The sequence below is a fragment of the Antedon mediterranea genome, chromosome 3, assembly GCF_964355755.1.
Source record: "Antedon mediterranea chromosome 3, ecAntMedi1.1, whole genome shotgun sequence".
NCBI lineage: Eukaryota > Metazoa > Echinodermata > Crinoidea > Comatulida > Antedonidae > Antedon > Antedon mediterranea.
The window spans coordinates 25,314,317-25,839,416 of record NC_092672.1 but is presented as its reverse complement, the minus strand read 5'-3'; the positions used below and the strand labels follow the sequence as shown (position 1 = coordinate 25,839,416).

Here is a 525,100-nt window from a genome sequence, read left to right as displayed (position 1 = left end):
GCCAATGATAGCAGCCAGTTGTTCAGTAATTTGCTTTTGGATTTATATATATTATATTGTTGATTTATACATGTAAAATTATCCCGCTTCTTGAATTATTACTGAAAGGTGAGGGCGTATCAATTTAGGACTAATCTGTCCGCCGTACCACGTCAATAATCAATATGAACTGACCGTTTTTACAATAAATCTGTTTTCTTTATTCTCTACAACTATAAAACTATTAAATTTATTAAAGTTATTTATAGAACATCTGTAAAAAAAATGAAGACAATTCGTACATGTACGTGACGTAACAACTCGCGAAACATGGCCGCTGAGACATTTTTAGTCGCGTGGACGCGACTCTATAGTTCACTATGTCGGTCGGTCGGTCTGTCGGTCTGTCGGTCCGGTATCACTATGCGTTTTAGCACGCGACTTATGGCTGTTGGCCTTGTTATAAACTGTTTTTAGTGTTTATCCTTAACATTCTGGAAAGTGAGCCTATGCTGTGCGGCCCATCAAATGCCAAATGTGTGCACGTACCATTCAGCGGTTTCGGAGGAGATATGTAACATTACGCAACCAATTTAGTAGTATTAATATTTATTATATTTCTAGCTTTAAATTTAAATTATGTTGATTATTATTATTTATATTTAAATGATGCAAATCCATCACTACATAAAGGCAATAATATAATTTATTACATACAGTAATTGAGTACGAAATGATTCCGGCTTTATATTGTCCTACATTGATAGTAACATTTTTATTAGTTCGATTTTCTTCTTTTATAAGTCAACAAAAATGGTTCATAAAAGAAAGATTAAATGTATATTTTCAGTGTTTAATACATTCATTGGATGAAGATAGATAACTAGCCTACGTTATTGACAACATACACTGTAGATAAAAAATTAATTATAATTATTCCTAAACATTATTATATTGCTAAAGTACACATTACGACGGAGAGAGATTATGATTATGTATATAAACATCCAAAAGCAACAATATCTTTGTCAAATTACACTATACCTTCGCTTACCATCTCTAGTAGGTTCTCGAATATATAAAGCTTTGACGTGCACAACTAGAAATTGTCGCAAGGCACACCACACAATACAAACACAATAGATGATGTTGAATATGCTATTTGATGATAGAGTGGTATATTCATAATTATAAAATTCGTGTCAAACATGATTTTATTTCTTACAACATCGTCATTTTGTGTACATCTACGTACTATACTTCATCTACTGAAGTTTATTAGCATTTTCAGTGTTATTATTGTTTTAACTTTGATAATTTGAAGTTTAGATTGACCATTTCATTTCATTTCATTATTTATTTGGTCTATTTAAGTATATACAAAACAAAAAAAAACTGAAATTGAGGAGACCAGGGTCAACCTAAGTGAACTTAATCACTGTAGCTGAGCCGGTTGACCCAACCCCAAAGTCAGTTTACACATAAAAGACATAAAGACAAAATACAGTTACAGCGAATAAAAATGAATATGAACTTTTCTAATGAAGGCTGATGGGCTTTCTAGGACTGCAGCATCTGACAAAGATCTGGGAAGCTGGTCCCAGACACGGGGTAACCTGATTGCTATAGAATGGAAAAAAGCCTGTGTCCTTGATGCTTGATGTCTGAAGCACAAGCGATCATTGTGACGAGTATTTATTAAAATACAGTCATGAACTGTGCTGCAGTCCAGAAACCCCACCAGAACCTTAAAACAAAATATAATAAGAAATTTATCTCTTCTAACAGACAAAGATGAAACTGAAAGCAAATTTAACCTCTCCTCATAGCACATCTTTCCACGATGCTGTTTGAGAGCAAGACGAGTTGCTCTCCTATGGACCCCCTCAAGCTGATCTGACAAAGACTTCGTCCATGGAAACCAAGCAGGTTGCGCATACTCCAGACCAGGCAAAACAAGACTTTTGTACAAAGACAAAAATGCACTGGTCGAAGCATGTCCAGCCACACTCCAAACAAAGCCCAACATACGTTTAGCTTTGGAAACAATGACATGGACATGGTCATCCCAGGTCAATTTTTAGTTAAAAGTAACACCAAGGTATTTAAAAGATGTGTAGTGTAGGGTAGTAGTAGTAGTAGTAAAGTTGATTGTATAGACGGTGACCGAAAACGCCAGCTCATTCTGTAATTTAAAAAAATACCTATTCCACCTCTGCAGTTTTTTATACTGCTTTTGTTGGGCCCTGACTTATTACGCCTAAGGGAATTGACTCTTTCCATTATCGACAAGCAATACGTATAAACGTATATTAAATCTATTAAAATAATATTTTAAAAATAAATTTGGTCTTTCTTCAACATTAATATGACCGGTTTCAATTTAAAAAGTTTGTAGATAGGTAAATGTGACGTATCCTTGTATTATTATGTACGGATATGTTTCAGCATCGACAACCATTTACACAGTTCGGAAAAAAATAATCCCTTTTTGAAGAAAATTGTTTAACCTAAATTCGTACTAATCGTCAATTACCGATTATCTATAACTAAACTTAATTAGTAAACAGGTTTACCGAAAGTATGTACAAACTTACATCGAGTACAATTAATTCTAAATAATGTTACGCGATTTACCGACTTTTGCCCTTTGACCACGTAAATGTATATAATAGATTAGATCGCCTGTTCTTGCCTACCGTTGTGCAAAGAACAAACTGATCAACACAACACTGACTAGAGTGAGGAAGTTGATCCATGCAATTCCAGCTGAGTTGCAGTTATCTGTATCAGAACTCCCTCCAAATTCAGCTGAGTTGCAGTTATCTGTATCGCAACATGTATAGCAGTTATCCTGTGTATTATCGTCACATTTTGGTTTCAGATCATCACATGCCTGTGTACTCATGCATGAGCGGGTCTTTACTATAAAACAAATTCAATAAATCAATCTAATTAGTACACATACAAGGTATAACTTGCTTGCTTCAGATAGGTTTAAAGTGGAAATGCAAAAGATCTTAAGAAAGAAGATTGTTTTGCATGATTTATTGGAAAATATACTGATCAAAACAGGAATGTTTAATCGTAGATGTACACCAGAACATGGTTATGAGTTTGGAATTGCCGTTTAATAAATAAATTGTTTATGATGAATATATATTTAATTAAGATCATGGGACTGCTGACTCTTGTAGTTCAGTATAGAGTATCTTATTTAGCCTACTTTAGCAGTCCCCCTGATCAATTAATCCCTGTATATTTTACATTTTAATTTCTGATCAAATAAATATTATGAAATGGAATGGGGTTCGTTCGATCTGGGTGAGGAGATGAGAATAAACGTATATTGGCATTGTGCTGTCCGTTTGAGGAGTTTTATTGATCGTAGCGCCCTCTGGGGTAAACTAAGGTTAGCTCTACCGCAAGGTTACTTTCTTTTTAACAAGTTAGTCATCTTTGAAAGATGTATCTTTAAGATGCAAAGTTATCTGTGTTTATCACCGTTTTAATGTTTTCTGGTGAGTTTCAGAACCTATATAGTAGTTATGTTTTTACCTTAGAATCTGATAGTTGTTATTTTGTTAGCTGTTACTTATTATATTATTATTAGAAGAATTTTATGGATCTTTGGTCCAACATGTTACCACGAACGAGGATGACAAGGTGTGGCTTGTCGTTGTTTCGAGCTTCCCGTTAACGAAGAATGTACACCTATGTTAACGTTGTATGCCATGTGTTAGCACTGTATGCCGTATGTTAAGCCTAAAATACAACTAGCGTTTATCCATATATATTTTAAGCACTAGAAGGTTATAATTTAATCGTATAATTTTCTTAGTTTCTGGTCATTTATAGCTACTGCTAAGGGACCTCCACTCGCCGATTTTTCTTAGTCATGAATATTTATGAGTTAGTTTAGAGATTGAGGGCGGTGTTTACCAACGTTATTATTTAGTGATAATATGTTTCTTTTTAGACATTTTAAAGTTATCCAAGTGATTTGCTTCCCGAAGCTTCCTCAGATTGAATCCGTATTATGTTGAGTCACACTCTGTAAGTTTATTTGTAATAATCAGTTATTATGTTTACATTCGATTGTTCGTAGGTTTTGATGTAACTGAAGTGTGTTATACGTAACGCTAAACTTTATTGTAAGAAATTGAAGTTTGCAAACAGTTTATAATCTCTGTTTGTAGAGAATGTAATATTTCACCATTCTGACATATTTACTATATAAATCCATTAATCATTTTATTCATGATGTTTGTGACTAGACTATGTATCGATTATGTTTGTTTGCAGTTTTACCGCTTTGGAATAAAGACAAAGAAGTACCCGTACTCAAGTGTTTGTGTTCCTTGGTTATACTCATTGGTATAGAGGGCGTCCCGGCTCCCCAGGTCCAATTACAGGCATGCAGAGCAGCGAGAGGAGACATGATAACGTGACTTTTACAACTAAGGCCATTTTTTGTCGATCTCAGAGTGAGGATAACTTCTAAAAAATATTTAACAGCACTTTTTCGATATTTTCGAACAATGTTTTATTTATTTCTCAGAAACTGCTTATTTTCATATGAATATTTTGTTTGTACCTACTAATATTAATAACACTAGGCTATATTGAAGTAAATAAGAGAAATAAGTAAATCATAGAAGCTGCTGTACATTTGAAATTGGCTAAAGGAATGATTGAAATACAATCAAACTTTGCAAAAAAATTGGGTTTTTTTGTGTATATTATTTATAAAACATGAAAACAAATATTTCGTTACTGAGTGGATACAGAATATAATTTAACAATTGTTACTCCTTGCACTCATTCTCTTCCCCATCCCTCTACCTTAATGTTACATACAAAACACAAATTGGGTTTGTTTAAATTTGGCTAAAAAAATCAGAGAGAGAAGGAACCGATTTGCTGGCCACTGCTTTAGAAGTAAGCAAGAGCCTGTGTCAGAACTAGTAGTCTGGAAACCAAGACATGGGAAAAGGAAACCAGGCAGACCACCTCTTTCGTATACAGACGTTCTAAGGATGGATACTGGCTTGGAGGGAGCAGAAATGGAAACAGCTATGACAGACAAGAAACTTTGGAGGATCATGGTGGTTCGAGGACTTCACCCGCCATAAGTGAAAAATGTGGACTCATTTTATGAAAAATTTCTTTTTCAGAAATAATTCCCAGGGTGATAGATTCAATTGACTACATATCACCGTGTCTATTTATTCGTTGTAAACGACATGTATAGACCTGCGCTACATACATTTGAAATCGCCAGTTTTATTACGCTGAAATGACTGTGTATTAACATGAACATGAACTATCTGCGGGCACGACCTAGATGGTACGCGAGGGAAGTCTTAAGACACGAACTTTACTCAGATTCACATCGTTGATCAATGCTACAGAACCAGTAGAGAGGAAAGGCTTAAATAGCTTTCGCACTTTTTCCGAATCTGAAGATTGGATCAACTTCTCACTTTCATCAACGTCGTGACTCTCTGTCACTTTCAAAAAGACTGTAGAGTATTAACTAACGTGTTTGGAGTGATTGGGGTTTCTTATTATCCCCTTTAGATTTGTTTTGGAACAGCCAACAATCTTCCTTTATATGACCCTTTTTCCTGCAATAAAAACAAGTTCCTACAAAATTTACTACTACTATTAACTGTAGTTTTCTGACTTTGGACCTTAGAATCATCAACAGATTTGGAAACCGATTTGGTACTCACCACCTTGTGCGTGAGCACATAATTATCGGCAACAGAGGCCGCTTTCATTAAATTATCCACTTTCTGCTCCTCTAGATGTGTACGAACTTCAGTAGGGGAACAAGATTTAAACTCCTCAACTAACATAAGCTCACGGAGCTTTCCAAATTCTCCCTTTACTCCTTCCGAACTACACCATCTATCAAAAAGAATCTGCTTCTTACGTGCAAATTCTGTAACCATTTGATCATAAGGTTTACCCAAGTTCCTAAATTTCTGACGATACGCCTCTAGAACTAACTCTTAAGCTGACAAAACAGCAGTTTTAACCGCATCATAGCTTTCACATTGATCATCAGCCAAAGCAGAAAATACCTCTTGGGCTTTACCCACAAGATCAGTTTGTAACAACACAGTCCAGTGTCTAGCAGGCCACTTTAATCTATTAGCAATTTTCTCAAAAGCTAAAAAATATGTCTCTACCTCGTCCTCATTAAACTTGGGAACCCATTTAATATTCTGAGTAATCTCTGAATTATTAGGTGTAGAAACCCGTGTGGTGTGACCCATTTTGGTTAGCTAATTCTAATTTCCTTAACTCAAATTCATGTTTTTCTTTTTCCATTTCTCTTTGAGTTTGCATCTCTAGAATCTCTATTTTTCTTCTTTCAAACATTAATTTTTTACGTTCCAACTCGATTCTAGCCAACTCGACATCATTCCTTGCAGTTTTTTACGGATTAATGAGTAATTAAACCAACATGACTTCCAATCACATTTATCAAATCATATTTATTCATGGAATCATTTATAGATGCTCCAACCCTAGTACATAGGAGTCGCAAACGCTCCTCTGATAGCTGAGCTACCACCTCAATGGACATGCTATCCAAAAATTCCTCGTCAAAATAACTTTCTGACATAGGCCTAGTTTCTATTTGAAACAACAAACAAAAACACAGGTTAAAATAATAACCAATATGACGATAATTAAGGCACCAGTAATAAATTACCTGCCAAGCCCACGCAGTATTAAACCTACCGTGGTCTCAATAACTAGACCCCTAAAATCAAAGCCAAACCGACTTCTAGTATCACAGGCAAGCCTACACAAGCCTAAAACAACAACACAGTTTTCTGGCTCGGCGGCCGCCAAACCACCTTCGCTATAAAACGCCTCTAAACCTAAAACCAGCTTAGAATAAGTAACTAAAATTACCATCAGTTCGATCTACAACTACAATTCCGTACTTTGTTCACGGATGACCACCCAATTTGTTAAGGGCTCGCTCGTTATAGGCTGAAACCAACAAAACACGTTGTAGTTGTCGTCCCTCTTTATTCGTCTCCCTCTTTTTCTCTAGAGGGCTCACTTACGTGTGACAAACCCATCACACAATGAACATTAATTCTAAACCGCCCGGTGATATACTGAAATTTAATTAATTAATTTGAAACGATAGAGATGAGGAAATCTGTGAGAATGAGAAAAAGTCGCCCCAACCGAGACTCGAACTCGGACCGTCTGCTTGATATGCAGTTGTCCTAACCATGGAGGTATAAATACCTCCATGTCCTAACCATTAGACCACTGGGGCTTTCATGGTATTGTTCAAACTCGATTGAATAGCGACTCTTTAACATTCTCGGCGTGGTGCGGCGGAACAGCACTAGTCCTCAATTGTACGCACGCGCACCAGAGATCAAATTGATACACCCTCATCTTTCAGTATTTTTATTCACGAGGCGGGATCTCCGAATAGATACTTTTATATATATTTACCAGACAAAACAAAAACAATTCTGTTGCAATTTTGACTTATCTTTACTCATGGACTAATAATGGACTATAATGAATATTCCATGCTGCTCTACTGGACTATCGCTGATTCGCAACTTGTTCGTATTCGTTTTCTTTGTCGTATTAATTCGTAGCGTTGCGAAACATCTCTACTGACGTGTACTGTACCCCAATTCATCTTTTTTAAATAAAAATCTCATCAATCAATATTTTTAAACAATAAATGAATAAACATTATGATTTGTTATAGTAATTTTGTTTTTCATATTGTCCCTATCTTTTCCCCCCAGAGGGCCACACATCGCGCACGACGACTTCGTATACGCGACAAAAGCGCACACACACGTATGCGTGATTCTCTTGATCCTAGCTAGCGAGCATGCACTCTGCTGCAGCCTAGCCTCCAGGCTCTCTCTCTCCCTCCTCTGCATGATATATAGACTACACGGACCGGACATCACACCACCCACGAGCCCTATGTTTATATATTATGAAAATGAGAGAGAATGCAAATAATTTCCAGGTAATTGAAGTAAAAAAGAAACGACCAGAATATTACTAGGTCAGCCAATTATTTGTATGTATGCCTCAAGCCAGCCTATCTTAGGCTGGGCTAGGCCTACCTACTACTAGTGCTAGTGTACTAGCCTATGCCTAGGCTCAGACTACACTACTACTAGCTAGGCCAGGACCTACCTAGACTACAGTATGCCTATATTAACTAACACTAGCCTAGGCCCATAGGCAGGAAATGTAGCTGGTAGTATTATTACTATTAGTATTAGCAAAGATAATAAAAGGAGAAGATACAACAGTTCCGTTGGCGGTGTAAACCACATCCGGGTTACTATTTGCCTACGCCTGAAGGTGGCGCATTTCTTTTTCTCTAGAAGAGGTGCGCCACCTTCAGGCGTGGGTAGGGTAAAACTTTTATTGTAAATATCTATAAAAATGCAAACGATGATTATTTATCAAAATAATTATCAAAATATTAATAATATCAAAATTAGTAGAGCACAGACGCGAGAACACATCAGATCATCACGATACATCGACGAAACGTGGGATTAGACGGGAACCATATCTAGAGCCCGCCGTCGTTCGGCTGCTGGATTCTTACGCGTCCATGAATAAGCGTCCGCGTTTCCTATCCTTCTATGTATAACAGCGCGTACTGTTGATTCTTTACGTTTCGATGGATCGTGATGATCTGATGTGTTCTAACGATGATAGCGTCGACTAACGTCGACAGGAAAACAGGCTTTATTCAGCACATAACGCTTGGTTGATTCTTTGCCATTGCCGCATACTAATCTACGCCCGGTAAATTAATTATTGATTTTATGAAATAAATTCGTATGAAATACATGTTATTTATAGGATACAATATTAAATTTCATTAACATTTATTTATTTTTACCAGAAACAAGTTAAATATAGAAATATTATTAAACTATCCTTTCTGAAAACACGTAAACAACAACACGCCCGGTAGCCCCCGGTTGATGAAGCGAACTGTTTGTTCGGCAGTTTTTACTAAATAAATTGCATGAAACGAACAATTAAATATCCAAACAGCATTTAACATGATGTTGGCATGTAGTTGATAACATTTTTTGTCATGAAAATACTACCGGGAGTCGAGGCTTAGACCGACAGAAAGACCGACAGACAGACAGACCGACCGACCGACATAGTGAACTATACTGACCGAAATTACTGAACATGTTAAAAAAACATTTATATTTTTTTAATTTACACGTGCGTAGCCTGTCACTTTTGACGTGCTCGTATAACGTAATTTCGAGTTGAAAAGTAAGTCAAGAAAACAGAAATCGGGCAAAAAGAGTGCGCAATAACATTTAACGCGCAGTGCGCGCGCAAAAATATGCGCACTCATGGCAATTTTGTAAACGCTTAAAATTGCCTGAAACGTACTCTTATTTCATTGAAAATAAATTTTGAAAAATTTAAGCGCGCGTACGCATGCGTTACATGCGCTACGCACGTAATTGTATTGCCATATGATGATTTATGCCCTGAACTTTATGAGTACCAAAATTTATTTAATTGTGATTCATGGTTGTGAAGATATGATTACAAACGTGATTTCGTTAAATCGTGCGTAGACCACGTCATTTTTTATTGCGCACCGTGAAAACATAACCACATTGATTCCTGGCCATAAGGAATATACTGTGAAAAATTGACATAGCTAGATTAAACTGATATCAAGATAAGGTCAGAAAGCGATAAAACGCATAGTGATACCGGACCGACAGACCGACAGACAGACAGACAGACAGACAGACCGACAGACAGACAGACCGACCAACCGACCGACATAGTGAACTATAGAATCGCTTCCATGCGACTAAAAACATGCCATGCTGTGAGTGTATACGTTCCGAAAATATTAACGTGAGTAAAGCACGCCTTCCAACCTAGCCAGTCAACTACTAATATTATAGAGTACCGTAGTCAGCCAGTAAGTAATACTGAAAAATAGGTAGGCCTATTGTTCATCACCGTCATCATTGTTCAGATTATCATCACATCATCCTTCATCATCAATTATTTGCCAGCATTAAACTTAATTACACTCTCGACATACGTTTAATTTCGTCCTCTTGATACAATATTGTCTAGGACATTTTATTCGTTTTATTTCTTGAATGGCCTCAGGGCCAAATAAAGTACTGTATATTATTAAACAAGGAGTAGATGGAATTTTCATACGTTTAAGTTTAGAAAGATATAATAAAGAACTACGTATGATGTAAATAGTTAGTAGATATATCCAACTAAATAAACCTAAACTAACAATAAATATATTAACATCATGTATGCTATGTAATAGTCGAGATATAATTTTATTTTGATATGACGTATAGTTAACACCAATGAAAGAGATCGATACCTTCCACACCATCCCTCAAACATGTTCTACCTAAGGTCATTATTTAAATTCACAGACAAAAATACATTAATAGTATCACTATTCACTCTCCATATTTGTATGTGCGTAAATATCACGTCAATTGTACCTATTTAAAGTTCAACCTTGTATTGTATTGTATACTGAATATAATCTCTCATTGGAGAGAACTGAAATAATCATTAACCTTTTTTTAAGTTTCCTCAGGCATAATGTTCCAATTTTACATATAGGACTTAGAGGGTAGCGGGACGATTCGGCCCTGAGACGATTCGGCCCGGGACGATTCGGCCCTGGGACGATTCGGCCCTGGGATGATTCGGCCCGGGACTATTAGGCCCGGGAAAATTCGGCCCTGAGACGATTCGGCACACACACAAATTTATCGGCTTTGATATGCATTTTACAAGCATAAAATAAGCTTTTTTCCCAAAACTTTATTTTCAGAGAGACATGTTATGAGGTAGTACTACTCAATAAATTGAATATAAAATTAAGTTTTTTTAGTAATTTATTTATATATTATATCAACATTGTCAATAAAATACGGATTGTTAAACACCTTTAAAAACTTGATAAATACCAACAAAAATGAATATGAATTTGATCTAAAGTGAGATGTTTCGGCCCACAAAGTGGGCCGAATAGTCCCGGGCCGAATCGTCTCAGGGCCGAATCGTCAGCACTTGAAGCCTATACCTAAAACCTTAAGATTGACGTGTCCTTTTTATCACCGTTATGAAAGATACTGCTCTAATAAAGTGTTTAAAATATACCTGCAAAATTTCAAACAAAAATGGTTTTTGTTCGACGATTACCTTGTAATTGAATCCCCCAATAAAAACTGGCAGTTTCTTTAAATATAATTATTCAGTTCCCCGTCATTTCCAGAATCGATGTACCAATAATAAAGAATGATTTTACCAAGAAAACATTGTAACTAACGTAATTGTTGAGTTGTTTTCTTTTTATAACTTTTTGGAAAGATGAGGATTATTACCTATCATTGGGAGGGAATATAATTGTATAATAATTTTTTAATTAAAATGTAAAATTATGTGTGTTTATTGAATTTTTTTAAATAGGCCTAATTGTGATTATTATTTTAATGTTTAACGTGATATATTTTTATGATATGTCAGCAGCTGTTTTATTGTTACTGAAACAGTTAATATTATAATTACTTATTTAAATGTAAATTGCTTGTTATATTTTTGGACTGTTTCTACATAATTGAATGAATAAATGAGTAGAAAATGAATTTTATCGCTTTTCCATATTTACAAATTGTATTAAAATTCACATTTTCATATTAGGCCTATGTCTTATTATTCGTATTTTTAAGTTATAAAAATGTTTAAAGAAATATAGGCCTAAATGGGAAATAAATGTGTATGATTTATGTTACAAATAAAGGCCAATTTACACAGACGAGCCTAGCGGTAAACGGTAATAAAAATATAGAATCAATTTTATTCCCTCCTCCTATGACCATTTACCCAAAGCGTTGAACGGATAGGCGGTTTCCGTTGCGGATAGATACATATTATTCTACGTGGAACAAGCTACGTGGTTTTTCGCTTACCATTACCTCTCGTCTGTGTAAATTCGACTTTACATCACGAGTGTCTGGCCCTCACGTATTCTACATATGAAACGCGATGTGTTTATATTTAGTTTTTACCTATTGTCGAAATGCAATCTAGAGCCTGGAATAGGATGTGGCCGTATATAAATAATAATAGTCCTAAATGCGGTTGCGAATACAGTTGTTTAGACTGTAATAATGTTAAAACATATCGACCTTCCTGGTTGTGGCTAATAATTCCTCTGAAATGTGTATCTTTTAACTGTAAAAACCTAAAATCTAGAGAGAAAGAGGTTTATGGTATGTGTAATAAGTACGATTTAATATTTTTGCAAGAGCACTGGCTTCGTAAGGATGAGCTGTTTATGCTAAAATCCTTTCATAGGGATTTTGATAGTGTGGCTGTGTCTGCTATGGATAGTTCTCAATAACTTTTGGTGGGTAGACCCCATGGTGGAGTTGCTATATTATACAAACAAGCACGAATGTGCAATATTCGGGGTACAGCGAAAGAAGCTGTAATGACGTCATAAGACCGGATGTAACGTCACATACACGTCAATAACCGCGCTACCAAATACGGCTATACGGTACCATCTTCGAGACGTGATATGGCTGCATCCGGTTTGAAATTAAACAAGGCCAACAGCCATAAGTCGCGTGCTCTCAGAAAAAAATTAACTTTCAAAAAATAATGTACTTTAAAACTTTTCTGTACATCAAAACAGTTCAAAAAGTACAGAAAAGCGATAAAACACATAGTGATACCGGACCGACAGACAGACCGACAGCAGACCGACCGACCGACATAGTGAACTATAGACTAAAAATCCGGCTCTATAGCTTTGAGGACATGTCCCTGTAGTTTATTCATGCTAAATCCGAGCTAAATACTACAACGAATAAGGGAGGAGTAGTACTTTATAAATCGCACTTTTTGCTCAATAGTGTCTGGATGGTAGAAAAAGAGGAAAAGATGAGAGAGTCCTAGACTCAGGTACCCCGAGTAATAAAACGAGATATACTCTATATCATATTACGTATACAGTATATTTCACCATAAAGTTAAAGAAAAATAGGTTTCGCCAGGGCTCGAACCGGGATCTTCTGCGTGTTGTTAAGCAGACTTGACAACCACTACACTACGAAACCTCTTGCACTAAAAATGTGGGTTACACAAAGTTTTTTAATCCATTTACATTACAGAATAAATATGGTAATAAGCACAAAGCAAAATAAACATGTGTAAAAGTGATAATTACCGATTACACAAAATAGTTATTTAAAAAAATAATAAAAATAAGATATACTGTGTATAATTATCATATTGCGTATACAGTACTTTTCACCATAAAGTTTAAAAAAAAAGGTTTCGCCCGGGCTCGAACCAGGTACCTTCTGCGTGTTAAGCTGTGTGGTGTGTCACACATCTTAATTAAACAAATTAATTAACAAAAAAGCACGAATGTGCGATACTCGGGGTACAGCAAATGAAGCTGTAATGACGTCATAAGACGGGATGTGACGTCACATACACATCAATAACCTACCAAATACGGCTATATGGTACCATCTTCGAGACGTCATATGGCTGCATCCGGTTTGAAATTTAAAAATCCGGCTCTATAGATTTGAGGACATGTCCCTGTAGTATATTCATGCCAAATCCCAGCTCAATACTACAACTAATAAGGGAGGAGTAGTACTTTGAAAATCGCACTTTTTACTCAATAGTGTCCAGATGGAGAAAATGAGTAAGTCCTAGACTCGGGTACCCCGAGTAAAAATCTCTGCTTAATGTAACTAGAGTTACCGATATTGACAACACTAGACTAGTAGGTTTAGTAATCGGTAGTGGAGTAAACAAAACTATGTTAGTTAGTGTTTACATGCCTTATGATGCCGATGAAAATTTTATCGAATTCATGGAATACTTGGGTAAGATACAAAATGTTGTCGATGAATTTGATGGTAATAAAGTTATTTTTGTAGGTGATTTTAATGCCAACATTAATAAACGGTTTGGTAAAGAGCTTAAACAGTTCACTATAGAAAATAATCTAAGTATATGCGATATTGAATATCTTGGTGTAGATTCCAATAATTTTACTTTTTTAAGTGAATCACATGGGTCCACTATAGCTGGATTGACCATGTTGTCTTCACTCAAAGTGCATGTCATTTATTATCTGATTATTCTATATGTTATGATGTAGTAGGGTCTGATCATTATCCACTATTATTTAATTACAATATTTTGAATTTTGACGATGTGAATAATGAATGCAGCAAAAATAATGAAGCTAATGAAAAGAATAATCAATATATTCATTGGAAAAGTGTAACTGATGAAGATATTGGCATTTATCGTGCTACCACGGATGTTTTATCTATATATAAATTTACGTAAGGGCAAAATTCGGTAAATCTCGGTTTATTTCTAGAATTTCTACTCGATGGTATATAAAGTTGGTACACACTTTCGGTACTGATTTTAACCATCTGATGTAACCCTGTTTACTAATTAAATTGAGTTAGGTAATTAGTTATTGACGATTAAAACGAATTTAGGTTCAACGATTTGCCCCAAATAGGGGTGTTTTCCGATCGTGGTATACACTGTCTAATGGATGTCCATCTTGAAAAATACCCGCCACAAAAATACGAGGAGGCTTCGCATTTTCCTATCTCCTCCTACGATAATTGTTTTTAATAGCTGAAAACTGGTTGAACAGCTAGAGTACAGCATCATAATGTTGAAGACAGGCCGATTTTATTTAAAAAATACTATTTTGATACATGTAATATACGTTTTTACAAATGTATTGATTTGTGATGAATGGAACATTCCAAATTATTTGGTTTAACCATAGAGGTATAGATTTAGATTTATGGGCCCCCTTTGAGAATAAACATAAATAGTATTGCAATGCTGTACAATACTGTTAAGGTATTAACCACTTTTGATCGCAATTTGAATCGCAAAATTTCTTACTGTGAGTGTTGGTACTGTTAGATATAATATAAACAAATATACAAATAAACTTTATTACTGTGAGTGTGGGTAGGCCATACTGTTAGATTATAAACATATAATATACAAATAAATAAACGTTATTACTGACAGTTGCTTCTCAACGTTTGTATTAATTAATAATTTAAAAATATATAAACGTCGTAGTGGTGTATCGTTACGTGTACTTTACTAATTCAATCGACTATGACAGTGAGAGTTTTAACAAAGTATTAAATCGTAAATGTTTTACTGTATTTAGTGGTATATTATTTATAGGCCTATAAAACATTAAAAACAATATTTCGTTACTGAGTGGATAAGAATATATTTTAAAATGTTTCCTCTTTGTACCTATCTTCTTCCCCCATCCCTCAACCCTTAATGTTACATACAAAACACAAATTGGGTTTGTTTAAATGTGTCCAAATAAAAAAATTGACTCATTTTGTTTCTCTCTTGGAAGTAATTCCCAGGGTGCTAATTTTGGTTGACTACATAAATCATTGTGTATATTTATTCGTTTCTGTAAACGAAAATTTATTATAGTCCTGCAGTTCATTTGAAATCTCCATTTTTTTCTCGCTGGAAATACTGTGTATTCGAGAACCATCTGTGGGCACGACCTAGATGGTACGCGAGCGAAGCGAGCGTGCCATCTAGTTAAGTAAAATTGAGATTGATGCTGAAATTATAAATTGTAGTAATATCAATTGTACTGAGCACAATCACAGTGATTATGTTAATATATTGTATGATACTATTGTTACATGTCTTCAAGAGGCATCCAATGTCGCCTTTAAACCGAGATGTGCCAAGAATTTTGAGGTCATCCCCGGTTGGAATAAATATGTTAGTGAACAACATGATATTGCTAGAGAAGCCTTTCTATTATGGAGGGAAAATAAGCCCCGTTTTGGTCCACTTTATGATTCTATGAGAATTAGTAGGTCTAAATTTAAGTTAGCTCTTCGTCAATGTAAAACTAACGAAGAGATATATAAAGCTGATGCCTTGGCAAAATCTCTATTTGAAAATGACTATAATAATTTCTGGGGAAATATTGCAAAAATGAATATAAGCCAAACTGCCTGTCGACCTGATCACATTGATTGCGTAAAAGGCGAAAATGATATCTGTAAGCTTTGGGCTAAACATTACGAAACATTATTTAACTGTGTTAAAAATGATTGTAACAAGCAATTTGTTTTAGATGAACTAGATAGATCATCTATGCATAGTGATGAGTTGTTTGTCTCCCCTCGTGGTATTAATGATTATATATCTAAGTTAGCTCTGGGTAAGTCTGCTGGATGTGATGGCCTGTCCAGTGAGCACTTGCGCTATGCTAGTGGAAACTCTCAGTTCTACTTAGTATTTGTTTTAACCTTTGTTTAAAATACGGTACGGTCCCAAGATAAGAGGTATGACTGATGTCATTCTTGTATCTATCGTAAAATCTAAGTCAGGCGACATTACAAGCAAGGATAATTATAGACTGATTGCCCTAGCCTGTGTAATTTCCTGGTGGGTAGTGAATATTCATCAACCTCACATCCCGGTTAGTAATAAAAATAATCATCAAATTTTTAATTAACTTTATTTCTGTAATTTTTTTAAATAATAATTCACCAACCATCTTCCTGGTTGGTAAGCAACCACACTTCGTGGCTATTATAAGGGCCAACATAAACTGTTGCTTGTCATTGGTCAACGTCCTTACGTTTGTACGGTATCCCTGTCCCTTCGTACACAGTTGTCAGGGCAGACCACCGTATTCAAAATCCTTTATCTTCCTGGGGTCATGTTTTCTTTCGTTTTATTATCTTTTATTTCCTTCTTTTATTATCTATTTATACTATATTTATATATTCATATTAATGTTTTAATCAAAAAGTAAGGAAATGAATGTTATAATATTATTGGAATTGAAAATATAGATACGATGAGACGTCTCGGTACACGTTTAGCTATCTTTGGTTTCTAAGTACTGATGTTATAATTTGCGACATGTTCATTGTTCGATATTTGTATGTAGCTCTACACTATGTTCTAATCAAATGAAAGTCGGTTAGAGAAATTAGTGTTCCTGCTGAACAATTATATATGACTGTTGATTTCATTGTGATTTCATTGCGACAAGCTACGTCAAAATGTAACCTTCAGATAACTGCTAAGTGGCTCGACGGTTTCGCTGTTGCGATGAAAACATACAATAATCAATAAACTGCATCGTAAAGTCATTTGCACATGCTCAGAAGCATGTTAGCAAGCGCAGAATGACCATAAGGCTCAATAGATGCGTAGTCGCTTCTTGAAAACGAACAGTCGCCATTAGCAGATTGAAAATACAAAACAACAAAGTCCTACTATAAAACCCTCTCATATGTTCATGTTTGATCTTTTTTTAATGTAGGCCTATGATGAACAAATTATTTGTCATGATCATCAAAACAAATAATGTACACCCTGTTGTATTAATTATTTGAGGATCTCTGACGTGTCTGATACGATACGAATCACTGATTGGTCAATTCTCTGCAATTATTTTAAACCATTGTTTCGTTTGAAATACATTAAAATGTTGGGATATTATCTCCATAGGGATTAAGACATTGTGCTTGATGGTTGTGGTGTAACTGTATATTTTTTAGTACAGTACTTATTTCTGTTACCAAACGAGATGTCGAAACGTTATAGTCGATATTTATTAGTGGTGCTTGTTGTCATGCTTCCAGCGTCATTATATTACTACCAGCAACGTTTGGACTTCAAGAACAGATACCTAGACTTTAGAAAGAACAAGTAAGTTCATACTTAGATTTAAGTACAGAATCCTTATTAAAGCGATCCTATTCGTTACGAGAAAGTGCTCCCTTAAAGAGGTGTCCATCCCCTGAATAATAATACTAGTACTACTATTAATAATAACCCCTATTATTAAAAGTAGACCATCAATTCAGTGTTCAAACACAATTCCCGTTCGTTTTACGGGAAAAGGTCCTCTTAAAAGAGGTTTCCCCTGATGGTTTTCCCGCAGTGTTAAAACATTGTCTCCTGAATAAGCGTGTGTCCCAAAGCAGAAATAAATTATTCCATATTTATACTGAAAAAAAATTTCAATTAAGTAGGCCTGAGTGATTATTACAAAAAAAAATGTACAGTACTAGTAAAGCCATGATCACCGGACGGACAACCAAGCAATATGTTTACATCACGGATTTCACAGAATTAGAATTTGTTGGCCCCTAACAGCTTAATGTGAACGTATGCTTAAGTCTGTCAATGACAGTGTAAACGTGTACGGTCTATAAAGTACTGAAAGGGAGTTGGATCATTCAAAGCATAGTATCCTCTTCATTAACTATATTATCGTTCAAATGACAGTGTTATCGGACAGTTATCGAATCCAATCAATTAGAAATGGACAAAAAGAGTGTTTGCTTGCAGATGTTGTCTGCTGAATGAACAATCTATATTGATATATCTCAAATAAACGTTTTATACTTCAATCATAATTGTATATTGTGTATCACTATTGGAACAATTTACCCTTAGTTCTAAAATGTACCTCTTCTAGATTTAAATTCATAAATGAAGTTAAATGTTTACTTTTACAAAAATATTAATGTTAGCCCTTGTTTACTTTATTTCTTTTATTAGTTGCTGTTTCTTTCTTATTGAATTATTGTTGATAGATCAAAATTTATGCATTATGACTAATTTATTTTTGTGACAGGAGTCAAACCTCGCTTAGCGAAAGCTATTTGTTTGACTCCTTTTCACACACACATACATATTGTATTGTACTATTTAAAATGAGATTAATTTATCTTTAAAAACAAATGTCTTATGTTACACCATTTGAAACACACGCTACGAGCATCTTAGTCTTTTCTTCTTTTTTTCTTGAAAGTTGTCTACTTTGTTGTCAATTAAAATCATCGTATCCATGTGAATGACCTTGTTACTGTTAAGAGCTTTGCAATTATGTTGATTTATAAATGTCACAAAAATCGAAAATGATAAATTTAAGAGTATTTTAGCAGATATCAGAATACAAGCCCAACGGCTCTGTATAAATTGGGCAATTTTAAAGATGACAAATCAGATCTTATAATTAGGCCGAATGGGTTCACACATAGTCGGATTTTGTGCCCAACGAACCAAAACCGACTGCGTTTACATATATAAAACCGACCTACTGTGAACCATTCACACTAGAGACGCAATGCAAGGACCAATCATAAGCCCTGGGTCATCCAAACTCTCGATAGCAATCAATTCGCTTGCATTGTCTCTAACTAAATGTGTCTACGAAAAGAGAAAAATTGATTGTGGTTCGGTGGCAAACAGAAATTGATAACAAAGATTATTAATGCGAAGAACCTCATAATTAAAACGTTGATGTAAACTTTATGCAAAAAGTCGTATTTATTTCGCATTTTATATAATGACCATAATATAATGTACCAGCTTGTGTGACAATACAACCATCATGGCAAGCTAATTTACCATTTACTTCCTACATTCCATTAAATGTATTAATTAAATGTCTTGTTACTTAAGTTGAATACAAAATGCACATGCATTGTAATGTGTTTGACTGTTGTCGACAGATGTGACTACCTACCTGTACCTACACAATCATATTATTGTCAAAATCTTGTTGTCAATACATAAAACGACAATAGACCAACATTTCTAATGATTCGTGTTTTTATCTTTTTTTATCTTCATTTAGAATTGAGCAAGAATTTGGTAAAAGTCACAATAGCAGTAGACCTACGCTTCTTCAAAATAACAACCGATTATTAGCTGAATACAATAAAGGAAAGAATACGACAACTTTTCCAAAAACATCATCACATGACAATCATTTTAAAACACATGATGTTGTCAATGACAGTGATGTTAAAAGAAACGATAATCAAACTGTGACGTCAGCTGTATTGATAACTGAATCTCATCCAGATTCAAAACAAGTTAACAGTTTAGAAACAAACTATCGATCAGGAAATCAAAGTGAAAATTCTACAAGTCATTTAAAAGGAAACGACACGAAGGTTTTGACAGCTGATAAAATAGGTTCTCAAATCGAGAAGGTAAAAATAGATGGTGTTGTTGTTAGTGAGAATGAACGAAAGCTTGCTAATCTTCAAAATTCTTCAAAAGATCCTCTTGTAACAGGCAAGACAAATGGAAGTACAGGTAAAGCTACGAAACATGTTTCAGGAAACCAAGAAGTAACTCCGTCGCCTCCAAAACTCATCAATGTAACATCGATTAGCAAAAACTCGAAGAGAGGTATGCCTACAATGATGAAACCAAACGTTGTAGATCGCATTGACAAACAAGTCATTTCAACAAATAGTATTAAACAAACAAATGCATCAAACGGTATTCGAGAAACGTCAGATAACAGCAAATGCAAACCATCTACGCGCATTGTGTTTCTAAAGACGCACAAAACCGGAAGTTCAACTATAACATCTATATTTCAAAGATTTGGATTTCTTCGTAATTTAAGTTTTGTCCTTCCAAGGCGAGGCCATGTGATTAGTGCAGGCTTATATAAACGTCCTGCCGTTCGTAAGAAGTACGATATACTGGTGAACCACGTTCGATACAATCGGAAAGAGATGGATGCCGTGATGAAACCAGACACAAAGTACATCACCATTTTACGCGATCCGGCAACGCAAGCGGAATCCATTTTCGGATACTTCCAAATTTTTCGACATTTGAATTTGTCACAACGGGCAAACCCATTTGAGCAATTTATATCTAAACCGCAATATTTCTTAGATAAATATCAGAAGTTCCCGATGCGAAACTATTTAAAAAATCCTTTATTGTACGATTTGGGTCTCGATCCTTCTGAATATTCGAATGTTGATCAAGTTCAATTGCACATTAAAACCATAGCACGGGAATTTAGCCTGGTTCTTCTACAGGAATATTTTAACGAGTCTCTACTTTTGCTTAACAAACTTTTGTGTTGGAACATGGATGATATTTTATACATTATTAAAGGAGTGAGAGTTACAAACTTGCGTTTCGGTCTCTCGGATAATCTGAAACAAAAATCACGTGACTGGAATTCCGCAGACGTAATACTCTACGATTTTTTCAACAAAACATTTTGGCAAAAAGTTGCAGAGTACGGTCCCGATTTTAAAAAAGATTTAATGGAATTTGAAGTTAAATTGAATTCAACATTTAGTGATTGTACGATGCTAGACGATAGGCCACTAGTAGATCACAGAGCATACACGTACAAAGTGAACCCAGTATCTGGACAAACTTGCAGATATATGTTACTGAGCGATATACAGTTTACAGGAACAATTAGACGCGCAGCAATGATTTTAAATATGTCAAAATATGATAACAGATATCATTCAAGATCAAAATTGCATAAACCTGGACCAGTATCTACACCAAAAAGAAATCCAATTAAGAGGCATAAGCCTCATAGGTCTATTTAGCAATACTTTATTAACACTTTTAAAAATCCGTAGATTCCACAATTTATTTTGGTTTTTCAGTTATTAAATTATTATTATTTCACATTAAAATTGTCCGTATAAGTTTTTGTTTTATGCTATTATTTTATTACTAGTTTTATAATTACCATTACAACTCCAGAATTCAAGGACATTTTGACGTCAAAATTGACGTCACTTTTCAGAAGGGTCCGACTACTTGAATACACATACCTGGTCGCATAATGTACTTCAACCAGGTTAAAGGCCCATTCACACTAGGACGATAACGATCGACGATAATAGACAATAATTTGCATTTTTCATACATAAAATAAAAGAAATTAAAACCTTTTCATTCTAGAACTATAGAATAACCATCTATGCTTTCTTTGATGAAAATGATATTTTCACACGTCCAATCAAATGACGTCATGATTATAAGAGCAATAATATCGTGACAATACAACGATTTTATTGTTTTTATGTATCATGACGTCATTTGATTGGAATTTTTAAAATATTATTTTTATCAAAGACAGCATAAATGATTATCCTATAGTCCTAGAACGAAACCCTTTCTAATTTCTTTTGTTTTATGTTAAAAAAATGCATGCTTATATATTTATCGTCGATCGTTATCGTCCTAGTGTGAATGGGCCTTACGGCATAAATGATTAATAATTATAATAATAATGAGTGTAATTACGACATAAATTATGAATGTAAACATAGATGGGCGCGTTTATACGACACGCTATTACACGCATAATCAACACGCCTACAAACAAGGCCAACAGCCATAAGTCGCGTGCTAAAACGCATAGTGATACCGGACCGACAGACAGACCGACCGACCAACATAGTGAACTATAGAGTCGCGTCCACGCGACTAAAAATGTGTGAAAGTATGTGCTGTGACAATTTTGCCCACATTTAGTATATAATTATGCTTGTTTTGCATATTTAAACCGATTTAACATTAACCCTAATCAAATGTTGACATAATTTGGCAAAATTTAACATAGTTTTATCCTAATTTTAAAAAGTTTTTTTCTTCAAATTTCAAAAGCAGATTTAAAAAATCAATCTGAAGAAATTAAATTTTAAACGAATCATTCTATGTTAAAATCCTTAATAAAATGAGTATACATGAGTAAAATACAACTTGGGATTATGGACTACGATATAACATGGTATCACGATTTAATGTACTGTATAACTGCAAAGTTTATGGGCGGTTGACCTCGGCCACAAGCTAAAAATTAAAAATGGAGTGCGTTTATACAACACGCTACTGTATTACACGCATATTCAACACGCATATGAGAAGTGTGTTGTATAACTCCGGTCTAGTATGTAATTATTTATCATAGAATAACATAACTAGACTCGTGCGTTATTCATATTTTTTTTTGGCCTTAACATGATGGGAAAAAAGCATGCCACCAACTTGTATCATCAGCTGTTCGACATTTTCTGGGTAATTTGAAACAATTTTCGCAAGAAAATCCTCACATTTTCAAATTGAATAACAAATTTTTAAAAATGTGACTTTTTGCAAATTTCACGGTTCATAAAGTTGCGGTCAATGTAAAAGGAATTTGCCGTGTAGCTCTTGACTTGTTAACATCATTTTGAGTGGTCACTTAGGGCTAATGTCTCGGGCAACTTACATGATACAGTTGCTGTCATTGCTGTTTGTGACGATATCCAACAACATTTATCCGTGTGGCTTTTCACACGGTAAATCTTTTAATAATTAAAAATAACATAAGAAGCCAGTCATCCGTCCATTCTGTGTTTAATCAGAATTTGTTTTTTATAGTGATATTATTGTTTACGGTACTCGGGGAAAACAATAAAAATGTTCATTCAATTATATAGGCCTACGTGTATTTTGTATCATTTGTTTCACAACACACTCTGTAGTAGGATATTGCCGAGGATACGCAGCAATCCACTACGGAATGCATAGAAGAGATACGCGACAAAATCGACAACCTAGAAGGACGTCAACGCCGTAACAATCTGAGGTTTACTGGCATACCCGAACAAGCGGAGGATAGTGAAGGTACTGTTAATTTCCTTTCCTCATTTATTTCCAATACCACCGGCATCAAAATCGCTAATGATGATATACAACGAGCCCATCGAGTTGGACCACGTAATACCACCAGGGATAAACCGAGACCACTTGTTGCATACTTTTTCAGATATTCCGCTAAAGAAAGAGTACGCAAGGCAGCTCCAAAAGTGAGACCTAAATTTAAAGATAATAACATCTACGTAAATAATGATTTTACCAGCAGAGTGATAAGTAGAAGAAAGGCATTATACTCATCGATGAAATACCTGCATTCCAACAAAGTAAAGGCCTGGCTCCACCTTGACAAATTGCGTTACATAGATGCAAATGGTTATGTTCGCACATTCATCGACATGGATCATCTTGCCAAATACTACCCGAACCCCAAGGAAGCACATGCCCCCGAAGCTACTGAGTAATTCTAGTCGTCGCAATAATTTAACTTTACTTTGACTCTACTTACCGTCAACCGAAATATTACCTATAATATATTTTTATTTCAAGAATTGTTTATTTTGCTTCTCATTAATTATGTATTAATGTATACAGTCTCATGCATGCTTATTGCTGTATTTCTTTTTTAGATAACGCTATACGCAGCTATTGTTAATGAATGTTAATTATCTTCACTTACTTCCTTTTTATGACTTTAATGTGAACTCTGAACTTACTAACAACAATGATATTTCTAACATAACCTTTAATCCAGTTAATTACAATAAAAATGACAAATATGATGAATCTTTTGATCAACTAATTAATAATCTCAATTCACAGTCAGTTACCCTAGATGACTGCAGCTTTTATGATTATTCACAATTTAATTCTAAGTTTAATACATCCTTTAATACTAAACTATCTCTCCTGCATCTTAATATTAGAAGTATTACGCATAAAGTTAATGATCTCGAATGCCTTTTTAATTCAATTAATAACAAATTTTCCATAATCGGTATCAGTGAAACATGGCTTAATTAAAACTCCCCTATTCCTTTCATTAATAACTACTCCTTCTTTGCAAGCAATAGAAGCAATAATCAAATTGGCGGAGGAGTTGCATTTTTTATACGTAATGATATTAGCATTACAATTCGAAATGACTTAAAATTACCAGACGACCTTTCCGAATCACTTTTTGTTGAGATTGAAAATTCAAAGACAAAAAATGATATTATAGGCATTATTTACAGAGCCCCCTGTGGAGGGCTAGATTCTTTTACTATATCCGTCGATAATGTATTAACCCAAATTAACAATGAAAACAAAAATTGTCATCTCATGGGAGACTTCAATATTGATTTATTAAAATTCCATAACCATACATTAACAAACACCTACCTAAATACCTTAATTTCCTATTCTTTTTTTCCAACTATTTCAAAACCAACTAGGATTACCTCAACTTCGGCCACCTTGATTGATCATTTTTATTCCAAACAATCTAACTATAAAATAGTTGCTGGTGTTTTACTTAATGATATCTCCGACCACCTTCCTATATTTCAGTTCATTGATCAAGAAATTAATGATCAAAACCTTGATGATAATAGCGCCAACTATTCATTTCGTATAAACGACCTAAATGCCTTATCGATTGATATAGAAGGTGAAGACTGGTCTATGATATTTGATTGTGACCCAAGATTGAGTTTTGATATATTTATTGAAAAATTTACAAATATCCACTCCAGACACTTGGTTAAAAGTAGTATAAAATCAAATAAAACGTTTAAACAACCATGGATGTCATCTGCTCTCTTAAAATGTAGTTCTCGGAAACATAAACTTTATAACAAATATATGCACACACGTAGTAATAATGACAAATTAAACTATACAAAATATAATAATATTTTCACTAATCTTTGTCGTCGCACTGCTAAAAAGAATTATTATACTTCCCAGTTTGATAGATATAAAGGTAATCTGAAGAACACATGGCTTGTAATAAATTCTATTAAATAAAGGTAATAATAATAACAAGCACCCGAATCTAATTAAAGACGGTGATAGTATTTACAAAACTCAAAAAGAGATATATGAATCATTTAACAACTATTTTTCTACAATTGGTCCTAATCTTATTAATAGTATGCCAACTAATATAACTGATCCATTATCTTATCTTCATTCAGCGTTTGCCAACTCATTTTATATTAGCCCAGTTTCAATTGATGATGTTAACCTAACTATATACAATCTAAATTCTAATAAAGGGTCTGGATCTGACGGTATTACTGCTCGTGTCTTAAAATCTGTATCTCCCTTAATCATCTACCAACTTACCCATTGTATAAATTCATCTTTTTTATCTGGCACTTTCCAACACACTTAAAACTAGCTAAAGTTGTGCCCATTTTCAAGAAAGGTGAACGAAGTCAATTATCTAATTACCGGCCAATATCACTACTTTCAATGTTTTCCAAAATTATTGAAAAACTCATGTATTCTAAACTTTCTGATTATCTCACAAAATTTGATATACTTAATAAACGCCAATATGGTTTTCGAAAAAATCACTCTACATCCCATGCCGTTTTAGATCTTATTAATAATATTACAAATTTATTTGAATCAAAAGAAAATGTATTAAGTTTATTTATTGATCTTTCAAAGGCCTTCGATGTTATTAATCACGATAATTTAATTAAAAAACTTGAGTGCTATGGAATTAGAGGTATTTCATTGAATTGGTTTAATAGTTATTTGAAAGATAGAAAACAATATGTTGCATTAGGATCTTGTACATCGTCGACGATGGATATTACTTGCGGAGTGCCACAGGGATCTGTGCTTGGGCCATTGCTCTTCCTTATTTATGATAATGATCTGGCTAATGTCAGTAACAAATTGCAAGTAATATCCTTCGCCGACGACACCACCTTATTTTACTCTAATTCCAATATTGATTTATTATTTACTACATTCAATGATGAATTAACAAAATTTTGTGACTGGTTTATTTCAAACAAATTACTTATTAATACTCTTAAAACAAATTATTTAATTTTTCACAATTCTCAACGTAAACTAAAAGTTGATGACCTAAATATACTTCTTGACGGAATTCCAATTGAACGCAAAACTGAAACACTTTTTTTAGGTGTATATATTCATGAAAACCTCAAATGGACCAGTCATCAAAATTACGTTTCGAAAAAAATATCAAGATCTATTAGTATTATTAACAGACTTAAGCACTTCTTCCCTCTAAATATTTTAATTTCTCTTTATAACACACTTGTACTTCCTTATTTCCAGTATTGTAACATTATTTGGGCTGCAGATTACTCTTCTAATATTGCTAGATTAACTAAATTACAAAAACGTGCAGCTAGAATTATTACTTTTTCACCATATAGAACCTCATCAGAACCCCTTTTTAAACGTCTTGGTATATTAAAATTAACGGATATCCACAATGTTCAAGTTGCCAGTTTTATGTTTAATTATTTTAAAAACCAACTTCCTATTTCTATGATTGATATGCTCTGTAAACGTACCAAATTTCACAATTACAATTCAAGAAATTCTCATTTAAACATTCCTTTTGCTAGACTTACTAAAACTAAATTTTTTATAACTATATCAGGTCCTAATTTGTGGAATCATATCCCACCAAATATCAAAACGTCAATATCATTATTTACTTTCCGAAAAAAGTTAAAGAATCATTATATATCTAAATATTATACTGCTTAGTTAATATGCTTATTATCATTATTTATACTCATATACTATTTATGTCTTACACAAAATATTAGTTGTTGTTTATTATTGCAATATTTAATCTATACTATATATAATGTATATATAGTATATACTATATATATACTGGAATTATAATTTATGTATACATATTTTTTTTTTCATTTACCAATATCGGTAGAAATATAATTTGAATAATTTTTATAAAGAAGATATTAGTTATGTTATTATACTGTAATTTTTTATCCTAAATTATATAATTATATATTCTAGGTTATTTTTATTTTTTTAGTAATGTGTTTTTTTGTGGGTCCCTACGAGACAAGTTTTTAACTTCTAGAAGGGATCCATGATAATAATGACTACCAATTACTGCTTTATCTATGTTCACTTTAATATCTTTTTTCTATTTTGTATATATTCATTCATTATTATCTAAATAAATATTATCTGAAATATCTGAAGTGTTCGCTTCCATCTTTAAGTTATGACATTTTAAGATGTTGGCTGCGGTGTACGTAGAGATTACAAAGGTAGAACATTTCTCAACAAGGTTGGTTTAAGTAAAAATATGGAAACACAAACTTGGTTTAAATTATGGTGACGAAAACTTATTAGAAACTACAAAATTAGTTTACAGTAAGTAAAAATGTGGCAACGCAAACTTGGTATAGGCCTAAGTGAAATTATGGCGACGCAAATTTTAAAATGTGGCAACGAAAAATTGGTTTACAGTGTTTTTAACTTTGTTGATTTTCTCTATTGTTTGCATGATTATCATTTTAATCATTAATCATTTTAAATCAGTGGATATTTTTAGCTCATTCACACGTTATACACTTTAAACTGCTCTATTTAAAAATGACGTATTGTCCAAAAACATGACAAATGAAGATTAATAAATCAGTCTTAGAATAGGTCACTTTGTAGTTTTAACAAAATTAATGTTTTATAAAATGACAAAATAAACGGAAGTTCAACCAAAACCCAATGGCTGGCAGCCAATTTAACTATTTTTTTGCATTAAATTAATTTTTCAGGGGATCTGACAATATATCTTAAAAGTAGACAAAAATAAGACAATGCAAAATGTTAAACTAAATATTTAATATATAAATAGGAATATTCATTAAAATAAACGTGAAACTTCAAATATTAAGTATACCATATAGCCAAATAAATCATCTTAATTTTAAGGAGATAACGTGCCATTGGCGAAGAAAGTGTGTACGTATCAAGGAAAGTGTGATATTCAGCAAAAGTTGGGCGAGTGGAATTTTCATTGTTCTCCTTCACCAAAAAAAGAAGAAGAGGAAATACTGTTCACATTTATGCCGACATAATGGGTTGTCCTGATGTTATTTAAAAAAAATTATTTGTATGTATTTCACTACAAAATATATCTTATTTTTCTGTCTTCTGTTGGCGTTCACCATTAAATGGTTTCATATTAATTTCAAAGATCAGAAGGGGATTACATTATTTCCATACATCTTCCTATTCCCATGTTGTTCTATATATTCATTTCTCTTTATAGCACTAAGACAATTTAGTCAATGAGTACGTTCGTAAAATCGGATTGTTTATATATTTTTTATTTATTATCCACCATTCCTTCATCATTTTCGAATACTCTTCTACATCTAACACTTTCAAAACTTTAATAATAAAATGAATTGCAGAAAATACATTTACTACTGTAATGTAATTACTTTTTTTATACTTTTTTACAGATGTACGGTAGCCTACTGTATGTCACACAAATGCATAACATACAAGCATAAATATATAAAGCATAGATACATTATTTCATAAAATACGCAAAACGAAAAAGAAAGATTTAATGTTACAACTAATGCTTTTTTTACTCCTGTGTTTAGTTTATGTCCCATGGTTATATTAGTTGCTTAGCATCTCATGCGTTAACCTTATATTGCGTTATCTTTCTTGTGTTAAACAGTAGGCCCTAGTAGTAATACTATGTAACCTCGCTGTATTTATACAAATACATAATATGCATAATAAGATTTACATAAATATAACAATGTTAACAGGCTATTATATTTTTCAGTCATAAAAAGATGGGAGAGTGAGCCGTCCATTTCTTTACATTGTTTAATGTGTGCTTTGTAAATACAGAGGCATCCAAGAAAATGCGGTCGACATACATGTTTCCTGTACCGATCACAATATATCGAAAATTTACTTCGATACCAAATTTGTGTACAGTATAAACGTTACTATAGTTTCATAATGCATTTTCTTCATTGCATCATCCTCTACTACATTTCAGGCAAGTATCTGTGTTAATAATTGTCCATTTAAAGAGCCTTCTTTTGATGTGAGTGATACAACTGTTTATTATCTTTATGCTGGCCGCAGTTGCCTTCCATACAATATTTGTGGCGTTTCATATTGTAACTTTTCGCGGCACTGTTTTGCCTGTAGTTAGATAAATCAGTCATAAACTTCAGTCGTACCTTTGTAGGTAAGAAATATTAGTTTAAAATGGATAAATCACTTTAATTGTTGAATCAGCTTGTTTTAGATATATTTAGGATACTATGGATATTAATGTTATTGCATTTTGAAAATCTATATAATAGTTTTGATTGTGTATAGTTCGAAGGGTGAACTAGTTATCACACAGTATGTACACATGTGCGCGAGATGCTGTATAGCCTAGGTCTGCGCGTTGGTTTCTCCTTAGTTGCTATGGCAACAGGGATAGTGTTGAAAAGGCGACTGGATGTACCTTTTTGATGGTTATGTTTAGGGTGATTCCTTAATTCAATTCAATTCAACTTTATTTCAGACAAACTGTCCATATGAAACACATAAAGTTTACAAAAACAACACATTATTATGGCTATACTGATACTAGTTAACACACGTAAAAGTATACATGAGATTAAATATACAAAAGTTCTGTCCATTTTCTATGCAACTTTGAATCTTTTAGAATACGAGAAAAAACACATGTAATTAAAGTATTACAGCTTTTTTCAATTTTTCAATTTTTTACATTTGTTGTATTTTGTACTTTTTAATAGTTTTATAGATTTCGTAGATTGTCAGTTATAGTTTTTTCATTCATAGGTATTAAAGTTTAACAGTAGAAATTCACAGATGTTTTTCATTGTGCTGCATCTATAGGCTCACAGCTTTGTAAGTTATGTCATACTATAAAAGATACTGTATGTAAACAACAAACTATGTAACAATTTAATTAACAATAATATAGCATATGTAATCATATTTATATGATAGCAAGGTTTAAAGTATTTTATATGTACTACTGTATTTGAATATCAATTTGAAGGAATTATACTTTCTGTTATTTTCAGTTACCATACGTACCAACACACATATTCAATCATTGAATAAAACGGTTATACTTAACGGAGCATTTCTAAGCTGTTTGATTTGTGTCCGTGAAAGTAAAAAGCTGTATAAATCAGGATGTCCAACATCTCTTCAGCGAGAAGCCAATTGGAACTGACTGCAGCCCAAGCACGGGCAGAGTTAGCTGTGAAAACTGCACAGAAAACGTTCGCAAAAAAGAAAGCTGAAGCCAAGATAGCGGCTATAAAGGCTCAAGTTGAAATAGAAAACCTCGAACAAGAAGAAGCCCTGGCAACGGCGCAAGCCAGATCAGAGGCCTTAGATCAAGAATTAAGGTCATACAGTGATTCAAAATCACAAATCAACGTTCCAGAAGAAGACAAACGTAGTCAGGTATCAAAATTTATAATGTCTATACCTGATAGAAGTTCACCTATTGAAATACCTATAGTTCCTCAACCCATGTCATTAAACAATGGTTTCAATCAATACCTAGAAACTTCTCCAGTTAAACCAGCAGCTATGCCAGCACTGGATATTACCCCAGGGGTTTCTGCCTGTGGTGATGAAAATGTAATCACTCCTAAAAATCATAGAAAACAACTCAACCCAACAGCCAAGACATTCGCTCCATCCTATGATGCCGTTGCCGAAATTGTGAAAAGCTTAAGAAAGCGTATACACACGATAAAGAAATTTAGCGGAAACCCAATGGAATACCCAAGATTTAGGAGGCAGTTCAATTCTCACATTGTTACCAATACCAATTCTGAGGAAGAAAAAATGGCATATCTTGAAATAATGACAATAGGAGAAGCCAATAGAGTTGTTGTAGGTTACAGCCACTTACCGTCAGAAAAGGCCTACCATATGGCTATGTCGCAATTAGAAGACAGATATGGTGACAGTGAATTCATTGCCAGTGAATACATATAGAAAGCATTAGATTGGCCAAGATTAAAGCCAGCAGATCCTAAAGCTTTAGATGAGTTTTCGTTGTTCCTGGTAGAGTGCTTACACACAGCAGAACATGTGAATGCAAGTAGAATCCTTGAATATCCAGAACATCTATATATAAATTTACGTAAGGGCAAAATTCGGTAAATTGCGCCTTACTTCTAGAATGTTTACTCGATGGTATATAAAGTGGGTTCGTACTTTCGATACTGATTTTAACCACCTGATGTAACCCTGTTTACTAATTAAATGGAGTTCGATAATTAGTTATTGACGATTAAAACGAATTTAGGTTCAACGATTTGCCCCAAATAGGGGTGTTTTCCGATCGTGGTATACACTGTCCAATGCTTGTCTATCTTGAAAAATACCAACATACAATAATACGAGGATGCTTCGCATTTTCCTATCTCCTCCTACGATAATTGTTTTTAATGGATGAAAACCGGTTGAACAGCTCGAGTACAGCATCATAATGTTGAAGACAGACCTATTTTCTTAAAAACATACTATTTTGATAGATTTAATATACATTTATACAAATGTATTGATTTCCGATGAATGGAACATTCCAATAATAACTCTTTGCTTTAACACAAGTACCACCAGCTGTAGGTAAATTTATTGGCCCTTGGGGAATTAACCTAAAACGTATATATAGATATAGTATTGCAATAAATACGTATTAACATTTGTGGTCGCCATTGAATTTACTGTGAGTGTGGGTACTGTTAGATGTATAACACAATCATGTACAAATAAACGTATTACTGTGAGTGTAGGCCCTACTGTTATATAGAACGTACAATATACAAATAAACTGTAGTACTGACAGTTGCTTCTCAACGTTTGTATTAATTAATAATTACAAAGAATATAAACGTTGTAGTGGTACGTGTATCGTTACATGTACTACCGTATTTTATTTCAATCGACTATGACAGTGACAGTTTTAACAATAAAATATTAAGTCGCAAATGTGTTACTGTATCAAGTGGTATATTATTTATAGGCCTGTGAGTAGGCCCTACTGTTATACAAAACGTACAATATACAAATAAACTGTACTACTGACAGTTGCGTCTCAATGTTTGTATTAATTAATAATTACAAAGAATATAAACGTTGTAGTGGTACGTGTATCGTTACATGCACATGCTATTTCAATGGACTATAACAGTGACAGTTTTAACAAAGTATTAAATCGCAAATGTGTTACTGTATCAAGTGGTATATTATTTATAGGCCTATCAAACATGAAAAACATATTTCGTTACTGAGTAGATAAAGAATATATTAAAACATTGTTCTTCTTTGTACCCATATCCTCTTCCCCATCCCTCAACCCTAATGTTACACACAAAACACAAATTGGGTTTGTTTAAATGAGTCCAAATAACAAATTTGGACTCATTTTGTGACAAGTTTCTCTTTCGGAAGTAATTCCCAGTGTGCTAATTTCAGTTTAATACATAAATCATCGTGTCTATTTATGCGTTTCTTTAAACAATAATAACTATTATCATCCTGCAGTACGTACATTAAAAAAAAGCATTTTTTTACGCTGAAATTACTGTGTATTTGAGAACCATCTGTGGGCACGACCTAGATGGTACGCGAGCGAAGCGAGCTTACCATCTAGTTTAAAGAAATTAATGGACAAATTACCATTCTATTTGCATGATAAGTGGCGCAACATAGCTGTAAATCTAAAAGAAAACAAAAAACCAATCAAATTCCAAGATTTTGTGAAATTCACACAAAAAGAGTCAAGGAAGGCAAATGATCCAATCTTTGGTATCACATGTGATGCAAATAAAACAAAAGAAAAGCCAAAGCAACAAACAGTGAGCGTTACAAAGACCAGTGTAAAAGACCAAAACAAGAACAGCAAAGAGTCTATAATGTGCCCACTTCATTCTGGTGCGTCACATCCTCTTGAGAGATGTCGAGTCTTTATAAACAAACCCTATCTCGAAAAGAAAAAGATAATAAAAGACAACAGACTGTGTTTTCGATGCATCGCATCATCTGACCACCTCGCCAGAGATTGCAAAGCAGAAGTAAAATGCAGTGAGTGCAACAGCCCAAAACATGTATCATCAATGCACACTGTACAACAACAGCAACAAAACACTGCACAGCCACAGAAAGACACTGCACAACCGCAACCCTCTGGAGAGACGCCTCAACAAAGTACTGAAAACACAGCACCAACACAGGCACCCGTACCAATAGTCGGTACCAAATGCACAGAGATTTGCAAGGATGGTGTGAGCAGGTCATGCGCAAAGATTTGTTTAGTCAACCTATACATGCCGGATAACCCAGAAAATAAAGTGAAGGCTTCTGCGCTTATTGATGAACAGAGCAACAAATCGTTAGTAGATACCAAATTATTCAAATTGCTGCAAATATCTGGCGAGAAATTAGACTACAGAATTAAAACATGTAATGGAGAAAGAAGAGTGACTGGAAGAAAAATGGAAAATCTTGCAATAGAGTCTCTCAGCACAGATGTCAAGAAGTGTCTAACCTGTTGGAATGTGACGAAATTCCAAGTAACAGATCAGAAATTCCCACTCCAGAAGTGGCTAGAGCATTTCCTCATTTGCAATCAATTTCTAGTGAAATACCAACTGTAGACCAGAGTGCAGAAGTTCTAGTTTTACTAGGAAGGGATGTACCCCAAGCACACAAAGTGAGAGACGTAATAAACGGACCTAACAACGCCCCTTGGGGGCAACGACTAGACCTAGGTTGGGTTGTGATTGGCAAAGCATGCCTTAGTGGCTTACACAGACAAAGCACGAACTGTCTACGCACACAAGTTCTACCAACAGGAAGGCCCACCACAAAAATATTGCAGTTTCCAGACCCTCGACAGTGGAGATATATCCAGACAAGCAAGAATCCAGCGGATTATGGTACTCGCCAAGTGTCTGCCCGTACCATGAAGAGTTGTCCGTGGTTAACTGGTCCGGATTGTACTGTATTTGACATAAAGACAGATGACGAGTTTTCCTTAGTAGAGCCTGATGAAGATAAGGAAATCAGACAAGAAAGCCAAGTGGTGGTTCGCAAGAACGAATTACCAAGCAACCAACTTCCAGAAAAGGCCAAGAAGTTCTCATGTTGGGAACGTTTCATTAAGGCTGTTGCATTTCTAATTCATGTGGCCCAGTCATTCAAAAAGAATAATGAAACTAAATGTAAAGTAGGCTGGCATCATTGTCACTTCTATAATTGGGAAATCAAACAAAAGGCCGAATTTATTGTAATCAGACAACTTCAAGATTTGTTCTATCAGCAAGAATTGAGATGTTTTGATAGAAATGAACAACTACCTAACGATTCAAAGATTCTCTCATTAGCCCCGACATTAAATAAAGATGAGTTGTTGTGTGTTGGCGGACGTCTTCGAAAAGCTAATCTTCCTATTGTTGTAAAGCATCCAGTTATCATACCAGGCAAATCATACATTGCAAAACTACTTGTACGAAGGTTTCACAACAGTATTCACCATCAGGGAAGACAGTTCACAGAGGGGGCTGTGAGAGAGGCTGGCTACTGGGTTACAGGTCTGAAAGCAGTTGTATCTTTTGTCATCCACCATTGTGTTGTTTGTAGAAAACTAAGGGGAAAGTTAAGTTTGCAACGCTTAGCTGATCTACCAGAAGACCGGATTATATGTACTCCTCCATTCACTAATGTTGGAGTGGATTGCTTTGGGCCATGGGAAGTGGTAGCCAGGAAAACGAGAGGAGGTGTTGCCCAAAACAAAAGATGGGCGGTAATGTTTACATGTTTAACGTCGAGAGCCGTTCACATTGAAGTTGTTGAGACAATGAGTTCATCTTCTTTCATAAATGCAATGAGGAGGTTGATAGCAATCAGAGGAAAAGTCAAGCTTTTCAGATCAGACCAAGGTTCCAATTTCATTGGTGCGATTGGGGATGACAAAATCCAAACATATTTGCTAAAAAACGAAGCAGAGTGGAAGTTAAATCCACCCCATTCGTCCCATATGGGAGGCGTATGGGAGAGGAGAAAAGGTACTCGATGGTATACTTTATAACTACAAAGGAAAATCTCTTTCCCATGAAGTATTGGTTACCTTTATGGCAGAGGCAATGGCAATTATCAATTCACGACCTTTAGTACCATTAACTACAGATCCTGACGAAGTGTCTTACTTGAGCCCAGCATTATTGTTAACTCAGAAACATGGTTGTATTGAAGAAATTGCAGTGGATGACAATGTATCCAACATGTTCCAAGCACAATGGAAAATGGTGCAGGTATTAGCAAACCAATTTTGGAAACAGTGGAGGATACATTACTTACAAACCCAACAAAGACGGCTTTGGAAGAAAGAGCAGCGAAACTTTTGTGTAGGAGATATTGTATTATTGAGGGAGAAGAATGTTAAAAGAAATCAATGGCATCTTGGTATAATAACCCAAACGTTTACCAGCGATGACGGCTATGTTCGAAAAGTCAACCTACGGCTACCTTCAACTAACTCTGAGTATCAAAGACCTATACATGAACTGGTATTACTGGTCGAATCTGTTTAGTTAACGCATAAATATGTTATGACCATTGAATTGTTAATGTTATTTTGAATAGTTATAATATGTTAGAGAGTGTTAGTGGTGATGAAGTGTCATCACGGGGGGAGTATGCTGGCCGCAGTTGCCTTCCATACAATATTTGAGGCGTTTCATATTTTAACTTTTCGCGGCACTGTTTTGCCTGTAGTTAGATAAATCAGTCATAAACTTCAGTCGTACCTTTGTAGGTAAGAAATATTAGTTTAAAATGGATAAATCACTTTAATTGTTGAATCAGCTTGTTTTAGATATATTTAGGATACTATGGATATTAATGTTATTGCATTTTGAGAATCTATATAATAGTTTTGATTGCGTATAGTTCGAAGGGTGAACTAGTTATCACACAGTATGTACACATGTGCGCGAGATGCTGTATAGCCTAGGTCTGCGCGATGGTTTCTCCTTAGTTGCTATGGCAACAGGGATAGTGTTGAAAAGGCGACTGGATGTACCTTTTTGATGAACAAACTATGTAACAATTTAATTAACAATAATATAGCATATATAATCATATTTATATGATAGCAAGGTTTAAAGTATTTTATATGTACTACTGTATTTGAATATCAATTTGAAGGAATTATACTTTCTGTTATTTTCAGTTACCATACGTACCAACACACATATTCAATCATTGAATAAAACGGTTATACTTAACGGAGCATTTCTAAGCTGTTTGATTTGTGTCCGTGAAAATCTTAACTACCTTTTTATTTTCCACTTCAGTGACCAATCGGTCTCTATGTTAAAATGTGTTTCCCACTTTGTTTTACAAACATAAACATTTAACTTTAATTGAAAAAGCTATATTTACAACAACAAAAAACATGTTAGAGCTTCACAATTCCTATTTATTTTATATATTTATAAAGCTGTAGTACTCACTTCCACCCACAACTACCAAGTAACATGTGTTACGGGCTCGCTCGTTAGGCTGAAACCAACAATAAGAACATAACAAAACACGTTGTAGTTGTCGTCCATCTTTATTCATCTCACCTCTTTTACTCTAGAGGGCTCACTTCCGTGTGACAAACTCATCACACACCCCCACTTAAAGAAAGTTTGATATGATTAAACTTATAACTGTTTACTATAACATCTTAAGTCTTTTCTTATACAGTAGTTATTTTAACAGGTCGTTGATATGAATTTACTTCAACTGTTTCTTTAAAATTTCACAAGTTCTAATTACTTTAAATCCGTGTATGCCATTAATGCATCACTCTATCACAACTAACATATTATAATTAAATAAACACTTTTAAAATCAACAAAACTTTTAAAATCATTTCATGCATGTTTTATCTAAACTCTTAACAAAGCGTCAGCTACAACATTGTCTTTTCCTCTGATATGATGAATTTCCAGATTCATTTCTTGAACTGCTAAACTCCATCCACAGCTGTTCCAGAAATACAAATTAAGTGTAGCGCCCCCAACGTTCATATCGTTTTATGGAGTAGCGATTCCGAAAACATATTGTATACAAACCACACGAGGTACCCGGAAGCGATCAAGCATAAAACGACTGTATTTTAATAGCCAATAAAAACAAATAAAAACCGCGAAAGCCAGAAAAATAATGAATATTCATTAGAACAACCCTGGATGAAGGTGAAAAAGATGTTGATGTCGTTTTATCACGTGGATTTTCAGAGGGAATCTAACTGAAAGTTAACCAACATTGTATACCCAACGCCAGTTTTTTTCTCAAGTGATACATTTAAAAAGTAGGTATAAATGTTTTTTTCCATATCAGTTTAAAAATAATTTTTTCTGTTGAATTCTTTGATTTAGTTGGATACTTTAGTTATCCTTGAATGTTTTAACAAGGTTCGTATCCATATTGCCTGGCTGGATTTTTTCCTATGCTAGCTAGGCCCAGGCCCCTTGCGTGGTTAAAACCAGCTGTGTAAGACTAATGGCTGTGTATTTTTAACAGGTAAACATGTCTATTCTGGGGCCTGAGTGACAGTTTACAGCTGTTTCTAGTAGGCTAGCCTGGTCCTAATGAATAATGAGGCCTAGCCTAGGACCTAGCTAGGCCTAAGATATTTAAAAAATCATATTGGGAGGGGAGTTACACTACAGTAGGTCAGGCTACATGCCTATACTATATATAAAATATAGGCTACTGTACATCATCAGCAGGTTAAAGGCCTAGCAGCCTACCTAAACCTTCTTAGTCAAAGATAATTGTTCTCGGGGGTGTAATATATTAATAGAAAGAAGCTATAGAGTACTGTGACATTAGATATTTAATTATAACAAATGTATATTTCTTTCATATTTGTATTGTATATTTATTATTAATACAGTATTTTGATATGCAATCAAAATCTGAATCAGTAAATTACATCAATTTCCGTTATCAATCAATTAATATATTAAAACCACATTAATATAAAATAACATTCAAAAAATTCAATTACAATTCATATACCATTTGTTAATGTATTTCCAAAACCATTGTTCTAGCAATAAAAAAAAAACACTACCATTCATACAGTATACTGTACATAATATACAATACTGTAACAATTAATTACAACAAATGTATATTTCTTTCATATTTGTATTGTATATTTATTTATTCTTATTTTGATATGCAATCAAAATCTGAATCAGTAAATAACATCAATTTCCGTTATCAATCAATTTCTTAAAACCAAATTAAAATAAAAATAACTTCCAAAAAATTAAATTAAAATTCATATACCATTTGTTAATATTTCCAAAATCATTGTTCTGGCAATAACAAAAAAACCACTACCATTCATAATATGTACAATACTGTAACAATTAAGTGAGTGAGAAATAGCAAACTATTCCTCAACTTTTCTGCACTTGGGCCTAGTCACCTCATGCTGGATCTCGGGTGAAATAAAAGTCAGATGTGACTTCATGATTGACATAAGCTGGTCAAGGTTGCTCTTTAATCCATATACCGCCCTTTTCCGGCGATTAAATTCTGAGTGGATTAATTCGCCGCCTTGCTCAGCTAAGAGTCCAACTCCTACTCTCCATTCTCTCATGAACGGTATTGTGTGGTGCTCCAACATGTGCAATTTTGGTTGAATCACATTTGGAGCGATGCGTCTGTATTCTTTGGAGAACAGTTGTATGTAGGTTTCTGTTTTGTGAAAAAAAATTTAATATTTTATTTGAAAGATGTATTGTCTTTTGAAATGACAAAAAATCATGAATTAAATTTTAATGTAACAAGAAAGTTTATAAATGAGAATTTAAATTATACAGATGTTTGAAGAAATTAATCACACATTAAGAATAAATAAAACCAGACAAAATTCACATAATTTGGTCATCAGTTTTTGCTTACCATATTGATCTATTTCTGAATCAGTGATGCGCCTCGTATGGTTTATGCATTCATGGACATTAGTAAAGGTTTTGAATACAGGTGTAAATGATTCCTGTATCTTGTGCAATTTTGTTTCTAGCAGTTGCTTACAGTTTGTAGGACAGTGATGTATCTGTTGCTTTAAAGTCATTGAGACACCATCCATGAGCTTTTCTATGATGTTGAACTAAAAATAAAATATATAGTTTAAAATAAAACGTTTACAGTATGGCGAGAGTCAATCGCAAATAATTCTTAATTTTATTACTTATTTTGCTGTGTAAAAATTAACGAACTTCACATTTTAGAAATTTTAGTTACTCACTTTGCATGCTCTGTATACATGGTTTCCCACAAAACTCTTTCCGTGGTACTGCTGTCGAGGAATTTTATTCTTCCTCAACACCTCGTCCATTTTTGTACATAGAGGTCCAGTTCCAAATTTTATCTCTTGGTTCATAGTGCTTCGCTATATAAAATATAAAAGAAATATAGCATTAATTTTTATAGTATTGTATATTTTAGACATAATTTTAAATTTTAAAGGTGTATACTGTAGTACTGACCAAGTCTTTGACCTCTTGTTCTTTCAGATTTATTCTGTGGCCAGTCTCTGCAATCTCTGCAATCTTGTTATGCTGTTTTGTCACAAGTGACACTGAGAGCTCGTTTCTTAAATCCTCAAGATTCTCTTCTAAAGACTGGATTTTAATCATTGTAGCATTTCGATGCGCTGCAGCTTCTGATATGCTTTTCTCAAAGTCTGCTAGATGATCACCTGAGATTAAACAATATTGGTCAATCAAATAAATTTCAATCTGCATCAAAAATGAGCATCAAAATGAGTATATTTAAAAAATGTTAATGATAATATGGATAATTCATAGAAAAATAAGTTTCAGCCAAAGGTTTGTTTATTATGCATAAAAACAGGATAAACAATTTCGAAATTTACTGAATTCTATGCTGAAAGGGACAATGTATATTTTAAAAGCAACTTCACCAATTGAGTTTATTTAATGTCAATGTAAAGTTAAAACAACATTTGAAGTTACCAGTCAAGATGTCACCATCCTGTCGCATGTTAAAAATTATAACATCAAGATTGTGCACGTCTTTTTCCAGCATATCATAGAGTTTCTTAAACAACCCAAGAGAAATGTGTAATGCTGGTATTGACACCTGGAAAAATAGTTGAGGAAATATTTAATAAAGAGGTATATTTATAAATTACTGTAACAATTGTTTGTTTTGACAGTTATTTTATACTAACATTGTTATTTAATATGGAAGTACAAACACACATTTCATTGTTTGGAGTGTGTATTAAACTTTCTAAATTGAGATTTTAATTAATTTTGAATTTAACCTAACATAAACACTGGGGACCTGTGCTGTTATGATTATTTACCTACCCTGTTTAATTCGATGTGTACCAGGTATGGCCTAACAACGCTGTGCGATATTGTTTTGCTTTTTTTTTTGTCACTCCCATGGTCTACAAAAGACTTGTAGTCACGATTGTAGGTCTTGAGACATCTACAGGCTTGAGGAACATTGTTGGTTCTAATGTCATCTTGATTACAAAAACAATAGATGCAACTGTACTTTCCTTTAAAAAAATCAATTTTTAAATCTACATAATATATATAGTACTTCAGTTTTGTGTAACAAATGCCAAACAATGAGAGCTAATAGCCAAAATATAAAAAAAAAATTGTATTGAAACTGGAAATTGTACTTACCATTTGGGCCAACAAGTCCATATACCTTTGACAAAAAATCATAATCCCCAAAAAAGAATAGGCGGATATTGTGAGTTCTGTAAAATGAGAAGTTATTTTCATTCAATTACCATGAATTCTAATTAATTACATTAATCATAATTAAAGATATACAAATTATGTAACATTTTCAAATTAAGTTGCATATTATAATTATGTAGCTCTGCTATATACTTAAGTCAGTGTTACTCATTCCAATATTATACTACTGTATTTAATATTACTTTTTGGTCTTTGGTGAGGTCCACTGGTTTCCATCTAAATCCATGACTTCATCAAGAACCAGTTTCAAGCCTTTTTCGACATTAACTATAAAATCTGGTGCTTGGAATGCCAAAATGACAATAATATTGTGCAGCGCATTGGGTTTAGGTAAACTGCAAATTTGAACTTCAAATTTAGTGGTATCACCACCCTTGTCTCCTCCAAACTTGAGAAATATGTCTCCATCTTTGAAGAAGTTCAATTCATCAGACCTACAAAATTTAAAATTGCTTGTTACAAAATTAAATATAATTTAAGTCTTCCCTGACTAGATTTGTAATTATTTTATTCTTATATTTATACCACATGCGATCTATTATAGTATATATAATTTGTGCCAATAATACAGTACTGATGTATGAAATAGGTTTGTTTAAAAATAACAACAAAAAATGTTACATACATATCATATTTGTTTAGGTAGTCATAGATTAGTTCTTTGATTTTGGTTAGTCGGACTACTGCAACCTCCTCCAAAACAAGACCTCCTATAGATGTGGCTCCATCTCGTTTGACAAACATGTATTCCATAGAATCTACTATGTGATCACCGATAATCTGTTCTTGGCAAATGCGCATTTGCCTTTCAGAAGCCAAAACTCCTGGGCAAAATCTATATTAAAAAAAAAATGTATATACAGTACTGATTAATTATAGTTTTTATAGTTTTCTATAGTATTCTAAATTCAATTAAAAAAAAAGTAAACTGTTGACTGAATAATAGTAAACAGTGGCTGTGTGGCCCAACGGAGGTCCACATACCCGACACGAAAAGCAATAATAAAATAAATTACCTCCGCAGTGCTCGTTGCTGGCTCCAATTTATGCGGCAGGCATTCATGATTGCCAAACATCTTTGGGGGTCCATTTTCTCTTCAGTACTGGTAACACTAACAGTTGTTGTGCACTCTGATTGTTTAACAATGTTGATTGGCTGAATTTGATCAAATAAAATATTTGTATGATTTATCAAATAATAATGTATAATGAGTGAATCAAGAGTGTAGGCCTACATTATGATAAATTTAAATTAATTGTAATGGGTTAAAAAACTCACCCGTCCTCGAGTCATAAGTGACACTTTCTTATTATTCATAAGGTCTTTCCGTACTATGTTGTGTGCCATGCTTTTCAATTCTTTTGGCCAAACCTCATTTGTTTGGGCAGTACATGTAATTTCTTCAACTGCACTTAAAATTTTGGTGAATGCCTGTTCTTTAAACGTTTTGCAAACATGATTGGGGGTTTCTGACCAAACTAATTGAATTTTACATTGTTTGCATTGCAAAAGGACTCGTTTAAGCGATTGTTCTACAATAAGTGGAACTGGTTTGAGATCTTTGTTACTGACAATTTGGCTGCAGTTAAAACAATCAATTGATTCTCGTCCTACTGCCTTAAACAATTTGTTTATGCAAAATGTACAAAAAAAATGTTGACAAGGCGTCTGCTGGCTGTCAATTGACAACAAATTATTGCATATCTGACATTCATACACTTGATTATCGTAATTTTCAAAAATTTTAAATTGAGGATTTAGTAGCAAGTGCTCATGAGTGGGAATAAAACTGCCAGTAGTATTGCTTCTGTTTTCGGGAAACTTGCATTTCTTCAGCCTTCGACCAGGTCTTGATTGTTGACTGAATAAGTAGCACGCTAAGCATTTGTCTCCATGGTCTTTGAAATTAAATGGTGTTATGTTGTGTCCACCAAGTGCGCTAACGTGACAGCTTCCACATAGCCACTTAAGATTTGGATCCAAATTATATTCATAAGTGTACTTTACATCTTTTATTTTAAATTTTTTTCCGCAACAGTAGCAAAGGGAACTCAATGCCCTTTCGTGAAACTCCATTACTGTATATGAAATAAAATATAATATAAAAAATTTTAAATAAAAATAGCTCCGCAGCTTATCTGTGAAATATATTTGTAATTGTATGTGTAATTTTTATAAAGGCCTATAATAGTAGTATAGTTACAGTAATGACTGTCACTCAGTCACACCAGCTAGCCTAAAAATGCACCAGAAAAGCAATAATTATTATTATAAACACATGCCATTAATTATTTGATAACAGTTATAATGATTAAATTTAGGATTAGGATAATTAAAGGTTTTACTACTACGAATTTTCTATGTTTGGGCCTAGCTTCATCCTAGGCCCACATTACTGTCAAGTTTATCGCCGGCTTCAACGCACTTTCTAAGCCTATCGCCAAACAGTTTTCTCGCCGATAACAATAACAATGTATAAAAGGGTTGCAAAATATGCGAGTTTTACTAAAAACTGAACCAGGCTATATTAACATAACTTGTATTATTTTATTTATATAATAATGATGGCCTATATTCTAGTTCGTTCTTTTTCTAAAAAAATGAATTATATCCAAAAAATAAGTTAGGAATACAATGATATTTTCTACTTACGATTGTTTACTATTTCATTACACAGTTTCTATCGACTTCCTGGTTTATGTGTGGGAGATTATTTCAGTAAAATGGACAATATCGTCGTTTATTTATTAATTTATATTAAAGAAACAATAAAATATTGATTTTTTAATTGAACATAAACTTTTTTAATCGTTTGGTTTTATATAAAATGTGTTTTCTACATAAAAACTAACGGTAGCAAAATTTAATTTGGCGTTCGCGAAATAATGGTTTGTGTACAAAATTCATAAGTTCGCGCGGATCGGAGAGCGTCGTCTGCTAACACTGAGGGCGCTTTACTTTTTCTGATATCTTAACACTAGTTGAAACAGCTGTGCATCTCAACAAGCGTTGATTCTTGTCTTTCATTCTTGCCAAGAACGTTAATGGGTTGTGGTCAGTCCAAACTACAATTGGAAACGGAGTAGATCCAAGATACACTTCAAAGTGCTTTAACGCTGACATCAAAGCTAATGTCTCCTTCTCAACAGTAGAATAACGTTTCTCATGCTGGTTGAATTTTCTCGAGTAGAAACACACCGGCTTGTCAACACCATTCTCGTCTCTTTGCGCCAACACAGTACCAGAACCAACATCACTGGCATCAATCATTAACGAGAACTGTTTATCAAATTGTGGAGCCATCAACACCGGTTCGTTTGATAACATCGCTTTAACTTTAATGAACGCATTATTGCATTCCTCCAACCACACAAAGCTCGCATTCTTTTTCAGCAGATTCGTTAATGGAGCTACAAGCGTTGAGAAACTTCTGCAAAAACGTCGATAAAACCCAGCCATTCCCAGGAACCGCATTAACTCCTGCTTACTCTTTGGAACTGGGAAATCACAGACTGCCTTAATCTTAGCACTTAATGGTTTCACTTTTCCGCAACCAACTTTATGACCTAAGAACACAATTTCTGCACACGAAAACTCGCTTTTCACCAAATTTACTGTCAAATTTGCAGCTGTCAACCTATCAAACAATGCCTTAATTCTCTGCACAACCAAATCGTCTATATAAGCTTCACAGCCCTCCAACCCTGAAATTATACCCTTAACCAATCTCTGGAACGTGGCTGGTGCATTTTTTAAACCGAAAGGCATGACCTTATACTGATAAAGACCCATAGGAGTTACAAAAGCTGACACTTCTTTCGCACGCTCGGTTAAAGGAATTTGCCAGTAACCCTTTAGAAGATCAAATTTACTGACAAACTTAGCACTACCCACACGATCAATACAGTCATCTATCCTCGGTATGAGATATGAATCTGTAGTAGATTTGGCATTAACCTTCCGATAATCAGTACAAAAACGATACGATTTATCTGGCTTCGGAACTAATATACATGGAGAACTCCAAGCACTGCAACTAGGCTCGATTATATCATTCTTAATCATGTAATCAATCTCATTTTGTAATATCTTCATTTTGAACGGATTTGCTCTATATGGATTTTGTTTTATTGGTGAACAATCAGCTGTCTTAACGTCATGCTCCACTAAGTTCGTTCGACCTGGAACATCCGAAAACAACTGCAGATTTCCAAATATCAAACTAACAATTTCAACCTTACGATCACGAGATAAATGACCAACTTTCTCTTCAATGTTTGCAAGAACATCTGAATTACTGAACTTAACACATGTATCAGGATCCCCAAACTCTTCAGAATTCTCTTCAACAACACACGTAACTGGTGTTGACGTACAGGTATCACTATTATTTCTCGCTGTGTATGGTTTCAACATGTTTATATGACACAGTCGCTTCTTCTTACGCCTATCTGGAGTATCTAACACATAGTCAACTTCTCCTACTCTTGTTAGTACTTTGTAAGGACCAGCTAATCTTGCAGATAATGGCTGACTGGGAAGAGGCAACATAACTAACACTTCATCACCTGAACTAAAGCTTCTCTTTTCTGATTTCCTATCAAACAATCTCTTCATTTTACCCTGAGCCTTCACAAGATTCTTTCTAGCCATCTCACGAGCACGATTTAATCGATCACGAAATTCAGACACATAATCTAGTATCGATACAGACTCTTCTGCATTCCCTAACAGCCTTTCTTTGACTATTTTAAGAGGGCCTCGGACCGAATGACCATACACCAACTCAAATGGGCTAAACCCTAAGGACTCTTGCACTGTTTCACGAACAGCGAATAACAATAAGGGAACTCCCTCATCCCATTCCTTTTCACATTGAAAACAATAGGTTTTAAGCATATTCTTAAGTGTTTGATGAAATCTCTCAAGTGCCCCTTGAGACTGTGGATGGTAAGCACTTGAACTTATATGGGCAACACCTAACTGCTCTAAGACTTGTTTAAATATCTTTGACATGAAGTTTGATCCTTGATCGGACTGAACAGCTTTAGGCAATCCTACCCATGTAAAGAAGTTTACCAATGCTTTAACAACATTCTTAGCTGTAATACGCCTAAGAGGAATCGCTTCTGGAAACCTACTTGATGCACACATTATTGTTAATAGATACTCATTTCCATTTTTAGTACGTGGTAATGGTCCCACACAATCAACAATAACTCTTGAAAATGGTTCACCGAATGCAGGAATAGGCTTAAGTGGGGCTACTGGAACCTTTTGATTAGGCTTCCCCACTACCTGACACGCATGACAGGATTTACAATAGTTAGACACATCTTTTCTAAGACCTGGCCAAAAGAAATGCCTGAGAATTTTGTCTACCGTTTTATTGACACCTAAATGACCTGAAAGAGGATCATCATGCGCAATACCAATAATATCCTGACGGTATCCACTAGGAATAACTATCTGGTGAATCTCATTCCAAACATCACTACTTGGAATATCTGGTGGCTTCCACTTACGCATAAGTATGCCATCCTTTATATAATAACAAACAGGAACAATAGACATTTCCTCTACAGAAAGAGCTTGCTGACCAAATGACACCAAATCAGGATCTTTACTCTGCTCTTCCACTAACCTAGACCGATTGAGAATTGTTGGTCCGAAATCACACACTTTTGGGTGCTGTTGTTCAGCCTGGGCAATGTGTGACTCGGGACCTGAGCAGACAGCCTCTTGGGAAACGCGATCCGTAATGTCTCCGTAAAAACTATCACATAAGTCAATACTCTAATCCTCATCTATGGTTTTATTTGCCATAAATCGCGTCACCGCACATGATGGAAACACATGTGATAATTCTTTCTCTAAACACACCGTGCTTTCGTCTTCAACAGGACTCTTGCACACAACCGGTTCTACTGTCACTCTGTCTCCGGCCAAATCATTCCCCAAAAGGAGTGTGACACCCCATACTGGAAGACTCGGAACGACACCGACAACAAAATCTCCGCTAACAATATCTGTTTCAATCCGAACTACATGAAGTGGGACTTCCTTATAACCCCCTTCAACACCTTGAATGAGCACACTTGCTCCAGCAGAAGACTCGTTTGAAAATGACAATGCCGATTCTATTATCAGGGATTGTGACGCCCCTGTGTCTCTTAAGACACGAACTTTACTCAGATTCACATCGTTGATCAATGCTACAGAACCAGTAGAGAGGAAAGGCTTAAATAGCTTTCGCACTTTTCCCGGACCTGAAGATTGGATCAACTTCTCACATTCATCAACGTCATGACTCGCTGTCACTTTCAACGGGACTGTATTTACTAACGTGTTTGGAAGTGATTGGGGTTTCTTATTATCCCCTTTAGATTTGCTTTGAAACAGCCAGCAATCTGCCTTTATTTGACCCTTTTTCTTGCAGTAAAAACAAGTTCTGACAAATTTACTACTACTATTAACTGTAGTTTTCTGACTTTGGACCTTAGAATCACCAACAGATTTGGAAACCGATTTGGTATCCACCACCTTGTGCGTGAGCACATAATTATCGGCAACAGAAGCCGCTTTCACTAAATTATCAACTTTCTGCTCCTCCAGATGTGTACGAACTTCAGTAGGGGAACAAGATTTAAACTCCTCAACTAACATAAGCTCACGAAGCTTTCCAAATTCACCCTTTACTCCTTCCGAACTAAACCATCTATCAAAAAGAATCTGCTTCTTACGTGCAAATTCTGTAAACGTTTGATCATCAGGTTAACCTAAGTTCCTAAATTTCTGACGATACGCCTCTGGAACTAACTCATAAGCTGACAAAACAGCAGTTTTAACCGCATCATAGCTTTCACATTGATCATCAGCCAATGCAGAAAACACCTCTTGGGCTTTACCCACAAGAGCAGTTTGTAACAACACAGTCCAGTGTCTAGCAGGCCACTTTAATCTATTAGCAATTTTCTCAAAAGCTAAAAAATATTTCTCTACCTCGTCCTCATTAAACTTGGGAACCCATTTAATATTCTGAGTAATCTCTGAATCATTAGGTGTAGAAACCCGTGTGGTGTGACCCATTTGGTTAGCTAATTCTAATTTCCTTAACTCAAATTCATGTTTTCTTTTTCCATTTCTCTTTGAGTTTGCATCTCTAGAATCTCTATTTTTCTTCTTTCAAAAATTAATTTTTCACGTTCCAATGCGATTCTAGCCAACTCTACCTCATTTCCCGCAGTATTTACGGATTCATGAGTAATTAAACCAACATGACTTCCAATCACATTTATCAAGTCATATTTATTCATGGAATCATTTATAGATGCTCCAACCCTAGTACCTAGGAGTCGCAAACGCTCCTCTCTGATAGCTGAGCTACCACCTCAATGGACATGCTATCCAAAAATTCCTCGTCAAAATCACTTTCTGACATAGTTTCTATTTGAAACAAACAAACAAAAACACAGGTTAAAATAACCAATATGACGATAATTAAGGCACCAGTAATAAATTACCTGCCACGCCCACACAGTATTAAACCTACCGTGCGCCGTGGTCTCAATAACTAGACCCCTAAAATCAAAGCCAAACCGACTTCTAGTATCACAGGCAAGCCTACACAAGCCTAAAACAACAACACAGTGTACTACTACTGGCTCGACGACCGCCAAATCTCGTTCGTTATAAAACGCCTCTAAACCTAAAACCAGCTTAGAATAAGTAACTAAAATTACCATCAGTTCGATCTACAACTACAATTCCGTACTTTGTTCACGGATGACCCCCAATTTGTTACGGGCTCGCTCGTTAGGCTGAAACCAACAATAAGAACATAACAAAACAGGGTGTGTAGAAAGCGACGACCTCGAATTGGACGACCCCAACGACCCGGGCGACCTCGAATTGGACGACCTAGAATTGGACGACCCATAACACGAAACCGACGACCCCTATAGCCTAGCCTAAGTGTGGTATAACATCCCGAAGCCGAACATAGCCAAAGATCTTTAAACCATACCTTATATAATACTCGCAAGCAAGTAATTGATTGAAAAAATACAGAAAATCGCCATTTCATACTGAATGTGTCGACACGAACAAACGAACAGATATGGAACGCCAAGAGTGCATCATTAAAACTGCATTCGACATATTAAAAATAAATTAAAAAGAAATAAATATTATACATTACATGGTTAAACCATGGACGTATAATTACATCTGGTCTTCTTATAACGAACACTATAGGCCTACCAAGCAGCGTGTTGCGAACATGTGCATGGGGGGAGGGCCATAAGAAAAGCTTTACATTTCACACATGCATTGTATACGGTCAAACCTTCTCACCCGCCGCTGAAAAAGGGGCCGTTTTGACCTGGTATTTCGTGTGCTAATCGGATCGAATGCAGTTTTAATGATGATGTTCCATATCTGTTCGTTTGTTCGTGTCGACACATTCAGTATGAAATGGCGATATTTCACTTAGGCCTAGGCTAGGCTAGGCTAGGGTCGTCGGTTTCGTGTTATGGGTCGTCCAATTCTAGGTCGTCCAATTCGAGGTCGCCCGGGTCGTTGGGGTCGTCCAATTCGAGGTCGTCGCTTTCTACACACCCTAACAAAACACGTTGTAGTTGTCGTCCATCTTTATTCATCTCACCTCTTTTACTCTAGAGGGCTCACTTCCGTGTGACAAACCCATCACACATGTGTCAGCTGATGCTGGGCAGGTGATGCTATCTTTTGGTTTATCACAATCTACACATTGGTAACATTGGATGGCACCAGCTAAAATGTAAATATCAGACAACATTTAAATTTTACCAGATCGACTTTTATAAAATACCTTTGCGTTACAAAGAAGATAATTACTTTTCTAACCATTTTCCTAACATCATTTTCCAATCTTCAATGATTTAAAAAAAGGTTCATCTTCATTCCCCATCCTATCAATGGATGGCTTCTAAACATGCTACCAAAGTTCAAAACGAAAATGTTTGAGAAACACATTTTTTTATCTACTACTGTATTATTAAAATATTAGTAATTTTCATCATAAAGGCTTAACATTTATATTTATTTCTTGTGGAAAATGATATGAGGTACTAACTCTTCTCGTATCTCATAACATTTTTTAATGAACTTAATTCTATTATACGATCAGGTACTTTACTCATACATACAAGTATACATACAAATTGTGTTATAAATTAATGTTTCCAAGATATAAATACTACATAATATCAGACTGAATAAACATGCTTCGGTTAAGAATATAAAATAAATAATAATATAAAGTAAAATTCGTTGTCGTTGATTGTTATAACTATAGCCCTTTTTTATTTAAAGAAAAATATTTATTTAGTATCATTATATATATAATGTGATCTGATCTGATCATGATCATCTGATCATGAGGTATGCTAATTTCAGACACATGTGCAGAAGCGTCAACAATTTTTCCGCCTTTTTGTTAAATAAGAAATTATTTATCTTATAAATTCATGATAATAACAATCCTTTTGCTAACTAAGAGGGGAAATTTTATTTTAATAAAGTCAAAGCTTGTGAAAGGCAGCCGGGGCCCATAAACTTTAAAAAGAACAGAACAAGACGCAGAACAAACAACTGTAATGAAGACATATAACTTCAAAATAACCGAATTTTCTTTTGATTTTTTCACAATAATTGAGACAAAAGGAAAGTAAACAAGTAGGCCTATATAAAATATATACGTTAAAATTAATTAAAGAATAAAATGAATAGACAAATATGATCATTTTTTAATTTAATAAATAAAATAAAAATTAGTATAATAAACTTTAGTAAATTATTTTGCCCTATAAAGTCAAAACCTTATGTAACTAAATGTCAGAATACCCTTTTTCAGATGGTCATAATCACCATAGCAAAGTCAAGACTATACCAACAATATCTATTTATTTATTTCATACGCATCCAACAGCGAGCTACTCGACAATTACAAGAAAAATTATACTATTTGAAATATTGACAGAATTGGTGAAAAATATTATATAAAACACAATGATAGCATTGGCATAATTATGCAATATTTATTAGGGAATATTCAAGACCAAATTAAATGCTATAGCAACAATAATGTGTAATCATTGTTGTGTTGGCAATGGCAATTGTATGTTAACTAATTGACATACTAACACAAATTCAAAGACATGGAGCATTCATGATTTCATTTCATATCCTTAAAACGTAATATTATCACACAAAATAGCATTACAATGTATGCAAAGTGATTTTTTGGGTCCTCAAATATATATATATATATATATATATATATAGATGGTTTTAATGACAATAATATGTATGGTAACGCCAATTGCAGATGTATTTTTTTAAGACATTGCACATTTTTTAGGCTAAAAAGGTTATCATAAAGATATTTTGTTAGACTGGACTCTGGTAACTAATTGACAGTAACATTAGAATAGCAGAAGTATAATTGTATAATAGGCGTGTCTAAATTATCATAACAATGGTATTTATACAAATACCAATAATTTTATAAAAACAGAAACATAATTTTATGGTTGCATCTCTAACCAGTCTCTTAAGACTGGTTAAAAAAGTTAATTAAAATTAACTTTTTTTTATAATTTCATACACCCAACTAGGAAATTATAAGATGGATAAACAATTTTAGAAATGTCTTGGCACAAGTTGGTTACCTAATATATAAAAGTGTAGGCTTATGAAAAGTTTAAATTGAACAATTACATTACCACTTAAATTGGTTACCAGTTGACCTAATAGTACAGGAGAGGAAACTATTATGTATAAAATAATGAATAAAAGTGCTCGAACTTACCTGGATACAATTACCCTGACGAGACATCGACACAATCACAATCCAGAGACAGCATTTCGATCCATATTCCAGTCATAGGAACTCACAACAGGTCAACCTTCTTAATAACAAGAATTCAGTTATGGAATTCACTCCCCTATTTTGTTCAAAGCTCCTCTTCAATACAATTATTTAAACAGAGATTTAAAGGCTACTTTCGTGAAATTCTTAGATTGAGAGAAATTTAATTTGCTATATGTATGTTTATTATGTTAATTAAGTGTGGTTTTCTTGTTTATTCTTGTTTATTTGTTTAGGACCACAATAGAAGTAAGTTTGCCGTATCGGTACGGTACTTTATTGTGTTTTTATCCTATGAATTTATGTCAGAAAAAAGAACTGTGTATTAAAACTGTACTATATCGTTATTACGATCAATGTATTGTTAACAGGCGAACAAACAGATTATAAACAGTATAACAATTAATACATAGTTACCGACTCTTTTAAAAATTTGAATAAATGTCTCCTTCGAATAAATGCTACGCCCACCTACACAAAACCCTAATGATACACATTAACCAAATCAATATATTGAGGGATTCCCAAACCACGACATTACTAATATAGAATACAAATTATACTTATAGCAAAGAACTTATAACACAAGAATCTACTTTTCTTCAATTTGCATTCAAAACACAGTATCGGAAGTACGGGGTTAAAAGGTCAAACTGGGCGACGCCATTTCACAGCATGGAGCAGCGCCCCCTCCAAACTAGGAAGTCAATTACTCTACCCCCCCCCCCCCCTCCTAGAGTATTAGCAGATCCCCTCTATGATTTTGACTTTCTAATTTGATGCGGGCGCCCTACTCCTCAGTCAATTACTCTATCCCCCCTAGAGCATTAGCAGATCCCCTCTATGATTTTGACTTTCTAATTTGATGCGGGCGCCCTACTCCTAAGTCAATTACTCTATCCCCCCTAGAGCATTAGCAGATCCCCTCTATGATTTTGACTTTCTAATTTGATGCGGGCGCCCTACTCCATGGCTCACAATGGCGCCACCCATAGCTCTATTCTATCCCACAATGCCTTTCGAAATTGTTACGCGCTTCGGACGAACAGAAGATTCTTGTGTTATAAGTTCTTTGCTTATAGTCAATGTGTTACTTAATTGTTCGAATAATAATTGGCATAGGCCTACTTAATATTAAAATATGGTAATCTGTTTTTAAAAAAAACAGAAAAACTCAAATATTATATAGGTGGTGTTAATATTCTAAACTGTATTCAAGTTTTTATACATTTTAGAATCAAATGGCTGCAAAAATCGTTAATGATGTGGCACCCTGGAAAAATCCCTTACTTTTATCTTCATAAATTAGGTTCAAACTCGCCAAATGTAATAAATGTTGTAAATTTTAAAATTGTTATCGATTGCCAAATAAAATGTGAATCTTAATATAGCAGTTCATTTGACCATATGTTATAGATCATAATTTTCAATATCTATCAAGGTAGTTTTCTCGTTAATTAATATACAATATCAAACTTGAGGCCAAAAATATATGAAGCAATTGATTGATTGATCACTTTATTTCAGAATAATCCATATAAATAAAAAATATATCGGTATCTTTATTTCAATATACAAACATCAAAAATATAATCTAAAAAAAATGGCCAAAAATTTGAATTGAGGCACTTATTTACAATTTGTTAAAATACCGTAAAAATGAAATGAGTTACGAAAGCTGTAGGCCTACATAAAAATATTGCAAGAAAAAAATACAAGAAAAAACATACCAAAAGTATTTCTAAAGTGACTCGCCCCAAGTGCGACGCTTGAGCCACCACGCATGTAATGCAGCGCAAGAACCAGCGAACGAACGAATGCAAAGAGCGCGATTATACTGGCGCGATTAATGACATCATAATGACCTAAATTATTACGTAAAATATGTCCTAGATAAGTCACTTCATTGACGTAAGATAATATATCATTATTTAGCATAAAATATTAGATACCACTAGATTTGTTTGCGTTATATAATGTTCATACTGCTATCAACCATATTTTTTAATCCATAAAAAGATGGAGCCATAATGGTCATTTCATCAGCATAACTTAAATTAGTGAGGACAATATTCTACTAAATGCTATATTCAGATCATCTATGTAAACATTATACAGTAGTCGCACTCCTTTCCTTACAAGCACCACCGAGAGATGGATTTTCCCCATTTAATGCAAAAACTGTTGCTGTGAGTACCAATACGATAACAATTTTACAATTGAAGTTCATTAATATTAATATGTATTCTTTTAAATTTCAAAATCCGACTTTAAACCTTGAAAATCTAGAATTCTCTGTAAAAACAAAAAAGACACTACCTAATTATTTTACAGATAATGGTACAACAATCTCAATTTGCCACTAAATTCAATCACATTCTTACTGAAATAGGACCCAAACTGTCTTCTAAAATCCAAGCTACTTCTAGAAATAAGGAATTCTACTAAAAAATATATTTTCTTTCTTCCCACATCTGAGTTGAGAAATTCATTAACATTATTTCTAATCCAAAGTACCGGCCTCGATGATATTATTACTTTATATTTAGTAGCCTTTAGTTGGAGGTACACACATAAGTGTGGCTTCGGCTGCTGTTGTGCTTTTCTGCAGCGACTGACTATGATATCTTATCTCCTTATGTCGTGTTTGTTAATGTTTTGATTCCTATTATATTTTGTATTTGCATGAATAATTACAAAATGAAATAAATATTAAACCAACTAAAAATGAAAATGTACCTTTTATTCAGACTTCCTACTAATATATTTAATTTTGTATTTCCTTCATCTTTACAATTTATTGCCGAAGTATAATAATTCTAATTAATAACGAAAAATGAGTCTCATTCCGTTGAAAAATACCAGGATATTGAAGTCTCTATTTTGCCCTTTTTTTCTCAAATGCTCGAACGACTTTAAAAACAGACAACAATCCACCTCCTTCGAATTGTACTCTTCATAATATTCTTCCTATAACATGCAGTGTTCCTTAAGAATCCATGCTTGGTTCTCTCCATGTTCTCATTAGATCAATATCATTCATGTTTGCTGACGATACAAACATTTCCTCTTATCTTGTCTACAACACCCTTAGAAATTTAAATAGGCTAATAAAATATGTATCTGACTGGCTTAAACTTAATAAACTATCACTAAAAATATAAACAATTCAAAACTGAATATAGGCTTCAACACTTTTCTCCAATGGAAGATCTAATTGCAATCCAAACAAATCTATATCGAATATTACACAGTTCGGAAAACATCCCTTTTTGGTGAAAATCGTTTAACCGAATTTCGTTTTAATCGTCAATAACCGATTATCTAACTAAACTTAATCGGTAAACAGGTTTATATTAGGTTTTAAAAATCAGTACCGAAAGTGTCTACCGACTTACATTGAGTACAATAATTTATAAGTTACGCGATTTACCGAATTTTGCTCTTACGTAAATTTATTTACAAAACTTTGACCATGGACTTCCACACATGATTTCTAATTTAGACAAACTTCCAAAACGGGCTATTTGCATTTGTATACTAAATTCTAACAATATACAGCAACAAGTCATTGTTTTTATATTTCTATATTATTATTATTATTATTGACTGGTTATTTCACAATCAAAATGTGATACTGTATTATTATTTGATACAATTATTATACTAGTCGTAGAAGTACATTTGTTCTGGTGAAACCAGGCTTAAAGCTCTGATTATTTGTCTTTTGCAGGTTTATCTTATTAATTAATTTAATAATTTAAATAATAATCTGTATTAATTCGATGAATTGTTAAATAATAAAACGATATTAATCTATTGTTGTTTTTACTGCCGTGAGAACCATTTTAAAATTTATGTGACTATTAAAACTTAATGTTGATAAACAAAATCAAAAGCTTCGAATCTTTAAAAATCAACCCAAATGTATTGTGCACATAGTCAAGAATTTAGATAAATCAATGACTGTAACAGTATTTAATTTGTCGACAACCAGCAGTTTTCAACTTCCTTGTCAGAAAAAAATCAATAGAAACTTTGAATGCAGATGGGGATCTATTAAATCTATTACTTTGCCATCATTAAAAAAACAATTGCGTTTTAAAACAGAAGAAACAAAAAATAATAGTGGAATATTTTGCAACATCTTTGTAACTCTCTGCACATACTTGCAAAAAAACAGAGGGATGATGAATTACATTCGAAGCAAAAACAGTTTAGTCCAAAATTAACTTGCTGTGCATACATTTATGGTGGAAGTATTTTACAGGCGCCAACTCTTACATTTTCGATGTATGGACTTTGGATACTAAAACTGTGATTCAATCCATATTTGGAATGGGGTCGAATTATTAACCCCAGACTTTAAAGACTTAAGAATCTCTTTTTTTTTAAATATATATATGAGCCTTTATACTTGGGGAGATAGAAAGGGGTTTCTTGCACCCTTTAGCAAACTGATTAATGTTTATTACTTCGTTACTTGGGCGAAAACAAAATTGGGATGCTTGGTCAGTGCAGGGGCCAAAAGGTCAATATGGTCAAAGTTAGGACTTTGCGTAACTTGGTAACTACTGGGGCTTTCATGGTATTGTTCAAACTCGATTGGATAGCGACTCTTTAACATTCTCGGCGTGGTACGGCGGAATAGCACTAGTCCTCAATTGTACGCACGACGCCCACCAGAGATCAAATTTATACGCCCTCATCTTTCAGTATTTTTATTCACGAGGCGGGATCTCCGAAGAGATACTTTAATATATATTTACCAGACAAAACAAAAACAATATTCTGTTGCAATTTTGACTTATCTTTACTCATGGACTAATGAATATTCCATGCTGCTCTACTGGACTATCGCTGATTCGCAACTTGTTCGTATTCGTTTTCTTTGTCGTATTATTGTAGAGTTGCGAAACCTCTCTACTGACGTGTACTGTACCCCAATTCACCTTTTTTTAAATAAAAATCTCATCAATCAATATTTTTAAACAATAAATGAATAAACATTATGATTTGTTATAGTAATTTTGTTTTTCATATTATTGTCCCTATCTTTTTCCCCCAGAGGGGGGCCACACATCACGCGCACGACGACTTCGTATACGCGACAAAAGCGCGCACACACGTACGTATGCGTGATTCTCTTGTTCCAGCTAGCATGCACTCTCTACCTCTGCATGCAGCCTCCTCCTCCTCTCCCCCTCTCTTTTCTGCATGCTATAGAAAGACTACACGGACATCACACCACCCACGAGCCATGTTTATATATTATGAAAATGAGAGAGAATGCAAATAATTTGCAGGTAATTGAAGTAAAAAAGAAACAACCAGAATATTACTAGGCTAGGCCTAGCCTAGCCTATTATTTGTATGTATGCCTCAAGCCAGCCTAGCGTAGGCTGGGCTAGCCTGCGCTAGGCCTAGCTAGGCCTACTACTAGCCTAGGCCTACTACTAGCCTACATGTAGGCTCAGACTAGCTACAATACTACTAGCTAGGTCCTACCTAGACTACAGTATGCCTATATTAACTAACACTAGGCCTAGGCCCATATGCAGGAAATGTAGCTGGTAGTATTATTAAATATTAGATCTAGGCCTAGGCCTCCTTCCTACCTAGCTAGCTAGCTAGGCCTAGGCTAGGCCCTAGCCTAGCCCTAGCTAGCAAGCTAGGAGTATATAATAGGATAGGCCAAGTATAAAAATAGGCCTAGCCTACTAGGCTGGCAATCTGGTACGTACGCTTATTTAAACTCGCAATATATTATTATTATTTAGGTAGGGGCCTATAGATACTAGAGGGTAGGCCAGGCTATATATTAGGCTAGGCTAGTTAGCTAGGGCAAGCAAGGCATATAGTGGGGAACCTAATGTAATTCCGTGAGATTTTAATGCTCAAGTTGAGTTCTTGGCAGTTTTGGAATCCTTGGGACCAGCAGAATTCATTGCAACTGGGGGCCAATTTTTCCCGACCCCATTTTGGCCGCCATCTTGGATTTCAAAATGGCCCCCATTTTTTACTCAAAAGTGATAGTAGCTCCTATTATAAACCACGTACGAACGTAATTTGTGTGATAAATCTTACAATATGATGATAAATCAGTCCAATGGTACAATTTATAATAATAGCATATGGCAGCCATATTGAATTCCAAGATGGCCGCCATTAAAAACGTATATAATGTATGCATTTTATAGTCAAGGTCCTCGTGTATTTCCGTAGGATTTTAATGCCCAAAGTAAGATTTCACTTCTTTAATATGGTGGTAGGATACCAAAAATGCTAGGTAACCAATTTTCACGATCCCGTAACCATGGTAACAGCCCCAAGATCAAAATGGCTCCCAATTGGCCCTATCTCCGTATCCCTTTGGTCTATCAACAAGATATTGGTATCAAAATACTCGGAGCGTATATATTTATATTCATTGTAATGGAACATTTTGACGAAATGTAATAGGAAATGCTATTTTTCTGCACTATTGACCTTTGACCTTGACTTTCATTGTATCTAAAAAACGGCTGGTCATTGAAATTTAAAAATGGTCTCAAATTACTGAAACCATACATATTCATATTTATTGTAATGCAACATTTTGTTAGAAAATGACCGGAAGTAAAGTTATTGACCTCTGACCTAATAAACATTGAACTTGATGTATACAATAATCGGCAATTATTTGTGGTAGGTATTAAACAATGGATTTATACATATTATTATCATTTGAATAGCTAATTTTTAATTCACATAATGAACCAGCTTGGCTTGATGTAGATTACTAAGTAACAGAGAATAAAAGAATGTAATTAATTTGAATGTAAAGAAAAAAAATCTGTATTTAAATAGTTCTCTTTTCCCGGATCAGGAAGGAACAGAAGGAACATAGTTAAAATGGGTTGGTGGTCTTGTTGGCGGCATTACTCAAAATGAGGAAATCGAACTGGATTTCCCATCGAATTCACTCTTTAAACACAAAACACACAAATCCTTCAAGATTTTATCAAAATACATTCATAACAAAATCAACACTTTTTTTAAACATTGTCTTAGTAATAATTTCAAATGAAGTCAAGAAATATATCTTAAACAGAGATGATAAAAAAAGAAAGCTTTTTGAAGTTTGTGAGCAAAGTCTGGTTGTGGTCTCCTTGAAAAAAAATGAAACTAAACACATTTAGTAGCTTGAAGGGAACATAAAATGCTGTAAACATCCAAAACCTCTTGGTCACTTCTAACAATCTCACTCTATCTAATCTAAAATGATTCCTTGGGTTGGCGATATAACTACAAAATGGCAGTCAATGTTAGCATTGGAAGATTACTTCTTATATCGACACATCAAAGAAGCAACCCCAAGGAACGTCTAATCAAGCAACTGAACCAAGCAATCAAATTATCATCTACGAACACGTAATAATGTATGGCCGGCAGCAGTTCAATGTATAAGAAACCTATATATATGAAATTGTTTCAAGAAAAACAAGCATTAGGAAATAAAATGGAAAGGTACAAAGTTTAAGAATCAACCACACTCACTCCTTTGACTGTCTTAATGGAAAGAATGGGACGAGAATGCTGACACAATAAATGCATGGTATTGATTGATTAATATTTATAAATATATAAAAACTAAGTATGTGAATTAGAAATTAGATATTCAAATGATAATAATATTTATAAACCCATTGTTTAATACCTACCACAAATAATTGCCGATTATTGTATATATCAAGTTCATGTTTATTAGGTCAAAGGTCAATAACTTTACTTCCGGTCATTTTCTAACAAAATGTTGCATTACAATAAATATGAATATGTATGGTCTCAGCAATTTGAGACCATTTTTAAATTTCAATGACCAGCCGTTTTTTAGATACAATGAAAGTCAAGGTCAAAGGTCAATAGTGCAGAAAAATAGCATTTCCTATTACATTTCGTCAAAATGTTCCATTACAATGAATATAAATATATACGCTCCGAGTATTTTGATACCAATATCTTGTTGATAGACCAAAGGGATACGGAGATAGGGCCAATTGGGAGCCATTTTGATCTTGGGGCTGTTACCATGGTTACGGGATCGTGAAAATTGGTTACCTAGCATTTTTGGTATCCTACCACCATATTAAAGAAGTGAAATCTTACTTTGGGCATTAAAATCCTACGGAAATACACGAGGACCCTGACTATAAAATGCATACATTATATATGTTTTTAATGGCGGCCATCTTGGAATTCAATATGGCTGCCATATGCTATTATTATAAATTGTACCATTGGACTGATTTATCAAAATATTGTAAGATTTATCACACAAATTACGTTCGTACGTGGTTTAAAATAGGAGCTACTATCAGTTTTGAGTAAAAAATGGGGGCCATTTTGAAATCCAAGATGGCGGCCAAAATAGGGTCGGGAAAAATTGGCCCCCTGTTGCAATGAATTCTGCTGGTCCCAAGGATTCCAAAACTGCCAAGAACTCAACTTGAGCATTAAAATCTCACGGAACTGATTTTTGGAACATTAGGTTCCCCACTAATAGCTTGACTAGGCCTAGCTAGCATAGGCCTATGTCTGCACAACATTAATTATTAATAATAATTATTATTATTAAGGTTAAGGGCCTTAGAGTGAATGGCGGCCGAATTGATCGGCTATCCCGCATTTTTATTCTGTTGGCTGAGTTGTTTGGTAATAATATTTTGATATTAATTACATATAATATAATAATTATATATCATTTTTTTTAGAAAAATCGTTCAAAAGTGTGCCTCCCTCAATAATTTGATTCATTTTCCGATAAATGCAATTTACTTCCGATATTTTGGATAAACAAAAAAATATCCCAAAATATCAATTTGTATTAGGGCCTATATTATATTATTATTAGGCCTACATTAGGCTAAATAATCGAAAAATAAGAAAGAAAAATGCTAAAGAATTTCGGTCCACAAAATGTTTATGGTGTGATAATTAATTCATGTAATATGAAATAATGAGTTGGCATCGTATTTTGCACATTTGGCACGTCTGACCAACTGCCATGTTTACTAATAATATAATAGCAATAAAATCAGAGCTATATTATATATATAAAGAGTTACGACATTGAAAATTAGAAGCCATTTTTGTGTCAAAGAATTCGCACGCTGAGGGTGCGCGCGTCTATTTTGTATGGCGTATTCCTGTAGTTCATGCGTTATTTTTATATTTGTTTTGTCTATGAAATAACGCTTATATTCCGTTTTTATTTAGTAATTAATTTTATTAATGGTATTAATTTGGTAACAAATATATATTGTGTCTATAATAACAAAAGAATAAATGCTAGGGCCTACATGCAAGTCAGGATACATCAAAGCATGAACCAATACAAAAAACACACAAATTCACCCCTCTTTTTATACAGTATATGGCTCTCTGTGTGTTTTTGACACAAACTTTCAGAGACTCGTTCATCATTTTATTTGTAATAATTTGCCTTTATTATTTTAATATTGTTCATACCCTATTCAATATATTAACAAATATATCCACGACACTTTATTATTTTATTTAGTCATCAAAGCATACATTATGGATTGAAAATATTACATAATTGTTATTAATAGGACGTAGTTATGGGATGTTTCGTTCCAAAATCAATCAATCGAACTTTATAATGTACTAGCGCACGCGCGCGAAATATTCTTTGCCGCAAGTACGCTGTGCACATCGATATTTCACCGTAAAATGTGAAATTACATTTTTTTAAATATAAGAAAAAGTTTAAAGTATTTTCTTGCTCCTATACTTTACATGCATTAACGGAGACAAGTTTGACACAAATTGACCTGCATATCACGTGACTATAATCCAATGTCGTAACTCTTTATATAATGGCTCTGAATAAAATACTTGAGTAGCGCCCTCTATGGGCCACAGTATATACAGTAGTACTAATTTTAATTTAATTAAGTATCCGTATCCGTCATTTTATGTTAATTGTGTTCAATATGGATGCACCACTTCATGTGTGTGCCACCGATGTAAAGGTGCAATTTCCAAATAAATGGATTGATTGATTGATTGTACTTGTCTAAATATTATAACGCCCTCTGTTGTTTAGACCTGATTTCGTATAAACGATATTTAATTTTTTGAAGGTCCGAGTAAATGACAACGAGATATTCAATTCAATTCAAGAAACATTTATTGATCAAAAATATTATATCATAACAATGGTTGGCATATAATATATATAGTCGAGAGACTACAAAAGGCCCAATGGGCCTGTCGCTGTAGTCCCTCTTTACATTATATATGATTATTATATAATTATTATATAATTATATTATGATTGTTATATAATTGTTTTTAAAGGAAGTCTTTAAAAGAAAACAGAAAAAATGCAAAATGCGTACATTTCAAAGAATATACAAAATCATAAGCGAAACAAGATATTTGATTGGTCCATGATGAAAATTCACTTTTTACAATTAAAAAAATATAAAATTAAATGAAATCATAAAAGAGAGCTTACCAACAGGATAATTCTGATACTGAAGTTCTTTCTGGATCAAATACATTATAATAATATTATTGATTTAGTATGTTCCCCACTACAGGCAAGAAAACAATCATTTAAATAAGATTGGAATAAAAAGTATTTACTGTAGGGCTTCTAATTGAAACCCTGGGTTATTATTCTTTGATTGTTTTTTATGGTGGGTTACTATTAGAAGGGGGGTTACTATTAGAGTAGTGGGTTATTATTACTAATCTTAAATTAGGCACCTGAAAATAGTAACCCATTCCAACTATTCCGGTCAGCAAATCATAGCAAAATAATAAAACAATACGAATAGTCAAATTTGTTTGAACTCTAACTTTATTTTATACTATTTTAAACTAAAAAAACACTCAATCCTCCCTCCACTCCCGAGATCAACATGAGATTAGAGTAGTGGGTTATTATTATAGATTTACTTATAATGTGGGTTACTATTATAAGTAGGGGGTGGGGGGTTACTATTATAAGGGGGGTTATTTTTACAAGATTTTACGGTAATACATTCTGAGGAAATGTTGAAGTTCAGTTTGTACATCATACCAAAGAATCATATATCACAAGAATGAGTATTTCGCGATTTTAGCATGAGAAATTTGTAACAGAGAGTGATGCCCGCCCTCATAAGGGCGGATGTATACAGACTAAATAAGACTTGATTTAATAGATATACATGTCACATTAAATAGAATTATGATAATATATTTTGAAATTGTAAAACATTTTATAAAACATATTTAATAACAAACTAGTGTATAATTATTCACTTCTACAGAAAATGAATTACTAAATTAGTTCACAAAGAAAGGCTGAACAGCCACACCAAAAATCAACCAAGCGTTATGTGCTGAGTAATTACTCAGCACATAACGCTTGGTTGATTCTTTGCCATTGCCGCATACTAATCTACGCCCGGTAAATTAATTATTGATTTTATGAAATAAATTCGTATGAAATACATGTTATTTATAGGATACAATATTAAATTTTATTAACATTTATTTATTTTACCAGAAACAAGTTAAATATAGAAATATTATTAAACTATCCTTTTTGAAAACACGGTTGATGAAGCGAACTGTTTGTTCGGCAGTTTTTACTAAATAAATTGCATGAAACGAACAATTAAATATCCAAACAGCATTTAACATGATGTTGGCATGTAGTTGATAACATTTTTTATCATTAAAATACTACCGGGAGTCGAGGCACCGTCACAAAATGTTGTATACATCCTCACTACTTATTGCGGCGCCCTACCACATGGACAATATACTGTTACAGGGAAAATCGCGGATTACTCATTCTTGTGATATATATTCTTTGGTCATACCAACAGTTTGTAATAATTGGTAATTTACTTTTCAGTCTAGCCTGTCATCAATAAATATTCCTATCTCGACGTCCTTATCATCATACCAAAATATGCATGATACTGGGTAGGGAAAACAACGCGAAAAATGAAAACTTTTAAATTTGAAACACTCAAAAGGTCCTGAACCATGCATTAATTTTCGAAAATTTGGCGCGCGATGATCAAAAAATGTTTCATTAAAGGCCAGGTGCGGGTAAAAAATTTCTATTGATCATACATTCCAATAATTATCGATCTATAGTTTCCCCTATGTTTCATAATTTTTGGGATTTTATTTGTGTTACACGAGCTTGTTGAAAATAAGCACTTTCTAATCAGTGGGGGAATAGTTCAAATTACACAATAAAATCTATATTCTTTTGTACACAAATTTTGTAAATAGAGAGGCGTTTTAAAAAGCTATGAAAAATAAACGGTGTGGTAAAAAATGTTATCAGATGACTAAATATAGGTAATATAACTTAAATATTACATTTCTGATATTTTTATTCAACTTCAGATTTTTATTTTCATGCTATAGCAAAAATTATCTACTGTATATCCACCATCTTTTTTCACCGTCTAGGAAGTCACCAGACATGTTATTACATTAGGTTAACTACCTAACTACTGAAAAAAAATTATCCTTGTTTTTATGGAAGAATTTGGCCAAATTTTGTATTTGACCATATTACGGTAAATTGATGTTTTTTCGTCTTGATTTCTGTTACAAATATTTGATTTATGTACAATTAACCAAATATTATATTTAAAATTCATGCCTCTACCTGAGCTTTAAAACAAATAAAAATATGTATGTTCTGAGTATTTTGGTACAAAAAACATATCAATATACCACGTAGTTAAGACGATACTGTGGGCATTTCAGTTTTCTTTTTTTAATTTAACACTGCTTTCTGCTTTGCGTCAAAGACGCAATGCAACGACGTTAGGCGCAACGCAAGTGAATATGTTGACAAATCACAAGCGAATTCGTATGATCCGCGTCATCATTGGTATTACATTTTTTGCGTGAAATCGGTTAGGAACTTTATCGACTAATTTGTATAGGTAGGTATAGAAAAGTACTTTCTTACGTTGTGTCGGTTTTAGTTGCTTTGTGACAGAGTTTGCTTTTGTAGTAGCGGGAACCAGCTTAAATCACGACAGATGATTATTGTAAGCTTAACATTGGCGTTCCATACGGAGTGTAATAAGATCGCTATACGTCGCTACGGGACGGTACTTCGGGACGGGACGTCTTATCGCGAACGACAAAGCGTGGAAATATGTGGTCGGTAGTGAGCCCATAGAAAATTAAATTACGATGGTAAGGAATAATATATCTAAAATGTATATAGCTATAAACGTTTACGTAATTCCTCGGTATCTTGCAGTTTTATTTGTGATGACTTTTGCGGATCTACAGGCTTCCTTTAAATTGAGATAAAACTTAAAAACATGCCATGCTGTTAGTGTGTACGTTCCGAAAATATTAACGTGAGTAAAGCAAGCCTTCCAACCTAGCCAGTCAACTACTAATATTATAGATAGAGTAGTCAGCCAGTAAGTAAGTAATACTGAAAAATAGGTAGGCCTATTGTTCACCACCGTCATCATTGTTCAGATTATCATCACATCATCCTTCATCATCAATTATTTGGCAGCATTAAACTTAATTACACACTCGTTATACGTTTAATTTCGTTCTTATGATACAATATTGTCAAGGACATTGTAATCGTATTATTTCTTGAATGGCCTCAGGACCAACTACACTTCCTAGAGGGAGAGCGAGCGAAGCGAGCTCACCCTCTAGTAAATAATAATAGTCCTAAATAACTTTGTCTCTTTGCGGTTGCGGACAGTTGTTGAGACTGAGTAATACAAATAATCATAAAATGGTGGCAAATGAATTAACATTATTTCTGTACATTTTTTAAATAATAATTCACCAACCATCTTCCTGGTTGGTAAGCATAGGCCTAACAACATTGTCATCAACCACACTTCGTAGCTATTATAAGGGCCAACACAAATGTTAGTTTCTCATCTGAGATTATAAAACTTTTTAAAATCATACTAGTCAATCAAAAGCGATGTATTATTCGAACTATTGCCTGTCATTGGTCAACGTCCTTTTACGGTATCCCTGTCCCTTCGGACCCAGTTGTCAGGGCAGACCACCCCACTCAAAATCCTGTATCTTCCTGGGGTCATGTTTTTTTTCGTTTTATTATCTTTTATTTCTTTTTTTATTATCTATTTATACTATATTTATGTATTCATATTAATGTTTTAATCAAAAAGTAAGGAAATGAATGTTATAATATTATTGGAATTGAAAATATAGATACGATGAGACGTCTCGGTACACGTTTAGCTATCTTTGGTTTCTAAGTAGTGATGTTATAATTTGCGACACGTTCATTGTTTGATATTTGTATGTAGCTCTACACTATGTTCTAATCAAATGAAAGTCGGTTAGAGAAATTAGTGTTCCTGCTGAACAATTATATATGACTGTTGATATCATTGTGATTTCATTGCGACAAGCTACGTCAAAATTGAACCTTCAAATAACTGCTAATTAGTGGTTCGACGGTTTCGCTGTTGCGATGACAACATACAATAATCAATAAACTGCATCGTAAAGTCATTTTGCACATGCTCAGAACCAAGCAAGCGCAGAATGACCATTAGACCCGATAGCTGCGTAGTCGCTTCTTGAAAACGAACAGTCGCCATTAGCAGATTGAAAATACAAAACAACAACATCCTACTATAAAACCCCTCTCATATTTTCATGTTTGATCTTTTTTTAATGTAGGCCTATGATGAACAAATTATTTGTCATGATCATCAAAACAATTAATGTACACCGTGTTGTATTAATTATTTGAGGATCTCTGACGTGTCTGATACGATACGAATCACTGATTGGTCAATTCTCTGCAATTATTTTAAACCATTGTTTCGTTTGAAATACATTCAAATGTTGTGATATTATCTCCATAGGGATTAAGACATGGTGCTTGATGGTTGTGGTGTAACTGTATATTTTTTAGTACAGTACTTATTTTTGTTACCAAACGAGATGTCGAAACGTTATAGTCGATATTTATTAGTGGTGCTTGTTGTCATGCTTTCAGCGTCATTATATTACTACCAGCAACGTTTGGACTTCAAGAACAGATACCTAGACTTTAGACAGAACAAGTAAGTTCATACTTAGATTTAAGTACAGAATCCTTATTAAAGCGATCCCATTCGTTACGAGAAAGTGCTCCCTTAAAGAGGTGTCCATCCCCTGAATAATAATACTAGTACTACTATTAATAATAACCCCTATTATTAAAAGTAGACCATCAATTCAGTGTTCAAACACAATTCCCGGCGTTCGTTTTACGAGAAAAGGTCCTCTTAAAAGAGGTATCCCCTAAAGGGTTTTCCGCATTGTCTCCTGAATAAGCGTGTGTCCCAAAGCAGAAATAAATTATTCCATATTTATAACGTAAAAAAAAAATTTCAATTAAGTAGGCCTGAGTGATTATTAAAAAAAAAAATGTACAGTACTAGTAAAGCCATGATCACCGGACGGACAACCAAGCAATATGTTTACATCACGGATTTCACAGAATTAGAATTTGTTGGCCCCTAATAACAGCTTAATGTGAATGAATGCTTAGGCCCAAGTCAATGACAGTGTAAATGTGCACGGTCTATAAAGAAGTACCTACATTTCACGAAAGGGAGTTGGATCATTCAAAGCATCCTCTTCATTAACTATATTATCGTTCAAATGACAGTGTTATCGAATCCAATCAATTAGTAATGGACAAAAAGAGTGTTAGCTTGCAGATGTTGTCTGCTGAATGAACTATCTATATTGATATATCTCAAATAAACGTGTTATACTTAAATCATAATTGTATATTGTGTATCACTATTATGTATTCAAGTTAAAATCAGATTAAATTATCTTTAACAAAATAATATGTGTGGCCCCGTTTTCAATACAACAGGAAAATGATTTTACCACTATACCATATTGTATCGACTATTGACTTTCGTTATATAAATAATATTTTCAGTGCTTCTGTAAACTGACCTCTACAGTATGTAGGCCTACCCATAAACGTACGTGTGGAATACGTCTTTGTATACCAAATTATGAACGATTAGCACCCATTAATTTGAACCGTTTTCACACATATTGAAATAGATTTACATCGCCTTCTACTGATTTGTTATCGTTTAGAGGTTCGTTGTTTAATCAAGTCGATATCTACAAACATTCGACTATATGCCAGCAGAAATATTAAGCCCGGCGTATGAATTAAACCTTCTTGTAGTTGGATGCGGAAATCTATTTTAAGATGACAAAATCATAAAACTTCATAATTCATTTTGTTCCATTTAATCCTAATGCATAGACAACACGGTCGAATCGTACCTAACTAATCGTGTCTACAACAAATAAGAATCATATATTTTTAATAAACCCATACCTCCCTTCCCTCTCCAGCAAAAAAAGGAGAAACGATAGAAGAAAGAATATAGTATATATAAAGTATACGTGTGCATATCACCAATGCATGAGTCTACGATGGATAGTTGAAAGTGTGCTCACTTTCTGGTGTTTTGTCTGGTTTTAGTGGATGTAGTGTAGAAGCGAAAACCAGATTTATACAACGTAGGCCTATCTATATTAGATCTATAGAGAGTTTGTACGTTTGTTTGTCTGTCTGTTTGTTCGTTATATACAAATTGTTGTTACTGACCGGAATTGTACCGGGAAGGGTCTAAACTACATTTGAACATCATCCGCCATCTAGGACCCAAGTTAGGGGCCAAAATGTGGTCAAAATGGCCAACTTTTCCCCACTTTCGATGTTAGTTCGTTATACAAATTTTTTTTTTTTTGCACGTAATCATACATATGGGGTATCAAAATGATCGTAATTGTACCGGAAATGTTTTAAACTACATTTCAAAAAGTCTTGGGATTTGGTGGGAGAGGGGGGGGGGGGGGGTTGGGAGTTGGGGTTCAGGGAATAGTGGGGATTTTGCTTAGGCTAGGGGTAGTAGGCTATAAAATTGATCAGAATTGTGGTTGGAAAAAGTATTTTAATTATCCCTGGGAAGGGGCTGGGCGTTTATGTAGGCCTATCACCATGGCCGAAACTGTACTGGGAATGTTTTAAACTAAATTTGAAAACTACCACTGAGGGATTATGGGTTGGGAGTGATGGCTAACATAATTTGTACTGGAACCGTCTTAAACACATCACCCATTATCTAGGGTGTGTTGGGAGGGAAGGAGCGAAAATACTGGCGTAAAGAAGTAGCCTATATATGATTGGAATTGTACTAGGAAAAGTTACTACATTTGAACTGTCCAGGGAAGGAGTTATGGTTTGTTGATTGTGGCTGGGATGGTGAGAGGAGAAAGAAGGCTGGGAGACCGCAGTATCAAAATTAGATATTTGAATTATCAGCCAATATGACACCTATTCAATTACACAGATTAAAACGTACTTAAACTATAGGCCTATCATAACTATACCCCTCTCAATTTGAAGCTCAAGTTAAATTGAATTTGTCTATCACTGGGATGAATGTGTTTTTTAAAAAGCGTTTGGGATATTATTGAAGAGGGGTGGAGGTTTGTGAGTATTGTGAGATACTGACGTCGGGTGTTATTTACTGCGAAAACTAATTTTGAAACCTGCCCTGGGTAAGTATAACTGCTAGTAAGATATATTTACTTGCCCTTTGTTTTTTATTATACACTAGATAGCAGACCAATTATAATTCATTTACTGTATTAATGTTTAAATTTATACATTGTACTGTATACTTATATTAAAGGAGAAACTTAAACCGTTCAGCCAAAATGCTGAAAATAAAAGTAAAACAATAAAGATGAAAATAAAATCTGTAACAAATAAAAAAAACTTCTTTTACCATGTTACATTGTGATATAGGCCTACATAACATATTTTGTAAATATTCCAAATATTTAGCCTACTTATTAAAATGTGAAGTTTTGCATAATAATAAAAACACAGCCAAGATAACTCAAAATGCATTCAGGTATCCAATTACATAATACTTTTTTTTATAATAAAAATCAATTAATTTGTACTAAATATAGGAAGCACTGCTTTAAGCAAGTGAGCAGAGCCATACATTGTAAAAACGCAACTTGCTATATAGTGTTATAAATGATGGAATATAAGATATACAAATATTTATAATTTGATAATAATACAACAATGTATAATATTTGGAACCTGATAATAATTACTTTTTGATTAGAGATATTAAAAAAAAAATCAAATAAAAAACAATATTTGAGAGGGGTGTAAATTTAATCTTAATGTTAAATCTTCTATAGACCTACTCAATTAAAACACTCAAATTAGTGGAGTGAGTGCCATGCCTAAAACCTAAACATAACTTGTTCAATCATTTTTCACAACATTCTCACTTGTTGTCCTTCCGAATGGATGACAGTGCTTCTTTATTCTTTATATCATTTTGCGTTATTTCACAAAACAGCCCCATCTCCATTCTCCCCATTATGTGAAACTGAACAAGTGTTCCCAAGCTAGTACTAAATAAAGCGGGTCGGATCACAGGATCTAACCCTAATTTAGTTTACATGCAACAAAATTATAGTTACCGTAAATCTGCCAATAGTAACCCACCTTATAAGTCAATCTATAATAATAACCCACAAAAAGACAAGTAGTAGTGTAGTCGTCGTTAAGAGCAGACGTGTCCTAAATCGCTCTCTCTAGCCTCACTACATTCAGCCTCACTACGCGGTGACAGTTCAAATTTCCCGCAGGACAGCTGTTGTGTTAGGGCACTCCTGTAGCCTAGCATTTACTTGTCGGTTTTTGTCTGCTGTACATGTACGTATTAATACACCATCATGGCCGGAAAGAATACAAGGAAAGGTGGTAAAAAGGACAGCGGTAAGGAGTGTTGCGAACTGAACACTGATACAGCACCTGTCATTGATGTGGAACCGCTTACTATTACTGTACAAAATGAAATTTCCAATATAATTAAAGGAAATACGAGTATTTTCAATGACCTAGCCGAGAAAATTGCGAGCATTGTTAAACATCAGCTGATTGAAAGCATTACACAAATTGTAACGGATGCAGCAATTGAAGCAATACGTTTCGAACTTGACGATACTAAAGATCGTCTCAGCAAAGTAGAACAACAGGTAGAGAACTTACAATATGAGCTAGATGAAGCAGAACAATATTCAAGAAGGAACTGTTTGATTATTCAAGGAATAGAAGAGAAACAAGGTGAGATAACAGACAATATAGTTTTGAATTTGTTTAAGAAAAAGCTAAGCGTAGAAGTAGATAAAACATGCATAGACAGGAGTCATAGATTGGAGCCAAAAGTTAAGAAAAACGGAAGAGCAAGAGGAATAATAGTAAAGTTTAGTTCGTATAATGTTAGAAATGAAGTATATAGAGCAAAGAAAAAATTAAAGGGGAGCCATATCTACATTCATGAAAACCTTACGAGCAAAAGATCAAGTTTACTACGTACTGTAAAGCAAAACTATGCATCAGTGGTATCTGCAGTTTGGACACAAGATGGTCGCATACATACCATAATCACTGGCAGTAACGAGAAAGTTGTTTTATCCAGAACTTCCGATCTTAAACAATTACCTAAATGTAAAAGGTAATGTGTAAGAATTTTAAATGTCCTAAATCTGTATTGTATTTTATGTAGATAAGATGATTTTAGATTTTATTTGTAACGCATGTAATAAACCATTTAAACCAATTCAATTGTTAAACGAACATCGTACGGGGAAGCCTTTTAGACAACGACGTAGACGACGCTGAATTACGTAACGACTCTATTGTTTATTTTGCTTTTGGCATACTATGCAAATTATGCGAGATTGATTGTACAAAGGGTTTTAAAATTGGTCATTTAAATGTCAGAAGTCTCTATAATAAGGTGGACCATGTTCGGAGTTTACTTTCAGAATGCCGTTTCCATGTCTTAGGAATTAGTGAAACCTGGCTAGATCAAAATATACATAATAGTGAACTTGCAATCCCAGGATACCTATTAGTTAGAACAGACAGAAATAGACACGGAGGTGGGGTGGCTATCTATGTAAACGAAAATGTTGATTTTGATGTCATTGACTTTGGTGAAAATACAATTGAATCGGTATGGATAAAAATTAAGCCGGTTAACACTAAACCGTTCGTTATAGGTAATGTTTATAGACCACCAAATTCGTGTACTGGATTTGTTGATATAATGCATGATCAAATATCTTTTATACTAGATAGTATAAGAGAGATTATTGTTGTTGGTGACTTAAATTGGAATATATTTGATAAACAGCATTCTCGGAACATTAAAACCCTCCACCAAATTTTCCAATTAAACCAGTATATTAAAACTCCAACGCGCGTAACGGAAAACAGTAGTAGTTGTATTGATTTAATTTTTTCAAATAGGGATGACTTTATAAGCAAAACTGGAGTTGTACCAATTGGAATTAGCGATCACTCATTGATATATGCAATACGTAAAAAAATTAAAATAAAATTGCCCCCGCGTATTTTACATACGAGAACCTTCCGGAAATTTAACGAAGATTTGTTTATTTCTGATCTTGCATCTGCTCCGTGGAGTATTTGTGAGGCGTCCGAGGATGCTGACGAGGCTTGGGACATTTGGAAACACATTTTTACTGATATTTGTGATATTCATGCTCCTATGGTGACGGTCAGGAGGAAGGGAACTGATATTCCATGGCTTACAGACGAATTTGTTTCCCTTTCTCGTGACCGTGATTATTTAAAACAAAAAGCCGAAAAAACTAAGAACATAGATGATTGGAATTCTTACAAAAAGGCAAGAAATAAATTAAATAATTTGTCTAAATCACTAAAACGCGACTATATAAATAATAAATTAAAGGATAATGTTAATGACACTAAAACATTATGGAAAACCATGAAAGACTTTTTACCCAATAAAAAGAAACAAACTAAAACAACTCTCAATGTAAACGGTAATGAAATAAACAATCCAACTGATATTGCTAATCATTTTAATAAATATTTTTATTCAATTTCTAATGAACTTGCATCCCATTTTAATGACAACCAAAACGATATTACCGTTGAATCGTTATCACAATTTCAACAACGTTTCAACTTTAAAGATATTAATGGAAATGAAATTGAAGCTTTGTTGGAAAAGTTAGAAATTGGAAAAGCTACTGGAATTGATGGGATTTCCGCTAGGTTACTTAAAATTGCATCTTCACAAATTTCTCAAAGTCTTGCCTTTTTGTTTAGCTGGTCATTAAGATCTGGTGTTATTCCAAGTGAATGGAAATGTGCTAAGGTTACTCCGCTTTATAAAGGAGGATGTAAACATGAACTTAACAACTACCGTCCAATATCTGTTATACCTATTGTTATGAAAGTTTTTGAAAGATGCATCCATAATCAAGTTATGAATCATATAAATGAGTTTAATTTATTATGTAAAAATCAATCTGGTTTTAGGTCGTTACATTCAACTTCTACTACACTGATAGATGTATGCAATTATATATATAAAAATATTGATAATGGCTTGGTAACTGGAGCAATTTTTCTTGACCTAAAAAAGGCGTTTGATACGGTAGACCACGATATTTTATTACGTAAATTATGCACCTTTGGAATGATAAACACTGAGCTTGCATGGTTCAGTAATTATTTAAAAAATCGCAAACAATTTGTTAATTTTAATGGAAAAAAATCTGAAATTTTAAATGTCAACTATGGGGTACCACAAGGCTCAATTCTTGGCCCTTTGTTGTTTATTTTATACATAAATGACTTACATGATAGTGTTGATGGGATTTGTAAAACAGTCCTCTATGCAGACGACACTGCGCTTTTTTATGCATGTAAATCAAATGAAGAGCTTACAACAGTTTTAACTGAACAGTTGGAAAATGTAAAACAATGGTTAGATAAACATAAATTAACTCTAAACATTGATAAAACCAAATACATGCTTTTTGGTACTCATGCACGTTTTAATAAAACAACAGATGAAACAGTAATTTTTGATAACATTCCGATTGAGAAAGTTGAAACGTTTAAATATTTGGGACTTACATTTGATGAACAACTCTCATGGAAAGTACATATTGATTCTATATGTGCAAAACTATCAAAAATTCTACATCTATTTTATAGATTGAAAAGTTTTACATCTCCTAAAATTATTAAAAGATTATACAATGCTCTATTTTTATCACATATTGACTATTGTTCAACAGTCTGGGGTACTGGTTCAAACGCCCATATTTTAAAATTGCAAAGGGTACAAAATAGAGCTGCACGATTAATACTAGGTGCTGATATTCGAACTCCTGTTAGACATGATTTAGGTTGGCTAACAATTAAGACAAGAATTGAATATCATACAATTTGTACAATATTTAGATGTTTACAAGAATCTGTACCTTCATACTTATGTGATGTTTTGCAATATATTAGTAGTGTACACAATATTCAAACCAGAAACTATGAAAATAATCTGTTGTATTTGCCCAGATGTAACCTCGAAATATACAAACGTAGTTTTGTTTATTATGGAAGTTCACTCTGGAATGGCCTACCCTATGAATTAAGAAAACAAAACAATTATAACCGTTTTAAATCACTTCTTAAGATTCATTTATTGTTGCCGGTGGTCTAGGATGGTTCCAGTGAAATATATTTAAATATGGTATAAAAGTATAATAATAATGAGAACATGCATTGAAGTTTAGTTTTAGTTTAAGTTTTAGTTTAAGTTGTTTTCAAATTTTGTTTAAATGTGCCGTAGGGCCCCTCGGAAGAGCAGTTTTATTTTATTACTGAGAGGGCTACCCTACTAAAAGAAAACGAAATAAATAAATAAATAAACCCATGGGGCTTACTATTAGAGTCACAAAAACCTATGACGTAGCCGTATTTTGAAAAGAAGGAGATAATGCATGTTGATCTCGGGAGTGTGGGGAGGATTGAGTGTTTTTGAGTTTATTAAATAAAGTTAGAGTTCAACCAATTTGTTTATTCGTACAGTTTTATTATTTTGTTATGAGTTGCTGACTGGAAAAGTTGGGGGTGGGTTACCATTTTCAGGTGCCTAATTTAAGATTAGTAATAGTAACCCACTACTCTAATACGGTAGTAGTAGGGTTCTAATAGTAACCCACCCTAAAAAGAAATCAAAGAATAATAACCCAGGGTTACAATTAGAAGATTTACGGTACTAAGGCTACGTAAATATGTGAAGATTTAAATCATTCTATAATAAAATGACATAAAAAAATTAACTTGCTGAGATCATACAATAGTCGGACAAACAGATATTTTAATTCATTTGTACCATATTCCATCAGACTTTTAAATGACTTATAATTTTGTAACTTCATCTGTTTTATCTGTATAACATTTTGATGTTTTTCCCTGCCTTATTTAATGTCTTTTACTGTTAACTTGTTGTTTTTGTCCGCACCAGAAGGAGAGTACTCACAAAGTGACTTCGTCACTTTTCTACAATCCGCCAGTCAGTTTTATTGTGTTTGTATTTTTGATTTTATTATAATTATGTCTAAATGAATTGAATTGAATTGAATTAATGAAATGTGTTTGATATAAGTATTTTAACCTAATGTTTTATATATTTTTTATGTTCTATTTGCCTTTTTACTGAGGACGAAATAAAGTTAAATTGAAAACTTAAAATTGATAAGAAAAATTACCGTATTTATTCGAATAAACATCCCGGAGCGGTTATTGTTCAGGGGGTTTTTTAGTGGATAGTTTATTTGAGGGAGACGTTTATTTTTTGGGTTCAATATGATAACATGTAGGCTATAATCATATAGATATCCCCTATAGGTATGAAAAAATTCTACACAATTAATATTGAGAAGTGAAAAAATACAGTAAAAATTGTATAAAAATTTTTGTTAATAATTTGTAGATCATGAATTCTACTAAATAAAAAATGTGTTGTAATTCAATAGTGTGTGTATAATGCATGTGGCAGGGCGTTTATTCGAGGGGGCGTGTACTCAAATGTATATCACATTTCTATACAATGGTTTCCGTAATTAATAATTATGATAGAAGTACTAACTTATTATTTATCTATTTTAATTATTATATTTATAATCGTCATGTATGTGCAAAGGTATGTATTGCACTGTAGTGTGTCAAATGTGTTTACAAATGTCATGTTCCACCATTTGAAACACACGCTAGTCTGACAAGCATCTTAGGGCCTGTTTCTATTAAGCAGAAAATCAGTCTTTTCTCCTTCTTTTTTCTTGAAAGTCGTCTACTTTGTTGTCAATTAAAATCATCGTATCCATGTGAATGACCTTGTTATTGTTAAGAGCTTTGCAATTATGTTGATTTATAAAAGTCACAAAAATCGATAAAATAAAGAGTATTTTAGCAGATATCAGAATACAAGCCCAACGGCTACTGTATAACTTGGGCAATTTTAAAGATGACAAATCAGATCTTATAATTAGGCCGAATGGGTTCACACATAGTCGGATTGTCTGCCCAACGAACCAAAACTGACTGCTTTTACAAAAATAAAACTGACCTACTGTGAACCATTCACACTAGAGACGCAACGCAAGGACCAATCATAAGCCCTGGGTCATCCAAACTCTCGATAGCAATTGGTCAATTCGCTACAAAATGAGAAAAATCGGTTCGGTGGCAAACAGAAATGGATAACAAACATTATTAATGCGAACCTCATAATTAAAACGTTTACGTCATCTTTATGCAAAAAGTCGTATTTAGTTCGCATTTTAATTACTAATTTAATTACATTAATATAATGTAACAGCTTGCGTGACAATACAACCATCATGGCAAGCTAATTTACCATTTACTTCCTATTACATTCAGTTAAACGTATTAATTAAATGTATTGTTACTTAAGTAGAATACAAAATGCACAGGCATTGTAATGTGTTTGGCTGTTGTCGACAGATGTGACTACCTACCTGTTCCTACACAATCATATTATTGACAAAATCTTGTTGTCAATACACAAAAAGACAATAGACCAACATTTCTAATGATTCGTGTTTTCATCTTTTTTTATCTTCATTTAGAATTGAGCAAGAATTTGGTAAAAGTCACAATAGCAGTAGACCTACGCTTCTTCAAAATAACAACCGATTATTAGCTGAATACAATAAAGGAAAGAATACGACAACTTTTCCAAAAACATCATCACATGACAATCATTTTAAAACACATGATGTTGTCAATGACAGTGATGTTAAAAGAAACGATACTCAAACTGTGACGTCAGCTGTATTGAGAACTGAATCTCATCCAGATTCAAAACAAGTTAACAGTTTAGAAACAAACTATCGATCAGGAAATCAAAGTGAAAATTCTACAAGTCATTTAAAAGGAAACGACACGAAGGTTTTGACAGCTGATAAAATAGGTTCTCAAATCGAGAAGGTAAAAATAGATGGTATTGTTGTTAGTGAGAATGAACGAAAGCTTGCTAATCTTCAAAATTCTTCAAAAGATCCTCTTGTAACAGGCAAGACAAATGGAAGTACAGGTAAAGCTGCGAAACATGTTTCAGGAAACCAAGAAGTAACTCCGTCGCCTCCAAAACTCATCAATGTAACATCGATTAGCAAAAACTCGAAGAGAGGTATGCCTACAATGCTGAAACCAAACGTTGTGGATCGCATTGACAAACAAGTCATTTCAACAAATAGTATTAAACAAACAAATGCATCAAACGGTATTCGAGAAACGTCAGATAGCAGCAAATGCAAACCATCTACGCGCATTGTGTTTCTAAAGACGCACAAAACCGGAAGTTCAACTATAACATCTATATTTCAAAGATTTGGATTTCTTCGTAACTTAAGTTTTGTTCTTCCAAGTCAAGGTCATGTGATTAGTGCAGGCTTATATAAACGTCCTATCGTTCGTAGGAAGTACGATATGCTGGTGAACCACGTTCGATACAATCGGAAAGAGATGGATGCCGTGATGAAACCAGACACAAAGTACATCACCATTTTACGCGATCCGGCAACGCAAGCGGAATCCATTTTCGGATACTTCCAAATTTTTCGACATTTGAATTTATCACAACGGGCAAACCCATTCGAGCAATTTATATCTAAACCGCAATATTTCTTAGATAAATATGAGAAGTTCTCGATGCGAAACTATTTAAAAAATCCTTTATTGTACGATTTGGGTCTCGATCCTTCTGAACATTCGAATGTTGATAAAGTTCAGTTGCACATTAAAACCATAGCACGGGAATTTAGCCTGGTTCTTCTACAGGAATATTTTAACGAGTCTCTACTTTTGCTTAAAAAGCTTTTGTGTTGGGACATGGATGATATTTTATACATTATTAAAGGAGTGAGAGTTACAAACTTGCGTTTCGGTCTCTCGGATAATCTGAAACAAAAATCACGTGATTGGAATTCCGCAGACGTAATACTCTACGATTTTTTCAACAAAACATTTTGGCAAAAAGTTGCAGAGTACGGTCCAGATTTTAAAAAAGATTTAAAGGAATTTGATGATAAATTGAATTCAACATTTAGTGATTGTACGATGCTAGACGATAGGCCACTAGTAGATCACAGAGCATACACGTACAAAGTGAACCCAGTATCTGGACAAACTTGTAGATATATGTTACTGAGCGATGAACAGTTTACAGGAACAATTAGACGCGCAGCAATGATTTCAATGATGTCAAAATATGATAACAGATATCATTCAAGATCAAAATTCTATAAACCTAGACCAGTATCTACACCAAAAAGATATCCAATTAAGAGGCATAAGCCTCATAGGCCTATTTAGCAATACTTTATTAACACTTTTAAAAATCCGTAGATTCCACAATTTATTTTTGTTTGTCAGTTATTAAATTATTATTTTTTCACTTAAAAAATTGTGCGTATACGTTTTTGTTTTATGCTATTATGTTATTACTAGTTTTATAAATACCATTACAACTCCAGAATTCAAGATATTCAGAGATAAGACTTTATTTCGCAATTGACGTCACTTTTCACAAGGGTCCGACTACTTGAATATACATATCTGGTCGCATTATGTGCTTCAACCAGGTTAAAGGCCCATTCACACTAGGACGATAACGATCGACGATAATAGACAATAATTTTTAGTTTATACAACACGCTATTACACGCATAATCAACACGTCTACAAACAAGGCCAACAACAGCCATGAGTCGCGTGCTAAAACGCATAGTGATACCGGACCGACAGACAGACCGACCGACCGACATAGTGAACTATAGTGTTCAGGATAAAGTTAGTCAACAAATTTGGAGTCAAAATACAAGAAAGGCAGGTGCGTAAGAAAAACATCCTCTGAACCAACACAATGGAGTAAATATATACCAACAAACAACCCGTCAAGTTTGTTTGTTGTAAAGAAAAAATATACATTTACTCAACGGGCGAAAATAATGTGAGTTTATCTATGTTTTGCGGTAGTATTAAATTATATTTATGGTAATAAATGAAACCTACTGTGTTTAAAATTATGTATGGATAAACAAGTATTGTTTTTAAGCTGTAGTATATCTTAGTATTTGTAATCTTAGGTGTTGGGTCTTAGCTTTCGTGATCTTAGGTCTTAGGGGGTCTGAGCTTTCGTGACACCCGATAAAGTTGCTGTCATTGCTGTTTGTGTCGATATCCAACAACATTTATCCGTGTGGCTTTTCACACGGTAAATCTTTTAATAATTAAAAATAACATAAGAAGCCAGTCATCTGTCCATTCTGTGTTTAATCAGAATCTGTTTTTTATAGTGATATTATTGTTTACGGTACTCGGGGAAAACAATGCAAATGTTCATTCAATGATATAGGCCTACGTGTATTTTGTATCATTTGTTTCACAACACACTCTGTAGTGTCCGCTTCCATCTTTAAGTTATGACATTTTAAGATGTTGGCTGCGGTGTACGTAGAGATTACAAAGGTAGAACATTTCTCAAAAAGGTTGGTTTAAGTAAAAATATGGAAACACAAACTTGGTTTAAATTATGGTGACGAAAACTTATTAGAAACTACAAAATTAGTTTACAGTAAGTAAAAATGTGGAAACGCAAAATTAGTTTAGGCCTACAGTAAGTAAAAATGTGGCAACGCAAAATTAGTTTAGGCCTACAAAAAGTAAAAATGTGGAAACGCAAAATTAGTTTAGGCCTATGTGAAATTATGGCGACGCAAATTTAATTTGAGAGTAAATTCATGGAGACGCAAACTTGGTTAAGGTAAAATTATGGCAACGCAAAATTGGTTTAACAGTAAATAAAAATGTGGCAACGCAAACTTGAAGTGAAATTATGGCGACGCAAACTTGGTTTGAGTAAAATTAGGCTATGGCGACGCAAACTTGGTTTAAGCATGGACCTATAAATAAAACTTGGTTTGAGTAAAATAATGGCGACGCAAACTTAATTTGAGTAAAATCATGTCGACGCAAACTTAATTTGAATGAAATCATGGCGACGCAAACTTGGTTTAAGTAAAATCATGGTGACGCAAACTTGGAATAAGTGAAATTATGGCGACGCAAACTTGGTTTAAGTAAAATCATGGCGAACGCAAACTTGGTCAATTAAATGTTATGATGACCATGATTTTGTCTTAACAAATAATGCTTCAGGGAGTTAAATCGTCATTTTACCTTTCAGACAGAAAACCATACTGGGTGGCATAAGTAGGCCTACTGTATATTTTACTGAGGGTCTGTTTCTGCTGCATAACGCAATTTAACCGGTTATTTTAAAATAGATTAAAAATAGATAACAATAACAAGACCGCGTTTCTGCTCAATTTGTGCTCCGAAATAACCGGTTAAATTCTATGGGTGGTCGTCGAGCAAAACGTCATCATTACCCAAAATGCAATACACTCAGACGGAAGTAGAAGTTGGCTGTTTGTTTACATCGACGTCGTGAGTACACACGTGTGTATTATATCGCCGAACATCTCACTCAAACATGTTAAAAAAATAAAATGTTGTCTCCAGGTCTACAAGTTTTGTTTTTTGTAAAGCCTACTTACATCGCTAATAAAATTAATTCTCATGGCGCCTTCAAGAACATGATGGGGAGGGTCGTGCAGCGCCCGATCGCCTAAACTAGGATAATTTTTATCCTCAACAAAGGCGATGACATACGGCCCTTCCCACGTGAACGACTGTTGTCTTTCGCGAGCGCGGTCCTACAAAACACCAAAACGGAAACAAAAACGAGACTCAGAATGTTGCAATACTTACCAAACGAGAGTAGATAATTGTTAATTAATTATGAAAACCCAACTTTTATAGCAAAAATTGTCCGAATTTATGTTAAAAACGATGAGTTTAGCCACAAAAACTTAAAGACCCCTTCCCTGCAATTTTGGACGTTTTTTGGAAAATAATACATATATATCACTTTAAAAACATTAAACCATGTCATTCCTTGTCTTAAATGTACGTTTTATGGTAAATTATGATAAAAAGTGAGAAACAATGCACTATACCTAAGTAGCTCGCGGCGATCGACCTCTCGTGGACGGTCTTAGGCCTAGCCTAGCTAGGCTTAGTTTTGTAGGCCTAGCTGGTAAACATCGATAACATACGAACATCGTACGCTAGCTATATACCTAGCCTGACGTTGTATAGTTGCTGCATTAATTGTCTTTCTATTTTTGCCAGACTCCGTTGATACAAATTGGGGAAAACCCGGTATTTTCGCTGAAAAGTTAGGAGTCTTCCATTTGTTTTGGCTTCACGATCGATCGAAAAGTGGGCGAATTACAGGTGAAAAACAAAAATATCAATCCGCGCGCAATGCATTTTGGGATTTATAGCGGGCCGCTATAATTATTAGAATCGATTTATTTTTCACATTTTTAACCGTTTAAAGACGAAAAAAGTTATCGCAATAGGACCATGTAGTATTATTTTTACATTAAATATAGTTTGTGATCTTAAATTAGATCTCAAAAACGTAGGGAATGGGGCTTTAAAAACGAGAGTATCCAAGTCATAGAATATCGCACGCATATAGTGCCTTTAATAAAATAATGAGTATTGAACATTATTTCGTATATTTATGTACTAACATAAATAATAACACATTTCTATGCTTAATAAAATCATATTTAATATATTATCAAAGGCTCTGATTACCTTTGTTTTCGGTCGATGTGATGTTTTTCTAAAAAATTATATTATGTAAAACGATCAAAGTAAGAATGTTCATTGTTCTCCTATTAAAGGCACTAAGGGCGTGCCATAAATACGCTCGTTTGGATTAAGTTTTTGTTGCTAAATTCATCGTTTATAACATAAATTCGGATGATTTTTGCTATCAAATTTGGGTTTTCATAATTAATTAACCATTATCTACTATCGTTTGGTAGGTATTTGCAACATTCTGAGTTCCTTTTGTTTCCGTTTTGGTGTTTATATAGGACCCTTCGCGAGCGTGTACTAACGCCTCAAATTGCTTAGCTTGGGTAGTCCCCGGAACTCCACCCCAAACTCCTCTTTTACTTTCGCAAAAATGCTCTTATTTATTATCTGTGATTCTTTTCTATTGCCTGCCATCCTTCCCCGTACTTTCTCTCCCCCCACAACTGAATAACATATCTTGTGATTTCATTCATCCACATACATGTTCACTTCTTCGTTCGACTGTCAAAACCACGAGGAAAACACACATCGTATGCGACGGTATCTGACCCGGGGTCACAACTGTCAATCAAATAACCGTTATTTCGTGTTGCACATAGTTGCCATTTCTGGCATTATTATGCTTTTTGGCATTATTTAGAGGCCCACGGCATCTGGCATAATGCCGCGGCATTATTTAGCCGTTTTTAGCATAATCTGGCATAATTTTGTGTTTTTTGAACAACCAAAAAAATGATATACCACAGAACAAAAATAAAATATTTTGTTTAATCTTGCAATTTAATACATATCACCTTACACAATATCATATCGTACAAAACAGATCTGTTCGGGTTTTCCGTACAATAGTTCTTCCATCCTTTTGTTTCGGACTTAAATAGATTCTTCGGATAGGAAGGCTGCTCGAAAACTACCGTGTGTGCGATATAGGCAGCACAACAAATCCGAAGAGGCTAGCTATTGGCCAATTATGTTGCTCTATTTCAGAGATCATGCAGGTTATTGGATCCCCAGATATAGAGACAATTGAACGAAAACATTATGAAAGGGGTTTTGTTGTTTCAGTTCATAATTATAAGTGGCCGCACCCCTACCCCAACCCTTGAAATGGCAATTTCCAGTAACTAAAAAAGAATTTCTTCTAGGAGAATTTGTTTTCCATATTTCAAATTATGTTCCATTTGCATCGTCGTAGCAACCCTATTTTTCCAAATGTTCTTCACCTCTCAGCCCCTGTAGTGACCATGTGGGCGAGGTAATTTTTATTTAAAATTAAGTGCCATTTCCACCCATCGAGCAGCTCTATTTTTCCCATTTTTTTTTTACCTCAGCCCCAACCATGGTGGGGCTGAGGTCATGGAGACACTTAATATATATTTTTATTTCTTATTTTAAATTATAATTGCCATTTTCAAAACTATGATGGGCTAAGATCCTGGAGGTGCTAATAAATATATTTTTATTTCATATTTGAAATTAAGTGCCATTTCCGCCCATTGAGCAGCTCTATTTTTCCCAAATTTTCTTACCTCAGCACCAGCCATGGTGGAGCTGAGGTCCTGGAGACACTTAATATATATTTTTATTTCCTATTTTAAATTATAATTGCCATTTTCGAACTATGGTGGGCTAAGATCCTGGAGGTACTAATAAATATATTTTTATTTCATATCTGAAATTAAGTGCCATTTCCGGCCATCGAGCAGCTCTATTTTCCAAATTTTTGTACCTCAGTCCCAACCATGGTGGGGCTGAGGTCCTGGAGACACTTAATATATATTTTGATTTCCTATTTTCAATTATAATTGCCATTTTCGAACTATGGTGGGCTAAGATCCTGGAGACACTAATAAATAGGCCTATATTTTTATTTCATTTTTTAAATTAAGTGGCATTTCCGGCCATGAGCATTTTTCAAAATTTTCTTATCAACCATGGTGGGGCTGAGATATATATTTTTATTTCCTATTTTAAATTATAATTTTCTAATTATGGTGGGCTAAGATCCTTTCATATTTGAAATTAAGTGCAAAGATCGAGCAGCTCTCATATTTCAGCTCAAAAATTCTAAATTTCCCATGGCTGTAACAGTTTTCTTTTTGGGGGAGGTGGGGGGGGGAGGTGGGGGGGGGTGGGGGGTGGGGGGGATAAGGGTTCGTGGGTTGGTGTTTGTGTCATTTGCAATTACCATTTTCGCACCCTAGATATTTTTAGAATTATTACTCACAAAACTAAAAATACAATTTTTGAACGACATAGGGATACAATTTAGGCCCTATTTTGTGTCAGTTGGGGTTTTACAAACGTTTATTAGACATACAACCGTTGGTGGCGCTGATTAGGGCCACATTTTGGGGATCTGGCATTATTTTTCCCAATCTGGCATTATTTGAGACAGGATACGGCATAATTTAAATTTTATCGCTGGCAACGCTGGTGTTGCAGCTAAGAATTGCTCAGCGATAGAACGGCGTTCTAACACCGATTTAAATTGGTGTTTTTAACCGGTTATTTTGCGCTGCCTTTTAACCGGTTACCACAAATGTGTCCTGTTTCTGCTGCCAAGAAAATGGAGTTAATTTATTCACACCGATTTTAATTTATTCCGGTTATTTTTTATGCAGCAGAAACAGGCCCTGAAAGTGAGTTTTGTCGGCCCTGAATAGGTGTACCTGTATCCAGGGTAATGTAATGTGACAAAATGTGTCTGTAACTTTGTTGATTTGCTCTATTGTTAGCATGATTATCTGTTACAATTTTTGACAATTAAATTATTTTGAATCAGTGGATATGTTTAGCTCATTCAAACGTTATACACTTTAAACTACTCTATTTAAAAATGATGTATTGTCCAAAAACATGACAAGTGAAGATTTATAAAATCAGTCTTAGAATATGTCACTTTGTAGTTTTAACAAAATTAATGTTTTCACTTGTAAAATGACAAAATAAACGGAAGTTCAACAAAAACCCAATGGCTGGCAGCCAATTTAACTATGTTTTTGCATTAAATTAATTTTTCAGGGGATCTGACAATATACTGTATCTTAAAAGTAGACAAAAATAAGACAATGCAAAATGTTAAACTAAATATTTAATATATAAATAGGAATATTCATTAAAATAAACGTGGAACTTCAAATATTAAGTAATTATTAAGAAACCATAATAGCCAAATCATCTTAATATAAAGTAGATAACGTGCCTTTGGCGAAGAAAATGTGTACGTATCAAGGAAAGTGTGATAACAGCAAAAGTTAGTGGTGAGTTGTTCTCCTTCACCAAAAAAAGAACAAGATAAAGGAAATACTACTCACATTTAGGCCTATGCCGACATAATGGGTTGTCCTTTTTAAAAAAAATTTTTGTATGTACAGTATTTCACTACAAAATATATCCTATTTTTCTCTCTTCTGTGGCATTCACCACTACAGCACTTCAAAGATCAGAAGGGGACTACATTATTTCCATACATCTTCCTATTCCATTGTTATTCTGATTTTGTTCTATATATCTTTCTCTTTATAGCAATTTGATCACGACAATTTAGTCAATGAGTACGTTCGTAAAATCGGATTGTTTATTTTTTTTTTTATTTATTATCCACTATTACTTAATCATTTTCTAATACTCTTCTAATCTAACACTTTCAAAACTTTAATAATAAAATGAACTACAGAAAATAAATTTACTACTGTAATGTAATTATTTGTTTTAATACTCTATATTTCTTTTTTACAGATGTACGATAGCCTACTGTATGTCACACAAATGCATAACATACCCGCATAAATATATAAAGCATAGATACATTATTTCATAAAATACGCAAAACGAAAAAGAAAGATTTAATGTTACAACTAATGCTTTTCTTACTTCTGTGTTTAGTTTATGTCCCATGGTTATATTAGTTGCTTAGCATCTCATGCGTTAACCTTATATTGCGTTATGTTTCTTGTGTTAAACAGTAGGCCCTAGTAGTAATACTATGTAACCTCGCTGTATTTATACAAATACATAATATGCATAATAAGATTTACATAAATATAACAATGTTAACAGGCTATTATATTTTTCAGTCATAAAAAGATGGGAGAGTGAGCCGTCCATTTCTTTACATTGTTTAATGTGTGCTTTGTAAATACAGAGGATATCCAAGAAAATGCGGTCGACATACATGTTTCCTGTACCGATCACAATATATCGAAAATTTACTTCGATACCAAATTTGTGTACAGTATAAACGTTACTATAGTTTTTATAATGCCTTTTCTTCAGTGCATCATCCTCTACTACATTTCAGGCAAGTATCTGTGTTAATAATTGTCCATTTAAAGAGCCATATTTTGATGGGAGTGATACAACTGTTTAAGTTTATTATCTTAACTACCTTTTTATTTTCCACTTCAGTGACCAATCGGTTTCTATGTTAAAATGTGTTTCCCAATTTGTTTTACAAACATAAACATTTAACTTTAATTGAAAAAGCTATCTTTACAACAACAAAAAACATGTTACAGCTTTACAATTCCTATTTATTTTATATATTTATAAAAAAATGTTAGGGCAGCAAGCTAAACAACTGTTCTAACTATAGTAGGCCTACAGTACGTAAAATGTATAACCATACTAAAATATAGTCGTTGAGTACAAAATATGTAAATGTATCCATCTTTAGTTACTAGAGAGTTTACAAACAGGGAGTTGTTACAAATAAGGATGAAGATTGATTTGATAAAAATTAATGCATAAACAAAACAGTATTCTTTTGTCTTTACTGTTTGGGTTCTATTTTTATAATTCTACAATTTTGGATCTCCAACAAGTTTGTTTAATAGTAAGAATAGAAATACGATTTAAGACTAAGATAAAGTAAACTGTTTCTTTAATACTTCACACTAACTATCCAGAACATTGTAACTTACTGTATTGACATTGACAACAATAAATAAAACCAACACAGGATGCCACAAAACAGGAATTGTGAATAATCCTTTTCTTTACTACTTACTAAAAAGTTTCAACATTCTGTAAATAAATGTTTTTGTTATGAAACAATTCCATTGTAAAATCATTTACTTGATAGATATTGTTATGTTATAAACACATTTTTAGTAAGTTCAGTTAATTTAAAGAACATTCACATTGGGTGTAATAATTACATGGAGCAATCCTTTACTCCATGATTATACAAATTCGTTTACACTACACAGTAAGTCACAGCAAAAACTATCTAGGCCTATATTTGAAAAATGACATGGTCATAGGTCAAGCTTAAAAGCTTGATAAACACTCTTGACCTCGCACTTTATTTAGGTTCCTATTTATAGTCATGGTTAATATTAATATTATTTCTATTTTTAATATGAAGTATAATGTTTTGCAACAATGTGTTATTATGTAAGCTCATCATTTAAACAAAAGCTTTAATATTAAATCTTAATTCATCTGTCATCCATCTAACATTAACAAATATGATCTTACAGAAATGTATTTCTAAAAATGTAGACTTCGATCTAGTTGCTCTTTCATTCTTTTTCAAAATCACCATTTTTCATATTTTCTTATATGCAAACAAATGTGAAATAGGTATTTGTAAACCAATAACAAGGTCACCTGATCTGCTTTCATACAGGAGTGGATTTCATGGCTGTTGCCTATCATTCTTCCTGTTCAAGTTGCTTTCCCAAAATCAAACAACATGCTAACGTTGTATCTACAATTCATTCATAACCAATACCATCATGTATGTTTCTGTGCAATATACAGCAAAACGTAAAGGCAAAGACAATAGAATCGTCTTTCTATTTTGTACCTACAGAATCATTAGAAAAAAATATAATTAAATATTGAAACAAACAATATAGAAGAGTGTTGTATTGTTGTCAATTATTCACTTGTATTTAACAAACCAACTCAAAGACTGTCCAGTAACAAGAGGACTGATTTTCATAAACTTTTAACACCATTTTTCAAGGTTTACACTTTAGTGAAGAAAACAATGAATGGAAGAGTATTGAATATTGCCAATAGGCACGAACATTTACAAGCTTCATGTTTCATGGGGGCGACAAATTGAAAAAATCACAATATAAACATTTCTTGCATTTTATACTGACATTTAAACAATGAGGACAAGACAAATAGAAACCAAGAAATTGGTACAGGTAATGTTATTAAGGAGATTGATGATGATGGTTATCAATGATGATGGTGATGGTTATCAATGATGATGGTGATGGTTATCAATAATGATGGTGATGGTTATCAATGATGATGATGATGGTTATCAATGATGATGATGATGGTTATCAATGATGATGATGATGGTTATCAATGATGATGGTGATGGTTTCAATGATGGTGATTATTGACAATGATGATGGTGATGGTTTCAATGATGATGGTGATGGTTTCAATGATGGTGATTATTGACAATGATGATGATGATGGTTATCAATGATGATGTTGATGGTTATCAATGATGATGGTGATGGTTTCAATGATGATGGTGATGGCACGATGATGGTGATGACTATCAATGATGATGGTGATGATTGTCAATGATGATGGTGATGATTATCAATGATGATGGTGATGATTATCAATGATGATGGTGATGATTGTCAATGATGATGGTGATGGCATGATGATGGTGATGATTATCAATGATGATGGTGATGATTGCCAATGATGATGGTGATGATTATCAATGATGATGGTGATGATTATCAATGATGATGGTGATGATTGTCAATGATGATGGTGGTGATTATCAATGATGATTGTGATGATTATCATCGATGATGGCGATGATTATCACTAATGATGGCGATGATTATCAACGATGATGGTGATGATTATCAACGATGATGGTGATGATTGTCAATGATGATGGTGATGGTTTCAATGATGATGGCTATCAGTGATGATGGTGATGATTATCAATGATGATGGTGATGATTATCAATGATGATGGTGATGATTATCAATGATGATGGTGATGATTATCAATGATGATGGTGATGATTATCAATGATGATGGTGATGATTGTCAATGATGATGGTGATGATTATCAAAGATGATGGTGATGACTGTCAATGATGATGGTGATGACTGTCAATTATGGTGGTGATGATTGTCAATGATGGTGGTGATGATTGTCAATGATGGTGGTGATGATTGTCAATGATGATGGTGATGATTGTCAATGATGATGGTGATGACTGTCAATGATGATGGTGATGATTGTCAATGATGGTGGTGATGATTGTCAATGATGGTGGTGATGACTGTCAATGATGATGGTGATGATTGTCAATGATGATGGTGATGATTGTCAATGATGGTGGTGATGATTGTCAATGATGGTGGTGATGACTGTCAATGATGATGGTGATGATTGTCAATGATGATGGTGATGATTGTCAATGATGGTGGTGATGATTGTCAATGATGGTGGTGATGATTGTCAATGATGATGGTGATGATTGTCAATGATGATGGTGATGATTGTCAATGATGATTATTAATGCAATTGATTATTTATTATGTTGTATGATACTTACAATTAAATTTCTGTAATTTTTTCAACAAGCTGTGCAAGCATTTCTTTACAGTATTTTGAAATATCTAACAAAACATAAAAAATAGCAATGAATTTTTGAAAAAGGCACAAAATATATCTTGAAGTTTATAATCTATTGCATATTTTAAAAAAAAGCAAAGTTTGGGAAGGTTGCCAATATGGCAATAGTGGGCTTTCACATAGGGACGGTAAATGTAAAGTAGACGGCACGAGAGTTATGGTTGTACATAGTGTCTTCTGTCCTGTTATTGCTAATGTAAAATGCATTTCACTTTTTAGACACAAGCAATAGTTAAATAATTTTGAGTAAATCTGACAATACTTAAACAGAGTATTGTAGCAATTACAGTATAAAGGCCAATTTACACAGAAGCAGTAACGAGCGGAAAATCAAAATATAGAATCTTTATCATTTAAACAGAACGTGGAGCGGATGGGTGGTTGAATAGAAATCACGATAGAAACAAATTCTATTTTTAACAAAATATTGTATGGTAATTTTAGATTCTGGCCAATCAACAAAATTGATGTGACGTGATCTATCAACAACTTTTGGCGTGAAATTCCAGATTCATTGCATACACAAAGTTAACAGTAAACAAACAAAAAAGTAAAAGTAAACAACAATACATGCTAACCTTTATTAGAAGCAGCGCAGACATTTAGATGGATATTGTCATCTGTGCATGTAAATTGAAAATAATAAAGAACACCTTTATCTTTAGCATCATCAATTCCTTCAGTTAGCATGCCATCCTTCCATATCTGGTGAGTCAGTGTTGTCTCCACAAGAATTACATAGAACTTCACATATATTTCATCAAAGGGGTGTCCATGATCTGTACCGAGATCAAAGGAGTAATTCTGATGGTTCATAAACTTCCTTTGAATCACCTGCCAGAAGGTTGACATTTGTGCTTCTCCATTTTTCAAAAACGCAGGAAAAAAGAAAATTTTCTCCCTCTTTAATTTCTTAAAAGAAGGTAACACAATGTGTAACTGTCGTGCAAGAACGTCATGAAGATCTGAAATAAATTTACAATTTCTTTTATGTATATTATATTAATCAAATACAAACAAATTTTTACACTGATGCATTCTTTTGACTGAAATTTTACCAAACTGTTTGATGATTTCCATCAGATCAGATCTTCCAATCTTGTTCAAAGTCTCCATAAGTTGTGCCTTAGCATCAATATTTTGATCCGTACTTCTTTTCTTCCAAGTCTCAAGGATATATAAAATAGTTTCATGAGACTTCCCAGCAAATTGAGCGGACACAATGTTGATTTCTGTCTTGGTGAATTCTAAATTCAGTGACAATGCAAACCAGTCTTTACCAAGGTTTCTAGCAACAGCCGTTAAGAGATCTTGTGGAAGATCATCATCTGTAGTGTAAATAAATTGTAAAAATAAAAATTGATGAAACAATAATGGTATACAGTGTTTGTACAATAACAACAACTTTAATACGTATCTACGGTATTTGTATTTATTTAACAACAGATGCAGTATAGAATATATAAATATTTACAGATTAGTTAATTTTTTGGCTATGTACTATCAAGGTATACTTTGTTTTTCATTAATAGTATTTTCAAAGGTATTTACCATTGAAAGGTGAATTTGGCTGAAGCACTTCTGTGGCTATCTGAGGCCATTTCTCCTCCTGAATAGTGACACCAGCTTCTAATCCTTCTTGGATTTCCAGAATTTTGATGTCAGGAGTGCAGATATTTACTTCTTTGCAAACATCAAAGTGTGTAAGAGCTACCATAAGCATGTTTATATCCTCTTTGTCTTCCAAAACTGCCTTCAAGATCTGTCTAATGGACTCCATATTGATACATCCACGAGAGAAATACATCTGGTTTGCTACCACATATGTGGCACCTTCTAGGACACGATTTAGCTTTATAAGGGCCTCTTTATGATCTTCCATCATTATGATGTTGATAGCTTTTATCAACAGAGCAGGATTTGCACAAATAAAGTTTTTAAGGAGAAGCAATTCTTCGTGCCAAAGAATAGATCCAACAGACCTCAGATATCTTAAGAAAGTCTTTATTTCTTCTACACGATCAAAGTCATTCAGCAATTCACGAACAGTTTTAATTGGAAGCCACAAAGCTATAATAAATATAAATAAAATAGTGATGACAGTTAGTACAGACAGCAAGCCTGAATTTACAGCCACTTTCCCTACAGTACGTTTTTTCGCTCTAAAATAAGGTCACAAACTGAATTTAATGTACATACAAATACTATATGGGCCTATTGTGATAATTTTGTTCATCTTTAAAGGACAACTTGACCGACGACCATACTTTAACAATGTATTAGGGACCGCCTCAAAGAGGCTGTACGGCGAGAGCATGTGGCAAAATCCTTAATATCGCAATTGTTTTGAAATCATATTACATTCCTAATACGTTGTAAAAAAACATAGTCCTCTGTCAAGTTGTCCTTTAAATGGTAAAAATGTGAGTGTATATATTGTTTGACATAAAGTTTGATAGTGTAGATAGAGGTTAAGGGTTAAAAAATTGATACCAGAACAAGCCGGCTTTTGTAAAAATTAATAGCACAAAATTGGCAACTATTTCCTCCTAGATACATTAGTTAAGAAAATAAGAAAAAATAAATGTACTGTACGTTTATTAATTTGAAGCAAGCGTTTTATTACATAATTTCATTCATAAATGGCGTTTCTATATAGGTTTTATTTTTACGGTTTGGGATTTTTTTACCCCAGTGAATCCAATTCTTCATGTCATCTTTTAAAAACGTTAGTAATAAAAATGCCTACCCATATTCTGCTGTGAATTTCTAGCAGTAGTAAGGACTGGTTCTTTATCTATCCACTTAACAGGTCTGTACTGGCCTCTTTCAGGGAATAGTTTTCTGTTGAGAAGACAACCAGTAACATCATCTTTCAACTGGTCAAAACTGTCAATTGTTGCATCTACAAATACTGTCACTAAATGTAGAAGCTTGTCCTAAATAGATACAGAAAATACATATTTCAAACGCATCATGTGATGTAAAAAAAAAAAACATGGCATGTATCTTATCTGTGACCTTTTACCTACATTTAACATTAAAATCTGAACTAATACAACAACTGTACCTCATTTCTCAAAGCTGCTTCTGATTTTCTTAACAAACTGGAAAGTAGATCTTCAACTGAGTTAGATGGAATTAAATCTGCATGTGTTCCTACAATGAACACTGTTTGATTACCAACAATCTTCTTTAAGTATGGCCAAACATTACTACCAAACCAACCAACATTGCCTACGTTGCTCTTGTACTTCTTCAGATCAACAGTTACTACATACAAAGCATTTGGTACTATGAAAATTTCTGCAAGACCTCGATAATGCAGATCTCCTGCAAATTCACGGATTGTAACATTTATGTTTCGAATTACAGCAGTCCGCTCTTCAACTCCTTCAGTGGGTTTTACTGCTCTTTTGGTTACATCACTACAAAGAGCACTGCAGACGCTGGATTTACCAGAATTAAAAGTTCCTTGAACTATTATAACAATCCTGTCATCTTTGAATCTTCCAGCAGCTATTTCTTTGCAGTATCTGCGAATCTCTTGGATTGGTCTAGCAAGAACATCTGGTGGTGGTTTTACAATTGGATTTTTATCAACTTGTACAACTTCAAGACACTCATTCATATACAAATAGTACGGAACTTCTTTAATCTTATTTGAAGACATGTAGAAAAATTGCAACTTCTTTAAATGACAGATAACTAAAGGAAATTTATCCAACAGATTGTCTGAAATGTTTAAGTTCTGAAGAGTCTGGAGCTGTCTAATGTCTTCTGGAATTTTTGAAAGCTTGTTGCCTTCAAGTCCTAAAATTTCCAAATCTTTATAAAAGCCTAATCCATTTGGTATGTACTCAATACTGTTGTTATTCACTTTCAGAGTTTTGAGTTGTTTTAAACTGGCAACAACCTCTGGAAAAATGCGGAACTGGTTATGTGAGATATCTAAATTTTCCATTCCTCTGAATTCGGTTATAGTTGTGGGCAGATCTACCAACTTGTTTTTAGAGCCATCTAGAATTTTCATACTTGGAAAATGCTCAATATCTAGATACCTTGGGATCTCTTTCAGGCGGTTACTGGATATGTTAACTTTTGTAGTATGTTTACATCTTTGATCCTTTAAAATTTCCTCTGGGATCTCTTGGAACTGGCGACATTTCAGAGTCAACATAAAATCGCCAGTGGTTAAAGGTTTGAACTCATGATTCATGACATCGGTCACCGAAGATTCTTTATCAGACGCTTGAATGACCGGTTTTCCTGTTAAAGATGTTGTAGCTTCTGAGGTAATAGATGTAAAAGCAGCTGCAGAAGTACTATAGTTATCAGAATAATAATCACTGCTATCTCTATGTCTTAATCCTGTGCTTTTAATGAACTCCTCATCAAAAGGCTGAGCAGACTCAGACTTTACACCTGTGATAGCATTACTATCAATTTTGACTATTCTCTTATCACCCAATGAATCTTTTAACAGATCATCATTCATATGAACTATAGGTTGAAAAGGTTTTCCACTTCCATCTAAAGAGCTGTTACTTGCTGCTTTAATGCTGTTTTTATTTAATATGGTACTGGTAGCAGAAATGCCCTTTGGTGAAGATGTTTTTGCACTCAAATTTGGTTGGACAGGTGAATATGAAGTTACAGGAGAGGTAGTATTCGGCAATTTATGTGCATTAATTTGCTTAACTGGTAACTGTACTGCAGCTTTGGAAAGTTTGGTTGGTTGTTGAAATTGGTGTTTCAATCCTCCCCAATCCATTCCTAATGTTTTTAATTGGTATGCACCTGCAAACTGGGGATTTTGTAACAATGCTGAATATATATTTTGTAAGGACTGCTGATTTTGTGGATCTGCAAAAAAAAAAATTGGAGAAGCATGTGTAACATCTAGTATATAGCTGTTAATGAAAGAGAATTAAGTTTTTATAAAGTAAAATTTGTAATGCAAGCAATACAAAAATAAAATTATATTTAATTTGTCATTCATCACTATGACAAATTATAGCTTATATGCATTGATTTAAATATAGATTGATTGATTTTGTCAGAACAATATATGTAATTGTAATATGAAAGATAGGATCTTGGTAACGCAAGTACCATAGTCGGTGTCACTGCACATCGAGCCATATACACTTGAATAAAATCATGAACATATTGATAAAATAACCCATGAAAAAACAATCCAATTAAAGATCCCTCCGCGTATATATCATAAACCACACTTATTACATAATTATAAAGACATAAGTTACCTTTTCTCTAGATTTCATTATAAAAATTATACACTAAGAAATAAAATTGAACAAACAATACGGATATTAAAAAATTAATTTTGTTTCGTTTTCCAAGGTTAGACTCGATCTTGAATGCTATATAATAGACGCGGCACAGACCCTAGAGGCATTTGCACACCTGAATTTTGTGTATTTACTATGCAGTAAAAGCTTTAGTGCAGATCGATTATAACTTACCGCAATGAATCATACTTTTTTACTATGACTTCTTTAACAATTTTTTGAAATGATGCACTGTCAAAGTATAAAGTATACTTTCAACTTTAATATATGACCATTTAAAAGAAGGTTAATGTTAGTTAAGTTTATCTATTTGATAAAAGAAAATTTCATAGTTTGTTTGATTGTCAAAAATAACAATTTTTTATCTAATATATGCAATTAATGATGACGTAATCAGCCTTTTTTCTCTTAGTTTCATGATAAATCATACATATGATACATATACACTATAAGAAAATGAAATGAAAAATAGAGTTCCTTCAACTGAACAGGAAACTGCGAGAATATTCAACCAGATTCAACTTAAGTCACTGTTCTCCAGTCAGAAAGGGTAATTTTAAGGTAACCTAGGCTGCAAGTGTCTCACAGGGTCAAGCATTCAAAGTCTTTTTTTTACATATTTTTCACTTAATTTTGAAACATACATTGTTCATATTTATTAAAAAATAATATTATAAAGCTACCTATCCGGACATTTTCACAGTAATAGTAGGAATTTAGTAACTGGAAGATCTTTATTGAAAAATTTGGAAATCAACATCTCAATATTTTTTTATTATAACACAAAAGCCACTGCTTATTTGGCTAATATTTAATTACTAGTACAGAGTATATCAATTTAAAAAATAAATATATATGAGTGGGAAAATTGAATTTGTCTGAGAATTTTAACAATAAATGTTGAGTAATTAGCAAACATTAGACTCAAATAAAAAATTGGTGGTATTATATAGCTACAAACACCATAAAACCAACTAATTGCCACTTCTACAGCTTACTGTGTACTTTTTAAGCTTTACCATGATAAAAACTGTCGTTTAAACAAGGATTGTTCATTTGTGTCGGAGTGGACATTTTTGGACATGAATAACAGTATAAACTAGACACTCCGAGAGTGCATACCTCCGTCTACTGTTAAATTCTCCTACATAAGATTTCTCCGGTAAAAAAGAAATACAGTATATATATATATATTTGTCTGTGTCTTAATGCTGTTTGTGATTTAGGCTAATTTCACTACAAGCATGTGTATGCGAGTTTGGTGTAATGGTTATGTAACAAGCCTTTCAATTAACAATAGCTTCAGTTGACTAACAAGAACAGCAACGCGAAAATCAAACGAGTGAATTTGAAAAGAAATAGGTTTTTTAAACTACTCGCATAAAAAAAACACGTGCACATTAAATCAAATTATGTTTTAAATTTACAAATCACAAATTATACCTCTTGCCTCTTGTATAAAAATGAAGAATTGGGACCATGGTCCCAAATGGTCCTAAAATTTAATGGAATGGTCCCTGACCACATATCTATCCGTATATTCATTTTGGTAAAGATCTTGTAATTACTTTTTGAGTAATCCTGCTAACAAACAAACAAACAAACACACGCTACCGATTACATATACCTCCTTGGCGGAGGTAAATAAATTAAAAACTTGTTATTATATTAAGCATGTTAAATGAATTCAATTTTATGCATAAGTACTGTACATGACACCAATGGACACAAAACAAAAATGTACAACCATAACACTCATGACCACACCTAAAACATCATCTGAGTAAGACAAAATTAACAAACATTTTATCCAAATGAAAAAAATAATGGTCTTACTATTCCATAAACACATTAAAACCAACCAGTTGGAACTTCTAAAGTGTACAGTGTTAACATTTTGTACTTTTTAAGCTTTAGTATGATAAAAACTGTCTTTTAACAAGGATTATAAATAATTAAAAACTTGTTAATATTAAGCATGTTCAATCAATTCAATTTGCTATTTTATGGATTAGTACATGTCACAAAAAAATGTACAACCATAACACTCATTGCCATGTCCAAAACATCATCTGAGTAAAACAAAATTGAATTTGTCAGAGAATTTTAACAAACGTTTTATCCAAATATAAAAAATAATGGTCTTATCATAGCCAAACACCATCAAACCATCAGTTGGCACTTATAAAGTTTACTGTGGTTATATTTGGTACCTACTTTAAATAAAAAGATGTCGTTAAAACAAGGATTGTTCATATGTGTCGGAGTGGACAATTTTTGGACATATCAAACAGGACATGAAAAACTTCAATATTAAAAATGTTAAATTTTTTGTGTTTTTTTTTTTTTTTGCATTAAATACTTAAATTGATCACCTATAACAACCAGTATTAATTAGTAATTCATAACTTTTTCCATGGTGGCTTCAACTAGTTTAAAATTATTGTCTGAGAGGCTAAAATTCCGCCTCGAAGCAGGTGCCGGTGGCTCGTTAATAATACTGAAAATACAGTTAAACAAGATTATTTTCACTTAAATATCAATGACACAAAACAGATATAAATAAAATAACAATAACATTGTCTCATAGTTGTTAAAAAATCAGCCATTTTACTTTGATCAAATATGTGTGTCGGAGTGGACATTATGTGAGCACCATATTAGGGTGCATTACAGTGAATTACTTGGGTTTAGAAACATTATATGTACATTATATTAATTGTAGTATGTCAGCTTATAATTTTTGCTATGAATATTCAACTTTTTATATTATTAACATAAAAATTAATAGTAGTTAATGAGGTGTCGGAGTGGACATTTTTTGGACGGACAGATTTCGATTCGCATTCAGCCAAATTGTCAGTTAAATATATTATTTAAGTTAATGTATGGTCAATCTTATCAGTGTTGTATATAGATGAAAAACAGTAGACTTGCTTACTTATTTTCTCTGGATATAAGCCAACGTGTCGGAGTGGACATTTTGGACGGACAGAATTACAACAAAAAAGTTTTAAATGTATACATTTCACACTCATTGTTTATACCTTATACGTTTGGGGGTAGATCAACCAATTTAAATGTACATAATTCATATAAATATATAACATACAAACAACAACAATGCATTTCATAAAAATGATTTTTTGCAATGAGACATTCAATTTTGTCCAAATACATGACATTTTTGGCCGCTGTAACAAAAGTTTTCATCGTAGCTCAATAAAAAAAATTTTTGTAGTTTGCCCATCAGGTGCTTTATCAAAAATTACAAACTAAATCAGACAAATACAACCTGATGAAGAGCTTTTTGCTTATTTCTCGGTTATTTACCAGACGACTATGAAATGAACACACATAACTGACTATTTGTTCCTTTTTATGTGAATCGCCTTCATAAAAGTACTTATGAGGCCTAATTCTAAGGTGTGGTATTCAGGATAAAATTTGTTGAATTTTAATTAATTAAAATTTGGAGTCAAAATATAAGGCAGGTTAGAAAGGGAAACACCCCTTGAAACCAATGCAATGGAGTAAATATATATCAACAAACAAACCGTCAACTTTGTTTGTTGTGAAACAAAGGTAGGACCTATATATTTCCTCGGGATCCAGTCAAGTCGCCCCATCGCAAAGTCGCCCCAAAACAAAGTTTCCCTGGCACAGTCGCCCCATCACAAAGTAGCCCCATGCATTGCAAAGTCACCCCAACGCAAAGTCTCCCCATCGCAGAGTCGTCCACGGTTTTGTTTCGGTATGACTATGAAGCGCCCCCGCTAGTAGCACGCTGTTTTAATCATATCGGTTGCGTTTGATATCAATCGTTATTACTTTGGTCGCGCTAAATGTCGTATACATTATAATGTTTATCGTATTTATATACATAATTTGTGTTTTAATTTTTATTTTACAGGTTTTAATGGAGTGATGTGGTTTTTAAAAATCATTAAAAAAATAGTTCCTTGTTTGAAAGTTCTAAAAAAATTATCCCTGATTTATAGTTTCGAAAATGTTAATTTAATATGATTTTAAAATTAGTTACCAGTGCCACAATTACGAATTTTTCTTCAACCTATGCGTGGATACCAGCTCATTTTTTAGGATAATATAATAAATGTATAAATGTGTAGTACGCCTTCGTATAGATTTACAGTGTAGTTAAAACAATAACAGCGTTGTAAGACAATGAGTGTTGTTGTTGTGAGGAAACAGATACCAGAAGGCCAGCTCAGATTGATTTCAGATTGGAGTCGCCTTTTATTCAACAGCACAATGATCATTTTACTAAAGAAATTCTTTTCAACCCTTTTGGTTATAGAACATTCTAATTATCATGCCTAATAAATATCCTCATATCGGGTGTTTGTTTAAACAAGACAGTGAAGAGGCACGGAATAATACGTACAAACATGGACGTACGACGAATACACACACGCACGTCAACATTTACGACATATAGTAGTGATATGATGCAATTTTATAATAGATAATGATGGGATTGCCTTTCCAGGCTTATAATCAATGTCATTGTAATACTAATAGTAATTCTTACCTTTAGTAAAGTTAAGAGGCAATGAGTTTTTAAACTCGTAAGGAGCCTCTTCTCTCATATGTGTGTATGTGTGTGTGTTTGTCAAGTTTGTTTTTGAATGAATTTACACTCTTGCTATTGACAACAGATTCAGGCAGCAAGTTCCACTTGTTAATTACTCCTGTATCAAAAAAATTATTCCGTTTAGTTGAGTTCCATCTAGGTTTCTTTAATTTAAAAGTTGAGCCTCGAGTGATATTTGGACCAACTTCAGATGCTAATTTAAAAAAGGAGTGGCGATCTATATTTTCGTAACCATTCAAAAATGTAAAAACTTCGATGAGGTCTCCGCGTTCCCTTCTTTCCTGTAAAGTTGTTAAACCAAGCTGTATCCTGCGCTCTTCATAAGGCAAATTTCTGAGTTCTGGTACAAGTTTTGTTGCTCGTTGTTGGATTTTCTCAAGTTTATTGATGTCTTGTTGTAGATATGGTGACCAGGCTTGAACTGCATACTCCATAACCGGACGCACAAGGGAAGAATAAAGCGACATAAACATCTGTTTATCCATATATGTAAAGGATTTCCGTATTCGGCCTACAATTGAATTGGCTTTGGCTGCCACTTTAGAAACTTGTGTCGACACTTTAAAGTCAGACGTTACATAGACTAGAAATAAAGCCGGACCAATAACTGTGCCTTGAGGCACGCCACTGAACACAGGTAACCGAACCTTTGAAACACATTGATGTCTATTTTCTAAAAATCCACTTATCCAACTTAGAATATTACCTTGAATGCCATAAGCTTGCAATTTAATTTTCAACCTAATGTGCGGAACTGTGTCGAAGGCCTTACGGCAGTCGAAGTATATAACATCAACGGGATGTCTGTCAGCGAGAGCATTTTCTACATCATGAAAAAATTCAAGCAATTGTGTTAAACAAGAACGATTAGTACAAAAACCATGTTGATGTTTGGTGAGTATATTTTTAGTTTCGAGATGGATCATAATTGTGTTAGTTATGATTTTTTCTAAAATCTTAAAGATAACTGAAGTTAAACTAACAGGGCGGTAATTTAGGGGATCAGACTTGCTGCCATTTTTTAAAATTGGTGTAATGGTTGCGTCTTTCCAGGCAGCTGGTATTTCACCTGTTGCTAACGACTTTCTGAACAGTAATAACAGTGGAGGGGATATGTGGTCACAGCATTCTATCAACACTTTAGGGTGGATGCCATGGTCCAGGGGATGATGAATCACAAAGATTTTTAATATGCATTTTAACATCATCAAGTGCAAAGTCCACATTGGTCAAAGGATGTCCATGAAAAACAGAAGCCATGTTTGGAATATTACGATCATCTTCTACTGTAAAAACTTTTTGGAAGACCTCGTTCATTATTTCACTTGCTTCCTGGTTGGTGGAAGAAAAAGATCCATCCTGTTTTTTTAGTTTGGATACTCCTTCCTTAATTGAAGTTTGACTACGAACATAGCTATAAAATGCCCTCGGATTTCTCTTAGCATTTAGTGCGACATCCTTCTCAAAATTAGCTTTAGCCATTCTTACTTACTGGCATCATTTCTGACCTTACAGTAATATTTATATTTTTTGTTAGACCTATGACGTCTGTAACGTTGCCATGCATTCTCCTTCATTTGAACTTTATTTAGTGCGAATTTTGTCATCCACTTCTGTTTACTTGGGCGGAGATTTGTGTTCACAATATTTTTCGGAACACAATCAGAAATCAAAAAGTTAATCTTATTGTGAAAAATGTCCCACGGTTTCGAACAAGCTTTCCCAATCAACATCAGCGAGTTGGGCATTCATTGTAGTGAAATCACCTTTAAAAAAATTAAATTTAGTATATTCTTCTGCGCTTTGATCAACAAAACAATCTAATACAAAAACAAAAATTATAACGGCATGGTCGCTTTTCCCGACTGGAGCATCATAACGTAAAATATCAACATCAAGTTCATGTTTACTAAAAATTAAGTCAAGTAATGAAGGCTCGTCGTCTCCTCTTACACGTGTAAATTGTGTCACATGTTGCGTCAAGAACGAGTCATTGACTATATCTAAAAGTTTCTGCTGTTCACTCAATTCGCCGCGTCTAGTAGAAAGAGTATCCCAGTCTATGTCTTTAATATTAAAATCACCGCAAATTAAAATCTGGTCAGTTTTGTATGAATTAAATTTCAACAGCATATCCCTGATCATCTGGTTGTATTCACCTCGAGAGCTAGGGCTACGGTAGACACAAGCGGTAAGAGCAGATTTCTCTCCATATTTCAATAGACAAGTTATCACTTCTATATCAATCCGGACTTCGTCAATTACAACTTCAGAAACAATATCCTTGCGCACCAGGATTAGGACGCCACCACCTCCATCACTTGGAATTCTATCTCTTCTATAAACTAAATAAATATTAGTATCAAAATAAGTAATTGTATCGTGACTCTCTTCCAACTTTGTCTCAGTAACAAAAATAAGATGGGGGTTTTCTTTCACAACCAATGAACTGAAAAGGTTTGTTTTGTTCGATAAACCATCTAAATTTGTATACAGGCATGTAAGATTTTTTAATTCGCTTGGTTTGGTTTTTGCCGTTGGCCTGTCTGTATTTGACCCGGGTGATTTTCGTCTACTTTGATTTCCTTCAGTAACCTGTTTCTTATTATCCATCGTTTTTCTTTTATCCCGTGACTTTCGAGCTCCCAGTTTTTTTGGTTCCTCATTTCTACGAGTTGTTTTCTAGCCTTTCTCTCCTTAAGGGTTCGATCAGGAAACATTAATACATTACGAAAGTCAGCAGATTTTTGTAATTTATTTCTTGCCTGAACAGACAGCAAACTAAGCTTGGTAGCTTAATCAGTAAATACAACTCGGTTTAGTAGAATTTGTATTTGGGTTATTATCATGAATCATAAAAGCTGTCTAAATATCAACATTACCAACACAAGCAACCAAAGCCATCCGTTTAACAGTTTCAATATCACCTGCTTTCTTTTCGTCTGATGTTAACTTATTTGATTCTTTAAGACCCTGAATAATGAGGTTCGGCTTCCTTGCTTGTTGAGCATCGATTTCAATTTTAAAATCGTTTAGTTTTTTGTCAACTGCGGAATTAAACTCCTCCCTATCTTTAAAATCAGTCTTCTCTTCTAACTGACATACACGCCTCGCTACATCATTAAGGGATAAGTTGATGGATGCAAAGCGCTCTTCTAGTGTATTTAAAATGTGCGAGCCTCTGGACAACTTAGCAATTGAGCCCTCATTTCCTCTACAAGAAATGCAAATAAATGGGAGAGAATCTTACCACTGAAAGCGGTATACTAAGCTTTAGAAATCTTTTGGCATTTAATATGATACCATTTTTCACAGGCATCACAAGCAATACTGTTATCCTTTCCTTCAATCAACACCTTCCCACATGGTTGGTTTGCGTTACCTTCACATACAAAAATAGCCTTTCCAAAATTGTCAGCCTCTTCTAGGCCTAGGCCCAGTAAACTGATAGTTTATAAATAAATTGTTTTACGTAATTTGTTGCATATAAAATAAAAGACACTGACGTAGCCTACGTTCCCTATAAAAATATTTCACATTTAAATAATTATGTACTGTTAAATGACATTATGCTGAATAATACTATAATCTTAAACTATGTTTACAAATTGTCATTTTTTAAGGCACACTTTCTCATCATAGACCTGTAAAATAAAAAAAAAATCAATTATTAATATAGGCCTAATAATAACAATAAATTTTCATCGACCAAAGTAAAAATAATCTAGATCGTAACATCATTTTACCGCGACCAAAATTAAACACGACCGATTTCGAATGAGACTGTTCCCCCATCTTCAGATGGTGCGTTGTAGTGAGACAACGGCGGAGTAATTACGGGGGTTTCCCTCTGGTGGGTCAGCACATTAGTCCGACCGCGGAGTGATTGTCAGGGGCTTCCTCTCCGATGATGGGGGAGCGTCCGATCGTGTGACCTGAGACTACATGGCGGCTGGGGCTTTCCCTTTTATGCCTACACGTTCCGTGTTATTTTGTGTATCATTGCGACATTTTACGCACTTGTAAACTATTTTAACGTTTTGGGGCGACTTTGCGATTGGACGACTTTGTGTTGGGGCGACTTTGCGTTGGGGCGACTTTGCGATGGGGCAACTTTGCGATTGGGCGACTTTGTTTTGGGGCGACTTTGTTTTGGGGCGACTTTGCGATGGGGAGACTGTGTAAGGGGCGACTTTGTATGGGCCGACTTTGCGATGGGGCGACTTGACTAGCATCCATTTCCTCAACGGGTGAAAATATTGTGAGTTTATTTCTGTTTGTATAAGTTTTTAATTAAATTTATGGTAAAAAGCATTAATAAATGAAACCTACTAAGTACTATGTTTAAAATTATGTATAGATAAACAATTATTGTTTTTAAGTTGTCGTACAGTATATCTTAGAATTTGTAGTCTTTAGGTTTCGTGATCTCAGGTCTTAGATTAGAAGGTCTTAGCCTTATGGGCGGCCATTAGGGCCAAAATAGACAAACGTTGCCGTACGAACAATTCCGCTCCCGTAAGGCAAACTAATGGCGTTAAAGACATAATTCCTCGAGTGACAAACAAATATTGCCGTACGGACACACAAACACATTGCCATATGAACAAATTGCCGTATGGTTAAATTGGCGTAAGGACAAACATTGGCGTAAGGACAAAAATTGGCGCAAGGACAAAAATTGCCGAAAGGACAAAATTGCCGAAAGGACAAAAATTGGCGTAAGGACAAAAATTGGCGTACAGTCTAACTAAATATAAACGTTGAGGGCAGCATAGTAATTTAAAACCACGTGACTGAAACCACTCGGTGTGTCCAGTCCTCATGATGGGGAATAAAAACATAATCATGGAAGGCTTCTGTTAAGCTAGCCAACAATATAGGCCAGCCGACAATAAGCCAGCCCACTTTTATTTTTTCCAGCCAACAATAACTATGAAACACCGTTTGTGTATTTTTTACATTTTCAGTGTTAGGCTACTTATGGTTTTTATGGTATTAGAAATTAAATATTTGTGAGAAAACGGCGGATTGCTCCTGGGAGTCACTTGGTGGGATTATACTAGGGTACCCTTAGTCGTCCAGTATAAGTTAGAGTAGGACCGCTATAGTGTTCCCGTTATACTCAGCCTTCATCTTTTAAATCTGAGTGGAACTCAATTATGATTTTTAATATTATAGTGAAATTTAATACTGTATTTGTGAGAAAACGGCGGATTGCTCATGGGAGTTACTTGGTGGGATTATACTAGGGTACCTCCTTAGTCGTCCAGTATAAGTTAAAGTATGACCACTGGTCCCGTTTACTCAGCCCTCATATTTTAAATCTGCCGTTTTCTCACAAATACAGTATAAAATTCAAAAAATAAAGTGGGCTGGCTTATTGTCGGCTGGCCTATATTGTTGGCTAGCTTAACACAAGCCTTCCATGATTATGTTGTTATTCCCCATCAGGACTGGACACACAACAGAGTGGTTTCAGTCACGTGGTTTTAAATTACTATGCTGCCCTCAACGGTTATATTTAGTTAGACCGTACGTCAATTTTTTTCCTTTCGGCAATTTGGTCCTTTCGGCACTTTTTGTCCTTGCGCCAATGTTTGTCCTTACGCCAATTTAACCATACGGCAATTTGTTCATATGGCAATGTGTTTGTGTGTCCGTACGGCAATATTTGTTTGTCACTCAAGGAATTATGTCTTTAACGCCATTAGTTTGCCTTACGGGAGCGGAATTGTTCGTACGGCAACGTTTGTCTATTTTGGCCCTAATGGCCGCCCATATAGCCTAAGACTTAGGTTTTGTGACACCCTAATTTTACGCGATATGACTTGAATAAGATACAAAAAACAATTGTTACATAAACATAAAAATGAACACAATTGTTACATAACATAAAAATGAACAATGTTTGAAATCTAGGCTAGGCATATTATATTAGAATAAATATGTGATTTATATATCACACACTTATCAACACTCTACTTACCCTCTAGGCTAGCCGTGGCTAGTAGGCTAGTGGAGACTAGCCTACTAGCTAGGCCAACTACTAGGCCAAAGCCTAGTTTTCTAGGCCTACTAGTAGTAGGATGGCCTGGCCCTGGTGGTAGGAATACGCGTGTTCTGCGGGAGCGAATCTGCAGTAGGCCTACTAGTAACGATGAACTCCTCCTAACCCTTCCTTCTTCTTGATATTTTGTACTAAAAAAAGTACGGGATCGGCCTCGATCCAAAAGCTGATGATGGTGAGGAAATTTCATCTTCTTTCAATACACATTCCGTAGACTATAAATTAGGCGAGGAGCGGCCTAGCTAGCCTACTAGGCCTACTAGTAGGCTAGGCCTAGAGTCTACAGTTAGTTAAGTTAGTTAGTAGTCGGCCCTGTTTTAAATTCTTTTTGTGTAGGTTGTCACTTTCCCCAGAAATTTCTATTTCTGCCTGGCTAGCCTCAATCAGGGCTAGGCCTAATCAAAGAATGTGTTATAAGTTCCTTGGCCTAGTTTGTTGCTGGTTTTTGCAAAGATAGAATGGGCTAGGCCTACACTATCTTTGGTTTTTGTTTTGATTGTTGACGGGATCGATCTTTTTGCGGCGTGTGTCAAGTGTTGCGATCACCGTTTTTACACCATGCGTGACGAACGACGATAACACACATGTGTATGTGACGTAGTTCTGTTGCGCCCACCTACCTCTCTCTCCTCGCTAGCGCAGGTATATAAACTATACCAAACTGGCGAGTAAATCATGTTTTACTTTTTAAACCTCGCAACGTCTGGTTGAAAAGGCTACTCGGACCAATAATTTCTATTAGCCTAGGGGTTATTGCGATTTGGACGTTTCTGATTGGCTGTAGCCATGGACTATATTGATTAACACTGTTCTGATTGGTTGTAGCTTTGAATACATCTTCTCGGAACTCGTCCTTAATACAATAGCAATTTAGCACAGTGTTTTACTATATAACCAGATAAATAATAGGAAACATTTAATAATTTGATAAATGACATTTAAATAGCAATTTAGGTAAATGTCTTTTGAAATGAAATTAAATAAATTATAACCAATTTGGTTAGAGTAAAACACAATGATAAAGAATAGGAAACATTTAATAATATGATAAATTACATTTACATAGCAATTTAGCACTGTGTTTTACTATAACCAATTTGGTTAGAGTAAAACACAATGATAAAGAATAAGAAACATTTAATAACATGATAAATGACATTTAGCAATTTAGCACTGTGTTTTACTATAACCAATTTGGTTAGAGTAAAGCACAATGATAAAGAATAGGAAACATTTAATAACATGATAAATGACATTCACATAGCAATTTAGCACTGTGTTTTACTATAACCAATCAGATTAGAGTAAAACACAATGATAAAGAATAGGAAACATTTAATAATATGATATATAACATTTACATAGCAATTTAGCACTGTGTTTTACTATAACCAATTTGATTAGAGTAAAACACAACGATAAAGAATAGGAAACATTTAATAACATGATAAATTACATTTACATAGCAATTTATCACTGTGTTTTACTATAACCAATTTGGTTAGAGTAAAACACAATGATAAAGAATAGGAAACATTTAATAATATGATAAATTACATTTACATAGCAATTTATCACTGTGTTTTACTCTAACCAATTTGGTTAGAGTAAAACACAATGATAAAGAATAAGAAACATTTAATAACATGATAAATGACATTTACATAGCAATTTAGCACTGTGTTTTACTATAACCAATTTGGTTAGAGTAAAGCACAATGATAAAGAATAGGAAACATTTAATAACATGATAAATGACATTCACATAGCAATTTAGCACTGTGTTTTACTATAACCAATCAGATTAGAGTAAAACACAATGATAAAGAATAGGAAACATTTAATAATATGATATATAACATTTACATAGCAATTTAGCACTGTGTTTTACTATAACCAATTTGATTAGAGTAAAACTCAACGATAAAGAATAGGAAACATTTAATAACATGATAAATTACAGTTACATAGCAATTTATCACTGTGTTTTACTATAACCAATTTGGTTAGAGTAAAACACAATGATAAAGAATAGGAAACATTTAATAATATGATAAATTACATTTACATAGCAATTTATCACTGTGTTTTACTATAACCAATTTGGTTAGAGTAAAACACAATGATAAAGAATAGGAATTTAATAATATGATATATAACATTTACATAGCAATTTAGCACTGTGTTTTACTATAACCAATTTGGTTATGGTAAAGCACAATGATAAAGAATAGGAAACATTTAAAAATATGATAAATGACATTCACATAGCAATTTAGCACTGTGTTTTACTATACCAATTTGATTAGAGTAAAACACAATGATAAAGAATATGAAACATTTAATAATATGATAAATTGCTAGCACTGTGTTTTACTATACCAATTTAGTTTTGGATAAAGAATATGAATTTAAAGAATGGATATAATATGATATGATACAATATGATTTTCTCCCAATTAGTAAGACATTTTGGAATACTGCGTGCGTAGTGCACCTCACAAGATCATGTTCGCTATTTAAAACTCACATTTTAAAACCGTAAACGCATAAATTTGCGGACATACTCGTAAAACACACTTCCAGAGATTTAATAATTTTAACAGTACTACAAAATCCATAATATAAAGTAGTATAGATTTGTACAAAAAGAGCAGAACAATTAAATTAACTGTCATTACATCTACTGAACTGTCTCATTACATCTACTGAAAAATTCATCGCGATGAATTTATTTATAATACACCAATCAGATCACACGCAATTAGTGTGGAATGCCAGTTTAGGCGATGATAAAATCGCGTCGATGATGCAATGAAAATTGCGTCGATGTGATGAAAATTGCGTCGATGAATATAGTATTGATATAATGATGTGATGAACATTGCGTCGATGAAATTGCGTCGATGTAATGAAAATTGCGTTAATGTGATGAAAATTGCGTCGATGAAAATTGCGTCGATGAAAACTGCATCGATGAAAACTGCATCGATGAAAAAAAAAAATAATTTTCATCGATGCAGTTTTCATCGATGAAAATTGCGATCTCCCTGCCGGTATGATTTGAATATGATGTCATGGATGCTGGACCTCTGGATTTTATGTACTGAACTGGTGGATTAACGGAAGCAATTAGCTAGAAGATATAATGTGTCCGAAAGGACTATAATGGATCCATTGCTAAAATGTGTTGACAATAAATCACTAAAATGTTAATCAGTGCATATATTTCAACCTTGTTTTAGTGCGCGATCACTGTGCGCTTGTCTATAACGCGCGCTAGCGCAAGCGGTAAACATGTTTATCATATCAAAATATTCAGAAACCGTCAATTTTTAGCAACATAATAACATTATTAACATCATTATTAACATCATCATTTACTTTACTAGTAGTCATTTCATCATTGATTGAATTAAAACCATTTGGAATTTTCATAATCAATTAAATTCATCACATCAATTTTCATCGATGCAGTTTTCATCGACGCAATTTTCATCGATGCAGTTTTCATCGACGCAATTTTCATCGACGCAATTTTAATCGATGCAATTTTCATCGACGCAATGTAAATTGCGTCGACGCAATCTACATTGCATCGACGCAATCTACATTGCGTCGATGCAATTTTCATCGACGCAATTTCATCATCGACGCAATTTTTATCATCGCCAAAAACTTGTGTAAAACGGCGTTCCATAAGTGACGAATCGCATATTCGCCGTTTATTGTTGAGGCGCGTAAACAGTGTGCGCAATGCACGTTTTCTTCCGGCCCATGACGAGACGAATCGATATTCGACTCTTCGTGTGACGAATAATCGCCAAATTATAATTAATATAATTAATTAATGAAATAAGTTACGCAGTTGATGTTTGCATCAATTTTTCTTTAGAATAAATACTTTCAAAATACAAAACAAAAAATGTGTGGTGAGTGACGATATGTTCAATCATGGACCTATAAATTACTAATTTATAGGTCCATGATTCAATATCTGTAGCTTCAATTCAAACATAATGTAACAGAAAATTCGAAGCGTAAAAAACGTTCGTTTACACAACACTTTTTTTATACTTTATTATTGATTATTATATTATACAGGAATACTATTTATTTCCTCATTTCTACCCAAGAATAAACAATTTTTGGATACAAAACTTTATGTGAATTACATTACCAAAATATTAAAATGAGGATAAAAAAACATCGCGTAAAATACTCGTACTCAAAAGCTTCTGAAATTTGTAGATATATGTCATGAAAAAGAAATTTAACATTCCCAATAATTTTTTTTGGCAAAAATGTAATATATGAAACATACAATTTACATAGTTTATCATTGTTTTTTATTAGAACCAATATGGTTACACAGTTAAACATAGTGATAAAGAATAGATACTTGTTAGGTTACTACCCTACCCTCTAGTTTGAAGCGACATTATAAATTCATCGAGATAAAAAACGTATCGTATTCAGAAACGTTCGACATTTTGTATAGATATGTTCAATAAGACAAAACAAATTATAAATTTCAAGACAAATCGATGATTTCCATTATTTGCATTTCAAAAAATTCACACTTATGAAAGACCATACATTTTCAACATTTCCTTTTTTCTGTGTACCGAGTTTAGAAACTTTTTGAATACCAGACGTATTTTTTTGTGATGCTTTTTCATTTGAATTGTAGTATAAAATGTCATTGAAACGAGATAAAAATCATACAAGACATGTTATAATAGGTTGCTCTATATACATAACAAAATTAGTTCTTTTTTTTGGTAAAAATCGCCAATGAAGTAGAAAGTTATTTCAGATGTAGTGTGCATTTATACGTCATTAATAGTAGGCCTAAAATATAATATTAAATATTATAAAGAATATCAAACATTTTATGTTATGAAAAATAAAATTGACATATAAGTTTATCATTGTGTTTTACTATAACCATTTTGGTTAAAAGTTAAACACAGTGAGTGATAAAGAATAGAACTGTTTTAGTTTATTTAACCCTAACCCTAGTTTGAAGCGATCACATATTTAATATTCATCGCTAAAAATACGTATCGTCTTGAAAAACGTTTGATATTTGGTAGATATGTTCAATATAGGTTCTTACATCTATAATGCAAAAGAAATATCCTAATAGTTTTATTTTGATTTCTGAGAATCATCAATGAAGTAAAAATGTGTTGGAAATGTATTGTCTTTCATAAGTGTAAATGTTTAGAAATGCAAATTATTAAAATCACGAATTTGTCTTGAAACTTTGATTTTTTGTTTGTTTTATAGACGTAAGAACCTATTGAACATATTTACCAAATTTCAAATATTTCTGAATACGATACGTATTTTTTCGCGATGAATTAAGTATGTGATCGCTTCAAACTATACTAGGGTTAGAGTTATATAACCTAAAACAGTGTCTATTCTTTATCATTGTGTTTAACTGTGTAACCAAATTGGTTCTGTAAAACAAGATGATAAACTATGTAACTTGTATTTATTATTATTACATTATATGTATCCTATAATGTAATATGAAAAATAAAATGTACATAGTTTATCATTGTGTTGTACTAAAACCAATTTGATTAAAAGTTAAACACAGTGTTAAAGAATGAACTGTTAGGTTATTTAACCCTAACCCTAGTTTGAAGCGATCACATACTTAATTCATCGATAAAAATACGTATCGTCTTAAAAAACGTTTGAAATTTGGTACATGTTCAATATAGGTTCTTACATCTATAATGTAAAAGAAATATCATAATTTGTTTTATTTTGATTTCTGGGAATCATCAATGAAGTAAAAATGTGTTGGAAAATGTATAGTATTTCATAAGTGTACATTTTTAGAAATGCAAATTATTAAAATCACGAATTTTTTGTGAAATTTATATTTTTTGTTTGTTTTATAGACGTAAGAACCTATTAAACATATCTAACAAATTTCAAAAGTTTCTAAATACGATACGTACTTTTTCGCGATGAATTTATTATGTCGCTTCAAACTAGGGTTAGGGTTATATAACCTAAAACAGTATCTATTCTTTATCACTGTGTTTAACTGTGTTACCAAATTGCTTTTACTGTAAAACAAGATGATAAACTATGTAACTTGTATTTATTATATTATTACATTATATGTATCCTATTCTTTTCATAACGTTTAGATAATAAGATATGTTTAATATAATATTTTGCTATGTAAATAATATCATATAATAAATGTTTCATTATCATTGTGTTTTACTGTAACCAAATTGGCTATAGTAAAACACAATACTAAATTTGTATGTAAATGTATCATATTATTATATGTTTCCTATTCTTAATTTGTGTTTTACTGTATCCAGCACAATGCTAAATATCATTTATCATAGTTAAAATGTTTTACTCTAACCAAATTGGTTATAGTAAAACACAGTGATAAATTACTATGTAAATGTCATTTATCATATTATTAAATGTTTCATATTCTTTATCATTGTGCTTTACTCTAATCAAATTGGTTATAGTAAAACACAGTGCTAAATTTCTATGTGAATGTCATTTATTATGTTATTAAATGTTTCCTATTCTTTATCATTGTGTTTTACTTTAACCAAATTGGTTATAGTAAAACACAGTGCTAAATTGCTATGTAAATGTCATTTATCAAATTATTAAATGTTTCCTATTCTATATCATTGTGTTTTACTCTAACCAAATTGGTTATAGTAAAACACAGTGCTAAATTGCTATGTGAATGTCATATATCATATTATTAAATGTTTCCTATTCTTTATCATTGTGTTTTACTCTAACCAAATTGGTTATAGTAAAACACAGTGCTAAATTGCTATGTAAATGTCATATATCATATTATTGAATTCCTATTCTTTATCATTCTGCTTTACTTTAACCAAATTGTTTATAGTAAAACACAGTGCTAAATTGCTATGTAAATGTCATTTATCATATTATTAAATGTTGCCTATTCTATATCATTGTGTTTTACTCTAACCAAATTGGTTATAGTAAAACACAGTGATAAATTGCTATGTAATGACATTTATCATATTATTAAATGTTTCCTATTCTTTATCATTGTGTTTTACTCTAACCAAATTGGTTATTGTAAAACACAGTATATTTTACTTCAACAACATCGCCGCAAAATTGTTTATACGTTTATTTTGATTGGCTAACTAAAGTACGGTCTAATGAATATTGATATCAGAAGATTCCCTAGCTTAGTGAAAAAGTTTTATTACCAAAAATATGCTGATTACGTCACTACCGGAAGTTGTAGTCTAGCATGATGCAGACGCAATTGATTATGTACGTTTGTTAAACATATAAAAAGCTGTAAATTACCACAAAACGACAATAGGAAAGAATTCAATGAAATGCCCTACGTGTTCAAAATCATTGTTTTAATATAGTCTGTATGTATAACTAACAATTTACCTTGTGGAAGAGCGTATACATTTAATTTAAAGTAAAACATGATTTACTCGCCAATTTGGTATTGGATATATAGCTCGCTAGCGGGGATAGCTGCTTGCATCAACGAGGTCAACTTTTGTTTACGACTTTCGATGATGACGCTAGGTGAGTACTGTATTCTGATTGGTAGAATAATATAGGGATACTCCTTGCTATTTTTAGATTTTAGTTTTATGCAGAACGGAGAGCTCGTCTCCCGGTGGTCTGTGTATTGTCTGGATTGATTTATGGCCTGACGATAGACGGGCTGGAATTTTCTGGCCTGTGCTATCGCGGGGTAGTTAGATTATAGTTATTTTGTCTCTCCCACTTGGGTGGGAATGACATTAGGATTATTATTTATTTATTTATTCATTCGTGTATATTGATTGCTTGGAATTAATTTATTTTTCCAATTGAATTTATTTTATTTTTATGAACTATTTTCGACGTAAAAATTTTTTTTAGTAAATTTTTATTGTTTTAGTTAGACAATGTTTTATTTATTAGGTGGTTATTCTAGTGGAATTTCCTACCTATTATTTTCATGATTTATTTTTATTTTGTGGGGTAATTATGCATAGGCTTAATTATTCCTGTTGTTATTATTTTTAGAATGTCTTGTATTAGAATAGATTTTTTGAATTGAAATATTTTTTAGGGTACAGGCTAGGCCGGTACCTATATTTATTTTATTATTATATTTATTTGATTTTTGGTTAGAATATTATTTTTTGATACTTTAGGCATATTTATTTATTTATTGATTATCTTAGGTTTTACCTAGAATTATTTTATATGTCTTGTATGCCTTTTTCTTTCGAAATAAAATATTTTCCGTGTCTTGTCGCATTTATTTTCGCATGTTCTTGTATGATCTTTTTCTTATCATGATTATTTTTCAACATGTCTTGTATGAATTTCGATTCTTAACTGTCGCACTGTGTAACATGTCAACCCTGTTTTAATTGTACACTGTACTTTTGTTATCATTGTGTTTGTACCGTATTCAGTTTACTTTTTTGTATTTTTGTGCTCGTAACATGTGCAGTACTATATTATATTGTCCTGTACATTCTGAGCACCAATGTCAAAAAAAAAAACAAACAAAAAAAAAAAAATAGAGGAAAGTAGAGCTCTTACTTCTATAGGTGGGCACCTAGATCATGTCCCGAGCAGTCAATTGCAGGAATAGTCAACTGGCAGAAATATAATGTGGATGCCGTTACTATCGCTTGTGGTTGGGAGCACGGGGATGACTTGGGTGCTGGCCAGGCCAGTAAAAATTAGGAGAAACAACTATATCTCAACATTAGGGCGAGAGGTCGGCGATAATTCGTGGACTCAGCTTGACCGTGAAGGACGAGTATACAACTAATTTCTGTAGGGTAGTAGGTGACCACGACCAGAGAGGTTCATGGGGACGCTGGCAATGCTTCGGTTCGGGTAGTCAGGATGCTTAATCGCACCCAGACTTTTTCTGAACGGGCCTGCGTCTCTGTGCTGCCTCCACTGGGTGATCCACTGCTTTACCTTAGAAGACCAGGCCCATCAATGGCCAAGCACCAGCAGCGGTTTTCTTCTTTCCTTCTTGGGAAGAAGGATGCCAGCTGACCAGGAAAAAAGGACCAACAAGCAGCGGATTTTCCTCCGCCGTCCACAAGATAAGATATTATCAGCTGTTAAATAAAACAAACAGCAGCACCAGTGACCTTCCCCTACCATTCAGGGGAGGAGAAAACCAGCTGACCAAAGATGAAGCACTACCAGTGACCGACTTTCCTCTCACCCTCTTGGGTGGAGAATGCCAGCTGTGAAATAAAACAAATCGATTTCTGTGTAGCTGGGGAAGTTTTCACCCATCCAGGGGAAACCTCTCCGGCCGCACACACATTACCACACCATATGCGTAAAACCTAATGACAATTCGATCACCGATTTATCAGAAGATCAGGTAGGGGTGGTGGAGGAGATGCTTACTGAGTTCGCAGATGTGTTTGCCAGGGATCAATTCGATATTGGGGAGGTCCCTAATATTGACCACCGTGTAGACACGTCTGATGCAGCTCCAGTGAGGCACCGACTTCGCCGCACCCCGTTACATTTTGCTGATGAAGAACGCAAAGAACTGGATAAAATGCTGGAGGGGGGTATCATTCAGCCGTCCAATTCTGAATGGTCCTCCGCCCCAGTCCTAGTCCGGAAAAGGGATGGAAACGTCAGATTTTGCATAGACTATAGGGCTTTAAATAACATCACGGTAAAGGATGTATATCCATTACCAATTTTAGAGGATTGCCTTGACACATTGTCGGGTAATCAATGGTTCTCTAAATTGGACGCCATTTCTGGTTATTGGCAAATAAACCTCAATGCCGACGATCGCAAAAAGACCGCTTTCGTCACCAAATATGGCCTGTTCGAGTTTGTAAAAATGCCCTTTGGCCTGTGTAATAGTCCGGCAACCTTCTCTAGGGTCATCAATATGGTTTTGCGTGGTCTAAATTGGCAGACTGCTCTGGCTTTCCTCGACGACGTGGTTATCCTGGGCAAATCATTTGAAGACCACAGCAATAACCTAAGGGAGGCCCTAGGTCGGTTCCGACAATATAATCTGAAACTGAAACCAAAGAAATGTCTATTTTTCCAGAGGAAAGTGGAATTTCTAGGCCGTATGGTCTCCCGCAACACTCTCGAGATGTCCGATACCGATATCGCTGCAGTGTGTGGGTGGCCTGATCTTAAGAACTACAAGGAAGCTCAACGCTTCCTTGGCCTAGCAAATTACCATAGGGCATTCATTCCCCACTTTGCCGAATTAACAAGACCTCTTTATGCAGTTGCAAAGAAGGGAGAGTTCCGATGGGACAAACCTCAAATAGATGCGTTTCACTCAATTAAATCTAAATTGACACAACCACCAGTTTTGTCACTTCCGAATCCTGATGACATGTTCGTCCTTGATACCGATGCATCAGATCAGGCAATCGGAGGTGAATTGTCCCAATTACAAGGGGGTCAGGAGCGTGTGATTGCTTATGCTAGTGTAGCATTAACATCAGAGCAGCAACGCTACTGTACCACCCGTAAAGAACTGTTGGCGATTGTGAAATTCACACGTCAATTTAGACACTACTTGCTGGGTAAACCATTTAAGGTTCGCACCGACCACAGTAGCCTGACTTGGCTTCTGAGGTTCAAGGAACCCCAGGGGCAACTGGCCCGCTGGATAGAAGAACTTAGCCAGTATGTAATGATAGTAGAACACCGCCCTGGTAAAAAACATGTCAATGCCGATGCATTGTCACGGGCACCTGAAATGGCTAATCATTACAAACATGGGGTGAAATTATCTGATTTACCTTTCAAGGGGTGTAAGAACTGTGTACGTGCGCACCAGCAATGGGGGGGGGGGCATTCATCGACCAGGTCGATGACGTCATTCCGCTGACGGGTGTGCACGCACATCAAAATCAACCCATCTCGCAGCCCTTCCTGCTCTCCCAACATGTTCATCAACTAACCACGGATAGGGCGGAGAAATCTCATTGGGGTTTCTCTACCCAGGAAATCCAAGTGGCTCAGGGGAAAGACCAGGAGCTGGGGCCCGTGTTACTCTGGTTTAAGGGTGACGCGCTGCCTTCGGCAAATGAGCTTTTCGCTACTAGCCCGGCAACAAAACATTATTGGTTGAGTAAGGAAAGGATGTGCTTGCGAGACGGGGTGTTATTCATTCAAGATAAACAGGGGGAGGAGGACCTTCTTGTTCTCCCGAAGTCATTGCTTAAAACAACATTGCAAGCTTATCATGATCTCCCATCGGCCGCCCACCAAGGTATCAAACGGACTAAGCTCCGTCTTAAACAACGATACTACTGGTTTGGGATGGCCGGGGATATCGAAAGATATGTCATAGGCTGTCCCATATGTAACAGCCACAAGAGGGGGAATAAGAAAGGCCGCTCAGAACAGATTAATTACCACTCGGGAGACCCAATGGAAAGGGTTCACATAGACTTTGCAGGACCATTTGCTCAGTCCAGTAGTGGGAATCTGTATGTATTGATGGTAGTGGATCAATTTACAAAATGGGTAGAGGCCTACCCGGTACCCCGGCAGACTGCACAATTGACTGCCGAGGTACTGGTAAAGGAATTCTTCTCCAGATTTGGTATGCCGCTGCAATTGCACTCGGACCAGGGTTCGAATTTTGAGAGCGATCTCTTCGGGGAGCTCTGCAAGATTCTCCTCATTAATAAGACCCACACCACGCCGTACCGTCCTTCAGCTAACGGTCAGGTAGAACGTTACAACCTGACTGTGATGAATGCGGTCCGGTGTTTTGTGGGAAAACAACAAAAGGACTGGGATAAATATCTGCCCCAGATAACGAGTGCAATTAGGGCCACGGTATGCCGAAGTACCCAATCTACACCAAACCTGATGATGCTGGGCAGGGAGGTATCGACACCACCCGACCTCATGTTCGGCTCTTCAGGGGGCACAACAATTACTGATCCATATTCATACACCACTGGCCTAGTAGAAAATATGAAGTTAGCGCACGATATTGCAAGAACACATCTAAAATCAATGCAAAAGCGCAATAAGTATCAATACGACCTTAAGCTACTAGAGCGTACATACGCAGTTGGGGACAAAGTCTATGTGTTCGACCAGACCAAAATAAAGGGGAAAAACAAGAAATTGAATGCGCCATGGAAGGGTTCGGGGGTAGTCACTGAGGTGCTGGCCCCGTATGCCTTCCGTGTACGTCTCCGTAATAAAGTATTTGTAATCCACCACGATAAACTGAAGCTCTGCCGGGATCGGGATTTGCCAAATTGGATCACCAACCTCGATCTGGCGAGTTCCGACCCCGACGGGGATGCCGAAGATGACGGCATTTACTGTACTTGTAGGAAGCCATGGGAGGGGCGTTTTATGATCGAGTGCGATCTGTGCGGTGAATGGTACCATGGAGCATGCGTCAACATTACTCCAGCGGAAGCTATCGATATCGATCGATTTAAATGTACCAAGTGTGCCGAGTAGATCCGCATTCAAACGTCTCACCCCGGGCTGACTAACACTGTAATTCATATTCGCCAGGATTGGAAAGGTGTTTTTTCATTATATTTTTCAGATTTATATTATGGAGAAGAAAAGCTACTCGGAAGCCGTGTTGGCTATGGATTGGGCAGACCAGGTAGATGTGGAATTTCCTCTCTTACCTAACCCTGCCCGACCCTCTGGATCACCGACCACTCCACTACCCCCTGGGGTAGTGGTAGGTACCACCGAGGACGAGCCCCGGCACGTACCCCATAAGGAAGTGCAGGACTCGGTCCCCCTGGCATACCGGCTGTGGCGGCGCTTCTCTTGTCCCCAGGGGCAGAGTCGTTCCCCCAGCAAGCAGAAAAGGAGATGGAGCATGAAGATCCAATGTCGCCTCTCCGGCCCCCATCACCATCCATGCTGTCCCCTTCACAGCCTCGAGTCGCGCTGGGCCAAGTCTTGTGGATCCGGCGGATCTCGGGAGTGAGTGGCAGGGGTGCGTTCGATGGTATGGTGGCCTTATCACCAGAGGATGCAGAGATGTTTCGTGCCAATATAGAGGTGGCTGGCGTTCCGCGGCCTCGTGGGTCGGACCTTTCGTCGGATGCCCGCTGTGAGATTCAAAGCCTAGCCAGGAAGGGTGTCCTGCTTCAATCGAAGGTGGTATCCACAATCGGACCGGACCGCATCATTTGTTCTATCCATCCGTTTCCGCCTAGGGCAGAGACGGTGGGGGAGCTCATGACGCGTTTCCTAAGAGACGAGGCAAGCAAAACAACTTTTATTTGTCAGGACTTCAGGCTGAAGAACCCGTCCGGAGACGCTAGGGGTCGGCCTGCTGCCAGGGCGGCAGAGCGGACTAAACCTTCGGCCCGGTCAAAGTCATCAAGGGACGCTAGGGGTCGGCCTGCTGCCAGGGCGGCAGAGCGGACTAAACCTTCGCCCCGGTCAAAATCATCAAGGCGTAAACCTTACGTCGTTCCGGCTGAGGTTGTGGACCCGTCAGCAGGAGAACAATCAGATTTCTCGCGGCACCCTGCCACTGCCGCAGCAAAGAAGGGAACGGGGTATGCGTGCCCAGTGCCAGCTTGCGGTCTGCAAGGCTCGGCAATGGACCACCTCAATGTGCATGCTCCAGAGGTTGTGGCAAAGTATGTACACCATCAAGACAACCATAAGATGAGGACAGCCTGGAGATACCTTCAAGAACTGATCCCCCTGCTTCCAGATGGTCTCTCAACTCTGAGGAAGGCTTTTGATTTTTTGAGAAAGTACTTCCTGAGGCCCGGAGCCTGCGGCCTGGGCAACAAGTGGTTGCGTCAACTCACGCTTACAGCTCAGGCAGTAAATTGGAAGGCGCCGTCAATGGAAAGGGACATCAGAAATCAGGTCACCGCCCTGGTGATGCTGCACCCTTTCTGTCTGTGCCCACTGCTGGCAGAGGCCATGAGGGCTAACCCGAAACGACTTCATGAACTCAACGAAAAGTACGGAGGCCTGCCCTCATGCCCTCCGCCATCGTCGAGAGCTCCAGGACCAATGGAACCGGCACCGGAATCTTCATCACTGGCCGCACCGCCCAGGGGCGCTACGGCTAGTATGGGATCTCCGAAGCTCCCTCAACAGTCCTCCACAACACCGCAGCGGGCAGCGGAAGCTTTAGATGAGGAAGCCCGCCGACTGCTGAGAGAGGCGTATACTGCGAACCAACGACTGGCAGCAGCAGCCTTGTCATCCTCCAGCAGCGCCCTGCGAGAGGCGGCCGCCCGCATGCACCGCGTGTGCATCGAGCAGCTGACCCTCGCAGAGGAGTTGGACGCGTGAAGTGCCACTGGACTATATATTAAAAAAAAAAATTAAGAAATTGGACCAATGAAATCAACACAGTTTTCATCACTGGCCGCACCGCCCAGGGGCGCTACGGTTAGTATGGGAACCACATTTAAAAAAAAAAAAAAAGAAAAGAAATTTGCTGTGATGATGAGCGCGCTCATCATCCCAGCAAATTGGCCCAATTATGAAGAATTTGTATTGCCAGAATTAGAATAAAAATAAGTTCTATTTGTCAGGGCATAATTTTTTGCAGACATGTATCATTTTTTCTTCTATTTTCTCAACAAACATGTTATTCTGTGTTGCTTGATTACCTTGGTATGACCATTATATTTTTGTTTCATACGTATAAGACCAACTTGTGAGGCCGTGTGGCGCAATGTGTAGGACGTTGGATTACTGATTGTGAGATTGTGGTTCGAATCCAACACTTGCCGCATTGCTTGTACTATCCATAGGCAAGACACTTTACTTACATTTGCCTCTCTCCACTCAGGTGTATAAAATGAACCGAGTAACTTGATAATGTAAAGAGCCTTTGAACATGGTTATTCATGAAAAGGACGCTATAGAAATGTGGTAAATATTAACTTGATAATTAAGGTCAGGTTTTTTTATGCCTTACCTAATAATTATTAATTAACTCCGGTAATTTTTTTATACACACCAATGAGAATAAGAGAAAGTCGTCTAATCGAGATTCGAACCCGGGAACCTGCTGCATGATATGCAGATGTCCTAAATATTAGACCACTGGGGCGTTCATGGTATTGTTCGAACTCGATTGGATAGCGACTCTTTAACATTCTCGGCGTGGTACGGCGGAACGCGTGTTTTTTTTTTCCAGGACGAACGTGGGCAGAATTCATGAATAATTCATTACCTTAATTATTTTCTATTATAAAGAATTGAAAGATAGCTGATCTACTTCCTAAATATACTAAACCTAACCCTCTAAATAATCTCTCTCAACTATTAAAAAAAACATGTTCATGAAAGACCTCGAACCGAGGGCTTCAGCGTAATAGGTTAAAGCCTTTACCACTAGACCAAACATTTCGGTTGGCAAACGTTGTTTACACTAATTATTTAATCTCTCTGCATTCTTATATAGCGCCCTCTATAAAGTTCCCTATTATGTCGTAATTAATCATGAATTATTCATGATTTTTGCCCACGTTCGTCCTGGAAAAAAAAATTACGCCGGCGGAACATCACTAGTCCTCAATTGTACGCACGCGCAACAGAGATCAAATTGATACGCCCTCACCTTTTCAGTATTTTTATTCACGAGGCGGGTTATACGAAGAGATACTTTTATATAAGTATATAAACACATCAGGTACAGAACATGAATTTTTAACCGCCTGGTGATATACTGAAATTTAATTAATTAATTTGAAACGATATAGATGAGGAAATCTGTGAGAATGAGAAAAAATCACCCCCACCGAGATTCGAACCCGGAACCTTCTGCTTGATATGCAGATGTCCAGATATCCTAACCAATAGACCACTGGGGCTTTCATGGTATTGTTCAAACTCGATTGAATAGCGAATTTTTAACACTCTTGGCGTGGTACAGCGTGGTATATCTTTATAAAGATAAAGATCTTTATAAAGATAGTCTGGTGGCAGGAGGGGGGAAATCACCACCCGAAAGGGGACAAATTGCCATCCAACTTTTCTAGACCAGAATTTTCCGTAGATTACGAATATGGAAGGTAATCGATCAGGATAGGAAGCGTTTTCGAGATATAAGGGGTCAAAGTTCAAAATTGACCAATATAAAAACATACTATATCTCTGGAAATTCTGGACCTAGTGAGATAATTTTGGTGTCAAATTGTTCACAATGTATATGTTTATATTACCTCTAACAGAACTTTCTTTGTAAAATTGACCGGAAACCCCCATTTTAGCAATTTTGACCTTTGACCTCTTTTTGCTATATCTAAGTAACGGTAGGTCGGAGAGAATTGAAAATAGGAGCAAATTGTTCCCAAGATATACATTTATATTCAGTGTAACAGATGATATTGCTTGAAAATGACCGGAAGTGTGGTTATTAACCTTTGACATAATTGAATAAGGTATAAAAACATAAATTAATAAATATTTGTCGTAAGGAGCCAATTTTGGTATCAAATTGTTCACAATATATATGTTTATACTTGCCATAATGCAACATTTTTTTCAAAAAGTGACTGAAACACTATTTTTATGTAATTTTAACCTTTGACCTGTTTTTTTCTCATCTAAATAACGACATGGCATAGAGATTTCTAACGGCAAATTGTTTATAATAGATATTTTTATTCAATCTAATAGTGTGATTATTGCTTTGAAATCCTGTACATAAGGTTCAATCAGGTATCCATGTATCTCCAATAAACGGAATGTACGGTTCATAGAGAATTCAGAAGTTACCCTTGGTTCATTTTGGAAAATCCATATGGGTTCCTTTGAAAAGGATTGAGGGTGCACAGACAGGCTTTTCCCATGGCTTAATATTGGAACCTACAGTTTTAGTTACCCGATATATTTCTAACACAGTAACTTATGTAGCCAAATGCATTGATTCGATACAGGGACCAAATGTAGAACTGAACATACAGTAGAGAAGGGTCTAAATAGATGACCTGCTGTTTCATTTTAGGCAAAATCCAAATCGGTTCCTTAAGGATCGAGAGTGCACAGGCAGCTTTATTCCATGTGCCTGTCTATATAAACCCACATTGTCACCCCTTATATTTCCATTATGGGGCTTAATGTCCATCCATGGAGGACCGGCCTTTGGGGGGTTAATTTTGGCAAATCCATAAGTGTTTCTTAAGGATCGAGAGTGCACAGGCAGCTTTATTCCATGGGCCGCACCTGTCTATATGAACTCACAGTGTCACCCCTTATATTTCCATCCATGGAGAACGACCGGCCCTTTGGTTAATTTGGGCAAATCCATAAAATGTTCCTTATGGATGATCGAGGGTGCACAGGGATATTTATTATATCTCTATGGACCCACATTTTCACCCCACATACAGTATTTCCAATATAGGGTCTCTTGTAGAGCCACATAGAGAACCCCGAAAGGTCCATGAAGGATCGACCCTTGGGTTCATTTGGGCAAATCCATAAATGTTATTTAAAGATTGAGGGTGAACATTTTAGTTTTATTCCATAGTTCATCTATGAACTATTTACCCCATATTCATTTCTAATACAGGGCCTTATGTAGCACACCACATAGAGATCCCAAAATGGTCCTTAATAGAGGGTTCATTCGGTCAAATCCATATGGGCTATTTTAGAATCTTTTGTGTACAGGAAAATCTTTCCTGTATGGGCCAAACTATCTGTGGCTATATAAAAATTGTGGTCTGTCTGTGTAGTGAGTTGTGGATTGAGTTTGGCCACCTGGATCTGCCTATGCCCTATCCTGTACGATTTGGTATTCTCTGGTTCTGATGAATAGTAGTTTATTTTCCAAAAACGAATATTGTAGCCCTAATTAATGCAACTGTATAGTGGCAAATCATTGAAGGTCAGCGTAACATTTTAACATCATAACATTTTAACCGTCATAATATTAATAATATTAATAATTTTATTATTTATTTTACAGTATTACCGTATATTATATTAATACATTTAAAATAATGCGCACTAGAAAAAATATAAAAATACCATAACTTCACTGATCAAATAACGTGATTACATTTATGAACATCGATCTCATAGTTTGAATAACTTTGCATTATTTAGTATATCACTTGTTCAAATGTTGACCTTTGACATATGTCAACTTGTGTAATGATAAATGTGCTCTTTTGATTGTGTATGATTGATAGATGTCTTAACAGAGTGATAAAACATAACATTTTGTCTTAAATGTTAGTTTTTATTTGGGTTTATATGCAACTTGTATGATTGGTCAATATTGACATTTGACCTTTAATTGAAAAGTATTTGTTTTATAAGGCGACTGAATAGATACCTATAACCATACAAATGTATTAAACCAAATTGAATTCAATAAATTGGTTATAATACCTATGTATATAATACATTGTTATAATTGGTCAATTTTGAACTTTGACCCCTTATCTCTTCCTATTGACTTCCTATCCTGATCAAAGTATGATTTGATTAAATACAGTATTATAATTATATTAATCAAAATTATAATGAAATAACATAACTTTACTAATCAAATAATTTAATTACTTGTAAAACCATCAATGGTATATATTGTCCCCGAAAAAAAAATTAAATTTGTTTGTTGAATGCCATTTTGATAAATATTTCTTTTTCTGGGTGAAGTAATTAAAGCCCCATTCCCTACGTTTTTTAGATCTAATTTAAGATCACAAACTATATTTAATGTAAAAATAATACTATATGGTCCTATTGCGATAACTTTTTTCGTCTTTAAACGGTTAAAAATGTGAAAAATAAGTCGATTTTAATAATTATAGCGGCCCGCTATAAATCCCAAAATGCATTGCGCGCGGATTGATATTTTTGTTTTTCACCTGTAATTCGCCCACTTTTCGATCGATCGTGAGGCCAAAACAAATGGAAGACTCCTAACTTTTCAGCGAAAATACCGGGTTTTCCCCAATTTGTATCAACGGAGTCTGGCAAAAATAGAAAGACAATTAATGCAGCAACTATACAACGTCAGGCTAGGTATATAGCTAGCGTACGATGTTCGCACGTTACCGATGTTTACCAGCTAGGCCTACAAAACTAAGCCTAGCCAGGCTAGGCCTAAGACCGTCCACGAGAGGTCGATCGCCGCGAGCTACTTAGGTAGTGCATTGTTTCTCACTTTTTATCATAATTTACCATAAAACGTACATTTAAGACAAGGAATGACATGGTTTAATGTTTTTAAAGTGATATATATGTATTATTTCCCAAAAAACGTCCGAAATTGCAGGGAAGGGGTCTTTAACTTTATTAAAACTACAAAATGGCCTATTCAAAATCTGATTTTATAAATCTTCATTTTTCATCACAACAAAACATGTCGTTGAACATAAAATATTATTTGTCAACTGAATAACAATTTTGGGTTTGTTGTTGAACAAACATATTTTGAAGTTCGTTTTAAAAAATAATTTTGTTCCAAGTTGAAGCTCATTCCAAATGCTCTAAATAAACACAATCAGGTGAATATCAAATATTCCGTTGAACATACACAAAGATACAAAGGTTTCAACCACTAAATATTTATTATCAATGTACATCATGAAGATCTTAATAAATTATCATAATAAAATAATAATAATAAATGTACTTAATTTTAATACGGAAAAACTCAAAGGTGTGACCGTGGTTAACTTAACAGTAATAAATTAAAAATAGCAAAAGAAAGAGAGGCATTTTGCTTAAATGCATTGGGTTGTCCTTCACCAAAAACTAAATCTACAAAAATTGAGATACTGTTCATGCACAGAAGATAGGGGAAAGGAAAGAAAGCCTTAACTTAGCATTTTTTGGATGAAAATCTTATATAGATACTGTATAAACAAAAATTCGTATGGGTCGAGTATTCATTAAACGCTGACAATACATCTACAAATACAGCATACATGCACATAAGTCAACAGAAAAACACATCTGGACTTAAGCGCACTAACAGTAGACTTTTGACAATAAAGGTAATGTTTAACTTCACTTAGTAGCTACTGCAGTATCACGATCAAAATACATGTTACATCTACTGTACGATGCCAGGATTATTGATACTTTAATGTTGTTGGATATATTGCTTTTGGGTAAAATATTGAAAAAACATGTTAAAGCTTACAATTGCTACATTATTTTATATAATAATAAAAAAAATGGTTAGAGTAGCAAGCTCAACTATAATGTAAATAACATTTTAATAACTGAATATTTATTCACACAGACAGAGAGTACATTATATTTTATATTGTAACAGTACATAATACATGCTGTACCATGTTGAAAAGGTTCTTAAAATCTATAGTTGTTGAGAACACCAGTTCTATGGGCATTCATTTTTACTACAGAGTTTAATACAAAGATATTTTTTTGAATGCAATTGTTTTAACCAATAGGTAAATGCATGCTAATTACATAACAAATACCACCCTCACCACACCTTCATCCAGGTGTGGATTTCATGGTTGTCACATCAACTATGTACTACACATCTTATTTCACAAATAGAAATATTAAACAATGAAAACAGTTAAGAGAAGTTTTTTTAGTTAAGATATATTTTTGAGCACTCTATTTACAAATTTATTGTAAAATGATAACAAACCATAACACCATCAGTAACTGATGCTACTGTAAACTCTCTAGCAATAATGGTACATAGTACTGCAAAAAAGAAAAGAAAACAATTACTATGGATGTGTTGGATTATTTGTAAAGAGACATTGCTAATTAAGTAATCAGTCCAATGCAAAAGTGTCATACATTTTCAATAAATCTGTTTAGACCATTTGTTTTTCAGTTTATAATTTTGAGAAGAAAATAAATTTAATCCAGAGAATGTAGAGTGGAGTATTTAGAAAATGTTAGACAACATGCAGCAAGCACAAATACTTTTACTTCCAGCAACATAATATAAGGGGAGAAAAGCGTTTATTCAACCTTTTTTACACTAAGACCACCATTTTGTCAACTAACAATATAAAATATGATACATATAGTACAATAAAAATACTAATATACCACATTTCTATAGCGCCTTTTTCATGAATAATCTTGCTCAAAGGTGAACGAGACAAACAATGCATCAAATAAGTTAGATAAATTACATTAAATAGAAATATAAAAATATGAATGCATTTTTTAAATAAATCTATTTACAAGGTACTGTAGTTAATTTCAATGCACTAGGCCAAGGTATTTCAATGTCAAGGCACAACAAATACAGTATAACCATTTTTTTATATCAATAGATGTTGATATAGATGATAATATTGATTGATTTAATGTTGATATTGATTGATTTAATGTTGATATCGATTGATGATGACAGTGATGATATTGATTGATGATGGTATTGAATGATGAAATCGATTGGTGATGATACTGAATGATATCGATTTACGATGAAATTGATGATATTGAATGATGATATTGATAATGAAATCGATTGGTGGCGATATTGACAATATTTGCCATGATGACATTCTTGTAATGATATAGGAATACAGTAGGTCTACATGCAACTGATACTTACAATCAGATCTCAGTCATATTCTCAACAAGCAGATTGAGCCTTTTTTCACAGTAACTTGGAATGGCTAACAAAAAACATTAGAAATTTAAAGAGAAAAATATTTTCAAGATAGCAGTCTTTGCAATAGTTTTAAGAATTTAAAACGAACCACTTTATAATACCTGCACAACTAACATTGTAGGTCAACTAACATTGTAGGTCTATGGTTATGAAATCCAACTTTCAAGATCACTTTTAAACATACTGTATAGTTTAACACTATTAATTTGGAACAAGCTAAACATTTCCCAGAAATAAAATATCACATACTATGGAATCCATCAGTGAATGTGGACTATCTGTTTCAGTATAGTCAGTTTCCCAATTCATTCAAGGAGTGGATTAAAAATAATCAGCATTTTATAGAAATTTGAGAAACAAACGACAATTACCTTCATTACAAGCAGCACTGGCATTTAGATTGATATTGTCACCTGTGCATCTGAATTGAAAATAATAAAGAACACCTTTATCCTTAGCATCATCAATCCCTTCAGTTAGCATGCCATCCTTCCATATCTGGTGAGTCAGTGTTGTCTCCACAAGAATAACATAGAACTTCACAAATATCTCATCAAAGGTTTGCCCATGATCTGTACCGAGATCAAAGGAGTAATTCTGATGGTTCATGAACTTCTTTTGAATCACCTGCCAGAAGGTTGACATTTGTGCTTCTCCATTTTTCAAAAAAGCAGGAAAAAAGTAAATTTTCTCCCTCTTTAATTTCTTAAAAGTAGGTAACACAATGTGTAATTGTTGTGCAAGAACGTCATAAAGATCTGAAATAAATTTACAATTTCTTTTATGTATATTATATTAATCAAATACAAACAAATTTTTACACTGATGCATTCTTTTGACTGAAATTTTACCAAACTGTTTGATGATTTGCATCAGATCAGATCTTCCAATCTTGTTCAAAGTCTCCATAAGTTGTGCCTTAGCATCAATATTTTGATCCATACTTCTTTTCTTCCAAGTCTCAAGGATATATAAAATAGTTTCATGAGAATTCCCAGCAAATTGAGCGGACACAGTGTCGATTTCTCTCTTGGTGAATCCTAAATTCAGTAACAATGCAACCCAGTCTTTACCAAGGTTTCTAGCAACAGCCGTTAAGAGATCTTGTGGAAGATCATCATCTGTAATGTAAATAAATTGTAAAAATAAAAATTGATGAAACAATATATGGTATACAGTGTTTGTACAATAACAACAACTTTAATACGTATTTACGGTATTTGTATTTATTTAACAACAGATGCAGTATAGAATATATAAATATTTACAGATTAGTTAATTTTTTGGGCTAGTACTACCAAGGTATACTTTTTTTTTCATTAATAGTATTTTCAAAGGTATTTACCATTGAAAGGTGAATTTGGCTGAAGCACTTCTGTGGCTATCTGAGGCCATTTCTCCTCCTGAATAGTGACACCAGCTTCTAATCCTTCTTGGATTTCCAGAATCTTGATGTCAGGAGTGCAGATATTTACTTCTTTGCAGACATCAAAGTGTGTAAGAGCTACCATAACCATGGTAATATCCTCCTTATCCTCTAAAACTGCCTTCAAGATCCGCCTAATGGACTCCATATTGATACATCCACGAGAGGAATACATCTGATTTGCTATCACATATGTAACATCATCCTCTGGAACAGGATTTAGCCGCCATCTTGGTTTATATGCCTTTATAAGAGCCTCCTTATGATCCTTCATCATTATGATCTTGATAGCTTTTATGAACAGAGCAGGATTTGAACAGATAAAGTTTTTGAGGAGATGCAATCGTTCGTGCCAAAGAATAGATCCAACAGACCTCAGAAATCTTAAGAAAGTCTTTATTTCATCTACACCTTCAAAGTCATTCAGCAAATCATGAACAGTTTTAATTGGAATCCACAAAGCTATAATAAATATAAATAAAATAGTGATGAAAATGAGTACCGAGAGCAAACCTGAGTGAATTAGTAAAAATTGAATTAGAAGTTTACAGCCACTTTCCCTACATTTTTTTTTAATGGATTTTCAATTTTTTTTAATATAAAAATGACCATGTTTTAGGCGATGCTAGGAGGGTTTCCCTCAAAATGTTTGGGTTCACCCAAAGGTCAGTGGGCCTTTGCGATATGACGTCATTCACAAATTTATTGCCATCTCTGTGAGAGGATGATTGGTATTTTTGGCCATAACTTTTATAAATACAAATTATTCCTCTTAGATTTATATTTATTGTAAATTTTTTTTAAAGGATTAAAAAAACATAAAAACAATCATAAATCGAGTATGAACAAACTTTAAACTTGAAAATCAAAACATTTCGTGGCAACATTTGTGAATCTATCAAATTTTATCGATGCGAAAAATCAAGAAGCTGGTAGGTTATTTGAAAATGAATGTACTTTATAGTACGCCTAGTTTAATTACATTCGGCCTACCACGTAACTTTAATTTTACGGCAGGGAATAGAATGGCAAGTAGTTAATTAATTAATATTATTGTATGCAACCAAACGTTATGGAAATTCCAGGCCTGCGGTGATTTATAGTACACGTTGTCACAGTTCCCGAAACGTTTTCATAGCCAACGACCATTCAATTCAAATTCAATTCAAATATTCTTTATTCATCATCAATCATGAAAATATACAACAATATATGAGAACATAAAATAAAGATGAAAAGGAAACACATAAAAACTCAAAAGAGCTTGATTAATTGTGTCCCCTTACGTCCCTAACTAGCCTAAAAACTAAAACACAAATAATAAAAAAAGCTAAATCCTGCAACAAGTATTATTTAAAAATTATTTGTAAAATGATAATAAATGTTCTTTAAACAATGATTTAAATATATATATTGATTTGGTACTTTGTAGTTCGTAACTCAAGTCATTCCACAATTTAGGTCCCACACATGACACAGTAAAACTGGTAGAAGTACGATTACGTTTTCTAAGTCTTATTTTGTCTTTAGATCTTGTATTATAATAATGGTAAGAACCATTTTTAATAAAGAGCGATGAAAAACGCACGTCCTGATTAGTAGTAACATTATACATGAAGAGCCCAATTTGGTACCTATTGATATCCGCAATTTTAAGAAGTTTAAATTTATAGAAACATTCAGTCATTGAATCATTAAACTTTGACCATGTTATAGCTCGAAATGCCCTTTTCTGGAGTTTAAATAACTCATCTAGATAACTTGGAAATGTACTACACCATATTATGTTGCAATAATTTAATACTGGTTCAATGAGTGATTTGTATATTGTCCAGAGAGCATAGGTTGGTAAAAAATGTCTTACTTTATATAGTATGCCAACATATCGCGATATTTTCCTAGCTGTAACATTGATGTGATTCTTATATGTGAGAAATTCATCAATATGTACTCCAAGGAATTTAGTCGATTTAACTTTATCTATTCTTTTATTGTTGACATAAATATTTACATTCTCTAATTTACTTGGATTTCGCTGATTGCGGAAAATTATGTAATTAGTTTTTTTAACGTTGATTGATAGTTTATTGCACATGAACCAATCCGAAACATTTTTTAGTTCACCATTAACTAGATCTATGAGCGTATCCAAGATGCAGATATGTTTGTGTCTTCAGCAAATAAAACAAGAGATAACGAGTTTGAGCAATTAAATACATCGTTAATGTACAAAATAAATAGTAGAGGCCCCAGAATTGAACCCTGTGGTACACCGCAATTGATATCCATCAAACACGAACTTGTGTTATCAATAGACGTAAATTGTTTCCTTCCACTAATATAGTTTCTAAACCATTTAAGTGCCGTGCCTCTTATGCCATAGTGTTCGAATTTTTTTAGAAGTATATCATGGTTGATGGTGTCAAACGCTTTTGACAAATCAATAAATATACCGATGGTATTTGTTTTCTTATCAAGCGCATCGGTTATTCGTTCAACCAGATCTACAACGGCCATAAAAGTAGAACTGTTTTTTCTGAAACCATATTGTGCATTATTAAGGATGTTAAACTTTGTGATATAATTATTTACTCTAATTTGAACAATTTTTTCAAGAATTTTTTAAGTGGTAGGCAGAATAGAGATTGGCCTATAATTACTGACGTCACTTTTATTGCCAGATTTAAAAATTGGAACTACTCTAGCTACTTTCATACTATCAGGGACGATGCTTGTCTCAAGAGACAGGTTAAATATATGTACAAGAGGAGATGCCACAGCAGCAATAATATATTTTAGAATGCGATTACTTAAGTTATCAACACCTTCTGAATTTGAATTTTTGATTTGACTAACTATTTCAATTAAATCTCTTTTTCATTCGTAGGATTGAAAAATATAGATTGGGATTGACTCTCTTTCATATATTGTTTAAAGTCAGAATTGTTTAAATTTGGTATTTTGTTTGCTAATTCATTTCCAATGTTGGAGAAGAAGTCATTAAAAGTGTCAGACATACCTTTTGGATCACATACCAAAGTTGTATTACTATGGTTAATTACCTCATTTGATTTTTTTCTATTTAGAACTTCATTTAAAACTTTCCATGTTTGCTTTGAATGTGTCGAGCCGCATCCAGTTTTTTGGAATAATATTGTTTTTTCCGAATTCTAATTAAATAAGTTAATTTGTTTTTGTACTTTTTATATATTTGTTTTAATAATTGTGTTGGGTTTTTAAGGTATTTTTTATAAAGTTTATTTTTTCTTTTTTATTGAAATCAAAATTCCTGTTGTGATCCATGGTTTTTTCTTTGTATTACCATTTGGCTTATTACTTTTTGTAGGTATGTTATTATCTATGAGATTGGATAGTTTTTAAATAAATAGGTTATATGATGTATTGGTATCTGTGCATAAATATAGTTCACCCCGATCCTCATTAGAAATAGCAATAAGCAAGTTATTTAATGTTGTATCATTAATTATTTTTTGTTTTGTAATTGGAGCTTGTGTGTTAGTATTTAATGACAGGTGTGTTGTCATGAAAATGGGTAGATGATCGGTAATGTCTGTGACTATTACTCCACAATGCGAAATGTTATCATCATTTGTAATAATATTGTCTAAAATTGTAGCAGAAGACGATGTTATTCTGGTGGGTAAGTTAATTAATGGATTAAAAGATGTTGAGTAAATAATGTTTGTGAATTCCTGTGTTGTTTTTTGAATGTCATATTTTAATAAATCTTGATTAAAATCTCCTAAGATATAGCAGTTTTTGTTTTCGCGATTAAGTTTATGTAAGATTTCTTCCAGATCAGAGTTAAATGAGTTGACGTTTGAATTTGGTGGTCGATACAACATACCTACAATAGTATTTTTGCCGTTTGTGTTTATTATTTCTAGAAAAAGTGAATCAATGGAGTTATCATTAAATACAAAATCATCACGTGTTACGGTGTTGATTTGTTCTTTTAAATATAGACAAACTCCACCACCAACTCTACCTTCTCTATTACAAGTGTACATATTGTATCCATTGATATTTAATAAGTCAATTGGCGTGTTCTTATTTATCCAGGTTTCCGAGAAACCAAGTACATCAAACGCACGACCTATGGTATCTAACAGAATGCTAATTTCTTCGAAGTGTTTTGTAAGACTACGTACATTATTGTGTAACGTTGTAAAGATACCATTGTTATCAATTTGCGCCTGTAGCTGATTAAGTTGTGTTGGAGTGAAATATTTGCATAAACCAGCCTCGTCACTTTCAAAGCAATCTATGGAATGTGTAGGACTCGATTTATTTTCATATTGAGTCGTGCTCATAAAGTAGTATTGGAAAAAAGAACAAAATACAATCAATTCACCAAAGCTTTTAAGCAAAATGGCGTTTAACTAAATGACTAAAAACCGGCAGGTTAGCAATACAATAATAAAAAAAAAACACAATTTACAATATAAAGAATCACAATAAAACACACACACCAAACAATTAATGCAGTCTATAATTTATACAATAATTTATACAATAGTTAAAATTCTGGTTTCAGGGCAAAAACAAGAAATCTCACAATTTCACATTCAATGTACCATGTACATAGGAAATCATTCAAAATCATAATGGTGGCTAATATTTCCTTCCGGTTTGCCAATGTTTTCTTTGGTGAAATATGGTATTATTATGTTTAATTATTACATGTTTGTTTAAAATCAAACAAAATATGACCTTAAAACATTTTAAGGTCACAAACCGCATTTTATATATAAAATAAATAATGTACTATATGAACCTAATGCAATAATTTTGTTCGTCTTCAAATGGTAAAAATGTGAAAAATAAGTCAATTCGAATAATTTAAGAAAGTGGCCGGCTATAAATACCAGCATGCATTGCGCATGGATTATTATTTTCGTTTCGATGGTGTAATGCACTTTTTCAATCGATGATGAAGGAAAAACAAATGGAAGAAATATATAACCTTTTAATTGAAAATACAGTACCTGGGTCTTCCCCAATTTGTATTAACAGATTTTGCAAAAAAAAGAAAGACAATTAATGCAAAATCTAGACATCAGGCTAGGCATATACCTAGCGTACAATTTTAGTGCTGTTTACCAGCTAGACCTACAAAACTAGCTTGGCTAGGCCAAAGAGCGTCCACGAAATGACATTCAACACGAGCTACATAGGTAGTGCATTGTTTTTCTCTTCTTATCATAATTAATTATAAAACTTTCATAAAGTTGTTAAAAACACAATTGTTGCTCTCTCATTGTAATTCAGAAAAACAAATCAATCATAGAAATCTTACCTATTTTCTGCTGTGCATTTAAAGCTTGATTGACTTTTTTATAGGTTGTAAGGACTGGTTCTGCATCCTTCCACTTAACAGGTCTGTACTGGCCTCTTTCAGGGAATAGTTTTCTGTTGAGAAGACAACCAGTAACATCATCTTTCAACTGGTCAAAACTGTCAATTTTTGCATCTACAAATACTGTCAATAAATGTAAAAGCTTGTCCTAAATAGATAAAGAAAATACATGTTTCAAATGCATCAGTGATGTGAAAAAAGAAACACGATTTGTACCTGTGACCTACATCTAAATCTGAACTAATACAACAACTGTACCTCATTTCTCAAAGCTGCTTCTGATTTCTTCAACAAACTGGAAAGTAGATCTTCAACTGAGTCAGATGGAATTAAATCTGCATGTGTTCCTACAATAAACACTGTCTGATTACCAACAATCTTCTTTAAGTATTGCCAAACATTACTACCAAACCAACCAACACTGCCTACGTTGCTCTTGTACTTCTTCAGATCAACAGTTACTACATACAAAGCATTTGGTACTATGAAAACTTCTGTAAGACCTCGATAATGCAGATCTCCTGCAAATTCACGGATTGTAACATTTATGTCTCGAATTACAGCAGTCCGCTCTTCAACACCTTCAGTGGGTTTTACTGCTCTTTTGGTTACATCACTACAAAGAGCACTGCAGACGCTGGATTTACCAGAATTAAAAGTTCCTTGAACTATTATAACAATCCTGTCATCTTTGAATCTTCCAGCAGCTATTTCTTTGCAGTATCTGCGAATCTCTTGGATTGGTCTTGCAAGAACATCTGGTGGTGGTTTTACAATTGGATTTTTATCAACTTGTACAACTTCAAGACACTCATTCATATACAAATAGTAAGGAACTTCTTTAATCTTATTTGAAGACATGTAGAAAAATTGCAATTTCTTTAAATTACAGATAACTAAAGGAAATTCATCCAACCGATTGTCTGAAATGTTCAAGTATTGAAGAGTCTCGAGCTGTCTAATATCTTCTGGAATTTTTGAAAGCTTGTTGCCTTCAAGTCTTAGAATTTCCAAATCTTTATAAAAGCCTAATCCATTTGGTATGTACTCAATACTGTTGTTATTCACTTTCAGAATTTTGAGTTGTTTTAAACAGCCAACAACCTCTGGAAAAATGCGGAACTGATTATGTGAGATATCCAAATTTTCCATTCCTCTGAATTCGGTTATAGTTGTGGGCAGATCTACCAACTTGTTTTTAGAGCCATCTAGAATTTTCATACTTGGAAAATGCTCAATATCTAGATACCTTGGGATCTCTTTCAGGCGGTTACTGGATATGTTAACTTTTGTAGTATGTTTACATCTTTGATCCTTTAAAATTTCCTCTGGAATCTCTTGGAACTGGCGACATTTCAGAGTCAACATAAAATCGCCAGTGGTTAAAGGTTTGAACTCATGATTCATGACATCGGTCACCGAAGATTCTTTATCAGAAGCTTGAATGACCGGTTTTCCTGTTAAAGATGTTGTAGCTTCTGAGGTAATAGATGTAAAAGCAGCTGCAGAAGTACTATAGTTATCAGAATAATAATCACTGCTATCTCTATGCCCTAATCCTGTGCTGAAAACTTTACTTGAGCTACTTTTGATAGAAAAATCCACAGATTTGTCTTCTGATTTTTTTGAAATTGTAACATGACCATATGTTCCTTCACTTGACAATGTGTTGTCATCACTTGGATGCACTGGTAGTGTTTCACTGGGTATTGTTTTCACATTTTGATTTGATTTCAGACGATCAATGGATTCCTTATCAGAAAGATGAGCAGATTCAAACTGTACAGCTGTGTTGGCATTACCTTGGATAGTATTATTTTTATTATTACCTAAAGAGTCTTTTGATAGATCATCAGTCACATCTTCATGAACTACAGGTTGGTTCGTGGAAGGATTTCCACTTCCATCTAAAAAGTTGCTTTTAACTTCTTTGAATTTTTCATCTGATGTTGTGGTAACAGAAATACCCTTTTGTGGAGATATTTTGGCACTTTGTTGTATGTTTCCAACAGGTGAATGTGAAGTTCTGTGAGGGGTAGTAGAAGGAAATTGATGTAAAACATGTCTCTGTACTGGATTTGGGGAAATTGCTGTGGGTTGTTGGAGTTGGTGTGTCTGTCTTTCATAAAGCATTCCTGGTTCTGACTGAAGACCTTGATACCTAACTGAGGGATCATGTGGCATAGAATGATAAAATTGAGAAGCATTCTGCACATATGTTTGTTGGTGAGAATAGTATCGTGGATTTGTGTAGAGTCCAGGCTTAGGCTGATTTATGCTACCAGATTGCTGATAATTAGGTATTTGGTAACTATATGCCAACTGGGGATTGTGTGACATTGCTGAATATCCACGTGGCAGTGATTGTTGATATCCTGGTTCATATTGGTAATTTTCTGGGGGGAAAACAATTTTTTTTTTAATTTTTAAAATAATTTGTGTGAAAAATAGTACATTAATGCTCTATAAACATCATTTTACTGTACGACTATGTTCCTTTTGTCTTTGGAACAAGTATTAATAAGAAAGTGCATCAACATTGTGATCTTGGTATTATTTTAGATAGCTCTTTTTCTTTCCAGGTTGACCATCTTAAAACATGCAATAAGCTGCTTTGGCGCAATGGCAAATATCTGTTTAGTAGTAAAGCCCATTCCCATATCAACATTTTTAATTTGAGTCTTCATCTGTTTCGTCATAGTTTAAGTGTTTCCGAGTTGTTGTAACTGTTTTTGTTTCTGTTAACCATGCTGATTTGTTTCTGCTGTTATAAATAAAATGAATTTGAGGAATAAAGCCTTAATCAGTAGTGTCAGTAATGTTATGGTTTTTGTGTAAGAAATACAATACAAAAATGTGTAAATATGGAAAAAAAATACCAGGTTACAATTGCGAGAAAATAATTTCATTTTTTAGAAGTGTGTAGAAAGTGAGGGTCAAATTGTAAGAACTAGTAAGTATACCCATCCCAGAGCGGGTTTCAAATAAAAATCAGTAAAATTTCTTTACAATGTTTTTATGGACTAGATGTTGCACACATTTCTCCACTAAATTCACTAATTGTATGTGAAAAAGCAAAGTTTTGAAAATATGGCTCCCTTTTTCAATAGAACCATGTTATTTAAGCTTTAATAGCAGGTACTGTACAACATTAATGTATGTCATTACACGTCATCTTGAAAAAGGTTTTTGAAATGACAGTACTGGAATTTGTCTACTAAACAAATTGCTATAATTATTAGCTAAAAATAGTAAATACTGTACATTCAACAATATGCTCCTCATATTAAAATACCATATTAATTCACAAATTTAACAGTTCCACTACGAGTAAATTAACAATCAATTTAATAACATACGCAGATATGATAATAGTATAGCTTGTCCACGCTTTCCGAGAAGACTTGCAAACTTTGTTATCTTGTCTGGTTCATCTGCCAAGATGTTGTTGTTCTCCAAAAAAAATACTACATCCCAAATAGTTTCAAGCCTATATGTTGCCGCCTGATAGTGAGCAACAACTCCGTTTAATGTAGATTGGTCAACTTCTCTCAAAGCGTTAAACAAATGCTTTCGATATAATGACAACTTTGTACCATAATGTTGAATATTTGTATCTTTTACATACTGAAGTACAAGATCTTCAGCAATTTTCAAATGTGTCAGTTGAGCAATCTCATGCAGAAGTGTGACATCAACAGTTGTGATGTAACCATAATCATGGAGTATATTGAATAACTCTTTGGAACTTGCATCCTTATTCATAGATCTTTGTATGTGATCAAAGAGTATAAACCGCAACCATTTGTGTTTCTGGCCTTCATAATATTTGCTGAGATTAAACTTTAATTCATTAAACTTGCCATTAGGATCAGTCATTTCATCAGGTCAGTTTTCCTGTAAGCAAATGAGTTTAACACAATTCAAATGAATGTTGAATACTGTAGAGTACATATAGCTTTAGACTAGATAAAAATACATTTTACAATTTAAATCTGATAATTATTTTATGTATCTGAATTATGTACTATAAAGCATTGCATTCCGCAAACATTTGTTTTTTACGGCCTACATACGATTCCCGCTACCAACTCACGATCTGATACTGCACATGAAAAGGAAGAATAATATTTCCACATTCACAAAAGGTAATTTGCTAGTCGTTATTCTGTGCTTTTCACTTTTCATTAAAGGTATTTTGGACATTTAATCAAATTGTTTTAACATCATTTTTAAAAAGTGTGTCTAAACTGAGCAACCACCCACCAAGTTTGAAGACCGTGCAAACCCTAGTATCTGAATAAAGACAGACAGACAGACACGCATAGATTTGGTGAATTATAGTGAAAGATATGACCTTCAATGAAAACTTATGAACATTTCTACAGTATGTTCTCTACTTCCAGTTCTTTTATTAAATCATGGTATGATCTGTGATTTTCACTGGCTGTAACTATGCATGGCGACAGTGCGATTCGACTATAAGAAGACGAACAGGGATATTATTAATTACCGTACTGACGCGGGTATAAGCCCACCCCCATTGAACATGAAATCACGTCAAGTTTGGGGGGTGGGCTTATACCCGAGGATCCAAAAATGCAGATCGTCAAAAACAGCACATGTACACTGTGTATTCCACCATGCGAGCGAGCGCCCTCACGTGTACGACGTTGCCTCTAAATACACGAGGTGTAGAGTGTCGGAAAATTAAACTTATAGTTCGTGTAATTTATCGTAGAATATCTTATTTTAAACATCAATTGAACAAGAATTTATCAAGCAGAAAAGCAAGTATACAATGTTCGTTAAATAGAAATGTACCAAAGAAATTTAATAAGCTTGTTTATGGCAGCAGATACCAAATAGTGGTTTTCCGTTTTGGCGACTTGTAGCGTCGTGTATGAAGCGATCTTCGACCGCGATGGAGTGTAAACAAAACAGGACCGCTAGGCCTCATGGCCTAGCGTATATTAGCCTAGCTTGGTTATGATCAAAGGTAGGTGTATTCGGTGTATGGACGTCGCCAAATACAAAACAATGTATTACGACACACACTGTAGATCTTCGAATTAATGGGTGGGCTTATACCCGAGTGCCTCATTTTTCATGAAAATTAGTCAAAAGTCGGGGTGGGCTTATACCCGAGTATGGGCTTATACCCGTGTCAGTACGGTACTGTAAAATGAAGAAATTTTATACTACTGTAGGCCTATGTGAACATTTTATGGCTAAGGAACCATTAATTCAAAGTAAATCTGTATTGTTTCTAATAAATGCCCAGGGCTGAAAATTAACCTTTAAACCATAGTGGCCAGCAGGGCCGGTTGAAGTTGAAGGATGGTCGCCCTTATTAAAAATGGCTGGCCCTTATTAATTTTGTATACATTTTTTTGGTGCCTGGTGGGGAGGGGGTAATCATCCCCACTCCCCCCTAATTATATAATTTATTATTACATTATTTATTAACACCACAAACCCCTCCCCCACGCGTTAAAAAATCTTTGTTTGGAAAAAAAAACTTTTTCAAAAACTTATTTGCAACTGGAGATACTTTCGTCCATACGATCGCGATTTTGAACAAAAACAGTTCCTACCACAAAAGATCTAGTGTTCATACCATTTTCTTTAAGGAAAAATAAGATCATCTGATAATTATTGCCCGGGCTCGTGCACATGTTTTGCAATACATACTGTACTCATTGTGTATTCAATCATGGAAATCCCTGAAACGGACTATACCATTTTCGGTAAATTGGTCTTTACCACCATACGAGACGAGCCTCACGACGTGTTGCTACGCGGTGTAGAGTGTCAGAAAATTAAACTTATAGTTTGTGTCATTTATGATAGAATATCTGAATAGGATCTTATTATAATATCTTAATATTTTAAACGTCAATTGAACAAGAATTTATCAAGCAGAAAATCAAGTATACAATGTTCGTTAGATAGAAATGTACCAAAGAAATTTAATAAGCTTGTTTATGGCAGCCGATTCCAAATAGGGGTTTTCCGTCTTTGCGACTTGTTTCTTCAAGCATAGTGTGTGCAGCTATCTTCGCCCCCGATGGAGTGTAAAGGAAACATGACCGTTAAAGCCTGATATGGCCTAGCTTATATTAGCCTAGCTTGTTTATAATAAAAGGTAGGTGGTTGCGGTTTATGGAAGTCACAAGACGGGTCGACCATCACAAAATGAATACTCGCCCTTACCAAATAAAGGTTAATTTTTAATTTTTAGCCCTAAACGCCCCGGGGAAGCATTTTTTTGTTAAAGGGGGAAGGGGCGTTAATTACCTAAACAAGCTGCTTTAAAACAGTTAATGAGTTCTCTATTTATTTATTATTTATATAAATAACAATAGGGAATTTACCTAAAAAATATCTCAGTGTAGCTGACCATTTTCTGTCGGTGGAAATAAATTATCTGATATTATCGCACTGGTCTGTGCACATGTTAATATCGTAATACTATACTGTAATATTAGTGGACATTATCCCCGCAATGGACTAAACAACATTGGTATTACACCTCGTGATAATTTAATATTATCGTAGAATTATAATAACAGATTTAAAAGTCAATTTACAAACTTTGTCAGCGATTTAAATATGTGTTTGGGTTTGTAACGCAAGTATAGGCCTATGATGTACTAGATAGAATTGTGTAGAATAAATCTAATAAGCTACTTTACCAACATAGCTGTACGGTGGTCAAAACAGTAGTCGAGTGCGATTCGCCGAGCGTAGTAGTGTGCTGAAGCAGCAATTTTTCCTGCGACACATGGCGGAGCAGTAGTAAACAAAGCAGAACCGATACTGTTTTGTATGGCCTAGCTTACATTACAATTAGCCTAGTTCAATGATCATTAATAAAAAGGTAGAGTGAAAATGCTTTACCAATGGCCCTGTTTCTGCTGCCAATCCCAAGTATACCGTATAAATATACCGTATAAATATACCGTATAAATATACCGTATAAATATACCGTATAAATATACCGTATATATACCGTATATGAAATTCGTGCACCGTTTCCGCTGCACATACTTCGTGGGTGGGCTGTAAAAAAAGTTGGCTTTCATATACCCAAAATGCATTTTGTGAGACGGAAGTATGGATTGACCTAGAGTCTCGTGTAGTGAGGTTACATGACAAAAACAAAACAATGATGGTTTCTCAAAACGTCTTAGCATTGCTTTCTATTTTAAATCTAATGATCAGAAGTGGCAACGAATTTACATCGCACAAACAATCTAGAAATGTAGAATGGGCATTGACTACATTTATGCAAAGAAGACGACGGCGTTTGCCGATAACTTTGGCGTTATTAAGTCTACCACAAATTCTGCTTTTATTTTGTTTGAGATACTTTTGTAAATCTCGGTATCTCTTCTGCTGCCATGTAGTCTCCTCCCAACTTTCGCTTCTCCCCACAATTGAATTGCAAAAATAGTTATTTCTTCAGTCCACAGTGATATTTTGATCTGTTGCTTGCTTATTATACACGCGTGTGTCAATGCAGCAGAAAAACCAAACAAACGTTTTTGAGTAGTTTTTGACCTCGTGTCATGGGCCGGGTCACATATACGGTATATTTTGAGTGCAGCAGAAACGGGGTACGAAATATACGGTATATTTTGGAATATACCGTATAATATCCACAAACGATGGGGATATTTATGCGGTATATATACGGCATATATATACGGTATATTTTTTATGAGACCCATTTCTGCTGCCAAAAAATATACCGTATATAAAATATACCGTATATACGGTATATTTTTGGCAGCAGAAACGGGGCCAATGTCACCAGGTGGGTACATCAAGGCATACTCATGAGGCATACTTCTAAGGTGTGGTATTCACACGATAAAGTTATCAAATTTAGAGTCCAAAATACGCAAAGGAAACTAGCGCTGGACTACAATAAATAAAAATCGTTCATAATATACCTAAAACAAGAATAGTGTATCATTACTAATACTACACCAATTATTATTATATCAAAATTGATTAAATTATTTTCAACATATAGGCCTCTAGGATAGGGCTAAGCATATAAGCTAAAGTTTAATTGTAGGTCTAGTATTACGATTGTCAAACGCAAGTCTTTTTTATGCGCTCCAGAATTCCCTCGCAATCTTTTTCTTTGCGGCATGTTATTTGATCGGCATATCAGTTACCATTTATTTACCGCCAGTTATTGAACTTGTCCTGGCCATCACTGTTCACTTGATTTCCTAGAGAATGGAATGTCGAAAATGTCTTTGGCACGCTGCTCAGAGAGAAGTACATGTATGTGCGTTGCTGCTGAAACCACGTGCTATAGGATGGGAATCGACACAAGGCCGAATCCTCTCAAGGCAGAATCCTTCCACTACCTGTTAAATAGTAAAGAGGGATTTTCCATCTCTCAGGTCTACCGGATCGAGGCGCGTGGGTGTGACAAAATATTATTTTCACCCTATGTTCGAGAGACATGTTAAATTAATTGTAAAGTGAACAACGCTCGAAATGCCAACAAGCATGGCAGTCATTTGATGAGTGTCGCTATAGTATAACAATTATTCTTTATCGAAAGTTGAAGACTGTCATTCCGATTTTTAAAATATGGCGCATACGGATGCACAACTTTTGAACAGTTTGGGCACTTTTGTAAAAGTAAAATTTGACACGATATGACTTGAATGAAAAAAAAAATCGTTACATAAAAATAAACAACATGAGTGTATACACAAATCTATTTAGATACGCTAGGCGGCCCATTATAAAAATATAAATAACTGATTATTAGGCCTATAATATAGCATAATAGCACGTTAAGATATGCCTCACACCTTTTTGAAATTGTAAACTATATGCCTCGCACCTTTGGAAATGATATAATGATGCCTCGCACAAATATTTGGCGCGCCTCGCATACAGTACCTCGCACTCTGTCAACACTCGATATGCCACATGCAACAATGAATAATGTGTCATTAGAGAGTCGGGCGGTGTCCACCCATGAGGTGAAAAAGATTTTATACATGCAAATTTCATTGTCCTGGTGGAGAAAAGTCTACTTTATTAAACAAAATTATCGTAGGCCTAGGTGGCTAGGCTTACACACTAGAAAGGTGTCTGACATTACCCATTAATTACTTTTTATTACTGAACACCATTAAACCTGCAGGTAGGCCTAGGCCTAGTCAATTTGGTATTGGATATCCCAGATGATGTACTGTACACTCGAGATTTTTAGTATAACTTAATATTAGCTTATATAGCGCCCTCTATATATTTTTTAAGTATTATAGGAAATATAGAAATTTTGTTTTTTAAAGCTTATTTACTAATAGGGCCAGGCCTAGCTGACCCAGCAGATAGGGCTGTTTAACAATCGTCTTTTATATCAGTTAAATATAAGATTTTACATCCCCTTAATAGGGTAGGAATGATATTTTTCTCTCGAGACTATGTTTACACTTTGCTTCAGGAAAATATTAAAAGTCTCTCAAAAAAATATTATTTTCCCAGGAATGTTAAATATTATAATGTATTTCACCTGTAGGCAGACGATGTGTCTGTATTTGTAATTGCAAAATTTCATGGCAAACGGCATCTTTTCTACTGTAACTTGTAACGATTGAATCCCAATTTTGTAAACATCACAGCAAAATTCACTTTTTTTTTAATAATCTCATTTTATTTAATTTTTTTTGTCATCTTTAAATTGAAATATAATACAGGATATTAAATACTGTATTTCTGTAGTTTATTTTTTTTTTTGTGGTACATTTCTTTTTTTTGGTCCATATACGCTTCCATTCCATCTAAATTCTTTTGTCTCCCTTCATCTGTACTATTGCCTTTGTCTCTGATTAGCTCTCTTATATTATATTCAAAGCAGGGAGTAATTACGCCTTTTTTATGCATTGAACACATCTTACTCAATGTTTAGCAAGGATATATGAAATGCAATACAGGTATACAGGTAGTGTAAATTGGGACTAGAGACAGTACAGTTTTTTTAAGTGTAATTATAGAGGGCAGCAATTTCTTGGCATACCAATGATATTGTGTTCGAATCGCAAGTATTGCTATGATTTGCTGACCGGAAAAGTTGGGGTGGGTTACTATTTTCAGGTGCCTAATATAAGATTAGTAATAGTAACCCACTACTCTCATAGTAACCCCCTTCTAATAGTAACCCACCCTAAAAAACAAAGAATAATAAACTCAGGGTACAATTAGAAGATTTACGGTATTACAGTAAGTACCATGGATGGGCTAACTCTCTTAATGAACTATGAATTACAGTTATTTTATAGGATATTAATATTTTTAAGGACCACTACTACAGGCCAAGGCATATACTGTAGGTAATTCCGCAAACATACCAGACCAGTTTTGTAGAAATATTTATCAAAAAGTGTATATTAATACTTTTTTAAAAACCAAGACCTGTTCAATTATAGGCTGACTACCATACATGAAATTATGGTAAGTATTTCCAAAAATGTGTTAATTGGAAGTTATTTGTAGGTTTACTAGCTATAAAACCTTTTTTTAAATCTGCAAGTCTAAATTGTAAAAGGAATTAAATTATCAAATTATGAATGTGTAATTATTATCGCCATGGCTAAAGATACGGTACTGTATCCTAACTTCTGTTTGCTAAAGGTACGGTAAACTTGCATTATGTCATAATCAGCCAATGGGGTGATGGTACGTGTGACAGCATCATATAAGGACGTTGGATTTTATTTTCATATTGCGTCTGTAGAGAATGCCTATCGACGGCGCCAGGCTGCATGGATGTGTGCGCTGATTCTGTGACTCAGCCCCGGGGCTAGACCTAGCAATGTTGAATGCAGAAGTTTAGTAACGGGTGACAACGTCGATGCTGTAGTAATAAAGCAAATTCATGTGGTTGGTGGACGTTACATAAAGCGTTTAAAACATGCACTCAATCTCAAATATTCTTTCATTATACAACATACAGTAGTAGTATTATAATCCGATATGTTGATAGCCAAATTAGAAGTAAAGGAATTATAATTCAGTGTTGGAAATTGATTGGGTGTTTGGGCGTTTAGTTCATTCATCCAGAGTTACTATATGAGTTTTATTTTTATTCCAATGGCCTATTTAGGCTATATTTTTCATTAAACTTTGTTTACAGATGGTGACCATAAATAACAAGCAAATGTGAACAATAAAGGGGACTATGATTTAGACAGTAGCCCCAGGGCTGAGTCAAAGAAAATCCCAGGCTGGCACCACTTTTCCTACACAAACAAACTCATATAATGAGGCTAGTAGGTTATAGTATGTAGGCCTCTTTTGAAACGGTTTCTGTATTCTAGAACTAAAATCAACATGTTTTGGCTTTTTAATAATAACAGACGTGGGCTACATTTAGTTTAAATTGTGACACATAAAATAAAGCATAAAGAAAATGTTAAGCGGTTGGTCACGGTTTTCGCGATATGAAAAAAATCCAAAGTCCTTATACGATGATGTCACACACGTACCAGCACCCCATTGGCTGAATAAATATGACGTAATGCAATTTTACCGTACCTTTAGCAAATGTAAGTTAGGAAGGATACGGTACCGTATCTTTAGCCATGGTGAATTATTATTTCTCCACAGCTCACAGCAAGAGCTGGGAAAAGTAACAATAAAGTATAGATTATTAAAATATTAGTAGTTGACTTTGGCTAGGAGAAAAACTTTCTTGGTAATGGGAAGGGCAAGTTGCCTAGGAAATGGACAAAATGTACAAGCACTCAGACTGGATCTCATGTAATTTTGAAATAAAATAACAACAGCTAAATGCTGTATGCTGTTTTTAAAGTAATCACAACTAAAAAAAGTAATGCGAAAAACCGACATTAATTGATTTTATAAATTAAAATTAATTCAGTTAAATTAATAATGAGGCAATAGAAACAATAACAATTTTGAAATCATTTATTTTCTGTTAAGTTGATGCAAACCATTTTGTAATTTTTGATCATCATGCCTAAGGCATACGCCTTGGTCCTATAATATATAATTATTATATATGTTATGTAGTAACGATTCCTTCTCTATAATTTATAAGTACAGTACTACTAAGGCTAGTCTAGTAGTAGTAGTAGAGACTAGGCCTTTAGGCCTACTGCTGGAGTTTTTTAGATCAACAACATTTTCCAATATGTTTTTATTTATCCACTGGTTAAACCATAGATGGCTTTAGCTCCCACAATCTATTATGGAAAATACAACAACTAGGCCTATACAGTAGTAGTAAAAGGAGGCAGGGTGTGACCAGGGATTTTACAAATCGAATAAAATAAAATGATGAACACGCCATCACACCACATGACAAGAAATAGCGGGGGACTACTACATAATACTCTAGTGAAGTCCTAAAGTAGATCTATTTTTAGACTGCGAGTTGGGGAGAGTGCACAGTATTATTATGATTTACTTTTTGACTACTTTACTAATAAACAGTGTCAGACTTCGGTACTAATTCAAACCAACTCATCATGAAAAAATTCTAAAAATACCTGAAAATTTGCAGAAGAATCTTCTATGGCCTAAAATAAAATGTCTCGCGTCCTGTTCTTCAAATGGCGCCCTCTACTAAAGAATCTAATTACAGTAATTATAATTATTGTTAAAAAAGGTATATTTTCATTGTCATAATAACACTATCATTATCATTACATCCCTTCTTCTTTGGCAATGCTGGTGTCCGTCGGGTGTCCGTCTCCATTACATCAAGATAATAGTCAGTGTTGGTCTGTTGCTATATTTCATGTTTAGATTGCCGACAAGTCTCTCTTTTGTGAGCCGAGAAATTGCCAAGTTGTTTTAATCTCTCCCCTTGTTGAGTATTTCTACTGCAACAAAAAGGCCTATAAAGAAACAATAGGTATATGTTTTAATGTATTTTAAATAAGAGAAATTATCCCCCTGAAAAAAAATATGAATGCCATTATTCTGGTAAGACAAGCCGTGACAGTGCCATTTTACATTATTTGAATAGAATGAAGATATATACTATTAATGACCCAAAATTCGAGTAGATAAAAACATCATTTAAAAAAAAACAGTAGACAAATTGTCAGACAATTTTATCAAACGTTTTAATCATGTTTGAAATATTGATTGAAGTCTGATTTTATTATCTTCGATTTTTATGATGTTCTTATTTTAAGAGACATATCATTTATCATTTCATTTCATTTACGGAGCAATTGGCATTTTACAATAAATCGGATCGCTCAGTTGGTCACGTAATTGGGTTTCTGAAGAAAACAGAGACACAACACATCTTCCTCTTTCTGTAGACTCTATTAGTATTAATAACTCTATTTTGTATTATTTTACTGAAAGTCAAAAACATGCTTAGCCTTCATGTAGGCTTAAGCTAGTTTTGATTTTATTGTGTATAATATTTTTATCCTAGATTTCCTTAAATTTTGGGTCAGTTGGGTGGCAACATAATGATTTTTTTTATTAGATCATTGAATTGATCATTGTATTTAAGGGCGTGTGGCGCAGTGTGTTGGACGTTGGACTACCGATCGTCAGACCTAGGTTCGAATCCAACTCTCGCCGCATTGCTTGTATCCGTAGGCAAGATACTTTACTTATTGCCTCTCTCCACCCAGGTGTATAAATGGGTACCCAGTTAGATCTAGACACAACTTTGCGCTGGTTACCGGCTGCATTATGGGAGTATGTTTCCATACGTGTTTGATCCCAAAAAATACTGGGGTAATAATGCTTGTAAAGCGCCTTTTGAGCATGATTACTCATGAAAAGGGCGCTATATAAATTATTATTATTAGGCCTACCATGTTGTATGGGCGTCACATCCCACCAGTGGCATATTCGTCGACGGATGTCATTGCAATCAAATGCTTTGAACATCTGAGTAGGCCTACCAAGCACATCTCCTGTAGAAAAAAAGTATACTGTACATGATATAGTCCTGTGAGTCCTCATGACATTGAATTACTTTTCTAAATCATTATATAATGACATTTCAACAATTCAGCATTTACTAGTGGTATTCACACTTTTTTATAAAGCATAACAAAATAGCTTAGGCCTAAATGAAGGCTAATCTGAAAGTAATGCTTCAAGAATTTTCTCTTGATATATTATTATCGATTTATCAACATAACGGTATTTTATGAGGAAAATAAAATCATTGTTACTGAAAGCAAACCTTGGTTTTCTAAAAGTGCATCTCTGGAAAAGAGGTAGGCCTATTTTGAAATCGACCTATTTTATGAATTTAAGCTTAAAGGTGCTGTAAATGAGGATAGTTTTTTAACAATAATAATAGAGGCTTTGGACGTTCTATTGTACATTTTAAAGAAGGCTACATTTAATATCTATAGGTTATACATAATTTTTTTTTAAATATTAATTTGCATTATGGACGATAGCAATCGACGGTAACTATGCATTTTTCTTAAAACAAAAGAAATTGTAAGTGTTTAAGTTGAATTATAGGATAATATACTGTCTTTAATGAAACAATTGAAAGTAAGAGCAATAATCGTAACGACATTGAATTTTGTTGATCATGACGTCATTTAATTGGATTTAATATATTATATCATCAACGATCGTATAATTAATGGTTATCGATCAGAATGACTGTCTATTTTTTTTTTTTTATGTAAGAAAAATGTATAACTATCTATTTATCGTCGATCGTTATCGCCCTGGTCCTTAATAATATATTATTTTAGATACCCTACTCACAAACGAAATATTCTTAGTGAATATTTTAATTTATAACGTCAATCAATTTGGCCATTTTTCTGCCAGTTTTTGCTCAACCGTGTGACTGTGTTAGTTTTTCCTCGTTATGATCTGTTGCACTCGACTTGCTCCTGCATGCTTGCAAATTATAATAAGATAATAGTGTACATAGAATGATGTTCATCCTCGTGAATAAAGTAAAGAGACTTTAGAAGTCGGAACCAAGATGCTGACTCCCATCCTTTCTTCCTCTGAAATATCCGAATATCTCGGTCTCTCAGGCTTGCAGCATTCATTGGTGCAGTATGTTGTCAGTTTAACATTCATTGTTAATTTAAATGATGTGTGTATCATTATCCATGTAGGCCCTATCTATGCCATTTCGTATCTGATTTTATGTAGAATATTCATCGTCATTTATATTTCGTCTTCCTATTTTTAGTTTCAATATTTAGATCTGTTGGGGTGTCAAAATACAGCTTCTTTACAGTAATTTTAATGCTACTTTAAACCAGATGTTATTGGAGAAAGTTATTGAGTTGGTTCTAAAATACACACAAAAAATATAAAGAAATATAAATGTTACACTATAAATAACGCTATCTGCCACTATGAAAAGTGTATTATATAAATAAAATATAAATAATATAAAGTAAAATACATTCAATATCAAATAATTGTTTACTAGGTAAATTGAAACATCAGTATAATGATTAATAATGACATTAAAACGTATTCCATTGTTGCTGATTTTTTTTATCAAAGTGTTATATACACACAGTGAAGTTACAATTTAATATTTAGTAATAGACACGTAGAAAATGATTGAATATTTCGGTTGGAATTCATTCTAAATATTTCCTTTTTTTAATGGACGGATGTACTAAATAATTTAGGTTTTTTGTTAGGGTTAGATTTAAAGGTTGAAAATGCATCCTCAGTAACTAAGATTAGAATTATTGGAAATACAGTGAACGTATAGTTTAAAGATGAAAAATAATTGTCTTAATTATTTTGTAGAATATGAAATTTAAATGTCACATAATCATTATTCACTTTAACCAAAAATTTGATCAAACAAAAATGTATTTATTACCTAGAAAAATGTAATTTAAAGGAGTCTTTGGTTGAATTCAGTTTATTGTCTTTTATAATATAAGTTAACAAAATTACCTATTCAAAGTGTCTTTTATTTAACCTTAATTGTTCATGTTTTTGAGGGGACAAACGTCTTTAAGTATTTCTTAAATAAAAAACCCAATCAGATATGACTTTCCTATCTTGTGATTTTATTTTCATCGTGACGTAAATAAGCATAAGACTAGGTTTGCGCCATCTTGAAAAATATGAAATTCCTATAGGCTTAATAAGCTAGGCCTAGTTCTGATATCATAATTAAAAGTAAAAGAAAGAAACTTTAGGTATTTTAATATTGATAGTCATTTAAATAAATAATAATTCTTACCTCAAAAAATTAAACTTGCTGATGTTTTTGACGAAATAAGAAATTTTCGTTATGATTTGTATCCGGCAGTTTTCGATTCGATCCTGGCGAGATATGCCGACTAGGCTATCCATCATAACAGCAAGGTGCTTGAATAATATATACCAAGATGTATAGGCATATATAAGTCCGATTGTAAATGTTGATAAACTAACAAAATAACATTTTAAAAACCAACATGCCATTACGCAATAAGTTATAAACCGGGTATGTTATGTAGACATTACGTATTTCCACAATATCTCCAAACCAACAGAACTTAAGTTTCCGTGGATTCCATTAAAAAATGTCACCAACGGAGCTTTAAATATCAACAGTTTCTTTATCTTCTTTTTTGTGTACGAACAAATCGAAAATCTTCTTCAAGTAAAGTTAAAAAATAACAGTATAAAATAATATCAGTCCATTCAGTCCACCAGAGAAGCAAAATGAACGATTATTAATAATATGAGGTGTGGTAGAGGGCATGCGCAGGATGCAAAACCATATCCTTGTCTAAAATTATAAAATTAACAAACAACAATATTAAAAAACAAAGATTAAACAAAAATTATAAATCATATAATATTATTTTATTTTATTTTAATATTTATTTAAATTTATTTATTTGTTATCTACTCTATAATGTGTATATAACCTGACTTTAATTTTACATTTTTATCTATTACATTGTAAGCCTATAGCCTAGCGTTTCAATTCTAACTAGTGTCTATATGAATGACTAAGCAAATAAAATAACTACTATTGAAATTATGAATTCAAACGAATCATTCTCGAATGGGTAAACGAGTGAATCTTTTGAATATAATTTTGAGAATATCGAATTAAATTGTCACTCAAAAACATGAAAATAAATAAAATTAGACTTTGAATCGGCCATGTTGTATAGTTTAAATCAAGTTATTCACTTTCGTAGAACAAAAATAAAAATAATTGTTTCACTAATAAAAAGACAAAATAAATAGTTAAATTTGAGCAAAAACCAATTGTCTTTTTATTTAAATTACAATTTTTTTAAGATAAATAATTTGTTCTTGAAAAGTTATCTTTTCAGAGGGACAATTACGATGTACCTTATACTAGCTATTGTTGAATAGTTCCTTATAAATAATAACGAAATTAGAATGAACTTACACGTCCGTCTCAAGTTTATTCACAAATAAAAATAATCCGAAAGTATCTCCGTTGAAAAATCCCTGATCCCTGAAGCACTTGCTTGTAAATTTCTTAGTCTTAATACAATGAACAGTTTCGAAATAATGTAAATATGACAATATTACATGTACATTTCAATGTTTAATTGATAAAGGAAAGTTGATAGTAGCAAGTAAACGTACTATAATGGAATTAAAAGTCAGGTATAGTTAAACGAATGTGCGGATGTAGGATATTGTATTATAACACAATCACACCAATGAGATAATAATAATAATGCAAAGTGACTTCATTTAAATTTTCGTTTATAGCATAGCTTATGTATTTATATTAAAAATCTATAAGATGGTGGTAGAACGTCACGTGTCTTTTCGACCAATCACAAGTGCAGTGAGCCTATTATTGGTAATCATGTATAAAATTGAGTAGTGAATAATCGGTTTGTTATTTCCGATAATTTTGAATGTTTAAATTGGCTGATGCAATCCAAAATAATGTCGTCTTTTCATGTGTAATAGGAAGAATGCTTCTTATTCAAACCGATTCAATCAATCGAAACTAAACAATCTTTTCACAACGATTGCTGTTGATAATAACGAAAATACACTATAATAATACCCATGATATTGTCACCCGACACTTGCGTCCCTAGCAGAATTAAGGCTGACATATAATATATTATATTATTTGAATGAGCTGTGGATGCGTACTACTATTGTAGTAGTATTCTAATTCCCCAGGCTATGAAAATGAGTATTGACACATAACGTTGGAAGTCATAAACAAAGTATTGTACACAGCCTATTATATACAATATGCTGTTTATCCTGCGGCTGAATCTATCGATCCAGTGGTATTTTCCATTCTGTATTAAATTTATCGATTCTGGTATTTTCCATTTCTGTTTTTGATACAACATTTTATCATTTAGGCTGTACGAAAATAAACGTATTTGTAACCCATTTTCCATGGGTCAGATATTGATAATGCACAACATAAAATTATGACAGTACTGTATTGCAATTATAACAGTTAAACGCGGAAGTGTCAAAATGGCTGTATTTCATAATCATCAGAAAAGAGTATCATGATGGGCGCGAGACTTTGATTTGGATTCAATGAAAATATAACTATTATTTTCATTAAAATATTAATTTCACTAAAAAGTAACATTTTGTATTTCAATTGCAGCCTAACATGGCATAAAATGATTATTCAGTTTAATGCTGGCCTATATCACAGACATAATCTCTCGCGTTAGGCGTACACTGAGTGGTAATGACGCAGTAAGTTTAACAATGTACAAATCACTTACAATACTAACTGGTGTATTAATGGTAATTCTTTCTAATCTCCGACAGTAAGATTAAAAGTAAAAGGGGGCGGGGTCACATTGTCTCTACTTACCGAACGACTCGATTCGGACAAAGTATCTTGCTTGGGTTGTTGCGCTGCAACATTGGTTGACTGACAAGCCATCATTACGACATACACACAAATAGAATTTTCTTCGCTACATTATAGTAAGCTTACGCTTCATGGGTTGCAGTCACATCCTAAAAGCTTGGTTCCCCATAGGACGCTACCATACGTAATGACGTAAGCGAAACGCGAGCAATTTAAAGCGTGGTTCCCACTAGAACGCAAGGCACGGACGCAACGCAAGTGTGTTAACCAATGTCAAGCGAAAGTTCGAATAATCCATCGCTTGTGATTGGTCAACTCACTTACGTTGCGTTACGTCCTTGTGTTGCGTCGCTAGTGGGAACCAAGATTAAGCAATGACAAGCGACAATTCAAATGATCCATGGCCGCTCGTGATTGCGGCTAGATTACTTGCGTGGCGCTTGCGTCCTTGAGGAACAACCAAGCAAAGCAAGAAAGTAAGCGCGACGCAAGTAATTTGACCAATCACGACGCGATGGCTCATCCCAACTGCAGCTTGTGATTCACGTGCGTATACGCAACTGCGTTGGATCTCTAGTGGACAGCAAGCTTTAGTGGGAACGTCAAAAACGCGAAACTTACTGAATGGACAGCATTTACGGAACTTATGTACGTTTACGAGAATACAAATTGTTATAGTTTTTAAAAAAAATCTCTCATGTTATTACACAATGATGTATCTTATGAAATAAAATTGAATTAAAAATCGACTTTATTTCCTAAATGTACATCAAATCTGCATAATTGTTTTCACTAGGATCTATCATACAAATCCACATTTTACCAAAGCTATCAAACAGCAGGACACTTGGTGTCGCTGGATCAAACGAAATGGCTCAGATTCGTTACGATCATGCCCCACCCTTACAGACGTTTGGTTGATTTAGCATTGGCCAAACTTCAAATAACGGTGTTAGATCTGAAATATTGTGTCTACTTCGATTAAATTAATTTTAAAAATTAAGTACTTCGTGTTTGTAGAAAATCAGAAACATAGGACCTAATAAAGTACAATTAAATAGCAATAAACACAATACGACATCGCCTAGAAATCGACGGATTTTCAGGAATTCGTCGAAGCCGAACCGCATACGATAGCCTCTCTTGGCAAGCCGAGCTCAGTTAATTTATAGCCTTGGTTACACAAAAAAGCACCTTTCTTAATCTATAGCAAAACAATACTACATATATAATATATACTATGGAAATAATACGACTTTACCACGTTCAAACACGGATTCCCGTCAGATCACCGAAGTTAAGCAACGTTGGGCCTGGTTAGAGCTTGGATGGGAGACTATCCGTGAATATCGGGCACTGTATATGGAGCTGGGGTCCCATTAGGCATTAGTAAAACTATTGACATAGCGTTTGCGATAAACAAACAAAAAAAATCTATACTAGGATGAAGGTTCAGAAGATTTATGACAGTAAACACATTATGCAGTATTAAATCCTCATTACAATTTACAAGGTACAAGGTACAGTACTGTACATAAGTTGATCTTTTTTAATATCTTCATAACAAAAAATAATCTTGTTGTGTTGAATAAGGTATCAAAGAGATATTCGTCTGTAAATAGATTTTTTATTTTGCTTTCGTACAAAATACAAAAGTTGAAGCAAAGTTGCAGGTGTCATTCCTTGAATTCTACTTGCAGCACCAATCTATAAATAAAATAAATTTATATAGTAAAAGAAAAGAAAATATTCTAGTGAAAAAACTGGAACTCTATAAATAGATGTTTTAAAAACATACTAATATTACTCTATATTATGGTCGAATATAGTCACATGGGACCTGGGTACAAAATTTATACTTGGTCATATACAGTATAAATTAAATAAACTTTCAATATTTTCTTAATGACATCAGTTCATACAACTTTACAAATATAAATAAAATTTGGAGGTGAAAAAAGATTATAAAAATAGTTTTTTCATCAGGAAGACATAAACATTTTACTAGTTTGTTATGGTTACGGTTATTTGAAAAATTGTGTTCAGAATTATTTTTTCAGGGGGACAATACATATTTAACCACAATAAATTTTATCTAAAGCGCTACAGTACGCTGCGACCAAAAACCTCAAAACAAGGTGGAAATTACGTCATTGCATATGCTATGTGAAAGAGATGGGTATTATACACCACAAGGATATTGTGATGTAACATTTTGTGCAGAAACCTGGAGATTAACCAAGGACATCAAAAACAAAATACATACTGTACATTTATGGACAGCAAAAAATATTGCTAATATTTATTTGCCAGACAAAATAAGAGATTATTGAATATGAGGGTTTATGAGTAATAATTGATTACAATTTGGTTTTTTTTTCTTAATTGGCTAACCGTCACAAGTTTTTTTGGAGGAAGACCTCCAAATGTTGTTACATCCTGGGTTTTGCCTCTTTATTATTATTATATTGAAATTTGTATTTTGTTACAATTACATTGAAAGAGAAAAAGAAATAAATATTATTATGAATGAATGAGTTGCATCTGTTTCCAATACAAGTACATTTTTCACAAAATTTGTTGGCTGAAATTCAATACTTACAGTTGATGGTCGAACTTGCGACAGCTTTTCTTTTAACTCATTAGATATGGAAATTCTGAAAAAAAACACAGAATAATGAAACAAAATTGTTCTGATAGAAATGGTTATAACCACGATAATGTCACTAACACGTCGTGAGGTGGTTTCCCGAATGATCGTAAAATCAAAACGGTACTGGGTATGACCAACTAGCGTTATTGTCACCGACTAGTCATCCATTCATAGAAGTACTGATGCAGTAGTCTACCTGTACGGTGACCATAGAATGTGACCCGAGGTATGACTAACTACGACTTTTAGTTGATAAAAGATTGAAAAAAAATTTTAAGAAGAGTTGTACTGTATGTGGATGTTTAATGAAATTATGTCAACTAGATGGTACGCTCGCTTCGCTCGCGTACCATCTAGGTCGTAACCACAGATGGTTCTCGAATACATAATAATTTCAGCGTTAAAAAACTGGCGATTTCAAATGTACGTACCGCAGGACAATAATACATGTCGTTTACAGGAACGAATAAATAGACACTGTGATTTATGTACTCAACTAAAATTAGCACCCTGGGAATTACTTCCGAAAGAGAAACTTGTCACAAAATGAGACCAATTGTTTAAGTCAAATTTAAACAAACTTAATTTGTGTTTTGTATGTAACATTAGGGTTGAGGGATGGGGAAGAGGATGGGTACAAAGAGGAACAATTTTTAAATATATTCTTTATCCATTTAGTAACGAAATATTAATTGTTTTCATGTTTTACAAATAATATACCACTACACACAGTAAAACATTGCAATTTAATACTTTGTTGAAACTATCACCGTCCTAGTCGATTGAAATAGTACAGTACATGTAACGATACATCACTACGACGTGTATATGTTTATATAATATAAAACAATTTGTGAAAACCCCCTCTATTCGGGGAAAATCAGAAATTCGATATAATCGTAAATAAATATTAAATTATCTAACTCAACTTAATTAGTAGGCCTAATGGTTTTCAATTGTTTCTTAGAGCCAATTCATACTTAAGTTGGTTCCTACCCTACCCACCAAAGTTGTTCTGCGTTTAGGGCATGTGATGTACCGTAGGCCCATCCTCTACTGGTTTTACAACGCTACTCATGCCAGTGAGGGAAGGGTGGTGATGTGGGTGGTTTAACTGCAATAATAAAGATGTGTATATAATATACGGCGAGTGAAAATGCTAGCTCATTATCCGTTAAAAAAAATTTGATATCCAACCTCTGCAGCACATATTGAAATGGTTGGGTTGGTTGAAAAAAAAAATGGATCGAATTTCTGTTATGAGTATACAGTACTTGTCTTTACGACGCCTGAGGGAATAGACACTTGTGGAACAGAGATTGGAATGTTCCATTCATCGCAAATCAATACATTTGTATAAACGTATATTAAATCTATCAAAATAGTATTTTTTAAAGAAAATCGGCCTGTCTTCAATATTATGATGCTGTACTCGAGAGCTGTTCAACCGGTTTTCAGCCATTAAAAACAATTATCGTAGGAGGAGATAGGAAAATGCGAAGCATCCTCGTATTATTGTCTGCGGGTATTTTTCAAGACGGACATCCATTAGACAGTGTATACCACGATCGGAAAACACCCCTATTTGGGGGAAAATCGTTGAACCTAAATTCGTTTTAATCGTCAATAAATAATTATCTAACTTAATTTAATTAGTAAACGGGGTTACATCAGGTGGTTAAAATCAATACCGAAAGTACGAACCAACTGTATATACCATCGAGTAAAAATTCTAGAAGTAAGGCGCGATTTACCGAATTTTGCCCTTACGTAAATTTATATATAGATAATGTTTACACACTAGGCATATAAATAGTAATGTTTGTTAGTAAAAATAATTTTGAGTTAATAAGAATAAGATATAAGGAAGAAAAGCAAAGAGACTATGGAGCGGCTATTCCTGAATATACAATACCAAGTATCGTAGATTTAAATTATAAATTTTAGGCGATCTTGTCAAAGGTCAAGCGCCATATAGCCTGCCACGTTTCGATATTCAATATTGAACGCTAGTTGGTCATACCCAGTACCGTTTTGATTTTACGATCATTCGGGAAACCACCTCACGACGTTTAAACAATTTGAAATTATAAATATGCCAGGAATTATTAGCTTTGTAAACATAAACATGAAGAAGGGTCTATGTACCCATATTATTCACCATTTTTGTCATTCATTCTATTTTTTTTTTAGGATTTTGCTAGTGATACCAGTAAAAATTGTAAATTGTAGGCAGAAAGTTTGGAAAGGTAGCTATAATAAAATCCTGGTGACAAAATGTAATGCGTTGAACTTCAAACACACAATAAGCCACTGTTTTATGTGTAATACAAAATAATTGTCTTTAAAAACCAAATTTCAATTGGAAAAATTTGGTGGCATTCATAATTAAAATTAATAACAGACATGCTGTATGTGCATCATACTAATGATGTGTACATTATTATTACTACACATTTAAATTCTATGAATTTGTGAGTACACCAATCTGTTTTGGGGAAAACATTTAAAAAAAAAGACTGGTTTACACCAATTTTATTTATGACTTTGCCATCAAAATGTGAGGGAACCATTCCTAGTACACCATACTGTGTTGAAACACCGGTTCTCGTCAGATCACCGAAGTTAAGCAACGTTGGGCCTGGTTGCGTTCTGGATGGGAGACCGTCTAGAAATCGTGGTGGGTGCTGTATATACTGGAGAGTGATGGTGTAATGGTAATATCGGACTAGCATGTGATAGGCATGGGTTCGAGGTTATCTGTACCATACTAATTGCATCCTTAGGCAAGATGCTTTAACTCTCATTGCCTAATCTGGTAGGCGCTGCACTGCTGGCTGCCGTTGGTCCGTGGAGGGCCTAATCCGAATTTCCTCACTGAGGACAAATATTAATACAAAATACAAAAAAAAAAAAAAAATAGCCTTCTGAAAAATGTTGCGCATAACATAAAGTATCTTAGTATAAAACACTTAGAAGATTGTGGAACTTCACATGATATCAAATCTTACATAGTTTAACAGTTTTTTTACCTTGAATAATCAATGTCCTCTGGTAAAACAAGTTGTTCATCTTTTTGAACTTCTTCAATTTCTAATTGCTGCTGTTGTAACAGGTTCTCATAGATTCCTAATTGGTCAATCAAAACAATTATAAAGATTTTAATAAAGTAGAAATTGTTTTAAAAATAATCTGAAATAGAGGTCATTTAATATGCAAGAGTTTGTTTGTATACTGCTCTCAATAATTGTTATTATTTCATTGGCAACATTATGCCTGTAGCATGTTAAAAAAAAAATAAAATTTAGCTTAGCAAGTAAAATGTTTAAAAAAACAAAACATTTAAGCTCCACTGGTTTATTAGATCGGTAGGTGTATAGCGACAAGTTTGGTATAGCTATTGTTTGTTGATGGGAGGATTGTTAATTCAAATCAAACTTATTCAAAACCAGGACATATAGCACTGCCAGTAATTTGACCAATACCAAGCAATGGATTATCACTTTTCATTGGTCAAATCATCCTTTTATTGTGTCCTAGTGGGAACCAAGCTTGAAATATTGAGAGGATTGGGTTTAATGTTTTGCAAATGTTTATAAGAAAGCAATTAGAGAATTGAAGGAAATATTGCATCCCTCAAGAGACAAGCATGCTAAGATGCAATCAGCAGGCCCAAAAACAGGCTAAAGTACTCTGCTACAATACTATAGTAATGATAATAACTAACATTTACCAGAAATCTTAAGTCTTTGCACCAGGTGTTTTCCATGTGGTATTTGTGAAAGTTCATCTGGTAGCATCTTAACTAAATCTTCTACTGTGACATTTTTATACTGTAAAACATCTATTGCACTGTAAACAAATTTACAAATTTATATTATGATGATTCTTGCCTTTAAATAGTGGTATAGCCATCGACCTATAAATTAGGTTCATGCATGGTATAGCTAACACAATTTATAAAACAAAGTTACAAGAAGAATAATAGCATTGATGTGCAACTTAGCTATGTTGAGCAGGGCAGTTGTAAAGGAAAGGAAGAGTTGCCAGAAACAGGGGAGGTGGGGAGTCCACTGCAACTCAACCCAACCCAACCACAGAGATAGATAAGATTGTTGGTAAACAATAATAAATTTAGACACAAGAAAGAGATAACTCCAAATAAAAAGATGGAAGAAATTTTTAAATCTGTAAAATAAAATTGTTTACACATAAGGGACCATTAAGATTATTCTACTGCAGTTATTGCATTAACTAAATGTTGTGTATTATATAACACCTAAATAAATTCCTGTCATTTGATTGGACGATTGTGGGTCACATGGCGTGCAATAGTACGCAATATTTATTATTTGTATACTATTTAACCTGTTATTTAGTAAGCTTTTTATTGCAGCGAGTGCCTCTTAAACTACTACAATTAAACAAACTAAAATTAGCAATATTGCACTAACAAAACATTGCTGCAGTAACTGCAGAATAATGTTGAATGATCCCTAAGATGATTACCTCATTTTTGTAGGAGATCGCTCAGTGAATGGAACCTGTATTGCTCGGGCCTCTAACAGCTTCTTCCATTGGCGCCTTGACATACAAACAGACCTTAACAAATCCAAACCTTTATATAGTTCTCTTTCGCTCTTCTGAGTTTTCTGTTTTCGTGCTTCACTAATACACCCTGTGGGAAGTGCTTTTAAAAAAGAAAACAACATTTTGTTAAAACTATATAAATTTTCTTACTACACCTAGGTGTATCCTTGCCATTTGATTGGCTCATTTTGTATCACATGCCATTCACGTATTCCACAGAAAAAGTTCTAAATAATGGTTCTACAACAGTTTTTTTTTAAATTGTTTAAAACTTTATACAACTCAAGGCTTATGACTGTTGTGTGCTATAATATGACTGTTTTTCCAAATTTTTTTTAATTCACCACTTTATGATCTTGGTACAATATTAATTTTCAACACATACCTTTTAATGTCAACCTCAAATCAGCATTGTCTGGTCTTAAACTCATTCTGAACTCTGACCTGCTGGTGAACATTCGATATGGTTCATTGGTTCCTTGTGTAGTCAGGTCATCAATAAGTACCCCAATGTACCCTTCTGTTCTACTAATTGTGAATTCAGGACGGTTTGATGCTTTGAGTGCAGCATTGATTCCTGCTATGATGCCCTGATAGGAACAAAAAATGACAGCTGTTTCAATGAATCTTATGACACAAAACTCGAAGTGGATGAGCAGTTGAGCTGAAACCTGCTCAAATTAAACACAGATTCTATCCGCTTGTCGTTACCATTAGTCTATGTAAATTGCCGTTCTTTCTTCATTTTATCTTTTAAATTTATTTTTTAAATAATTTTATCAGGAAGACAACATGTTTCATTAAGTATTTATCTTAATGCATTAAACACTTTTGATCTTCCTCATACCTGAGCGGCTGCTTCTTCATACCCTGTAGTACCATTGATCTGACCAGCAAAAAACAGATTCTGAATCCTTTTTGTTTCAAGTGTTGGTTTAATCTGTCTAGGATCCATATAGTCATATTCTACACCGTAACCTAAAAGAAAATCAAAAAAGGTTGTTACTCTTAGATTTAAACAGACCATCAAAGTGAGGCGAAAGTCCTTCATGATCTGTGATAATAAATAAATAAAATACAATCCACAATATATTCTACATTGAATTTTCAGCATGCAAACATCTTCATTTTGAGATTCCTCCTTTTTTCGATCTAATTTAAGGTCACAAACTGCATTTTATATAAAATTAAATACTATATGGGCCTATACTGTGGACCCACAATCGTCCTGTCAAATGACTGGAATTTGTTTAAGTGTAAAATATTATGTCGTGGCTAAAGATACGGTACCGTATCCATACTTCTAAAAACTAAAGGTACGGTAATTATGGAGGCCGATTCTGTTTGCTAAAGCTACGTTAAAATTGGATTCCTAAAAACTTGTACCTAAATATAAAATTTTGTACCTAAATATAAAACTTTTTCTTAATTAATAAAAACTTAATCCTCTAAATAATCTCTCTGAAACTAAATAAATAAACGTCAAGTAGAGAATCGATCCTGCAACCCCTAAGCCATAGCCTCATCACAAGCCCACTAAGCCACAAAGCTGGCTTGCAGAAAACCATTGCCGTAACCTATTATTCTTACATAGACATACTCTATAATTACAGTACCTTAGTTTTTAGAAGTATAGATATGGTATCGTATCTTTAGACATAACGAAAATATTATGCTACTTTTCTAAAACTATAAAAGTAACTGAATTGTAATTTGTTATATTTTGTCATGTATGAAAAGTATTGTTCACATACAATTTCTGGAAAAGAATTTTTCTTTCTTGTGAAGATTTGTGTGACAACTTACATTTTTTGTTACTACATGGAGAGGACATGGTAGATATTCGTAGACTGAATATAAATTGAAACAATACTCATAATGCAATGATGAATAATATAAGCAATGTAGATTAAAAATATTAGTAATATCAATAAAACAGCTCAATTTAATAATAGTAGGCCTACTAATTCAGTTTACAGTACCTGGTTTAAGCATTGTAGCCTGCTCTAACCCTGCAACTTGGTGGATACAGTGCTCTTGAAGGTCTGGTGGTAGCGTGATTGAAAAGCCTTGCATATACACTATGTCTGTATTTAATCCTGAATCAAAGAAACAGAAATATACCTAAACAATTTATTCATACAATTTGTATCTGTATCCATAAAAGCATCATATTTGTGTGTACTGTAAGCGCTTAGAAACATTGTTAGGTGCTATATATTGTTGTTATTAATAAAAAACAAAACAAATTATATACATATAGCAACATATCCAAGATCACAAGAACGTACTGTACATGTCCAAAAAAAAAATTAATAATAATCTGTTTAGGAACACATGACATTCAAAGCAAATTCCAAAATTATGATAAATTTTAATCAAGCATGTATACAAACATTAAAGAAAAAATAAAGAAAAAATCTAAGAATAACCAAAACAAATCTGAACGGTTTTTATTTTGTAAATCTCAAAAGTAAAAAAGTGAGTAGAAAAGCAACATTTGATTTTTTAGTTAAATAATTACTAAAATAATGAAAACAGACCTTCTGGTTCCAACCATACTTGATGTGGTCTCTTCGGAAATTTTAAAATTTTAGACTCAAGAGAAGGACAATACCTGAAATGAACAAATATATTAAAAAGATTCAATATGTGAAAAGTGGTTTATTTAAAGTACAATGTGCGAATTCTGTATTTGTAGACGATTTCATTTCAAAATTTTGTTTTGATCTAGTCAAATGGCTGAGCGTTTAAGGCAGGGGCATACCTAAAAGGCAATAATATCGGCATGTGTTTGAGGCCGACTTGCTCCTTCTGGTGGTGGAACAAGTCTTCTTGGATATTAAGGACTATAAACCATAGGTCCAGTATACACACTTTGTACGTGTCCACTTTTAAAGAACCCAGTTCATCATTCGAGACGAGTAGGAGATTTCCTCGGTGAATTGGTTACACAAAATAGCTTGTGTCAGGGGGATTACCACCTACAGTATATGAGTGATTAAATTACTATTGGTAAACTTTGGCCACAGGTGCCTAAAGACATAATATTTTTTAACAGTTACAGTACCAAGACCAATACAAATCTGCCTATTGAACATGTTCAATAATGTAATACATATGCAATTCAGCCATGTGCTGCCATGTATGTAATTTGTATGTGAATTTTGAATAAATATACCGATATATATGTTCTCGTCTAAGCGTCTTGTTCAGCTCTCATTCAGATATATAAAATTGTCCCTACCTAGGTCCATTAGTTTCCTCTGCCACATGTCGATTAAGATGCATGTTGGATAAGATGATGTCATCAATCACATGATTTGTTTGAGTCAGGTGACAAATCACCTGATCTTCTGGCTGAAAGTATAACGCAATAGTTAATACTGTATAGATGGAACCATTCTTTGCTTTTGATTGGTCAAATTATTGCATTGCATCTAGTTGATTTGAAATTAAACAACAAGTTGTAATGTACAACAAAAGAAAGTATTAGTTGTACCTGAATTGACACTCTTTCGTTCATGAAAGAAAACGGGATAGGGTCAGGATCTCCTGTTTGCTGCACTAACTTGGAGTAGTTGATTGACTTGCCATCAACCCGCGGAGGTGTACCTGACGAAATAAAAGAAGGATTATATCAATCAATTCCAAAGGTTAACTCTGAATTAATATAAAAACAATTTTAATTATTTTAATATTTTTTTATAGTGGTTAATTTTGATTCGTGAAAATGTATATTTTTAAATTCAAGGGTACCAGTCCAGATTCATGTATCTGCAAAATTATGTGAGAAAGTAACGAAACGTACAATTTGCAAACAAATTAAAAACTCTCTTATGCTGAAATAACCACCTGATGCCTGTACAGAATGAAATAGCTGCAACTATAAATATAAGAATCACAGCTCACCTACCAGTTTTTAATCTTCCTACAGTAAAGCCAGCATCTTCCAGGGTCTTTGCCAATCCCACTGATGGTTCGTCTCCTAGCCTACCAGCAGGCCTGGCTTCTAGGCCTAGATGAATCTCACCACAAAGGAAAGTGCCTGCAGTAATCACTACAGATTTACCATCAATCTGTTTACCATCAGCTAGAAATAACAATGAAGATTCTTATTTGTGATTTAAGACTTGTTTGCACTGGACTTAAAAAATGTTAAATTTAAGGTAATCGATATATTTGACCATTGTGCAAATTCGTTTTACTATGCTTTTACCAAAATTTAAAATCATGACATTAAAACTGAAGGTCATGTGTTTACCCGAGTTACACGTTCGTAATGGACTTTTAGCCAGAATGTATCTGTATCTGTAACATATAAACACCATCACTGGTTATCGCGTACGTTGATTAGTTTTACTGAGACTACTGGGCAGGCAGTTGTCAGTGAAAGTAACCATTGAACCTAACAATGAGGGAATTGTGCCACGACCACCCTAAAATATTTAAATACAATTGCATGGGTATATTGGTAGTACCAAAAATAACTATTGTACATTCCAATTGGATGATAATGATCCTCCTCCCTCCCCTTATTATTAGAACCCCTAGTTATTGGAGTATTATTTAAGATACTGCATTGGTAGTTACCTAAAATAACTCCTGTACATTCTTGATTCATCCAATGATGATCTGGTTTACTTGCTTGCCTGATTTGTAAATCTTCCACCGGACTCGCAATCACTGTTAAGTTTGGTGTGTTCAACACTTCTTCTTGCATGTACTTTCTGTACAAGTCCCTATCAATCTGTGCCCTTAACCCCTACAAGAAAAAAAGAAATTCTAATCTACCTACTTGTTTACATTTAATTTGCCATACAGAATTTGACATGAACACTGACCCACAGAAGTCACTGTGCAGTGCCTACCCAGATCAACACACTGGAAGATGATTCCCTACTCTTTTATAAAAGGCTACCAATTTCATGTACAGTACACTGTGCAATGTATGTAAGAACAAATTAATGAAAGTAAAAAGAGCCTTTTCCAAGGCTACAACCAAAATGGCACAGACAGGTCTCGACTTCCCCCTCTAAGATGTTAGACAAAACAAAATTGTAGTAATTGTATATAATTTAATTTTATGTTGACATACAATTCAAATCCAGCCATACAAATTGTGATAGAATTAATATAGAACTATAGAACTGTAAATTGTTATCTTATATTTTCCACTGTCTAAAGCTCTGTCTACAGTCGAGACGCAGAGTGCTCAAATGACCGTTAAATCGCTAATTTTCCCCTGCGCATGCGCCATTTTTATACCAGGAAGTAGAAATTGTTTACACTTAGCGACGAACCGCGATGAATTTTTGCATGGAAGAGCCTTCAGAAATCCAGTAATATTTCACCAATCAGGAACCTAATTCACTTGCCAAATATGGTAAAGGCTTACCAAATATAGAAAGAATCTTCCCGCCGACATTTTTTCGTATAAAAAGACGGACATTTAAATCGGCGTCCATTTTTCGAAATCGTAGCTGTCGAGGTCTCACGTGAGGTAAGTTTTGATTCTGGTTTGTTTTGGTTTGAAACAAACCAGCCGATTTTTTCTTCACAAGCCAAAATTAATAACATTCTAGTATGTGTTCAATACACATATAATACGTATTCTGAGAAAGATTTGGCTCTGTTCATTCATGAGAACTATTAAAATTTAGTGCAAGTTGAGCAGTCACTTTTTTCGGGCCGCCGCCATCTTTGTATGTATTCCTTAGCTGTATCGTAGATAGCGCCTGTGCTTTAGCAGATCAATCTTTACCAATCACGGGGCTTTGGTTTGACATATTAGGTTTTGATCGACTATTTATTGATTATCACGCAATTATAATGTTATTTGAAGTTATATTTTGTGGAAATTTGTAATTATAAACGGAATAAAATACATTGAGATTTCGGTCTGTATATAGAAATAGGGCCGGCCTACTGTAACTAGGGCTAGCTAGGCCGATCTGTTTTGAAGTTTCCTATATAGTTATTTCGTACGGATTGAACTATTAGTAATTACCCTATGCTATTGGAACTAAATTTGTAATTTTTTTTATTATATGCACCTAGGCCTAGTCCCAGCTGTAGAGCATACTATCTAGGCCTAGCAGCTAGTCAGAGAAGAGCCAGTCAGCCGGCTCCCGCCCAGGCTATTATGCTGATGCTAGGCCAGCTAGAGTGTTCAACACTCGGCCAGAAATCGATGGTACCAAGCTCACCAGATGTACTAAAATAAACCTATAAAAGGAAGTATACAATGATACTGTAATATTTTCTTTTTATTTTATTTTGCAGGTGTTTGGATGCCAGCGTTTGATCACCTCAATTAGTCAGCATACCGTATCAAGCCAGAATGTCTGCTTACTGTTGATTGTGAACCAACTTTCATGTGCATTTACTACGCCAATTTATATCAAGTTTAATATGTGTGCTATGTAAATAAGTTATACTTATAGAACTATATGATATATTTGATTTTATTTAATAATATTATAATAATTAGATTTGTTTGCCTTAGAATAGTATAAAAATAGTATTTTTATATGCAGTATAATTTTGAAAGTATTTATGCCAATAATTTCGATTAAAAAAATAAAAACATCTCGTTACATTCTGCATTGTCTAGGATTAATTTCAATAATAATAATATAGGTGCTATTTAAAAACAAAAATTTAAGAAATTTCAGCAGGTGGCTGGTTTCGGTTTTGTTTTTATATTCAATTTCCATTTTATTGGAAATTACTTACGGTAATCCAAACTAATTTAAATAAGTTTATAAACCAGTATTTGTTCCAGTTATATTGCCGTATAGCTTTCATCATGGTAGTGTAAATATTGTATAGTGCATAATAATTACAGTATATATATTTATTTATTTTATCAGCATTTAACTTCTATCTAGTCTTTTTAAATGTTATCGTATTTATGTTTAAATTCGTGCTGCATAATTGTATTAGGTTACATGTTTCTCAGTTCTTCAAAAAATACCAAAGAGATTCATTCAGTTAAAATTACACTTACACTTTTAATGTTTTATAACTCTACCAGAATCATTTTTGTATATTTTAGGATAGTTTGTTAATGATAATTTTTATTTTACAACAGTTATGAGTTGAAATAAAATAAAGTACTATAAATTAAAAAAATTCTTCTTTGTGGTTTATTTTTATTATGTAGTTTTTGAAGAATTTGTGGTGTGGTGATTGCAGTGATGGATTGTGCATTGTAAATTAATATTTATTAATTAATAACAATAATAAATGGAATTTAAAATTAAATCACAACTGTAATGCAGTCGGACCTTGAAAGTTTTTATTAAAAGCAGTCTGGTTCCCCTACGACTAATGCCATGACGTCATTTTAAGCCGTCTGGTGCTGTAAGGCTATTGCCATTACGTCATTTCTCTCGTCGGAAAATGGCTGCTATTTCAGAATTCATTCGCTTCACTCAAACGAATCCAGCCGTTTTTTTCTTCAAGAGAGTTTAACGATTTCCTTTGGTAGAAATGTTTGGAATATATATTTACGTCATATACCTAAAATCCGTGACTGTTCATACGATTTTCAGTGAGTTATTAAATTTTTTTCGACTAAAGTTACTCATCACTACGCCAGTCGCCGCTAGCCTACGCTAAGGTCGCCACAAACTTTCACTTGGCTAGGCTAAATATGATCGAATTTTTGAATTCTATACAGGTAAAATCCCTTAAATATTATTTATAAATACAAAATACCCTGTAAATCGTTAATAAAATCTCATAATTTTACACGGAAATTCAGAACTTTTTTCTCTCGATCGCCGGTAGCAATGGCGGCGATTCAAATTTCGAGATTGTGATAATTTCGAGGTCACGCAACTCTGCGTCTCGACTGTCTACACTATCAAATTTTATGTGTGAAAAAAATGTGATGTGCCCATATATGGACATAATGATGTCATATCACTATACCATATTTAGGTACAGTATATTACTACCATATTTGGGCACATCACATTTTTGTTTTTCAAACTAGTTTGATAGTGTAGACAGAGCTTTTAAACACCATACAAAATGCAAATTGTTACAAATTGCAATTGAAATGACCGTTTTAATGCTCATTTCAATCAATAATCAATAATCAGCATAATCATAATCTACATAATCAATATAGGAGAATTAATCGCAACCCTGGCTTATATTTAAAAATATAAGCCAGGGTTGCGATTAATTCTCCTCCACAAACCCCATATATAATTGTTAATCAACTTTACAGTTACACACAATCTATTCAATCACGAATCCTCCTATAGGAATTACATCCTACCACAAACCCTTTATACTCCGCTCCCCTAATATATCTATACTGGATCCACAACAAACTTACCCACACTGCTGGACCCTTACTTCTATTAAGCACCTTGAACTGTATTCCAGATTTATCTAGAAAATACAATGACATTTGTATACAAAATATACAATTTGTAGTTATCTGCTTTGAAAGTATACTGGTGATTGGTTATGATAATCCTGATTCAGTTGGTAGGGGTGAAAGCAACCAATCACAATTTGGTTAAAAAAACAGACTAAAAAATCAAATCACAGGTAGTATTAAATTAAAAGGTAAGCACTGTATAATGTAGACTGCAATAAACTGATAGAGAATACATTAAATTTTAACATGTTAAACAAGATTTAGGTTAATGTCCAAAAATTACAAAGGTATAGACTAAAAAAATAATCTAATTTGAATAAGAATGAATTTGAACCATGTCAACCTTAGTTTACTGAAGTTACTGCAGTAACAACAGTTTGTTTACTATTTAACCTGATTTTTGGGGGCAATATTGTAGTGACTGTCTCAATAAATGTTACTGCAGTAAAAACATGTTGAAAGTACTGCAGTAAATTTATTTTGACATGATCCCTATATAGAAACTGTAATTTTATGTTAAATTTTTAACAAAAAGTTCAATTACCACTTATTCGTCCACACAATCCATCAAGCGCATCGACCTCTCTAACTAAATGACCTTTACCAATTCCACCAAAAGAAGGGTTACATGACATTTCACCTATAATCAATAATAAAAAGTACTTATCTTAAGTCTATTTCGCCATCGCTATGTGTGATAGCATGCAATGCTGCAGTTAAGTTTTGTCAAGTGTATCCTTTCGATTATTTTTAACATTAACAAGGAAAAGGTTTTCATCCTAGAACTACATAACAACCATTTATGTTGTCTTTGGTAGAAATATAGTTCAATCAGATGATTAGAAAGAGCAATGATATTGTGGCGACATGATTTTATTGTTCTTCATGATCATGACGTCATTTGGATTTTATTTTAAAAAATATTATTTTTATTTTCTGATGAACATTTTTTAATTTTTGTTTTCTATAAAAAAAATGTATTTTATCTATTTATTATCGTTCTTTATCATCCATAGTATAAATAGGTCGTAAATTCTTGCAGCATGCCTATAGGGTCATTCCATCTCAGATCACCCAATGAGTTAAACCCTACCTCTTCCAATTTTGATGAAATTTGGTATATGGGTGATTCATAGCAATTAAAGCCAAAATTTCAAATTTTAACTTTATCGGACCAACGGTTTTCAAGATATCGCAATTTCAATTTTCGGTTTTTACGCAAAAAAGGGCGCGTCCGCCACGTTTCAAAGAGCTGTATCTCGGGAACTATAGGTTCGATTTTAAAAGCAAAGGTATTTTTGTAAAGGGGAGACCATAAGGAATCTAAATATACTAATTGTGTGTGTTTTATGTTAATTTTAAGTTGAATAAAACTTTGACATATATTTTGACCTTGAAATTGACCCCGTGGAACACGCCCGTTTTGTTGGTGACTATCATGAAAAATGTAGCCCTACGTGTCAACTACAACATATAAAAAAATTGGAGGGGTTTTTTTCTTTGTTTCCATGAAATTACAATTTGAAGTTGACATACCTCTTCCTTTTAGTGTATTTTTGGTGTCTGTCCATGCATTACTTCAATGTCAATTTGATGTATTCCAAAATTAATTTTATTACAAACTAAATATTATTATAATGTTACAATTGTCTATGTCTGGCCTTTACTCATTTTGGGAAATACTGTAATTCCTAGTCGAAGAGGATTTTATAAACGGAGAGGCTATAATACAATGTACATTTGATTCAGGAATCCAACAACAGTCTTCTTTGGAGGGCCAATAAAAGGTTTTCGCTGACCCATGAGGATGCATAAATTTAATTTGAAAATCCCCAAACTCTTCTGAGAGTGAGACATCCACCACCAAACCAATCCATGGGACACCATCATAACTACAGCACACAAAATTCTGAAGTCTAATAATGGTGGGTTGTGTATCAGCAACAATTTCATTTTCATCACTGAAAGATTCTTGAATCACTACCACATCCGGAGGGTTTATCTGGGTACTAAGTTTGTAGACCTGCATCTGTGCCAGAGAAACGGGAACAAAGCGATGATATTGTAATGTACCCTTGATGGTCTGGGCGAGGTTGAATCTCAGCTTTATTTCTTTTTCCACAGTAGATACCTCATCTATTCCCTCATGAAAAAAGTTGATGCCTGGAATGTCCATATGAGCGAGTCATATGGCCGAGCGGTTAAGGCAGGGGCGCCGTTTACCGTACCTAAAAGAGCCAACAACAACATCGGCAAGGGTTCGAGGCCGACTCGCTCCTAGTTCTGGTGGTGGAACAAGTCTTCTCGGATAAGGACTATAAACCGTAGGTCCAGTGTACACAGTTATAACATGTGTGTACTTTAAAGAACCCAGTTCATTATTTGAAAAAGAGTAGGGGGTTACCCCGGTGAACTGGTTCACACAATAGCCCCTGTATCAGGGGGATTACCACCTATCTGATAGGACAGTGATTAATTCACTATTGGTAATCCTTGGCCACATTGCCTAAAGACATAAAATAAAAATAAAAAATTACACAGTAGTCGAACATACTGAGAGATGTGATAATATGACATTCAGTCAAACGCTGTAAGCTTCTCATAGTGACAAGCCTCTTAACGGTTCCACCTATGCCATCACACGCACTCTTGCCATGTGATGTAGCAAAAAAATTCCACTCGGCGTCTAAACCAAAATCTTCCTGGTGGTGGCAAAGGTTAATAAAGTTATATTTGTTTTTGTATTGGCCGCCACATCCATCTGTGAAATAATGAACTTTTTTCATGGTTGGTAGTTTTGTTTTTCTATAGGGGATGACAACCTTTAAAAAGGCATATACAGTAACTGTTGTATGTTCTCTGCAATCACTTATTATGCATATGTTAATGTGCATAATAACATAGTAAGGACACTAAACTATGTGTCAAAATTGATTTTAAAAGTATGTGAGTTACCCAGTATTTCTCATATCAAAATATATCTACTGTTTAAGTGGGCCTGATGAGAAAGCGTAACAATAAGACACCTTAACAGTTAGTGTTCACACTGTGTATAAGTATAACAACACCAAAAATACACTAAAAGGAAGAGGTATGTCAACTTCAAATTGTAATTTCATGGAAACAAAGAAAAAAACCCCTCCAATTTTTTTATATGTTGTAGTTGACACGTAGGGCTACATTTTTCGTGATAGTCACCAACAAATTGGGCGTGTTCCACGGGGTCAATTTCAAGGTCAAAATATATGTCAAAGTTTTATTCAACTTAAAATTAACATAAAACACACACAATTAGTATATTTAGGTTCCTTATGGTCTCCCCTTTACAAAAATACCTTTGTTTTTAAAATCGAACCTATAGTTCCCGAGATACAGCTCTTTGAAACGTGGCGGCCGCGCGCTTTTTTGCGTAAAAACCGAAAATTGAAATTGCGATATCTCGAAAACCGTTGGTCCGATAAGGTTAAAATTTGAAAATTTGGTTTTAATTGCTATGAATCACCCATATACCAAATTTCATCAAAATTGGAAGAGGTAGGGTTTAAAATTCCATTTTTTTTGGGTGAACTGAGATGGAATGACCCTATACAGAAAGAACACCATTTTATATTAATAATAAAAGTTTACTAAATAAACAAAATAAAAATAAATAAAACATTAATAATAAAACTGCATATTTTAAATAAATCTATGATAAAGTACTGTAGCTCTAGAAGTAAGTTCCAATTAGAAATTTGTATGAAAATTTGCTGCGACTGATATACTAACCAATAGTTTGTATTTTATGTGTAAGTAGCAGCGTGTTAGCCCCCATGCGGGCAGCAGCGCACGCTGCTTCGGTTCCTGCATGGCCTCCACCAACAATAATCACATCATACTTCTGTGGTTGGTTGCAGAAAGACCTTAACAGCGATGATAACTTGAAGATACTTGAATTTAGTGAAGAAATACGATGGACACGCATCAATATTTGAGTCTGAAAAGTTTTGATAGACAAATACTGTAGGTAATAATATGAATTTTCCTGTAAAGCTCTGTCTACACTATCAAACTTTATCGGACAAAAACATGTGATATGCACATTATATCTTTATGAGTTCTCACAGTCATCATGTTGATTATTACGGAACTAAGTTGGTGTGGTGGCAGTATTCACAGCTGAAATTGGTTTAATTTATTTCTTATTATTTTATTTATGTATCTGGTTTTTTTTGCATTTCATTTTTTTTTTATAATACTTCATGCTTTTTATTTATTTTTACAAGGGTGACTCGAGTTGGCGGGGATGTCATGCCATGATGATGTCATATCACTACCATATTTGGACATATAACTACCATATATTTAGGTACATTACACTTTTTTGGTAAACTAGTTTAATAGTATAGACAGAGCTTAAGGTTTGCAGGGTGAATAAGCACTTTAAATAAGGTCTGGGCTACACCACGTTCAGGGGCGGATACAGGAGGGGGGGGGGGGGGGATTCACCTGCATTTGAAAAATCTTGGAACTGTTTCCTAAAATTAGAATAGTAAAAGCTGAAAGTTGAAAAGTTAATAGAGAGGTTTCGCAATCTTACGAATACGATAACGAAAACGTCACGCACACGTATTCGTTTTCGTAAGCCATAAAAAAATCTGTTTCGCATGGCAACGAAATATTGAGGCGCGTCCAAAATATGACTGCGGTAAATTTGAGCGAAGCGCAGGTACGTGTTGCTTGGTGCTTGGCTGCCTAGGCCTAGCGTAACATCAAAGCGAGTGAGGACTTTAAAAACTGCTATTTATCAAAATTGACTTGGCATTTTAATAAATTACTTTAGTAAATTACTTTCAATAAATCTATAATTATATTATAATCATGAATCATTCCTGATTCAAATGCAAAATGTGCAAAATAGATCAAAAACTATACTCGTTTTGTAGTTACGAATATGACTGGTGATATTCGTCAACACGAATACGCTTTACGAATATGAATTGGGGATCAGCTCAAAAGTTTCACAAATGTATGACGTATCCGTTTTCGTATTCGTAAGGTTGCGAAACCTCCCTAATTTGTACAATAGCAGCAGCATAGCAACAGCATAGCAACCGGCATCAAGATACTCAACATAATAATACAAACATATTTGATTCATTTTACCAATTTGTTATGTTGTGTTATTAAATAAATGACTAAAAAACGGAATTTTAATTTATGCAATTATTATTTCGAAAACTCTCATTATTTCATGTATTCGGCAAGCAGCCAACATGATAATTTTCGGAAATTTGTTAGGCCCTACCTAAAACTGAGGCCTATATTATAAAACATTTTTTATTTTATACATAAGTAGTACTACTTGTTTGAGATCGGTCGCGATTGAATCGGTCACGTCTAAATTATTTGACATGAGATGTAAAATAAATAAAAATATTATTTATTTTACATCTCATGTCAAATAAATTATTGTATGTTATTTTGCTGACGGGGATTCCCCTTTTTAAAAAAACAAGCACTTTTTAGTGTGTCAAATCATGTAAAATATTAAACACAAGAATATATGCATGATTTGCATTAACATTAATTATCACCTAATAATATCCTTCATAATGGACATCACTACAGTAGAAATAAAAGTTAAGCCTGTACGCTATAGTTAACAAAAATCGGCGATCTTCAACGTAAACATAGAAATGTTAACGATTTACAGGAAAAGGGACTTTTTTAACTAAAGATGACGATACAAAATGTCGACGATTTACAGGAAAAGGTGTAATAATCGACGGTAATCGACGCTGCAAGTCGCGATCGTTGACAATCGCTAGAGTTGAATCCAGTTCAACTCTAGCGATATCGCAACGCTAAAACGTAAGAACTGACCAATCATCATGGCGATACAGCACATGACGTCACATAATTGATGGCAAATTCTGCTGATTACATTTTATTTTTGTTGCATCGCGGCGCGGTCAAAGCTAGGCCTAGCCTTACCAAAGTTACTATAAAATGATGTTCCGGAAAGTAGGCGCAGGGATATTAGGTAGGTCAAAGTCTTCAGCCTAGTCCAAAATGCTATTTGGACTAGGATAGGCCTACTGAAAACGAAGAACCATCAGTATAGAGATATTAGTATGCCTAGGCCCATGTGTCCTACACTGTGAGCCTACTGCTAGAGGCAGGGGAGTCCTCTATTCATTTTTGCGCGTTACGACGACGTCGAGAAAGAAGACCGGAGTTTCAACTCTAACGTTCAACGCTAGAAATCAAATGTTTCGCGCTATCGTTAACATTTCAACTTGATCGTTTTCAAACGATCGTCGTTGAACTTTTAACGATTAACGATGATAGCGTCGACTAACGTCGACAGGAAAACAGGCTTTAGGTGACAATCGGTGATATAGTATAAAACTGATTATTGTAACATATATTGTAAAAATTATTGTGTCTTAATAAATTATTGTTCTACATATTTTTTTGTATAAAAGACACAGACAGATCTCTTGTATATTAATGAAATTAATTAAACCTGTAAAATAAAAAAAAACAATTTAATTATTGATAAAAAATACTTAACCAATATATCCACATGGAAAATAATCTAGAAAGTACATAAATCTATATGTTATGCGCGATTTGAACGATTTGCGCAATTTCAAATCGCGCATAACATATATAAACAACGTAAATATCATGCCCCATAAAAAATAGCGACCAATTTCACGCTGACCGATATCATCAAAACAAAAGCATGCAAAATGCCGGAAGTTGATTTTATTCCAACCAAAATTACCAACATTAAAATGTTATGCATATTCAACAATATTATAATTATTTATAAAATCGTTCCACTACCACACTGTCTTGTCTACACGTACGTTGTTCGTGTGTAGGCCTGGCCCTAGCTAGCCGGATGCCAGCTAGCCTACTAGCTAGGCCTACTAGGGCCTAAACTAGGCTAGCCTAATAAGGTATACAGTCAGTACGACCGAATGAATGTATGATCAAACAGACAGAGAGGCAGGCTAGCTTATTATTGAGCCTTTACGACTTTAATAAGAGTACAAGAGGTGCTTACCTTATTTGTGATCACCATTTTTCAATAAAAGTAGTTATTTTTATTCTAGTATATTACTAGGCCTATTATTAGTAAGTGTAGGCCTAGGCTAGCTAGCCATGCAAAATGCCATGTGTGATGATGGTGATCTTCCAAGTGCGTCCATGCGTGTCCAAAAAGGATGACCACGTGATCGGCCAAATAAAGAGGGCGCTAGTTACAAATTCAATACCAGCAGAGAGAGAGAGAGAGAGAGATGCAAAACAGCCCTGGATGCCATCCCCATGCACTCTTCTTAAAAGCAGTCAACGAAAACACTACCTTTATAAAAAATATATTAAATCTCAGAGCCCAAATGATAAAACAACATACACAAGTTATAATAATTTGTTTATTGCTCTTTGTCGTCCTGCTGAAAAACAATATTATTATGAAAGAAAATTCAATCAATTCAAACAAAAAGAAAGTTTTGTGATAAATTCTGTAGGCTATTAAATCCAGCTATAGAAACGAATAAAAATTCCTCAGTTTTAAAAATTGGGCATGAATATATTTATGATACTTACTCTATATGTGATCACTTTAATAATTATTTTTCAGAAAACGCTCCATCTCAAACAATAATATATTGATCCAATGTCGTATTTACCACATCCCCACCCATTAGGCCTAATTCATTTTTTATTAACACAGTCACTGAAAATAAAGTGTTGAACATGATCAACAGTCTGGATTCCAATAAATGATCAGGACATGACTTCCTTACACCTTCTGTTCTTAAAAAGGTTAATCTGTTTATTTTAATTCCTCCTACTTATGTTATTAATTCTTTTACTACAGGAATCGTACCTGACCACATAAAATTAGCTAAAGTGGTCCCAGTAGTATATGGAGTACTTCAGGCCCTAATGAAATGTCATACCCCCAGGGTATATTTCATAGTTTCTATTGTTTAATTTCCAGGTATTGTATTATTAATTAGTGAAAGGTCATTCTTTGTACCAGACCCGAAAGGAATGTCATATCCCCAGGGTATATATTATATTTTCTATTGTCTAATTTCCTGTTATTGTAATATTAATTAGCGAAAGGTCATTCTTTGTTAGAGAAGGGGTTTGTTATTTTGGCGGGGTTTTCGTTTTGGCCTGGGTTATAATTGTAGTTGGTGATGAATTTGTATTTTAAATATATTAGTGAAGGTAGTTTCTTTGTTTGAGGATTGCTATTGTTATTTTTAGGCGGTTTGACCATTGCATAGGTTGCCTTTGTTTAGTATATCCTAATTTCTTTTGTTCATTGTTCTTTTTGTTTGGTACATTAGTTTTGTTTTTGATATTTTAGAGCCGTTTCTTTTTAGTCATTGTAAGAAGAGGGACTGTTTTTTGTGACCTTTCCAGTTGTTTCGTTTATTTTAACGTGGAGTTACAGTATTTCGCTATGTCTGGAAGTATAGATTTTTCGTTAGGTAGCTGTGTAGATACAGTTATAATTATTAGCGATGATGAGGAGACTGTTGTTACAGGTAACGATATCGGTGATCGGTACATGCGGACCAATGAGGGTATACCCGCCGGTGTTGATGAAGGAGTTGAGAGGGGTAGCCGGGCTACAAGTTGTATATTTACGTACGTAGATGAGGTGGAGAGAGAATTTTTATTGAAATTGGAATATTTAGCCAGAGAAGTGTTTGTTTCTCAAGTGTTAAACAAGTGTTGGATGTTAAGTAAAGCGGCTTGTTATGGTTGCGAATTTGATAGGCCTGGTCAAAAAGATCATGACTTCTGTTTAATGAAATCTCCAGAAGAACAGATTGATTATTTTTATCGGGAGGTTCTGGATAAAGAGTATGTTACAGACGATACCGTGTACAGCGAGCTGAATAAGTACGAGGAATATTCATTACCGCGGTATAGACATTTTGTTTACTTTCTCGTAAATACCTTGAGTAATTCAGAGAACCTGTATAAGTTATTGTGTGAGGATATCTAAAACGTGTTTCGCACGTGCCACGGAAAAACGATTGACCGGAAAACAAACAATTAACAATGCTTTAATCCGCATGCGTTGTAGGGAGACAATTGATAGGAAAAACTATTAACAACGCTTTAGGCTAATTACTTTTAAAAAGGTACTTCCGTACTCAACTGTATATATATCGGAGCTGATTCAAACGAAATCATTCAGAACTATCAACCATCATTCGTTTTACTCTCTCTGTACCTCACTCTACATACAATCGCTCAACATGAGTTTCAAAAACGTACCTGCTCCAAAATTAGCAATTGGTGAGAAGGCTCGTAGGACTATGAAAAGAGTTATGGGAAGCTCTAAATCTGACGAGTGTAGCAGTTTTAAAGTACCAACGATGACTTCTAACTCCTCGAAATTATTGGATCCTAGAAAATTTTTCAACGGTCAATCTAACGATTTGAGTAAAGCAACGAAGCCGTCAACAAGTAAAAAAACATTTCACTCTGCCTCAGGAATGAGCGCCAAGGATTATGCCGAAATGACCGGTGCTGAACCAAAAGTTACAATAACCTCAACAAACAGGATTTTTCTGTCTGAAAAACGCCATGTAGTGGCCCAGCGCTGGGGTGAAGTTGTTTATGTTTGCCTCAGAGAATTTTATCAAACGGAAGAAAATGGTGCCTTCAAACCTGGGCCTGTAGGTATTAATTTACCCGTTCTGTTGTGGCAAAAATTTTTTACCAATATTGATTTAATTCTTCAAGCCCTAGACGATTTGCAAAGAGACATTAACTTGGTGGGAGGCAGTAAGAATCCCTCTTTCGGACACACCTATAATACATGTGGTAGTTAGTAACTGGAAAGAAGAGCAGTTTGTATGTATTCGCCGTTGTTACCAGGCAGAAGAAGGAGGCGAGTTTAAGCCCGGCAAAAAAGGTATAAACCTTCCAAAGAAACAATGGTACAAGTTAATCGAACAACACGGCGAAATACAAAAGATGATTGAAGAGGTTGATAATGCGGTTACCGTCGATGGTGGTGGTGACGAAAACGATAACGGAGGACGCAGGTCTACATCAATGTTGAAATAACTTTCTTAACAATGAACTCTAAATCAAATTATTTGTTTACCGACGTCATTTACAATTTATTTGTATTCTTTTATTTTCACGATTAATCTAATTACTTTCACGTACAATTTACTTGCAATTATTTTTAAAAGTATTTGTATTCCGAATGTATGTAAACTATATTTCCAATTGTACTATATTTGATTCGTGCGTTGTGTTAATAAAAAATATTGTTTGATAATTTACAAAAAAATGTTGTTGTTCTTTTTTTTTTTTAAGTAATGTTTTATGTGTGAGTGTTTCATTTCAACGAGTGAGAGAGTTATGGACAGACTATTAAGTTCTACGTACTACGACCCAAAAAACCCTGGTAGTTTCGGGGGTGTCGATCGACTTTATACAAACGTGAAAAATGACTCTAATATTTCAAAGACTGACGTTCAAGACTGGTTAGAAAAACAAGATACGTACACTCTTCATAAACCTATTCAAAGACGTTTTCAGAGAAACAGGGTGTTTGTTACAGCTATTGACGAGCAGTGGGAATTGGATCTCGTTGACTTGTCTTCTTTAAAAAAGTATAATAAACAAAACACGTTTCTTATTACGTGTATAGACGTACTTAGTAAATATGCATGGGTTTTACCTATAAAGAATAAGTCTGCCGATTCTATGCTTACTGCTATGAAAAAACTATTATCTGGAAAAAGAAAGCCATTAAAAATTCACACTGATAAAGGTACAGAGTTTACTAATCGTAAAGTTCAAGCGCTCCTAAAATCGTTGAATATACATTTTTTCACTACCAATAACGAAACAAAAGCTAGCGTCGTGGAAAGATTCAATAGATCGTTGAAAACTAGGATGTGGAGATACTTTACATCAAAAGCTACGCGAAAATATATAGACGTACTTCCAAAATTGGTATCGAGTTACAATAATTCTAAACACAGATCAATCGGTATGGCGCCCTCACAGGTTACAAAAGATAACGTACATGAAGTTTGGGAAAATCTGTATAAAATGAAGCAAAAGAAACAAGTTCGGCCCAAGTTCAAAGAGGGTAATAAAGTGCGAATAAGTAGATACAAAATGCCTTTCGAGAAAGGTTACCTGGCAAACTGGACGGAGGAGATATTTAGGATACGTAAGCGTACCGGTTCGACCGTTCCCACATATAAACTGGAGGATTGGGACGGCGAAATCATAGAAGGTACTTTTTACGAAAAGGAATTGCAAAAAGTATCCAAAAGCGACAAGGATACGTATCGCGTGGAAGAAGTAATAAAGAAAAGAAAACGAGGAGGGAAAACGGAATATTTCGTTAAGTGGTTAGGTTATCCGGCCAAGTTCAACAGTTGGGTTCAGAATATTGCCCGGTAAACATCATGACGGCTCAGTTTTACGTCCTCTTACCTAGCAACAGTTCCATGAACTGTTTTCCCGAAAATACTCTTACGAGATACACGACCAAGCTGGCGGAGCCTATTCATTTGTACGGTGAATGGGAGGTTGGTTTAGGCTAAGTGAAATTTATTATCCCCACACGTGGTATAACGTCGACGATACCAACAATAAATTGCTGGTGAATATAAGAGATAACGAATTAGAAGAAGAAGACTCGTCGATCGAAATAGCTATAGCCCAGGGTTTTATTCAACCGGAGGTAAAGTGATTGATGCTCTTAACGAGGTTTTAGTTTCAAAGTCGTTACAGTCCAAAGTGAGATTTCGGTTCAGCTCAATTAAAGAAGTGATTAACGTGGAAACCGCCAAAGAAGCATCAGTTACGCTATTAAATGGATTACCCATATTACTCGGTATGGACGAATCATCGATTCCCCGAGGATCTATTACACACGGTTCTAGACCCGCGTACATTCATCACAGAGTGCCGACGTTGTTTTTGTACACCGATATAATCGAATCTCAACGAGTTGGAGATGCGAGCGTCCCTATTTTGAAAGCGCTACAAACCAGAGAATCAAACATGAAGAAAAATGTCGGACATACGTTTGCTAGTCCGCAATACAAAAGGGTGGTGAAAAAAGATATCGATACCATCCTTATAGATATAAGAAACGACACGGGAGAAAAGGTATCATTTCAACGAGGAAGGGTTCTCGCTAAACTACATTTCAGACAGGCCAGATCGTCGTACCTCGTTTAAAAAAACAACAACAAATAAATAAAGATGGGGGTAGATGATTACGAAGATTACTACGTCAGACAGGCTGGAGGTATCGATATACCGGTGTTCCAAGGGTCGTACAATCAAAGAGGGTTCGGGTTGGGAGGTATCTTGTCCGGTCTCTTTAAACAGGCTGTACCGCTGCTAAAGAAAGGTGCAAAGGCTCTCGGAAAACAAGCATTGCGCACGGGTGGCGAATTAGTGGGAGATGTTCTGAGCGGTAAAAACGTTAAACAAGCTGCAAAACGCAGATTTACTCAGGCGGGTCAACGTATCGTTTCCCAAAATGGTAACGGTAGGGTGAATAAAAAGAGAAAACGTAAGCGTAAAGGCATCAGTCGATCGAACGCAAAGAGAGTAAGAAGATCCTCCGATATATTCGATATCTAAAAAATGGCTTTTGTACACAATCACTCGTGCGAGTGTTTAAAATCGGAATTGGACTTGTTTTCTGTACCACCAACACAGACTAGTATAACCAAAGGACAATGGGTGCAATATCACCCTTTCAACAGCATCACCGACGTGGGCCCCTTGCAATTCAACACACAAGGGTCTAGCGAGGAATACATGGATTTGTCGCAGACGATGCTTAATGTTAAACTAAAAATTACTAAACAAGACGGAACCGATCTCCAGCTCGCCGATCCGGTAGGCCCTGCCAATTTACTTTTGCAATCATTGTTTAGCGAAGTTGACGTTTCTTTGAACGAGAGATTGATTACCCCTTCGACAAATACTTATTCGTATAGGGCATTAATTGAAACATTACTGACTTATGGATCCGATGCCAAGAATACACACCTCACGGGTGGGTTGTTTCATAAAGACACGGCAGGTAAAATGGATGTAGCTGACCCTACGCTAGCCGAAAATGCGGTGAATAAAGGTCTTAAAAAACGGGCTCAATACATTGGTGGTAGTCGTTTTGTCGACTTGATTGGACCTATTCATTGCGATATATTTTTCCAAGATCGAATGATGCTCAACGGTGTAGATGTCAAAATTAAACTGCATCGAAGTAAAAACGCATTTAGTCTCATGTCTTCAGATGCCGCGGCCGGTTTTAAGATCCGCCTGGAAGACGCGTCCTTGTTTGTTCGCAAGGTCCGCCTGAACCCGTCTATCGCGCTAGCCCACGCAAAAGCTCTGGAACGCGGTCCGGCCAAATACCCGCTGCGTCGCGTTGAGGTCAAGACATTAACTATACCGCGCGGGAATCTATCGTTTACGAGGGAATCGCTGTACAACGGTAATCTACCGAAACGCCTGGTTGTAGGACTGGTGACCACCGAAGCATTCAACGGTAGCTACGAGAAGAACCCCTACAATTTTCAACATTTCAACACCAATTTCCTGGCTCTATATATTGACGGTGAGCAAGTACCGTGGAAACCGTTAAAACCAAAGTTCGAAGACGGAGGCAACTACATGCTGGCGTATCAGAGTCTATTTTCGGGTTCTAACACGTTGTTCCAGGATACCGGAAATCAGATTTCTAGAGACGATTATCCTAAAGGCTATTCGTTGTTTGCTTTTGACCTGACTCCCGATTTGGCAAATGCCGGACATTTTAATCTAATTCGGCAGGGAAATATACGTTTAGAAATTCAGTTTTCTACGGCTTTGACCGAGACCATCAACATTTTAGTTTATTCAGAATTTGATTCAATCATAGAAATTGACAAGTCTCGTAACGTAATTATAGATTTTTAATTATGAACACGATACAACTATTGAGGTTAATTAAATCAGATCCGTTGGCTAGTGGATACTTTCGAGGGGTGTACCCGTCTGACTTGTTACCTTTAGGGCATACGGGATATCCTAGAGCTTACATAGCAAACGTTGAGCCTAGCGATCAAAACGGTTCGCATTGGGTAGCTTTCTTTTTTAACAACTTAAACAAAGGTGAATTTTTCGATTCTTTTGGGAACCCCCCAAATTACTATAGTAATCATTTTGTTAATTTTCTCGATAACTCTGTAGAAAGTTGGACATTTAACGATAAAGCGTTACAAGCGCCCTTGTCTACGGTATGCGGACAGTATTGTATTTTTTATATTCTTCATAAATGTAGAAGAGTGGATACGTCCACGATAGTAAATATGTTTGGTAAAGATAAACCATCCAATGATTGGTTCGTCAATGATTTTGTAAAACATCGATACGATGTTAACTTACCCGTATACGATAGTGAATATATTAAAGTACAATTTGTCAAAATGTTATTGAATGCGTAGTAAATAAAAATTGTTTTTTAAAATGGATATGTTTTGGACGTGTTATTTATCGAGTGACTACAACAACTAATTCGAGTTTATTTCTTTTTTATTCAATTCCTTTCCTCATTATAGTACATAAAGATTAATGTTTTTTAAAAATTTAACCATTTAGGTTTAGGTTGTCTAGTTGAACGCCTCTTGGCAGGCGCTCGAAAGGTAAGTTTTTCATCCTCATCATCATCGTCATCGAGGTCATAATCCTCCTCATTCTTTCGTTTAGGTAGTGCGTGAGGAGGTGTACCGCTCGATTTAATTCTTTGTAAGGTACGACGTCTCGTCGGATTTCCAATCAAACTTTCTGGGGTGTTCAATTTCGCCAATCAATACCGTTATAAAATCCCTCCAGCCTATAGGTTCAAATCCTTTCTTTTCTTGTATTATATCTTTTGTCAAATCGAGTAAATTACTCCCCTTTACCATTTGTCCTTCGATTAGTAGTTCACCGTATCTTGACCAATCAATTACTCCCATCTTCCGGTAACGGTCTAGTCGGTCCAGAAATGTTTTTGTTTTGGATTTCAACGATGAGGGCATACTTTGTAGTATTTCTTTAGATATAGAGTCCGTATAATCTTCTTTAGATTCTGCGCCATTTTCGTTTATTTCAACGTTCCCCGTTTGTTGTACGTTCAAGCTCATAGGTGAAGGGTTATTTACAGGTTTCTCTTTATTTAAATATCGTTGAAGTACTTGATTGTACATGGTAATTTTATCGTAATCGTGCAAGTCATCCCTTTCGAGTATACCCTTCATAGAATTATCTAAACCAGAAGTGATTGTCTCGTGATTTTTCTCGTAACGTTTACTGTACAGAGCCGTATTTGCCAGTTCTTGGGGTATCAATACCATTTTCTTGGTGTGCTGCATTATTTCAAAAGTAAACTACCCAATGTTTGTAGAATCGGTTGTAATATAAGACCGAGGAAGCCGCCCTTTTGAATAAGTAAACGTTTTCTCTTGAGAGGCGAAATGCTTTTATTGGTAATATCGCGCATGTGTTTCTTGTACCGAGCCAACTTCTTCTTGTGAGCGTTGGATACTTGCACTCGACCTTTTAAAACGTTCATTGCGCATTCGCACAAAGCCGTCACCAGTTGATCGTCCGCGTTTTCCAAGATAATTTTTCTTTGACGCGGTGAACAGTGGGCTAGGAAACGAATAGTTTCAGCGTTCTTTTTGATACGTTTCGACATGATGTTGGTAAATAGGTAAATGAATAAATAGAACGGTACAGGCTGCGTTTTATATTCTATGCACGTAAACAAAGTGATTGGTTTTTGAAAATATGTTACTTCTAACCCTCATTTCCTCAGGGGTATTTGCTTTTAGATCGATTAAAAGAAAACCGTACGGTACGCGGGTAGCGTCTTCAAAAGCCTCCTGTAAAAAACGTCCTTTACCGGGGTACATTTGTTTAGATAGATTAGCTATTTGTGATTTATCCCGAGGGTTTTTAAATAGTATTATGTAGTGAGCGTTTAAAGTGATGGTGCGGATTTCTTTAGAACCGTAAAAAAAGTTTTGCATAATGAATATATAACCGAAATGTTTCTATGATGCGATCCCTTTGTAAACATGTTTACTACTCTTTTATCGCGGCTACACTCGGTCATTAAATCATCGATGATTACTAAATGGTTTTTTGACGGTTCCATCGTTTCTATCGAATCCATAGGTATCCCCTCTATAAATTGAATGTTGTTAATAGACCCGCTCAGTTCGGTGAAAAGGGGCTGATATTCCCCATAACACCACGTGATGTCATCGAACGGCTTGTCGAAATAATTACTTTCCAATAACTGCTTCACGAAATATGATTTTCCCGATGAGGTCGGTCCGCTAATTACGGCGGTGAAGGGGGTTACCAGTACACACGTCATCTTCAGTTTCAATGAGTCATAGCTTTTGTATATCGGTATTTTATAACGAGGGGGGTTCCTTATCCACATCACCCTATTTTAAAAACTGTCAACTAATGAAAGAGAGAGAGGGCCGATATTATAAACCAATAGGAGCTTAATAATGATAATTACGTTAACAAATGATTGTATATCAAAACCTAAAAAATCAATTCCAACGTCATTAGCGTCTGTATACTAGTAGAGAGAGAAATGGCAGATTTGGAAAAACTGACTCTATCGTACATTGAATATAAATTAACGGGAGTAGTTGTGTGGGACTCCCCAATCCTTTATAGTACTATTCGCCTTTGTAACGAGGTGGAGAAAAAGTATGGTTTGATTGCCTTGTGTAAAGACATTACTACGGAGACGTTGGATAGTGTGTTGAAAGAAATGATGATAGACCAAAATATACACGTCGGTAGACTCGTGACAGGAATTTCAGTGTGCGCACGTGTTGCGATGCAGTGTGATACTGATTTAGAATTAGAAATCGTATCCTGCGAATTTGTGAAGGAAAAGTTTTCTTTATTAAAACTTTGTAACGACATTGATTTGGTAAGTAAATTTCTTTTTCTTGTTATTCTCATTTTAGTAATTAAGTGTTTTTTTATATTATCTTTTATTTATTATTATTATTATTATTATTTATAGGAACTTGTTCTGTGTAGTAAGAAGCTAGGAATTAACAGAGCATGGTACTTGATCGACTGACTAGTAGGCATTTGTATAGCCTTGCTGGAACAAACTGTTTGGTGACATTGGATAAATAAAATATTTAAACAAGGAAGAGGAGAGATTACAATATTTATATTGGATAGGATAAAATAAAAATACAGTCAACACTACGCATGTCTTTGGTTGTTGTTGTTGTCGTCGTCATCGTCGTCGTCTACGTTAAGAAACAGACAAGTATATAATATTATAAACAAGTACGGTGTATACATTTATTTCTCGTAAAACAAAATTATGATAAAGAAAATAATTATTTACAAAAATAAATTTGAAACGGTAACGATATAAGAATTCAAAAGGAAAAAATATTTAAATTAAAATTACAAAATATATTTACTTTATCTACAAAAATAGAAACGGTATCGACTTTATAAACTTTATAAACAAAATTGAAAATGTATAAAAATATTTACATTAAAACTTAAAATATAATTTGCTTAAACTACAAAAAAGGAAACGGTAACGACATAAGAATTCAAATGTAAAAAATATTTAGATTAAAATTACAAAATATATTTACTTAATCTACTAACAGAGAAACGGTACCGACTTTATAAACAAAATTAAAAGAAAATTTGATTAAAAACATGTATAAAAATATTTACATTAAAACTACAAATATATTTTGCTTAAGCTACAAAAAAGGAAACGAATTTATAAAGGAAATTGAGTGCATGAAATTACATAAAAAGTAACAATTAATTATTTATATATAAAAAAAAAAAGTAAGTTATATTTTAAAAGAAAAAGAGATGAAATTTATTGCAGTGATTTACCAAACATAACCGTAAGGAACTGTACGATAATTTTCGATAATAATTCTTTTATCGTACACGATTCGATAGTCTTTAGTCGATGTTTCGTTGACTATCTTACGTGTTTTTGGCTTGCGCGTTATGCGATTCTTCTCAACTGTCTTAATTGTATTAGGACCAATACCTCTTACCATATTGGAGACGGTGTCAAAGTTAATTTTCTGAGCGTTTGTAAAATTAAGGGTAAAACCTTTAACTTTACAAACGGTCTTCCCTGTATCCAATTTATAGGCGTAGTTCTTAGCCCCCCCCCCCCCCCCCCCAGAAACAAAGGACTCGATCTCGATGTACTTACCGTCTTTAGGGTCGACCTCGGTCGTTAACTGACCCAAGTAGTCGCCCAGGGGAGGGTCCCACACCCCGGGTTTTGACACGTAGATTACGCTGTCGGTATCGTAATACAGGACACGTTCCTGTAATTTCTCCAACAGCTCGTATAATTTTAAACGCGCTAGCGCAGTGGTAAATGCGGCAATGACAACGTTAACCTTTCGGTTAACTTCAACAAATTGTTCCTCGTCTTCGTATTTTATTTCAGCCAAATCATCATTAACAAAATTTAGATCATGAACGACTACCCGTGGGTTCGATAAAATATCGTAAACCTCGTTAGGATCTTGCGTATATTTAATTCTCGTGAGATTTTCACGCTGACCAAATTTACCCCAAAAACTATTTAGCATTAATTTGGCCAGAGATCGAAGCCCAGGATTGTACGCAATGTCGTCATGATTCAAGTCGATACCTTCTACGGTTCGATAGTCCGAAATATATTTTTGTTTATCTTCGGGCGTTTTACACCATTCAGGCCAACCCGAAGCTTCTTGTTTCAATTTTAAAAATGTGTTAATGTAAGAGGCAAATAGACCGGACGAGGGAGAATCTGCAGAGTACGCGCTTTTATTTTTAAAGTGCCATACTACGTGAACTTTACGTATCTCGTACCCAACCTCCACGGCTTTAGCGACCTCGATCGTTGCCCAAGAACCTGTAAATTCTCTATCTGTACCAGAATGATTGCAAGCGGTTTGTTGTTGAGAATCGACGCATGTTCTACAGAGAGCAAACATTAGTTTACCGTGTGATCTATAAGGTAAGACTGGATGGAATAAATTTTTAGGCGCTTCGATAGTACACTTTATCAAACCGAAATATTCGTTGATATCTGTGGACATGTCTTTGCGATCATCGATTTCAGGATGTCCTACGGGGTAGGTACCGTATTTATTTACATAAGGGTACAAGGAAGTATAATCGATGTAATTAATTTCTTCACCCGGTTTTACCTTATAGAACAAACAACTGGCATTAGTCCTCCCACCGAAAAACGCGTCTCTTGGATTCAAAGTTTTCCTAATGAAAGGAACTTTGGAGACGATAGATTTAATGTTAGGGGCCAGCGATTGTTTGATCCGTTTCCATTCGTGTCCCCAAATTTCGACGTAATCAAAATCTGGAAATTGCTCCTTCAGAAACCGTGTTTTCTTGCTTGTCTTGACAAAGCATTCCAACATGGTTTCGTTAGTGAAGGGGTTAATGGAATCGGATCTATAACAATCTTGGCACCCGTGGAACAAACAACCCATAAATTCAAAAATAATTTTGTTTTCTAAACATGCGCCGTCGACAAAGTAAGGCCCAAACATTTTTTCCCCTCCATTTCTCGCATGATGGATAAAGACCCCCCTTTTATGCGACTCGTAGCACAACCATTCCATGCTAGAGTGAGAATGGTTAACGGTTGTTAGATACCCTGATGGTGGAAATAAAGCGATGGTGGATGGTTTTAAAAAATTTCTAGAAAAGACGTGATTACACGCCGAGGCAATTGTCATTAAATTATTTGAAAAGGGGTCAACGCCTCCGAGTAGAGGGTTTTTCGGCGATGTAGTTACTTTAAAAAAAAGATGCCTAAAAGTAAGGCAACACTTTCTGAGAATATCCACATCGCTGATGCAATACTCGACGAGTTCTTTTTGGAGATTGAAAATTTGATTAGTTACAATTTTCTGATTATACCATTTAAAGAATGAATCTCGGCCTGAAGTAGTCATTTTATCGGGGGAATAGGTGGAAGAATCGGGATAAGGACCTACGTAATTTTTATTTTCTAAAGTATTGAAATAATGAGGAAAGTAACCTTTTTTTAGCTCGGAGATGCCAAAAGTTTTGGGTAATTTGGATAGAGACATGGGTAGAAATGAAAGGGAATCAATGAATCGGATACTCGTTTCTTTAACCTTAATTGAAATAGGTTTACCACCGCGTGCAATAATATCTGGTACAATACAGTTTTTGTTTAGGTACTCGAGCACGAAGTAACTATCGTAGCCCTGGAGGTTGTGAGCGATACACGTAATGTTATGATTATATTTGTATTCGTTAAAAATGTAATTGCAGAAATCTACGCATGCAGTCTCCCCGTGAAAAGTCATTGATTTCTCCCCACACACGTCACACTCGGCAGAGTCATTAGCACCATCGATACAATTAAGACAAGTTTTTTGAAGAACGCATAAATTTGGTTTGTGTTCGCCAGTTTCTTGCGTGCATTCAAAATCAAAAAAGAAATATTTAGTGACAGCCCTTTTTTGGTCCTCCTGATTCTTAAACTTTTTTTCAGCATGTTTAGGGGCTACAACCGGTTCCATGTAGCATTGATGATCGTATGAAACGAAAGTCCGACAAATTCTACAAAAACGGTTTTGACAATTGTGATCTTTTTGAATGATCCTATCACAAGTTGTACAATTTTTAATTTTGTCACATACTGAAACTTTTTTAGAATCAGGAGATTTTTTATGATTGGTGAAACATTGCTGGTTTTTAAAAAATCTATTGCACTCTTTACACTCTACAGTATTATTTACAGATACGTTAATAGAAGGGTCACATTCGTGATGCTTACAGAGTACACACGTGTATTGACACTTGTGAGAATACTTGTGTGTATAACCTGTAAAACATCTATCACAAAAATAAAAAACTTTTAAAAAGCCTGTCATAGTCGTTATAAGATCATAATGATTAGAATGATGGTAAAGATAAATCTGCTTCTTACAATAATCGCCGCTAAAAATTACAGAATTTAAATTGTCTTTAGAAAGGACAATAATTTGATAATTTGGTAATTTGGATTGCATCTTTTTTAATTCTTCGATGCCGCAAGCTTGCTCCCTAACCCCCGAATCTCTAAGTAAATGAAGGGCGGCTGTCTTTTGCTGGTCATAGCTCTTCCTAATGTTATTCCACCTAGCCACGTTATTAATTTTATCTTCGATCATAGAAATACCCGTGACAATTGCGCGTGCGCAGCAGATAGTTTCGTTACCATCATTCTTAATCTTAATTATGCTTTTAGCATTAATCATTTTGTCGATACCGTTTCTTCTATAGCCCCCACCCCTAGGCATTCTCATATGGAGAACGTTAAACTTAAATTTGATGTTAATTAAAATATCCGTTTTGGACTGAAGGACCTTCATGATGGCTGCAAAAATAACATCAGCTGTCAGATGGGCCCTCCGACCAAAAGGAATAGAGATAGGTGTATCCAACCCCTCAGCTTGAATAACTATCCGAAGCATATCGTCGACATGCACGTTAATGCAAAGATTATCGACGACATGTTCGAAAATTCTATATAGAGTGGGAAGGAACACCTCTAAACTTAAATGGTCTACATTAAAAAATTTAACCGTAAAATCGCTAATCGTGGCGTTAAAACGCTGGTTAAACCTATCAGCTAAGCGGTTAATACTACAAAAATGACTCAAATCTACCTCGTCAAGGTTCAATTCATCGCTGTCATTATCGTCAACTTCTTCTTCTTCGGTTATCCTTGGTCTTTTCCTGTTGGCTCCTTTCCCGTATTGTACCGGTACAGGCTGAAATAAAAAAGTATAACGGTAAAGAAATAGAAATAAACGATGTAATACAGCATCAACAATAGCAAAGAAAATAAAATGATAGTTACCTCATCAATAACCGAAGACTCCTGAGAATCACTATCCTCGCCACATTCCCTCATTTTCAAACATTTGGTGTGTGCACCAATACCATACTAAAGAAAAAAAAAATTAAAAAATTAGAAAGGAAACGCGATGGTACTGTAAACGCAGAAGCACATTCGTTTACACAAGCTACTCTACGAGTTATATACGGTAATGAAAAAATTATTACGATAAAAATATATTAAACAAAAACACTTACTTCTACGTGATCAATTAATAAACTTTCCGATAGATCTTGAACAATCTCTATGCCGTTATCACATATATCCGTAAGAGAAAGACTACCGGTTTCAGAAATACTTTGACTACACTAAATTAAAAACAAATTTAAAATAAAGCCTCCGTAAACTTTATTTAATTTAAAAAAAAAATTAATCGACAAATTAAGGCCTATGAAGATGCAGGGTAAGGCCAGTCCAGGACCAACTCCCAGTTCAGGTCCTCCATCTCCATTACCCTACCCCGCAGCAGGTACCATAATGTAGTATCTGCCCTTGTTGTGAGCAGTAGTTCTCTAATGTTTTTGTACGAATCGATTCTCTTCACCAGATTCTCCATTGCTTCAACTGTTAATGAGATTGTTGCTGAATCCATCTATACATCAATACAATAACAATAATTAAAGAGGGTAACAATGATAATAAATAACAAAACAAACGAAAAAATACTAAGAATAAAAATATAAAAAGCAACTTACAGAAACGAATGAACGATGAACAAAAAAAAAAAAGCAAAAGAAAGATCTTCAACTCCGAGCAAAAAAAAACGGTTAATCAGTGGACTAGAGTGAGAGAGAGAGAGAGAACTATTAAAATCTATAACAAGAGAGAACTCCTCAAAAACAACAAAATACTAAATAAAGTCTACACCATGATAACAACAACTGTACTTACATAACGTGGAAAAATCAGAAAATATTCTTTAAAGAGCAATGTACAAGGAACTACCGTAGCAGTGAATGGATGTACAGGCTGACAGATATCAATGAGTTTTGAGATGATAATTTGGATGTAAAGATGCTTTTATAGGTTTTATAAAACAATCTTTCGATTGTTAAAAGAGGTTCCAAGTACGTAAAAACCCCCCTAGCCTACACAGAAACCCTGAAATATTTTGAACGGTAACATTGGTAGCCTAGTGTTCAAAGAACAACAAATTTATTGTTAAAGGAATGTTAACATGCCCTCTTGAACTAGTCTTAAAAACGTGTATAGGCTACAAAATAAATAAAACAAACATACTCCTTGAACATGTCTTAAAAACAGGTAACAAAATAAATAATACAACGCATACCCTTAAATGTAGTAATCTACAGTATCTACATTAAAACTATAACCTTGTACCAAACAAAAAGAACAATGAACAAAGAAATTAGAAAATACTATACAAAAGTAACCTTTGCAGTGGACAAGTCGTCGAAAAAATAACAATAGCACTCCTCAAACAAAGAATGACCTTTCATTAATTTTTGTAAAATACAAATTCTTTACTAATTAGGAATTATAACCTAGGTACCCAACAAAAACCTGTCAAAACAACAAAACCTTCTCAAGCAAAGAATGACCTTTCAATAATATTTTTAAAATACAAATTCTTTACTAATTACAAATATAACACAGGCCAAAACGAAAACCCCGCCAAAATAACAAACCCCCTTCTCTAACAAAGAATGACCTTTCGCTAATTAATATTACAATAACAGGAAATTAAACAATAGAAAATATAATATATACCCTGGGGATATTACATTCCTTTCGGGTCTGGTACAAAGAATGACCTTTCACTAATTATTAATACAATACCTGGAAATTAAACAATAGAAACTATGAAATATACCCTGGGGGTATGACATTCCATTCGGGTCTGGTACAAAGAGTGACCTTTCACTAATTATTATTACAATACCTGGAAATTAAACAATAGAAATATGAAATATGCCCTGGGGGGTACATTACGGCCTGAAGTCCTACATATACTACTGGTCCCAGTTTAAACAGGGAAATGCAAATTTACTTAACAATTATATAATTATATATTATATATTATTATATGATTTCCGTTCTCCTCCACATTCTCTAAAAAATAATAGAAAAATTAATGCATACTCGTCTTTATGCATATTTAACTAAACATAACATCCTAAATAATCATCAATATGGTTTTCGCGTAAAAACACTCTACCTGTCACGCTTTCTTGAACTTATACATTCAATTAATCAATGCATTAGAAAAAAAGAATTTTGTAAAGAATTTTCTTGATCTATCCAAAGCCTTTGATGTTGTTAATCATGATATTTTACTTTCAAAACTTTTACGTTATTGCATTAGGGGTTACCTTAGAAACCGTATGACAATATGTAGAGATTGGTAACTGAAATCATCGGAAAAGAACGTTCCAGGTGGTGTACCACAGGGGTGGGTGGGTCCTTTGACCCTTATTATTTCTTATTTACGTAAATGACTTAACCTTTGTAAGTGATACACTGAATATTATTTCCTTTGCCGATGATACCACTTTATTTTATTCAAACAAAAATATTGATTTATTACTAAATACCGTTAATTTAGAATTAAATACGATTGAAAATTGGTTCTCTTCTAATAAATTATTGATAAATACTTCAAAAACAAATTTCATTATATTTCACCCCATCGTAACAGGCATAGATTAAGTAACAAAGACATTCAAGTTGTTCTAAATGGGTGTGAAATCTGGACCAAAACACCGAAACTTTATTTCTTGGAATTTTAATTAATGAAAACTATTATATTTCAATATTATCTGGGCAGCTAATTTACCCTTCAAATTTACATAGAATTTTCATTTTACAAAAACGTGTTGTTCGAATATTAAACTTAATTTGAACCATCTAAACTGCATCAGAACCTTTGTTTAAAAACTTTAAAATATTTGACCTTTATAAACTTCAAGTTACTTCTTTTATGTTTGAATATGTTATTGGTTTACTACCAAAGTCTGTGTCAATGTTATTTTCAAATCGTTTATTTAGACCATACCTATTTAACATAAGAAATCCGCATAAATTATTATATGTTCCATTTGTTAAACTCACAAAAAAGCCAGTTTTTTATTACTTATTTATGACCAATGTATTGGAATATTCTAGATACAACTACCATAATTCATTTATACACTGTAAACTCAGAAAGCATATATAAACACTTTATTTATCTTGTTACCAAACCTACTAATTATGTTGCGCATTGTATTATGAAATATTATTTTATGCGTTGTTGGCCTATGTGTATATTTATACGGTACCGTTCTTATTTTGTTTTAATTATTATTTTAGGGGTCATTGTGAGACACGTTTTACTTCTAATTTTGATCCCTAAGATGGTCTTATATAAATTGTTGATTATTGTTTATTTTTAAAATATTGTTTGTTATATATTTTTTTTTGTCTTGTGTGGGTTCGTCCCACTTTTATTATAGTTCTATAAATATAAATAATATATGTATATATGCACATTTATATAATTCTCTTATTTATAAGGTACATTGTTAAAAAAAAATAAATATCTTTTGAACAGTATATAGATAAGACTAAGATTATTTTGATGTTAAGAAGTAACCACATTTACATTCATATAGGCCTACATTTTTAAAAATACATTTAATTAAAATATGTCGATGGCAGTAAACTGACGATAAAAATTGATTTAAAAAAAACGTACTTATGAAAAAGTTATTATTGTTGTTTTGTTCTGTTCGTGTCCGTTGTCTGGGTAGAGAGGCTATAAACTCTGGGGAAGAATATAAAGAATCTTCCCTTTTCACCAAGAAAAAAATGGATGAGATGAAAACGAAGAATGCAAAAGCTTGAAAAAAGGGTGTTTAGAATGGATAGGATGGAATGATATATATAATGAAAACCGTAAGGTTAGAGTCCATACATAGTGCAAGTCCAAGGTAATATTTTGGCTCTCTGTGTATTTGAGTCGCTTCATACCCGGATTGTTTGTTATATATTGTTTGTAATGACCATCTTAATTAATGTTTATTAAAATCTGAATCTGTCGTTAGTAAGCCTTCGGCTATATTATCATTGATACAGAGCCATTATATATAAAATTTGTGAACGCCGTTTATTCAATTATACTGAGCAGTACAGTTACGAAATTGTTGGGTTAAAGTCACGGATAACTGATATTCAAGATTCAATTTATTGTCACACTAGCAATTATACCCGCCCCAGTGCGGGTTTCAAAATTGGTTTAAAGCCTTCTCAGTACATAACACCAGACTTCAGTATCTCCCTATACTCACGAACCCCCACCCATCTTCAATAACACACCACCCTCTTTTTTTTTTTAAACAAATTCTTCCCAGGACTACTTTCAGCTTCAAAATGAGAGTGGTACATAGCTGCTAAGATAGGCCTATGGTTTAAGTACGTTGAAAACTGTGTAAATAAATAAGTGTCATATTGGCTGATAATTAAAATATCTAATTTTGGTACTGCTTCCCCCAGCTTTTTTTCTTCTCTAACCATCCCAGCCAAAATTAACAAACCTTAACTCTACCCCGGGACAGTTCAAATGTAGTAACTTTTCCTAGTACAATTCCAATCATATACTTCTCATTACGCCAGTATTTCCTCTCCCCCTTCTCCCCCTCCTCCCTGAACACACCCCAGATACTGGGTGATGTGTTTAGACGGTTCCAGTGCTAATAATGTTAGCCATCACTCTCAACCCATAATCCCTCAGTGGCAGTTTTCAAATGTAGTTTAAAACATTCTCAGTACAGTTTCAGTCATGGCGATAGGCCTACATCCCCACACCAAACTCCCTGCGCGCCCCTTCCCAGTGATAATTTAAATACTTTTACAATTTTCCTACCACAATTTGAGAACCTACCACCCGTAGCAAGCAAAATCCCCACTATCCTCTGAACCCCAACTCTCACACACTATCTTCCCTCACCCTCTCCTACTAAATCCCTGGAATTTTTTTAATGTAGTTTAAAACCTTCCCGGTACAATTGCAATCATTTTGATACCCACCATCTCCGCCCCTAATTCGGATCCCAGATGGCGGATGATGTTCAAATATAGTAGTAGAACACAGTAACAGTAAAGAACGTGTATATGTTCAGACAGGAATGGATGTCTGTTAGACAATCCAAGAGACCGATACATAGCTGGATATGGTTAAAATACTTTGCTAAATGTGTAAATGAATAGGCGTCATATTGGTTAATGATTAAAAAATATGTATATCTATATCAACGGAACTCAGTAAATATATATGGACACTTAAAGACTCTAAAACAAACTACTCAATTAAATGCAAAATTATAAAGAAATGCAAACCTTACTCAAATATTAACAAAAGATGTAATTTATGTATATATGAAAAGTATATTATTATATGTCAACCAGAGCTATGCTCACTGAACCGTAAGAACGAGTTATTCTCTACTTGTGGACATAGGAAAAAATTCTTACTAAATTGCAGATCCAAATAGTTTATCTAAAACAATAGGCTATTGTATACGACTTCCTGATGACTCACTTCTATTAAGCACTATGAGACAACTGTGTCACTTATGTTTTATATTTCACCTGAAGAGTGCGGCCAGCTACATGCTGGTCGTACAAAACAAAGTTGTAGTGATTAAAACAATGAAGTAACCAAGTTTTCTGCTGTTATTTTATTTATTTATTTATGCTCTACCTTGGTATTGAGCACTCTATCCTAACGGTCTGATAATTTCAACCTGAATATATCTATATATCTATATATTTCCCCAAACGCCTTGCTGAGGATAATTCAAATACTGTAAAACTGTTGTAGTATAATTTTACATTTCGATAACAACCCGGGGCCAAGCAAAAATGACATCACAAACCACCCATCTCTCCCCCCCCCCCCCGCCCCACCTCCTCCCACAAAAACCCCAGGACTCGGGGAATTTTTGAAATGTAGTTTAGAACCTTCAGGGTACCATTGCGAACTAGGCTAGGCCTATGGTAGTGATATGACATCATCATGTCCATGGGCACATTTTTCACATTAAATTTGATAATGTAGATACAGAGTAGCTTTATACCAAAGAACATGTTCTTTGATAAAACTAAACAGTGTTTGCTGCCGAAGGCAGTGATGGCGTTCCATAGGGAAGAAATTGTTCGGTCGTGATCGGTTGACCTTTCAACTCATAATAAGCCAGTGAATTATTTTTTCGCTAGTCGATTTTGAGGTGCAAAACTATGGCTTTAAATTCGGCTTTAATAAGGTCAATTAGATCGTGCTTTGTTAAGACAAATCCAGCGTGTTCTATAATTGCATCAAGGTAAATTTTTTAACTGAAGATAAAATTAAAATGTTAAGAACTAGATTTTACGGCTAGCATACTTGTGGTTAGGCCTAACTAAATTTACTACTAAACTAACTACAAGATTGGTTGGTTCGCGGGATGTATAGCCAACATGGAGACTGCCCTGGATGAGATGCGAGCTGTGTTGTTGGATTTTAGGCGATCAACAACATTTTTCAAATTTTGTTTAATTAATTATTCAGTAATGTAGGCCTAGCCTAGCTAGGCCAATCTTTTTTATTAAAGAACATTTTTTTGCAGTAATTTTTTTTTTCTTTAAGATTTTTTAATTATCAATTCCTAGGCTAGTATAGAAATAGTAACTAGCTAGGCCTAGGCTAGTACTAGTAGGCCCTAGCCTAGTACTAGCCTATAGTAGTAGGGCTAGGCCTAGGCCTAAATTGAAATCCCCTGAAAACCTTGTTATTTCTGTTGGTTACGCTTCCCTGCACAGCAGATAATGTCTTAAGGTTTCGTATAAAAGAATTGTAACGAAAATCCGTTCTCTCGGGTTCGTTCCCTTTCCTGCGATACTGCGGTATACTCGAATGAAACAAACAAATCAATTACAATTACTGGAATGACCTCCTTTATTCTTCTTTGATTCCAAATTATTGGTAACAACCGATTATAATAATTAATTAGATTAGTTCTGCTATTACGCCGGACATGAAACAACAGCGTAACCACCAGTAATGACGTAACCTCCAATAGTAGCGTAACGACCAACAACGGCGTAACCTCCAACATGCACGTAACCACCAACAATGGTGTAACCTCCAACAGCACGTAACCACCAACAATGGTGTAACCTCCACAGCAACGTAACCACCAACAATGGTGTAACCTCCACAGCAACGTAACCACCAACAATGGTGTAACTTCCACAGCAACGTAACCACCAACAATGGTGTAACCTCCACAGCAACGTAACCACCAACAATGGTGTAACCTCCACAGCACGTAACCACCAACAATGGTGTCCCCTCCACAGCAACGTAACCACCAACAATGGTGTAACCTCCACAGCACGTAACCACCAACAATGGTGTAACCTCCACAGCAACGTAACCACCAACAATGGTGTAACCTCCACAGCAACGTAACCACCAACAATGGTGTAACTTCCACAGCAACGTAACCACCAACAATGGTGTAACCTCCACAGCAACGTAGCCACCACCAATGTGTAACCTCCACAGCACGTAACCACCAACAATGGTGTAACCTCCACAGCAACGTAACCACCAACGATGGTGTAACCTCCAACAGCAACGTATCCACCAACAATGGCGTAACCACGTACCGGCTAACAGGGTAACCACCAGTAGTCTTAACCACTGGCTAACAGGTGTACCCACCAGCAAAGCAGTATCACAACCACAGGGTGTACCACGGGCTAACTATCTCAAGCAGTAACACAACCAGTAGGTGCAACCTCCGGCTCAGCTATGTCTCAAATATTGATACAACCAGTACAGTAGGCGCAACCTCCGGCTCGCTATGTCTCCAACAGTAGCACAAGTGGTAGGCTGTACCCTCCGGCTAACTTTACTTGCTGTGTCTTAACTTTCCTTTTATTATTCAACTCTAATTTTCTCTTTCTTTTCTCTAATCTTCTCTACACTTTGTTTTCCAATTTCTCTAATGTCCCTACTTATTTAACACGTCTTCTCCTTGCTTCTCCGCTTTTCCAGCTCCAATCTCTCCCTCCTTTTTAACGCAGCTTGAGGTAACCCTCCATTGCCTTCCTTCTCCAATCCCTCTCTGCCCTTTTTCTCGCGTCCGTTCTCTGCTACTCTTCCTGCCTACTCTGCCTCCATCTGCCGTCCTCTATCTGTTCCTTCTACCCCAAAATCATTACAGAATCATAACATATTGAGATTTAATTATATTATTATGATTTAATAAATGCACAAGGCACACCATCCTACCCTATCGTTAAATAATAAATATGTTGTACCTGAACTGTATATGGTTTGAGTCAGAGGTGAATGAAGTGAGGATAGCCCAGATATAAATGCCAAACTGGCTACCAGATCTTTACATTAAAACAGACCTAATTCTGGTGGTGGAACACGCCTTCTTGGATAAGGTTAAGGACTAAACTGTATGTCCACTGTACATAGTTTGCTCATATGCACTTTAAAGAATCCAGTTAATCATTCAAGAAGAGTAGGGTTTACCCTGGTGAACTGGTTCAGAAAAGCCCCTGTCTCAGGGGAGAATACAACCTATCTGATAAGACAGTAATTAAATTACTATTGGTAATCCTTGGCCATGTGCCTAAAGGAATTAAAAAAATAATAAACAGATAAATATTATTACTAGACCTAGCACCTAGAGTGTTGGACGTTGGACTACAGATCATATGTTTGAATCAATAATAGGTTTGAAATATAATTTTAATGTATTTTTTTTATTCAAACAAACATAGAAACTTTGCATCTGGGAGTGATGGATCTCCAAAAGAGGGATGGCTGAGCAAGTTACTGCACGTAAAGAGAGTTGAACCAGCTACAGAATCACACTCAAGAGCTCTTGCCAACAAGCAAGTCGTCTATGAAATGCAAGGTAACAAAGAATTGAATGAGCCTCTGCCATTATGTTGAGAGAGGTGGTGGTCGACGACCACAACATTCCAGGTGCCGATACATAGTACTGTATCTCAATAACTTTCAAATTTTAAAATTTAGATTAAGGCAACAAATAATACAATATATGCAGACAGAATGTTGGAGAGTGGTGGTAACTTTTAGAATATAGATTAAATTTAGTATAATTTAAAATTAAACAGAAATGCAAACATGATTTAAAAAATGATTTAAATATAAAAAACATTGTCAAGAGCGGCAAATAAAGGATTTTTAAGTGGGTTTTAGGGTAAGAGTGGTGGGTACTAAAAAATAAAATGTTGAACTTATGTACCTTGTCCCATCCTCATTTCACATCTGATAGACCTCAACTACTGTACTGGCCAATCAGATCGTCTTGGTATTTTGGTAATTGTGCATTGGGACTCCCTCTAGTTTTAAATGCAAGTTGAAACACATGAAACACAAATATATAACATTTTTACAAAAAAGTTTACTTTATAATATTTTTCAGTACACAACATCAAACCTGATAGAATGGGAGATTATATCAAATTATCGTAAGCATTTTCTTTTTTCTGCATTGTATGACTTTCTTTGATAAGTACTTTTAAATTGTAAAGCAGATAATGTCTGCCTTAAAGTACTCTTGCACTGAGGAGGCTTTGCAATTTCTTCCGTCGTTGTCGTTTACAATTATAATATGCCATTTATCCAATATCAGCCTAATATTGATTTCAATTGTATTTCAGAGAGCATCATTTAAGGCGAGTACATGACAATCCCAACATGCCTTGCAAATTGTTCGGAAGCTGGAGTACAGCATTTGGTCCACAAGATCAAGCAGGTTTAATTTATTTATTTTTTTTTGTTACACACTGGATAAACCTAACAATAGTAGAACTTCTTTAAAGGGACACGTTCAGGACAAAACAAGTGTTAATTTAATTAATAGGGATGTCTCCTGGTTAGTGGGTTGGGTTGTTAAAAATAATTACTTCTCGTGAAAGTGTCCCTTTAATAGATGTGTCTACTGTCTTGAAACTTGACACAAACATGACACCAATACTCAACCTGTAATTGTACAGTAGGGTCATTCAAGAATAAAGAAATGAGTGCAATGGTACAAATAATTTCATGAGGTGAACATTCCATCTTTCACTGAACTAAATTATTTGTTCCATTGGGAAAATATAAAACATTCATTATTTGTTTTATAACACACCTACAATTAATCCATCTTCAATAAGGCCAGGAAGCTAGATCATTCAAAAAGGCAGCGCTCCAATTTTGGGTCAACAGCATCATGTTGCCTAAAAGTAACATTTTTTAAAAAGCTGACGTTCATAGTGCAAAATCATCAACGGCATGTAATGCATAATTAGCCAATCAAATGGCAAGAATACATATAGGTATGCTATGAACAGAAACATTAAGGGATGCATGTCAAATTATTTTCAGGGGAAACATATTATGCCAATCTTTATGAATATAACAACACTACAAATTAATTTTAAAACAACTATGTATAAATTTAATTTATTTCACACAAATAAAATTGTTGTTTTTTTTTCAGTTCACATTTGGGCCTATGATGGTTATAAATCAGTGAAAGAAATGTCAGAACTTTTATGGAAAGATGAGGTAAAAATTGTCATTTACAAAAATAAAGCCATTTTTTTCCAGGCTGTAGTCTAGTGGGTCATTCCATCACAATACAACAAAAAACAAATTGTGTGTGCTTAAATTGTGTACTCAAAAATCCTAAGCTAAAATATACAGTAATTCAAATTTTAAGCTTCATCCGACTATCGTTTTGCAAGACGCGGATTGCTGTATTTTTTGCATCTTTTTGCAAAAGGTCATTAATATGTTAAACTTATTTATGACCAATTGGACAGAAAATCAGAAGATGAATTAAAAAAAAAACATGGCAAGCAAGTTAAATTTAGGGGAAACCTACCTATCTGGAAGGAAGTCACCTGTTAACCTTTCATTTGTTACGAAAGCTCTAGGTACAAGATTAGTATACAACATGTTATGAAAGTCAAGCATCAACACGTCAAGACGTCCAACTAATCAAATTTACTCCTGCATACCGGATACTTCTGTTTGTTATTAAGAGCGAGTCTGAACACTTTGCTGTTAAGACGCTACAGTAGTTATAATACATTGCCTTGCATACGATACAAAAGTATAACTCCATGGATCTTAGTAAGTTTTTTTTGGAAATAATATACATAATGTTGAATTAATCAATTTTGTTTTTATAGGAATATTTAGATTACAAAAAGCAAAGAGGATCAATGTTAATTAATAGAAGTAATCAACTGTTATTACCATTTAACTTCTGGCCAGAGCCTGAAATACATTCACCTGGAAACCTGTATGAACTACGTAGTTACTATCTAAGGGTAAGAACTGACCATTCAATAGAAACACAATTAATAGCAACTTAGGGGTTCTACTGTTATCCCATGCTCGGTTATAATCCCATCCCCTAATTTAGACTTATGCTCGGTTATAATCCCATCCCCTAATTTAGACTTTATGCTCAGTTATAATCCCATCCCCTAATTTAGACTTAAGAGTGTTAATGCAATCCTACTGTAAGTAACCAAGCCCCTGCAACTATACTAAAATACACAGATAATACTGTATACAGTACATTACTGTAAACTTCGACTTGAATATTGGCAATATAGTCAGTTCTTGCTTTTCCCTTTCACCACATGACAGCATGATGTAACCAAGCCAATCTAACAGGATGCTGAGCTCTGGAGATCAAAGGGTTAATCTGTGGTTACGACACAATCAGTTCCACGCCCCTTAACAGACACTACTCACTGCAGAGAATATGTACATTTTACAGTACTGTTGGTATTTGTCGCAGCCAGACATAAGATCAAAGGACTTACGAGTTCCTATCTTGGCAAGACGATCTCAGTGTCCTGTCGTTAGATTGCCTTGATGTAACAGATTATATTGCCTACATACTGTATGTTATTAAATTGAGTTGTTCACAGTCTGTGAAGTACATAGATATATCATGTATACTTAACAGGTGTAACATAGGCACTACCAAAGACTTCAACTGTTGATTGTTATTATAAACCTAAATGTATCCAGGCTTTAAATACTACTATTTTTGTTTGTAGCCTGGCACACTGATTGAATGGGGAAATAACTGGTAAGTTATAAATTAAATTTGTTTTTGTTGCTAATGTCAGTTTTTATAATGATTTAGAATAAAAATTTTAGTTTTAAAAAGTTTTAAAGTTTGTTCATTAAATACACTACAATGATTTTTTTTTTGTGTATGTTAATTTTGAAATGTTATATAACATAGAATCTATTTTGTTTTTGGTGTTTATGTTGAATATATAATATTTATTTGTGTTTTTGTTGAATGTGATTTAGTTTTTCATTTAACTTCACAAACATGTTTCCTATTACCACTAGCAAAGACTGTGTTTGCTATTACTAACAACTTGTGTGCCCTGGGTCTTACACTGTCACCACATTTACTGTATGCCCACATGCATGTTATCTCATCGTTATGATTTAAATTTGGATGGGTTTTTTTGTGCATCCAGACTATATATATATATATAAATATTATAAAGTAAGGAGATTAAAGAAAGGTCAAAAGTGAAAGGTCAAACTAGAAGATAAAAAATATTCTTGTCACATAATGTCCATAAACACATTTTCAAATTGAATATAACTATTAAATTGATATTACAATTAATTTACTATGAGATATAAAAAATATTAAAATTTTAAATTAATTTTGTATGAAAAAGATTGACGACAGTTCTTGTGAGGCATCATTCATTTGAAAATCTCATTTAAAATGCGTGCCGAAACAGAGTCCTTTTTTACTTGCTATAATCTATCACCCATTTCTAAAATTTGTCATTCATTTTACCTTATTTGGGAAGAAATTTACTTTATTTTTCTGCAAAAGCAGATCAAATGTAAACAACTAACTGACTCAAATTAAATATTTATTTATACTTTCAACATTTTATGAAGGTCATACAATCACTTCAACATTTCATTCCATGAAGGTCATACAATCACTTCAACATTTCATTCCATGAAGGTCATACAATCACTTCAACATTTCATTCCATGAAGGTCATACAATCACTTCAACATTTCATTCCATGAAGGTCATACAATCACTTCAACATTTCATTCCATGAAGGTCATACAATCACTTCAACATTTCATGTGTACATTCCATGAAGGTCATACAATCACTTCAACATTTCATGTGTACATTCCATGAAGGTCATACAATCACTTCAACATTTCATTCCATGAAGGTCATACAATCACTTCAACATTTCATGTGTACATTCCATGAAGGTCATACAATCACTTCAACATTTCATGTGTACATTCCATGAAGGTCATACAATCACTTCAACATTTCATGTGTACATTCCATGAAGGTCATACAATCACTTCAACATTTCATGTGTACATTCCATGAAGGTCATACAATCACTTCAACATTTCATGTGTACATTCCATGAAGGTCATACAATCACTTCAACATTTCATGTGTACATTCCATGAAGGTCATACAATCACTTCAACATTTCATGTGTACATTCCATGAAGGTCATACAATCACTTCAACATTTCATGTGTACATTCCATGAAGGTCATACAATCACTTCAACATTTCATGTGTACATTCCATGAAGGTCATACAATCACTTCAACATTTCATGTGTACATTCCATGAAGGTCATACAATCACTTCAACATTTCATGTGTACATTCCATGAAGGTCATACAATCACTTCAACATTTCATGTGTACATTCCATGAAGGTCATACAATCACTTCAACATTTCATGTGTACATTCCATGAAGGTCATACAATCACTTCAACATTTCATGTGTACATTCCATGAAGGTCATACAATCACTTCAACATTTCATGTGTACATTCCATGAAGGTCATACAATCACTTCAACATTTCATGTGTACATTCCATGAAGGTCATACAATCACTTCAACATTTCATGTGTACATTCCATGAAGGTCATACAATCACTTCAACATTTCATGTGTACATTCCATGAAGGTCATACAATCACTTCAACATTTCATGTGTACATTCCATGAAGGTCATACAATCACTTCAACATTTCATGTGTACATTCCATGAAGGTCATACAATCACTTTTCAATCATCAGTTAGGCTCTAGGCCTATTTATTATTCTTAGAACAAAAAACAGGTTAAATGCTCCCTCACATCTTCCTCTGCATATTCAATAATTTATTGAATTACAATGGGAATACATTTAGTGTTGTACTTTGTGATACGATAGCAATTCACATTTTTGTTCTATTTTTCTTATTTGCAGTGTTTATCAATTTAGTTTATTTTTTAATACATTAAAACTTTACCTAGACTACAAAGTTATAAAGGGCTCACAAACTTGCTAAATGACTGTTGGTCCATTGATATGCCAATTACAAAAATTGAGCTAGTCACAATAAACAATTTCGATATACTGTACTACTACTGCTTTGTGGAGACATTTGTCGCCCTCTATTTCTTTGTAGATTCAGGATTCAGTTTTTTACAAGCAAACATTTTTTATTGACATTTTGTTGTGGTGAAATAATTCATTCAAATGACACGTTTATTGATGATTTGAAGTTTTAGAAACTTAACTTGTTTTACAACATTAACAACTTTATAGCGAATATAACTCAATTATAATTATGATAGTACAGTATTTTTTAGATTTTATTTTGATTAAATTGAAATATTAAACAAAAAGACATTTTATTATTAACTAAATGTACATACAAATCCCAAATCCAGAATGTTGTTACTGTATTGTTTTTTTTAAATTTCAATTAAAAAAATTTTTTTTTAAGTGACAAAATTGTTCAAATTTAATAATAATTGTTAATAAAACATGGATAAAATTAATATACCTATGGAATGGGGAAGAAAATCATATTAAAAAAATGGTTAAATTAATTTGGCAGAATTAATTTTGAAATTGATATTAAATAACTCAATAACTTTAACTCAATGCAATACACCCACTTCCAAATACTGTAGGTGAACAAAAACTATTATTGCAAAAATGTTTAATAAAAGACAAAAAATACAATTATGGTACTGTTTCATTGAAGGCCCAAACCAAATGAAAACTGGTTTATACTTCATAGATTTAAAAAGGCATTTAATTACCTTCGTAATTATAACAACTTGAAAGTTTCAGCCAGCACATAAACAGCAATATAACATGTATGACTGTTTACATTATAAGGGCACGTGGAATTCGTATGCGTATTGGAGAAGGTACGACTGTTACTGGCCTTTTTACACAAGTTGGTGACCTCTATCATGTCCACCATATTTGGGGTAGGAAACATGTTTGTGAAGTTAAGCGCCTGTCTTTTGGCTGTGAATTCTGGGACCAATTCTATGGATTAGTGATTAACTTTAACGAAAGAAAGCTATTTTTTCCAGAATAAATAATTTTTGTATAGCTTTATATTTTGCCTTTCTTCAGGACTGTTTAATAGGTATCTTTAGTTCTGATGATACGGCCAGCTGCTACAAAACAATAAGCCTGGTAGAAATCACTGCATAGTCAATGACAATAGTTTGAATTGGGCATAATTTCAGAATTTAACTCGACTACGATGAAATCTTCACACAAAAAGCAAATGTTAACAAAAAATGAAACTATTTATAGCTATACTTAACGAATAACCAATTAAATAAATAATATTTATAATAGTTAATAAAGTAATTATGAAACATTTATATTGCGGCAATTACAAGAAAAAAAAGATTAAATGAGTGAGTTTTTAAAGTAATTTTAAATTAATCAAATGTGGGTAAATGTTTGACAGGTGGGAGTTTGTTGCAACAAGAAGAAATGTGCGTCAATTGTGAACCTATATTATGTGATGTATATTTTTATATAACTTCTTATATATGTAAAATACTCAAAATAAGAAAAACAAACAAAAAACGTTAAGCTGCAGAGATAGTTTTCTACTGAAACAAAATTGATATAGATTATTTTAACAATTGTAAAGAATGAAATAAAAGTGAGTAAATCTCACAAAAGAAAAAAAAAAAAGAAATGTGTGTCCACCGTAAACCTAATTAAGAATATGCAGTAATACCGCTGGCCTATTAAACCTTTGCAAAGATACCTGCATTGTTGTTGTTCACATCTGAAAGCAATAAAACTGTTATTTTAAGTTTGTAGTAGACTGGCCGCGTCATCAGAATGAAAAGTACCAGGTAGAGGTGTAGCAAATATATGACAGTTGCAAAATCTGTTATAGTATTACCGGCAGCTATATTAGCTGTTTTTTTTTTCATCACTAACCTTTCAACAAAAAGAGAAAAAAAATTTTACTAAACTATAAACTCTTGGAATCTCAGATTCACAGACCAAATGCAGGATAGTATTGGGCTATCACATGACATATCTATCTAACACTAACAGATGATTGTTGTTAGATACTGTCATCTGATCATTGACTACGGATGCTCTGAATGCTCTACTTGTTCCATAGATAAACTAATATCAAATTATACTCATTATTCTTGAAAACCACTAATTATTTTACTCTTCATCATTTATTTTTGTAATTTACATTACAAATTGTTTTCGCGTCTATATGAACACTATTGCTGAGAGTTTAGGCTGAACTCTATAGGGATTATCGCAAATAGCATGAGCGATGCATGATGGGAAGGAATTGGGAGCAATAGCGCCACCAGTATAATAAAAACTTTATATACTAGTGGTGGCGCTATTTTTCCTAATTCCATCCCATCATGCATCACTCATGCTTTTTGTAATGCTTATTATGCTGCATGCAAATTATATCGTTCATTCATGTTTTTATATCTATTTTATACAAAATTGGATACAAAATTATTTTTTATATTACATATGCTCCTTCAAATGAGACAAATCTGTATATACACACACATTTGTCATGATTTCAATTATGACATGATAAAATAAGAGCAAGCAGAGATTCAGAGTAACCATACTGTTGTTTGTAAGGTTTTTAATGTTTCATCCCTTCTTTGAATTTTTTTACCGCTTTGAAGGGCACGAGGCATTAAATATAGGCAATCACAAAATGAGGCCATTGCTGGTCTGTTTGCTCAAATAGGAGAATTATATGTTGTACACCATTTATGGGGTAAATATGTTTTTATTCACAATAGTTATTAATATCATGGGCATGCCAAAATATTATCAAAATATGGTACCGGATTAGTATCCACTCCCCCCTCCACCTTTCTTTAAAATGTCTTTTGAGTACAGCAATAATAATAAAGATTAAACCGGACTTTAGTCGTAGTTCAATGACTTTAAAAATGCTAGTTTTTAATAGCTAATAGTTCTAATTCGATTCATAAAAGTCAAAGTTTGCAGTTTGACTTGCCGCAAAGATATTGTTGTAAATGAACATGATTTGCATTATTATGCAAATGGCAATGTATAGCTAAATGTAAAAATAGATATTTCGTTCGTAAATATCTGGCCAATATGATAACTCAATAACTGTTACATTTTTAAAAATCTTGTTCAAAAAACATTTTTAGTGTGCGATTTAGGCTGCCTCCTTGTTGACTAAAAATACTTCAAATCAAAATCCGCCTCAATATAGTCAAGGTTGGCTTGATTTAGTTACAGTTTGCGTATAATGGTTGAAGTTTGGTTTATGAATTAAAATAATTTCAAGTTTTAGCTTTAACTACGACTAAAATCCATTTTAAGAATACAGGCGATTGTGCCGAACAAAAAGTGGCCCACTTACTTCCCTGATCTCTTTTGGCGTTGCCTACGAATATAATAATTCACTCAATGTTCAATGATATTTTGTCGAGAGCCTTGACATCTTATACAGAAGTGAGGCTCTGCAATATCAGTTCAATGAAAGTTCTTAGGTTGAAGCAATAGGGATTTACACAAGAAGCAGGATGAACAGTGTGTTCATAGGAGTGTGACATTTTATTCCATAATATATACAGTATAACCATCTCCGACCACTATGTTTACCCTTCACAAATCACAGTGGAATGTTCCTTTTTGCAAACCCAACATTGAAATTACTACACAATTTCAATTCACATTAGAAAAGGTATATTTTAATTTTTTAAAGGAGTAATCTTGATGTTTAGTGTTATCGTCACATTGTCACTCCAAGAAATTTGTAGACAGGAGATAGTGTGAATTTCTGTTTGTGTCTGTTCTGATGTTACTATATTATAGCACTGTATTGAAAGTCTTAATTATGTAATTACCCGTTCAAGACCCAGTCATAAACTTCTCAGCTACAAGGCAATCTAACAACAGGTTTTATCTGTGGTTGTGAGATGATCGGTTCCACGCCCCTACAAACAGAAACTGGAGAATAATGTACTTGGTACTGTAACAGTAACTGGTATGAATTTGTCACAGCCAACATAAGATCAAGGCGATCACTCAGCATCCTGTTGTTAGATTGGGTTTACACAGTTTTCTGACTACCAAACATAAATACAATCGCTTTGAAATAGAAAATTTTATTTAAATCAATTTGTATTAAAATTGTAGTGCGATTGTTGTTTTAGCTTACAAGGATCTTGAAAGTAGACGACAAATTCGTGAATCAGCTTGGCAAAAACCAGGATGGGATGACTTAGTGGCTTACACAGGTAATTGAGGTTTTATTTTATTAGCAGTCGGAATTAGAATACTACAGTGTGAGAAAACAAAAAGCATAAACGGATAAAAACAGTTTTAAAATAAGAAACAAATTGTTGAAATGCAACTGAAACTCTTCAATTCACAAGTACTATCCATATATTTGTATTGTATGTGTAAATCGGGTATAATGTAGTGAAAATATGTAAAATATATACCAACTTTATTCATACATAAATAGTACAATACAATACAATATGTATGTGTGTGTGAAAAGGAGCCAAAAAGTAGCTTTCGCTAATCAAGGTTTGACTCCTGTCACAAAAAATAAATTAGTCAAAATGCATACATTTTCATCTATCAACAATAATTCAATAAGAAAGAAACGGCAACTATATGAAAGAAATAACGTAAAATGCATGTATGAATTCATGAAATAATAAAAAAAATGGATTGTGGTTTTTTTTTCAGTTCCACTAATCAGAAAAATGGATTCCAAAATCATGATACCAATTCCGTGTTCTCCGCTTCAGTAAACGAACAGCACCATATTGACCCAACATCATGTGTTTGGTGATAGCTATTTCAACGTTGGCAAACTTTTTCAAGAGTCCTAAATTTTACAACTTTTTGTCACCCTCAACATGGTACACAGTGAAACCAGTCTAGTTTTTCAGAAATAGTTTATCATGATATAGATATTTTAATCTGTGATGCATATATGCATACTGAATATTCTAACTTGTGCTTGAACAATTTGTTATTAGCCATTTGCTAGCTGGAAGTTGTTTTGTAGGTATGTTAAAGTTCCTCGTTATGTATTGTTTTGTTTATTTTTCTTTTTCCGAATTTCTTCTATGCCCCACCGACTATTCCGACATTCCACAAAATATGGCCAGCGCGGCCCAAATTTGGGCAGCAAAACATTTTTGAAGCGCTGAGTGGTTTGAGAAAATGATAACAAATATTGATTTAGCATCGTAAGCTTACCACAAATGAATGGCATTTAATGTTAGGTGGTTGTGAGTTATGTTGTTTGACCTTGCTGAAAATGTTTCGTAAGCATAGCAATCAGAAGTAATTGCGATGTGATTTATTCTAGTGTTTGGTCCAGGGAACCGGATTTTAGGCCGCGAAATAAAAAATTTGACTATTATATACTGTATAAAAATTTATCCTGTAGTGCCTTCTACATATAGCCCATTTATATAGAATGTAAAATTTAAGATTAAATTAAAATAAGTTATAGTATCTGTTTATGTCTTGTTCTAAACCCATTTCGCACAGTAGCTGTGGGGAACTTTATAATTCCTAAATTTAAGCTTTGTCCACACTGGATTTTATGTGGTAAAGCTAGCTATATGAGTTATTCAGCTTTTAAAAACAATCCTGGTAAAATACTTTCACTAATTGATGGTCACCTCACTTATTTTCTTTTCACATCTGCAAAAATGTAACAACTTGTAATCATGATATAACAAATTGTAATATGCATGTAAAAATAATTTTCTGGAAAATCTTCAGAGATTTCACGGGGAAAGACACACCAACAAGAGGCCTGTATTCCGAGATGTTCCAAGTTCGTACTGCGCGTGCATGTATTGCCTTGGTATTAACTGACCAATCATAGTAATCAAATAGAACGCAAATAATCTTTCCTTCTGTATGCGTGTATAAAAACGTGTAATAAGTTGGGAGAACCAAACCTGGTTACAAGTTGTAACAATTTATGAAGATGTGAAAAGGGTATTACATGACCAAAGTTTTGTTTTTAACCATGTTTTTATACATGGTTTAACCACACTAAACCAGCTAAATCATTCTTTCTGAGCTAATTTAACTTGTAAAACTAGCTGTGTAATTTAAGTAACTTCACTCAAATGAAATTTAAGATTATCTGTGTTTCTCTGAGAACAAATTATTCACAAATATACATTTAACAAAGAAAGAAAAAATATATCAAATGCTCGAGTATAATCCCACCCCCAATTTAATTTATAATAAATTCCAACACAAGATTAATTTTTATTGCAATTCAGTATAATTTTGTTCTAAATTTCATAACCAGGGACTACAGTATACTTGGCCATGGTATTTTATTGAGAAATTACTATTTTACTAACAGTGTGTGCTTAAAATTGGAATGATTCTACTGTAGTAATTATATGACAGGCATAGAATTTGATGGTTTACAATTTGTATGTTATTGGCATTTAACAATATCAAGCTAGACGTGTCTTGTAGGCCTATTACAATGTTTACACCTGGTATTAGTAATCACAGGTTTACACAATTTTTTGATAGCATTGAGAACACCATTCAAACAAGGCAATCTAACAAGAAGATGCTGAAGCTCGCCTTGCAAAGATAGGAACTCGTAACAGTCCTTTGATCTTAGGATTGGCTGCGACAAATTCATGATATGAGTTGCAGTTACCAGTTACATTTGTGGAAATATCAGTTTAGGGGCGTGGAACTGATCATGTCACAACCACCGATGAAACCTTTGACCTAACAGAGCTAAGCATCCTGATTGCCTTGATTTTTCGAAATATCGATCGAGTTATAATAATAAATTTATTCTTTTTCCAAGACTTTGCTGTTTTCAATATTTTATTATTTTGGTGCATAAAATGTAGATCAACATTTAAATAAACTTGTTAATACAAAAGAAAAGCAGTTTCTTTGTATTTTTGTTAGCTTTCTTTCAAGAAATTGTCAAAATTATTAATGTTCCAGTCTAGTTCAGCCGTTTAATTATTGATGTTTTCTCCTACACACCCGTTTCTTTGTAAAATCATATACATTAATACTGTATATAAAAGAAATATATACAAATTATTTTATTTTTTTAAGCTATAAAGTGATTTAGATTTATAATGGCACCGACGCATTACATTTGAAAGTTAGCAAGTCTTAAAAAAGTGGAATGCACAGTCTATTTCCTGTATATAAATACCCATTATGATTTTGTTGATATTGTAGTTCCTAGTGATTGGCTAGTGGTTCGGTTATCTATGACACAGAAAATCACCGGGTCTAATCAAATACAAACAATGGTCCATATCTCAGACTAACTGGGTATCTCGATTAATTCACGACTAGTCCCAGCACACGCTTGTTTTGAATAGTCATTTCAAGAGCTTTATTTTGTAACAATATTATCCACGCACATGATGACAAGAGACATGAAATGTTTGATCAATTCTCTAATGTAAATCATTCTGTTTTCTTTAGTCCACATGGAATAATAGGTACAAGGTTTGGAAAAAAATTCTACCAGAAGAATAATGGAGCTAGTGAGCCTCGAACCCTTGCCGATGTTATGCCTTAACCTCTTGGCCACTCACACTCGCTTGATTATAAATATTGACAACTGAACAACAGTAAAAGGCACAATTATAATTTTTTGTTTTTACGTTTATTGCATATGAGTTTTGTATGTATATTACTTGGCATCATTATAATTGCTATTATATTTGCAAGGTAATGGCTGTGTCCTCCCCAAGACAAATTTTCTAAAAAATCCCCCTTTTCACCTTTTTAAACATTGGGTTGTTTTGCCTGAATCTTTAGCAGGCAGGCATATCAAAAAAAATATTATTTATACAGTACCAGTCATAAAATATTACATATTTATTATATTTTAATGTGTCCAGGATACATTCAAAAGCATCTTATTCGGAAGTTTAAATAGTAACAATCATTATTTAAATTTTATTGCTACATAATTTAGCTTAAAAATTACATAAAAATTGAAATAATATATTGCTCTTAAAACATGGATCTCATACAGTTGTATAGTAAATGAGAGTCTGGCATGAAATGACTTTACAAGTAAAATATTGAAATGGTAATATTTATATATAGAACACCGTCATTCTATTTCAAAGACTTATTTGGAAGGACTTAATGTGAGGTGTAAGATTTCATCAATCCCAGAAATGAAGAATCGTAACAGTCAATTAGTACCACTAATGGAGAATTTAATTTCTCCTTAGTAATCAGATATTGTATCATTAAATTGTAAAATAAACCTACTATATATATATACTTGATCATGCAGTATTTAGCTACCATTTATTTCTGCTTTTAAGAATAAAAAAAGAATGGCTGGTTTAAATATTTTGCATATTAAAAAATTGGCAACTTTAAAATTATGTACAACAGTTTAAAACTGAATTTTGTGACCTTGCTCTTCCATGCCACATAATTATAGTTCCATCCTATAATTTCTTCTAGCTGGTCTTTGATTCCTTTCAACTGGTATCAACATGGCACACTCTTTCTTCAATAGATCATTCTTTATCTGGTTTTCATCCATCACCATATCACCACTTTGCTATCAAGCCAGCTGGTCTTTAATCTGGTATGATCTCAATGGCACATTCTTTCTTTATTGTGGCACATTTTAGTTTTCAAAGCACTTTTTATCTGGTTTTCATATTCCATCATATCACCAGGTTACTCTGATAATACATAACATTTTTAACAGCATCACCATAGCACATATTTTCTTCAAGCTGGTATGTAATCTGGTATTTCAACATTTTCAACAGTCTTAAATGGCACATTCATTCTTCAGGCTGGTCTTGTAGCACATTTCCTTTTGTTATCTGGTTTACATATATTCCATCACTTCACTCTGCCAATTCATCTTTAATAGCATCATGCACTATGGCACATGCTGGTCTTTGTTCTGGTGAATCCTTTTCAAAATCTTTTTTCAGTCTGGTCTTGATTGTGGCACATTTGTATTCTGCATTATGTTTTCAGAGTCACTGGTTTTTCATAATCATCACTACCGTTGTCTGAAAACTCATCCATCCATCTCAATGTGGCACAATTGATTGTTCATACTATTCTCCTCTGGCAATTCCTCATTCTCAATAATCTCAACATGGCATAATTTGTTTTCATAATTCTTCTTATTGCTACTTTCTAACAATTCCTCTTTTTCCACCTCCTCAACATGACACATTCTCTCTCCCTTGTCTTCATTGCAGCACATTTTCTTTTCCAATATATCTTCAAAACTTTGTTGCTTTTGTAACTTGGAAATGACATGGCGGCCTCCATCATGCAGATGGTTCTGTTCATCTTGTTGCTTTTCAGCCACATCTTCATCAGATGTTTGTTTGTCAACAACCAAATTTTCTTTACAATGTCCTGTCATCATTAGTGTACGATTTTTAACGCCACTGTTTACATTTGACAGATTTTGCGCACATATTTGCTTAGGATCAACATGCGTTTTTTCATGCCGTTGCTTATGAATTAACTGTACAAACTTCCTGTCGCAGTAATCACAACTGAAAGGTTTCAAATCGGCATGTATTTTCTCGTGTCTGTTTAAATGCGAGGTACGAGAGAACGCTTTTTTACAGAAGCTGCATTTGTACGGTTTTTTTCCACTGTGGATCTTCTCATGTTCTTTCAAATGAGAGTTTGTCTGAAATCGTTTTTTACATTTATTGCATTGAAATGGTTTTTTTGTAATCAACATGGCGGCTACTAATCTCTCTTGATTTGTCAAATCATAATTATCGTTCATTTCAATATCTTCTATTTCATCATCTCGTACAGAACGCATATCAGCATTTGATTGGAAGATAAGGACAGAATCATTCAAATGTATTGCTTCATGCTTGCATAGATCATTAAAATCGTTAAACGTCAACTTGCAATAGTCACATGTATAAACCACAGGATGTTCATGTTTTTTTAGAATGTGTCTTTTCAATGAAGCCTTTGTCATGAACTTTTTGTTGCAATGTTCACAATTGAATGGCTTACCGTTGGGATGTTTTAATATATGTACTTCCATATCATAACGATATTTGAAGATTTCTAAACAAATCTTACATTGAAAAGCATTTCCTTTCAACGCATTATGAGTTTTTTTATGACGTGTAAAATGCGAGTGTTGTGAAAATTGTTTACCACATTCTTTACAATGGTACGGCCGTTCTCCAGTGTGGGTGCGCTCATGTGATCGTAGGGTGCCGCTGTGTGTAAACTTCTTCCCACACCAAGTACACTCATATGGTTTCTCACCCGTGTGTGTACGCTGATGGATTGTCAGTTGTATATGTTGGTTATACGTTTTCCCACAATCCTGGCATTGGAATGGTTTGATTCCAGAGTGAATTAATTGATGACGCTGTAACAAGCTTCTATCTGAAAAATTCTTGTCACATAAATCACATGTGTATGGCTTCTCACCCGTGTGCACACGTTCATGACGGCGCACATGTGATTTCTGAAAGAATCTTTTATCACATAAACTACATTTATGAGGCTTTTCAGTTGTGTGTACTTTTTCATGTCGTCGTAAATGAGAATTACGTGAGAATTTTTTCTCGCAGTATTTACAATGGAACGGTTTAAGTCTTGTATGCGAGATTTCATGATTGGTCAGTTTTTCATCATTAGTGAAGATTTTATAGCACTTTCCACATTGGAATGGGTTATCGCCAATCGGCTTCTTTTTAAATTCTGAAACCGAAATTTTTTCTTGTTCAGTTTCCGATTCTTCTTCCTTATCACCACTCGCAGTCTGATTCTTCTGATACACATCTTCATCAATTACGTCAACAAATTCCTCTTTGATAAGTAGAAAATTGTGATCATCTTCATCACCAACTTTGCCTCTTCGCTTCACAAAGTCATAACCAGCCTCTTCTGGTGGTGTCAGATGAAATCGGTCGCGCTTGAAATCGGTCGCGTTTGAAATCGGTCGCGATAAAATCAACTTCCGGTATTTTGTATGGCGCGCCGCTAGAGCTATACTTTTGATTATATCGGTCGCGTTTGAAATCGGTCGCGTTTGAAATCGGTCGCGCTATTTTGTATGGATCGAGCGGGATGCATGCTAGAGCGGGATATACATTTTTCGTTTATATAGATTTAATTGATATTTTTAAGGAACTAGATTATTTATGTGGATATTTGTTACTTGGTTAATAAATATTTATTATTAATCATTAATTAATTTTTTTTTTTTATTTCACAGGTCTCGGAGAAGGACGGTGTCTTTTCAAAATGGCCATTTCTAAACACGTTTAAATATTATATTAGGCATAATGTTATATTATGCATATAATAATTTACCTCTATTTATATGTACTGTAATTAATATATTATATAGAGAATATACGTTTGTCGTGTCTTTTATTATGCAAACAATTACGTATGGTTTTAGGATATTAATAAAATATATAGATAATATGCCGATGATAGATGTGAGAATAATAATGTATGGATAATAAAGGTGGACACAATTCTCAAAGAGGTAATCTGCACTGATATTTAAACGTTTAGATTTACGAACGGCGTATGAATGCGAGACACTGAGTTGCACTTACTTAATTATTTACATTAAATGATTATTATAAATGAAGAAAAAAATAAAAAATATTCAAATTAAAATCTATAGTATCGCCGACGTATATACGTATAAATCATACTGTCAAATTATAGAAAAAGTGCTTTATTCGGAATTATTATGGATAAGCAAGCCTGTGAGCTACAGCGATTTAATTGCTTTTGCTTATCCTTGCCTCCTTACATTTCCACGTGTCTTGATTTGGTTACCTATGTTTTAAATGTATTTCGATTTTAAAGGCTAAATAAACTTAATGAATGAACATGATCTCATAATCGCGTCGAGCATCTATAGCTCATCGGATCGTTTCACAAAAACACGTGCAGGAGGCCTATAGACCTTTCAAATGTATGGTTATTAGTAATAGACGTCATCTTTACCTCGCCATGGACAACGATCGTACGTGTTTTCTCCATGATTTGACACACTACTAGTGCGTGTTTTTTAAAAAGGGGAATCCCCGTCAGCAAAATAACGTATTGTTAGAGGAAACAGCTGCACGATCATAGAAGGCGCATCTCCAATATGGCTTATTCGGGGGTTTATTTCAGTAACTCGCCTGTTAACCATCCGCATATAATGATCATTTTACTAAAAACTATTTTAAACATTAGAAATAAAAACATACACGTGATTTGCCTCAACAATAATCATTATACACTTAGAAAATAGAAATAAAAATAAGGTGATCGAATAGTGATATAATCAGTCACAGTATGCATAAGTATAAAAATGGATACGCTGGCTTTACGGGCTATATTGTAAAAATTCTTGTTTTTAAATAAATTGTTCTCTTTTACGTAATTGTTTGCGTAATAAAAGACACGACAGACGTATATTCTCTATATAATATATTAATTACAGTACATATTAATAGAAGTAAATTATTATATGCCTAATAAATATAACATTATGCCTAATATAATATTTAAACGTGTTTAGAAATGGCCATTTTGAAAAGATACAGTCCTTCTCCGAGACCTGTGAAATACAAAAAAAAAATTAATTTAATGATTGATAATAAATATTTATTAACCATCCACATAAATAATCTAGTTCCTAAAAAATATCAATTAAATCTATATAAACGAAAAATGTATATCCCGTTCTAGCATGCATCCCGCTCGATCCATACAAAATAGCGCGACCGATTTCAAACGCGACCGATTTCAAACGCGACCGATATCATCAAAAGGATTATAGCTCTAGCGGCGCGCCATACAAAATACCGGAAGTTGATTTTATCGCGACCGATTTCAAACGCGACCGATTTCAGACGCGACCGATTTCATCGTAAACCCTTCTGGTTCCTCTTTAATAACTACCACATTTGGTACAGTTATGATGTCATACTTTTCAGACATTTTAACCCATTGACCCCTAAGTTTATTTTGCTCCCCTGGGACCCAAAAAGCATATGTCATATAATTAACCCTAACTTTTTTTCTAAACACAGACATTAAAAAAATTAAAAAACAAAAATAATGCAAAGGACATTTTATTTCCAAATATGTTATCAAATTTGTGTTACAACTTATTTTGGCGGAGTATGGATTATGCAAATTTTAGAAATATTTTAGGAAAATTATTAAAAATTTGTAATTTATCTTTGACTACCAAATGCACAAAAATTAATAAATATTTCATAATAAAACTCATCTCTTCATCAGAACCTATTTCTTCTCTTCAAAATAAGACCAAACTTGACCATTATGAATGACCGGTTTCGAAATTATGAAGAAATTAGTAGACTGACTCATCCGACGATGACCATATGGGGCCTAGGCCTATCGGGAGCCGCCCCGAGAGCGTCCTCGCCGCTGTTTGTTCACCGGGAATGTTAAAAAAAACATCCCGAAAGCGACTTGGAATTCGCGATTCCCACGCGCACCGGCATCCCTCGGGAGCTTAGTCCGCTGTTTTAGACGTGTAGCTTGCAGAAAATTTGACGAAAATGCGTCGAAAACTTATGAAATTAAAACAAGTTTGGTATCAAAATGTTTGTCAAAAGTTATGCTTCAATAAACTGACCTTTGCGCAGAGTTTGAACAAATATTTCATGCCCATAATGCATCTGACATGTCAGGGTTCATATTACAATCAAAGGTAAACAATATGGCGCGGCCCTTGTGAGGACATCTTCACGACTTTTCTCCGGTAGAAAAATCACATTTTTACATGGAAATATGACGATTTAGACACTGTAACTGATACATAATCTTTATTTATTATACATTTATTGTATACAAGCTTCAAAATAGTGATTATTAGAAATAAAGATGGATTTTAGACGATTTTACGTTGTATGTCTAGGCCTAGATTCATTCAACGCGCCTGTCGCGTTTCGAACAGCGTGCTTCGAAAAACGGTTATATTTTCGAATTTTATTTTCAAACTAACTTCAACAATTGTTTTTATATATTTAGAAGCATATTTTTAAAAAAAAAGTTGTGAGTATTTTGTATAATTTGTTGTTACGATTCATGCACAGCAAACTGCGCATGTAAATTCGATTTACTTTTTTTTTGTTGAAAATTTGTTTACAATGACCTTGACTTTTAACCTTTTGAGCGCTTTAAGCGCTTATCGTGGTGAATCGGTTAAAACCCTGTTGGACTGCAAAAAATAGAGTAAAAAAGTATAATGTAATGGAAATTGGCCAGATTTATGTGCTCATCTCATCATACTCATAGATCATAGGCCCTTATTATAAACTAAATAAATTTATGAATTGAAACAGCATAAATTACTCTAGGCCTAGGCCTAGTCTATTATTTAGTAAGCTAGTTTCAATACAAAATACCCCGAAGCCTTTTCGGCTGCCCCTGTCCCCTGAAGGGAGATGTATTCAGCACCCCACCCCATAAAAGTGAACCTCTAGACGAGGACTAGGCCTAGGCCTAGGCTAAGCCTGGTAATGTCTTTAGATAGGCTCTAGCCAAAAGGCCGGCTAAGATTTAAGAAAGAAACCCAACTCGCTCGGGGGGAGAGAGAGAAAAGTAAATACAGTACTTTCTTAACCTTTTATTTATGGTATTACTTCTATTATACCCAGCTAGCTGAAATATTTTAGGGTACTACACGTATTAAACACACCTGTACATTTAATATAACAATTTCGTCACTTTGGCGATAAAATCGGCTGCATTTCGATTTGCATTTTGTTGGCCTGCGACGATGTTTACAAAAATCGGTGTTCGCTATTTTTCATTTTAAAGTGCGCCCTCTCTGAGAAATTCGAGACTTAAAAAACAATAAAGTTAGTACAGGTACCGACTTTTTGCAATCCGATCCCTTCACGATCCGGAAGTACCGCCATGATGGTCCATGGCAACCGTTGCTAGGGTGCGTAACGCTACCCTGGAAGCATGTCGAATGTCAAAGTATAGCAGTAGGTGGAGGAGATACTCAAAATAAAACTTTAGGCTGCACAACAAGATTTCATTAAGAGTAAGTATTGAGTGAGGCCTATATACTAACTATAGTCTTAATAGGGGCTTAATAGGTTAGAATTAATAAGTTACTCTACCACCACAGATGGTTAGAGCATGGAGTAAAGGTTAGAGCTGACTGTGAGTGAGCATGGAGTAAAGAATGTTTCTTAATAAAATATTATCATTCCGTCCGCGCTTCACCTGGTGCCTCACTCACAACAAGAAGTAAAGGTTCCTACCATAACATGCCATGGCCGATGGGAAACAATACCCTGGTTTTGGTTTGCTGGGTTAAGAGCATAATCTTAATTAATCCAGTTCAGATAGATTGAATAGTATTAGACTACATTGATAGTTGGACCTCCAACCACTGGAAATCTGAACATAGGCCTACACAGAAAAGATTTTTATAGTCGGCAAGGTTTTGAGCATAAATCAATCCACCCACCCAGTCGACGACTTCTTCAAGACCGCTCAGAACGACAGAACTTGCCGTCTCCTGTGTAGCTAAGCCATGGTTCCCACTAGAACGTAACGCAAGGACGTAAACGCAACACAAGCGTTTTAAAGCTTGGTTCCCACTAGAACGTAACGCAAGGACGTAAACGCAACACAAACGTTATAAAGCTTGGTTCCCACTAGAACGTAACTCAAGGACGTAAACGCAACACAAGCGTTTTAACCAATGACAAGCGAAGTCATAGACAGTTAGCAATCACAAGTGAATAAGCCATCGCTTGTGATTGGTCAATTCACTTACGTTACGTTACGTCCTTGTGTTGCGTCGCTAGTGGGAACCATGCTTTAACAATGACAAGCGAAGTTATAGACAGTTTATAGCAATCACAAGCAAATAAGCCATCGCTTGTGATTGTTCAATTCACTTGCGTTGCGTTACGTCCTTGTGTTGCGTCGCTAGTGGGAACCACGCTTTAGAGGCCAGCTAACTGACTCAAATAAAATCTAAAAAATAAACTTTACACCTACTCACGATTCTAAAGTTAAACTTTTATTACACTAGAATTTAGTTTATAATATGCCGGTGCCTACAATATTTGATAGCACCCTTTATAATTTAGTTTATAATATGCCGGTGCCTACAATATTTGATAGCACCCTTTATAATTTGGTTTATAATATGCCGGTGCCTACAATATTTGATAGCACCCTTTATAATTTGGTTTAATTTTTTAGCGTGATTCTCTTTGTTTACCCATGCTTTTTCATAAATTCTACCAATATTTCATTTTTTCAAGTTGGGATCTGGTAAAACTATAATTTTACAAATGTTAGTGTAGGTTATAGCTAATTTTTCTATGTGTGAATTGCATAAAATATTAAAATATTTCTTATTAGCATCACATTGGTTAATTATAATGGATGACTGGCATTGTACTGTAGGTTAGGTGATTACAGTATTACCAAACAATTTTTTTTTTGTATTTGTTTTGCCAATTTAACAATTTTCTTTATTTTAATATTTTAAAATTAGCTTGCTCTATGTAATACAATGATGAACCTTTAAAAATAAAGAAATTAAATACAGACATTCCCTTATAGATAAATTAAAAAAAAAAACTTTAAACCTTACCAAATCTCTTTATATTGTGTTCCAAAAATGTATATTTCTGTTGAATTGTACAGATAGTGTTATATTTTAATATAACACTATCTGTACAATTCAACAGAAATATACATTTTAAAACTAATTTTATTAGTGCAGTTTATTAATCTATTGGTTTGTATTTGTATTTCCACGAAAATCCCCCATCAATTTTTTTACAGGTCCCAAAATTGTCCCCTTTACTGTATGGTAATCCTTTTTTATAGTATATAATATGCTCTCTAACTTCCTCAATCCAAATCTCAAATTTTTCCATTTTTCTAGTAAATTTATAAGATCAACTCTAAATTAGTATTTATCTACAATTAGGCAAGTACCCTTTCAAGAAAATAATAGTTAATACACCATTCAATTTTCACTGTACTGTGTGTTCCAAAAACTGAATCAGCAATATATAATATAATTATAATCGTAAATTGTAATTGTGCAGTTTATTCAATTATTGATTTTTAAACTTCAAATTAAAGGTTTACATCCAGGTGATCAGCCTGTCGAAATCTTGCACTACCTAGGCAACAGTTTCATTTCTAGTGAACCAATTAGGATTTGTACTTTTCAAGTACTGATGCAAACATCATGGTCAGCAATCAACTATTACTAATTAAATACCTATAGTGCATATTCATTCGTTAATTAAACAAAATCAATAGAATCAATAGACATCAGAATTGAGAACACTTGTATATCTTGTCTCATTATTTGCATAGTCTGTTGATCACGAAGAAAAGAAAATGAAAAAAAAAATCAATGAGTTATAAGCATACCCTTCGAAGCCTACGTAACCATCAATTTCAACACAATTCCATGACAAAACATTGCGTTACTATAGCGATAAATGGTGGAGAAAATTAGCTGTTGATTATATGCGGATTTGTCGTTGCTGAACATAAGTGGCTATTGAGATCAGAAATCGAGATGTTGAATATGTCAATATAGCAACAAGGAAAGCTGCTATCAAATTACTATTTAAAATTCAATTAACTTCTTTGATCTATTAATGGATGACACCTTGAGGTTCGACATGCGCCATTTTCTGTTGTCTTTATTGATATAATTTCTTATATTGGATTGTTGTTTGTTCATATACAAGTTGAAACATGGAATATAGATAATTATACTTTGTGTTTTTATAACATTACGGTTTTAGATTAGTCTTACTATAGTCTTCTTTGGCCATCTTTAAGGTTTCTCATTTTGCAGTGTTAGCTATTGTATCAGAACTTGGAATTGAATAGTTACATGATTTGTAACATGGATTAGAAACATAAATTGACATCTGTTTAATTTAAACCTCGACAACGGAAAAAAAAAACCTGACTGGTTGTACAAATTGGAATTTACACTCTGCTGAAACTGTATTTCTGAATATATTGATTATCGTCAAAAATAATATGGCTGAAGTTGCTGAAAATGATGCAGAAATACGTCAACAGCGGGCTAGAAGTGCTAAGCCTCATCAACGAGCTAAAAGGTGCCAACTAAAATCAATTTTGTTCTGAATGTAACATCCTTTATTGGAGATTTTAGCAGCTTTATTTAGTAACTATGATGGCTTCCAGTACCTCAGTATTTAAATGGTGGAACTTAATAATTAGATGCAATATTCCCACACATAAATAATATTTTATTCTAGTTTATTTATTGTTTTACAATCAGTGTTATTTTTTGTTTGTTTCTCGAATATTATTTATGATAAGTTTACCATACCTAAAGAGACAACAATGTCAGCATGGGTTTGAGGCCGACTTATTATCCAAATCTTCTTGGATAGAAACCGTAGGTCAAGTGTACATAGTTTAAAAGTGTTTGCAATTTAAAGACCCTAGTTCAGTATTTGAGATGAGAATAACTGGCTATCCCGGTAAACTTGTCCACAAAAAAGCCCCTGTGTCAGTGGTTCACCACCTATCCGACAGGACAGTGATTTATTTCCTATAAAAAATAAATCATTGTAGTGTGATACATATTTAAATTCTTATGTGCATTTTCACAGTGCACGACATCGCAGTCAAAATGCGGTTGAAGTAAACAAACTGGAAATGAGCGTTGGTAGTAGTTCTGTGGATTCTGGAACTGAATCCGTTATACCTCCAGAGGAAGTACATAGCTCTGATGATGATGACCGCAGTCCTCCCAGGGATCTCAATGAGGTACAGTATGTGCCAAGTAAATTCTAACTGTAATCTTTTATCTGTTCTTTTTTGCCCTGTCAATGCTACCAAATATGGATTTATTTCTCGTATAGGTTTACATTTTAATAATTGTGTTGGAAAAGAAAATTGTTTTGACATTTTTTTTTATTGTTATCAAAGTTTTTATAATAATAAGATATTTTTAAACCATTTTTCTTATTTTGTCTTATATATTTTTAATCCATTAGTGGTGGGTTTCCTGCTGTCGAATGTGACTGAAAATAAATAAATAAAAAAACACTGGTAAATGTTTATGTTACAGTATTGTATACACTTACAGTATATATACTGATACCTGGGTACTAATATCAAACGATGTTATATTTCTGGCAGGGGTGCGAGAGGCTTAGGCCTCTATAATACTGATACTTCATGATAATGATTTTCTGCGTCTTTATTATTACAGCATGTAAAGCGAGTTGATCAAACAATTCCATGGAAAAAAGAAAGACCTGCAACAAGTGTCAGTACACGAAGACAAAGACCAAAAAGTCAGACTGCAGGTAAGTTTCGAGAACCACAAAAAAGAATCTTACACTTACACTACATTGCATGTGTTAATAATATTTATATAATAATATTCTCTTGATTTATAAATTCTATCTATTGTTGTGAAATCTAAGCGCTGTACATGTTATAAATACCCGGGTCATTTTTATATCAAATACGTATGGAAACATACACCCAAAACACAGCTAGTAATCAGTGCGAAGTTGTGTCTTGACCTACCTTGGTGGAGAGGCAATAACAGTTCAATAAAGCCTATCATAATTGTCAACAGTAAAAAGAAGCCTGCCTTGTATAAAACTGTAAATATTATATCATTGAAGTTAATGTTTTTTTTTTACTAAATAGGAAGCGCTAAGCCTAAAAATAACCGACCAAAATCATGCCACATCACCAGTCAGTACACACCAGATCATCCAGGCTATGTTGAATACCTCAGACCCTTCTCTGCCTTCAGACCTCCTCTTAAACGGGTTGTCAATATACCTGATGCCTTCAGTAACAGCCAGCTTCTTCAACATCCTAACCTAAGCGAGGGACAAAAGTCATACTTATGGCATACGGCGTCGGTTTACAGCGTGTCCAACCTAAAACAACTACAACAACGAAGATACGAACAGATGATTCAACACCAAGTAGATATCGGTATGAAATTTTTATATTATAACAAACAAAAACAAACAAGCAAATATCGAAACAGCTCATCCGATATTAATACTTGATTCTCACTAAGACTCAATGCAAGGATTTGACGAATCACAAGCAATGTATTATTTGAACTTAACTTGTAATTGGTCAACTCACTTGTGTTGAGTCTATGTCATTGCGTTGTTGTCTCTCAAGTAGGAACCAAGCTTAAAGGTATGTTCAGACTCGGTGTATAAAGGTTTATGATCTAATGCAAGGCCTACAGTAGTCCATGGCATTAAAAAACATGTTCAACACAATGATCAACATTCCATGTAAATGATGAAATACATGGTCTACAAGTAGAACATTTTACATCGTACAGTGGTTTACAGATCTTTGATACAATGTTACCTTTTAGTAAATCCACTGATGTTTTCAATGATATTAATTTTGAACATAATTATTAAACACACAATGAATTTTCTAATTACTTTGTCTTGTTTAAATTCATTTTGTAAAAGTATATATACTGAAGTAGAGTAATCCAACTGTATAACACTACTGTACCTTAAACTCTGTGAGTCTGAACATACCATGAATTTCTTGCTTAATTTTCTTGGAAGGATTTAAACCTGACATTTCGCTTTTGAGTAAAGGCTGAGACACAATAAGACGATAACGATGGACGATAAATGGATAAAACAAAAGAAATCTAACAAGTTTTTTACTATAGAACTGTAGGATAACCATAAACGCTGTCTTTGATAAAAATACTATTTGTTTAAATCCAATCTAATGATGTCATGATCAATAAGCGCAATAAAATCATTCATCACGATATTATTGCTCTTACTAATTATGACGTCATTTGATTGTTGGACGTGTGAAAATATGATTTTCATCAAAGGCAGCAGATCTTTATCCTAAAACTTTTTTGATTTCTGTTGTTTTATTTAGGACAAATGTATATTTATATTTGTATCGTTGATCATTATCGTCCTAGTGTAAATGAGCATTTAGGGTATTTAGACCATATTATTTTTCAATTGCACTAATATTATATTTCTTTGAGTCTAAATCAAATTATAGTTAGATTTTATAGATACACTTATAGATCTTTTGATTTTCAATTTATTCTTGTTTGTTTGTGAAGTTTTAAAACCAGTGAAGGGATCTGCAAAGCAGGCTAAGCCACCAAAATCTGCAAAAAAGAGGCAAAGAAAGCACCGATGTGGTTACATCCAAGGCACGTTAATTATAGCGCTATATTCACATGTAATTTGCTATTTGTTGTCTGTATCGCTTTCAAAGTAGGCCTTGTTATGTACAGTTCATATAATAGTATACAACTTTAATAGGCGCTTGTGTACAGTATCGGCCATAATTGCTACAGTGCCCTTTTATGAAATAGCCTAACCTGTACTTTTAATTTTATGCAGTTATACTCTCTTCACCTAATTTGCACTACAGTATATGCCATCTCTGTAAAGTTTAAAAACTTTATATCATATCCACCTGTTTTGCTATACGCATGTTACATGTAGCACTTGATCAATGTTAATCTGTTATGTACAATTGACACTGTATCCACTTGTAATGTGCCGTCTGTACATTCAGCGGCTCTTTAAATTGTACATATCCACCTGTTATTTGCTATTATATATCCACCTGGAATTTTGCTACAGTATGTGTCTTCTGTAAAGTCATAGATACATCCACCTGCTACTTGCTGCTACTTAAACAGTGTACAGTATACCTGATTAATCTCACCTGTAATTGTCCTGTAAGTGTCCTCTGTACAGTTTCACTTTAAATGCTGCAGTTATACCATATACATCACTAAATTCTCAGGAGAGTCTATTATAGCGATATTTTTGCTTTTTGACAATCCGCCACGATAGTGTTCTGCGTTTTTCTATGCTTGTTTTTGTTTCATGTAATTTATGCTTTTTGTATTATTGTTTTTATTTTTCTGGATAATAAATTAATATGAATATAAATTCACAGTTAGCAATGTATAGGCCTACCCATACCCTCCCCTCTCTGTCTATAAGTATAAACAAGTAGGTCTTAATGAATTAAAACACATTTTGCTATATAATTTCAACACATTCTGGTCCATCATTGAACCATTTCAAGATCAATTACTTTACTTGTCCATTGTAAAATGCACTACTGTACATACACTAGAAAAAGAATTCTATTGAATGTGTTAGCATAATATGGAAATGAACATAAATAATTCAGTGTACATTATGTTATAATACTATATCAAATGTGCAAAAATACATAACAAATGTCTATAATTGATATTAAAGTTCACATTCATGGTTTTTTTTAATTTCATACGCATCCAACAATTACAGGATGGATAAACTATTTTATATATTATCATTCATGCTTATACAGTATACTACGTCTTATTTAAGGCTTATCAATCTTATGGAGTGGATTTGAAAAAATTGCAACCCTGGCACTAGGTCAGTATTGAACCCCAAACTGGGATTGGAAGGCAAGTACGTTTCCACCAAGCTAGCTCCAATTCATACTCAATAACTAAATCAATGTTTTAAGTTCATACCCATAACTTCAATATTTGAGTTCACACTCATTAACATTATCAATACCTTGAAGTCATGCTTATAAACCATTTATAGTGCATTAAATAAATATTATTTTGAAACTGTTTTGGGCTATTCCTTTCTGTATTTTAATGTAATTGTAACTATATCTAAGTAAGTAAAAAATAAAGTCAAATTCTCCTCATTAATTTTGATGGTTTTCTTTTTCATTGCGAACTGTGATTTTACAGTAGAGTCTTTTACGCTTTACAGCATTTTGATGATAAACATACATGTAGGACAATGATTAATTTTCTTCATTTTTTATTTGCTTTATTGAGGGATCTATAATTTATTCTTTTTCAGGTTGCACATTTTTATTAGGCTGTTACATGTATTGTTGCTAAGTAACTGTTTCTAAGCTAACAAAGCATGTTGCTTGTATAGTCAATTATCTGAATAGTCTGAATGTTTAAAAAAGAATCATGTGAAATGTCTGCGGGAGATCATTCAATATCGTAATACTTGATATTGAAATCAAGTTAAATTAATTAGTACAATGTATACAGACATGCATGTTTGTCCCTCCTGTTGTGTTTGTATTGTCTTGTTTGTAAAATATTGTTTTTTTTTCTTATATATAAATCTTTTTATTATTATTACTACTATTGTCTGATGTTTTTTACTTAAATTTGTTTATTGTTTATTATTATTTCATTGCTAGAGTAGTAATTTTGTTCTGGTAAAACAAGGATTAAAGCTCTCATGAGCTTTAAATGTGGCTTTCTTTCACGTATTGAATTTTAAATTAATTTAATAATAATCAGTATTAATATTTTTGATACAGTATTGTGAAATAAAAATGAATGATAGTAACGTAACAAATTTATTTGTTGACAGGACTTCACAATCCAAAAGAATGTGAAAGGTATATTAAATATTTACTGGGGCAGCGTAAACGACAGTTTGAAATAGACCCAAGAGTATGGCGAAATCCACCAAGAATCGCACCTAGAGGGCGGTATTATCACAAGAGAGACAAAACGGTTGATTACGAGTCAAGTGAGGAAGAAGATGAGCCAGATGTTCCTCCAAAGTATGAATTATTGTTAGATACAGTATTAAAAAATTAATATTTCCATATATGGCAATATTTGATACTAATAATTTTACACTTTATTAAATTGGCAGGGATGATGGCCGCTCCTGGCTGAATTTAGGCATTACCAGCGAGTGCATCATTTCAGTGTAAATTTTCACTTTCTAGAAATTCTTATTGCTCAACCCTACGTTTTTATAAAAAAAATATACCACTGTTTTTCATTTCATTTTAATATCAATGAAAAAATCTATCATACAGTATCAGTCTTTTAAATAGTTCTTTTATCAATTTCATATTATTTTATTAATTTATTCTAATAGAATTTCTATTTAGTATTATTATTATTTTTACTGAGCACTGCTCATTTATTAAGGCAATTGGATAATAAACAATTCATTTTTATGAATCTGTTTACTTCTATAACTTGTTAACACCATTTTTCTAATGAAATTTGTAAGATTTGTTTTTTAGATAAAAATAACCACACGTGTACTCATGGTACAATATTAGAACTCAATTTCCAAATTAATATGTTACAACAATTTGATTGAAATTGAAATTTATATTTATACTGGGTAACCTCTTCAGTCAAAGACTGGTCTCCCAGGGGGCCCAGTTGGTGATCAGTGGCTGTGATGTACTAATACACCGGGGTAACCCCCTACTCGTCTCGAAAGATGTACTAGGTTCTTTAAAGTGCACACAAGCTAGATGTGTACACTGGACCTACGGTTTATAGTTCTTATCCGAGAAGACTCGTTCTACCACCAGAACCATGGAGTGAGTGAGCCTCGAACCCCTGCCGATGTTAAGGCTACGTAATTACAGTTCCACTGTCTTAACCGCTCGGCCACTCACTGCATTTAATAATAGTCACCAAACTGGCACTCACTTCTTTTTGGTGTACTGTTGGGTGTTGTTGTTGTAAAATTCTAAATTGTAATAATTGAAATTATGAATTAAGATTATAAATTGTTGGATTTGTATTTTAGGCGACCACAAACAGCAGTTGCTTCTTCTGGTTATGGAAGGCCTAGGACGTCAAAAAGTCGACCACAAACAGCAACAGCTTCTGAAAGGCAATCAAAAAGTCGACCAAAGACAGCTGCTACAGCCTCCACAGAGGAGATTCACCCAAAGCCAGGTTGTTATTTTGTAAAATAATGATTGAAACTGATTTTATGATATTCCATTGTTTTTATTATATTCAGAAGCATTCTTAAATCCCAATGAAATATGCAACAAAGACCAGTGTACACAATCAAACTTAGGATACCTGGATTGTGGAAACACACCCCTTCCAACAGTAGTTGTAGATTTGTTTTCCCCCTATCCAAAACAATCGAGGAAAATTGAACCTTAACAGAAGACAAGAGGATGACTTTAGATGTCAGTAATTAACTCCCACAATTAACAAGAGTCTTGGGAGGTCCGAAACAGTAGACCTATTTTTTTAGGAACGTGTAAAAAATGTACCACCCAATCATTAACTTTTCACTTTTTTTTTTTAGCTTATGAAAAGAGATTTCCATCAGGACAGCCTTCTGATAAACAGTTATACTATGACACAAAAGACAGGCAGCTCAAATCACCAGATCAAAGAGAGAAAGAAGAAGAGAGAAGGAAAGAGAAACAGGAAAAGAAGGCAAAGAAAAAAGAAAAGAAAGATAGAGAACAAAATGGAAATTCCAGGCAAATAATTGAACCAGATCTTTCGGATGAATCTTCAGAGAACAATTCAATTGAAAAAGAAACTGATAAAAAGAAAAAAGAACAAAAAAGTGAAAATAATGATTTGGAAGCAAAAGAGAAAGAAACGTCTAAAAAATCAAGGAAGAAGAAAGAAAGTTCTAAGAAAGGTTTATCAAGGAAATCTAAGGAAAAAGAAAACATGAATAAAGACAAAAACGATACAAAAGTTGGAAAATCACATAAGAGATCAACAAAGAAAAACAAAAAGAAAAAAGAGCCTGTGCTAGATGATGAAGATGACGTGGCAATTAAAATTGTACAAGAGGACAATGAAAATGGTACCAAAACAGAGAACAAGCATCCAGGAGAGGTTCAGAAAGATGGTAAGGAAGAAGGAGTAGACAATGTGTCCAACAACGAGAGTCAAGTTCAGATAGTTGTCAATGATGAACCAGATGAGTTCGAAGATGATGAACAATATGATGATATTGGAGAATTTAATCCAATTTTTGAAAACAGATTAAAGAAGCAACAACAGGAAGATACTATATCTGTGTATTCATCTTTTTCAGTTGATATTCCAATAGTACAGACACAAGCGCCATCAGAGTTGGAATACTAGTTCTGTGTATTCATCTTTTTCAGTTAATATGTATACCAGCATAACCTCTTGTCCTGTGTAGTTGACTCGTTGTGTAACGAAAGTGCAGTACTCAATTGTATATAACGACACCACACTCTTGGTAGTGCTATAGTACATTTATTTAATATTTACAGGGCCCACAAAAATACTAAGGTGTAAGCAATTAATAATTACAATTTTAAGTTCTCGCGCACAAATTGGATGAGGGACTCATTTGGTGGAAAAGCTATTATATTATGGAATTCGTTATCGGAGGATGTAGTAGCTTCAAGATCAACCATTCAATTTAAGTTCGGTCTTGAACGGGCATGATCCAACCACCCTCTTAAATTTGCGCCATATTCAAGAGTTGATGTAATTATCAAGAGGGGCTTTAGGCATAGCCTAGCCTCGACTCCGGACCCAGCATTGCTGAGCTCCGGAAACAAGTAAACAAGTAAAAGTAAACAATATAAGTTACAAAGAACTTTGATGAAACAACCAAGAACAATATTGTCTGCTATTATGTGTGCTTCAAGTGCGGTATGCTATATTAATATTTGAAATGTATTATATAAATTTTCAGTTACCTCACAAATCTCTTTCAATTTATCATATTAATATAAAATATTGATGTTATTTTTGTATTACTTGTACTATGGTTGTAAATACTTTTTTTAAATGTATAAATTGTAGTTAAAATTGATTGATGTGAAATAATTCTTATGTAAATTGTATCATAAAACTGATTAAATTAAATGTTAGTTAGTAAATATTAAACAAGACAGAAGTTTCTGTTGAAACCAGTAAACAAAATGCTTCATTCCATTACTGTGAAGTGAAGGTTTAACAGTTGAAGTAACATACTTCACCATTAAACAAAGTCATGAGTATGAATGCTTATAAGGCTTGCAGTAGGTCATGAACAATTCTTTTGTTTGATTTAAATAAAAATATAACTTTATATAAATGTACTGTTTTGCTTTTTTAATTATTCTGTACAGATTTAATTAATTCTTTGATGTCCCGATACCCTTCGTTTTGATGTCCCGATACCCTTCGTTTTGATGCTAATTTATAGAAACCGGTTCTTGTATAAAAACTCTATTTATGTTACTACAGTATAAGATTATACATTATTTATAAACCTATAATTGAAACATTTTATTTACAGACTGTGACATAATATAAGAGTCAGAGTTAGAAGGCAGATGCGCTGGAAGCCTTAAAAAGGACATCTAAAAAATAAATACATTTAATAAAAGACTGTATGGAAATAACAAGTGCAGGTCAAGACATGTTTGTCTAGTATTCGGAAGAGATAAAAAAATACATAATAAGAGTCTATAAATGGTGGATGGAAAATTATTCCACAGTGGGTCTGGAATATGTTGTGTTGGCATGAATTGGTTTTGTGGATGTGTAGACATTTAATTTTGAGATTGTGTGTGGTGGATTAGAATAGATGGAATGGTTATTTAATCACAACTAAGCTTGGTTCCAACTTGGACATAATGTGTAAGCGACAGTTTGGATGACCTACCACCGCGTAATTGGTCAAATTACTTACGGTGAGCTTGTATTGTGTCCAAGTATAACAAAGCTTTGGGGCTATAAGCTCTGTCTACACTATCAAACTTTATGTGACAAAAAATGAGATGTACCCAATATTATTTACCTTTTATTGACAACTGGGGATAACAGTGTCCAATATGGCATACAAATAGTAGGTGATCATACAAGCATGAAAATAGCAATAACAAAATTAGATAATATTTTCACTAACTTTATAAGAACTTCAAAAATAAATTTTGACAGAATAAAGGACACAAGGCTATGGCAATGTATATTACAAGTTTGGCGTATGTGTGCAGTAAATGGGCATTTACATAATGCGTGAAGCTCGGTTTGCATTTCATCAGGTGGCGTGAGAGACCACCGCCCAGTTTCTATTCTAAGGTTATGCGAAATAAGTCGTAAACGTGAGAAAGCCAACCTTTCATGATTAGGTACATTATGATCAAAATACATCGGATGAATATACATGGACATGATGTCATATCACTACCATATTTGCCCATATTATTTGGGCACGTCACACTTTTTTTTTTTAAACTAGTTTGATACTGTAGACAGAGCTTTGGGGTTAGAATTAGGATTGTTTCAAAAATCATATTACTGTTGCAGCAATTCAAGATATTTACAGCATTCATCTAAAAAAAAAGTCTTTTCGGGTTTTACGGAAGAGTTCTTGTAAGTGAAACATAAATACTATAGAGAGCGCTCATTTGTAGATTATTCATTGTCATACAGTAAAGGCTACAAGAAGAACCTTTTTCCTTTTTAGTTTTAGCCTTGTTAAAGGCCAGGTGCGGGCAAAAAAATTCTATTGATCATACATTCCAATAATTATCGATCTATAGTTTCCCCTATGTTTCATAATTGTTGGGATTTTATTTGTGTTACACGAGTTTGTTGAAAATAACCACTTTTTTATCAGTGGGGGGATAGTTCAAATTACACAGTAAAATCTCTATTCGTTTGTACACACATTTTGTAAATAGAGAGGCATTTTAAAAAGCTATGAAAAATAAACGGTGTGGTAAAAAATGTTATCAGATGACTAAATATAGGTAATATAACTTGAATATTACATTTCTGACATTTTTATTCAACTTCAGATTTCTATTTTCATGCTATAGCAAAAATTATCCACCGTATATCCACCATCTTTTTTCACCGTCTAGGGAGTCACCAGACATGTTATTACATTAGGTTAACTACCTAACTACTGAAAAAAAGTCTTCCTGGTTTTTATGGAAGAATTTTGCCAAATTTTGTATTTGACCATATTAAGTGAAATTCATGTTTTTTCGTCTCGATTTCTGTTACAAATATTTGATTTATGTACAATTAATCAAATATTAAATTTAAAATTCATGCCTGTACCTGAGCTTTAATATCTATTCTATTACTTTCTTTACTTATTATTATTGCTTGATTACATCAATACGTGTATCTGCATAGCAATGGCAAGTTCTTATTTTTGTTCTGCAATGATTTCTATTAAATAACCTGGTTTGTTTTTTTTCCATTTCCTAGGCTACATAAAGTAGATTCAAGGCATTTATAAATGAAAACTGTGTTACTTGCAGGTTTTTACTGTATGAGAACAACAAGTAAAATTAAATAAGGTTTAAATAAATGACAATCTCCATACTTTTTGTTTTACTTTTCATCTTTATATAACAGATTCTCTCAAGTGAACACCTGGATACAAATGACTACAAGTGTACAAACATACTTCACACTTTGAATGGATAATGGACATTTCTAACAAATATTATATTATTAATATTATTATAATAATAAACAGGATAAACATAAAATACATACTTTTATGACTTTATTAATTAAACATACAAAAAAAAAGAGGAATGTTTTATTTTGTAATTTATATGATTCCATAGTTGTGATTGAAGTTTGATACTTCTTGATATTTGAAAAAAATTTAAATATCACTTATGTCATGGAGTTACGTGACTCTATAGTATTGGTCACCGATTGAAATACTTATTTATAAATTCTGACAAATAATTTTATAGCTAAATTAAAAAAAAATTATCTTGGTTATTTTCAATCACTTGCATCTATAATTTGTTTATACTTACCCCTAACATTCTTTCAACAGAAATGTCTACTATAATTTTGTATAAAGTTATCATTGTTTACATACAGGCAAACCATTGTATTAGTTAATTCAGATATACAGGATCAATATCATGTGACCGGATATTGTCCAATCAAATTTACAAGATCGGTGAACCGTGTTAAATATCAACTATTTGGTATAGGAAACATTTAGGCAATATTGACACTATGGAACATATACCAGCACTTTAATTCTAAGCCTGTCTTTTAAACTATAAGAACGTTGCATGCATGTGTGTATTTACAATTCATAATATGTGTCATAAAAATAATAAAACAACACATAATTATTGTTATAAATGGGATACATTACTCAATATAATATATACAATAAATGGACCAATTGTAAATTTGTTTTTCACTATTCGGTTCCAACAAGTAATGCTTGTTTAATTTATTCAATATTATTTAATATCAAATTTATTTATTACATAATTATCTTTGTTCAGTTTGTTTATAAGATTGTAAACAAGTAAACTTGAATACACCTTTCAAATAGCCCAGCAAACTCTGGAGTTCATGTACTATGCTGTCAACAGTGTTTTTTACAGTGTGCTCCGACGTGTGTCAATTCTTGAGTGACAATGAATAAGAAATAATTTTTTGCCAAAGTTTTTATCAAAAGATGACTTCCCCTTCTTTTATAACTGGACAATATAATAAATCCTAAAAAAATTTACTGGAATTTTATTATTTTCTGGAGGCCATTTAAAAAACCCTGACATGTTCAGAACGTAACATACTGTAATCCCACACTCCCTCCCCTTCCCCAAAACCCAATCTAAAATACATAAGGGAAAGAATATTTGCTGGTACACCATTTAGAAATTACCAGGTGAATGATATGACATTTTTCTACATTCTATTATATATTGATTTGACAGTAATTAAAATTCATATACTCATTGTTGATTCAGTTTTTCTTATATTCTATTCGTTCAACTTTGACATCATCACCTATGAGTTGATAAACATACGTTACCACGGTAGCAGCTTGGATATCTAGAAGTACAAACGCTGGCACAATATTGCTGAAAAGAGAGAAATATATATATTGAAATTTGATGAAACTTAGAAAATGGTAAAACTTTTGAAGAAAATGTCTAGAACTGTTACATAGTACTCTAGAGCCCAAAGTAAGGGGTGGGTTCAGACCTACCACCCCTGGGTCATAAAAATCTGGTAAATTAAAAAAAATTTCCAAAAAAACCTGAAGAGATTCAACAAAAAAATGCCGAATTTCCACAAGACAAACTGGCGAAGTTTGCTGTTGGTAGCAAAATTCAATTTCAAAATGCCTTTTTTTTAAATTTAGTTTTTTCGCGATGTTAGCAAAAATATGAATACAATAAAAAATAATAACAATCAAATCAATCAAATTCATTCATAAATCTGAGTATTTGGTAGGAAAATAGTAAAATCAGTACAGTAGTAGTAGGTGAAAATTAAGATAAAATCTGGTGAAAATTACATTAAATTGGAAGAATTAGAGATTGGTTTTAAGGTTTGACGCAAATAGCTTGAGCGATACATGATGGGAAGGAATTGGGAGCTGCAATAATGTCACCACCAGTATATGAAGTTTTTATGCAGTGGCGCTATTGCTCCAAAACCCTTCCCATCATGCATTGTGCAATGACGGTCATTGCGAAATCAAGCTATTTGCAATAAACCTCATTAGGCGACACCCAACAAAATTGCGCAAGTTGGCAGGTAATTCTCTGAACCAGACATTTATGTAAGGTCTAAATTCTTTGAATAGGAAAACCAAAAAAAATGCGGTACTAGCAAAGACTACTGTACCAAAAATGTATTTAAAAATGAAAGTAAATTTCATAACATACCTTTCCAATGCATTGTAAGCACCTGTAGCGGAGCCTGGATTGATGTAAAATTTATTCTCGTGTTCAAAAGCTTCAAATTTGTGAGTATGGCCGGAGATTAGTATATCAACATCTAGTTGTCTCTGTACCATAGCAAGACTGTCAATGTCACCCCAGGGGACAACTTGATGACCATGACAAATACCAATACGAAACTGACCAACTGTCACCACTTTCTGCTCAGGGTAAGTTATGTTCTTGGAAAATAAAATGTTCAATAAGTTATTACCTGCCAAGGAGGTTATGTGGTCACCCTGGTTTATTTGTCTGTGCATTTGTCTTTTAGCAAATGGATTTTGGTTGACCTTAGTCCATGAGCACTTCATAAAATGTATGCAATAAATTGTTATGTGATCTACGCACAATTTTTTAACATCAAGCTTTTACTTTTGGTTATATCTTCATAAACATAAATTTTAAACACAGTAGAACCTATGTTTTACGTACCGCGATTGATTTTACGTTCCCTGGATTTTACGTACGCTTAAAATGATGATGACATCATCATTTTCTTACATTGAGGGTGCAATTTAACAACAACAAAGCACAAAGCCATGGCTGTGTGAGGAACTCTGCTGTGTGAGACAGCTACACACATGCATTCCCCCCGCAGCGACTGTTTTTATTGATAGAAAATACAAGAACATTTGATATTTTAATTTACACTTTATTTAAACATCGCACAGCCTGTATATACTGTAAGGTAAAGGTGAGTCCCGTATTCATTCTGAACGTAGGGGAATGAGCTGTTAGGAGCTTATTGTACTAAGCCTCGGCATTATGTGGTAGGGTGGCCAGTTCCTTTCCACGCCGCCTTTTTTCTCCCTAGTATTTTCAACCAGGTACTGATTTACAGCTGAGTGGACTGGGAGTTGTCGGGAATTGAACTCGGGTCTATCTGTATGACAGTTGTGTCCTAAGTATATACTGTACTTTTTTAGTTAGGCCTCACATCTTGCTAGTCTGTTAGATTAGTCTAGGCAAGGCCTAGCTAGTGACCACCTGCATGCTGTAGTGTAAAGTAGGCAAACATGGCAGCCTTTAGCTACGATCTACGTATTTGGGGGTCAATTTAAGGTCAACCTGGATTTTACGAATCCCAGGTTTTACGCACGCCTTTCGGTCCTGTACCGTACGTAAAATGAAGTTTCTACCAGGTATACCTTATTTAGTGCTTAACTTCAGGCCATATCACACAAGAACGTAATATAACATGCACATACACTTTGCTTGCTATAAATTTTTTAATGGACAAAACTAATTTTCGACAAAATTAAATCATGTTTCAGACTACAATTTTAAATGTTGCATACTGTACATTCCCTTGAATGCATTTTTGCATAGTTAGTAGTGAAAACATATTGCCCTTGTTAGTTTAACAAGAATGAAAAATATAGGAGTGTCCCCTGAATAGTGATAAGGGGTGTTCACTGCTTGCTACAGTAATTTACCTCATCAAAGTCACCTCTGACGACATGAACATCACTGGCTAATGTTTTAAGGTAGTCATACGATTCCTTTGTGCATAAGTTACCCGTGCATAAGATGTGCTGAACTCGGCCTGGTACAAGTAGGTTCTTGAATTTGTCTGGTAAGTTACTCTTGCGATGAGGAATATGCAAGTCTCCAAGAACTAACACCAACTAATGAAAGAAAGGTGATAATTTCATTTCATTTAAAGGTGTATTGTTCCCCAAAAAATGAAGATTAATAAAATCAGACTTCAAAAATAAAAATTATAATTTCACTTATAAAAAGACAAAATAAATGGTCAATTTTAACCAAAAATCATTGTCTGACAGACAATTTAAGTATTTTTTGCTTTAAATTACAGTTTTTTCATGTACTGTAAATAATTTTGTTGGATCCAGTTTTTGGTCAAAGTGAATAACTATTATGTGAAAATAAAATGACATATTCAACAACAAAATTAAAAAAAAAATATTTTGTCAGAAAAGAACAACATACAAAACAAACAAAAAAAGAATTCAAAATCCAAAAGACTGGTTAACCAAAAAGCGAAATGAATCACTTTCAAGCCGCTCACCAAAACGCAAATTGAACAAGAAATATTTCTTACAAAAAACGCTGCTCGCTTATTGAAAAATATTTTTTATTTCAAATGTTTTTGAATGTGTCATTTTATTGTCACATAATAGTTATTTTACCTGAAAAAAATGTAATATTTAAAGCAACAAATACTGTACTTAAATTGTCTGTCAGACAATGGTTTTTGGGTTTCTTTTCTTTTTTTATATGTGAATAAATATTATTTTTTTGTTACATAAGTGAATACTCAATTTCTGTCACTTTAGTTAATTTTATTGCTAAGGTCAAATCTGGGGGTCACTTCATCACCCTAGATATTTCAATTGTGAAGTATCCTATTACAAACACAAACTTTAATGGACTGTTTCGATAATAATTCAATGAATATCTGACAGTGAATATACCAGAAATGCATAGGGATTTGTAATTTTAGCATGACATGTCCGAATAGACTCTTTCCCAGACGTTTTTTGGGTCTACTGTAGCAGCTGGAATCAATAAGTTATAGTGGAGTTTCCATTTTCACAAAACTGTCTGTCCTTAGAACTATAACTGCTGCTTGCTTTAGCTTCTGATTGAGTAGCCCTAAAATGGGACGGTATACAAAATTACAATTATGTATACTGTATGGTATTTCATAACATAACAGGCATTTGGGTATTTGATGAGCTAACGGTCGTTGGAGGTAGTGCGACTGGATTGAGTGCCGATGAGTGAATACGGAAATTCATGTAATTGTTCAAATTGTGCAGAACATGAACATTACACACCATTAAAAAGGACAAACAAAAGACAACAAATCCAAAAGGACTCGTTCGGTCAATTTAAATGTATTGGTTGTCAATAGCAAGAGTGTAAACTCATTGAAAAACAAACTTGACAAACACACACACACACACACACAATGAGATGTTCCTTACGAACGAGTTTAATTATAAAACCCATATTGGCTCTTTAATTAACTTACTAAAAGTTAGAATACTAAAGGTAAGACTAGGCTAGGCCTAGGTAGGGCCTAACAATTTACACCTACCTACTACAGTACTATACTGCCTAGCTAGGGAGTAGATTAGACCTAGCCTGGGCTTATAATAGATTAACGGTCAGGTAGGGCAGGACGGACCAGCCAATCAGCAGCCAGGAGGAGGAGAGGGCCTGGCCTGCCCTTCCCCCCCCCCCCCCCGGCCCGGTGGGTGTGTGCTGACTTGACAATGTAATGACTGGCTAGCTGGAAAAAAAATGCTGAAAGGAAAAGGTTTTTAGCAATACTTACCATTTTTTCCTTATAATTTACAGATGAAAACAAAAATTATCTTTTTTTATTTTAATAAAGAAGTAGCTAAGCAGCCTAGGCCCAGAAAAGTAACACACTCCAGCTAGAGTTGCTCTGCACACACAGTATTTTTTCCTTATTTCTGGATGATGTGTGTGGGGGCGCATCAGTATTTTTTCTCGTGACCTTTTATGTGCGCCCTCTATATGTTTGTAGTTTATTTATTTATTTTCGATCCAAGTCGGCCCTAAACCGTCTCGGCCAAAGTCAAGTCGTCCCCAAGTCTAGTCGGCCTCAAGTCAACTCGGCCTCAAGTCAACTCGGCCTCAAGTCAACTCGGCCTCACGTCAACTCGGCCAAAAAAATAATCGTTCAACTCGGCCCAGTATGGAACGCAAAAAGTGCAAATGAAGGGGATTGATAAAATAATATTTCTTCACAATTTTTTAACTATGAATAATTCTGACTTTTAATTAATTATTATTTAGACAATAATATATTTAGCCAAAAAAATAGGAATGATTTCACCAACTTTCCTTTATTTACGTTTAATAAAATTTCGTAGCTGAGCCTCCCTGCGCGTTTGCCAGCCTTTTTCGATATCTACAACTGCTACGTGTTTTTCGCTGACCGGGGGATTCCCCTTTTTTAAAAACGCAAATCATGCACAAAAACGATGTACGTTCATTTTTCTATGGCCAAATGGTGGAACGTAGGCCTCCGTCTTCGATTTCCTAAAATACGGTACCTGCACGTGTTTTTTGTAACACGCGGGTACTTCTATTCATATCGGCAATGAGTTCATTTTTTTATATGATATGATATATTTTTTATTTCTTCATTTTTTTTAAAACGTGGATAGTAAGAATCGTAATAATATTAAGCACTTTTTGCGTTCCATACTTTATTGTGGCCGAGTTGACCGATTAGTTTTTGGCCGAGTTGACGTGAGGCCGAATTGACTTGAGGCCGAGTTGACTTGAGGCCGAGTTGACTTGGGGCCGACTTGACGTGGGGCCGACTTGACTTTGGCCGAGACGGTTTGGGGCCGACTTGACCTGCACCCATTTATTTATTTGGAATCACACCTTTAGATCGGTGGCACACTTATAGTACAGGAAAACTATGAAATATGGTTGAAAAAATTGCAACAGAATTTATTTCACCACAATGCATTTCTATAAGGTCCCTATATGAATATACTAAAAGTCTAGAAAAATCCAGGTATGGACAAAATGGCCGCCAATGGCGAAAATTCCTAGAAAAGGACAAAAAAACATAAATGATAGATCTTTACCACTTTATAACAGTTTTTACAATGGTTTATATATTTCTTTACAATTTCGAAGATCTGACCTACAATAAACACATTATTTTAAGTGCTGTTAATTAGAAAATGGCCGAAAAACAAATGTTTAAGTATCTAGATATATCCCTATTGTTATAATAATATATAAAACGCAGTCCTTCCTATGCTTAACACATAGGATTACGGTGTCTATTAATAAATCAGTTCATTTACATTTGTACTGTTATAACAATATATTACAACATTGGTGGTGCCAGTGGGGAGGGGTGGTATAGGGATGGGAGATCAAATGGGAAGGGTGAGGGAGTCTGTCCGTCCCCCCATCCCCTCTCCACAATTGGCTATTTTTTATGTATATAGACAATAATATGATGATATTTCCTAATATAAAACAATACCCCATTGAGTGCAGTTTCAAGGATTTTCATTTTTAAAAGTGAGTAAAACTACCCTTTACCGGTATAATATTATCGGAACCTCTGGGTGCGCTCCCATTGATGGCCCAGCCAATTGATGCTGGCTGCGCTCTCCACCTCTCCCTCCCTCATCGGGAAAATCCTTGCGCCACAATCTATTACCGTATTTATTCGGATAAACGCTACATTTAGAAAAATCGAATAAATTCCCCCCTTCCCCTCCATAGGACATCATTTTGAATAACCTACGCCACCGCACCCCCTCCCCCGCTCCCATCGGACATCATTTTGAATTTATTTCCTCGAATGTACGCCCCGCCACATGCATATTATACACAATATTGTATTTTAACACATCTCTATTTGTAATAGAATTCACTGAATGGTGTTGTATTTGTTCATATCTAAAGGGTGTATTTATTTGATTGTACACGTTTCCCACATTACACCCACAAAAATATACGCCTCTCCGAATAAACTCCTCACGACGATTACACGCCCCCACTACCCTCCTTAAAAATCAACCACCAAGGGCATTTATTCAAATAAATGCGGTAATTTCACTTTCATCTTGTCAGTATCTCATCCTCCATCTATTGGTGGGGAATTGAGCATGTGCTGATGCCGTGGCATTCTTAAAAAATAGTGGAGCAGCAGTCCAAACCATATTTTCTGCAACGGCAATTCATTTTACTACAACCTTATTTATAGGTACATCTAATCAACTTTAATAGTTTCTCTGGTGCTGGTAGTCAATTTGTCATCAATACTTTCCATCCCTAGTCTGTGGGTTGAAGACTATCTCCTATCCACTGCTATACCTGGTAATAAAGACTCACGAAATGAAATTTTGCAGCAAGGGAATAGATTTGCTTTTTGCAACTTTCTCAAAGAAAAGAGGCTGTCTAAAGTCTCCATTGACTTCCTTCCATAATATATAGGTACCAATGCCAAATTCCTGATGCAATGTTTTCTTTTTTTTTTTAAACTGTTTGGTTTACAGAATTTGACATACAACTCCTACTGTGATGTGATGATTTTTAAGGCCAACACCTCTTCCTAAACCAAATTTACTTACGGCCCATAATTATAGCCATTAAACACAATAGTTTACTTTGCCTTCACATAACGTAACAAACATACATGGTACATAATAAGTGTCTTGAAATGTTGCTGTTTCGGGCCAAAAGGTTTGATGTAGCAAACAGTGGGCAGTGAGATGAAGGTTTCTGAGTAGTCTAGCAGTGTGTATGGAGTCAATGGAGTAAAAGAGGGCTGCAGGAAAAGTATAAGATTCTTTTTCACCAAATGATGCATTGTGTATGACTGTCTCACATAGATGATGAAATAGTATATGTGAGGGAATGTGCACTGCTTCTTTATTAATGAATATGGTTGGTTTGACCCATGTGTTCTTTCCTCTTAAATTTATATTCTGTCACGGTTGCTTCATTCATTGATTTAATACTGTATGTTCTCGATGGGGGAGCACTGTGAATGCATGTAAAGTCTGTCCTTGGTGTGAAGCTCTGTAAAAATTAGTTTGCTTTTTATACATGGAATCCAGGGATATGATACTACATCCCATCTATTTGGTATAGGAAAAGGTCTTAAAAAGTCATAACACCTGGGCAGTAGTATGCTTACAAACTCTGTAAAACCAAACGTCTCCAAAAAAAAAAGAAACCATCGCATCAGAGGAATTGGCATTGGTAGCTATACTGTATGGAGGAATACGTTCTGGGAGAAAGTAGCAAAAAGCAAAACAGCACTTGAAATAAAGTCTATTCCCCCTACAACAAATGCTGCAAAATGTCATTCCCTGCGTGTATATTTAATTACCATGGTACAGCAGTGGAAAGAAAGTACTCTTCTTCAACCCACAGACTGGGGAATGGAAAGTTACAAATGGCGTGATGTGTCCATTGATGACAAATTTACCACCAGTACCACTGTTTGTGACGAATACCATCACGGCCGCAGCACATGCTTAATTCCTACCTATAGACAGAGGATGATAACTGGACAATGAAAATAAATGGATTAATAGATTGTAAGATTGTATAATTCTATTGTTGTGACAGTACAAATGTAAATGAGCTGTTTTAATATTAGACACCGTAATCCTGCATTATAATGCATAGGACTATACGTTGTCTATTAATTATTATAACCGTGGTGATATCTTGATACTTAAATGTGTGTTTTTGTTGCTAAATAGCACTTAAATTAATATGTATATTGCAGTTTAAATGTTTGACACTAAAGAAATATAAAAAGCATTATAAAAACTGCTATCAAGTGGTAATTAGATATAAAATATATGTTTTTTGTTCATTTTTTTTAGACATTTTTCGCCATTGGCGGCCATTTTGTTTAAAAAAACCTATTTCCCCTACCTGGATTTTTCTAGACTTTTAGTATGTTCATATAGGGACCTTATAGAAATGCACATTGTGGTGAAAAAAATTCTGTTGCAATTTTTTCAACCTTTTACTGATTCTGAGCATACCTTTCCGGGTGTGTCGAAAGCGAAGACCTCGAAAGCGAAGATCGAAGACCGAAGACCTCGAAAGCGAAGACCCTACGAAATGGCAGTGTGCACAAAATCCGACCAAAATCATACAAAATCGTGATAACACCTTGAATTTACAGATCCTGAAAAAATATTTCAATTTTAATCGTTATATTATAAAAAATCATGACTTTATCTATGAACAAGCTCACGTGTTTTCGCCAATGGAGTTAATATGTGATATAGTTTTACGAACAAACACATCGCGCTATTTGCAAGGCGACGGACGCACAAGAAGGACCTCGCACATTAAATGTCACTTGTTCCGATAACAATTTAAAATCATAGCCAATTGTTTATAAGTATAGAAATAAACTACAGTAAGTAAATTGTAAGAAGTAAAGGATGGCGGTAGGCCCGGTATTTAGGTTTATTTTAGAGCCTATAGGCCTATAAAAAGTGTCCGTATCATAGATTTTACACTTGCTTTTAAATGTTAGGTACAGAGATCTTTTTTGCATTTAAATATGTTGCTATGTGTTTTTTATCTATAATATTTGCCTATTGTTTATTATCTAAATGTATGAATAAATACAATAAGATATTCATTTTCCTGTATTGTATTTAAACTTTTCCATTTTCCCATTGTAACTATTGCTATTTTACTTAATCGCCAGTTTCAAAATGTTTTCTAATGTATTCATAATAGACAAATAATAGGGCCTATATCAGTATCAGAATATTTAGTGTGGTTGGAGAAGCGACCGATGATGTAAAGAAAAATGTAAATTTTTTTTGGTTAATGAAATATTTATTTTCCTTTTAAGGAAAATAAATATTTCATTAAAACCAACGTATGAACCACTAAACAAAACAAATTCTGCCGCAACGTATCATTGGCGCGCGCAACAGAAAATCTATCTATCTATCTTCTATCTATTTTGCATCCCCTCTTAAGATCGAGGATCATGATGAACGTAATAAAGCAGAAACGGTGTTGAACACATCGGTTCCCACTTGTGATGACACGTCACGCAACGTTATTTTCTTACGGCGCACTTTGCGTCGATCTGAAAACCAATTTCAGCTCTTAAAATATTTCTCGGGCCAATGACAGTTCGTCCCAACAGCTTACCGTGAACTAACGGAACTTTATTTTATATCTTTGTATTGTCAAAGTAAAAAATAATACTGTATTCAAATTATGATTTGACAAAAGGCTAATACTGTAGAACGAACGATAGACATCACACTCTGAACATTTTTCTTGATCGTTAACCCGTTATAATAGTATAATTCTGTTAGATTTGTTTGTATTAGTGTCAATTCTATATTTAAATGGTCAACAACCGGTAACCTGTTTCTTAATTAAAATGTTATGTTTTCTTTTGTTAATGGACACTCATGGCAGGGATGCAAACATTTAGAAGCGGGACGTCGACAATCTGTTGAAAATCGGGAGACTGTTGAATAGTCGTCTCAACCACAAGCCTGTGAGATAGAAGGTTGGGGGTTAGAGTGGTTAAGCCCGATAAACATTCACCATCACTTAATAAAGATTTATAGAGAGTATCTCTTTTTGTATTCACCACGGGCAATGCTTGAAAACAAAAGTCAGTTTTTTATTTGATGATGAGGAAAATTGTGGTTGGCGGAACTGGAACTTCATTAAACTAATCTTTTGACAGTGTCGGTAAACGTAATACCGATATGAATAAACACCCGTTTTAATATTGAAAAATAAATTAAACGTGAACACACTATCGTCACTAATCATATTGTAACAAAATCGGCAACTTGTAATTTTGGAGGGAATATTTTTTATTTCAATCTTTGTTTTGAATGGCTTTTGTCTTTGTGAACGTTCACATAATGGCATAATTATTCGGAATTATGGAAGCCGTGAAACAGATGATATGTCGCAGGAAACGACCGATTTATAACCAAAATTTGCAGAACGCTGATGCCTATATCGTTCGTTCTTTTTACTTCTTGTCAAATCATAATTTGAATATATTCTGCCAATTTTGACCCGGGAAATATTTTAAGAGCTGGAATTAGTATCCAGATCGACGCAAAGTGCGCCTTAAGAACAAATTTGCGTGTCATCACAAGTGGGAACCGACGTGTTCAACGCCGACTGCTTTACGTTCTTCATGATTCTCGATCGTAAGAGGGGATGCAAAAATAGATAGAAGAGTATTTTCTTATGTTGCGCGCGCGTTCAATACAATACGTTGCGGCAGGATGTTTTCGTTTAGTAGTTCATACGTTGGTTAATGAAATATTTATTTTACATTTTTCTTCTTTACATAGTACTGTCGCTTCACCAACCACACTAACCGATACTGATAATATTATTTGTCCATTATGAATACATTAGAAAAACATTTTTAAACTGGCGAATAATTAAATCAGTAATACTGTAGTATTGGCTACAATGGGGAAAATGTACAAGTTTAAAATACTATACAGAATAACTCCAGGAAAATAAATATCTTATTGTATTTATTCATACAAATAGGCAAATATTATAGATAATAAACATACATCAACATAATAATATTTAAATGCAAAAAAAAGGATCTCTTAGTTGTATTCACGCGTACGTATAACATTTTTAAAAACAAGTGTAAAATCTATGATACGGACACTTTTTATATAGGCTCTAAAATTAGGCTAAATGCCTATCGCCATCCTTTACTTCTTACAATTTACTTACTTTAATTTATTTACTTTACTGTGTAGTTTATTTCTATACTTTTCTATACAGTTGGCTATGGTTTTAAATTGTAGGCGACGTGTGCTACAATACAAAGTTATCGGAAAAAGTGACATTTAATATTGCATTCAATTCGAGGTCCTTCTTGTGTGTCCGTCGCCTTGCAAATAGCGCGATGTGTTTGTTCGTAAAACTATATCACATATTAACTCCATTGGCGAAAACACGTGAGCTTGTTCATAGATAAAGTCATGTTTTTTGATAACATAACGATTAAAATCGAAATATTTTTTTAGAATCTGTAAATTCAAGGTGTTATCATCGATTTTGGTCGGATTTTGTGCACACTACCATTTCGTAGGGTCTTCGCTTTCGAGGTCTTCGGTCTTCGATCTTCGCTTTCGAGGTCTTCGCTTTCGACACACCCTATCTTTCCTGTACTATTAGCAGCAAAGGTGGTGCATCCTTCACAATTAAAATATCAGAACCCCTCTATGATTTTGACTTTCTAATTTGATGCGGGCGCCCTACTCCTCAGTCAATTACTCAATCCCCCTCTCTCCATGGCTCACAAAATGGCGCCACCCATAGCAAAGAACTTATAACTTATCTTTGGACTTTGGTCTAGGCTGATACAATCACCATACATGTTAATTCTGTTCTTGAGATGTGTTGGTAAGATAAAAGTAGGCTAGGCCTAGATAGAAGACTTTACCACAACTTTAAATGAAGTGTGTAATTCCTACTACTGCAAATGTTAAAGGTAAATGTATCGTTCAAATTTATTTATATCATCATAAGATAGGCCTAGCTAGGGGGGTAGGCCTAGCTAGGAGCCTCTAGTCTAGCCTATACTATACTAGCCTATAAGTGGGTACTAGCTAAATAATAGTAGTACTACTAGGCTTATGTTTGGCTAGGCCTAGTAATAATTAATAGGCCTAGGCCTAGGCCTACTACTAGTCTACTAGCTAAGCTACTAGGCTCATCCGGTTTACGATGAAATCAGTCACGATAAAATCAACTGTATTTTGTATGGCGCGCCACTAGCTAGGCCTAGGCTAGATACTTTTGATGATATTATTGGTCGCGTTTGAAATCGGTCGCGCTATTTTGTATGGAGCGGGATGCATGCTAGCTAGAGGATATATACATTTTCTTCGTTTATATAAATTTAATTGATATATTTTTATAGGAACTAGGCCTAGGCCTAGATTATTTATGTGGATATTTTTTATTTGGTTAATAAATATTTTTTTTTTTTACGTAAAAGAGAATAATTTATTTTAAAACAATAATTGTTACAATGTATAGCACGTAAAGCCAGCGTATCCATTTTTATACTTATGCATATTGTGGCAGATATATCATATCCATGTCGTTAGCAACATATTATTCGATCACATTTTTATCATTTAATTTTATTTATGTCCGTAGTATTAAGTGTATAATAATTTTTGTTGAGGCACATCCCGTGATATTTTTATTTCTAATGTTTAAAATATAGTTTTTAGTAAAATGATCATATTATATTGATGGTTAAAAGGCGAGTTACTAAAATAAACCCCCAAATAAGCCATATTGGCGCCTTCTATGATCATGTAGCTGTTTCCTCAACAGTACGTTATTTTGCTGACGGGGATTCCCCTTTAAAAAAAAACACGCACTTGTTAGTGTGTACGTATCAAATCATGGACAAAACACATACAATCATTGTCGATGGCCAGGTAAAATGACGTCTATTACTAATAACCATACGTTTGAAATGTCTATACTGTAGGCTAGGCCTCCTGCACGTGTTTTTATGAAACGATGTATATGGTGATACCATAGTTTTTAATTAATTTGATATATCTATTATTTCTTCATTTATAATAATCATTTAATTAAATAATTTAAAAGTAAGTCTCACATCCATATGCCGTTCGTAAATCTAAATTTTTAAATATCAGTGCATAATAATTTTTGTTGAGGCACATCACGTGATATTTTTATTTCTAATGTTTAAAATATAGTTTTTAGTAAAATGATCATATTATGTTGATGGTTAAAAGGCGAGTTACTAAAATAAACCCCCAAATAAGCCATATTGGCGCCTTCTATGATCATGTAGCTACACTGTACCTTGAAATCTTTAAACTTTCTTTTAGTTTCAATGCTCCTTCTTTCTTTAATTCTCTACCTTTAAAGACCCCTTCCCTGCAATTTTGGACGTTTTTTGGAAAATAATACATATATATCACTTTAAAAACATTAAACCATGTCATTCCTTGTCTTAAATGTACGTTTTATGGTAAATTATGATAAAAAGTGAGAAACAATGCACTACCTAAGTAGCTCGCGGCGATCGACCTCTCGTGGACGGTCTCAGGCCTAGCCTAGCTAGGCTTAGTTTTGTAGGCCTAGCTGGTAAACATCGGTAACGTACGAACATCGTACGCTAGCTATATACCTAGCCTGACGTTGTATAGTTGCTGCATTAATTGTCTTTCTATTTTTGCCAGACTCCGTTGATACAAATTGGGGAACACCCGGTATTTTCGCTGAAAAGTTAGGAGTCTTCCATTTGTTTTGGCTTCACGATCGATCGAAAAGTGGGCGAATTACAGGTGAAAAACAAAAATATCAATCCGCGCGCAATGCATTTTGGGATTTATAGCGGGCCGCTATAATTATTAAAATCGATTTATTTTTCACATTTTTAACCGTTTAAAGACGAAAAAAGTTATCGCAATAGGACCATATAGTATTATTTTTACATTAAATATAGTTTGTGATCTTAAATTAGATCTAAAAAACGTAGGGAATGGGGCTTTAAGCATTCGTAACTCTTACAATTTCTCCTCCTTTAAATCTCTTTTGAAAAAACACCTGTTTCTCTCTCTCTGATTTTTTTTTTTTTAAGTTCATATGGGTTCTCTGCTATATAAGAATTATTATAAACCTATTTTCATTAGTATTCATACTCCAAATAGAAAAATAACAATAAACCTGAAAATGAGAGTCTTCAACGTATACATTACAAGCATCTTTCTGTATAATTGTGAACTGTGGACAATGACAGCATCACTAAAAAGCGAAATCGATGTCTTTCAAAGAAAATTCCTAATAATAGGTATAAGGTGGCCGGAGAAAATAAAAAATGAAGATTTGTACAAAAGAACAGGAGAAAATGAGTGGAGTAAGAACCTAAAGAAAAGAAGGCTGACATGGTATGGTCACCTGCTCCGTTTAAATGAAAACACACCAGCTAAGATCGCACTCGGAGAGGCTCAGAGAAAGACCAAAAAACCAAAAGGAAGACCAAAAACGACATGGATGGCAAACATAAAAAAGGAAACAGAACTTTTCACACGCGGACCTATACACATGCTTGCTCAAAAACGTACTGAGTGGCGAACACAAGTGAGACGCGCAATGTCTAACGACGATTAGCGTTTTAGGAGATATTCATTAGTATTCTGACATTTTGATTTTCAAAATGGCCGCCATTTTTTAAAAATGGATTAAATTTCTTATTAAAACATGTGCAAGTTATGACGTTGATTGAAATCACATAAAATGATAGGCCTATGACAACAACATTGGTGATTAACACAAAATGGCGGCCATTTTGAATTTTAAAATGGCCGCCATTTTTAAAAAATGGGTTAAATTTCTATTAAAACTTGTATAAGTTAAATAAAATTAGATTGAAATATACAAAATGATATGCTTATGACAACAACATGGTGATTAACACAAAATGTTGACCATCAGGAGGTCTACAGTACTGACAGAACACTTCTTCATATTAAAACATCTCATAAACTTCTTCAGTTAAATGACAACTAACTCTGCCAAAGTCCTTCAATGAAATATTTCTAATCTTGAATGCGATACAGTAAGTTGACCTTCCTTCGTTCTCTACTACTGTATCCATTGAACTTCCACAGACTGATCTGCATTCCCAACAACCTTGTTCAGAAACAAATTGGCAAAATAACTGAAATACCTCATTTCACCGGCAAATAATCTCTATAGGAGTCTTCTTTTACTTTGATAAGTTTGTCACCTGTATTCACCGTCATATATATTTTTTGCCAATATTCGTCTTTTTCTTAGGATTCCATATAGACAGTTTTCCTTCTACAAGACTTTTACCAATGCCTCAAACATTTTCTGTCCAATTTCATCATGCCATGGCCAACAAACACCTTTGTGCGAATTGCAGCATTCTTCATTAATCGGGATATCATCTCTCTTTAAATGTTAACTAGATTTGACAGCTCTGATGAAATCATTAATTTGTGTTATTCCAATGATACCATGCTCAATGACCCTGATCAATTGATGTAAATCCAGCAAGTCCCACACATACATGTCCTCTCATATACATATATAGGGATATAGTTTAACCACATCATTTAGATTTTGTCGACTCTCTGTATTCAAGTTAATATCTTTATGATCAGCCTCTTTCAAACAAAATGATACTTCACTTAGAAAATCTCTTTCTCTATCTGCATTTGTAGAAGCAAGTTGTAGAGAGAAAGCAGAATTAGTGTGCTTCTGTCCTTTAGAGATGTTTTCCATTTAAGATATTTGTGTCACTGGTTGTATAGGTAATACAAGTTCACAAAAGCACTTGCCTCAACACTTTTTTCACAATGCTACATGTCCAAAAGCCATATAGTTCACCGGGTCGACATAATAATTGCTTTTTGATGTCATCTCTGTCCACCTCCAGTCATCTCGGGAAAGAGTCATCACCAGGCATTTTTGTCTTTCCCTAGTAGTAGTACATGAGTTTTTATACCACAACCATGTGCACTCATCAAACGAGTGTATAATGCTGGTCTGTCTGTAGGGGGTTCATATCTAATGAAATTGGTTGAGATTGTAGAAGGTGAGAAGTAGGAGTTCATTCATTTACAAGGTTATTTATAGGCAGAGCTGTATCTGTATTTTCTTCAAGCTTCTGCCAAAAGTTGACAGCTTGAAAACTTACCAACCATACTGGTGACTATGGCCCTGAAGGTTCAGACATTGAATTACATAGCAATAACGCATTTATTATTTAACATATTTATACAGGATTTCACAATAAGGTATAAATGCACTAGTTTTATATTGTGGTCCTGTCTCCTGTCAAGTTTCAGTTTCATGAAAAGAAATGAGATCTGTAATTTAGAATCTATGGTTAATTCTGACATAGGCGTGCACAATGGAAAAACTTTGGAACAAATTTCTGCCTTGGATACCTACCTGAACTATCTCAGGTGAACCGCAAAATGTAAAACAGTTTTCATTATTACGATATTGTTCCATATTTCTATCTTAGGAACATATTATAAAGAGTTTTAAAACAAAATTTCTGATTCATCGGTAGATTTTCAACTCAATTTCAATTGTACGCAGTCAAAGTAATTTCCGGGTTCACGATGAGTTCACAGGTTCACCTTGCAACTACCTGGTTTCAGTTAAGGTGGTCGTTAGTGGCTATAGCTATTTTATTTTTTTTTTTATTTTCGGATTGGACCGCGCGTGTGAAGGTACAGTAGTTAAAAAATAAAATCCCGATAGCCGAGTTTTATTGAGTAAGCTGGCAGGAATAACTGTAGGCTATCTGTGTCCCATTAGGGCCCATGTTGCAAGCCGTCTAAAACATCTTCCTTCTTGGGCCGAAACGGCCTACACTGTCGCGGAAGTTAGTTTCAAAAGATGTTTAAGTTAAATAATGTATTATGATGGTATTTATTTGAATAAACGCCTCACCAATAAAACATCACTTTGAATAATAATCGCCTACACCCCCCCCCCCCCCCCCCCTACCTATCTAATAAACGCCCATCCACATTAATTATACACACAATATTGTATATACTATTTATAATAGAATTCATTACACTGTTAACTATAATTTACCAAGCATTTGTTATAATTTTTTACCACTTTTCATATCTATGAGAGGATTTTATTTGATTATATATGTTACGATATTATTAAAACTAAAAAATCCCTCGAATAAGCATCTCCCTCAAATGAACTCTGCCTCCCCACCTCCGCCCTATAAAACAATAAACACTATACTTTAAAATGTTATTAATCATCTAAGACACTGTGAAACAGAGTAGGTTTAGTTTTTCGAATGTCAAGCATTTTCAATAATGGTAACCGACAGAAAACGTACAAGGAGAACGTCCTTCTAAAACCTTTTTACCCGAGTCATTATCATTCCGAGAACCTTCGTTTACACTTCCTAGAGGGGAGCGAGCGAACTAGAGGTCTAACCCTCTAGTTAAACGTAATTGTTGTTGAATATTTGATATAAATTGTTAAGTTGTTCCATACTTTTGCAACTCCAACTTTGAACGATTATTTAATTTAATAGTCATAGTGGGGTATTATATATACTGTTATATAGAGGACATTGACAACTTTAGCCTTATCTATATATAAATTTACGTAAGGGCAAAATTCGGTAAATCGCGCCTTACTTCTAGAATTTTCACTCGATGGTATGTAAAGTTGGTTCGTACTTTCGGTACTGATTTTAACCGCCTGATGTAACCCTGTTTACTAATTAAATTGAGTTAGATAATTAGTTATTGACGATTAAAACGAATTTAGGTTCAAAGATTTGCCCCAAATAGGGGTGTTTTCCGATCGTGGTATACACTGTCTAATGGATGTCCATCTTGAAAAATACCCGCCAAAAAAATGCGAGGAGGCTTCGCATTTTTCTATCTCCTCCTACGATAATTGTTTTTAATAGCTGAAAACCGGTTGAACAGCTAGAGTACACCATCATAATGTTGAAGACAGGCCGATTTTCTTTAAAAAATACTATTTTGATAGATTTAATATACGATTATACAAATGTATTGATTTGCGATGAATGGAACATCCCAATCTCTCAGTCTGCCAGAGTTTGGTTTAACACAAGTACTGTAGGTAAATTTATGAGCCCTTGGTTTAACACATACGGTAGGTAAATATATGGGCCCTTTGAGAATAAACTTGCAATACTTTGACAATACTGTAAATACCTATTAACTATTTTTCATTTGAATCGAACATTTCTTACTGTGAATGTTCGTACTGTTTAGATGTAATATAAAAATATATACAAATAAACTTTATTACTGAGACTGTGGATAGGCTCTACTGTTAGATATACAAATAAACTTTATACTGACAGTTCCTTCTCAACGTTTGTATTAATTAATAATTACCAAAAATATAAACGTCGTAGTGGTGTATCGTGACATGTACTTTAATATTTCAATCGATTATGACAGTGACAGTTTTAACAAAGTATTAAATCGCAAATGTTTTAGGCCTACTGTATTTAGAGGTATATTATTTATAGGCCTATAAAACATGAACAAAATATTTCGTTACTCAGTGGATAAAGAATATATTTAAAAATTGTTCCTCTTTGTACCTATCCGCTTTCCCATCCCTCAACCCTAATGTTACATAGCGAGGAGGCTTCGCATTTTCCTATCTCCTCCTACGATAATTGTTTTTAATAGCTGAAAACCGGTTGAACAGCTAGAGTACACCATCATAATGTTGAAGACAGGCCGGTTTTCTTTAAAAAATACTATTTTGATAGATTTAATATACGATTATACAAATGTATTGATTTGCGATGAATGGAACATCCAGTTTGGTTTAACACAAGTACTGTAGGTAAATTTATGAGGCCTTGGTTTAACACATACGGTAGGTAAATATATGGGCCCTTTGAGAATAAACTTACAATAGGTTCGGAAAATGTTAAAAACCAATTTCTATTATTTGAATCGGTAAACAGTTTCCATTTATTATACATTGATAATGAAACATGAAATATTCCTATTTATGTCCCTCGAGGTTCATTACAATTTATATTTAGTAGTCCCACGGACTTCATCTTAGCCACTCCCCCGAGTGCTAAGGCCAAATTTATGATACCCTACTTTCTATGTAAGTTTAGTTACAGTTAGTTCTTGACGATAATACAACGAATTTAGGTTACACCCTTCGGCCGCGAAAACGTTTCTGTACAAATATGATACCGATTGGCTTTATTTCATTCAACAGCGACCATAATCTTGCCAATTACAGGATAGATAAACTATTTTATTATTGATGTGCTTATAAATTAAGACTCATGTAAACAGCTTGATTACATCATTTTACAGACAAACGAAACTTTTTTAAACCTACTGTTTCAATAACTGAGTAATACTGTATACGTTTTCATAAGTAAGTGCATATACATTTTCGTGTTTTCATTGACGAGATTGTAATAGTAACTTCAGTAACTATTACAGTACTTATTTATTATACGACACAAGACAATTGTATCTGACAGGTACGTACATTATTCTAAAAAATAAGTCTAGATAGATCCCTTAGGCGTCATAAATCACAGGCCAACAAATCAGTACTCATGACAGAAATTCGACCCAGTTTGGTTCACACAAATGTTTACAGGAAGTTCAACACCACAACCTATGGAACGCCGTTTACGCAACATTTCGATGATATGAATTTTATGACGCGATATGTGAATGAAATGCATCGATATGAATTAAATGGTGCGATATATGAATGAAATGTTTTGAATTGAATGCTTTGAATTGAATATTTTGAATGAAATGTTTTGAATGAAATGTTTTGAATGAAATGTTTTGAATGAAATGTTTTGAATTAAATGTTTTAAATGAAATGTTTTGAATGAAATGTTTTGAATGAAATGTTTGAATTGAATTGAAAAGTCAAACTATTGGTGGCGTATGTCATTCTCGCTCGCGATTATTTTCTCAACCTCTTAGGCCTAAGCCTGGGTACCCTCATCTCCTTTCTTCCACGCTGCCTTTACAGAGAATCCTAACAGACCTGGGTTCGGAAATATGTATTCCAATGTTTCAGGTCTGTTAGGGAGTCTCTGTAAAGGATTCATATTGATGACAGCGTTGAAAGGAAATGAGGGTACCCATGCTTAGGCCTATTAAGAGGTTGAAAAAAAATCGCGAGCGGGAATGACATACGCCGCCAATAGTTTGACTTTTCAATTCAATTCAAACATTTCATTCAAAACATTTCATTCAAAACATTTCATTCAAAACATTTCATTCAAAACATTTTATTCAAAACATTCAATTCAAAACATTTCATTCAAAACATTTCATTCAAAACATTCAATTCAAAGCATTCAATTCAAAACATTTCATTCATATATCACGCCATTCAATTCATATCGATGCATTTCATTCACATATCACGTCATAAAATTCATATCATCGAAATGTTGCGTAAACGGCGTTCCATAACAACCGATGATTTGCCCTAAATATTTAGGTAGACTACAGTTTAATTTTTCACTGAATAGGAGCTTGAATTTCCGATTTCCATTTCGCAGAATGTCTAGGTCTATTTATTTAGTTTGGTTCTTATAATATATAAATACAATCAACTTTATTACTGCGGTTCCATCACCACCACCACGTGCCGCCGCCCAATTCCCGTACATACATTTCCATTTCTCCCTAATTTCTTTAATCCACATAAATTAATTGTCCTTTATGGAATCCAGTATTGGTTTTGTTGTCTCTATTTCTGAATACCCCAATTAGGGGGACACTTCCGTTTTTGTTTAGTGTCCCAAAAAAGTCCCCGTCCGTGGATTCTACTGTATTCGAGAACCATCTGTGAGCACCCCTAGATGGTACGCGAGCGAAGCGAGCGTGCCATCTAGTATTTACAATTTACAATCATGTGAGAAGTGACAATTTTAGAACATTGTGTACAAACAACAATTTATGCACACATATTTAAAAAAAATTATTTAAAGAATTTAATTTTTAGTGGCGGCCATTTTGAAATCCAAGATGGCTGACAGATTATCGCTTTACATAGTTAGGATTGTTGTATAATGGGTACAGTAATACCATCAAAACGGACTTGTTCCACATTCATAATTTGTATTATTGGTGATATTCTGATTTTTAATAGGGTTATTTGAATGTTGGCGGCCATCTTGAATTTGGTCCTTTAAATGTCTTTGGAAAAAATGGCAACATATTTTTTTTCGTTCCTTATATTATCAAGATATGAAATAAAGTCAAAGTTTGCTTTTAACAAAAAATATAAACGACATACCAGCCTACACTACGAGGTCAATAGCATTAATAGAAATTCTATATTAAAAAGTAACTAAAATTAACATAATGAGCGTTTTCATTAAAAATGTATCTAGTGCGCACCATACACATTAGCGTGACCAAAATAAAATGCCACCGATATCAAACGTAACTAATAATGATAAAAAGCGTATCTAGTGGTACTCCATACAAAATACCGGATGTTGATTTTATCGCGACCGTTTTCAAGCGCTATTCCTACTGTAGGCTTACTAGTAGGCCTGGCTTACTAGGCTAGTCATAGGCCTACATTAACAAAAAAAAACATGTCATTTTTGTCATTCATCATGGGCCTTGGGTCTTGTCAAATAATATGCAAGAATTGCAATTGAAGTATCGTTTTTTATGTTTTAAATCCATTTGTACACAAAGGATTGAAAGAAAGTTTAAACTATTATATACGTCTGGTAATGGTAGGCTAAATGCTTATTATAAATATGCAATGTATGCGGTCAGCAAAATTCATTGTAACAAAATTAAATACAACATTTTACAATTTTGAAAATGGTGGTACAACTGTAGATAGGCAAATAATCCAGTATTTCACAATACAGCATGCTACAATAGTTTACAGGCCATACACAGATGAGTGATAACGGTAACGAAAAACCATGTAACTTGTCCCACATGAAATCTGTATCTATCCTGAGCGGAAAAAGGAATAACATAGATTCTATATTTTTTTTAACGTTGCCGCTCATTTTTAAATTTAGCCTTAATACATATTTGCATTTGAGCCTTTTTCAGTACAGATTTTTACAATTAAATAAATAATGTTTAATTAAATTGCAGTATTTGGCAGAGCAATCCACTGTTTAGCAAGGATTGGAGATGAACTGTACATTGAGCCATTAGAGCAAGGAGTAAGTTAGCCTTTTTAATTTCTTCTTTGCCTTTTCTTTCTTGTTTTTATTTAAATTCTTCTTGATACTGGTATACAGACAGTAATGTTAAAATGCAAACACAAGAAATGTACAAGTTTTACCATACCACACGTATCTATCAACATTCTAGAAAAACCACAATTACTGTACCCCAAACAATATTACAATTAAACCTTTTTAAGGCCCTTGAATGATAACGATCGGCGATAAATTCCTATTTTTAATTTATATTTTTATACAGAAAACAAAATAAATCGTAACGGTGTTCATCGTAAAATAAAATAATAGTTTCACACGTCCAATTGGATGACATCATGATTAGTAAAAGCAATATGATCATGACGATACAACGATGTTATTGTGTTCTTGTTGATCATGACATCATTTTCAATTCATCAAAGACAGCATAAATGGTTATTCCTTTATACTGTAGTTCTAGAATGGAAACTTTTTAAATTTCTTTTGTTTTATGAAAGAAAAATGTGTGTTACATATAATTTATTGTCAATACTATAGATTGTTAGTGTCCTAGTGTGTAGCAGTCTTATAGTTACAGTGTACAATGAATTAAGACAGTGTACTATAATTATATGCAATCTACTGTACCAAATTGTGAAATTCTATAAAAAAAGAATTTATAAATCTTTAAAAAGACAAAAAAAATTAGCGAAAACAACAAAAATAAGCAAAAACAACCTGCTTGACATTATTATTTTCAGATGATACCACAAATTAAAAAAAAAAGTGTATTTGTATATTAATAATTTCGTTGATCATTTCACAGCTTGCTCTGCGTACTGTAAACACATCACGTTCAGCATATGCTTGCTTCATCTTTTCTCCAAATTTCTTCTCTGAATATGATGATGGATCTGGAAATCGACCATCTGACTCGGAGGATGATGAAGAGGATGCCTTCAGATGTCGGATAACAATGAAGGTTGTATAACATATTTATTCGAATAAATTCCCTGGGGCGTGTATTGTTTGTGATGGTTTTTAGTGTTAATTTGATTCGAGGGAGGCGTTTATTTGGGGGAGGGTGTTTGTTTTTAACAAGGGTATCTTATGATCAAATAATATTCCAATATGAAAAAATACAGACAAAATTATATCAAAATGCTTAATAAATTGTAGATTATGGTAGTCAATGAATTCTACTACTATTTACAAATAAAAATGTGATACAATATTGGTATTTAGATTAATGCTACTAAAAGATTTTTCTATTCTTTAATGTCTTTGCATGCATGCTTTATAGCACAATTTTTTGTTCTTACTGTACCATACTGTGCATGATCATGAACTCTAAATTCCAATTACGTTGTTGCTGAAACAATCAGCATATTATTTTTAATTACATTTTCGGAAAAATTATCTTTAATAATAATCACCTTTAATTTAGATCACCTGGTTTTGTGATGAATTAAAATCTTAAATTATTATTTCTTGTAATATATTGTGATAGATTTCTCTTTTCACTATTGTGAATCTATATTTGCAATTCTGCTTGTGCTACAATAAGGAAACAAAGAAAGAATAATTCAAAGGCCAACATTTACAATTTAATTCATTAGCATTGTTCAATAATGTGTTGCCTTTTTCATAGTCATGCTTCGCCGTGTTCAAGTCTCTAAGCCACATTGAGAAGAGTGTTTATAGATGTAAAATACAGCTAAATACACAGGAAGCCAGGATGGTGTTCCAGTTGTACTGTAAACATGGTAATTATTAGACTTGCCCCAAGTCTGTATTGTTTTTTTTTTATTTATTTGTTTTTATTTCGACCGCGATTTTTGTCTGAAAATACAGACTTGTGAAACACGTATAGAAATCGATTTGCAGACCGCAAACATCCGATAAGAATGACGTAGGTTATCATACCGTATTTGGCTATATGGGGCGGGCGGTATGTAAATATGGATTTCGAATCAACCAATGATCATTTTGTTTAAAAATGAAAAAGATCGAGTAGGCCTACGTACAGTGCTGAATGTACGATCGAGACTGTTAAAATATGAAATCGTGTTGCCAAGTTGTTTTGCTTATTAATTGTTTAGTCATTAGCCTAGGCCTCCTTCGTAGGTCCTACTCAACTCGCAAGTATGACCTGCCAAATAAAACGCCAATAAGGTAGGCCTACATAATACCACCACCGGCACACAACAGGATTCACACACAACAGACAGGGCTATACACCACTACACAGAATTGAACAGGACGGGGTCTGGGTGGGAATTAAATCAAATTATCTCCGCGTAATATTAAATCAGGGAGATGTAAATTACATCTCCCTGATTAAATGATCCATATAAAATCCTTTCTAGCCTTCAGAAACTTTCATCAATGTACCCAAGTACACATTGTCTAAACGTTACATAGCGCATGCGTACCATCTTAGTTGTTGAGTCTTTGAAATTCTGAAATATGAACATTAAAACAGTGTACGAGTGAGTAGCCAATCGCATGCAGCTGAACCTATTCAACCGGATAATCTATGCACCAAGAATTCTTGGTGTCAAACCACGTGACTTTTGCGTGTTTCCCCAGACGGAGTATCCAAACTCAAGTAATACACGTATGAAACGCCATATGTGCAAAAATATTTATATTTTTACTAATATTAAGAAAAAACTCCGTCTGGAGTCCAGACTAGGTAATTATGTACTTACTCATTTACTGAAGTGACTAATGGATTGAGTGCAATGGTACAAATAATACTCATTTACTGAAGTGACTAATGGATTGAGTGCAATGGTACAACTAATACTCACTCATTTACTGAAGTGACTAATGGATTGAGTGCAATGGTACAAATAATACTCACTCATTTACTGAAGCGACTAATGGATTGAGTGCAATGGTACAAATAATACTCACTCATTTACTGAAGTGACTAATGGATTGAGTGCAATGGTACAAATAATACTCACTCATTTACTGAAGTGACTAATGGATTGAGTGCAATGGTACAAATAATGAGGTGAAAATAGAACATTTCATCTTTTTATTTGTTCCATTTTACGAATATCAAACATATTATTATTTGTTTTATAACACACCTTCTTTTAACGTCTTTAAAAAATCTCCTTTCCATTCCGACTTGGCCTAAGCACCTTTACTTCTGCTGCCTCTTGCTTATGGAATGACCTACCTGCCTCAATTAGATCATGTTCTTCTACTACCGCCTTTAAATCTGCTTTGAAAACTCATCTTTTTCTTTCAAATTAAGCTCTCTCATACATCGTGCCTTTGATCACTTACTGCTGGAATTTGCGCATTGCAAATTTGCATTATTATTATTATTATTTATTATTATTAAGCCACAGGTCGTAAACCATCCTTTAAAGGCAACACTACAATTTTGGACGAGGAGTAGAATAATTGGAGATGGCGCTTTCTGGCTGAAAAGGTCATTGAAAGTCACCAGTATATTAAAAACTTGGATGGCCTACTCTATGTATCACTCTGTCTCTATTCCCACCACAAAATGCAATCTAACATTGGAGTTCACGTATTGAACATTGTTTTTTTATAAAACTCGCAGCTCGTTGGTAAATGCAATATCCATGTGGATGGTTATAGCTCGCCTACCAATCCAAGGGTTTTGTCATGTCAGGGTTTTTTCTCATGACAAATTACTAGTATAAAAAAGACTAGCTTTTAGTAGAGCATTTTGTATATGTTTGTCTTGTGAACAAGATTACCATTTTAAGAAGGATAATGAATCAATTTGCTTTATTTATTTAAAGATATTCCAAACAAAATTTTCTGAAAGTCATCTCTCATGCATGTTTATTTCTTACAGGAATTGTCAAAACCCACAACCTCACCTATCAGGAAACAGAGACGTTACAGGCAGTTTTCTCCAAAGATTTATCTCCAAATAAAATAATAGCCAACTCAAAGTAATTTTTTTTTTCTCATGGCCTGCACTTTTCGCCTATACAGTATTTTTTTCATCCCTAGTAGTAACAAAGTAGGGCAAACATCTGATTGATTAAAGATCCCCCAAAAACATGAACAATTAAGATTATTAAAAAAAAAGACTTTAAATAGGCCATTTCACAGTTTTAGTAAAGTTAATCACTTCTGTAGAAAACAAAAAAATCAAAAAATAATGTTTTCACTTATAAAAATACAAAATAAAATTTAGCCAAAAACCCATTGACATTTTGACTATTTTTTGTTTAGTAAAAATGAATAACTATTATGTAACATTAAAATGACATGTTCACCAACATAAAAACAAAATATTTTTTCACACGGACAATATATCTTTAACTGGCGCAAAGATACTTCGCAGTGATATCACTGATCTTCAGCTTCTACAGTATTTGTACTTTACTGGAGTACTGTAATTGATATTCGAAAATGTTCAATACCTGGGTTATTAACCCCATGGGTTATTATTAGAGTGTGGGTTATTATTATAGATTGACTTAAAGGTGGGTTACTATTAGAGTGTGGGTTACTATTAGAAGATTTACGGTATGCTAATAATTGTTTCTTGTATCGTTGCAGGATTTGGAGTGATACAGTCATGAATTTTCAGACGTCTCTTGAAGAAATATCACTAAACGTCAATCCTCAGCTTATTAGTTTTAAGAACTATGTTGACGACGAACCAGGTATAGCTCAGCCCATGGTTTTATCATTTTTGTCTGTCTATTACATTTCACTCCAGTTTGTGTGTCTGTGTACATATAGTACTTTAAAAGTATTTGCCGAATTTTTTTTTTTAAATTAGTCCACAAAAACTCTCCATTTGACAATCTCAAATAGTATACGTCTTCTGTTTTATTTGTCAATATACTCAAAATATTCTTTTGTATAGAATACTTTAATTTTTCATGCATTCAGACCCTAGCAAAGTCATGCACACAGAAATGAGTTTGAATCCAGAAGAGTTTCAGGAGTACTGCATTGGCGTTGACACAGAGGTCACATTCTGTCTAAAGGAACTGAGGGTAAGGCTACATTTATAATGTATATTACAGTGGTTGTGTCAATCAAACTTACTCCATCTGGCTAGAACCAACTCTGAACTATGACATTTAGAGGTTACAACTAGGAAAAATGAAATATCAGGGAATTTATCCTGGGAAAGATCTTCGAAAGGAGAAAAATACATTGAGACAATGTATTTGTGGCCTTTTGTGACAAACTAAGACCTAATATTGCCAAAGCAATCATATTTAAAAGTACTTTATCAGTGTTTTTTTTCATAATGTTTATTTTTTCTACCAGGCTATTTTGTCGTTCTCAGATGCAGCAAGTCTTCCTCTCTCAGTTCATTTTGAGACAACTGGCAAGTATGTTATTTAATTGGTTTTTCTCTGTACAGTTTAAGAAACAATTTTTTTTTACACATTTCCATTTGTTAAACAATTTTTATTATATTTATATTTAAAAACATATTTATACAGGATAAAACATATCAGGTAATAGATAATGCACCTGTTTTACATATATATGGTTCTGCTTTTTATTTAGAGCAATAAATTAAAAAACATTCATAAAAATATATCAAAACTTACTAATAAGTAACAATACAAACAGAAACAATCTTTAAAATTTTTTAAAACAGGAGTGAATGTAATCGTTCAAAACAAGGATGTCTACAAATATAGTAGCAATAAAATAGTTTAGAAACAATTTTTTTTTATTAGGCCAATAGTCTTCTGTATTGAAATTGATTCCGTTCTTGAAGCAAGCTTTGTTTTAGCTACTCTTGCGGATCCTGTCTCCGCATCACAGTCACAGCGCTCTTGCAGTTCACAGTTACAGTCAAGTACACGAGTTAGCACAGCCAAGAATACAAGGTATAAATTTCAAAATAAAACTTTTAACACTGTACAGTATGAAAATATTGAGCTGGCTGAGGGGCAAAGTATACAAAATGTTGACCTGGCTGAGGGGCATAGTGTACAAATATTAACCTGGCTGAGGGGCATACAGTAGTATACAAATATTGACCTAGCTGATGGGCATAGCATACAAATATTTACTGGGCTGAGGGACAAGGTGATCTGTAGACTATAACATATGTCTTTAGACTGATGGGTACGAGCCAGCTCCTGATGGTGAGAGTGAGGTGGTGGTTATGAGTTGGCATGGATACAGGTTGACCACCCTACTAAACTGAATTACACCAGTACAGGTAATTGGTGAGATTGTGGAGTTAATGTATCTTGGTTATATAATTTGTTTTATGTTCTTTTGTGCTATAGTGCACATTAATAGTTACAGTTTTAATTCCATCTTGCAGTAGTTTGAATAAAAATAAAAGAAATTCAATCAGGAAGCAGAAGGGAGATGCTGGAACCACATTAGCAGCCAATAAATCAAGGTACATTCAAGTGCAAAGTATACCACATAAAATCATTAATGTTAATGTAATATTACTCCAATTGTATGCATGTAAGTATTTTTGGTTTTTTACATTTTAATCCAGTATACACAGGCAAGTTACGCTTTTTCCATAACTTTGGTAGGATCGGTGTGGGCTTTTTAATTACACAATTTAAAAATTAATAACATTGAAAGTGCATGCAATCTACTGCACACCTTGACAATGACTACAACACATTCATCTAAATGCTTAATTTGTTATTAATAAAAAATATGTTTTTATTTCTTTTTAGGCATAGCATTGCACATGATATTAGTTTCCCAGATGATGACACTCTACATTTAACTACCCATCATGCAAAGCCAAGTACGTCAAATGGACATGATGAAGGTAAGACTAGATAAACTTGATTGTTTTGTTTTACAACATAATACAATTTAAGGTGAATTTGTGAAAATAATGTAATTGGTTGGTTTGAACTCAGATCCCTAGAACTTTAAGGCTTTATTTAAGACTATATTAAATGTGGAAGCCATGGATGGCAGTTAAGCACACTCTTTATAGATAAGATTAAGTACAGTGCAAGTTTAAACAATTTCTGCCTGTTAACCTATATCATTGATAAGCAATATTGTAAATATGTGAACAAACGAATAAAAAGTAATGAATGCATCACCACGGAGTCTGTGACACCGTTACAACTGTACTTGAAAGAGACGCCACACTTGCAAATAATGAAGATATCAATTATCTGAAACTCTTGGTGAGGCTGTTCTAAGCTTGAATTGTTTCCATTTGATTATGGTTTTGCTTTTGTTTTGTAATCTTAATCTACTGTATCTATCCATTTCTGGAGGCTTTTCTGAATAAATTGAAATATAAATTATCCATCCAGCAATACTTTATTATAATTGTTATATTTAAGGTATTGCTTCCAGCCCTGTTATACCTGTTCTACCAACATGGGAAATGGAACAAGGGAATATAAGCCCAGATAACAGAGTTAGTGATAGTGACCTAGATGAGGTCGTACCAGGCACACCACCTAGCAAGAAGGTAAAACACAGAACAATATCAAATACAAACATTGTGATGTAAAGTAGTAGCCGTAGTAGTTTGGTAATCCAAATGTGATTACTTAAAGACAGATTCCCTACAATTTGTGATGTTTTGAAAAAATAATGTTATATATTACTTTTAAAACAATAAACCAGGTCATTCCTTATCTCAAATATACGTTTTATGGTAAATTATGATAAAAAGATAGAAACAATGCACTACCTAAGTAGCTCGCGGTGAATGTCCTCTTGTGGACGGTCTTTTAGCCTAGTTTTGTAGACCTAGCTGGTAAACATCGGTAACGTACGAACAACGTATGCTAGCTATAGGCCTAGCCAGACGTCGTATAGTTGCTGCATTAATTGTCTCTGTTTTTGCCAGAATCTGTTGATACAAATTGGGGGAAAACCTGGTATTTTCACTGAAAAGTTTTGAAGTCTTCCATGTGTTTTGGCCTTACAATCGATTGAATAGTGGGTGAATTTCAGAAGAAAAATGAAAAACTTAACCATTTAAAGGACCATAGTATTTATTTTTACATAAAATAATGTAGTTTGTGACCTTAAATTAGATCTAAAAAATGTAGGGAATGGGACTTTAAAGTTGCATTTTTAGCCATATCTAAAGGAAAGCAGCGGCAGAGACTCGCACCCTGCTGCTACACACTAGAACGATAACGATAAATAGTTTAACATACCTTTTTCTTACATAAAACAAAAGATGTTATGACCTATAAGAACAATAAAATCATTTTTGTCATGATATTATTGGTAATCATGATGTCATTTTATTGTTTTCATCTTGGCAGTATTTATATAAATATGAATGCATATTTATCTACAGTAGTTAAAGTTGAATTTCATTGTCCTGGTATAAATGGGCCTTTACCATTAGAACAACTTTAACCCTTGGACATGCAACTACTTCATTAGTTGTCCAGGTATGCTGAATTCATTGAAACAAATTAAAATGTTCACCCACTTAAAATTATATTTTTGTCTTATTTTAGTTCAGATCTCTGTTTTTTGGATCATCACAATCGCAGTCTACCAACATGGAAAGATCACAGCCCTCTGTGCCCGTGTTGGCTGAAGATACGGAAGACGAAGATTCTGATTGATAAATACCACATGTTGTGAACACTCTCTTAGAATTCTCCCACAATGCAGTAGTTATTTCCACAACAGATAATTGTGAAACAGACACAGAGATACATTCAACTACTAGAGAGTCAACTGGCTAGATGACAGAGAATAAATGCAAACTGGGCAAGGACGACTCCTCGACGTGGTGCAGCCATAAGCTATTTGGGCTACAGTATGATTGTGTTGGAGTTGACACTCTAGTAGAAAATCATCTCTATCTGTTGTGAATCTTCTAACTTTTTGTTTGATACCAAAGAAGTAAAGAACTTCTTGAAAATGACTTTTTTGTTTGCATAATGTACATAATGTGATTTTAAATTTAGAATAAATTATGCATAAATTTATTATGGGTGATTATTTAATATTTTAAAACTTGGTTTGAGTTTAATATAAATGAACATACAGCAATGTCAGTGTCAGTGTCATTTGTCTGGTGTGTGTATCATATATCATGACGCACCTCTGCATCACAAAATTGACTTGCATTTAGTGACGGACCTTTTAGAGAGCATTGAACCATGACTGTCCTTTTGTGGTAAAGTGTGTCATTAATTACTTGTAAATGACGCACCTTTCCCGGGGGTCGTATAGTGCATCATAAATTGAAATGATCCGCACTATTACAAAGTATTAAAAAAAGATGTGTTTTCACATGCTTGCCTTCCATGCTTGCTTTCCATGCTTGCCTTCAATCCTGACCAAGTGTCAGGGACTCCACTTCCACAGTCTAAAAAAGGCACGATAAATTATAGGTATCCATCCTGTAATTTGCCGAGTTTCTCATTGTTGGATGCGTATGAAAAAACAATTATGCACATGTTATTATATTTGTGTATAAAATACTTTGAAAATACCTGAAAAACGGATAATAGTGTAATTATTCGATTCGGTTGAAACACTGGTTCTTGTCCGATCACCGAAGTTAAGGAACATTGGGCCCAGTTACAGCTTGGATGGCAGACTTTGCAATATCAGGTGCAGTGTTACTATAAATGTATATATATTTAGTACTGTATCTGCCTCAGACCTATTGGCTCTGATCAAGGTGAGCACTGTAGAAGAGACGCCCTTGAATGATAACAAAGGTTCTTTTAACAGTCCTAACTTAGTTTCATCCATCATACAGATGTAAGACTAATTGACATGTTGACTTTTACATGATTACATCATTTTAAGATGTTGCGCATAGGTGCCTTTAAGGGTTAGGTGACTATACAGCTCACTATGTCGGTTGGTGGTCGGTCGGTCGGTAAACACTAACTTGAGCATGTGACTGTGGAAATGCATCACAAGTTGATGTGAACCACTTTCACTCACCTAAAGGTTCCTAGTGTCGTTTGCAAACATAAACAAATAAAAAAACACCAAAATAACTTGTGGAAATCTTTATTGTAGTTTACAGGATATCTTTTGTACATTTTCAATCACGACTTATTGAAACACTTTCAATTGAATACAACACACTCTATTCCTTAAAGCAACACTCAATTAAAACAATATTTGTTTGAATACACCTTGAAAGAAAAAAACAGTCCCTTTAAATAAAAAGGTTCAGTTACAATAATAAATAAAAAAAATTATACTTAAATTACAAACCCAACACTTCAAATTAATTTGAAATATTTTAAATTTTAGAATGAACATTTTTATACATTGTGTACCGATGCGGAGACAGCCTCAGAATCATTCTGATAAACAGTACTACATTCTATTAAGGGCTCATTTATGACTAAAAAGAGACAAATGATACTCCTCACTTTGTTGCCAAACCTATCTGTACAATTTAGTATATATATTATATAGTTTATTTAGTCATTAAGCTGGTTCAGACCATGTATTATGTCATTGTTTTCATACAAAGCTTCATAACTGGGCTACATGATAGCTAGGTTAGCACGCCACCTCGACTTAAAAACTAGTTTTAGAAACGCCACAATCCTCCATCCATATAATAGAATTGTTCTTTTTCATTATTGCTTGTAGATGTTTAATCTAGTACAGTATACATAATCAAAATTTACCACCAACATTTCTGATACTTGTTAACATATAGGTGCCTCAAGTCATGTTTTGTGCCCTCAATGATTTCCCAAAATAAACACACTTAGCAAATAACAGCAAAAACATTATGTTTTCATATAGGCCTACTGAGAATAATACATCTACTGTAAACACATAAATATGTATGCATGTAATATATAGTGTATATTCAGCAACTGTAACACTCTGTCTACACTATCAACTTTATGTGAGGTGCCCATATATGGACATATTAACACTTATTTTGTCGAACTAGTTTGATAGTGTAGACAGAGCTTAATAATAACAACACTTGATAAATAGCACCCTTGAATATAATGTGATCTCACTGCATAATAAAACATTTTTTTTTCAAAAAGAAACCAAGGTGTATTGACCAAGCAAAATCCTATCAATTTCCTATCAATTGTTACATAAAAATAGGTTTTACCCGACAGCAAGTAACAAGTAACTGTGATTCTGTCAGAGTTATTTGACATCAGTCCCACTTCTGAAATGGTACATTTTTACATATATTTTTATATAATCTACGCATGTCAATATAAATGATGTTTTAATAGTATTTTAGGTTTTTACACTGCAATACAAACTGTACTTATAAAGTAAGTTTATTTATTTTAATTAATTTAATTTAATTAATCTTGCTTACACTTACATGACAGGTATATCTATCACTTGCTATTTAACTATTGAGGTATTACTCTAGTGGCTGTATTCTTGAAGGAAGGTATCCTTAGTCCTGAACTAAATCCTGGGTTAATTAATGGGTTAACACGTATAAAGTTAATCCCTGTTGACACTTGCACAAGTACATATCTCGCACTGCTTTTGGGAGAATGCGTGAAATGCAGGAACAAACTTTCAACATGTATATATACTAAATTTGTGAACTACAGCATGTACGACGTATGTGCGCCATGCTCGCAACTAATTTAGAAAATAGGCAATAATAATTTGCATACTGACTATACATACTTCATGGTGCGTTTGTGAATGATACATGAAGGTCACATGACATACAGTAGTGTTGTAGTATTCACATGGCGAAAACTATTTGTAACAGAATTAAATTACACGCATTGAATGCAGACACAAAATTTGTGCAAGTATCAACGGAGCAAAAGTCCTCTTTCAAGAATACACCCCTTTCATTATATATTATAAAATAGTAGCTATACTTAGCTATACTAGTGCAAAATAATGTGTTTTTAATAATTATACATTTTATACATCCTACAAAATATTAATGTTGATTTGGTTCTATTATTTCAACTATAATTACAGTTTAATTTATAATTCACATTTTATTTTAAATTTCTTACACAATACAATGTGACATCACACACATAAATGATTCCAGATCTCATATTGTAATTATAGACATTGAAGAAAACTTAGAAGGAAAAGTAGTTTGTAGATTATTTAATAACATACAGTAAGACCTTCATTTTACATTGCGGTATGGCAGGGACCAAAGCTGTAGGCCTACGTATATTACATAGGATACGTAACATTCAGATTGGCTTTAAATCCAACCTTTCAAGTAGTAATGTTTCGTTTACCTTACAGTACATCTATACAGGCCTAGAAACGTACAAACTTTTAATGAATGGAATATACACAGCCAACAACATACTAATTATATACTGTTATATATGATGTTATCTGTCATTTTATACGTACATAAAAATAGGGTACATAAAATGTAGGTCTTTACTGTAACGACGACTGTACTCAATTGACAACCAATGGATTGACAAAACGCTGTACACTAACATTGGATGTAAATCCATAATAATAATAATTAATGTGACTATTAGGCCTACATGTTGTGTGCAACCAACCAAATCATTTGTAAAGTATGGTGATAATACTACATTGAAAACGCTTTCATTAGAATGTGACGTTATGTAGGTTATTGATGAACCAGAAATAATAATGTTCACAGCACAACATCTGCAAGTACTAAAGCCATCTTTATCTATCGTAAGTTAGTTGATTGATGGATTGCTTTACTGTGGAATTATTATTCACCCAAAATACAAACTAGACAATTAGAGTAGGTTTTTAAAGCATTTTAGGTATAAATTAAAGCGATAACAATGAAAATGGCATGTGCATACAAAATTGGACATTTAACTATTAACTAACTAAATTATCATTATTAGTTTGGTACAATATGTAAATCATAAGTACAAAAATATGTAAAACAAAAAATATTAATTATACATTAATTAAATTAGTTTATAAAGCTCATTCATCAATACAATGAAAGCTCTCTCAACACTATCAAACTATTTTGACAAAAAAAGTGTGATGTGCCCGAATATGGTAGCGATATGAGGTCACCGTGTCCACATATGGGCACATCACATTTTGTTGTTACATAAAGTGTGATAGTATAGACAGAGCTTCACATACAAATGCACTATCAATACATTAACATATGATTACCAATTGATGCTTGTTAAGCCAGATCTACCTATAAAGGCAGATTAATTTGGGTAATGCCAATTTCTAATTACACTGCAATGTCTATTATAACTTTCCTATTTCCCGATATAAATAGGCAAGGGTCAGGTTTACTAGAGCATATCAACATCCTACTGTATGGTATTTTTCAGAAACTCGGATTTTCAACTAAAATAAATTTTTGTTTGGTGAAAAAAAAAGATAATTATTCATGAGCGACTCAGTAATTATTTTATCTTTGAATACAGAGATGCACCCTGTTTAAAGAGAACCAAAACATAGTAATAATGTTGCTATTTTAAACTCATTATATCACATTGTCTTAAAGTTGATATACCAAGATATCTTTATGCTTTTATAGTAGAAAAAAGCAAACAATCGTTCCTACGATATCCCAAATATTCGGAATTTTAATATTAAATTTATCCACTGAAATCAAATAAATACTCAATACTATGCTAGATATAGTGAACATTTAGGTGTTGCCTAAAACTATAGTTAGTTTAGTTTTTTTAATTCTTTATTCTTTCATTTTCTTTTTGATTTTTTCAAGTATAAGTATGACATGCTATTTGTGCCAAAATCTTTATCATTTTTACTAAGCCGAATTACCATCTAGAATCTAGACTAGACCATAATAATTCAAGACATTTTATAATTTGGCAAGTAGCCTATTTTCTTAAACTTTCAATGTAGATCATACTGTATGCTCAACTGCTCAGCAAAATGGAATTTTAAAGACTGGAACATTATTCTGAAACTAACAAATGTTTACACATAAATACATACAATATAAAGCTCTTTTTCATTAACAATATTTTTAGCGGTTATACAGTAAATAGTGGGGTGTTGTCTAGAAAACTCAGATCTCAGATCAGATATATCTGAGATCTGAGTTTTCTAGATCTGAGTTTTCTAGACACCCTAAATAGTGAGATCAAATAACAATTTATTGGGTGTAATTTTGTTACATATTATAACATATTCTATGATATGGGGGAATCTAATAAAACATTCCATCAAGTCTTCAGTTGTCATATCTGTATTGTCAGATCTCAAGCCTTGTCTACACTATCACACTTTATGTGAAAAAAAAAATGTGATGTGCCCATATATGGACGTCATGATGATGTCATATTGTACTACCATATCTGGGAATATCACTACCATATTTGGGTACATCAGTCACATTTTGTTTTTCAAACTAATTTGATGAAAAATGTGTGATGTGCCCAAATATGGTAGTGATATGATGTCACCGTGTCCATATATAGACATCACATTTTTGTTGTCACATAAAATTTGATAGTGTAGACAGAGCTTAACAGGATTTTTAAAGTTATCCAAAGCAATAATTTCATGTAGAGATATTATAGATTTCTAATTGCATCATCATCTTCTCATGGTACGATTCTGAATCACTATGAGTCTTTCTTGATTCTCTTGCACGCATCCACCTTACTCCTTCAAGTCATCAGGTAATATGCAACACACACTAGATTTGTCATTGTCCCTGTTTCATGTATCAATGCAATCAACACACTATGTATTTCATTGTCTTTGTGGCTTGTATGAAATCAACACACTACCAGGTTTCACTGTCTCTGTGGCTTGTATTGATTTGGTAAATGTCTCCATGGCTTTGGTTAATCACCATAGTAACCCCTTTGCCACTAGCAACTATCGCCTGTAGTAACCATCGCAAATAGTAACTATCGCCACTAGCAACATTTTCACTAGTATAACCATCGCCACTAGCAACTATCGTCACTAGTAACCATCGCCACTAACAACCATCGCTATAATGCTGATTCCTCAAATTCATCTTGACATCTCACAGCTGAAAGTAGTATTGTGATGTCATCTGGTTTACCCCCTGAAAAAAAAGTTCATTTTATTTAAAACTGGAAAATGATAGTAAAGTGTTTATTTTTAATTAAATAATTATAAATTAAGTGTTACTGTATTCCTAGAACGTTTGGCCAAAAGAAAATCGTAAATAACATTTACAATGTCAGCTATTCTGTGTATTTCCCTCAGCTATACTTACCCATAAAATCTAAGCCATTCTCTCTCGCATGAATTGCGAAAGGTGATAAGATAGATTGAATAGGTGATAGATAGATTGGATAGGTCATAGATAAATTGAATAGTAGGTGATAGATAGGTTGGATAAACTGGATCTCTCAGGTATACTTACCCATAAAATCTAAGCCATTCTCTCTGGCATGCATTGCAAAAGGTGATAGATAGGTAGGATCATACGCTAACTCCCTAGCTCTCTCAGCTATTGTATTCACAGTCTTTTGTAGATTTTCTAATGTTTGATCCTAGTATCATAAAAAGGAAAACAAAATGATTATTCACAAAAAAAATAATTTACTAAATATTTGAATGTACACTGAAGAGAAATGACAGATAATAATTAATTATACAGTACAGCTAAAACAAATCTTGTATAAAAAGATATGGTTACAAAAAAACGTAAGTCAGTTATATTTGCAGCCAGCTTGCACTAATATTTAATAAGGACCTTTCGATTTGCCATTCACTATGTGATTTTCTCATGCGCCAAGTCGACTAACACGTCAAATAACAAATTTGGGAACGTGTTCCATGACATTTTGCTCTTTGCTCTCTGATTGAGATACAAATAGATGTATGATGACTCCATACACAGAAAATGTTGCAGAATTATTTTGCGATCATTTCCTTTTTTTGGTTTCCGAGCTCTATTAATGAGCGAAACTGACCACCCACTGATTGTAGTATAAAATCTATGTAAAGTTGTTAGTGAGTCAAGTAGGTGTTTCCTTCCTTGTAAACACTTGGTCAATGTCAGTGCACTAACACCCCCTAACCACTGGCACACACATTTGAAAGGTTATCCCCAATTTAAAAGTTAAACTACTGTAATATTATAGAATATACTGTATAATATAACAACCTGTTATTTTCTAACACTGGTGAAAATAAGCCTCTAGGCAAACTAAGTTATGTCTTTGGACTCAAATTTGTAAAGCTACTTAATAATTTAATACAAACAAAATGGACAATTAAATTTTCTTTTATGATTACATTTACAACATACATATTCCTACCTTTCATTCCAGAATTAAAACAATTTAAAATTTCATTAAAATGAGAATGCTTTAAAAGCATGACATGCTTTTCATCATGTAATATAGTGCACTTACCTGTAATTTAGATAATTCTTTTAAAATCATACTCTCAGACATATTATCAAACAGACCATCAGTGGCTATTAGAATGAGGTCGCCTTCTTGCACACTCAGAGACTTGTTAGAAGCAGACTCAGGACTGAAAAATAACAAAGGGTTTTAATAATTATTACAATATGGAACATTAGGATTCAGGCTTCTCGCAATGTCAGTCGGTGTTGTTGAGCCTATTCGCTAAGCACATGACATGAAAGGTACAGTAGCTGGGGATGTTAAAATTGGCGACTGGTACTTCCAAGTCATCACTTTTGTCAACTCTGAAATTAAACTGGTTTTGTGTAAACTTTTCAAAAACTTGTAACCAGTTTGCAAAGTGTAAACAATTTTCTCGGGAGAAAATCACACCGATTTTGTTCCGAGAAGTTACTGCGCGCAAAATGTTTGGCTTTTAACAGTCGACACAGGTTTAATTTTTTTTTTTTTCTAGTTCGTTTTTTTTAATTTAATTTTATTGCTAATCTACAAGAACCACAACAAAACTAAAAAATCAAGTGTCTCTACTATAAACACTGATCCTTAGCAATAAAATCACATTGTTAGATTTTTCCATGAATTTGTAAATTCATTTACATTACTGTATCAATGTTGAATCACCATAAGAAAATAAATTGCTAATAAAAACTTTCAAAATGTACTTTAAAGTATTGATGACAAAATGTAATGTTGTTAATGTTTAGTCATGTATTACTAAGTTCATAAACATAGGAACACTAAAAAAAAGTAAATTAGAAGGAAGTGAGTAAATATGAAAAAATGGTTAAGGAAGCACACACATGAACTGTACAGTAACTTTGTACCAAACAACTAGATTTAACTGGTTTTTTGTTGTTTTCGTTTAATAATTTCCATAAATTGACATTTTTTCCAAATAACATGACTATTGTAGAAACAGTTTGACCAGTTTTTGAATTGTCCGATATAATTTTCTGATACAGTATATCAATTAAAAAGCAAAAACATGACAAACTAATGACACTAAAAAAAAAGTGGGATCAAAATCTAAGCAGGATTCTGATTATATTTTGACGGGATCACAAACAATTTTAACCAACATTGTACTTAAATGCTTTCTCATCTACATATTTATTCCGAATCTCAAAATCATAGAAGAAAAAATCCAACTACATCCAAAATAAATTTCACTAATTATAAATTCAGAAAACATCCTGTCCATTTGATGCAAATAATACAAATAAATTCTGCAATAAATAAAGTTTCACCTAAAAAAAATTTCAACTTAGAAGGTTTTTCAATGGATTTTGGTATTAGTATTACTGTATGGGCATACTAAATAAGAGAAAAAAAGTTTGTTTGACCACCCGAAAATGTTTATAAAAAGTTTAAGCCCGTATTCTTAAACCGAACTATAATCGTAGTTTGAACTTCGACTTCAAAAAGTACTACAGCAGTTTGAGCTATTACTTCAAATTTGATTTATAAAAGAAGTAGTCTAAGTTTACAGTTCGACTTAATGAAGTTGAGCTTTTGGTCGAGTTTCACACATCTGGGTAACAAAGGCTATTAACTGACCAATGAAAAGAGAGTAAATTTTGCGCATTAATATCACTTTCCATTTTGTTACAACAAAACTTATTATGCATCAGGACTAGGCCTATCATGAAAAATAATGTTAATCGTTTATTATTGGAAGATCAGTTTTTAAAAGTAAAGTACTGTACTTTTGATTTTAACAACATGATCGTGACGAACCACGTACTCCATTCCATCGCGTGGTGAATTTCCGCATCTCTCATTGTCGCTATGGCGTGACGTACAGTATGTAGTTCAAGACGGCCTTGCACGAAGAAAATAATGTAATTTGTATACGGTTGTAAATAAACATGATTTTCATTATTATAACATACCAATGTATAAATTAAAAGAATTCTTCAATATCTGACTGTTGCATTTTTTATACTGTAAGTGTAAACCTTGTTTAAATACCATTTCTAAGTCGGTGATTTAGATCATCGATCAAATCCGTCTCAATTTAGTCGAAGTTGGCCTGATTTAGTCGCCAATTTAGTTGAAGTTCGCTTTATGAATTAAAATAATGTAATTTTAAAAGTTTTAGCTCAAACTACGACTAAAGTCCGGTTTAAGAATACGGGCGTAAATGTTCTTTATCCAAACTATTATTGGTCTATTGACATGCTTCTGGTACCACACTAGAACATATACATACTGTATTAATATTTATATTTGCTCTTAATAATCTCATGGAAAACTTTACAATAAAAAAACAGGAAATGCTATAGTATTTTTAATCTTTGACCCAATACTAGACTCCATTCTTAAATTGTCATTACCTGTCTGTAAGAACAGAGCCAAGTCCTGGTGGTGGTATTGACAACTGGTAAGGCGTGTTGAAGTAATGTTGTTGATCGACGGATCTGCTAACGATTTTTCCCCCTCTTACGATCATAAACCCTGAATCTCCTAAATTGGACGAGTGTATCATCTTGTTCTCATTATCCATAATAACAATACACGCTGTACTTGAACCTTAAAATGACAAACACAAATTACAATTTAAAACTGAATGCAACACAAATATCGCAAAATTATAGTACTGGACAGTTCACAGAATTTTTGATAATCATTATGAAATTCTATAAAAAAGACATAAATAAATCAACTCTTAAGAATTATTTTAATTGCTTTTAAAATATTATAATTTATTATGTTTATTAAAACAGTAAAACATTTTAAAGCTTTGATACTACTGTATCTTCTTATTGTTGTTTGTGCCAGTAGATGCACTGGAGCGTAACATCACAAACGATTAAAACTGTGGAAGCCATATACTATATATTATATAACACCTATATAAATTCCTGTCATTTGATTGGACGAATGTGGGTCACATGGCGTGCAATAGTACGCACTATTCAACGATCGTTAAATAGTACTTTTTGAAACATTTTTGTTTGTTATTTAGATGTTATATAAAACAAATAATGAATGTTTTGTATTCGTGTAATGGTACAAATAATGGCACTTGGTGAATGATGAAAGGTTATATCAACTCGGCTTTGCCTCGTTGATATAACCTTTCATCATTCACCTCGTGCCATTATTTGTACCATTGCACTCATAAACATTCATTATTTGTATACTATAGTACATGTCAACATTTGAAAAAAAAAAACAAGAAGTGGAATCATATTTATAAAAAGATGTGCGCATCCAACACTGCCCAATATTTTAGTATTAAAACGAAGATAGGCGAGTGGGGTGTTTTGATTTGAGCTTTTTTGTATATTAATTGCAAAATAATACTCATACAGTACATCAAAATTCAGATACCTTTGTCATCTGGGAGCAATGTGGAAAACTGGTAGCACAATATTAGACCGGGGGGGGGGGGGGGGGGGGAGTGTGAAACAAGAAACAACACCTCTTAATTTATCACCTCTACTGTACTGTATCCTCTACAGTATGTTGATAGGACATGGATGACAGGATGTAATTGTAACATTAAAGGGTAAACTTACCAATTAGCGGATATTTACTATTCATTAATTCTCGGTATCCCTTTGCAAGGATTGAAACCGGAGAATCTGGATTGAAGTAACCCTGTCTAATGATGGATTCACACGTCTTCATCAACTGACATGGGAACTTTGATGGATCAATGCCATAGTCACGCCAACCTCCCACACCATCAGCTACACCTGTTGATGATGCAAATTGACAAGTAAATTTATTAGTTACTGTAGGCAGATCTTAAAAATGTCAAACACATAAATGTTAGTATGAGCATGGACCTACAGTAGTATCATAGGTCCATGATATGGTTGGTTTTGATCTGAAAGCAATGCACCCTTTCCAATATAATTTCTTCAAAATGTAAGTAATTACTGGACCGTACACTGTACAAATCCAAAACTGTCAAACAAACCGTTCTTATTATTATTGTACAAATATATCAAAATTAAAATACTTTCTACACACAATACAATGAAGGTCAAGTGTTACTATTGTTGACCAACAGGGTACTGTACTGGTAATAAACTTCTTTTAACTGAAACTATTCATCCATACAGTTGACGACCTACAGTACTGTACTGACTTTAATACTGTATTCTGCTGTAGGCTACAGGTACAGTATGTGCTAGCTACTGTATATCAAGGAACTCACTGGTCATATTCAGTCAGGCAGAATGATTCTTGAACCATTAATGCTGTACTACATTCTTCTAGTATCATAGGAAAATTTCATAATACAGCATCACATGTGTTAATTAACACAATTACTGTATAACCTAACCCAACCCAACCTATCATACACAGGAATGGTTGGGCAAATATTGTCATGTGACGATACAGCTCTACTTTTTGTGCCCCATGATAAATGTATTTCTTAATATTTTCTTATCTTTGTTAAATTGTATTCACATTATTTAATTTAAGGCATTTACTAACCTGTACAAGTAACTATAACAACTGGGAAAATTTGCATAAACCACCAAAAACTGCAAAATTATTTATTATTATTTTTTTTCCGGGCTTATCCCATTCGTTAAGATTAAAATGAGTTTTTTGTAAATCATTATTTTTAAATTATTAAATAGAATCAATAAAAAAAAACCATAATTCATTTAATGAAGAAAGAACAATAATTGAAACTGTTATGTCGAAAGGCATTTTATGTCAGAAATGTATTTCTTGACTGTATCATTTAATGAGCGTTTACTGTACTGTAGTTTTGAATTATTATTTAATTTGTACTTTTTACTGTACAACTACAAGTTTTTGATTTTAAAGACTGCACTATCCTCCATTATTTTATTACATTACATTCCCATGTTTTGCATAGACTTACTACAAAGAATTAACTGAGAACTCAGTCCAAAACTCTGCCAACTGTCTGGACTTGGATCTGTATAAACTGCAGTATACAGAGTATGTGGGAGTATTGTATTTTGTAAAATGTCAGATACAATATATCAACCAAAGAACAGTGGGCTTTATTCAGGAGTAAATAAAATGAAAAGGTCAAACTGTAAACTTTGCAACGTTGTTAGCCTTGATAGAATTACTACTCTTTTGAGTATTTATGTTACTTTAACTGTAACTGGACTGGAGAATATTGTTTACAATTTTAGGGAGGGTGCATTCATTTTTATCTGTACAGTACTACTCATAAATTAATGTCAATTACGTAATTTGAGGCATCTTTCAAATCCATTTTACAAAGGAAAAGTTACACTGTAACAGTAGGTTAGCATTTGTAACGTCGTGAGGTGGATGTGGATGTTTAATGAAATTATGTAATGTTTACACGCTAGGCAAATAAATAGTAATGTTTGTTAGTAAAAATTATTTTGAGTTAATAAGAATAAGATATAAGGAAGAAAAGCAAAGAGACGTCATGAGTTGGTTTCCCGAATGACCGTAAAATCAAAACGGTACTGGGTATGACCAACTAGCGTTCTTGTCACCAACTAGTCATCCATTCATAGAAGTACTGATGTAGTAGCCTATCTGTACGGTGACCATAGAATGTGACCCGAGACATGACTAACTACGACTTTTAGTTGATAGAAGATTGAAAAAATTGTTAAGAGTTGTACTGTATGTGGATGTTGAATGAAATTATGTCAATAATGTTTACACAGGCATATAAATAGTAATGTTTGTTCAATCTTCTATCAACTAAAAGTCGTAGTTATAGGCACATTACATTTTTTGTCTTACTAGTTTGGTAAGTGTACTGTAGACAGAGCTTTACAGTATTGTTATGATCGTTGTACTTTACGGTTACCGCTCACAAAAGTGGACTTCAGTGATGTTTTATAGGTTTATTATACATTTGTAAAATGTGGAAAATTAGGTCCATGCTTTAATGTTTAGCAGGTAGGCCTACACTCTATAGTACTATACACACTCTAATGACCTTGACAGTTGATATTCTTTAATTAACCAAAGAAACTAACAATGTAAAATAACACGTTCCGATAACAAAACATTTACTGGTATAGTACAAAAAATGTTCATAACGTCATCACACAGGATGAGGGATTTGCAGGAACCTGTTAAAAATAATTAATCGTAGGATAATATTGCCAAGGTCTAAACACTGTCCAACTCTTTTGTGCAAAGTACATACTTTAAGTATATATAAATATTTTAAAATAAAAATGAAACACTGTCATTGTTTTTTTATAATTTACATAGTATATTGTTTTAAGGTTTGCATGGCGAAATCAAATGTTGATATAAAGTTTGCGGTACACAACGTATATTAGTTCTGAAACAGTTGAGTTTCTCAGCGTTTCGATCAATATGATTTGATCATCCACAGAAAAGTCCTCAGGACGAGTGAACGCGAACACTTTTTACTGTTATTAATATTATATTCCCCGACAGGGAGCTTGGCTCTACCCACACGCGAGGGGAGGGGGCTAGAGCTCCCGCAGGACCACCCCTAAGCCCCCCAATCCAGTGTCCTGTTGTTAGATTGCCTTCGTTATGTTTGGCAACCAGCAAACTGGCTGTACGGCTGTTCTCTAATAATAATAGGCCTAGCTGCTAAGCAAAGTCAGTTTGCCGCCCTCTCTACTCTATATAGGCTATGTGTGCCAATAAATAATGATCAATAAACAATCAATTTTGTCAATAATCACATTAACAAACGGCTTGTTATTATCACCAGAAACATACCTAAAACATCAACCCCTTTGTAACTGGCAACAAACCATGCATCATCCCCAAATGTTCCGTTTTTAAACACCTGTGGGGTGGCTACGTCCTCTGACTTCGAGAAGCCACACGAGGCGGTGATCAACTGCGTTTTTCGCCGACGGTGATAATCAAGGCTATTGCTAGCATCGTATGGTAAAGTTCCAAGGATTGCACGGACCGCTTGTCGACCGTACACAAAAACTGACTGCATTTCCCGTACTGTGTATACCTTGTTTATTGTAGATCATTAAAATTTACTTTAAAAATCCCCTGAAAGCTGTATATTTTTGTATAAAAATCCAAAAGAAATGTGCATACGATCATTACAAACGAAGTCCATTTTGCAGACGAATCATAACACAAAGTGCGCTTGCGCACACCGCAAATAAAAACACACTAGAGTCAAAGAATATATATAACAAGAATGAGTAATCCGCGATTTTCCCTGTAACAGTAATATTGTCCATGTGGTAGGGCGCCGCCATAAGTGTGGATGTATCTGGGATGTATACAACTTTTTGTGACGGTTTCTATAATCAAAGGCTAGACCACCGGTAGTATTTTCATGATAAAAAATGTTATCAACTACATGCCAACATCATGTTAAATGCTATTTGGATATTTAATTGTTCGTTTTATGCAATTTATTTAGTAAAAACTGCCGTATAAACAGTTCGCTTTATCAACCGGGCGCTACGATAGCGTGACTGGGCGTGTTGGTGTTTACGCGATTTCACGAAGGATAGTTTAATAATATTCCTATATTTAACTTGTTTCTGGTAAAACAAATAAATGTTAATGACATTTAACATTTTATCCTATAAATAACATGTATTTTATACTAATTTATATCATAAAAACAATACTTAATTTACCGGGCGTAGAGTAGTACGCGGCAATGGTAAAGAATAGGCCGTGCTGAGTAACGATTTGTTGATTTTGGTGTTGCTGTGTTAGGCCTTTTTTGTGAACTAATTTAGCATGTTAGTAAATAATTGTCTGTAAAATTGAATGTACACTAGTTTGTTAATAAATATGTATTATAAAATAGTTTACAATTGCAAAAACTATCATCATAATTCTATTTAATGTGGCACGTATCATGTCTATTAAATCAAGTCTTATTTAGTATGTATACATCCGTCCTTATGAGGGCGGGCATCACTCACTGGAACTCTCTGTTACAAATTTCTCATGCAAAAATCGCGGAATACTCATTCTTGTTATATATATTCTTTGCTAGAGTATATATTATAGAGGGCGCAAAACAGTTTATGGCATTACCATGCCAGAGCAATCTTTATAGAAAAGTATTACAAACAAATACATGATTCAATTGCATTTAATTAATAAATTGTTTTGTACTCGTAATCTGAATAGCTTAAAAAATTGTCTAATTTAAATTAAATAATAGGCTTTTTACTTTAGTACGTTTAAATGTTAAAATCTATGCCTTGACTTTGTCTCCCGATCCTGTGTTTTGTTTATTAGTCTGAGCTCCATTTTCGTTGGCTTTTCCGTTTTTTGGAATGCTTTCATGTCGTCGTTTTACGATTTTTGCTGTCCTCCGTCTGAGTTCTTCCTCTGTCAGCGGTTGAACCCCTCCCGTACCGTCAATCGATGAGCTCATTTCATCGTCACTATCGATAGGATTATCACTAATATAGGAAGTAAAGTTGATTGAAAATAAAATGTAGGCCTAATATTTAAATTGTATTAGGGCCTAGTGCTATTTTGATGTTCCATAATATAGTTATTCACGTCTACAAAAAATTGGATTTAAAGCAAAAAATAGTCAAATTGGCTGCCAGCCAATGGGTTTTGGTTGAATTTAACTGTTTGTTTTGTCATTTTATAAGTGAAAACATTATTTGTTTTTGTTTTTATTTTAATGCGGAAACGATTAACTTGATTAAAACCACAAAATGGCCTATTCAAAATCAAAATGAGCAATTGGTTATGAAGATAAAATTATTCTTTTATTATACTAGGACAATAACGACCGACGATAAACCGAAAGTTTTCTTACATGAAACAAAATAAATTAGAAACATTTATTCAAATAACGTCAATAGTGTTGTTTAGTCAAGGTGTTATTGTTCTAACTAATCATGACGTCATTTTAATTGAACACTTTTCTAATATTTAATTTTTTACTGTTAGAAAAGTGTATGCTTATCTATTTATTGTTGATCGTTATTGTCCTAGTGTAAATGGAGTTAAATTGGCTACCCATGGAGTCACGTGTTAAATTTAAGATCCTGCTGCTGGTGTTCCGATGCCTAAATAGTTGCGCTCCAAAATATCTCTCAGAATTGTTGATAGTCAAGAAGGGAAAGCGAGAACTAAGATCTAGTCATCAGGTGCTACTGGACATTCCAAGGAGCAAACATAGTTGGGGATCGGACTTTCAGTGTTGCTGGACCTAGGCTCTGGAACCACCTACCCTTGAACATTAAACACACATCGTTATTGAGTCACTTTAAGTCACTACTCAAAACTCACCTTTTCTGATTTTTTCTACAGCGCCGGCCATGAGCAATGAATGTTGGAATGGCGCTATATAAATCGAACGATTGATTGATTGATTGATTGATATGGATGGACAAATTGATAGATTATTAGATATATATTTGAGAAAATTTAAAGATATTTTAAATGCCGCGAAAGGAGAAAAATATATATTTTGTTTATATATTGTTTCGTGCAATTTAGAAAGCAGAAGGCAAATAGATCGGCAAGTGAACTGATCTTGCGTTCAAACAACACTTCTGGTTAAAAATAGAAATGGACCGAAACGAAAAAATGAAATATATACGCTTCAGTTGGTAATTTTAGAGTTTAGAGTCAAAACGAAAAAAATGGGATCATTTAAAATCAACATAGAGCAAAATTGTTTAGATTGTTTTAGAAGTATGAAAGGAATTTACACTGTAAAAAGTGATATTGGAATTATGAGAGGAGATCCGAACTCATAAGAAGTTTAACATATTAATGCAGAAATAGGATTTTTTGCGATATTTCGAAGGTTTATCGCCGAGGGCACAAGAACAGGGAATAATTTCGCCAGTGTAGCATAGCAAAAAGCTATACAAAACAACAACTTCTTGCTACACATTTCTACAATTGTGTAGCAAAATATAGGCCTACTATAGAAACTATGTTTCTCGACTAAAAAATCAGTTTTATTAGCAATATTGCTAAACAAAATTTTAAGATGAAATTATTCCCTACAGAAGTGGACATTGTCCTGTTAAATGCCATTATTCGAAAGTGTATTAATCCATAAGTCACTATAGTATAGAAAACTTTGTAAGTTTGGTTAGAAAGTTTTCCAAAGTTTTCCAAAGATGTAACACCATTTCATAAAGGTCGGCAAACTGCTGAAAACTAGATTAATGAGTTTTGTTAACTCTGCAAATCAAATACATTACTTTTAGAGTGTTTAGGTGCTTTCGGTCATGTGATCATGTGTCGGAGGATGTACAAAAATAAGTCATAACAAATAAAGGCATCACAAGCTTCTCCAAATAGAGGAAAACTTAGAGATTGAAAACAACAGTTAGGCCTAGAACTGGAATGTGAAAAGTTTAGGAGAAAGAAACAGACAACATAATAAGCCTAAAGAAAGCGCAACAGAATCTTTAAAGATTTTAGCACGAAATATGTTAAGCGCAATGCGCAGTGATACATACTCAAGTGAGGGCGGTACTATTGTGACGTCAGTTTGTGGATGTTTTATCAACTTGGTGTTGTTGCAAATGCTGTTGGTTTGTTGAACCTGTGCTGTCGTCGTTTCTTGTTTACTTTTCTCAGTAGACTAAAAAAATATAATTAATTGGATTTTCTCATGATCTTTTCTCTTTTTACTTGTCATTTTAATAAAAATGTGTATTTAAAGAATTCCTTTGTTTCAAAATTGATGTAACAATTTACTGCAAGTACTGCATGAAATATCAATAAACCTGAAATGAAATTAATTGGTTCAGATGCAGATCCATGAGTTCTGAAACAGTTCAGGGATTGCTAATATTAGTTAAGAATTGGTTGATTAACTGCCGGCCCATCATTCTAAAAAACGATTATTATCTTTTACCATTTTCTCAATTTTGCAGTGTACTTAATTTCAGGAGAGACACAATATCAGCTGAAAGTTTCGTTGAAACGCAAGGAATGTGTGATAGAAAAAAAACACACCACGATCTCTTTATATATATTATAGTAAACGTACATCCTATTAAATTAAATCATTCTCTATTTTTTTATATATATTATAAATTAGAAATATATGAAAATTTCTATACTCATTGAGAATTTTAAATGTGAGCGCGGTATCAGATCTAGCGGTTATCCACCGCCGCACAGTTTTCTAATGATTTCGTACCTTATGTTGTAAGTAGTTCTGTGACAGAAGAAGATCGCTAACTTTCTGCTCAATACTGCCTAAATACAGCATGACATTGCTGTCGTCAATTTCAGCCACCGAACCTAACATTTCAGTAATGGTCGATTCGTCACATTCCGCTTTACGGAACAAACTTAGAATTGCTCCCTTCAGCTGTCCCAAATTCTTGCTTAAGTGTTTCAACTTTGTTTCAAATCCATCGCCTGCTTTCGTTTTTTCTGTACACTTAGCCTGTAAGATATGATGTATTTAGTCTATAGGCCTATAGGCCTGCGGCTATAAAAATGGACTGCTTCTGTCTGACTTACGTTTTAGAAGAGAGCAAAAAAGACAGCCTTACAGATTCTCTTCAACAAGTAGCCTACGTGAATTTTTTTCACTCAGGCCAAAATATTGATGTGGTCTTAAAACCTAGTGTTGAAAGATCTCTATACCTAGTGTTGAAAGATCTCTTTATTCCTTGTCTCACGATTTAAGACGACAGAATCTTATTAGATTAGACAATTAGGCCACGAAGGAGCAGAATCATGCCACACCTTCTGGTGGTCTTATCTTACCTCTAAATCTTTCATAATGGCATGTCTATGCTTATCTAGTTTCATTCCCTGTTTTTTAAAGCCATCAATATCCAGTTCGATATTCTGTATTTGGTCTTGTAGCATTTCTACTTGGTTGTTCAACTCGTTCACATAGTTGAACAATGCGAAATTCTTGTCTTCGTTTTCAATGAATTTTCGAACCAGGCCATCAAGGCTTTTTTCTCCAGTGAACTCTTTAATTCTTTCAAAAATTACATCTAAAGATTTTATCTCTTCTTCCTGAATTTTAGTGTTGGATTTTTCCTCATCTGAGGTAAAGAATATTTAATTCTGAGTTTATTAATAACATTTTATGTATTTTTTGTCCCGGACACGGCTTATCGTGCGCAATCAAAACTGCTAATGACGTTCTGTTTTCACGACGCGCCAGGTGACTCCACACTAGTTGTTTATAATAGTAGTCATTCTGCGTATGCATTTCTCAGAGCGTGCGCAGACTGACATTTTTGACCTAATAACTGCGTGGCGCGTAGTAAAAATTGTATGAGCGTCAATAGTGTATCTCTTCTATACGCACGCCTAATAACATTATTGTAAACTTTTGAATTATTATGCGGAAGTAGACGCGCGCGTACTATCATTTATCAAAGTTTGAACGCGTACAATTAAAACCATGTAGTTTCGTGGTGTCTCTAACGATTTTCATAGAGAAAACTCACCAGGTGAGTGAAAGACTCCGACCAGAGGCAATTTTCTTGGTATGGATTCTATTTGGAGACGTTTATACGCACCAACCAAAAATAATTTAAGCACATACAAGAAAAGAAAATAATAAAGTAATAATTAAGTTTACCTTTCTTTTTGCACTTTGTCGCTTCAATCGCCTTTATTTCCATTCTTTCCTGTGCCTTAATTGCCATAAACTCCTTCAACTTTCTGTCGTGATCAATGATTCGATGTAACTCCTTCAATTCTAAGTTGTATTGTGCTTGTTCCTTGTCACTTCTGTCACGTAGTGCCATCATTTTTGTCTGGGCTTCGTCCCTTAATTTCAAATGAATATAAATCAATGAAAATATTATATGACTAGAATAATATGAACTTACACGCGAATAATTCCTCACAAACATTAAAACGATACAAACATAAACTAGAACCCAGTCAACTATTGATGACTTGGTAAAGAAAGAAAGTAAGAACTGGAAAAAGAATCCAGTCAACTACTGCTGACTGGGTAAAGAAAGTAGAACTAAAGGAAACAGAACCCAGTCAACTACTGCTGACTGGGTACAAAAAGTAGAACTAAAGGAAAGAGAATCCAGTCAACTACTGATGACTGGGTAAAGAAAGTAGAACTAAAGGAAACAGAATCCAGTCAACTACTGATGACTGGGTAAAAAAAGAAAGAACTAAAGGAAACAGAACCCAATCAACTACTGCTGACTGGGTAAAGAAAGTAGAACCAAAGGAAACAGAATCCAGTCAACTACTGATGACTGGGTAAAGAAAGTAGAACTAAAGGAAACAGAATCCAGTCAACTACTGATGACTGGGTAAAAAAAGAAAGAACTAAAGGAAGCAGAACCCAATCAACTACTGCTGACTGGGTAAAGAAAGTAGAACTAAAAGAAACAGAACCCAATCAACTACTGCTGACTGGGTAAAGAAAGTAGAACTAAAGGAAACAGAACCCAATCAACTACTGATGACTGGGTAAAGAAAGTAGAACTAAAGGAAACAGAACCCAGTCAACTACTGATGACTGGGTAAAAAAAGAAAGAACTAAAGGAAACAGAACCCAGTCAACTACTGCTGACTGGGTAAAGAAAGTAGAACTAAAGGAAACAGAACCCAATCAACTACTGCTGACTGGGTAAAGAAAGTAGAACTAAAAGAAACAGAACCCAATCAACTACTGCTGACTGGGTAAAGAAAGTAGAACTAAAGGAAACAGAACCCAATCAACTACTGATGACTGGGTAAAAAAAGAAAGAACTAAAGGAAACAGAACCCAGTCAACTACTGCTGACTGGGTAAAGAAAGTAGAACTAAAGGAAACAGAACCCAATCAACTACTGATGACTGCGTAAAGAAAGTAGAACTAAAGGAAACAGAATCCAGTCAACTACTGCTGACTGGGTAAAGAAAGTAGAACTAAAGGAAACAGAACCCAGTCAACTACTGATGACTGGGTAAAAAAAGAAAGAACTAAAGGAAACAGAACCCAGTCAACTACTGCTGACTGGGTAAAGAAAGTAGAACTAAAGGAAACAGAACCCAATCAACTACTGATGACTGCGTAAAGAAAGTAGAACTAAAGGAAACAGAATCCAGTCAACTACTGATGACTGGGTAAAGAAAGTAGAACTAAAAGAAACAGAACCCAATCAACTACTGCTGACTGGGTAAAGAAAGTAGAACTAAAGGAAACAGAACCCAGTCAACTACTGCTGACTGGGTAAAAAAGAAAGAACTAAAGGAAACAGAACCCAGTCAACTACTGCTGACTGGGTAAAGAAAGTAGAACTAAAGGAAACAGAACCCAATCAACTACTGCTGACTGGGTAAAGAAAGTAGAACCAAAGGAAACAGAACCCAATCAACTACTGCTGGCTGGGTAAAGAAAGTACAACTAAAGGAAACAGAATCCAGTCAACTACTGCTGACTGGGTAAAGAAAGTAGAACTAAAGGAAACAGAACCCAATCAACTACTGCTGACTGAGTAAAAAAAGAAAGAACTAAAGGAAACAGAACCCAGTCAACTACTGCTGACTGGGTAAAGAAAGTAGAACTAAAGGAAACAGAACCCAATCAACTACTGCTGACTGGGTAAAGAAAGTAGAACTAAAGGAAACAGAACCCAATCAACTACTGCTGACTGGGTAAAGAAAGTAGAACTAAGAAAACAGAACCCAGTCAACTACTGCTGACTGGGTAAAGAAAGTAGAACTAAAGGAAACAGAACCCAATCAACTACTGATGACTGGGTAAAGAAAGTAGAACTAAAGGAAACAGAACCCAATCAACTACTGCTGACTGGGTAAAGAAAGTAGAACTAAAGGAAACAGAACCCAATCAACTACTGATGACTGGGTAAAGAAAGAAAGAACTAAAGGAAACAGAACCCAGTCAGCTGCCCCTAACTGTCAAATCAATCAGTGCGCATATGCGATTTATTTTACTCAAGACAGATTTTTGTTATGCTAAGTATACATTCTCTGACCACAACGAAAATGTATTTTTCCGCCGATGTTAATCTAACATTAACAACAGAACATGAGCTCGCCTTGCCAAGGTAGGAACTCGTAACAGTCCTTTGATCTTATGCCTGGGTGCGAAACAATACCAACAGTGCAGTACACTATAGGCCTACATATTCTCCGCGGTGCTGTGTCTCCAAGGGGCGTGGAACTGATCGTGTACATGTCGCAGCCACATATAAACCCTTTGATCTCCGGAGTTCAGCATCATGATATTAGATTGCCATGGTATAATTAATTACCTTGCATCATAAGCTGCCGTCGACTGCTGTATAACTTCGTTCATTTCTCGCTTGATATTCTGTTGTTCTTTTAATAACTTTTTGTACAACGAGTCGAATATGTGCCGTTCTTGCGTCAGGTGGTCAATGTTGCATCGTAATTCTGCGTTTGCACTTAACATGTCGTTGAAACCAATGGTTGCCTGCAACAAGAGAGATTTTGTTTTTGATCGAAAACAATGACATTGAACATAATCATGGATAAATTAAGGTCATTTTTTCAAACCAGTAACACAATTATCGGTTAATTTATAAACCAATCAGTTACAATTAATTACAATTAGGCCTATTGTTTGTTAAGCGGAATCGATTAAACCCCGTTTCCATAGGAATGTTATCGGTTAATTTGGATCGGTTAATTATCGGTTATTTTGTGGCTGCTGAAACAAGGCCTGCCTTGGCTGCAACTGCTCCGGACCAGAATTACAAGCCTATCGAGGTCTACATGTTACAAGAAGTTTTAACGCACAGTTTGTAATGTGGGAAATGTTTTAAAGTTTTACACCCTTCGGTATAGTGACTTGGCTCCAATTTGATGAATAACCCAACAACCCCGTAGTCCCATAAACTCTAAGGCAACACAAGCATAGCAATCGATTCAACGTTCTTACTAGAATTTCTCTCAAAATATGTTTAAAAAAGTGTCTAAATCTCTGTCTACACTATCAAACTAGTTTGAAAAAAAGTGTTATGTGGTATTGGTATGATATCATCGTATCCATATAAGGATATGCATATAATCACATTATTTGGAACCTAAAGTTTAAGAAAAGCAAGTCGAGAATGCTCATATGGGTTGTTTTTTATGTTTTCTGAATTATGTATTCTTAAAGTACCGTAGTCGTTTAATTGTAATGGTTGAAGTATATTTACCTTATGGAGCCGATTCTCAAGAATTGTGAAGCGTTTGTCCGTAATTAAATGACGTGTTTGACTTCGACTGCTACCTCCCAGGGATTTGTATTGATCATTAACTTTATCTTCCATAATCAAAATCTGTAAAACAATCATTTGAGTCGGTGAATTTCTTGACAGAAGTTAATTTATTAACTGCCCGGGAAGATTCGGCCCATGGACGATAGCGTTGCATCAGAGAGCTAAGTAGGCAAGATGTTTGTCCTGCTATGCATGCTATGCTATGCATTGATTGATGCAATTAAGGTAGAGAATCAAAATTATACCAGATTATCCGACCATTTTTTAAAGAACGGGCTTGGAACTTAATGCTTATTTAATTATCATTAGGTGTATTTTTTTCTCTATTTCAACACATAATCTACAGTATTACTTTATCAAATTATTTTATTTCCTTCTGAAAAGAAAAATCACTTTCTTCAAATTTACTAACTAAAGACTCCATTAAAAAATAAATGCAATAGAACACCTGCGGTACAGTAACGTAACGTCCCCTAAAGCCTTGTCTACACAAATAATTAAACAAAACAAAAAATATAAATAGAAAATAGTTTGATAACTAATTTAACCTCTTTATCCAACTCCTTGATAGCTTGTTTCTCTGTATCAATCATATTTAAATATTCATCATGGTCACAAACCAAAGAATTGATTTTCTTGGAGCACGCTCTGTCTTTCTTATCATTTGCTGTACTGGTGGCTAGCTTTAAGTTTGTCTCTATCTCGGTGTTTTCTTCCTTCAAAGACTCCAAGTGGACTCTTAAAAAAAAGCAAGATACTGACAAATGTTATTTTTTGTTTACTAACAATAGTTTGCTACAAAGAGGAAATGTTACATTTGTTCTCTTAGAGTTTGCGACAAAGGGGGGAGTGTTATTATGTGTTCTCTAACAAGAGTTTGCGACAAAGAGGGAAGTGTTAATATGTGTTCTCTAACAAGAGTTTGCGACAAAGGGGAAGTGTTAATATGTGTTCTCTAACAAGATTTTGCGACAAAGGGGAAGTGTTAATATGTGTTCTCTAACAAGATTTTGCGACAAAGGGGAAGTGTTAATATGTGTTTTCTAACAAGAGTTTGCGACAAATGGGGAAGTGTTACTTTTTGTCTTCTAAGAAGAGTTTGCGACAAAGAGGAAGTATTACTTTTTGTTTTCTAAGAAGAATTTGCGACAAAGAGGAAGTATTACTTTTTGTTTTCTAAGATGAGATTGCGACAAAGAGGAACAGTTATTTTTGTTTCTAACAATAGTTTGCGACAAATAGGAAGTGTTACTTTTTGTTTCTAACAAGCGTTTGCGGCGAAGAGGAAGTATTACTTTTTGTTTTTCTAAGAAGATATTGCGACAAAGAGGAATAGTTATTTTTGTTTCTAACAATAGTTTGCGACAAAGGAGAACTGTTATTTTTGTTTCTAACAATAGTTTGCGACAAAGAGGAAATATTACTTTTTGTTTCATAACAATAGTTTGGGACAACGAGGAATGTTATTTTTGTTTCTAACAATAGTTTACGACAAAGAGGAAGTGTTACTTTTTTGTTCACTAACAAGAGTTTGCCACAAAGAGGAAGTGTTACTTTTTGTTTCTAACAAGAGTTTGCGACAAAGAGGAAGTATTACTTTTTGTTTTCTAAGAAGAGTTTGCCACAAAGAAGAAGTGTTACTTTTTGTTTCTAACAAGAGTTTGCGACAAAGAGGAAGTATTACTTTTTGTTTCTAACAATAGTTTGCGACAAAGAGGAAGTATAACTTTTTGTTTTCTAAGAAGAGATTGCGACAAAGAAGAAGTGTTACTTTTTGTTTCTAACAAGAGTTTGCGACAAAGAGAAAGTATTACTTTTGTTTCTAACAAGAGTTTGCGACAAAGAGGAAGTATTACTTTTTTGTTTTCTAAGAAGAGATTGCGACAAAGAGGAAATGTTATTTTTGTTTCTAATAAGAGTTTGCGACAAAGATGAAGTATTACTTTTGTTTCTAATAAAAGTTTGCGATAAAGCGGAAGTATTACATTTTGTTTCTAACAATAGTTTGCGACAAAAAGGAAGTATTACTTTTTGTTTTCTAAGAAGAGATTGCTACAAAGAGGAAATGTTATTTTTGTTTCTAATAAGAGTTTGCGACAAAGATGAAGTATTACTTTTGTTTCTAATAAAAGTTTGCGATAAAGAGGAAGTATTACATTTTGTTTCTAACAATAGTTTGCGACAAAGAGGAAGTATTACTTTTTTGTTTTCTAAGAAGAGATTGCGACAAAGAGGAAATGTTATTTTTGTTTCTAATAAGAGTTTGCGACAAAGATGAAGTATTACTTTTGTTTCTAATAAAAGTTTGCGATAAAGAGGAAGTATTACATTTTGTTTCTAACAATAGTTTGCGACAAAAAGGAAGTATTACTTTTTGTTTTCTAAGAAGAGATTGCTACAAAGAGGAAATGTTATTTTTGTTTCTAATAAGAGTTTGCGACAAAGATGAAGTATTACTTTTGTTTCTAATAAAAGTTTGCGATAAAGAGGAAGTATTACATTTTGTTTCTAACAATAGTTTGCGACAAAGAGGAAGTATTACTTTTTTGTTTTCTAAGAAGAGATTGCGACAAAGAGGAAATGTTATTTTTGTTTCTAATAAGAGTTTGCGACAAAGATGAAGTATTACTTTTGTTTCTAATAAAAGTTTGCGATAAAGAGGAAGTATTACATTTTGTTTCTAACAATAGTTTGCGACAAAGAGGAAGTATTACTTTTTTGTTTTCTAAGAAGAGATTGCGACAAAGAGGAAATGTTATTTTTGTTTCTAATAAGAGTTTGCGACAAAGATGAAGTATTACTTTTGTTTCTAATAAAAGTTTGCGATAAAGAGGAAGTATTACATTTTGTTTCTAACAATAGTTTGCGACAAAAAGGAAGTATTACTTTTTGTTTTCTAAGAAGAGATTGCTACAAAGAGGAAGTGTTATTTTCGTTTCTAACAATAGTTTGCGAGAAAGTGGAAATGTTACTTTTGTTTTCTAACAAGATTTTGCGATTCTTCGAAGTAGGCCTTTCTGTCGTTTTCAAGAATCCTGTACTGTCTCTGTAAACGGGAGAGTTCCATCTCAGCCAAACAGTCATTATCAGCTTCACTGATGTCAGATCGTCGACTTGTAGGCCTATTCATACTTTCTACAAAGATATAATACAAAATCTCAAAATGAAGTCAATGTGCTTATTTTTTTCTTTTAATCTTTGGATAAATTTAAACTTTGAATAGGCCATTTTGTAACTTTAAAAAAGTTTTTTTTTTCAAGAAAAAATTATCCAAAAATCTGATTACACTTATTAAAACAAGTAGTTAAATTTGATCAAAACACCAGTGACTTCAGAGATTTTATTCTCTTTATATTACGGTTTTATCAGGTAAATATTTTTATCCGATCCAACTTTTTTTCAAAGTGAATTAATGTAATCAGGCCTAGGCTAAGTAAGTCTAACTATAAAACTCTACACTATTAAACTGTATGTGATGTGCCCATACATGGACATGATGATGACATATAACTACCATATCATTTTGGTCGTATCACCACCATATTTTGGTACATCACACTTTTTTTGTCAAACTAGATTGACGATAGTGTAGACAGAGCTTAATTAAGACTATTAGGCCTATTCAAACAAATATTTTTTTATATTTTGTTAAAGATATGGTCCCCTTACTTGGGTCTTGAAATAGTTTTATTTTGTATTTTTTTAATAAACAAAAACTGCCTAGGCCTAGACTAGTAATAGTATACAGTAATATCAGCCTTGCACATCGATCTGGCCTAATCGTAGATCAACGATTTTGATTATTCTGTTCCTGGCTGGGCCTACTACTAGCCTAGAGTCTAGGCTAGGCCTAGGCTATACTATAATAGCTAGAGGCCAAGTTTATTCCTAGTATTACTATTAGCCCAGGCCTAATCAGGCCAGGCCTATGTAATTTATAACACTTACATATTGTGGAATATAAAGGTTATAAACTAACCAACCAGTTTAAATATCAACTATACCAATTTGTTTTATCCCTCTCACTGTGCTGTGTCTTCTTCTTTAATAATATCAGAGGCCTAGTTTTATTTGAAGTAATGTTTTGGTCGTTTCTAAGGATTCTTCTTTACTTTCTACGCGCGCGGGATCACTTCCGAAATGCGCGCGTGGTCTAACGCCAACGGGATACGAAATATAGGTCAGCACGCACGACGTCATTACGCTGAAGTTAACATTCATTGATGTTTTTTGGTAAAAATAAATTACATATTACAATACTCCTGTGATGGCACTAGTTATAGAATGACGTAATGTATAAAGGAAATAATAGTACATGCAGTAGCTAGGTAGGCCCAGGTACCAATTGTTCATACTATACTCGTTGTATTGAGATCACGTCAGTTGGATCACGTGGGACGGCGAGCATAAAGGCTGGTTTCCTGTCGACGTAAGAACATCACTTTTGTTGCGACTACGTCGATTTGTCGTAAGAAATGCGGATTTTACAGGAAACCGATTACGATCGAAAATTTATAAAATCGACGCAACGTAAGAAAAATGGTAACGACAAACGATTTTACAGGAAACCGATGACCTAACAATTGTTGCGTTACGACGTTTTCTTCCGATTTTACAGGAAACCGGGATTTTTTATCTTACGCTTGAATGAACGCCCTTGCGTCACGTTTCTTACGTCTCTTACGAAAGTTGACTTGAAGTCAACTTTCGCAAGAGACGTAAGCGTAATCGTAACAAGCAACCAATGAGCGACAAGAGTTATGACGTAATGTGTATGTCCTTATAGTGAAATAAAGCCGGACAATAACATTTGTATGTATTTACTACTATAATTTTAGCCTAATCATGTTCTAATTAGGGAGTTTTAGGGTTGAGGGATGGGAAAGCGGATAGGTGCAAAGAGGAACAATTTTTAAATATATTCTTTATGCACTCAGTAACGAAATATTTTTTTCATGTTTTATAGGCCTATAAATAATATACCTCTAAATATATACAGTAAAACATTTGCGATTTAATACTTTGTTAAAATTGTCACTGTCATAATCGATTGAAATATAGTCACGATACACCACTACGACGTTTATATTTTTGGTAATTATTAATTAATACAAACGTTGAGAAGGAACTGTCAGTATAGTTTATTTGTATATAATAATGTGTTTATATATCTAACAGTAGAGCCTATCCACAATCTCAGTAATAAGTTTATTTGTATATATTTTTATATTACATCTAACAGTACGAACATTCACAGTAAGAAATGTTCGATTCAAATGAGGACCAAAAATAGGTAATTATAATAGGTATTTACAGTATTGTTCAAGTTTATTCTCAAAGGGCCCATATATTTACCTACCGTATGTGTTAAACCAAGGGCTCATAAATGTACCTACTTGTGTTAAACCAAACTCTGGCAGACTGAGAGATTGGGATGTTCCATTCATCGCAAATCAATACATTTGTATAATCATATATTAAATCAAAATAGTATTTTTTAAAGAAAATCGGCCTGTCTTCAACATTATGATGCTGTACTCTAGCTGTTCAACCGGTTTTCAGCTATTAAAAACAATTATCGTAGGAGGAGATAGGAAAATGCGAAGCCTCCTCGCATTTTTGTGGCGGGTATTTTTCCAGCTGGACATCCATTATTAGACAGTGTATACCACGATCGGAAAACACCCCTATTTGGGGCAAATCGTTGAACCTAAATTCGTTTTAATCGTCAATAACTAATTATCTAACTTAATTTAATTAGTAAACAGGGTTACATCAGGTGGTTAAAATCAGTACCGAAAGTACGAACCAACTTTATATACCATCGAGTAAAAATTCTAGAAGTAAAGCGCGATTTACCGAATTTTGCCCTTACGTAAATTTATATATAGATTATAGGCCTGTAAATAATGGGTATCTTACTGCGGTAGTACTATCTCATGCTCGATTAGATATGCTTATAGGCCAATAGGCCAATGCCTAGTCTAGGGTAGGTCTAATAATAATAGGAATCTCGAAATGATTTGCCTTTTTTTAATTTTGAAAACTATTTAAGGCTAGGCCTAGAGGGCCAGGATAATTAATTCATATTTTGATTCATACAAATAATACATAGGCCTACTAGCCTAGGCTAGTTTGATTATTTGGTCAAATCAATTCCTATTAGTACGGTACCGTACAGTATTCATTAAGTATTTTACTAATACTAGGGCCTAGCTTATCTACTTAAAATAACATGTTGGTGTGCTGCACTGACAGGTAGGCTATACAATAACAACATTCAACATTTTGCGCGAAAAATGATAAAACCCGCTCTAAAAAGAAACACCAATCAGAGATGTTGTTTCAAATACGTCATAAATCCGACCGACGTAAGAAAAAAATTTCAACTTTCGTAACAACACTAAAATCGACGTAAGCATACGACGTGTGTTTCACAGCCAAAATTTCAACTTTCGGGAGCAGCATAACTACAGATGTTTCTCTGCGGCCCGACACGATCTTGACTAACGTCAACGACGTCAATTTTTTCTCAACTTTCGTAAGAGACGTAAGAAACGTATGAAACGCAAGAATCGTTGCAAAATTCGACTTCTTACGTCGACAGGAAACCAGCCTTAATCAATACGATAGGAGTTGTACATACTGTAGGCCGCAGTTTTTTCCAAACTTCTCCCTAACCAACTCAATGCTGCGCAAAGGAAATCGGTTTGGTTGATACTTTAAACGAAATTAAAAACATAACATGAAATTATAAAAGGACCATTCACTTTCAAATACATTTATTTTAGAAGTTTATCATATATTAATTTTTCTTTTCAAAATATTTCAAATGCAATAGTGATTTATTCATAGTGTATATAGTACTGTAATTCGATTCATTCCGATGAAAAATTTATTTATCATTATACTTCATCCTCTCTCGGCTCGAATCAATTGGCGTATCTCATCTGCATATAGGCAATAACCAGTATTAAAAGAACTACTTCCGGTTCATCTCCCTGACCTACGACCTCTTCTCAAAACTGCATGGCGGTAGCCGAGTTGTGAAAATTTTTCACAGAAGAAAAACGAAATTATTTTGTTACAGAACGTAAGTATGTCTTCGGATAAAGAAGAAATGTATAGTTCTCATAATGACAAGGTCAAAAAGAGAAATATTACAGATATAAGTGTAGAAAATAGTGTTAATAATTCAAGCTTACTGAATCAGTCACTACCATGCGTTCAACAACAAGACAGTAGATCGGAATTGCGCCTCCACTTGGGTCGCAATTCAGAAGACGATCTCTCACGCCTTCATTTGAGTCGTGAGCGCGATGATACACGCCTCCATATGGGTCGTGATCATCCTACACATGAGCCTACAAAATCAAAAAGGGCTAGATCGAGCCATCAAAGAAAATCAACAATGGCTTCTTGTACGATCTCCAAGCCGCCTCCTGAAAAAAATGGTTTTTCAACCGAACAAATGGAGGTACTAAACGACATGCAACATAGCCAAATGAATTTCTTCAAATCTATGCTGCAGGAGACGATGAAGGATATCAGGTCAGAAACTGCATCCGAGTCTCACTCTAGGGCTAGATCGAGAATGAGGATGCCTCGAAAGAGGAGATATCAATCTGAAAGCTCCTCAGACTCGGATGAGAGTTCACATAAGAGTCAAAATAGATATAGAAGGCGTAATAATAGCCACTCAAAACAACAACTGAGCTCACCATCTGGTTCGTACCATATAGCCCAGAGTGAGGAAGCGTTATCCGTCAAACACTCAGATAACGCCCTAGACAAGGAATTAGAGAACGAACAAGATAAGGTTGTTCCAATTTCCCTAATTAACCCACATGAAAGGGCCAAAGGGACAACATACGATAAAGACGTACTCTCGTGGTGGGAAGAACAGAGGACCCACATCTTAGATCAAGAGAAGAAAGACAAAATATTAGAGAAATTAAAACCTGATGCGGCTATAGAAAAATATTTTAAATCAGACCAGATATGCCGAAACCAATTAGAACGACAATGAAAAATAAAAAGTTTGAGTCATGGAAAAATGACAACTCGGTCTGGTCAGTCCAAGAAGATATGCTGAGAGCATCAATTCCACTGATTAAAGCCCTAGAAGTGGTAAAAGACTCGCAGGATAGTGAAATGAAGGCACTGCTATCTTCAACAGGAAGTCTGTTGGGCTCAGCCATCCAAAGGATGTCAGTTCTTAGACAACGGCAGGCGGAACCCTTCTTAAAGGAAGGTTACTTAAGAGATGTAAAACCATCCATGAATTGCATATTTGGCGATGAATGGGCACAGAAAGTTGATGAGGATGATAAGTTGAACAAAGTAACCCAAAAAGTAGTGAAAGGGTTAACTAATACAGATAAAACGAAATTTACACCAAAAGGCCAGAGTTACAAAAAGAAAACTCCAACATACACAAGACCCTCATACCGAAACCGAGGGTTCGAGAATAAGAGTTCCTTTCGGAAATCATCATCATATGGTAGTAAGACTACCAGAGGATCCTTTCGACCAGACCAAAGTCAAGGTCAAAACCAATACCCGACAAAAAAGTTTCAAAAAAACTAAACCACAATCAAAAAAAAAATAAAAAGGAATTTCGATTTGCTAATCTCTTACAATCAAAACTATGCAGGGAGAATAAAACATTTTTTACCAAAATGGGAAAGGTTAACAAACGACCCATGGATTCTCCAAACCATAGTGGTTTATCATATAGAATTTGCCCATCACCCATGGCAACTAAGTACACCCAATCAACTTCATCTAAACAACAATCAACAAAAAATAATCCAACAGGAAATACAAGAAATGATAAAGAAAGGAGCTGTGAAACAAGTAATAAACTGCCCACATCAGTATATTTCCACGATTTTTGTGATACCAAAAAAGACCGGCGGGTACAGACCTGTATTCAATCTAAAGCGTCTCAACAAATTCATTATTTCGGAACACTTCAAAATGGAATCAATAAGCATGCTCAAACACTTAATTCATCCAGACAGTTGGATGATAACCCTAGACTTAAAAGATGCCTATTTTATGGTACCAATTTACAAGAAACACAGGAAGTTTCTAAGATTCAGATGGAACGAATTAACATTCGAATTCCAAGTTCTCCCCTTCGGCTTGAAGTCAGCCCCGCGACTGTTTACAAAAATCATGAAACCCGTAATGGCTCACCTTCGTCAACGGGCCATGAAAGTCATGATTTACTTAGACGACATAATTCTAGTAGCCAAATCACAAGTCGAGTGTCTAACACAGAAAAATTATATCCTAAATCTACTAGAAGGTTTAGGCATGCTAGTAAATCTAAAAAAATCTCAATTGATTCCAAGTCACCAGGTAAGGTTTCTAGGTCACATAATAAATTCTCAAAGTATGACACTAAGTCTTCCAGACGAAAGGGTTCAACATCTCGAGACACTATGCAGGAAAACAATCCAACGCCCACAATTAACAGCAGAAGCATTAGCCAGTGTCATAGGGAAAATGAATGCCACGGCCGAAGATGTGCTCCCAGCACCGATCTTCTTTCGATCTCTACAGGCAGATCTTATTCAGGTAGTTCAAAGAGACCCAACATACAAGAGCCAGGTAGTCTTATCCAAAGCAAGTCTCGAAGAGCTACAATGGTGGGTTCGATGCTTACGTCAGTGGAACGGAAAACCAATTACACTGCCACCACCAATTCTGATAATCACATCGGATGCCTCAACGCAAGGTTGGGGAGCTCACTGTGGACAACAGCAGACCGGCGGTCGCTGGTCTCAAATAGAGAGGGAACACCACATAAACTATCTGGAGTTGCTAGCAGCATTCCTAGCACTCCAAACATTCGCAAAGAAAATGAAAACATGTCATATCAGGCTACGACTGGACAACACGACAGCCATAGCCTATCTCAAACACAAGGGGGGAACACACACTGCCAACCTATCGGATCTGGCTGTAACAGTTTGGAAATGGTGCATGCTGAGACAGATCACAATTACAGCCTTCCACGTACCAGGGAAGGACAATTGTATAGCGGACACACAGTCACGAATATTTATAGACAGGCTAGAATGGAGGTTACACCCCCAGATCTTCCAGCGCACATGCAAAAAACTTCAGTTCTTCCCAACTATAGACCTTTTTGCGTCAAGACTAAACCATCAGATTCCGCGGTACGCGGCATGGAAACCGGACCCGGATGCAGCGATAATCGATGCATTCTCGATAATCTGGACAAACGAACTCGTATATGCGTTTCCGCCCTTCTGTCTTTTGACCAACGTATTGCGCAAGATTCAATCGGAACGAGCAACAGCTCTAATAATTGCACCAATTTGGGAAACACAAATATGGTATCCAATGATTCTGGAAATGTTAATAACAGAACCGATTGTTTTTCCTCAATGGGAGAACATTCTCACCCAACCACACTCGGGGCAACCACATCCACTGACCACATCCCTACACTTAGCGGCATGGCTAGTTTGCGGCAACAATTCCAAAGAGACGGGTGGTCAAAAGATGTTGCACAGGTTCTCCTGGACAGTTGTAGACCCTCGACACACAAACAATACCAATCTGCTTGGAAAAAGTGGAGTTGCTGGTGTAGTAGGAGAAACCATTATCCTATTTCAGCACCTTTAGCGATGGTAATGGAATTTTTAGTCCAATCTGAAAAAAGAGGTTTATCATTCAGATCATTGGGGGTTTATTGATCTGCAATTTCTCAATACCATCAATATCATAAGAATAAGCCCATAGGGCAAGCTAAGGAAATATGCAGATTAATGAAAGGCCTGTTTAATCGCAATCCTCCTCGACCTAAGTATGTACACACTTGGGAGGTGGAGCCAGTACTGACATTCTTGCGATCACTCCCACATTGGGATGAACTTACCCTAAAAATGCTAACATTGAAAACAGCATTATTAGTGGCATTGACCACATTGGGCAGAGTTTCATCTCTGATGTCTATGGATATCAGAAACATGACGGTAACCCCTAGTTGTGTAAGATTTGTTCCGTCAAAATTATTCAAACAGCATAGACCGGGTTTCGAGATTAAATGTATAAACATTGAGGCCTTTAGGGATTCAAGTATTTGTCCTGTACAAGCTATTTCGAGATATATAGATTGTACCAGTACGATCAGAGGGTCTGAGACCCAATTGTTTATTAGCCATTCAAAACCACATAAGAAGGTAGTGGCAGCTACAGCCAGCCGATGGATAGTGGAAATACTTGGTTTAACAGGAGTTGACACTGGGCATTTTAAGGCTCATTCAACTCGAGGAGCAGCAGCTTCCTGCTCTCACAAGATGGGAGTTACATTAAAGAATATTTTAGAGGCCGCTGGGTGGGCCTCTACGTCAACATTTAGTCGGTTTTATCATAGACCTTCTGCTACCTCTTCGGTAGCTGAGGCAGTTCTCGGTGGGGTACCGGTAGCTTCAAAATTGCCAATTGATTCGAGCCGAGAGAGGATGAAGTATAATTAATGATTATGCAAGGGTATACTTACCTGAAGTATAATCGTGATTATACAAGTCCTCTCGAGGTGAGAATCAATTCCCACCCGGAAAAAGAATACATTTTACCAGTATAAAGGTATAAACCCACCCTTGCTTCTCACACTGTGGGATGAGGTGGACTATGGTGTTGCCTTAGTTGGATACAGGTTTACAGTTTGTTACGGTGTTATAGTTATAGTTGAGTTTTTAAAAAAAAATAAAAAATGTTGACATTTCTATCTGCGTTGTGATTTGTTTGCAGATTAGTGTTCTATTAATAAAGTTGTGTTATATAAAGAGTGTATATATATATGTTCATTGACTCATCGCAGTCTCTGCATTGTGGTACCCACCCTACACTGTATTATGTTACTAATTTATCTTCAGAATTTAATCATATTAGGTTGCAACATAATGACCCACCCTTCAACTTTGAGGAGTTTTGGAAGAGGTCGTAGGTCAGGGAGATGAACCGGAAGTAGTTCTTTTAATACTGGTTATTGCCTATATGCAGATGAGATACGCCAATTGATTCTCACCTCGAGAGGACTTGTATAATCACGATTATACTTCAAGTAAGTATACCCTTGCATAATCATTAAATCTTTCTTATTTTTGAAAATTTACATATTTTTAAATCTTACAATCTAGTTTAATCTTAAATTAAAATGGTTATTTGCTGTTTTTCAATACAATACAGTTCATAAAAACGTCTTATAAGGAGACGCTGTTCAAATAAACTCAAGTTTATTAATTTTCATAGTAAACAATATATACAAAAAAGTATAAAAAGCACATAAAAAATAATTTTTAAAGATGTCCTAAAGCTTAAAAAAAAACAAGGTCAAAAGTAAAAATTGTACATGATAATTGTTTCACGTTGAAAAACAAAATTATCTAAATTGCAAAAACAAACAATAATTACATTTGAGACAACTGTAGAATTGTTTTCTGCACAGGTTTCCCTCCAATTAAAGAACACTGCAATTAAAGACTCCCTCCAATTAAATACCCCTGAACATGGTCCAGATTATCATTTAGCAAACAATAAGAAGCACACTGATATATGTATAATGACTCTGTATGTATATTGGATGATTATATTGTGTTGTATTCATTGAATCTGTGATTTAAAATGTTCATCTGGTTTGTAGGTATAAGTATATTGAAAATATTCTTTTTTCCAAACCAATAATTAAAAACTAACCTCGACAGTTTCGCTGTCCTGATCGGACAGCTTCTTCAGAAATAATGACGATCTATCATCAAACAGACTGACCTCTAGAGGGCCTATTCTGTTTAATGACAGGGTCATACACGTGACTGAGTAATTGGGTGATACAAACAACCGACGCATCAGAGAAGCCGTCTGGATCCGCAGACGAGGAAACCAAATCATCAACAAAGACGAGGGCACCCACCAACTCAGTCACGTGTATGACCCTGTCATTAAACAGAATAGGCCCTCTAGAGGTCAGTCTGTTTGATGATAGATCGTCATTATTTCTGAAGAAGCTGTCCGATCAGGACAGCGAAACTGTCAAGGTTAGTTTTTAATTATTGGTTTGGAAAAAAGAATATTTTCAATATATCATTCGTTTCGTTTATTTATTTTTTCCACTCACTTATATATATATATATATATCATTTACATTTACATAACATAACATATATTAAATGTGGGTGGATGGAAGTCACAGTAAGTTCACTGAACTTTAAGTCGTGACTCCCGTATGCCTAAGTATACTAACATTGCTACAGAGTAGACTAAAATATAAATATATAATAGTGAAAGTACATAAAATAAAGAAATAAAAAAAAATTTAAATTATAGAAGTTAAGATAAACCAGGCAATTATATAATATATGATAAAAGGGATAATGATAACAATTAGAGTACAATATGAAATATAATTAAATATGGTATAATAACAAGTATAACGATACAATGTAGCGGAGATTATTGAATACCAGGGTGAAGGATTTAATGCCATGTATCACCACCAAATAAATAAGGATAAAAGATCGGCGAAAATTTATGTAGCATATTCTGACACCATTTTGTGTTTGAAATTAGATTTAAAACTAGAAAAGGAAGATTTCTGTTTAAGTTCATTTGAGAGTGAAGTCCAAAGTTTGGGACCAAAATAATACATAGAAAATCGTCGAGCCTTAACATTTAAATTATCAAGGATATAATTGTTAACAGAGGATCGGGTTTTATAGGAATGGCGTTCGTCAATTCTTGTAAATAAAGCATTAAAATGTGAAGGCAGTAAATTGTTAGATAAACGGTACATAAATGAGGCAACTTGTAATTTATTTAAATCATAAATGTTTAAAACGTTAAATCTTTTAAAAAGTAATTTTGTATGGGCTCTAAATGATTCTCCCGCGCAAATCCGAAGCAGAATTCATTGAATCTGTATTTATTATGTGCATTAACTGTGTATTGATTATATGTATATTAACTGTACATTGATTATATGACTGTGGATTGATTATATGTATTGATTGTGTCTTGACATTTATTGATTATTTGTATTGATTATGATATATATATTGACTGTGTATTGATTATCTTCTCTCTACAAACCGGACATATTTTTGTTGGAAGGCTATCATAGCAGGATTCACAAGAGCAGCAATGACCACATGGCATAAAAACAACGTTCTTTGCGGCTTCATCACAAATAACACAAAGTTTAGAATCCTCTGCTTCTTGCTTCAGAGACTCGATCTCCTGCAGTCGTTTCTTGAGACAAGCTTGTTCATTTTGAAGTTTAATAGAATATTCACTTTCTCTCTTCTGTGCCGCATTTTTTTCTCTTTCTAGATTGTTGATAAATTCTTCCGCTTTTTGGTGTTTAATGGACTTGATTTCATCCTGAAGGCTCTGGTTTTCTTTCGTTGTACATTGAATTGTCTTAAACATTGACGCATTTTCTTTTTCCAAACGTTCCATATTCACTAAACTTTTTCGCGCCTCCTCAACATCATTCTGCAGTAATTCTATACAAAGTAAATGAGTTTTTATCTCACAATTTAAATTTTCTATTTTTCTTTCGGCTGTAGACAATGCCTTCTGTAATGAGTCATTTTTACTTTGCAGGTACCTGTACATCACATACGGAAAAGCAACAATGGCGAATATGGCTACAATGAAAACTACCATCTTGTCCTGCAAAAACAATATAGAAGATGTTAAGCTCTGTCCACACTATCAAACTAGTTTGACAAAAAAAAGTGTGACGTGCCCAAATATGGTAGTGATATGCTTAAATATGGTAGTGATATGGCATCATCATGTCCATATATGGCCGCATCACATTTTTTGTCACATAAAGTTTTATAGTGTAGACAGAGCTTTGGGCCTACCATAAAAAACCTATTATAATCAATTGTTTGTCATGTCATATTAATAATAAAAATGTATACTTTTTGCATTAAATTTAAAAAATTGGTGTCAAAAATATAAAAAACATTTAGAATGAAAAAAAAAAGTGACACAGATATTCTCCTACAGTATTTGGATTTATGAAGGTGGTGAGATTGGCAGGCTGTTCAAGTGTTAGCTTTTAACAACATTTTAGTATATCTTTGTATAAAATTAATATTTGTCAATAAACAAAAAAGAAAATCTGCATATGATTAGTTATGGATGACAAAATAATTGTTTGGGTTAGGGAGAGGAGGGATATGCAAGTCATAAGGGGCATCAATTGTTCAGCCCTGATCAAAAAACTTTTTGCAGCATTCATATCCAAAGTTTGAAATCAACTTGTTTGACTGGTTGGCGTAATGATGGGAGGAGCTGGGGTTTTTTGTTTTTAGTTACCATCGTATTACACACAAGGCTTTACTTTCCATTTGCCTAGAGGCATGTTTATTTAGAGTATGCTATCTAAAAACAATGTTTACAGTTGTGTGAGGAACAATCCTATTGCTGAATTAAACAGAATTATTTGCTGCAGGAGAATGATGTCTTACCGTTTTTAAGATATTTTTGTACACTTTACTGAAGAAGTTAGCATCTGTTTTATATAATCACTTTCCTATCAGATAAGTGGTAATCCCACGGGTTAAAACTGTGTACACTGGACCTACAGTTTATAGTCCTTATCCGAGAAGATTTGTTCCAACACCAGAAATAGGAGCGAGTGAGCCTCGAACCCTTGCCGATATTGTTGGCTCTTTATGTATGGTAAACGTACCGTTTGGTCATTTGACTCGCTTCACCCAGCATCTGAGCTTCGTCAGTGTCAAACCAAGATACTTACAGTGATGGTCTTGTTCCCTATGGAGAATGTTTATCGACTATATAGGCTTACTACTATTATTATTGTTTTCTGTGCATTTTTTTTTTCTTTTTTGGACAATAATATACATACGGGATCCAGTCAAGTCGCCCCATCGCAAAGTCGCCCCATACAAAGTCGCCCAATACAAAGTCGCCCCATCGCAAAGTCGCCCCAAAACAAAGTCGCCCCGGCACAGTCGCCCCATCGCAAAGTCGCCCCATTACAAAGTCGCCCCATCGCAAATTCGCCCCATCGCAAAGTCGCCCCAACGCAAAGTCGCCCCATCGCAAAGTCGCCCACGGTTTTAATCATATCGGTTGCGTTTGACATTGATCGCGTTGTTACTTTGGTCGCGCTAAATGTCGTATACATTATAATGTTTATCCTATTATATACATAATTTGTGTTTTAATTTTTATTTTACAGGTTTTAATGGAGTGATGTGCTTTTTAAAAATCATTAAAAAAATAGTCCCTTGTTTGAAAGTTCCAAAAAGATTATCCCTGATTTATAGTTTCGAAAATGTTAATTTAATATGATTTTAAAATTAGTTACCAGAGCCACAATTACGAATCTTTCTTCAACCTACGCGTGGATACCAGCTCATAGGTATGAGCCGCGATAGGGCGTTTTGTGATGGGGCGACTTTGCGATGGGGCGACTTTGCGTTGGGGCAACTTTGCGATGGGGCGACTTTGCGATGGGGCGACTGTGTCGGGGCGACTTTGTTTTGGGGCGACTTTGCGATGGGGCGACTGTGTAAGGGGCGACTTTGTATGGGGCGACTTTGCGATGGGGCGACTTGACTAGCATCCATACATACCACCGCCCATCCCATGCCCTACTACAGTAGACTCTAAAGAGGCCTAGCTAGAGTAGGCCTAAGATAGAGAGTCCAAATATAGAGTTACTAAAGTTAAAACAGGTAAGTAGTCTAGACATGGCTAGGCCTAGGCCTCTAGCTACTTTACAGTAGGCTAGGGTTAGTATTTAGTAGATAGGTCTAGGGCCTAGCCTGGCGGCCTTGGCCTAGCTAGGGCCTAGCCCAACAAGCCCTAGCCTAGCTAGGCCCTATACTTAATATGCCGGTACTGTACTGTATAGTTCACAGGAAACAATGTATTTAACGTGGCATAATTGATCATTTTATTTATAGATAGTTAGTTGGTGTAGTATAATGGGTCTGTACGTACTGTACCTCTAGAGGAGAAACCTTTTTCTATTCTCAAACCATCCATGGAATTCCCACTCTGTTGTTGTTATGATCTCCGTATAGAGGGCGCTCCGTAACATTGACCTATTATAATCAATATTGTACTTTTTAATTAAAGGAGAGTTCCGGGTTTAAAATGAATAGTAAAAAATGTAAAATATATTTGTTTGTCTCTTGAACGGTAAAAGTTTCAATTTATATAAGCGCCCAGTGAAGCAGAACGAAGGCTGTGAAATCAGGCCAGATTACAAGTGCAGCTACGGCAGAATCACACTGTGGTTACAAAATAGGAAATTCGTGAAATGGTCCATCTTCCGACGACTCGTTATCATAAACCATATCAATTAATTTTGTAAAATTATACTTATCTGATGTAATTTTAGTCGGTCTTCCCATTTATAAAGTCAATTTTTTATGAAAATTCATCAAAACAGTGAAAAATTAGATATGTTTGCACTTTACGTTTGCCGATTTTCGCACCGACTTAGGGAAAAATCAAAATCAATGAAGCGTAACGTATACTGTACATTCCTGCTGAGGATCGAGCGAGACGACAATACACGTGCTCTCTCTGCTGCCCATGTCTGGCATCGTCACGTGATAAGCAGATACAACAATACCAAACTGGTCGGGTCGAGTATACCCCGTCTATAATCACAACATGAACGATGTACAGTATTTGATTGAAGGTCGACTCGACCTACCGGAATGGTATAGATAATATAGCTCGAATGAGAGAGTTGGAATATTTGTGTAGTGCAGCCTATAGTAAAAGGCCTGGTAGTATCAATTCGCATAGGGTCTACTCATGGTCTACTACACTAGCTAGCTCAATTTTTAACTGGGCCGGATCGGCTAGGTCTCCTTCCTACTACCTGGTCTACTTGCTTGATGCATGAGTATCCGCTTTTTTGGAGAGTAAACTAAACCTATTTATTTTAGGCCTACTTAGACGATCGGGACACCATACGTGTGGACGGCGATCGGACCTTGTTTTGCTTCAATATTTACAGCCGATTTTGTAGAATGTTTTAGGTTTAGATTGTTTAGGAGAGTTTGGTTGATAGGATGGGTTTTGTTATTTATGGGCCAATCGTCTAGTAGTAGGCTAGCTAGGCCCATGGGCCCCATTGTTTTAACGTAGCCATCGTGGCATGGAATCCCTAGTCAGAATGGCTCTCGCCCATATTATTATTAGGCTAGGCCTAGAGTAGTATTGTACGTGAAGCCGATAATACGATCTGTACTATAGAGGTATAAAAATAGTATAATTTATGACTCCGTATCTGTACTAAATTTTGTATTTCATTAAATGTCAAATAAATATATGCTACTACTGTTATTATTACACTTTAGGCCTAGCTTAGAAAATCTACAAAAAATGTATTTCACAATGATCACAATGGTGGTCGTCGTTTGACAGGGGAGAGAGATGTAAATTAGTTGACAAACACAACGTACATGACGTCGCGAGTTTGGAATCCACTGGTGACGTGATTTTGTGAATATCTCATGAATATTAATGAGCTTCCCTAAGCTGCTAAAAAACAGACTTTCCATAAATTTACCCTAAAATGTATATGAAATTTAATTTTTTTAATTTCTCATTATTACTTCTTCATTCTGAAATGTCTATATTGTTATAATATTTTTTATTTAATAAATAAACGATATTTAAAAGCAATTTTAAACCCAGAATCCCCCTTTAATACACTCGTCAACGGTCATAATACATATAAAATACTGTGTAGTATGTAAATTGGTACTTTTTGAAAATTCTTCTGATCGTCTTTATCGTTTATCCACCTTAAAAATATTCTTCGCCGGTTTTCTGTACGATTTTAAGGCGTACTTTTAACGGGCTATTTTTTTGTAACTAGCCCTAACCGACTCATCGTCATTTCAAAGTTCAATAACTTTTTTCTTGAAAAATCCACACGAGACGTCGTTTTACATTAACTACAATTCAGTTTCACACTGTGCCACAACACATGTACATACAAAAAGTCAAAAGTCTGCCGACGTTATGATTTTTCTATCGCGCTCATCATTTGCTCTAATACTTAATTACAGCGCTTCCGAAGAAATATCTTTATACAAAACAAATCTAAAAAAAAACTAAAATTGTTTTCCAACTCTTTACAAGCATGAATACCCTGTGGAGTATAGGTGAGTCCCAAACAACTAATCCCGTCAATTTATATTCAATGTATGCTAAAAATATTTCCTCTAAATCGACCATAGGAAGTTGTAACGTAGAAACTAATTATTATGGTACTTAGTCGACTGACTATAGTATAGGCATTTTTGTAGCCTTGCTGAACGAATTGTTTGGTGAAATCGGATAAATAAAAAATTTAAACAAGGAAGAGGAGAGATTACAATATTTATATTGGATGCGATAAAACAAAAAAATGCAGTCACCACTACGCATGTCTTTTGTTGTTGTTGTCGTCGTCTAGGAAACAGACAAGTATATTATTATAAACAAGTACAGTGTTGACATTTTTTTCAAATTTCGCATAAAACAAAATTACGATAAAGAAAATAACTAGTAGGCCTAATTAACAAAAATATATTTGCTTAATCAACAAAAAGAGAAACGGTAGCCTATCGACTTAAAAATCCAAATGGAAAATATTTAAATTAAAATTACAAAATATAAAAATCTAAAAAAAGAGAAACGGTATCGGCTTTATAAACAAAACTTAGTGCAAGAAATTTGAGTGGGGTTGGTGAGCATCATGCCAAAATACGCAAAAAAAATTGCCAAAATACACAAATTGAGGGCGCTATGCTTTGCCAAAATACGCAACTCATGCCAAAATACGCAAATTTAGGGCGTTTTGCTTTGCCAAAATACGCTAATTATGCCAAAATACGCAAATTGAGGGTGTTTTGCTTTGCCAAAATAGCAAATCATGCCAAAATACGCAAATTGAGGGCGTATTTGCGTATTTTGGCATGATTTGTGTATTTTGGCATCATAGCATAGCGCCTTCAATTTGCGTAGTTTGGCATGATTTGCGTATTTGCAAAGCAGATTTCCGTATTTTAGCATGATTTGTGTATTTTGGCCATCGAGATATTAAGCAGAAGGCTAGAGGGCGCACTCCAGACTGAAAAGTGATTCCAACAGGAGGGGAACCAACAAGATGGCGGCCGTAAATGTGTTCAAAAACATTATTTAATATAAAAAATAATAATCTAATATAATACATCAAGACCACACATAAATTACAACACATATTCTTGTCAAAGCAAAGCGAGAAGTTTTTATAAAATTAAATATAATTATTGTTAATCGTATTAGAATGAATAATTTCTTGGTAATAATAGCATTTTTTGTATACGAGGATCATATAGAATGCGTTCGCGTTTATACGCTTAACGCGCTGCGTTGCGTATCGTTCTCATGGAGATAGGCTCAACAACACACAGGCGTAGTAGTGCGTAGCCTTACTGCATAGGGAATATTTGATTGGTCGATTGCAGCCGCCATCTTGTTGGTTCCCTCTCCATGGAGAATCACTTTTGAACTGCGATAACATTAAAAGATTACCATCCAGCCTTCGGCTATTACATCCATGATTTTGGAAAAGCAGTTTTGCGTATTTTGGCATGATTTGTGTATTTTGGCAAAGCAGATTTGCGTATTTTGGCAAAGCATAGCGCCCTCAATTTGCGTATTTTGGCAAAATTCTTGCGTACTCACCAACCCTAATTAAAAACAGGTATAAAAATATTTACATTAAAACTACAAATATATTTTGCTTAAACTACAAAATGGGAAACGAATTTATAAAGGAAATTGAGTGCAAGAAATTACATAAAAACTAACAATTAATTATCTATAAAAAGTGCATGTGTTTACATTTAAAAAAGAGATGACATTTATTGCAATGATTTACCAAACATAACCGTAAGGAACTGTGCGATAATTTTTGATGATAATTCGTTTGTCGTACACACGATTCGATGGTCTTTAGTCGATGTTTCGTTGACTATCTTACGAGTTTTTGACTTACGCGTTTACAAGATTCTTCTCAACTTTCTTAATTGTATAGGAACCAATACCCCTTACCATATTGGAGACGGTGTCAAAATTATTTTTCTGCGCATTTGTAAAATTGAGAGTAAAACCCTTGACTTTATAAACAGACTTTCCAGTATCCAATTTATAGGCTTAGTTCTTAGGCCCACCAGAAACGAAGGACTCAATGTACTTAACGTCTTTAGGGTCGACCTCGGTCGTGAACTGATCCAAGTAGTTGCCCAGGGGAGGGTCCCAAGCCCCGGGTTATGATACGTAGATTGCTGTCGGTATCGTAATACAGGACGCGTTCCTGTAATTGCTCCAACAGTTCGTATAATTTTAAACGCGCTAGCGCAGTGGTAAATGCGGCAATGACAACGTTAACCTATCGGTTAACTTAACTTCAACAAATTGTTCCTCGTCGTCGAATTTATTCTCAGCCAAGTCTTTATTAACAAAATGTATGTCATGAACGGTTATCCGGGTGTTCGATAAATATCGTAAACCTCTAGGATCTTGCGTATATTTAATTCTCGTGAGGTTTTCACACTGACCAAATTTATCCCCAAAACTATTTAGCAATAATTTGGCCAGAGATCGAAGCCCCGGACATCGATTGTACGCAATGTCGTCATGATACCTTCTACTGTTCGATAGTCCGAAATATATTTGTGTATATCTACAAGAGTTATACACCATTCAGGCCAACCCGAAGCTTCTTGTTTAAATTTTTAAAATCTGTTAATGTAGAAGGCAAATAGGCCGGACGAGGGAGAATCTACAGTGTGGCGCTTTTATTTTTAAAGTGCCATACTACGTGAACTTTACGTATCTCGTAGCCAACTTCCACGGCTTTAGCTCGATCGAGGTTTAGGTCCTTTAAATTCTCTATCGGGGTACCAGAATGATTGCAAGCGGTTTGTTGTTGAAAATCGACGCATGTTCTACAGAGGGCAGGTAGGTACCGTATTTATTTACATAAGGGTACAAGGAAGTATAATCGATTAATTTCTTCACCCGGTTTTACCTTATAGAAAAAACAACTGGCATTAGTCCTCCCACCGAATAACGCGTCTCTTTGTTGACTAATGAAAGGAACTTTGGAGACAATAGATTTAACATCGGGGGCCAACGACTGTTTTATCCGTTTCCATTCGTGTTCTCAAATTTCGACGTACTCAAAATCTGGAAATTGCTCCTTCAGAAACATTGTTTTCTTGCTTGTCTTGACAAAGAATTCCAACATGGCTTCGTTAGTGAAGGGGTTAATGGAATCAGATCTATAACAATCTTGGCACCCGTGGAACAAACAACCCATTAATTCAAAAATAATTTTGTTTTCTAAATATGCGCCGTCGACAAAGTAAGGTCCCAACATTTTTTCCCCTCCATTTCTCGCATGATGGATAAAGACCCCCCACTCCCCTTTTATGCGACTCGTAGCACAGCCATTCCATGCTAGAGTGAGAATGGTTAACGGTTGTTAGATACCCTGATGGTGTAATAGAGCGATGGTGAATGGTTTTAAAAAATTTCTAGAAAAGACGTGATTACACGCCAAGGCAATTGTCATTAAATTATTTGAAAAGGGGTCAACACCTCCGAGTAGAGGGTTTTTCGGCGATGTAGTTACTTTAAAAAAAAAGATGTCTAAAAGTAAGACAACACTTTCTGAGAATATCTATATCACTGATGCAATACTCGACGAGTTCTTTTTGGAGATTGAAAATTTGATTAGTTTTAATTTTCTGATTATACCATTTAAAGAATAATTCTCGGCCTGAAGTAGTCATTTTATCGGGGAAATAGGTGGAAGAATCGGGGTAAGGACCTACGTAATTTTGATTTTTAGCGTATTGAAATAATGAGGAAAGTACCCCCCTTTTTTTAGCTTGGAGATGCCAAAAGTTTTGGGTAATTTGGATAGAGACATGGGTAGAAATGAAAGGGAATCAATGAATCGGATACTTGTTTTTTTTAACCTTAATTGAAATAGGTTTACCACCGCGGCAATAATATCTGGTACAATACAGGTTTTGCATAGGTATTCGAGCACGAAGTAACTATCGTAGCCCTGGAGGTTGTGAGCGATACACGTAATATTATGATTATATTTGTACTCATTAAATACATAATTGCAAAAATCTACGCATGCAGTCTCCCCGTGAAAGTCATTGATTTCTCCCCACACACATCACACTCGGCGAAGTCATTAGCACCATCGATACAATTAAGACAAGTTTTTTGAAGAACGCATAAATTTGGTTTGTGTTCGCCAGTTTCTTGCGTGCATTCAAAATCAAAAAAGAAATATTCAGTGACAGCCCTTATCGTATGAAACGAAAGTCCTACAAATTCTACAAAAACGGTTTTGACAATTATGATCTTTTTGAATGATCCTATCACAAGTTGAACAATTTTGAATTTTGTCACATACTGAAACTTTTTTAGAATCAGGAGATGTTTTATGATTGGCGAAACATTGCTTATGCTTAAAAAATCTATTGCACTCCTTACACTCTATAGTATTATTTACAGGTACGCTAATAGAAGGGTGTCACAGTTGTGATGCTTTCAAAGTACGCACGTGTATTGACACTTGTGAGAATACTTTTTAATATACCCTGTAAAACATCTATCACAAAAATAAACAACTTTTAAAAAACCTGTCATTGTTGTTATAAGGTCGTAATGATTATCATGATGGTAAAGATAAATCTGCAACAAGTCCAAGTCACAGTTACTCACTTATGATTAAGCTGCGTCGTTGACCAGCGAAAGCTAGAGTTAAAAACGTAAGTTTACGAATTTTATTCGACTTTGGATCATCCAAAAGAAAATTTACTTAAAATACTATACAGTGATCCAGATGAACCTTTTTACTAATAATAAGTTTTTTCTTTCATATTTTTCATTGCATTTCTCTGAATTGTAAATATTTTTTACATTTATTTTATTTAATTTATTTAAAAAATGTATATATCGTACTCTTTACTTTTATAATGGTTCTGATTCTTTTTTAAATCGTCTTTTGTAACTTCAATCACATATATTTTTGATGATTGGTGTAGTAGAGCCCGTTGCCATGTATCCTATAGGCCTATGTTGGACATTTCAAAACATAGGACTAGGCCTACAATACAATTTTGTGATGAAAAAAAATTATAGAAATTAGGTTGAAATGTCTTTAGTCCTAGTGTGTTTACATAGCACAACAAATATTGATGATAGATGACAACAGTAAATACAATTCATAAATATATACTTTAATAAGACATTTGGGAGAAAACAGTACAAATATATGTTTACATATTAAAACAAATAAATCATGCCTACAATACTGAAAATGATATTTAATGGAGATTATCGGGTTGAGCGGCTGTAGCGTTGATGCAGTCACCACACTCAGATAACCGTTGGGAGAATCGTTAAGGATTATTCAAGGTTTTGTAGTGGTCAAACAATAAATACACGCTTGAAAATTAATTAACAATACCTATTCGAACAACACTGAAACACTAAATTAAAAACAAATTTCAAATAAAGACACCGCAAACTTTAATCAAATTCTAAAAATTGTTCAAAAAATTATTCAACAAAAACAATTAAGGCCTATGAATATGAAAGGTAGAGTTCAGTTCAGGACCACTTCTCAGTTCAGGTCCTCCATCTCCATTGCCTTTCTCCGCAACAGATACCACAATGTGGTATCTGTCTTTGTTGTTACCAGTAGATAGATCTCTAACAACTTTATACGTCCCAAATAAAAAGCAATGTTAAATGAAAATATTTTGTTATTCAAAATAAAGAGCAATGTTAATATTTTGTTAGTTTAAATAGCTAGTAAGTTGTAATTTATAGTTAAAAGAGAGAATATGCATTGTTAATTGAATATGTGTTTGATCGAAACAAATGCAACGGTAATAGTATACTATGATTGTAAATATCTATAAAAAAAATGAAAAAAAAAATGCTAAGAGAATGGGAATGTGTTAGAATAGATTATATGTATACAACGAAGAAATCAGTACTTGTAGAAATTATATAAGAATAGGATAGATACAAAAAAAAATAATGATAATATGTTACGAAATGAATACAACTGATTGTTCTAATCAGAAGGAAAAAACAAACATTGTTAATTGAATATTAGATGTTAAGTTGGATGGATTTATTGAAAATAACATTTATTAATAGAAAAAAAGTTAAACCACTGAGGAAACGGAAATGTATTATATATTATATGAAATGAGAGTAAATACAACAATTGTGTAATACATTTATGAAAGATTGAATGATGAATAAAGGTGGTGGCTACCACAAAAGATAAAAAAAATCCGTCCCAATGTTCTATGGCTACGGTAACTTTTGCTGAATCCATCCAATACAATAACAATACTTAAAGAAGAAGGGGTGGGGGCACTACAATAAAAAAAAACCGAAAACTACTAAGAATAAAAAATAAAAGCAACTTACAGTAGTGAATGATAGAGAGAGAGAAAAAAGGAGAACTATTAAAATCTACAACAAGAGAGAACTCCTCAATAACCACAAAATACTAAATAAAGCCTACACCAGGGTAACAACTGTACTTATATAACAGGTAAAATACAGGAGCGCCGAAAAATCAGAATATAGTCTTTATAGATCAATGCATTTGGAACTGCCGAAACAGAGAATGTATAGGCTTACCGATATCAATTATCAATTATTTTGAGATAATAATTTTATAAGATTTATAAAACAATCTTTCGACTGTTAAAAGATACGCAATGAAATTTGCCCTGGGGGTATGACATACCATATGGGCCTGGAATACTCCTGCCCTGGGGGTATGAAATTATATTATATAATATTTAAACTCAAACACTTAGCCTTTACTTATAGGATAATCTAAGATATTGTTTTATGTTTTTTTGTGTTATCTTTGCGTGTAGGCTACACGTTACACGCCACTGGTTGCAACTTGCTCTCCTTCCGTTTCTTCATCACGGGTGTCATCTTCAAACCACTTTGTGACAACTTTCATCCTAAGTTTGAACAGTAACCACATAACAACATGGCACACTATTATACCAATTAGTGCACCAATAACAACAATTACGGCAAAGTCGGCGTTTTCTTCGTAATCAATTATTGAATAAATATATGCATTTCCGTTTGGATCTGTACCACCTGCCGCCCAAAATATAACAGTCAATATAACATAAAAAACTCCGTATGCCAGTGGATATATACCATGTGACATCCGTACAGGAACAGCGGATACAAGCGTTTCTATAGCCATGACTAATATAGTTAAACCATGTATATTGAGGTCCGTAAATATAGTGACGTCCGTATCTGGAGTGTATATAGCTCCCCAGTAGATAAGTACGACAAGCAATGAACTGGCTGTTGCCATGTTATACAAAAACCATTGTATTTTGTAAATAAATGGTAACGCGTTATTTCCATCGATCGTGCCAGAAGAACTTGACGAAACGACTTCTTCTGAAGAAAAAAAGCATTTTATGGTAAATAGCCTAGAATATTATAATACAGAATAATATTAATCGAATGAATTAGTGGCGCCAGGATTTGCCCGACGGGGATGAAAATAGATGAAAATCCTTAATTCTTATCAGAAATATTCATATAAACATAGTCAATCCTAATCGACGGGGGAGGGGGTGTAGCCAATTCATCAGTGACTTTATACATTAATGTTACTAATCCGAATTTAGCGCCTATCCAATGAAGTACTAAGGTCCATTTATACTAAGGGCGATAACGATTGACGCTATCAAAATATGCCTTTTTTTCAAGTAGGCCTACTTGAAACAAAAGAAAACAGTTTTCATTTTAGAACTGTAACCATCTATGATGCCTTTGATAAAAATAATACCGGTATTTTATTTTTTATGTAAGCTATACCGTCGCCAAAGTGTAAGGGCCTATAGACCTATACATAGTCAATTTTTTGGAAAATCAAAGCATAAATCACCTGTGGTATGACGACATCTTCGTATGAGCACAATCGTACTATTAATAGAAGAAGCTATCAGGTAAAATACCACCAAAAGTAACGTTAAGTTTGTCAAATAAACGAGATACGTCCAGCCATACTCGGGTGCACTTGCTGCTGTATACCAACAAGCGAAAGCAGTCAGGTATAGCGTCACGACAAACCGGTAGACAGTGAAGATATATGGATTCAAACCTGTAAACTAAATCAAAGATTTAATCAAATTATTTAGGTTCTGATCAACGTACATTAAGGGCGTGTATTCGAACACGTGGGCAGAAAAAACAACCAGCACTCTTTTTCCAAACGGAACGGAATAGGTGCCGTTTACAGCTTCTTATTGAGGAAGAAATGTACTGTAATAATAGGCATACATAGGTCTACCTAATTTCGAAATGACATAAACTCATTAACATGCGGACATGGCACTAACAATCACGCGCTTTTCTGAAAGCGTTTGTTTGTAGCTAATACGTCTTATATCATGGAGTAAAGAATTCTTTAAATCCCTAGTGATATTAAAAATAATAATAATAAAATAGTAGGCCCTACTTTAAAACACTTAATATGTTTCTGTTTTTATCTGAAATTAATTCACTGGATCGTCTGGTTTATTAAGTACACCTAATAGGCTACTCTGTTGTAAGCCTAATCTAAATAATAGGGACTTTTAGATTGAGCGAACGTGAACACGACGGCCACGTACACATGGGTCGTAGTAGACAGATATTTGAGTGGACATTTATATATTAAGTGGACATTTACGATGACGTGCCAGTGAACGTATGACGTAATGACCGTGGGATCTGACCTTGTAATCTTTATAGGTAGCACTTGTCCGTGGTGCTAAAATAACCAATACAACTCAGTAATTCACACTTTGTAAATGATTTGACTGAAATTAACTAATTATTACATTCTCAGAAAATCATCGCAACCACTCTAGACCATGATTTTGGTGAACGTTTGCAGTGTTATGACGTCATACGTCCACTCGTAGTCATGTCAGAGAGCGAACGTCTAAAGGCCACTGAACAAGTGCTCACATTTGTCAGTCGACGTGGTACCCTAGGGCATGCACATATCATAAAATGACGTAATAAGGTAGCCGTCGACGTACATAGTCGACGTGAAAATCTAAAAGTCCCTCATATACACATTTTAGAGCCCCACAAAATGGAATGTTGCGATGTCATTGAAACTCAATTGCAATATCATGTATGAATGAATGCAAACCAATGGCATTTGCTTAACTGAACTATTATTAATTGCGAAGGTCAACCTACCTGTGATTTAGTAAATAATGTTGGATGTTCATTAGTTAGACGTAACCAGACCAGGCAGTTTCTGAAGCAACCACGCTCCTCCATTTTCCAGAGTATGATAGCCTGTATAACTCTGTCCACTTCTCGAGCCAAACCTATGCATTTGTTTTTATTCGGCCACGGAAACTGTGGATTATAATCCTTTGACTCGTGATTGGTTCGTTTCAAGTACAAGTACTTATTGTTCCCATTAATCAAGGCCACCGCCTTTTATTATTGGTTGTTTTCGGAATTTTCATACGGGTGTTGAACAGCTTTACACCTATCTGAATACAAAGTACGGGCGTTCGACAGCTTTATACCTACCTGAATACAAAGCACTTGTAGAGAATTTGTATGGTTCGGCTTAAAAGAATTAGCTTCTGATCCATGGTATAAAAGATTGTCTTAAATAGTAAATCGATTATTTATGGGAGCGGATTCACACTCACAGATATAGGCCTATGTTTGGATATAGATAAAACTAGATTGTAAGGCTCCAACATGTATTAAATAATAAGTTTCTTCTTTCATATTTTTCATTGCATTTCGCTGAATTGTAAATATTTTTTACATTTATTTATTTCATTAAATTTATTTAAAAAATGTATATATCGTATTCTTTACTTTTATATATGGTTCTGATTCTTTTTTAACTCGTCTTTTGTAACTTCAATCACATATATTTTTGATGATTGGTGTAGTAGAGTCCGTTGCCATGTATATGTTGGACATTTCAAAACATAGGACTAGGCCTACAATACAATTTTGTGATGGAAAAAAAATATAGAAATTTGGTTGAAATGTCTTTAGTCCTAGTGTGTTTACATAGCACAACAAATATTGATGAGAGATGACAACAGTAAATATAATTCATAAATATATACTTTAATAAGATATTTGGGAGAAAACAGTACAAATATATGTTTACATATTAAAACAAATAAATCATGCCTACAATACTGAAAATGATATTTTATGGAGATTATCTGGCTGAGCGGCTGTAGTTTTGATATACCTGCAGTCACCACACGAAGATATAAATGGTTTACACTTGTAGAATGAAAATGGTCTGAAAAGGACCTAAGACCAGTCACGCTCAAGTGTGATATTTTCTGTAAATAGTTAGAGCAGTGAAGAGTGTAATTTCACCTGGTTATAGAGAATGCATTTTACAACGCCAGTATAATACTTAAGTCAATGGAATGGATTTTCCTTACAAGTTGTAAGTACGGTATTCACTTGATAGGAACATTTTAAGGCTAAAGCTTGGTTCCCACTTCACGCAATGCAAGAACGTATAAAGCCGCAACGAATTTACCAATCTCAAACGACAGTTCGAACAATCCATTGGACAATTTTAGATACCAACTTTATTCACATCATCATACATAAATAGTACAATACAATAAAATATGTATGTGTGTGTGAAAAGGAGCCAAAAAATAGCTTTTGCTAATCAATTCGCTTACGTAGCGGCTTACGCCGTTGAGTTACGTTCTAGTGGGAACCAAGCGTAACTGTTTAGTTTAGGTAGCTGAATGTGTTTGATCATTCACTCATTTATAATACTCAAACTCAAAATGTAGGGTTATGAGAATGAATGAACACTGTCGGCTACAATTGTAATATATAAGGCAATGTCTCCATGGATTTACATTTAGATTTAAACATACTACAAAATACTTGTACTGTACTACTTAAGCAGGGTTGCTTGAACCACAAGCGCCGATTACAATCTTTTAGGCCTACAAAACAACTTATTAGAAAACCAATCTGGTTTTTTTTCTTACAGCTAAAGTAACGTCGAGTCTGATGTAGGCCTACTTTCTTCAGGTCGTTCGCCAATAATCAATTTACTTGCTATTTTAAGTCTTAAATTGTAAATCAACCAAAGTAATACCTGACAAACAAATGCACCCGCTACACAACCAAGTATAGATAACACAGCAGTAACAGGCTCATTCTCGTAGTCAATTATTGGATAGATGTATGTGTTACCATTTATATCAGTACCACCCGCTACCCAATAAATTACTGTAAAAAATAGATAGATTGTCCCATACCAGAGGGGGTATGCTACATGAATTAAACGTACAGGTGTAGCAGACAAGAACGTTTCTAAGATACCGATCAATGACGTTAGCGTATGTACGTTGAGATCAATGAAAAGAGAATCAGAGTCATCAGAATATAGAGCTGCCCAATAAACGACGGTGACAATAATTGAAAAGTTAGCTGATATGTAAAATAGAAACCATTGTAACTTATATTTAAATGGTAACTGTGTTTCTTCAGAAGATTCTAGTACAAGAAGGCTACCTAAAAAATATAAATAAACATAAAATGCATAATTATATTAGTCCTGATCAGTTGATTATTATTAATACATTTTTTGCCTATTAAGAGCGCTGCTTCGTGAACACACCACAGCACGAGGACAAATTACTACTGTATATGGATAAAATTGATGATATTTAATTAAATTTACCACTGTGGAGGCGCTTACTCAATGTCTGGCAGAATTTAAATGTCTCACCTAGGCATTTTCTGAAGAGCGGTGCAATACTTTAAAATGTAGGCCTAGGCCTATTGTCCTCCGAGAACATGAAAAATGAAGATTATTAAATCAAACTTTGAATAGGTTAGTTTGTATTTTAAATAAAGTTAATTCCGTCCGTAAAAATAACCAAATAAAAAATGTATTCCACTATAAAATAAGAAAATGAATGATAAAATTCAACCAAAAACACAGTGGTTGGTACCAATTGGACTATTTTTTTGCTTTAAATTACAGGTTTTTTTCAGCTAAATACATTTTTTTCGATTTAATCTTTCTTCAAGGGCATTAAAATGGCATATTCAACAGCAAACTATAAAAACAAATTGTTTGTTCAGGGAGATAATACATACGTTGAGGCGCATTGAATGCTGGGAGATAATACATACGTTGAGGCGCGTTGAATGCTGCAGCATTTAAATATCCCGCAGCCGCTTTAGCCAAAAACAGGAAAAATGAAGATTAATCATCAGACTTTGAATATGTTATTTAGTGAAAATAATTTCACTTATAGTTTTTAAATAATTTGGTTTTTCTGGTCAAAGTGGATAACTATTAGGCCTATAGTGACATTGTAAATGGCATATTCAGCAAACATTGTACACATTTTTCCTTTAGATAGAAATTACATCTTTAATCATTGATATTTAATATTTTAGAATAAAGAAAATACTTATTCGAACCTTCTCCTCGTCGAGTGACATTGTAGTAATACACGCAACTATTGTACGACGCTACCAAAAGATAACACGTGACCACAATGAATGTCCAGTTAGTAAGGTAGATGAAAAAAGTCCATCCATAATCAATCACTGAATACGGGATGTACCAGGCATTAAATGCAACAAAATAAAGCGTTATAATAAAACGCCAGATGCTGAAAATATGCGGGTTGAGACCTGAAAACTGAACAGATAATAGCAATGCAGTTACAGTAACTAAGTAACTAATTAGGCCTAATACTACAATGTAACACTTGAAAGTGGCACCAAGATTGAATAACTATTGGAGGCCTACGAGCCGTATCATTTTTCGTATATTACCATATGTCTTAGCACGGGTAAAATGTGTTATTCGTGATGTTTGTTTCATTTTATGCAGAACAACATCTGTCATTTAATGAAGTATTACATCATTAACACTAGTACGATATTCATAAATCAACGTATTCCAGTCAAATCTCGTCTGTGCGTAAAAAGCATTGTAGGCCTATATAAATATGATGTTCTTCCATTTTTAGTCATTGTTAAAAATCATCAACAATTAAGTATTAATAACGGTAATTATTACGGCTATAATACAATGTAGATAACATTATAATATATCCCTTTAAAAAAATGACTTTTAGTACTATTCTATGCAGAAATGTTGTCTGTATACGATTAACATACAGAAACCGTGAGAAGCAAAGATGTAACGTTTGAGCATAACCAGGAAAATTTCCTTGGTATAACGTAGGCCTAAATATAGTAATTTAGAATAACATACTAATACTGTAAGCGCACCGCAAGCAAATTGACCAAAAATAACGCGAAGGATCATTCGACTATCGCATGTGATTGGTCAACTTACTTGCGCTGTGACTCCGTCGTTCCGTTACGTTTAAACAAGACTTAGAACATCAGTATGACCATAGAGATTATCTCTATGGTATGACTGAACTGTGGAAACCATTGGTTCTAGGCCAACACCTTCACCAATAAATATCACTTTAAACAAATCTAAAAAAAGGCTATTCTGAAATTACATCACAACAATAGCTTGATATAATGACTTACCTGTGACGTTACAAAAAGACGTTTATCAGAGTTAAGTTTTAGAAGATTACAGCTAACTCCTCGTCCTTCCATGTTGGCTCAAGTCAGGTGACAAACTGGTATCTTTAATTCACCTACTAAATTCGGCACTCGGGGTCCTAGTAGGTTCGTATCGTTATGATAAACACTCACATAGCTGTTCAAACATTGTTTAGCTTTATAACCATAACTTGAAACATTAGGTTTATACGTGGAGATATGCATGATCATTGTTTGTATTATTGCTTCCGCTATTTACATAAACCATTATTATTCACCACCACTCGTGGCGTAAATTGAATCTGCCTTCACAATACAAGTATTATATGCAGGTAGGTCTATTATATTAACATTAATAGCCGGAAGTAAATGAACTTTGGATCTAACATTAAAGATGTATTGTCCCTTTAAACACAAAAAAATAAAGGTCAAAATATTCTAAATTTAAAGTGGCCATATCAAAGTAATATTAAAGTTATTCACTTTTAGTCGAAAATTTAAGCCGAAAACAACAAGTTTACGTAATTAACAGGTAAATTAGTTTGATTACATTTCATCTGGAAAATCGTCACGAGTAAAGTAAACAAAGATTTCAAACCATGAGTACGCATTATGCATATGCTAAATTAGGATTGTTTACAACTCGTCACGGTTAAGAAGGTATTTTCACACAGATCATGAGGAAGTTTTATGATTATGCATACAGAGTAGCCAAACAAGCGCGTTTCATTATGGGATATGTTTTGATTGAAAACTTTGACTGGAAGTCAAAGTTATTTTTTTAACAAAAAAACGTCTGTATTTCAGTTAATTTTTTTTTTTTATGAAAAATTTTTGGTGATAGTTAATAACTATTATGATACTTCAAAATGACCCACCTTTTTTCGAAATCTTTTATTTTTTATTTTTTTGGAATTAGTCAAAGGGACAATACATCTTTAAATGATTATGCTAAAAGGAATTTCCATTTGTTTTTAGTTTTATATCTCGACGTTTTGACGAGGTCTACTGGTATAAATGGCATATGTCAATATATATTATTTATTTTTTATTTTTATTTATTTATTTAATGTCTTTAGGCAATGTGGCCAAGGATTACTAATAGTTAATTGATCACTTTCCTATCAGATAGGTGGTAATTGGCAGGGGCTATTTTGTGAACCAGTTCACCGGGGTAACCCCCTACTCTTTTCGAATAATGAACTGGGTTCTTTAAAGATGTATTGTCCCCCAAAATCATGACAAATAAAGATTTTTTAAATCGGACTTTGAATAGGCCATTTTGCAGTTTTAATGAAATGGTTCACTTCCATAAGAAAAAAAATGGGGGAAAAAATTATTTCACCTATAAAAAGACAAAATAAACAGTTAAATTACCCAAAAATTCATTGTCTTCCAGACAATTTGACAATTTTTTGCTTTAAATTACATTTTTCTCAGGTAAACAAATTTTTTTCAGACCCAATTTTTTGTGACAGTGAATAACTATTATGTGACATTAAAATAACATATTCAACCAAAAAATTTAAAAAAATATTTTTTTAGGGGGACAAAGTATCTTTAAAGTACACACAGGTTATAACTGTATACACTGGACCTACTGTTTATAGTCTTTATCCGAGAAGACTTGTACTTCCACCACCAGAACTAGGAGCGAGTCGGCCTCGAACCCCTGCCGATGTTGTTAACTCTTTAGGTACGGTAAACGGCGCCCCTGCCTTAACCGCTCGTCCATTTGACTATCACAATTAATTATCTTATAAAATCGTTATAGATAATGTGGACAACTACGGTACAGTATTATAAACTTGGTCATTGGTGGTTTTATGATGACGTGTTTTAATATAGTCACATTTACAAATTTTAGCCAATCACTAATATATTTTGCTGAATATCGTTTAATGTTATAATATTATAAACAATCACATAATTATTCTATCATCATTTGTTCAATGTTTTTTATACTTTATTATATAGGCCTATTATAAAGATTTATAAATAGATGTTTATATCTTATCATTTTAAAGAGGGCCCCTGGATGTGGGTTAAGCTGCAAGGGTTACCCTCTCTAAATAAAATGAAAATAAAATAAATAAACGTTACAGAAAGATTCTAAGATGTTTTAATATCAAAATTCACTAATTTCTTATTCTGGATGATTAAAAAATAGCAATGAAAAAATAGTTAAAAAATATAACAAGTAGGTTGTTAAAAGTCGTAAGAATGGATTTAATAATAATATCAATATTAATCGTTTAAAATGTTTTTTTAAACAAATTTACAGCACAAAATTCAACATACCTTTTTAAAAATAATAATCTTATTATATGCTTTAATATCAAAATTTCTATTTTCGTGGCGGACTCAAAAGTACCAATGCAAATATTTAAAAACTCTATTTAAAAAACAAGCAAGTTTTTAAAAGTAATAACGTCTTTGATAATAATAATAATATCAATAATAATAATATTATCTATGTTAAACAGCCATGACTACAACCAACATGGAATATAATCTACCGTACCACATATTATGTTGGATAGACCATGTGGGCAAGAGTTAAGATATTTAATTGGCATTACAAAACATTTCTCTCATATAAATAGTACAGTATAATATCAATCTATCAGGAAATATATAAACCGTTTTAGAATTTGGTTTTATTTTGTTAAGACTCAAGTTCGCCACTGTTTTCCTAAACACAAAGTTGTTTAGGTTTAAACATAGATTTTAAAGTCGTTTGCAGATTTTCATAGTTTTGTATTTATATTTATTTAATCAACCAACGTTTGTTTACATTTTATAATTCTATGAACTTTTTTTTCAATTCTATATGAAGTTTCGCAACTAAATCTAAATACAGTATTGACGAACACCTCTAATTTAAAAAATACTTTTTTTAGTGAAGTTTAGCGTTATTCTTTTTTAAACGTTGATATGTTATCACTATAATAATATCTTGCTGGTAGGTTGGTATTAATGTCTGTAATACCAGATTATGTAGGCCTAATTCTTCGCATATTCTAAACCTACTTCCAAATCTTTACATTCACAAATTAAGTATTTTCTATTGTTATTATTATCGTTAATCCGTTTAAACTGAAACTGTTAGCAATTGAAACATAGCCTACCTAAACGGTTAAGATATTATTATCGTTAATCCGTTTAAACTGAAACTGTTAGCAATTGAAACATAGCCTAACTAAACGGTTAAGCTATTATTATCGTTAATCCGTTTAAACTGAAACTGGTAGCAATTGAAACATAGCCTAACTAAACGGTTAAGCTATTATTATCGTTAATCCGTTTAAACTGAAACTGTTAGCAATTGAAACATAGCCTAACTAAACGGTTAAGCTATTATTATCGTTAATCCGTTTAAACTGAAACTGGTAGCAATTGAAACATAGCCTAACTAAACGGTTAAGCTATTATTATCGTTAATCCGTTTAAACTGAAACTGGTAGCAATTGAAACATAGCCTAACTAAACGGTTAAGCTATTATTATCGTTAATCCGTTTAAACTGAAACTGGTAGCAATTGAAACATAGCCTAACTAAACGGTAAATCTATTATTATCGTTAATCCGTTTAAACTGAAAACTGGTAGCAATTGAAATATAGCCTAACTAAACGGTTAAGCTATTATTATCGTTAATCAGTTTAAACTGAAACTGTTAGCAATTGAAACATAGCCTAACTAAACGGTTAAGCTATTATTATCGTTAATCCGTTTAAACTGAAACTGGTAGCAATTGAAACATAGCCTAACTAAACGGTTAAGCTATTATTATCGTTAATCCGTTTAAACTGAAACTGGTAGCAATTGAAACATAGCCTAACTAAACGGTTAAACTTTGTTTGCATCAGAATACATCAATAAATATGCTAATCATTTAGGCCCCTGCTGTTTTACAGTGTTATAGTTATTCAGGTCGTCTTACTAGTAATAATGATATAATGATTTATTTGGAAGCTACACTTTTCAAACAGACGCACACTTCTTGAATGAAGGTGCGTCCAGAGTACTGGTGTATATCCGAAGCGATTAAAATCGTTTTTCTAGTATAAAACTTTTTTAAAGTTGAACATTTGAACCGAGTGTTAAAAGTATCATAGAGTCTGATGTAGGCCACTTTCTTCCGGTCGTTCGCTAATAATAAATTTACGTGCTATCTTAAGTCTTAAATTGTAAATTAACCAAATTAATGCCTGACAAACAAAAACACCAGCGGCACAACCAAGTATAGAGAACACGGCATTAACGGGGTTGTTCTCATAGTCAATTATCGGATAGATATACGGGTTACCAGCCGAATCGGTACCACCCGCTGCCCAATAAATGACTGTAAAAAATAGATAGATTGATCCATAGCAGAGGGGGTATGCCACATGAATTAAACGTACAGGTGTAGCTGACAAGAACGTTTCTACGACGCCAACCAATGACGTTAGCGTATGTACGTTGAGATCAATGAAAAGAGAATCAGAGTCAGCAGAATATAGAGCTGCCCAATAAACGACGGTGACAATAATTGAAAAGTTAACTGAGATGTAAAATAGAAACCATTGTAACTTATATTTGAATGGTAACTGTATTTCTTCAGAAGGTTCTGGTACAAGTAGGCTATTATCTGGAAAATATAAAAACACGTGCATATTATGGCCATAATATGTAAAACTAAGGCCTACTCCTGCCAACGTTTAAGGTTTTGAGAATTTACCGGCCTAGGTTGCATTTTTTTATTGTAATTTTTAAGGCAGAACTGGTGAATGATTCATGAGAATAATTATAGCATACATTGAGAGCGTGTGTGGTGCTAGCATCAGGGGCGTAGGCTGGGTAAGAAGAGAGCGCACGTAGTAGTAGCTGATGATTAGTTGAGAGAGATTATTTAGAGGGTTAGGTTCAGTTAAATTTAGAAAATAGGTCAGCTGCAATTTGTTAACATACAATATAATCTATTATCATGCCTATTTAAGATTCTGCCTTAATTTATTTGATAGAAAAAAAAGATATTGAGCACAGGTGCTTCTAAAACGTGGAACAGTTTTTAAATGTCCAACGAGCTTCAATGTTTCATTGATGTGCTTTATTGGAAATTTTCGCTGTGAATTTCCTATATACGCGGCAAATAAATGCCTCGCCACGCCGCTTTGTTGAATTAGCAATGAAATGTCAACTGAAATGCCTCAGCACGGATCTTTATGAATATAGTAGAGCAGTTAACGCCATAAAAATAGCCAAGTTGTGCACTTTATTACCAAAGCATGAAACTTTCCACAAAGTTTCTTTGATGTATATAGATTCAAAATATCGGGGGGTGCCAAGTGTCCAAAGTCTGGTATGGCGGCCATCTTGATTTCAAAATGGCCACCATAAAAACAAAAAGTGTTCATATCTTGGCAACTATAAACAGTAGAGACTTGATTCTGGTGTTAAATTGTTCACAAACCACATATTTCTATTTGCTCTAATGAAAAGTTTCGTACAAAAATGACCGGAAATTAGGTTTCTTCCAGTTTGACCTTTGACCTCTTATCTGTATATCTCAGTAACTACTGATTTTGGTGTCATTTTGTTCAGAATAAAGACATTTATATTTATAGTAATGAAACATTTTCACATAAAATGACTGGAAATACAATTTATAACCTCTGACAATACATATATAATTATGTGAACATACTGTATGTGGTTAAATTGGTATAAATGCACCTAATTTTTTTACCGAAATAAATGACACGGAATTATTATTCTGAATTTTTAACTTTTGATGTGATAGGATAGGCATAAAGTATGACAGATCACTGAGCTCATCTATGCCGACATGTTTGCTAAACTGTGATGTGTCAATCGTTTTTTCGTTGCATCTAAAAAAATGTACTCCATTTTTATGGTAATGGGCCTTTGCTGTAAACCTTTCATCTGAATCCTTTTCCTCGATTTTCTCTAGTCATTGTTTTTTTAGCAAAATCCGAACTAAATCAATTCGTAAAAGACATCTCAATATAATTATTCAAGTAATCCTCAAATTAGTGACATGGACCTACAATATACTGTTCTGTACAAGACCTGTTTAGGCATCCACCTGTGGACTTTCACTTTAAAGGTCTTGGTTTCCTAATCATACAAGAAACAATGTCTAATTTAATCAATCAAAGTAGTAGGTCCAGACAAAGAAGGGGGTGTAAGACCATCCACAGACAAAGAAGGGGGTGTAAGACCATCCACAGACAAAGAAGGGGTTGTAAGACCATCCACATACAAAGAAGAGGGTATAAGACCATCCACAGACAAAAAAGGGGGTGTAAGACCATCCACAGACAAAGAAGGGGGTGTAAGACCATCCATACACAAAGAAGGAGGTATAAGACCATCCACAGACAAAGAAAGGGGTGTAAGGCCATCTAAAGACAAAGAAGGGGATGTAGGACCGTCCACAGATAAAGAAGGGGGTATAAGACCATCCACTGACAAAAAAAGGGGTATAGGACCATCCACAGATAAGGAAGGGGGTGCAAGACCATCCACTGACAAAGAAAGGGGTATAGGACCACTTACAGACAAAGAAGAGGGTATAAGACCATCCCCAGACAAATAAGGGGTGTAAGACCATCCACAGACAAAGAAGGGGGTGTAGGACCATCCACAGACAAACAAGGGGAGAAGACCATCCACAGACAAAGAAGGGGATATAAGACCATCCACACACAAAGAAAGGGGTTTAATACCATCAACAGACAAAGAAAGGGGTGTAATACCATCAACAGACACAGAAGGGGGTATAAGACCATCCACAGACAAAGAAAGGGGTATAAGACCGTCCACTGACAAAGAAAGGGGTGTAAGACCATCCACAGACAAAGAAGGGTGCATAAGACTATCCACAGACAAAGAAGGGGGTGTAGGACCATCCACAGAAAAAGAAGGGGTGTAGGACCATCCACAGACAAAGAAGGGAGTGTAGGACCATCCACAGACAAAGAAGGGGTGTAAGACCATCTACAGACAAAGAAATGGGTGTAAGACCATCCACACATAAAGAAAGGGGTGTAATAATACCATCAACAGACACAGAAGCGGGTAAAGACCATCCACACAGATAAGATCATCTACAGACAAAGAAGGAGGGTTAGGACCATATTAACCGAGGAAGCATACAAAAATAAGATGCAATCAAAATAGGCCTACCACTTGGAAAACAATAAATTGTAGAATAACTATGGCTTAATTGTTGAAATAGAAAGGGTTCTTTGTAAGGTCATTAATAATATATTGATATAAACACGATCATCCACCCCATCATACTATATTCATTTGACAATCAAATACAGTCTGTCTCGAAAAGAAGCTCATACTATCACCTTTTCGAGGTTTTACGGTATTCAATAACATGTATGTTATTTCCTCTGTCAAACTATTAAAACTTTTAGCGAATCAGAAGGTGCCAACATCATTGAACTAATGGTACCACCAAGCACAATGTTTACCAATTTTATGTACTATATACAATTTAAGTCCATTAATCATTTAATATAATTACGCCTATCAGGTTAAAGTTCAAAATTAGGTGCACTTTAGACCAACAAAAACCACCTACAGTATATTCACATAATTAAAAATCAATAAATTAATGTCAAAGGTCATAAATTGTATTTCTGGTCATTTTATGTGAAAATGTTTCATTACTACAAATATAAATGTATTTATTCTGAACAAAATGACACCAAAATCGATTGAAAATGACCAGTAGTTACAGAGATATACAAATACGAGGTCAAAGGTCAAACTATAAGAAACGTCATTTCCGGTCATTTTTGGATGAAACTTTTCATTAGAGCAAATAGAAATATATAGTTTGTGAACAATTTGAGACCAGAATTAAGTGTCTAATGTGTATAGTTGCCAAGATATGAACATTTTTTGTTTTTATGGTGGCCATTTTGAAATCAAGATGGCCGCCATACCGGACGTTGGACACTTGGCACCCCCCGATATTTTGAATCTATATACATCAAAGAAACTTTGTGCCAAGTTTCATGCTTTGGTAATAAAATGCACAGCTCATGTCATTAACTGCTCTACTAATAATGGTGCAGTAGTCAAATGCCGCCGTAACTGGCGTAACGGCTAGCTCATTGGCTAAATCCAAGGACTCATGCTTCCAATCAACAGCGTTGCTCCTGTTATTCATAACTATCAATTACAGCAACCGTATGGTAAAATAGGATATCAGATAAATATTTCAGAAAAGAAATAATACAAACCTTCTCTACGTCGGAAGACGAAATAATAATACACGCCACTATTGTACGACGCTACCAAAAGATAACACGTGACCACAATGAATGTCCAGTTGGTAAGGTAGATGAAAAAACTCCCTCCAAAATCAGTCACTGAAGACGGGATGTACCAGGCATTAAATCCAACAAAATAAAGAGTTATAATAAGACGCCAGATGTTAAAAATATGCGGGTTGAGAGCTGAAAACTGAACAGATAATGTTTTATGTGTTATTAGTTTACTAAGTTTAGGCCGTAGGTCAAACTAGGCTACAAGACGGATCTTTCTCTAAATTCAAATCCCTGAAAGGTATACTGAAGAATACCTTAAATTGTGTATGCAAATCCGGATCAGGATCTCAATTGGACCACTTTAGGTCGTGGGATTATGGCCAAATTATGACAGTGGTCACCAAATATAAAAAGGGATATTAAACCCTAAAACAACCCTAAAATCATTGCCGTAAACCCAAAAGATAACTTATTAGGTGCTACATTAACGCGTTTGTACAATTCCATTCTGAAATATATTGACAATGACTTACCTGTGACGTTACAAAAAGACGTTTATTATCAGAGTTAAATTTTAGAAGTTTACAGCTAAATCCTAGTCCTTCCATGCTGGCTCATTCAAGTCACGTGAATATATTCGGTCATCGGGTAAGCTTGTACCGTCAAATTAAACACACACCGTTGTTCAAACATTGTTTGAGTTTATTATTAATTGGTGAATCATAATGCCTGAGAGTGCATTGATCTATATGCTAAGATAAAGAATTATTATCTGTGATTGTTGCTATTTACATGAACTTTATTATACCCAACCACTCACAGCTAAATCTATAAGTATATATTAACATAAATAGCATAGACTCATCTGAAAATGATTATTATGCTGAAATGAATTTTATTTACTATAATAGTACATATTATATAACACCTATATAAATTCCTGTCATTTGATTGGACGAATGTGGGTCACATGGCGTGCAATAGTACGCACTATTCAACGATCGTTAAATAGTACTTTTTGAAACATTTTTGTGTACGAAAAAAAAACGTCTAGATGTTATATAAAACAAATAATGAATGTTTTGTATTCGTGTAATGGTACAAATAATGGCACTTGGTGAATGATGAAAGGTTATATCAACTCGGCTTTGCCTCGTTGATATAACCTTTCATCATTCACCTCGTGCCATTATTTGTACCATTGCACTCATAAACATTCATTATTTGTATATTATGTCATAGTTCTTCAGTGCTGTATCTTTACGTACACACTTGTTAGGAGCCTCATCATAGGAATATTTGGTAACAGAATCTTAATATAATTTGTGGTGCCTGTATCAGATTAAATATTGTAAAGTAGGTTACGTTATATAATACATGGGAACAACAAACATTGTGATGTTGTATACCAAATATTCCAATGAATCGGGTGTAGCGTCATTGGTTGCAGTTTTATTATCTCAAACATGTTATGTCACTATCGTTATTAGGTACGGAAGCCCGTTCAGGTCGTTAATTTTATTTTAAGAGCTGTGGCGGCCGCTACATAATTATCTGGCGGCCGCCAATTAATTATCTGGCGGCCGCCACTTAATTATTTAGCGGCCGCCACGTAATTATCTGTCTGTATTTTGTCAACAAGTATGTTTGCGTTGACATATGATGACAAATACAATGTTGACGCGAGATTTGTCGACAAAATCGCTCTAAAACTATTGGTGAAAATGCAATTCTAAACACTCCTATTTTCTATAATTTACACTTTATATTGGTAGGGCTTGATAATGCTTGGGTAATATATCCTATTGTGTATAATGTACACTATCTTGGGCTTGATTATGCTTGGATAGGACTTGACCTGGGCTAAGGGTTGGTGTTTATGATTTGTAGTAGTGGCTAATTTCCGTAGCATATGATCGCCTTGCATCCGCCAGATAATTAAGTGGCGGCCGCCACATAACAACTTTAAAATTAAATACCCGAACGAGCTTTTATAATTAGGCCTACAATACAAGCACTTTTTGAGAACATCAGGCAAATATTCTAAAATGTAAACAACGTTATTATCCAAAAGGAAATTTATTTTGCTATGATATAAAATATATAAACATTAAATTATTTTATAGGCAAGATTAGGATATATATTTGTCATGACGAAACATATCTTACTGTCAACCGGCCTACATAGTGATCATGAAAATTGGGACTACATGCCGTCGGACATGTGTCCTCTTCTATGTTACACCATAGTAAATATTAGAAACGTAATAATAAAGAGAGAAATACATGGTTATCAAAATATGTTAATTATATTATTTTTAACTAGGGGGTTAACTACTCCAATATAAATCATAACTTTAAAATGAAGCTTCTGTGATCAGACTAATGTTCGTTTTATATTATGTATACTCATAAAAAAAATGAATTTAAGTAAATGCAGATTTTATATTAATTATTATTTAATATAAAACATTTCAATTAATTAAGCGGCTCTTTGGTGCAGACTGACTTTCAAATCGAGTGGTCGCGCGTTATGAAAACTTAAAAACGACTAGGCTATATCAATTTATATCTAATTTACTATAGTAATTTAGTATAGGTTGTAGTCTGTGTTTCGACCTAATCGTAATAGATTTACATATTGGCACATATGGCGTTTCATACGTTTAATACTTGAGCGCTTATCACAGTAGTTTTTGGAAAGAAAAAATAATAACCCCGACTGGCATGGTGTAATAATAAAATAAATAATAACAGACTTAATTGGGGCAAGTTTACTAATATACCGTACCAATATATAGGCTAGATTTCATTACGGTATTTAAGATAGTAAATATTATAATGTTTGCCTTAATATAAACGCTGTGGCTAAAGATACGGTACCGTATTCTAACTTCTGTTTACTAAAGATACGGTAAAATTGCATTACGTCATAACCAGCCAATGGGGTGCTGGTACGTGTGTGACGTCATCGTATAAGGACTTTGTGGATTTTTTTCATATCGCGAAAACCATGGAGGTATGGCGAAAACAGTGATCAACCGCATTTTCTTTATGCTTTATTTATCGCTATTATCGCCGTCGTGTGTGACAAAAACTAAATGTAGCCTACGTCTGTTATTATTATTGAAAATCCATGTTGATTTTAATTCTAGAATAGAGAAAACCGTTTTAAAAGAGGCCTAGGCCTACTTACTACGTACTATGTATAACCTCATTATATGAGTTTGTTTGTGTAGGGAAAGCGATGCCAGGCTGTGGCCAGCTGCATATGTGTGCTGTGCGCTGATTTCTGTGACTCGTCAGCCCTGGGGCTATACTGCTGTCTAAATCATAGTATTTAAGGGCCCCTTTATTGTCCGCATTTGCTTGTTGTTTATGGTCACCATTGTAAACAAAGTTTTAAAAAAATATAGGCCTAAATAGGCCATTTTGAATAAAAATAAAACCCTCATCTGCAGCGCACACACATCCACGCAGCCTGGCGCCGCCGATAGGAATTCTCTACATATACAACCAACAACAGACGCGATATGAAAAAAAATCCAAAGTCCTTATACGATGACGTCACACACGTACCAGCACCCCATTGGCTGATTATGACGTAATGCAATTTTACCGTACCTTTAGTAAACAGAAGTTAGAATACGGTACCGTATCTTTAGCCACGGCGTAATATAAAACTCTATTATTTCTTACACTTGTCTCTCCACGTACCCAGCGTCAGTAAGGCAAAGGGCACCCCACAATAAAGACGACCGGACACGTAGGACGTAGAATAATAGTCCATTAAAATATCGCCTTCACCATTGTATAACGTTAGTAGTTAACGAGATTTTCACCGTAGGTTCTAAACATTATTTAAAGATCATTTATTGACGTTGCGTCGCGTAAAAGTTGGGATTTGCGGAGAAAATGAAGTTTTTATACGCAGTTTTTTCTTCTTTTTGTCGTCGTTTGTTTACATCGAGAAATGACGTCATGAGGCAAAAGTGAATGAGACGCCATTGTCGATATTTGCGTTCGTATTAAAAAGTGAATTTTAAATATACGAATATGGTATTAATTATCTGTATTACATTGTATTATTATGTATTACATATAAAACAAGTCATTTTGATAAAAAATAAGTCAAATAAATATAAAAAACAAAGAAAATTGTGATTTTTGCATGTCATCAGAAGTGACCTTCCATACAATGTGATAGCGCCCTCTATAAATATTGATACACTCTCACTTCACACTGCAAGCTTTCTGTTGTTATTCATTCATTCAGAAATACAATTTAAGGAAGGAATCGAAATGTATTGTACATCAAAGGGCATTATTACTTGTTTACTATATATTCATGATGTTTTCCCCAAAAATAATTACTAGTATGTACATTTTGCGAAGATGTACCGGTATGAAATTTTAAAAAACTGTTTGCGCAGTCTGTAAAGCGATATATAATAATTAGGCCTAGGCCTATATATATATATATATATATATATATATATATATAATAATTTTTACTTTTTTCTGATAAATCATTATGAATATGTTTACTTAGCGCTGATTTAAGCACCCTATTAAAAAAGAAAGGAAACAAATTGATTTAAGCCTACTTTGAGTTTTTGTCACGTTTTCGGTAATTAATCGTCTTCTTCGCTCTCACAGTATCTGATTCGTCACTGTTCTCATCATCCGATTCTGTTGGAAGAATCTCGCTTTCACACCAGAAAGACCCCAGCAAATCGTTATCCGCCAACGCACCATCCGTTATTTTCTTGGGGTTTTGGCAACTCGTAAATCGGTGTTAGTGCGAGCTTCCAGATCCTGACTTGTCGATCGTGCGTCGTATATGTTGATGCAAGCATCTACTACGCGACGGTGGAAAGTTAGCTAAATCAATGGTTTTTTTTTAACACTGATTATTCCGTCTTTTTCCTTGCATTTTCTGCGAAGAAAGTCAAGTCAAATATTTTAAATATAAGATCTTTATTCGTCAAAACCAAATATCACAATAACATAACAACCAGCGGCCATAGAGTGACAGTCAACCCAGCTAGGGGGCGATAGACTGGCGTAATCATTTTTTTCTCTTTTCATAAAACACAAAAGTTAACAAAACAAAAACAAGCAAGCTAATGCACTCAAAATTCCGAGGGCAAGCATGGGAAACCTAAAATTGATGAAAAAATTGTCGAAACAAACTTAACTATATAATGTACGTATGAGACATTATAAATCAAGAACGTAGTCAGAGAGATGACTAGGAAATCTGCGTGAACGTGTGGATGTGCGATGAGACGACTGTGCTGGAGCTCCAATTGGTGGTTCTGTCGGGTTCTGTACGGATGATGGCTTGTCGCGTTCACCTCATTAGGAGAGGCTGAAAGTGTTGACGGTACATCGGGTGGAGGAAATGGAGACGGATCAACTGTAAAATCAGGCTCCTCATCAGAGGTGTCGCAGTGGCGTTGTGAGGCTGGTGTGGGAGGATGATGAACGTCAGTCGGTATAGTAGTAAAACACTTGGATTTCTTTACACGATAAGTAGCGCTTCTCAATTGTAAGTGCGTAAACTTTCGGACGTTGCACCACTTTCCATCTACAGAAACAACGAGATAGCGATCTCGTGCTCAGGTCTTGCGACGATCTGTCCACAGGTAGACTAAATCATCAACCGTAATAGAAACGTCAGGCTGCACACGCGACGGGTGCCTTATAGACTTTTCACCGTGCGTGTGATTAGAGGCTCTGAGGTGCTGTTGGCTGATAATCAACTTGCGGTCAGAAATAGGGATTTGGTCATGAGTGAACTGATCTCGTTGTGTCCACATTTCGCGAGACGACAATCCTCGCGTTCTGATACGGGAGTTAAGGCGTGATATGGCAACGGCAAGCACTGTCGGTGAGATGGATTTGTTGTTGTTTTTAGTTTCATGGTTGCATTTCTCATGGTTTTCATAAGCGCCTTGAGCACTTTGTGGATATGTGCGCTCTATAAATCAGGTATTACGAAGGGTATCGAGCTTCTCATCGCTGATTAAACACGAAAGGGTGTAAGACGTCACCGTCTCTTTGACAACAAGAACAAGTTGACGCTCGCGTTTTAGGACATCGGCAGCAAAGGTGACTCCGAGCTTCGATGGAGGATCCTCAGTGGACTGTTCAATTGCGGTGGTGGGTACAGTACGGATCGAGCCACATTGATGACACGATTCTGACACCTGCTCGATGGTTTTGTCCAAGTCAAGCGCAAAGAAGTGGCGGCGAAAAGATAACTTGAGTTGGTGACCCGTTGGGTGATCTAGTCAGACGTGAAGTGATGTAAGAAGCCCGTTTAACACGGGGCGAGGGACAATGATACATTCGTGCTTACGTGAGAGTGACAACTACGATGGAACAACAGTTAAGGTACCGTTTAATGTCCCTGACATTGGTTGACGTTTTAAATGGACGCGTTCCTTGATTAAGATGAGCTTTTACACGCCTAAGGTCTGGACACTCGGATTGGATGGCTAGCCAAGCTGGCCGACTGGTGAACGGGACTTTGGCGTCTCCAGTAATGAAATCACATATCGATGAACTTTGTACCGTTGACTATATCGCGCCGTTGACAAATGAGCAAACCTGACAGTTGTCAACTGAGCATGGTGGAGCGTTGCGACTAGCAAAGTCGGATGGAACGTTGGCTGAGCCTGCCAAGTGCCGAATAGAAATCTGGTACCTGCTAGCAGTGGAGACGAAGATGGACACACGGAGGAGACACCGACTGAGAATTCTCCCTTGCATAGCTTATCGAGCGCTTGGACGCATGGCTTACTGTCAGTTAGGACACATGTGTTATGTCGAGACTGAATAATAAAAGGACTAAATGTTTAACAGCTGCTGCGATAGCCAAAGCTTCGATCTCGCAGGGTAGCCGTGTGACCTGAGGTGCACGGAGTTTGGCACTAAAAAACGGCTAACTGTAGTTTTCCGTAACGATCCACAGTTGGTCATCGGGATGAGGTAAAACTATGACTTTGTTTGAGTCAAGTGCGTTCTGTGCTACATGCTTCGTGTAAGGCATCGTGCTAATGTATTGTTTCTTTGGACTGTAAGCCGGCTATGGCTTCTTCCAGTGGAGCGATGAGAGATGCGCATTGAGGCAAAACGCGTGCAAACACCTTATATGCCCCGATAAAGGAGCGTAAACCTCTTACCGTCGGTGGTGGAGTGCATGCCTTTAACGTTGAAATACGATGAGTATTTTCGCGAATAGAGCCCAGGGACCAGGTCCAACCAAGAATGGTTGTAGTTCGTGGACAAATCACCGTTTTGCTAGCAGACAATCGCAGACTACACTTGTAAATGCATTTGAGTTGTAAATCAACTCCTCAAAACTGTCCCCTCCACAATAAAGGTCATCCGCAAGCTTTGCTACTACTCCCTCCTTAATCAAATCCCCCATTACCCGACAAGTCAGCTCTTCCAGGGTGGTCTCTAAAGCTTGGTTCCCACTAGAACGTAACGCAAGGACGTAAGCGCAACGCAAGCGTTTTAACCAATGACGAGCGAAGTTATAGACAGTTAGCAATCAACAGCGAATAAGCTATCGCTTGTGATTGGTCAATTCACTTGCGTTGCGTTACGTCCTTGCGTTGCGTCGCTAGTGGGAACCACGCTTCAACCAGGCATACCCATGGCACACCGGGAATAAACTCTAACACCTCGAAACGGTGTGGCAACGCCGCAGTACGTACATAGACGCGCGAGACAAAGGAATCTGGTAAAAGGCCTTTGTGAGGTCAGTAGTAATTAAGTGCTCCGTTTTGAGATATTACGTAGAACGGTGTTGACATCCGGCATAAGGGAGGGTTGGGGTTTCGCATATCATCCGACCGCGGCGAATGCTGTAACCAGACGGTAGCCACCACTCTCTTTTTTGACTAGAAAAGATGGGTTAAGATATTCGACTTGGACACCGACGTTCTCGGGGCGAACAAATACTCCCACTTCCTTAAGCTCATCAAATTTGTCTTGTAGCTCAACCAGTTTATCTCTCGAGTACTGAGGAACTCGACCTTTCTTCTGAGGAGGCTTTACAGGTCCCATGTTAATAACAGCCTGGAATGGGCCAACAGAGCCGTTGTAGGCTTTAATCATAGGATCGAAAACAACATCGTATTCAGTAAGAATGGATAGGAATTGGGATTTCACATTCAGTGGGAGGATATGGTCTGGATCTAGCTTGACATAATCAGAAAACGCGACAGAGGAAGGAGGCTTACAGGGCTTAGATTGCAACTTTTGGGGAATAGCATTTTTGGCCGACAATGGCACAAAGGTGGGTCGGACTTGGCAACAATGTTCGTGTCGTTTGATGAACTGAGGTGTGTCAGTAGAGTTTGGGATACGTACCCTTTTCCTAGACCCCACCACCCCCAGTCAAACTTTGGCCTGGTTCGAGGAAACTTACCCTTACTATGTGGTTCAAGAGCAAACACGTCATCTTGTTGGATGAAGTCAGACGGAATGGCTACCTCGATAAATTCTCCCGGCTTCAGGAGCACGAAGCACACAAGCATGACGAACTGTGTTATGGTGAAGTATCTGGGAACTATAGATGTACGTGGTACCGTCACCCAATTTAATTTCCCGTTTCGCGGGTTGGAGGGCGATGTCATTTAGCTCCATAAAAGGAGTACCGGCAAGAATGTCGACGTCACATTTTTCGATAATTAGACCCTCAAATTTGAATTCCATGTCGTCCCTTGTGAGAATAATTGTTGTTTCGCCTACAACGAAGTGAGGAAGATCCGTCAGCCTGATGGGCAGACTGAGAGCTACTTTTAATGGTGGCGCCAAGGGCAGTGGCAGCAGTAAAGGGCAATCTTTCCTGTAGCCACACTGTCGAGTGTGATTCTGGCTGTGTGGTGAGATGTGTCAAGGTATGGGGACTGGCGAACTATTGTTGGGCTAGGCCTACTAGATTGGGTAGGCTACTCACCAGTACTAGTCGAATAATGGTGGATGGGCTCGTAATCGTATAGCTGCCACCACGTCAGTAAGGCAAAAGGCATACCACAATAAAGACGACCGGACACGTAGGGCTTAAGTAGAATAAGATCTTTATTTGTCAAAACCAAATATCACAATAACATAACAATCAGCGGCCATAGACTGAGAGTCAACCCAGCTAGGGGCGCTAGACTGGCGCAGGTGTATAATATGGGTAGGCCTACCGGTTAGATAAAACACACCTTTGCGCTGATTACCAGCTGCATTATTATGGGAGTATGTTTTCATACGTGTTTGATCCAAAATAACCGGGGTAATATTGTGCGGCGCATTGACAGCTTTCTTTCTATATAACAATGGACTATTATTATTATTATTAGCCATACATTGTTAATGATTCGTAACAAAAAGGTTTGATAACTTTAATGCAAAGTAGTGCATTTATTTGTGTATTAATTAGCTTGGTTGGTTCACCCTGAGACGCAACGCGAAGACGTAGACACAACACAAACGAATTGACCAACTGCAAGTGACTTGGGATAATCCATCGCTTGTGATTGGTCAAATTATACGTTGCGCTTACGTATAGTACTTGCGTTGCGTCAAAAGGCCGTGTTTTCGCAGTCAAAATTATCGGTTAATTTTTTAACCAATAAAGTGCTCATGATCAGTTATTACCAAAACAACCAAATGTGTTCTCCAGGTCAAAGCTTAAAAATTATCGCATTTATCCGATAATTTTTCGGTTTAAATGAGATAATTATTTTTTTCGAGTAGAATTGGTTAAACTCCGTTTCCACAAGCAGTTTATCGGTTAATTATCGATAAGTTTTTTTTTCGGTTAGATTTTGGCTGCGGAAACACGCCCTAGATGGAACCAAGCATTATTAGCGTATACGTACTGCAGTACATTCTATTCGTTCTATTAGTAAACCATGCATACATATTACAAATGAAATTTAAAAAGAATGTCAATTTTAAAATTATTGTTTCTTACGGAAAAGAGAAATTCTGATGTTAAAGGTTATACCACAGCAGTTCAGACAATGGTATCTTACTCGATTCTGGATTTTTCATACAGTTCTGTATTTGAAATTGTAACCAAGTGGCTGCGTTCTGGTTCTTCGACCTTACGCTGATCCGGTTTCTCATACAAATCAGTATTCTGAAAGGTAATTGACTCACCACGTTCAAAATCACTCTTTGACTCCACTGAATCTTCACTTGTAGGGGAGTTTAAAACGCTCTCTGGTCGTCGTGGTGGTGGCGGCTTTGGCGCAACGTCAGCATACGAATAATCATAGGCTTGTGATGTACGTGTGCTCTTATATTCCCCATGTGACATCATTCCATCTTGCACCTCCATATACCCAACTGATTTAGGGTTGTCTTCTTGTTTGACGATAACATTAGGATAGATGTGCGATGTGTCTTCATCTATCTTATTGTACGTATTTTGAAGAGTCATTTCATACATATGTTTTCCTGGTTCCTTACCATACGCATCTTTTGCGAGCTTACTTTCTTCAATAGTACTGTATATGTCTCCACCTCTAATCGTAACAAAGATCAATTAAGAAAAAGTTAGCAATAGGAATACACATAGGCCTAAAAATGTATTTGATTTTTTTGGAAGCTACACTTTTTAAACAATGGCACGTTTATTATTTCTAGATTTAGAATTACAAAATATCATACACCGTCTTTATATGACAAGCATGATATACAATAGGAAGCTGCAGTTTTGCGTATGAGTATTTTGTGTATTAAAGTACTGATAATTATAATATAATGATTCAGCAGATGTCTAAATACAGTACAGCTAGCGCAGCGGGACGTCAAGGTTTGTTTTCCAGTTGACTTTTAGAGCCAATTTCAAGGTAGGCCTACGTCGACTCTCTCTCAACAATGAATTAACTTTTTTTTCGTAAATAAGTTGGGGACTCCTTATGTGAAGATAGCCGACTACTTCCTAATAAGTATAACATAACCTAACCCTCTAAATAATCTCTCTCACTATAAAGTATAAAAAATAGAATTTTGCTTATGGGATTCGAACCCTATACATTTACATGTAAAGTCCATAGTCTAACCCATTCGGCTACATAGATGGCGCGACCGAAAGTGTTTGCATTAGTGATTGTAGTTATATTATTATATCAATTACGTCACACCTTATGGATATGACTAATGAATATTTATATCGTTTCATGAGGGGTTCTCAACTTATAGAAATAACTGGGGTTTCTTTTGTTCTTTCTAGTTAACCTTTGTTCAGAAGACGATTAAAGCAGGCTATCCAAAATGTTTATAAACTTGTTGCAGAAGCTATTTATATTAGGATTTATTTGTATCAGGCCTAGTAATTATAATATTTCCTTGAATATCTTGAACGCGTCATATGAAAATTACCAAAAATATGTCTTGTTATTGATTTATTGATGTTGATATTTTGATATATTCAAAATTATGTTATCATTAACCGTATAACTAAACTATAAGAGTTCTGATACCTGTGAAAAAGTATTTACCATAAAATAAATCGTTGCTGAACAATCAGTGCATTCATTTCATTATAGGTAATTTGAGAATAGGTTATAAAAATGCACTTCCTTTGTTTATCATAATAAGGACAACTAATGTTATACTTACTGTTCCTTTCGACTGGATGGTGTTACATCGTCTATTCCTTTAAATTCCTGAATTAATAATAAAACATTATTTAGAACCGTCCATTCTCAACTACTTATAATTTACCGATCACTATATTCACATTGCATGCGATCGCCACATAATAGCTGTGCGCAGAAAAACACATGACGTTATATTGAACAACAACGTACATGGCCTACGAGGGAATTATTCATACGTATGCAAGCTATACATACTACTGCACTGACATAAATATAAACACCGTTGCTGTATAACGTGACTACGAATACGGTTGGTGAAAACTTAGTTTAAGTTCTAGACGGATTTTTTACTTATATTAATAAAATGATAAATATTGTCGCTCTTCCCTGTGACAAGTCTTAACTGTGCTTCGATGTTATCATAATTAAATACGCATTCGTCTTCTCAACTGCGAGATATTATTTATAGGGTATTTGCTACAAGGTTCAGGGGTGAGATTTATCGAACCTGCATAGCGGCTTTATTCAAATTTTCACATACGCACGTCTTAGCTAATTTTACTTAAAGAAATAACTCGTGATAGAAAGCAATTTTATGATAAGCGTTGGTAATAACAGTTATAATGCGGCAGCAGGCTATTGGGAGTAAGTAATGCTAGATAACCTTACCTTGTGTAGCAACTTGTCCAATCTCTTACGAAATACAAACACCGACACAATTGAATTTGAAATTTCAAATAGAGCACTTAGGACCGAGTATGTTAAGAAAATACTACTGAAATTCTGCAAACAAAATTAATAATAAAGTTACTTTAATACAAAATGCTATTACCAGAAAGATTACAAACTTATAATTAGATCAGGGGGAGATGTAAACTAATTATTTTGCATTACCCTGATTAGATATGTATTTGAATTATTGTATGTAGCCTAATTATAAGGTTGTAGACGGCGATTGGTAGTCATAACAGAAAACAACTGACATTTTGGAAACAAAGGATAATACAGTTCTATACACTTCAAGATACTTCTTCAACAGAACTAATATTTAAAACTGTTGATGATTAGGTCTTTTAAAATCTGTATTTTCAAGTATTACGCATGGGTATATAGGTTGTAAACGGCGGTTGGCTTAATTTTTTTTAAACGAAAACCACTTTGGACTACGCGCCATGTATTAATAATTATACTTAAGTTGGAATCAAATCAAATCAAAACTTGTGTAATTTTACCAACCTCGGTATGATTCTAAATCTTAAAATCATTCTGCGCATGCTCAAATAATGTCGTATTTAAAGGACTACTCACAAATTCAGAGGTGTCCATGAATGATATGACGACAATTACAATGACGACTATCAGCAAACCGGCAGCTACACCACAAACAACTGATAGGATCATGTACCACTTCATCTATTTAAAAAGAAGTTAAACCATTAAAAGTTATCTGCCAACACACACACAGGCCCTACATTATTTAGCAAATTAACGGTTTAGAAACAAATATTATTGCGCATTGTAGAGTAAAATTTCCTCACAATTCCCAACCTAGTTTCCGGGTAGTCAAATGCTCATCTTGATATACTACCTAACTAACTATAACTACCGTTAACTAACTAACTAACTATAACTACCGTTAACTAACTAACTATAACCACCGTTAACTAACTAACTATAACTACCATTAACTAACTAACTATAACTACCGTTAAGTAACTAACTTTAACTACCGTTAACTAACTAACTATAACTACCGTTAACTAACTAACTATAACTACCGTTAACTAACTAACTATAACTACCGTTAACTAACTAACTATAACTACCGTTAACTAACTAACTATAACTACCGTTTACTAACTAACTAAAGAAATGCATAGCAGTTGTTTATAACAGAGTTTGCCTACTTTTTATGACCCTTTGTACAGTATAATATTTAATCAAATGAATTTCTTGCATGTCACTGAACTTTAAAAGCTTTAAATCACAAAAAACCATGGATTAATGAATAGGCAAAAACGAATGAATTAAATGAATGAATTACTATACTAGAAAAAATAAAGCTGTGGATCTCAGTTAATATATAACATCTAAATTAAAAAGTAATAGTGAAGAGGCAGAATAGTCTTTATAAAATATCATCTAAAAACCTACTAAACGAATGCTTGCATGTTTGGTCGCTGCTTTTATTCCCCAAATTCCTGTGGTGAGGGCAATCTATATGAAAACAAAACAATGTTAATACATCTTATCGATATTATCAATATTTTAAAAGATGACATGACAAGATCTGACTCCCGTCATCTAATCATCCCTTTCAAAAGATGAGGACATGACATCCAGTATCTTGTCAACTGATCATCTCTTCTAAATGATCTAGATATGACAAGATCCATGTATCTCGTCTGTATCAGATACTCTCTACTCTCTTTTATAATTGATCTAACGTTAGTTATCTCAATATCCTGGGTGTTTATTTTGAGCTTTTGTAGATCACAAATCTAACAAAACACTAAATAGTACGATAGTACCAACAATTTAAATTATTGATAGGCCTAAACATGTGCAAATGTGTGTATTCGTGGATTCCGGGTGTACAACATTCACGAAAGTTGTTTCTATCAATAGTGACTCGACTATGATTAAATCCCATAAGGGATAGGGACGAAATTTTTACATTAAATATGAGAACTGCAGGTGTTTCTGTTATCAGAATGGTTGTATTACATCTTTTTTCTTAAATAATTAAAGAGTAGCGGTGAAAAGAGGAGCTGCGTCTCGCGATAAAATCTGACATTACTTTAACTTATGCTTATAACCTAGACCTTTACCGATACTACCGTTTTGTATACACAAAAAATTAGACCTACCATCGTATTGAGTGCAAGAGCAATTGTAATCGCAATACTTTCTGCATATTCGTTGATAAATGGTACAATGACAGCGTCAATCAGGTACATGAAAGATATCACGATGTGTACATAAGCTGTCTGCCTGTAATTACCTTGTGGTTCCATTGTTGAAGGCGTTTTCGTCATCTTGTTAACAACAATATAGTATTTCGACTAATAAAAAACAGCGTCGAAGAAGCTGCAAAAGCAAAACAATATTCAGAATATACTGTGAATCAACCTTGTAGGACTATACAAAGCAAATCACTATTTTGGATGTTTTCCTCGATCAATACTTCGCAGACAATGTCACAGTATTTGGATAATTTTTTTATTAGGAAAAACTCACCTTTTAAAGTGTGCTGAGGAAACACGTCAGAGATGATTCCTAGGAAATATCGATCTGCGGTTTCGTTAGTATATACATTATATATATATATATATTATGTTATTACTTCCTTGTTTTGAAATGTATTTTTTCAACTATTAATTTCTGTATAATTGTAGAAACATGATGCTAATTAGCTATTGAGAGTATGTAACATAAACACACAACAGAGAACAGAACTCAGCAAACGAATGAATGAACAATTTTGAATATTTTTTTTAGAAGTAAAATTTGAATATAACTGTAACTATAACAAATATTCATTGGTTGAAACAGATGGAGTTTATTGATAAAGTTTATAGGTTAGTAAAAATCACAAATTTCTTAAAGAACCTATTGCACTATTTTGTATTTCCTTGCGTCTATTTTAAATTTTAGGAGGAGACTATCCGTCTTTTGGCACACTATTCGTTTGATTTCCCGGGCATTGTCACCTACAGTACCAATTACGTAACAATCAACCATCCAACATTAACTTTACCTACACAATCGGGGTAATAGGCTACTCAGGGTAATACCACAAAATTTCTATTAACATAACAAGAATCCACTAAGGTAACAAACTTCATTAACCTCTGAATTGGTTCCCACTTAAGCACACCGTAGTAATTTTACCGATCATGATCGGTCAACTTAGGCTACAACTGTGTTGTGTTGCTACCAACTAGGAACCAATCTTAAGGGTCTTTCACACCTGTTCCGTCATGGTTGTTCCGGTCCGGCGAATCGAACATCAATGCTCCACGCGGCTATGCGCCAATCGATATGCCGCGTGAAAACGAAACATTGACGTTCGATTGAATTTTCCGGCGCCGGACTGGAACCGTGCCGGAATAGGTGTGAAAGACCCTTTACCATAATAACAATACAGTAACTAGTGTCTTACCAGTAGAAGCTTTTTTGTGAGGTGGGTGATTTTTTTGGAAATCTTGTTAAAAGTTGTAAATCTTTGACTTTCTGTGGTACCTTCCTGATTTTTCTTTATTTTGTTTGTTCGTCAATGATCGTCTTTTTAAAAAACTGTTGGTCTATTGGGCTTTTGTTCTCAACTTCACATTTATTCCTTATTTTCTGACTTTACCTTGTGTCTATCCTTTAATCTTTAGTATCTTCAACTTTAATCAAGTTGACAATAATTGATAGTATACTATAGTAACCATTTTTGTGTGTGTATTTTCTAAATTTTTTTCAAACCGTATGAAGGATCTTTATTTTCAATACTATGCCTATAACAATTTGTTTTAAAAATTTCATCCTCGACTTTTTAAAAACTTTTTTTATGGTTTCTTTTTACAAACAAATGTTTACTATGAATGTACTACTATGAAAGACAAAAACATGAAACATGTTTCTCTGTACATTAAATATGTATATTATATACTATAAATTTGACATTTTTATTAAAATGGTAGTGAGTGGTTTGTAAAATTGACATTTATCCCTCATGTCGACCATATTGTTAAAAACGCCAATGACTGCTGGGTATGTTGTGGCGCAATTGCAAACAGTTTCCTTCACACACCAAACGAGCAATCTACCTTTCTCTCATCCAACCATCTTTTCATTTTTGCTAAAAACCATTTACACTCTCTCTCCTTCTCAGGCCTCTAGATTGATTGGACAGTTACTGCTATCAAACAAATGTGTTGATTGGTTGAATTCGCGACCTACTGATGACCCACAAAAACATTCTGTCTAAATAAGGGTTTACATGTAAATGTAACCATTATTTACAATTGGGATCGACCAAGAAATTGTCAATATTGTTCCATTATGTTCATAGTAATAATAATCTTCTGCTCCCTCTGCCCCGATAGGAGATCATAAAATTAAACTATACGAGGCCATGTCACACCACCTACATTTTTGTCTTTTACAAACATGCGTTACAGTATCTTACAAATGTGTCGGACGGCGCCCCGTATAGAATGTCTACTTACCTGTTCAAACCCTGCAATACTGAAAGGAGTCCAAGCTATTACTGTATTATTCAATCCATATTGTGAGGCTGAACTGGGTGTTTTCACCAGGGCATGAGTTTTATAATGTTCTCATTCAAATAAATATTATAAACAAAACCCGGAAATATGGTACAGTACGTATGAAACGCCAGACAAGTCTTTAGGTCATTATAGCGAGATGTTTAATTTATTATTTGTTAGTTATCCGCTTGGTATACCAAGCGGATAACTCCTTGTTATTGTATGAGATCAACAGTTTTTTTCTGTATTATTAGTTATCCGTGCGATTTTATGATTTTTTATGATTGATCATAGACTAAAAACCAAGCATAAATTTGTTTTGACACTTTGTGAAAATTTAAGTCATATCAAGGGCAAACTTTTTGTGGATTAAAAATGCCATGTTTTACAAGACGTTACGCGCGAACGCGCATTTCTCTTCTACTTTTGTGTCTCGCGTATCTCAAAAACGTGTAAACATAATATTTCATAACTTTGTCAACATATGGCCATTCACGTGAAGTTGTGCACCTCCTATTGTGAATGACGTCAGAAATGCGCAACGTGACTTACGCGCGATTTTATGAATTTTGCGTATTTAACATAGATTGAAAACCATATAACAATTTAAATTGAAACTTAGCAAAAGTTTAATTTATATCATGCGCTAACTTTCTGTGGAAAAAAATTGCTTGTTTTACACAAAGTTACGGGCGCACGCGCATTTAAAATTCAAAATGCGCAAAATTAATTTTTAATCAACTTTCTACGCTGATCATGACATTTTGAGCATGTCAAAATTTCCTACGCGCTCGAACAATTGTATGCGCGTGGTGCGCACGTAGCGCTAAAAGTATTTTTTTTTATTGAATTATGTTTTTCCAGCCTTTTATAGTAATTTTACCAATTTTAAAACAATTTCGACTTACAATTACGTCATACGGGCACGTTGAATTGGATACTTTACGTGCGTTTTTTATAAAAAAGTTCAAAAATTCGTCAAAATTATGCCTTTTTTTAAACAGTCATAGATTCTAAACTACGTGGAGAACTTTTTTTTAATTACATATTCTGGAAGTTGATGAGTTGTAGATATCGGATCATGCATTAATATGGCTAACCGGACATTGTGACGTCATCGTATGGCCACACGAATGTAAAATATAGGATTTTTGTCTCTTTCGTTATTGCTCATCACATTTAATAGAGCACATCTCCACTTATTCGTTGTCCATTTTCACCCCGATTTTAATATAATCTTGTTCAATCAATCTTTTGCATGAATTAAAATTTTTTTAATTTTTTTAACGTCATCATGCCTAAAAATTTAAATTACGTTGGTGATTAATTTCATCTTTACAGTAAATTTTAATCTGTTATAGCTCGTAAGAATAAAATGTGATAATCACGATTAAAACGTTTTCAGGAAGCTATTGTATTGTAGATACAAAATCATGTGAACTTTTTGCCAATCAGATGTTGTGACGTCATCATATGGCCAGTTAAATAAACAAAGTCATATTTTCATCTTTTGCGTATAGTTCATTACATTTAAAAGAGCGCGCATTAATATTTCACGTATTTATTAATATGTTTCTGCTGAGATAATTTCCTTCCGAAATTGCTACATTCACGTTTCATTTTGAAACCGTCAACATTTTAAAAATTGGAATAAATAGCAGATCCCGCAATTTCATCTATTCTACACTGTATGTGATATGTATACAGATTGTACTGTGTATACTATATGACACAAAATAACAGAATTCAGCAATAACAACATATCATATTCTTCAGTTCAGGTCATAATGCCATAATCTTTTTCTGTGTCCAATATACCAACGTATGACGTGCACGTTGCGTTTGTCGTGCGGATAACTAACTCGTCAAAGTGACGAGTTTCATGTCTAGTTCTTCTTTCCATCCTTCCTTTTTGTGGATCGCGTTTCTCTAAAATGTGTAAACATAACATTTCATAACTTTGACAACATATGGGCATTTACGTGAAGTTGTGCACCTCCTATTTTTGAATGACGTCATAGTTGCGCAACGTGACTTACGCGCAATTTTATGAATTTCAATGATTGATCATAGATTAAAAACCAAAAGTCATTTAGTATTGACACTTTGACAAAATTTAAGTCATATCAGGGGCAAACTTTCTACGGATTAAAAATGGCATGTTTCACAAGAAGTTACGCGCGCACAAAATTAATTTCTAATCAACTTTTTATGCGTTTCTTGTCATTTTGAGCATGTCAAAAATTCCCACGTGCGCGCAAATTTTTACGCACGCGGTGCGCACGTAGCGTTAAAAACATATTTTTTTCTCTTGAATTATATTTTTCAAGCCTTTCCTAGTAATTTTGAAAACAATTTAGACCTTTTCAAATTTAAATAACGCCATACGAACACGTTGAATTAAACATTTCATGCGCGTTTTTTATGAAAAAGCTTAAAAAATCGTCAAAATGTTGTCTTTTTTTAAACAGTCATAGTTTCTAAAGTAAACCGTGAACCGTTTATTTTTATTACAAAATCTAGAAGTTGATGAGTTGTAGATATCAGATCATGCATCGATAAGGCTAAAAAAACATTGTGACGTCATCGTATGGCCACACGAATGTAAAATATAGGATTTTTGTCTCTTTCGTTATTGCTCATCACATTCAATGAAGCGCATCACGCTTATCTGTATTCCTTTTTCTCCTACATTTATATATTGTGTAGGTCAATCAACTTTCTTTAGCATGAGATAAAAATATTTTAATTTTTATGACGTCATCATGCCTAAAAATTTTAATTACGTGGGTCATTAATTTCATCTTTACAGTAAATTTTATTCTGTAATAGCTCGTAAGAATAAAATGTGATAATAGAGATTAAAACGTTTTCTGGAAGCTATTGGATTGTAGATACGAATTCATGTAAACATTTTGCCAATCGGATGTTGTGACGTCATCATATGGCCAGTTGAATAAAAAAAGTTGTATTTTCATATTTTGCGTAATAGTTCATCACATTTAAAAGGGTGCGCATCTATATTTTACGTATTCAAATTTCTTCTACACGTTAATATGTTATTCCTAAGATAATTTCCTTCTGAAATTGCTATCTAAGTGTTTCATTTTGATACCGTCGCCATGTTAAAAATTGGAATAAATGGCGGATCCCGTAATTTCACCTATTCTACACTGTATGTAATATGTATACAGATTATACTGTTTGCATGTATATACTATATGACACAAAATTGACAGAATTCAGCACTAACAGCATATCATATTCTTCAGTTCTTGTCATAATGCCATAATCTTTATCTGTGTGCAATATTCCAACGTATGACGTGCACGTGGTGTTTGTCGTGGTACGGATAACTAACTCGTCAAAGTGATGAGTTTCATGTCTAGTTTATTTTGGCTTTTGTCAAGAACACCACCATTTTAAACTTGATCTTAGAAACCCGGTACGACAATAATTGATCAAAATTTGGACACAATGGTTTGGAAAATGTAAAGAATATTGTGATGAGTAATGAGTATTAAAACATAAAAAACGTTACCGCTCGTCTGTGTATTGGCCTTTACAATGAACTATGGTTTGTCAAACCATAGCTTGTCTTACCATTATTGGTTTTTTTTTATAAAAAATATTATAAAAATCAGTCAGTCTACTAATTATATACGCCCTAACTATGGTTTGATATAGCGCAATCATTTTTTTTTTTTGTCTTTCGCCATCGATTATGCAAATATATGACGGACGGCACCCCGTAGAAATGTAACCACCAAGTGGATGCACAAACACGGAATGTAGTACAGTATAGCGAAACAAGGAACAAAACTGATTATAGAATAACGCTTGACATGACAGTACTTGAACGAATAACATTTCATCATAAACATATATTTTCAGGGCTAGCAAAATCACATCACAACAATCTAAAATATAAGTACTGGACCATACCATATCCGGCGAGAGGGGGGGGGGGGGAGCAATTCACACATACTGTGTATGTACGTTAAAATACAAATTATTGTAATGCATATTTATTAGTTGAACGGGGAGAATTGAAAGATAGAATGTTACCTTTAAATACTGGTTTCCACTGGAACGCCACGCAGGGACGTAGACGTAAAGCAAGCGAGTTGACCAATGTTCGAATATTCCATCGCTTGTGATTGGTCAAATCACTTACGCTACGTTACATCGTTGCGTTGCGTCTCTAGTTTTGCAGTTTATACCCGCAGATAACCGGTAGTCGTGGTCGCGCATTACTTTATATCCCATCGTGTAACAAAAAAAAATTAATTATAAAGTTTGATTCCCACTAGGACATACGATCGAGCAAGAAATTAAAAAAACTGTTTCTTGTCATTGCGCTTACATCTTTGCGTTGCCTCCTAGTGGGAAACTAAGCTTAAACTGACCGTTTAATTGAATTGAACTAAGAAATAAAAAACGGAACGGCATGTGATATTGAATGGCAAAGAATGTACTATTCGGTGTGTTGATTTGACAAAATAAATCTTAACTTGGGCCTTCTCTATTTCTATATATAAGTTCTCAAGAAAATTATATATACAGGTATATACAGGTAGATAATAGAACAATTAGTGTGTAGCAACCTTAACTACTGTCTGATCGGATTTGAAATAACAGAAGGGACATAGTTAATTTAACTTTATAAGTTTATACTGTATTAGTTTTGACATAACTAGCGATGTTTCGATCTGGGTACGAATCGCACGCAATCACAGTAATGTCCATATGAGCTATAGGCTTAACAAAAACAATGCAATCCACTAATTCTATTTAAAATACAGTCTATTGTTACGGATGCCCTAATTCAGGAAATCGTATTGTACAGTACACATTCCTACACTCTTTTTTCTTTGAAATTTCATAAATATGAGTATTCTAATAAACAATATGAATAAATTATACTGCAAACAATGACAAATGAATTTTTTAATCTTAAAGAGAGGAAATTCTATTTGTAAACCTTAATTAACATATAATTACATTACTATCAGGTTTGCCATAGAATAAACATTAATACTGCATTGTGGTGGGTTCGTCGTAGCACATATTACTGTATTATTGTTCATCTATTTTATTTGGAGAAATAGCAAACACATAATTGTCCGAATATAATACTGACAATGATTGAAAAAACAACAGACATATGTCACGCACACAAAAGGAACTTGCATAAAAAAAGTCTTAATGATCTTTTACACACCTGCCTAGGTTCTGACGCGCATCGGCGTGGCAAATAAATCGAGTCTCAATATTCCGTTTACACAAGTAAAAAGATTATTCTACGCATGCTCTAGTGTTTCTGAGTGTGCGCAGATTATCTTTTTACTCGATAGGCATAAGACGTAAAGGTGTAAAGTATCCGTGCTACAATAGTAGTGGAGTAATTAATCCAACCACTAAGCTAACTCCACTTATCTATTCATATCAACTTATCATTTTTTGGTAAAATGTCAATAATTTTGTTCCTGGAGAATAGCACCTATGTTCAAAATCTATTCTAATGTTTAATACTTTCATTTAATTTGTTTTAATTTCATTTTTCAGTATTTATACAAATTTACATAATCAAGGTAAAAAATTAGATTCACATGTTGACATTTATAGTGCATGCTTTTTAACCTGCACTTCGTTAAAAAAATACTAGTTACAGAGTACTGTATTACTAATAACAATTTATCACGGAAACAAAACAGAAACTACAAAAAACCACAAATCATAAACACGTCATAATGACAATATCTACAGCCTCAAAACAAAAACAGTTTTAAAAACAATTTAAAAATACATTATAAAACGACAGTACTGACATTACTAGTACTTTTGATATATGTACAACCAGTCTGTAAAATGCAACCATTATAGAAAGCATCCAGTGTGCAATGAAAACATTATGCAATTGTTATTGAATGTAATAACAATTATGGAATGCAACCATTCAGGTTTGCAGCTACTATAGAATGCTACCATTATGGAATGCAACCATTATGGAAAGCAAGAATTCAGGTTTGCAACCATTATGGAATGCAACCATTATGGAATGCAAGAATTCAGGTTTGCAACCACTATACAATGCAAACATTATGGAATGCAACAATTATGGAAAGCAAGAATTCAGGTTTGCAACCACTATACAATGCAAACATTATGGAATGCAACAATTATGGAATGCAATCATCCAGGTTTGCAACCACTATGGAATGCAACCATTTTGGTTTGGAACCACTATGGAATGCAACCATTATGGAATGCAACCATTCAGGTTTGGAACCACTATGGAATGCAACCATTATGGAACGCAACCATTCAGGTTTGCAACCACTATGGAATGCAACCACTATGGAATGCAACCATTATGGAATGCAAACATTCAGGTTTGCAACCACTATAAAATGCAACCATTATGGAATGCAAGAATTCAGGTTTGCAACCACTATAGAATGCAACCATTATGGAATGCAACCATTCAGGTTTATCAACCCCTATGGAATGCAACCATTATAGAAAGGAAGAATTCAGGTGTGCAACCACTATAGAATGCAACTATTATGTAATGCAACCATTCAGGTTTGCAACCACTATAGAATGCAACTATTATGTAATGCAACCATTCAGGTTTGCAACCACTAAGGAATGCAACTATTATGGAATGCAAGAATTTAGGTTTGCAACCACTATAGAATGCAACCATTATGTAATGCAACCATTCAGGTTTGCAACCACTAAGGAATGCAACCATTATGGAATGCAAACATTCAGGTTTGCATCCACTATAGAATGCAACTATTATGGAATGCAAGAATTTAGGTTTGCAACCACTATAGAATGCAACCATTATGTAATGCAACCATTCAGGTTTGCAACCACTAAGGAATGCAACCATTATGGAATGCAAACATTCAGGTTTGCAACCACTATAGAATGCAACTATTATGGAATGCAAGAATTTAGGTTTGCAACCACTATAGAATGCAACCATTATGTAATGCAACCATTCAGGTTTGCAACCACTAAGGAATGCAACCATTATGGAATGCAAACATTCAGGTTTGCAACCACTATAAAACGCAACCATTATGGAATGCCAGAATTCAGGTTTGCAACCACTATACAATGCAACCATTTTGCAATGCAACCATTCAGGTTTGCAACCACTATAGAATGCAACCATTTTGCAATGCAACCTTCAGGTTTGCAACCACTATAGAATGCAACCATTTTGCAATGCAACCTTCAGGTTTGCAACAACTATGGAATGCAATCAAAATACTGCAGTTACCGTAAAATGTCCCAATGTTATAAATTTGTCTTGAGATTTCAAAGGTCCTCACAACTTGTTATTATTCAAAGCGGATTCAAATCAAGAATGAACGTCCCAGATGGTGTGCAGGATTGGAGGAAAAAAGGTCAGATATTCTCAGTTCAACTTGGGCTGACATTCTATAACATAAATAAATAATGTATTATCATATGTTATACTACATATATAATAGTAAAATTGCTTTTGCTGAAAGTACACAAATAATATTTTATATAATATAAAAATTATGAGTACTTTACTTCCAGCATATGGAAAAACTATAATAATTAATTAATAAATTGATCTGAAGCGGACATATTCACAGGCTCAATAAATAGAAGTTAGTATTAGCTTTTTTAGCCGCATAATTTGTCACCTCACTCCAAGCATTAATATAACCAATACATATCAAGGTTTAAACAGACCTTTCTGGATGGAAAATATGGAGGTAGAGTCGTTTGCTCTAGACTTTGAACCATTTGTCTGGATTCTGTCAGAAGCCGATGAAGTTTACTTGTTGGTGATCCGTTCATCTACAAATAAAGCAAAAGAAAAAAATAGAGATGGGAGATGTTCAGAAGGACACTGCTGAATACAATATACTTTTGGGAGAAGGTGCGGGGTTTCTATGGTGCTTCAAACACTATGTGCTCTTTGAAGCCAAGAAATTATTATTAGAAAATCATCATTGTTGATGAATCGATAGAAACTATTTTAATGTGCTTATTATTATTTTTATAATCACTCAATGAAAGCAATTAAACTTCACTTTCACCAAAGGTTTTTGAACATTATCCGCCGCCATCTTGGATCCAACATAGTGGGCAAAATGGCATCTAAATTCACAATTTTCACTAATTTTTTTTTCAAATTTTCATATTGCACGCATTCATACACATGGGGTATCAAAATGATTGCATTGGAAGGTTATAAACTGCAGTTATATCACCTCTGGGTTTGTGTTATCAAAGTGATCAGAATTTGTACTGTGAAGGTTTTAAATTACAGTTGAAACCGTCCTGGAGAGGAGGAGGAGGAGATCGGGGTACCCACAATGGGGCAAGCATCTTTTCTAGGACTGTATGTAATCAATTTCAAAAGCAACATAGCATATATGCAGTAGTTTTTAGTGGGAAGTTTTTGATTTGCAATGAACGACAATAAATGACCAACCTAGGTCAGGTCAATTGATGTGTCGTTAGTCATCGTCTGGACCTAGAAACCTGCTTTGAGGTGAGGAGCAAGGGCACATGTACCAATAACTCTGCATGGGCACAATGACCTAACATGCCGTAGTTTAGAAAGCTCCCATTACCTCAGACTGGACAGAGAGTAGATCATCTGTATCGCCACTACTGTTTGCCTTTTCTGGAGTATTTTGAAGGCTGCTACTAATACTAGGACTAGCATGTTCACCGTTTGAAATCCTGCTGGATGAATGTTTAGATGGTGAGGTAGATGGTGATGTATCGTCTTTCAACCTGAAAATAAATATTCAAATATTATTTGAATTTCTTTTCCAATTCTCCACATTCCATAGCTTTAAAGGCCAGGTGCGGGTAAAAAATTCTATTGATCATATATTCCAATAATTATCGATCTATAGTTTCCACCTATGTTTCATAATTTTTGGGATTTTATTTGTGTTACATGAGCTTGTTGAAAATAAGCACTTTCTTATCAGTGGGGGGATAGTTCAAATTACACAGTAAAATCTCTATTCTTTTGTACACAAATTTTGTAAATAAAGGCATTTTAAAAAGCTATGAAAACTAAACGGTGTGGTAAAAAATGTTATCAGATGACTAAATGTAGGTAATATAACTTGAATATTACATATCTGGTATTTTTATTCAACTTCAGATTTTTATTTTCATGCTATAGCAAAAATTATCCACCGTATATCCACCATCTTTTTTCACCTTCTAGGAAGTCACCAGACATTTTATTACATTAGGTTACCTATCTAACTACTGAAAAAAAGTCTTCCTGGTTTTTATGGAAGAATTTTGCCAAATTTTGTATTTGACCATGAAGGGAAATTTGTGTTTTTTCATCTTGATTTCTGTTACAAATATTTGAATAATATACAATTAACCAAATATTATATTTAAAATTCATGCCTGTACCTGAGCTTTAAAGCACAGAGATATTTACTTTTCTTGCTAGCAACAACAAGAAGTTCACCTGCCTACAAAATTGAGATTATGTAATGATTGTGTATCCAATTGCTATGGTTGATTTGTGCCATGCATTTAAATGATTAAAGGTACTATTGCATACCCATCTTTTTGTAAAAAAATTGATACTGTTTTATAATGCAATATGCATGTAAATTGTGACACAAAACTCGTTTGTAGAGTGCGCCGTCTATAACTGCTGCTGCGGCCAAAAATCAATGTTTGTTATCAAACAAATAGAGAGGTTGCGAATTATGGAAATTATGGAAACCTAACTACGTCAGGTCAATCGATGTGTCATTGGTCGTCACCTGACCTACAATCCATCAAAACTATGTCAGGTGGAAGTAATGATCGCGTCCCAATATCTCCGCATGCGCACAATGAATTGGTGGTAGTAGTATAGTGTAGTTTGATGGTCGGTCACTATTTAATGAATGTCTTGTATTTTTGTTGAATGGCTAGAATATTTTTATTCGTTTAAAACCTGTTCTATTGAACTTAACAGTCAACTCATAAAATATTCTCACCATTCAACTCATAAACATTCATTATTTGTATAATAATTAACCACTAGTATTTTTCAATTACAACAATTCTACAAAAACTGTTATAAACATCTTCTAACATTTTTCCTTTTATTTAGCTTACAAAGATATGGTTAACTTACGGAGATATTTTAAAAGAGTTACTTTGCTGCTTCAGTAATTCTTGTTTACTGTCCAGATTTAGCTGTAAGAGGGCGACATCTCGTTGCTGTCGCTCATATATCTGTCGTAAATTAGTAAGCTCTGAATCAGTGCGTTCTTGCTTGGATCGTTGCAATTCCAAAAGCTGGTCTTTGCGTTTATCTCGTTCAACTACAATAGAAATGAGAAATTGTTTATTTTCCAATTTAAAGAAACAAGTCTGTTTTCCACTAGGTGAATATTTTGCGGGAATCAAACAATCCTGAGAATTTATTGTCATTTCGTGTCGCAAAAAGTAGTTGACGTTTGACTAAAAAAACAGGTTTTAGTTAATACACATATTTTATAAACTTAAAATATAAGACTATGAACGGCGAGGTAATGGTGATAGGAAGGCAGAAAGGAAAAAGTAAAATGTTTTACCCCAGAGAATGAAAAAATGTTTTCTTTAGTCAGAAAGTGAATCTTAGTTTAAATGTAGTTTAATTTTTGGTTGAATTAAAAATGTATGCAAACAAGAAAATGGAAAAAGGCTTCCTACTTTTTAGGAGTTTTATCAGATAAATAAACTAAATTGCTTTTTTGTAACATGACCACAGTGCTGATTTTGCCATTTTCCCCTAACTGTTATTCCATTTTTAAAAATAAAAATCTAATATAAAGGCAAAACACTGAAAATGACAAATAAGCAAAAAGCTAAATCAACAAATTTTATTTTTATTGTTTTAAAAAAAAATTTCCTCCACTTTTATTGCTCATTTTGAGGTCACCTCACCAAAATGCAGATTCTAAAATTTGTAATGAATTAAAACAAGATACCTGTAAGAGCCATGTCTCGTTTCATTGCATCATATTCTTCTTTCATTTGATTCATTTCTGTATTTTGTTCTTCATTTATTTTCATCTGCTCTTGCAATTTACCTAGGATAAATAAAATTAAAATATTTGTTTGGAATACGACGACAGTGGGAATGATTATTTTAGCAGGCAGAAATTTGGCAAGTTTGAACAAAGGCATTTCAGCCTATAAAGCTGTCTATACTATCAAACTTTATGTGACAAGAAAAAATGTGATGTACCCTGATGGACATAATGATATCATATCACTAACATATTTGGGCATATCACACTAATTTGATAGTGTAGACAAAGCTTAAGAAACTCAAAATATATTTGTGAAACTGCATTCTCATTGTGTTTTTATGGTTAGCATCATATTGTGGTTAGCGAAAGTTGTAGAAAAACTTATTTATGGTTGAATAGTTTTTCTTTTGTTAACTTTGCAAGAGATTTAGGTTGCCAGTTTTGGGATAGTCTTATTTCTGGGACAGGTTTGAGAATTGTTTTTGTTTTAGAGAGAGAGGTGATGAGGTAAAACAAAGTATCTAACTCATTAATAATGCAATTACTTTCGAGTTTTTCTCTTTCATCATCAGATTCAATCAATTTTTCTTTCCAAAGTGCAAGTCCTTGTTTGGCATCTTCTTCTGACTTTCGCAGTTGCTAAAAAATAAATGGAAAAAGTACTTAACACTACTTATGATAAATAAACCTTATTAAACAATCGTTAAAATATTATTACATACTAATTCTTTCCTATTCATTACTGTTTAATGTTTATTTGTAAGTCGGATTTCTATCTTCTATCTATCTTCTTTCTAATCTACCGTATATTTCGGTGTATAAGTCGCACCTGTGTATAAGACGCACTCCCTAACTGAGAGTAAAATATCGGTATTTTTTATATCGTCGATGTATAAGACGCACCTTATATTTCATCAAAACAATGTTTTTTTTTAAATTGTAATCAATATTATTGTAATAATACATTTTGTTATATCTACAAGAGCGTGCTTTATTTAGGTTTTTTCTTACCTAGGCTCGGCCACGCCCAGCCTCAACAAGTTGTTTCCAACTTGTTATTCATGAGTTTCGCACCCGCAACATCCGAGTGCATGACCGTGTGTGTAACATGCACGTGTGTGGGCTAGCCTCGCTCGATCATTTCGAGAGGGCGCACGTTTTCACGGACAATTGTATTCGATTAGTATCTATGTATCCGAGAAGTGTGTACGCTAGGTCCATGCTATAATCACTTGGAGAATATACTAGTCGAATACCGTACATGTGGCCGCCAAGAAGGGCTTGCGCTGGGGGTACGGCGGTCGGCGATCGTGCTATAAATAAATACTATTCCAACCGTAAACGTTTACAAATGAAATTTTATCGGAGCGCCTAAAACAGCTCCATAATAAACAAATCTTTTCATCATATTTAGTATAACATCACGCTAAAATGCCTTGAAAACTAGGCAGAAGCAGGTTGCCGTTACGTTAGTACACTGTAGGTGACGATATTTACACTCTGTGTGGTGAGGTTTTTATGTTCGGTGTATAAGACGCACCCTTAATTTAGAGGTCAAATTTGCGTGTCAAAAGTGCGACTTATACACCGAAATATACGGTATGTCATTTAAGGTCCAGACACACACCTTCTTTAGTGATTTATATCGTATAAGTCAAAGTCGAAAATCATGCAGCAACAACATGCCAAAATAAAGCTGACGAAACGTATGTAATTAGATAAAAACGATATGGGTGATAATGTCGGATCTTTTTGCGTTGAGCTGCGTTTTGTGGGTACCAGGAAAATCAAAACACCTTGAAGCGGATAGGAAACGACGACAAGCAGCATCCTTACCACCAACAGTCACTTGACTTCCAGTGATCTATTTTCAGTCATCTATGTGAATCAGTCTCTGAATCAGTTTATCAATGAATCATACATGCAACGTCATTGTCAGTAACGACGGACAACACATATATTATTATATACCTGAGTGTATCCTTGCCGTATAATATTCATTGAATAAAACAAATCTTACAACTCAAAATATTTTCTTCATTGGCAACTTATAAACATTATTAGTATATGTTAACCTACCTTGTATGCTGCATCTAATTTCTTCAGTTTGCCTGTTAGATCATTCAAATGAGTGGAGACTTCAATAAGATCTTTGTCCTAGATTGATAACACAGATCATAATAAAACACAAAATACCTCATAGAATGACGCCTCTGTCTCAGTAAAACTTTTGTGGAAGTCGTTATGAGGAGGAGGTTGAGATGGATGGGAAATGTTCTCAGAAAAGATGAACAAGAAAGAGAGCATGACATCTAGAAGCAGATAGTAGAAGAGCAAGAGAATATGGCCAAAGATGACATGGAAGGTCGACAAAGCATGAAAATCGGTTTAGAGGAACATGATGGAGGAAGCGGTGTAGCAGCATGGACTGAGTGACAGTCAGTGCACCCTTAGGGAGGGAATACAATGACTTTTAATCAAATATGAATACGTTATTCAAAATCATTTAAGCCATTCAGTTAAGCGTTTAAATTAAAATGTTAGTATTTCATTCAACTAAATAGGTGTTTCTAAAATTAAGAGGTGGGTTGGGGCAGTGGCTGAATTCACCATTAACACATAATTCTGGTGAAACCAGGCTTAAAGCTTTCTTAAGGTTATTTGGCTTCGCATCTATTAATTGTTTACTGATAATCTGTATTAACAAGTCTAGAAATTTACAGTACTGTACCACTTAAGGGAAATTATAAAATATTTAAATATTTATTGACTGGAGTGAAATATTTAGTATACTATAGTACCTGCTTGTAAAAAATGCCTGTCATTTCAGCATATCGCAAATGCTTATGTAATAGTTTGCAAGTTCGGTTTAGAGAGCTTATTTAGCAATGACATATTTTCAACAGGAATGCTTATTACAGTACAAATACTGTAAATCACATACTTTGAGTTTTATTATTGTTGTCAGTTCCTCTTCTTTGGCTTCAAGTTGTCCAATCCTTGCAGAAAAATCTTGGACTGCTTCATACAAATCATTGTTTTTATCCTGATTATAGAAAATTGTATCAAAATATTAAATCTTTTATTAATTTTAAGGAATGTACTGTATGTAACATTATAATCTCAGCATGAGTCAGGCTTGTGACTAGTTGATGTTACTTTTATACATGTAAATTTAGAGTTGCTGATGTCTTGTTATTTCCTAATGATAAACATACCCCAACCCCTTCCTCGCCAACCCGGCCTAAAATGGAACGAAACGCACCAGTCAACTAGATCTAAATTTACGTTTTGTTGGGACCTCAGATTAGTAATTCTAGGCATGAAAACAGAATTTTGTTTTTGAGTTTTCAAGAAATTGGGGAAAAAACGTAATATTTTAGGTGTGTGACGTAAGTGCTTTGGCAAAAATGGGTGAAACTCATACCAAGTCCATGAGATTTGATGTGCATGTATTTTCACATTATGTCACATATTCAATTTAATCTTTACCTCTAAATCTTGTACAGTCATAGATGTACTACTAGCCTTCTCGGACATCTGCTCCAGCTGTTTCTGAGTTGTTTCCAGAGCACATGTCTTGGAGTGGTCTTGAGTTTCCAGCACTTTAAGTCGAGTTGTTAAGCCCTTGAGATGTTCATTTTTATCCCGTAATTCTCCTAAATGAAAAATTATAATAGAAGAAACTTACTACTTTGTTGACAATTGTAAACCTTAAAGGTGCTCCGAAAAAATGGAAATAGCAAAATTATTAATGTTCAGACCTCCCAACTTGGAAAATGAAATATCTGGAGGGTTTATTAAACTATAGAGGGTGCTATATTGCTACACCAACCAGAGCCATATATAGAGAGAGTTACGACTTCGAATGGATTAGAAGCCGTGTTTGTGTCCAACTATTCCTATGTAGCGTATGGAGTTGAGTCTTTTGTTTTGAAAATGTATAACGTTCAAAAGGCTTTAATTATCGAATTTAATATCAAAACAATCAATTTGTTTAAAGGTTTTTGTTAAAATAATAAAAAAATTATAAAGTTACTGCGAACATGATTTTAAACAACAAAAATAGCAATTTCGGAACGGTTCTGGTTGTGTGCCCCATGCACGCTCTACGCGTGTGCGTTTAGTTTGTACAGCGATTCTCTATAGTAATGCATTGTTTTTACATTTTGTTGTTTAAAATCATGTTCGCAGTAAATTTATGATTTCGTTATTATCTTAACAAAAACCTTTAAACAAATTGATTGTTTTGATATTAAATTCGGTATTTAAAGCCTTGTGAATGTTATACATTTTTTAAGCAAATGACTCGACTCCATACGCTACATAGGCATAGTTGGACACAAACATGGCCGGCATGCACACCACGTGACTTTCTAAAATCCGTGAACGCAATGCCGTAACTCTCTCTATATATGGCTCTGACATCAACCATAGAGGGTGCTATGAAAAACCTAAATATATTGACATCTATAATGCGGGCCAAAGGCGAAAAAAGGAGTTGGCAACTCATTAATTCAAATTAAACAACGCATAAATGGATTAAAAAACATTATACGGACCGATATTAGTGTGTTTTCTATTCTCAATATCTGGAGTAATAGAAATTATAATTGAATATATATCAGAAGATTTTTTGGGTTTATCCAAAATATCAGGAGAGTAGGAGATGACTCAAAATATCTACAGACTCCCGCCATTATTAGGAGAGTTGGGAGGTCTGTATGTCAGAAAGGTGATCAGGTATATCTTTCGTAATAAATAGTATGTGTGTGACAGACACCGAAGTGAAAAGCGTATTCCTAAAAGCTATAACCTGTCAACAATTTTATAATCTGCTGCATGCATTAGAAGTAAAAGAAAATCAAAAGATTTGTAACGTTAAATTCGAAGCGTTTTGTACCTTCAAACCTATTGCATTTCTGCTCCAAAGCCAGTACTTTCTGTCTGTCATGTTCCCAAGCCTTTAACTGTTTTTGATGAGAAGCAACCATTTCGTTTAGCTCTCGGTCACGGTCCTGCAACTCGCTTATCATCAGCTGCAACTCCTTCCTCTGTTTCTGAACGGTGCTCATTTCAATGTCCGACACATAATTCTATTTAAAAAAGGTATTTATTGTATTGAGCATTTAATATCTTTTTGCTTTGTTATAGTGTACCGTGTGTTCCTTTTTTTTACTATTATTTTTCATACAGTAGCACAGCCAGACTTAACACAGTTTATCAATATAATAAAATAAAATTCACTTGTCCCGGGAAAGATTGCTGATTAGGCACACGCTTGACTGCTGTTTCGAGCACCGTACAGCTAGAAATGTTGATAAACAAGCTTTTCGTAGGTACATTGTATACTTGCGTGATACATCCTCCATATGTATACTTGCGTGATAAATCTTCCACGCATTTAAATCACCTACGAAGTTGTTAATTTACTTTTAAATCTGTTATTCTACGATAAATTACACCAACTAATCAAATTGTTCAACAGTTATACCTTGTGTACGTATAATGACCACCATCGCGTACGTACACAACTTGAGGTGTAAAAACCAAAGTTCCGAAAATGGTATAGTCCGTTGCGCGGGCTAATGTGTCCATTAAGTACACACCAGTACAATGATATTGAATAATTTATTTCCTTACAGAAAACGGTCTACACCTAGATATTTTGGAGAACAATTCCCTATTTTTTTTGACAAGAAGCCCACTGATTAATTGGTTACCTCAAAAAGTACTCGAAGATATTTCACTTAATTTTCCAGCACAATGGACGTATTGCTGTTTAAATAACAAGCAAACAGGATCAGGCCTAGAGATAGCTTGCACATTTACTTGTTCCTCAACAAATAAAGAACTTTATAACTATTTTAAAGCAGCATGTTCAGCCAATTTTGGGTGTTGAAATTCACTTCTAATGCCTTCCTTTTGAAAAAATGCTATTAGAACCAATACGGTAAATGGGTGAACCTGTGGTATCTGTAACTTACCTGTTTGGATGGTGATTTATAAACTCTTGATGATGAAGAAGTATGATTTCGAGATGAGCTAGTTCTACCAGCACCAGGACTTGATCCACTTCGTTTTAAAAGTGGAGAGGGAGGAAGATCAAATGGTGGATGTGTTGTGCTACCAAGAGAGCTAGAAGAATAGTCAATCACTTTGGCATTGGGTGTACTGTGGTATGGTTGTTGGACACTCACATCTATAAAATCAATAAATAAGAAAATGAATATATTAAATGTACACCAACAGAACTGTAGAAAATATGTGTCACTTCTCCTACAGAAAATTTGAAAAGAATATAATCCCTTGCATCGAGGCCTAGGGCTATGTTAATATAATACTTTAAACATTTAAGCTGAATTGGTAAGCATTTAGAAAAGTCTAGGGAATACCAACTACCTTTATGCCTAGCCTTCGTAGACCATGAGAAAGCTTTAGATTCAATATAAACAAATGCAGTAATCCGAGGCATAGAACCTTAATACATCAAAATTATCAAAGAAATCTATACCGATGCCACAGCAATTATACAACTTCACCAAGACAGTAAAACCATTTTCATCAGAAGGGGAGTGCATCAAGGTGACACCAAATCACCCAAACTATTCGCAGCAGCTCTAGAGGAAATCTTCAAAAATGTGGAATGGGAAAATAAAGGTATAAACATAAATGGAAGCAACCTTAGTCACCTTTGCTTTGCTGACGATATTGTTATCATTTCAAATACAGCTACTGAGATGGAGGAGATGGAGGAGTTGTTGGCTGAGATGTTCTTAACACAGAGAGTAGAAAAGTGGGTATGAAAATGAACATGTCGAAAACAAAAGCCATGTTTAATAGATATACCAACCAAATGGAAATAAAGATAGGAAGTGAAAAGTTCGAAGAAGTTTCAAAACACATCTACCTGGGTCAGGAATACATCCTGATGGTGACCAAACACAAGAAGTCAAAAGAAGAATGCAATCGGGTTGGGCATCTTTCAGTTATTAGTCTTATTCGAGATGGAGAGATGTGCTCAGACCGGTATCACAGCATGGCCAAGATTTGGAAGAGGCCTTGGCCCAGCAGTGGGACGATATGGGCCTAAGAAAGAAAAGAGGGCCCCTTATTCCGGCAAAAATAGAACATGGGCAACTGAAAGCAACTAAGCTTATGTCAACAGTCAGTTGAGTTCAGTTGCTTGGATCGCATATATCGACACAGATGTGTTAAGTTCCATGTCGATATAAGGGCACCTTTACAATAAATTTAAAAAAATCTACATTAAGTGTTATTGTTAATACCTCTTCCATTTATCTGCTTTATTCCATTTCGCTGATCTCTTCCGTAGTAACTATGGTAATTGTTGCTCTCTGCTGAAGTGTTTCTTGATTCCATTCTTTTTAAATACTACCTGTAAGAAAAGAAAAAAATAGTAATGAATAAATATTACAATTAACATTAAATACAATGCCATCACTACAGTACTTGATAACATTTATATAAAAGCCTACCAGGCCCTATCGATCGTACATTAGTATGACCCGACATTTGCTATAAAATGCAATAATTGGCGTTTTCGATTGGGGACATTAAGGATGTTCACACTCATGGTTTTTGGTCTGTTATACGGTAATCTGTGGCGTTAAAAGTCAACATTCCAATGCAATGCGTTAAAACTCTCTGATCATCAGGACTCACTCTCAGCAGATAGAACTAAATATACATTCTTGAAAAACGAATGAAAGTTTACATTAAAAAGTTGTTTTTTGTTTGTTCATACAGTATAATGTTACTCTTCAAATATACTGATTTGTACTACTTCTACTAGTCAGGTTTAAAGAGGTATTCCGTGTGAAACTTGTAAATATCTTTAGTGGGTCAAAATAAAGCAGAAAAACCTTGTTGCCCAATCTGTGATGAGTGAGGGGGGGGGGGGGGGGTCTTTTATGGGCCTTTACAAGATGGCAGCCAAAATATTATAGCCTATATCTTCGTAATGGCTGGTGTTACAGGTTTAGTTTTAATGCAAATTGCTCAAGGCCTATATATTTATATTTGATCTAATGAACTTTTTTGAATGAGTGGCCGAGCGGATACGTAGCCATAACATCGACAGGAGTTTGAGGCTCACTCACTCCATGGTTCTGGTGGTAGAATGAGTCTTCTCCGATAAGGACTAAAAACCGTAGGTCCAGTGTACACATCCAGCTCATGTGCACTTTAAAGAACCAAAGTACATATTTCGAGACGAGTAGGGGGTTACCCCAGTGCATAAGTACATTACAGCCACTGATCATAACTGGGCCCTCTTGGAAACCAGTCTTTAAATAAATATTTCAATTCAATTTTTGTCCAAAAAAATTAAAAGAAATATTTTTATTGACCTAAATAAATTTATAGACAGTTTTTTTATTACATTAGATCAAATACAAATATAAACGCTTTCTGGCTCCCCAACTAAATCAGTATTACTATTTTGATTTTAAAACGTACAATAATTAAATATCACAATAATTATAATATTAAGCCTATGTTAGCATGTACTTGATGATATTTGATTTAATACCGGGCAAATATTTACATGACTTTCGCAATACATTAATAATCATTAATATGCTACCGTAACATAAACGCACCCTTCCTATTTATTTTATTATTTGGAGACTAATGACAATTTAACAAACACAAAAGTTGAAAATTACTTAATTAATAAACAAAATAAAGTAAATTTTATCTAGGCTATTAAAATATTAAATTAACTTTATTATTTTTTTAATTTAATTCGGCGCTAGTTCCGTTTCGCACCTGTCACTTATTTCGACTCAAAATTTGTTAAGTAACTTTATTGTGAGTACCACACCTTAGAATTAGGCCTAAAAAATAGGAGATCACACAAAAAGTAACGAATAAATCACTTTAAATTGATGAATTTACGATTATGATTGCTCTTTTGGCGCTCCATTGAAACAACAACATTGAACGCGAAATTCACGAACCGATGTACGAGAAACACGTCTGTAAATTCATCAATTTAAAGGATTTATTTGTTACTTTTGTGTATCTCCTTCGTAAAAGTATTTTGAGGCCTATAATTCTAAGGTGTGGTACTCGCGATAAAGTTACTAAACAAATTTTGAGTCGAAATAAGTGACAGGTGCGAAACGGAACTAGCCTAACGCCTTTAATTCTACCAACTAGGCTAGAGTATGTGGAGATCCGAGTATGCCTAGGCCTATATTATTTTTAGGTCTGGCCTAGGCTAGGCCTAGACCAAATATAGGCCCTAGCTAGGCCTAGCACCGAATTACGGCGGCCTATCGGCATAGAGGATTCAGCATAGAACCTATATAGCTAGCCTAACACCCTCTATCTATCAAGTATCCCCTAGGCTAGGCCTAGGCCTAGGCTAGCTAGTCTAAACAATTAGAGTAGGTTGGGCTACTACTAAGGGCTAGGCCTAGAGGCTAGGCCTACCCTAGCTAGGCCTAGGCCTAGGCCTACTATGCCTAAAAACTGATTTTAAGGGTTAGGTGAATGAACAGTTATTTTTTTATCTAGCCTAATATATTTTACGGATACTTTACATGGATGATCCCTTTATATTTGCAAAATTTAATAAACAATTAACAAAAATATAGGTACACCTTTCTCAAGCATCGTAATTTGTTTTCAAAAATGACGTTATTACTCTGTTGACATGACACGCACGGTTGACTTTATGATTTTGAATAAATTAAGAGAGGGCGCATCTATCTATATATAAATTTACGTAAGGGCAAAAATCGGTAAATCGTGCGTTATTTCTAGAATGTTTACTCGATGGTATATAAAGTTGGTTCGTACTTTCGGTACTTATTTTTTGACCACCTGATGTAACCCTGTTTACTAATTAAATTGAGTTCGATAATTAGTTATTGACGATTAAAACGAATTTAGGTTCAACGATTTGCCCCAAATAGGGGTGTTTTCCGATCGTGGTATACACTGTCTAATGGCTGTCAATTTGAAAAATACCCGCACACAATAATACAAGGACACTTCGCATTTTCCTATCTCCTCCTACGATAATTGTTTTTAATAGCTGAAAACCGGTTGAACAGTTCGAGTACAGCGTCATAATGTTGAAGACAGGCCGATTTTCTTAAAAAAATGCTATTTTGATACATGTAATATACGTTTTTACAAATGTATTGATTTGTGATGAATGGAACATTCAAAATTATTTGGTTTAACCATAGAGGTATAGATTTAGATTTATGGGCCCCCTTGGAGAAAAAACATAAATAGTATTGCAATGCTGTACAATACTGTTAAGGTATTAACCACTTTTGATCGCAATTTGAATCGCAAATTTCTTACTGTGAGCGTTGGTACTGTTAGATATAATATAAACAAATATACAAATAAACTTTATTACTGTGAATGTGGGTAGGCCCTACTGTTAGATTATAAACATATGATATACAAATAAATAAACGTTATTACTGACAGTTGCTTCTCAATTCGTTTGTATTAATTAATAATTTAAAAATATATAAACGTACGTAGTGGTGTATCGTTACATGTACTTTACTATTTCAATCGACTATGACAGTGAGAGTTTTAACAAAGTATTAAATCGTAAATGTTTTACTGTATTTAGTGGTATATTATTTATAGGCCTATAAAACATTAAAAACAATATTTCGTTACTGAGTGGATAAGAATATATTTTAAAATGTTTCCTCTTTGTACCTATCTTCTTCCCCCATCCCTCGACCCTTACTGTTACATACAAAACACAAATTGGGTTTGTTTAAATGAGTCCAAATAAAAAAATTTGACTCATTTTGTTTCTCTCTCGGAAGTAATTCCCAGGGTGCTAATTTTAGCTGACTACATAAATCATCGTATTTATTCGTTTCTGTAAACGACAATGTATTATGGTCCTGCAGTACGTACATTTAAAATCTCCATTTTTTTCTCGCTGGAAAATACTGTGTATTCGAGAACCATCTGTGGGCACGACCTAGATGGTACGCGAGCGAAGCGAGCGTGCCATCTAGTATTATAAATTTACGTAAGGGCAAAATTCGGTAAATCGCGCCTTACTTCTAGAATTTTTACTCGATGGTATATTTAAAAGTTGGTTCGTACTTTCGGTACATATTTTAACCACCTGATGTAACCCTGTTTACTAATTAAATTAAGTTAGATAATTAGTTATTGACGATTAAAACGAATTTAGGTTCAACGATTTGCCCCAATAGGGGTGATTTTGCGATCGTGGTATACACTATCTAATAGATGTACATCTTGAAAAATACCCGCCACAAAAATGCGAGGAGGCTTCCCATTTTCCTATTTCCTCCTACGATAATTGTTTTAATAGCTTAAAACCGGTTGAACAGCTAGAGTACAGCATCATAATGTTGAAGACAGGCCGATTTTCTTTAAAAATATTTTGATAGATTTAATATACGATTATACAAATGTATTGATTTGCAATGAATGGAACATCCCTATCTCTCAGTCTGCCAGAGTTTGGTTTAACACAAGTAGGTACATTTTGAGCCCTTGGTTTAACACATACGGTAGGTAAATATATGGATGGGCCCTTTGAGAATAAACTTGAACAATACTGTAAATACCTATTTATATTTGGTCCTCATATTTGAATCGAACATTTCTTACTGTGAATGTTCGTACTGTTAGAGTTAATATAAAAATATAGGCCTATACAAATAAACTTTATTACTGAGATTGTGGATAGGCTCTACTGTTAGATTTATAAACACATTATTATATACAAATGAACTTTATACTGACAGTTCCTTCTCAACGTTTGTATTAATTAATAATTACCAAAAAATATAAACGTCGTAGTGGTGTCGTATCGTGACTTTAATATTTCTATCGATTAAGACAGTGACAGTTTTAACAAAGTATTAAATCGCAAATGTTTTACTGTATTTAGAGGTATATTATTTATAAGCGTATAAAACATGAAAAAAATATTTAGTTACTAAGTGGATAAAGAATATATTTAAAAATTGTTCCTCTTTGCACCTATCCGCTTTCCCATCCCTCAACCCTAATGTTACATCTCCCTGGTTACATAGAAAACACAAATTGGGTTTCTTTAAAAATGAGCTAGGCCAAATAGAAAATATATGGATGGGCCCTTTGAGAATAAACTTGAACAATACTGTAAATACCTATTTATTTTTGGTCCTCATTTGAATCGAACATTTCTTACTGTGAATGTTCGTACTGTTAGAGTTAATATAAAAAATAGGCCTATACAAATAAACTTTATTACTGAGATTGTGGATAGGCTCTACTGTTAGATATACACATTATTATATACAAATGAACTTTATACTGACAGTTCCTTCTCAACGTTTGTATTAATTAATAATTACCAAAAATATAAACGTCGTAGTGGTGTATCGTGACTTTAATATTTCTATCGATTATGACAGTGACAGTTTTAACAAAGTATGAAATCGCAAATGTTTTACTGTATTTAGAGGTATATTATTTATAGGCCTATAAAACATGAAAAAAATATTTAGTTACTAAGTGGATAAAGAATATATTTAAAAATTGTTCCTCTTTGCACCTATCCGCTTTCCCATCCCTCAACCCTAATGTTACATCTCCCTGGTTACATAGAAAACACAAATTGGGTTTCTTTAAATGAGCTAGGCCAAATAAAAAATTTGGACTCATTTTGTGATAAGTTTTTCCTTCGGAAGTAATTCCCAGGGTGCTAATTTTAGTTGACTACAAATCATCGTGTCTATTTATCGTTTCTGTAAACGAAAATGTACATTATAGTCCTGCGGTACGAAAATTTGAAATCGCCAGTTTTGCTACTCTGAAATTACTGTGTATTCGAGAACCATCTGTGGGAACGACCTAGAAGGTAGGCCCTACGCGAGCGAAGCGAGCGTACCATCTAGTTTACCTATAATTATGCAGAGCCATATATATGGCTCTGTAATTATGGCTCTGCACCTAATTATTATATAATGGCTCTGTCCAAATTATTATGTAATGGCTCTGTCCAAATTATTATATAATGGCTCTGTCCAAATTATTATATAATGGCTCTGTCCAAATTATTATATAATATGGCGCACCTAAACAGAGCCATATATATATATATATATATATATATCTTTTTATATTCATCTATCTATCTTTGTGATAAATACATAGAATAGTATGTAGTACGATAATAAAATAAATATTTGTTATTTAAGCGGGCGACCCTTTTCTTTCAAAATTATTATCAAGATTCCTATCAGATGATTTATGCGTGATGCAGAGAAACCACAGTAATTAGAAAGCTGGTAGAATATCTTTTTGAAATTAATTTTTAATTCAATGTATTTAAACTACAAGATTAATATTTTAAAACAAATAAAAGGCAAAAAAAGACATACCATCATTTGCATATTTCAAATAATTGTAACTTAAAGTTAACCAGTTGAGTCTGAAAAGCTGTAGGATCGTAAAATATTAATTATTATTCAAACATTTTAAATCATAAATACCCTTGTACGAAAACAAGGGTTGAGAAAAATTGAGTTGAAACGAAATAAATAGGTTTGAATTCATGTAGACCTACCGTACTAATATTAACGAAATGCATAACTCTTGGTCCAGCTGCACTAGAAAGTTTACCACTATCGGTTTAAAACAATTTGACTAATAATTTATAAAAATAATAATGTTTACTAATTTTCCTAAACTTTTATTTTTTTAAACAAATAGAAGACAAAAAAGGACATGCCACATTTGCATCTATATATAAATTATGGTTAATTCTGACATAGGCGAGCACAATGCAAAAACTTCGGTAGATTTTCCTCTCAATTTCAATTCTTCCCGGTCAAAGTAATTTTCGGGTTTAAGATAAGTTCACCTTGCAACAACCTTAGTTTCAAATATTTTCTCTCTTTTAAACACAAGGGAGCAGTTAAAATAATAGATTTGACCCTAAAGGTGACTGGAAACAGGCACTTTCCATCAATCAATACAGTGTCCCTTTGGAAGACGAAAAAAAAATCAGATAGTAGGAGTGGTTGGCCATTAGTCATAGCCATTTCAGTTTTTTGTTTATTTTAAAACATACCACGCGTGTGTGAAGGTACAGTAGTTAAATTATACTGCAAATTAATAAAGATCAAATTAAATATACGTCATAAAGAATCAGAATATATTGTGGGGAATAGTATTATAAAATTACATAGGGAGATTTGATGATAAGACATTTTTCGAGTGAAATCCCGATAGCTGAGTTTTATTGAGTAAGCTTGCAGGAATAACTGTAGGCTATCTTCCTGTGTCCCGTTAGGACCGAGATGTCTGCCCATGTTGCAAGCCGTAATGTTTTCTTTCTTGGGCCCACTCTGTTACGGCAGTTTCAAAAGATGATTAAATTAAATAATGTATTAATAATTATTAGGATGGTATTCATTTGAATAAACGCCTCTCCAATAAAACATCACTTTGAATAATAAACCCCCCCCCCCCCAACCCAACTATCTAGTAAACGTCCATCCACATATTTATAATAACAAAATTATACTATTTGTAGTAGAATTCACCGCACTGTTATCTACAATTTACCAAGCATTTGTTATTCTTTTTTAGCACTTTTCATATCTATTAGAGGATTTCATTTGATTATAAATGTTACCATATTATTAAAACTAAAAAATTTAGCATATATCCCTCGAATAAGCACCTCCCTCAAATGACCTCCGCCTCCCCAAAGGGCCCTACCAAACAATAAAAACTATACTTTAAAATGTTATTAATCATCTAAAACACTGTGAAACAAAGTAGTTTAGTTTTACGAATGTCAAGCATTTTCAATAATGGTAACCGACAGAAAATGTATAAGGAGAACATTATCATTCCGAGAACCATCGTCTACACTTCCTAGAGGGGGAGCGAGCGAAGCGAGCTCACCCTCTAGTATTTCAAATAATTGTATTGTGAAGTTGACAATGGCCTTTCACTGTGTTACAAATGCCAAGATCAAGGGAATAAATGATAGAATATTTTGTTGAAATTAATTTTTAATTCAATGTATTTAAACTACAGGATTATTATTTATTTTCTAGGCATACAGTACCTGGTATGATAAAATAAAGTTTCGATTGAAAATACATCATAGCCGTATAATGAAACTTAGTCTGAGAAGCTGTCGGATCGTACAATACTAATTATTATTCTAACATTTAATTCATAAATACCCTTGTACAAATACAAGGGTTGAGAAAAATTGAGTTGAAACTCAATAATTGTTCCTCTACACGAAAATCTTTAGTAAAAGGCGAAAGATTTATGCGTGATTCAGAGAAACCAGAGTGATTAGAAACCTGTACCTATAGTATATACATAGCATCGCCTTTCGAAACAAATAGGTTTGAAATAATGTAGGCCTACCGTAATAAACATTAACGAAATGTATAAATCTTGGTCATCTGCACTAGAAAGTTTAACACTATCGGTTTAAAGCATTTTGACTAATAATTTATAAAAATAATATTGTTTATTAATTTTTCCAAACTTTTAAATCAAATAAAAGGCAAAAAAAATACATGCCATCATTTGCATATTTCAAATAATTGTAACTTACAGTTAACCAGTTGACTATGTAGCAAATGCCAGGATCAAGAAATCATTGAAAAACATCATACCGTACATAGAAACTCAGTCTGAAAAGATGTCGGATCGTACAATACTAATTATTATTCTAACATTTAATTCATAAATACCCTTGTACAAATACAAGAGTTGAGAAAAATTGAGTTGAAACTCAATAGTTGTTCCTCTACACGGAAATCTTTAGTAAAAGGCGAAAGATTTATGCGTGATGCAGAGAAACTAGAGTAATTAAAAACCTGTACCTATAGTATATCCATTGCATCACCTATCGAAATAAATAGGTTTGAATTCATGTAGACCTACCGTAATAAACATTAACGAAATGCATAACTCTTGGTCCAGCTGCACTAGAAAGTTTGCCACTATCGGTATAAAACATTTTGACTAATAGTTTGTAAAAATAATAATGTTTATTAATTTTTCTAAAGTTTTATTTTTTTAAACAAATAGAAGACCAAAAAGGACATGCCACATTTGCATATTTCAAATAATTGTATTGTGAAGTTGACAATGGCCTTTCACTGTGTCACAAATGCCAAGATCAAGGGAATAAATGATAGAATATTTTGTTTAAATTAATTTTTATTTCAATGTATTTAAACTACAGGATTAATATTTATTTTCTAGGCATACAGTAACTTGTATAATAAAATAAAGTTTCGATTGAAAATACATCATAGCCCTACATAGAAACTTAGTCTGAGAAGCTGTCGGATCGTACAATACTAATTATTATTCTAACATTTAATTCATAAATACCCTTGTACCAAAACAAGGGTTGAGAAAAATTGAGTTGAAACTCAATAGTTGTTCCTCTACACGGAAATCTTTAGTAAAAGGCGAAAGATTTATGCGTGATGCAGAGACACCAGAGTGATTAGAAACCTGTACCTATAGTATATACATAGCATCACCTATCGAAATAAATAGGTTTGAAATAATGTAGGCCTACCGTACTAAACATTAACGAAATGCATAACTCTTGGTCCATCTGCAGTAGAAAGTTTACCACTATCGGTTTAAAACATTTTGACTAATAATTTATAAAAATAATAACGTTTATTAATTTTTCTAAACTTTTAAAACAAATAAAAGGCAAAAAAAAGACATTCCATCATTTGCATATTTCAAATAATTGTAACTTAAAGTTAACCAGTTGACTATGTAGTAAATGCCAAGATCAAAGAATCATTCAAAAACACCATAGCCCTACATAGAAACTTAGTCTGAGAAGCTGTCGGATCGTACAATACTAATTATTATTCTAACGTTTAATTCATAAATACCCTTGTACGAAAACAAGGGTTGAGAAAAATTGAGTTGAAACTCAATAGTTGTTCCTCTACACGGAAATCTTTAGTAAAAGGCGAAAGATTTATGCGTGATGCAGAGACACCAGAGTGATTAGAAACCTGTACCTATAGTATATCCATTGCATCACCTATCGAAATAAATAGGTTTGAATTCATGTAGACCTACCGTACTAAACATTAACGAAATGCATAACTCTTGGTCCAGCTGCACTAGAAAGTTTACCACTATCGGTTTTAAACATTTTGACTAATAGTTTGTAAAAATAATAATGTTTATAATTTTTCTAAAGTTTTATTTTTTTAAACAAATAGAAGACAAAAAAGGACATGCCACATTTTCATATTTCAAATAATTGTATTGTGAAGTTGACAATGGCCTTTCACTGTGTCACAAATGCCAAGATCAAGGGAATAAATGATAGAATATTTTGTTTAAATTAATTTTTATTTCAATGTATTTAAACTACATGATTAATATTTATTTTTTAGGCATACAGTAACTGGTATTATAAAATAAAGTTTCGATTGAAAATACATCATAGCCCTACATAGAAACTTAGTCTGAGAAGCTGTCGGATCGTACAATACTAATTATTATTCTAACATTTAATTAATAAATACCCTTGTATGAAAACAAGGGTTGAGAAAAATTGAGTTGAAACTCAATAGTTGTTCCTCTACACGGAAATCTTTAGTAAAAGGCGAAAGATTTATGCGTGATGCAGAGAAACCAGAGTAATTAGAAACCTGTACCTATAGTATATACATAGCATCACCTATCGAAATAAATAGGTTTTAAATAATCTAGGCCTACCGTACTAAGCATTAACGAAATGTATACATCTTGGTCCATCTGCACTAGAAAGTTTAACACTATCGGTTTAAAGCATTTTGACTAATAATTTATAAAAATAATATTGTTTATTAATTTTCCAAACTTTTAAAACAAATAAAAGGCAAAAAAAAGACATGCCATTATTTGCATATTTCAAATAATTGTAACTTACAGTTAACCAGTTGACTGTGTAGACAATGCCAAGATCAAGAAATCATTGAAGAACGTCATACCGTACATAGAAACTCAGTCTGAAAAGCTGTCGGATCGTACAATACTAATTATTATTCTAACATTTAATTCATAAATACCCTTGTACAAAAACAAGAGTTGAGAAAAATTGAGTTGAAACACAATAGTCGTTCCTCTACACAGAAATCTTTAGTAAAAGGCGAAAGATTTATGCGTGATGCAGAGAAACTAGAGTAATTAGAAACCTGTACCTATAGTATATCCATTGCATCACCTATCGAAATAAATAGGTTTGAATTCATGTAGACCTACCGTACTAAACATTAACGAAATGCATAACTCTTGGTCCAGCTGCACTAGAAAGTTTGCCACTATCGGTATAAAACATTTTGACTAATAGTTTGTAAAAATAATAATGTTTATTAATTTTTCTAAAGTTTTATTTTTTTTAAACAAATAGAAGACAAAAAAGGACATGCCACATTTGCATATTTCAAATAATTGTATTGTGAAGTTGACAATGGCCTTTCACTGTGTCACAAATGCCAAGATCAAGGGAATAAATGATAGAATATTTTGTTTAAATTAATTTTTATTTCAATGTATTTAAACTACAGGATTAATATTTATTTTCTAGGCATACAGTAACTTGTATAATAAAATAAAGTTTCGATTGAAAATACATCATAGCCCTACATAGAAACTTAGTCTGAGAAGCTGTCGGATCGTACAATACTAATTATTATTCTAACATTTAATTCATAAATACCCTTGTACCAAAACAAGGGTTGAGAAAAATTGAGTTGAAACTCAATAGTTGTTCCTCTACACGGAAATCTTTAGTAAAAGGCGAAAGATTTATGCGTGATGTAGAGAAACCAGAGTAATTAGAAACCTGTACCTATAGTATATACATAGCATCACCTATCGAAATAAATAGGTTTGAAATAATGTAGGCCTACCGTACTAAACATTAACGAAATGCATAACTCTTGGTCCATCTGCACTAGAAAGTTTACCACTATCGGTTTAAAACATTTTGACTAATAATTTATAAAAATAATAACGTTTATTAATTTTTCTAAACTTTTAAAACAAATAAAAGGCAAAAAAAAGACATTCCATCATTTGCATATTTCAAATAATTGTAACTTAAAGTTAACCAGTTGACTATGTAGTAAATGCCAAGATCAAAGAATCATTCAAAAACACCATAGCCCTACATAGAAACTTAGTCTGAGAAGCTGTCGGATCGTACAATACTAATTATTATTCTAACGTTTAATTCATAAATACCCTTGTACGAAAACAAGGGTTGAGAAAAATTGAGTTGAAACTCAATAGTTGTTCCTCTACACGGAAATCTTTAGTAAAAGGCGAAAGATTTATGCGTGATGCAGAGACACCAGAGTGATTAAAAACCTGTACCTATAGTATATCCATTGCATCACCTATCGAAATAAATAGGTTTGAATTCATGTAGACCTACCGTACTAAACATTAACGAAATGCATAACTCTTGGTCCAGCTGCACTAGAAAGTTTACCACTATCGGTTTTAAACATTTTGACTAATAGTTTGTAAAAATAATAATGTTTATTAATTTTTCTAAAGTTTTATTTTTTTTAACAAATAGAAGACAAAAAAGGACATGCCACATTTGCATATTTCAAATAATTGTATTGTGAAGTTGACAATGGCCTTTCACTGTGTCACAAATGCCAAGATCAAGGGAATAAATGATAGAATATTTTGTTTAAATTAATTTTTATTTCAATGTATTTAAACTACATGATTAATATTTATTTTCTAGGCATACAGTAACTGGTATTATAAAATAAAGTTTCGATTGAAAATACATCATAGCCCTACATAGAAACTTAGTCTGAGAAGCTGTCGGATCGTACAATACTAATTATTATTCTAACATTTAATTAATAAATACCCTTGTACGAAAACAAGGGTTGAGAAAAATTGAGTTGAAACTCAATAGTTGTTCCTCTACACGGAAATCTTTAGTAAAAGGCGAAAGATTTATGCGTGATGCAGAGAAACCAGAGTAATTAGAAACATGTACCTATAGTATATACATAGCATCACCTATCGAAATAAATAGGTTTTAAATAATCTAGGCCTACCGTACTAAGCATTAACGAAATGTATACATCTTGGTCCATCTGCACTAGAAAGTTTAACACTATCGGTTTAAAGCATTTTGACTAATAATTTATAAAAATAATATTGTTTATTAATTTTCCAAACTTTTAAAACAAATAAAAGGCAAAAAAAAAGACATGCCATCATTTGCATATTTCAAATAATTGTAACTTACAGTTAACCAGTTGACTGTGTAGACAATGCCAAGTTCAAGAAATCATTGAAGAACGTCATACCGTACATAGAAACTCAGTCTGAAAAGCTGTCGGATCGTACAATACTAATTATTATTCTAACATTTAATTCATAAATACCCTTGTACAAAAACAAGAGTTGAGAAAAATCGAGTTGAAACACAATAGTCGTTCCTCTACACGGAAATCTTTAGTAAAAGGCGAAAGATTTATGCGTGATGCAGAGAAACTAGAGTAATTAGAAACCTGTACCTATAGTATATCCATTGCGTCACCTATCGAAATAAATAGGTTTGAAATAATGTAGGCCTAAACATTAACGAAATGTAGAAAGCTTGGTTCATCTGTTCTAGAAAGTTTAACAATATCGGTTTAAAGCATTTTTACTTATAATTTTTAAAAATAATAATGTTTATTAATTTTTCCAAACTTTTAAAACAAATAAAAGGCAAAAAAAAGACATGCCATCATTTGCATATTTCAAATAATTTTAACTTAAAGTTAACCAGTTGACTATGTAGCAAATGTCAAGATCAAGTAATCATTGAAAAACATCCTACCGTACATAGAAACACAGTCTGAAAACCTGTCGGATCGTACAATACTAATTATTATTCTAACATTTAATTCATAAATACCCTTGTACAAATACAAGGGTTGAGAAAAATTGAGTTGAAACTCAATAGTTGTTCCTTTACACGGAAATCTTTAGTAAAAGGCGAAAGATTTATGCGTGATGCAGAGAAACAAGACTGATTAGAAATCTGTACCTATAGTATATACATAGCATCACCTTTTGAAACAAATAGGTTTGAGATAATGTAGGCCTACCGTACTAAACATTAACGAAATGTATAAAGCTTGGTCATCTGTACTAGAAAGTTTAACAATATCGGTTTAAAGCATTTTTACTTATAATTTTTAAAAATAATAATGTTTAATAATTTTTCCAAACTTTTAAAACAAATAAAAGGCAAAAAAAACACATGCCATCATTTGCATATTTCAAACAATTGTAACTTAAAGTTAACCAGTTGACTATGTAGCAAATGCCAGGATCAAGAAATCATTGAAAAACATCATACCGTACATAGAAACTCAGTCTGAAAAGCTGTCGGATCGCACATTACTAATTATTATTCTAACATTTAATTCATAAATACCCTTGTACACAAACAAGAGTTGAGAAAAATTGAGTTGAAACTCAATAGTTGTTCCTCTACACGGAAATCTTTAGTAAAAGGCGAAAGATTTATGCGTGATGCAGAGAAACTAGAGTAATTAGAAACCTGTACCTATAGTATATACATAGCATCACCTATCGAAATAAATAGGTTTGAAATAATGTAGGCCTACCGTACTAAACATTAACGAAATGCATAACTCTTGGTCCATCTGCACTAGAAAGTTTACCACTATCGGTTTAAAACATTTTGACTAATAATTTATAAAAATAATAACGTTTATTAATTTTTCTAAACTTTTAAAACAAATAAAAGGCAAAAAAAAGACATTCCATAATTTGCATATTTCAAATAATTGTAACTTAAAGTTAACCAGTTGACTATGTAGTAAATGCCAAGATCAAGAAATCATTGAAAAACATCATACCGTACATAGAAACTCAGTCTGAAAAGCTGTCGGATCGTACAATACTAATTATTATTCTAACATTTATTTCATAAATACCCTTGTACAAAAACAGGAGTTGAGAAAAATTGAGTTGAAACACAATAGTCGTTCCTCTACACGGAAATCTTTAGTAAAAGGCGAAAGATTTATGCGTGATGCAGAGAAACTAGAGTAATTAGAAACCTGTACCTATAGTATATCCATTGCATCACCTATCGAAATAAATAGGTTTGAAATAATGTAGGCCTAAACATTAACGAAATGTATAAATCTTGGTCATCTGCACTAGAAAGTTAAACAATATCGGTTTAAAGCATTTTTACTTATAATTTATAAAAATAATATTGTTTATTAATTTTTCCAAACTTTTAAATCAAATAAAAGGCAAAAGAAATACATGCCATCATTTGCATATTTCAAATAATTGTAACTTAAAGTTAACCAGTTGACTATGTAGCAAATGCCAGGATCAAGAAATCATTGAAAAACATCATACCGTACATAGAAACTCAGTCTGAAAAGATGTCGGATCGTACAATACTAATTATTATTCTAACATTTAATTCATAAATACCCTTGTACAAATACAAGGGTTGAGAAAAATTGAGTTGAAACTCAATAGTTGTTCCTCTACAAGGAAATCTTTAGTAAAAGGCGAAAGATTTGTGCGTGATGCAGAGAAACCAGAGTAATTAGAAACCTGTACCTATAGTATATACATAGCATCACCTATCGAAATAAATAGGTTTTAAATAATCTAGGCCTACCGTACTAAGCATTAACGAAATGTATACATCTTGGTCCATCTGCACTAGAAAGTTTAACACTATCGGTTTAAAGCATTTTGACTAATAATTTATAAAAATAATATTGTTTATTAATTTTCCAAACTTTTAAAACAAATAAAAGGCAAAAAAAAAGACATGCCATCATTTGCATATTTCAAATAATTGTAACTTACAGTTAACCAGTTGACTGTGTAGACAATGCCAAGATCAAGAAATCATTGAAGAACGTCATACCGTACATAGAAACTCAGTCTGAAAAGCTGTCGGATCGTACAATACTAATTATTATTCAAACATTTAATTCATAAATACCCTTGTACAAAAACAAGAGTTGAGAAAAATTGAGTTGAAACACAATAGTCGTTCCTCTACAAGGAAATCTTTAGTAAAAGGCGAAAGATTTATGCGTGATGCAGAGAAACTAGAGTAATTAGAAACCTGTACCTATAGTATATCCATTGCATCACCTATCGAAATAAATAGGTTTGAAATAATGTAGGCCTAAACATTAACGAAATGTAGAAAGCTTGGTTCATCTGTACTAGAAAGTTTAACAATATCGGTTTAAAGCATTTTTACTTATAATTTTTAAAAATAATAATGTTTATTAATTTTTCCAAACTTTTAAAACAAATAAAAGGCAAAAAAAAGACATGCCATCATTTGCATATTTCAAATAATTTTAACTTAAAGTTAACCAGTTGACTATGTAGCAAATGTCAAGATCAAGTAATCATTGAAAAACATCCTACCGTACATAGAAACTCAGTCTGAAAAGCTGTCGGATTGTACAATACTAATTATTATTCTAACATTTAATTCATAAATACCCTTGTACAAATACAAGGGTTGAGAAAAATTGAGTTGAAACTCAATAGTTGTTCCTTTACACGGAAATCTTTAGTAAAAGGCGAAAGATTTATGCGTGATGCAGAGAAACTAGAGTAATTAGAAACCTGTACCTATAGTATATACATAGCATCACCTATCGAAATAAATAGGTTTGAAATAATGTAGGCCTAAACATTAACGAAATGTAGAAAGCTTGGTTCATCTGTACTAGAAAGTTTAACAATATCGGTTTAAAGCATTTTTACTTATAATTTATAAAATAATTATGTTTATTAATTTTTCCAAACTTTTAAAACAAATAAAAGGCAAAAAAAAGACATGGCATCATTTGCATATTTCAAATAATTGTAACTTAAAGTTAACCAGTTGACTATATGTTGCAAATGCGAAGATCAAGGAATCATTGAAAAACATCATACCGTACATTGAAACTCAGTCTGAAAAGCTATCGGATCGTACAATACTAATTATTATTCTAACATTTAATTCATAAATACCCTTGTACGAAAACAAGGGTTGAGAAAAATTGAGTTTAAACTCAATAGTTGTTCCTCTACACGGAAATCTTTAGTAAAAGGCGAACGATTTATGCGTGATGCAGAGAAACCAGAGTAATTAGAAACCTGTACCTATAGTATATACATAGCATCACCTATCGAAATAAATAGGTTTGAAATAATGTAGGCCTACCGCACTAAACATTACCGAAATGCATAACTCTTGGTCCATCTGCACTAGAAAGTTTACCACTATCGGTTTAAAACATTTTGACTAATAATTTATAAAAATAATAACGTTTATTAATTTTTCTAAACTTTTAAAACAAATAAAAGGCAAAAAAAAGACATTCCATCATTTGCATATTTCAAATAATTGTAACTTAAAGTTAACCAGTTGACTATGTAGTAAATGCCAAGATCAAAGAATCATTCAAAAACACCATAGCCCTACATAGAAACTTAGTCCGAGAAGCTGTCGGATCGTACAATACTAATTATTATTCTAACGTTTAATTCATAAATACCCTTGTACGAAAACAAGGGTTGAGAAAAATTGAGTTGAAACTCAATAGTTGTTCCTCTACACGGAAATCTTTAGTAAAAGGCGAAAGATTTATGCGTGATGCAGAGACACCAGAGTGATTAGAAACCTGTACCTATAGTATATCCATTGCATCACCTATCGAAATAAATAGGTTTGAATTCATGTAGACCTACCGTACTAAACATTAACGAAATGCATAACTCTTGGTCCAGCTGCACTAGAAAGTTTACCACTATCGGTTTAAAACATTTTGACTAATAGTTTGTAAAAATAATAATGTTTATTACTTTTTCTAAAGTTTTATTTTTTTAAACAAATAGAAGACAAAAAAGGACATGCCACATTTGCATATTTCAAATAATTGTATTGTGAAGTTGACAATGGCCTTTCACTGTGTCACAAATGCCAAGATCAAGGGAATAAATGATAGAATATTTTGTTTAAATTAATTTTTATTTCAATGTATTTAAACTACAGGATTAATATTTATTTTCTAGGCATACAGTAACTGGTATAATAAAATAAAGTTTCGATTGAAAATACATCTTAGCCCTACATAGAAACTTAGTCTGAGAAGCTGTCGGATCGTACAATACTAATTATTATTCTAACATTTAATTAATAAATACCCTTGTACAAAAACAAGGGTTGAGAAAAATTGAGTTGAAACTCAATAGTTGTTCCTCTACACGGAAATCTTTAGTAAAAGGCGAAAGATTTATGCGTGATGCAGAGAAACCAGAGTGATTAGAAACCTGTACCTATAGTATATACATAGCATCACCTATCGAAATAAATAGGTTTAAAATAATGTAGGCCTACCTACCTGTATAAATCTTGTTTCATCTGCACTAGAAAGTTCAACACAATCGGTTTAAAGCATTTTGACTAATAATTTATAAAAATAATAATGTTTATTAATTTTTCATAGAAACTTAGTCTGAGAAGCTGTCGGATCGTAAAATACTAATTATTTTTCTTACATTTAATTAATAAATACCCTTGTACCAAAACAAGTGTTGAGAAAAATTGAGTTTAGTTGTTCCTCTACACGGAAATCTTCAGTAAAAGGCGAAAGATTTATGCGTGATGTAGAGAAACCAGAGTGATTAGAAACCTGTACCTATAGTATATACATAGCATCACCTATCAAAATAAATAGGTTTGAAATAATGTAGGCCTACTGTACTAAACATTAACGAAATGTATAAATCTTGGTCATCTGCACTAGAAAGTTTAACACTATCGGTTTAAAGCATTTTGACTAATAATTTATAAAAATAATATTGTTTATTAATTTTTCCAAACGTTTAAAACAAATAAAAGGCAAAAAAAAGACATGGCATCATTTTCATATTTCAAATAATTGTAACTTAAAGTTAACCAGTTGACTATGTAGCAAATGCCATCAAGGAATCATTGAAAAACGTCATACCGTACATAGAAACTCAGTCTGAAAAGCTGTTGGATCGTACAATACTAATTATTATTCTAACATTTAATTCATAAATACCCTTGTACAAATACAAGGGTTGAGAAAAATTGAGTTGAAACTAAATAGTTGTTCCTCTACACGGAAATCTTTAGTAAAAGGCGAAAGATTTATGCGTGATGCAGAGAAACCAGAGTGATTAGAAACCTGTACCTATAGTATATACATAGCATCACCTTTCGAAACAAATAGGTTTGAAATAATTTAGGCCTACCGTACTAAACATTAACGAAATGTATAAATCTTGGTCATCTGCACTAGAAAGTTTAACACTATCGGTTTAAAGCATTTTGACTAATAATTTATAAAAATAATAATGTTTATTAATTTTTCAAAGAAACTTAGTCTGAGAAGCTGTCGGATCGTAAAATACTAATTATTTTTCTTACATTTAATTAATAAATACCCTTGTACCAAAACAAGTGTTGAGAAAAATTGAGTTTAGTTGTTCCTCTACACGGAAATCTTCAGTAAAAGGCGAAAGATTTATGCGTGATGTAGAGAAACCAGAGTGATTAGAAACCTGTACTTATAGTATATACATAGCATCACCTATAAAAATAAATAGGTTTGAAATAATGTAGGCCTACTGTACTAAACATTAACGAAATGTATAAATCTTGGTCATCTGCACTAGAAAGTTTAACACTATCGGTTTAAAGCATTTTGACTAATAATTTATAAAAATAATATTGTTTATTAATTTTTCCAAACGTTTAAAACAAATAAAAGGCAAAAAAAAGACATGGCATCATTTGCATATTTCAAATAATTGTAACTTAAAGTTAACCAGTTGACTATGTAGCAAATGCCATCAAGGAATCATTGAAAAACGTCATACCGTACATAGAAACTCAGTCTGAAAAGCTGTTGGATCGTACAATACTAATTATTATTCTAACATTTAATTCATAAATACCCTTGTACAAATACAAGGGTTGAGAAAAATTGAGTTGAAACTAAATAGTTGTTCCTCTACACGGAAATCTTTAGTAAAAGGCGAAAGATTTATGCGTGATGCAGAGAAACCAGAGTGATTAGAAACCTGTACCTATAGTATATACATAGCATCACCTCTCGAAACAAATAGGTTTGAAATAATTTAGGCCTACCGTACTAAACATTAACGAAATGTATAAATCTTGGTCATCTGCACTAGAAAGTTTAACACTATCTGTTTAAAGCATTTTGACTAATAATTTATAAAAATAATATTGTTTATTAATTTTTCCAAACTTTTAAAACAAATAAAAGGCAAAAAAAATACATGCCATCATTTGCATATTTCAAATAATTGTAACTTACAGTTAACCAGTTGACTATATATGTAGAAAATGCCAAGATCAAGAAATCATTGAAAAACATCATACCGTACATAGAAACTCAGTCTGAAAAGCTGTCGGATCGTACAATACTAATTATTATTCTAACATTTAATTCATAAATACCCTTGTACAAAAACAGGAGTTGAGAAAAATTGAGTTGAAACACAATAGTCGTTCCTCTACACGGAAATCTTTAGTAAAAGGCGAAAGATTTATGCGTGATGCAGAGAAACTAGAGTAATTAGAAACCTGTACCTATAGTATATACATAGCATCACCTATCGAAATAAATAGGTTTGAAATAATGTAGGCCTACCGTACTAAACATTAACGAAATGCATAACTCTTGGTCCATCTGCACTAGAAAGTTTACCACTATCGGTTTAAAACATTTTGACTAATAATTTATAAGAATAATAACGTTTATTAATTTTTCTAAACTTTTAAAACAAATAAAAGGCAAAAAAAAGACATTCCATAATTTGCATATTTCAAATAATTGTAACTTAAAGTTAACCAGTTGACTATGTAGTAAATGCCAAGATCAAGAAATCATTGAAAAACATCATACCGTACATAGAAACTCAGTCTGAAAAGATGTCGGATCGTACAATACTAATTATTATTCTAACATTTAATTCATAAATACCCTTGTACAAATACAAGGGTTGAGAAAAATTGAGTTGAAACTCAATAGTTGTTCCTCTACACGGAAATCTTTAGTAAAAGGCGAAAGATTTATGCGTGATGCAGAGAAACCAGAGTAATTAGAAACCTGTACCTATAGTATATACATAGCATCACCTATCGAAATAAATAGGTTTTAAATAATCTAGGCCTACCGTACTAAGCATTAACGAAATGTATACATCTTGGTCCATCTGCACTAGAAAGTTTAACACTATCGGTTTAAAGCATTTTGACTAATAATTTATAAAAATAATAATGTTTATTAATTTTTCCAAACTTTTAAAACAAATAAAAGGCAAAAAAAAGACATGCCATCATTTGCATATTTCAAATAATTGTAACTTAAAGTTAACCAGTTGACTATGTAGCAAATGTCAAGATCAAGTAATCATTGAAAAACATCCTACCGTACATAGAAACTCAGTCTGAAAAGCTGTCGGATCGTACAATACTAATTATTATTCTAACATTTAATTCATCTGTAACTATCGTCCTATTTCGTTATTGCCTACTATGTCTAAGATTTTTGAGCGCATTGTGCATGATGGTTTGTCATCACATGTTGCTAATGCTTTAAGTCCTAGGCAGCATGGTTTTGTCTCTGGGAGATCATGTCAAACCAACCTCGCACTGCTTCTTGCTACATCATACGATGCAATTAACAGCAAGAAGCAGTGCGATGTGATTTACACTGATTTCTCTAAGGCTTTTGATTCCGTTTCCCATGATTTGCTTATTTTTAAACTTTCAAAATTTGGTTTATCCGGTTCACTGTTAAGTTGGTTTAAAAGCTATTTAACTAATAGACAACAGCGTGTTGTCATTGGGGGAGAGACATCTGATTGGCTCCCTGTGTTATCGGGCATTCCGCAGGGCTCGATCCTGGGCCCGCTTTTGTTTAATTTATTTATCAACGATCTTCCTTTAAAATTTAATCATTCCGAGTCTCTTTTATTTGCTGACGATCTGAAATTGTTTAAAGTGATTACCACTCCACAGGATGCTTTTTTAATTCAGGAGGATCTGGATGGTCTCGTGGAATGGACGGAGAAGTGGGGGATAAAACTTAATGCTAATAAATGCAAATATTTATCTATAACACTTAAAAAAAGGCCTGTGCTCTTCAATTATAATCTGAGTGAACATGATCTTGAGATGGTTTATGTATGGAAAGATTTAGGTATTTTTATTGATAGTAAATTAAATTTTTGTTCACATATTAATCATGTGTTGTCAAAAGCTAATAGAATGATGGGCTTAATATGGAGAAATTGTAGGTTTATGAACGACGGCAGGGCATTTTTATCTTTATACAAATCTATTATACGTCCTCACCTTGAATATTGTTCCGCAATTTTCAATTCAATTTCTCCATGTCAGGCCCGTCGAATCGACACTGTTCAACGGAAGTTTGTTCGATTCCTGTCTTATAACTGTGTTAATTTTGCCTTTTCCATTGATTCTGTCAGCAATCGTCGAACGATATCTGATATGGTTTTTTTATATAATATTTTAAATTCTAAATATGACTTCATTAATTTCACTATTTAGTTTAAATGTTCCTGGTCGTACACGAAATAGACATTTATTGCATATTCCTTTTAGCCGTGTCGACTGTACTAAGAGGGGACTTTTTCATAGACTACCTTATACATTTAATAATCTAAATAGCAATCATATCGATATTTTTAATGATAGACTTGGTTATTTTAAGAGGACGATGATGTGTTCACTTCTTGAACAGTCTGCATAACCTGTTTTAATTGAAATTATTTATGGCATGCCAATCTATGTTTTATATATATATATATATATATTATCTGTATTTTATTGTTAACCGTTTTTGATGTTGTATTGTTTTATGTTTCAAACCTGTTAGTGGCGGTATTTATCGCTGTTGGTTTTGATTGAATAAAATAAAAAAATAAAAAATAAAAATAAATACCCTTGTACGAAAACAAGGATTGAGAAAAATTGAGTTGAAACTCAACAGTTGTTCCTTTACACGGAAATCTTTAGTAAAAGGCGAAAGACTTATGCGTGATGCAGAGAAACCAGAGTGATTAGAAACCTGTACCTATAGTATATACATAGCATCACCTTTCGAAACAAATAGGTTTGAAATAATGTAGGCCTACCGTACTAAACATTAACGAAATGTATAAATCCTTGTCATCTGCACTAGAAAGTTTAACACTATCGGTTTAAAGCATTTTGACTAATAATTTATAAAAATAATATTGTTTATTAATTTTTCCAAACTTTTAAAACAAATAAAAGGCAAAACAAGCACGAATGTGCAATACTCGGGGTACAGCGAAAGAAGCTGTATACAGACGTATACAGTTAGAAAGTTAAAGAAAAATAGGTTTCGCCAGGGCTCGAACCGGGACCTTCTGCGTGTTAAGCAGACTTGACAACCACTACACTACGAAACCTCTTACATTAAAATTGTGGGTTACAGAAAGTTTTTTAATCCATTTAAATTACAAATAAATGGTAATAAGCACAAAGCAAAATAAACATGTGTAAAAGTGATAATTACCGATTACACAAAATAAGTATTTAAAAAAATAATAATAAGATATACTGTGTATAATTATCATATTGCGTATACAGTACTTTTCACCATAAAGTTTAAAAAAAAAGGTTTAGCCCGGGCTCGAACCAGGTACCTTCTGCGTATTGAGCAAACATGATAACCACTACGCCAAGAAGCCGCATATAACTACATAACGCTGTGGTGTGTGTCACACATTGTGGCTTCTTAATTAAACAAATTAATTAACAAAAAAGCACGAATGTGCAATACTCGGGGTACAGCAAAAGAAGCTGTATACAGACGTATACAGTTATTTCACCATAAAGTAAAAGAAACCCGAGGTTTCGCCAGGGCTCGAACAGGGACCTTCTGCGTGTTAAGCAGACTTGACAACCACTACACTACGAAAACCACTTACACTAAAAATGTGTGTTACAGAAAGTTTTTTAATTCATTTAAATTACAAATAAATATGGCAATAAGCACAAAGAAAAATAAACATGTGTAAAAGTGATAATTACCGATTACACAAAATAAGTATTTAAAAAAATAATAAAAATAATATATACTGTGTATAATTATCATATTGCGTATACACTACTTTTCACCATAAAGTTTAAAAAAAAAATGTTTCGCCCGGGCTCGAACCAGGTACCTTCTGCGTGTTAAGCAAACGTGATGACCACTACGCCAAGAATCCACATATAACCATATAACTACATAACGCTGTGGTGTGTGTCACACATTGTGGATTCTTAATTAAACAAATTAATTAACAAAAAATAAAAAATCCGGCTCTATAGCTTTGAGGACATGTCCCTGTAGTATGTTCATGCCAAATCCCAGCTCAATACTACAACGAATAAGGGAGGAGTAGTACTTAAAAAATCGCACTTTTTACTCAATAGTGTCCAGATGGAGGAAGAAGAGGAGAAAATGAGTAAGTCCTAGACTCGGGTACCCCGAGTAAAAAAGACATGCCATCATTTGCATATTTCAAATAATTGTAACTTACAGTTAACCAGTTGACTATGTAGAAAATGCCAAGATCAAGAAATCATTGAAGAACATCATACCGTACATAGAAACTCAGTCAGTCTGAAAAGCTGTCGGATCGTACAATACTAATTATTATTCTAACACTTAATTCATAAATACCCTTGTACACAAACAAGAGTTGAGAAAAATTGAGTTGAAACTCAATAGTTGTTCCTCTACACGGAAATCTTTAGTAAAAGGCGAAAGACTTATGCGTGATGCAGAGAAACTAGAGTAATTAGAAACCTGTACCTATAGTATATCCATGGCATGACCTATCGAAATAAATAGGTTTGAAATAATGTAGGCCTACCGTACTAAACATTAACGAAATGTATAAAGCTTGGTTCATCTGCACTAGAAAGTTTAACAATATCGGTTTAAAGCATTTTGACTTATAATTTATAAAATAATAATGTTTATTAATTTTTCCAAACTTTTAAAACAAATAAAAGGCAAAAAAAAGACATGGCATCATTTGCATATTTCAAATAATTGTAACTTAAAGTTAACCAGTTGACAATATGTAGAAAATGCCAAGATCAAGAAATCATTGAAAAACATCATACCGTACATAGAAACTCAGTCTGAAAAGATGTCGGATCGTACAATACTAATTATTATTCTAACATTTAATTCATAAATACCCTTGTACACAAACAAGAGTTGAGAAAAATTGAGTTGAAACTCAATAGTTGTTCCTCTACACGGAAATCTTTAGTAAAAGGCGAAAGATTTATGCGTGATGCAGAGAAACCAGAGTGATTAGAAACCTGTACCTATAGTATATACATAGCATCACCTCTCGAAACAAATAGGTTTGAAATAATGTAGGCCTACCGTACTAAACATTAACGAAATGTATAAATCTTGGTCATCTGCACTAGAAAGTTTAACACTATCGGTTTAAAGCATTTTGACTAATAATTTATAAAAATAATATTGTTTATTAATTTTTCCAAACTTTTAAAACAAATAAAAGGCAAAAAAAATACATGCCATCATTTGCATATTTCAAATAATTGTAACTTAAAGTTAACCAGTTGACTATGTAGCAACTGCCAAGATCAAGGAATCATTGAAAAACATCATACAGTACATAGAAACTCAGTCTGAAAAGCTGTCGGATCGTACAATACTAATTATTATTCTAACATTTAATTCATAAATACCCTTGTACACAAACAAGAGTTGAGAAAAATTGAGTTGAAACTCAATAGTTGTTCCTCTACATGGAAATCTTTAGTAAAAGGCGAAAGATTTATGCGTGATGCAGAGAAACCAGAGTTATTAGAAACCTGTACCTATAGTATATCCATGGCATCACCTATCGAAATAAATAGGTTTGAAATAATGTAGGCCTAAACATTAACGAAATGTATAAAGCTTGGTTCATCTGTACTAGAAAGTTTAACAATATCGGTTTAAAGCATTTTTACTTATAATTTTTAAAAATAATAATGTTTATTAATTTTTCCAAACTTTTAAAACAAATAAAAGGCAAAAAAAAAACACATGCCATCATTTGCATATTTCAAATAATTGTAACTTAAAGTTAACCAGTTGACTATGTAGCAAATGCCAGGATCAAGAAATCATTGAAAAACATCATACCGTACATAGAAACTCAGTCTGAAAAGCTGCCGGATCGTACAATACTAATTATTATTCAAACATTTAATTAATAAATACCCTTGTACAAATACAAGGGTTGAGAAAAATTGAGTTGAAACTCAATAGTTGTTCCTCTACACGGAAATCTTTAGTAAAAGGCGAAAGATTTATGCGTGATGCAGAGAAACCAGAGTGATTAGAAACCTGTACCTATAGTATATACATAGCATCACCTCTCGAAACAAATAGGTTTGAAATAATGTAGGCCTACCGTACTAAACATTAACGAAATGTATAAATCTTGGTCCATCTGCACTAGAAAGTTTAACACTATCGGTTTAAAGCATTTTGACTAATAATTTATAAAAATAATATTGTTTATTAATTTTTCCAAACTTTTAAAACAAATAAAAGGCAAAAAAAATACATGCCATCATTTGCATATTTCAAATAATTGTAACTTAAAGTTAACCAGTTGACTATATATGTAGAAAATGCCAAGATCAAGGAATCATTGAAAAACATCATACCGTACATAGAAACTCAGTCTGAAAAGCTGTCGGATCGTACAATACTAATTATTATTCTAACGTTTAATTCATAAATACCCTTGTACGAAACCAAGGGTTGAGAAAAATTGAGTTGAAACTCAATAGTTGTTCCTCTACACGGAAATCTTTAGTAAAAGGCGAACGATTTATGCGTGATGCAGAGAAACCAGAGTAATTAGAAACCTGTACCTATAGTATATCCATTGCATCACCTATCGAAATAAATAGGTTTGAATTCATGGAGACCTACCGTACTAAACATTACCGAAATGCATAACTCTTGGTCCAGCTGCACTAGAAAGTTTGCCACTATCGGTTTAAAACATTTTGACTAATAGTTTGTAAAAATAATAATGTTTATTAATTTTTCCAAACTTTTAAAACAAATAAAAGTCAAAAAAAGACATGCCATCATTTGCATTTTTCAAATAATTGTAACTTACAGTAACCAGTTGACTATGTAGAAAATACCAAGATCAAGAAATCATTGAAGAACGTCATACCGTACATAGAAACTCAGTCTGAAAAGCTGTCGGATCGTACAATACTAATTATTATTCTAACATTTAATTCATAAATACCCTTGTACACAAACAAGAGTTGAGAAAAATTGAGTTGAAACTCAATAGTTGTTCCTCTACACGGAAATCTTTAGTAAAAGGCGAAAGATTTATGCGTGATGCAGAGAAACTAGAGTAATTAGAAACCTGTACCTATAGTATATCCATGGCATGACCTATCGAAATAAATAGGTTTGAAATAATGTAGGCCTACCGTACTAAACATTAACGAAATGTATAAAGCTTGGTTCATCTGCACTAGAAAGTTTAACAATATCGGTTTAAAGCATTTTGACTTATAATTTATAAAATAATAATGTTTATTAATTTTTCCAAACTTTTAAAACAAATAAAAGGCAAAAAAAAAGACATGGCATCATTTGCATATTTCAAATAATTGTAACTTAAAGTTAACCAGTTGACTATATGTTGCAAATGCCAAGATCAAGGAATCATTGAAAAACATCATACCGTACATAGAAACTCAGTCTGAAAAGCTGTCGGATCGTACAATACTAATTATTATTCTAACATTTAATTCATAAATACCCTTGTACAAAAACAAGAGTTGAGAAAAATTGAGTTGAAACTCAATAGTTGTTCCGCTACACGGAAATCTTTAGTAAAAGGCGAAAGATTTATGCGTGATGCAGAGAAACCAGAGTGATTAGAAACCTGTACCTATAGTATATACATAGCATCACCTATCGAAATAAATAGGTTTGAAATAATGTAGGCCTACCGTACTAAACATTAACGAAATGTATAAAATGTATAAAGCTTGGTTCATCTGCACTAGAAAGTTTAAAGATGTATTGTCCCTTGAAACACAAAAAATGAAAAAAAAAATATTCTAAATTTAAATTGGCCATATCAAAGTAATATTAAAGTTATTCACTTTAAGTCGAAAATTCGAGCCAAAAACAACAATTTTACGTAATTAACAGGTAAATTAATTAGATTATATTTCGTCTGGGAAATCATCGCAAGCGAAAGTAAACAAAGATTTCAAACCATGAATATGCATTACGCATGATGCTAATTAGGATTGTTTACAACTTGTCACGGTTGAGAAGGTGTTTTCACACAGATCGCGAGGAAGTTTTATGATTATGCATACAGAGTAGCCAAATAAGTGCGTTGAATTATGAGATATGTTTTGATTGAAAACTTTGACTGGAAGTCAAAGTTATTTTTTGAACAAAAAACATCTGTATTTCGGTTAAATTATTTTTTTTTTCGACTAATTTTTGGTGAAAGTCAATAACTATTATGATACTTCAAAATGACCTATTTTTTTTCTAAATAAAAAAAATTTTTTTTTTGGAATTAGTCAAAGGGACAATACATCTTTAACAATATCGGTTTAAAGAATTTTGACTTATAATTTATAACAATAATAATGTTTATTAATTTTTCCAAACTTTTAAAACAAATAAAAGGCCAAAAAAAGACATGCCATCATTTGCATATTTCAAATAATGGTAACTTCAAGTTAACCAGTTGACTATGTAGCAAATGACAAGATCAAGGAATCATTGAAAAACATCATACAGTACATAGAAACTCAGTCTGAAAAGCTGTCGGATCGTACAATACTAATTATTATTCTAGCATTTAATTCATAAATACCCTTGTACAAATACAAGGGTTGAGAAAAATTGAGTTGAAACTCAATAGTTGTTCCTCTACACGGAAATCTTTAGTAAAAGGCGAAAGATTTATGCGTGATGCAGAGAAACCAGAGTGATTAGAAGTCTGTACCTATAGTATATACATAGCATCACCTATCGAAATAAATAGGTTTGAAATAATGTAGGCCTAAACATTAATGAAATGTATAAAGCTTGGTTCATCTGTACTAGAAAGTTTAACAATATCGGTTTAAAAGCATTTTTACTTAAAATTTTTAAAAATAATAATGTTTATTAATTTTTCCAAACTTTTAAAACAAATAAAAGGCAAAAAAAACACATACCATCATTTGCATATTTCAAATAATTGTAACTTAAAGTTAACTAGTTGACTATGTAGCAAATGCCAGGATCAAGAAATCATTGAAAAACATCATACCGTACATAGAAACTCAGTCTTAAAAGCTGTCGGATCGTACAATACTAATTATTATTCTAACATTTAATTCATAAATACCCTTGTACGAAAAAGAGGGTTGAGAAAAATTGAGTTGAAACTCAATAGTTGTTCCTCTACACGGAAATCTTTAGTAAAAGGCGAAAGATTTATGCGTGATGCAGAGAAACCAGAGTAATTAGAAACCTGTACCTATAGTATATACATAGCATCACCTATCGAAATAAATAGGTTTTAAATAATCTAGGCCTACCGTACTAAGCATTAACGAAATGTATACATCTTGGTCCATCTGCACTAGAAAGTTTAACACTATCGGTTTAAAGCATTTTGACTAATAATTTATAAAAATAATAATGTTTATTAATTTTTCCAAACTTTAAAAACAAATAAAAGAAAATTATACACATTTATTCATTCGCATATTTCAAATACTGTAATTGTGTTTTAAAGTTGACTAATGGCCTTTCAATGTGTAGCGATTGCCACGTAAAAGGAAATGTATGGTGGAAATTTGAATTGAATGTATTTTAAAACTGTTAATATTTAAATCGTTAGGCCAACTGGTTTTATAATATAAGGTTTCCATTCAAAATACAACATAGCCGTACAATATATGTCCCATAGAAACTCAATCTGAGAAGCTGAATATAATATAACGTTGAATTCATAAGTACTCTTGTATCAAAACAAGGGTTTAAAAAATCGAGTTGACACTCAATTAGTAGGGGAGCCAGAAAGGGTTACCTGCACGTGCACCCTCTAGCAAACTATATTAAACCATTTTTTTTTGTTTTTGGCTGAAAAAAAAAAATTAGATGCCGGGACCAAAATGTCAATATGGTAAAAGTCATAACTGTGAGTAACTTGGTAACTACTGGGTGAATTGGAAAAATGTTGGTGAAAAACTACTTAGTCATATTTCTATTCACATCTAATCGACAATTTTTGCCAAAAATGGACGGAAGCCCATTTTCTTACCACTGGTGAAGAAATTGGCCAATCTTAGCAACAACTGATTAGAAAGTGATTATTTTGGTCTGAAATTACTCACACAGTATATGCTTTTATTTTCCCTAATGTAAATAAAATCATAAAAGTGTCAATAAACACGTAATTTTGACCTTTGGTATACCGCCAGAACAAACATTTTTGGCTTGGAGCAAATTTTTCATATCTCATAAGTTGTTGGTGTCAAAATACTAAGCAGATCCATATTTCTATACACTCTAATGGAAAACGTTTGCCAAAAGTTACCATGAAACTCTATTTTTTACCATTTGGTCCAGAAAATGCCCATATCAATTTCTCAGCAACCATTAATCAGAAAGTTTTAAGTTTAGTCTCAAATTTCTAGCAATCGAAAACAAACATTTTGAAATTTATTCTATAGCTGCGAGAACAATTGTTGGTGTGAAGGACATTTACATTCTCAATAACTTGTCGTGATTAATATCAATTTACACTGGTAATCCATGTTGAACGCACACATTTGAAAACACCCCCAAATGTGAAAACAACCACAAATGTGACAAACGCACCACCCACAAATGTGAAAACGCCCACAAATGTGAAAACGATCATCGCCCACAATTGTGCTAACACCCGCAAATGTAAAAAAAAGACACTATCGTTCACAAATGTAAAACAAAGAAGAAATTTTCACCCACAAATGTAAAAAAAAACCAACAAATTAATGTATATAAATAGGCCTATATGAACATTAACTCGTAAAATACTAAGCTTAAGTATCACAATGGCTTTAGTCTAGCATTAAATTTGATATAAATTGGTATTTTTTTCACATTTGTGGGCGCTATTTTCACGTTTACGGGTGATGTGTTTTCACATTTGTGGTTGTTTCCCATTTGTGGGCGTTTTCTTGTGGGTTCAACAAATTTACCACTGAAAAGTCTCCACTTTTTCATAACTTGTTATATTTCGACTTTAATTTAAAGTAATAAACATATTAATTCCTATTAATTTGAGACCAAAGCTATCACTGTGACCTGGTTGCTAAATATTCGTATGACCATTTTCTTGATCAGTGGTCCAATATAGAGTCCTTTGTCAATATCAATCAATACGAGTGTACAACAATATTTGCTAGTTATTCAAAACTAGAGTGTGAGCTCATCCTCCAGGAAGTGAAGACAATAGTTTATTCAATTAAATACCACACTAATTGGTATAATTAATACATTATTTAGTTTAGTACATTTATTTTAGTGTTTTAGTCTTTTGAGACTAACTTCCGCGACACATTGGGCCATTTTGGCCCAAGGAAGAAGATGTTTTAGACGGCTTGCAACATGCGCAGAAGTATCCCAGGGTTCTAACGGGAGTTAGGTTATTCCTCCTGAGCTTACTCAACAACTTGGCTATCTGGGTTTCACTCGATTTAAAAAAAAAAAGTTGTATCATCAGTTCTTCGGATTTAATTTTATATACTATTTCCCACTATATGCTTTGATGCTTTATGACTATATTTAATTTGATCTTTATTAATTTGCAGTATAATTTTTATTTTTCGACTACTGACCGCTTGACAGGCGTGGTCCGAAAATAAAAAAAATCTAAAATGGCTATCGCCACCAACGGCCAATTTAGTTGAAACCAGGAAGTTGCAAGTTAAACCCGTGAACACACCGTGAACCCGGAAATTACTTCTACGGCACGGTGGAAAATCTACCGATTAAATTAGAAATTTTGTTTCAAAACCCTTTATAATATATAAATATTGAACAATTATCGTAATAGTAAGAACTGATGTTATCAAATCTACGTTTCATGTTCTGAGATAGTTGATGTATGTATCCAAGGCGAAGATTTGTTTTTCCATTGTGCTCATATAGATAGGCGTTTGGGCAGGCTATAGGTTAAATGTCAAAATAGGTGTTTTTTAACATTCTGTTTATTTCTATAGTTTTGAACAAATATAAATATATACTTTGCGAGTAATTTGAAACTAAATTTATAACTTTCTGACTAGTAGTTGATGAGATATTGATATGGCAATTTTCTTGACCAACGGTAAAAAATAACGTTTCATAGTCATTTTAGGCAAAAATTGTCCATTAGGAGAGTGAATATAAATATGTATCTTTTGAGTATTTTGACACCAACTACGCTCATATCAACCAAACAATTTCTGAGATATGAAAAAAATGATATGAAAAAAAGTGCTCTAAGCGTTTGTGCCGGCTATATGTCAAAGGTCAAAATTGGGAATTATTTAAAGTTTTATGATTGTTATTACATTATAATAAATGTAAACATATACTTTGCGAGTAATTTGAGACCAAAATTATCACTTTCTCATCAGTGGTTGCTCAGATATTCATAATGATTAATTTCTTGACCAGTGGTGAGAAAAGAGGTTTCCGTCCACCTGTAGTAGAAAACGCCAGCTAATGTCGAAGCAACCGTTAATGTAGAACAGTCCACCGCTAATGTAGTAAAACCTCCGGCTAATGTAGAGACACCAACAGCTTATGTAGTAAATAAAAATCAACACCAGCTTATGTAGTGGAGTTTTTTATACAATCAGTGCAATAGGTAGGAATCCTGTCTCTGCCTGGTTTTGTGTGATGTTTTCTTGTTCTCTGTCCACGTATTTTTATATTGAATATATCCTCTACATTAGTGGTGGATTGTTCTGCATTAACGGTTGTTTCGACATTAGCTGGCGTTTTTTAGATTAGCGGTGGTAACAAGTCCATTTGAACTACAGAACTAAAAATGTATGTTTGAAATTAATGGACTAATTTCAGTCCACTGAATAAAATAGTGGTTTAATCCACTGTACTTGACTATATACAATTGATAAACATGTTGATATACCGTCCATGCTTCTCCATCAGTGTTCATATTACAGTACAGAGGTAATGAATGTTTACCAATTTTGGCATTCTTAGAAGTTTCGAAACACATCATTTCATCATTTCCAAAAGTGCGAGGCACATGGTTTTTAGCAACGCACAGACTTCTCTCTGTCATTTCGGAGCATATGCTGTGATTACCAATCGTCTGGACTCAATCGTTCGACAATCAACATATTCTAGGCCTAAAATCACACTTTAGCAAATATGCTTAGCCCTAACCTAGAGGCCTATGTGGAAAATATTTTAATCAATGTTTTATAACAATTATTGCTGTATTCATACAATATTTCTTTAGTAGAACGAGCGATTTTCATTATTGTCCACGTATTAGGCCTAGTCTACATCATCAATTTCGTTGATTTCTTCCTCTGCATCGCACTTTTGATAAAGGATAATGATGCCTCGCATTTTTTGGTTGATTCAAAACGATGCCTCGCACTGTTATAACCCATCATCAACCCTACTGCAAAGCGTATGTTCTTAATACATAATATTTATCATCGGCAAATATATAATATTCGTACGTAGTTTCTATTTTTAATAAAATATTGTTTTAAAAACGATGCCTCGTATAAATCTTTGACTTGCACCATTGCCTTGCACTTTTTTATTACCCCATCATCAACCCTACTGCAAAGCATATAATTCTTAATACATAATATTTACCATCGGCAAATATATAATATTCGTTCGTAGTTTCTATTTTAATAAAATAAGGTTTTAAAAATGCGTACGCGTCATATTGATAATAAGAATAACGGCTTTTTAAAAATTAATTGAATTTGCTAGTAAAAAAAAATTATATCTATCAATCAATACGCGCATTGTTACTAATTACTTGTTCGTTTTACTGATGTGTTATGATTAGATTGCGTACAATATCTAATAATAACAGAAATCACACTATCTACCATGTCCATAAATTGCGGGAGTTTCAATCAATACAGCGAGTATGTTTTCCTAAACTTTAAAAAAGAAGGATGTTGTGCTGATTTTATTGTATTTATCAAACGTGCTCTTTGAAAGTGTAACTTATGCCAGTTTTCAAAATAAAGTATGTGTTTATATCTGAGATAACGAAGTTCATTCATAAGATAGAAATAACTGGTTTGATAAATAAAGCAATTCTTAACAACTATCTGATGAATGCTAGTGCTCTTATTGTTATCAATTTATCAATTTTATCCATCGAGTTATTCATTTAAATACATTGAATGTTGAAAATAACTTCAATCGTATAGCCCATAAGGAGAAAAAACAATATTGAATCTTTTATAATGATACGAAAAGTTAAGCAGAATAATGCTTACAATCATACAAAATTTAAAAAATAAACACGATTAAACTGACTAATCCTAGTGTCATTGCAATTTGATAACAGAATTGATTCCAACATTATGTAAAATAAATAATGACAAATGTATACCTGCAGCTGATTATATCGAGGGAGAAAGGTTATACAGTATTTTTAGGATACAAGAAACTGCAGAATACCAAAGTTTACAGATCTGATTGTTGAATCATCAGAACTAACTTATGGCCCATTTATACTATAGCGATAGCGATCGACGATAACTAAATAAATAATGCATTTCTCACAGCATAAAACAAACAAAATCGAAACAGTCTCATCCTATATTCATTATACCATATACCATTACCATACCATTATAGTTATTGCTTTTGATGGAAATAATATTTGCATATAAGTACAATAAAATGACGTTATGATTAGTAAGAGAAATTATAATGTGACGATAAAACAAATCATTGTTCTTATTTTATTTATCATATTTGATTGGATTAAAAAAATTAAATTATTATTTATTACAAAATACCACAGCTTAATTGTTACAAGTTTTTGTTATAATACACGACAGGTTATTACAAAATGCGACAAGTTTGTTTAAAACACAAGCAATAATTCAAATAAATCTCTACACTATCAAACTCTGACAACCAGTTTGATAGACAGATCTTAATATTGCCTGTGATTGGTCACCACGTGCTGCATTACAATTCAATTCAACTTTATTTCAAACTGTCCATATGAAACACGTCCTGTGGAACAAAGCTTCTTTAGATTTTTAACCAGTGATATTTTACTAAATAGTATATCTTATATAAGCCTCTTATTTATTTACTGTAATAGCCGCGCAAGCTAAATTCAGTTTATAAATATTATCACTAGAATTCTAGTCATGACGGTCGGTACAGATGTGAACTAGTATAACGCCCAGGCACTGTCATGAAACCAAGAAGTGGAAAACCCAAAATTAAATAACTTTATGCCCACAGCATTTCCCGCGCGAGTTTAAATATTGGAATAAAATTAAAACATACAATTTGAAAATGGCTTTTATCTTCAACAAATTTGGTCTGATTTTGGTTTGTATAAAAATTAGTTAATAATGCAGGTTTAACATTAATAACAATCTCTGCATTATTATACCAGTGTTGCCGTTTATTAGATTTCCAAGTTCCAAAGTGTAGTCATCACTTTTTTCATTCCTGATTCTGAAGGATTCGTATACTGAATAGTATGCTTCACCAGAATCCTTTTTCATATCAATTCGAAGGTTGTACTTTCCCGATGACGTCATCTCATGTATATTGTCATTCCCCAACCAGAACTCACCGCAAATATTTCCAAATCCATGTTTATACTCCTTCCAATACCGATAAAAATAATCTATTGAATTGTCCCCACACGCCGTTGAAAAACCTAAAATAATTATACATTAGCTCTTTTATCTCCATTAAGACTATGTAGGAACAAAAGATGTTTCTCTCTCTCTCATCCACAGACCAACAAACGAGCAGCATGTCATGTGTATAGCCGTAATTTACTTTTCAATTGTTGTCTTTATTATTAACTATGAATGTATCGTATCCTGTCAATTGTATGTTGTTCTTTATTATCTACACAGTCGGAAGAAGAAAACAAACGATGTGTAAATATAACGTATGTATTTGAACCATCGAAGCACAATTACATATAAAGCACATCTATTCACTTTAATCATAAATGAATAATTATCTAACTCAACTTAATTTGTAGGCCTAATAGTTTTCAATTGCTGTTGCAATTTATTACGGAAAGTATGAACTCACTTTCTAAAGCATTGAGAAAAAAGGGTTACGCGCGATTTACTGAAACGTCCTTAATACGAATACAAATAAAACTCTAAATACGTCCTATAAAAACCTATGTCCGGGCCTATGTCCTTACGTAAATGTATACATACGCTCTTGAAATTGCCCAGATGGCTCTCGAATACAGGAACTTTGGCGTTACAACTGGAAATTGTAAAAATGAACACAGAGCGAATGAATACAGTCAAACACGATGTAATCTGTAGCCATCATCACAAGAATTGTAAAATGAAAAATAAACTGTAGACTTGAATTGTCTGTATCGCATGGTATCGGCCTGCCACATTCCTGTCTCATTATTTTATGATGGAGTTGTATCTTCATATTATAAAATTCGTATCAAACATGGATTGTTTGCTTACAACAACGTCTTGCAATTAAGGAATATTATGTATAATATATATATATATATTTGTTGTACACTACGCATACATCTACTGGTATTATTAGCATTTTCATCCAATCCAATCTCACAGATATAATTCACATGAGTTTGATGTGATGTAATAGAAAAATGATTGACAGTCAGGGGTAAGTCTCAAATACATCACAGAACACCGAGTTACACTTCTTGTTTTAGAAGAAAGCACCAAGTCAGTTTCTTTTGATTTCTATTTAGCAAATTCCGATTTAACTCACAAATTATAGATCGCATAGGCCTAGGCCTTCTATAAAATATTAGAGTAACAGTTTAAGAAATATTTTAATTCTAGTTATAAAACACATTTTTATTATTCACATTCCTTTAAATGAAATTAGATAATTATTTTGTCTCGATTAGACACTAAAAGTAAAGTATTGTTCCATGTACCAAGGTAGAATTTTTTGTTCTAAAGTTTTTTCAGGAAACCTACTGTACGGTTTATAAAAACAAACACATCAGAGCCAAACTTATGTGGAGTTTAATAAGCTCAAAATAGAATTCAATATTGCACAATATTAAGCTATATAAAATAAGCATAACATAAAATGTATTCATTATATAATTGAAAAAATTAAAAATTGAAAATACCAACATGAAAATTGACTAATATGAATAGAAGATGATAATTAAATTATCATTAATATATTTACAGACATATAAAATGTGCAAAGTCAAAATAGAAATATTTATAAAATTCAATATAGCCCACGAAATTTTGATTTGATGAAATAAAAGAAAATTGCAAAATTAAGAAATCAACAAGTTTATTTCGATGTTAGATTTAGGCCTGGATATTTAATACTTTTAATGATTTCATGGTAACTATAATAGATTGAAACCTTTCTATGTTTTCATTGATAATAAAAGGTCATAACAAAACAGTAACATTTTTATAGCTTATAATTTTAATAGACTAATTGAAAAAGAAAAACAAGGTAGGACATTACAGTGTGTTTCAATATACTATCGGTTGTAAATCAAACGATTTTATTTTCTTGTCCTTAAGTTTATAGAGATGGAACATTTTTTTTTCATTCTTCATGTTTTATGTTTAAAACATGTGATAAGCCTATCACATCTTCAATACAATCACTGTATATGTTATGCGCCTACTTTTAATGGTTTTCAGATAGACCAATTGATGCAATTCGAGTGCTACACGATTCCTTCAAAAAGACAAGAATGAACTTACTGCCTTGCATAACCGTGATTTTAAGCAATAACCTTGATCATTTTGTTTACTGGATTATGCCTAATATAAGACATCGGTGAAAGAAACATTCGATTAAAATAACAGTTTCCATGGAGAGGTCGTAAGGCCGGGGCATATGACAGAACATGGACATTGTCCATTTACAAACTACAGAAAAATATCTTTGGAGACTCTTTAGACTTGCTAAATGAGAACGGGAAATCCCCCCTTTTTAATCGGTGAGGAGCAAAGATCTTATATAAGATCTTTGGTGAGGAGCTCTGCGCGTGTGTACCATATTTAATAATAATAATAATAATATTTATTTGGAACAACATTTTTTGAACAGTGGCACACATGCGTAGATGATGCGTCCATACCAATTACAAAATTTAATACAAAAACAATGAAAAATAAAAACTGAAACTAAATAAAACATATTTGAGATAACGACATAAAATTTGAATCGACGCTATTCCAAAACTTATTTTCAAACTAAAACTACACTAATACAACTACTAATTTTGCAACATCAATGGAAAAGAAACACTTTTTTAAAATAAAACAGTAAAAGTAATTGTAATACAATTGCATTTCTTAGTTTCCAAGCACGGCTTGTATACATTTTACACTAACTGTCAAACACAGCATAAATATCGTGAGAATTATTTTTATGAAATAACGTGCTTCCTAGAACATATTGAACCTTAAAAGATAGGTCATCAGAAATAAATTAACCCAAGTATCTACAAAAGTATTCATTGCAATAAGATTACGTAAGTGTTTGCAATTCTTCAATTCTAATACAATGTAACTTAATACAGTACTACAAATAAACAGAAAAATGTTTTTTATCTTCTTCACCTTACCCACAAACATTACACTAATCATTTAGATTATCAACTAACTAGCGGAGTATGATTAACATCCTTAATAACTCATATTAATTCATTATGTATGTAAATATACATGAGGAAATACAACTTAGCATTATGAACTACGGTATTACACGGTATTACGATTTATTGGCCTAACTGCAGTTTTTTGGTGGTTCACGTCGATCCTTACAATACGCTAAACAAATAAAGACGTGTTCAACTTTAGAGTGTTGCATAAACTGTAAACAAAATTAATTAACACGAAGCAGAGTCAGGTGTGAAATATGTTATAATGGAATATTATATGGAAAATTATATGTAGAAAATTATATATTAAGATGATATTATAATGAAGAAGAAAAATATTGCATGGACTGTCAGTATTAACACATTTTTGTTGATAACCATTTTTTGTTTGTTTTGTCTTGTTGTGTTTTTAGAAATGAAATAATATAAACAAATTAACAAATTTGAATCATATTGGGCATTGCGTTTGTGCAGATCTTTCTTTCAAATCCCATCAAAAGGTCTTTTTGTAGAATTATTTGAATAGACTTGAAATATATAAAGTACAGCCTTTTTTTGTAAATCATTATTTTGTTCGTTCCTTCTTCTATGGAAGTGAATAACTTCATTAAAACTGCAAACAGGCATATTAAAAGTCTGATTATATTCATCTTAACTTGTTTGTGTTTTTGTGAGTCAAAACATCTTTAAACATGATATGAGTACTAGTCACGCTTCATTTTCATTTCGGCCCAACTCAGGCCCAGATTTTAATCATCTTAATTTGTTTGTGTTTTTGTGAGTCAAAACATCTTTAAACATGATATGAGTACTAGTCACGCTTCATTTTCATTTCGGCCCAACTCAGGGCCAGATGATTTCTAGTGTTAGTAAAACAATTAAATGAATTCCCATACTCTCCATTTAAATAACATGTATAACAACTTTGAAACCACCAGGCCCCTTTAAATATCTTGGCACATTCATCTTCCCTGTCATCATTATCTTTGTCACGTGTCGAAAAGCATTGCCCTGGACCATGCTCCAATACATCAACTAAAAAATAATAGTAAATAAATAAATCTGAATATAATTATAATGAAATAAATATTAAATACATTATTTCTAAGACAAACACATTTCCGAAATTTGGTTAGAAACAAAAGTAACGTGTTTTCTTATACAGTATCAAAATAAATGTTTTGAGTTGATGGTGAAAATATTTCATGAGTTGAAAGATTTCTCTATTGAACTCTATTGAACTTTTCAGCAAATGAAATATTCTGTCCATTCAACATACTTAGTATATAAACAAAATTAATTATTTTTTTAACACTCTTGTGTATTAGTTCAACAGCATGGGCCTAGTATAGTCTAAAACTGTTTTTGTGCAGAAGGCTAGGCCACTGTAGTATGTTTTACTTCTTGGAGAAAATAGGGACTTTTAGATTTTCACGTCCACTATGTCGACTGCTACCCTATTACGTCATTTTATGATATGCGCATGCGCTAGGCGACTGATACTTTGACTGGCAAATTTGAGCGCTTGTTCAGCTGACGTGCGTACCAGTGGACGCATGACGTCAAAACACTGCAAAACTATTGTTTTGTATTGGTTATTTTAAATAAAACATTTAATAATACAGGTTATGGCCTGGGTCTTATCATTAAGGACGGAAGGCTTCGTTCAGAAAATGAAGGATCTCGGACAGACCTAGGCCCGTGTATTTCCACCGACTAAGTGCGGTGGAATAGCACCACGGTAAGCACTCTACTAAATAGATTACAAAGTCAGATCCCAAGGTCATTACGTCATACGTTCACTACTGACACGTCAACGTATGTCACTTAATCTAAAAGTTCTATCATAATCTGTCGACGAGAACAGTCGACTACAACCCATGTTGACGTGACTACGACCCATGTTGACATGACTGTTGTGTGCAAGTTCACTTAAATAATCTAAAAGTCCCAAATGATGTATATAGACACGACATAGTGTATTTCTAAAAAAAAAAACACAAGCTTGCTTTTTGTTTAACCAAAAGCTGAATGTGAACCATTATTATAAATATCACTTTCAGTTAGAGGTAGAACTGATTCCAAACGGCACGTGATGCAAGGTGTATAGGCATAATTCTGATATATTCTAATCCTATACTGTCAGCAGGATTATTCAATACATTATAGATTACATTAAAATGCAGTACGGGTATAAACCTAACGTCCAGCCACTTTCATGGGATGAAACAAATAAAAACAGATAGCAAAAAAAGAAACTAAGTTAAACACACTATTAGGCCCACGTCATCTCACGCGCAAACTTACAAATTGGAAAATCGCCATACAGAACCTAAACATTAAAAATTGCTCTTGTCTTTATTACATAACAACACAGCAATAATAATAATAAGATGGTTTTTTATTGAAAGTTAGTTAATAGTGTAAGCTTATTAATAATTACAATCTCTGCATTTACCAGTGTTGCCGTTTATTAGATTTCCAAGTTCCAAAGTGTAGCATTCACTTTCATTCATGATTCTGAAGGATTCGTATACTGTATAGTATGCTTCACCAGAATCCTTTTTCATATCAATTCGAAGGTTGTACTTTCCCGATGACGTCATCTCATGTATATTGTCATTCCCCAACCAGAACTCACCGCAAATATTTCCAAAACCATGTTTATACTCCTCCCAATACCGATAAAAATCTACTGAATTATCTTCACGTCGTTGGAAAACCTAAAATATACATTTAGCACTTTTATCTCTGTTTAAAAGAATTTGGATTACTGCATAATTGAAAGAGGTTACACTTGGTATCAATTGCGGATCGTGTTGAGTCACCGTCTCTTCAAATATACGAGTTGCTACTAGCAACTATTAACTTAATTATTCAATATAATGTTTGTCCTAAATCTGACGAAGCCCATTTGAACTTTAAAACTATTATACCTGTGAATATTGCATTTTCAGGTTTGAAATTAATAGACGAATTTCACTTGAATGAATAAAATAATGGTTAAATCCAATTGACTATATACAATTTATAAACATGTTGATATACTTTACCGTCCATCCTCCTCCATCAGTGTCCATATCACAGTATACAAGCAATCCGTTTCTACCACTTTTGGCAATTGGGTATAATCCACTTTTTCTTGACGTTTTCAAAATATCCTGGCAATCTTTCACATAAATTTAATGAAAAATACGGCAATAAAAGCCTGTTGATAAGACACGTAAATAAACTCTTAATCGTATGCCTACGATAATAAAACATTTTTATTTTTGTTTTTATTTTGATTTAAAAATTTGTTTCAAAATGGAAAATATGTATTTAATTATTGCTCCATGGCTTAAATCCACAATACACAATTTGTTGACAATGTCAATATCTGAAATAGTAATTATGTGGGAGAATTTTCCTACAACCCCCACTACTTTTGTGCAAACCGATGTGTACATGAGTTCCCGTCATGACTATGTTAAATTGAAGTTTTTTTCTTTTAATGATATATTCAGATCAAAGTGTACAAAAAACATTGACTTAAGGAGTGATAGGGACGACCGAATAACATACGAATTATCAAAGCTTTTTTATTCACTACTCCCTTCGAGAAAATACGTACATTTGTTCGAAGTGAGTATACACCCTTATCTCCAGTGTTTCCGAATCTCAAACTGCCAGATAATTCACATGATTTTGATGTGACGTCATAGTGAAATGATTGACAGTCAGGAGCAAGACTCAGACACAACACAGAACATCGAGTTGCACTTCTTGTTCTAGTAGAAAACACCAAGTCAGTTCCTTCTGATTTCAGCAGATCATAATGTTTCTCGAAAATTGTAGATCGAATACAGGATTTACCTATTTTGAATAATAGTTAACGTGAAAGGAATATCCACACGAGCGAAATAATAACAAAGAGAAACACACTGTTTTATTATTAAATTATTATGCTACTACAGTACTACTGCTGCTGCTGAATCATTTGTTATAAAAAAAAATGTATACCGTTCACAAGGCTTTACATATCAAATTTAATATCAAAACTAGAAAGCCACTCCTAGAGCATACCTCCGCCTACTGTTAAATTCTCCTACATAAGAATTCATGAGAAAATATATATATATATATATATATATATATATATAAATCGTGGTGAATTTAACGCAGACCATGAAAGCGAAAGTGCTCGATACAAAATGTAGAGCCAAATATAAATAAATGAAAGACGCTAGTAAATTACCAACTGAACATTTTATTGCACTACAGGCTGTTACATGAGTATGAACTCAATCTACAGGTGCTTGGCTCTGAATGATAGTCACAAGTGAATACAAAAAGCTATAATGAAGTCTTAAGGCAAACTGTTTATGTGAACAATAGTATGCTAATTAGCAAGTACAACACATCTCTATTTCCTGGACAGTCTATTGTTAACCAAATTCTTATTATCTAAATTACTGATACTTTAGTAGAAACTTTCTCCTATGTCTACATGCACTGACTAATTCGTTCCTATGGTTAAGTGAGCTGGTTTCAGGCTTGCATATAATATAATACTTCTCTTGCAAGCATAGATTACACCGTTTGTTAACATTGGAATATGGTTTACACTTCTTTATTATTCGCCATTTAATGTTATACTTTATGTTATCATCTTTTAGCTTCCAGATGTACTGGCTAAGCGTTGTGCTGTTTTTGTATTTAACATTACGGAATGAACTATTGTGTGCGTTATAATAATGTGAAGAAGACAAGGAAAAGAAATATCATCTGGTTCAACCCGCCTTACAGTGCCAACGTGAAAACCAAAATAGGGCACGAGTTCTTAAAGACTGTAGATGAATGTTTTCCACATAACCATGAGCTAAGAAAAATATTTAATAGAAACACCATTAAAATCAGCTATAGTTGTATGCCTAATATAGGGTCTGTAATATCGGCCCACAACAAAAATGTATTACGTAATGATATGCCCTGTGATAACATCAAGCAATGCAACTGTCGAAATGAATGCCCATTAGATGGGAAATGCCTAACCAGTGGTGTTGTTTATCAGGCTACAGTAACAACAAATGATGATGATAAAGTTGAAACATATGTCGGACTAACCGAAAACACATTTAAATGCAGATATAACGCACACAATAGTTCATTCCGTAATGTTAAATACAAAAACAGCACAACGCTTAGCCAGTACATCTGGAAGCTAAAAGATGATAACATAAAGTATAACATTAAATGGCGAATAATAAAGAAGTGTAAACCATATCCCAATGTTAACAAACGGTGTAATCTATGCTTGCAAGAGAAGTATTATATTATATGCAAGCCTGAAACCAGCTCACTTAACCATAGGAACGAATTAGTCAGTGCATGTAGACATAGGAGAAAGTTTCTACTAAAGTATCAGTAATTTAGATAATAAGAATTTGGTTAACAATAGACTGTCCAGGAAATAGAGATGTGTTGTACTTGCTAATTAGCATACTATTGTTCACATAAACAGTTTGCCTTAAGACTTCATTATAGCTTTTTGTATTCACTTGTGACTATCATTCAGAGCCAAGCACCTGTAGATTGAGTTCATACTCATGAAACAGCCTGTAGTGCAATAAAATGTTCAGTTGGTAATTTACTAGCGTCTTTCATTTATTTATATATATATATATATATATATATATATATATATATATATATATATATATATATATATATATATATATATATATATATATATATATATATATATAAGAATTCATGAGAAAATATATATATATATATGTAGGAGAATTTTACATTTGCACTGATGAAGGGCTAGTGTTGCCCGAAAGCTCTGCTAACTTTTCTGGCTGTTTACTTTATCGTTTTGATTTAGCATTTCGCTTTTTATTTTTGTATATATATATATATATAAATCCAAAGGAAAATTACTGAAAAAATGACAATGCTGTGGCAGTGGGACAGCCAGTCGACAAATCGTGTCAAATTTCGACTCGGAGAGGGCGCCCTACTTTTCTAATTTAGTTCAAAATGGCTAAATTTTAGGGTGTTGGAAAAACACAATATTTGTAAATTTAGTTGATTATCGGAAAAATGTTGTTAGTGAAATAAATTCATAAATGGTTTTAATATATTGTCATGTAAAATTAAATGTATTTGAACAAAACGATAATCTGTAATTTAACGGCAAAATCAACCAATGTCTTTTTTCCGAAATTGTACCCTAGAAAATCATTAAAATAAAATATTTAGAAAAATTGAACAGTCCTGAATTTAAAATCCCTGTTAGAAAAATTAATAATCTACAGAATACGATATTAAGATACAAAATTCGGTGGTTGGGATGCAGCTCCGACTATTCAAACTAAAGGTACCACTATTTGTTCCATCGAAAACTAGCGAAACCGCCATTTTGTAAACACATCGTCATCGTGTTTATGAATTTATTTATAGCGAACGATATACGCGATGTTTATAATTGTCCGCGTATAAGAATTCATATAAATAAATACATTCCAATACAACGTATATTATTACTTGTTTATTTATCACAGTAAACATTTTAGTTGAGGAATATTTATCATAACTATTATAATAGCTTTTATACGAGTCCGAGGCCTAGCCCTATTAGCGAGCGATTGTTCCAGGGGCGGAAAGTCACTTAGTGACGTTGTGATCGGGCGCGTCGGGCCTAGCTAATATTAATAATATGACCTGAAATAAGCGGCTAACAAGAACTGTTATATACTTGCTTACAATTGTTTTGTTATTGATGAACAAACAAGCAATTAGATTGAATAACAAATTATTTATTCATTTTTTGGGGTAAAAACATGTACAAACTAGGCTAGGCCTAGGGGCCTAGTACTGTATAATATAAATTAATAGTAATATTAAACTAATACAGTATTAATAAAATATAAAATAGGCCTAACATACAATAAATATTCAATTTTTAAGGTCTACCACATGACAATAACATCATTTACAGAGTATAGTGTAGTAGGTTTGCATTCAACATAAATATTTGTATTGTAATTCATCTAAATCCTCTGCAACATACATATATATTTGTAATTCAACATTTTGTTTTAAATAATTAAATTATAGTTTGGGTATGACAATGTCGGTAGGTACCGGTGTCATCTTTTTATCCACTTCACTCTCAGTTTGAAGTCACAAAGACAAAGAACTCTGCATCATCAACGATTCCTGAAAGTGTCAGAAAAAATAATAAATATTATTTTTAAAAAATGTTAATGTCTGGTTGTATATATAATTATAATGTTATATGATGACATAAAAGTAGGGTGTCACGAAAGCTCAGACCACGAAAGCTCAGACCCCCTAAGACCTAAGATCACGAAAGCTAAGACCCAACACCTAAGATTACAAATACTAAGATATACTACAGCTTAAAAACAATACTTGTTTATCCATACATAATTTTAAACACAGTAGGTTTCATTTATTACCATAAATATAATTTAATACTACCGCAAAACATAAATAAACTCACATTATTTTCGCCCGTTGAGTAAATGTATATTTTTTCTTTACAACAAACAAACTTGACGGGTTGTTTGTTGGTATATATTTACTCCATTGTGTTGCTTCAGGGGATGTTTTTCTTACGCACCTGCCTTTCTTGTATTTTGACTCCAAATTTGTTGACTAACTTTATCCTGAACACCACACTTTAAAATTAGGACTTATAAGTACTTTCAGAAGTAGAAACACATAATAACAAATAAATAAATCCTTTAAATTGATGATTTTACAGATGTGTTTCTTTGTATACTGTAATGAAACTCGTCGACTCAATGTTTTTGTTTCTATGGAGCGCCAAAAGAGCAACAATAATAGTACAAGTATAAAAACAGAAAGAAAACGAAACAAAAAAACTTATCATGATTTTTAAATTAAAATTTATTTGCCAGTATTTATTTCTTCGTACTTGCATGATTATACTATTATCATTACAATTTTAATTTTACATTGTTCCATCCACACTGTAGATGGACTCCACAGAGTTTTCAGCCCTCTATATAATTTTTGCTCTTTTGACGTTCCATAGAAACAAAAACATTGAACATGGCCCATGGGGTAGGCCTACTGTACTGTAGGCTAGTCATTTTGTGTGCGAGAAAAACGTCTGTAAAATCATCAATTTAAAAATGTATTTGTTACTTTATATGTGATTCTTTTTCATGAAAGTGCCAATTCTAAGGTGTGGTATTCAGAATAAATGTTGGGAGTTAAAATACAAGGCAGGTGCGAAAGATAAATATTTGTAATCTTAGGTGTTGGGTCTTAGCTTTCGTGATCTTAGGTCTTAGGGGGTCTGAGCTTTCGTGGTCTGAGCTTTCGTGACACCCCATAAAAGTAAGGCAAATGGAAGCTGTATTTTATTAATTAAATTACAGTATTTACTATTACAGTATTATTTATATAATCTAGGCCTACTAGTAGCCTAGCTAGGCATCTATTGAGCCTAATAAATCAAATAATAAATGAAAAATAAAATAATATTAATACTGATTGAAAAAAAGTATTTTTTGGGGGGGATCAGATCACCAGGCTAGGCCGGCCAGGAGCAATGATACTCGTAATCAGTACAACTTAACGACTATCGGATCAGCATCAACACAGTACCAACACACGTCTCGCTATCGCCTATACTGACACACGTGTCTCGCGTTGCCGAAACTACGCTCACAGCTAGAAAATGTACCTACCTTTCGAGGCCTGAGAATACACCAACACATTTTGAACAGGATAGAAATATATCATACTCGATTAAACTAATATTATTCTTGATAAAACAATTGATTACAATTTTTTTAATTTGTTGGGATGCACCTCCGACTATTCAGAAAATGGACAACAAAACAGTAGTCAAATCGTACCACATTTATAAATTTCACGAGTCCCGACTTCAGTCGCCGAATGTATTGTATTAGCTTCGGTTTCTTTGAAGAAAACCGATTGGTTATTCAATTATACTTATTAGGAAATGCTTTTACCATAATAGGTAATGTTGGGCGGTTCTTAAATATTCTTGAGAGCTTAAAATAAAACAGCACTTATTTGCTAGGCGACGAAAAATCGTGGTTTCAGTTTTCAACGATAGGTGGCGCTTCAAAATCGTCAATGTGGAAGTAAGTCGATTTTACACGATTTAACGGTCAAAACGCGAAGTGGCTTTCCCACTGGTGGGTATCAGTGGCTGGATCTCAATGGAGATACAAAAATAAAAAGCGAAAAGCTAAATCAAAACGATAAAGTAAACAGCCAGAAAAGTTAGCAGAGCTTTCGGGCAACACTAGCCCTTCGTCAGTGCAAGAGTGAGGAAATCTGTGAGAATGAGAAAAAGTCGCCCCAACCGAGAGTCGAACTCGCACCGCCTGCTTGATATGCAGATGTTCTAACCATTAGACCACTGGGGCTTTCATAGTATTGTTCGAACTGGATTGGATAGCGACTCTTTAACATTCTCGTCGTGGTACGGCGGGCGTAATTTTTTTTTCCAGGACGAACGTGGGCAGAAATCATGAATAATTCATGATTAATTATGACATAATAGGGAACATTATAAAGGGCGCTGTATAAGAATGCAGAGAGATTAAATAATTAGTGTAAACAACGTTTGCCAACCGAAATGTTTGGTCTAGTGGTAAAGGCTTTAGATTATTTAGAGGGTTAGGTTTAGTATATTTAGGAAGTTGATCAGCTATCTTTCAATTCTTTATAATAGAAAATAATTAAGGTAATGAATTATTCATGACTTCTGCCCACGTTCGTCCTGGAAAAAAAAAACACGCGTACGTACGGCGGAACAGCACTAGTTCTCAGTTGTACGCACGCGCACCAGAGATCAAATTGATACGCCCTCATCTTACAGTATTTTTATTCACGAGGCGGGATCTCAGAAGAGATACTTTTATAGTGACCCGATCTCGCAAAACCCTCTCTTTGTCGGCAATTCAAAATTCACGTAATCAGTCAGAATAAGTCCAAATCGACTACCCTGGCAGATTACATGTTTTTGCATTTTCGAAATGTTTCACTATTTAAGAATACGTCTACCTGATTTAAACTTCCGAAATTTAATTAAAATTATGAAAAAAGAGAGTTTTAAAAACATGTATTTTCATCAAGCCTAACAAATTCACGATCTACGCTAACATTTTGCGTAAATTCAGTTGAAAGTTGCCGAGTTTGACGACATTTTGTTCGCCAGTTCGCTGCACAATGTTGAAAGGTCACACATCAAAATAAAGCTCATCCATTTGACATTCCAAATATGGAAGTTTTAGGGCGGAGCTTAAAGAAGGAACCAATGAAAACTTTGATTTACTATGACATAATTTCAGAAAATTCGGTCCTTCGAAGTTTCTGGAACAGTGAACTGCGTGTGTTGCTATGGCGCATCATCGCAATAACAAACGTTATTGGTCAACGCGCTAGATGTTATACGCTCTACGCGCGGAAATAAAAAGTTGTTTACATTTTTGTGAGGTTATTTTCATTTTACACACAGCATGTCGTAAATTGGAATAAAAACGATTTTAATATTCAAAGTAAAGTGTTCGGCGTGTTCTGCAATAGCTGTAGCCTGTATTTGTTTATACCATAGTAAAATAGACAATTCACGTCATAAATTCAATTGTATTTTCTATATTTTTTTGGGCTAGGCCTAGGCCTTAATTTTATTATGGTTTTGTAGGCCTACTACTACTTCTGGGCCTAGCTTTATTGTCAATAAATAGTTTTCTTTATACATTTTATATATCCAATCGGCTCTTAATAATTTATTTAATTTATTGTCCAGTCCTTTTATCTTAAATGTTTTTTAAACTCATTGGATTCAAGTCCAAACATTACAACGAATCTTCCACGTTATAAAAAAAATAAATGTATTAAATCGTCAATACAATGTTAGTAGCTAGCAAGGTGTGACTCTGCAAGGCGCCAAACTTGTCTGGGCTAGTTTACTACTAACGCCAGCTCCAATGTCGATGCACCGCTGCCATACACGGCCTGATAAACACCCATCAGTAGGTCTTAATACAGTACAGGCGATGACGGCGAAAATCTGAAAAGGCCTAGCTAGGCCTAGGCCTGCTTGGTTTTTCGCTGTTGATATCGTAAACACCTCCGAAACCAGTTAAAATAAGCTTGACGTTATAATGCTGCTTTTCAATAGTGCAAAATAGTTAATTCGAGTGACTAAATAGGTTAAAACGGCGTCTGAAATCAGTCAAATTGACTATGATGTGCACGCTGCTATTATATCGCACACACTTCCTGGTATGACGTCATTGTGCCTTAGACCAAAATACCGCGTTGCTACGGAGTGAGTTTTCAGCGCGTATCAAAAAGAATTTCATTGCAAACTTCAAACGCGATTTTCTCGTAAACTAATCGAATGATTTGTAAGTTTTTAAAATGTAATAACTTTTTAAATATTTACTCAATTTTTATGAAATAAACACCACTACAAAGCTTATGATTCAAATAATCCAAATATATAAAATACAAAAATGAAAATTTTCGACAAAAGTAGGGTTTTGCCAGATCGGGTAAACAAATCAGGCACAGAACATTAATTCTAAACCGCCTGGTATATATATGATATGAGCACCGTTTCTATAATTTACAGTATGATTTATATAATTTACACAGTGCTACGCAACATCATTGATTAAATATATATATATATAAATGGTCTAATGGTTAGGACATCTGCATATCAAGCAGGCGATCCGAGTTCGAGTCTCGGTTGGGGCGACTTTTTCTCATTCTCACAGATTTCCTCATCTTTATCGTTTCAAATGAATTAATTAAATTTTAGTATATCACCAGGCGGTTTAGAATTACTGTTCTTTGCCTGATTTGTTTTAGACTTGCCCCAAGTCTGTATTATCTTTTTTTTAAAAGTTATTTGTTTTTATTTCGACCGCGATTTTTGTCTGAAAATACAGACTTGTGAAACACGTATATAAATCAATTTGCAGACCACAAACATCCGATAAGAATGACGTAGGTTATCATACCGTATTTGGCTATATGGGGCGGGCGGTATGTAAATATGGATTTCGAATCAACCATTGATCATTTTGTTTCAAAATGAAAAAGATCGAGTACTAGTGCTGAATATGTATGATCGAGACTGTTGAAATATAAAATCGTAATGCCAAGTTGTTTTGTTTATTACTTGTTTAGTCCTTGGTGGCCTAGGCCTCTTTCGTAGGTCCTACTCAACTCGCACGTATGACCTGCCAAATAAAACGCCAATAAAGTAGGCCTATATACCACCGGTACACAAAACAGGGCTAGGGCCTACACCATGTACCACCACACAGAACAGGACAGGGTCTGGGTGGGAATTAAATCAAATTTATCTCCGCGTAATAAATGATCTATTCAATGTTTGATTTGCGGAGAAGCTAATAGCCTATCATATTATCAAGACGAGTTTTCATGTTCTTGGGAAAAACCCCATCAAATGTTTACCAGACTACTAGGCATATAAAATTATTTCTAGCCTTCAGAAACTTTTATAAATGTACCCAAGTACACATTGTCTAAACGTAACATAGCGCATGCGCATCATCTTAGTCGTTGAGTCTTTGAAATTCTGAAATATGAATATTAAAACAGTGTACGAGTGAGTAGCCAATCGCATGCAGCTGAAACTAGTCAACCGGATAATCGTATGCACCAAGAATTCTTGGTGTCAAACCACGTGACTTGTGCGTGTTTCCCCAGACGGAGTATCCAAAATCAAGGAGTATACGTAGGAAACGCCATATGTGCCAAAATATTTATCTTTTAACTAAATTAAGACAAAACTCCGTCTGGAACCCAGACTAGATTTGTTTATATATATAAAAGTATCTCTTCTGAGATCCCGCCTCGTGAAAAAATTACTGAAAAATGAGGGCGTATCAATTTGATCTCTGTTGCGCGTGCGTACAACTGAGGACTAGTGCTGTTCCGCCGTACCACGCCAAGAATGTTAAAGAGTCGTTATCCAATCGAGTTCGAACAATACCATGAAAGCCCCAGTGGTCTAATGGTTAGGAAATCTGCATATCAAGCAGGCGGTCCGAGTTCGAGTCTCGGTTGGGGCGACTTTTTCTCATTCTCACAGATTTCCTCATCTTTATCGTATAAAATGAATTTATTAAATTTCAGTATATCACCAGGCGGTTTAGAATTACTGTTCTTTGCCTGATTTGTTTATTTTAAATTAATTAATTAAATTTCCGTATATCAGCGGGTGGTTTAGAATTAATGTTCATTGCCTAATGTGTTTATATATATATATATATATATATATATATATATATATATATATATATATATATATATATATATATAGAACTATACGAATTCAAAAATGACATACTCCATCTGATACAATCGACAACATACAAAAACGCAGACAACCCTCTACTCAACAAGTTAAAAACTGACTCCAAGAAAATTGAAAACGAGCCCAAACTTTTAATTGCAGCCGACAAAACCACAAATTTCTACAAACTAGACCCACCGACGTATGACAACCTTCTAGAAAAAAACATCACCAAATCATACATGAAAGCAGAACCTGCACTCGTACAAACGATTCGTAGAAAAAAACAAAAGTATTGCAACAAAATTGAACATCGCTGAGAGAGTGGATACAACTGCAAATAAAGATGCTTTCATAACCCTCAAAGACCACAAACCGAACTTCACTAACAAACCTACTTGCCGATTAATAAACCCGACCAAATCCGAGATAGGCAAGATAAGCAAAACTATACTCGATCGTATTAACAGCAAAATTACATCAAAACTACGCACCAATCAATGGAAAAATACCTCATCGGTCATCGAATGGTTTAAGAGCATCGACAAGAAACAACAACACAACTTTATATGCTTCGACATCGTAGAATTTTACCCCTCTATCAGCAATAACCTGCTGAATAAATCACTAGACTTTGCTAATAGATACGATGATATTACCAACGACGAAAGAGACATCATCGTACATACCAACAAATCCGTACTATCACACAAACAGCAACCATGGCAAAAGAAAGGCCCCACAGCATTCGATGTGACTATGGGTAGTTATGATGGCGCAGAAACATGTGAACTTGTTGGAAGCTTCCTGTTACACCAATTACAACAGAAACTAGGAATCAACATAGGACTTTACAGAGGTGACGGCCTTGCAGTCACAGACACAACACCTAAAAGCACAAAAAATATTTAAAAAGACATATGCCAAATATTCAAAGACAACGGCCTACGCATTACCATAGAACAAGTCATCAACTTCTTAGACGTCACACTCAACCTAGCGAAGAACACATACCAGCCCTACACCAAACCAAACGCCACGTTAAAGTATATCCATCAACAAAGTAACCACCCACCGACCATCCTAAAGAATATACCCGCCGGAATAAACAAACGACTCTCGTCCTTGTCATCCGACAAGAATTCATTCAACCAAGCCGCCCCTGTATACCAAAAAACTCTAAACACACTAAAATACGAGCCGGTAACCCAGACAAGACGAAAAAATAGTAAACGAAACGACATTCTGTGGTACAAACCACCGTTCAGCAAAAACGTCGGCACAAACATCGGACAGAAATTCCTATCCCTAGTAGACAAACATTTTCCAAAAGATAACAAACTAAGAAAAATCTTCAACTGAAACACTATCAAGATTAGCTATAGTTCTATGAACAATATGAAACAGATAATAGACAGTCACAACAAGAGAATACTCAACCAGCCCGAAACAACATCCGTGGAAAACACTCAAGAAAACAAAACATGCAACTGCAGACAGAAAAACACATGCCCGCTAAAACGGAAATTACTTACAATCATCTATAATATACCAAGCCACAGTTACACGCAAAGACAAATCCACCTCGGAAACTTATATCGGACTCACTGAAAATGATTTTAAAACACGATACAGAAATCACACCTCATCATTCCGTAATACACGTTCTAGAAACTCAACCGAACTCAGTAAACATATTTGGACACTCAAGGACAACAACACAGACTATTCAATCTCATGGCGCATCTTGGCATCTACTAAAGCATATAGTAGCGCAAACAAAAAATGAAACCTCTGCCTCAAAAAGAAATTATTTATCATCCGCCACCCTGAATTATCGACATTAAACAAACGTAACAAACTTGTGTCCGCCTGCCGGCACAGAAAGAAAGCATTGTTACATAACAGCTGACATTCCAAAACATATTACCTGTAAATGCTAATTCTACAAGTAAATGTGCTTATAAGCAACGTTGTGATTGATTCTTCTCATTATAGTCTCCTGATGAGTGAGTTTCACGACTCACGAAACAAGCCTGTAGAGACCAAACTGTAGTTTTTACTTCTTTTCCAGACTTAACGTATATATATATATATATATATATATAAACAAATCAGCAAAGAACATTAATTCTAAACCGCCCGGTGATATACTGATATTTAATTAATTAATTTTGAAACGATAAAGATGAGGAAATCTGTGAGAATGAGAAAAAGTCGCCCTAACCGAGACTCGAACTCGGACCGCCTGCTTGATATGCAGATGTCCTAACCATTAGACCACTGGGGCTTTCATGGTATTGTTCTAACTCGATTGGATAGCGACTCTTTAACATTCTCGGCGTGGTACGGCGGAACAGCACTAGTCCTCTATATATATTACATAGCCTATGTAAATACGCAAACGTGATTGGTTGAAACTGCATCACATGACTACCACTGCGAGGATCGTAAATCGTTTTTACTCGGGGTACCCGAGTCTAGTACTTACTCATTTTCTCCTCCACCATCTGGACACTATTGAGTAAAAAGTGCGATTTTTAAAGTACTACTCCTCCCTTATTAGTTGTAGTATTGAGCTGGGATTTGGCATGAACATACTACAGGGACATGTCCTCAAAGCTATAGAGCCGGATTTTTAATTTTTTGTTAATTAATTTGTTTAATTAAGAATCCACAATGTGTGACACACACCACAGCGTTATGTAGTTATATGGTTATATGCGGCTTCTTGGCGTAGTGGTTATCACGTTTGCTCAATACGCAGAAGGTACCTGGTTCGAGCCCGGGCTAAACCTTTTTTTTTTAACTTTATGGTGAAAAGTACTGTATACGCAATATGATAATTATACACAGTATATCTTATTATTCTTTTTTTAAATACTTATTTTGTGTGTAATCGGTAATTATCACTTTTACACATGTTTATTTTGCTTTGTGCTTATTACCATTTATTTGTAATTTAAATGGATTAAAAAACTTTCTGTAACCCACAATTTCAATGTAAGAGGTTTCGTAGTGTAGTGGTTGTCAAGTCTGCTTAACACGCAGAAGGTCCCGGTTCGAGCCCTGGCGAAACCTATTTTTCTTTAACTTTCTAACTGTATACGTCTGTATACAGCTTCTTTCGCTGTACCCCGAGTATTGCACATTCGTGCTTGTTATCCTCTAGAACGATGATATTGACTGAGTATTTTTTGCGTAATTATCGTGTCCCCCTGTCATTAATCATATAAATTCTCGAGTACGATGATATTGACTGTGTAAATTTCGTGTGGCAACACTCGCGTTTGCCGATAAATAAACAAAAGTCATCTACTGAGTCTTGAACTCGCGATGAAATTGTCACTCCATCACAAGACAACGCTTCATGCACTGCGCCACGGAGCTTGCTTGAAGAATGTAATCATCTAAACTATTTAAACTATGCATACATAGCGCCCTCATTTATTTTTAGTCCTCCCTAGATGTGATGAAACACCGTTTGTGATTGGTTAATACTCACAGTAGTAACTGGTACGCGCGCGACGCACTGAACATCCGGTGATTCGGCTCAAAATATGAAGACGAATTATTATTTATTCGGCCTAGGCTAGGCCTACCTGATAATATTATTATTAATGTAGGCTTATTGATGGAAATTCTTCTGTTATTATTTAAACGACCTAGGCTAGTGAATATTTCATTGTCGAGGAATCATTAATTACCGTACCGTAGTAATTATCTGTATATTATTCTTCGAAAGGTAAGGTGTCTGGGCATCGTTTTTACATACTAGGCCTAGCTACCCCACCAAGCAGATATTCTACTTGTTGTTGGCTATGTAATATAACAGATATCGCCTCGGGAATGATATTAAGTTCTTGGGAATTATATATTCCCTCGAACATAATATCATTCCCTCGGGGATGTCAAATCTTATATTTAACCTCTAAGCAGTCAATATCTGTATAATATAAATCATAAGATATATATAACAATTTAATATATTTATGATATTCTGGTTATTTCAAGCATTCATTTTACTGTGTGGTCACTAATATGTCACTGGAATGTGAATGGTTTACAGAATAAAATAAACGACTCTGATTTTGTGAACTATATTTAAAAATATGATATTGTATGTTTAGTAGAAACATGGACAGGACCTGTAGAAAATTGTTATATAGAAGGATATGACTGTATTAGTAAATTGTCCATAAGACATAAAGCAGGGGGTAGAAAGAGTGGCGGTATTATTATTTATTATAAAACAAATTTAGATGTTAAAGAACTTCCCAGTACATCAAATTATATATGTTGGTTATCTATCAAGCATAATTCTGAAAATATCGCCTTAGCAGTGGTATATAGACCACCAGTTAATTCAACACATGCTATAAATAATCAAAATTTTTTTGGAACTATTTCTAATGACCTAACAAATCACAAAAAAAGTTTGGAAATAATATATATGTAATGGGAGATTTGAATGGAAGAACAGGTACAATGAATGATTTTATTACAGATGAATGTCCACCCAATTGGGATAATGATATATATAAAGAAGATAATGAAATGGATAGTAATATAGGAAGTAATGAAGATCAAATAGTCAATGAATATGGAATTAATTTATTAAATCATTGCAAAAAAAAACAGGGATGAGAATATTAAATGGTAGGATAAATAGGGAATTTAGTAGGTGCTTTACTTTTTTTGAAAATTTTGCAAAAGTGTTGTTGACTACATTATTACTTTTCCAGTTAATTTTGATAAAATAATAAGACCAAAAGTGGATATTAGGATAGAATCCGACCATATGCCTTTACATTTTGAAATTTTATTAGAGACTAAACAAAACAAAAAAGAAATCACGAACGATTTAAAAAAAGAAATCTGGAAAACACATGAAACATTTCAATGGTCCGAAACAAAGGTGAATAAAGCCAATGACAAATGGAACTAGAATTTAATTCGTCACTTTGACGAATTATAGGTGATCATTTTTATTATTTTAATGAAATTAACATTTTTTAAACATGCACGTACGTTAACATACGATCGTAAAAAATTGATGTACGCCATCCTATGACATGATGCATATACACTTATAGTGCTGAGTTGTACCTATTATGTTTCATATACAATATGTACAGTATATACTGTATATCTATATACAGTGTAGCATAGGTGAAATTACGGGACCCACATCGTGTTCTAAATTTTTGGTATGATGGAATTATCAAAATAAACTCGAAGATGACAATTTCGAAAGATAATGAATTGAGCAAATAAATATAAGGATTGGAAGAGAATTTGACACGTAGAAGCGCAATGCGCGCTCTTTGAAATTTGTATAACTTCAACTAAAGAAATTTAAAAACTACTTTTTAACTTCAACTGGCCATAAGATAACGTCACAACATCCAATAGGCTTAATTTTTTATGAATTCATATCTACATTTCATCAGCTTTCATAATAAGTTATAATCTTCAAGGTCACCTTTAATTCTGAAGAGCTGTAAGATATTCAAATGTATGGTGTAGCTGAAAATACACGACCTAGGTTATTCAAGTTTTTACGCATGATGACGTCATCAAAATGAAAATGTTGACAACTCATGAGAAAGATAATTAATTGAGCAAGCACATACTAAAAGTTGAGCTAAAATTGGGTTCAAATAACGGAGATGCGCTCTATTGAATGTGATAACCCACACAAAAAGATAAAAATTACTAATTTTTAAATTCAAGTGGCCATTTGATGACGTCATACCATTTTGTACGTCTAATGTGTATATACATTTATATCTACAACTCATTGGCTTCCATATTAAGTTTAAAAAATTGGGGGTCATCTTCCATTCTGAAGAGTTATATTCATTTTAAAAGGGCCCTACTTTTTACCATTTTTAGCACTTTTGTACAATTAATGTGCGCATTTTGTCATGTTTAACGTGCTCGTATACCGTTATTTTAAGTCGGACTGGACTCAAAATCGGAGAATGTACTAAGGATTGTGTGTAGAATGTGATGTATACATCAAATTTTATTTTTTACCGCTTTTTAAGGATTGCGTGCGCAAAAACGTATTTTTGCGCAGTAATTTTTTGAAACACGCAATTGGCCTAATTCATACTCTAAATTGATCAAAACTTAATTTTGAGCTTTTTAAAATCTTTATGCGCGATTTCACGTGCATGACCTTGAGACGCGCGAGTTTTTATTTTCTAATATTTTTTACCTTGACCTGAAATTGACGTGTAGAGAATTTCATAAATATGTGATAATCAATTATGGACATATGATTGATAATGTGATTTCACAAAATCGCGTATACGTGACGTCACGGTGGAGTGATCACGCTGAAAAGCTTATTATGGCTAAGTTAAAGTACTTGAAAGACATTGTGACATTTTTGTGATCATTGTTATTCAACTTTTTGAGATAATTGCTAAACAAAAAGTGTACAGAAAGAAGAATAACTAGATCTGAACTCGTCACTTGAGGACGAGTTTGGTTATCCGCCCGCAACAAAACATATCTTGAGCATTCAAGTACTTTTCAGTTTTTGGCTTTTCCAAAAAAGTAGCCTATTCGAAATTAAAACTGCCTTTTTAGTGTAACAACCAAATAAATCCTTATATTTAATTGTTTTCCCGTGACGGGACTCGATCCCGGTACCTCTGATACCAAAGTCGGTTGCACTACACATCGAGTCATATGAGCACCTGCCGAAGATAATCCGAAGAAAGATTACTCGTTCGTTCGGTATGTCGTGAACTCCCTCGATGCAAGTTGATTATTACATATCGAACTAAATCATAATTTTTACTATGATGAAATCTTCATAAATTTTAAACAGTGACATATTATGAAAGAGCATACTTTCAAGTTTTATATATCAACATGTAAAGAAAAAAGATAAACGTTATGTTTATTGTTTTGCTCTTTGAATATGTTATTGTTTGTTTGATGATAACAATTTCGAAAATTATATTTAATATGCAAATAATGTAGCCATCAAACACGTTTTAACATTCAACACTATAATAAATCAGACCTACGATTCATAGACTGTAATCAAATAAAATATAAAATGGGGGTAACCTTGCATTCTGATGAACTGTATCACTTTTAAAAGTAGACATATTTTGCAACATTTTCACTATTTGTTGACGTTTTCGTGCGCAACCAGTCATGTTTAACGTGCTCGTAGAACGCCATTTCAAGTTGAAAAGTGAATAAAATAACGTAAAATTGTTAACCTAAGTTTGAAAAACACATTTTATGTAAAAGAAAAGCTTATACGCGTTCCCTGCGCCGTGCGCGCGTAAAAATGTGCGCACCAGTGGCAATTTTTAAACCCTTAAAATGACCTGAAACGTGCTCTAATTTAATCAGAAATTGATTTAAAGCATTTTAAAATTTCAAACGCCGTTTACGCACGCACTTTCTAATGTTACAAAATTCGGTAGGGATAAAAAAGTTAACAATTAATGTAAAGCAAACTTGGCTGAAAATTACGTTAAAAAATATTTATCTGTTTCAAAGTTATGATCAATTTAAGATTTTCAGAAAATCGCGCGTAACTTACGATACGCGCCTCTGACAGCGTCCAAAAGCTTGGCTGCACATCTTCAGTTAAATGTCTATATGTTGACCAAGTTACAACATGTTATGTTCACGCGTTGCAGAGAAAAAGCGTGTACAAATTTGGAGCATTTTAAAATTTCAAACGCAATTTACGCGCAAACTTTCTAGTGTCCAAAAATGTGCTAAAGATTGAAAAAGTTAGCCATTGATATGAAGAAAACGTGGCTGCAAGTTACGTTAAAAAATATTTATCGGTTTCGAAGTTATGATCAATTTAAGATTTTCAGAAAATCGCGCGTAACTTACGCTACGCGGCTCTGACAGCGTCCAAAAGCTTGGCTGCACATCTTCAGTTAAATGTCTAAAGGTTTACCAAGTTACAACATGTTATGTTAACACGTTGCAGAGAAACGTCGCGTACAAAAAGTGGCGGAAAGAAAGAAGAATAACTAGAACTTAAACTCGTCACTTCAGGACGAGTTTGGTTATCCGCCCGCAACAAAACGTACCTTGCGTATTCAAGTACTTCTCAGTTATGAATTTTCCAATAAAGTAGCCTTTTCGAAATTAAAACTGCCCTTTCAGTGTAATAACCAAATAAATCCATTTAATTAAATGTTTTCCCGTGACGGGATTTGAACCCGATACCTCTGATACCAAAGTCGGTTGCACGACACATCGAGCCATATGAGCACCTGCCGAAGGAAATCCGAAGAAAGTTTACTCGTTCATTCGGTATGTCGTGAACCACTCGATGCAAATAGATTATTACTTAGCAAACTAAATCATAATTTTTACTATAATGAAATCTTCAAAAATTTTAAACAGTGACATATTATGAAAGTGCATACTTTTAAGTTTTATATATTAACATGTGAAGAAAAAAGATAAACGTTATGTTTATTGTTTTGCTCTTTGAAAACGTTTATGTTTGTTTGATGATAAAAATTTCAAAAATTATATTTAATATGCAAATAATGTAGCCATTAAACACGTTTTAACATTCAACACTATAATAAATCAGACCTATGATTCATACACTGCAAGAAAATAAAATAAAAAATGGGGGTAACCTTGCATTCTGATGAACTGTGTCACTTTTAAAAGTATACATATTTTGCAACATTTTCACAATTTTTTAACATTTTACGTGCGCAACCAGTCATGTTTAACGTGCTCGTAGAACGCCATTTGAAGTTGAAAAGTGAATAAAATAACGTAAAATTGTTAACCGAAGATTGAAAAACACAAATCGTGCAAAAGAAATGCTCATACGTGTTTCCTGCGCCGTGCGCGCGTAAAAATGTGCGCACCTGGTGGCAATTTTTCAAACGCTTAAAATGACCTGAATCGTGCTCTAATTTAATCAGAAATTGATTTAGAGCATTTTAAAATTTCAAACGCCGTTTACTCGCGCACTTTCCAATGTTACACATTTCGGTAGCGATAAAAAAGTTAGCAATTGATGTGAAGCAAACATGGCTGAAAATTACGTTAAAAAATATTCATCTGTTTCGAAGTTATGATCAACTTAGGATTTTCTGAAAATCGCGCGTAACTTACGCTACGCGGCTCTGCCAGCGTCCAAAAGCTTGGCTGCACATCTTCAGCTAAATGTCTAAATGTTTACCAAGTTACAACATGTTATGTTAACAGGTTGCAGAGAAAAGCTGAACACAAAAATCGGCGGAAATAGAGAAGAATAACTAGATCTAAACTCGTCACTTGAGGACGAGTTTGGTTATCCGCCCGCAACAAAACATATCTTGCGCATTCAAGTACTTTTCACTTGTGACTTTTCCAAAAAGTAGCCTATTCAAAATTAAAACTGCCCTTTCAGTGTATTAACCAAACAAATCTTTTTATTTAATTGCTTTCCCGTGATGGGATTCGATCCCGGTACCTCTGATACCAAAGTCGGTTGCACTACACATCGAGTCATATGAGCACCTGCTGAAGAAAATCCGAAGAAAGAGTCCTTGTTCATTCGGTATGTCGTGAACCCCCTCAATGCAAGTTGATTATTACATATCGAACTTAAATCATAATTTTTACTATGATGAAATCTTCACAAATTTTAAACAGTTACATATTATGAAAGTGCATACTTTCAAGTTTTATATATTAACATGTAAAGAAAAAAGATAAACGTTATGTATATTGTTTTACTCTTTGAATATGTTTATGTTAGTTTGATGATAATTATTTCAAAAATTACATTTAATATGCAAATAATGTAGCTATCAAACACTTTTTAACATTCAAGACTATAATAAATTAGACCTATGATTAATACACTGCAAGAAAATAAAATAAAAAATTGGGGTAACCTTGCATTCTGATGAACTGTTTCATTTTTAAAAGTAAACATATTTTGCAACATTTTCACAATTTGTTGACGTTTTCGTGCGCAACCTGTCATGTTTAACGTGCTCGTAGAACGCCATTTCAAGTTGAAAAGTGAATAAAATAACGTAAAATTGTTAACCGAAGTTTTAAAAACACAAATCGTGCAAAAGAAATGTTCATACGTGTTCCCTGCGCCGTGCGCGCGTAAAAATGTGCGCACCAGTGGCAATTTTTACAACGCTTAAAATGACCTGAATCGTGCTCTAATTTAATCAGAAATTGATTTGAAGCATTTTAAAATTTCAAACGCCATTTACGCGCGCACTTTCTAATGTTACAAATTGCGGTAGCGTTAAAAAAGTTAACTATTGATGAGAAGCAAACGTGGCTGAAAATGACGTTAACAAATATTCATTTGTTTCGAAGTTATAACCAATTTAAGATTTTCAGAAAATCACGCGTAACTTACGCTACGCGGCTCTGACATCGTCAAAAAGCTTGGCTGGACAACTTCAGTAAAATGTCTAAATGCTGAACAAGTTACAACATATTATGTTTACACGTTGAAGAGAAACAGCGTGCACAAAATAAGAAGAGTAAAATATTTCAAACGCAATTTACGCGAAAACTTTCTAATCTCCAAAAATTTGTTAAACATTCCAAAAGTTAGCCATTGATGTGAAGAAAACGTGGCTGAAAATTTCGTTAAAAAATATTTATCGGTTTCGAAGTTATGACCGATTTAAGATTTTCAGAAAAGCGCGCGTAACTTACGCTACGCGGATCTGACATTGTCAAAAAGCTTGGCAGTACATCTTCAGTTAATTGTCTATATGTTGACCAAGTTACAAAATGTTATGTTAACACGTTCAAGAGAAAACGCGTGCACAAAATCTGAGAAAGAAAGAAGAATAATAAAAAAAAAAAAAAAGTAACACTACAATAACAAATGCTTATCCGCTTGAGGCGGATAACCAATAAAAAACTAGATTTAATTCGTCACTATGACGAATTATAGGTTATATGCATTGATTTAAATAAAGATAATTGATTTTTAAAAGATATATTGATTGATTGATTTTCTCAGAATCTTTAATTATTTATAATAAATGATAGGACCTTGCTAACGCGAACACCATAGCCGGTATCACAATCCGATCAAAGATCCCTCTGCGTATAATGTCATAAACCGCATTTGTTGTTACATAATAATAAAGACATAAAGTAACTTTTTATCTAGATTTCATTATAAATCATGTGTATAATCTATACACTAAGAAATAAATTTGAACAAACAATACGGATAATAAAAAAAAAATCTTATTTCGTTTCCCAAGGTGAGACTCGAACTCGGTACCTTGAATATCATAGACACGAGCACATCCCATCGAGCCATACACAACTGACTAAAAGTTGGAGAAAAATTCCTCCGTGTATTTACTATGCAGTAACCACTTTGGTGCAGATAGATTATTACATACCGCAATGGATTATAATGTTTTACTATGATGACATCTTTAAAAATTGAAAAAAATGATGCACTGTCAAACTATATACTTTTAACTTTAATATATGAACTTCTTAAGGAAGAAAGTTAATGTTAAGTTTGTTATTTTGGCCTAAGAAAATGTTATAATTTGTTTGATTGTCGAAATTAATTTTGTTAAATTTAATATGCCATTAATGATGACTTAATCAACTTTTGTTCTTCTAATTTCATAATAAATCATACATATGATACATACACTTCAAGAAAATTAAATAAAAAATAGGTGTTCCCGAGCATTCTAACGATATATATTAATTTTAAAATTTAGCATATTTTCACCATTTTGTTAACTTACACGTGCGTAGCCTGTCACTTTTGACGTGCTCGTATAACGCTGTTTCGCATTGAAAAGTGAATAAAATATGATGATATTATTAAAGAAAGGTTATACAACAGTAATCGGACAAAAACAGTGCGCATTAACGTTTGACGCGCAGTGCACGTGCAAAAATCTGCGCACTCATGGCAATTTTTTAAACGCTTAAAATTGCCTGAAACGTATTCTAATTTCATCGAAAATAAATTCTGACAATTTTCAACATTCTAAGCGCGCGTACGCATGCGTTATATGCGCTACGCACGTAATTGTATTGCCATATGATGAAATATGACCTGAAATTTATGAGTACCAAATTTTGTTTAAAAGTGATTCATGCTTGTGAAGATATGATTACAAACGTGATTTCGTTAAATCGCGCGTAGACCGCGTAATGTTTGATTGCGCACCCTGAAAACATAACCACATCGATTCCTGACCAGAAGGAATATACTCTGAAAAATTGACTTAGATAGATGAAACTGATATCAAGATAATTCACGGACAAAATAGTGCTAAGGAAAGAATAAATAAAGAAATAAATAAAGATTCTGACAGAATCAAGAGGTTATATGCATATCATGCATATAACCTAACTAGATCTAAACTCGTCACTTGAGGACGAGTTTGGTTATCCGCCCGCAACAAAACGTATCTTGCGTATTGAAGTACTTCTCAGTTATGACTTTTCCAAAAAAGTAGCCTATTCAAAATTAAAACTTCCCTTTCAATGTAATAACCTAATAAATACTTTTAATTAATTGCTTTCCCGTGATGGGATTCGATCCCGGTACCTCTAATACCAAAGTCGGTTGCACTACACATCGAGCCATATGAGCACCTGCTGAAGAAAATCCGAAGAAAGAGTCCTCGTTCATTCGGTATGTCGTGAACCCCCTCGATGCAAGTTGATTATTACATATCGAACTTAAATCATAATTTTTACTATGATGAAATCTTCACAAATTTTAAACACTGACATATTATGAAAGTGCATACTTTCAAGTTTTATGTATTAATATGTAAAGAAAAAAGATAAACGTTATGTTTATTGTTTTACTCTTTGAATATGTTTATGTTTGTTTGTTGATAATTATTTCAAAAATTACATTTAATATGCAAACAATGTAGCTATCAAACACTTTTTAACATTCAAGACTATAATAAATTAGACCTATGATTAATACACTGCAAGAAAATAAAATAAAAAATGGGGGTAACCTTGCATTCTGATGAACTGTTTCATTTTTAAAAGTAGACATATTTTGCAACATTTTCACAATTTGTTGACGTTTTCGTGCGCAACCTGTCATGTTTAACGTGCTCGTAGAACGCCATTTCAAGTTGAAAAGTGAATAAAATAACGTAAAATTGTTAACCGAAGATTTAAAAACACAAATCGTGTAAAAGAAATGTTCATATGTGTTCCCTGCGCCGTGCGCGCGTAAAAATGTGCGCACCAGTGGCAATTTTTTAAACGCTTAAAATGACCTGAATCGTACTCTAATTTAATCAGAAATTGATTTGAAGCATTTTAAAATTTCAAACGCCATTTACGCGCGCACTTTCTAATGTTACAAATTGCGGTAGCGTTAACAAAGTTAACTATTGATGTGAAGCAAACGTGACTGAAAATGAAGTTAAAAAATATTCATTTGTTTCGAAGTTATAACCAATTTAAGATTTTCAGAAAATCACGCGTAACTTACGCTACGCGGCTCTGACATCGTCAAAAAGCTTGGCTGGACAACTTCAGTGAAATGTCTAAATGCTGAATAAGTTACAACATATTATGTTTACACGTTGAAGAGAAACAGCGTGCACAAAATAAGAAGAGTAAAATATTTCAAACGCAATTTACGCGAAAACTTTCTAATCTCCAAAAATTTGTTAAACATTCCAAAAGTTAGCCATTGATGTGAAGAAAACGTGGCTGAAAATTTCGTTAAAAAATATTTATCGGTTTCGAAGTTATGACCGATTTAAGATTTTCAGAAAATCGCGCGTGACTTACGCTACGCGGATCTGACAGCGTCCAAAAGCTTGGCAGAACATCTTCAGTTAAATGTCTAAATGTTGACCAAGTTACAACATGTTATGTTAACACGTTGAAGAGAAAACGCGTGCACAAAATCTGAGAAAGAAAGAAGAATAACTAGATTTAATTCGTCACTATGACGAATTATAGGTTATATGCATTGATTTAAATAAAGATAATTGATTTTTAAAAGATATATTGATTGATTGATTTTCTCAGAATCTTTAATTATTTATAATATATGATAGGACCTTGCTAACGCGAACACCATAGCCGGTATCACAATCCGATCAAAGATCCCTCTGCGTATAATGTCATAAAACGCATTTGTTGTTGCATAATAATAAAGACATAAAGTAACTTTTTATCTAGATTTCATTATAAATCATGTGTATAATCTATACACTAAGAAATAAATTTGAACAATACGGATAATAAAAAAAAAATCTTATTTCGTTTCCCAAGGTGAGACTCGAACTCGGTACCTTGAATGCCATTGACACGAGCACAGACCACCGAGCCATACACAACTGACTAAAAGTTGAAGAAAAATTCCTCCGTGTATTTACTATGCAGTAACCACTTTGGTGCAGATAGATTAATACATACCGCAATGAATTATAATGTTTTACTATGATGACATCTTTAAAAATTTAAAAAAATGATGCACTGTCAAACTATATACTTTTAACTTTAATATATGAACTTCTTAAGGAAGAAAGTTAACGTTAAGTTTGTTATTTTGGCCTAAGAAAATGTTATAATTTGTTTGATTGTCGAAATTAATTTTGTTAAATTTAATATGCCATTAATGATGACTTAATCAACTTTTGTTCTTCTAATTTCATAATAAATCATACATATGATACATACACTTCAAGAAAATTAAATAAAAAATAGGTGTTCCCGAGCATTCTAACGATATATATTAATTTTAAAATTTAGCATATTTTCACCATTTTGTTAACTTACACGTGCGTAGCCCGTCACTTTTGACGTGCTCATATAACGCTGTTTCGCGTTGAAAAGTGAATAAAATATGATGATATTATTAAAGAAAGGTTATACAACAGTAATCGGACACAAACAGTGCGCATTAACGTTTGACGCGCAGTGCGCGTGCAAAAATCGGCGCACTCATGGCAATTTTTTAAACGCTTAAAATTGCCTGAAACGTACTCTAATTTCATCGAAAATAAATTCTGACAATTTTCAACATTTTAAGCGCGCGTACGCATGCGTTATATGCGCTACGCACGTAATTGTATTGCCATATGATGAAATGTGACCTGAAATTTATGAGTACCAAATTTTGTTTAAAAGTGATTCATGTTTGTGAAGATATGATTACAAACGTGATTTCGTTAAATCGCGCGTAGACCGCGTAATTTTTGATTGCACATCGTGAAAACATAACCACATCGATTCCTGGCCATAAGGAATATACTCTGAAAAATTGACTTAGATAGATGAAACTGATGCCAAGATAATTCACGGACAAATAGTGCTAAGGAAAGAATAAATAAATAAACTAGATTTAATTCGTCACTATGACGAATTATAGGTTATATGCATTGATTTTAATAAAGATAATTGATTTTTAAAAGATATTTTGATTCATTGATTTTCTCAGATTCTTTAATTATTTATAATATATGATAGGACCTTGCTAACGCGAATACAATAGCCGGTATCACAATCCGATCAAAGATCCCTCTGCGTATAATGTCATAAACCACATTTGCTGTTACATAATAATAAAGACATAAGTTATTTTTTATCTAGATTTCATTATAAATCATGTGTATAATATATACACTAAGAAATAAATTTGAACAAACAATACGGATAATAAAAAAAAAAATCTTATTTCGTTTCCCAAGGTGAGACTCGATCTCGGTACCTTGAGTGCCATAGACACGAGCACACACCCCCGAGCCATACACAACTGTCTAAAAATTGTAGAAAAATTCCTTCGTGTATTTACTATGCAGTAACCACTTTGGTGCAGATAGATTATTACATACCGCAATGAATTATAATTTTTTACTATGATGACATCTCTAAAAATGTACAAAAATGATGCACTGTCAAACTATATACTTTTAACTTTAATATATGAACTTTTGGAGGAAGAAAGTTAATGTTAAGTTTGTTATTTTGGCCTAAGAAAATGTCATAATTTGTTTGATTGTCGAAATGAATTTTTTTTAATTTAATATGCAATTAATTATGGCTTAATCAACTTTTGTTCCCTTAGTTTAATAATAAATCATACATAAGATACATACACTTCAAGAAAATGAAATAAAAAATATGTGTTCCCGAGCATTCTGACGATCTATATTAATTTTAAAATTTAGCATATTTTCACCATTTTGTTAACTTACACGTGCGTAGCCTGTCACTTTTGACGTGCTCGTATAAGGCAATTACGCGTTGAAAAGTGAATAAAATATGATGATATTATTAAAGAAAGGTTGTACAACCGAAATCGGACAAAAAGAGTGCGCATTAACGTATAACGCGCAGTGCGCGTGCAAAAATCTGCGCACTCATGGCAATTTTTTAAACGCTTAAAATTGCCTGAAACGTACTCTAATTTCATCGAAAATAAATTTTGACAATTTTGAACATTTTAAGCGCGCGTACGCAAGCGTTATATGCGTTACGCACGTAATTGTATTGCCATATGATGAAATATGACCTGAAATTTATGAGTACCAAATTTTGTTTAATTGTGATTCATGCTTGTGAAGATATGATTACAAACGTGATTTCGTAAAATCGCGCGTAGACCGCGTAATTTTTGATTACGCATCGTGAAAATATAACCACATCGATTCCTGGCCATAAGGAATATACTCTGAAAAATTGACTTAGATAGATGAAACTGATATCAAGATAATTCACGGACAAAATAGTGCTAAGGAAAGAATAAATAAACTAGAACTTAAACTCGTCACTTGAGGACGAGTTTGGTTATCCGCCAGCAACAAAGCGTATCTTGCGTATTCAAGTACTTCCAAGTTATGACTTTTCCAAAAAAAGTAGGCTATTCAAAATTAAAACTGCCCTCTCAGTGTAATAACCAACTAAACCCTTTTAATTAATTGTTTTCCCGTGACGGGACTCGAACCCGGTACCTCTGATACCAAAGTCGGTTGCATTACACATCGAGCCATATGACCACCTGCTGACGAAAATCCGAAGAAAGAGTCCTCGTTCATTCGGTATGTCGTGAACCCCCTCGATGCAAGTTGATTATTACATATCAAACTTAAATCATAAATTTTACTATGATGAAATCTTCAAAAATTTTAAACGCTGATATTTTATGAAAGTACATACTTTCAAGTTTTATATATTAACATGTAAAGAAAAAAGATAAATGTTATGTTTATTGTTTTGCTCTTTGAATAAGTTTATGTTTGTTTGATGATAAATATTTCAAAAATTATATTTAATATGCAAATAATGTAGCCATCAAACACGTTTTAGCATTCAACACTATAATAAATCAGACCTATGATTCATACACTGCAAGAAATTAAAATAAAAAATGGGGGTAACCTTGCATTCTGATGAACTGTGTCATTTTTAAAAGTAGACATATTTTGGAACATTTTCACAATTTGTTGACGTTTTCGTGCGCAACCTGTCATGTTTAACGTGCTCGTAGAACGCCATTTCAAGTTGAAAAGTGAATAAAATAACGTAAAATTGTTAACAGAAGATTTAAAAACACAAATCGTGTAAAAGAAATGCTCATACCTGTTCCCTGCGCCGTGCGCGCGTAAAAATGTGCGCACCAGTGGCAATTTTTTAAACGCTTAAAATGACCTGAATCGTGCTCTAATTTAATCAGAAATTGATTTGAAGCATTTTAAAATTTCAAACGCCATTTACGCGCGCACTTTCTAATGTTACAAATTGCGATAGCGTTAAAAAAGTTAACTATTGATGTGAAGCAAACGTGGCTGAAAATGACGTTAAAAAATATTCATTTGTTTCGAAGTTATAACCAATTTAAGATTTTCAGAAAATCACGCGTAACTTACGCTACGCGGCTCTGACATCGTCAAAAAGCTTGGCTGGACAACTTCAGTAAAATGTCTATATGTTGAACAAGTTACAAAATGTTATGTTAACGCGTTACAGAGAAACAGCGTGCACAAATTAGGAGCATTTTAAAATTTCAAACGCAGTTTACGCGCAGACTTTCTAGTGTTCAAAAATTTGCTGAAGAGCGAAAAAGTTAGCCATTGATGTGAAGAAAACGTGGCTGAAAATTTCGTTAAAAAATATTTATCGGTTTCGAAGTTATGACCGATTTAAGATTTTCAGAAAATCGCGCGTAACTTACGCTACGCGGATCTGACATTGTCAAAAAGCTTCGCAGTACATCTTCAGTTAATTGTCTATATGTTGACCAAGTTACAAAATGTTATGTTAACACGTTCAAGAGAAAACGCGTACACAAAATCGGAGAAAGAAAGAAGAATAATAAAAAAAAAAAGTAACACTACAATAACAAAGGTTATCCGCTTGAGGCGGATAACCAATAAACTAGATTTAATTCGTCACTATGACGAATTATAGGTTATATGCATTGATTTAAATAAAGATAATTGATTTTTTAAAGATATATTGATTGATTGATTTTCTCAGAATCTTTAATTATTTATAATATATGATAGGACCTAGTACCTTGCTAACGCGAACACCATAGCCGGTATCACAATCCGATCAAAGATCCATATGCGTATAATGTCATAAACCACATTTGTTGTTACATAATAATAAAGACATAAGTTAATTTTTATCTAGATTTCATTATAAATCATGTGTATAATCTATACACTAAGAAATAAATTTGAACAAACAATACGGATAATAAAAAAAAAATCTTATTTCGTTTCCCAAGGTGAGACTCGATCTCGGTACCTTGAATGCCATAGACACGAGCACAGACCACCGAGCCATACACAACTGACTAAAATTTGTAGAAAGATTCCTCCGTGTATTTACTATGCAGTAACCACTTTGATGCAAATAGATTATTACATACCGAAATGAATTATAATTTTTTACTATGATGACATCTTTAAAATGTAAACAAATGATGCACTGTCAAACTACATACTTTTAACTTTAATATATGAACTTTTGAAGGAAGAAAGTTAATGTTAAGTTTGTTATTTTGGCCTAAGAAAATGTCATAATTTGTTTGATTGTCGAAATTATTTTTTTTAAATTTAATATGCAATTAATGATGACTTAATCAACTTTGGTTCTCTTAATTTGATAATAAATCATACATATGATACATACACTTCAAGAAAATGAAATAAAAAATAGGTGTTCCCCTGCATTCTGACGATATATATTAATTTAAAAATTTAGCATATTTTCACCATTTTGTTAACTTATACGTGCGTAGCCAATCACTTTTGACGTGCTCGTATAACGCAATTCCGAGTTGAAACCTGAATCAAATATGATGATATTATTAAAGAAAGATTGTAAAACAGAAATCGGGCAAAAAGAGTGCGCATTAACGTTTAACGCGCAGTGCGCGTGCAAAAATTTGCGCACTCATGGCAATTTTTTAAACGCTTAAAATTGCCTGAAACGTACTCTAATTTCATCGAAAATAAATTTTGACAATTTTGAACATTTTAAGCGCGCGTACGCAAGCGTTATATGCGCTACGCACGTAATTGTATTGCCATATGATGAAATATGACCTGAAATTTATGAGTACCAAATTTTGTTTAATTGTGATTCATGCTTGTGAAGATATGATTACAAACGTGATTTCGTAAAATCGCGCGTAGACCGCGTAATTTTTGATTACGCATCGTGAAAATATAACCACATCGATTCCTGGCCATAAGGAATATACTCTGAAAACTTGACTTAGCTAGATTAAACTGATGCCAAGATAATGCACGGACAAAATAGTGCTAAGGAAAGAATAAATAAATAAATAAATAAATAAATAAAGATTTTGACAGAATCAAGAGGTTATATGCATATCATGCATATAACCTAATAAAGATTTTGACAGAATCAAGAGGTTATATGCATGATAATGCATATAACCTAATAAATAAATAAATAAAGATTTTGACAGAATCAAGAGGTTATATGCATATCATGCATATAACCTAACTAGATCTAAACTCGTCACTTGAGGACGAGTTTGGTTATCCGCCCGCAACAAAACATATCTTGCGCATTCAAGTACTTTTCAGTTGTGACTTTTCCAAAAAGTAGCCTATTCAAAATTAAAACTGCCCTTTCAGTGTATTAACCAAACAAATCTTTTTATTTAATCGCTTTCCCGTGATGGGATTCGATCCCGGTACCTCTGATACCAAAGTCGGTTGCACTACACATCGAACCATATGAGCACCTGCTGAAGAAAATCCGAAGAAAGAGTCCTCGTTCATTCGGTATGTCGTGAACCCCCTCGATGCAAGTTGATTATTACATATCGAACTTAAATCATAATTTGTACTATGATGAAATCTTCACAAATTTTAAACAGTTACATATTATGAAAGTGCATACTTTCAAGTTTTATATATTAACATGTAAAGAAAAAAGATAAACGTTATGTATATTGTTTTACTCTTTGAATATGTTTATGTTAGTTTGATGATAATTATTTCAAAAATTACATTTAATATGCAAATAATGTAGCTATCAAACACTTTTTAACATTCAAGACTATAATAAATTAGACCTATGATTAATACACTGCAAGAAAATAAAATAAAAAATTGGGGTAACCTTGCATTCTGATGAACTGTTTCATTTTTAAAAGTAAACATATTTTGCAACATTTTCACAATTTGTTGACGTTTTCGTGCGCAACCTGTCATGTTTAACGTGCTCGTAGAACGCCATTTCAAGTTGAAAAGTGAATAAAATAACGTAAAATTGTTAACCGAAGATTTAAAAACACAAATCGTGCAAAAGAAATGTTCATACGTGTTCCCTGCGCCGTGCGCGCGTAAAAATGTGCGCACCAGTGGCAATTTTTACAACGCTTAAAATGACCTGAATCATGCTCTAATTTAATCAGAAATTGATTTGAAGCATTTTAAAATTTCAAACGCCATTTACGCGCGCACTTTCTAATGTTACAAATTGCGGTAGCGTTAAAAAAGTTAACTATTGATGAGAAGCAAACGTGGCTGAAAATGACGTTAACAAATATTCATTTGTTTCGAAGTTATAACCAATTTAAGATTTTCAGAAAATCACGCGTAACTTACGCTACGCGGCTCTGACATCGTCAAAAAGCTTGGCCGGACAACTTCAGTAAAATGTCTAAATGCTCAACAAGTTACAACATATTATGTTTACACGTTGAAGAGAAACAGCGTGCACAAAATAAGAAGAGTAAAATATTTCAAACGCAATTTACGCGAAAACTTTCTAATCTCCAAAAATTTGTTAAACATTCCAAAAGTTAGCCATTGATGTGAAGAACACGTGGCTGAAAATTTCGTTAAAAAATATTTATCGGTTTCGAAGTTATGACTGATTTAAGATTTTCAGAAAATCGCGCGTAATTACGCTACGCGGATCTGACATTGTCAAAAAGCTTGGCAGTACATCTTCAGTTAAATGTCTATATGTTGACGAAGTTACAACATGTTATGTTAACACGTTAAAGAGAAAACGCGTGCACAAAATCCGAGAAAGAAAGAAGAATAATAAAAAAAAAAAAAAAAAAAAAAAGTAACACTACAATAACAAAGGTTATCCGCTTGAGGCGGATAACCAATAAAAAAAAAAAAAAAAAAAAAAAGTAACACTACAATAACAAAGGTTATCCGCCTCCTACCCGCCTCCGCCAACTAGATCTAAACTCGTCACTTGAGGACGAGTTTGGTTATCCGCCCGCAACAAAACATATCTATTCAAAATTAAAACTGTCCTTTCAGTGTAAACCAAACAAATCTTTTTATTTAATTGCTTTCCCGTGATGGGATTCGATCCTGGTACCTCTGATACCAAAGTCGGTTGCACTACACATCGAGCCATATGAGCACCTGCTGAAGAAAATCCGAAGAAAGAGTCCTCGTTCATTCGGTATGTCGTGAACCCCCTCGATGCAAGTTGATTATTACATATCAAACTTAAATCATAATTTTTACTATGATGAAATCTTCACAAATTTTAAACAGTTACACATTATGAAAGTGCATACTTTCAAGTTTTATATATTAACATGTAAAGAAAAAAGATAAACGTTATGTATATTGTTTTACTCTTTGAATATGTTTATGTTAGTTTGATGATAATTATTTCAAAAATTACATTTAATATGCAAATAATGTAGCTATCAAACACTTTTTAACATTCAAGACTATAATAAATTAGACCTATGATTAATACACTGCAAGAAAATAAAATAAAAAATGGGGGTAACCTTGCATTCTGATGAAATGTTTCATTTTTAAAAGTAGACATATTTTGCAACATTTTCACAATTTGTTGACGTTTTCGTGCGCAACCTGTTATGTTTAACGTGCTCGTTTTCAAGTTGAAAAGTGAATAAAATAACGTAAAATTGTTAACCGAAGATTTAAAAACACAAATCGTGCAAAAGAAATGTTCATACGTGTTCCCTGCGTCGTGCGCGCGTAAAAATGTGCGCACCAGTGGCAATTTTTTTAACGCTTAAAATGACCTGAATCGTGCTCTAATTTAATCAGAAATTGATTTGAAGCATTTTAAAATTTCAAACGCCATTTACGCGCGAACTTTCTAATGTTACAAATTGCGGTAGCGTTAAAAAAGTTAACTATTGATGAGAAGCAAACGTGGCGGAAAATGACGTTAAAAAATATTCATTTGTTTCGAAGTTATAACCAATTTAAGATTTTCAGAAAATCACGCGTAACTTACGCTACGCGGCTCTGACATCGTCAAAAAGCTTGCCTGGACAACTTCAGTAAAATGTCTAAATGCTGAACAAGTTACAACATATTATGTTTACACGTTGAAGAGAAACAGCGTGCACAAAATAAGAAGAGTAAAATATTTCAAACGCAATTTACGCGAAAACTTTCTAATCTCCAAAAATTTGTTAAACATTCCAAAAGTTAGCCATTGATGTGAAGAAAACGTGGCTGAAAATTTCGTTAAAAAATATTTATCGGTTTCGAAGTTATGACCGATTTAAGATTTTCAGAAAATCGCGCGTAACTTACGCTACGCGGATCTGACATTGTCAAAAAGCTTGGCAGTACATCTTCAGTTAATTGTCAATATGTTGACCAAGTTACAACACGTTACGTTAACATGTTCAAGGGAAAACGCGTACACAAAATCTGAGAAAGAAAGAAGAATAATAAAAAAAAAAAAAAAGTAACACTACAATAACAAATTCTTATCCGCTTGAGGCGGATAACCAAAAAGTAACACTACAATTCCAAGGGCTTATCCGCTTGAGGCGGATAACCAATAAAAAAAAAGAAACACTACAATTCCAAGGGCTTATCCGCTTGAGGCGGATAACCAAAAAGAAACACTACAATAACGAAGGTTATCCGCTTGAGGCGGATAACCAATAATAATAATAACAATAATAATAAAGATTTTGTACAATAACAATAGGTGATCATTTTATTCTAAATGATCACCTAATGATGAACACATTTTCAAATTTCTTGATGATATTAATGAAAATATTAAAAAAAAGGATATTGATGAATCCCTAATTACTTTATAGAACTTTAGAATACAAAAAAAACAAACAAAATTACAAAAAAAAATGCAAAAAAAATCCTAAGAATACATGGTTTGATCGTCAATGCATAAAAAAAATTGGGAAAAGGCCAGAGAACAAAATAATACACAGACTAATAAAGCACTTTTCTCACTCAAAAATATAGTATATCAGAAATATGGTCATCTACCAGTGAATATTTGGAACTGCTTATTTGATGTTAAAATAAACCCAATTATACTGTATGGTAGCGAAATATGGGGAAAACTAAACAACCAAAAAATTGATGATATTCAAAATAATTTCTGTAGATATGTTTTAGGTGTCGAGAAATCAGCCGCAAATGTTTCAATTATAGGAGAATGTGGACGATTCTCTTTATCAATCGAAAGTGTACTCAATGTTATCCGTTATTGGGTAAGACTAGTAAATATGAACGAGGACAAATATGCAAAGAAATGTTATAAATCTCAACTTCACAAAGCGCCAAATAATAGTAATTGTTGGGTAAGCGATGTAAAACATATGTTATGCTCTATTGGTCATGGAAGCATAATATGCTTCCATGACCATATTATGGTTTTCACATGTCCTTGATAAATTTATATAATTAATAAAATAAAAGAAAAGCTAACCGATATGGAACGCCAATCCTTTCATGAAAGCATAAATATTTCTTCAAAATTAAGATATTATAAAATGTTCAAAAACAATTTCGGAGTAGATGGATACTTACTACAGACCCTTGATAATAGATATAAGCGAGCTTTAAGTCAACTAAGACTGGGCACACTTCAACTAGAGGTAGAAAAGGAAAGATGGAAAAGAATAGAGTCCAGCAATAGGCTATGTAAAATATGTAATGTAAATAAAGTTGAAGATGAATATCATTTTATTACGGTTTGCTCTCGTTACAAGGAAATCAGAAAAAAATTTATACCTTCTTTATTTTTTGAAAATCCAAATACTTTTAAATTCTACCGTTTAATATCATCACAGGATCCAATAATTATTGATAATCTATCTAAATATATTTATCATCCTTATAAGTTAAGATATATGTTTTGCTTAGAGAGCAAAATTAATTAATTCATTTATCTTGTGACCATAAATTGCTTTATTTTTCAATGTAATTATTATTTTGTTAATAACTAGGGGCCAGAGGCCTAAAGTAAATAAAGTCAGGCGATAAGCCTGAATGAATGAATATTATTTTCGATGCCTCGGCAAATTTCTGTTAACAATTGCTTGCATTCTTACCTGATGTGGTTGAAATGATACAGATTAGTATAAAGATACCGATGATAATGATCAGATTGAATCCGTAAAACATGTCGAAATGTTGTCCTCCTGATCTGATCATTACTGCTAACACACAGTTAATAATGTTACTGTAATGCAAAATGGCTTCAAATTGGTAAAGATGTAATTTATTTAGAGTTCTTATAACTTACATCAACATGAATATTATAATCATGACTTTAAAAATGGTTTACACCAACCGATGATTTTGATGAGAACAGTTTGCAAATTTATTTTACTGACGCACATTTCGGCACGCACGCGTAATAAATATTAATTAAGTAGTGCTATCATTATTATCTTGTACAATACATCACGCTGTGTTATTATTTTCCTGTTTTTATAATTAATTTATTCTTGCAGTTTTAATTAAATTGCAATATAACAGGAACTAATAAAACATTGCAGAATAGACAAATTTTTATATGAAAATACAATAATTAAATTGTTATTGTTATTTTCACGTAGGACTCTAAGATAAATTAATCATGAGGTGCAGCACAAAAAGTGTAGAAAATTAATTAATACATTTTACATCAATATACAATTTAAAAAAATTCATGTCACGCAGGCTGTAAATAATAAATAGAATATTCTTTCATCCGGACGATCTGAATTTGATACAGATAGAACATAACAAGTATGGATTGGTTTTCAAGCAATTAGACTAATTAATTCCAATAACTATGGCCAATTCTATCTATAATTTGTCATAATAGCAATAACCTATTGGTAAATACATGGATTATTGAATAAAACACATTTCTGCTTTCAGTTCATTGCATTTTTAGTCACATGATAAATTGGGTTATGAAGCGCTTACAGAGAATAAATGTTTATAGTCTTTGTACGCTCCGTGTTGATGTGTGACGATCACAGATTGTTTTGTCTAAATTATTCAGCATAACACTGATTTTATCCTGTATATATGTTATTATATTGTGGAAATAAATTTAAAACACTGCAATGAGTTACCACACTTTCCGTTGCCACTTTAAGCGACAATGGAAACAATCTCCAATCGCCTTCATAATATTCAGCACATTTTAATTACCTCACGTATCGAAAAAAAAAACGTTTCCCTCGATGTTTTTCCTTGCCATCAACTGCTTAGGAAAAAAATGAACAACGATAGAATTTACTCTAGTAGCTAGATCAACTTTCGTATGCACTTTGAGGTCCAGAGAATTTGACTTCAGAAATTGGTTTAGGGTGGTCAAACAATCATTTTTGGCTTGGTTACACATTTTGAAGATGTGGCGAAAGATCAAAAGGTCAGGGTGAAGGGTCATAAGACCAAACACCAATATGTCATTAAATCTCAACAACCACTGGTCACAGCGAAGTAATTTTGGTCTCAAATTGATTAGAAGGTATACATTTATATTCAGTCTAATGGGACATTTTAGTTAAAAATGACCGAAAATGTCATTTCTGACCTTTGACCCACAATCCAGGGCATGTATTTATCTCCGTAACTACTGGTCGTAGACACTTGAATTTGGTTTTAAATTGTTTGAAATATATATTTTGTTATTTGTTATACATTTTGAAAAATTTTACAAAAGGTCAAAGGGTCAGGGTCAAGGGTTATATGAACAAATAATTAAAGGTACTTGTATCTCGGCAACCACTGGTCGTAGCAAGTCAATTTTGGTCTCAAAATATTCAGAAGGCATGCATTTATATTCCGTCTAATGGGGCATTTTAGTAAAAAAATGATCAGAAATTCCATTTCTGACCTTTGACCCACATACCATACATCTTCATATCTCTGTAAGTACTGGTCGTAGAAACTTAAATTTGGTATCAAATTGTTCGAAATATACATATTTACATTCATTGTAATAGAAAATGTGGTTAAAAGATGAACAGAAAATACTATTAGTAATGTTTCAAACAAAAAACATATCTCTACACAACTTATCCTTAGACAGTGTTATGCAATAACTGATACTTTAAATTGTTTCAATTTCAAGTACTAGTTATTGCTGTCCACGAGAACATTTTGATATAAACGTCAAGCTCAACAGTTCTTTTCAGAATTGCCATGTGTATCCGATTAAAGGCCCCGGGAATTTATTGTTCAAAGGGTTTTTTAGAGGCAGGGGAGGCATCTTCATTTGGGGTATAATATGGTAACATGTATAATCAAATAAATACCACCTAGATGTAAAAGAATACAGCACAATTAATATTAAAAAATGATAAAATTATGTCAAAATGCTTGGTAAATTGTAGATTAATACTTTAATAAATTTATATGTTTCTCTTGTCTGTCCCCATCTTGAATACTGTAGTGTTGTGTCTAATTCGTTTTCGTCTGTTCATAGTACCCGTCTTCAAAGAGTCCAAGATCGTTTTGTTCGTTTTGTGTATTCTACTTGTCACTGTCCTCCTTTGTCTGTCTCTCTTCCTTCGCTTGTCTCTCGTCGTTCTGTGTTCGATCTTCAGTTTTTGTATAAATGTATGAATTCCCGTTTCAATTGTAATTTTATCTCCTTGTTTTCCTTTCATGTTAAAGCTGTTGGTTGTCGTACTCGTAATTCCAAATGTAATCTTCTTTATGTGCCGTATTGTCGTGTTAATGTTACCAAGAATGGATTTATTTCACGTATTTGTCTTCTTTTTAATAATTGTGTTGTTAAAGATAATTCTATTGATCTCTTTTTTGACCGTTATAATTGTTTTTGTAATAAAATTAGTAAAATTGTATAAATTTGTGTTGCTAGATTTTAAGATTTTTATATATTTTTATATGGTATAGTTTATTCCATTCTGTAAGGGGCGGGTTTCCCGCTGTTGAATGAGTTTGAATAAAATAAAATAAAATAAATAAAAATTATGGTAGTTAATGAAATGTGTTGTGATACAATTATTTTGTAAATGCATGTGGCGGAGCGTTTATTCCACATGGTGTTCTATTGGAGAGAATGGTGGCGTTTATTTGAGGGAGGCTTTTATTCAAAGCGGGTGTTAATTCGAATAAATACTCGAGCTCAACAGTTAAGAATGCTAGAAGTAACTTACAGTACCATACTTACCCGAATTATTTATTCAGGGAAGGCGTTTATTTTGATTGGGTGTAATAATGGTAACATGTATAATCAAATAAATACACCCCAGATAACAAAAATTAATTAATATAATAAGAATAATAACTGGATTAAACCTCATTCTATCCTGGTGCAAGTACAATCAGAGACAACTATAATAGACCAATTCATTGTCATTATTCCGTAACACTGTTGCATAATATTTTTGAATGGTATATTATACACGTCTGTTCCCAGTGTAGATAATAAAACAAATATGTTTCTGGAGATTTATTATCAATACCACTAGAAACTTTGACATGTTTTAGGTACTGAATGCATTGACAATAAAAGCATCAAAAGTTATCATGATAAAATCATACTACAACACTATACTACAGTACACAAGTGTGTTTTCAGGAAAACTGGACATATTGTAAAATAGTAATGAAACTATGTATTGGCATTTAAAAATATGCAAAAGATTGTTGTCAAATTGTAGTCACAAACAAACAGATGATAATAGAATGAAGATCCATTATGAGTGCAATCGTGTCAGGATAATGATATGTCATTGTTTTATATCATTATACTGGCACCTGGAGGAGAAGATCCATTTAATGTTATCTATGAGTGTCACTTTTATTCTAAAAGACAGAAACATTTCGTTAAAATGCATAAAAAAAGAAAACGAATCATGTAAAGCACCTTTTATCAGTTGAGAAACGAATTATAATTATTAAAATTAGAGTATTTATTCGAATTAAAACCCGCTTTGAAAAAAAGCCTCCCTCAAATAAACGCCACCATTCCCTCCAATAGAACATCATGTGGAATCGAATACGCTCGCCACATGCATTTACACAATAATTGCATCACAACACATTTCATTAACTACCATAATCTACAATTTACCAAGCATTTTGAAATAATTTTATCATTTTTTGATATTAATTGTGCTGTATTTTTTTACATCTAGGTGGTATTTATTTGATTATACATAAAGATGCCTCCCCTCCCCCTAAAAACCCTTTTGAACAATAAATGCCCGGGGTGTTTAATCGGATACACATGGCAAGTTACTTCTAGCATTCTGAAAAGAACTGTTGAGCTTGACGTTTATATCAAAATGTTCTTGGGGACAGCAATAACTAGTACTTGAAATTGAAACAATTTAAAGTATCATTTATTGCATAACATTACTGTCTAAGGATAAGTTATGTAGAGATATGGTTTTTGTTTGAAACATTAGTAATAGTATTTCTGTTCATCTTTTAACCACATTTTCTATTACAATGAATGTAAATATGTATATTTCGAACAATTTTGTGATAATAACTCATGCTAAAGAGGTTATTATCCAGTAACCTTTAGTTACTCCTCTTACAGTTATACATATCATATGGTACCATGTGGCCTAGAAAAAAAGCCCCAGACAAAGTTAACGGTAATTTTGTCTCAATTTTTGAAAAAGGCTAACTTATCAAACTACTTGGAATATTGTTGGCCAATCAGAAGTAAGGGTGGGTTTTTTAAATAGTTAAGATGATATGTTTTAAGTTTAGTTTTAGTTTTGGTATGAAGGTGAACAGACACAGGCCAGCAAGAGCGCCTGTTCATTAAAGAAATATACTTTTACTTTAACTTTACTGCATTTTTGATGTTCATCTTTGTCTGATAACTTTAAATATTAAACCGCTCGGACGTTTCTCCTATATGACTATATAAGCAAACCGCTCGGACTCATGCGAAGCCCGTAACATGGTGGCAGCGGTGCTGGAAACGTTTTTAACCCGTTACTATTAACATTAGACGAACTGTGCTGTGGTGGACCACTTCACAATTTTTTTTGATGGATTGTTTGACTTGAATTTTGATCTGAAACAAGACTTTACCAACATTGTGGATGACATTGTTTTCATGCCAGAAACGCTAAGGGAAGGAAAACTTTCTGTCTATATCATCAATGAGTTCCAAGTTAAAGGTACATTTTTCATTTTGTGGTAAAAGTTTGTGATGCACTATAGTTTAAGTTTTGTTATATATATCTTACTAAGTCTTAAGTCATAGTCATTATATATTGTATAAGTACATTAATGCCTAAACATAAGTCAAGTAGGATCTTAAGATCTCAACAAAGTTCCATAATGAATACCGATGAAGCACAAACTTCTCAGGCTGCTTCTCAAAATAGTACTGTTGTACCAGCTATACCTGAAACCACTCAAAATACTGGTAACGAGACCGACATTCCGGATATGGTACTTGATAAAATTTCTGTAGAAATTGGGGGTAAAATGATTTTGATGCACATGCATGATTGGTTGGCCTATCAAAAAATCGAAATGGAAAAAGAAAAGTTAGAATTAGAACGGAAAAAGATTGAATATGATAGAGAGATTGCAAATAAGACATTAGCACGAGACGAAAATGTTGAAACTATAAGAGCTCAAATACAACGAGAGAGTAATGATGGTCATAGCACCACAAGTTCATATGCCTCCACAAAAATAGATCGATATAAACAAAAACTAACTAATAATATCGATGCTGACGCTTATTTTACGGCATTCGAAAGTTATGCTAAAAGGGAACAATGGGAGGAATCCACTTGGGTTCGACGCATCTCCCAATGCATTGAGGGAAAGGCTCGAGACTCCATGAATACCACCATGGACGAAAATTTTGATTACGAAACCCTAAAATGTACGATACTGGAAGTGTTTCAACTGACCCCAGAACATTACAGACAAAAATTTAGGAACTTAAAGCGAAATGACAATGAAAGCATACGTTCCTACATTACAAAGGTTGGGCATAATTTTGATTGTTGGGTGAGATACTCTGGCATTGCGGCTGATGATGCGGCAGGTATTTCGCAATTAATAATACGCGAACAGGTTTTAGAGAACATTCCCAATGATATGCGCCAGCATTTACTTCAAAAGAAAGTATTAAATACAGCTGACTTTGCCAGAGAGGCGGAGGAGTATGCCAGCATAATACCTAATTATTGGCAACGCCATAAGCTAAATAATAAGCAAATAGGCACAAATAGTCATTACAGACCGCAGCCCTACAATAGCAAACCACCAAGGTTTGACAGACCAACTTACAACAGGCCAAGGTTTAACCCGCCTCCTTCTGCACCAAATCACAGTGCATTTAACAGGCCGGCTACAAATCCACAAAATCAGCATCAATTCAGACCAAACTTTAATGCTAGCTATCAGCAAGATCTGAATTCATTAAACAGGCAATTTATTCCTCAACAACCTCCCCGATTTAGCAACACACAAGGTCGGCAAAATCAAAATCAAAGACAAAAAAATCAACGACCGCACGATTCCTTAAAGTGCATCACGGTGCATAGTGGCTCATCAAAGACTGAGCCTTTGAACAAAGCTTTCTTAATTAATGGTATACTTGAGGGTAAAGCCATAACATTTTTGAGAGACACAGGATCGTCAATTACATTGATTGATAAACAGTTTATTCCCCAAAAGAGTCTCACAGGTTCGTATACCTTAGTCCGAGGCATAGGCCGCACTAACATAGAAATTCCTACCGCTGAGGTACATATTACCAAAGTTATCGTTGGTGTAATAGAAGGCCTTGGTAGTGATGGTCTATTGGGCAATGATCTAGACCCAGAAAATAAATAGGACAAACCAAAAGATGTACTAGTAGTTACTAGAGCACAAACTCGTGTATTGCCCGAAATAAAAGCTCAGGATTGTATTAGACAATATCTTGAACAAAATCAAACAACATCAGAAAATGTGGCACTTGATTTCAAAGAATCACTTGATTACAATTTGCCAAACACACCAGAGGCAAAATCCTTGTTGCACAGCGACATTAAAGACTTGATAAAACTACAAGAAAAAGATGAAACATTGAAATTTATTCGAAGTGAGGTAAAAGATAAATCATGCACAAAAGATCAAGATGTCTGTTTTTATAAAGAAAATGGGATTATAATGAGAAAATGCCAACCACAGACACGTTTCCGCAAACAAATCGATGACCAAATAGTTGTACCACAGGAGTACAGAGAACACATTATAAATATAGCTCATGACAAAACTGGACGTCTAGGTGTCCAAAAGACACAGGATAGGATAACCCAACATTTTTATTGGCCTGGAATAAACCATCAAGTTAGAGAACATTGTAAAACATGTCCTCAATGTCAGTATTTGACAAAAACAAAGAAACAAAAACAACTATTGCGACCATTACCAATCATTGATATTCCGTTTAAAAGAATTGGAATAGATATTGCAGGTCCATTTTGTGTTACAGAGGATGGAAATAGATATCTTTTAGTATTGTGCGACTATGCAACTAGATATCCAGAAGCCATTCCAATACCCGATCAAACCGCGGTAACTGTAGCACAGAGTTTAATCACTGTATTATCGAGAGTGGGTTTACCTAGTCAAATTATTCATGACCAAGGTACCAACTTCATGTCTCAAATTATCGTAGAACTATGCAAAAAATTGGGAATTGAGAAAATTCCTACTACGCCTTATCACCAACAGACTAACGGACTTACGGAGCGTTTTATAGGTACACTGAAACTTATGATTAATTCGCTGTCTCATGTCCAACGAGAAAACTGGGATAGGTATATTCCATTGCTGTTATTCTCTTATAGAGAAGTACCGTGTGAATTCACAGGATATTCACCATTTCACTTACTATATGGTAGACAAATAAGGGGTCCCTTAAGCTTAATTAAGCAAGGATTCCTTGGCGAGAACACTCAAACAGACATACCTTCACACTTGTTAGGGATAGCTCACAACTTAACTAAATGGATGGCTAGTGCAAATCACACTAAACAGAAAAAGCAACAGAAAATGAAATCTTATTACGACAGAACTGCAAAAGATATACACTATAAAGTCGGTGAAGAGGTCTTAATTTTCCTCCCAGAAGGCGCGGGAAAGTTGGATTCGAAATGGCAAGGTCCATATAAAATCACTAAAAAGGTTGGTGAGGTGGATTATGAAATACATATGCCTGATAAACGTAAATCTCATAGAATTATACATGCTAACTTAATCAAGAAATGGTACACACAAGAAGACGCTCGGCAAATATCTCAATGTTACTGTGTAACTGGGGTAATTCAAGAAATAGGCAATGAATCACTTGTTCAGCCTGTTGATTATGATCTCGAAACACAATTTCTTGATGACAGTATAGGTCCATCCTATAAACAAACACAAACATGGAAAGATGTAAAAATTGCAGACTCCATTTCTACAAAACAAAAACGGGAACTAACCAATACACTTAAGAAACATACTAAGGCATTTTCTGATGTGCCTGGAAAAACTAATGTACTTACACATACAGTAAAAACTACTCATGAAACACCAATCAGACAACGTGCTTACAGGACACCACATTCAATGATGACAAAAGTCAAAGAAGAGGTGGACAGTATGTTGAGTCTAGGGGTCATTGAGAGGTCAACTAGTGCATATGCATCTCCTATTGTCGTTGTACCAAAACCTAACGGTGATATTCGCGTGTGCACTGATTACCGTGCATTGAACAAGATAACTGAATTTGATCCTTATCCTATTCCTAGGATAGATCAGATACTTGATGAAGTAGCTAAAGCTAAATATATCTCAACCCTAGATTTGACTAAGGGATTTTATCAGGTACCTCTAGATCCGCAAGCTAAAGCAAAATCAGCATTTGTGACACCTTTTGGGCAGTTTGCATATAGGGTCATGCCGTTCGGTATGATGAATTCTAGTGCGACATTTCAAAAGCTAGTTGATACTGTGTTGATGGGATGTTCCGCATTTTGCAGACAATATATTGACGATATTGCGATTTTCTCTAATACGTGGCAAGATCATTTAAATCATTTAGATATTGTATTAAGTAAAATTTCAGAAGCTGGTCTTACTATTAAGCCATCTAAATCGAAATTTGCTAACAGCACTGTAAACTACCTTGGACATACCATAGGGGATGGCCAAATAAAGCCTATGTTAGATAAGATAGAGTCGGTAGAGAAATTCCCTACCCCTCAAACTAAGAAGAATGTCAGGTCATTTTTGGGATTGACAGGGTATTATAGGAAGTTTATTCTACACTATGATGACATAGCAAGACCCTTGATAAACTTGACTAAAAAAGCCGAACCTAAGAGAGTAAATTGGACGCCTGAGTGTGATAAAGCATTCACAGATTTAAAATCTCAGCTTATTGCTCACCCCATTTTAAGAGCACCAAACTTTGATAAACCATTTTTACTACAAACTGATGCATCGAAAACAGGAATTGGAGCTGTTTTAAGCCAGTTAGATACTGATTGTAATGAACATCCTATTGTTTACCTTAGTAGAAGGATGTTGCCCAATGAGTTAAATTATTCAGTTGCTGAACAAGAATGTTTAGCTATAGTATGGTCAATTAACAAGTTACGATATTACTTACAAGGGCACAAATTTACAGTTATAACTGACCACAAGGCGTTGAAATGGCTTAACAATACCCGCCATTCAAATAATAGACTAATTAGATGGTCAAAGACTCTACAACAATTTACTTTTGATATACAATACCGCAAAGGTATAACAAACACCAATGCTGACAGTTTGTCACGTCGATGTTAGTAATTCAGGGAACATACGGAACGGTACATCGCATTATTTTAATTTATAGTTAAGTGAGTACACAAGCTTCATCAGACCAAAATGTGTATGTTATAAGGATTATCACAAATAATCCCACTTTATATAGTAAAATTAAGTATTAAGATACAAACGAAATGATTCTCACAAAGAATCTATATATATTGTGACCATTATAAAAATTGTGTAAAATTGGTTAAAAAAAAAAAAAAATTATAATATCTATATTGTCAGTAAAGATTATATTTAGCATCACCAACTAACAATTGGCCAGAGCACTTCACAATATTGAAGGTTATATGTACTACCAACTTACACTTGGTATTAGACACTTTACTGTATTGTAGTACAGCTTTATTATGATATTATATTATTTAAGATGTAGAATTAAGCATAAAGTGCATCTCGAACTGTTGCCATAAAATGTTATGAATGTGACCATTAACCCCATCATCTTCTTTTATACAAACTTTGAACACTGTGACCTGTTTATGAACTCTTACATTTATGATTGACAGCAGTGCAACAGTGAAATGAGGAGCATTGAAGAAAAACTTTTATGTAATTAATTTGATTGATATTTTACTTTTGACAGCGTGATTTTTGCAGAACTGCAGAACACTTTATGATTTTGAAGTTAAATTTAACACAGTGGACACCATACCATTGATGAACAATAACTTGAACAATGAACTTTACATTTTGATGATGTAGCAGTAGAAATTATAAACAATGCATTTTTAATTTTAATACTGCAAGCTAAACATTTGAAACTACTTTGAACATTTCAGTTTTATATTCTCATATTATATTGGTTTAGTTATTAAGTACTGTAGTTAAGGACATACTATTTTTAGAAGAGTGACACACTCTTTTATTCAGTAGGGGGGTGTGATAATAACTCATGCTAAAGAGGTTATTATCCAGTAACCTTTAGTTACTCCTCTTACAGTTATACATATCATATGGTACCATGTGGCCTAGAAAAAAAGCCCCAGACAAAGTTAACGGTAATTTTGTCTCAATTTTTGAAAAAGGCTAACTTATCAAACTACTTGGAATATTGTTGGCCAATCAGAAGTAAGGGTGGGTTTTTTAAATAGTTAAGATGATATGTTTTAAGTTTAGTTTTAGTTTTGGTATGAAGGTGAACAGACACAGGCCAGCAAGAGCGCCTGTTCATTAAAGAAATATACTTTTACTTTAACTTTACTGCATTTTTGATGTTCATGTTTGTTGGATAACTTTAAATATTAAACCGCTCGGAAGTTTCTCCTATATGACTATATAAGCAAACCGCTCGGACTCATGCGAAGCCCGTAACAAATTTGATACCAAATTAAGTTTCTACGACCAGTACTTACAGAGATATGAAGATGCCATGATATGTGGGTCAAAGGTCAGAAATTGCATTTTTGATCATTTTTGACTAAAATGTCTCATTAGATTGAATATGAAAGCATGCCTTCTGAACATTTTGAGACTAAAATTGACTTGCAGCGACGAGTGGTTGCCGAGATACAAGTATCTATTTATATTTGTTCATATAACCCTTGACCCTGACCCTTTCACCTTTTGTAACATTTTTAAAAATGTGCAAAAAAATAACTAAATGTTTATTTCAAACAATTTAAGACCAAATTCAAGTGTCTACGATCAGTAGTTACGGAGATACATACATGCCCTGGGGTGTGGGTCAAAGGTCAGAAATGGCATTTCCGGTCATTTTTGACTAAAATGTCTCATTAGACTGAATATAAATGTAACCTTCTTATCAATTTGAGACCAAAATTACCTCGCTGTGACCAGTGGTTGTCGAGATTTAAGGACCTATTGGTGTTTAGTTTGATAACCTTTCACCCTGACCTTTTGACCTTTCGCCACATTTTCAAAATGTGTAACCAAGCAAATAATGATTGTTTGACCATCCTAAACCAATTTCTGAAGTCAAATTCTCTGGAACTCAAAGTGCATACGAAAGTTGATCTAGCTACTAGAGTAATTCTTTTTTCTTAAATGTTGGTATGATACTTCTACCATTATTGTCAACAAGTATAATCACATCTGATTATGTTTTGTCATCTTAAGTCATTGTTCGAAATCTTAACAAAGTGAAATATTTATTTTGGGAATTGATGTTTCAATGTCTTTATATTAGTTATTGTGCCAAAGAAATATCCCAAGTCACCACTTTCATGAGATGAAACAAATAAAAAGAAAGAAAGAAAAAAACAAACTAAAGTAAACAAATTATTATAGGCCCACATCATCTCACGCGCTAGCTTGAAAATTGGAAAATCGTCATATACAAAACTAAAAGCTCTTGTCTATATTACATAACAACACAGCAACAATAATAATATTTAATACATTTTTTTTCTCATATTCTACTTAACTTTTATTGAAAGTTAGTTAATAGTGCAGGCTTAATTAATAATAACAATCTCTGCATTTACCATTGTTTCTTCGATTTCCAAGTTCCAAAGTTGAAGAAATTAAATATTACCAGATAAACGATTTTAATCTAAGTTTTAAAAACTCGATACATGCCAATCACTTCTCCATTCTAAGCCTGAACTGCCGTAGCATGGTCAACAAATTCGATGATATTTTGAATCTGATTAATTCAATAAATCACTCCTTTTCAATTATTGCCCTAAAAGAAACATGGATTTCTCCATATTCTACAACATCACTGTACGAAATACCAAAATATACATTTATCCATAATAATAGGGTAGGACGAAAGGGAGGAGGCGTTGCTCTCTATCTATCAGAAACCCATAGTTACGAGATGCGAAATGACATCTCTTCAATACTGACCGAAGGAGAATCTATATTTATTGATGTTAAAATAGAAAATAAAACAATATCTTGCGGAGTAATATATAGTCCCCCTGATACAAATGTATCAACGATTAGTTGTCAATAGTCATGCATATGATTAACAAAGAAAATAAGCCAGCATACATTACTGGTGATATGAACCTAGACATTAGCCAACACATGAGAGACAAAAACATCGAATCCCACCTTGACAATATCCAGTCCCAGTCCTTTACTTTTCTTATTAATAAGCCCACAAGAATAACAAAAAACTATGCTTCCATAATAGATAATATTCTCTACAATTCCCATCTAACAAATAATATAAATACTGGTATCATAATTATATTTGGATACATCCGACCACCTTCCAATATTCTGCATAAACACATCCGAAACTCACCATTATCATAACAACGTATACTGTTATAAACGCGAAAATAAACAGTACAATATTGATCATTTTAAGCATGAACTTGCAAATCAACAGTGGCAGGATGTCCTAGAATCAAATGACGCAAACAAAGCATATCAACATTTTTCCACAACTCTGCAATCATTAGTTAATATATGCTTTCCAATAAAAAAGATTAAACTCAAAGCTAATAAACTTCAATCTCCTTGGATAACGGAATCAATTGCTAAGTCAATTGTTACTATAAACAAATTATATAGCAAATACAAACGTAGACCGACAAACATAAATAAAGTTAAATATACAAACGTACTTACAAATATTATTAGAAAACGAAAAAAGGAATACTATTTTAATAATTTGAAAAAAATTAAAACAATATGAAAGAAACGGGGAATGCCATTAATCAACTTTTAGGTAGGAAGAAAAAATCCAAACTGCAAACATGGGACAGAGACATACACTAACCCAGAAACAAAATCCGATGCATTCAATTCTTATTTTATTAATATTGGAAAACAATTAGCTGACAAAATTAACCATGATAACAACCCTGCCATTGATCCAACGTCATATTTGACTGGTAACTACCTTAATTCTATGTATTTCAGACCCACAACAGAATACGAAATAATGACATACATTAATAAATTAGAAACAGATAAAACACCAGGTCACGATGATATCAGTGCTCACTATATCAAGTAAAATTCCGTCTACCTTACAAAACCTATTTCACACTTAATAAACGTTTCACTCGCCACTGGCCGATTCTCTGATGTTCCCCTAAAATGTGCCAAAACTATACCTGTATTTACAAGTGGCGATAGGCAAAACCCTAATAATTATTTACCCATATCAATCTTACCATGTCTTTCTAAAATGTATGAAAGAGTTGTCTACGACCAAACCATTTCATACCTTAATAAATGCAACATAATAAATCAATATCAATATGAATTCCGACAAAAACATTCAAATGCACATGCTCTACTACACACACTAGAAAAAATAACATCAGCAATTTATAACAACTCATTCATTATAGGTGTTTTCCTAGATCTGTCGAAAGCTTTCGATACGATCGATCACTATAGAATACTAATCAATAAAATGGAATTCTATGGCATACGTGGTATTGTGTTAGACTGGTTTAGGAGTTACCTAGACCACAGAACTCAGTATGTTACTATTGAATCACACAAATCAATAAAAAGAGAAGTAAAAGTTGGTGTTCCACAGGGATCTACCATTGGCCCATTGCTATTTTTGTTATTTATTAATGACATATTTTTTGAAGCAAAGTTGTCGAACTTATTATATTCGCGGACGATACAAACATATTCCTCAAACATAAAGGCCCCATAGTTGCATGTAATATACTAAACTGCGAATTACAACGACTAACCACTTAACAAACTCTCAATTAATACAAATAAAACTAAATATTAATTTTTAGAGGGCGCCAGACTTCACAGACATGCAACTATACGCAAATAATAAAGTTCAGTCAATCTAGTGATATTTAGAGGTAAACCCACCACAAATTGCAATAGTAACGAAACATTAATTTTTTCATTCCAAATGTAGTTTATAATGACATATTAAAAGTCAACGAAAATTGAAGCATTGGAACACATTATTTTTTACGTAATCTCAACAACTATATAGTTATTTTATTCCATAAATATTTTGGAGTAGGGGGTAACATTTATGCCCATAACTTGTGGTTTTATAATCCAATCTAAATAATCTTGATATCAATGTGTAGAATATATATTTCCTTCTAATATGCAATTTAAAATAACAAAATGCAACATTTATTTATATAACTAGAGGTCAAAAGGTTATTAACCTTTTACAAAAACTCATTTTTTTCCTTTAAAAAATGATTAACTGTAATATTATGCCATAATTGTATATGCATTTAATCAAAATTGTGTTTTATCTGTACCTATCGATATATGAAATAGAAAACATGATGTTAACTAGAAGAATTTTAAAAGTAATGATGTACTATTCTTATTAAAATTGATTCTTGATTAAACGTAATGTAAACAATTTTGGGGTAGGGGGTAGCGTTTATGCCTATAATCCATTGTTTTATAATCATATCTAAATAGCTTTAGTACCAATGTGTAGAATATATATATCCTACTAATAATATACATTAAAAAAACAATTAATACAACAGTTATACGTAACTAGAGGTCAAAAGGTCATTGACCTTTTACAAAAACTCAAATTTTCTTAAAATAGCGTAAAACTAAATTATGTTTATATATATTATATTTATATTTTGGAAGTATTTGGTGCAAATAATGTTTTTCCTGTATTTCCTATTGTATCGTCATGAAATAGGAAAAATGATGTTAGCTAGAAGAAAATTGAAATTCATTAGCGGTATGTGCTATTGTTGATTAATTAATGAGTCTTGATAATTTGGAATCAACTCATGATTTACTATAGATAGATTTTTGATAATTTTAGTATCAACGAATGTACGTAATGACAAGTATTTGATCTTCGCAGGGTTGCGTCTTCTCTCCTCTCCTGTATATTATATACACGGATGACTGTCGGAGCAAACAGGACAATAGTCATCTTTTCAAATTTGCTGACGACACTGTCTTGCTGTCTCTCCTTCAAAATTCACCGGACGGTCATGGTTCCGCATTAGATGGTTCTATCCAATTTTGGAAACTCCTACTTGGAACTCAATGTGACCAAAACCAAGGAGATAATTGTAGATTTTAGGAAAGAGAAAGGACGCAGCCATCTGGTATCCCCCACTGACGAACCAGCGATATTGTCCATTCCTTTAAATACCTATAGGTACTATATTTGAGGACAATCTCAGCTGGGAATTAAATACAGAGGCAATAGTAAAGAAAGGACACCAGAGACTTTATCTGTTAAGGAAGCTGAACCATTTTAATGCCGATAAAGTAATTCTCATGGTTTTTTATAATTCCTTTATTGAGAACGTTTTAACTTTTTTCCTTTATAGAGCTATTCTAAAAAATGTTAACCATGCCTTGTTCAGTGATTTCGAGCTCATGCCTCATGGGCGTCGCTTTCAATGCCCGGCATGTAGAACAAACTGGAAAAGAAATTCGTTTTTGCCAGTTGCCATCCGACTCTTAAATTCTTGAACTTTGACTCTTGTTATATTGTACTGTATATTGTGATATTTTTGTATATTTTGTAAGATCATTTTAATCCAGACCTTTTTATTTGAATTGCTCCGTGTGGGATGATATTGTTTAATCCTTCAAATAGAAAAAGACTCACAACTTATATGTCATCAGTATCACCTTTTTGTTCGGGTATTAGTACAGTGCAATGTCATTGCATTCACAACATGTAGTTCTAGTTACCCCTGAATGCTCCAAGGAGGTACTCAGGTTCTAGCTTTAAGTCTGTGTGTAGAGGAACCATGTTTCCATCATCTGATCTTCCATCCCCAATCCTCGGTACACATATCAACCCTAATTGCTAAAAGATAACTTGAACTTGAACATGATGCTAAGTACCTTGGTTGTGGTACGATTATGAAGTTGGCGATATGCGAGGTTGTACTTATAGATAGGATGGAGTCAAAGGCATTCCACGTTGTCCAGGTAGTCTATTGTACAGACGCACTAAATCACTTTCTTTAGCAACCACAATGTCATCCTTTGTAGCTTGTTTGCATCTGAAAACTACAGCATAATGTCAGAAATAAGTGCAATGACAAGCTTTTTTTAGAGCCACTTGTTTTCCAATTCCGAAAACTCTGCTGGATGTTGTGTCACCAGTATCGCAGGAGCAAACAGAAGGTTATCACAGATGTCTCTCAAATGTACTGTTTGAACCAGTTTGATAGTCCAGCATCTCAGTTCCAGTCTAAAGAATATCACAAGATAATTTAAATGCTTGACTGCAGAGGAGCACTAGTAGATCCGTGTAATCGGATAATGACAGATGTTTTCCTGTTTGCTGATTCAATGGTTTTTTGTACTATCCGAAAGAACATCTGCATCAGCAGCTGCATTCACTCATTGCCATGTTGTTTAAATAATAGTTACGAAGATTTATAAATTGTTGTTTGTTACAGAAAGTGATCCTATTTCGTGGAACATGTCACTGGTAAAATGTACAGGGACACTACCACCTGACCCGCCTTACCATGTGCGCCGTCTTTGGCGGATGAGCCGCTTTCATAATTATCAAAGACTATGATGGCAGAGCAATATTTTTTACAGACCTCTACACTATTCCATGAAATGCTGTGCAGTAGAGCGCTACCATCTAAAATTTAGGCCTACTGGACATCATTCAGTGATTTGGATGTATTAGACTCTTCAGAAGAAGTTGTTTTCACATGGCATCATGTTGGTTTATTAGCTGAAAGTATTGTAAGTTGGTAGTTTCAAAAAGTGCTGGTGGATAACAAAGTCACCTCGAGTCTCCTCTGGAACTGTAGGATTGATGCACACATATGACTTTATTGCCAGGATCTTGAATACATTGCAAGACTTTCTGGCCAAAAAATTAAATGCTTAATACCACATTGAATATTCCGAGTTACCTGCAGTAACTCCCGTGTCAATGGTATGAAGTAATAACCAAATGGATTTTTCAATTGCCATTGTGTTCCTGACGTGTGACCATAAGGTCTAAAGCCGATTTTCCACTAGGCGAATTTGTTCGCGCGAATCGAACGCGCCAGCTTGTACGCATGTGTATTCATGTTTACATCTTCCAAATCCTTCTCTACGCATGCGTATTAGCTGACGCCTTTGATTCGCGCGAACAAATTCACCTAGTAGAAAATCGGCTTTATGTTGGCCGCTGCTGGAGTAACGTCCTGATACTATTGCAAGGCATTACATACATTTCAGCGCAGATTTGGTCTGGATGTACGCATTCCTATATCTCTTGTCAAACCTCTGGTTTTCTTTGAGGCTTCTCATAGAAACTTTTTCAATCACCAGGTCTGTTGACAATCCAGCCCAGATGGTCCGAACGTCATACAGCATGGAGGTCATTGTCAAACTGCTGTTGAACATCTTAGTATTTCTACTGGTTAAAAAATCGTTAAAATATTTATACATTCCAATATAAATAGTGTAACCATGGCAACACAAATGCCATCTGGAAAAAATGGAATGTAGATCATCCAGAAGCAACAGGAACAGAGATGTCACTCATCTGCATCTTGAACTGGTCATGTGTATCGCGTTGGACTGAAATGTTCACCCCAGGGTATCCCTGTGTGTATACCATTGTTGTTTACAGCGAAAACAAAATGTTTACCCAAAATTGACACATTATGTTGTGTTTTTCCGCAAAAATGACATTCTAAATAAAATGTTATGACTATAAGTTTGATATCACTGAATAGGAAATTTAATAAGCTTTCGAATGAAATAAATCACAATTGTATATAATGTATTTAAAATGGTTAAATATATGTAATTAATGGGGCATATTAATTTTGACTTAAAATGACCTTTATTGATCTCTGACCCCTTGACCCAATGCTTGGATTTTCGGTGACTTTTAGTATGTCGTTCTACACTTTATATAGAATTCAAAAATACTAGCTTTGTTACTATTGCAATTTGTGGTGGGTATATCATTAGATTGACTGGACTATAACACAACACTCAAAGAGGTCAAATATCAAATTCTAAGGAGTTACCTTAGACAAATTTTTGTCCTTTTGTACTCATATTGATCGCATTGCAAACAAAGTTTCAAAGATAATAGGAATTCTGAATAAATTAAAGTATTTTTTACCATATATGACTCTATTGCAAATTTATAAATCTATAATCCTTCCCCATTTAACGTATGCAATAGTAGTATGGGGCTCCTTCAGACCAAGTAAATTAAACCGACTTCACATCCTCCAGAAAAAAGCACTACGGATTATATGCAAAGTCCACTATCAACATCCTTCCCAACCGCTATTTATACAAACCAACACATTAAATATATTCGATCTTTATGAAAAGTATATGGCAATACTACTCTTCCAATTTTATAATAAACAGCTCCCAATTACGTTTGACACTTTCTTTCAAACAATTGAATCAACACATAATTATGATACCAGGAATAAAAAAAACTATACCACTGTACTACAAAGAACCAAAATAGGACAACAGAGTATATGCTATTGGGTGCCAAGACATGGAATAGCCTTGAAAACTCAGTAAGAGAAATCAAGAGCGTAGGTTTATTTAAAAAAACAATTCATACTAATCTCCTCAAAAAATATTCTAATACCAAAAATCACAACGTATTATGAACAAAATATTTATCATTGTCGATTTTTTTTTTAATGAATGATCTATTCTGGTCATATATTTGAAATTGTTATTAAATGTATTAATAATATTTTGTCATTTATGATTATTGCTTATTGTCTCTATTGTTTACATATATATTTACTTATTGTTATTGTTTTTATTGTAATTTTATTTATTTATTTATTTTTTTCCAATTTTTAATTGTTACATAGGACATCACATTTTAAAGCTTTGCTTATAGTGATGCCCGATTTAATCAATCGATATATATTTTTTGCTTATAACCATGTTCATCTGTAGGTCGTTGCAATATACAGTAATCTTACTAACCACTATCTGCTACTTTTAATACTTACAATATTATATTTTTTCATCTTTTCCATTGATTGTAAACCTCTAATTAAACTTTTCAGTATTTTATTATTCAACTTCTGTTTCGAATAATAGTCAATATAAACAATTAATTTTTACTATTATCATTACTGTAAATAATCATTATATATATTTTATAATTAATATTTTATTTATATTGGTTTTGTTTTTTGTAAAAATCTACTGTAATATTATATCTTATTATGGTTACCATTATAACAAATGTACGATTGATTGAATAAAGTTCACATATATAAAGAAAAAGTGTGAGGCTGCGAAAGTGTGATTTTAGGCATAGTATATGATGATTGATGAAATGATACCACGCACATCATTTCATCATTTCATTTTTTTCATTTCATGTGAGGCACATGGTTTTTAGCAACGCACAGACTTCTCTCTGTCATTTCGGAGCATAATGTTGTGATTACCAATCGTCTGCACTCGATCGTTCGAAAATCAACATATTCTATGCCTAAAATCACACTTTAGCAATTATGCTTAGCCCTAACCTAGAGGCCTATGTAGCTATAGAAAATATTTTAATAAATGTTTTATAATAATTATTGCTGTATTCATACAATATTCCTTCAGTAGTACGAACGATGTCCATGTACAAGACCTAGGTTGGCATTTATCAATATTTGCTTATATTTTTGCTTAAGGTGAAATATTTAAGAAGTGCTTAAGCAAATATCTTAATCTTATTTATCAAACCGTCTTAGCAATGTCTTAGCAGAAAAATTGTCTTAGGTAAATTTTACTTTGCACATGCGCAAAATTAAACTCTAGAGGGCAGCAACTTATGTCTTAAGACGAAAACTTCTTGCTTACGCATGCGTATTACCTTTTTTCTCTTAGCGATGGCGGCGCTATAACATTTTATCTTCGTATTTTCACTCCCAACAAGAGAGGGCGCATTCTGGCTACTATTGTTTTTATTACTTAAAATAGAGAAAGAGCACAACAGTCGGAAATACATACGAAAATCATTCGCTCTAAACTTAAATCAAATCAACATTCATTTATTTTTATCAATGACAGCGACCCTTGGCAGCCGATACAGTTTTCTAAAAGTTAGTCAATTGGGTCGTACCTATCCCGAAAATATTAGTTTTGCTCGTCCAATTTCTAGGCCATCTTTATGAAGATCGATATCATTATTTTAGCGTCCGTAGTACAGCGGAAAACGCACTAGCGTAGCCTTTCCGAATGTTCAATGTTCCGACCTAGCGCGCTCGCGTTGTCAAAAAAGAATGTTTCTGTTGCAGAAATGAGATAAGACGAAATTTTTCATCTTAAGGCAGGGTGTTGTTTGTCTTACGCCCGTATAGTGGAGTCTGTTAGGGCTGAAATAAGGGTGTTTGGTTCAGTTTCTTCCAAAAGCACCAAATTTGGTATACAGGTTGCCCACCCTATACAAATTCAATTTTTGATGGGCGCCAAGCAAAATGACCCCTTGGGTCACCTAATTTGCATAATTTAAAATGGGGGACATTTTCGCTTAAACAGTCTATATCTCTAAAAATATTGGTCATAGGGAGTTGATTTTTAGCCCAAAATGTTCAGAACATAAACATTCCTATTTACTCTAATGAAGTATTTTTGAAAAAAATGACCGGAAGTACCAGTTTTAACCTTTGACCCATATTTTAAGGCATTGCCATATCTCAGTAAATAGTTGTCACAGACAGTTTATTTAAGTGTCAAATTGTTCAGAATATATATGTTACTATTTAATTTAATGAAACATTTTATCCAAAAATGACCGGAAGTACTCAGTTTTGCCTTTGACCGTTACGGTGTAATTACCAACCTTGTTACGGTTAATACATTTTGATATCCATAAAACTACTTGTCATAGAGAGTTAATTTTGGTGTCAAAATGTTCAGAACATAAACATTTCTATTTACTATAATAAAGTTTTTTCTCAAATAATGACCAGAAATACCTTTGACCTGTTTTTTCAGGCAAATTGCCATATCTCATTATTGGGTTGGAGTGGAAAGTTCATTTTGGTGTCAAATTGTTCAGAATATATATGTTTCTATTCTGCTTAATAGAAGATTTTTCAAAAAAATTTCAGGAAGTATAGTTATTGACTTGTTAAATACATAAAATTTATAAATTTGTTCAGTTAATTGTATAGTTAACTGTATATTTATGATATTATTTTGCAACCCACTTTTGAGCACTTGTCGAAGATGGCTGCTTGCATGTGCAATTGAACAAAGTATACTGAACAAAATTGAATAGATTGTCCTATTTGTAGTGAGTCTAGAGTAATGTAAATGAGAAATGAGAAAATTGTATATACAAAAAATACCCAATCTCATCTAATCGAGTATTTAAATGAAGTCTTCCACATATTTAGCAATAATGTGTAGGCCTACTGATGAAATCCAGAAAAAGTTTTGTTTTGGAAAGTTAGTGTTTCCGTCACTTGTGCTTGCTGTTGCATAACAATTTCATGTTGCTACATTTCTCTTTGTTGCCATAACACGAACAACCACTGAATGGGGAAAAGACACCGAAGATTTCTGTCCTCCAGACCTAAGTCATCCAAGGACCGTCCAGATTGGTGGTTCTCAACGATTTTCAAATAAAAAAAAAAAAGAAACCGACCATATACAGTAATCATCTAGAAGAGATTGGATGAATAGGAACAGTTTTGTTACTAATGACATGTTACGCTCTAGTATCCTCTTTTTCATATATTGCCCTTTTTTCAAACTTAAAATGAACTCTGTATTGCATGTCCTTGACTATGTAAACAATGCAAATTTTATGAATGGAAATGTTGTGCAAAAATCAACAAAAAGGTTTAGCCTCATTTCTAAGAAACAATATCATACTCAAGCTCAGAACATGATGGGGCATTTCGTCTTTACGAGAACACTGAAAATATTACAATTACCATACATGTGCTTATGGTGACTGAACCAACCAGACTGTTCAAGGATTGCTAAAGAAGTTTGAATAAGCCATTATTTTCCAAATACTCGATATGAGAAAGGACACATCATTCAATACTTTGAAAATGTAAAAAAAAGAAATGAAAGTAATAAAAGTAAATCTGTTAATGAGGTTAAAACAGCTCATCAATACATTATGTTACACAAGCCAAGAGTTGTTACCAATTCCAATATAACAACAATTTAACATTTACTAATCAACCAAAAATCAAGTAAAAAGGCTTAATGAAAAAGATGATACTAAGGCGTAATGTCATAAGTAACAAAACTGTAATACCCAAATCGTGTCCAGATGATGGCCAAATTTAAAAAAATTAAAATTCGAGAATTCTGCCAAGTTTGGCGGACCAAGGATTACTTTAGGTCTGGTGGAAAAAAATATATATTTCAGTTGTGGTTCGTGATATGGCAACAGTAGTCTAGTTTTTATATTGTGCATCCCGAAAATGTCCATCCTTTTAATTAGTAGGTTATACCCCAGTTTGAAGGCCCTTTAAAGAAAGATACTCAGCGAAGCAATGCAATATAGGACAATTACCCTGAATGTAACAACCAAACAAACACAAGTGATGGAAACACTAACTTTCCAAAACAAAACTTGAATAGATTTCATCAGTAAACATTATTGCTAAATGTGTAGAAGACTTCATTTAAGTACTCGATTAGATGAGAATGAGATTGGGTATTTTTTGTCTATACAATTTTCTCTCATTTGCGTTACTCTAGACTCACTACAAATAGGACAATCTATTCAACTTCATTCAGTATACTTCGTTCAATTGCACATGCAAGTAGCCATCTTCGACAAGTGCTCAAAAGTGGATTGCAAAATAATATAAATATACAGTTAACTTGAACAAATTTATAATTTTATGTATGTAACAGGTCAACTGTACTTCCTGACATTTTTTGGAAAAATCTTCTATTAAACATAATAGTAACATATATATTCTGAACAATCTGACACCAAAATGAACTTTCCACGCCAACCCAATAATGAGATATAGCAATTTGCCTAAAAAAACAGGTCAAAGGTCAAATATGGTATTTCTGGTCATTATTTGAGAAAAAACTTTATTATAGTAAATAGAAATATTTATGTTCTGAACATTTTGACACCAACATTAACTCTCTATGACAAGTAGTTTTATGGATATCAAAATATATTAACCGTAACAAGGTTGGTAATTACATCGTAACGGTCAAAGGCAAAACTGAGTACTTCCGGTCATTTTTGGATAAAATGTTTCATTAAACTAAATAGTAACATATATATTCTGAACAATTTGACACTTAAATAAACTGTCTGTGACAACTATTTACTGAGATATGGCAATTCCTTAAAATATGGGTCAAAGGTTAAAACTGGTACTTCCGGTCATTTTTTTCAAAAATACTTCATTAGAGTAAATAGGAATGTTTATGTTCTGAACATTTTGGGCTAAAAATCAACTCCCTATGACCAATATTTTTTGAGATATAGACTGTTTAAGCGAAAATGTCCGCCATTTTAAATTATGCAAATTAGGTGACCCAAGGGGTCATTTTGCTTGGCGCCCATCAAAAATTGAATTTGTATAGGGTGGGCAACCTGTATACCAAATTTGGTGCTTTTGGAAAAAAGTGAACCAAAATATCCCTAACAGACTCCACTAGTATTCTTAAACCGGACTTTAGTCGTAGTTCGAGCTAAAACTAAAAAAATGACGTCATTTTAATTCATAAACCGAACTTCAACTAAATCACCGACTAAATCAGGCCAACCTCGACTAAATCGAGACGGATTTTGATCGATTTTTTTAGTCCTGGAGGGGGCAGACTAAATGGTCGACTAAATGGTTTTTAAACGATGTTTATAAAAAACGTAACAGTCATTGAGTTGTTATATTGGCCAGATATTGAAGAATGAAATATCTATATTTATATTAGCTTAATTAAATATACATTGGTATAAATTATAATAATGAAAATCATCTTTATTTACAACTGTATACAAATTACATTATTTTCTTCGCGCAAGTCCGACTTGAGCTACGTCACGCCATAGCGACAATGGGAGATGCGGCAATTCACCACGCGATGGAATGTTTAGGGGGCCTAGCGCTTTCTTGTCACGCTATGAAGTGCGTGGTTCGTGGTGATCATACTTTGTTGGGGGCCTAGAAAATATAAAAGTTACCGTACCGCCATGGTTCCTAAATATATTTTAAAGATTTTATTTGTTGTTAATCAAATATACTTCACTGTTAAATTAATACTGATATTGTTCTAATAATTAACGATTAAAATTATTTTTCATGTATATAGTCCTGATGCGTAAAAAGTGTTGTAAGAAATGGAAAGTGATATCAATGCGCAAAATTTCGTCTGCTCCTCAATACTCTCTTGTCATTGGCCAATGTATAGCCTTTGTTACCCAGACGTGTGCAACTCGACTAAAAGCTCGACTTCATTAAGTCGAACTGCAAACTTCGACTACTTCGTTTTTGAATCGAATTTGAAGTAATAGCTCGAACTATGACTTTCCAAGTCGAACTTCGAACTACGACTAAAGTCCGGTTTAAGAATACGGGCGTATGATTTAAGACAAAATTAGGCAAATTTTTTTGCTTAGATATATTGATAAATCTGACTTAGGCAAAATCAAGGATTTAAGGCAAAGTTAAGACGATTTTTTTGCTAAGCAAGTTTGATAAATCCGGCCCCTAGTCTACATCATCAATTTCGTTGATTTCCTCTGCATCGCACTTTTGATAAAGGATAATGATGCCTCGCATTTTTTGGTGGATTCAAAACGATGCCTCGCACTGTTACAACCCATCATCAACCCTACTGCAAAGCGTATGTTCTTAATACAAAATATTTATCATCGGCAAATATATAATATTCGTACGTAGTTTCTATTTTTAATAAAATATTGTTTTAAAAACGATGCCTCGCATAAATCTTTGACTTGCACCGTTGCCTTGCACTTTTTTATTACCCCATCAACAACCCTACTACTGCAAAGCATATAATTCTCAATACATAATATTTACCATCGGCAAATATATAATATTCGTTCGTAGTTTCTATTTTAATAAAATATGGTTTTAAAAATGCGTACGCGTCATCTATATATAAATTTACGTAAGGGCAAAATTCGGTAAATCGCGCGTTATTTCTAGAATTTTTACTCGATGGTATGTAAAGTTGGTTAGAATCTCGGTACTGATTTTAACCACCTGATGTAACCCTGTTTACTAATTAAATTTAGTTAGATAATTAGTTATTGACAATTAAAACGAATTTAGGTTCAACGATTTGTCTCAAATAGGGGTGTTTTCCGATCGTGGTACATACTGTCTAATGGATGTCCTCATGAAAAATACCTGCACACAATAATTCGAGGATACTTCGCATTTTCCTATCTCCTCCTATGATAATTGTTTTTGATAGCTGAAAACCGATTGAACAGCTCGAGTACAGTATCATAATGTTGAAGACCGGCCGATTTTCTTTAAAAAATACTATTTTGATAGATTTAATATACGTTTAAACAAATGTATTGATTTGCGATGAATGGAACATTCCAATCTCTCAGATTCCCAGTTTGTAGTTAAATTTATGAGCCATTGGTTTAACACAAGTAGGTAAATTTATGGGCCCGTGGAGAATAAAACTTATATATATTATTGCAATACTTTGACAATATTGTAAATACTGTACGTATTAACCATTTAGTGTTCGCCATTTGAATCTAAATCGTCTTACTGTGAATGTGGTTACTGTTAGATATATAAACAAAATATACAAAGAACATTTATTACTGTGACTGTGGGTAGATTACTGACAGTTGCTTCTCAACGTTTTAGTAATTAATAATTATAAAAAATATAAACGTCGTAGTAGTGTATCGTTACATGTACTTTACTATTTCAATCGACTATCTATAACACGGAAAGTTTTAAAAAAGCATTATAAATCGTAAATGTTTTACTGTGTTTAAGTGGTATATTATTAATAGGCCTATAAAACATTTAAAACAATATTTCGTTACTGAGTGGATAGAGAATATATTTAAAAATTGTTCTTCCCATCTTCTTCCCCATCCCTCAACTCTAATGTTATATACAAAACACAAATTGGGTTTGTTTAAATGAGTTGAGATAAAAAAATTGGACTAATTTTTTAAGACAAGGCCTAAATCCCAGGGTGCTAATTTTACATAAATCATCATGTCTATTTATTCGTTTCTGTAAATGACAATGTACTATAGTCCTGTGGTACGTACATTTTTACGCTGAAATTACTGTGTATTCAAGAACCATATGTGGACACGACCTAGATGGTACGCGAGCTAAGCAAGCGTACCATCCAGTATTGATAATAAGAATAAGAACGGCTTTTTAAAAATCAATTGAAATTGCTAGTAAAAAAAATTTATATCTATCAATCAATACGCGCATTGTTACTAATGACTTGTTCGGTTTACTGATGTGTTATGATTAGATTGCGTACAATATCTAATAATAACAGAAATCACACTATCTACCATGTCCATAAATTGCGGGAGTGTCAATCAATACAGAGAGTATGTTTTCCTAAACTTTAAAAAAGAAGGATGTTGTGTTCATTTTATTGTATTTATCAAACGTGCTCTTTGAAAGTGTAACTTATGTCAGTTTTCAAAATAAAGTATTTGTTTATATCTGAGATAACGAAGTTCATTCATAAGATAGAAAGAACTGGTTTGATAAATAAAGCAATTCTCAACAACTATCTGATGAATGCTAGTGCTCTTTAATTGTTATCAATTTATCAATTTTATCCACCGAGATATTCATTTAAATACATTGAATGTTGAAAATAACTCCAATCGTATAGCCCATAAAGAGAAAAAACAATATTGAATCTTTTATAATGATACGAAAAGTTAAGCAGAATAATGCTTACAATCATACAACATTTAAAAAATGAACACGATTAAACTGACTAATCCTAGTGTCATTGCAATTTGATAAAAGAATTGATACCAACATTATGAAAAAGAAATAATGACAAAGATATACCTGCAGCCGATTATATAGAGGGAGAAGTTATACTGTATTTTTAGTCGCGTGGAAGCGACTCTATAGTTCACTAAGTCGGTCGGTCGGTCTGTCTGTCTGTCTGTCTGTCGGTCTGTCTGTCGGTCTGTCTGTCGGTCTGTCTGTCGGTCTGTCTGTCGGTCTGTCTGTCTGTCTGTCGGTCCGGTATCACTATGCGTTTTATCGCTTTCTGACCTTATCTTGATATCAGTTTAATCTAGCTAGGTCAATTTTTCACAGTATATTCCTTATGGCCAGGAATCAATGTGGTTATGTTTTCACGGTGCGCAATAAAAAATTACGCGGTCTACGCACGATTTAACGAAATCACGTTTGTAATCATATCTTCACAACCATGAATCACAATTAAATAAAATTTGGTACTCATAAATTTCAGGGCATAAAATATCATCATATGGCAATACAATTACGTGCGTAGCGCATGTAACGCATGCGTACGCGTGCTTAACATTTTCAAAATTTATTTTCGATGAAATAAGAGTACATTTCAGGCAATTTTAAGCGTTTACAAAATTGCCATGAGTGCGCATATTTTTGCGCGCGCACTGCGCGTTAAATGTTATTACGCACTCTTTTTGCCCGATTTCTGTTTTCTTGACTTACTTTTCAACTCGAAATTACGTTATACGAGCACGTCGAAATTGACAGGCTACGCACGTGTAAATTAAAAAAAATAAATGTTTTTAAACATTTCAACATTTTTAAACATGTTCAGTAATTTCGGTCAGTATAGTTCACTATGTCGGTCGGTCCGTCTCTCTGTCTGTCTGTCTGTCTGTCGGTCTGTCTGTCGGTCCGGTATCACTATGCATTGTAGCACGCGACTTAATGGCTGTTGGCCTTGTTAGGATACAAGAAACTGCAGAATACCACAGTTTACAGATCTGATTGTTGAATCGCCTCATTGTTTGTCCATCAGAACTAACTTATGGCCCATTTATACTAGGACGATAGCGATCGACGATAATTAAACAAATAATGCATTTCTCACCGCATAAAAGAAACAAAATCGAAACAGTTTTCATCCTATATTCATTATAGGATAATAACCATTATATTGCTTTTGATGAAAATAAAAATAGTATAATAAGTTCAATCAAATGACATTATGATTAGTAAGAGAAATTATAAATTGAGAATAAAACAAATCATTGTTGTTATTGATCATATTTGATTGGATTAAAAAGAATGAAATTATTATATATTATAAAAAACCACATCTCAATTGATACAAGTTTGTTTTATAATACACGACAGGTTATTACAAAATACGACAAGTTTGTTTAAAAGTATGAGTCTACGTCCTTACTTTGTGTCTCTGATGGGAGGACGAAACATAAGCAATAATTCAAATAAATCTCTGTCTACACTACCAAACTCTGACAACCAGTTTGATAGTGTAGACAGATCGTAATATTGCTTGTAATAGGTCACCACGTGCTGCATTACAATTCAATTCAACTTTATTTCAAACTCTCCATATGAAACACGTCCTGTGGAACCAAGCTTCTTTAGATTTTTAATCAGTGATATTTTACTAAATAGTATATCTTATATAAGCCTCTTATTTATTTACTGTAATAGCCGCTCAAGCTAAATTCAGTTTATAAATATTATCACTAGAATTCTAGTCATGATACGGTCGGTACGGATGTGAACTAGTATAACGCCCAGGCACTTTCATGTGATGAAAGCAAGAAGTGGAAAACCCAAAATTAAATAAATGTATGCCCATAGCATTTCCCGCGCGAGTTTAAACATTGGAATCAAATTAAAACATACAATTTGAAAATTGCTCTTATCTTCAACAAATTTGGTCTGATTTTGGTTTGTATAAAAATTAGTTAATAATGCAGGTTTAACATTAATAACAATCTCTGCATTATTATACCAGTGTTGCCGTTTATTAGATTTCCAAGTTCCAAAGTGTAGCATTCACTTTCATTCCTGATTCTGAAGGATTCGTATACTGTATAGTATGCTTCACCAGAAACCGTTTTCATATCAATTCGAAGGTTGTACTTTCTAAATGACGTCATCTCATTTATATCGTCATTTCCCACCCAGAACTCACCGCCCACATTTCCAAATCCATATTTATACTCCTTTCAATACCGATAAAAATAATATATTGAATTGCCCCCACACGCCGTTGAAAAACCTAAAATAATTATACATTAGCCCTTTCTCCATTGAAAGACTATGTAAGAACAAAAGATGTTTCTCTCTCTCTCATCCACAGACCGGCAAACAAGCAGCATGTCATTTGTATAGCCGTAATTTACTTTTCAATTGTTGTCTATTATTACCTATGAATGTATCGTATCCTGTCAATTTTATGTTGTTCTTTATTGTCTACACAGTCGGAAGAAGAAAACAAACGATGTGTAAATATAACATAAAGGACGTATGTATTTGAACCATCGAAGCACAATTACATATAAAGCACTTCTATTCACTTTAATCATCAATGAATAATTATCTAACTCAACTTAATTAGTAGGCCTAATAGTTTTCAATTGCTGTTGCAACTTATTACGGAAAGTATGAACTCACTTTCTAAAGCATTGAGAAAAAAAGGTTACGCGCGATTTACTGAAACGAATACCGAGTAATTTCAGCGTAAAAAAACTGGCGATTTCAAAATGTAGGCCTACGTACCGCATGACTATAAAACATTTATTTATGTATTTATGTAGTCAACCAAAATTAGCACCCTGCTAATTACTTCCAAAACAGAAACTTCTCACAAAATGAGTCCAAATGTTTCATTTGGACTCATTTAAACAAACCCAATTTGTATTTTGTATCTAACATTATTGAGGGTTGGGGTTTTTTTTTAATAGGCCTATAAATAACATAACACTAAAAATAGAGTAAAACATTTCCGATTTAATAACTGTTAAAATTGTCACTGTCATAGTCGATTGAAATAGTAAAGTACATGTAACGATACACCACCACGACGTTTATATTTTTTTGTAATTATTAATTAATACAAACGTTGTGAAGCAACTGTCAGTAATAAAGTATTATATTATTATGTGTTTATAATCTAAAAGTAGGGGCTACCCACACTCAGAGTAATAAAGTTTATTAGTATATTTGTTTATATTATAATAAACAGTAGGCCTACCAACGCACACAATAAGAAATTTGCGATTCAAATGGCTATCAAAAGTGGTTAATACCTATTTACAGTATTGTATAGCTTTACAATACTATTTATGTTTATTCTCAAAGGGCCCATAAATTGACCTACTTGTGTTAAATCATGGAGGTATGCAAGCATGGTTAAACCAAATAATTTGGAATGTTCCATTCATCGCAAATCAATACATTTGTATAAACGTATATTAAATCTATCAAAATAGTATTTTTTAAAGAAAATCGGCCTGTCTTCAACATTATGATACTCTACTCGAGCTGTTCAACCGGTTTTCAGCTATTAAAAACAATTATCGTAGGAGGAGATAGGAAAATGCGAAGATATCCTCGTATTATTGTGTACAGGTATTTTTCATGAGGACATCCATTAGACAGTGTATACCACGATCGGAAAACACCCCTATTTGGGGAAAATGGTTGAACCTAAATTCGTTTTAATTGTCAATAACTAATTATCTAACTAAATTTAATTAGTAAACAGGGTTACATCAGGTGGTTAAAATCAGTACCGAGATTATAACCAACTTTATATACCATCGAGTACACATTCTAGAAATAACGCGCGATTTACCGAATTTTGCCCTTACGTAAATTTATATATAGATATATATATTTGTTGTACACTACGCATACATCTATTGGTATTATTAGCATTTTCATCCAATCCAATCTCCCAGATATAATTCACATGAGTTTGATGTGATGTAATAGAAAAATGGTTGACAGTCAGGGGTAAGTCTCAAATACATCACAGAACACCGAGTTACACTTCTTGTTTTAGAAGAAAGCACCAAGTCAGTTTCTTTTGATTTCTATTTAGAAAATTCCGATTTAACTCACAAATTATAGATCGCATAGGCCTAGGCCTTCTAATAAAATATTAGAGTAACAGTTTAAGAAATATTTTAATTCTAGTTATAAAACACATTTTTATTATTCACATTCCTTTAAATGAAATTAGATAATTATTTTTTCTCGATTAGACACTAAAAGTAAAGTATTGTTCCATGTACCAAGGTAGAATTTTTTGTTCTAACGTGTTTTCAGGAAACCTACTGTACGGTTTATAAAAACAAACACATCAGAGCCAAACTTATGTGGAGTTTAATAAGCTCAAAATAGAATTCAATATTGCACAATATTAAGCTATATAAAATAAGCATAACATAATATGTATTCATTATATAATTGAAAAAATTAAAAATTGAAAATACCAACATGAAAATTTACTAATATGAATAGAAGATGATAATTAAATTATCGTTAATATATATACAGACATATAAAATGTGCAAAGTCAAAATAGAAATATTTATAAAATTCAATATAGACCACGATATTGTGATTTGATGAAATAAAATAAATTGCAATATTAAGAAATCAACAAGTTTATTTCGATGTTAGATTTAGGCCTAGATATTTAATACTTTTAATGATTTCATGGTAACTATAATAGATTGAAACCTTTCTATGTTTTCATTGATAATAAAAGGTCATAACAAAACAGTAACATTTTTATAGCTTATAATTTTAATAGACTAATTGAAAAAGAAAAACAAGGTAGGACATTACAGTGTGTTTCAATATACTATCGATTGTAAATCAAACGATTTTATTTTCTTGTCCTTAAGTTTATAGAGATGGAACATTTTTTTTTTCATTCTTCATGTTTTATGTTTAAAACATGTGATAAGCCTATCACATCTCCAATACAATCACTTTATATGTTATGCGCCTTCTTTTAATGGTTTTCAGATAGACCAATTGATGTAATTCGAGTGCTACACGATTCCTTCAAAAAGACAAGAATGAACTTACTGCCTTGCATAACCGAGATTTTAAGCAATAACCTTGATCATTTTGTTTACTAGCTTATGCCTAATATAAGACATCGGTGAAAGAAACATTCGATTAAAATAAAGTTTCCATGGAGAGGTCGTAAGGCCGGGGCATATGACAGAAAATGGACATTGTCCATTTACAAACTACAGAAAAATATCTTTGGAGACTTTTTAGACTTGCTAGATGAGAAAGGAAAATTCCCTTTTTAATCAGTGAGGAGCAAAGATCTTATATAAGATCTTTGGTGAGGAGCTCTGCGAGTGTGTACCGTATTTAATAATAATGATAATAATATTTATTTGGAACAACACTTTTTGAACAGTGGCACACATGCGTAGATGATGCGTCCATACCAATTACAAAATTTAATACAAAAACAATGAAAAATAAAAACTGAAACTAAATAAAACATATTTGAGATAACGACATAAAATTTGAATCGACGCTATTCCAAAACTTATTTTCAAACTAAAACTACACTACACACTATAAAACTACTAATTTTGCAACATCAATGGAAAAGAAAACACTTTTTAAAAATAAAACAGTAAAAGTAATTGTAATACAATTGCATTTCTTAGTTTCCAAGCACGGCTTGTATACATTTTACACTAACTGTCAAACACAGCATAAATATCGTGAGAATTATTTTTATGAAATAACGTGCTTCCTAGAACATATTGAACCTTAATAGATAGGTCACCAGAAATAAATTAACCCAAGTATCTACAAAAGTATTCATTGCAATAAGATTACGTAAGTGTTTGCAATTCTTCAATTCTAATACAATGTAACTTAATACAACTAATAAACAGGAATTGTTTTTTATCTTCTTCACCTGACCCACAAACCTTACACTAATCATTTAGATTATCAACTAAGTAGCGGAGTATGATTAACATCCTTAATAACTCATATTAATTCATTATGTATGTGAATATACATGAGGAAATACAACTTAGCATTATGAACTACGGTATTACGATTTATTGGCCTAACTGCAGTTTTTTGGTGGTTCACGTCGATCCTTACAATACGCTAAACAAATAAAGACGTGTTCAACTTTAGAGTGTTGCATAAACTGTAAACAAAATTAATTAACATGAAGCTGAGTCAGATGTGAAATATGTTATAATGGAATATTATATGGAAAATTATAATGTAGACAATTATATATTAAGATGATATTATAATGAAGAAGAATAATATTGCATTGACTGTCAGTATTAACACATTTTTGTTGATAACCATATTTTTGTCTTGTTGTGTTTTTAGAAATGAAATAATATAAAACTAGATTTAATTCGTCACTATGACGAATTATAGGTTATATGCATTGATTTAAATAAAGATAATTGATTTTTAAAAGATATATTGATTGATTGATTTTCTCAGAATCTTTAATTATTTATAATATATGATAGGACACAATCCGATCAAAGATCCCTCTGCGTATAATGTCATAAACCGCATTTGTTGTTACATAATAATAAAGACATAAAGTAACTTTTTATCCAGATTTCATTATAAATCATGTGTATAATCTATACACTAAGAAATAAATTTGAACAAACAATACGGATAATAAAAAAAAAATCTTATTTCGTTTCCCAAGGTGAAACTCGAACTCGGTACCTTGAATGGCATAGACACGAGCACAGACCATCGAGCCATACACAACTGACTAAAAGTTGGAGAAAAATTCCTCCGTGTATTTACTATGCAGTAACCACTTTGGTGCAGATAGATTATTACATACCGCAATGGATTATAATGTTTTACTATGATGACATCTTTAAAAATTGAAAAAAATGATGGACTGTCAAACTATATACTTTTAACTTTAATATATGAACTTCTTAAGGAAGAAAGTTAATGTTAAGTTTGTTATTTTGGCCTAAGAAAATGTTATAATTTGTTTGATTGTCGAAATTAATTTTGTTAAATTTAATATGCCATTAATGATGACTTAATCAACTTTTGTTCTTCTAATTTCATAATAAATCATACATATGATACATACACTTCAAGAAAATTAAATAAAAAATAGGTGTTCCCGAGCATTCTAACGATATATATTAATTTTAAAATTTAGCATATTTTCACCATTTTGTTAACTTACACGTGCGTAGCCTGTCATTTTTGACGTGCTCGTATAACGCTGTTTCGCGTTGAAAAGTGAATAAAATATGATGATATTATAAAAGAAAGGTTATACAACAGTAATCGGACAAAAACAGGGCGTATTAACGTTTGACGCGCAGTGCACGTGCAAAAATCTGCGCACTCATGGCAATTTTTTAAACGCTTAAAATTGCCTGAAACGTACTCTAATTTCATCGAAAATAAATTCTGACAATTTTGCCGCGCAAGTGGTGCAACATTAACATTAAGGGGATAGGTTGAGGACAAAAGGAAGTGTTCACGTTGGCATTATGACCTGAACTGAAGAATATGATATGTTGTTATTGCTGAATTTTATTATTTAAATTCATACATAGTATACACAGTATAATCTGTATCCATATCACATACAGTGTAGAATAGGTGAAATTACGGGACCCGCTATTTATTGCAATTTTTAACATGTTGACGGTTTTAAAATGAAACGCAAAGGTAGCAATTCCGAAAGGAAATTATCTCAGCAACAACGTATTAACGTGTAGAAGAAATTTGTATACGTGAAATATTGATGCGCGCTCTTTTAAATGTAATGAATTATGACGCAAAAGATGAAAATACGATCTTTTTCATTTAACTGGCCATATGATGACGTCACAACATCCGATTGGCAACATTTTTACATAATTTCGTATCTACAATCCAATAGCTTCCAGAACAAGTTTTAATCGTGATTATCACATTTTATTCTTACGAGCTATAACAGATTAAAATTTACTGTAAAGATGAAATTAATGCCACACGTGATTAAAATTTTTAGGCACTAGATGGTACGCTCGCTTCGCTCGCGTACCATCTAGGTCGTGCCCACAGATGGTTCTCGAATACATAATAATTTCAGGGTTAAAAAACTGGCGATTTCAAATGTACGTACCGCAGGACAGTAATACATGTCGTTTACAGGAACGAATAAATAGACACTGTGATTTATGTACTGAACTAAAATTAGCACCCTGGGAATTACTTCCGAAAGAGAAACTTGTCACAAAATGAGACCAATTGTTTAAGTCAAATTTAAACAAACTTAATTTGTGTTTTTTATGTAACATTAGGGTTGAGGGATGGGAAAGAGGATGGGTGCAAAGATGAACAATTTTTAAATATATTCTTTATCCATGTAGTAACGAAATATTAATTGTTTTCATGTTTTACAAATAATATACCACTAAACACAGTAAAACATTGCGATGTAATACTTTGTTGAAACTATCACCGTCCTAGTCGATTGAAATAGTATAGTACATGTAACGATACATCACTACGACGTGTATAATATGTAATAATAATGTAAAACAATTTGTGAAAACCACCCCTATTCGTGGCAAATCATAAATTCGATTTAATCGTCAATAAATATTAAATCATCTAACTCAACTTAATTAGTTGGCCTAATGGTTTTCAATTGTTTCTTAGAGCCAATTCATACTTAAGTTGGTTCCTAACCCTACCCACCAAAGTTGTTCTGCGTTTAGGGCATGTGATGCACCGTAGGCCTATCCTCTACTGGCTTTACAACGCTACTCATGCCAGTGAGGGAAGGGTGATGATGTCACGTGGGTGGTTTAACTGCAATAATAAAGATTTGTACATAATATACGGCGACTGAAAACGCTAGCTCATTATCCGTTAGAAAAAATCTATATCCAACCTCTGCAGCACAGATTAAAACAAAAATGGATCGAATTTCTGTTATGAGTATACAGTACTTGCCTTTACGACGCCTGAGGGAGTAGACACTTGTGGAACAGAGATTGGAATGTTCCATTCATTTCAAATCAATACATTTGCATAAACGTATATTAAATCTATCAAAATAGTATTTTTTTAAGAAAATCGGCCTGTCTTCAACATTATGATACTGTACTCGAGCTGTTCAACCGGTTTTCAGCTATTAAAAACAATTATCGTAGGAGGAGATAGGAAAATGCGAAGCCTCTTCGCATTTTTGTGGCGGGTATTTTTCAAGACGGACATCCATTAGACAGTGTATACCACGATCGGAAAACACCCCTATTTGGGGCAAATCGTTGAACCTAAATTCGTTTTAATCGTCAATAACTAATTATCTAACTTAATTTGATTAGTAAACAGGGTTACATCAGGTGGTTAAAATCAGTACCGAAAGTACGAACCAACTTTATATACCATCGAGTAAAAATTCTAAAAGTAAGGCGCGATTCACCGAATTTTGCCCTTACGTAAATTTATATATAGATGATGACGTCAAAAAAATTAAAATATTTTTAACTCATGCGAAAGATAGTTGATTGACCTAGACAATATCAAAATCGGGGTGAAAATGGAAAACGGATAAGTGGAGATGCGCTCTATTCAATGTGATGAGCTATGACAAAAGATACAAAAATCCTAAATTTTATATTCGCGTGGCCATACGATGACGTCACAATGTCCGGTTAGCCATATTAATACATGATCCGATATCTATACCTCATCAACTTCAAGAATATGTCATCCACAAAAAATTGACTGTCCAGTTTAGAAATTACGACTGTTTAAAAAAAGGCATAATTTTGACAAATTTTGACGAATTTTTTTACTTTTTCATCAAAAACTCGCGAAAATTATCCTATTCTACGTGCCCGTATGACGTGATTTTAAGTCGAAATTGTTTAAAAGTTTGTAAAATTACTAGAAAAGGCTGGAAAAACATAAATCACGCGAAAAAAAAGTGTTTTTGCGCTACGTGCGCACGCGTACGTAAAAAAATTGCGCGCGCATGGGAATTTTTGACATGCTTAAAATGACATGAAACGCGTAGAAAGTTGATTAGAAATTGAATTTTCGCATTTTCAAATTTTAAACGTGCGTGCGCGCGTAACTTTCTGTGAAACATGCCATTTTTTTTCCACAGACAGTTAGCGCAAGATAAAAATTATACTTTTGCTAAGTTTCAATTTAAATTGTTTTATGGTTTTCGATCTATGTTAAATACGCGAAATTCATAAAAACGCGCATAAGTCATGTTGCGCAACTCAGACATCATTCAAAAATAGGAAAGCACAACTTCACGTGAATGCCCATATGTTGACAAAGTTATGAAATGTTAACTTTACAGGTTTTAGAGATACGCTCTGCACAAAAATGACAGAAAGAAAGAAGAATACAGAAAAAAAAAGATGATGAAACAGGACAGTTACAAGGAGTTATCCGCCATGAGCGGATAACTAACTAGACATGAAACTCGTCACTTTGACGAGTTAGTTATCCGCTCGACAAACGCCACGCGCACGTCATACGTTGGAATTTTGCACACAGAAAAATATTATGGCATTATTACTTGAACAGAAGAATATAATGTGTTGTTAGTGCTGAATGCTGTATATTTTGTGTCATATAGTATACACAGTATAATCTGTATACATATCACCGACAGTGTAAAATAGGTGAAATTACAGGACCCGTATTTTATTCCAATTTTTAACATGTTGACGGTTTCAAAATGAAACGCGAAGGTAGTAATTTTGGAAGGAAATTATCTCAGCAACAACATATTAACGTGTAGAAGAAATTTGAATACGTGAAATATTGATGCCCGCTCTTTTAAATGTAATGAAATATAATGCAAGAGATGAAAATACGATTTTTATTTAACTGGCCATATGATGTCGTCACCACATTCGATTGGCACAATTTACACGTGACTTTGTATCTACAATATACAATAGCTTCCTGAAAACGTTTTAATCGTGATTATAACATTTTATTCTTACGAGGTATAACAGATTAAAATTTACTGTAAAGATGAAATTAATGACCAACGTAATTTAAATTTTTAGGCATGATGACGTTAAAAAAATTAAACAATTTTTAATTCATGCAAAAGATAGTTGATTGACCTAGAATATATTAAAATCGGGGTGAAAATGGACAACGAATAAGTGGAGATGCGCTCTAATAAATGTGATGAGCTATGACGAAAGAGACAAAAATCCTATATTTTATATTCGCGTGGCCATACGATGATGTCACAATGTCCGGTTAGCCATATTAATGTATGATCCGATATCTACAACTCATCAACTTCCAGAATATGTAATTAAAAAAAAGTTGTCCATGTAGTTTAGAATCTATGAATGTTTAAAAATAGGCATAATTTTGACGATTTTTTGAACTTTTTCACCAAAAACGCGTGCAAATTATCTAATTCGACGTGCTCGTATGACGTAATTTTAAGTCGAAATTGTTTAAAATTTGGTAACATTACTAGAAAAGGCTGAAAAAACATAAATCACGCGAAAAAAATATGTTTTTTGCATGCACCGCATGCGTAAAAATTTCGCGCGCGTGGGAATTTTTGACATGCTCAAAATGACATGAAACGCATAGAAAGTTGATTAGAAGTTAATTTTTCGCTTTCTGAAATTTTAAACGCGCGTGCGCGCGTAACTTTTTGTGGAACATGCTATTTTTAATCCATAGAAAGTTTGCGCTTGATATGACTTAAATTTTCACAAAGTGTCAAAACAAAATTATGTTTGGTTTTTAGTCTATGATCAATCATTGAAATTCATAAAATCGCGTGTAAGTCACGTTGCGCAACTCTGACGTCATTCAAAAATAGGAGGTGCACAAGTTCACGTAAATGTCGATATGTTGACAAAGTTACGATATGTTCTGTTTACACGTTTTAGAGAAACGCGACGCACAAAAATGACAGAAGGAAAGAAGCATAATACAGAAAAGAAAAAAAAATACGATGGAACAGGACGATTACAAGGAGTTATCCGCTACTAAGCGGATAACTAATAAATAAATAAATAAAGATTTTGACAGAATCAAGAGGTTATATGCATGATAATGCATATAACCTAAAAATTAACAAATTTGAATCATATTGGGCATTGCGTTTGTGCAGATCTTTCTTTCAAATCCCATCAAAAGGTCTTTTTGTAGAATTATTTGAATAGACTTGAAATATATAAAGTACAGCCTTTTTTTGTAAATCATTATTTTGTTCGTTCCTTCTTCTATGGAAGTGAATAACTTCATTAAAACTCCAAACTGGCATATTCAAAGTCTGATTTTATTCACCTTAACTTGTTTGTGTTTTTGTGAGTCGAAACATCTTTAAACATGAGTAATAGTCACGATTCATTTTCATTTCGGCCCAACTCAGGCCCAGATTTTAATCATCTTAATTTGTTTGTGTTTTTGTGAGTCAAAACATCTTTAAACATGATATGAGCACCATATGAGTACTAGTCACGCTTCATTTTCATTTCGGCCCAACTCATGGCCAGATGATTTCTAGTGTTAGTAAAACAATTAAATGAATTCCCATACTCTCCATTTAAATGACATGTGAAACAACTTTGAAACCACCAGGCGCCATTAAATATCTTGGCACATTCCTCATCTCTGTCATCATTATCTCTGTCACGTGTTGAAAAACATTGCCCTGGACCATGCTCCAATACATCAACTAAAAAATAATAGTAAATAAATAAATCTGAATATAGTTTTAATGAAATAAATATTACATACTTTCCTAAATTTGGTTAGAAACAAAGTAACGTGTGTTCTTATACAGTATATAAAATAAATGTTTTGAGTTGATGGTGAAAATATTTCACGAATTGAAAGATTTCTCTATTGAATTCTGTTGAACTTTTCAACAAATGAAATATTCTTTCCATTCAATATACTTAATATATAAACAAGAATTATTTCTTACAAAAAATGCCGCCGGACATTTTAAAATTAATCATTGTTCTTTGGATTAATTTATGATTAATTATTAAAAAGATGTCCTTTAATCGCAACGATACATACAAATCACAGATAGTTCTTTAATTATGAATCACATGCCCTTTTTTTCACTAGTTAATTGTATACACAGCATTTGAAAGAAGATATGTGTACCTTTCCAACAATGTATTATTTGCCAACAAATATTAATCTACTAATTATAAAATGGCATTTAAAAATGGTCAATGTTGAACTTTAATGTGCTGTAGCCTGTGTGTGTGTGACTGCAACTGAATACCCTCTAGAGACAACGTGTGTGGTACAAGTGCTTACATTATATAGGCCCATGCTTACATTATATTTTAGATTTAACGCCTAAGACGCATGATTCCTCTAATTGTGGACCAGTCAACTCCTCATCCAATCTGTACAGCCTAAATGGACGCCGGGGATGTCCATGACTGACTGACGGCTGCGGCTGGCTGCCAAAGTCAGCCGTAGACATCAGGAGCGAGAACTCTGAAATCCGACGGTGGTCCAAATTGGAGGGGTACATTGCATCATGGAGTTGTTATTTTGATTGATCTCACTTTGTATTTTTTCGTTTTCTGTCTCAAAATGTCTTTTTTTGTAACTGTAATGCGTCCGTCTATGTTTTATGCTTAGGGACTATAAAGACAAGCCACTTTGGCTTCTGTGTGTCTTGACCATAAACTATGTAAACTGTCTGTTGATGTTGAATAAATGTTGTTATTACTTACTTAAAAGAAGTGAAAATTCTTTCACAATCTGTTTATTCGCGTCAACCAATCAAAGGGCAAGAATCCAAAATTCAACCGTCAGCCCTCATGACTCTCTTTTCCCAGACGTTTTTTGGGGTCCAGCAGCTGGGACCTATAAATTATAGTCGAGTTTGCAAATTCGCAAAACTGTCGGCCTTAGATACTAAAACTACCGCTATGAAACAACTTATTAATGAATATGTCCTCATGGGACATAGCTGGCTAGAGCAGCGGCGCGAAAACATTAATTGTTTTATTACTCTTGTGTATTAGTTCAACAGCATGGGCTTAGTATAGTCTAAAACTGTATTTGTGTAGAAGGCTAGGCCACTGTCCTATGTCTTCCTTCTTGGAGAAAATAGGGACTTTTAGATTTTCACGTCCACTATGTCGACCTCTACCCTATTACGTCATTTTTAAGATATGCGCTTGTGGTAGGCGCCTGATACATTGACTGAGCGCTTGTTCAGTGGCATCTTTACGTTCTCTCTCTGTGTACCAGTGGACGTATGCAAAAATCATGGCCGAGAATCTCGCGATGATTTTCTGAGAATGTAGTAAAGTGAATTTAGTCAAAATATATTTGCAAACTGTGAATTATTGATTTTTATTGGTTATCTTAATTAAGACATTTAATAATACAGGTTGTGGCCTGGGTCTTATCACTAGGACGCCAGCCTTCGTTCAGAAAATTAAGGATCTCGGATAGGCCTAAGCCTGTGTACTTTCAACGGCTCAGCCCAATGGAATAGCACCACAGTGAGCGCTATTATAGAGATTACAAGGTCAGATCCGAAGGTCATTACGTCATAAGTTCACTTCTGACACGTCAATGTATGTCCACTTTATCTAAAAGTTGTTATATCTATCGACGAGAACAGACACTACAACCCATGTGGACGTGACTGTCATGTGCACGTTCACTTAATCTAAAAGTCCAAAATGATGTATAGACTGATAGGACTATAATATTTTTCAACAAAAACACCAACTTGCATTTTTTTTAAACCAAAAGCTGAATGTGAACCATTATTATAAATATCACTTTCTGCTAAAGGTAGATTTCAAACGGCACGTGATGCAAGGTGTATAGGCATAATATAATGATATATTCTAATTTTGACTTGTAATCAATATAATGAAAATAATCCTATACTGTCAGCAAGATTCTTCAATACATTAGAGATTACATTAAAATACAATACGGGTGTAAACCTAACGTCCACCCACTTTCATGGGATGAAACAAATAAAAAGAGATAGAAAAAAAAAAACTAAGTTAAATACACTATTAGGCCCACATCATCTCACGCACAAACTTAAAAATTGAAAAATCGCCATACAGAACCTTAAAAATTGCTCTTGTCTTTATTACTTAACAACTCAGCAATAATAATAATATATTTTTTTTCTCATATTCCATTCTACTTAACTTTTATTGAAAGTTAGTTAATAGAGCAGGCTTATTAATAATAACAATCTGTGCATTTACCAGTGTTGCCGTTTATTAGATTTCCAAGTTCCAAAGTGTAGCATTCACTTTCATTCCTGATTCTGAAGGATTCGTATACTGTATAGTATGCTTCACCAGAATTCTTTTTCATATCAATTCGAAGGTTGTACTTTCCAGATGACGTCATCTCATGTATATTGTCATTCCCCAACCAGAACTCACCGCAAATATTTCCAAATCCATGTTTATACTCCTCCCAATACCGATAAAAATCTATTGAATTATCTTCACGTCGTTGGAAAACCTAAAATATACAATAGCTCTTTTATCTCTGTTTAAAGAATTGGGACCACAGCACAATTGAAAGAGGTTACACTAGGTATCAATTGCGGATCGTGTTGCGTCACCGTCACTTCAATACATTATGAGTTGCTACAAGAAGCAACTATTAATAATTATGTAAATAATACAAATTGTAACCTTGTTCAAAATAATGTTTGTCCCAACAAAGCCCATTTGAACTACAAAACTAATATATCTGTGAATATTGCATTGCCAGGTTTGAAATTATTGGACGAATTGAATGAATAAAATAATGGTTAAATCCAATTGACTATCAATTGATAAACATGTTGATATACTTTACCGTCCATCCTCCTCCATCAGTGTCCATATCACAGTATACAAGCAATCCGTTTCTACCACTTTTGGCAATTGGGTATAATCCACTTTTTCTTGACGTTTTCAAAATATCCTGGCAATCCTTCACCTAAATTAAATAAAATTACGGCAATAAAAGGCGGTTGATGAGACACGTAAATTAACTCTTAATCGTATGCCTACGACAGTAAACATTTTTAATTTTTCTGATTTATTTTGATTTAAAATTTTTTTCAATATGGAAAAATAAGTATTTAATTATTGTTCCATGGCTTGACTCCACAATACACAATTTGTTGAAAATGTCAATATCTGATAGTAATTATGTGGGAGCATTTTCTTACAACCCCCACTACTTTTGTGCAAACCGAGGTGCACATGAGTTCCTGTCATGACTATGGTTAATTGAAGTTTTTAGTCGCGTGGACGCGACTCTATAGTTTACTATGTCGGTTGGTCGGTCGGTCTGTCTGTCTGTCTGTCGGTCCGGTATCACTATGTGTTTTAGCACGCGACTTATGGCTGTTGGCCTTGTTTTCTTTTAATGAGATATTCAAATCAAAGTGTAAAAAAACATTAACATTTAAGGAGTGATAGGGACGACCGAACTAACTACGTCATACGAATTATCAAAGCTTCTTTTGTAACTACTCCCTTGGAGAAAATACGTACATTTGTTCGAAGTGAGTATACACCCTTATCTCCAGTGTTTCCAAATCTCAAACTGCCAGATAATTCACATGATTTTGATGTGACGTTATAGAGAAATGATTGACAGTCAGGAGTAAGACTCAGACACAACACAGAACATCGAGTTGCACTTCTTGTTCTAGTAGAAAACACCAGGTCAGTTCCTTCTGATTTTTGCAGATCGTAATGTTTCTTGAAAATTGTAGATCGAATACAGGATTTACCTATTTTAAATAATAGTAAACGTGAAAGGAATATCCACACGAGCGAAATAATAACAAAGAGAAACACACTGTTTTATTATTAGATTTTTTTACGGAAATAAAATAATTATTTTGTTCCGAAAACACCATAAATGTAAAGTTTTATTCCATGTACCAAGTCTGACTAACATGTTTGAGAAGTTTAGCTCTTCATAAAAACCATGCCATCTAGCAAACAATTAAGAGGCAAACTAAAGCCTGTTTTCCTGTCGACGTTATTCGACGCTATCGTCGTTGATCGTTAACAGTTCAACGACGATCGTTTGAAAACGATCAAGTTGAAATGATAACGACAGCGAGTATCTTATCCTGTAAATCGTTACCATTTCAATGTTTACGTAGAAGATCGCTGATTATTGTTAACGATAGCGTCGAATAACGTCGACAGGAAAACAGGCTTTAGGTGGAATTAAGGGCTCAAAATATTTCTTCATAAAAATTCCAATTAAGTGAGTTTTTTTTAACAATACTGACCCACCAAGGCAAAGGAAGTATGGGACAAGTTTGTACCTTTATGTAGGCGCTATAAATCAGAAAGCAGTGTCATGGCTATCTTATGGAAGTATCTTTTTCCAAGCCATTGATTAAACTAATTTACTTATTGCAGAATTTAATCCAAAACTAAAAAGATTCTAAGCAAAATACCAAAAATGTTTTAATTTTTTATTGTTTGCATTTTGTTTTCATAGAATATTATTACATCAATAAATACACATTTTTTATGTTATAATTATATTAAAATAAAAGGTGACATACATCGTAGATATTAGTACTGGATAATGACAATTTCAATTGAATATAGGCCTGTATTTAGGTTAAAATATATTAAGTTAAAGTATTTTATTTTATTTATTTTATGTCTTTGGGCAATGTGGCCAAGGATTACCAATAGCGAATTAATCACTGTCCTATCAGATAGGTGGTAATCCCTCTGATACAGGGGCTATTGTGTGAACCAGTTCACCGGGGTAACCCGTAGAATCATAAAATTACAAGTAGTTATCCGCTGAATGCGGATAACTAATGAAACCGTACAGAAACACAAATCACATATTTCAAACGACTACGAGGGATGAAGAACACGCTTTCCAAAATTTGTAGTAAATATTTTATGTCAAGTAATATATCTATTTGAATGAACTTATTTCTATTTTCTGTTTTTGTATTTATAAGTCAGGTTTTACCTATAATAATTTATTAAAGGAAGAAACACAAACAATATTGAACGTATACAAAACGGAACTTTCCAATTTAATAAAATATGAACACGCATGTAACTTTATCAAAGCTGGAAAAAATGGGCTAACGTAAAAGAAAAACTGTTAGACTTTTTTAGTACGTTTTGATAGTTATAAATATTATATCTATGCTCCTCCGTATTACGACGTGGATAAAAAAGATTCGCTCCCCAATCGAAGATGAAAATTACCATAAAAACCCCAGTGGTCTAAAGGTTAAGAAAAATCTGCATATCAAGCAAACTGTTCCGGTTCCGAATTTTGATTTTAGCGACTTTTCCATCTTTATCGTTTTGAATTTTTCTGTGCTTGTGATGAGTATATGAATAATATGTAAATTTATTTAATTGAATTGAAATACAAATATTTTAATATTGATGTATAACGTTATTTTAAGTCTTGTTATTGGTATATATATATATATATATATATATATATATATATATATATATATATATATATATAAATTTTACATCCGGGTGGTATGAAGCGTCTCACATACACACAGAGTCAAAATACTATTTTGGACTTGCACAGTGTATGGACTCTAACCTTACGGTTTTCATTAAATAGATAATTCCATCCTATCCATTCTAAATACCTTATTTTCTAAACTTTTGCATTCTTCTTATTCATCTCAATCATTTTTGTCTTGGTGAAAAGGGAGGGTATTTTATATTCCTCCCCTGAGTTTATAGCCTCTCTCCCCGAACACGAACACGAGCACGAGCTTTAACGAATAATTACAACTGTCAAATCAATTTTTAATCAATTTTTATCGTCTTTTATTAGGCATTTTGTTAATTATTTTATATATTTAAATTACTTTTTTTAATGTAAAATAATGAATTCAATGTTTTTATTATAATTACTTTTAACATTGTAAGATATAAACGAGAGGAAAAAATAAGTTTAAAAAATAAAATGTTTATAACAGAGTATGATAATAAAAGTGGGACGAACCCACACAAGACAAAAAAACAAGTAATATATCTATTTTTATGTAAATCAAAGTTTGATATACTGGTTTTAAGTAATACTTAATGTAGTGAATACTTCTTACCATTAATTTATAATTGTATTTTTCATGTGACCATTGGTTTACTATAATTATTGGGGATTTGCTTCCTTCAATATGGGTTTGTTCAACATAGTGCGCTCATAGTACCATAGCAGAAGGAAGTAAGAGACATTTTGAGCTAAAATAACACTTTTTAAATGTTTGTACTAATATACCTAGAATAGTCTTATAATTACCTATAAAAATCACATAAGCCCATATAAACATATTTTGCCATTAAAAACGAGATATTTAGTAAATGTTAAAGTTTTAGTTGATAAGATAGAAATATAAATGACGTGCAGATTTTAAATTACCACTATCAATTAACGTTTATTATCAAATCACATACTTAGGCCTACAGATAGAAGAAAATAACGAAAAATAATATAATAGCAAGACATATTAAATTATCTTATAGAATGAATAAAAACAGTGGTGAACGCCACAACAGAGGGGAAAAAGAACGCAAGACCTAAAAATCACCCATTTCATCTGACAATAAAATGTTTCGCCCTACCTGAAGTTGTGATTGGAATAATAATAATACTTTGCATTACAAAGATAGCGATTATACGAGTAAATCCGTAAACCATTTTGAAAAATAATGCTTCTTCTTCTTTTTCTATTATCGTACTTCAACAAACGATCATTTATCTGCTGTCATGCGAAATTTGCTGACTATCATTGGCAACGATTTAAAATAACAGACGTTTTATAAAATTGTTTTTACTGTATATAGTCATAAATTTTGCGAGCACGTCATTAATCTAGCTTTTAGTATCACCAACAAAATTAATCTTAGTATCAAAACAATTATCGCGTAATGTACGTTATCATTTGCTTTTATGAGTTCATCCAAGAAAGTCACCAGTACTAAAGTATAACGAAAATAAATGAGAGTTATAAATGCGCTGATTTAAGAAATTAGTAGGATTTGGTAGCCACACTTTCTTTTTGATTTAGCACAATCGAAATATTAATTTTAGTTTTTTATTCAAGACTATTTTGGTGTTCCTTTAGAAGGACCGGCAAATAGTTTTTTTTTTTCTTTCCAACAAAAAAAACTGTCACAGAAAAGAATATGTTATTTTAAGGAAATTAATATCTATTTTTTTTTTGTATAAGTTATTTTTAAATTCTACATATTTTTATAATAATAATAAAGGGATATAATAAAAAAAAAACACCATTTTCACCATAATACTTAGACAATTAAAAAAACAAGATATGCTATTGTACAGTCTTTTTAATAATAGGCATATATCGATTGTAAAATAAACGATTTTACTTTCTCGTTCCTTAAGTTTATTGAAACGAATAATTTGTTCCTTATTCATGTTTACAACTGGGACAATCCGCGGTTTGTATGTCTGTGAAGTTGGTTTATTCAAATTCAAATATTTTTTTAAAAACATAGTTTAATAACAATAATTTGCGTAACTGTCTAATTGAGTTGTTATTTCATTAACATGTTAGCCTGGACTTCCTCTATTTCTTCCGGTCAAAGTGCAATAACATTTTATGCATTTACCCCCTCTACGGCCAATAAGTAACTAGCTTTTACGAACGTTATAACACTTGACCTACTATCATTTTCAAAATATTTTAGTATGGATCGTTGACCCTTAAATATGTATTGTCTCCCAAAACATGAAAAATGAAGATTAATTAAATCAAACTTTGAATAGGTTATTTTGTAGTTTTAATAAAGTGAATCACTTCTGTAGAAAAAAAAACTGAAAAAATAATGTTTCACTTAGGCCTATAAAATAACATGATAAATGGTTAAATTCAACGAAAATTCCATTGGCTGGGAGCCAATTTGACCATTTTTAGTCACGTGGACGCGACTCTATAGTTCACTATGTCGGTCGGTTGGTCTGTCGGTCGGTCTGTCTGTCGGTCTGTCTGTCGGTCTGTCGGTCTGTCTGTCTGTCTGTCTGTCCGGTATCACTAAGCGTGTTATCGCTTTCTGACCTTATCTTGATATCAGTTTAATCTAGCAAAGTCAATTTTTCACAGTATATTCCTTATGGCCAGGAATCGATGTGGTTATGTTTTCACGGTGCGCAATAAAAAATTACGCGGTCTACGCACGATTTAACGAAATCACGTTTGTAATCATATCTTCACAACCATGAATCACAATTAAATAAAATTTGGTACTCATAAATTTCAGGGCATAAATCATCATATGGGGCAATACAATTACTTTCGTAGCGCATGTAACGCATGCGTACGCGCGCTTAAAATTTTCAAAATTTATTTTCGATGAAATAAGAGTACGTTCCAGGCAATTTTAAGCGTTTAAAAAATTGCCATGAGTGCGCATATTTTTTTTAAATAAAAAAAAAAAAAAATATATAATCCAATTTTGGTCGAAGTCAATAACTATTATGTGACATTAAAATAGCATATTCAACAACAAAAAATTAAAAAAATTATTTTTCAGGGGGCAATACATCTTTAACCTACTCGATTAGTTTAACTACGCCTTTTAATTACTGTTTGCTGATTGCTTTTAACTTTTCGTTAGCTTTACTGCCCGTTATTTAACGCTGTCTTTCCAGGAGCATTTATTATGCCAACCAGGATGGGGATCAGTCAGGGGTGAATCAGAATGGTCTGTCTTCTGCGCGAGACCCACCTTCGGTTGCTTGGGGGAAAACGCCACTCCTGTTGGACATTCATTTTATCGGTTTTTGTTTCGTTCAAATGTTTTATGTTCATCTCACTTTTTTTATTTACAATTAATGATAAGAGCAATAGGCCTACTATGTTCATACTCTTAGCTCATTTGATTAAGCAATTGTTGAATACATACAATTCTGTCAAAATTTGATCTTACCTAAAACAAATATTTAAGAATAATAAGCATTGGCTCACAAAATATGTAAGAGAGGAATTACTTAAAAACTATATTGCATCAAAAAAACAAAATCAACGAGATGGAAAAGAAAAAGATTCAAAAATGTGTGAATAAGAAAATCAAAGCATGTAAAAAAGAATATAGAGAAAAAATTGAGAACAAATTCAAGTGTCGGGACACCCGTTAGGCCTGGAATGGAGTTAGGACAATTACTGGCAGGTATGGGGAAGAAAAATAATGAAATTGAAGATAGTTTCAAACGAAATGATTTTAATATTTTTTATTCTAGATTTGATGAAATAAATTTTCAATGTGAAATGACTGCATCTGGTGAAGAGTTTGAAAATGAAATGAATGATAAAAGTGCAATAAAAATTGATGTAGATGATGTTCAGAAACATATGGAAAGTGTAAATATTAGTAAAGCAAATGGTCCTGACGGTTTATCAGGGCGTTTGATTAGATCATGTGCCTCTCATCAGCTTTCACCAATAATAAGCCAGCTTTTCCAGTGTTCGCTGATACCTGATCTATGGAAGGTCTCTGAGATAATACCTGTTACGAAAATGTGTAACCCTAAAATCATTAACGACTTCAGACCAGTGGCATTAACGTCTATTCTAAAGAAGATTCTTGAGAAGATTGTTAGAAACCAACTAATGTCTGAATGTAGTGATTTTATGGATAATAACCAATTTGCATATCAATGTAATAGAGGGGTCGATGATGCTATTATAACCTTGTTAGACCTGGTGGTTTCACATTTAAATAAGAAGGAAACCTATAGCTATAAGTTGGAAAAAATAAATGGTTTATTGGCATTTAGTGGAATTTATGGAAAAAATATAACAACTTTGCGAGTAATTTGCGACCAAAACTATCACCTTTTGACCAGTGGTTGATGTTATGGTCATTTTGTTGAAAGTTGGTCAGAAAGGGGGTTTCCGTTGACTTCTGGAAAATGTGTCCATTAGAGTGTATAGAAATATGGGTCTTCTGAGTATTTTGACACCAATTATAATATTCCAATACATGTTATGTAAGCTCCTAATTTTGACCATGTTGACCTTTTTGCCAAACATCCCGAAATTTATTTATTTATTTTTTAATTTGAAAGAGAAAAGAGACTTTGATCATTTCTAAAACCACAGGCCAAAATTCCTAAAAAATTTATTGTGAACAAATTAAATCTTTACTTTAAAATTCTAACGTTATAGTTTTATATGTACATTCATAACTTTAATCTTGAACTTGAAACGTGTTTTGAACATGCAAATGAAGAAATAGCCTACGTTTTGTAATAATATATTTCTTTATCCAACGTTGATACCCCTTGTACATTAACATGCAAATAAAGACATTATTTATTCCAGGTTTATAATAAACAAACATGGACCAATACATTTATATGACCATCGTATAACATTGCCTTGATCTTATTGTTTCGTTTGAATGTGTGTTTGAACTTCACTTTTTGAAATATCGGGTTTTTAAAAATAAATAATTGATATGAAATTATTTAAAAAGACACGTAGCAATTTGCGTGCCATACTTTTAAATTGACGTCCCATAGGTTGTGCCACAAAAAACACAATTCATCATCAGCAAAAGATAGTTTAGATTTTCAGGTAATAAAAAACCCAATTTTTGTAATTCAGTAATCTATAACTATTGCGGAATGATGTGTTTTTTAAACTGTGTCGATTTGATAACGAATCATCAAATTGCTAGGCCTAGGGGTAGGCTAGGCCTTATAAGCCTAGCTAGGCCTACCTAGCTAGGCTTAGGCTATAGAGGCCCAGTAGGTAGTACTAGTACGGTCTGTAAGTAGGCTAGCTGACCATATAGCTAGACCGGGTCTAGTAGGCCTAGGCCAGGCTCTAGCTAGATATAGGCTATTCCTAGTAGTAGGCCAAGGGCTAGGCTTAGGTAGGTGAACAGATTGTCGGATCCGATCAGAGGAGGGTGTGTCGAAAGCGAAGACCTCGAAAGCGAAGATCGAAGACCGAAGACCTCGAACGCGAAGACCCTACGAAATGGCAGTGTGCACAAAATCCGACCAAAATCATACAAAATCGTGATAACACCTTGAATTTACAGATCCTGAAAAAATATTTCAATTTTAATCGTTATATTATAAAAAATCATGACTTTATCTATGAACAAGCTCACGTGTTTTCGCCAATGGAGTTAATATGTGATATAGTTTTACGAACAAACACATCGCGCTATTTGCAAGGCGACGGACGCACAAGAAGGACCTCGCACATTAAATGTCACTTGTTCCGATAACAATTTAAAATCATAGCCAATTGTTTATAAGTATAGAAATAAACTACAGTAAGTAAATTGTAAGAAGTAAAGGATGGCGGTAGGCCCGGTATTTAGGTTTATTTTAGAGCCTATAGGCCTATAAAAAGTGTCCGTATCATAGATTTTACACTTGCTTTTAAATGTTAGGTACAGAGATCTTTTTTGCATTTAAATATGTTGCTATGTGTTTTTTATCTATAATATTTGCCTATTGTTTATTATCTAAATGTATGAATAAATACAATAAGATATTCATTTTCCTGTATTGTATTTAAACTTTTCCATTTTCCCATTGTAACTATTGCTATTTTACTTAATCGCCAGTTTCAAAATGTTTTCTAATGTATTCATAATAGACAAATAATAGGGCCTATATCAGTATCAGAATATTTAGTGTGGTTGGAGAAGCGACCGATGATGTAAAGAAAAATGTAAATTTTTTTTGGTTAATGAAATATTTATTTTCCTTTTAAGGAAAATAAATATTTCATTAACCAACGTATGAACCACTAAACAAAACAAATTCTGCCGCAACGTATCATTGGCGCGCGCAACAGAAAATCTATCTATCTATCTTCTATCTATTTTGCATCCCCTCTTAAGATCGAGAATCATGATGAACGTAATAAAGCAGAAACGGTGTTGAACACATCGGTTCCCACTTGTGATGACACGTCACGCAACGTTATTTTCTTACGGCGCACTTTGCGTCGATCTGAAAACCAATTTCAGCTCTTAAAATATTTCCCGGGCCAATGACAGTTCGTCCCAACAGCTTACCGTGAACTAACGGAACTTTATTTTATATCTTTGTATTGTCAAAGTAAAAAATAATACTGTATTCAAATTATGATTTGACGAAAGGCTAATACTGTAGAACGAACGATAGACATCACACTCTGAACATTTTTCTTGATCGTTAACCCGTTATAATAGTATAATTCTGTTAGATTTGTTTGTATTAGTGTCAATTCTATATTTAAATGGTCAACAACCGGTAACCTGTTTCTTAATTAAAATGTTATGTTTTCTTTTGTTAATGGACACTCATGGCAGGGATGCAAACATTTAGAAGCGGGACGTCGACAATCTGTTGAAAATCGGGAGACTGTTGAATAGTCGTCTCAACCACAAGCCTGTGAGATAGAAGGTTGGGGGTTAGAGTGGTTAAGCCCGATAAACATTCACCATCACTTAATAAAGATTTATAGAGAGTATCTCTTTTTGTATTCACCACGGGCAATGCTTGAAAACAAAAGTCAGTTTTTTATTTGATGATGAGGAAAATTGTGGTTGGCGGAACTGGAACTTCATTAAACTAATCTTTTGACAGTGTCGGTAAACGTAATACCGATATGAATAAACACCCGTTTTAATATTGAAAAATAAATTAAACGTGAACACACTATCGTCACTAATCATATTGTAACAAAATCGGCAACTTGTAATTTTGGAGGGAATATTTTTTATTTCAATCTTTGTTTTGAATGGCTTTTGTCTTTGTGAACGTTCACATAATGGCATAATTATTCGGAATTATGGAAGCCGTGAAACAGATGATATGTCGCAGGAAACGACCGATTTATAACCAAAATTTGCAGAACGCTGATGCCTATATCGTTCGTTCTTTTTACTTCTTGTCAAATCATAATTTGAATATAGTCTGCCAATTTTGACCCGGGAAATATTTTAAGAGCTGGAATTAGTATCCAGATCGACGCAAAGTGCGCCTTAAGAACAAATTTGCGTGTCATCACAAGTGGGAACCGACGTGTTCAACGCCGACTGCTTTACGTTCTTCATGATTCTCGATCGTAAGAGGGGATGCAAAAATAGATAGAAGAGTATTTTCTTATGTTGCGCGCGCGTTCAATACAATACGTTGCGGCAGGATGTTTTCGTTTAGTAGTTCATACGTTGGTTAATGAAATATTTATTTTACATTTTTCTTCTTTACATAGTACTGTCGCTTCACCAACCACACTAACCGATACTGATAATATTATTTGTCCATTATGAATACATTAGAAAAACATTTTTAAACTGGCGAATAATTAAATCAGTAATACTGTAGTATTGGCTACAATGGGGAAAATGTACAAGTTTAAAATACTATACAGAATAACTCCAGGAAAATAAATATCTTATTGTATTTATTCATACAAATAGGCAAATATTATAGATAATAAACATACATCAACATAATAATATTTAAATGCAAAAAAAAGGATCTCTTAGTTGTATTCACGCGTACGTATAACATTTTTAAAAACAAGTGTAAAATCTATGATACGGACACTTTTTATATAGGCTCTAAAATTAGGCTAAATGCCTATCGCCATCCTTTACTTCTTACAATTTACTTACTTTAATTTATTTACTTTACTGTGTAGTTTATTTCTATACTTTTCTATACAGTTGGCTATGGTTTTAAATTGTAGGCGACGTGTGCTACAATACAAAGTTATCGGAAAAAGTGACATTTAATATTGCATTCAATTCGAGGTCCTTCTTGTGTGTCCGTCGCCTTGCAAATAGCGCGATGTGTTTGTTCGTAAAACTATATCACATATTAACTCCATTGGCGAAAACACGTGAGCTTGTTCATAGATAAAGTCATGTTTTTTGATAACATAACGATTAAAATCGAAATATTTTTTTAGAATCTGTAAATTCAAGGTGTTATCATCGATTTTGGTCGGATTTTGTGCACACTACCATTTCGTAGGGTCTTCGCTTTCGAGGTCTTCGGTCTTCGATCTTCGCTTTCGAGGTCTTCGCTTTCGACACACCCGATCAGAGGATGAATTTTATGTTATTGTATATATTGGCCCTGGGCCTTATTAACCTGTCCTAGCTAGGCTAGGTAGGATCTAGCCTATATAATAGCCGCCGCTACTGCAGTTTCGCACCTAAAATTGGACATAAGATTTTGTTGTGGTTTACGAAGATCACATTTTATTTTTATTGCAATCAATCTACAAATTCTGTTGATCGGTGTCTTGTCATAGAACGAAGTTCTGACATCTGATCTCATCTGATTGATCGATTATTACCGTTCCAAGTTACTGTACCCCGGCTGGAGTAAAATATATTGCCACTGTATTATGTATAGTAAATGGAAAGTTAGCTAAATACTTAAAGCCCCATTCCCTACGTTTTTTAGATCTAATTTAAGATCACAAACTATATTTAATGTAAAAATAATACTACAGTATATGGTCCTATTGCGATAACTTTTTTCGTCTTTAAACGGTTAAAAATGTGAAAAATAAGTCGATTCTAATAATTATAGCGGCCCGCTATAAATCCCAAAATGCATTGCGCGCGGATTAATATTTTTGTTTTTCACCTGTAATTCGCCCACTTTTCGATCGATCGTGAGGCCAAAACAAATGGAAGACTCCTAACTTTTCAGCGAAAATACCGGGTTTTCCCCAATTTGTATCAACGGAGTCTGGCAAAAATAGAAAGACAATTAATGCAGCAACTATACAACGTCAGGCTAGGTATATAGCTCGCGTACGATGTTCGTACGTTACCGATGTTTACCAGCTAGGCCTACAAAACTAAGCTAGGCTAGGCCTAAGACCGTCCACGAGAGGTCGATCGCCGCGAGCTACTTAGGTAGTGCATTGTTTCTCACTTTTTATCATAATTTACCATAAAACGTACATTTAAGACAAGAAATGACATGGTTTAATGTTTTTAAAGTGATATATGTATTATTTTCCAAAAAACGTCCAAAATTGCAGGGAAGGGGTCTTTAATAACTTATTGAGAGAATTTTTTTCTTTAAAATATTATTAACAATCCTTAAAGACCCATTCCCTACAATTTGTGACGTTTTGTAAAAATAATGCATATATTACTTTAAAAACATTAAACCAAGTCAGTCCTTGTCTTAAATGTACGTTATATTGTTGCTGCATTAATTTTCTTTTTGTTTTTGCCAGACTCCCTTGATACAAAAATATCAATCCTCGCTCAATGCATGTTGGAATTTATAGCGGGCTGCTAAAATTATTAGAATTGACTTATTTTTCACATTTTTAACCGTATAAAGACGAAAAAAGTTATCTCTATTTGACCAATGTTATATTATTTATTTTTACATTAAATTAGTTCTCAGAACATACAATAACAAAAAAAAGGGAAATGGTAAAAAAAGATATTTAAAAATATACAAAAGATTGCGCTATGGGAGCCTTGAAAACTCAACTATGTCACACATTTTTAGTCGCATGCAACGTGACTCTATAGCTGACTATGGCGGTCGGTTGGGCGGTCATTCGGTTGGGCGGTAAACACTAACTTGATCACGCGACTGCAGCCATGTATATGGCCTTGTTTTTATTTGTACTGTATTGTAAAAGATATCCTAATGGATAGGGGAACGTGATACCATATCAAAGTTTCTGTCTGGCGGCTCTTGGTGTGTAAAAGAAATGTGTTGTCTGTGGAATAGACCATACAACCCATGTCTCCTTTACTACATCACTTTGAGCAGCCTGCCGGTCAAAAAAGTCAATGGTAAACGTTGTATTGATACACCACTGGAGGGAATATTATTTACTGTGCTATTGCAACCAGAAGATTCAGGATGGTGCCATATTTTTAGATACTTTTTAAAACAAAATCTGTTGCTTAGTTAGGCCTGGTTCTTACCCAGTTGCTTAGTAATGGTACTTTTGGCCACTTATAATGATACATGACCAAAACACACTTCACATGGGTTTCTAAACTATCTATGTTTCTCAGACAAACTGTCACTGCTACTAAAGTATATTTAAAGGCATCTTTCTCTGTCCCAAACTGAACATGTAATGAAACAATTTCTGACCACAATTTGGGAACATCAAACATCATTATTTATCCTAACACATAACTGTTGTAAGATGCATATTGCTTTAAAATAATGGTATAACTAAACTTGTGTCTTTTTTATTATGTTTTGCATCACAAACCTGAGTCGTGCCCATGAACATTTCTTTAGAGATGGCAACAATTTACAATATTTTCAAGTATTTAATCAATTGTTTTTATTTTTTAGAATAATTATAGCTAATAAATAAAGATGGCAGACGTAGAAGCAGAAATTTCTTATCCATTAGAAGTTGTATACTGTGGATGTGAGTGCTGTTCTCAATTATTTATTGTATGCTATAGTATAAAAATAATGACTGTTTAAGAGTGCATGCAATGGGCCAAATACTTTGTGAAACATTTCATCTTTCACGGAATAAAATTGCATTGCACAAATACAAATGTTTTCATTCATTTTTTTCACACCTACTGTACTTTAAACAATTTTTTTTTAATGGTTGATTTTCGACTGCGCAGTCAACAGCCTTGTGTCACACTCTGACGTAAGAGTTAAGTAGTATGTGGGTGTTTCCATAAATTAAGGGGCCAGTGGGTATTTTAGTATTGGTGATAGTTAGTTTGCTGTTTACTCTAAATTGGTAATAGTTATTTAAAAAATGATTTTATCATATGATAGAACAATAATATGGGTTAATACTATTACATGTTGGAAAAAAAAAATTGCAAAAAAAACCGATTTAAAAAAAAAATATATCGTGGTGTCTAGCTCATTTTATTAAAATATGTGTGACATTTAAATACACTGACATATCAGAGTTTAAAAAATATACTACAGCAATAGTTATTTTGTATTTATTTATCATCACAATAGAGTACAAAGCAACGTTAAATATAAGCTAATTACAATTTCCCACGATTTTTTGTTTTCCACACAACGGTCCGCGACGTCCAGCATCACAACGTAACATTTCGTGTCTCACTTTGTTACGTTGTTAGTACGATCTTTATTAGTGAACAGACACAAGAAGTACCACTATAATGACGAAAATCGAATTACATTCACTACAACAGATCACTGAAATTTACCTTACACAATGTTCTACAAAATGGCGATTTTATTTAGTCAGTTACAGACGAAAAACTATTTTTTTAGAACATTTCGTGTCTCGTATATTCGTTACGTAGTTATTCATAGACCATCGGTGGTGAACGCCGCGAGAGCTATTTCTGAAGTTGAAGGTCACGTGATTCAAGAAGCAGGCGAACTAAAGTCTCGGCGAAAAAATCATCGCTAGGATCCGCGCTAATTTCGAGTTACAGCGGTAGAGACTTTTCGTGTCCCTCTGTTACGTTGTTTCAACTGTTACGTTGTAAATAACTTCTACGCGCTTCATTGCATGTAAGTTTTGTGTATTTTTATTTTGTTAGTTTTTAGAATTTAGAAAATAGTGGGTTATAATGAAAAATACAAGAAAATTAAACGCCAAAACTATCTTCGTACTCTAACGTCAACATCATAGTCAAAAACTGGGTGTCGTATACACAATGAGACACGGTTACGTTGGTAGTTTGTTGATACTATATAGTTGATATTTGTTTTAATGTGGTAGGAATGTTGTTTATCTCATATCAGCTTCATAATGTATACCTAATGAACAGATATGTCTATAATTGATTAATATTTAACAAATTAATGAGCAAAATTGCAAAACATTTTCCACTAGGCAGGTTACAGCGTAACATCGTAGAAGATACGCCGTGTCTTGTTACGTAGTGTACTAGACCTTATACTGGTGTAGTATTTTGCAAATAATTAGCAATTAGTTACCATAAAATCTTTAAATTTTACATTATGTGTTTGCTATTTGGTTATTGCTTCTATATGACACAGAAAAATAAAAAGTTATTTAATTATTGTCACAAGAAATAGGGATAAAAGTCCATAGTTTACAACCACTTTCAGAATAAAAACAAATTCGTCGGTTTTGACTATTCTATTTGTTACAGTAGGAAAAAAAAGAATTGTATTTGGTTCATTTCAGTTATAATAAAAAACATATTACACAAAATAATGTGTAATATTAGTACATAATTTTGTTTATTTATTTAACGTTGCTATTCGACAAGATAAAATATGAATTAAATGTTTACTATAATATACATTTAAAATACCCTCCACTATAGTGAGCGAGTCCAAGCAACTTGGTTGTCGCGTATGCGCGCCTATCATATTTGGGCGATTTCACTTGATGTGTAGGGAATATTTAACTTGTTTCAATTACAATCTACGGAAGATATACTAAGGTTTTATAAATTTAATAATAATTAATAACTTTATTTAAATTGATAAAAACAATTACATATAATATAAACGCAAGGCTGTGGATAACAATTTATTATGAACGAAATCAAATCAAAACAACAAAGAACAATAGGTTCTCCTAATAGTAATAGGATAGTATTACCACGTTCTTGGGCAATGAACTCTGCTCCACATTGCGATAAGTTTATTTTTAGCTGGCTCGGCGACTCCGAAGCTGAAAGGGGTGACTGGTATTTCTACAGGTCTGTACGATAATTATTAAGGGTTTTCCGAAATATCACGTGCTTGGCTAATGAGCTCTCCTCCACATTGAGATCGCGTTTATTTTTTAGCTGACTCGGCGACTCCGGCGGTATTTCTACAGCGAGAGTGTATATACTCCATGTACGATGATTATTAATAGGGTTTTCCGAAACACCACGTGCTTGGCTAATAAAATTCTCCTCCAAATTGAGATCGCGTTTATTTTTAGCTGTTCAGTTTGATGGACCTTTATTTTTTAATTTTTATTGAAAACCAACGTGATTGCTGGCTCGGCGACTCCCGGTGCTCAAATTGGGTGACTGGTATTATTTCGGTCATGGTTCGGTGAACCTTTATTTTGTTGGCCAAAACCCACACGCTTGCTTCGTCGGCTCCCTACAAAGAGATCGCGCTTAGTTTAATGGGGAACCTTTATTTACTCTTCGTTTTAAATATATTCCATAAACATTATAACTAGTCTACTGTTTTCCCGATGTGGTTTAAAAACAATTATAAAAGAATGAGAAATAAAGTCAACAGACATTTTACAACATTTAAAAATAATACGTAAAAAACATTTATACCCAGTATAACTAAGACAAAATTATCAGTAACATATTAATTTTATTATAATAATAAAATGATAATAATAAATATTTGATGAATAAAATTAATATTTTAAACTAATAATCTGAAAAGAAAGCAATAGTTTTAGTCAAATCAATTTATGAGCATAACTCAAGAAAGACAAATATATACAGTGTTCATTTATTGTTTTATAATTAATAATAATAAATATTATAATCCATCAACATAAGATAAGAAAACACTTTCTTTAGTATAGTAGGCCTAACATATTTTATAATAATAATAGATATATTTATTTTTATTTAAATTGGTATAATTTATATTAAAAATACTTAATTATATACTTTATATTTCTATATGATGATGAATCAAATTTAACCCAGATGGGCAAATCTAATGTTTCATTGTCATTTTTTTCATCTATACAGATCAGCAGTTTATCAACAATGTTACCGTTCCAATTGAGAACTGCATTTAACCCCAAAAATAGAGATGCCGCATCAACAAAAAGACCAACCAAAGAAACATCAGCCCACAGACGGTTCTCGAATATACAGTAATTTCAGCGTAAAAAAAATTTACATAACTGAAATTAAATTATTAAACAGGGTTACATCAGGTGGTTAAAATCAGCACTGAAAGTACGAACCAACTTTATATACCATTGAGTAAACATTTTAGAAGTAATGCGCGATTTACCAAATTTTTCCCTCACGTAAATTTATATAGATTATACGTTTTAATGATTGAACAAGAGTGTTAATGCGAAGTATATCCAAATGTATTCTCAATGATTTTACTGTAAATGACTATTAATAGTATATTTTAGCAGTTTGTTGTGTGCAGTAGTAATTACAGTTGTCACACTTTAAAAATAATGTAGTAGTTCTTGTTGACTTATTTAAGTGAACTATTTGGTGTCTCTGTTACACGTGAAAACTTCAATTTTTTATTGCATGAATTATATTGTTTTATTGATTAAAAGATAGTATTTGATATACTATTTTTACCAGTTTATCAATTGTATGCAGTAGTAACCACATTTGTTACACTTTAAAAATGGCTGCATATCAAAACCATTTCATAAAACATTGTGACGAGTTAAAGTGAACATTTGGTGTCTCCGTTACACGTGAAATCTTCCATTTATATTTCATGAACCATATTGTTTTATTTCCACATGGAGGTATGATCCTGATTTGACTTGTTGCTAGTAAATGTATATACTTGAGGTATATTCTGTTCATTTCTGTATTGTTTACATGTAATTTTTAAACAGCAGTGACTTTACAAATCTTTTATATAGAAATTAAGTCAACTTTAACGGCTTTGCATAATTATTTCATAAGCTATTTTTTAAATTTGAAAAGGTGTGATTTAAATAATATTTTTCTGCATTGAAGATGTTCCTAAAAGCTATTTAAAAATCCAATTTAAACAGTTTTAGGTTATTAATAATAACTTATAAGAGGGGTAGATAATGTGATTTTGGTGTCTCCGTTACACGTGAAATTTGCTATGCATGTTGATACTATATAAATGCTGTTACATAGAGACAACAGATTTAATGTGTATTTTGCTTCTTTTTTTAGTTCAAGTACATAATATACTATTTAGAATTGATTATTAGACTTAGAATGTCACACTTTGAAATTCTGACCCTAATGTCACACCTTGGCCCCTTTATTTATGGAAACACCCATGTCTATTGAACATCATGTGACCCACAATCCTCCAATCAAATAAAAATCAGTTCAGTTGTGTTATAATCCTATCTTAATACCATTATATGCACATAGATTAACAAGTGGGGATTTTTTAGGCCTACTATAAATGCTATATTGAAATAAAAAATGAAAATGTAGATAAAAATGTATGATGTTTAAAAAAAAATTATAACTTCTAAAGTTTTGTAGAGTACTTTTAAGTTTAAATGTTAAACAAGTTCAATTTGTGATGTCATAATATTAAAGCTGAAATGGACTTTTTCTTTTTTTTTTGTTTATTAATTATTTCGTTTTTGATTGTAATGATTATAGATTGTACCATGCAACCTGAACTGTGTGAATACGGTCCTGAATATGAAAAGTGTAAAGACTGGTTGCAGGAGAACTTCCCAGACATGTTTGAGTCTATGATGTCGCTGAATGATGGAGATGCAGAGGGCGGTGAAAAGAAGAAAAAACAAAAACGAGGTCAGTCAAATATAGAAGGGATGATCATATCCCAGCATGCATTTCTACTTTTAATACCCTTTCCCGTCCTTTGTAAGTCTGAGTTTAAATGTATGTTGGTGGAAACGTGCTTGCCTTCAAATCCCAAGGTCCAGGGTTCAATCCTGGCCTAGTGCCAAAATTCTAACTCACTATTTATTTACGGTACAGCTAGAAATTACTGCAAAAGTTTCTGCTCCGTTTATGTGAGGTACACCACGTTTCTGCTCCATGGATGTGAGGTACTCCACTAAGTATTTATTTATTTTTTAAAGGAGGAAAAGGAGTTTTAAAAACCAAAAAGAAAGCAGAACCACAGACTATTACAATACGCCGACAACAAAGAAACAAAAAGAAAACTGTTACAATTATAAAAGGTCTTGTCACGCATGGTAAGATTTGCATAATACAATGGAAAAAACATAAAGTTAGATTATTTTCTAGAAATGTTTAATTAAAGGCTCCATATTAGGGCATACATTTCTGTTGTTAATATAAACTATTTAATCTATTTAACTGATAATAATCAAAAAGCAGAAATGAGCATCGTGAAATGAAGGCCTTTAAACTATTTAACTGATAATAATCAAAAAGCAGAAATAAGCATCGTGAAATGAAGCCCTTTTTTAAAAAAGTGGTGCTACAGAAGTTTTCCATAAAATTATGAGATAGGAATTTTACTGATTTTCAATTATTCAAAAACCCTAACCACATAACTCTTTCTAATTAAAATAGTATATTCCTATGTAAAATTGATCAGTCTTTCAATATATATAGTTTTTTCTATAAGGAAAGTACTTACTAATTTTCATAAATATCAGTTTTGGTGAATTTGCTATCTTATAACATTACAAGAAATGTTATAATAAGCAATGCATTCTATTAGTGGCAGGTTTCCTGCAGTCAAATGTGACTGGAAATAAATAAATATATAGTGCCATTACTAAAACACCTGAAATGAATTATTTTTCTATAGGAATTGAACTACCTGCGGCGGCAAAGCGTTTCTCACAGAAGTTTTCCTGTGGCTCATCTGTAACTGGTGAGGATGAGATCATTATACAGGGTGATGTCACAGATGATCTCATAGACCTTCTAGAAGAAAAATACAAGGTAGCCTAGTAATTCAATGTGATTTGTTCATCTTGAATGAATAATGCTAAGGTTATGAGACAGGCCACTAAATCAAAACCCTTTTATAATTACCTTTTACTATAGCTGGTCACTTGCAGACAGCTCACAATTTTTCTATTTCCCCTGCATGCATAGACAGTGTGAAGTTTGGGTGGAGCTACAGTAGATCTGTTGATTATATGCACAAAACAGCCCACGCAGACAGATAAACAATCAACGTTTAATATATCAGTCTGTTTAAATTTTTGTTACATGCCTGATTTAGTAATCTGGTATTGAAACTTGATGTGATCAAGGTAATATAGATTGGCTAGAGGGCAGACTCCAATGTTATCACAGAAAATGATTCTTTATGGAGAATGAACCAACAAGATGGCGGCTGCAATTAACTATTGGATACGCCCCTATGCAGTCACGCACTACTACACGTGTGTTGTATGATATGCAACGCAGCCTGTTGAGCGAATAAACGCATTCTATATGATTATGATCCTTGTATACAAGAAATTATTTATTCCATTGTGATTAAAAATATATTTTATTTTATAAAAAAGAAAAAATATTTGTGATTTATGTGGTCTTAATTTATTATTTTAAATTTATATTTTTAAATTTCCAGTCCCATCTCTAGCCTATCTATATAAACATTTTCCATAGCCTCTGCACATTTTACCTCCCTAAAATGATTAGTATTTTTGACTATTGCATATTCTTATAAAAATCACCAGTGAGTGACAATGCCTGTACCACCAGTTAAGAAAGAAACAGGAAATATAGCTCTTTCTAATTCACTTTGACTTTATGAACTTTTGCAAGGGAAAATTCTGTAAAATGAAGGTACCATCAAAGGTTATTCCCAGCATATTGTGCACACCCTTATACCTTGTTCAAAAGATATTTATTTATTTATTATGTTTTTAGGCACATGTGGCCAAGGATTACCAATAGTAAACTAATCCCTGTCCTATTAGATATAGGTGGTAATCCCCCTGATACAGGGGCTATTTTATGAACTAATTTACTTGTCTCAAAGGATGAACTTGGTTCTTTAAAGTGCACACAGGAAAACTGTGTACACTAGACCTACAGTTATAGTCTTTATCCAAGACTTGTCTTATTTATTATGTCGTTGGTATTATATATGTTTTTCATTAAGATTCAATGTTATGAATTCATTTCTTTTCTTTTAGATTAATGAGGAATTCATTGAAGATTTAGGAATGAAAAAGTGAAGTCAACATTAATTTAAATGGATGAGACGTGTTGAGTGCTGTACTTAGCCACACCCATTACCATAATTATGCACAAATATTCAACAAGAAACATCCATCTAAAGTGGCTTAACACCGGACTGCAATATAATTCAAAATGACATCAACAACTAAACTAGAAGATGAAAAATAACACAGTGCTGTTTGTGTGATGATTTTCATATTTTGGGATCGTCATTATACAGAAAATACAAAAATATCACCAGAAACCAATACAATTCAAAATGGCATCCACAGCAACTCAATAAGAAGATGGACAAATATGAAAGATAACACAGTGTTATACTTATTTTTATTTTGTCATATCAGTAAATACCACAAAAAACTATGACTTATCGAAAGGAAAAATATGTCTTATTGGTTTTTACAACAAATAGAATCATATCACTCATATCCTTTCATACTTTACATACTCTATGATTTAGTAAAGTTCCACTGGCCAGTAACATTAATGACGGCTATTTAAAAACTCCCAGTAACTGATGTCATGGATGTGTTAATTAATGGCTAGTAAAATTGAAGTCAGGGTTTGGCAAGACAACCCATTGTTAAGCTAAATGAGACTGTGTGCAAAATGTCATATTTATGCAAAAAACTCACATTTGTGCAAACTTGAATTGTGAAAACTAGGTTTGTACAAATTTGTAAATCATTTTCTCCACAAAAAAATCTTATTAAAATAAAAATAACGTCTTTTCTTCTCAATAATTGACTAACACTCAAATATTCGAACCAATAATGTACTTTATCAGTTTAAATGCATAATTTTTTAAAACATAGAACTGAGTGGTAAGTTGTAAAATTTGTAAAAAGTCATGTATGCATTTTTCTCTCCCCTCCCCTCTCTCAATCCGCAGATCCAACATGCGAATTGTTTGCCAAGTGTAAGCTAAGCAATCTAGCAACCGTAATGATGAGCTCCGTAGATCTGTGGCTACAACGACACGATTAGAATATGTGCATTGTATCGGGGAAGAGTGATTACATTACAAATTACAATTTCACTGATTTTATAGTGGTATTTCTCGCAGCCAGACATAAGATCAAAGAACTGTTTCGAGTTCCTATCTTAGAAAAGTGAGCTCAGTGTCCTGTTGGTAGATTACCTTCGTGTAAGTTATTATGTTGTCCAGGTATAGACAAGGAAACTAAACAATCTACTTGCGATTAAAAACTGATTGTAATTTCCTGAATTGAATACATTTCACAATGTGTTGTCAAGAATTACCAAAACAATGGTGCTGCTAAATATAGATCATTTTGCAGATTGTTTCTATATAGTACTATGTAGTATAACACATATTTATTTACGAAAAATACACAATCAACCGTTGTTTTACACTATGGTCGGCAGTGATGAAAAAACTATGGTAACGTGAATTGAAAACCGAGAAACAACAAATACTGTATAAATAAAATTGAAAATAAATACCAAGAAATCTCTTGATGCCTGTGTATTACGCGGGCACAACATTTATTTGGAAGAATTTTGGATTCGTTGAACATATTGACACAAATAAATAAATATGAATAATATGAATTTATTTATGAGTACATCATGTTACACTAATCAATCAACGTCACACACAGTAGATAGTACGTCAAACAACTATGACGTAATATGAAGTTAAGCCATGTAATGTAGAATAGAATAGCGGAATAATTGAATAGAATACTGAGAATATTAAAGGTGTATTTATTTTTTTCCAATGCCATTGTTACAAGGCCTTATTTAAATAAGTAGGTTTGAGATGATTACAACTATATTTGACATGTTATGAATAATAAGACTAATGAATATACATGAATACTGCATGTTATTCATATTTACACCATCAATCAAGCAACTTATTATTGCCAGACAGGACGGCAAAAATACACATGACGTTGAATTAGCTACAGTTAATATACAATGAAATATCAATGTTGAAAAAAATGGTATTTATATCCCATTAATATTATTATTGAAAAAAATGTGTATTGTTGACTTGTGAACCCTGATGATGTAGAACCCGTGTGTTTATCTATTTGTTTTAATACTTCATCTTTGGTATGGTAACACATTATGGTACCGTAAATTACAAACTAAAAACCTGAACTAAAACACATTTTTAAAAAGGGATAAGTTAAACCCGAAAATGGCATAAACATCATTAAAACATAAGTAGGCCTACAATGTTGCATTTACAAAAATATATAAAAGCAACAACAAAATCATTAATAATATTTTGTTGTTTTATCATTGTGGTTTGTATCACTTGTCTATCCTTCGTGGTTCAAGTATTTATTAATTAGTTTCATCATAATTTCTCATTGTTAAACACGGAAGTCATTGTACTTTTTTAAATCTATATACACATTCTGTATAAACATACATTTTCTATTGTGCACCTGGTGGTACGTCTCAGTTCATGTAACATTAATTGTTAATAGAAGAAAGCAATGATATGATGACAATTCAGTGCTTTGCTTTTCTATATATATATTTTCTCTCTTAATAATAATATTCGTTCGTACAAAGCGCTTATTGCACAATGCTTCTAAGCACTTAAACAGTTCGTATTATTTATTTCTGTTTTTCCGTCCCAGTTCATATACTCGAATACACTGAGTTGTTCTTTTCTGGATAACCGTTGCTGGTCAGTGTCCTGTACATTTTCCCAGCTTACTTAGATGGACTTTCGGGAATCTTTCCTCCACACCACAAGTTTGTAACAAAAAAGGGTCTCGACTTATTAAAAAAATAATCGTTACTCTTAAGCCTTCTCTTGGATCATCTTACAATTTATAAGAAATATCTCCAATTCAAGTTTATTCGTCATAAAAATATGTACATAGGTTAAAATACAAAAAAAAACAATGTACGGATTATGTAGAAATAACATAATAGTATAAAACAGCCAATTACATATCATCATTCGCGGTACTATATACGTACCATTTATTTGTATCAACAACAAAATAATACAGTATTTCTTTCACAAGAATATTTCTATAAACTTATTTGATACAAAACGGGTATGCAATGAGCCGAAGCTCTTAAACGCATTACCCTATAATATATATAATGCGAGGGAAGTCATAATTAAATGTTTGAAAATTATTTGATCATAATAAAGTTTATTTATACAAATAATTATGTTCAAAGAAATAATAGATGAAAATGAAAAGGATCTAAAAAACAAAATGAAATGTAAACTGGTACTATCCCGTAATTTTAAAAAATAGCGCAAAACGCACCAAGTTGCGAATGTATAACTTGTTATAACGTGTTTTTTTAATGTTTCTATGCAATGCCTGGTATATTTAGAGCACTTTTAACCGCCCACGTTTCCTTCGCAATATCGGTGTTCAGATACTGAATTCCCCACGCTGATTTTGTATACCTTTATATCCTGTTACGTCGAATTGGCCATGATACAATTGTATTGCGCGTTTCCTACTATACCTTTATTTCTGATTCTATCCAGTTCATTGCACCAAGTATAATGATCTGATCTATAAATACATATACCTATTTATTCCTGCATTATATTGATGATAATATAGACCTATCATATCTGGTAAGATTTTTTTTCTCCTTTTATCAATTTAGGCCTAAACCTACGTCTAGAAAAGGATAGGTTCGATGACTTTGTGGGAGGACTGTTTTCGACTTCCATTACCAAAAATGCTTTTCGTCGGAACATGATGGAGGTATAAAAATGTTATACCTCCATGGTCGGAAGTATGAATTGGGAGGAGGATAGCTATTGCTCAATCCCCAATAGGTTGGTGCTCTGTAAATAAAACTGTATACCTATTCTTCACAACATTTTATGTTATCATAGAGAAATAACTAATTTCTCTATGTTTATAATCACATTATTATTCATAGTCGCTCGCTATTTTGATTACTATGATTGGTCAGTTTGATACCAGGGCAATACATGCGCGCGCAGTAACAATCTCGGGAACGAAAAAAAAACAGGCCTCTCGTCAGTGTGTTTTCTCGGACCCCTGTGAAATATTGGGAGATTTTCCAGAAAAACCTATACAAACCTGGTTACAGATGTGAACATTAGTTCAAATTTATCTTGAATTTGTTGAGGGATACCGTACTCAAATTAAGTCAAAAGGGGCTTTATGGTTTTCAAAAGACATTTCATTTAATAATATTAATATAGGCCTTTAACGAAGAACATGGGAATTTAATAACATGTGTGAATATACTGTTTAAAGGTTTGCATGGCAAAATGTTGATATAAAGTTTGCGGGACACAACGTATATTAGTTCTGAAAAGAACTGTTGAGTTTCTCGACGTTTCGATCAATATGCTTTGATCGTCCTCAGTACCGCAAAGTTTATATAAACATGTGTGAAGTATAAAAAAATGAAAATTGTAGGCCTACAACAGAATGAGAATAATTGATTAAAATTACAGGGTAGTTGGGGTGAGGTCGTGTGGAAAAGAGGGAGTACCCCTTTAAGTCCGTCATCTATTTTCTCGTAATACCGTATGCCTACAATATTTAATTATTGTAGAAGTGTTCCGGTTAGTTTTCTTCTGTATTTTGAGTTACCCTTATGTTGATTAAATACTACTAATATCATGTAAGTTATGGAATAATCATAATCTATTTTAAATATGTAATAATTAATGGTTATCATTCATTAATCCATGGCTATATTTAAAGATTATGGAAATCCTTTAAATATCCTATTCGGCTTTTCTCAGAAATGAAACTCGGCGTGCTAAATCAAACGTTATTCATACACAAAGGTAATTGTGTTCTATTTGTGTTTAGTATGCTGCTATTGTTATTGTACACACACTGGAATCGGTGACTTATTATATTGGTTCTTTTTAGATTAGTGAATATTAAATCGAGAGAATGACAACATGATATGGATGGGTGAATTGATTGTTAATGGTGTACGTTGTTCCTAGAGTCGGTGCGTGCTCTCAATACCTCTGGTGAGTCTTATTTCCTCTTAGATTTTACATAGTATTCAGAGTTACTTTATTTATGTTTTACTATAATATTAATATACAGTTTAAGAGGATTGATACTAATAATTGCCTATTCGGCGCAGTATCCAAATCTCTTAGAGTAAGTATGATCATGTTATTAGTGGAAGACGCGTTGAAACTGCGACTTAGGGCCTATCTGTATGACTGTGTATTATAAAGTGTTGGTTAGTAAGGCAAACATAATGGAAACACAGTATAGTAGGCGTTGTAATTAAATCTCTATAATGAGCATAAATAGTAGGCGTTGTATGACCATATAAATATAGTTAGGCCTATGTGTCCTATACCCTACATTAACCTGAACAATTAACTAAGTTATGATAATTATATAGTCGTTCATGATTTATAAGACTAATTAGTTTTTTATTTTATAGACATAAGTCAATACCACTTCGTCAACATTCTTTTGCAATTTATGTTTTAACTGCTATTCAATTAAGTAGAGTTAGTTTAACTTGATGTTGTTTCTCCGAATAAAGATGTTTTTGATAACAATGTGCTAATGACACAGTCGGCTCACATTTATCGGAAATATATAAAGCGTTATTGGAGTTAATACCTATAGAGACTTCTCTGTTATTGAATGTACGTTTATAAGCCTATTTTTATTCGTTATGTATGTCACCGTACATGATCTGCAATAGTTATATACCAGCTTTATTCACATCATCATACATAAATAGTACAATACAATACAATATGTATGTGTGTGAAAAGGAGCCAAAAAATAGCTTTCGCTAATCAAGATTTGACTCCTGTCACAAAAATAAATTAGTTATAAGCAAAGTGCAAACATTCGGTGTAAATGGTCAAAATATATGTGGATACTGTATAACAATTTGATTAAATTAATTAAATGTGGTTTTATAAATGTGGTATTTATCAGAAATGGTAATTCATAGTCGGTGTATTTTATAATACATATTTGGGACACATGGCATTTCATACAAAAATCGTGGATTGTGTTGGATTAACAAGACGCAGGGCACGTCTAGATACGGTACTACTCATAAAGTCGGAGGTGTTAAAATGCTATATATTTTGTTCAAATTTATAATAAGGTAACGGTTTTCACGTACACGGATAACGAAATGACACAATTATCCTAATGGTACTGCCGACTTACAATAATGTACATCTTAATTAGAAGTGTGTTTACATTGGGTTACAGTAATCTCGCATATTACCATGATTGCATTAGGCCTATGAACAGGATATACATTTTAAAATACGTCAGCGAAAATAAAGCTTAGTTCTCCTCTTGGACGTAACGCAAGTACGTAAGCGAAACGAAGGTCATGTGATCACTCGCATTAGGTTGTCATAGTATTGGTTAGAAAGTTCAAAGAATAGGCAACTAAAAACACCTAATTAACCTTAAAGAGGCATACGATGATTCTATATATATATATATATACATATTTTACTTGTGAAGTTTCTCTTTCTATAGCTATGACATTATTCATATATTGCATGCTTGGTGTGTTATAACATATGAGATCCTCCTTCGAGGAAATCATATTTTTTCTTAAGGGATTCCTATTTCCTCGAATCGCGTAGCGCTTATGGAAATTATAGTCTGGTGAGAAAAAATATTCACTATTAGGCCTAAAGGAGGATCTCAAATGTTATAAAATATCTTTAAAATAAGGCAATATCCGTTATATTACATAAAAAAGGTTACATTTGCCTTTCAATAAGAATGTTTCCAGTCACTTAGAGTTAATGTTTTGATTTTGACACTAAATTAACCCTCTCATTTTATTTTGTGTACTTCGATGACGTCATACTGTACGATTATCATTTAGAACGATTATTCCGATCATGTTATTTCGACCAATCACGTTAATACTATGTATAGTATCATTAACAACTAGCTTTTTATTGTTCCAAAGACGATGGCAGAACTCTCTTACACATTAAACATTTCATTGTGGACGTTCCGGATTTGGATTATTTTGAACACTGTCTGCGCTTTCAAAGTTACATCATGTAAGTAGACACCATCATTTTGTTTATTTTAACTATTTAACTTAAGAATTAAATTCTGAGGAAACGATGGAACTTACTTCTTATAGGTACAACACCTCTGTTTAAAAATAGAAATATTTGCATGATACGTTAATAAATCTTCTTTATAATGTTAAACAATTAACGACTTTCTTTTTTCAATTTTTTTCTTTAATATACATTTTTGAATTAACTATTTCACTGTCGTTGTTTTGTTCTTTACAATGTTACCATTATTTTCTTTGTTGTACAGTAATTGTTGGGTGCGGACACAACTATATGGTTTACATACCTTAACTTTTTTTAATTTTATTGCAGCACTTAAACTGACGCCCGTTGATCCATATTCATTGGCCGGTTCCACCCTCAACTTCACATGTACGTTAGATCAAACAAAAACATGGTACAATGCCTCGGATATTGAATGGAAAGTTGACGAAGTACCTATTAATTCAGGAAAAAATACTGCCGTAATCTCAAGTACAGAAGCCATTCTTACCTTAAAAAACCTAAACATGACAGGTCATGAACATTGGATCGATTGCTTTTTACTTAACCTTGTAGAAAAACAAAATGGAAGAGTAACGACATATAAATCAACATCGTCATTAACAGTTGGTAGTAAGTTAGTCAATGGCATACATAGTTTTGAAAACATGGTTTGATCCCATCAAAGTTAACAATAATTGATCCATGAAGCCAACTTACGGGTAATCATAAACGAGACCGATGTTTAACTTGAATGTTTATGAAGTCCTAGCATCTATTTAATTACCGTTAATAAAAAGATATGTCGCGGCGGTGCATGTAGCAATTGGCGTGTATGGCCGCACCGTCCCAGATTAAACATGATATGTTTAAAACATTTGTTTTCGTCTTTTATTGTATGTGGCTGGAGACTGAGATGAGATTTATTATTATAGAAAACCACTCCTTCCTTACATGTAAAAAGAATCCACACAACAGATAGTTTATATACCTAATTATATGTTGTGTCTTTTAGTCGTGCCATCGTCTCCTACATTAAACTGCAGATCGACAAATATTGTTGATTATTTATGTACATGGGGAACGGAATTTACCGGAGTTATAAGTGTCTATACATTTCAATTTCAGTAAGTGATTTGTATTATTGATAAATAACACAAATAATTAGAATCATTGCTTTTCTCACAAATAATAAATGTCTTATCATACCTAAAGAAATGTTTCATTACTAATACAGAATGCATGACCTTACCTCGGCTCCATCAAAACACTGCCGGATGTAGCCCTCCTCAAGCCTTTGCCATTCGTTTCTGTTCTGTGCTGGCCTAGCAAAAGTTTTTTTACTGTAGGCCTATTAAAAATAATGTCGTCCCTCCATCTGCGTTTTTGTCTTCCCTTCAATATGTTGCCGGTTCTTGGCTGTCATTCTTACTCTTCTCTTGTCACGGTGTCTCGTAATGTGACAACAACCATTTGTCTGTCTGTTCATCGCTCTTTTATTTAAATTCAACAGCTGCAGGTGCATAATCAAATATTATGAAAAAGGACAAAGTAACAAAATAATACTATTATGTTAAATGATTACAGATTATTGATTAAATATTGAGTATTACTGATTACAGATTATTGGTTACAGATTATTGATTAGAAATTACGGATTACAAATTACTGATTACCAATTAATGAATACCAATTATTTATTACTGATTAATGATTACAGATTACCGATTACAGATTATTGATTACTGTTTACAGATTACCGATTACAGATTATTGATTTACGGATTATTGATTACAGATTACTGATTACTGTTTATAGAATTTTGATTACTAACAATTAATATTGAATTATGAATTGTTTTAATCCCCTTAGAAACAGTTCTAATGTGTGGATCGACTGTTCTAATAAGCTAAACGACAGCACGTGCAAAGTTTCAGAAAGTGATGGTAATCCAATGAGAGCACATCTAGTACGAGTAGTTGTTGAAAATATGTTTGGTACTGCAAATACAACATCCACATTTGATTCTAAGAATGAAGGTCTGTAGGCCAATATTTAGCACAGGTTTGGAAAATATAGATCATTACCATCGAATTATTTCAAAAAATATACAAGCACCACAGAAGATCAAATGTCTAATCCCTTTTACGTGACTTATGTGATTTATCCGGCGGGGATACAAGGTTTCGTTCAATGAGCTTTTGAAGTATAACATAACGAAAATCATAATTTTTAATCTTAAATAATATCTAAATTGTTTGAAGATTGGCATGAGGAATAAACACTAGTAAAGGTAGGTTTGCTTTTGTGTCTCCTAAAAGAAATAATGTTCGGTAACCTTAGAATGTCTCAATGATTCTGTTGTTATGTCTTTTGATGTACGGCAGACGTTACTTATCTAAATTAAAGATTCACTGAAGTAACTCTCATGGCTGTACGTACGTTCTAATCGTTTCATTTTGTTGTATTTTCAGCCGTACCTTTGTCACCATTAATTGATAGAGTTTCAGTGGGGGAATCAAACGTCATAGTATTCTGGAAATTACAAGAAGATTGCTATTATTGTAACTCGCTATGGTTTCAACTTCGTTACCGACGTTTAAATGAAACATGGACAGAAGAGGTATGAAGTAACAAATCATTTTCACTATTTGTTTTGTCATATTTTTATCATCAGGAGACAACAAATTGTGGAATAACTATCGTATATCACGAATGTACCAACTCATTAAATTTGAATGTAGTAAAATCGGCAATTATTTATTACGTTTGTGTATAATATATATTTCAAATCGTTAAAAAACATATTTGTAGAATATTTTCGACTCACTTTCTTCAAAAAGATTACGTTGTTTGGCTTCATTAAACAATTCTTCAAAATATTAAAGCACGTTTTTTAAAAGATTGTTATTCCGTTATGCAGGATTTATTTATTTTAATTTATTTATTAACCTAAAAGCAAATTACTAAAAAATGACAAGACTGTAGGTATCAGTGGCTAGATCTCAAATGGAGATGAAAAATATAATAAGCAAAGATCTAAATCAAAATTTTGGGTAGTACTTGCCCTCCATCAGCAGTGCAAGTGAAAATACTTCCACTGATTTTGTGGTAAGCTACTGTCATGACATGACAATAATAATTCAGTCATCTTCTACAACACATCTGAAACATTTGACGCTCGTGATCATACAGTTTCGTTAGAAAATTAAACGATTCTTAAACGTAACAAAATGCTTCAAAAGAAAATATTGTCATGTAGCTCCCAATGATTGACAAGGTGACTAAAAGCGAATTGTTTTTATTAGATTGAAAAACAGCATAAAAAGCAGAACATTATTGAGGAGATTACGACAGCGGTAGCTGAATATGAATTTCAAGTGCGATCAAGGTTTTCATTAGGCCTACATCACCAGTTCAGTGATTGGAGTCCAATTGTCACACTACCCAGTGAGTTTTAAAGTCATTTGGAATACGTATACCTAGTACCTAGATCGTTTCTACAAGATTGTAAATTGCATTCAATGATCAAATAACCATTTGTAATGATTAGGGTCATTACATCCAATTTTACAGCTGTCACTATAGTGTATTTAATCCACCTCGAGTTGTATCTAACTGACTTACAATAGTTGGCTAGATAGTATCTGGTGAAAGCTCCAAAATTGTCTTTATGTGCTCACTAATCATATCTGCATTAATAATGACCAAATGAAATTAAATATCAAAATCCTCATAATGTATATAAAGAGAACAGTTTACCTTCTCGACCAATATATACCATACGTGACTAGAATATTTTCTTTTTTATTGTCTAAAAATAATGGAAAATTTGTTTTTGTAGTTTCTATGATCATAGACGTGAACGCCACATCGTCAGAAAACGAAAACGTCTTGTCACTCCAATGGGAAACACCAAATGATGAAACTCAGTACTTATACCGCATTACGGGAACCTATACTAGACAATCACTGAATGAAAGTGTTGAGGAAGAATTAACATTGAATAACATTGACATAAATGTGCCGTGCAACAACATCACAGAGAACACCATTGTCTATAATCTAGAGCTAAGGAGTGTTCAGGCAGACACGTTTGAAGTCGAAGTCGAAGGTCCTCCAACCAGGATATTATATGAGTTCAAATGCTTGAAACAAGGTGTGTTGGCCTATGTCTCTTTATTAAACCTAGAGGGTTCGCTTGTGCATGTATTTGGAAAACACCCATATTCGGGGTAAACTTTGTTTTCATCGTCAATTAATACTTAAACAACTATTAGTAAACAATGGTTTCATTATATGGTTAAATCAGAACCAAAAGTATGCACCAACTTTCTGTATCATTGAGTAAAGTAAGGAAATCATTTGTCTTCTTTTCAAAAGCTACGGTAATATTCTGAAAATTGCTCAACACTTACTTTACTTTAATGTTGGCAAATTTGCATAATCTATTTTACTTTATGACATAATGTATAACTAGAGATAGACATTAGAGCCTCATACCAATTTTGTTTTTATAGGTTTGGTGACCGAGAGACAACCTGTAACTTTGAATACAGTTGCAGTGCAATATGAGCCTGGTATGTGAATAAGCCTATTAACAAATATTACACTTTAGAATAGCACACATGTCGAGTTTAATTGCGACAATGTTAGGCCTACTTATTGTTGTTTCTTTACAACTGAATGCTTAGAAATAGCCTCACTATTGCATATAATAGGCCTATCTTCTTATGGCAAATTTACCAATAGCCATGCGTTAATCTGAAAATAGCGTAATTTTACTACCTGCTTGAATAATATTTTGGGTGCATTTGTGTCATCAAATTATGTGATCGTATATTGTTCATAATCCATATAGAAAAAAAAATGATTCTTTCTCTTGTTTTTCTTTTACAATGTTCATGTTTTCAGAAAATTTGCAACAATTCATGATATGTTGTACTTTCAGATGAATTTATCATTCCGTTTCTTGTGGTGGGAATTATTATCTTATTTGTTATGCTGTTTTTTGGAGCTTTTAATGTGTATATACGTAAGCGAATTTTCATTGAATGGCCTGAACCAAAATTCTTCAAAGTGGTAAATATCATGTCTTTATTGCTTTCAAGTTAAAGATGTATTGTCCCACTGAAAACATATTTTTTTTTAATTTTTTTGTTGAATATGCCATTTTAATGTCACATAATAGTTATCTTCTTTGACAAAAAATTGGACCGAAAAAAAATGTATTTACCTGAAAAATCAGTAATTTAAAGCAAAAAATAGTCAAATTGGCTGCAAGCCAATGGTTTTTGGTTTAATTTAACAATTTATGTTTGTCATTTTGTAAGTAAACACATGTTTTTTTTCTATGGAAGTGATTAAATTTAGTAAAACTACAAAATAACCTATCCAAAGTCTGATTTAATTAATCTTCATTTTTCAGGTTTTTGGGGGACAATACATTTTTAAGAGCTAGGCAGCCTAGATAATTTATTATTTATTTGTCTTCTTTAATAAGGATAACCCGTGTAGATCATTCATTAAAAAATGATATTAAGGATCCGTTAGTTAAATGACGTAGATGTGTATTTCACGAAATTCAATCCACTTTGCGTGGTAATGAAATGTTGTTTAGAACCACGCATTCACTGTATTTGTCATAACAGACGTTAAATAACATGTTTAATAAAGGAATGTCTTTTACTTAGGAAATTAGCCCCGTTCGTCCGCGATTAGTAGAAAAGGAAGTTTTTGATGACTTGAAGACGAAGAAGTCGGACTTACCTACATCGTACCGCAGTTCAACGAGTTCTGATCAAGGATTTCATGAGTTTATTCCTGATTCCCAGATAGAAGAGAAAAATATTTACATGGTTGTACCGTCTATTGACCAAGTTTCACCAGTTACGAAAAGTGGTTTTATAAACTCATCACCAGTTACCACTGACAAAATGGAAGTTAAAGAGGGAAGCACGGCATACTTTCGCCTGCAACAAACAGGTGAGGATGATGCACTGCAATTGTCTCCATTACTCGTGGAAAGCACAAGAAATGTGCAGGACTCGAATCCTTACACGCCAATGACGTCAGTTTCCTCAGATAAACCACTGAAGTCAGGAAAATGTGGAGAAGAAAACGTTACAGATCCTTACTGGAAATTAGATGAGGTTCTACGTGTAAAAGTAGACAGTGACACACACGCTGGTTTGATGGAGTTTATTCCAGTCTCTACATGCGATTATTACAGCAGAGAGGAAGACATAGGGAACTTCATTGGAGAAGACGAAATTGATAATCTTCTGAATGGTATGCCACAGACAAATGTAGAACTTTTTGAAGATGGCCATTTAATATTCTAGAATTATAAAATGTTTTAGTGTACGGTACTGACTTTACTTTATTTGTATATAAAATAATTATTTGAATTAGGCCTATATTCTGTCTCGTTAGCCACAGGCTGAATTCTAATTTCATGATGAAACATGATGAACTAAACAGGCGTCTCCTTCCAAAGAACTAAATCGTTAATGTTATTTTTTTCCATTGACTAGAGGTTATATCCTTATTTAACCCTTTGAAGACGTGATCCGTTTCCCATACGAGGTAATTTACTCTCCCAGGACGCGAGGCCCGTATATGTATGGGTTGACTTTTGGGGGTCACTGAAATTGCACTTTTTGAGCATTTGACTCTGACCTAGGTCAAAAATGACATTTTTCGGAAGGCAGAAAGTAGTTGCAGAAAGTTACAGTTAAAAATGTATTTTGCATTTTTCCTAAACCTATTAAAAATATCTTATTTAAGCCTCAGTGACTTGGGGTAGAAACTTCGCGTCTTCAAATGGTTAATCTTTATTTATAACCTAAGAAGGGTGTCTATATATAAACTAAGATCTCGGATATATATCTCAGATCTCGGATATATATGAGTTTCTAGATTCATCTAGAAAACTCATAGGCCAACATCTGTGTTTTTCTAGATTTAATTAAGAATACTCAGATTTTCTGAGATTGTTTCCATTTTCTAGAATTAGAAAACTCGGGATCCATATTATTAGCCAGAGGGTATATGTCTAATCGAAAGCTCCTAAGTATACAAGGGAAATCATGCATATATCTTTATGAAACGAATTAATGGTAATGTTTTAATTAGAACAACCAATAGTTATATTGTAAACGATTTCTAACTATACCATAGGTAAACTAAATGAATCTATCCTTCATTCGGAGTGTGGGCCAGGCCTAGTACTGCTGCAGTAGTATTATGATACTTTCAGAATGGATGTTTTTTGTTTGTTTTCTGTACTGTATGTATCTTTATATGGATATTTTAATCAGAATGAATAAATGAACAATGTATATATATTATAACCTATGGCGACATAATATGTAATCATTTACATTCTCATCATTGTCACAAAACAGAAAAGAACTTGGTGAGGGTAAAACTATACTAATGCGGTTCGTGCGGACGCATGTATACAAACACCCACTAATGTAACAATCTACTACCAATGTAACATTAACCACTAACGTAACAAAAATCAACAACCAACGTGCGTAACAAACTCCATTAACCACCAACGTAACAGTAAAAAAAGGTTAAGAAATCTTAGACTTTAAAAACTGTTTCGTCATATTTTTTGTTAAGAAAGTTGACAATTTTCAAGTTCAGTTATGTTTTTTTGTTGGATGAAGGTGGGTGAAGTCTAACGATGCGTTACGAGGCCTAGCCTGTGGTTCCCATCAGTCTCTTTCATTTTTCTCATCATTTCATTCATTCTACTACAACCATTTTTTATCCTGTTACTCTCCTGTACTGGTATATGGCGGATATATTACAGTTCATTGGGAATTGATATCCTTTCTTTTTACAAGTCCTATTTCACAACCTTCTCGTCGGTACGGTACCCGCTGTAAGCAGCTACTATTGCGACTAGTGAAACTGATGTGGAAAGGGCTACAGAAGAACAGGAACCCGATAGAAGGTATCTGGCGCATGGCCCACCGGAGTGTGGACACGCCCTGGCCTTATATCAATTCCTGTCCCACCTACTGTATGGGCAAATAGGCCTTCCTATGGGTAAAATAAGCCCACATATGAGTAAAAATGCACACCTATGGGTCATTAGCACCCACTGCCTTGTGGATTAGGCTAGGTAAAGCTAAAAGCTAAGGGAGTTAATCGCAACAGAAAACTGAAACAGGATCGCATCATCCTTCTATTGAAGTCAACTAATGATAGCAAATCGATGCTGCAACCAACCCTGTACCAAATGTATAGCATCGGTCTTTTTTGGAATTCGCAGGGAAGGCAGAGAAGACTCGTGACGCTTTGGTAACCCGTGGATCCTTAACATCACACAGGCAAACACACACACACACACACCGGAGAAGAAAACTCTGGCATCTGAGGATGGTAACAAATCGAGAAGTAATAGTTACGAGTTATAAGTCTAGATTGTATTGGCGTGAAATGTGGACGCTACGAATTACTTCTGACGGTAGGGTGGGGGAGGGGGGTTATTTAATCCCAGTTATTAGTTACCGCCTGCCTTAAGCTGAGCAGCCCTTGGCCATTTAGGTTCTGATCCGTCATGGTCTGCTTTCTCTGATCGGGTGGTTAGATATTGAGCCTGCAAACTTGACAAGTAGACCGCAATTGCTTACCAACGAATACAAAGACACATATTACCGCTTCGTCTAGCGTCATGGAATGTACGAACCATGACACTTAATTTAATTTACCTATGGAAAGAAACGAGTAGATCTATCCTGCCATTTATAGAACTACCTACTGATGGAAATGAACGGACGATCTCAATGAAGCTTCACACCAATATTGGAGTCGTTAACCTAATTAATATCTATGCTCCGACTATGCAAGCTCCGACGGAAGTAATTGATGGGTTCTATACTCAATAAGATCAAGCTGTCTTGAAGATCCCGAAAAGTGAACAACTACTTATCTTTGGAGATTTCAATGCACGTATTGGGGAAGATTTTCTGTGTTGGTCCTCTCAAAAAGGATGTTTTGGTGTTTGGAAATTAAACAGTAATGGACGTAGACACCTTGAATTCACTGCACTTCACCGTCATCTAACACCTTTTATGGAATATCTTTCAAGAGGAGAGTCTCATGGTGCCATCCAAGATGCAAGGACTGGCATCAACTGGACCATATCCTAACGAGAACACCTTTCCTCAGCAACGTATCTCTTACTCGCTGTTTCCACAGCGCAAAATGTGACACAGACCATGC

At 33.7% G+C, this 525,100-nt stretch overlaps 23 protein-coding genes, 3 long non-coding RNA genes, 33 other non-coding genes and 2 pseudogenes across 73 annotated transcripts; 9 read left to right on the top strand and 52 right to left on the bottom strand.

Moving 5' to 3' along the window:
• The first annotated feature begins 3,432 nt into the window (after window positions 1–3,432).
• On the top strand, window positions 3,433–4,494 carry LOC140043757 (uncharacterized). The gene is made up of 3 exons (XR_011844393.1): window positions 3,433–3,500; window positions 3,959–4,035; window positions 4,285–4,494. It is a non-coding gene; the product is annotated as an uncharacterized lncRNA (long non-coding RNA).
• Window positions 4,495–38,897: 34,403 nt separating this feature from the next.
• Window positions 38,898–41,453, bottom strand: LOC140043756 (uncharacterized). The gene is made up of 7 exons (XM_072088233.1): window positions 41,352–41,453; window positions 41,022–41,218; window positions 40,662–40,788; window positions 40,173–40,384; window positions 39,932–40,075; window positions 39,586–39,793; window positions 38,898–39,378 (listed from the first exon to the last, which is right to left on the bottom strand). Exons 3-7 carry the CDS (start codon window positions 40,732–40,734, stop codon window positions 39,071–39,073), a joined length of 945 nt encoding a protein of 314 aa, XP_071944334.1. The 5' UTR covers window positions 40,735–40,788; window positions 41,022–41,218; window positions 41,352–41,453; the 3' UTR covers window positions 38,898–39,070.
• A 16,078-nt stretch (window positions 41,454–57,531) lies between these two features.
• Window positions 57,532–79,299, top strand: LOC140043755 (uncharacterized). Its single transcript, XM_072088232.1, has 3 exons — window positions 57,532–57,651; window positions 67,270–67,470; window positions 77,462–79,299. The coding sequence occupies exons 2-3, from the start codon at window positions 67,280–67,282 to the stop codon at window positions 79,206–79,208; spliced, it is 1,938 nt and encodes a 645-aa protein (XP_071944333.1). The 5' UTR covers window positions 57,532–57,651; window positions 67,270–67,279; the 3' UTR covers window positions 79,209–79,299.
• A 46,524-nt stretch (window positions 79,300–125,823) lies between these two features.
• LOC140044210 (uncharacterized) lies at window positions 125,824–138,566 on the bottom strand. The gene is made up of 8 exons (XM_072088687.1): window positions 138,047–138,566; window positions 134,946–137,083; window positions 134,628–134,835; window positions 129,227–129,769; window positions 128,733–129,002; window positions 128,253–128,639; window positions 127,822–127,885; window positions 125,824–126,950 (listed from the first exon to the last, which is right to left on the bottom strand). The coding sequence occupies exons 1-7, from the start codon at window positions 138,564–138,566 to the stop codon at window positions 127,824–127,826; spliced, it is 4,128 nt and encodes a 1,375-aa protein (XP_071944788.1). The 3' UTR covers window positions 125,824–126,950; window positions 127,822–127,823.
• An 8,075-nt stretch (window positions 138,567–146,641) lies between these two features.
• On the bottom strand, window positions 146,642–153,842 carry LOC140043754 (uncharacterized). Of its 2 annotated transcripts, XR_011844391.1 has the most exons (5): window positions 152,098–152,342; window positions 150,925–151,458; window positions 149,460–150,004; window positions 148,538–148,639; window positions 146,642–147,592 (listed from the first exon to the last, which is right to left on the bottom strand). It is a non-coding gene; the product is annotated as an uncharacterized lncRNA (long non-coding RNA). The 2 variants fall into 2 exon arrangements; XR_011844392.1 differs by lacking the exons at window positions 149,460–150,004; window positions 150,925–151,458; window positions 152,098–152,342 and adding an exon at window positions 153,526–153,842.
• Window positions 153,843–154,970: 1,128 nt separating this feature from the next.
• Window positions 154,971–176,331, bottom strand: LOC140043752 (protein MTO1 homolog, mitochondrial-like). The gene is made up of 17 exons (XM_072088231.1): window positions 176,233–176,331; window positions 172,941–173,148; window positions 169,717–169,812; window positions 169,125–169,180; window positions 165,362–165,533; window positions 164,685–164,861; window positions 164,271–164,383; window positions 164,016–164,128; window positions 163,312–163,385; window positions 162,751–162,867; window positions 161,616–161,746; window positions 161,154–161,358; window positions 160,688–160,868; window positions 159,912–160,030; window positions 159,211–159,307; window positions 156,128–156,182; window positions 154,971–155,232 (listed from the first exon to the last, which is right to left on the bottom strand). The coding sequence occupies exons 1-17, from the start codon at window positions 176,248–176,250 to the stop codon at window positions 155,122–155,124; spliced, it is 2,043 nt and encodes a 680-aa protein (XP_071944332.1). The 5' UTR covers window positions 176,251–176,331; the 3' UTR covers window positions 154,971–155,121.
• Window positions 176,332–181,835: 5,504 nt separating this feature from the next.
• Window positions 181,836–183,158, top strand: LOC140044209 (uncharacterized protein F54H12.2-like). Its single transcript, XM_072088686.1, has one exon. The coding sequence runs from the start codon at window positions 181,836–181,838 to the stop codon at window positions 183,156–183,158; it is 1,323 nt and encodes a 440-aa protein (XP_071944787.1).
• A 3,834-nt stretch (window positions 183,159–186,992) lies between these two features.
• On the bottom strand, window positions 186,993–188,692 carry LOC140044207 (uncharacterized). The gene is made up of 2 exons (XM_072088685.1): window positions 187,474–188,692; window positions 186,993–186,997 (listed from the first exon to the last, which is right to left on the bottom strand). The coding sequence occupies exons 1-2, from the start codon at window positions 188,690–188,692 to the stop codon at window positions 186,993–186,995; spliced, it is 1,224 nt and encodes a 407-aa protein (XP_071944786.1).
• Window positions 188,693–197,364: 8,672 nt separating this feature from the next.
• LOC140045081 (protein NipSnap homolog 2-like) lies at window positions 197,365–267,343 on the top strand. Of its 3 annotated transcripts, XR_011844543.1 has the most exons (11): window positions 197,365–197,513; window positions 199,975–200,111; window positions 200,646–200,691; window positions 200,884–200,978; window positions 201,708–201,775; window positions 202,405–202,545; window positions 203,290–203,321; window positions 206,448–206,542; window positions 209,777–209,860; window positions 210,321–210,471; window positions 267,333–267,343. XR_011844543.1 is itself a non-coding variant. In XM_072089822.1 (10 exons), the coding sequence occupies exons 1-10, from the start codon at window positions 197,431–197,433 to the stop codon at window positions 210,383–210,385; spliced, it is 846 nt and encodes a 281-aa protein (XP_071945923.1). In that variant the 5' UTR covers window positions 197,365–197,430; the 3' UTR covers window positions 210,386–212,509. The 3 variants fall into 3 exon arrangements, 2 of the variants coding, with proteins under 2 accessions (XP_071945923.1, XP_071945922.1); XM_072089822.1 differs by lacking the exons at window positions 206,448–206,542; window positions 267,333–267,343 and adding an exon at window positions 208,265–208,359 and having other exon boundaries at window positions 210,321–212,509; XM_072089821.1 differs by lacking the exon at window positions 267,333–267,343 and having other exon boundaries at window positions 210,321–212,509.
• LOC140044206 (uncharacterized) lies at window positions 213,263–218,600 on the bottom strand. Its single transcript, XM_072088684.1, has 2 exons — window positions 218,562–218,600; window positions 213,263–216,561 (listed from the first exon to the last, which is right to left on the bottom strand). The coding sequence occupies exons 1-2, from the start codon at window positions 218,598–218,600 to the stop codon at window positions 214,669–214,671; spliced, it is 1,932 nt and encodes a 643-aa protein (XP_071944785.1). The 3' UTR covers window positions 213,263–214,668.
• LOC140045079 (uncharacterized) lies at window positions 220,526–232,551 on the top strand. Of its 3 annotated transcripts, none has more exons than XM_072089819.1 (8): window positions 220,526–220,686; window positions 224,288–224,444; window positions 224,893–224,989; window positions 225,342–225,638; window positions 226,777–226,869; window positions 229,085–229,280; window positions 230,279–230,430; window positions 230,798–232,549. In XM_072089819.1, exons 2-8 carry the CDS (start codon window positions 224,334–224,336, stop codon window positions 231,598–231,600), a joined length of 1,749 nt encoding a protein of 582 aa, XP_071945920.1. In that variant the 5' UTR covers window positions 220,526–220,686; window positions 224,288–224,333; the 3' UTR covers window positions 231,601–232,549. The 3 variants fall into 3 exon arrangements, with proteins under 3 accessions (XP_071945920.1, XP_071945918.1, XP_071945919.1); XM_072089817.1 differs by lacking the exon at window positions 220,526–220,686 and adding an exon at window positions 223,463–223,765 and having other exon boundaries at window positions 230,798–232,551; XM_072089818.1 differs by lacking the exons at window positions 220,526–220,686; window positions 226,777–226,869 and adding an exon at window positions 223,463–223,765 and having other exon boundaries at window positions 230,798–232,550.
• LOC140045078 (vacuolar protein sorting-associated protein 29) lies at window positions 233,954–240,656 on the bottom strand. Its single transcript, XM_072089816.1, has 4 exons — window positions 240,517–240,656; window positions 238,646–238,837; window positions 237,156–237,391; window positions 233,954–236,342 (listed from the first exon to the last, which is right to left on the bottom strand). Exons 1-4 carry the CDS (start codon window positions 240,517–240,519, stop codon window positions 236,225–236,227), a joined length of 549 nt encoding a protein of 182 aa, XP_071945917.1. The 5' UTR covers window positions 240,520–240,656; the 3' UTR covers window positions 233,954–236,224.
• On the top strand, window positions 247,556–267,507 carry LOC140045080 (cell cycle checkpoint control protein RAD9A-like). The gene is made up of 13 exons (XM_072089820.1): window positions 247,556–248,241; window positions 258,449–258,519; window positions 259,325–259,480; window positions 260,150–260,264; window positions 262,349–262,448; window positions 263,065–263,171; window positions 263,404–263,510; window positions 263,791–263,855; window positions 264,213–264,365; window positions 264,812–264,892; window positions 265,188–265,285; window positions 265,821–265,951; window positions 266,964–267,507. The coding sequence occupies exons 1-13, from the start codon at window positions 248,205–248,207 to the stop codon at window positions 267,072–267,074; spliced, it is 1,332 nt and encodes a 443-aa protein (XP_071945921.1). The 5' UTR covers window positions 247,556–248,204; the 3' UTR covers window positions 267,075–267,507.
• Window positions 267,508–268,469: 962 nt separating this feature from the next.
• Window positions 268,470–281,883, bottom strand: LOC140045077 (protein phosphatase PTC7 homolog). The gene is made up of 6 exons (XM_072089814.1): window positions 281,523–281,883; window positions 278,351–278,530; window positions 277,163–277,358; window positions 274,809–274,932; window positions 273,812–273,941; window positions 268,470–273,487 (listed from the first exon to the last, which is right to left on the bottom strand). Exons 1-6 carry the CDS (start codon window positions 281,752–281,754, stop codon window positions 273,411–273,413), a joined length of 939 nt encoding a protein of 312 aa, XP_071945915.1. The 5' UTR covers window positions 281,755–281,883; the 3' UTR covers window positions 268,470–273,410.
• A 959-nt stretch (window positions 281,884–282,842) lies between these two features.
• Window positions 282,843–295,036, bottom strand: LOC140043751 (coiled-coil domain-containing protein 63-like). Of its 3 annotated transcripts, none has more exons than XM_072088229.1 (10): window positions 294,945–295,036; window positions 293,938–294,100; window positions 291,514–291,703; window positions 290,903–291,025; window positions 289,991–290,172; window positions 287,341–287,531; window positions 286,506–286,795; window positions 285,928–286,179; window positions 285,239–285,363; window positions 282,843–283,201 (listed from the first exon to the last, which is right to left on the bottom strand). In XM_072088229.1, exons 2-10 carry the CDS (start codon window positions 294,093–294,095, stop codon window positions 282,991–282,993), a joined length of 1,722 nt encoding a protein of 573 aa, XP_071944330.1. In that variant the 5' UTR covers window positions 294,096–294,100; window positions 294,945–295,036; the 3' UTR covers window positions 282,843–282,990. The 3 variants fall into 3 exon arrangements, with proteins under 3 accessions (XP_071944330.1, XP_071944331.1, XP_071944329.1); XM_072088230.1 differs by having other exon boundaries at window positions 294,970–295,017; XM_072088228.1 differs by having other exon boundaries at window positions 282,844–283,201; window positions 294,914–295,029.
• Window positions 295,037–298,522: 3,486 nt separating this feature from the next.
• On the top strand, window positions 298,523–510,028 carry LOC140045084 (density-regulated protein-like). 2 transcript variants are annotated; one of them, XM_072089826.1, is made up of 7 exons: window positions 298,523–298,532; window positions 495,530–495,556; window positions 501,295–501,373; window positions 506,262–506,417; window positions 506,711–506,827; window positions 507,412–507,548; window positions 508,760–510,028. In XM_072089826.1, exons 3-7 carry the CDS (start codon window positions 501,319–501,321, stop codon window positions 508,799–508,801), a joined length of 507 nt encoding a protein of 168 aa, XP_071945927.1. In that variant the 5' UTR covers window positions 298,523–298,532; window positions 495,530–495,556; window positions 501,295–501,318; the 3' UTR covers window positions 508,802–510,028. The 2 variants fall into 2 exon arrangements, with proteins under 2 accessions (XP_071945927.1, XP_071945926.1); XM_072089825.1 differs by lacking the exon at window positions 298,523–298,532 and having other exon boundaries at window positions 495,494–495,556.
• LOC140043750 (uncharacterized) lies at window positions 303,166–308,046 on the bottom strand. Of its 2 annotated transcripts, none has more exons than XR_011844389.1 (3): window positions 307,991–308,046; window positions 306,487–306,793; window positions 303,166–305,677 (listed from the first exon to the last, which is right to left on the bottom strand). It is a non-coding gene; the product is annotated as an uncharacterized lncRNA (long non-coding RNA). The 2 variants fall into 2 exon arrangements; XR_011844390.1 differs by having other exon boundaries at window positions 307,996–308,040.
• Window positions 316,432–319,423, bottom strand: LOC140044205 (uncharacterized). The gene is made up of 3 exons (XM_072088683.1): window positions 319,340–319,423; window positions 318,033–318,255; window positions 316,432–317,539 (listed from the first exon to the last, which is right to left on the bottom strand). The coding sequence occupies exons 1-3, from the start codon at window positions 319,421–319,423 to the stop codon at window positions 316,992–316,994; spliced, it is 855 nt and encodes a 284-aa protein (XP_071944784.1). The 3' UTR covers window positions 316,432–316,991.
• LOC140043749 (protein rolling stone-like) lies at window positions 320,267–323,976 on the bottom strand. The gene is made up of 3 exons (XM_072088227.1): window positions 323,696–323,976; window positions 322,601–322,823; window positions 320,267–321,679 (listed from the first exon to the last, which is right to left on the bottom strand). Exons 1-3 carry the CDS (start codon window positions 323,765–323,767, stop codon window positions 321,153–321,155), a joined length of 822 nt encoding a protein of 273 aa, XP_071944328.1. The 5' UTR covers window positions 323,768–323,976; the 3' UTR covers window positions 320,267–321,152.
• Window positions 327,315–332,619, bottom strand: LOC140044204 (protein rolling stone-like). Its single transcript, XM_072088682.1, has 3 exons — window positions 332,545–332,619; window positions 331,985–332,207; window positions 327,315–328,347 (listed from the first exon to the last, which is right to left on the bottom strand). The coding sequence occupies exons 1-3, from the start codon at window positions 332,617–332,619 to the stop codon at window positions 327,827–327,829; spliced, it is 819 nt and encodes a 272-aa protein (XP_071944783.1). The 3' UTR covers window positions 327,315–327,826.
• Window positions 341,089–348,967, bottom strand: LOC140043748 (uncharacterized). The gene is made up of 7 exons (XM_072088226.1): window positions 348,855–348,967; window positions 346,506–346,725; window positions 345,790–345,852; window positions 344,944–345,048; window positions 344,305–344,418; window positions 343,655–343,701; window positions 341,089–342,555 (listed from the first exon to the last, which is right to left on the bottom strand). Exons 2-7 carry the CDS (start codon window positions 346,671–346,673, stop codon window positions 342,057–342,059), a joined length of 996 nt encoding a protein of 331 aa, XP_071944327.1. The 5' UTR covers window positions 346,674–346,725; window positions 348,855–348,967; the 3' UTR covers window positions 341,089–342,056.
• Window positions 355,736–369,628, bottom strand: LOC140045075 (uncharacterized). Of its 5 annotated transcripts, none has more exons than XM_072089809.1 (13): window positions 369,583–369,628; window positions 367,240–367,349; window positions 365,938–366,152; window positions 364,854–365,046; window positions 363,443–363,609; window positions 362,895–362,996; window positions 362,030–362,107; window positions 360,496–360,589; window positions 359,906–360,007; window positions 359,068–359,257; window positions 357,533–357,698; window positions 356,643–356,750; window positions 355,736–356,357 (listed from the first exon to the last, which is right to left on the bottom strand). In XM_072089809.1, the coding sequence occupies exons 2-13, from the start codon at window positions 367,331–367,333 to the stop codon at window positions 356,340–356,342; spliced, it is 1,527 nt and encodes a 508-aa protein (XP_071945910.1). In that variant the 5' UTR covers window positions 367,334–367,349; window positions 369,583–369,628; the 3' UTR covers window positions 355,736–356,339. The 5 variants fall into 5 exon arrangements, with proteins under 5 accessions (XP_071945910.1, XP_071945914.1, XP_071945912.1 ...); XM_072089813.1 differs by having other exon boundaries at window positions 367,240–367,345; window positions 369,583–369,600; XM_072089811.1 differs by lacking the exon at window positions 369,583–369,628 and adding an exon at window positions 369,134–369,201.
• Window positions 375,192–375,310, bottom strand: LOC140045708 (U5 spliceosomal RNA). Its single transcript, XR_011844705.1, has one exon. It is a non-coding gene; the product is annotated as a U5 spliceosomal RNA (small nuclear RNA).
• Window positions 375,717–375,835, bottom strand: LOC140045692 (U5 spliceosomal RNA). Its single transcript, XR_011844692.1, has one exon. It is a non-coding gene; the product is annotated as a U5 spliceosomal RNA (small nuclear RNA).
• Window positions 376,365–376,484, bottom strand: LOC140045691 (U5 spliceosomal RNA). Its single transcript, XR_011844691.1, has one exon. It is a non-coding gene; the product is annotated as a U5 spliceosomal RNA (small nuclear RNA).
• Window positions 376,892–377,011, bottom strand: LOC140045690 (U5 spliceosomal RNA). The gene has a single exon (XR_011844690.1). It is a non-coding gene; the product is annotated as a U5 spliceosomal RNA (small nuclear RNA).
• Window positions 377,540–377,659, bottom strand: LOC140045679 (U5 spliceosomal RNA). Its single transcript, XR_011844680.1, has one exon. It is a non-coding gene; the product is annotated as a U5 spliceosomal RNA (small nuclear RNA).
• LOC140045712 (U5 spliceosomal RNA) lies at window positions 378,066–378,184 on the bottom strand. Its single transcript, XR_011844710.1, has one exon. It is a non-coding gene; the product is annotated as a U5 spliceosomal RNA (small nuclear RNA).
• LOC140045678 (U5 spliceosomal RNA) lies at window positions 378,715–378,834 on the bottom strand. The gene has a single exon (XR_011844679.1). It is a non-coding gene; the product is annotated as a U5 spliceosomal RNA (small nuclear RNA).
• On the bottom strand, window positions 379,242–379,361 carry LOC140045689 (U5 spliceosomal RNA). Its single transcript, XR_011844689.1, has one exon. It is a non-coding gene; the product is annotated as a U5 spliceosomal RNA (small nuclear RNA).
• On the bottom strand, window positions 379,891–380,010 carry LOC140045680 (U5 spliceosomal RNA). The gene has a single exon (XR_011844681.1). It is a non-coding gene; the product is annotated as a U5 spliceosomal RNA (small nuclear RNA).
• Window positions 380,417–380,536, bottom strand: LOC140045709 (U5 spliceosomal RNA). The gene has a single exon (XR_011844707.1). It is a non-coding gene; the product is annotated as a U5 spliceosomal RNA (small nuclear RNA).
• Window positions 380,936–381,054, bottom strand: LOC140045713 (U5 spliceosomal RNA). Its single transcript, XR_011844711.1, has one exon. It is a non-coding gene; the product is annotated as a U5 spliceosomal RNA (small nuclear RNA).
• LOC140045695 (U5 spliceosomal RNA) lies at window positions 381,459–381,579 on the bottom strand. Its single transcript, XR_011844694.1, has one exon. It is a non-coding gene; the product is annotated as a U5 spliceosomal RNA (small nuclear RNA).
• On the bottom strand, window positions 381,987–382,105 carry LOC140045711 (U5 spliceosomal RNA). The gene has a single exon (XR_011844709.1). It is a non-coding gene; the product is annotated as a U5 spliceosomal RNA (small nuclear RNA).
• LOC140045697 (U5 spliceosomal RNA) lies at window positions 382,504–382,622 on the bottom strand. Its single transcript, XR_011844696.1, has one exon. It is a non-coding gene; the product is annotated as a U5 spliceosomal RNA (small nuclear RNA).
• Window positions 383,030–383,148, bottom strand: LOC140045714 (U5 spliceosomal RNA). Its single transcript, XR_011844712.1, has one exon. It is a non-coding gene; the product is annotated as a U5 spliceosomal RNA (small nuclear RNA).
• Window positions 383,548–383,666, bottom strand: LOC140045700 (U5 spliceosomal RNA). Its single transcript, XR_011844699.1, has one exon. It is a non-coding gene; the product is annotated as a U5 spliceosomal RNA (small nuclear RNA).
• Window positions 384,066–384,185, bottom strand: LOC140045702 (U5 spliceosomal RNA). Its single transcript, XR_011844701.1, has one exon. It is a non-coding gene; the product is annotated as a U5 spliceosomal RNA (small nuclear RNA).
• LOC140045688 (U5 spliceosomal RNA) lies at window positions 384,593–384,712 on the bottom strand. The gene has a single exon (XR_011844688.1). It is a non-coding gene; the product is annotated as a U5 spliceosomal RNA (small nuclear RNA).
• LOC140045681 (U5 spliceosomal RNA) lies at window positions 385,243–385,361 on the bottom strand. The gene has a single exon (XR_011844682.1). It is a non-coding gene; the product is annotated as a U5 spliceosomal RNA (small nuclear RNA).
• Window positions 385,613–385,719, bottom strand: LOC140045717 (U5 spliceosomal RNA; annotated as a pseudogene).
• On the bottom strand, window positions 386,127–386,245 carry LOC140045699 (U5 spliceosomal RNA). Its single transcript, XR_011844698.1, has one exon. It is a non-coding gene; the product is annotated as a U5 spliceosomal RNA (small nuclear RNA).
• Window positions 386,511–386,617, bottom strand: LOC140045716 (U5 spliceosomal RNA; annotated as a pseudogene).
• LOC140045698 (U5 spliceosomal RNA) lies at window positions 387,025–387,143 on the bottom strand. The gene has a single exon (XR_011844697.1). It is a non-coding gene; the product is annotated as a U5 spliceosomal RNA (small nuclear RNA).
• LOC140045710 (U5 spliceosomal RNA) lies at window positions 387,554–387,672 on the bottom strand. The gene has a single exon (XR_011844708.1). It is a non-coding gene; the product is annotated as a U5 spliceosomal RNA (small nuclear RNA).
• LOC140045682 (U5 spliceosomal RNA) lies at window positions 388,080–388,198 on the bottom strand. Its single transcript, XR_011844683.1, has one exon. It is a non-coding gene; the product is annotated as a U5 spliceosomal RNA (small nuclear RNA).
• On the bottom strand, window positions 390,066–390,184 carry LOC140045705 (U5 spliceosomal RNA). The gene has a single exon (XR_011844703.1). It is a non-coding gene; the product is annotated as a U5 spliceosomal RNA (small nuclear RNA).
• Window positions 391,819–391,939, bottom strand: LOC140045703 (U5 spliceosomal RNA). The gene has a single exon (XR_011844702.1). It is a non-coding gene; the product is annotated as a U5 spliceosomal RNA (small nuclear RNA).
• Window positions 392,346–392,466, bottom strand: LOC140045687 (U5 spliceosomal RNA). Its single transcript, XR_011844687.1, has one exon. It is a non-coding gene; the product is annotated as a U5 spliceosomal RNA (small nuclear RNA).
• LOC140045701 (U5 spliceosomal RNA) lies at window positions 392,871–392,991 on the bottom strand. Its single transcript, XR_011844700.1, has one exon. It is a non-coding gene; the product is annotated as a U5 spliceosomal RNA (small nuclear RNA).
• Window positions 393,393–393,511, bottom strand: LOC140045685 (U5 spliceosomal RNA). Its single transcript, XR_011844685.1, has one exon. It is a non-coding gene; the product is annotated as a U5 spliceosomal RNA (small nuclear RNA).
• LOC140045707 (U5 spliceosomal RNA) lies at window positions 393,922–394,041 on the bottom strand. Its single transcript, XR_011844704.1, has one exon. It is a non-coding gene; the product is annotated as a U5 spliceosomal RNA (small nuclear RNA).
• LOC140045693 (U5 spliceosomal RNA) lies at window positions 394,445–394,565 on the bottom strand. The gene has a single exon (XR_011844693.1). It is a non-coding gene; the product is annotated as a U5 spliceosomal RNA (small nuclear RNA).
• LOC140045696 (U5 spliceosomal RNA) lies at window positions 394,975–395,093 on the bottom strand. The gene has a single exon (XR_011844695.1). It is a non-coding gene; the product is annotated as a U5 spliceosomal RNA (small nuclear RNA).
• On the bottom strand, window positions 396,058–396,176 carry LOC140045684 (U5 spliceosomal RNA). The gene has a single exon (XR_011844684.1). It is a non-coding gene; the product is annotated as a U5 spliceosomal RNA (small nuclear RNA).
• On the bottom strand, window positions 396,575–396,695 carry LOC140045686 (U5 spliceosomal RNA). The gene has a single exon (XR_011844686.1). It is a non-coding gene; the product is annotated as a U5 spliceosomal RNA (small nuclear RNA).
• Window positions 406,826–409,271, bottom strand: LOC140045082 (ficolin-2-like). The gene is made up of 3 exons (XM_072089824.1): window positions 409,132–409,271; window positions 408,537–408,801; window positions 406,826–407,113 (listed from the first exon to the last, which is right to left on the bottom strand). The coding sequence occupies exons 1-3, from the start codon at window positions 409,156–409,158 to the stop codon at window positions 406,890–406,892; spliced, it is 516 nt and encodes a 171-aa protein (XP_071945925.1). The 5' UTR covers window positions 409,159–409,271; the 3' UTR covers window positions 406,826–406,889.
• On the top strand, window positions 449,507–454,012 carry LOC140044203 (uncharacterized). Its single transcript, XM_072088681.1, has 2 exons — window positions 449,507–450,875; window positions 451,137–454,012. The coding sequence occupies exons 1-2, from the start codon at window positions 449,507–449,509 to the stop codon at window positions 454,010–454,012; spliced, it is 4,245 nt and encodes a 1,414-aa protein (XP_071944782.1).
• Window positions 484,081–491,652, bottom strand: LOC140044202 (ryncolin-4-like). The gene is made up of 5 exons (XM_072088680.1): window positions 491,577–491,652; window positions 488,478–488,719; window positions 487,792–487,914; window positions 487,185–487,449; window positions 484,081–484,645 (listed from the first exon to the last, which is right to left on the bottom strand). Exons 1-5 carry the CDS (start codon window positions 491,650–491,652, stop codon window positions 484,422–484,424), a joined length of 930 nt encoding a protein of 309 aa, XP_071944781.1. The 3' UTR covers window positions 484,081–484,421.
• Window positions 510,029–512,373: 2,345 nt separating the features above from the next.
• On the top strand, window positions 512,374–523,303 carry LOC140043747 (uncharacterized). Of its 2 annotated transcripts, XM_072088223.1 has the most exons (12): window positions 512,374–512,403; window positions 513,692–513,798; window positions 515,751–515,847; window positions 516,184–516,486; window positions 516,869–516,980; window positions 517,727–517,893; window positions 518,329–518,477; window positions 519,163–519,304; window positions 519,699–520,013; window positions 520,375–520,434; window positions 520,806–520,936; window positions 521,548–523,303. In XM_072088223.1, the coding sequence occupies exons 3-12, from the start codon at window positions 515,754–515,756 to the stop codon at window positions 522,196–522,198; spliced, it is 2,124 nt and encodes a 707-aa protein (XP_071944324.1). In that variant the 5' UTR covers window positions 512,374–512,403; window positions 513,692–513,798; window positions 515,751–515,753; the 3' UTR covers window positions 522,199–523,303. The 2 variants fall into 2 exon arrangements, with proteins under 2 accessions (XP_071944324.1, XP_071944326.1); XM_072088225.1 differs by lacking the exons at window positions 512,374–512,403; window positions 513,692–513,798 and having other exon boundaries at window positions 515,451–515,847.
• Window positions 523,304–525,100: the final 1,797 nt, after the last annotated feature.

Bases quoted from the DNA above. Each gene is read 5' to 3' on its own strand.
- LOC140043756 (XM_072088233.1), bottom strand. From the start codon at position 40,734: ATGCTGGAAAAAGACGTGCACAATCTTGATGTTATAATTTTTAACATG. The intron at 40,076-40,172 runs GTCAGTACTACA...TATTTTATATAG, and splicing joins AACAAGAGGTCAAAGACTTG to CGAAGCACTATGAACCAAGA. The intron at 39,794-39,931 runs GTGAGTAACTAA...TTTTATTTTTAG, and splicing joins ATGTATACAGAGCATGCAAA to TTCAACATCATAGAAAAGCT.
- LOC140043755 (XM_072088232.1), top strand. From the start codon at position 67,280: ATGGTGCTTGATGGTTGTGGTGTAACTGTATATTTTTTAGTACAGTAC. The intron at 67,471-77,461 runs GTAAGTTCATAC...ATCTTCATTTAG, and splicing joins CTAGACTTTAGACAGAACAA to AATTGAGCAAGAATTTGGTA.
- LOC140044210 (XM_072088687.1), bottom strand. From the start codon at position 138,566: ATGACTGATCCTAATGGCAAGTTTAATGAATTAAAGTTTAATCTCAGC. The intron at 137,084-138,046 runs GTATGTTATTAA...TTTTCCCCCCAG, and splicing joins TATACTATTATCATATCTGC to AAAATTACCAATATGAACCA. The intron at 129,003-129,226 runs GTAAATACCTTT...TTTACATTACAG, and splicing joins GCCAAATTCACCTTTCAATG to ATGATGATCTTCCACAAGAT.
- LOC140043752 (XM_072088231.1), bottom strand. The intron at 161,359-161,615 runs GTATGAGGAAGA...TGTTCCTATCAG, and splicing joins ATGAAGAAGCAGCCGCTCAG to GGCATCATAGCAGGAATCAA. The intron at 160,031-160,687 runs GTAATCATCTTA...ATTTGTTTACAG, and splicing joins CGATCTCCTACAAAAATGAG to TGCAATAGATGTTTTACAGT.
- LOC140044209 (XM_072088686.1), top strand. From the start codon at position 181,836: ATGGCTTTTGTACACAATCACTCGTGCGAGTGTTTAAAATCGGAATTG.
- LOC140044207 (XM_072088685.1), bottom strand. From the start codon at position 188,692: ATGTTGGAATGCTTTGTCAAGACAAGCAAGAAAACACGGTTTCTGAAG.
- LOC140045081 (XM_072089822.1), top strand. From the start codon at position 197,431: ATGGCTTTAAATTCGGCTTTAATAAGGTCAATTAGATCGTGCTTTGTT. The intron at 208,360-209,776 runs GTAAATATGTTT...TTGTTGTTTTAG, and splicing joins TGTTGTACACCATTTATGGG to CTTACAAGGATCTTGAAAGT. The intron at 209,861-210,320 runs GTAATTGAGGTT...TTTTTTTTTCAG, and splicing joins TGACTTAGTGGCTTACACAG to TTCCACTAATCAGAAAAATG.
- LOC140044206 (XM_072088684.1), bottom strand. From the start codon at position 218,600: ATGTCTGAAAAGTATGACATCATAACTGTACCAAATGTG. The intron at 216,562-218,561 runs GTAGTTATTAAA...ACCGATTTCAAG, and splicing joins TCATAACTGTACCAAATGTG to CGCGACCGATTTCATCTGAC.
- LOC140045079 (XM_072089817.1), top strand. From the start codon at position 223,686: ATGGCTGAAGTTGCTGAAAATGATGCAGAAATACGTCAACAGCGGGCT. The intron at 224,445-224,892 runs GTACAGTATGTG...TTATTATTACAG, and splicing joins CTCCCAGGGATCTCAATGAG to CATGTAAAGCGAGTTGATCA. The intron at 226,870-229,084 runs GCACGTTAATTA...ATTTGTTGACAG, and splicing joins CCGATGTGGTTACATCCAAG to GACTTCACAATCCAAAAGAA.
- LOC140045078 (XM_072089816.1), bottom strand. The intron at 237,392-238,645 runs GTAAATTACTGT...TTATTTTCCAAG, and splicing joins TCAGAGGTGACTTTGATGAG to AACATAACTTACCCTGAGCA. The intron at 236,343-237,155 runs GTATGTTATGAA...CTCTCTTTTCAG, and splicing joins GCTTACAATGCATTGGAAAG to CAATATTGTGCCAGCGTTTG.
- LOC140045080 (XM_072089820.1), top strand. From the start codon at position 248,205: ATGAAGTGTGTAATTCCTACTACTGCAAATGTTAAAG. The intron at 248,242-258,448 runs GTAAATGTATCG...ATTAAATTGCAG, and splicing joins TACTACTGCAAATGTTAAAG to TATTTGGCAGAGCAATCCAC. The intron at 258,520-259,324 runs GTAAGTTAGCCT...ATCATTTCACAG, and splicing joins TTGAGCCATTAGAGCAAGGA to CTTGCTCTGCGTACTGTAAA.
- LOC140045077 (XM_072089814.1), bottom strand. From the start codon at position 281,754: ATGCAGTCAGTTTTTGTGTACGGTCGACAAGCGGTCCGTGCAATCCTT. The intron at 277,359-278,350 runs GTAAGTTTACCC...TGTCATTTTAAG, and splicing joins TAGTAAATATCCGCTAATTG to GTTCAAGTACAGCGTGTATT. The intron at 273,488-273,811 runs GTAAGTATACCT...CTTTTTTTTCAG, and splicing joins GAATGGCTTAGATTTTATGG to GGGGTAAACCAGATGACATC.
- LOC140043751 (XM_072088229.1), bottom strand. From the start codon at position 294,095: ATGAATAGGCCTACAAGTCGACGATCTGACATCAGTGAAGCTGATAAT. The intron at 290,173-290,902 runs GTAAATATACTT...CTCTTGTTGCAG, and splicing joins TTGAGAATCGGCTCCATAAG to GCAACCATTGGTTTCAACGA. The intron at 286,180-286,505 runs GTAAGATAAGAC...CATATCTTACAG, and splicing joins CCATTATGAAAGATTTAGAG to GCTAAGTGTACAGAAAAAAC.
- LOC140044205 (XM_072088683.1), bottom strand. From the start codon at position 319,423: ATGGAGGAGCGTGGTTGCTTCAGAAACTGCCTGGTCTGGTTACGTCTA. The intron at 318,256-319,339 runs GTAGGTTGACCT...TCTTTGATTTAG, and splicing joins CATTATTTACTAAATCACAG to TTTACAGGTTTGAATCCATA. The intron at 317,540-318,032 runs GTGATTTATGCT...TTTTTTCTTCAG, and splicing joins AAGATGTCGTCATACCACAG to AAGAAGTCGTTTCGTCAAGT.
- LOC140043749 (XM_072088227.1), bottom strand. From the start codon at position 323,767: ATGGAAGGACGAGGAGTTAGCTGTAATCTTCTAAAACTTAACTCTGAT. The intron at 322,824-323,695 runs GTAAGTCATTAT...TTATCTGTTCAG, and splicing joins GTCTTTTTGTAACGTCACAG to TTTTCAGGTCTCAACCCGCA. The intron at 321,680-322,600 runs GTTCGAATAAGT...TATATTTTTTAG, and splicing joins TGTCACTCGACGAGGAGAAG to GTAGCCTTCTTGTACTAGAA.
- LOC140044204 (XM_072088682.1), bottom strand. From the start codon at position 332,619: ATGGAAGGACTAGGATTTAGCTGTAAACTTCTAAAATTTAACTCTGAT. The intron at 332,208-332,544 runs GTAAGTCATTGT...TTATCTGTTCAG, and splicing joins GTCTTTTTGTAACGTCACAG to TTTTCAGCTCTCAACCCGCA. The intron at 328,348-331,984 runs GTTTGTATTATT...TATATTTTCCAG, and splicing joins CGTCTTCCGACGTAGAGAAG to ATAATAGCCTACTTGTACCA.
- LOC140043748 (XM_072088226.1), bottom strand. From the start codon at position 346,673: ATGACGAAAACGCCTTCAACAATGGAACCACAAGGTAATTACAGGCAG. The intron at 345,853-346,505 runs GTAGGTCTAATT...GTTTTCATATAG, and splicing joins CTCTTGCACTCAATACGATG to ATTGCCCTCACCACAGGAAT. The intron at 345,049-345,789 runs GTAGGTTTTTAG...CTTTTTAAATAG, and splicing joins AACATGCAAGCATTCGTTTA to ATGAAGTGGTACATGATCCT.
- LOC140045075 (XM_072089809.1), bottom strand. From the start codon at position 367,333: ATGGAATCAAGAAACACTTCAGCAGAGAGCAACAATTACCATAGTTAC. The intron at 366,153-367,239 runs GTATTAACAATA...TTGATTTTATAG, and splicing joins AAAGCAGATAAATGGAAGAG to ATGTGAGTGTCCAACAACCA. The intron at 356,751-357,532 runs GTAATGGGAGCT...CTTTATTTGTAG, and splicing joins TACTCTCTGTCCAGTCTGAG to ATGAACGGATCACCAACAAG.
- LOC140045082 (XM_072089824.1), bottom strand. From the start codon at position 409,158: ATGGACACTGATGGAGGAGGATGGACG. The intron at 408,802-409,131 runs GTAAAGTATATC...TGTATATTTTAG, and splicing joins CTGATGGAGGAGGATGGACG to GTTTTCCAACGACGTGAAGA. The intron at 407,114-408,536 runs GTAAATGCAGAG...ATTATTTTTTAG, and splicing joins TCTAATAAACGGCAACACTG to TTGATGTATTGGAGCATGGT.
- LOC140044203 (XM_072088681.1), top strand. From the start codon at position 449,507: ATGAATACCGATGAAGCACAAACTTCTCAGGCTGCTTCTCAAAATAGT. The intron at 450,876-451,136 runs GTTCGTATACCT...AAACAACATCAG, and splicing joins TCCCCAAAAGAGTCTCACAG to AAAATGTGGCACTTGATTTC.
- LOC140044202 (XM_072088680.1), bottom strand. From the start codon at position 491,652: ATGGTTTACGGATTTACTCGTATAATCGCTATCTTTGTAATGCAAAGT. The intron at 487,915-488,477 runs GTACGTATTTTC...TATTTAATTTAG, and splicing joins TATACTCACTTCGAACAAAT to GTGAAGGATTGCCAGGATAT. The intron at 487,450-487,791 runs GTAAAGTATATC...TGTATATTTTAG, and splicing joins CTGATGGAGGAGGATGGACG to GTTTTCCAACGACGTGAAGA.
- LOC140045084 (XM_072089826.1), top strand. From the start codon at position 501,319: ATGGCAGACGTAGAAGCAGAAATTTCTTATCCATTAGAAGTTGTATAC. The intron at 506,418-506,710 runs GTCAGTCAAATA...TATTTTTTAAAG, and splicing joins GAAGAAAAAACAAAAACGAG to GAGGAAAAGGAGTTTTAAAA. The intron at 507,549-508,759 runs GTAGCCTAGTAA...CTTTTCTTTTAG, and splicing joins TTCTAGAAGAAAAATACAAG to ATTAATGAGGAATTCATTGA.
- LOC140043747 (XM_072088223.1), top strand. From the start codon at position 515,754: ATGGCAGAACTCTCTTACACATTAAACATTTCATTGTGGACGTTCCGG. The intron at 516,487-516,868 runs GTAAGTTAGTCA...TGTGTCTTTTAG, and splicing joins ATCGTCATTAACAGTTGGTA to TCGTGCCATCGTCTCCTACA. The intron at 519,305-519,698 runs GTGAGTTTTAAA...TTGTTTTTGTAG, and splicing joins TCCAATTGTCACACTACCCA to TTTCTATGATCATAGACGTG.